Source organism: Antechinus flavipes, chromosome 2 (assembly GCF_016432865.1).
Source record: "Antechinus flavipes isolate AdamAnt ecotype Samford, QLD, Australia chromosome 2, AdamAnt_v2, whole genome shotgun sequence".
Lineage (NCBI taxonomy): Eukaryota > Metazoa > Chordata > Mammalia > Dasyuromorphia > Dasyuridae > Antechinus > Antechinus flavipes.
In genome coordinates, this window is record NC_067399.1 from 322,317,994 (window position 1) to 322,882,789 (window position 564,796).

The 564,796-nt window shown below is 35.4% G+C and overlaps 1 protein-coding gene and 1 long non-coding RNA gene across 7 annotated transcripts; one reads left to right on the forward strand and one right to left on the reverse strand.

Moving 5' to 3' along the window:
* Nucleotides 1-2,167: 2,167 nt before the first annotated feature.
* On the reverse strand, nucleotides 2,168-292,942 carry SIPA1L1 (signal induced proliferation associated 1 like 1). 6 transcript variants are annotated; one of them, XM_051977676.1, is made up of 24 exons: nucleotides 292,834-292,942; nucleotides 235,527-235,594; nucleotides 164,411-164,464; nucleotides 134,387-136,186; nucleotides 122,769-122,899; nucleotides 117,308-117,496; nucleotides 102,890-103,064; nucleotides 90,135-90,238; nucleotides 86,721-86,878; nucleotides 74,971-75,547; nucleotides 73,768-74,042; nucleotides 61,187-61,462; nucleotides 43,438-43,587; nucleotides 36,934-37,058; nucleotides 34,462-34,524; nucleotides 33,864-33,982; nucleotides 32,061-32,503; nucleotides 23,428-23,667; nucleotides 22,501-22,666; nucleotides 17,430-17,676; nucleotides 10,581-10,727; nucleotides 9,373-9,487; nucleotides 4,807-4,888; nucleotides 2,168-4,211 (listed from the first exon to the last, which is right to left on the reverse strand). In XM_051977676.1, the coding sequence occupies exons 4-24, from the start codon at nucleotides 135,885-135,887 to the stop codon at nucleotides 4,068-4,070; spliced, it is 5,427 nt and encodes a 1,808-aa protein (XP_051833636.1). In that variant the 5' UTR covers nucleotides 135,888-136,186; nucleotides 164,411-164,464; nucleotides 235,527-235,594; nucleotides 292,834-292,942; the 3' UTR covers nucleotides 2,168-4,067. The 6 variants fall into 6 exon arrangements, with proteins under 6 accessions (XP_051833636.1, XP_051833634.1, XP_051833635.1 ...); XM_051977674.1 differs by having other exon boundaries at nucleotides 4,807-4,891; XM_051977675.1 differs by lacking the exon at nucleotides 164,411-164,464 and having other exon boundaries at nucleotides 4,807-4,891.
* Nucleotides 292,943-292,951: 9 nt separating this feature from the next.
* LOC127549540 (uncharacterized) lies at nucleotides 292,952-296,804 on the forward strand. Its single transcript, XR_007950653.1, has 2 exons — nucleotides 292,952-293,417; nucleotides 294,434-296,804. It is a non-coding gene; the product is annotated as an uncharacterized LOC127549540 (long non-coding RNA).
* The last annotated feature ends 267,992 nt before the right edge of the window (nucleotides 296,805-564,796 follow it).

Below are 564,796 nucleotides of genomic sequence, written 5' to 3' on the forward strand. Positions count from 1 at the left end.
CCCATCAATTGGGGAATGGCTGAATGAGTTATGGTATATGAAGGTATATTGTTCTATAAGAAATGAGGAGCACAATGATTTCAGAAAAGGCTGGAATAACTTACATGACATGATGCTGAGTGAAGTGAGCCGAACCAAAACAATGGACACAGTAACAAGATTATGAGATGATCAACTGTAATGGACTCAGCTTTTGTTAACACTAAGGTGATTCAAGGCAATTCCAAAGGATTTTTGAGAATATAAAATGCCATATGCATCCAGAGAGAGAACTATGGAGACTGAATGTAGATCAAAGCATAGTATTTTTACCTTTTGTTGTGATTGCCTGTTTTTCCCCCCTTTGATCTGATTTTTATGGAAATGTTTAGAAGAATTGCACATGTTTAATCACATTGGATTGCTTGCTGACTTAGGGAGAGGAGAGAAAAGGGAAGGAGAGTGAAAAATTTGCAGCACGAGGTTTTACAAAGGTAAATGCTAACAATTATTTTTGCATGTATTTGGAAAAATAAAATACTATTAAAAGAAAAAAAAAAACTGGGCTCAAGTATTATCTTCTTAAGGAAGCCTTTCCTAGTGCTTTTTACCTGGCCAATGTCAGGGTTCCTTAGAAGCCTGTGTATATCCATATGTATGTTTCCCCCAAGCTATATTTAAATGATTGTTGATTCATAGATATATTTGGGAGATATTAAGTTCCTTTTAACAATCATTATTTTTCTCTGAATCTGTTATTTCCTCTATTATCTTTAAATGTAGAGAAATATTTTTGCTAAAAAATTATTTGGTGGAAGTAAAATGAAAGGAAACTGGTTTTGAAGATGGGTTCAAATTCTGACTCGGCTACTTTTCTTTGCATTTCTGATTCTATTTCCACATCTATTAAATAAAAGGGCTAGATTTGATTAATTTTATTGCCCCTTCCAGCTCTAAAAATGTGATCCTCTATTTAACTCGTCTAGCTTAACACTATCCTTCTAGACATGCATTAATAGGTCTGTAGCATTTTAGTTTAATCATTTTTTTAAAATACCTCAAAATTTAGTTCATGTTCAAGGATACTAGACAGTGTTCTCCCCCTGCTCCCCCCAAAGAAAACTTTGGAGTTTTCTATCAAAATTTACTACTTTGTGTTTAACCCTTGGGGGAGGCCACGCAAAGCAGTAGAATGACCACACTATAGGAAGAAAGCAGACTTGAGATGTGCTGCCTTAGTTATTAATTAGTACTGTGTCTCTAGGCAAATTAAAATTTTTCTGGAACCCATATTCTTTCCCTCTGAGGATAAAAAATGTGGCCTCAATTCTACCTACAGTCCTATTCAGACTCTGCTATAGTTCATCATGACCTCATGTCACGAGGTTTGTAGACTTCAGAAGTCAGATTTATTCATTTCGTAAAATAATTCTACCCCAGGACCATTTACTTCAGAAAACCACTTTGGTTGGCATGCCATCCATACCTACAGTGTCGCTCTCCAATGTGCTGCATCCCCAAAGAATTAACTTTAGTAGCTTAAAACTGAGCTGTGATTTTCTTGGGACACCCTGTATATTTAACTCTAGATCATCTTTGTAAGTTTTTCACCAGAATTCCACGTGGAACGATATCTTGTGATCCAGTGCAGTTCTATGATTCCAGAATTTCTAGGGTTGATGAAAGGAGTATAAAAATACAGTCAACTCCCAATTAGCTGCATCACTGGAGGAGAACAGTTATGTGGATAATCCAAAAAAATCAATTCTATATGGTTTTGAAATGCATTATGATTTTTGTTGTTGTTTTTGAAGTAGATTAAATTTTCTAATTATATTTTACACAGGCTAATAGCAATATTAATTTGCATGCTCTGAGCATATACCAACTGATGGTGGGGATGAACAATGTGCCAAGTCTCAGGGAATTAAAATTTCCTATGAAAATTTCACATATGAATAATCAAGAATTGCTCCATTATAAAAGCACTTTGAAAATATAAACTGGTATGGAAATGTTAAACATAGAAGGTTCACTATGCATTCTCTTAGATACATAATCTAATCATGGATAATAAAACTATGATGTTAAAAAAATGTGAAAAGGAAGTGGAAGTAGCAAGATAAATTCTTTTTTGTAGCTTTTCAAATAAGAAAACTTAAAAAATAATAATAATAATGCCAAAGGGTTTTAGAAGAGCCTTTAAAGTCAGTTTTATTGTCTGAATTTTACAAGTAGCCTTTAGAGGCTTCATACAAGAATTCTGTTGCAAAACTCTAATAAATAGTCTGCCCCAAGTCCCAAAACAAAATTTAAAACAAAATAAAGACCAAACTTAGGATAAGCAAGACTTTAAGATGCTTAAATGTTAGCAATATTTCCCATTTACAAATAATATCAGGCACTGTACAAACCTCCTTCATACAAATCAAAAAGAGTCACAATCTTTACAAAATAACATGGAAATCTTCCTTTTCCCATAATACAAATATTATTAGAAAAGAATTTCATGAGGGGAAAGAGGATATCAATAATGGAATGAAATTTTTATCTAAAAATATGAGGAAGAGAGAATGTGATTAATGTATATGGCTTCTCTGGAGGTAAGGAGAGGAATAAATGATTTTTAAAGTGTATGGGAGAAAATTTGAAAAACAATTGTAGCAGATCAATTAACTTAATTACAGGGATAACACAAATTTTATGATGATTATGAAGGTTCAGAGGAAAAGGCTCAGGTTGCTTTCCTCCAGAAAGCTAAACATAATCTAGAGCAATAGTAAGGCTCAACATTGGGACCTATTAATGATGTTCTATGACACCCAGTTGAGGCTTTTTAAATTTAAATGGCAAATCAATTATTTCTTCAGAGAAACTGTTTTGATAAATTTGGAAAATCCCATGCTTTGATGTCACATTAGGGAAAAGCTCATTCTAGGTATATTATATCATCAAGCATGTAAATATCATTCTTATCCTGTTCACTGCATTCAAAAGGCAAGCAACAACTCTTTACCATTTTATACTTCAATCACTAGATTTTCCAAACTGTCCCGTAGCAAAGATTAACATCTAAACCTTTTCTGGGTACTTTTATAATTACCATTACTTGTCCAGCTTTTGGTCTGTCTCTTTTCCCTTACATCCCATTAAAGCAAAACCAAAGAGAGGGATGATCATTTTTTGATTACATAAGATGGAGATACTGGAGATCTTGGGATGGTGTGGTTTGAGGAAACTATAAATAACTTTATTTTTGCAACTGGGAAGGTTATAAGAGATCAATTCTACATTAGGAGAGATTGCTTAACATTTCACATAAGAAATATATTTGCCCTATGGAAAACAGGTGGAAGTACATCCACAGGAAATTCCAGGTGGCAAATCATGTAGTAATGGGAGATGTGGAAAAGGTTACGAATTACATGCCTCATCCAGAGGCTTAAGCCTCTGTTCCCTGGCCTACTCCTGCTGTTCTGGGTAACATGGGGGAAAGCATTGGCTCATGCATTCAAGGGAGATACAGCTTCTTATCTCTAATTACTGCAGCAAAGAAGGTAAGGAACACAGCCCTCCCAGAGCCAACCCCAAACCCTCAATAAACAATCCAAAATAAACATGATTTCTAATAATCCATCATATTTGCCAGGAGAGCAAGAAAAGCTTGGATTACCTGAAATAGAAAGGAAAGAATTAATGGGAAGTAAATGAGGCAGATGGACTAGGTCATTCTAGTCTAATCCCCATTTTTTTTTTAATACATTACAGAGAAAGATAGTGTGCAAAAAAATAAAGACATTCACATTTTAGCAGTTAAACTTTTATTTTACTTTTTAAATTTTTTATTTAATTATTTTTTGTTTTTGTTTTTCTACAAAAGGCAGATATTGATTGCTGATCTGCAATTGTTCTGTTTGTGCACTCACAAAAAAAAAAGGAGATATCTATAAGGAAGGTGGGGAAAGTGCTCTGAAAATGCTTTCAATAGCATGATTAGGCGGCATTCAAGCAGTCTCTAGAGAAAGGGAACATTCCCTCTTGGTCTCCTTCCACATCTTTCTTCCCCCACCTGCATATTTTATTAGTCTTTAGCTCATATCAATTGTGTTGAAGACCCATTCAGTGAATTTTTTCAGCTTGTCCGATGCAGTCTGGGATTCCTCCTGTAAACGCAAATTGTCTTCCCGAAGATGCTGGACTTCAGCCTGAAGATGAGCTTTGTCTTCTTTTTCCTGGGAGGTGACAAGGAGGGGAGAAAAATCCTCAGAAGGCGAGTACCCAAGAGACAGAAAGTATAGGCTTATATCTAAGAGTCATAATTGGGCCCCTTATTTTCACATCCACTAGATACACCTGGATTTACATTCTAAAGTGTTTAAAATTAAGGAATTTCCAACCTTGATGCTACTGGGTAATAGCGATTCTTTCTGGGCAATAATCACTAGAATTCCAGTTGGCAAAAAAAAAAAATCCAATGCAGAAGCACAAGAGAATCCATCTACATGAGAACAAGTCCCTCTTCCGATGTTGATATAGGGTCCACTATATCCTGAGATTCAGAAATCTTATAAAAAGCAGACCACGTTTTATGACTTGCACCAAACACTTATTTTGGTTATGTCTCAGATAACTGGGATTAGACTGAATAAGTAACTGGCAGTTGTTCTGCCCCAAGCATTCATCTAAACCTGCCCCTGGGCATCTACACTTCGGGGCCCTACATTATACTAGTTGACCTTGTATAACATGAGCGAACTTAGACAATACTTACTCTGGACTTGGCATGAGATATACATTGGGATATTGGGTTTTAGAAAAAGTGTTTACCTTCTTCAAATCTTCCTGCAGCATCTTCAGCATACCTTCTAATTGGTCCACTTTGGAAGCCAGTGTAGGAGAAGAATCTTTACTGCTGGGAACAAGAGAAAAAAAGACCAGAATCTCTTAAGAGGAATCTCTGTGACTCTTTTTTTTTTTTGAGTGTGACATTTTAAGTTATAAACAGTATTCTTCCCTCATTCTCTCCTTATCCTGTACTAGAGAAGGCCGCCATTTGACACAGATATATCTATTTCTACCTACTTATATCTCTATGTCTCTATCACCTATCTCTTTATGTAACACCATTCTATGAATTCTTCTACTTATTAGTTCTTTCTCTGGTGGTATTGTTATGCCACAGTTCTCTTTAACTGTCCTGACTCAGTTTCCCTGCACTAGTTTCCCTTGTCTCAGTTTCCTTAACTGTTCTGTCTGAATCAGTAAACTCTTCCTCTGGTCCATTAAGACTGAGGACTATTTGCTCTAAGGTTATAAATTGTTAGCAAGATAAACAAGAGAGTAGACCTCCTGACTCTTTTCTGTCCTCAAGAATTTACAATATCCTCTAAAATATTCCAAGATACCTCACTGACATCTTTATCTCTGTGTATTCAGACATTCTGTTTCTGGGTTTTTAGGATTTATGGCCTCCCCCATCCTGACAGAAGTTTTCCCCGCTTCTTACCCCTTCCTTTGTTTAGAAAAAAGGTATTTAAGAAGTTGGGGTTCCTCCATTCTTTGCTGGAGGCTGATGGCTGGATGCTGGACGCTGGATTCTTTGGTCCCAGTATATCTTTATCTCTGTCTCACTGGATAATTTGAGACGAGAGTCCTGTCCAGTCAATTTTACTCTCCCATTAATAAAATATTAAAAACTCGCTAATCTCTCTCCTGCCTCAGTCTCTCCGGCATTACAGTATACAGCCCCTTCTTTCAGTTTCTTTTTAATTGATCTGAGTAGTTTTAAAATCAAGAATAATTTAGTTGCTCACAGTTATACTTGAATTCCATCACAATCATATACAACTTCTTTAGCCATTCCCCAATTGGTGGGCATCCCTTCAATTTTGGGGAGTAGGGTTGTCTCCAGAAAGTGAGCTGCTATAACCATTTTGGAACATATCGTTGGGTTTTTTTTTTCCCTTTTCCTATGTTCTGGGACATAGACTTAATAGTGGTATTGCTAGGTCAAAGGGTACACAATTTTACAACTCTTTGGCCATAATTCCAGTTTGTTCTTCAAAATAAATGGATCAGTTCACAGTTCTATCAACAATGTATCAGGTTGTTTGTTTTTTTTTTTCAAAACATATTCCCACATGTGTCATGTTGTAAAAGAAAAATCAGAAGAAAAAGGAAAAAAATGAGAAAGAAAAAGCAAATATACAAACAAAAAAAGTGAAAATGCTATGCTTCTGTCTGCATTTAGTCTCCATAATTCTCTCTTTGGTTGTGGATGGTTCTCTACAACACAAGTCTACTAGAATTGCTTTGAATCATCTCATTGCTGAGAAGAGCCAAATGCATTACATACATACATAATTGTGTTGTGGTATTGTACAATGTTCTCTTGGTTCTGCTCTCAGATTCAGTTCACATAAGTCTTTTCAGGCTTTTCTGAAATCTTTTCTGAAATCTGCCTGCTTATCATTTCTTATAGAATAATTATAGAATAATAATATTCCATTGCAGTTATGTATTATAATTGATGGGCAATTACTCAATTTCTAATTCCTTGACACAATGAAAAGAGGCTACATTTTTGCACATGTGGATCTCCTTCCCCTTTTTTATAATTTATTTCTAAATTATAGAAATATAATAATAATCATTTCACAAGGGCCCAGGAAAACTGGACCTTCTGTCAAAATCCTCTATAAAAACTTATTAGCTAAAACTCTTAACTGTTCATTGACCACAAGCAACAACTGTATTGGAATACAGACCCAGTAGTAACACTGTGCAGGATCAAAGGGTATGCAGAGATTTCTAGCTTTTTTGGACATAATTCCAAATAGCTCTCCAGAATGCCTGGATAAATTCATTATTCTACCAACAATGCATTAGTGTCCAAGTATTCCCCATCCCCTCCAACATTTATTATCATTTTCTGTCATCTTACTCAATCTGATAGGCATGACATAATATCTCAGAACAAGAGTTTATTAGTGTCCCAATTTTTCCAAATCCTCTCCAATATCTGCCTTTCCCCCTTCTATCATTTTAGCCAATCTGATAGGTGTGAGACATCTTAACATTGTTTTAATTTACATTTTTCTAATCAATAATGGTTTAGAATTTTTTTTCATAGTTTTGAAATCATCTGTTCATATCCTTTTGCCATTTATCAACGGAGTAATAATAGTTTGACAATAAAAGATGAAACTTTTATCTGAGAAACTGTTAATAAAATTTCTCCCCTTATTTTCTGTTTTCCTTCTGATTTTAGTTACACTGGTATCAAAAATTATTTGTTTTATATCTCAGTATGGGAATGCCTTTGTGAATGTGTTTTCATGATATCAAATTGCTGAGTATGGTCAATGTAATATACATTTTTTTCAGAAGGACAACTTCAATACCAGAAGCTGTCCATCAATTTTAGCTACAGTCAATAACAACCTTTGTTGAGGAGCCATCTTTTGGTTCCAAAGAACAAAGGATAATAAGCAAAAACATATACTCTTTGGTAATATGAAGGGGAGGCAACATGTAAAGAGGGAACTTTGTGGCAAAAATAATTACACTGTCAAACACTGAAATAATCCTCTGTATTACACAAGTGGCAGCTTCAATTTTAACATAGCCAAAGGCTTCATACTCAGTGTCTCTCATTCCACAAGAACATGCTTCATCTTTTCTAGATGACAATTCTATAGATTCTTTGGTTATGTATTATTTGTAAGTGCAAGACTGTCCATGAGGGACAAGATGCATAACCCACTTGCTTTTGTGAAGAGAAATGAGAAGAGGTGTTAGTCAAAGTACAAGTGAGAATTCCTGCTCCAGAGAAAACTATATAGATGCCTGTTTCTGGTTCATCCTTAGCACCACAAAAGCAAATACCACAGTAATAAGGTATGTAACAAGCTTGCTAAATTATAGAAATATAATAATAATCATTTCACAAGGGCCCAGGAAACTGGACCTTCCATCATCATCCTCTATAAGAACTTATTAGCTAAAACTCTTAAGTGTTCACTGACCACAAGCAACAACTGTATATGATTTTGGAGAGATACTAATAATTACAATTAATGGACTTCTGTTGACTAAGATGGCATCATGTGGTATTTTCTCAATTCTTACCAAGTATTAAAGCTTCAATTCTTTTGTCTAAATTAGAGAAGGTACAAAATGACAGCCACAAGTTATTTTCTAGCTTAAATAAAATGATGCTAATATTTTCTCACACTTTTTCCCAGAGAAAGGTGACATTTGAGTCCTCCTCTAGACTTCTCTGCTCTCCCTTTACCCCTAAACTCTAAGTGCTAAGTTCTGTTTAATCCTGAATGGCTTCAATGATGCTGTATTGTACTTTTTTTTTTTCCAATAGTTTTTCATAAGATCATAAAGTTGAAAAAGAATGTGGGACAAAAATGTGGTGTGAGGTGTTTGTCTTGGTTTTTTTGTCTTTTTGTTTTTGATAGTGAAAAAATAGTTAACATGAAAAGATATTTAACATGATCACTCTTTTCAAGTAATTGAAGTTATATTTGTTGTATTTGGCCCATGGGGCAGAATTAGGAGTAAAATTGAGAAGGTCTTCAAAAAAAGTCTTCAAGGAAAGGCTAGATGATCATTTGTTGGGGACATTGTGGATGGGATTCTTATTTAGATATAAGTTGGACTAGTGATAATCACTTACCTCTCAAAGATGCAATAATTTTCACACCTAGAGTGTATGCTCAGCATTATTTGATTTATGGGAATAGCTCACACAATCAATCAGCCTAAAATATCCAGATCATGACCAAGAGCCAGGAAACAAGAAAACTTCTAATGTACAGATTACTTTCTTTTATGTTAGACAAAATTGTAATAACCTTGCACTTCTGGTTTAGTAGTCTATGGAAGATTAGAAATAGCAAATGGGGGGTGGATGAAGGGAAGGGAGGAAGGAAGTCAGGATTAGAGACAGGCATGCTGGCATCCTCAGGCAGTGACAGTCTGATAATTAAGTGGGTAGAAAATTAATTCGAAAAAGTATAAATGATATTTCAAAAGTATAGCCGTGTGATGCCATTTAAGTATGGAGACAAATAGTTCTATATCTCAAAAATCCTAGAGAATGTCCCTGTATCACTGCATGCTAAAAAAGCAAGAAAAAAGGTAAAGTATTTTTAGGAATATTTCATTCAAAATGGTTAAAATTCTAAAGATCAAAATTTTTTGGTCCTTTTGGGGAGGTAATTAAGCTTTGTTATAGAAAAAAGTTCTATGAAGAATAATCTCAACTTCCGATAATGCTATAATATTCAAGGTGCCAAATGTTCCCACCCTCACACTCTTTAAGTACCCGAGTTAAAAAAGAACACACAAACTAAAACACAGGTCCCCATGGAGCCTGACCTTCCATAAGACTTCATCTGGGCCATGGCTTGGTCCTCTAGATGATCACTATTGGATGCAGCACTGAGGGGTCGGTGGTTTTCATCACTAGCAGCAAAGAATGAGGCTCGCTGAACTGGAAAGGAAATGAGAAAAGCCATTCTATCTCCCTTATGGAAATTAAATAAGTCAGGTCCCTATATATACTAAAAAGCCAACAAACACTCTTCAGGGGAAAAAATACAACATATGAAAATAAATAAAAGGTATGAGGAACAGTATCCAGCCTGTCACATCCATACTGTTATTACAAGTAAGAATCTTTACTGAATATCTTGTCCAGAAGTGGCTTTATAATTTACTGTGCTCTTTAATAATATGGGGACTCTCTGCCATCTGCAAAACATTAAAGGCTCTACTTTTTTCTGTCTAATGAACCGTACTCTAGTACATTAAACAGAAAAAAGTGGAGCCTTTAATGTTTTGGCAGATGACAGCCAGCATGAAGTTCTTAATATTAGTTCGAACTTACATGAGAGGTCAATTCCCGAGTGAAGGTGGGCATATGATCAATATTTCAAGTCAGTTGGAGTCAATGAAAGTAGAGTTAATTAACCATTAGTGGTTCTATAAGAAAATTGGTCTTGTTATCAAAGACCCAAATGGCAGTTAAAAAATTGATCCATCCTGAATGAGAAACATCCACATTTAAGATCTGAGCCAACAGAAGAAATCGCAACCTTCTGGCCAAGACAAAGTTGAAAGGACTGACAATCTGCAGTCTGCTTCAGCTCAGCAAACATTAGGGATGAGGCAGTTGGCCAGTGGGCTAGTCACTGGGTCAGTATTAAAATAAGTCAAAAGATATAACACATCCAACTGACTGTGCACATAGAAGGAGGCAGGAGGACTTGGGAGGCCACAGACCACTGGGGGCAGGAAGACAGAGGACAGCTAAATGACCATCAGGATTCTGTCCTACCCTTCCTTTCTTAGCATGACAGATGGGAGGCTCAGCAAGATATCTTTGTTGTAGACTAATGTTCAGGAAAAGCAATTCATTAAACTGAAGTATGTCCAAAAAATATGTATGTCCTTGTTAGGTCACTGAGGATTAGTATGAAACAACTGAATTGACCCTGAGTTCAAATATCATGTTTTTATGATGTCTATTTCATAGGGTACCGAAAGGAATCCTTCTTTTCAATTTAGGGGTTCAGTATACTCACCCTCAAAAGCTTTGGCAGCATCTACCAGGTTTGACCAATCCAGGTCAGAAGCAGAGTCTGGTAAGGGCATGAGACCTGGGTCAGGCATAGGCTGCCTTCTTGGTTCCTGGATATCGGTGAGGGAGCTGTCTGAAGCTGAGAACTCTCCTGGAAGGAATAAGTGACATTCATAAGAAAATGATGAAATGACCAATGTCTACTACCTTCAAGAAGAAAAATAGTTAACTGCTATTGGCCAGACACTGGGAATTAGAATTAATTTTTTTGCTTATTCACATTCAGGTACTTTTTTTTACAAGGACAAATAATTTGATTCTTGTATGGATAAGGAGATGGGTGGACATTCCTTCCACAAGTACCTATAGCAACCCCTTCATGGCTTCACGTATGTGCAGTTTTTATCCAAGTTTTTCCATAAATTCTCCTGCAGATGGTCTGTTCAATAGATTTGAGGTCCAAAAAAAAAAAAAAATTTGCTGCAAATTCTGACCACAAATTTTTTTTTTGACTGTGGCATAAGCTGTGGAAAAGCTACTTTTGATCCAAGGAATGTTATATAAAACTGGAGGGCTGAAAAAATCTCTTGCCCAAACTCTCTGACCTGAGACAGTTTCGGGTTTCCTAAAATCCTGGAGAATTACTCAGTTCTCTCAGGTATCTCATGCAATCACTGATTCCCTGGACTGACCTTCCCTGGAGTCAAGTCAGAGGCAGCTTATTCTGACGTGTTCCAAAGGATCAAAAGGGATCACTCTGACCTGGCATCTTTGGGATTGCTCTGAAATGAGTGAAAAGCCTTTTGATTTTAGATTTAACCAATTTCAGGATCCCTTGTTTTTATTTTCCTTTATAATTTGGGAAGGAATAGACTTGATAACAATCAGAAAACAGACCTGCCTTCTGCAATGTGAGATATACTGCCAGGTAGAACTGGATGACTTCTAAGAATCCTTTCAAATGCAAGATTGTGTAATTCCCACAAATCCATTTTTCACAGTGCAGCCACAACAATTGTGTTGACTAGAATTGGTCACATTGCCACTATGGTAAAAAATCTTCAATGGTTCCTTACTACCTACCAAATAAAAGCTTGAATTCCTTTGCATTTGGTGCCTTTCACACAACCTTTTTCAGCCTCTAATATTACTGCCCTCCCCAACACTATGCTTGAGCCAAAACCAACTACTCTGCTTTCCATTCAAGCACAGAGACTGCCTATGTTAGAGCCTTTGCTCCATCTGTTCGCTATGTCTGGAATGTCCTCCCTCTTACTCCACCCAACCTTTTCACCCCAACTTCTTAAATTCGCAGACATCTTTTAAAAAAGCAACTCATGTGCCACTTCTTCCCATAACTACCCCTACTGCTAATAACCTTCTTCTTGGGACCACACATAATATTTTGTTGTATAACTGTAATACTTATTTAAAATATGTTAAATAAGCTATGTTCTCTTAATTCCCTCCCACGCTGTAAAACTTCATAAGAATAGACATCATGTCTTATCTAAATTTTGCTTCCTCTTCAGTTCAGAACCATAGTTCTCTGCAGTGTTTATTTAAAGAATTTGCTTAAATAATGAAGTGTGGGCAGGGCAATGATGGACTATGGTTTACCTTTCCAAAAAAAAAAAAAAAAAAAAAAAAGGAATTCCATACCTTACAGTGAATGTGCTGACTTTTGATGATGATGAGATATAGAAAACAGAATACCACTAAAATAATTTAAAATTAAGTTTTGCTGAATGAATGTGACAATTGCATTGTTAACCAACCCTAGAAGTTCTTGAATCTCTTATTTATGTTGCTCCAGATCGGACATCCCAGAGAATATAAAATTTAGTTAAGATAGTCCTTTTCTTCATAAAGAATGGAGATTACAGATTGGAGCAGCTAGATGGCACAGTGGATAGAGGAGCACTGGCCCTGAAGTAAGGTTCAGGTTTTGCCTCAGCAAAAACAACCAAAAACCCCAACAACAAAAAATCAGAATATTTTACAGATTGCAACCTATCCACCCCTTTTTATAATATATGACTCTTTATATTCCCTTGTAACTTCTCTAGAGAAGGGCCACACAAATCCTGGAATTCTTCCATTAAATATCTTTTGTTGTAAAGATTCCAATGGAGTACTTGTGGGATCCTCTTATCCCCTGTTAGTTGGTTGTTATACCTCTTTCTTCAATAACACATCTCTATAGTGATATTTTTTTTCTGTTGCTTCTACTGCACATTTCTTTGATGATAATAATACTTATATGTTACAACATATTTATGCTCACCATATACAATGATTTTTGGGAAATGTAAGAGTGCTATACATTCCACAGAAAATAATTAATGTTAAAAAGACATATCGTTTTTGTAGAGAAAAGCTCAGGATCATCAAAAGCAATACAGTTTTCAAAAAATAACATGCACAGTCAATTGCACAACAGTGACAACATGGGCTACTTTTATCATTTCAGTCATTTTCAGTCTTTCTGACCCACTTAGGGTTTTCTTGGTAAAGACACTGAAGTGGTTTGCCATTTTCTTCTCTGGTTCATGCCAGATGAGGAAACTGAGGCAAACAGAGTTGAGTGATTTTCCCAGAGTCATGCATTTAGTAAGCTTCTGAAACTGGATTTGAACTCAGCTCTTCCTGACTCCATGTCAGTGTTCCATCCACTGTGTCATCTAGATGCTGATTGCTCTTTCCATCTTTCACTTTCTCAGTGACATTTCTAACCTCTTCATTTAATGTATCAATAAATAGGAGGGCAAGAATCCAAGTGTACATTTATTCCTCTGTTGTTCACAAAGAAAGGTCTGTGACAAATGTATAGATGTAAGATCTCTTGCATTTTTCCTATGTCTTCCTCTTACTTTCATCCTGAGATGCGGTCCTAATGGGCTCTAAACTAGACTTGTGTCGTCAGCCATACTGATCATAATTTTAAGATACCAGCCATTTTGTAAAATTTTACAAACAAGTTTATATCTTAGATTGGTGTTGCTTGTGCACCAACACTCATTTTTGATTTTGTGGATGAAAACAGAATCTTTAATTCAGTAAACAACAGAATAAATTCTACCTCATTCTGACCTAAACCCAGCTCTAAAAACAAAGATTCGTTTTTTTTTTTTAATATAACAGAACAGCATTATGTACAGAAAAATATGTTATAAGAAGTCAGTGCAAGTAGGACTTGAAGGTAGAGAAAATAGACTATTCATTTCCCTTTGCTGATTTTCCTTTAGTAGGAGAAGAAAATTAAAAAGGACAAGTCATAAAAAGGAGATAGCTTTTAAAGTAGATAGATTTAAAATTTTTTCACATACATATAGAAAAGAACTGACCATAACTTATAGGCTTCTAGTCTTTCCTGTCAAGGGTTATGAAAATAGTTCTGAACCAACATACAGAAGCCAAAGTGACACAATGTCATTTTATCAATAATCAACTATTGTCAAAACCAGTGAAAGAAGCCCAGAGAACTTTAAAGGATCATATTTCACAGCTACACTTTCAAGGGGGTTTTGAAGGAGCTTATTTTCCACATTTGAGGGTAAGAAATTAGACACTTTGGTGCATTTCAGGGCATGAGAGCCAGTGCCAAATTATACACATGGAGAAAACTGAAAAAGAGGGTTAGTAAGAGTCATCTGAAACTATGGCTTTTGAAATAATTGAAATGAAATAGGCCATATGCAAGGGCAGTATATGTAATTCTGGGAGATTAGGCTGCAGAATGTGATCATGGAAGCAAAACAAAAGACAGGAAAAATTATTAGCACAAATCTATAAGCATCTCCACAATACCTGTTTAAAAGGAGTTAAACTGTTTTGTTAATTAAGAAAAGCTGGTATAACAGAATATATTCAGCACTTATTTTCTTTTTCAAAGTACGCAAAGAACTGCTTTGAAACACAGCTGTTAGTTATTAATATGCTTAAAATTAACAGAATTATGAGTAAATGGAAATCAACAAAAACTGAGAGAAATTAAATACTCAGTTCTATTTAAACTGGCTCTCACGAAGGCCAAGTAGATAGAACAGACAATTTTGTGCACCATTCAAAATTATCTCCAGGGCCCCAACTTCAGGGGCTTGAAAATTTAAATTTACATTTTAAATTTTAAAATCTCCTCCAAACATAATACAGCCTCCTACCCCCCAAAAAGTAGTATTTTACTGATATTTATAGCTGACTAGATTTGGAACTGTATAATGAAGAATTGGTCAAGCTCAAACTTGAAATGGGAACATGCACTGCATAGGTGCTACCTCCAGAATAAATAGCCCCTTTTCCTAAAAGAGATTGTTCCCCACCTTCCACTCCCAATTTTTTCTACCTCTTTCTGTCTTGAAATTATTTTCCATTATTTTGAATATATTTACTTATGTATATGCTATATCCTCCTAGGACACAGGTTCTTTATTTAAGGCATGTGAATTTGTTTTTTAAAAGTATTTTGATTTTTAAATATATATTTGAAATAAATATATTTAAATTTTTCTTTGATATTTAGAACTTGTATAAAATGTTTTTAAATGTTCAATATTACATTTTCCTTTACAAATATTTCATTTTTTCTCAGACGAGTCCATAGACATAATAACCAGATTGCCACAGGGTTCCATGGCATGCAGAAAAGGGGAAGCACTTCTATGTTGGTAGAATGTAGGCTCTTAGAGGGTAAGAGCTGTATGCTCACTATGTACCTTGCACACAGCAGGGCTCCATAAACGTTGGCTGACTCAAATCAAATTCACCAACCATCCTATGTTTGCCACACAGAGGGCAAAGGAAGGAACAAGGACAGTAAAGCTCTTCCCACGTGGCCTGGGAATCTGGCTCATTAACCTCTCAACTTCGAGAGCCCTTCAGAGTGAGGATCAAACACGGGCATAAGCCCCAATGTTAGCAGCCTAAAGGAAAAACCAGCAACCACTAGAAAGACTCTGGGCATTCTGTCTCTAAGAAAGGACACAGAGATGCAGCCTTGATTTAGTCCCTGTGGTTTTATCATCAGGCTCTCTCTGTTTGATGCTGATCATGAGGAAATAGCTCAGCATGTGAATATTGCTAGATCTGCTGTGCCTGCCTATTACTCTGAAGTTTCTGTAAGAACAACTGATTTAAAAATTATTAAAGATGAACTATCTGTGAGGTGTGATACAGCCCATATCGAATAAATCATTTTTCCCTTCTGGGAATTCATATTCTAAAAAAGCAGGAAATATCTACTTTTTTCCCCCAAGAGGAAGAAAAGGAATAAGATCATAACAGAAGTTCACAATTCTAGAGTTCTAAAGGCTTACAAGTATTTTCCTCACAGTAGCATTGAGAGGTAGGTAGTACAAATATTACTATATCCATTTAACAAATGAGATCTTTGAGAATCTAAAGGGCTTTTGCCATGCTCACATGGCTAGTTATGACAAAGCCAGAATTCAAATCAAGGTCTTCTGACTTAAGTACAGGGTACAATCTCTGCCTATCTGTGCTCCAGAAGGTGAAAGGAGTGAATGAGTGGGAGTACGTTTTCTGAAGAAGATGACTAATCGTGAATGAGGCAAGAGAATGCACCATGTTATATGTGCAATTGGAGACTATTTAGAGACCATGGTGGATATACGAGATGAGAACAAGGTTCACCTGACAATTAACTTGTGTCCATTGTCTCCTTATGTACTATAATAAACATTAATCAACCCTTTAACTTCAAAGAAGGAGGAGATGAGAGGCCCCCAAGGACAAGCATGAAATTGGAGAAGCAGCCATAATAATAGAAATGGTCTAAATATGAAGAACACAACAGCAGAGGAGTTTAGGAAGGCTTCATCTACTGAAAAACAAGTTTCTTCTTGAGGAATAGAGCCCTTGTCCTGTCAAACAAAGAAGAGGACAGAGATAAGGGGGAAAATTACATGAAGTTTTGGAAAAGGATATAAATAAAGGAGAACCCAGCAGGGATCAGAGTAGGGAAAAGTACTGCAAAAAGTAGCTGCAGAAGGGAAACAAAAACCAATATAGGAAAATGAAAATGTATAGCAGTGCAAAAGGATGCCAAAAAAAAAAAAAATCCAGTAGAATTTACATAGAAAAATAAAAGGAAGAGAATTAGACATATAGATCAGTGTTAACTAATGAAGGAACTATGTTTCAAATCACCTATATAGATCCACCCCAAACTAGCAAAATCTAGGGAACGTAGTAAAGAATTAATAAAATAAATTATCAGTCAGTAGTTTATACTGATAGTCTATCATATACAGCCCTCTATGAGGAAAAAAAATACTCTTAATTGAAATCAGAACAGGGGAGAAGGGCAAAGAGTCCTACTGGCAAGTGAAAGGGAATGGGCTATTTCTATCCCAGGCATCCACATTATTTGTATCAGATGATATGAAGATTCAAGCAATCATGGAAAATGTAATGCAGACTAGGAAAAAAAAGTCAAGGCACTTACAGAGGTATATCATAATCCCAAAGACATTTAAATATTTAAATGGTGGTCAACATCATTATTACTATTACCATTATTATTGCTGTTGTTATTGTCCAGAAGAGAAACAGAAAGACACCAGTTACAGATGACTCCCTTCCCTCTCTAAAACCATTCTGTTAAGACACTGCATTGGTTCTTCCTACTGTGTAGCATGTCAACATTAGTCAGCAACATGCCAGACTAGTACAGAGGTTTGAATGGAGTCACATCATTGCACCAAGGTGAGGGAAAGGTGCTTTTGCTATTGTTTTTCATTTTTAAAATAAGTTTGAGTGAAAAATCAGGAACATCTTTTGCTATTTTGGCCATCCTTCTGAAAGAACTGTAAAAGCTAGAAAGCCCACTTACCATGTAATGACTTCATTCCTAATGTGTACGACGGTCTCCGCAAAGGCAGAGACTTCGGGAGGGAAGGGTATGTGCTGCTGAAAAGGACGTCATTGGGCAAGGCTTGGTCCAGGATCGAGGTCCTTGAAGTGAAGTAGTGCTCCCTCTGACCACTGTAAATGCTTTCATCTGACAGTGTTCTGTGCAAGGTCCGCCGTGTGGTAGGAGTGGAAGGGAAAGGAGATTGTGGAGAGGAAAGCCCATGGAACTGTAAAATAATGCAACACAGGAAAAAGTAAATCTCATCTGTCAGGAGCTGGAGTCCACAGACTTCAGGGAAGGGGCCTAGAAAGGAGAGAATGAGACTAAGGACAACAATAGTTTCTGCATTTTCAAAACAAACAAACATTTCCTGCTAGAGCTCTCAGGAGCCATCCCTTACTACTTTGTATTTCATTATCATCAAACACTGGTGTCTGCAGGTGGATTGGAGTGCTCCACAGAGAAACTAGTCACTACTTCCTTCCTATTCCCTCCCATTATAATGTGTTTCCTGCATAACATGTCAACATTTGTCAAATTAAAATTTCTTTTTCTCTTCTCTCTCTCTCTGGCAAAATGGGGTTAAGTGACTTACTTAGGTCACACAAGTAAGTGAAAAGTATTTGAGACCAGTAAGAAAACAAAGTTCTGAGAAGATACCAGATTGTTTAAATGGATAATGATCTGGTGAATTGCTTTTTTAAAGGCATGTGTTTCTCTGACTGGTACCTTTGGCTTTTTCCAAGACCAAATCTGAAATTATCTGAACATTTTCTGCAAGCAAGAGATTTTTGTTAGGCTCATCCACTAGTAAGCAATAGGAATTGAACAGCACCTAAATACTTATATATTCCAAGCAATATGCAATTGAACACAATAATGCATGTTGGCCAAGAGTTGCTCATAGGTGATCATTCAACCTATCAGAAAGAATAAAAGAATAAGAGCACCCCTGGGAAGGAGTTAAAGGCATTTTATGTGTAAGTTACAATATCATCCTATGATTAAAGAAAGGTTGGCACAATAGTAAAATAGATGAACCCGTGAGGTGCACAATCCATGTGTTAAATTGAGTGAAGTCTGAAAAATCTGTAATGTGATCTAAGGCTGTCTTACCAGAGGCACAATACCAAGGATTTAGGGAAGTGGCAGTGCCACTGTATTCTTCCCTGGCCAAAACCCACGTGAAATACTGTATTTAGCTGTGTGGACCAAATTTTAGGAAGGGCCCAAATTAACTTCAGCATTCAGAGAGTGACCAGAATGATGAAAAGCCTCAAAAGCATGTCTGATTAAGTTTGGATATATGAACTGCCACTGTTAAGTTTGAAGAAAGGAAAATCATAGGTGACATAGCTAACTGTCTTTAGGTATTTGAAAGGTTGCTATGTGGAAGGCCTAGGGGGTCAGACTTCTGACTGGACCCTAAAAGCAAAGAGTAGAAGGAAGCAGATTTAGACTCATGTCAGGAAAAACCTCCTGGCAGAGAGTTATTCAAAAGCGAAATGTATTAACAGCTTGGGAGTTAATGGATTCTTTTCATTTGTCCGTCCATCTTATGACATATTGCTATCAACATGCTTATTAAAAGGCTCAACATTCTCCATTACTGGAAGAAGGAAAGTATCATTCTTGGAATAGCTGTGTTCACTTAACCTCAAAAAGGAGCCTAAAAAAAGGTGTCTACCACCAATTGGATAGTGTAGTTGATAGGACCCTGCAACTGGAGTCTAGAAGACCTGAGAGTTCAAGTCCATACTTAGACACTCATTACTGTGTGATGCTGGGCAAGTCTTCCTTCCTCATTTTATCGCTCTGCAAAAAGGGCCAATAACTGTACCAACCTTCCAGGATTGCTGTGAGGATCAAATGAGGAAATATTTGAAGAGCTCTTTGCAAACCTTAAAACATTATATAAATATTAATTGATCCCATCATCATCATGCCATTCATAATCAGTTTCTCAAGTTTCTCTTTAGGGAAAACTAGATCATTTGCAGTCAAGAATATCTGGCTGGGCAGGTGAGTACTGCCCAAAGAAAGGAATTCATTAAATGCTATGGAGGACTAACTAAAAATGTGAATCATGCTATTTTTTCTTAAACAATCACAGAATCCTAGGCATACTAGAATGGGCAGAGATCTTAATCATCATTTGGTCAATCTGCTCATTTTATACAGAAAAGTTAAGTGATTTGCCTGCAGTTCCACAGTAAATGTATGTAATATGTATGGGAGCATAGGTCACCTTACTTCCAGAGTCTAGAGCTCTTGCCATTACAGGATGCCTATTGCCAATATAAATATGAGGGCATAAATATCACTGGCCCTAGAGTCAGGAGGACCTGAGTTCAAATTTGGCCTGGGCGAGTCACTTAATCCCAGCTGCCTCACCAGAGTCCTCTACAGTTCTGCTTAGTGTATATCTTGCTCATCCTTTCCCACCCTCAAAAGTTATCCTTGGGTTTGCTTGCAGAAACAAATGACACTAGAAAGACCTGCCACTGCTACAATGGCACTGCTCACCTCCCAGGCTGTCTGTACCCACTTAGCTGCCTGGTGCTTTCTAGCCTCTAAAGCTCTGCCATGGTGGAAAAAAGCATCATCCTTGGTTACAGACAACCTTGGACATGGTAATAGCATCAATTCGTTACCAAGACTTTGATCAAGGTGATCCTTGCTTTACTAAAACTCTTCAAGAACTCAAGAAAATCTCGCCAATATTTTTTAAGTCAAAAAATCTTAGTACTTTCCTCCAACTTCCAAGACATGATATGAAATAATTTGTTATTTGGAATATGGCATTTAAAATTTTTAATAAGCCTTTTTGGATTTTGACAATCACAGAAAGAAATTGCAAGCACTTGCTTTGGCAAAGGTTGCTAGGGAAACCATTTGCACTCTGGATGATGAGTCTGAATTGTTAAAGGCTGGCTTACAAAAACAGAAATTATGAAAATCAAGAACCTATGCATCTAAAAAGTGATCATGTAAATGTTTATGATAATGAACCATTTCTAAATAAAATCCTACAACAGCATTTATTTTATATAAATGCTGATCAAATTTAGAGAGCAAATTTTAGTTTTTGGCAACCTCCCAACTTCCTCCACACAATAGGAATAAGGAGATACTAAAAGCATACATATGACTGCAGCAAACTCCCCTTCTGTTTTAATAAAGACTGGAAATACCACTGGCAATTGAGAGAATATTATAATGTTCATTTTTAGCCAATCCTACAAGTCCTTTAAAAGGGTTCAGAGGCTTGACCTGTCAAAGGGGTACAGAACACAACAAAGATTAAGAACTTCTGCTCTAAAGTAAGAAATAAAGTATATCCAAAAATTTCAGAGTAGGTGAACAATTAGGCTTATTAGATGTGTTCTGTAAGTTTCTCAGGTTTCAGTTTATTCATCACTGAATTAGAAATATTATTTGCATTATTTACTTCATAGGCTCAGTGAGAAAAGTGATTTCCTAAATCTTTACGAGTTAAATAAATGTGAATCATTATTATGAGGTTTATACCTTTTGTATTAGCCTAAACATAGCATCCAATTACCCAATTGATAAAAGCTAAGTTGTCATTTTAAGGAGAACAATCATGATTTTTAAAAAAAAAAATCTATTCTAGGGGCAACTAGGTGGCACTAGCCCTTAAGTCAGGAATACTTGAGTTCAAATCTAGCCTCAGACACAACACTTCCTAGCTGTGTGACCTTGTGTAAGTCACTTGGCCCCAATTGCCTGAGGAAAAAAGGGGAAAAAAAAAGAGGAAATGCCTATTCTAGAACTGGGGAAAAAAAATATGCATGACCATCAAGAATTTTGTGTTGATTTAAGAGGGATCTGAGCAAAATGATATCCATTAGCCATTAATATTGACAGACTTGCAGAATAACAGACTGGGAGCTGGAAGAAACTTTGAGAGCAATCTAAACCAACTCTAACAGAAGAGGGATTCACTGTACAATCTGCTTGAACTTCAGTGGCAGGGTGTCCAATATCTCTCCAAGCCAAACTGTTCCAATTTTGAACAGATACAGTTGTTTGTAAATATATATTAACAATGTGAACTTAAATCTGACTAAATCTAAAACTTCTAACCTTTGTTTTGTTCCTAGTTAGACTGTTGGAACCTCCTCTTTCTTACAATAATCTTTGAAATACTCAAAGATAATTATGACTTTTCCCTGTCTCCCTTCTTTATCCTTGCATCAAATTTTATCCAGGTTAAACATCTCCACTGATCTTTGCATATTGTGGGCTCAGCTCTGCACATTATCATGGTCATCTTCTAAATAATATCTAGCTTGTCAATGTCATTCTTAAAACATAGCATCCACTATTGAACATAATATGAGATATGACTTGGGCAGAGAAAATGACTATGACTTTCCTCCTTCTGAATACTATGTTTCTCTCAATACTCGTAAGATCACATTAGATTAAAAAAATTAAGTGCTTTATTAAAAAATTATTATTTAACAGCAAAACAAATAATACAAATAACAAAAGAGCTCAGTAACTTTTTACTTATCAATGTGTTGATTGGAGCTGCTTGCTGTTCTCCCCCCGTTTCCTGACTCCAGGAAAGCATAAAATGCTTTCCTCTCTTCGTTTTCACTTTTTAGCTACCTTGGCTTTGTTCGAGACTCAGCTCAAATCCCACCTTTTCTGCCCTTCCATCTACTCTAGATATACTGTGTATGTATATAGTTATTTATATTGTCTGCTCCATTAAAGAAGTAACTCCTATAGAACACTGTAAGAGCACAGTGTCTGGTACATAGTAAGTCCTTAATAAATGCTTTTTAATTGTTTCCTTCAAAATTGGGTTTGAATACCTTGTTATGTGAAGACTTTCCTGGTCTTTCCTCTTGCTTGTGTCCCTGCCTAATACCACTACCACCACCAGTTCTCCTCCTCCAAATTATACTGTATTTATTTTGTACACAATGATGTCCCCCATTAGGATATAAGCTCATTAAGGATAAAAAAATGTTGATTAACAAATTAATTTCTTGAGAAAACTTCTTTTACATACCTTAAAATTTTTCTGTGATTCGGGAGTTGGGCTTTCAAAGTCGATTAATTTTTTTAGGTCCTCCTCAATTGTAGACTTAGATGTTTGTTTTGGGGATGCTCTGAGGTCCCTGGCAGAGGCACGCAGCCTGGTGTGGGCTATTTCATTGCCATCACTCTGATGGCGTCTTAAAAGAAATGGAGATAGCAGAAACTAAAATCAGTAACACTAAGTGTACCACCCTAAACTAGGGGAGAAGGTTGTGGAGGAGAGAGGAAGGTCAATTTTATCTAATAAAAGCATATTTTATTTAAATAAGCACCTGTTAAAAGGAATGAAACTTTATTTAAATAATTAACTCTTTAAATAATAAAGGACTAATTGCTTTAATAAAGTCAATATGACAGTAGAAGTTAAATAAAAAGAAGAAAATGATACCAGATCCACTGGAAAAAAAAAATTGCTGGTTATCTACCCCCAAATATTTTCTGCATAAAGAAAAACAAATGACTCAACATCTTTCAATTTCTATTGTGTTGAAAGTACTAAATTCTACACATGCATATACCTATGAGTCTGTGTGTTCAGGGATTCCCTTTAAAGTACCCTTTTGGTATCCAGATGCATGTACAGTTGCTACCATAAGCTGAGAATAGTGCATTTAGCATTTGCAAGAGCATTGGAGTGACCAGTGTTTTTAATAGACTCAAATTCTATTGTCTGTGCCATCTCTCATTCAAGAACAAGAATCAGTCAAATGATGATATTTGTATGTCATCATTTGTACATAAATATGTACACAAATAAACCTCACAAATACTAAGTATTCATATTCTTCCTTGCTGTCCCCCTCCCCCTTTTATGTCATTTTCTTTAAAGATGTAGATCTGGATTTTCTTGTCTTCCCATTTAGAACAACCAAGCAATAGAAGCAAAAAATGCTCTTACTTTCTTGTATCCATAAACCCCACAGAGTTTATTGTCCCTTCAGGTTTTTTCCATCCAATCAGGTACTTGCTAGTAGCACCTTGTCGAGGGTAGAAAGTCCTAGGACCAGAAGAGGAGGAAGAGGAGGAGGAGAAAGAAGGTGCAAGCTGCGGGGAAGTGGCAGAATGAAGCTCTTCTTTGGGTGAACTTCTGGCACTGGTGAAAACAACTGGACTGGCAGAATGTCGTGAGCTCATGGTACTGGGAGAGAAGCGTAACAAAAACAAAACTTGACTTAAGTTTGCATGTATGCATCTTCTGTACTTCATTTACTAAAAGCACATTGTCACTGGAAACACAATGTTAAAATTACTACTCCTGCCAAAAAAACAAAAACAAAAACAAAAACAAAAAAACAAAACCTGCCATGGTTGAGGATTGTAATCCTAAAATGATGAGTAATTTATACATTTCTAAAGGAGATCAGTTACTGGCCTTCTTGTTCACTATTGCCTGTAATGTAAATGTCCATTGAATCAAGTGGTAATGTGAGTCCCCTTTTGCATTTTAAACTAAAATTTAAAAAGTGAGAATATCAGAGAAAATCAGAGATGAAACAAGGAAAAGGAATTGGGGGTAGGGATATTTTGATATTTTACATCCTCTTTATGTTGGCATTTAATGTGAATTCAACTTTGGTCTAAGTTCAGGTTTCTATATTTTCTTTTCTCTTAAAAAACAAAAACAAAATCAAATTTTAACACCTATATTTTATTTTATTTATTTTGCTGAGGCAATTGGGATTAAGTACCCCAAGGCCAAACAACTAGGACGTGTTAAGTATCTGAGGCCACATTTGAACTCAGGTCCTTCCAACTTCAAGGCTGGTGCTCTAATCACTGTGCCACCCACTGCCCTAGGTTTCTTTATATTTTCATATAAAGTTTGCTTGTCATGAATACTTTACTTTTGTGTTAAAATATTATACTATTCAATTCCAAAGAGTAAGTGCTTGCTGCACATAACATTTTTCTATCACTTCATTCTTAGTTCTTATTGTCTGAAGAATCTACCCCAGGAAAAATGGACTCAAAGGATTTTTGGTATTCTGATGGTGGCTAAGGTGTCACTTCCAGCTCTGCTATTTACTACCCATGTGACTTTGGGCAAAACACCCTCTGGGTCTCAGTTTCCTCATTTGTCATAGCAGATGAGCTTTAAAAGTCCTTTTATAGTTCTGAATTTTTGAATTTATCAACTATTCCCAGAGAATGGTAAAACATGCCAAACTTCCTTCTCACTATTTGTAGCTACTAGGTTCCAGACATGTAGTACCTGAGTGAAAAGATAAGATTCAAATAGTACTTAAAAACTAGTCAATGAAATGTCCAATTCACTAATCCCACCTTCTACAGGAAGTCTTTAACAATCTTATTATTCCCTTCCCTTCCTTATTTTTTATGTATTCTGTGATGCCTTACTCAAATGGAAATAGCATCCATTAAACTATATATAAAGACCTGCCAGCTGTATATTACTGACTTAGAAAACCACATTTTACCTCTAACTAGGTCTATAGGAAATGCTTCCCACTTACAGTTTAATGTGGTTCAGGATTGTTGCCTCTGCACTGAGGAACTATATAGTTGTATGTAGTTTGTTTATACCCATTTGCTTGTGGTCTTCCCATTAGATAGCATGTTCTTTGAGGGCCAGGAATGTGAACTGCCTTTCTTTGTATCTCTATGACTTAGCAGAATGCCTGACATATAACTAGTGCTTAGCAACTAAAAGGAGGTAACTTTCATACAAAATTCTAAAGGAAATTTGGTTGCAGAGAACATCCCTATCCCTAAACAATATTCCTCAGGATCCTTTTTTTTTCCCCAGAATACAGAATCGACATCACTAGCTTAAAGCAAACTCAAAGACAGCTTACATTAATTTTACTTTGAAGATGTTTGGGTTTTTTGGTTTTGTTTTGTTTAGAAAAGACAGGGGAGAAAGCTTAGATTGTCCATGTTGTCTACTATTCTCTCCCACTTCTTGTTCATCATTTCCACTAACAGTGAATGAATTACGGTAAAGGAGAACAAACTCAAGTCAACCAATGGCCCTAGGTAAAGGTTAAGGAGAAGAAACAGAAATAGCAAAGAATTTTTTTTTTTTAAAGGAGGGTTGGTCGTTAATTCAAATTTCACCTAGATTAACTCTGACAACCAAGAGCCTTTACAATAAAACAAAATCCACATACTATCTACAGAATATGAAGATGGCAAAGCTTCCTTCATTTCTGTAATTTGCAAAGAAGTAACTAGGTTAAAATTTGGCAGAAGATAAAGCATTTGGATGAAGATCAAGATAAACATTTCGGTCACTTAGCTTGCTTCAGAATCTCTTTGAAAGTAACTGGCAAAATCTAGTTTCCCCCTATCTAATATGATCCTCTTAAATTAAAAAAAAAATCTCCCTCCCTTATCAAGTTATTATTAGAACATGGAAAAAAAAATCACCTGAGGGCTGCATAAACAAAAAATAAATAACTTGACTGTTATACAAGATGGTACCTATGCCTTCTTGATTTACTTTTAAAATGAGAACAGAGAAAATAAGATTCTGTTCAATAAATAATTAAAATACCTGGAAAAATCAAGTTTACATGACAGCTACTTTAAAGGTTAAAAAAGCAAAAACAAAAAAAAAAAGAAAAGAAGTAAGGGTTGGAGAGGAAGGGGAGCGACAAAATGCAAAAGAGGGAAGAAGCAGAAAAAGATGGAAATATTAAATGATATACAGAAGAGATTCACTCAAAGGTAAAGGTAAGGGAGAGAAAAGATCCCAAGAGGGACAGAATGCCTTTACTGTAAAGACACACAGATCTTACACAAAGGAAAAATGATGCATAATGAAAAACATTTACTAAAACATAAAAACACATAAATAGTAATGTGTAAAGATAAGACACCTATATGCACATCCACAGACCCATCCATACCCACCGAGATGTTAATGGAGCAATAATCTTCTGTCCTTTGTGGTTGTTTTAAAGTAATTTTACACTTTTGCAACAATAATAGCAGCTTACATTTTACACCAGTACAAATACTTGCCCTGTGAGCCAGAAAAAATTAAACTGAGGTCCAGATCTACCCCATAGTCAAAGGCTCTTGTCTTAAGCTACAAACATGCATTAATAAGAATCTTGATTTATGGTATAAGTTTGACATAAGAGGACATAATGGACAAGGTCAGTAAACACTGGGTTCAAGCACAGCTTCTAACACACACTAGAATGTGTGACCATGAGCATTTTATCAAAATTTTAAGTGTCCCAGTCAACTTATTAAGATTACAAATTCACAGAAAAACTGCTGACTGCCATTTGTAGGAAGAGTTTTCATGCTGGAGATCCTTAAACTGATGAAATCACACATTTAGACACAGATTTAGATGGGGAGAAGCCTGAGAAAGTATACGTAAAGAAAACAACTAAAAGTCATTTTGAAGTCCAAGCTAAACAAATCAACACTGGACTATTCTTTAAATATATATATATACATACATACACACACACACACACATATATATATATTCCAGTAAGAATTGAGAGTATAAGAAGACTATAATGGCATAATTAAAAACCCCATTAGAATATTTTGTTCAAATCTGGTTTATCCAAGGCATTTAAGAAATCTGGAGAACCCAAAGGTCATAAGCAAAAAAGCAAGGTTATAGGAATGGAAAGTCAGAAGAATCATGGGAGGCCAATCTAAACTTCATGCAGTTAAAAGGTAATTGCTTTCATCAAATGTATTAATGATTATTATGATAGGAAGTATTATGTCATTGGTCTACTGAGAAGACTAAAAAATGGACTAATTATAGCAGGACAGATTTAATCTAGATATAAATAAAAACTTCTTAAATTTCAGAATTATTAAAACTCAAAGAGATTATGTGTCAACAGAAGTGATCAAACATTTACCCCTGAAGTCTTTAAAAAAGAAAAACATAAAGAAAAAAAATTTTTTTACATGTTTTAACTTGGACAATTTCGATACTTTGAATCAGGTGGTGGGACAAAATAACATCATTTTCTTAAGAAGATCAAACAAAAGGAAAATATTTAACTACTGTAAGAATACTGAGGGTTAGAAATGGAAGACTATTTCCTGATAATGAATTGAAATTAATTACCAAGGAAGGTGTGGAGTCTCATTCCTTAGAGGTTAAAAAAAGAAAGTACTAGAATAAATTCTCATTTTTATATTATTTAAAATTAACCCTTCCTAATAAATTAAATTGCCCCTGTTTTCATTTTCAGTCTCTTGACTCCATGACACTTATAGAATTTGGTATACAATTCTCATAGGGCTTCTTAGTGTTCTTCAAAAATATACAAGGCAAATTCCTGTCTATAGTTTGTCCTCTATGCATAGAATTATCTTTAAATAATTTAATATCTTTTAGTCTATACTTAATAAAACATTAGTTAACATGAACATTTCTAATGTGCAAAAAATTGGATCGTATATGAAACTATCAATGTCTATTACAGATAACTTGCTATTTTTTAAAATTGTTTTATAATTTTTTGTAATTGTACAAAAATTGTATTCTTCCTCCCCCCCTCCCCAAAAAAAGCTCTGTATAAACAGGGCTAGTTTGTCTGTGAATTCCTCTGAACCATCTACTCTACTGTTTTTTAAAAATGCTTCAGTAAATCCCCTTTTATCTTTTTTTGCTATCACTATTACTAGCTCCGTCTCCTTTAATATCTGCCCCCAAGATTATTGTATCACCCAGCCACTGTTTCCCCAGGTACTAGTGCCTTTTGCTTTCTCCCTTCTACCCAATGATCTGGATCTATTTCGTACATGCTATATATGCATATATTGCCTATCATGGGTGACTGTTCCTTAAAGAGAGGAACTTTCATCTTTGTATTACTAGTATCTAATACCTACTAGGATTTAATAAATGCTTCTTGATTGAATGCTTGAATAAATGCTTGACTGAAAGTAAATGTAATTTAAACTGAATATTTGTTGTATCTGTATTAATATTAAAGATACAATCCAGCAGTAGCAGCTTGAAGGGTAGCTACTGCTTTTTTGTAACCAAAGGAGAAAAATCTATCCCTCTTCCCCATATATACATTCCTTTAGGTATGAACAGCACCATTAACTTGTCAATCAGAAAAGACAGAGTTATGAAAATGATTGGACACTGATAATTCAAGTGAATGCTTTTTTTCCATGAAATCTGTTTTATACCTAACATCAGCCAGTCTCTCACAGTTAGCAGTGTTAATCTGCTAACACTAAATCTTGGTCCAATGATGATCAGCTGCAAATATATATCTATCTATCTATCTATAAACACACACACACACATATATATGTATGTGTGTGTATTATATTTATATTTATATATATATATAAAAACAAATATTACATATACATGCATAATAATATTCTATTCTACACATATATTCAATAATCTCTAAAATAAAATAGTACACAATGAGATCCCACCAAGATGAGGAAGATTGGTGCTAGCAAAGTACATTTAAATGCCTCTGGAATTTGGAGTTCATTCTAGTCACAAAGGTGGAAGGATTGTGGAGATAAAATTTAGAGTTTGCCCCTCCAAAAAGAAAATTCAAAAAGCATTCAGTTAACCCAAAGTAGATAATAAAAGGGGTGGTTGGGGTTTGTAGAAATATTGTAAGACATTTCTAAATGTTTTTTCTAGGAGTTTCTTCTTGGCTAAGTAACAATAAGGGCAAGCCAGAGGTAGTAATGTTTGAATCAGTACAAGTCAGTACCCAACGAAGGTGAGCAGAGGGAGTGGGAAGATAGATATCTGCACAGGTGGCTATCCTTGGCACTGTTAGGTAGGGCTCAGGTTCTTTAACACTGACTAAGAAAGCCTTTTCTCAGCATAAAAAAGTAGCATGCTGCAAGCAAGGTCAGAGTTCAGAGAAGGAGTAGTTAACCAAAGAATGACAAATTGTAACAGGAAGGAGCCACCTTAAGAGACCAATGTCTTATCCTGACCATTAATCATCATTCTTAAGAATGATTAAGATATAAAATCCAAAAGGGAGACAGCCAATGAAGTTGAATAATACCACTGGGTATTAGAGTTCCCTCATTTCACTGAAAATGTTTTGTTGTCTTTTATTAAAGCCCCAACAAAGCCAAAATTCCACAAATAAAATGACTTTTATCTGGCTAAAAAGTTTTAAAAAATTAACAAGGCTGACTTAAGAAAAATAATTCTGAGAAGTTATTAGTGCTTATGGTTTCTCTTAATGACATTCAGAAATAACAAATACTATGTAATTACCAACCTACTTTAATGCAGTTCTCATGGGATGTCACAAGAAACCTGCAGTATCATTGATAGGGATAGTGGAAAGGAACAGAGCCCAGCCAGAAATACTGCAGCAGAATATAATCACTATAATTTACTTTTTGTCACCGATTCCCAGGTACAAGCTCTTTCACACACTGTCAAGTGATCTCCACATTAATTATCGTTCCTGTCTTCCGAGGACACAAACACTCTAATTTGCAGTGATTTTAGCTATTCCTGCAATGTTCATTTGGTTACCAAGTTCTTTTCTTCTTGCAGAGAATAGATGTTAAATCTTTCATTCTAGAGATCCTTTTCCTTAAACTGACCCACCCAAATCCCAAACATTCAAGTTATCAAAGTCCTAAAACTAATGTCATTCAACTCATCAGTTAGGGAGTCAGGAAGCAGTCCTTGCCACTGTCCCCTCAAAATTTGTACTCAAAGACTCATATAATTCTTATTCTTCAAAATATTTTCATTTTTAATGGGCATACAAAATTATCAACTTATAGAACTCAAGCAATGAGAGGTTATTGTACTTAGCTTTCAGCTCATCATTGCCTGAGGTTGCCTCAGCAAATGATTTTGCAGAATGGTTATTCCCCACACCCCTATTCTAAAAGATCAAAATGCTTTCATTACGTCCCCATCAATCATGCCCTCTACTAAGTATCTTGGAAAGACTAAAAGATTTTGAAGACGTCCTGTTTTACACTCTGCTTCTGATGCTTCTGGCAATCTCAGATTTTCTCCTTTGGAAAATGAATGGGTCCAGCTACGTGGTCTCTAAATCCCTTCCAGCCACAGACCTAGAAACTTAGTCACCAAACTAGGCTCCTTCCACTTCTAAATCTATGATTCTACTAAGGAGTTGAAGTGATTTCTTCTAAAACTGGTCCAAATGAAAAGCAAATAAATCTGATGAGTCTAGTGAAGGATGAGCACAGACAGCTTTGCACTACATGACTAAGCCTTACTTAATAAACTCTCTTCATGAGATGACAGGAGAGGTGAGAAAAAGATTTGAATAAAGAATGAAAATCCAAGATTACTTTTTTGAAATAGGAAACTATGGATGCATAGTACATGTCAATTTTTTGTATGTTAATTTTGGAAAATTCTATACTTTTCTTCCTCTTTGTTATAAGGGAGGGGTCTCTGAAAGAGGATGAAATGGGGGGAAATTTATCAAAGGGGAAAGTGATGTGAAAACTTTTTTTTTTAAAAAAGAAAATAAAGAGTCAAAAAGAGAAACCAGTAATAAGATAAACAATTCTACAAAAAAAAAGACTGATAGAATGGTTAATTTCTAATAAATGGGTAACGTTTTAATTTTTGATTTCTGGCTGAAAGCTACAGAGAAAAGTGACACTCACTCTGCCCATTTGAGCACTCTCCAATTTAATTAAAAAATTAAACTTTTTTTACTCTGAGAATTTATACCAAGTTTGGTTTGTTTTTGTTTTTGTTTTTTTGGGTGTTATTTATTTATGGGTTCTTTTTTTTCTGCTTGGATATGTGATTTTATTAATGTGGGGAACCCTCAGGGATGAAATTCTTTATTCTAGGATTTATAATCTTAGGTTCTAGAAATTCAAATCTCAATGTTTGGAGACATTGAGAGGGTGACTTGTGCAGAGTTTACAGCCATTACATGATTAAGGGGAGATCTGAATCCTTTTTCTGGCTAACGCTGTCTCTACCTATTATAACATGCTGTCGTGTGTGTGTGTGTGTGTGTGTGTGTGTGTGTGTGTGTGTGTGTGTGTAACATTTAGCAATATTTTCTATTTATGTAATAGCTGTATAAAACACACAAATAACATCACATCTTGGTGGTGGCTTTTTTTTCCCCTTGAAAAGGTTTGCAAATAAGAGACTCTCCTACTTTTCATTGTCTTATCATATCACAGACAAAAACACACACATATATATATGTATGCATATATATATATATATATATATATATAAATGTCTGATAGCTTGAAATAATGAGCATCAGGAAAGAAAAATATAATTTAAACAATTTTCAAAAGGATAGATGTGCAAGAATCGTCTGCTTTTAAAATGTATTATAATTATAGGGCTATCCATTAAATATTTCATGATAGAAAAGGTATTAAATAAATGTACTGTAATATTCTTTACAGCATTGAATGTTTCCTTTAGTATTCTGTTGAGTAAAATAAATTAGGTGGTTTCCTTCAACTTTTGAATATTTGGTAGACTATGGGATAAAAGGAGATGGAGGACTGGGAAAGAAATGGCTTCTGAAGAGGATTGGTTACCTTGTGTGAGAAGCAGCATCGTTAATGCTGAAAGTACTGTTTTCCCTTGTTAAAGGGCTAGAGGAAGGCTGGCTCTTGCTATGGATATCCAGACTCAGGGAAGACTCGGCCTTGCGGTCCATTCCATGACTCTCCTTTTCTAAGGTTCTATCTGCCATGGAGACCACTTCGCTGGAGCTGTGCCACAGAGGGGCCACCTTCTCCTTTCCCGGTGCTGAGCGTGGGGAAGATGTAGCAGCCCCCAGAGATGCTGTGCTGCCATGGATGGGCCCGTATGATGTGGTATCTATGCCGCTATCTGCAGAAGTGCCTTGAAGGTAGTTGTAGCTATTGAGCTCAGACTCCGTGCGATCCCCTTCATACCACTTCTCATCACTGTGAGCACTAGATGCATTGCTGGACAGAGTATTGCTGCTGGAGTGGCTTGAGTAATGACTATCAGACTGAAAAGATAAAGTCAGAGGTAAAGGAACAAGATACCACAGAAGTCTATTTTATAAGTTCTTGATGGATCAAGATGAAATAGTTCTCACACTGGCAAATCAAAGCTAGAGAGATGGTACTTGAAAAGACCACCTTCCAACAATTCTAGCCATCTGTCTGTCTTTTAAAGAACATTTTCCATTACTTGTTACAAGTTCACATAAAAAGAAAGTGCGTCTTTAAGAAGTCTTTTAATCTTAAAAATAGAAAGGGGATGTCATTTCTAAAGGACTTGTCATTTAGAAGAGTTCATTATTCCAGAAGGCCTGATTACTCATAGTAACCTGAAGAACAGAACAAATGTAAGACTGACTCCCAAATAAATTTTACTTTCTGTCATTCCCCCAGCTACTCTGTTAAACTATTCTAGGCAGTGTTTAAAAGGGACGCTTTCTAGAATCAAAAAAAAAAAAAAAAAAAGGTTTTTGGTAGAGAGCAAAAGTAGGCTGAGGAAAGAAGGAAGCATGAGTACCCTGTATTTGTTTTTTAAAAGAACACAAAATATTCTTTACTCGGCTAATGTCATAGGGAGGGTATTTCAACTTTGTTTAAACATCCTCATTAAGGAATAGGTCCATCTTTTAGAATATGTATTTTTATTCTGGGGTGGGTGATGTATATTTGTGAAAAGGAACTGAAATCAATTCAAACTAAAGTATAATAACTATTAACTGCTTATCCTTTCAGCAGAGTTGAATATAGAACTTCATACTACAAATTCGGAGCTCTTTCCACTGTTCATTAATTACTCATATATAACTCACATTCAAGTAATGGAGAAGTGACTATGCTCTTAAAAGAACTTTCCAAAATACTTTGAAAATCCTGGGTATTTCACCAATGTTGATGACTAACAATGTGGGCTGAATTCCTACTAAAATATGAAAATATATCTTGTTCTAAGACTTAAAGGAGTGGGATTATAATTTTTTTTTAAAATGCTAGAAGTCTTTGCAACTCTCATAAGCTAAAATTCCAGTAATTAACAACTTTCAGTATGAATTCATAATGAATATTTAACTGTAGAATAATCAACATTCCCACAAATCTTTGTTTATTCTAAATATCAGAACCTAAATCACCTATCTATTCAATTGGCTGTTTCCATGAAAGCATTTATTGTTAAGTCTTCGCTTCAGCTTTAGAATACCAAAAAGGTAACAGAGGCCTGCTTTGATTCCTCTTTTACATTCCAACAAAGAAATCTAAGCCGATTCTGTAATAACATTTCTAAAAGGTATCGAGTCTTTCAGTTACATAGATATCCAGAGCTAGGAAGCAAAATGTTTCAAGGACTTTAAGTTTCTTAAGTTAACTTACATGCCCTTGTTTGTTTGGCGACAAATGAACAACTGGATCCTGCCGCATTAATCGCCCACTAGGACTCTCTCGGAAAGATGGCAATACCTTTGATACAGCCGGAAGGTGACATGTTGGCTCTGGAATATAACACATGATATTAGGGCCAAGCACGAAACAAAGGCAAGAACATGGTCACAAATGAAGACAGCTTGGCATTGCATCTCTCAGTTCTCATTGATCAGCAAACTTGGAACTTCAGCAATAAAGCTTACTGAGAGTTGACATGATAGACAGCATGTCAGAAACGGAGTGGTTGATGGATAAAGCTTGCAGCTGGTGACGGTGTGTCACGTCGGACACAGTAGCATAGCCAAGTACCACCAAACCAAAAGAGAAAAAAAAAGAGAAAGAAAAAAAAGAAAGAAAGAAAAAAAAGGCCATGAACAACAGGGCAAAGTCTGTAAATCCACTTTTAATTTGGGGGAGATTTAGAACATATAGGTTGGATTTATGAAATTAATTGTGACATTCGGCTAACCTAGCTTGAACTATATTACCTGGACAGGCATGGATGCAGTTACATATTACTTACCATGGTACTTTGGAAATATTTTACCTGTATATTCATGCTGCTCGAGGACAAAAGAATTGAAATCCTGAGGTCCTCTATAACTGTAAGCTAGGCACAACAGAAAAGACACATAGCAACTAGTTTACTTCAAACATTGGCTTCCTTTTGAACTCCAAGTTGGTATTAAAGTGGGGTTCCAAAGGTGAAAGATCAATTCTCTTTAATGGAATATTGCCAAAAATGGATACAAATAATACAGAACTTGTCCTGAGGAATTAAGGCATTTTGCAATATTTTCTCTTTACTGCTCTTCTTAACAATTTCTGAAAGATGATTGGCCTAAAAACCATTACCCAAAAAAGCCCTACCCTATGGACTGATCCAGCCAAGCAAGGATGATCACACTCTCTCTCTCTGCTATTAAGATTGGGCAAGGAGAGTTTACAGCTCTCTGATTCTTTCTCAGTATACGCAGACAGAGAAAGGTGAGGCAGATAGAAAATGTCCTGAATATAGTGAATTAAGTGAAACGTGGGTTGTTAGAGAAGGTTCATCTTAGAAAATTGGACCCATAACTGACTACTGTTATACCTAAGTATAGATAAGGGAAACATATACTTCATTATGTAGCTATTACTTCTGAACACTCTCAATTATTACTTCTACCTTATATAGTCCTTATGTTCCCTTTGGGTATAACATATGATGACTGCTTGTATGCCATGAACAAAATAGTTCTTAGACATCAATAATTCCTTTTTAAGTTGCAAGCCCAAAGAAAACCTTGATTTTTGGAATGAAGAGAGGATGTCACTTGTATATATCCCTTGCAGTGAAAAATGTTTTTTCTTACAGATGCTAGGACGTGTATAAAATATATATAAAAATGCAGTTTACTATAAAGGAATGAACAGATCCCCAAAATCTTTCATCAGCATTAACTTTAAAATCTGATGAGTTAAATAAAGCTATGACATCAAATTAAAAGGAACATGAGGAAAATAGACAATATCTAAATTATATTAAAGTATAAATGAATCCATGAGAATCTCACTCATCATGCTACATCTCTCCCTCCCTATTCCTACCTTTCCTTAATGTTGTGTATGTAGAAACTATGCTTTTGAAGCAAAAAGAGTCTGGTCTGCTGGCAACTCTGCTCAAAGTCTGAACGTACCTCCCAGAATGCAAAAATAGTGTTGAACAAGGGATCCATTTTACATGTGTCGTTGCCATCACAACAGTATCAAAATATATGTGATTAAACTCAGTCTGTCAAAATGAGAACTGCAGATCTGTACAATCTAAGGTTTTTTCATATTAAAAGGGAGTAAAAATGGGGAGAGTGAGAGAGTGAAGGATGACAGATGGCTTCAATAACAAAGCACAACACACTGAGTTTCTGAAGGTACTGGAATAAAGCATATCTTCAGAACCTGAAAATTACATTTCACTTTATAAACTCCTGTCTTTTTGAGATACCACCCCAATACCATCCTCCATTATCTGTTAATACAATTATGTGAGGAGAGTAATCAAATACAGAATAGTAACAAGAGCTGCTTTTTTGAACAATAATAAAACTATGAGTCTTCAGCTTATAAAATTAAGCTTTTTTTAGTCTTGAAATTGTTTTATATTGCATCCCATATCAATGGTGACTCTGCCATTACTCTTGATGGTGATAGAAAAGGAAAATCTAGTAGGCCAGACTCATGACAGTTCTGGTGAAACAGAAACAATTTCTGGGGTAAAAATAATAATAAAGAAAAAACAAAATAAATTTGTGGCACAATCTTCTTATTACTAACTTATTATGCCATTAAAAAGCAACTATGATATAGAGAAGGGAAGGAACAGCATGCTAAAAATTCCATGTGAGAGCTTAATATGCAAAATTATTGTGCCCAGCAGTTTTATGCTACTAACACATTTCCTTAGTAAACAGTTTAATTGTACAAAGCAATGAAAATGTATATAATGGCAAAAAAAAAACCCAACTAATTAATTTACAGGTTTGTTTAATGATTTAAACCTTTCTCCTCTCTTTTCTTCTAGGAGTCTGTAAAAATCAAGAAGACCTATATATAGTTCCAATGCCTATATATGACATAAGCAGCACCTTTTGAAAAGGTACACAAGGAAATGTTAAATAAATTAAGCAAAAATTGAAGCAAACTGAGGAAAAGTGGCTCACATACATGTTGATGGTTCAGGAGACTGTTCTTGGTACTGAAGATGCTGATAACTTAATAGTCTGTCTGCCTTAGAGCTGAGATTTCATGCAAGATAGATTTTAGTGTTTTGGTGTTTTACTCACTGCTTTCCAGAAAGAGTGTCTAGAACACTCTATAAGGAACCTGATTCTAATTCAACTTTATTAATAAATTAGACTTCAGTTCAAAGATTTAAAGGCATTTCATTTCTTAAAGTCATCTCCTGAATGCTAAAGTCACCTTTGGTAGCTTTCACCTTGTAGTAAAATTAATTTTCTTTCTGTAGAAATGAATGACCTACCCATCTGGTCAGCAATGCTCTCCTCACTTCTCTGCCAACTGGGTGTGACTTTCCCACTGCCACTGATGTCCGTCTGAGTATTCTGCCGGTCAATGGAGGCTGGAGATCTGCGACTCATTCCAAACCTAGGATAATTTCCCCAGAATAAAAGCAAATATTTCACTACCATAGCACATAAAGAGAAGATGATCAAGACGCCATTTCCAAAAATGGGACAAAAGTAGAATCATATAGGTAAAATACATCCATAGCCATGTATATCATGTATATAAATATGACATGCTGGTATCATGGTCAATAAAGAGTAATCATTATGACCAAGAGTTTGGATCTGCTTAGGACACTAAGGTATATAACTGTGGGGAAAGCAACTTAACTCCATTCAGAGCTTTCTCATATATAAATAAGGATGATAACAGCACCTACCAACTGGGGATATGTGGATAAAAATGAGGTAAATTATATAAAGTTCTACATAAACTTTTATGTGTTTTATAAATACTAGGTTATGACCACCCGAATTCCCAACATCCCCTCATCTTCATCCTTTCTTATAGCATCTAATGGATACTTAGTTCAGATCACAGGTAACTTAATATTAACTTTACTAATAATGGCCTTTCAAGATGGGTCAGTAATTGTATTTCTTTTGAATTCACTTAAGTAATGGGATCTGATTTTGATCTGATTTTTCTTATGTAGCACTATACATGTGGAAATATATATAGAAGAATTGTACATGTTTAACAAATGTTGGATTATTTGCTGTCTAGGGAAAGGGGAAGAGAAGTAGAAAAATTTGGAAGACAAAGGTTTTGTAAGGGTCAATGCTGAAAACTTTTTGCATATATTTTGAAAATAAAAAGCTATTATTAAAAAAAAATTGACTTAAGTAACTCCTAAAAAAAAGTATATCATTTAAAACAGGATAAGAAGGATTTAAAGCCAACATATGTTTAAATCCAGAATTTATAGAACTGTTTGGTTTCAAAGGCATGACATAATTAAGTATAAGATTAACATTTAAGTCTATTTCCAATCGCACACGTTTCTTACCTATAGAACATTATATGGTATCTATCAGGTAAAGGTACTGCTGATTTTTTCCCATGTGAAAGATAATTAAAAATAAAATAGTATGGGGCAGGAAGGTAGTGCAGTGGATAGAATACCATCCCTGAAGTTAAGAGGACTTGAGTTCAAATCTGGTCTCAGACACTTAACATTTCCTAGCTGTGTGATCCAGTGCAAGTCACTTAACCCCAATTGCCTCAGCAAAAATAAAAATAAAATAAAATAAAATAGTACCTGAGCAAATTTTCAAATAGGTTTTAATCCTTACTATAATATCCAAACGTGTTTGTGGAAAGGTACATATTTACTTATATTTAACTAATGACTTTAATGAAAGAAGACCATTCCCTTAAAAACAAATGAGAAAACTAGGATTAGATGCACACAATACCCTAATGAATGAATCCACTGTTTTTCATGCAAGAAGAATTTTCAACAGTACACATAGCATCAAAGCTTTTGTCAGGTTATCATTTTCTTAGAGTCATGCATTTCCAATATGGTTCCTACCTATATCCCACAGATTTAGAATCAAAAGGAATTTTTGGAATGGCCTAATTCAGGAATCTGTGGGGTCCATGAATTTTTTTAAAAAAGGAATTTGATAACGATCTTTCAGTATAATTGGTTTCATTTGTAATCCTCTATATTTGATTTTATGCATTAAAACATTGTTTTTTCAGTCTTCTGATACCTTACTCTCTCCATATATTTTGTGTGATCCAGATAAAGTGGCTGCTTTCATTTGCATAAAATACTTCATCTTCTGACAACATTTTCAGAGAATATTCTCCCTACGTATCTCCATCTCTTAGCTTCTGTCTTTTTTCAAGTTCTCAGCTAAAAATTCTACTCCCTAAAAGAAGGCTTTTCTCCATCTCATTAGTAATAATAATACCTTCCCTCCAAGCCTGGCTCCAATTTAAGTATCTAATTTATTCTGTCTATATCTTATATGTAGTTGTATGCTGTCCCTCCCATTAGACTCTGACTCCTTACAAGCAAGGAACTTTTTTTTTTTTTTTTTTGGGCTTTTTGTTTATCTTAATATAATGCCTGGCTAAGTTGTTGATTAGACATTCTCATAACGTGGGAAACATGGGCTTCTTCATACTGCTGAAGTGCCCAAGACAAAAGAAGAACTCCTATTGTAATTTAACTGCTGTTACCTCTCCTTGATGAATGATGAATCAAATTAAGTTTCTTGCCTTGTAGTAAATGCCAAAGAAAGAATTTGAACTTTTTCTATTACACCACAGTAAGTCCAACAGATAATGTGGCAACTTACATTCAATCCAAAAATTGAGTCTTCTACAAATTTAAGAAAAGTGTTCACAACAGCAAAGCCCTCAATATATATACTGTTTTGCCATCACCTCCTCAGACGAAACACATTTAGCACTCAAAATGTCAATTATACTGAGTTTAAAATGTATATTTTAAATCAAGTCACAAATAAAGATTTTTAATTTTTGGTTAACTGATTCAAATTGTCATTCATGACTTGATTTGAAATGTCAATTTTGCCCCCCAAAGAAGAGTAAGTTTTTACATAGTTTACGTAATTTTCAAGGGCACTGCATGAATTCTAGCATTAAAAAATTGTTCCTGAAAGTTGGAGGCCTAAAGAATCCAAATCTAAGTATAGATTCTCATTTTCAATAGTGGTCTTTAACTTCCTTTGTGTCATGAACCCCTTTTTCTGAAGTGTATAGATACATTTTCAGAATAGTGATTTTAAATTTATAAAATAAAAGTATTATACTTTTGGGACACTATGCATATAGATTTGCAAAGGAAATAAATTAAAATTATGTTATGGAAAAAAAACCTAGATTAAAAAAACCTGCCCTATACTGTTTTAAATAGCACATAATCAAAAAATATTAGTTTTCTCTAAATTTTAATAAACATATTTAAAATTGTTTTGATATAAATTTACGACTGATTCTTAAGAGATAAAGTATTCATATAATTCTGAATATTTTCAACATTGCCTTTAAAAATAGGCGACTAGTAGATGGATTGCAGAGTCAAAAGGTTAAAAAATGGGTTTTCCATTATTAATGAATTAGATATTCAAAAACTGACACTGATCCTAATTTATATGTCCTTGTGGTTGTTTTAATAGTGGTGGTGATGGATTTTACTGATTGGCCTTCCTTCTCTGTGGGCCTCTCTCATATACTCCTCTCCTGCTAAGTCAGGATTCTTCTTTGCTTCTGCCAATAGTACCAGCTAAAGGCAAGAAAGCAATTTTAAGGATTATGAAATCATAAGACAATAGTAAAATAACTTAAAACTTAAAAAGGAGGAAATTTAAAAATTTAAAAAGGAGGAAAGTTAGACTTGACAGAAGGAACAACTTTCTAAGAATTAGGGCTGTGTAGTCAGAGGGTCTTCCTGTTCATTTATCAATGATGTCCTACTAAGACTAGATGGTCTCTGAGACCCTGGGCAAGTTACTGAACATCTCAGAGCTTAGAAATGGAAGTAGACTGTGTAGTTCTAATCTTTAAGGTCTCTTCTACTTTCTAAATCCCCCAAATCATCTGGCTCAAATAGAAATCAAGCCTCGGACTCTGGCCATAGTTCTAACAAGAAACAAGAAAATAGTTCTAACAAGAAAATTAATGTCTATTAGGTCATAAAATGTAGAGAGTCTATTCTAAAGAGAGGCTAAAAAAAAAAAAGATGTGATCAATATAGTTGGTTTAGAGGTTAAATGCTGAATCAAACAGTAAGAAACCCTTTTAACAAACTGCATCATACAGATTTCATATGGTAGCTCCTTCCATTGATGCACTGGTGTTATTTGTAGACAGAGAGCTTTTGGGGACAAGGAGAGATAAATGTGAACAAACAGGTAGTATGTCAAAGACAGAACTTGAAGCTGGGCCTGACTCCAAGCCCAGCCTTGCAGGTAGGTGATGTGCCCTGCTGCCTTTCATTTGAACTTTACTAATTATAACATTCACTGGAATAGGATCATTGTTCTGTAAATTTTAGAGCTGGCGGCCATCTAGCACAGTTGACTAATTTCTGCTGAACTCTGTCACAACTCACAGAAAGCACCATTGCTTTCATGTTCATTTATGTTAATCACCATCTTAACAATTAAGTTGCAATTAGCTTTAAAAAAAAAAAAAAAAGACCAAGCCATTTTGAACCAAACAATTAAAACAGAAGACAGCACAGAGACAGCATGGTGTTATTAACTACATAGCCAGCCTTGAAGCAACATTGATATATTTCTGGGCAAGTCACTTAAGATCTCAGGGCTCTAGGCAACTCTCCAAAGATGCAGAAAAGGTACTGACCTGAATTGGAAGGAGTTTCCTCTGCTGAGCATTCCCTAGACCAGTAAAAACTGAGTTCCAATCCCTACCCTATAACTAGAATAGAAAATGTTCACTAATGAATACTGTATTGTTTCATGAATGCTAATTCTATAAAATCTCTTGAAAAGAGCTAAAATTTATTTTTTATATTCATATTAATAAAAAAGAATTCATTTCAGATTTTGAGAAAATAAAGGTACAATCTACAATGGTTTGAAAGACCTAACAAGGGTTTCAGAAAGAATGGTTCTAAAAAAACAGTGAAGGAAGCTTTGACTCTTGTACTCAGTTTATAACTTCTTGCGAAATCTTACCAAAAAATAAATTATTAAAGAAACACAATCACAAAATAAAAATACTTTATGTACTTAAGAAAGGAATTTGGGGGAATAAAAACTTTCCAAAAATGTTTTATATGGCTTAAGATTTCAGTAATATCTCCAAAAGGGAAATCATAGCAAAAACTCCTTGATAATTATCTTTTACTTGCTTCCTTGGGCAAAAGATATTTTAGTGTATGTCATGTAATGTTACTGCTGCTAATTACTTTCCCAGCTTCAGAGATACCAATTTATTTCTTTTTTCACATCCTTGGAAATTGCTATGCTTAAGTGTTTTACTTTATGAGTTTTACCCAAAGGCAAAATAATGGCTTTCAGGTGGCTCAGTGATTTCAAGAAGGATGAAAGATGTCAGGAAAAAGGTTACAGAAAGCTTTCAACATTTGAAAAGAGCAAGTCAACATCTGGGGTATGAATAGCCTTCACCTAGTTCGGCAACAATACATGTTGCAAACAATAGTACCAACTAAACCCACTATACAAGTTAATGTTATAAAAAATGTGGCACATGAAGCTAATCAATTTAATGAAGTGAAAGCTCATGAATGAAGTTCAGCTCATGTGATAACTCTACATTTCCATAATCTAAGGGCAAACTTCATAAGGAGAGACTTTAAGCACTACAAAAAAGCATGCATTTTTCTACTTTGTGGAATATGAACCACATTTTTTATTTGATGCTTAATGTGTGCATGTGTACATGCACATGTATGTACCTACCTACACACACACACACACACACACACACACACACACACACCCTTGCTAAGACCTTTTAATGCCTTATTGTGATCCGACAATAACACTGGGTTGTTGAAAAAATGTAACAGTGGAGTCTTAAATACTGTTGGACTTAGCAGATGGCAGAACTTTTGGTATAATATAAAGAAGAATAAGATGTCTTGTAGTCTTCACCAGGAGGTTGTCCACAAGGTGAGGAGTTCTTTATGCCATAATTGACATCTAAAAGGTTTGTGACTTGTGATGGAGGAAAGAAACCACCCTGATGAAATTTTGGGACCTCAGTTCAAATCCAGCCTCAGACTCTTACTGGATGTGTGATTGGGGAAAATCACTTCACTTCTGTTTTTCTCTTTTCTCAACTGTATAATGGGGATGATAAGAGCATCAACCTCAGAAAGTTGTCATGGGGATAAAACGAGACAATATTTGTGAAGAGCTGGCACATAGTAGGCACTATGGATTCCGGTTATCTCACAGGTGAAGCACATACACTTTCATTTAACTTTTAATTTAATAGAGTTTTACTACCTGGTTACAATATTGCTGCCCTCGCTATATATAACTCACATATACTGCAAATTCTGTAATTGAGTCAGACTGGCCACCTCTCTGTTCCTAATACTAACAGTCCATCTCTGGATTGGCTGCCTCTGTACTGTTCATTCTCTATACCTTGAATGCCCTCCACCCTTCCCTTTGTCTGAGAGAAAGCATCTTCTCCCTTAAGGTACAACTCAAGCATCATCTTGTACATTTTTATTCTGAATTTCTCTCAATTGTTAATGTCCTTCTTCCCTAATTACTTCTGATTTGCTTTTCTTTTATATTTATTCTGTATATAATTTACTTGCTTTCCCCCATTAGAATATAAACTTCTTTAGAATAGGGACTGGTTCCTTCTTTGTATTTACATCCCCTGCATCTAGCCCAATGTCTGGCACATAGTAGGCACTTAATAACTGCTTGTTGATGGATTGATAAAACAGTGCAAACAGCATACCTACCCTTCGGGCATGGATTTTTGTCTGTAAGTGCCCCCACCAGAGCCAGTCTCACTAGAAGAAGACAGGTTGCTAGGGGAGTTACGACATTGCTGTGATCTCGCTAAAGCAATGGATGAAACTGTCACATAGATGTCAGAACCAGGAGACAACCTGTGTATGCAAACCAAAAATATAAAGTCAACAACTCAAAAAAGAATATCCCAAGGCAATGCATGATGTGTGATGTTACAAGAACTGCCATGTCAGCAGCGACTGGATCTTCATGGGCACAGTGAAAAATGAAGGTGGCTGATGAAAAATGTCCTTTATAAACCCCCTCCTTACGGAAATACCTGGCAAACTGCCTTGAGGAAAGGGTACTAAAGGAGAAAATGAAAAACACAATAACAAAAACACTTCTAGGAGAATGAATGCCTATCTAAAAATTTCCAGAAGTAAACTGGATTAATTGCTTTTAATAATCTTCAAGTATGTATTAGTATGGCGCCCAAGCAATTTTTCACATGATTTCTACTGAAAGACAAAGTTCTTTACCACAACTGAGCCTGGAGCCAGAAACCCGAGTTCAAATTTGCAGTGACGCTAGTATGTACAAGAGCCTTGATGTCACCTAATCTTTGTTTCTGAAAATTTGGATTATGTATTCAATTTCTACCACTTAAACCTGACACATGAAAAAGTATTTATCAAAAATTCAATAATAACACGCACATAAACATTATAATGGGTCAGCTGGGTGGTATAGTGGGTAGAGCACTGAGCTTGGAGGTAGAAGACCTTGAGGTTCAAATTTGACTTCAGACACTTCCTAGCTGTGTGATCCTGGATAAGTTCCTTAACCTAGATTTGCTTCAGTTTTCTCAAATATAAAATGACCTAGAGAAGAAAATGGTACACCACTTCAGTATCTTTGCTAAGAAAACCCAAAATGAGGTCATGAAGCATTGGACATGACAGAAAAGTCAGAAAAATACCAAAAATAAATATAATTTGTGTCAGGATTTTAATAATTTGCATTTGGCTACAATTCTGCAAATATTCACTTAAAATACTTCTTGAGAACATCATAACTTGTTTCCATAATTTGAAGAAAAACCATGGTTTTGTTGCATGGACCAGATCTTTATGGATCAGCATTATACTCTTCAGTTATTATGCACCTCTCAAACACTATGCGTGAAGCAAACTGATTAATCTAAAGAATTGTTTTCCTTTTTCTATAAATAGAATTTTCAAAGTTTGGCAAGTGTTCTATACTTACTGTCCTTGAAAGAGAAAAAAGACAGGTTTAATTAATACCAACTCCCATGTGTCTTTTAAAAACCTTTAAAATAGTATTCTAACATATGTATAAAAATTTTGGAATTACTTTTCATAGAATAAGAGAATGACAGATTTAAAGTTGAAAGGCACCTGAGAGACATTTGTGAGGATAAGAAAGGCTAAGTTATGCCTTTATGTGGTTACAACTTAGAAACTGTCAAAGTTATGATCTGAACCTAGGTCTCCCTGACTACAAGTCCAGGAGACTATGCACTCTGCTAAGCTGATTCTCTCTCTTCCATTGCAGAGATTTTAGTTAAAGTATAGTCTGAGTTGATGACATTTTCTTAATATAAAGATATATTTGATGACTTAAATCAAATTTCTGGAGTCTGCTAAATCTATAGCAAAATAACTCAGCTTAGTTTCCTTCAAGGAGTTTCAGACCTAAGAAATGTGGTATGCAAGGAAACATTATTAGGAAATCCTTTGAGGGGGGCAAGGAAGGAGGGGAGGAAAGGAAGAGAGAGGAGAAGCCAACAATTCTTTTTGGAGAGATTAAGAAATAAGTAAAACAACTCCTGGCTAAAAGGTAAAAATACAAATTTGTATGGTAAAATTTATTGGAACTTGGACAAATCACGCCACCAGAGTCAGTTTCTTCATCTCTAAAGTGGAGATAAAGGCATATGTCCTGTCTACCACAGGGGATCAAATGAAGAAGGGTGTATACAAACATTCTGTTAAGTAGTATGAAATTCCATGAATGTGTCCTATATCAACCTGAATTAACCTGAAAATCAACTCTTATGCTTTCTAATTGTGGGACCATGACTAATCTCATTTCTGTTTATACCATCATGATGGATCAACTAATTCATCAGGTCTCAGGGGGGTCATTTATCTCTAAGCTGAGTCCCAGAACTATACGTAGTCCTATTTTGCCCCAAGTCCAAGTTCAAGTAACCAAGTGGGTACTAGACATCTCAACTAGATATCCCTGGATAAATCAGGCTCAAAGGGTCCATAAGAGAATTAATCACATTTACTATCACACAGACCTTTCTTGCATACACTTCCCTATCACTGTTGAGGTTACCACACATTCTTCTAGTCATTCTTGGTTTCTCATTCTCGCTGAACCCATAGATTTAATCACATACCAAATCTTTTTGTTTTTACCCCCATAGCATCTCTAGTTTATATTTCCTTATTTTTTCTCCACACTGTTACTTTCTTAGTTCCGGTCCTATCATTTCATCTGGACCCTTTATAACTTTATACCAGATCCATCTGCCTTGAATCTCATTCCAATTCACTCTATCCTGCACATAGAAAAGTGATTTCCCTAAAGGGTAGGTCTTCTCCCTATTCACCATACTTCAGGGGTGCCTTATTACCACTTTAGGTTCAACTACAAATCCCTTTGCTTGGCATTCGGAGCTTTTTGCAACCTGGCTGTGCCTTGTTTACACATTACTCTCTTCCATGACAACTTCAGTGTAGCCACACTGACATGGCTCTATCTCACACATCTCTCAGCCAGTACCTTTGCAATGGCTATCCCCCATGGAGAGTATGCCATCTCCTCACGTATGATCCTTGGCTTCCTTCAAAACTGAGTTCAAGTCTGCCCTACCCCCTACTCATCTTCTCCTTTAAGGTTACTTTCCATTCACCCAACCAAATTTTGGATTTAGAATGTTTTTGAAAGCCAGAGTAACACTGAGAGTGCCCATAACACAGAAGAGGTATTTACAAAGTTTAGCAATTATTCGATAAAAGAAGGTTGGAGAAAGGTCGCTGATTTTGTGGTACAGTTGGACAGAAACTTTCATTTAGGAAACTTTGTTTCTTTTGTTCCTAAATAGGAAACAAAAAACAACCAAACAGTTGCTAGAAAGAGTGAGAATGTTTGCAAAATGGATAGTGTGTATAAGAAATAAAGGAAAATTCAACTTCAACTAATTCTAGAACATCTAGATATTCACACTTGTGGATTAGTCACAGAGGCAAAAATAAGAGTGTGTCCTTGGTTGATTGGATATAAAGGAAACTAGAGAGAGCCTGGTGGAAAGTAGATCCCTGAACAAAAACATTTTACTTGAAAAGACAAAGCATCAAGAGGTCACTATGGTTTTATGAAAGAATGTCAGCTATGGACACAGAACTAACCTGTCATAATTGCTGAAGGCAACAGAGGGAACTAGGAATAGGAGACAACCCAGCACCCTTGCTCATTAAGCCTGATATCCTTAACAGTTGCTTATGGGCACATCCCATTTAGATTAACAGGTGCTGATGGAGAAAAGATGAAAAAGACTGGAAATGTGAAATATTCTGCTATTTTGGAGAATGAATCTTAATCAATTGATTTCAATCACTCTATAAAAGGCTGGGTCTAAGTGGACTGATTGACAAAAACTTAATATATAAGATACATCAGAGTAAGTCTGTTGTTGGCGACAAGAAGAATGTGATTACTAAGCTTCTGGTAACAGGGGCTCATCACTTGGGAGCAGAAGGGTTTCTAAAATTTCAACAGAAGGAAGAGATGAATCAGTGAGTCATTAATTAATTAGGCAATTAACTGATTGATTAGGGAAGTTACAAGACCTAGGCATAGCTACACAGATTTCTGGTGTTCTTCATTTTCTTTGCCCTTAATAGAATGGTTCCAGTCTGCCATGGTGGAGAGAAGAGCAGTTCCAAGATGCTAACTGCCAGTTTACAAACTACCAGAGGCCAGCAATACAGAGGTAATCCAGAATCAACTCTTTATAAGATACTCAGGTGTAACTGTAATATCGTATAGCTGTTACAGTGAAAAGAATGATTTAGTTCTATACATTTTACATTTTCTCTTTGCTAATAATCCCAAATTCAAGGTGGGATTTCAGAAACACAATCCATTCTTTGAATTTTCCCATTAAATAGTGGGGAGTAAATACCTCAGGACTATTGTTCTAGCATCCCCAAAAGAAAAGTTGAAAGTGCAAATGGGAGGAAGTTTTAGATAAAGAATGGGAAATGGTTTACCCTAGGTAAGAGCATCTGCATTTTTCCGATGTTAAATAAGCCACTGGCCACATATGCTGACTGCATTTGAGAAAGTAGATTCCAAGTTTAGAGTGGAAGATAAAATAATCAATTCAAGAAATAGTGATAATTGACTCATATATTTTATTATTATCGCTGTTTAATATTCATAACCTGGAAAGTGCTACCATTATGAACTAGATCTAGGACCCAGTCTGGCAAATGAGAAATAGGGAATGTTTGCAGGCTAAGTGTTCTCTAGTGGCAAATGGAAATACTGCAGCTATTCCACAAAGAAATTAACTGGACTCTTGAAGAGTGGTTTAAACATAAACAATTAGGTGGAGAATTCAGATTTGGCACTCCTTTCTTTGGATAGTTGATATACTGACACATTTTTTTTTTTCCCTGTAGGTATATGAAAGGCAGCAAGTGAGGCAATGTAGCCTGCTTAACCTACTAAAATGTTCCAAGAGTTACTACACCTGCCACATGTTTGAATTTAAAAAAAAATTTTTTAGAAGAATCCTCTATCTATTCCCACTATGCCAAACCTTCTATATTCAGTAAAAATGTTAGATTTTGGCTTTAGCTCATTTTATTTGGCAAGTGTTTCAGAAAATTCCACTTGGTTACTGGAGTTATCCCAAAGGAAAGAAAAAAGGCATTTTTTAGATGATCAGCATTCATTCCTTTTGTGCATTCATAAAACTCAATAGTGGCTTTGTTTTCTGACTGTATATACAAAGAACACATAAATAGCAACTACAAATATAATCCTGACACTTTTACTGATCTGCGGTTTGTACCAAGTTTCAATATTAACCCCTATTTCTGACTGATCTGATCTCTTTTAAAATGCTCTGATTCTGATTTAAAATACACTAACAAAATTTGAGAACTAGAAAATGCAGACACTTAGTTCAAGGAGTTAAAGGGACACACTACTGACCAGTGCTCTGTGGAAAGTCTACCAAAGATGGCATGTAGCTGATTTTCATTGGTATATCCACTGATTGTCAAAAGCATACCACACCCTTATCATTTCCTGGCATCACTTCAATAATTGGCAGCCAGAGTTTGATTAGGTCCTCGGCCTCACTAAATAATTTTCACGGGAAACCAAAATGGAGTCATCACTGTTATATTATAAACCTCTCCTAATCTCTACCAAAAACAAAAAGGAAAGAGGGTGCAAACTGGAGCATTTATTCCAAAGGTTGTTGATTTGATTTGATGAAGACACTGAATACGAGAAAGAAGCTCATTTCAACTCCGTGAAATCAAAGCCTGATTGATGTTCTGATTATCTAAATATTTATTCCATATTATTGAGAGCTCAGAATAGTTAGGCCAACTTACAAATATAAAGAAACAAGCTAAAGATTCTGCATTGTGGGTTGGATTATTAAGAGCACTCTATGACAATGACTATCAATGTGTTAGAATAAAGGCTTGGGGGGAAGGAGATGGAGGAGATGGCAGAGGAATTTGGGGGTAATAGTCAAGGGGTAGAAAGTAATGTCAAAGGAAGAAGAGAAACCAAAAAAGTATCGATGGATTATTAAAAATACAATCAAGAGAGCAGAAGGAAGCTCAAAAGGGGTCAAAGATAAGGAATGCTGGAATTACCAGATAAATTTTGAATTATTTTTAAAATCAGTACAGAGTGGGGAAATCTTACCCAATAGCAGTTCATAGTGTTATATAATATCCCTTTCTGTTTTTATTTGAATCTTGAAATGTTATGTTTCTTAATTTTTGTTCAGTTTATGATAAAAAAGAAAATAACTGAAAATTCAAGCTTGTCTCATATGAGTAAGTATAGTGGAATTATAAGAAACCTAGATACAAATCTTAAGTCTGACACTTAAAGAGCTCATGTGTTAATCATTTACCTACTTGTTCTGATTCTCAGTCTTCTCATTTAAAAAGGAATAACATTTCTCAAAAACATAACACTAAAAATCTCAAAGTGCTATGCTATGGAAATGGGAATTAAAACTTTTTTTTTTTTGGGGGGGGGGTTATCATCTTTCTACAAAAAAAAATTCTGTATACTTCAGAACTACTGCAATAATGAAGATTAAGTATATTGTAAAGAAAAAAATGGATGAAATAAATAGAATGTAAAGAACAATTTTTACATTGTGAAGGAAGCTGTACCAAAATCCCAAGTCATAATTTACACACTTAAAATGGAAATAACAAAATTGAATCATAATCATAATGAATGACCAAGTTTGACCCTGAGGAAGAGTTTCAGAAAATATACCTCTTTTTTCTTTATCCTATAGACATACGATACTGAATATGTCAGATAACGCTGATATGTTGGTTCTTTTTTTTTTTTTTTGTTACTGAGAAAAGACTAACTTAGAGAGGAAGGAATTATTTAGAAAAGAAGGTGATGAAAAAGAATCAGTAGGAAGTCAATAATAGGGATTTAAGCAAACTGCTTAGATGGAAACAATTTCATTTCCTATCCTTCCCCCTATACAGATACCAACTGTTAGGAGGGGTACCATTCTAACATTGATCACCCTGTGGTCAATGTTCCACAAAGAAGGATTCCCTCATACTAGGACAATTAATCACATTCTCACAACATCACTTCATAGCTTTTGACAAGCTGTTACATGCATTTAGACTGATAGATACTAAAGAATCCTTTGCCAAAGAGGAAGAATTTTAGGTCAGAATGGAATGGCATGTGTATGGATAGGGAGCCAACACACACACGTTACAAGGCATAGAAATGAGTAGATTCAGCAGACATATTCCAATCATTCATTAACAGATTTATTGAGCATTGTCTAGTAAAAAGCATTGTTCTGAGATTTATGGAATAGAAAAACCAATTAACTAAGGCAGTCTCTCTTCTTAGTGAAACTTCTAACCTAGTGGGGGTATATATACATATACAAATATAAATTTGTTTTAGTATCATAGTTTTAATATCATGCTTAAGAGGTACAAAGGGCAATGAGAAGTGATTCACAGAAAAATAGAAGCTAATCTCAGCTTGAAGATCTCTTTCTATATCTGCCTCTCTTTAAGCTGCCCTCATTTTCCAATTTGGGCTGCTTTGCCCTTCTGGGGATGGTTTGATCACTCTCTGATCACAGGGAATTGCATTGTTGATGCAGACGCTGTGGAAATCTCATCAGTTTTAGCCTACTGCAGCTCAGAACATATGAAAATTCAGGCAGTCCATTACATTCTGCCTCCCACAGTGGCAAGGATTACACACATACATGATTATGCTATCAGGATATGTAAAATTCAATAGGAATGTGTGTGGGTAGAGTGAGAGGGAGAGAAATGGCATGTAGGGGAAACAATGGGTGTGAGTGAGTCCGGCTTGGCTAGACCCCACTGCACATGATGTTGGGAAGTTGGATTAGGATTAGAAGGGGCTTTGGGAAGCAAGGTGACATCGTGGATAAAGTGCCAGGTCTGGCATTAGGAAGACCCAAGGTCAAGCCTGGCTCAAACACTTCTTATCTGTGTGACCCCAGACAAGTCACTGACTGCTGTTTACCTCAGGTTCCCCATTTGTCAAATGAATTGGAAAAGAAAATGGCAAATCACTCTAGTATTTTTGCCAAGAAAAGCCCCTATGTGGTCACAATGAGTCAGCCAGAAACAGCTGAAATAAATGACCGACCAAATAGAGGGTCTTGAATAACATAATTAAGAGTTTGAAGTTTGTTCATTTAGAGTTTGATAAACTCTAATTCATTCTTTGTTCATTTACAAATTGTTTGAGATCAATGTGTGTTTTTTTTTAAACTGGTATCTTATTTTTATACCACATTCATTTCCAAATACATGCAACCACTGAACCAGAGAGCTTTCCCTTTAACAAAACTTAAAATGGAAAGAGGAAAAAGTTCTGCAAAAAGTACTAACACTTCGATTTCACCTGACGGCATATGTAAAATTTCATATGCATTGTCCCAGAAATGGAGGGAGAGGAATGCACTTTTTCCAATTTTTCTCCAAGGCCAACCCTAAAATGTTATAGTTACCCAGTGTTCAATTCTCTTTTATGGTTCTAATTATATGTCTATAAAAATATAAAGATATCAATCTATCTATTGTTTTCCTAGCTCTGTTTACAATGAGTTATGTAGCATCAGTTCACATACTCCATTCTTCCCTATATTCTTGCTAACTTCCATTCTTCTTTCATAATAATTGTCCATTATATTCACATATTAGCCATTTGCCTATGAATGCGTATCTATTGTTTCTGCTTTTTTTTTTGATAGCACTAAAAATATTGGTATAACTTTTAACATTTTATTTGTCTCTCTGTGTATAAAAGCAATTATACCTTCTCATTTAACAAGGAAAAGAAAAAAGGACTTAAATAAATACTTATGGAAACAATTCCATATTGACTAAAGAATGGATTCCAGGTACTTGGGTTTTGTTGTTGTTAGTGATTTTTTAGTTTTCTTGATAAGACTATTAATTTTAAAGAAACTGGATATTTCTAATATACTTTAAAAAATAAATATAAAGCACAAAAAATTTTAAAAAATTTTTGAGAAAGGTCACATTTAAAAAGTCAATTATTCAAATTTTTCTAACAGGTATTTAATTTTAATTCCTAATAACTGTATAACAATATAATTTGGCAATGTAAACCGAAGGCCAAAATGCTATCAGAATCTAGAGTGATTAAAATCATTATCAGACTAGATAGAACTTCCCAGATCAGTTTTAAAAGGCAACATAATGATGAATATTCCATCAGTAAGGAGGGGTGGGGATGGGGAGCATTGCAGGGTTTTATTATCTCAACCATGTTTGGCAATATTTAAATTAATAAATAAAATCTTGTTGGACAAGAAATAGAATGGGTATATTAATGTATTTTCTCCTTTTTCCTTTTCCTCTCTTTCCTTCTTTGCCCCATAAATTCTTATTTACCTCAAACTCAAGTGCTATTCCTACATGAAGACTTAATTTTTACATGCTTACATGTTTACATAATGTATATATTTTCTCTCCAACAGAAAGAAACCACTAAAAAAAACTGCTTCAGATTTTTTGCCTTTATGACTGACAAATTAGTTGGTTTAGTAAATACTAATTAATTGATGTGATCCCACGAGTGCCAATGCTTTTAGATTTTGGTTCTAGGTAGGTTCTAAAATAAATTATTTAATTCTGGATTCAGGAAAGGGTAGTCAACTGCAATTGAATCTACTGCATAGGAAAATGAATAGGTAAATTTCCTTTGATGGTTTAGTTGCCCCATATCAGTAAGTTTCAAGGATGTATTTCTTTTCTGGCTAGAGATGATTCCAAACTGGGTCACTCAACAGCCTAACAGGCTTTTCTAGGATGAGTTAAGAGTAGTCCTCTCACATTGAGCACTTTGTAAGAACTGTATGTTTGGACTTGGGTAGAATTCAAATCATTTTTTTTTTATCATTTCTGATAATCATATCATTATATTTTAACTATAGTGATGTAAGTACTAAGATTATTGCTGATTGTAGGAACTTCATGAAAGCTAAATGGCTTATCCATATTCACATACCTAAGAAGTATGAGGTTTTCCTGACTCTAAGTCTACTCTATTCACTACAGAGCAGTGTTTCGATTTCAATATTATGGTAATAAATGATAACAATCCTCCCTTGAGAAAACAAACACAGGTTAAGTCCAGTTTTTCATAAATATGATGATCTGAGAAGGAATCAAGACATTATTCAAAGTCCAGCTCAGATGACATCCTCCATGAAGTCTTGCTTTCTCTTCCTTGAAAGAGGACTCCCTAGATGAAAATGGTCTTTCTCTTAATTTTTTTATAATCCCCTTCAGAAAATTTTTTTCAGAGCTTTCCTTTATCTGTCAAATTGTACCTTATACTATGTAACGCTTAATTTTAAGTGTTCTATCTTAACAGATTGCAGATAACTTGAAGACAGGAAATGATTTTCATCTTTGTATTCTTAACGCACAATTGTACACAGAAGGAAGTTAATACTGAATCAAATTACATTTCAATATTATAGTGGAGAGAAGTTTAGGTAAAAGACATCTGGCTTCAATCCTCTAGCTGACAGATACTGACTGTGTGACCTCAGAGCTTCCAGGAGGTTCTATAAGAGTAATCTTTTCTGGAAGAGAGGGAACATTCTGTGAGGAAACACCTTCCATACAGTGTTTCTGATAATGGCCTTATTTCTCAAATATATAGAGAAGAGAGGAACGCTTATAAGAATGTACATCTTTCCACAATGGATAAATGGTCAAATGCAATTTTCAGGAGAAGAAATTAAAGCTATCTGTAGTCATGATCACTGAGTCATTACCTAATTAGAGAAATGCAAATTAAAATAACTCATACCTATCAGTTTGGCTAAGATGACAGAAAAAGAAAATGACAAATTCTGGAGAAGATGTGGGTAAAACAGGGACATTAATACACTGTTGTTGGTGAAGTTGTGAACTTCCTCGAACTATGGCCAAAGGGGAATCAAACTGTGCAATACCATTATCAAGTGTATATCTCAAAGAGATCATAAAAAAGAGAAAGAAACCCACGTGTACAAAAATATGTATAGCAGCTCTTTTGTGCTAACAAAGAATTGGAAATTGAAGGCATATCCATCAATTGGGGCATAATTGAACAAGTTGTGGTATATGGATGTAATGGATTATTATTGTGCCATAAGAAATGATAAGCATGCAGATTTTAGAAAAATCTGGAAACACTGACATAGCTGATTCTGAGTTAAGTGAGCAGAACCAACACTGTACCCAGTAACAGCAATAGATGACTAACTACAATTGACTTAGCTCTTCTCAGCAGTACAATGATCCAAGATAATGCTAAATGACTTGGGATATAAAATACTATCCACATCTAGAGAAAAAATATTAATTTTTAAATTAAATTGAAGAAAACTACATTTACATTTACTTTTTTGCTTTTTCTTTCTCATGGTTTTTCCCCTTTTTGATTTTTCTTCTACAACATGGAAATATGTTTAATCTGGCTTCATATATATATATATATATATACACACACACACACACACACACACACACATATATATAGCCTACCAGACTGCTAGGTGTGTCAGGAAGAGTGGAGGGAAGAAGGAAAATTTGGAACTCAAAATCCCACAAAAAATGAATGTTGAAAACTATCATGTAAGGGGGGGGGGGGGGGCGGGGGGAGTGAGACAGAGTACTATTAAGTTCATGTTGAAACATCACCTTTACTTCAAAGGAACAGATCAGGCTTTTGTTTTTTGTTTTGTTTTTTAAATACTTGAGAACATTGTACTTATGATTACAGAAAAATTGGAAAATTTGGAATACTTGTGTTTTATAAAAGGAAAAAAGTACTTGCCTCATCTTTAGTTTCAGAATTCTTTGAAGGGCTAACCATGAGGTAGCTAACACATATCTGTGAGTACAAAAGTTTTCATGGTCATTGTTCATGTCATCAAATAATCAAATATTATATTTTATAAAGGTCTAGCTTTTATGAAACCTTAATGATACCCTGTAGCATTCTCTATACTTCAACTTTATCTCCTAGAGGGGCTTGCCTATGAATGAGGCTATTGCAGAATCATTCTGTTTTCTGTTTTTTTTTTTTTTTTTTTTTTTTTTAATTCAAAAGTCAAAGCAGCAACTCAGTCACTATTTTTAGTAAAGGAGAGAATATATTTTTTTCTGGTACATTTCTCTGTTAGTTGCTCACAATTACTTCAATTAGCAAATATATCCTGAGACACATAAGAAGCACTTGTATTCTCATGTATGTCACTGTGCAACTTCTCTAATTCTTTTGATAGCAATGTGTTCTTTATACATATTGTTTTTCATGTATTACTTCAAGCAATTTTTGTAAAAATCATGGCAGGAAGGTGAAGAGTTTCTCTAATAGCATATCGTTTTGTATTATTAAGAAACCATAAAAGAAGTTTCTTCTGAACACTTATTCAGTTAAGCCAAATTTTAATGAATTTAATGAATTAGAATGACTATTAGATTTAAAACATTGCTGAAAAATAATTAGAGGATCATCTTCAGGTTTATCCAGATAATGAAGCAGAGTTTATAAATGTCTTACTAATTATATTAGTTTTATACTATAATTAGCTATCATCTGAAGGCAAAATATATATTTGAGCTTCAGTTCAATGTTAATGATAGTTAATGTAAATCTACTGTTCTTGGTCATTTCAAATGTTTCCATCAACTTCCTGTCAAATCTGATTAAACTGTCACTGATTTTACCTCATAATATGGCTGACAACGAGCCCATACAAAGAATAGGAAAAGCGTTAGCCCTACCATTATTTTTTGTTCACTTGTACCAAATTACCAGCATCATTGCCAATGCATGGCTTCCTTGCAGGAAGCCACCTTTAGTGAGTTTAGCTGAATCTAAATAAAGTACCTTAGAAAGCCACTGAACCACAAATGGCAATACCTCACAATATGCTTGGAAGCAAATGGATGACTGGGGATGCTAGTATCAATCTTGCAGTGCTCTGACTCATTTTTTTTCACCCTCAGGATACCTAGCAAATATTATACATTAGCACAAGATAATAACACATAGTAATAGTGTTATAAAGTATGTCAAATAAAAGATAGATTTATTTTTTATGTCAGATAACAAGTAAATATTTAAATATTTTCTTTCTGTACCCCAATGTTATGCACACCCTACTCTGGTAAATACTGACACACGAGAATTTAAACAATAACAAAAGAGCAGAATTAGTATTCATTCTGAAATGACCTGATGCTGTATCATTTCTATCTTAAACCTCTAAAGTTGAGGGAACCACAAAACATCCAGTGAGTTTTTAAGACCATCAGTGAACAACATGCAAATGCAAAAAAGCATTACAATGTTCATTTTCAAGGCTTAAGAACAAAATTTTCAAAATGGGCATGACCTTACAGGACCAATTATGCTGAAGAAATACAGATAGTAGAGGTCTGGGAACATATTTTAATTTTTTCTTTGCTTTGTGAAACATTTGTCACAAACCCAACTGCCTAAGTATCAAGTATTCCCCTAAAGAAAACAACCAACATTTGAAATAATGCACTAAAGTTTTCTAGACACATTATATACATTATCTCATCTGGTCCATAGCAAAAAGCAAGTGCTCTGTTACTAAAAACTCCTCATGCAAAGCATTGCAGTTTATTTTATCACTTTATCCTCACTGACAAATACTGTGTCATAATTTCATTTCTGAAATGAAAATCTTCTATGGAAAATTCAATCAAGAGTAATTCCTAGTTCAGGTTTAGTCAATTTTAGCTTAGCTCAACATTTACAAAACTTAGTACTTAGAATATGACTGCTCTAAATTAAACAAACAAGTGTCACAAAAATTTATTGGCTTTCAATTAATCCATTGCTATATCAGATTAAATACTCTGTTTATATTCCCTAGCATAGCATATATCAAAGAATCAGTGCTGGGATTTCTGATTTTAGTAAATAAAGGGTTGAATTATAAAGCAATGTCCCTAAAGAAGTTTTCTTTTCATGTTAAATTTTTTATAAAACAAATTTCTTGTTTTGGGCCTAATTGCATATGTTTTATATGCATGAGATTATCATAGAGATAATCAGACTCCTTTATATTATTTTTAAATATATCTACTCATGAGAAAAAAAATAAAAGTGATAGTATTGTGAACTTCACGACACAGTTAGTTTTACACTCAACTTGTACTGTGATTTTCTTTAATTCTTCTAATTAAATCAATTAACTTTGCTGGAACACAGATGATTCATGTATAAAATGAGAGGGCTTTGATTACTTGACTCAGCTCAAGTGGATTCTTCTTTAATGTGAAGTTTTATTTAATGGATTATAAGATAACAGATTTAGAGCTGGAATGGACCGTAATGGCTTTTTTAGTTCAATCCTCAGTTCAAAAATGGCAAAACCAAGGCATAGGTAATATCAATGATTTGCCCAAGACAACATATCAGAAAATGGGATTGGAACCTCGTCCTCTGACTCTACTTGCTTTACAACTGTGAAATTCTCACCTAATAAAATAATACCTATTCAAATACTGAAACATATGTGACTTATAGAACTAGAATATTCTCTTAAAACTTTATAGTTGCTTTAATTTTCAATTAAGTGATTTAGAGCATGTTGTCATGTGTTCATTTAAAATTTAATAAAATGATATTCTTTTATCTTTTTATCTTTTCCATATTTTGAATAACAAATTCTTCCAGGATCAAATTCTCTGTAATTACTACTCAAAATGTTACCAGATTTATCAGATTTAATATGAGCAGATTTGTTTTTTTCCCTTCTCTAATTCGGTTTAAGTAAATTTTAAAAACTCCAGGCAAATATGCCTTTATTGGCCTTTAAGTACATTCCATCCCTTTTCAAGGACTCATCATTCCTGTATTTTATGCAATAGTCTAGAAATTCATTCAGCATCTTAGCTATCCCGAAATCCTCTTCCTAGAAACTATGAGAGAACTCTTTTATCTAGAAGGAAAAAAAAAGCATGATATAGAGGATAAAATGGTAGAATGATCTGCTTTTGACTTATGTAAGTTGACTGACCACAGGACAAATCACTTAAAATCTCAATTACCCAGGAGACCTTCTAAAACTGTATTCTAACAATGACAGAAATCTTGGAGCTTCATAACAGCAAAACCACTGGCTGACACAACAAAAAAAAAGTAACACCAAACCAAGTATTCAATCATCATCTTAAATCCAAGTTCTTCTCTCCTACTCCTATTCCCTCCTATTCCAAGTGTCAATCTGTAAACTGCTCTACAATTTATTATTTTAGGGAGTTTATTGGACACACAGAGGTCAAGTGATTTGCCCTGTGGACATACAGTATTAGGAATAGTACCTGAAAGCTGGTGTGACTATGGATGCTTCTCTCTATTGAAGACATAATATTTAATTTTACAATATGTCAAAGCTAAAATTTTAAGATTAGGATTAGGAAATTTGAAAGGAGATGGCCAGTGAAAAATTTTCATAAGAAGGAATAACCATTTAATCAGAATTTTCATTGAAATAAAGGGCAACAAGATCAATAAGCCAAATATTGGTGACTAATAGACATATACTTAAGATGTAATCTTGGAGTTACTTGAACTGTTCTTCACAAAACAATTTTCATTCCTATAGTCTATCTGCCTTCCCTACTGCCTCAAGAAACTATCTGAAATAGAAATCTTTTGGTAGGGAAAAAAAGGAGGTCAAATTGTTTGTCAGTGCATTTGGTAGCTCTACCCTCACTAACCTGGACCATTGCATCAACTGGAAGAAAGCAAGAGACTCTCTCTTTTTTTTTTTTTTTTTATAGCTTACCAGAGATAACACACCATTAAGTTACTTTTGCTCCTACTCAAGTTTTATTCCAATGCCATATCTCAGAATTAAGGAGAACCCTAGTTCTGAAAGACTCTACCTGTGGAGTTTTAGCTCTGATAGGTCCTATATCAAGCAGGGCAAGCCTTCAAATACAAGCCCAAAGACAGGCTGTGTGTCTAACCAGACTAGCCAAATTCAGAGAAGTTTATCATTAAAAGGCTCACCAAATTACATCATCTGCACAAAAGCTTGGAATGTGAAATCCATCATTCTGGAGGGACTAACTATACTAATATAGGCAGGAATCATTAGAAGTGAGAAACACACCTTCCACAACGTCCATGGTACTGCTGTGATTATGTATTTTCTAGGGCTAAAAGCAGCTAAAGAGTATAGCAGAAACAGGGCTGGCTCTGGATATCGAAAACCTAGGTTTAAATCCCACCTCTGACAATTATTACATGTCTGACACATCGGGCCAGTGACATAATGAATTTCTCTGAGCCTCAGTATCTTTACCTGTGAAAAGGTTGGATTTAATGGCCTCTGAGATTCCATCAAGTTCTAGATCCTATAAAGAATCCAATGCTTTCATAACTGGTCTCTATTAACTGTAAAAATCTGCTTCAATTCTGAATAGAAAAAACTTTAGTTGGAATGTTTAGGACAAAGGACCAGTAGTTTCTTATAAAATAAATATTAATAAAATAAAAGTAAACAAATATAAAAAAATTTTAAAATATGTTCCCTAACAATCTGAGATTTAAATATTTTATGAGGTGTTCCAATTCCTGAGTAGGGATGGAAGAAACCATTCTTGAGCATTATTAAAAAGGACAGTGGTAGTAGGGGGAAAAAAATGTACTCAGGTCATATAGCTCAAGGCAAAATCACTAAAGAGTGCATTAGAGTACAGACTGCAACTGAAAAGGTGGACGAACCAGAAACTTCTCTTAGATTATCCAAGTGGATAAGCTCCTCCGTTGACATAGTTTTATATACTTGTCTATTTTAAATTTTTAAGAACAAATTTGTTTATTTTAATAGAACTTCATTTAGTTTAAATAATGTTCTCATAAAAACTTTTACTCTAATATAGATGAGACTAAAGCAAAGCTAAATTATATAAACCACCAAAATAAAAGTCTAGCTACTTTAAGACAAAATGATGCAATATGCTCCATTGTAAATGCCAGGAAAAACATAATAAGACACTTTTTTCTCCTGGATCCAAGAAAATTTGATCATTTATCACAAATGGAAAGTATCAAAATATAGCTTTAAATTTTATCCTCAAACAAAATGTTTATTTCTTTCCTTTGTCTCATAATCCTTCTTCCCTTTATTTACTTTTACCATATTCTCCAAGTGAAGCCTTTCTCCCTATAATTCTCTTCTACTTTTAGAGCAATGGAAAGTATGTGGTATAACATACTAGTTGGCATCCTTCCTCCAACCTGTTATTAACCAAGTAACAAGAACACGATTACTTAATCAAAAATCTGCATCCTCTTCATAGCATATATTTACCCTGAAAAGATGAATACTGTAATAGAGGACACAATAGTCAATCTCTTGATAAAGATGCCTGCCAAGTCTTGATCCAATGGGCTACTAGTTGTTTAGGTTTTATTTTTTTTCAGTACCATATGGAAATTACAACTTCAAAGTTGCCATTTTTTGGAGACAAAGGTATTTCTGGGGCTGTAATCACATTTTATTCAAATTATGGCTTTATAATATGATGAGAGTATCAAAATTATTTCCTTATGGATTCTTTGGCCAATTTTAAATTTTCATTGTTCACCTTTGCAAAACCTAGCATTCCAAATTCTTCCTCCCTCCACTCTTTCCCCTCCCTTACACAAAAGCATTTTTTTTAAGTTTCATGTAAATACTGGCTACAGATTGAAATTTAACTTTTGGGTTTTTTAAATGAATTTTCTGACATTTTTTGTTTATACATTTCCTAAATTTTTCCTAATATTTTTCCTTTTTCCTCCACCTCTCTGGAAACAATTTCCACATAACAAAGATATTCAAACTTTAAAGAATATAATTACCTCCGTTCTAGAGGGCGGCCATCACTAGAGATGCTTCGAGGGATATTGGCAGCTCGTTCTGGAGGTTGCATCTTCCCATCTCCTTTTCCAGCACTCATTCGAGAAATCACTGGACTCTGGACCTGAGAGGGTACTTGGGACCCATGAGGTCCTTGCCCCTTGTTGGCATTTCTCTGCCATTTGTTGTTATTTCGGAAAGGGAACTTGAATTCATAGGAAACCCCTTCATTCATTTTGTAGTCCATCACTGGCATGCGGTATGTTTCAGAGCAGCTCCTGTTAAGATGTGAGTATAAGGAAGAAGTTTCACTGCTAGGTATGTTCCACCAAAAGGTCAAAAGACAGGAAAGTATAAGTACCCTTAACTGCAAGAATCCAAGCAGACAATAAACACCTAAGCACTTATTGTGTGCCAAAAACTGCCCTAGGTGTTGAGAACAAAATGCCAGAAACACAACAGCTTCGGTACTAGAAAAAGTTACAATTTTTGGGGAAGACAAACACACATACACACACACACACACACACACACACACACACACACACACACACGCATGCACGCATGCACCACTTGGCAATTTTTGTGTGGAAGGTACAAGTAGATAGAAGGAATCAGGACAAGTTTTACTATAAAGGTGAATTGAATCTTTCAGTTGCATAATAAAGGAAACAAGGGATTCTAAGAGGCAAAGGAGAAGAAGGTATATATTCTGGGCATGCAAGTCTTATCAATAAAAAGTTATGAAGATAAGGGCATCATATGTCAGGTGCGGTTTAATGTAACAAAGAACTCCTGGAGTTTATTGACTATGGGTGATAGGGATGTGACACAGTGAGATCTGTGCAGAAAACCATGTATCCAGCCCTAATCTCTGCACTAGCCAACAGTATCACATTTCCTACTGTTCATCTTGAACTGAATATCACATTGATATCTTATGCAACCTGTCCAAACTGAACTTAATATCCTTTTCCCCAAACTCTCTCTTCTTCCTTATTTCTTTCAAGAGTATTAACAGCCTTTCAGTCACCCAAGGCATACAACCTAGATGTCATTCTCTCACCATTCATATCCAGTGATCAAATCCTATCAATTTTACAGTTGTAATTTCTCTTCCATATGTTTATTTCTTTTAAAGATCATCAACCTGATGTGAGACCTCAACACTTCCCACCTGGAACAGCCAATCAGTTGTTCTCCCTGTCCAAGTCTCTCTTTACTCCAATCTATCGCTAAAACAGAGGTCTGATTATTCAAACCTTCACGACCATAAAAATTCCACTTGTTCCCCATTACCTCCAGGATCAAAGACTAAATTTTCTGTTTGCCTCTCGAAGTCCTTCCTATCCTAAACCCTTTTTTTGTCTTTCTAAACCTTACTTGCTCCATATAGTTGATGATCTAGTAGCACTGACCTTTTTGTTGTTCCTCATAAGACACTCCCATCTGCTGATTTAATGCATTTTCATTAGCTGTCCTGAATGTCTGAAATGTCTTTTGTCATCTGTTATATTTTTCCTAATTTCCTTTAAGTCTTTCTTATTTCTTCTCAGTAATATATTGATCCAAAAAAATCCCATTAAACTTGAAATAGAAAACTCTATCCACATACAGACAATGAAGTAGGGAGACTGAATGCACATTGAAGCATACTATTTTTACTTTTTTTTGGTTTTTCTTTCTGGTGCTTTTTCTCTTTTGATTTTTTCTTTCATAACATGACTAATATGGAAGTATGTTTAAAATGATTGTACATGCATAACCTATACAGTAGATCACTTTCTGTCTTAGGGAGAGGGAAGGGAAAGGAAGGAGGAAGAAAAAAAAAATCTTACACAAATGAATGTTGAAAACTATCTTGACATGTAATTAGGAAAAAAATGATATTAAAACATGTTTTTCTTCTAAGATTACGCCTACATCATCATGTTTGTATAATTTTCTGCATGTTGCTCTCTTCTCCCCCAGTTTAACTGTGAGCTTCTTGAGAGCAGATCCTTATTTTTGTGTTCTCAGAACTTAGGACATAACAGTATATACATAGAACAGAGTAGGCATTTAATGCTAGTTGACAAACTGATTTTAGCAGTTATGTAGAAGATAGACTAGGATATATAGAGGAAAGACTAAATTGGGGCAAGATGAAGTCAGGAAACCAAATATAAGCATAAGATGATATTCCAGATTAAGAAGTTATGAGGACCAAAAGGTTATGAGGCTAGAGAAGGGAACTGGTATGTTCTTCAATAGAATGGATAAGATATGACAACTGATTGTACATACATTGTGGTGAGGGAAAGTGAAGAGTCAAGAATAACATGAAGGTTGTCAACCTTGGCAACTAAAAGGATGGTGCACCTTTGGCAGAAATAGCTCATGAGGTTTCTAGGTGAGAAAACATAGCAAAAATAGAGGAGGATCCAGGATATAGCTTTGCAGTACAAGTCCAGCGAAGGGTATGATATGAATGACAAACTACCAAAGGTGATTGGGGAAAGCATATATTCAGAAGTGAAGGTGAAATAAAAAAGATAAAAATAAAAAATTTTAAATGAAATAAACAAATATCAATTTTAGGGGAAAATTTCCTTCTAACTTATGAGTATAAAAAAGATTCTTTTGTCACTCAAAAATAGTATCTTGGGAAACTAAATCTCAATGTTTTTCACTGTTCTTTATTAAGAAACTAACAGATGAAAAACCTTCATGTGCACATAAGAACTAAAAAGTATTCTATATCAAACTGTTAACTTTTCTAAAGGCATTTTTTATGGGTACACAAAATTTAACAAGGTAGTAAGAAAATTATCACATGGGTCCAACCTTCTAAATGTCTTTTTCTTCCTTGAAAGAAAGTGTTAATAAATAAAAAAAAAAATGGTCTAGAGGTGCAGAACAAGAAATCTATTTGAACATGGCCAATGTGCTAATTTACTTTTCTTGACTATGTTTACCGCTAACAAGAATGAAGGAATGAAGAATGTTAGAATGCAAGGGAAGCAAGGATTGTCATAGTGAGTGATGACCGAGATGCAGAAAAAAATTATCCCTTCTTGGCAGACCTCAAATGTTGAATAACCTCAGTTTAGAGCAATTAAGTCTAATGCCTCTATTTCTTTTTGGCAAAATATAGAAATAACCAAGGCTTGAAATTTTGTTTACTTCTTGAGGAAACCAAATATGGTCAATAAATATTCAAAGCAATTCAAACAATTATTAAAGACCCATTATGTGCAAGAGACTATCTTAGATGCTAGAGATACAAAGATGAAAAATTAAGAATCCTTCAAGAAGCTTACATTCCAAAGTGGAATATGGTAGATATGGAAGAGAAAAATGGTATTTATACAGCCTTAGACAGTTTACAACCTTCTTTCTTTTTTATTGTGTTCATTTAAAATTTTTATTTTATTTATTTATTTTTATTTCCCCCCAATTATAAGTAAAAAAAAAAATTAGTTTTTCAAACTCTGAATTTCAAATTCTCTCCTTTCCTAATACCTCCATTGAGAAGGGCACATGTGAAGTTATGCAAAACATTTCCATAAAAGTCATGTATAATCTGCTTTCTTCACAATCCTATGAGGTAGATGCATATTTCTAGAGATTAAGCAAAGAGTTAAGGCTGTAATCCATATCTTTTCTGGATTTCCAATATTTATTCCTTCAATTAAGTGCCATGTTAAGGACAAAAGATAGCTCAAAAAAAAAAAGTGTTGTGAATATTACCAAAAGAAAGATAACGCTTTTTTTGCTCAGGATGGGATTAAAGGTATCATGAGAAAGTTTTTGGAAGAAAGGTCGAGTTGAACTTGGAAGGAAGAGAAGGATTTTTACCAACTAGTACAATAATGAAAGACTGTGTTTGTGGAATGAGGGATGGTCTGCACCTAAAAAGTAAATAAATAAATAAAATGAAGATAGGGTAAGACTGAAGAACAGAGAGAAGTGAAAAGTGGGTGAAGGATATGGATAAGGAAGGGAATAGAGTGGAATTAGGCTGGAGCCAGTTGGTAGAAACTTTCAACAAGTTATTTATATTAACACTATTTGTGTTAATATTGAGTTGTATATTGTTTCAAAATGTCTTACCTATGAAAATGGCTTTTATAAGAAGATTCAAATGAATTGAAAAAGATCTGATGTAAAATTAAGGAGTATAAAACAGATTAAATCTTTTTTTTTGGGGGGGGGAGGGGTACTCAAGAAAGGATGGTCCCTAGCACATCAGATAGATCAAAAATTTAAATGCAATTTCCAAAAGGATAGATGTGCAAGAATCTTCTGCTTTAGGTTTTATGGTTATTTGGTATTATGGTTATAGGGCCACCCATTAAATATTTAATGATAGACAAGGTATTAAATGCTGAGTAATATTCTTTATTGTTCACATTCAAGTAGAACTTTTGTAGTCTAAAAGTACTTTACCAACAAACCTTGAGAAAGTAGACAATAAAAGTAAAGTTATCCCTATTTTTTATATATATAAGAACAAAGTAAAGCAATCTAAAATTGTCTAGAAAAAAGAATCCTTATTTTAGTTAAGAACAACACATTCCAAATGCAACAGAAATGAGCACTTGACATCATTTTTAACCCTTCAACTTCACCCTTAATCACTTGTTGATGCTACCTTCACAACATATCTCAGATTTATCCTCTTCCCTTCATTTCCACAATACCATCCTAATTTGGATCCTCTTAGCTTTTCTTCAGATTATTGCCACTGTCTCATAACTGTATACTTCAAGTATCTGCTGTCTTCCACCAATTCATCTTCCACATTAATTTCCCAAAGTACAAGTTTGATCATATATCTCCCCTGCTGAAGGACATTTTGCTGCTTCCTAAATGCCTTTAGGACAAAATACAATCCTAATTTGGATGCTTCCCAATCAGTCTCACTAGGCTATTTCATATTATATCCATTTGTGCTCTCTATATTCCAGCCAAAATAGCCTCAATTTTGTTCCCCAAAATCAGCATTCTACCTTCTATGCTTATGCATATGGAAAAGATTTGAGACAACTTTTACCTAATTAAAACTCTTTCCTTTATGTAAACAGAGGAAGTACAATAACACTGAAAAAAAGAAAAGAAAACTTGAGAGAAAACAGACAATAATATCCAGTATTTTCTTATTTGTGGGGTCTCCTGGACCTTCCAGGGATGGGATATCATATTCAGAATACATAAAGCTCTTCATCTGATACTTTATTTTTACAACTGCTTTTGGGAAATTTCCTTTTGTCTTAATTACTCACAATAATTATGTACTCAAATGGATATATAATTTAATTCATGTGGGTGTTCTCTTCCTTGAGTAACTATATGCCATTTTTGCTTGTCCATTCTCTTATCTATATTTTTCCATAAATTTGCAACAGGGACTTTCTCCAACTCCTGCAATATGCTAGGATCCTTCCTTGTTTTCTCTTGACATTCCAAGGACAATGTTCCCCATTCATTTTTCCTGGCTTTTGCTTTATGATCAACTAATCTCTTCTGGCTATCTTTTCTTTGATAGTATCATGTACATTGCTTTTTTTTTTTTTTTTGCAAATTCTTGCCTTGAATGAACAACTGCTTTTAATGGTTATCAACAGAATCATTATAAATGCTGTCTATCTACCCTGAATGTCGACTATCCTCAAAAAATGATGATGAACAAGAGAGACAGGGCAGGGCAGGTGAAAAACTACATAGCTTCATTCTGGAATAGTATTAAAATATAGCATTAAAAGCTGACAAAAAGAAGAAAAGAGAAGCAACTAGTCAAAGAGAATAATTAGTGCCAAGGAAAACAGCAGTGGGGGGTGTAAAGTGCAGAGGAGGGGAGATATGAGAGAAAAGCATTATCTTATTTTGCTTAAAAAACTGAAGCAAGGTGTTAATGTCTCAGCTATTCCCTTTGAAGTAATTTCTGAAGGGAAGAAGGGAAAGCAGGGCTTTCAGGTTCTGCAAAGGCAACATCATTTCACACTTAGCAAGAAAGGTTTATTATCTACCCCTTCTTTGCAGATAAGACATGCTCAGCCCTGAAAGGAGATGTCATTTGCCCTAATGCCCATGGGGAATTGATAGGAATTGATGATTCCTGATTCCTTTTTTCACATATTAACATGAGGATTTTTCAGGTCCCAGGTTTAACTTTGCAGCTTGCTTTGTTCAGTTTGAGAGTTCAGTCTGTGAGTGCTATTATGGGAAGGTTACTAAAAAAACAATTTGATTTGGTTTCCATATGTTTAAAAAAAAAAAAAACGCTACTTTCCATAGCAAGTACTTGTGCCAAAGACACTGCATCTGCAAACCTCAGGGAACTTGTACTACTTCCCATGATGTCAGTGTGTGCCTGATATTATTGCTACCACCCCACCACCACCACCTACATTCCTTCCAGTAAAATGTTTTCTATTCTGATTTTTGATGATCTAACAACACTCTTTCTTCTTTCTCCTTATATTTGGGCAGGTCACAGAACTCTAAAATTGGGCAAGTTTAGACATATCTTGAGGGCACCTAAACCTCCTCTCAAAAGATACTCTAAAAGCCATAAAAATGTCAAGACAAAGAGATGAAGAATTAACCAAGTAAAAAATTCTAGCTATTTCCTGGTAAAACAGGTGTACAATCAACACATTAAATAAGCAGTCACTGAACACAGTTTTAACAGAACTTCAAATACTGTACTTTGCAGTAGCACTCAAAACACATTGTTTCCTTATCTGTAAAATGAAGGAATTTGAGTGGATGGCCTCCCAAAATCCTCTGCAACTCTAACTCTATTATTCTGTCAAGTACCTGGCATGTACTAGGAAATGGGAATATGAAACATACACACTTCCAGGCCCTCCAAAATCTACTAGAAAGATATTAAATATACACACATAAGTAAATATACAATTTATTCAAAATAATACATGGTGATTTGGGGGAAGGACTCCAGGGGAATTTTAAAAGGCCTCTTGGAGGAAGAAACATTTACAAAAAACTTTGAAGAAGTAGGAATTCCACTGAAGATGAGAAGTTTATATAAAAACACAGAAATCAAAAAATTAAAGATAGAATGAACAGAAAAGAAGAATTAACCAATAAACATTAAATGGCTGCTATATGCCAGGTAGCAATTAGGTGGTGCAATGGATAGAGTGCTGGGCCTGAAATCAAAAACATTCATGTTCCTGAGTTCAAATCAGGCCTGACACTTATTTTCTGTTTGACCCTGTCAAGCCACTGACACTAAAGAACTCAGGCAAACAAGAAAAAAAAGAAAACCAACCACCCTCAAATGGGAGCATAAAAAGTCAGACTTGATTAAAATGACTGATCAATAACAACATGTTCCAGGCATTGTATGAAGTGCTGTAGACACAAAGAAAGGAAAAGACAGTACTTATCCTTGCTAAGTTCACAATCAAATGAGGGAGATAATATGTGCAAGCTACACACAGGATAAATAGAAAATAATGAACAGGACTAGGAACTAGGATTAAAATAGGTAAAGGCTTTCCTGTATAAATTGAGATTTTAACTTGGACTCGAAGGCAGGGAAGTCTGGAGACAAAAAATGAGGATAGAGAACATATCATGTGGGGGGGGGGGGGGGGGGGAAGGGAGGAGGAAGGGAAGCGGGAAGAGACAACCATTAAGAATACTCAGTGTCAGGAGATGGAATGTCTCACATGAAGAGATGGTCAGCAAGATCATTGTCACTGGGTTGAAGAGTATGAAGAGTTTGAGGATGGCAAGAAGACTGGAAAAGTCCTTTCATTATAAAGGACTAAATGGCTGAATAACTAAAGCTATTTGATGCCAGAGGTGAGAGGGAACTGCTGGAGTTCACTGATTGGGGTAGGAGGGAAGGGGGACAGCTACTTTAGGAAAAAGTCAAGACGTGTAAGAAAACTTTGGTGGCTAAATGAAGGATGGATTGCCAGTGGGCAGACAATCCAACAGGCTATTGCTATATTCTAGGCCTAAGGGGATAAGGGCCTGCCCTACAGTGATAGCAGAATCAGAGGAAACAGAGGGCTGTGTTTGAAAAATGTTGCATAGGCTTTGGCAGCAGATTGTATATGAGGGTGGTGAGAATATCAAGGAGTCAAGGATGACATGTGAATTTTGAGCCTGGGGCCTAAGAAAGTGTTGATGCCCTCAATTAAGTGGGGGAGGGGTTGGGGAAAAGATAATAAAATCAGTTTTGGAAGTGCCGAATGTAATATGTCTGCAGAGCGTCCATTTCAAGATGTCTTGAGGCAGCTGGAAAAAGCAAGGCTAGAGTTCAATAGAGAAGTTAAGAATGAATGAATTTTCTTGAGAATCAGAAGCAGAGAGAAAATTGGATCCATGGGAAATGATGAGACTCCCAGGAAGGAGTACTGAAAGAGAAGAAAGTCAAGGAGAGCATCTTGTGGTGTACCTATGGTTGGGGACATGACCTGGATAAAGATCCAACAAAGGAGGCTAAAAAACAAGTGGTCAGAGAGAGGTAAAAGAAGAACCATAAAGGGAGTGATATCCTGAAACCTAGAGAGGAAAAAAAAGAATATTAAGGAGAAAAGAGTGACAGAGGATGACAAAATGTGCATATAATTCATGAAGGACAATGATTGAAAATAGGTACTAGACTTAGCAGCTAAGAGATCACTAGTAACTAGATGAGAGCAATTTCAGCTAAATGAAGTCAAGACTGTAGAGAGATAAGACAGAAGACCAGTGCAGACATATTTTGTAGATGGCCTTCTCAAGGAGTTTAGAATCTAGAGAGAGAAGTATGGGATGTCAATTAGCAAGAATGGATACATCAAGCAAGGGTTTTTTGAGGATACAGAAGACAATGACATTTCTACAAGCAATAAGGAAGCAGCAAGTAGACAGGGAGAGACTGAAAATAACTATGAGAATTAGGATGATAGGAGGAAAAATCTGCTGAAGAAAACGCAAATGACAAGTCAGTCAAGAAGAATTTACTAAACAGAACTGAGTGGCAGGGAATCTGATGAAGGAGACAAGGTCTTATAGAATGAAATTTGTACTTATACAGGAACTGGTTGTCAAAGAATAAAGTTATTTCTTCATGAAGTAGGAAATAATGGCAGAAGGCAACTGAGTGAGAGGAGATGAGGAGGAGGAAACAAAAGGAAGCTCTTGATGAAAGACCCCACTATTTTCAGTCACATATGAGGCAAAGATCTCAGCAGAGAATGTGGGGAAGATTTGAGGAGAGGTGAAAAAGATAGGAAGAAGCTGAACCATCTAACTGCCCTCATGCTTTTTTAATCAAGTCATTTAAAGAGTTTAGAAAAATAAATTGTCCAAAAATATTTTCATACTTAATGATAATTAATAATTTTGGTAAGATTTTAATATTTGATATTATTTAATGAGAAGCACAAAAAGGAGAGGGATTTGGAGAAAAAGTTCTCTAAGCAGGGAGATATTGAAATGCCCATTCGTGATCACCTCTGAGGCACCTACCAACTTTGTATTTTGTATAAGATTAAGATTGCTGATTTAAAACAAAAAAACAAAACAAAACCAAAAAAAACATGGTTGTCTGACCTAGTTTCTATCAGGCTGCTTAGAAGCAGCAATAATTGTAAGTAATTACAATAAATAATTGTTAAGTGTATGAACTAAGTCCAGCAAAGGCCATAAAACAGAAGAAAAATTAATGGAAAAGAGCTTTTGTGTGCCTGTTTAAAAGAAAGCAACTTATCATACCTCAGCAAGAGTCTCTAAGGAATCACAATATCCCATATTCTTTTTAAAAAGGAGAATACTAATGCTTAATATCTTCTATTTCCTAAAGCATAACAATATGAAATAGATTTTAGACAGTTTCTATTAAAATAATTAAGCACATTTAAAGTGCCCAACTTATTTAAGTTACTTAGAAAATCTAGTCTTTCAGAACACTTTATTCCCCAATGTCCTTGGATAAAGAAGCAGTATTCTATTTTGAAACAAGGCCATAATTCATGTTAGAGCAACATTTGGTAGGTAATATTACTTGAAATCCTGTCAGAAGCACAAAGTTCTGATTCAGATTCTTGGTTCAAGCAAAAGAAGCACATTATATCTATCACTATTCACTTGTCAAAATATACAAATAATAATGCTAGGTAGGTAGGAGCTTAGGTAGACGTTAAGCAGTATGTCCACTCATATACCCCATAAATTCTACTAGCAAAAACTCAAATTTATGGTAAATTTAGGATTGCTATTTTGGGGAGGAAAAAGAAAACTCAGAATATTATGTTGACTTTAGAACAGTTAATAGAAGTCAAAGTCTAGAATAGAGGGTTTTTAAACTGGGGTCCACAGACATCCTTCCCCAAGAGGTCTCTTGAGTAGATTTGGGGGTACCTAGAAACTTGGAGAAACAAAAAAGATACATATTGAATTCCTTTTGCAATATTAAACATTTTATATTGTAAATTTGGAAACATTATTTTGATCATGGAGCTTAACAGGTTTGACAAAGGGGTCCATAACACAAAAAAGTTTAGGAAGCCCTGGTCAAGAAAAACATCTGAAATAAAACTGAAAATTAAAAGGTTACAAAAAACCAGACCTTTGACAGAGGAAAGAGAACCCAGAGCAAAAAGAGAGTATATGATTAAATTCATTTAATTCAAGAAGCTTCTTTTAAAGAAGATATAAAAGGGAATTATAAAAATAAACAAAGCCACTAGGATTGGGAAGGGGTCAGTGGTACAAAGGTATAAAATCTAAGGCAGAGTTTCTACACTTGTTTTCAGTTGGCCCTTCTTGGCAGTCTGGTGAACCTTATGGATCGTTTCTCAAAATAATGTTGTTAATGAATAAAATATGTGGCACTGCAACGGAAACTGAAATTCAATTTTCAAAATATAAGAACAAGTTTACAGATCCCCAGGTTAAGAATTTTTACAGGTAAACTGGTTAGTAATCCCAACGGGGTTTTGTAACTAAATGTGATGGTCATGAAATTATGGTGTATTATTATCAAATGTTTTCTAACTATTTTCAAACTATTTTTAACTATTTCTAACTATTTCTAACTATTTTCTAAACCTACATACCCTGTGTTAAATAAAAATTTCTCAGGTAAAAAGAAGTTGTGAATGAAAGTTTAAGAAGCTCTGTTTTAAAGTATTCTTCATAGGAACAGTACATTAACACCTATGAAGAAGCCAAGAGATCAGCTGATTGTGAAACAATAAATACTTCTGGCTGATGTGATGAAAGATAATTGGATTATTCTGAATAGAGCCAAATCCAACTTTTCATAGGAAAGGGGTGGGTCAGAATAACCTTTTTTTTTTTTTTTAAACTTTTAGACAGTGATGGAAGGCAATTGTAATCTCTGTCTAAGAGTATTCTGAATGTTTTTAAATTATGTATTCACAGTGTGTTATCTTCATGGTTCATTTTATAGGAGACTGAGAACTCAAGGATGATTTAGGTCTGACTCTTGTAAAACAGCTACTTTACAGTCCTGAGGCATAAAGTCTGGGAATTTTCCCAAGTTAATCACTCCAATCTCTCCTACCCTTAGTTTCTAGTGCCTTACCCCAAAGCTAAGTTAATGCTCAGATATTCAGGAAAAAGGAAGGGATTAGACCTGACATTTCATGGACATAAGGAATTCCCAGGTGAGCCAATTCATTCTATAAACATGTCACTATTTTATCTGCAATTTAGCCTGATGGAGATGCCTAAAGCAGTAGTGTCAAACTCAAATAGAAACAATATTTTTAGGTGGTCCAGGCAATATTGTAGAGTTCTGCGGTATGCAATATTTGCTTGTCAGAAGGTTGATACCTCTGACACAAAATACTGAGGTTAAGTGGCTTCCCAAAAAATATGTCTTTGTCCCTTTCTAATAGTTTTTACATCACATTTACAAATTATTCTTACTTTGTTAAAAACAAACAAACAAAAACAACAACAAAAAAAAAACTCTCACAAAGAGGAAAATAGCAGAGTAAAAAAAAAAAAATCATCTGAAAATACAATCACATATGTATTAGTCCTCTTTTATTTTGGAGGGAGAGAGGGCCATCAAGATTAAGTGACTTGCAAAGGGTCAGACAGCTATTAACTGTCTAGGGCCAGATTAAAAACTCAGATCCTCCTGATTCCAGGAGAGGTGCTCTTATCCCCAGTGTCACTGAGCTGCCCCATTCCTCATTTATTTTTTAAAAATTAAGAGACATAGATGTTTTCCCTTTCTTACCCAATACCATCTTAAAAAAAAAAAAAAAAACTGGCTACACACACACACACACACACACACACACACACACACACACTCACTCTCTCTCTCTCTCTCTCATAATCTTATGTGTTTATACTCTTATGTTTTTTTTACCTCCTCCTCCCCCCACATATAAATAAATATAATCAGGAATGGCCACTATCCCAATTACAACAGTTCTTACAGTTTTCAAACTTGTTTTTACAATGGCGTTGTCATGTAAACTGTTCTAACTGTTCTCCTGGTCATGTTCATTTAATTTTCCTTAAAAGAGCTGAGATTCTATTTGTTCTAAAAACAAAAGCCATGGGTGCTGGGCTCTTCCCTCTGACTTACCTTCTTGGAGTACAATCATCGTGGGGTGGTATAATGACCACTTTCACTGTGACTGACGTTCTCAGAAGGTCAATCATTTGTTCATGGCTTAGGGTGGCAACAGCGACTTTACAGATTTCCACCAGGCGGCTGCCCTGCCTCAGTCCCGCCTGCCAGGCATAGCCATAGGGCTCTACATCGGCCACAATGCCCTCGTAGTTGACATGGAAACCAAGCTGTCCAAGCCCATTTCTCCGCAAAGTCATCTCCACTGACTCACATCCTTTAGTCACAAACTAGAGATAGAAACAAAAGATATAATTTTGAAGTGAGGGGAATAATGGTAAGAGATTCAGCTGAAGAGGGAAAAAAGATGCAAACAAAGGTTATAACTGAGATGGTGCTTTCTGTATTTTTAAATAACTGAAAAGCAATTTGGATTTTTATCTTCTATTGGTCTACATTTAGTAAGCACTGGGAAATATATCAGAAACTCAAAAAAGGGGCCTTAAAATTTCATGAACACGAGGAGAGAGAAGCAAAGGCAGAAAAGTTAACAAAAAATCTGAATTTCTCTACACATTGTGAAAATGGAAGCTAATTAGACTTCAAGGAAGCAGGTAAATGTGCCTTTAAATCGTCATTCTCTAACAACCAATATTATTTTAATGGTGATTGACGAATAGGGATTTTGAGGTGACAGTAGAATCTGATCACAGGTTTCTATGACCTGGGCAAATCACCTCACCCCAACTGCCTCAGCAAAAAAAAAAAAAAAAAAACCCAAAAACAAAACAAAAAGAAATGAAAAAACAAAAAAAAACCAAAAAAACCCCACCATGTTTCTAACACAAATACATGATAAATGTATCCTGCCCATTTATCCTATACTTGTTTTTTATTTTCCCTAAAAGTTAATAGGAGGAGCAGCTAGGTGGCATCGTGGATAGAGCACCAGCCCTGATGTCAGGAGGACCTAAGTTCAAATCTGATCTCAGCCCCTGTGTGACCCTGGGCAAGTCACTTAACCCCAATTGTCTCAGCAAAACAAAACAAAAGGTGATAGGAAGCATGACAGCAAGCTGCATTATCTTCTTCAAACCATCCAGCAGTTTTTAGATAAATTAATAACAGTGTAAGCTTTGGTAATTCTATCTAACAATGCAGACAGAGCTTTATTTAATGAAAAATTACACCCAATTTAATAAAGGAGAAAAGATTCACCTGTAACCTCTTTACAATCTCTTTGATATCCTCACTGCTGTGGTTGAAGCTCTCCACAGAAACACATTCTCCTCTCTCATAGAAGATTTTGATGCTCAAGTCAGTGGAAGTCCACCCTATGACATCCCTGCAGGAACAATTGAACACCACACTCTTTGTTTCCTGTTCAATGAGGACTATAAACTCATTAGAGATGCCCAGAAGGCAGTCTATCTCCATAGCTTTGTTGTAGTCTTTAGCATGGACACTCCACACAATAGCACCCATGCTACTGAACTCTGCTCCAGGATAAGGCTTGGATTTCTCTTTTTTCTTTGAGGCAAGAGAGATGAAAGGGAATTTGCCTGAAGGATCAATGGGCGTATTGGTGACATTCTTCTCGGCTAGATCTTTTAGGTACTCCTGGCGGGTCCTGGTGGCCATGGCACGGAACTTCTCAGACTTATGAGCAGCATTCTCTGCGTTAATTACTTTGGCCAAAAGGAAGTCCCTGAAAACATTCGACTTCGGGAAAGTGACTCCTTTAGGGATTGGTGGCCCAAAGGACGGCACATCTCTGGACCTGGTTACAGCCACACTGAAAGAAAAGCAAACAAAAGAGAAAAAAGTTATGTCAATATTACTAAATTTCTCTACTTTCTGCTTCAAGGGCTTAAGAGCACATTTACAGTGAACGATGTTTTAATTTCTAAACAGATTAGAAGACCCAGATGAGGAAAATTATCATTAAGACAGGTTGATACCTGCTGTGCAAGTTGTATTCTTAAGAGAAGTGCCTAGAGTCCCCTTAGGCAGTATAAGCCAGAGGTGAGAGTTTAACTTGATTTTAAGACTCATTCCCTATCCATAATACCACAATGCTTCTTAAGCACTTCTCTATCAATAACAATACACATTTCTGTTTAAAACAAGAACAAAATTGCATCTAATAATATTTCCCTTCCCTTATCAAGGAGTGAGGTTTTATTTCTCGCTCTACAAAGTTCTGAAAATGAGAGTACTTCCTTTATTGAAAAGTAAAATAAATAGAGATAAAAGAAACACATTTGTGGTATTTTGCACAAAATATTTAAATTTGAGAATAAGGAAGCAATTTACAGAAAGGGATGTTATTATCAGTAATTAGAAACTTCAATACACACAGACATGCACACATATTCCAGGTATAAGTATAGTATTTATATAGACATCATACTTGGCATTTTATTTGATAACAAACCAAACTTGTAAATGGTTGATTACCTATCTTTATTATAAAAGAGGGTTAAGTTTATGTGGATATAAGTGAATATATTCATAAATGAGTATTGTAAAAATAAAAACTTTCCAAAACTAAAAAAAAAGCTGACAAATTCTAGTTTAACCCACAGTAAAAGTTACATGAAATAAATTTTGGGAGACTAAAAAACTTAACAAATTGTTATGAAAAGTTGAAGCCTAAATAACTAAATAAAATATCTTGATTTGATTTTAATGTTATAAAAACAAGAATTCAGAGGATTTTGACATCTCGCCTAATTGTGTTTTCAATATTTCTGCTTCTACTATGCTGAGTCCTTTTAGTTTTATCTCCCTTAAAATGCAATAATGTCTAAGAAATAGACATGATGAAAGAATCACTAAATAGACACCAAATATAATCGGAAATAAATACTAGACACCATTTCTTTTTTAAAAAAAGTAGGGGTGAAAGGGCAGAAAAGAAGAACTATTGGAAAAGGTGAAAAAAAGTAAAGGGTAAAACAAGAAGGTAAATGAAATTATCTAAAATATAATCATCTTCCTTCTGCATTACACCAAGAAAACCAAAGTTTTATATCTTGTTGTAAGACCTCATTTCCTCTCTCATCAAGGTTTTTCTGTCATATTTTGATGGCCTGCAATTACTAAATATAATATGTAAAACATCTTTATACTTTACTCAAAATCTAATTGTTTATATCAAAATAGTCAAGTATTCCACCTGCCATAAAAGTTCATTCTTTTTATAAACTCAATAGATTACTGAGGATGTACAGGCAATTTCCAGAAAGTTTTCAGATTTATTTAAAGTAGGAATTTTTATGTTTATGTGCCTATACACACAAATGTATGAACGCACTTATAGACACATATAGATGTGCATATTGATTTGTATATAAATAATAAAGTACATAAAACATAAGTTTGAATATTTTAAATTTGCTTGATTCAACCTTGGTTCTGACTTCTGGTAAAGAAATTCTCCACATAGAAAAATGGTAAATAAGGATCACATTTCTTGGCACCATATTAAAATGCATACTAGCAAACCTTAATCTTAATTATTAAGAATTAAGTTAGAAAAGGATCTATACTTAGCTGTTATTTCTAAGCACTTCAACATACTGATTCTGTCTAAATGAGCACCCAAAATCCTTTGTCTGGAGAGAAATATAAGTACTGCTTAGCTTTTGGTTTTTGGGTTTTTTTTTTTGTTTGTTTGTTTTTGGCTGAACAGAGAAATCAGGTAAACTGATAGACAGTTTTAATGGATTAATTAGTACAAATTAATTAATAAAAAAAACCAGTATTTTTGGTTAGTTGAGAACAATGTGTTTTGAATGTTAACTCCTACAAATTGTTATTTTGATGTTGGACTCAAAGTCAGGAGAAAAGGTGTATTAGCATAGACAATTTTACTTCACAGACCAGAGGATGTAAGTGGAAGAAGACACCCCCAAAGCCTGATACAGCCTAAAACCTGAATCATCTGAGCCTGAACAAGTGAACGTAATATACTTACTTTACTAAAACTTTCATATTTCTCCTTAAATCTTGGGGTAAGTTAAATACCTAGTGGTGTTTAAGCCAATTCTCACATGGCAATGAATTCTGAGAGATAACAAGGTTAAGAGTGCTGGGCCTAGAGTCAGGAGGATCTGAGTTCAGGTCTGGCCTCAGATACTTACTAGCTATGTGATCCTGGGCAAGTCACTAAACTTCATTTGCCCCAATTCTTCATTGGTAAAAAATAAGAGCTGGAGAAGGAAATGGCAACCACTTCATATGTTTGCAAAGAAAATCTTAAGTAAAGTCACAAAGAGTTGGAAACGACTGGGAAAAAAAAAAAAAAAAAAAAACTCCAAATATTAACTAAGGCAGAGCACAGTAGGACTAGCATTTTCCTAATTCTACATACTATTTCTCTTTTAATTTGGCCTACGAGCATATAAGCTCTTTTGACTGAAACTTTACAATAGTAATTCATGTTGAGCTTCCAGTCTACCAAAACACCAATCTTTTTCACATGAACTGCTAACCACACTTGAACTTGTCAAAATGATTTTTTGGGGGGACCATGTATAAAACTTTATGTTTACCCTATTAATTTTTGCTCTATTAGATGCAGCCCAAAAAGCTAGCTTAAAGAAATCTTTTTTGATTCTAACTCTGTCATTTGGCGAGTCAATTATTTCTCTTAGCCTTGTACAATATGCAAATTTTATTTTATTTTTTATAATCTTATAATAGCTTTTTATTTTTCAAAGTGTGTTCTAAATTTTTCTCCCTTTCTCCCAAACACTCCCTTTCCTTAGATAGCAAGTAATCCAATATAGATTAAATATGTGTAATTCTTCTAAACATATTATATATAGATATATATATGATGTATAAATTTTATAAGCATGTTATCTATAAGGCACAATGGAGAGAATATACTTAAAGCACTTGGACATTAATAACAAAAATACAAACAGTAGATGTTTAATAAATGCTTGCTCACTTCCCCATTTTATGCCTATTCCAAATCACTTTTTAAAAATTTAAAAAAAAAAAAAAAAGATGAAACATAACATCACTGGCCAAGTACAGGTGTCTGGCTCACTACACTAGAAATATCCTAATAGTTGGACTTATACCCATTAATAACAACTCTGTAAATGAGGCCAGGCAATCATTCTAAATCTACCTATGATATTATCCATCTCTCATCTCTCTATCTTGCCCAAAAGACCATTGATAAAGACTTTGTCAAATATCTTTAAATTCTATTTGTAGTATATGAACTTAAGTTTGTTATGACCTATTCCAGATGTCACTATGTTGATGACCACCACTTCCTTTTCTAGATCTTAACTGACCATTATTTTAGCAGTGTGCTAATAAAAAGAGGGGGAAAAATTGATCTGAAAGGAAAGGGTCAAAAATATCAAGGAAATAAAAAAATTGCAAAAGAAGGTGGCCTAAGAACATTGGATCTAAAATTATATTATAAAGCAGCAATCATCAAAAGTAATGGTACGGACTAAGACATGTGAATCAGTGTGATAGTAACTAATCTACTGTGTGATAAACCCAAAGACTCCAGCTTCAGAAATAAAAATTCACTATTTGACAAAAAATGCTGGGAAAACTGGAATAGTGTGGCAAAAACTAGGCATAAACCAACATTCAAACCACATACAAAGATAAGGTCAAAATGAGTACATGATTTAGACATGAAAGATGATGTCATAAGCAAATTACAAGAATCAGGCATAGTTTATCTGTCAACTCTATGGAGAAGGGAAGAATTTATTATCAAACAAGAGATAGAACATTATGGATTTCAAAATGGAGAATTTCAATTATATTAACTTAAAAAGACTTTGCACAACCAAAACTAATGCAACCATGATGAGAAAAAAGGCAAAAATACGGGAAACAATTGTTATAGCTTCTGATAAAGGCCTCATTTCATAAATATATAGAGAACTGAATCAAATTTATAAGAATATAATTCCCCAATGGATAAGTAATCAAAGGATATGAACACGAAGTTTTAAATGAAGAAATTCAAGCTATCTATAGTCCCGTGAAAAATGTGTCAAATTAATAATGATTAGAGAAATGTAATTTAAAACTTCTCTGAGGTACCTCATGGCTAATATGATAGAAAAGGAAAATGATGTTGGAGAAGATATAGGAAACATGGGAAATGCATTGTTTATTTTTTCCAGTCGTTTCCAACTCTTTGTGACCTTACTTAGGATTTTCTTTGCAAAAATATGAAGTGGTTGCCATTTCCTTCTCCAGCTCTTATTTTTTACCAATGAAGAACTGGGGCAAATGAAGTTTAGTGACTTGCCCAGGATCACATAGCTAGTAAGTGTCTGAGGCCAGACCTGATATATAACAAAAAAAATTGTTTTTGTTATATATCAAATGCCTACTTAGCCACTTTGAGCTACGAATCAAAGTCTCTCAGTTTCAGTTTCCTTAATTTTAAAATAAAAGAACCATAATAGATTATACAAAGGTTTCTTCAAGTTCTAAAATTCATGACTGACCATTTAAAAATTCATGTATAAGCCATTCAAACTCTAGATTACTACCATGGTAAAAAATGTAAAATGTCTGTTATTTGAAATTAATAATCTCATCATTTCTAACAATTTGCTTTCTACTGTCCAGGAAGCAAATGTGATTAAAAAATAATAATTAAAAAAAAAACAAAACAAAACAGAAGTCTCAGAAGGGGCCATTAGCATAGAAATCACTTAGCTATATGGTTCTGAAATCTTCAAATTGAGTAGCTTTCTAAAGTTTACTTGTTATTAGATAGATCATTAGAAAAATATAGTTATTTCATATAATAAAAAAGTTAACAATAATTAAAATGTCTTCTAATGAAAGGAAGACAAAAACTGATCTTTTAGCATATGATTATCTATGATTCATTATTTTAGGGAAGTGAAACCAAACTCAGTTTAAGATAAAAAAAAAATTCTGCAAGAAAATGAATAGAGTATGATCTAGAAATTTTTCTGTAAATTTTAAGGTATTGTGGCATACTAATATTAACTGGGATTCAGAAGGCAAAGAACCCTTGTTTACATAATTTAGAGTAACTTGATTTTCAAGATTTCCAAAATCAGTAATATTTCATTAATGCATAGACTACCCTTTCAGAATTTGTGATAATTATACTTTGTTTCACCTAAATAGGATAACCACTGAACTTGAATCAGAAGAATTGGATTCTAATTCTGGATCTGCTATAACATAGTGATATATGCAAGGGGATGGCATTTTATTTATGGGAATCTCAGTTATACAAGATGGAACTCTGAGGTCCCTGACAACTATGGTGTTATTTCAAGGATTTGTTTCAGGCTTTTATTTGTTTATAAATAGTGATTCTAATTTGCTTATTACAAACACTTTTACAAACTAAAGGCATCTATTTGACAAGTTTCTATCAATCTAGACTATGTAATATGCTTTAATTGATTTATTATTTTTTTTTACAACTATAGTAAAATCTTTATGTTTAGAAGAATTTCAAATGTTTAACTATATTGGATTACTTGATGCCAAAGGGAAGGGGGAGAACAGACAGAGGAGGAAAAATTTGGAACACAATGTTTTGCAAGGGTGAATGTTGAAAACTATCAAGAGTTTTGAAAAATAAAAAGCTATTACATCTATAGCAAAATCTAATTTATCCAGGTGATGCATAAATTGTTCTATACAAAGTCTAGATATAATGTAAGTATACTTTAATCACATTTGATGGAAACCTTCAAAACCTTCTTAAACATAATAGTGGAAGTAGTAGTGAACATAGCAGTAGCATTAACTATTAATATTAATATAGCACTTTATAAAGTTTACAAAGCACTTTGTAGATTATATATATGTATATTATTCTAACAACCCCAAAAGGTAGATGTTTTTCTTATCTTTATTTTGCTAAGGAAAACAATCTGACAAAGATTAAGTGACTTGATCAAAATTACATGACTTAGAAAGGTTGAAGCACGATCTGAAACAAAGGTTTTTCTGACCTCAAGTCTAGCATTCTAAACATGATGCCCATAATTTAAGTTTTCCATGATGACTAAGGGGTCATTATGACAGATGACAGCAATTATTATAATAAAAATAACTCACATTTATAGAGTGTTTTGAGATTTAAAAAACAAAATGCATTCCTCAAAATAAATCTATATTTATATATTTATATATTTATTTTGGTGCAACAGGTTCATTTATATTTTCCTACCACCCTTGGAGCCATTGTCCCCTTGCCCACCCAAAACTCTCCCAATTTACCTTTCTTCTATTACTTTAAATGATGAAATAGAAAATCCTCTCCTTGACATGAAAATTCTTCACATGCTGAATTCAACCTACCATGAGCTTTTTAAAATATACTGTACAAAATCCCACACACTCAAGAAAGCCTTGCTATTCCTCAAATTTGACATTCCATCTCTATGTCTTCGCATATGTTATTTCTCACATCTAGAATAACTTCATGCCATAAATTTAGAGTTGGAAGAATATCATAGACTACATATCTACTCCTTTTCAGAGATGAGATAAATGAGATATTTGGCTTAAGGTCAGTTGTATGCAAAATGTGAAGCCAGGACTTAGGAATAGGCTCCTTCCAATGTCCAAAGCTGTACTCCCTCTTCACTTACATCTCTTCTAATTCCTAACTTCCTCAGCTCAGCTAAAGTGTGCCTCCATTCATGAATTTTTTCCCCATCCTTTCATTCCCACTCCCAAAACAACAAGAACAACAAAAACAACAACAAAATCAAAATAACTAATCCTCATTTTCTACCCATCTATCTTAAATTTATTTTATATGCTGAGTGAGGCAAGATACAAGCCAACCTAGGGATAGGTAAAACAATAGTAGCACAAAAGAAAGGTGGACTTAAAATAACATGATGCACTCAGCAAAGTAAAGTGAAGCCCAGTTATAAGAGTGGAGGGGATAGATGATGAGAATGATTTCAGTGGGGATTTGTAACCCATGAACAAAAAACACTAAATAAATAGTTACTCTGTGTTAGACACTGTGCTAGGTTTGAGAATAGCAAGGAAAAAATGAAAGTCTCTATTTTTAATTAACCTCTTTAAGCAGATAAAAAAAGCGTGCATTTATTTTGCAACCATTTATACTCAAGCATATATGTACACAAATACATGCATACATTTTCCTGTCTTGTTGTTATATTAGATTATAAAATTTCAAAGTTATCAATATCTGTGAAATCCGTTTTCTTATCCATCTAATTTGCAGCTTTCTATTCTATTCTGCCACTGCCTGGGAAATGACCAAATTTACTTCAAGTTTGTCTAAAATTGTACTAAATAATTTCTCCAAGTAAGACTCTTTTCCATTAGGCAAAATGTTATGGACTTTACGGTAGAAGCTTGATGACATCCATTTTACCTGGTCAAAAGCACATTTTGCTTACTTACTTGGTGATTCTCAGCTGTTCTAGAAAGCTGAAGTTGCTGGTTAAGCAAGTGATTCTAGAATTCTAGAATTCAAATAATTCAAACTGACCTCTACTAATCAGCATAAAGTTTTTCCCTATATTAGTTTTTCATAGCAAATTCAATTATATGATCACATAAATCAAGATCCTCATCAAACCAGATTTCCTAACTTTTTTTTTTTTTTTCTGCTTCTGGTCTGTTTATAATATCAGATTATACGTTGCTACCAGATTTAGGTCCCTTAAAAACAGATTTTCATTATGTCACTTATAGAAAGTCTAAACTCAGCCTAGCCATTTAAAGTCTTCTAACTCACTTCCAGTTAATAAAAGATGACCTCTTTATTATTCAGTAAATGCTGAAGCCATGGTTATGCCTAGGCATTTCACTGTAGACATTATTCTACAAACTATCAATCCTGCTTCTAGCTCTGCCCTCACAGCCATCATTGAGGGAAAAAAAAAAAAAAAAATCATGGGAGAAATATCTGAAACAACTAAGGATAAAGTGAATGCAACCACATAAAGTTAGTATAAGTGAACTACACAGCTAATCCTCAAGAGGGATACTTGACTAAGTTTCTCAAGATTTTCTTCTCTGATAGAAATTAAGAGCTAATGTTTCAGTCTTACTAATTCCTTTGAATTATTTTAAATTTTACCTTCTACTCTTCAAAAGAGACTTCTCAATGGCAACTGAGAGTACAAAAATTCCTCATAGTATAAAACATAAAAACTAGCTAAATTAGTCCTGTCCAAGGAAAATGATTCAAGTGTTCTATGCTAAATTCAAATAGTTATGCAATTCAGACTGAGCTAAATATTTCTCAATTCCATATTCATTCCTTTCATTCTATAGCTAACTAAAAAAATATTCTAAGGCAGGATTATGGCAACATCTCAATTTCTACCAATTAATAAGAAAATATGGATGTTGGGGGCTGTAAATTTTTTCTGTGTACCTATCCAATAAATATTTCAACTATAATCTTCAATGTTTCTATGTAAATTAGGCCAAGTATAAATGTCAAGAATTGGTATCAATGGAGGAGATATTTTAAATAAGGAAGATGGAGAGAAAATTACAAGACCCAATAGTAAAGTATTTCATTATCTTCTATACATCATTGCTGAGGAAAATGAACATGAGAAAAAATGAAAAAGTATTAAAATCACAGACTCACATTTGAAAGAGACCTTAAAGACTATCTATCTACTCTTCTCCTTTATACATTTCCTAATGAGAAATCATCTAATTTTCTTGAATGTGTAGAACAGGGAATTGATTTCCTTAATGTATTCTATTTTGGGATAAGTTTTGTCTAAAAGATTTTCTTCAGTCAAAGGTCACAATTTATATCTTTGTGACTTTCCTATATGTGTTTATCTCTGCCCTCCAGAGATAAGCAAAATCTGTCCCAGGGACAATCAAATATTAAAAGACATTTACCATTTCTGCCTCTACCTCCACCCCCCCTTTTAAGTCTTCCCTCCTTTAAACAGCTCCTCAAAATGACATTCTATGGCAGTTTTGAGCTTCCCCCTATTCTGAAGCTTTTTTCTAGATACACACTCTAACTCATCCACACCCTTTCTAAAATATTGTTCTCTGAAATAAACACAGCAATCTAGATATGACCTAACGTATACAGATTAGGGGAAAATCATTTAAATTCTTTTTAATATGATTTCCTCAAATGCAATCTAACACTGTCTAGATACTTTAGGCTACTTAAATATACTCAGATCAATATTGCCAGATCATCATGTTTCTTTATTTTTTTTTAATATAAACATCAAGACCTATACTACTTCATCTTCTCTCTTCTTTTGTACTTATGCAGTTCACTTTTTGAACCAAATATAGGACTTTTTAAACCTGACTTATTCCCAACTATATTAACTAATGTTATTAGTTATTCCTATCAATGGTGAATCATCTGTAACCTTACACTGACTTTATTTTCTGCACCTGAATTTCTAGTCAAACTTGATCTAAATCCATATGTTGAAAGGAATACACTTTCCTTTCTTCTTTATCAGTGCAAAGACTTCAAAATTAAGCTCTTCTTGCTATACAAATTCTATCCTAATTGGGCAAGCACATAATGACTTCTCAGTTCTGTAGACTCCCAGAGTAATTGTCTGTAACAGAATGGCAAATGAAATAAAAGGATGAAAAATTAAAAGCAAATTTTAATTGGCTTTTCTCCTTTTATGAACTGGATTATGGTTTGTACTACATAACCTAGTAGTATCCAGTAGGTTACAGACATTGCATATTTTCGTATTCTGGAAGGTTTTGACTGACACTTGCATTTTTCTTGATGTAATAAAACTAACTCAAAGAGTCAAGTGTCATATGCTTTTATGCATTTATAAGTTAAACAAACATTTAATAAGCATTTCTATGTGTGTGGCATCATGAAATGGGCTTGGGATAAAGAAAAACCTACCTTCTGGCTTCCAGAAACTTTTATTCTACTGATGAAAACAGATATATCACAGGAGAAATAAACCAATAGAAGTTTGAAGAGAAAGCTTTAGTGTATAATTTTTATTTTGATGTACAATTTTTAAAAAATCCTTGGAGCACAGATTTGAAATCAGGTAACTCTGAATCAAAATCCTGTTTTATCCACCTTTTTGGCTAATTTGACTAATTTGGAACACACATTAAAAAAAGAACTAAAGGCCAGAGTATCAGGCTTATTAGGAAGATAAGCTAAAAGTTTGAAAAGAGTAGGAAAAGTAAAAAATATTTTCAAAAAGTGAATCTCCTCATCATAGTGTCAAGCTCTATTCTTGGTTCAGTTCTCCCTCCTATCTCTTATTTGCTATCTCTTGTCCCTTCAATATCCACCATAAGTAATTCACAATGGCAGAATAGCTACCTCCATATTCTAAAAATAATTACCAATAACTTTTTTCTTCCATGTATCAAAGAAGTAATAATTTGGGGAGCAAACCATAAATATATGCTGAAAATATGGAAATGATAAACTGATTTTCAAATGTTACTTAGTGACAATGTCACTAACATTTAACATGGTATAATAATAAAATATTTAAAATACAACTTACAGAAATATTAAACTAAATTTACATGAGCAGTTTGGGTCCATTAAAAAAAATTTTTTTAAACACCCCTCTTCTATGTATTAGGTCTTTTCTTCCACTTTTTAAAGACAATAAAAAAACAAATTAACAATATAAACAATTATCTACTTATTAAACCAAATAGTGCAGAAGAAATACAGCACCAAAAACGAGTTCTAAATGAAAGACTGCAAGTATCTAAACCAACAAATACAGAGTAAAGTGCTGCCACTAGATTCTATCTGAGTATGAGTTTTGTTATTTACAAGCACTAGCTAATGGAGCAAGTGCATACTAAGAGACAGCATATTCCAATACGGGTAGCAATTCTGGACAAGGAAACCTTGTGTCCAACCATTAATCAATTTCCATTCATCCCTTCAGTGATGCAGTAGTAATAGTTACCTGTAACAGACGTTGTCAGTGCAGGGATTGTGAACTCGGACAATGACAAAAACATGCTGGAAGTGAGAACGAATGTTCTTTGGACTGAAGGGTTGGGCTCCAGGTTCTTGGAAAACTATTGTTACAATATCATTTCCAATGTGCCTCTTCCGTAGAAGCTAGGAAAAACAAAACAAAACAAAACAAAACAAAAAAAATGAAAATGTTTTCACCAAGTCTATGCTTATTCCCCATTTTTTAAAATTATAGATTACTAATATTAAAGAAAATTAATAGCTACTGTCAAAATGTTTTTTTTACTTTATACTTTTTTTAAAATTAAAAGAAACTGGAAAAGGATCTTCCATTATTTTCAAACAATACAAAGGGATTCAAGTCAATTCTGGACATATTAAACAATGTCTCAGGATCTCAAAATACCAGTTTTTTCATAACAAAAGATTTAATTTTTACATAAGGAAGACACTGGTAGAGGGAAGATTCTTAATGATGGAAACTGCTAATGTAATTACAATACAATTTACATGCTGGTTTAGTTAAATTCATCAAAAAAAAAAGTTGCTAGGGCAGGTTGAATTACAGATTTAGCATGCAGGCTAATGATGTAGAAATTAATAACATTCTGGAATAATATAACAATTTTGATACAGGCTAAATTTCAAGCTTAAATAGTTCCTATAATTACAATGAAAATCGTTTTAAAGGCCTTTTGCTTCTTCCTAGTAAAAAATTATTTTTTGAGAGAGAGAATTCAATTTAAAAGACAAAAACAAAACTGGTGGTCAGGTTTAAAAATTGTTCTTCCTAGTTTTTCTAACAATACGGGTTTTATATACTGAACCAAAAATACCCAAATACTTCAACCATTAAAGGGACACTGTATAATTCAAAAGGAGAGAAGATATTTCAATGAAAATTCAAACAAACCAATGCTACTTGACATGATGTGTAACGTAAGTCTTACCTTTAATTAACATACTATTTAGTTAGAATCTTGGATCAATTGAACACAATATTAACATATTTATAACATGCTCTTAGAAATATTCTTTCAATGTTAGTAAAAATCAATAATAACAACATGTTCTTTTTACAACAAAAAAAGGAAATTCTGTTGATTTTGACATAGGCAAGACAGAACTTTTAAAAGAAGCACTAAAAATATTTTTATCCTATGCCTATCTGCTAACCAAGCATGAATGAAAAAACATCTACTTAGAATATGATATTAGAAAATATGTCATCCTTTCTGAAAAAAACTCATAACATTATCAATATGATAGTGCTTAGAATTAAATACAGTATTAAACCCTTTCAAAGATTTTTGAAGACTAAATTCCTACAACAAAATACCACGTCCCCTACAATGTATTCTTTTTACTACATAAACTAATTAGGAATGTCCTATATACATATTGGACATTCCTAATTAGTTTATGTAGTATATATATATATATATATATATATATATTAGACCTAATAAAGAATTGTTTTCCTGTAGGCAAAAACTTTTGTATTACATACATAAAAATGTAATAATATTAAGCCACATTAGGAATATGTAGAATATTATTCTTCTCCACAATAGAATATATGGACAAAATATATTATCATTAACATTTACTTTTTGTTTTTAAGGTGCCAACTGGTTTTCACAAATACTTTATTCGTTTAATTAGAAATCAAGCAATGGAAATGAAAAGACATGCATTGTAATGAGTGAAATAAGTAGAACTAGGAAAATAATATAGGCAAAGAATACAACAAAGTAAATGGGGGAAAAGCAAATAAAAAGTGAACCTAAATGTTATGTAATTATCATGATCTTGTTCAGTCTTGGTGAAGAGATGAGAAAATGTATCTCCTCCTCTTCGCGGAAGAGGTAGAGATTTATGGTGGTAGAGTGTGGTATATTTCAAAAAAAAAATTTTTTTTTTAACTCAAGTACTTTTTCTTTCCCTTTACTATCTGTCCTATGAAGATAGGTATGCTGGTTAGGGGAAGGAAAAAGATATTTTCAGAAAAAAAAAAATGTGAAGTACAAAAGGTATCAATAAAAATAAGCTTTTTAAAAAAGAAATGGAACCATTAAGAAGCTGCATGGATTATAAAGAACAGGATTATAGAGAACAACTGAGTATTGTTCTGTGTTCATGCCAATGCTAATTAAGTCTTAGTTTTATAATCTTCAAAACAGAAATAATATTTGTAATACCCATTTCATAGAGTGCTTTGATAGCAATACTATATAAATTGCAAAGCACTATTTGTCCACCCTCTTATCTAAACAAATTTTCTACATCTTGAAATTCCTTAATTAAAGAGTAAGGTCCTGAATAACAGTAGTGAAATACCTTAAAACTGTGAGCTTCTCACACAAAGAACAATATTATTTTTATATTTATATTTATATTATGTTATATTTATATTATTTTAGTCAATTTTGGCTATTCTTAAATATAATTTCTTAAATATAATATGTAACATATACTTTAATATAATATCTTAAATATAATTTATTGACATCAACAGATACTTTCCAAAACCCAAACAAACTCTATCAGAAAGTCTATACCCTGGGCAATTAAGATAAACGGCCTCACAGTCTTGTACATTATTTCTCCTTTCCCTCTCAATTTTTTACTCAATGGAATTCAGAAATGTGGCTGCAGATAAAACAAAAACACAAAACTATTCTGATGGAAAAACTAAAAAGGTTTGTCTATTTTTTAATATGCTAGTGATCATAAAAACCCAATCATTATTTATAATGAACACACAAGGTGTAGTAGTTGTTGTTGATTTAATTTTATCATGGCTGGTATTTACTACATTGAAAGGACATGAATCTTAATCATAATGTCTGTATTTCAACATGAATACCATACATTTAAAATTACCTATAGAGAATCATGTGTCTTACTCTGCAACTAGATTCTGGGTGAAGGTTCACTGTTGTCTACTAATGAATACTTGTAAAAAAGGACATAGAATTGCTATTTTTATTTCTCTTCAAACTTATTCTGCAATTCATAATGAAATATTAGATTATCTTGACTTTTCTTCATAGGCCTCTTGAGATGAAACAACACCCACACATACATGTTCTTTGAAACCCCGCAGAGGAATCTAATCACCATTATTTCAACTTGTTCTCTTCCGATTTCATGGAAACCTCAATTCCCATGAATAAAAGGCAAATGATTCACAAAGCTACCTAGCTGGCTGTTAAGTCAGAATTTGTCTCTTCATTTGTTTTTATCTCATTTGCCATTCCTTATTTCCACAAAGAAGAATATTTCCTGCTGCTATGGCAGGTGCACCATTAAATTCTGGTTTGATATTTTGCAATTCTACCACTAAGGCTTTGGGGGAAATGAAATACAAGAAATGTAAATAGCAAAGATTTCCTACCTGTTGCTTGTTGTTAGGTGTGTATGGCAGCAGAGTAGATACATGGAACATAATTTCATAATCTTTGTAAGTTGTATAAAGGGAATGGGTACCAGTTGAATCAGCTGCAAGGGAAAAAAAGATATTTAATAAATGAAATAAATTACTTAGAATAGGAATGATAAATATTTCTCAAAATACTAGTAAATTATAGACTACTATACATACTTTTCATGCTCTATTAATCTACAAAAAAATTCAATCTTTTAACCAATTAGCTATACAACAAGGGTTTCTATACCATGGCAGAACCAAGTTTTTGTGAAAATTTCTAATATTCTTTAGACAGTATATCTTCTACAGCTTTTTTGAAAAAAAATAAATAAATAAATCAAGCTCACGTCCCTTATAAAAAAAAAAAAAAAAAAAAAAAAAAACTGATTGAGTTTCAGAATAAATTTGCCCACAAAACGTCTTGTACCAGAAGTAAAAACCACAAACAAATACAACAGAAAGGCAAATCTATTTCTTTATTGAGCTCTAGTAAGCTGGGTGAAATGTTAAGATTGTAGGAAATCCATACCCTTGGAATGTTAAAATGTGCAATGAGTATTAGTTGATGCTCTTGTGAAACAATCACATTTGTGAAGGTACATCATTTAGTCATCCTCCAAAACCAGATATTGCTTGATCATTTTCCATTGTATTTGTAAAGATACCATCAAGAAAAATGTTATATAATACTATTCTAAAGTTTTGCTCTTGAGCATATAAATAATGATAATTTATGTCTGAGAAAATTATTAAAAATATTGAGGCAAAACACACACATTCAACTAAAAATATGAATTGTGATGCCATTTGGGGAAAAGAAACAATAATAATGCTACTTATACTTTACATATTATTTACTTTACATTTTCCTCTCCCTGGAGGCTTGATTTTTTTTTGCAAATCAGTTACCTATATTGTTACATGTAAATATTCAACATAACTAAATAAGTCAGATACCTATATGAATGTAACTTGAGAGAAACTTTATTATTAAATTTTTTGCTACTAAGAACTGATCAAACACATTTTGAAATTTCAAAATTAAAGTGTCAATTCTGACATATACTTGGGAGTTTTTCAAGCTTCTTTTGACTGAGATTAATTAACCAGAAAAAAAATATATACTTATTTCTCACTGTTATGTTTTATATATCTATCTATTCCTGGCCAAAGATAATAATGAACATGAAAGATAACTTGAAGAAAAAATGTAACTCTTCTTGGCAGTTTTTACCCTTTACAGTATTTGGTACCAATATTATCCTTTACTTCTTTAGTAGCAAACTGTTCTTTTTCTCCTTCTCCTATACTTTCACAAGCATTAAATTTTCCTAATACTTCCCAATAGTTTTCTAAGAACTGAGTTAGGATTATGAAAAGGAACTGTATAGAAGAAAAATATTTACATTTAGCAAATTTTTTTTTAAAAAAATTATGAAACTGTATAATCCTAAATAGTAAACAAAGACCTTATTTATCTTCAGTTGTTTTTTTTAAAAAAGAAAAAAGGTTGATTAAAAAAAAAAATTCATTCGAAACATGTGTCCTGCTAAAGTGTTACTCCAATGTTTCACTATGATGTGGCAGTACTTTCTTAAGTCAGAAAAACTTGTGGGAGAGGACCTGTGAAGAACTAAATATCTCTGCCTTCTCACATCTATATTTGGAGAGTCAAACCACCAGAAAATTGGCCTTTACGGATCAATTTTCTGGTCACAGTGACCGATGAAAACTACCTAATGAGGCATGTAGGAGTGTTGTACTGAAGTAACCACAATGATGAATTCAAACTATGTTTGAAAAAGTACCAAAACCTGAAAACAAGGGTAGAGATGTATTTTATTTCCTGTTGTTTGATAATTCGTTACTCAAAGGTCTGGACACCAACTGATAAGACTGAATTGTCTTGACTTATTTTTGAACATAAAGCGAATAAAGTATTATTCTAGACAATGTTTTGGGGGTTTGGGGGTAAGGTTGTTTCTTGGGTTTTGTTTGTTTCTTTTTGATTTTTTTTTTCCCACAAACTGAGTAAAGGAATTGCATAACAAATAGAATGCTGACTTATCTGCCCAGGAACTTGCCTACCATGCCACAGACACCTCTTTCCTGTGGAAGTTCACTCCAGCCCCAAAAATCATATTGGAAATAACTACTGTCAAAAAGTCTTCAGCTTTTTCTGCATCTATTGAGATGATCATATGGTTTTTGTTTGTTTGGTTATTGATATAGTTAATTATGCTAATAGTTTTCCTAATATTGAACCAGCCCTGCATTCCTGGTATAAATCCTACTTGGTCATAGTGTATTATCCTGGGGATGATTTTCTGTAATCTTTTTGCTAATATTTTATTTAAGATTTTAGCATTAATATTCATTAGGGAGATTGGTCTATAATTTTCTTTCTCTGTTTTCAGCCTACCTGGTTTAGGTATCAGTACCATGTCTGTGTCATAAAAGGAGTTAGGTAGGACTCCTTTGATCCCTATTTTTTCAAATAGTTTATTTAGCATTGGAGTTAATTGTTCTTTAAATGTTTGATAGAATTCACATGTAAATCCATCTGATCCTGGGAATTTTTTCTTAGGGAGTTGATTGATAGTTTGTTCTATTTCTTTTTCTGAGATGGGACTGTTTAGGATATTTACTTCTTCCTCTGTTAGTTTGGACAAGCTATATTTTTGGAGGAATTTTTCTATTTCATTTAAGTTGTCGAATTTATTGGCATAAAGTTGGGCAAAGTAACTCCTAATTATTGCTCTAATTTTCCTCTTCATTAGTGGCAAGTTCTCCCTTTTCATTTTTAAGACTAACAATTTGATTTTCCCCTTTCCTTTTTTTTAATCAGATTTACTAAGGGTTTGCCTAAATGCAGAAAAGGCATTTGATAAAATCCAACATCCATTCCTAATAAAAACACTTGAGAGCATAGGAATAAATGGACTTTTCCTTAAAATAGTCAGGAGCATATATTTAAAACCTTCAGTAAGCATCATATGGGGAAAAACTGGAACCTTTCCCAGTAAGATCTGGAGTGAAGGAAGGTTGCCCACTATCACGATTATTATTCAATATTGTATTAGAAACACTAGCCTCTGCAATAAGAGTCAAGAAAGAGATTAAAGGAATTAGAGTAGGCAATGAGGAAACCAAACTATCACTCGTTGCAGATGATATGATGGTATACCTAGAGAACCCCAGAGATTCTACTAAAAACTATTAGAAATAATTCATAATTTTAGCAAATTACAGGATATAAAGTAAATCCCCATAAATTCTCAGCATTTTTATACATCACCAACAAAATCCAACAGCAAGAGATACAAAGAGAAATTCCATTCAAAATAACTGTTGATAGCATAAAAGATTTGGGAATCTATCTACCAAAGGAAAGTCAGGAATTATATGAGCAAAATTACAAAAAACTTTCCACACAAATAAAGTCAGACTTAAATAATTGGAAAAATATTAAGTGCTCTTGGATAGGCCGAGCGAATATAATAAAGATGACAATACACCCTAAACTAATCTATTTATTTAGTGTCATACCAATCAGACTTCCAAGAAAATATTTTAATGATCTAGAAAAAATAACAACAAAATTCATATGGAACAACAAAAAATCAAGAATCTCAAGGGAAATAATGAAAAAAAAAAATCAAGTGAAGGTGGCCTACCTGTACCTGATTTAAAATTATATTATAAAGCAGCAGTCACCAAAACCATTTGGTATTGGCTAAGAAATTGATTAGTTGATCGGTGGAAAAGGTTAGGTTCACAAGACAGAATAGTCAACTATAGCAATCTAGTGTTTGACAAAGCCAAAAATCCTAACTTTTAGGATAAGAATTCTGATAAAGGTCACTTAACCCTGACTATCTCACAAAAACAAAACAAAACAAAAAAATCTTAGTTATAAAGGATAACTCCCTGGACATATAAAGAAGAGCAAGTAATGGAGAAGGGAGTGGGCAAAGGAATAAAAGCATCAAGTAATTAAATACAAGGATATATACATAGTATAATAGTCTACTTTCTAGTAACAAATTTTAATACATATTTAGTATTGGCTAGTAAAAGGGTTTTTAAAAATTATTTTTAAACAGAGAATTGAGTTGACTGTTATAGCTAATCAATATTTCTTAATGCTTAATTATCAACTGAACACAAATTATTATTTTGTTTCCAAACTTCTACTGTAGATGGAGATGGTAATAAATAAAGGTAAGAGAAATAATCTCATTAATTAGTTAATTAATTAATGTGTTTTTAACAAGCCTACTTGAACAATGACTCATGAGGGAATGGGGTAAGGGGAAGAGAGAAGGATATATAATATCCCATTGGATATTATAGAAAAAGAACATTAGAATTAGTAGTCAACATTCTTGATGCTGATAAATATCTTATAGAGAATTTCTATATTCCTGTCCCCTAAAATTTTATAAAGCCAATTAGGCAGCAAAGGGAAAGAAAAATGTGCTAAAGCTAATTAAGCCTAATATGAGGAAGAAACTAACAGACCAGGAAAATATTAGGGGTTTTTTTTTGGTTGTTGTTGTTACACTCGCCCTGAAGTTTACTTTGGCCAATACTCAGAAATTTGTGGATCCAACCACAGCTTCGTGCCTATTGTACTAGAGATAGCAACCCTAAAATATTTTGAAAACTGATCACATATAATGCAAAAGTCTTTGAGAAACCAACATAATACTTAAGTATTAGTAGAGCTAACCATAACAACAAAAATAAAATAGAAAACAGTTTATTAAATAGAACAAAAAAATTTTGGAAAACAAAACAGTTGGCTAGATTAGAGCAAGAGAACTTGACATAGGGAAATCTACTAGAAAACAATTGTTTCTGTCCAGATTAGAGATGATGGGGGCCTGTGCTGTGAGTGACAGCCATGCCATTTTGAGACGAAAAGGGATATGTATAAAAGATGTTGTAAAAGCAGAAAGGAAAATATTTAACTTACTAGATCTATGAGATAAATACCAAGTCAATACAGGCATTTAGTAAGTGTCCTGTATGGCTAATTATGCTGCTAAAGAAAGGCAAAAGGTCCCTGCCATCAAGAAGCTCACACTCAAATGGGAGAAAACACAGACATTATTTACAAATAAGACACATGCACAGCAGGATAAATGAGAGATAACAATAGAGGAAAGGCATGAGCCTTTCCTAAAATAGGAAACTGAAGAAGACAACATTTTATCTAAGAATCCCAGAAAGTCTGGGTAAAGAAAGACAGAAATCCAATGAATGAAAATACTTGGAATTCAGGTGATGATGGAATGACTTCTGTGAGGCACAGCAAAGAAGCCAGAGGCTTGGGATCATCCTATACATTAGATGGAATAAGAAGTCTTGGAAAAGAAAGGCCAAAGTTATGAGGGGCTTTCAAAGCCAAACAGAGAATTTTACTTGATCCTGAAGTCTCTGAAGTAAATTGACAAGGGAGTTGGCATGGGATTTAGGAAAATATTTCAGAAGCTGACTAGAGAATGGCTTGTAAAGGGAAAACATTTGAGGCAGGGAAAGCAACTAGAAGGCTACTGCAGAAGTCTGTGTGATGTAATAAGGGTCTGGAGCAAGGGATGGTGTGAATGTAGAATGAACAAGATTTGGCAAACATTGCATATGGCTGGGTGGGAGAGAATGAAGAATAAATAATAAAATCTAGTGACTGAGTGAAAACTGAAGAATCAGTTCAAGGTTTCAAGCTTGGATTAATGGGAAGATGATGATAACCTCAACAGTATGAAGTAAGAGAGAAAAAAGTGAAGATTTAGACAAAAAATAAATTCCGTTTTGGTCATGTTAGCATTAGCATTTGAGATGCCAATGGTACTGAGGGCAATCTGAAAGCAGGATTAGAGCTCCTGAGAGATATTAGGCTGAAAATAGAGATCTGAGAAACATCTACACAGCCACGAACCCAGGAGACTGAGGAGAACATCTTATCAGTAGAATTACAGAGAGTCAAAAGAAAAGAGGACCCAACACAGAGTCTTGAGGGATACTTGGCAAGTAGTGAATATGATCATAAAAAGAGACTGAGAAAAAGCAGTCAGGCAAATAGAAAAAACCCAAGATATCACTGTCATGAAAGTTCAAGAAGTGTCATGAAGTTCAAAGAGAAATAAGTAATGTTAGACAATTTCAAACAGAGAGGTAAAGAAGATGAGGAAAGGAGAAAACTCTAAGATTCCTGTAAATTGCAAGTTTTCTGATGAAATTAAGACACTTTTTAAACCATCTATATTGATATAATATGTTCTATATTGAACTATATCTTTTTATCTTATATTCCTTCTTAGATCATGCATCTCATTTGTTTTCTGTAGCATTCTTGAAACATTTGGGAGCACTTATAATAGGCAGCATAATTTCTGGCAAGTGAATAAACAAAGCTTATAAAGCAATTTCACAAACAGCTTATTTCCTATAAGCTGATTTGACAAAGTTTAAGAAATAAAATTTTCAAATAAGGAATCAACAGTTTTACATACTGATGTATATATCATTTTTAATACCAATAATAATACCCTACTAGATAGAAAATGGGTTTTTGAATTTATTCATAATGAAGAAAGTAATAATTTTTCAGAGGCCACTCTGTCCAATAAAAGAACAAAAAGAAAAAGAAACTAAATACTATACTATTGAAAAATCTCTATATGACAGAGCCAAGTAAAATGCAAGATGCATTCCCCCCTCTTCCACCCTTTTCTTTTCTTTTCCTTGGAATACTTCTATCAGTATATCAGAGAAGGAAAAGTGTAATTATAAGAAGTCATAAGAAATACAATTGCAGGGAAGGGAAGGACCAATTCAATAAATTTTTAATTACTAAAATTTCAATACAATTAAATCATGGCTACCTCTAGCAGATATCTGCAGTAGCAGTGTTTATATCCCATAGATTTAGAAAATGCAAAAGAGAATTGTCCTAGAAATGAAAAAGATCCAAGCACCTAGTAGGACATTCTGTACTGAAAAGAAGGTTAATAAATGCCATCTGATGTATAGAATACCAGCCCTAAAATCAGAAGGACCCAAATTCAAATCGGGCCTCAGACATTCAACACTTTCTAGCTGTGTGACCCTGGTTAAGTCACTTAACTCCAATTGCTTCAGCAAAAAATACATAAATAAACAAACAAGCGAATGAATGGATGAATGAGCAAACAAACAAATAATGTCATCTCTAAAGTGAATGAAAAGCTAGTCAGGACCAATGGCAAAGCTCTGGGTTTGGGGTTGTGATAATGTAACATAGCCCAGTAATAGTTTTTCGATGTGAAGGGGCTAGTCTGTGCAATCTTGGATTATATGAAAAGAAACATTGTCAGCAAACAAGTATCTATTACTTTGTTAATAAGTGCCAAGAATTGTCCTAATCAGAGAGGCAAAAAAACATTGTTCTTAATCTTAGATCTTAGAGAAAGGCATTTATAAACACATGAGGTACATATGAAATATGTAAATAGAGTAGATGGAAAATAATTTAAGTGGGAAGATTCTAACAGTAAAAGGAACAAAGGAAAAAACAATAAAGGTGAAATTTGAACTGAGTGTGGCGTCATTAAGAGATAGACTAAGAACATTCATGAGGGTAGGAGATAAGTTTCACATATGAGAAACAATGACTAGGCCATTATAGCTAGCTCTTAAAAGTTTACAGAGGGAAGAGTAAGAAGACAGGAAACTTCAAAAATGGACAAGGTTTAATAAGAATGGCTTAAATGATAAAAACTTTATATTTGATGCTGGAAACAGTAGGAACTACTGGAATTCATTAAATGGGGGTAGAGCAGGGAAGGGTTAGATCAATGCTTTAAGAAAATCACCAAAAAGATGACTGGACAAAGGACTGCGGGGGGAAAGGCTTAAGGCAGGGATATCAACCAGAAGGGTGTTGTGACTGTACAGATAAATGGTGATAAGGGCCTGTACCAGGGTGACAGCTATGTGAAAACAAATAAGGGGCCATAAATAAGAGATGTCACGAACAACAAGATCTGACAATGGATCAAATATACAGAGGTCAGTGCGAGTAGAAAATGACGCCAACTTGGCAAAAAGCCTCCAAAATAGCTTCAATGTTAACAGGAAAGTTGGGAAGAGGGAAAGGTTTGGTGAGCTGTTGATCAAAATCTGTATTTTTGTCACTCTATGTGGTTATCAGACTGAGATAATAATACACATTATATATATTAATATTATCTATATGCATGTATAATGCTATCAATAACATCAATCAATAGTTTTACATCATACATATTTCTCACAAAAAACCAACATTGTAGAATAAGCAGTCAATACAGAATAAGAATACAAATAAGAGTTTAAAATTCAGAATATACTCTAACAAATTAGTCATCACACAAGCTACTAGGAATGAAGATTTCTTACTAGCTATTTTTAAATACTCCTTTTAATAATTCAAGTATAAATTCCATATGAGGCCAAAGACTACAAATAAAATTACAATATCTTGTACCCCCAAAAAATGAAGATGTAATTTTTAAACTTCTATATATACAAATGCTTTTATTAATAGAAAGAGTTATTTTTTCCAAGCAATATGAAATTAACTCATTTTCATGTCATCATGGCAAACACTTTGTCAAAGCACTCCTTTTTTGAGCAAGGTAAAATTCAGTGAAGTTGATTCCTTGACAAAATTTCTTTTAAAAAAGTTTGATCAATTCTTAAACTTTATTGAAAATTAGTTTTCTTGAATTGAAATGAAATTATTTGGGGAATTAGATGGTTATTAAATAGCAGATTTAACTTCTGATTATTTGAGAACATATTATGCTAGATTCCCTGTGTGTATGGCTCCATCCAGAGGCTGCACTCTGTGACTCTGGGGACAATTGGAAGGCTAGTCATTAGGTTCCCATACATGCTTAAATGACAGCTCTATTTCTTTGGATTTTTTTAAAGTAACATTTCAGGTCTGGGATGAAAGGGATAGATAGCAAAATAGTTAGAGGATTGCATACTTTAGGCATACAAGACCTTTGATTAGAAAACTTCTCCAATTTCTTTAGCTGAAAGCAAATTGCAGCTGCAAAATGGGAGGGAAAATAATGTGAAACTTTAACAATAACCCATCCTTGTATTGGTAAGAAATGTAACTCAACAGTAAAGTGCTAACATTCACTATCTAGAAAGAGAATTTAATAAAAAGGAATGAAATCTGACCATCATCATTAGTCTTCCTACCTTATGCTTCAACATAGCTGTCAAAGTGATTTACCTAAATAAATTTATCATAGGTATGACTGGGTAAACTTCATTCAATTAAGACAATTCTGTACTTTTTCCTTCTATGTTAGATATAATATGTCTAAACAGGTTTGTTAAATTCTTAGAGGCAAATCTGGTACATTTTCATGTATTTTGTCAAGAAATTTGTATTTTTTGAAACATATATCACTCACTTCTCCCAAATCTCTCCTCCAGCCCCACAGTATCTAGAATAAAATAGTGTTAGTGCTATAGTGTTCCACAATAAAGCTTCTATCTACCTTTACAATTTTATTTCCTATAAATTCCCTCTATGGGGGATAGAAGAGAGAGAGCCCCTCCCCCTCATGAATTTTCTGTTTGTTTTAAGAATACGTCATATTACCCCAACTACACTTTAACACAAATAATCTATGTCTTAACTGAATTCCTTCCTCATTTCTGCTCCAAAAAATCCCTAGCTTTTCTTCAAAGTACAGCTCAAGTATGTCATCACTTTCCAGTAAAATGTAAATTCTGAGAATAAAGAAATGTCTCATATTTTTATAAGTATTTAAGCTAACGCAATGCCTAAGTCAGAGTAAGCACTTAAATTAAGTTGCTAATTTTCATAGTAAAAAGCATTTTGTCTTTACTGAAACCTCAATGTCTCTCTCTCTCCATTTTGTACAGATGTAGTAGAATGTAAGTTCCTTGAGGATTGGGATGGATTCAATTTTGTCTATGTATTCTATCATATAATATAGGTGGCAATTGTTCGGTGAATTCAATTGAACTTTTCAATTATGTTAAATAATATGAATTGACTGTGTAAGTATATATGGGTATGCATGCAGATACATATATATATCATTTCACTAATTCACTTAGACAATAAGTATTTAGTCTCGTCTTCCCTTATAGTTCTCAATACACTCACTGTCATGAGTGATGATTCTGTACTAATGAAGAAAAACTAAGAAAATATGGTACTAATTAAGATAGGAAAAATGTTAGAACTTATATAGGTAGAAAGACACTTTTAGGTTTATAAGAATTTATTCTGTACTAATGAAGAAAAACTAAGAAAATATGGTAGTAATTTAAGACAGGAAAAATGTTAGAACTTATATAGGTAGAAAGACACTTTTAGGTCTATAAGAATTTATATTTCTTTACCACCTACAAATAGAACACAAATGAGACCTTATATTCATAGTGAAGATGTTAGGCTATTTATATATATATATATATATATAAAAATATATATATATATTTTTTTAAATAGACTCTCTTGCATGTGGTTAGCAAATTGGCAACAGAACCATGGCAACAGGAAATTCTTTCCTGCAGTGGAGTTTATGAATGCTTTTCTGTTTTCATGACTCAAGTCCTTATTTAATTTCCTGTACAGTAAGCCTGTGAGATAACTCTTGACTGCAATGCAGATGGGCTCTTCCAAAGATCCATTCAAAGAAAGGCAGGTCAAAGGCCTTTAATTTGAATATTTTATGTTAAATTGAAAAACTGACTGCAAAAGGATGGGTGACAGCAATAATTATACTATATCTGAAGAATCTATTTACCTATTTAATTTCATTCATTTTTTTTTTTTTTAGGCAAGATTGTGTACATTTGCTTTGTAGAGCAAACACAGTTTCAAAATGACTTCATTGCCCCTATTTTTGAATGAATGCAACTTAACTGGCAAATTGAAAGCAAAAAACCCTGCAAGAATTGTTGTCATGAAGCAGACGTAAGATGAACAACTGATGACTTCTACATATGTCTGGAGACAAACATGGCTATATATGATATTCATAGGAAAAAAAATAGATGTATTTTGCCAAAGATTACAAAGTCATGGAAAAAAGACAAGGACACAAGTTGATTTCTCACTGCGGGTCCCTGAAATCAAGAGATACAAAAGAGAAAATTGATCTAAGAAATGAAAAATTTGAGAAGATGGAGAATGTGAAATGGATTTTTCATCCAATTTAGAATAGAGATAACATTGCTAGATAAACTTATACCAAACCAAAGTTTGTAAGAAAATATTTGGAAGTATCTTGGAAGTCCATCAAAAGGACTTTGAAACAAAGCGGGGAGGGGAGAAACTACCCATTTAGATTCCCAAAGACTGTCATCACAGAGAATAACTACACTGAAAAAAATACGAATTTTATCTTGGGATGTATCAAGAGTAATAAGGAATAAAAGACATAATAGTTTCCTTTGTACTCTGTCCTGGCAAGACCATTTATGAAATATCATACAATGGGTTAAGAAGTAAATTTAAGGTTGATGTCAGAAAAAAAAATCATTTGCAATTAATTAGTCCACAAATGTCCTACTTAGCAAGATACTTTCCCCACCAATGAAAGTCTGGGTGAACACTTGTTAGATATGTAATACAGTTGAGTTCCTTGGGAAGTAAGGGATAAGAGATTAAGCCACTGTAACGCCCTCCTCTTCCAAGATGCTCTAATTCTTTGATGATAATTTCAAGAAGGAAAAGGCTAGAGGATAAATTTCAATTAAAAAATTAAATACAAAAAATATTAAAGCTGATATGTAGGCGAGCACAAGAATTGAGAAATTAAAGGTTACAAATTCAACAAACCACAACTAACTACATCATTTTATGAACATTTCTACTTGTGACCCATTCCGAGCTCTCTACTATATATTCAGCAAAATCTGTTACCTTGTTTTTGACATCCACAGGCTGAACTAATGACCATTCAAGTTTTTTTAAGAGTTGAGAGAATACCATTTCTCAACTGATTTTGCTCTTGACCCTCTGACTCCTAGCGATTTCTAATCTAAGTGATAATTGTTTACATAATAAGATACATATAAAACAAACATAGAAAGAATTGCAGTTACCACTATAAAACCAACAGGAACTTATGTATATTATGCCAAGTAATCTCTCTATTCAACATGATTTAGTGACTCTCTAAAATTAAATTAAATTTAGTGACTAAAATTCAAACTCATTTGTCACTCAAAGTTCTCTACAATTTAGGGACTCCCAATACTTTTAGCATCCTCTGATATAATTTCCTTCACACATTCCAGTAAAACTGTTCTACTAATCTGCACTCACCTGCTTCCATATCTTGGCAAAATCATTTCACATGCCCATAAAGCTTTCTATCACTTTTCTTTCAAACATTTAAAGGGAAAATTTAAAAATATAAAACCAACCTCAAATTTGACTTCCTCTGACAAAACTTTTTCAAGTACCAATAGTTAGTAACAATCATTCTCTCTCAATACTCCTGGATCTCACATCATTGTTTATATTTCTTTTATAAGCATTTTTAGTAATATATATTAGAATTAATTTTGTGAAAAGGCTGAATTCCATATATTACCTAAAATTTCTTTGTCACCTCTCCTCAAAACCTAGCAGTATGCCTTCCATACAGAATGTACTTAAAAGTTTATAAAATAAAAACATCTCTTACTTTTAGTATCAAGTTGAGCACGATACTTCTCAAATCCCTTGAGACGAACTCTTTCTCCCAAAAGTTGTAAGAATTCTTCAAAAGCAGGTCCAGCTGACTCATTGTTGTACATCTCTTCTTCAGTGCTCTGTCCAGACTTACAGTACATGATACCCACTTTCAACTGATAGCTTAACTGTGAAAACAGACAATAACAAACATATAAATAAATATGCTCCATATGAATAAACTGTTTCAGTTGTTCTTTTTATTTAACCAGGTCCTGAGGGAAAAATGTTTAAAAATTAGCTAATGTATTTTGACACCATTTTTCAATTTTTGAACCCAATAAGGGTAGTAGAGAACTTACTTATTAGGGCTGTGAATTTCAAACATATCAGTAGTTGTCTTCATGTATTATAGAAATGAGTAGGAAAATAAATAAAAACTGCCATCATGATGTCAAAAGTATACATCACTAGAATAGATACTGGCACTTTAAGAAGATTCCAGCTAATGGGATTCTCAGCACAAGCAAAGAGCAGCTAATAAAAAGTTTTTTTAATAGAAGATTTGTGTATATTTAGGTGTTTTGTGTTCTCCAGAAGAATTTGGGAGTGGGGAGATGTAGTAGTAGAAGTAGGAGATTTTCAAAAGTAAAGCCCATTTTGTAAAAAGGAACCTTGAAATGAAAATCTTTATTCAATATTCATTTGACCATCAACTTCCTAATTTTCAAATAGAAAAGGATTCATTTTCCCAGATATTGTTAAGGCATCAATATGCTGCTTAATATCAGCACAAATGTTTGAATCCTATTTCCCCCAAAGGTCAGCTGTCAGATAAAGCTTTAAAATAAAATAATTACTTGTCAAAGAACAAGCATTTTTAAAGATATCTAATTTTAACCTATGTTACTTTTTACTAAAGCTGTGTTTTTACAGCATTCATTTCAAATTTCCCTACCAACTAAGATTAGATTTCCCTTGTAACAAAGATTTAAAAAGGAAAAAAAAAGTTCAGAAAAACTAAGAAATCAACTTTCTCTGACAATATACATAATATCAACAGCCATAGTTGCCTATTTGTGTAGGAAGAGGGTAATATATATTTTCTCAACTCTTCCTGAGGTCAAGACTAATCAATATAATTATTTGTTTTTTTTTCTTTTCATGTTTTTTCATCTGTGTTCTCATGTTTCTCTGAATTCTTCATATTAATTGTTACGTAAAACATAATAACATTCCATTAATTTCAAGTATCACAATTTGCTTAATCACTATCCAATGGATAATCCACTGAGTATTTGAAACTGAAAAAAGCAATGAAATTATTGTTATGGTATTGCACACTTGGATGTTTTTATCTTTCTAGGTTTCTGTGACACTAATTTTCTAGTTCTCATCCTACCCAACTAACCCCTCTTCTTCAATCTTATTATTGGTTTTTTTATCTGTTTCATGTCTACTAACCATGGATCTTTCAAAGCAGCTTCTCCTCCCTTTCTTTCCCAATCTTCTGGTGACCTCAAAAACGCCCATGAATTTAATTATAGTTTTACAGAGTTGTTTTTCAGATTTTTATCTTATATACCAGTCTCCCCAGTACTCTAGTTCCAAATCATTTACTGCATACTAGAAATTCAAATTAGGGTACCAAAGGCATCTTTAATCCTGTATGCCCACGAGAAAACCAAACTATCACTCTTTACAGATGATATGATGGTATACCTAAAGAACCCCAGAGATTCTACTAAAAAGCTTTTAGAAATAATTCATAACTTTAGCAAAGTTGCAGGATACAAAATAAATCCTCATAAATCCTCAACGTCTTTATACAACACCAACAAAATGCAACAGCAAGAGATACAAAGAGAAATTCCATTCAAAATAACTGTCGATAGCATAAAATATTTGGGAAACTATCTACCAAAGGAAGGTCAGGAATTATATGAGCAAAATTACAAAACACTTTCCACATAAATAAAGTTAGATTTAAATAATTGGAAAAATATTAAGTGCTCTTGGATAGGCTGAGCGAATATAATAAAGATGACAAAACTCCCTAAACTAATCTATTTATTTAGTGCTATACCAATCAGACTTCTAAGAAAATATTTTAATAATCTAGAAAAAACAACAACAAAATGCATATGGAAGAACAAAAGTTCCAGAATCTCAAGGGAATTAATGAAAAAAGAATCAAGATCTAAAACTATATTATAAAGCAGCAGTCACCAAAACCATTTGGTATTGGCTAAGAAATAAATTTGTTGATCAGTGGAATAGGTTAGGTTCACAAGGCAAAATCATTAATTACAGCAATCTAGTGTTTGACAAAGCCAAAAATCCTAACTTTTAGGATAAGAATTCATTATTTGACAAAAACTGCTGGGATAACTGGAAATTAGTATGGCAGAAATTAGGCATGGACCCACACTTAACACCATAGACCAAGATAAGATCAAAATGGGTCCATGACCTAAGCATAAAGAACAAGATTATAAATAAATTAGAGGAACATAGGATAGTTTATCTCTCAGACTTGTAGAAGAGGAAGAAATTTGTGACCAAAGATGAACTAGAGACCATTATTGATCACAAAATAGAAAATTTTGATTACATCAAATTAAAAAGCCTTTGTACAAACAAAACTAATGCAAATAAGATTAGAAGGGAAGCAACAAACTGGGAAAACATCTTAATAGTTAAAGGTTCTGAAAAAGGCCTCATTTCCAAAATATATAGAGAACTGACTCTAATTTATAAGAAATCAAGCCATTCTCCAATTGATAAATGATCAAAGGATATGAACAGACAATTTTCAGATGATGAAATTGAAACTATTTCCACTCATATGAAAGTGTTCCAAATCACTACTGATCAGAAAAATGCAAATTAAGACAACTCTGAGATACCACTACACACCTGTCAGATTGGCTGACAGGAAAAAATAATGATGAATATTGGAGGGGATGCAGGAAAACGGGGACACTGATGCATTGTTGGTGGAGTTGTGAACAAATCCAACCATTCTGGAGAGCAATCTGGAATTATGCCCCCAAAGTTATCAAACTGTGCATACCCTTTGATCCAGCAGTGCTACTAGTGGGCTTATACCCCAAAGAGATACTAAAGAAGGGAAAGGGACCTGTATGTGCCAAAATGTTTATGGCAGCCCTGTTTGTAGTGGCTAGAAACTGGAAAATGAATGGATGCCCATCAATTGGCAAATGGCTGGGTAAATTGTGGTATATGAATGTTATGGAATATTATTGTTCTGTAAGAAATGACCAGCAGGATGAATATAGAGAGGCTTGGAGAGACTTACATGAACTGATGCTGAGTGAAATGAACAGAATCAGGAGATCATTATGTATCTCAACAACAATACAGTATGAGGATGTATTCTGATGGAAGTGGATTTCTTTGACAAAGACAAGATCTAACTCAGTTTCAGTTGATCAAGGATGGGCAGAAGCAGCTACACCCAAAGAAAGAACACGGGGAAATGAATGTAAACTATTTGCATTTTTGTTTTTCTTCCTGGATTACTTTTACCTTCTGAATCCAATTCTCCCTGTGCAACTGTTTGGTTCTGCAAACATATATTGTATTTATTGTGACCTATTTAACATGTATAGGATTGCTTGCCATCTAGGGGAGGGGGTGAAGGGAGTGAGGGGAAAAATCAGAACAGAAGTGAGTGCAAGGGATAATGTTGTAAAAAAACTACCCAGGCATGGGTTCTGTCAATAAAAAGTTATAATTATTATTTTTTTTAAATCCCAAAATGCCCAAAATAAACTTCTTACTCTTTCTCCTCAAACCCACCCATCTCCCAAACTTACAAAGTATCAAAAACAAACAAACAAACAAACAACAACAACAAAAAAAAAAACACCACAGTTTTTCTAATGTAACCCTGGCATTACCCTTGACTCTTTAGTCTACCCTCACTATAGACAATGATTGCCAAATCATTGCTGTTTCTACCTCCATTACTTCTCCTAAATCTAATACCATTTCTCCATTCACATTACAATATTAGTTCATGGTCTTATATATATTATTACAAAAGCCTCCTAATTGGTCTCCCTGCCTCAAGTCTTTCCCCACTTCACTCCATTTCCCACCTTGTCGCCAAAGGTACACATATGAGTATGTCAGACTTTTACTCTATAAAATTCATTGTCTTAATATTTCTTTCAGAATAAAATACAAACTTCTCAATGTGACTTCTTAAAAGGCTCTCACAAACTGGATCTAACCTATCTTTCTAGGCTCTTGTACTTTATGCCCTACTGTGATTGAGATAAACTTCCTTCAGAAGATAAACAGTACTTCATTTTCTATTTCTGTTTTTTTTTTTTTCTTGCAAGGACTATCTTCCATACTTGAAAATTAAATCAAATCCTGAACTGTTCCACAAATAGTTTCTATTTATCAGTTTACTGAATATCAGGCTATTATTAACTTCAACAAGCTGTTTTTGCATATCTAGTATATTTCAACAACCTACTTAACTAATTTTTAATAAGCAGCAAAATGTTTTGTTGATTTCATCATATAATTTAAGGTCTAGAAATACCATTCACTTTTCCATCCTTTTGTATACTCTAAAAATATCTGCTCTTCAACCTTTCGCAATTTTATTTATTTAACAGTAAATATATAAATTTATTGTCACCTTTGGAGTTGAGGTCCCAATTGCTTTCATTCGCATTTTCATATGATTTGTGGTTTGGAAAATGTTTTCATATGGTCATTTACTCATGAAGTCATGTAATAAAATAGCTATCATTACATTGGAACAAAGTTAAAATCAAAGCAAAATTCGAAAAGGATAAAGGCAAGTAAAAAACATAGTATGCAATTACAAGACCTCCCATTTGTCATACCCAAACAAGCTACAAAATAAGAGAAATGTATAAAAGTAAAGAAATACACCATTTCCTACAGAAGCTTAACTCAAAATGGTTACCACAATGAAGAATCCAAAGAGACTCAAAACTTGCTTCTGCCAGGAAATACTTGCTCTTGCAAAGTAGAAAAGACCAGCAGGATAAAACATAACCAGTTTAAGATTAAAGATAAGACATCCAGCTAGACGTCACCAAGTACAGACAGATCACAGATCTCCTGAATAGAATTCATCTAGTTTTGAAAAAGTGAAAGAAATGTTTTTCAAGAGATCTAAAAGAGGAGAAGACAAAAAAATAATTGATTTGAAAAAGGAGTCTGAAGTCTGCTTTTGAAAATCTATTAATTTTTTTTGAGAATGCATATCAAAGATATCTCTAATTTAAAAAAAAAAGAGAGAGAGAGAGAGATGGGAAGGCTTTGTGATATTCAGTAGAGATCTTCAGTCATGCAACTGGTTGAAAGCTATATAATAAACACAGTAACTCTGCTAAGTTTTCAGTAAATAATCCCTGAGGTTTGAAGCCATTAGGAACAACTTTGTTCAATTAGTTCTGAGGCTCATCATTCAGTAAGTCAATTCCCAAACAATTACTATATACTAGGAAGATATAAATATTAAAAAAACTTCAATTCTTGCTCTGAAAGAGCACCTGTAACATTACAGGGAATAGAACACGTTTCAGTCAAAGTATACGCAAAATACAGATAAGATACAGACAAAATAAACAAATAGAACTAGTTGGGAGAAAAGCAGAAAAATGCTTCCTAAAAGAGGTGGTATCTGAAGTGAACCTTAAAACTGCCTAGAGGTTCCATGTGATAAAGGCATGGAAATAGCACACCAGGTACACAGACACACAAAAATAGGAGATGGAATAACACAGATGTGGAACAGTATTTATGACAAAAATCATGACATATGACATGTCAGCCATGTAGACTGGGTTACGTTTCGTCAGAGCGCTAGCTATGTAAACTGAGTTCACAGAAGGCATTCTCAAGACTAAATTGACCTCTGAGATAGTTTCCTTAAAGTCAGAAAAGGAAAAGTTGGCTGCTCCCCTCTCAAGTTGAATGGTATACCAGCATGGCCAACAGAGAGGCAGGGAAGACATGTACAAATGTATCAATGCTGAAATGCCTCTCCACAATGTGACTAGCCTAACCATGTAATAAAGTTGAAACTTTCAATTCATAGGAATGGAATTTTATTGGCAGGTCAGTTCATGTTACCTTAATTCTCAGCACATAGCAGTGTCTAGAACATAGTAGATGCTTAAAAATTGCTTGATAACTGCTGACTGACTCCAGTTTTTCTCTATTTGATTTTTAGTTATTTTTGACAGAATTTTTCTATTTCATACAATTTTAAAAACACATACATATAAGTAGTAAAAGTAAAATAAAATAAAAATCACAGTATTTTAGTGACAATATTTCACACTGCTATGCTCCTTACATGTATGACAGGTCCCTTAACTAATTCTCGTAGATGAATTACCCTGCAAAGAAAGTGACAAGGTGACTTGAACAATTTCAGTGTCAAGAAGAAAAATGTGTCTATTAGATAATTTATCCTGAGCAAGAGCACCTAGAAAAACTGTGGTTGCTTTTAATAGAAGATATATTTGAAGGAAAGGAGGGCATTGAAACAGAAAATATTTGACACAGATGTCTGTAAAATAATATTTTTAAAAACATTTCTTTTTTTCAGTCTTTGGTATGATGCAAAGGAAATAAATGTAAATTCAGATTCATTTAATGGCATCTCTTTCCAAATTTCATATTTAAGTGGAAAATAAAAGAATCATATCTGAAAAGTACAGTATTAAGTTAAATCTTGAGGTCAGGCATTAGTAATTTGTATAAAATTATACAAGTACTAGTAGGATTAAAATCCAAACCTTCCAATTACAAATGTTGCAGTAATGCCAGAAATAACCCATAAAGGATACATGCTCACCCATATCATCTCGCACAATTGTGGCACATAAAATACATTCAAAGAACTGTGAAGGATCAATTAATTAGATTCCAGGAAAAGGAATAAGAAATCAACATTGACCATAACCTCCCCCCCCAAAAAAGGGCAGAAAAATATTGTGTTTTCAGGAAGCATATTTAAAAAAAATAATAAAAGGAAGTATGACAATCAATAGAATCAGCGTCATATTCTGCTTTTGACATATATTAGAGATGTGATTCTAGGTTATTCAATTAACCTCTCAGGAGTTTTCCAACATTATACATTATAAAATACTAGCCCCCCAAAAAAAGGTTCTTCTCTCCTCATCCAATTCAGTTTCCTCTAACAATGAGTCACAAGTTTGTTCCAGGAAAAATAAAAGACAAGACAGAAGATAACTTACTTCTCTTCTTGAGTAAAAAACTTGAGAGAGATATAATTTTTTACAGATTTCAAAAGGAGATTCCTTTTATGACACATAGTACTGATTCCTAAACCAGGTCGCTTGAAAACAGAGAAAGAAAATCATAGTTCAATTTCTCTAATGAATATTGATGTAAAAATCTTAAATAAAATATTAGCAAAGAGCGAGAAGGAGAGTATTTGGAACAACAAGATTGTGTGATGATCAACAACTCTTTTAACAATGATATATTCAAAGTAATTCCAATAGATTTGGGATAGAAAGAGCCATCTGCATTCAGAGAGAGAACTATGGAAATTGAGTAAGACTCAAAGCACGGTATTTTCACCTTTTTTGTTTTTGTTGCTTGTTTTTTCTTTCTCATGTTTTTTTTTTTTTAATCTCATTTTTCTTGCACAGTATGATTAAATATAGAAGCATATTTGGAAGAATTACTCATTTTAGCCCATAGCAAACTGCTTGCTATCTTAGGGAGAAGGAGATAAGGGAGAGAAAGAGGAAAATTTGGAGACAAGGTTTTGCAAAGATGAATTTTTAAAACTATCTTTGTAGATATTTGGAAAAATAAGATACTATAATAAAAAAGTTTGAAAGTAACCACACACACACACACATGCACGCACACACACACACACACACACACACACACACAAACACAAAAATCAGATTAATCCATAGATAGGATCCATAATTTGTAACTAGTGGCAAATTACATGAATATATGCTTACTCCTTTATTGGCTGGCAATGTAAGGAAAACCAATTATATGCTCTCCATGTGTTACTATTGGAAACAAAACCCTCTTCTGAAAACATTCCATTCTGTCAATAATACTTGAAAAAGTCTCTACTTTCCTGACATATCTGCTATAATGATATACTGGTATTATTTGACTTTCACTCTCTTCACGTATGCAAAGCACATTTCTTGATAGAGTCAAAAAAACAAAAAAAATCTATCACCAAAATATTTTAGTCACAAACATCTCCATCTAATTGGATTAATGCTTATAGGCTCTCCCAAGTTAAGAACTTCTGCATCTTGAATTCCATAATAAGAATCTCTTCCATAACAAATAAGGTATCAAAAAAAAAAAAAAGTCAAAATTAACCTAGTAAAGCAATCCTTAGATTTCACATTTTCATTATTCCAAGCACAGCATTATGATTTAATTATGATCTTGTATTAATTAAAAATAAATATTTTTAAATATCTAAGTTTTTCTATATACCAATATTTGGTAGAAATCATCCCTGCCTAATTGACAATGGATAATAAAGAAAAGTTTAACTAATTTCCTATTTTGGAAATTAATAAATTCTACTTTTATTTGTATTTTACTTGAGTAAATAAAAGTTAATCAAAATTTCTTGATTAAAAAAAAAAGGCAGCCATCATCCCATTTTTCCTTTACGGTGCTCTATTCCTTATTATATCTCATCCATTTTAGTTGCTCCTTTTCCCATCTTTTTAAAAAACTCTTTCACACATATTGTTACATGTAGGCCTAAACCTGTAACAGCATATTGCTTCCCACAGGTTCTCCTATGTGATCACTTCATTTCAAAAAAAGGCCACTAAGCACCTTCTTTATCCAAAACCTTAATATAGGTGCTACAAATGCAAAACATATTCAGTGTCTAAATCTGGCTATCAAGGACAATAAGGTATACTAAAGAAGACGAAATATGCACAGAAAAAAATCTAACTACATAAGGTAGAGTATGAGGGGGCAAGAACAATAAAATGATGTGAAATTATAGGGAAAAAAAGGACTAAGAGGGACTAGAAAATGCTTTGTGGAAGAACTACTCAAACAAAAACTTAAAAAGGTAAGAAAAATTTTAGCAACAAAAGAAAAAAAGTCACATTTTAAGAATTCAACAACTATTTGTTAAAGATCTACTAGATCCTGAGTTAAAATGAAGGGTTGCAAAGATAAAATGAAAAACAGTCTCTGTCTCATATGTTGTTAAAGGGACAGGACATACCTACAGTTACATCAATTCAAGAAAGTTGTCCTCCACAAGGGGATGAGTCTCTGTGAAAACATGGAAATAGGGGAATAGAAAAAAGCAGCCCAATTAGGAAAAACACAAATAGAATGAAGGAAGGAATAGGAAGTTGAAGCTGTACTGTGACAACTGGCTAGGAAGGATGGCAAACTATGCCCCATTTAGCCAATGAAATAAAACCTCTCTCTTTCTCACTCTGAAACATGGCTATTCTAGGAAACTGAAACAAGTAGTTGGAAAGAAAAGGGAGCTCATAAAACCTGGAGCCCAGAAAGATCCTGCATTTCCCCTAAAGATAACCACAAATATACCTATTATAAACCTTAAAATAAAAAAGGATTTCTTACTTTCCTCGCAATGTTCGTGGGTGTGCATGTGTGCACACATGCCTATCTCTATAGTCTCTTCTGCTCTAGGACTGAACATTTTCTGGAATTCTTTTCCCTAATCTATACCAAACCCTACCTTTATCATGACTTGATAGTAAAGAAATGTGGCAAAAAGTCTTATCTGCTTTTTATATTGGTTGATATAAATTTTATTTACCCTCTGGGAGTAGAAGACAAGAACAGAGGTAACATACAAAGGAAAAATAGGGGTTTTCTCAATTTTGCATAAGCCGAGCCTCTATAGCTCACTGCCTGAGGCTGTCCAATTAATTTTTATAGCATTTGGTTTTCTCATAACATAAAACCTTCCTGTCCCTGATTCAGGTCACCCAGTTCAGCATGTTGGTACTTAAGAATTCTGTTTTCCTTCTGTTTCATTAATGATTAGTCCAGTAGAACAGGAGGGCCAAGGGGATAGCTTTGATGCCATGGGACTTGTTTCATTTTGAAATCATGCAGCTGGTGACTGTCTTGTCATCTTATGTTGAAAATTAAATACATGGCAAGGAGGCTAGTGTCATGATCAAAGAGGTAGGAAAAATGGAGAGGAAGAAAGATAAAAGACTTTAATGAAAGGAGGGGACCAGGTTATAAAGGGTTTTGGATGCCAAACAAGATTTTATATTTGATTCTAGAGGTGATAAGGAGCCATTGTAATTAATGCTATAGGTTTGAAGATAACAATAATGTACTGACCCTTCCAGGGTCCTATTTTCCCCCAGCTAAGATTTCATGTCTCTACAAAAACCTTGCCACTCTTCCTTTGACTGTGCTCCAGCTTTTCTATAAGTTCTCTCATATATAATGCTTAGAATGTAATATCATAATCTGAAATGAAAAACTAAGATCCATTTAATAGAATATAAATTCCTTGAAAGCAGGAACTATTCTGATTTTATTTTTACATCCTGTGTAAGTATGCAGTTTCTGGAATGGAGAAGGAACTTAATGAATACTTATTAAGTTGAACTGTCTAAGCAGAGTAGTTGGGCAGCTATTTGGAGTAGTAGACAGTTGTAGTCAGGAAGATTCATCTTCCTCAGTTCAAATCTGGCTTCAGATACTTACTAGTAGGGTAAACCTGGAAAAGTTACCTGACTCTATTTGTCTTAATTTCTTCATGTGTAAAATTAGCTAGAGAAGAAATAAGAGACAACTCCAAGATTTTTGCCAAGAAAATCCCAAATATGGCCACAAAAAGTTGTATACAACTAAAACGCAACAAAAATAGAGTAGTATTAAAATCTCTGTGGTTCTGAACATAATGCTTCTTCTAATAGTGGATAATATTTTTTTGTATTATCACTTTATATTGCCTTTTCATATTGATAGCCTTCAATAAAACCTTGGTTTGTTTCTATATGATGTCTAATATTCCAACAAAAACTCATTAAGCACTTGCTATGTTCCAAGTATTTTCTTATGACTTTATATTTAATTGTGACATTATATTTAATAATCATTATTTAAGAAAAGAAACTGGATTAGTATATTCAAATATCTAAATGTTCACAAATTAAGGGGTAATTTCCCTAATTAAAAGCATCAACATTTGAGTTTTAAAAATGTTGCTACTCTTTTATGCATTACCCACAATATAGCAAATATCATTATAATTAGATTTAAAAATAAGAACTAACAAAGGAAGCAGGTAAGGAACTGATGTAAAGCACCATTTTTTTTTTAAATTTTTAAATTGAAGTGGATATAACATTATATAAGATGAAACCTGTACTTGTCAGTGGGGAAAAAAAATTCCTTCCATCCTAATGATATATGTAATGCTATATGGGATTACTGGCTTAAATTAGGCAGTATTTATCAATTCTAATCTACCTTTTTTTTCATAAAAGTAGTACTCCAAAGCCTTGTCCTGGTATGCTGCTGATTGTATTTTAGAAGACCATTACAGAAGAAAACAATATCTAGCAAATGCTCATTTCCTTTTCTCTACACTGGAATTGTTTTAAGTATAGTGTCAGTATCAGACTGCATCTACTTTCTGTGTCTTTGTTAGCTAAGTGCAGAAAAGCATGCTAAGCTAAGAATGCCTCGTCTACAGTTAGTGGGTAAATCTTTTGGTTACAATAACCTTTGAAACAAAATGAAATGCAAAACTGACATCAGTTTTTCATGTCTTTTTTCTACTTCTCCGGTTCATGGGTGAGAGTAAGGAAACAGAAGTCACAAAGTTTCTAGACTATATATAAATATTACCTTAACTAAAAGACTGTTAATTGTGAATATTTGAAAAAAGGACTAACATGACTATAATTTCAGCTCATATGGAAATAAGAATGATAAAGTGAAAAATTAATTTTACTAAGAGCTTATTGAAAAATCTTATTGAAAGAGATCTTTATCATTCCTAGAAATATTTGAGACTGAAAAGGAGAAATGACAAATGGACAAAATAAAAAAAATTGTCAAAACTTTATCTCTATTGATTTGCATGAGAAAGTAATAATGGTACTAAAGAAAACAAAGAAAAATAGTTTAGATTAGAGGTACCACAGTTTCTAAGGTATTGAAGGATTTAGAGTCTTAAAATATCTAAAAGAGAAAAAAATGCCAAAATTATTAGGGAAAAAAAAATACTAATAGTCTAAGATTCTAGATCTTAAGCTGGAAAGGATAACAAATGCAATCTACTTTAATTACCTTTTCTTCCAGAAGAAAAAACTGAGGCCTAAGGTCACAAAGGTGGTAAAGGTGAGATTATGTAAGAAACCAACGTAGGTTCCCTTACACGTTATATGAAGAATTTGTCAAGGGTATCACTGATGAAAATGTGGGAAAGGAACAGTCAGGCTTTTACAAATTATATTCTCCAATCTACCATCATTTAATTCTTGCTATTTGTTGTTTGCTGACTATCATATGCGTTGTCAGAGAGAAAGAAAGAGAGACCCAGGAGAACAAAACACTGACTTTCCCTACATTGTCTTCTATGCCTATGGTGATAATTTGGGAAGTAATCTGATCAACCAAAGGGATAACTCTGTTTGATGAAACTTAGGTTATTAATATCAAGCAAGACAGAAAACAGAAATTTATGCATATCACTTCTGTTTGTCACTATCATTAAGAGAGTCCAAATGAACAGCAATCCCTAATTGATGGCAATAAAGTTCTGAAAAAGTCACAAGTCACTGCAAGGGCTATTAAATGAGATCTAAAATCTCTCAAGAGTTTGGCCTAACAATCTACAAGGGCCAAGAAGAAAAAGAATGCCCACTGACTATATGATGATATGCTAAGGGACAGAGAGCTTGTTAAGCTGGTCCATCAGTAAATATACCATGAGTGGATGATGAAAATCTGCAGTGAACTGTGCTCTAAACTAAGGAGACAAAATGGGGTAGATTTATGTTTAGGAAAAATGTTGCAATACTTAAAGTGATCTCAAGCTTCTTCTGAAAAAGAAAGAAATTATTTTTTTTAGAATGACACTTGAGTAGTAAATATTATAAGATCCAAATTTTGGGTCAACCAAAACACAATGGAAATATACTGTAACATAGTAAAAATGATGAATCACATGCACCAAAGTAGCATAAACTATATCAGCCAGAAGGTGTATTAGCAGAAAGGAAGAAGGCTAATCATGTGTTAAAAGCAAAACCACCTCCACATTTGATAAGATTAGAGATCAAATGACATAATGGAATATTATTTATCTATGTTATTCCCGATTCTCATCATCCACAACAAACTGGTTGAATTTATACTGGACTGTCAACAAGGTTCCTCACAGTTGAAAAAACTATTGATTTTTGTGGCATGGAGGAATTAATAATCTTATATGCAACAAGTTTGAGAGAATTTTATTTACAGCAACTTTTTATGCTGTCTACAATATAGCATTTTGGTTCAACATAATTTTCTAAATTCTAATAGATATCAGATTGCCTTGAAGCAGAAATGATTCTCACTCCCAGTTATGGGAGTAATGTAATATGTAATGCTCTCCTCCTTTTCTAACAAATCTAAGACACACGTAAGTCTTTAAAAGCAAGCTTTTGTTCTTGTTTGCTGTTACTCCATCCTGAGTTTTGTACCATGTATGCCAGAAATTAAAAATCTAGATAGATGCAAAACCAAAGGAACACAGGCCTAGGGGAGCAGCTTCCTTATTTGGCTGAAGTCCCCGAATAGAAGTCAAACCCAAATCCTGTGATTCCTGATCACATTCCTCCCACCATAAGCCCTATTTCCCTTTAGTTTCCCTAAGGAGAAACAAAAACAAAAACAGGACAAGCTGTTAACAAGGGACATTAACAGTATTTGTAAGCAAAATAAAAATGCTAACACTAAAAGGTAGAATTGAGAATTCAGAAAGTTGGATGACAACTCATTCCAGTCTTGATGATTCTTACCAGTAGTCTTTGTTTTTACTTGAAGTTCTAATCTTGAACCTTCTAAGCCAACTTTGATATATGATAATTGATCTAATTCCTGCCAGTTAGCCTAGCAGCACTCAAACCTAAATTTTTTTCTTTAATGGCTCCAAAACTTCCACTGTAATATTTCACTTTCACGTTTTTGGCTGACCCAAGTTGGATATTCATTGAAAATCCCTAGGATATTTTAGGCTCACTTAATACCATCCCTTAAGGATCAGATAACATCTCTGTTCACTTTGTTGTATTTACCAGTATTTTCTCACTTTCCTAGAAAGAATGGTATACCTTAATGAATAATAAACGATGTCACTTACCCCTTGCTCATCTAGCTTCATGAGTTGTTCTGTGACTTTGGGAGTGTTAAAGGCCAACCTCAGACACTGGACATTTAGCTCAGGAATCACATGTTCAAGCACTTCTTTCAAGGGCAGTCCTCTAGCTGTACAATGTTTTGCAGTTGAGGGAATAGCATCTTCTAGGACAGCACCTCTTAATGTCAGGAGCTAGATAAAAGAAATACATTCCAATAAAGCCCCTCCAACATATTAATATATTTCCAAAGTTTTTATTACCCAATTCTGCTATCTTAACCAAGTCATACAGTTTCATGTTTAGGGATAAATTATTTTTGAAAAATTAAATAGAGGAAAGGCAGCTAGGTGGCCTAGTGGATAGAATGCCAGCCCTGAAGTCAGGAGGATCCGAGTTCAAATCTGACTTCAGACATTTCCTAACTGGGTGAACCTGGGCAAGTCACTTAACCCCAATTGCCTCAGGAAAAGAAAAGAAAAGAAAAGAAAAGTTAAATAGAGAAGGAAAGGAAGATAAAAGAGATGGCATGAGAAGCTAATGTTAATATTCATGAATGAAAAGATAGGCAACTATTTTAAGAATGATTTATTCAAACAATATAAAATGTAATCTCCAGAAGGGTATGTGATAAAAATAAAATATAATTTAATAATTTACTAAAATAAAATAAATTAAATGGCTGACTTGCTTATTGAGTTTCAAACTCCTCTGGAATGTAAGGTATTCCACAATCTGGCACCATCCTACATTTCTAAACTTATATTACCCCTTCCCCCACAACAAATATTATACTGCAGCCAAAGTAGACTACTCCCAACTCCCTAGAAACTCACACAATTCATTGTATTTGAGAAGACTCTCTTTCATGGTCTCTGCAAGATGAATTAAAATTCTACTTAAAGTCACCTCAGTGCCTATCCAAACAAATCTCACCTTTTGTTATTAATCTCTGCTTAATCTTTCCCCTCTTTTCCTTTGTTCTTAGTTTCCTCTCAGTGATAACAACTTTTATCTACCAAATTCACAAAACATTTTCTGTTATGACTCAAATGAATTTACTATAAAATATTGTACAACAACAAATTTTTTCTCCTTAAACAATAACTTCCAAGAGAGCAAGAATTGTAGCTTGACTAAATTTTGTATTTTTCCTAAGCTATCAATATGGTGTTTTGCATATAGTCAGTACTTACAAGTTTTCACTGAATCGTTATCAACCATTAGCTTTATTCAAAGCTGACTCAGTAAGAATATATTAAATTTAATCTCATTTGAACAAGTTAATAGTACAATCATTAAATATAAAAATCTTTTGTCCTTCTCTCTCTCTTTTTTTTAAAGGCCTTTTTTCTTCAGATGGAATGTATATTTAAATTAACAAAAGAGTCAAAGGGAAATTCCTATGTATTAATGACTACCTCAGGAAGAGCAAATGCTCTTCAGGCATAAAGCCTAATGGAGTTTTAATTCCCAGGAAATGCCATGTACCTCTTGTTCTTAAGCTAAGCTAAATATTGCTGGTGGAGAGGAGAAAAAGATTTGGAAAAGATAAAATCAATATGCTAGCTTATATTAATCTTCATACATGAGGAAGAAACTTGTGCTATTTGTAGGAAGCATATATGATTAGCATATTTCCACTTTCATTTGCATGTAATTTTTCACACACTTCTGATGATGTGAAAAACTTTGTTCTTACTATTTTATACCTAATTCTGACAAAGATAGATCCTCTCTTTTTTTATATAGTAACTGAAAAAAATAACTCAGTTATTACGGTCTTTCCTTTTATTCTGGCATAGAACATGGAAACTTAGACCACAAACATTCTCTATTTAGAAACTAGCCTAGTATTTTTATTAAACACATCATGGTCATCAGGAAGACAAATGTTTTAAATCTATAAGGGGAAAAAAAAGGATTGAATGAGTCTCCTTTTACATAATTACTTTTGCTCTTGATAATTTCCAAGTCATTACTGTTACTAATGACCAGAGAGATGTTGCTCAGTTTTCAGTCTTAAAAATGTGAAAATGGCTTGCATGAAGCTGAAATTGGGGAACCTGAGTTCAAATAAAGCCTGAGACCCCCAAGAATTCTGCCACCTTGGGCATGTCTGATTTCCTCAGATTCCTCATCTATAAAAATTTGTTTCTAATAATATATTGTGACTTCCTAATAATATATTAGAGATGGCTTAAGAGAAAGAGCACTAACTTAAGAGTAAGAAGTTCTGACATTTATTCATGTTCTAAGATTTAACATCTTTGATATCCCCACTAATTCATAAAGTTGTTCATAAAGCAAATGAGATTATGCATGAAGAAATGATTTGAAAATAAGCAGTGATACAACAAAAGATACATTATTTATTGTCTTTGATAAGTATATGGGGACTCAACCTTCCTCTTCATTAAATGGCCTAAAATAGTAATCCAACTACAATCTTACTAGTTTTTATTCTAAAAGAATTTCATACAAATAAAGGGGAGATCATATTATTCCTGTTATTATTATTATTATTTTCCTCACTAAGCAGATTATTTCCCCAATCTGTTTATCTAATATTAGTCTCTCTACTAAGCTCTAGTTCCTCACACAAATTCCTCAGGACATCACAAATAGGGAGTATCTGAAATTCAAGATATCAAACACTCATTATTCTCCACCAAGATTACCCCCTTCTGAACTTCCCTATTACTATCAAAGGAAATTCCATCTCACCACTCCATGTCATTATTTCATCTTATACTATATAAATATTTTTTATAGCCTCTCTCTCACACACACACACAAACTCTATCTTTCTCTATTCATTGTCCCTTGTCTAATCTACTAAAATAGCCCCCATTCATTGTTCATTCATTATTCAAGTCTTTACTCATTCTAACAGATTCTCCATACTCAGCACCATGTCTGATCATGTCACCCTTTTGGCTCAATAAAGTACATTGCTCTCTATTATTTCTAGAATGAACTATAAAATACAATGGGATTTAAAGTTCTTCATAATTCAGTTTCTTCCCATCTTCCTAACATCCTAACATTCCACTCTCTTCCATGTAGTCTATGACCAAGTCACACATGGCTTTCCTGCTATTCTCTATAATTTCCCCTCTCTTGCCTCTGCGATTACATAAGACACACTCCCTATTGTATGACTTTGGATTCCTGACTAACATTGAGATTTGGCTTAAGCATTATACCTTTCATAAAGTCTTTCTATTCCTTAGTACTAGTGTCATCTTTTTTTACTGTCACTTTTACAGGTAATATTGTGGACAAAATGCTTAAGTCAGGGATTCCAAGTTCAAATCTATCCACAGATACTTCCCGGCTGTGTGACCTTGGGAATTCACTTAATCTCGGTATTCTCATCTGTTAAATAAAGATAATAATACTATCTAGCTCCCAGGATTGTTGTGAAGATCATATTAAACTGTAAAATATTTAGTGCTGTGCCTGACATACAGTTAAGCACTACATAAATATTAGGAATTACTATTGTAGTTGTTTTCAGTAGCAGTAGTAGTATTATTGTTAGATGAATCAGTAGTGAATAAACTGACTTCTCAGAGGATTTCTTATATGAAATAGTACCGTATAACATAGTATATCTTTGTCACAAAGAATATGTAATATGTTTATATGGTAATGGGAGATTTTTTAAAACATCCTACCTAAATTTTTTTTCCAATTTATTGAAGACTGTAGTAATGCAAATATCACCAATAGTTTTTCAACTATTGCTAGTGCTTAGGAAATCAAAAATTAAAGTTCAAAGTTTGTATGAGTGGCTATTCCACATTTGGTCTAGGTCTGCCAATAATCTGAATTTGAAGTATTTAAATATAAAAATAAAACTCTCACAAAAACCAATTATGTTCAATGATCTTTGTTTGGACTGTTGATTCTAATATCAAAAGCTAAAGAAAGTAACTTTAAAAATAGCCTTCAGGAATTCAGTGAAACCAGAATATCACTCAATTGAGCTTCAGTAAGAGTTGTGGGGTAGTTAGAGATCAAGGGCCAAAATATTCACCAAACCATTTCAAACAAATTGTGAATGGAGAAATAGAGGAAACAGAAAGAATCACAGAAAAGATTTAAAAGCCTCAAAAATAAGCAGAGACAAGAAAGATTTCCCTTTTGTGGGGTAGAGAAAGAAGCAAGTACACTCTATAATCAAATCAATAGGCATTTGTTCAATGCCTACTATGCAGTGTGCAGAAGAGAAAAATGGAACTCATTGTGACTAATCTTTATTTTTTCATTATGCTGTGAGGTAATGTCCTCAGCTTAGGGGAAGGGGATGGTAGAGGAAAAAAAGAATTGGGACAGCTATTGTGGGGAATACAACAGAGAGTCAATTAGATCTGGTTTAGAAACTGACTCATCAGGTCACGGTCATTATCTATAGTCATTAGCTGAATGACCACAGATAAGCCAATTAGCCTCTCTTCCTCATCTGTAAAATGGTACTATTACTATTCCCATTTTACAGATGAGGAAACTGAGAAGTTAAGTGACTTTTCCAACTTAATACATCTCTGAGACTGGATTTAAATTCAGGTCCTCCCGACACTGGTCTCACTCCAAAATACAAAGCCAAGATTAATAGCTTTTCTTTTTTTTCGTTCTTTTTTTTCTTTCAACACTTATTAACTGAGTACATATAAGTTTAATATATACTGCATACCTAAGTTTTGCTTTTGTTTTCTAAATCATAAATCTTGTCCTAAAGTAAAAAAATCATAATCTCAAATTCCATTCTAGAAATTTCAGGTAATGATAAACCAAAGAAGACTAAAAGCCACTATGGGAACAGAATGTTACATACTAAGTGATATGAACTTTGTGCCACATGAACACAGAGAAGATAGATCTTTTAGCTAAGGTAATTTTAGAAAATGCATCATGCAGAGGGTGGAAAGTATTAGTAACAGAGGAATCTTAGTTTTGGAATTAGAAAACTGGATGCTAGTCTTGTCTTTGACATTGTCTCTGAGCTTTAATTCCATCAATATGGAGATACTGTTCCTTGTTCTAACCATCTGACAGGGCTATAAGGAAGAAAAAAGTGGTATCTCTCAAGTACTACAAAAATGTTAAGTTGTTGCTGTTTTTATGCCAGAATCTTCAAAGATGAACAGGTTCTCATTCTGCAGCCTAATATGACTGTAAAAGGAAAAGATGGTCAAGGAGAAAAGAGCAAAGCAACAGTGACTATTCCTATGTCTCACTCATTATTAAGTTAGGTGGTTTTATTGCATACTATATGTGATGCATAAGAGCAAATTCAACATGTTTTGATGCAAATATTCAAAAATAATTAATGGATTGTCACATATAAATATCTATGCAATGTTAGATAAAATTTCAATTGCAATACAACAATAATACTTTTACTTATTATTAGTTCCTATTAGGCCTCAAGCCTCTTCAGTAATCTATGAAGATTACCTCACTAGTTCTGAATATTATTCGATAATTGTATGGCGGTCCATTTTCTTTCAGTTCTTCTGGTTTTTCTCTTCGAATGCTTACAGCCACTGGACCGAGGTTCTCATCTGCTCCAAAATAATTCCAGTGTTCTAAAACAAAATTTAAGAAGAGAAATTTTTAACACCATGCTGTAGAAATAGCAGGTTTCAATCAAAGATCAACACTGAAAAAAAAAAAAAAAAAGGTTATACACATATTAATAGAATATAAAAATAATTCATCTAATTCCAAAAAAAAAAAAGGTTTATTCATTTACTCTGGCCCAAGTGAATTCAATAAACATCAATTAAGGACAGGTACTAAATACTGTAAATGGAAAAAGAGACAGATATCACTCCCTCCAGGAGCTTAAAATCAAAAATGGAGGATGAGAATCAGATAAATAAATCAATACAAGTCACACAAAAGAGATGTCAAGATAAATTGCTAGAAAAACTCAGGAAGTCAGTTTCATTTGGGTGTTAGAGGTGGGAATAGGAAAGGATTCTTTGAGGAAGATATATAATCTGGGTTTTAAGAAAGAAAAGGAGTAGGTAAAAATAGATAAAGGAGTCTACACAGACAAAATTTACACACATAAGATAGAGGGAAAGTGGTTGAATGGGGTAAATTTGTATCAAATTTCTCTGATAAAGATTTGGTATTCAAGAGATATAAACAATTTACATAATTGTGTATACAAACATGAACAAACATTTCTCAAGAGAAGAAATGTAAAGTATTCACAACCAATGAAAGAATGTAAAAGTCACTACTATAAGAAATGAGAATGAAAATAAATCTGCAGGTTTCATCTCACATCCTGAAAACTGGATAAGCAGATAAAAAATAACAATGCTTGGAGAGATTATGGAATTGGAAAAATGGTATAACTATTCTTGAAAGTTATCTGTAATTATCAAAATAATTTTGCATTTGTCCACAAAATGTCCATATTAAGATGTCCCTTTGAACTTGACACTTCATTACTGAACCTATAAAGAAGCTATTAATAATTTTCCCCCCACATGCAGCGACATATACAGAGCAATGCTATTTTTTTTTTTAATAGCAAAGAACTGGAAAGAAAGAAGATGCCATCAGTTGGGGAATGGCTAAACAAACTGTGGTACAAAAATGTCCCAGGATGATACACTATGACCAAGTAGGATTTATACCAGGAATGCATGGCTGGTTCAATATTAGGAAAACTATTAGCATAATTGACCATATCAATAACCAAATTAACAAAAAGTATATGATCATCTCAATAGATGCAGAAAAAGCATTTGATAAAATCCAACATCCATTCCTAATAAAAACACTTGAGAGTATAGGAATAAATGGATTTTTCCTTAACATATTCAGGAGCATCTAAAACCATCAGTAAGCATCATATATAATGGGGATAAACTGGAACCTTTCTGAATAAGATCAAGAGTGAAACAAGGTTTCCCACTTTCACCATTAGTATTCAATATTGTATTAGAAATGTTGCCTTCGATAATAAGAATTGAGAAAGAGATTAAACGAATTACAGCAGGTAATGAGGAACGAAATTATCACTCTTTGCAAATGATATGATGGTATACTTAGAGAATCACAGAGATTCTACTAAAAAAGCTATTAGAAATAATCCACACCTTTAGCAAAGTCGCAGCATACAAAATAAACCCACATAAGCCATCAGCATTCTTATGTATCATTAACAAAATCCAACAGTTAATTTAAATGGAATTTCTCTTTGTAATTAACTTCCGATTATATAAATTATTTGGGAATCTATCAGCCAAGGGAAAGTCAGGAACTATAGGAGCAACTACAAAACACTTTCCACACAAATAAAATCAGATCTAAACAATTGGAAAAATACAAAGTGCTCTTGGATAGGTCAAGCAAAGATAATAAAGATGACAATACTAGCTAACCTAATCTATTTATTTAGTATACCAATCAGACTCCCAAAAAACTATTTAGTGACCTAGAAAAAAATGAGAAAAAAATTCATCTGGAAGAACAAAAGTCAAGATTTTCAAGGGAACTAATTAAAAAAAAAAAAATCAAATGAAGGTGGCATAGCTGTATCAGATCTAAAACTATATTATAAATTAGCAGTTACCGAAACCATTTGGTACTGGCTAAGAAATAGACTAGGTGATCAGTGGAACAAGTTAAATCCAAAGGACAAAATAGCCAATAACTTTAATAAACTAGTATTGAACAAACCCAAAGACCTCAGCTTTTGGGATAAGAATTCATTGTTTGACAAAAACTGATGAACTAGATCCATAACAAAATAAGTGCTTAAAAAAAAAAAGGGATAGACATAATTATTAGGCTAAGTCAACTAATTAGATAAATAGTAAAAAGTAATATTGCACTTTTATCACTAGTCCTCTTTTGAGAAAAAAGGTATTGTATGTATAAGGATGTATTCTGATAGAAGTGGATTTCTTTAACAAAGAGACCTAACTCAGTTTCAGTTGATCAAGGATGGACAGAAGCAGCTATATACTCAAAGAAAGAAGACTGGGCAATGAATGTAAATTGTTTGCATTTTTGTTTTTCTTCCTGGGTTATTTTTATCTTCTGAATCCAATTCTTCCTGTGCAATAAGAGAACTGTTCGGTTCTGCACACATATATAGTATCTAGAATATGCTGTGACATATTTAACATGTATAGGACTGCTTGCCATCTGGGGGAGGGGAAAAATTGGAACAGAAGTGAGTGCAAAGGATAATGTTGTAAAAAATTACCCTGGCATGGGTTCTGTCAATAAAAAGTTATAATTATTAAGAGAGAGAGGGGGGGGGGACCACAATCAACAACATGAATGCATTAAGCATCCCTATAAGCATTTCAAGGGCACACCCAGTATTTTAAAAAATGTATTATATCTAGCATTGACCACTGACCACTCACCCATATGTCTAGTATTAGTTTCAACTATTTGACTATGCCAAGATAGCAAGTCAAGCACAATATGTCCAAAACTATATTCATCATTTATTTTCCTCAAACACCCAGTTCTTCCTCTTCACTGTATTATTTCTGTAATGGAAATCAGTCATCCATAGTTAAAAGTTTTAAATTATTTTTTACTTTTTTCTCTCATGTTATAATTTATATATCAAAAATTTGTCAAATTTTATATAGTTTCTACCTCCCAATATTTCTTGTATCCAATTTCTGACTTCTAACACTATTCATTTCTTCTTGGATTATTACCCTTAGTTCCTCCCATCATTTATCTCCTCAACACTCTTTTCTTGTCCTGCTGAATACAGCTGGAGGAATTCATATAACTACGCTGACTGAATAACATAAATTTAAAACGTATCCATCCTCAAATGAGCCCTAGCTACATCAAGGCAATCATTTTAGCCTTCACTGATTACTTATTTAGAAAAAAATTTTTTTAATCCATTCAAAAAACAGTTCAACTACTATTGTGTACTGTGCCAAGTGCAGAGGGATATTAAAAAAAAAAAGGGGGGGGGGCAAAATACAATTTCTGATTACCTAGCACTACCAAACTTTTCACTTCAAACTCACATCTCTACTTTCCCCTTTCCAATTGAAGACAAAGCCTCTTACTTTTACTGAGATTCTACTACCTTTATTTCAAAATCTCTGATAGCACTTTCTATTTTTTCCTTCTTATGCCCAGGTATATAATGTAGTACTGCTTTCAAATATTATGAATGTTTACCACATAGTTAGAAAAAATAAACCTTTAATTAAGCCTTCCATCCCTTCTTAGGTCTCTTTTCTCTTTCTCTATCAAACCCTTAGTAGTACTTGTTTTAACTGTTTGTAGCTCTTCTCCTTTTTCTTTCTTCAACCCTTTTGCATATATATGTATATATTTCCTTATATTCATTTATTCTGCACATACTCAATGTATGTAATTTTTACTTCTCTTTATAATGTAAGTTATTTGAAAGAACTATTTGGTCCTTTGCATCTGTATCTCCAAGCCCTAATATGACACAAGGAAAGGGAAAGATTAGGAATAAGCACTTATATTAAAAGTAACGATTTTTATTGAATATGTAAATATGTCAGTATCAGAATGTTATCTACAATATCCTTCCATGTCTAATCTTTACCTCCTTCAATCTATCCTTTATAATGCTACTAAATAATTCTCCTAAAGGAATTATTATTCTTCTACTCAAAAATCTTTAATAATCATAATCAAAAAATGTCCCAACATACCTGCATCTTATCTTTACCAACTGACCTTAGATTTCTCCTCTAACAATTATGTCCCAGCTCATTGTTCTTCAAACATTCTCTCTAGGCTTTCTAAATTCCCTATCTTTCCCAATGCTACATTCCCTATCTAGAATGTATTTCCTGTCAAAATCTTATACTTCAAAATTCAACTGAAATGTCACTGAAAGTTTTTCTAGATCTTCCCAAAGAGATAAACTCTCTTTCTCCTCTGAAGTGCTACACAATTTTGTCCTTATCAAAGGAATTTTACAGATTCATTTTTGTCTTTATCTCAGCTACTCCTGGTTGGTGTATTTAAAGTGCTATATACTAGAATGGAACATTCATCAAGTTCTCTTATTTTTCCTCAATATAAAACGGCCTTAATTGCCCCAGACCATTGAGAGGTTTTCCCAGGACTAAAATGCTGTGTAGCTTTCTTGCCCAATTACACAAATAAAGAATGAGATCAAGCCAATTGTGAAATATGTTATCATAAAAGACATACCATGTTATCATTTATGTGACAGTGTTACCCATCTGTGAGAAAGGGAGCGATATACCAGTGATTAAGATTCACAAATCCCATAATTAGATAAAACTAGGTATAGAACAATGTCTCTAGTCGTTGAAATACTAAACTGGTCAAGGTATTGAACAAATATTATAATAATAATTTCATATTGTCGTAGGTAGGGCACCAGTTCTGAAATCAGGAGGACCCGAATTCAAATCTTAATTTAGACACCTAACACTTCATAGCTGTGTGACTCAGGAAAGTCACTAAACTCCAACTGCCTCAGCCAAACAACAATAACAACAACAACAACAACAATAATTTCAATAATATATCGAGGCAGTATGATGCCCTGAAAAGAAGACTGATTTCTAATCAGTGGGAGGTCAGGGTAACTCATTTAATCATATTGGGTCACAGTTTGTTCATCTGTAAAATTAAAGATTGGGCTTCCAGGATGTTTGACTTAGTCTGTAAACTTTTGGATCAATAATACTACAACTCTACATATTTATATGATTTTATTACATTTGGATAATTATTTGACATTTGTGGAAAGTGTAAGACCACATTTGGTTTCTTTTGCTACTTTACTGATGAAATGTATTTCCGTAGATAAATTATTTGGCTCAGACTTAGTAACTATCAGAAGTGAATTTCATGGTTTTTAATAACTTTGAATAATGATGTGCTGCTGATAAACATTACTAATTTAAAAAAATACTATAACTCTACACCTGAATAGCCTTTCATTAGGACCGGATAACATTAGGATGGACAGTCCTTTAGCAGCAATTCTCTCTAAACACAAGCTGATTTTTGAAAAGCACACCTCAACTAGCCTTACCTTGAAAGTCTCTCCATTGGGGTAGAATTCCTGAAAGCCTGCATTCCACTTACATGGCCTTCAAAAACCCATAGTCACCCTCTTTCTGTGATTTCCTATCATATACATAAGAGCGGAGGCTTCAACTTTACTGAGGTGTGAGACAATTAAAAAAACAATCTTTCATTCTACCTACAGGCTAAGTAATATGACACATAGAAACTGTTAAGACACTGCTAACTTTATAGAAAAAATTTTTGGGTGTTATTACATACTCAAAGATCAAGGGATGATATCATAAAAACTTTTATTCTTATTTTTCTTTAAAATAATTTCATTTCTGAAACCTTTTTGCCTAACAATGACTATTACTTAAGTAGAATTTGGCAGGAATAGTAAGAAATCTTCTTAGTAAGAGGTAATGAATGTGAAGGAGACCTTGATTATTGAATAAAGTTTTTATCTTTTCTCAAAAAACCCACATCACTTCACTATTAAAACTTTTTTTCCTTAGAAAAAGAAAATTAGACGAATACTATTCATGTTTATCAACCTTTTTATTACATATTACCTTAACTAAGGCATCACAATCATTAACTCCATTAACTGCTTTAGCAGCAATACTTCTATATAAATTATTTGCACTTACATAAAATTACTTCAATATATCTCAAATATATATCAAATAGTGTGACCTTTTTTATAATCTGTTTTACTCTCCTGGAAATAATTAAGCCAGAAATAGTCTATAAAACTAAAAAAGAAAGCTTAGAATCAGTAGGAATATTCTGCTAAATATGTTATATTCTATATAACTCTGCTAAAAGCAACAAGAGGCATGCTTCCTAGAAAGGAATAATGGGTAATGTGGTAGAAAGAGTGGTAAATCTAGTAAACCTAGGTTCAAATCTCACTTCTGACAATTTCTAACTCTGAGCCAAATAATTTATTAACTACGGACCTACAGTTCATCAGTAAAATTAAGGTTATTAATGGAAAAATGAGCTTTGAAGCATCTTTTGGCTCAAAATCTCTGATAATATCTTCTTGTGTTTTGTGAAAAAATAACTTTATAATTCATTTTGTTTTTATTCTTAATGATATTTTCCCCTGGAGAAGTTATCCCAGTTAACAGAGCGGCAGAACCGCCAAAGACAAATATGCCAAGATAGTGAATACCAGTCAAATGTAGGTCATTACAGTGTTTTTAAAGTATTTGTGTAGATCAAGCTCTATATTACAGAATTCTCCTAAAATGGCAATTATTTTTGCACATGATAATAGGATAAGATATTCACATAGTACAATTTCATTCAACAGGTTACCTTTAAAGGGTAAAGCAAACCCCGTGATAAAAACAAATAGAAGGAGCCATTTTACTTTTTAGGTTAATCACAGCAACTATATTCATAACTTTGTGATTAAAGTAAGTAAATTGTGCAAGTAAATTTGTGCAAGTCCTGATGGGTTGTATAGGACATGACGATTTTGGTGGATGAAGGCAGGGGAGTGGAAAGGAAAGCAGAAAGAAAGATTGCTGGCTGGCTTCTTGACACAGCTGCTTGCATTGCTATCGCGACCCATCTTCACCTCTCATCCCCCTTTCACTTGAAATCCCCCTTCACCTCTGCTAGTTGGCTTCCTGTCACAGCTGCCCATATTGCTATCACAATCCTTCTTCACCTCTACTGAGAATAAAGATTGAAGATTTTCCCCTTAACCTGAATTCCTGACTCTGGCTGATTTTAAATATGCGGTCTTCACAAGAGGTAGAAGAGATTCATGCAGTATCTTAATGTTCCTAAAGCAATTTCTATAATGTATCATTCTTTACCTGTATCTTAATCCACAAAATGTCTTTTTTGGCAAGGGATGTAACAGGGTATACAACACTTTGTGAAATTTAAGAGATGAGCACTACCCGAAAAAACATTTAGGTAAACATTAGTAGAAAATTAAAAGATGACCTCATAAATAAATAGCAAGCATTTGGCTTTGACAAAGAATGAATATTAAGGTAATGAGATATGATTTGGCTTCCTTTTTGTTCTATACTCTAGCTCACAAGATTGTCACTCATTAGGTATAGGAGTAAAAAAAAAAAAAAAAAAAAAAAGGATATATGAGAAAAAGAGGGATAAATGGATGCCTAATTTCTGGCATCAAAATTAGATATAAGAATGAGAAGTGGGTTTTTTTGAGAAGGCCAAGGATGGACAGACTGAAAAAGAGAGATTGGATACAAACAAATATTAAATAGTTTTGATTCCTGGCATAGTTAATTAAATGAGACTATTCTATAATGAGACTCACTATTTAAGTGAATGTTCTTAAATAAGTTTGAATACCTTATGTTGATTTTTACTTCAGTGTTAGAGCAAGATTTATTATGTAATTACTTGTACAAAGCTATAAAGTGGAGTTGTAGTAGATGAATAGGGCTTTGGTTTAAAAAAAAGTTATTTAAAAAAAAACTGAACTTGACAATCACCAATAAATTTGAAATGAAATATATTTTCATATAACCAAAAAAGAGACACTGTGAGCGTTGTTTACAGCTTATTATAGAATAAATTGAACAATAATGGAAATGTTAATCTCAAAACTGTCTTGCTTATCTGAATTTCCCTTGGATTCTCTTATTTTCTCTGTTCATTATTTAAAATGTTTCATTGATGCCACTGTCCTTTTTGGGAGGTAATATCACTATCACTCCATTGCCGTCTCACCAAAAGTGTATCAAATAAGCATAGTCAAGCAAAGCGATATGTTAAACGTATCTGGAAATGTATTCCTTATTGATCTCTGGTCCTCTGGTCCATCGCTTCTCTATCAGGATATTGAAATCATATCTTATTGTGTCTCCTCTAGTCATTGTGGGACATTACACTGATCAAAGGGTTTAAATCTTCAAAGTTGCCTTTCATTTTAATGTTAAAGTCAGTGAATATACTGTTTTCCTGATTCTCCTCACTTGACAATGCATCACTATGCTAGTCCATTCTAATCTTCTCAAGTCAATCTGAATCTATTACTTTCATGATTTCTTTTGGCACAATAATATTTTATTATGCCTATATCATAACATATTCAGTCATTTTCCAACTAATGGATCTAATAATATTCAATTCCTTTCTACATCCAAAATGTGTTGCTAAGAATATTTTTGTGCATATAGATAGATGAATTTTGTTGTTATTTTGTCTAGGTCAGTAAAATAGTTTCTTGGGAGTTTGATATAGCACTAAATTAGTTTAGAGAGTAAACTCAACTCTTGCTGTTGGAGTTTATTAGTGATGTATAAGAATGCTGATAATTTATGTGGATTTATTTTGTATCCTGCAATTTTGCTAAAGTTGTAGATTATTTCTAATAGTTTTTTAGTTGATTCTCTGGGGTTCTCCAAGTATACCATCTATATATCATCTGCAAAGAGTGATAATTTGGTTTCCTCATTACCTATTTCCTTTAATCTCTTTCTCAACTCATTGCCGAAGCTAGCATTTCTAACACAATATTGAATAGTAATGGTGACAATGGGCAACCTTGTTTCACTCCTGATCTTACTGGAATGGTTCCAGTTTATCCCCATTACATATGATGCTTATTGATGGTTTTAAATAGATGCTCCTGACTATACTTTTTGTTAATTTGGTTGTTGATATAGTCAATTATATTTATAGTTTTCCTAATATTGAACCAGCCTTGCATTCCTGGTAAAAATCCTACTTGGTTGTGGTATATTATGCTGGGGATGACTTTCTGTAATCTCTTTCCCAATATTTTATTTAAGATTTTTGCATCAATATTCATTAGGGACATTGATCTATAATTTTCTTTCTCCGTTTTCGTCCTATCTGGTTTAGGTATCAGTACCCTGTCTATGTCATAAAAGGAATTTGATAGAGGAGTCCATCATTCTCTATTTTTCCAAATCATTTATATAGTACTGGAGTTAACTGGTCTTTAAATGTTTGGTAGAATTCACATGTAAATCCATCTGGTCTTGGGGATTTTTTCTTAGGGAGTTGATTAATAGCTAACATGTACTTCAACATATTTAACATGTATTGAACTATCTGCCAAGGGGGTGGGAGAAGGAGAAAATTTGAAAAAAAAGATTTTGCTGCAAGGGTCAATGTGGAAAAATTACCCATACATATGCTTTGTAAATAAAAAGCTTCAATAAAATTTAATTAATTGAAGGGAAAAAAGTGAATAACTCAAAATTTGTTCCAGTATGTAACACTATTAGTATGCCTAGTCTTCAAAATGTCTTTAAATTGTAATTCTGTTTGTTATCTGTCAATATGATAGGTGTAAGATTAAACTTTTGAATTTTATTATTTGTAAATTGTGACTTGGTTTTTACTTATTTAATTTTTACTATTTAAGTACACCTTTTCCCATCAGCCTTTATGCTAGTACAGTTCTAGTCCAATGATTCATTTCAGAATAAAGATTAGAATTTTTGAAGGTTGTAACAAGTCAAGCTCAATTTCACCACCAAATCACAAGAATTTCAAATATAGTACAGGGTAAACTGCATCCATGTTAAAAACCAGTATTGCTAAGTTCAAAGTAATTAATTAAAGAAGGTTGGGCATCCTATGATTTAACTATTCAAATATAAGAACTCATGATTTCTATCACCTGAAATACATCAGGGGTATGACTGGCACCAGAGTAGAGAATAATCACTGCTTACAAATAATAGACTTTTTGTAGTAGTAAAGTTGGAAATATTTGTTCTAACAAATATTAAATGAAAGCTAAACTAACAAATCAGAAACATGGGATTGTGGTGCCCAGATACACAAGAACATAAATGAACAAAAATTAAAATTTTAAAATAAATCATAACAAAAAGAACATTTAGGAGATAACAAATGTATGGAAATAACATTTATGACACATGTCTGAAAAGCAGTAGCATGGATAAAAGTTAATTACAAAATAAGGTAATTTTAGACAATGAGCTGGAAACAGCTAATTATGTCTTTAATGTTTAAATGCCAGCCTAGGAAATTTGAAGTTAAAATGTATTCAAGTAAGATCATATCTGAATTAGACTTTTGTTCCAAAATAGCTTACCTAGAAAAATAACATGATATTTAAACAGATATAAGCATCCTGGACAATGCAAATAATTATAACTAATCAAATGACAATTATGACTGCAGCAAAGATTTTTGATCAACAAATTAAATAAAAACGATACGCATACATACAAGCAAAGGTATAAAGTAGTCTCCAACAATTTCTCAATACTGATAGAACTAAACTGTTTATTTAATTCTAGTCAAAATGAGCATTTATAATTAATTTTGCTTTTCAGTAAAGTAGGGAAATAAATGTTTTTCTTTAACAAAGGAATATCTAGACAAAGTTCTATGATGATGTAACTTAAGCTTTCTTACAACTATAGACACATTTAAAAGGAAGAGAGATTTGCTTTGTTACAAATTCATTAGGATCATTTCGTTTCACATAACATAGAGAGTAAGAGGATAATGGGCCTAAAACCCCAGCAGAATTAATTCAAAATCAATTTGAGAACAAGCAAACCAAACATAATTTCAGCAATCTTCAGATTATCTTTGTTCACATATCTTGTTCTTATGTAGTCAAAAGCCAAAAAAGTTAAAGTTTTCAATTGATTTCAACAACTTTTTAATACTTAGACACAACCACACATATTCTTTAAAATGGCATGGCTGCACTTTTTTTCTATTCAACAGATGCTTAAAAGAGAATACTTCCATCCATTTAATTGCCATTTGGAGAATTTGCATTAAAAGTCAGTCTCAATTTGTCCATGAGAAAAGCAAAAAAGCACTTGCATTTTTTTTAATATTATGAAAGTATAAAAAAAGAAAGATTCACACATCTGTTTTTGTAGGAAATGATTGCAGAGTTATTTTGCTAAGAAGAATAAATTCATCAGTTTTATCATTACATATTGCTCAAAACTATCTCTGGTATAAAGACTTTAATATAGTAAAATAAATTAATTAAAAACACCACTTACCCTTCTGATAAAAAAATTTCCTATAATAGTATGCACCAAGATCCACATGTTCCACAATGTATCTCTTTACTCGATCTAAATGCAATACCAAATTTTCCTTGGGCACTTCAAGTACAGCAACTCCTGCATTTGTGCAATGAGAGCTAAGAGTAGATTCAAATGAGGCACTTTCACTACTGAAGGAACCAGAATTTGATTTGGATAAACTGATCTTCCTCTCTCCTTCTCCACCAATTTCATTTCGAAAGTATGGACAGCTCATTACAAGGTCATTACTCTTATCATCTCCCTGGTCCATGCTGAGGCTTCCTTTAGAATTCAAGTCCTCAGTACTGCCCATGGGGGAACTAAAACTTGCAGAGTGAGATAAAGGTCCAGAAACTAAAGAAGCAACAGCAGCTGCAGATGCTCCTGTAGTTGTATTTCTCCTTTTTATAACATTGTGCCTATTTATAATTGCCTCGTTCAAGTCAAACAATATGCTCTGGACATCATAGTGACCAAAACACTTTGGACAAGTCCAAGGCCTGACAGAGTCTTCTGATCGGTTGTCTTCGAGGTCTGATGATTTTCCAAGTTCCCCTTCACATTTGGCATTACGCAACTTACGAAAAATGGATGAGTCCCCTGTTTCTGACTTAGAACGTCTCTTGAGTGGTTTCTCTCTTTCCTTAAAAAGTCTGAGGTTCTCTCTCTGTGTGATAGGTCCATCTATTACATCCAGAGAAAAGCCAGAACCCTTGCTTCCACTAGCAATCAAAAATTCACTCAACTTTGTGGGAGTTGGGCCTCTTTGATCAGATTTATCTTCTTTGTACCCCTTCAACAAATCAAAAAAGCTTTCTCCAGAAGTGCCCTGCTTATCTATTGATGACGTGCTGCCATATTCCCTGTGTAGTGATGGACCAGTCTTATATGTAGGTGAAATACATTCATCAAAGCTATCTACATCAAGTTCACTTATAGTAATATCACTGTTACTACGCTGTCTTATTCTGCGAAGGGCTTTTCTAGGAGAGCTAGGATAAGCTTCAGGCATAAGAAATCTGGAATCCATGTTTTCTGATTGTCTTGTTTTGCTTTTGAGAGTATTTTGTATGCTTTTCAACATGGCAGAGTCATTGGAGTTGAGGTTAACTGAGCTACCTTGACTTCCAGGACTGCCTTTGGAGGACATACTGTCAAGGCAACTTGATGAATCCATTTCTTGACTTGATCGGCTGGATTCTTTAACATTGTCTTTCCTTGGTGGCCAATCTGCAATCCTTGCCCTAACCCCCATTTTTGGGACTCCAGGCGTAGAGGTAATATGGTGGGAACCTTCACTTCGAGGAGGGCCCACAGGAGCCATGACAGAAGAACCCAAACTGCCATTCTGTGACCTAAAGCGTCGCATGTAGAAGTCATCTGTGTGAACCTTGGAAATTCCATCTGTTCCAACCATTGATGCTCTTTCAGTAGCAACAGATCTTTCGGTCTGGGACCGCTTCAAGCTGGTCATGATTTAAGAGTTTAGTCTTAAATTCCTATGGGAAGCATGATCATCTCTTCTACTAACATATATATTTCCCTTCTGAAGAATAATTTCCAGAAGAAATGATGGTTGCATGAGACTATGATCATTTTCTTTGAAGAAGATAAATTATGCTTTGTTAGTAGCAAACTAGATATTCAGGTTTGAAATATATAAAAATCCATAAAAATGATGGCACTAAATTTTAATATGTGGCTATCCTCCAGAAAAGCTGGATGGAGTGAGTTGACAGAGGATTCAGCAGCTTTCACAGCTAATGATTTTCCCTAGAAAAGAAGGACAATATGAATTAGTAATTTGAGACAACTTTTATTTTAAAATTCAATACCTAATTGCCCAAATCAGACTAATTTAAAATAAAGACAAAATGAATGCTATAGTTTTACACTTCTCTGCAAAGCATGGTATGGGAAAGAGTTATATATATTTTGCAATTCAAAATTTTTAAATTTCTGTTAATAATCTACACATTTCAATTTTGCTATTTACACAAAACAATAGGTTTTAAAAAACTTCAGCTATCATTTTCTTATACCTATTAAAATTTAGCACACTGATTGAAATATTTTACTTATTAACAAAGCATTTTGCTCATTAACAAAAATGAATGCATTTCCTACCAATAACCACTTTATCTAATAAAAGCTCATGATTTTAAACCCAAAATGCCCTCCACACATATCCTTTTACACTAAAATTGAACAACTGTAACAAACAAATGTACATTTTTAACAACTGTAACAAACAAATGAACAAATGTAACATTATAGTGAAAGTAAGGAGGTAAGAGATTGAAAAAACTTCCTAATAATACAATCAGATTCAACAAGCAAGCAAATATTGTGTTCACCCACCCGCACGCACATACATACATACACACACACCAACATCTGTACATCTGTGTACTCCCTAAAACCAAAGCAGAAGATTGTTTTCCAAGTCTCCACAAATTACACAAGATGTAACCTTTATATTCTTGCCAAATCCACATTTGGAAAGATACTGCTGAACCAGCACTCTTTTGACAGCAAAGTAGTATCTGCAAATCACAGCTTCTGAAACCTTAGGTAAAAAACAGCACTGAGCCCTCATCCACAGTAACAGGTACTCCACTTCAACAGTAATTAAGCATCCAGCTAGTCAGCCTCTTGCTTTGAAAATGGAGCACAATTTAATTTCACTTGCAGTACACAGCCAGGGTTTAAACAACCAGCTGCTATTTATAAGCAAGAACATTTAGGGGGTGTTTTAAAAATGCAAGTAGACTGCAGTGTGCAAAGCAAGAGAAAGCAGAATACAGGGTTTGTGGCAATACGGGATTGCTCAGTCATTCAGATAAATGCCAATTTTTTTCACCTAATTTCCCTATTACCAACCTCTTTAAAAAAAAAAAAAAAAGGATAATACTTTTGCATAGTTATCTAACTCTTATTTTCAGGCAAGTTCTTTTGTTAAATGAGTATGACTGCCCTTATAATTTATGCTGCCAACTTCCACTAATCAGATCCTACTATTTCAAATTTTAAGTTTCCAAACAGAACAGTCCATTCTCAGTGTAGCAATGGATAGTCAATATGCATTACAACATTTTATAGCTGAGGTCTTGGGAGGCCAGCAAAGTAGCCATGGAATATACAAACTGACTGCAGGACCGTATTAAAATAAAATATATTTTGACCATTTTCTTCATAATGTGCTCCTGGCACTTACATCACTACTCTATGTGCTTCTGCTTTCAATTTCAGTCTAGTGCTAGAATTTAATTATCTTCATTATTATAGCTAAAGATTGGTAAGATGAAAATATCCATTAGACTTACAAGTTAGTAGCTTTGGATTTGACTCTTGGCTCCAGTACTTTCTAACAATATCAATGAGCAAAATAATTTAATCTTAATGCTTCAATTTCCACATCATAAAAAGGGATATCAATATTTGCACTACTTATATGCTCCTGGGAATTATTGTGACAAAAGAGATATACCATGTAAAATATTTGCAAATGTTAGTATTTATTGTTACTATAGATTTCATAAACTTGGAGCATTGCAAATTACAAATGATTTTAAAATTAACATTTATTACATAACCCATTTATGATGGACTGTGGCATGTAAGTCAATTTTTAAGTGTCAAATTCTATACAAATGTGTTATAAAATGATTTTGTTTTGAAAAAGATACTAAGGATCTTTTGTGGTATAAGTTGCTACATAAGCTGTGACTTTGTAACTTAGATTTTCAGAAGTGAAAACAATCTTGAAAACCATTTGGAACAACAATCTGTTCATTTTATAAATGAAAAACCTAAGGTCCAAAATCACAGAATCTTAAAGAGATGAGAAGAAGAGAGACCATCAAGTCCAAACTAAGTCCCAAAAAGGAATATTTTCCACAAGTGATTATCTAACCTACACTTGAAGAGCCACTCCCACCCAACCACCACAACCACCACCACCACCAGTAAGAGTAAACACAAAAACATCATACTAACATAACAACTCATTTATCAAATCACTCAAGAAAGATTTCAAAAGTGCATTCTCAGTCCTTAACTGAATATTTCTTAAAGGGGGACAAAAGCCATGATAGTTCCTCTTCTGGAACAATTTCTATATATAACTTCTAACTGTGAAATCTTATAGCACAATATCAGTCATTAAAAAATAAAAAAGCATGTTAAAATATATCTTTGAGTCAGGGGCTGCTAGATGGCGCAGTAGATAGAGCATCAGCCCTGAAGCCAGGAGGACCTGAATTCAAATCTGACCTCAGACACTAGCTGTGTGACCCTGGGCAAGTCACTTATACCTAAATGCCTCATGCCCCCCCCCCCAAAAAAAAACAAACACAAGATTAGAAAGGGACGCAATAAATAGATAAATAAGTAAAATGGAATAAACATACTCAGTATTTATTGTAGTTTGAAATGAATCCTTATACTTTCATTTAACAAGTGTTTTTTACATATCTTACTTTTAACACTGAAGAAGCACATATTAATGTTCTATTTCTCATCTCCATTTTAGAAAAGTGTGTACCATGTTCAAAAAAAAAAAAAAAAGAGTTGAATTTAGTCACCTAAGTTCAAATCCCAATTCTATTACTGTCTGAATAATCTTAGACAAGGAATTTTATCTCTGAGTCTCAGGTTTTTATATTGTAGGTTTGGATTAAATTGATTTCTAAGGCTCTTTCAAATTACATTTATGATCCAATGACCCACTAGAAAACCAGAAGCCACACAAAAAAATAAATAATCCTCATAGCTAAGTATACTCACATCTCACTTCCCCACATCTTAGCTCTTATAATTAACCTTCCCCTATAAATCCAGCACTGATTCAGAAACCAGGTTTCAGATCTTAATTTAACCTATAGACAACAATCTAGGATATTTTATCTAAAATATAACCTACAGCCCCTCAAGAAATACCAAAGAAATTAGAAATATTTAATGTAAACCAGGAAAGTTTGGGAATATCCTTAGTTTCAACTGTTAATATAAAGATGTTTCACTGTCTCTCCTAAGGACAAAAAAAACAGACTATCAATTAAAGAAAGGGAGATGTTGACTGGATAAGAAGTATAGTACTATTTATTCCACATAATGCTCCTTTTATCTTATCTACATCTGGCTGTAGGAGCTAATTAGTAATGAAACTTCCAAAGGAAAGAAATGATCTAATAATCAAATACTTTGCTGCTGAATAATCACAAGCTAACCTTATTTAATTAATTTTTATGATTTATTGGTTAGATTTTCTGTTGTTTTTCCTTGCTTGCAGTGAGATGGGGTATAGAAAATAATTCAAGTTCTATATATAGAAGCAGTAATAGTTCTGCTCCTGCCTCCCTTGAAAAACTGCCCCTGCCTCCCTTGAATAAATCATATCCATTCTTTGGGTCAGAGTTTCTTTAGAGCTATAAAATATTGGGGATACTTCTCCAATTGATAAATGATCAAAGGATACAAACAATTTTCAGATGAAGAAAAATGGCATATGAAAAGGTGCTCTAAATCACTATTGATCAGAGAAACGTAAATTTAAGACAACTCTGAGGTACAACTACATTATCTCTCAGATCGGCTAGGATGATAAGGAGACAGTGATGAATGTTGAAGGGGACACTAATACATTATTGGTGGAATTGTGAACAGATCTAACCATTCTGGAGAACAATTTGGAACTATGCTCAAAGGGCTATCAAACTGTACATATCCTTTGTTCCAGCAGTCTTTCTGCTGGGCTTACATCCCAAAGAGATCTTAAAGGAGGGAAAGAGACCCACTTGTACAGAAATGTTTGTGGCAGCCCTTTTTGTAGTGGCAAGAAACTGGAAACTGAATGGATGCCCATCAGTTGGATAATGGCTGAATAAGTTATAATATATGAATGTTATGAAATATTACTTTCTGTAAGAAATGATCAGCAGGATGAATTCAGAGAAGTCTGGAAAGATTTACATGAACTGATACTAAGTGAAATGAGCAGAACCAGGAGATCATTGTACACGACAATAGCAATATTATACAACAATCAATTCTGATGGACGTGTGGCTTTCCTCAAATGAGATGATTGATGCCAGTTCCAATGATCTTGTGATGGAGAGCCATCCACACTACACCCAGAGAGAGAACTATGGGAAATGAGTGTGGTTCAAAACATAGCATTTTTCAAAACTGTTTTGTTGTTTGCTTGCATTTTATTTTCTTTCTCATTTTTTTCCTGTTTGATTTCATTTTACTTATGCAGCAAGAAAAGTGTATAAATATGTATGCATATATTAGATTTAACATATATTTCTACCATGTTTAACATATATTGAATTACTTGCCATCTAGGAGAAGGGATGGGAGAACAGGAGGAATTGGGACACAAGATCTTGCAAGAGTTAATGTTGAAAAATTATCCATGTGTATGTTTTGAAAGCTTTAAAGAAAAAAGTTAAGGACTAGACTGGATAATTTCTTTGAAACCCCTTCCAGTTCTGAAATCACAATTCCTATACAGATCGGAAAAATTAAGTTTTGGAGTCTATAACTTTATAGGAAATTTAAACAAACAAAAAATATTTATCATGCATTCATTGTGTGAACAAAGGAAGCAGAAGTGGAAGATTTACTCAGAAGCTTTCACTCCAGAAACTTTCAAATTATTTTAGTAATTAGGCTAAGAGCAAACAATAAAATGGTTTAAGAATTAAAATGCAACTTATAGTCTATGCCTTACATCAATTCAATACCACAAAACTTTTACTAAGCTTCTCTAGAGGAAAGAGTCCAAAGAACATGGCTAACACTGAGGGCTAGAGTAGTCAAGAAAGCACTCCAGGAATAGGGTGATGTTCTTATCCATTAGCTTTCTAACTGATCAATGACCATGTCCTACCAAACTTATATCACTTTTTAAATTACTAAACAAATGGTTATAAAGACCATTAACTCAAAAGAAAAGAGTCAGCCTTTTTAAAGGCATGTATTCTTTCAAATGTAACCCTAAAACTATCTGCATTAAATAACCATTATATATAATATTATATTAGTCTATGTCAAAATAAAGCAGTAAAGTACCTTGTTTCAAGAACAAAGGACAGAAGTCTTTTAATATAAGTGTATAAAAATAACAGCTTTCATTCTTATTGGAAAGGAAAGAAAGAGGAGTGGATGATCAGGTATATTATTATTTAGTATTAGTTAAAATGTATTGGGAAAATAGAAAAAAGAAGAAGAAACACAAAGAGGATGGATAACTAAGTTCAGCAGCATACTCAGAAATGAAGTGAAGGAGAATAAGTATCCTTAGCTGGCTGTTACCTAAAAGAAAGAGAGGTTTTGTGCTGGCCTTCTTAAACCTTTGTTTGCCCTCAAAAAAGCCCCGAACACTATATTCCAAGAATTCATAAATACAATTATTGCAGACAGCTGATAGAACCAAAGAACAAGGGAGAATTAAAAAGAATCTACCAATCAACTCCTGAAAGGAACCACAAACTGAAAATATCACTGTCAAAATCAAGAGCTCATATTATATATATATATATATATATATATATATATGTAAAGCATTCAGAAAGAAGTAGTTTGTCAATACTTTTATACTATATGTGATACTGATAATTGACTACAATACTCCAGATGTGGTCTAATAAGGGTAGAATGCAACCATTCTACCATTAGGATGAAGTCCAATTAGGAGCTGTTGTGTGGAGAACTGCAGGATAAGGAGATAAGACAAAAAATGGGGTACCAGTCGAAGAAAAGGTCTCAAGCTCATACTGAGGTAACACAATGGCCAAGAACCACAAATTCAGGGAAGACTAAAAAAAGGAACTACTCAAAGAAAAATTTTCCAGGGTAAAGAGCAAACTACATAGTGTTCTGAGAAAAGAGCTTGTCTAGGGGGGAAAAAAAGGCAACTGTTGGGTGCCTTAGACTCCAGAAGCAAAGCAAGAACTCAGTTCAAACTTTTGGCTCAACATGATGTCTGCAGAACAATAACCAGAGCAGGAATCCCAGATCAAAGGAAAGGTAACAATTCTGTCCCACTTAATTGATAATGGTTGAGTCCATCAGCATTCCCCTGTTACTTAGACCTAAACTCCGTTCCCAAACTTGCAGAACACAGCAGGGAAATAAAATAGCTTCAGACTTCTCTGAAAGAGATCAGTTTGAAAGCACTAAAAGACTGCAGTCTCCTAGTATAAGCATTTCCAGAGAGAGCATGGACTAATACAACACTCAACAGAAACTCTGATTAACATAACAACTGAAGTACTAATGATAAAACATGCTACCCAACTCTAAAGAAAAAAGTAAAGAATGAAAAATGTAGAATGGGATATATATATAATATTTTTAGACATAATTAAAGCAGAAATTTGTTTTACTTCACCTTTTATAAAAGGAATTATATATATATATATACACAAAGCATGCAGAAAGAAGTAGTTTGTCAATACTTTTACTATATGTGATACTGATAATTGACTACAATACTCCAGATGTGGTCTATTAAGGGTAGAATGCAACCATTCTACCATTAGGATGAAGTCCTAATAGACTCTTTTGGTAGAAAAAAATAACTTTTAAAAAAACATAGTAAAGAAAAAGGAAAACATGTTTCCATTATCCATTGACATGTTTCTTCTATCAAGCTAAGATAACCTATTGTAGTGCCACATATTCAAAGTGTGATCAGTAAACAGAAATCAGTCTTCCTTAAATAAATATTTTATTAGTCATTACTTAAAACCCTGTTTTTAAAAAAAATATTTCAAAAGTTCCCAGGCAATAAGATATATTCCAAAAATGTGAGTCTAATAGTAAAGATAGTATACATTACCCAATCTGTCAAGACTAACCATCTTGTTTTAGTAAGAGCTTTTAAGAATCAAAAGACCTCAGTATACTTTAAAACCCAGTTGTACAAAACCAAAACCTACCAATAGCAACACTATCACACTAATAAAATGAATGCTGCTGAAATAACTAATGACTACAAACCCACAGAAATTTTATTCCTTCCCTTTTCAATCAGTTCTTTCTACTTTAATCTATGTGCTATATCTAATACCCACAGGTCTGCAGATATGCCTTATACATATACATACATATACAAAAAGTGTATACATTTATATATAATTGTATAGATTTATGAACTGAAAGAATTGAGGGGTCTAAACTTATGATTTCATTGGTTAAGGGAACTCCTATTACCAACACAGTTCTGTAACTGTTAAAATCAGTCAAAAACAAATAAACAAAAAACAACAACAAAACCACTAAACTAAATTACAGATCAACTGTTTTTCAAATTATACACTCAGAATTGCCTGGGGAAATAAAAGGTTAAGAGACTTACTCAGAACTGCATAGCCAAAAGACTTAAAACTCAAGTATCTATTTACTCTGCCCCACTGGTATCTATGGGTTTTTCATGTCATTACTCTCTCCTGGTCCACTTCCTAACCATGTGACTATACTTTTATAGTGGCCATTCAAGGTTGGGTCCTGATGATTCTTTTTTTCTTTATATTGATTCTCTCATTAACCTCATCTGCTCTTTTAAATTTCAACGATTATTTGTATACAGATGACATCCAGATGTACAATTCCCAATCTCTCCACCAAGTTTCAGTCCCATATTACTATCTTAGCTGTCCCAGAGACATTTTAAACTAGTCTTAAACTCATCATATTCTTCCCCACCAATCCTCCCCCTCTTTCAAACTAATTTTTTTATTTAAAGATATATATTTATCTGCAACTCCTCATTCTCCCTCAGCTCAGGTATGAACTATTGTTATTTCTACCTTTAGAGTATTCAACAATTTCTTTCATTTCACACAGATATGATCTTGGTTCAAGCACTCCCTGTCACTAATTTCTCATCACTCCAGCCCATCCTAAACACTGCTGCCAAAGTCATTTTCTTTAAATTTTCTTTAAATTCAGATCTTACTCCCCTACTCAAAACAACTCTATTGCCTCTTTTTTGGAATATAAACATAAACTGGACCCAAAAGATTTTTTCATCATCACTAGATATCCTGTGATCCAGTCAAATAGGTTTTCCCCCCTCTTAATTCTTAACATCTCCCATCTGCACATAAGAAATGTACTCCTTTCTCTATCTCCATTTCATATAATCCCTTTCTCCTGCATTGCAGACACCAAACTTCTACATGAAGCCTGTCCTGATCTTAAGTGCTAGTTACCCCCCAAACTACCAAATATTCAAATAATAACCACATACATTTATTACTTTTCTATTTATGACATATATACATGCTATTATCCCCTATAATGTCAATTCACATGACTAGAAATTATTTTATTCTGTGTATTTTCACCTCCAGGGTATAGCACTGTACTTGTCATATAATAAAATCTTATACATGATCATCTCTCTTATCTGTGTCTGTCTGTCTCTCTCTTACACACACACACACACACACACACACACACACACACAAAACCTAGCTTTTCCAGTACTCACTAGGCAAGAGATCTAATGAATATTTTCCTACTTTTTTTTCAATTAACAATAAGGGATTATAAAGTTAGAAGATGTAGGACACCTGTTTGTATAGCAGGAATAAACTAACTGAAAAACACTACGTTTGACAAACTTGGTGTTTCACTACTTGTAACTTTCAAGAATCCAATCCTAGATCACTCTTGCTTTTCTATTCCTATTTATGTGAGTTTGAACTCCACTAGAAGAAATAGTTCAACTAAAAAGACTGGGTCCACACAAAAATCTGAACTGTCCATTCAACTGGGCACTTCCTATTAAATGTAAATACTTTTCAAATTTCTTCATGAGATTTTTGCACAGTCAGTGCTCTAAACTTCTCTTTTTAATAACCTTCAACACCATGGGAATATACTGGGGGGGAAAGGGAGGAGAGAAAACCTGAGTTTCTTCAAATTCATAAATAGTATTTCTTAATTATATTGGTAGTTTTCTTGTTTACTCATTTTACCTTCTTGCTATTATCAAATCCTGCTTCTTTTTCATACTCTTTAGTAGAGTGGGTTAGATCATAGTCCCATCCCCCAATCCAGTTCATTATGTATGCTGCTGACATAATTTTTTTTTTAATAATTCTAGGTAAGGATGCTGGTTTCCAGAGGTGTTCCAGGATTGTTCCCCATCATATTCTGTAAAATAGCCCTGGAACAGGAAATTGGGTATGGAGCTCACACAAGGCCCCAACTCAATGTTTGGTTCCTTCCTCCACCTCCAAGTGGGCCAATTTCAGCTCTGGTTTCTGCCCATGTCTTTTTCCGTGCACACTCACTCACCAGGTGTTGACTTTCTCCCCCTCCTGCAGTTCTGACAGCTTTCATACAGATTAAAATATATTATCTTTAGTACCTACTGAGGTACCCCAAGACATACTATTTTCAGGTTTCCAGCAGGGTTTCAAGACATCTATCACTTGCATGTGCTTCTATCTTGTCTGTCTCTTTATGCCATCACCAACCAAAAGCTGATTTATCCCCTATTGGGAATCCAACATACTAGAGCCCAGATCTCCACTAGTTTCAAGACTTATTGACAAGAAATTTATCTCAAACTCACTCACACCCTAACTCCCTAGAGTGTCCAAGCTGCTGGCCATCTGTCATTGTTTAATCTAGTACTATTCTCTCCCCCTTCTCTTACTCTTCCCATCTTACATCTTCCCATGTTGATTTGCAGGGCTGTAACCCGGTATTCCCCAGCTAGAGGTCTGCAATGTTGGTGCTTCCCCCAATTCAGTGATGTATGGGAGAGAAAAAATTTGTCAGATCAGCCAAGCAATAAAAAAAGAGATGAAATGGATAGTTTTTATTACATTGAATTAAAAAAAAAGATTTTCAACATACAAAACCAATGTATCCAAAATTAAAAGGAAAGCAGAAAAAAGCATAAAAGGAAGGAGAATCTTTACCACAAGTTTTTCTTGATTAAAAGTCTCATACCTAAAATAACTAAAATGGTCAAAGGATATAAAAAGTCAGTTTTCAGAAGAAATCAATGCTATCAATATCCATATAAAAATGTTCTTTAAAAAAAAAAAAAACCTAAGAGAAATGTAAATTAAAATGTTAAAGAAAAAAATGTAAATTAAAACAACTCTGACAGTGGTAATATTACATACATCAGATAGGCTAACACTGACAGAAAAGAAAAAATGACAAATGCTAATGATTGGAGGAGGGGATGGAAGGGGAGAGAAGGAGGAGAAAATCTCTGTAGGTGAATTTGTGAACAAGTCCAACCATTCTGGAGAATAATAAGGAAGAGCAATAAACTATGCTTAACTTTTAACCTAGCAATACTACTAACTAGCTCTATTACATAAAAAGATCAAAGAAAAAAAAAGAAAAGAACTTTTTCTGTGGTGGCAAAGAATTACAAATTGAAAGCCCATCAATTGAGGTATGTGATTGTAATAAATACTACTATGCTATAAAAAAATCACAAAGGTGATGGCTTCAAAAAATCCTATAAAGTCTCATATGAGCTGATGCTAAGTGAATTGAACAGAAGGAGAATATTGGAATGAGTATCAACAATATAGTATATTGATAACGAATGATTTAGCTCTTTTCAGCAATACAATGATAACTGAAGAATTCCAAAGAATTCATAATGGAAAATGCTATCCACCTCCAGAGAAAGTACCATTAACAGAGAATCCAAACTGGAACAAATTTCTTTTTATTTCATTTTGCTTGGTTTGTGTTTGTGTGTGTAGTTGGGGGTGGGGTGGGGGGGGAGCCATATAGCTAATGTGAAAAATGTTGTGCATGACTTCATTACATAATGAATAGCATATTTCTTGCCTTCACAATGGGCAGGGGCAAAGAGAAGGGAGAAAATTTATAGAGAAAAAAAAAAAGTGAAGTAAAAAATTCATAATAACCAAAAGCAACAAAAACAGAAAACTACCCCCACTTAACTCCCATTATTAGAAAGAAAATGTTTTAAAGAAGTATAGTTTTCTTTTTTCAGAAACTGAAATAGACTTCCTTTAAATATGTAAACTTTATTCAATTTTTTTTTAACATTATGAAGGTTTTTAAAGCACCATAATAATGAATTGAATCATTCCTTGATGAGTCAATGTCATGATTAAGATCATATATTATACTATACCACAACAATACTTTAAATAATCTAAGATGTGGTTCATTTTTTTATCTTGCTTTTAATTGTCTGGAATAATTTTGGAAGTTTTCCTTTTATCTGACATTGATTTCTTATTACCATCACTGAAATTGTTTCCATTAGCTCCAATTTTTTTTCTGCTTTTACTGGACTGAAAAAAGTTAAATAGCCAAACTTATCAAAACGATGTGTAAAAAAGGCTCTACTAAAGAGTTTTTAGGGTCTTCTCTTACAAGTGGGGTGGAAAATTAGTGTATGCATTTTGTTATATCTATCTATCTATATATAGATAGATATAGATAATTCAATGAGCTTTTTTGCTACTTGGTTATACTCCAGAGAGCTGAAAAATCACTAAATAAGTGACCTTCTAATTAAATAAGGTTTTTAAAAATTAGTCTAGTTTAAAACCGTACCTCAACATTTTTAACTTAATGTTTCTTATAATGCGATATATGTGATATTATAATTATAAAACATATCGTGTTATATAATATTATACATTATATTATATAATGTATATTATAATGTAAGAGCACATGTAAACACAAAATAGTATTTTAAAAAGACAAAGGCTTTTTCTCTTAATCTATTTTCGTATTAAGTATGTTCAGTGAAGAAAAATAATCTATATTTACAGCTGATTTGCATGTAAAATGTTTTTTAAAAATATAAAGCAGATTATTTAGATTCCTAAACTAAAACGTTATAATCAAATTACCTACATATGTGGGTGTTATTCTAATTTGGCTGTATCAACAGCTTTAATCAGCCTTCTACAACATGTTTGATTACTGATTCATTACATAAAAATAATGCCGGCAACAACAGTTTTGCAAGAATCTAGATTTCTTCTTTAAAACGAAAACAGACTGGATTCAGAGGCTAGGGGAAAGGTAGAAAAGGCATATGATATCACATCTCAATATATTCTTTTGCAATTCTCTTCATAAATAGCATCACATTTTAGCCTTGCAAAAACTCCAAAAGATATATGCTGTTGGTATCTATCTAATCTGCCTAACATCTTAAGATGAAGATGTGTAAAATGAGACAGCCATAGCTGTCATAAATATACAGAAGAATACTTACTTGTACATACTATTCTATATGTACAAATACATACAGAACAAATGCAACGTAGCTAAATAAAAATTTTTTTAAAATTAGCCTACTCTCAATTCTCTTTTGCATTGGCAGCTTGGTTCCTCACAAAGGGGCTACTTCTCCCCTCTTAGCAGTGATCCTAAAAGTTGGAGAGGAACCTAGTTATTATTTGCTCATAAACCCCCACTGGGATACTTCCCCCAGTGAATAGTTGAAATCAATCAGCTTCAAGAGTATTAACTAAGAATAGGCAGCTAGGTGGGACAGCACACAGCACCAGGTCTGAAGTAGGGAAGACTCATCTTCCTGAGTTCCAATCTGCCTCAGCTAATAACTGGACCCTGGGCAAGTCACTTAACCCTCTTTGCCTCATTTTTCTCATTTACATAATGATCTAGAGAAGAAAATGGCAAACTTTTCCAATATCCTTTCCAAGAAAGCCTTAATTGGGGTTACCCAGAGTAGCACAGGACTAAACAACAAAGGAATAGCTGGTTACAGCTGGTAGAAAACAGACCCTCTCCTCCTCAAAACCTAGGATGCTTTCTGGCGAATGCCCATGTGGCAGAGGTAATGCATAACTCCTGGTTAGATGTTTTCCTTAGGCTTTCTCCTGAGCTTACTGAAGAGTCGGAATGTGGCTATCCTAATTATCTCCAGCCTATCTTTGTTCCTAAAACAGACACAGGCCACAGATATTCAGCAGACACTGCAAGGGCCTCCATGGAAGGCCCATATCATGGGAGAAGAGAAATCTTCTCTTCCCTGCTCCCTCAAAGGATCTGTCTCAGGAGTTCGGCTGGATCTGTTTCCACCATGAGTTCGTAGACACTGGAATATTGGGTTAAGTTTGCTACTTCTTTCATCTAAACCTCACAGGAAGTGATTGAGTCTCCTCATCTTTTCTAATAAACTTCTATAGAGTATCATTTATTCCACTCTCTAATTCTTCTCCACTTGATTAATTAGATTGTTCACATTAGGTTAAAGGTTTTGAATGATTCGCTAATGGCAGAGATAGGGCAAGGCTTCATGGAAAAAGGTAATACTTGAGTTATATCAAAATAGAATAATGAATCCTAATAACAACTAACACTTAAATAGCTCTTAAGGTTACAAAACATTTTAAATGCCATCTTATTTGATCTTAACAAATGAGATAGATGCTATATTTATTATTTTCTTTTAGTAGATGAGGAAGTTGAGGTAGAGAGAGATTAAATGGCTCAGGGTTACAAAGACAAAAAACAGGAGGCACATGTGAAAAAAAGAGCACAATCTAAACTTAGAAGATGCTCAGTATATAAACACAAAGGCAGGAATACAGGAAAATGATCAGATATGCTTAGGATATCTTGGGAAAATTTGATAATGATACTTTAGCTCTAAAAGCCAAAGAAAAGGGAAAGATTTCTATTTCATCCAAGAGACAAAAGGGAAATATTGACAAGTGTTTGTCAAGTTCAGATGCATCTCAGTTCCAATTGATCAGTGATGAACAGAACTAGCTACACCCAGCGAAAGAACACTGGGAAATGAGTGTGGACCACACCATAGCATTTACACTCTGTCATTCTTTGCTTGCATTTTTGTTTTTCTTCCCAGATTATTTTTACCTTTCTAAATATGATTTTTCTTGTGCAACAAGAAAACTGTATAAATATGTACACATATATTGTGTTTAACATATATGGGACTACTTGCCGTCTAGGGGAGGGGGTGGAGGGAAGAAAGGGAAAAGTTGGAACAGAAGTGTTTGCAAGGGTCAATGTTGAAAAATTACACATGCATATGTTCTCTCAATAAGAAGCTATAATAAAAAAAAATTAAAAAAAAGATCAGATCCACCCTTAAGAAAAATCAAGTGAAGAAATGAAGTGAAAGTTTAACCAAAAGATCAATATGAACATTGCTTTAATAGTCTAGGTTACAGGCAATTAATACTTGAACTAAAAGCAATGATGTCTGTGACATATGATTCTAAATCTAGGGAAATATTCATTTTTATCCCATGTCAACTACTTTTTCAATTTATGTTCTTAGTGTTTCCCAACATGACAAAATATTTTAAAAAATAATAAAGATGGAAGCTTTTTTGTGATAATGAAGTATGAAAATGAATTGTCAAATAGAAATTCATCTTTTAATTAATATAAATTATGCATTATAGTTACAAACAAATTTCCATTTCTTGAATTTCCTATAGCACAAAGCATTTTAGTTTCTACAGATTAACTTCTCCCCAAATTCAACTTGGACAAGTTAGAAAATTAGCATTTTTCCAAAACTAAAGATAAGATTTAGATGTTGCATGCTAATCAGCTGTGGGACCTACATTACAATCAGCAAAAATTACCACCAATGAAAAATGAGATACACTGATTATGTTTTGAAGAGCAACAAAAACAATAAAATCAGTCAAACTCAACCTTCCATTTCTTTATCCTCTAAACAAATTACAGATTCCATGGTAGGAACTGGTCATGCTCTCAATTTAGTGGCATTTTACCTCATTCAGTTTTTCCCTTTTAATTTAATAAGTTTTTTGTAGATTCAAAAACAGAAAATCCTTGATTATATAGCACACACAATCATATCTGAGTTTTCATGATCTCATTTGGGATTTTCTTGGCAAAGACTTTGGAATGGTTTGCCATTTCTTTCTTTGGTTCATTTGGCAAATGAGGAAAGTGAGGCAAAGTTAAGTGATTCGCACCCCAGCTAGTTTTTGATGTGAGATCTGAACTCAGGAAGCTGAGCCATTTTGTTTCCCCGCCTGGCATTCTCTTTTCTGTGCCATCTAACTATTCCTAGCCTACAAAAAGTAATATTCCTCCGCACTAACAAAGAAGATGATGCTTCTACCCAGAGAAAGGAGTTATACTTTTAGGAACAGGAATTAATTTCTTAATTTCTTTGTGTTAATTTCTATGCCTAGTACAATGCCTGACAGCTAGCAGGCTTACGCAAATGATATGAATGTAATGCAAAAAAAAAAAAAAAAAAAGACTATTTTAAAAAATAACAAGTGAGAAAACAATCCTGTTACCTGATCCCCTATCTTTCCAGTTCTTTTACACCTTACTCATTTCCACATACTGCACGATACTATGATTTGGGCAGTATTTCCTAAATATATTAAAAGGGGAGAAAGAAATGATACTACTTGATTCTAGGTCATTGTCTTTCACTCTCATATTTACTTAGCTTTTAGGTCCCATTCATTTGTAATTGGAAATGTTCTTGCATTCATTCATCCCTTTTCTCATTCCTACTGGAGAACCATATAACCAGCTTACCACTAGATTATAACACTAGACTTGGCTTAATCCTCCCTTGCCTCCAAACTATCCAGAATATCAACATTTTCTTTATACCAAGTCCTGTTCAAAAATCTTAAATAAGTTCCCTGAAAACCCATGGTTGGTTAACCCAATAATCAAATTTACTAGAATGATATATAATATTACGCCCCCTATGGACTATTCTAACCTGGTAGCTCCTCTTTGATCTACTTTTAATGCACGTTCGTCAACGGCACGGCTAGGCCACACTTACCCGTCTTTGGGCACCAACCCGGATGCCATAGAGACAGACCACCAGGAGAGGAGGTAGGGGTGAAGCGAAAGAAAACTTTATTCTTAGATAGCACATATTTATACCCCCTTGAGGATCCAAGGGAAGGGGAAGGTTCTCTAGGAACCAAGACGAGTGGGTCATAACCAGATTGGCCCGAGAAGAAGGAGGGAGGCCTGCTAGGCTTTGAGAGCGCTAAGAAGAAAGAAGTGGTACCTGGGGTCAGATACCGCCTCCTGGGGCTATGCTCAACCTCCACGTAGGACTCGCCTGCGCCTCAGAACCTCTCATCCCTCAGGTATTCCCCACATGCCTTGAGCCTCAATCCTTGTTACCAGAGGCTTTTTAACCCTTACATATAAGAACAGGTAAAGGTTTGAAAGTGAACATATCCGAGTTTAGAAAAACTTTATATTTCTTTTTCATACATAAAAGTCTTAGGGCACATATAATATTTGTGGGGGGTCTCAGATCTTTCTTTTATCTCCTTTTTAGTATTTCTAGCTTCCCAGAGTTTCCTCAAACATTCACTATTTCGTCTTTTCTCATCTTTGCCAAAGGGTGAGATAAAAAAGATATAAGGTAAAGGCTTTGATTAAATTTTAATTTCTCTTATTATTAATGATTTGGGGCATTCTTTCATATTGATTTGCATAGTTTGCAATTGTTTTGTGAAGACTATTTGTTCCATATCATGTCAAAGTTATTTATCTTTCATAATGTCTTTCATCATAATTGCCTCTATCACTTGGTTAAGAAATCTTTTACTCATAGCTGTAAATGTATCTGATCTGTTTCTCTTCCATTATGATTGTGTGTGTGTGTGTGTGTGTGTGTGTGTATGTATGTGGCATGATCTTTAATATGAAAACATATCCATTTAAAATGACTTGCAGAATATGATATAAAGCGTTGAACTGAAGATAACTTCTGACACACTGACTTCCTTTTTTTTAAAATCAGGTGGGGAGTTCTTTCAAAATTAATCTTTAGTTTTCGGTTTATTGAACACTCAAATTCAACTATTTCTGATTCTCTGCAGTCTAGTAAGGTCTTAATGATCCATTTAGTTTTTTAAACAAATACCAGATGGTCTAGTTAAAAATATTGCTGTTTTGTGTTTACTTCTTAATTCTAATTCTCATTTGAGTTCCTCAAAAGATGTCATCACAAATGAGCCCATTTTTAGTCAAGTTTCATCATATTTCTTGATTAATAATCCTGAAAGAGCCAAGATCATCAATTGCTAATATTCACAGAGCTTTTTATGATTTTCAAATCATTTTATGTATAGTATCTAATATGATCTTTACAAAAATCCTGTGAAGTAGATGCTATTACTATCCCAATTTTAGAGATGAGGAAACTGAGACTCATAGAAGTTGTCACAGAGCTGGTATGTTTCTGAATTTACTTGAACTCAGGTCTTTCTAACTATTCATCACTTTACCTAGCTGCCATGGAAGACACACAATAAATATTTAATAATTATCTTCTCTCATTCTCTCTCTCTCAATATACATAATACATATACATAAGCATGCATTTGTATATTTTTCAAATCCAATCCACTGTAATCCAACAAACATTTATGAAGCACTGATCATATTCTCGGTACTGGGGATATAATAAACAAAAATGAAAACATTATTGACTATATATATTCAGTGAAAAAGGGATAAATTACTAGTAAGGGAACATATATACCTTCTGAATGATCAAAATATTTTGTCAGCATAGATAGTTCAAATTATAAAGAGCTTGATTGCAAGGACACAGTTATTTCCTACGAATGAAAATACCTTGTTTTTTTTTTCATAAACTAATGAAAGTCCACTTGGGTAGTTACTTCTAAAAATGGATATAAAATTAAAATATTTTATGCAATCCTTATACAGTAGCAAAGAACTAGAAACAAAAGAGCTGCCCATCTATTAGAAAACAGGAAAAATGTAACAGACTATTATTATGCCATAAAAACAATGAAGATTACTAAGCAACACTAAAAAAATTACATTAATGCTTGCAAAGTGAAGGGGGTGGAACCAAGAAAATACATACTATCTATAATAGAAAGGATGTTAAACATGAAACTGATCACAGCTTAGACCAAAGAAGATATGACAAAACACACCTGTCTCATCTTGAGAAGAGTAAAGAACTCTGGCCATTTTTCATCATATGCCTTGGCATAAGAAGCTAAACCCTGAACTGAGGGATAGTACCCAAAACCTACTAAGAGTCTTTATTTTTACAGATTTCAATGAAAATAAGGGTCAGATGTTTTAAATACTCATATACTTTATTATACACAAGTATGATTGGCAATAATTTTTAGTAATGACTCCTAAGAAAATTTATTTGCCACATAGAAATATGACAATTATTAGCTACTCATCAATAAAGTAACAGTTATTAACTGTGTGATCTTAGGCAAGTCATTTAACCTCTAGGCCTAATTTTCTTATTATAACATGCTGTTCAATCATATGTTGAAAGCTGAGGGGAAGGGGGAACATGCTGAGAATTGTCTCAAAATTACCTTTATTGTATACATAATAATCAGTCATTCTCTTCACCTCAAAGGAATATGATGCTGACAGCTAGTGATTACAATTCTGAAATAATTCTGAAAGATTTGCTCATGTAAGCTATAGGCTGACTACAAGAAATGTCAACTCTCCCTGACATAGTTTTAATGTTCCCCATTACTGTCTGAACAGGTTGATTATGAAATGTAAGAAAGCAATTGTAATGAACAGTCAGGGAAATGCAGACATTTGTTTGGCCAGTTCCCAAATATGAGATAACTATATTTCATTTACTGACGTTATATTGTATGCTGTGCAGGAAAGCTAATTTAATATAAGTTGCAATTACTAAAAATTAGATTTTTCTAACAATTAAACTAGGTTTTTTTGGTTGAGAGAAATAACATCTATTCTTAATTCATCAAATGAGAGGACTATCAAACTTTCAGCTTCCAAGAAAGACATAAAATAGCCTTGTCAATTCTACTTTCACAATAACTTCAATTCTCTTGACTCTAATTTATAAGAAATCAAGCCATTCTCCAATTGATAAATGGTCAAAGGATATGAACAGACAATTCTCAAAGAAATTAAAACTATTTGTAGCCATATGAAAATATGCTCCAAATCATTATTAATCAGAGAAATGCAAATTAAGACAACTCTGAGATATCATTACACACTTGTCAGATTGGCTAGAATGACAGGGAAAGATAACGTGGAATGTTGGAGGGGATGTGGGAAAACAGGGACACTGATACATTGTTGGTGGAATTGTGAACACATCCAGCCCTTCTGGAGAGCAATTTGGAACTATGCACAAAAAGTTATCAAACTGTGCATACCCTTTGATCCTGCAGTGTTACTCTTGGGCTTATACCCCAAAGAGATACTAAAGAAGGGAAAGGGACCTGTATGTGCCAAAATGTTTGTGGCAGCCCTGTTTGTAGTGGCTAGAAAGTGGAAAATGAAGGGATACCCATCAATTGGAGAATGGTTGAGCAAATTGTGGTATATGAACGTTATGGAATATTATTATTCTGTAAGAAATGACCAACAGGATGAATACAGAGAGGACTGGCGAGACTTATATGAATTGATGCTGAATAAAATGAGCAGAACCAGGAGATCATTATATACTTCAAGGATACTATATGAGGATATATTCTGATGGAAGTGGATCTCTTCGATAAAAAGATGACTTGGAAGGTGAGCAAGAAAGATTTATCTCACTAGGGTCAGAAGACCTTAGGAAACCAGCAAACCAAAGGTGCAACAGAGGCCAGTAGCCCACAAATGGGGAAAAGAACTAGTCAGAAGAATGTCTCTTTTACTAGCACTGAGGAAAGACTTTGTTCTATTAGCACACTAGAACTTACAGCCACAGTGAAGCAAGAACCCTCCTCACAGTACCAGAGCAGAAGAGGGCTTGTGGTCCCTCATTCAAATCCTTTAAGAGCTCAGGCAAAGTGAAATGTATTGTGTAAAAAGTAAAAGCAATGTTGTGGGATGATAAGCTGTGAATGACTGCTATCATCAGCAATACAATTATCCAAGACTACTCTGAAGGACTTACAATGAAAAATATCATCCATTTTTCCAAAAACTGATTATAGCTAAATACAGATTGAAACATATATTTTTTCTAATTTCATTTTTCTTGAGAAGTTGTTGGGTGTTTTTTTCTGGGGAGAAGAGGGGAAAAATCTATGTTTTTTACACAACATAACTTTTATCAAAATGTTTTGCATCTTTTCACAAGTGCCTTCTCAAGAGTTAAGGGGATGTGAGAAGAAAGGGAGAGAATTTGGAATTCAAAGTTTTAAAAACAAATAAAAAATGTTTTACATGTAACTGGGGAAAATAAAAATGTTAAATAAAAAAAAAAAAAAAGTTAAGCCTAGATCCCTTCATGGATTATGCTTCGAATATACTTTCATACTAAAAAAAGATTATACTAACTACTCAAAAACTGTGGTACACCAGAAAAGGCAGACTTTCTTCAAACAATTTTAACAACTCTTTACTTGGAAGAAGGCATATGGGACAAAGCATTCATCATTCATTCTGCTTATTCCAACCACAATGGCTTTATGACAAGAAATCTTAGGGACCCATCATTGACCAAGTGGATGAAATGTATCATCACTAACCAAAAATGTTACCATCAAAAACAAAAACATACAAAGCATATGATGAACAGTTTTCTCTACTTTCCTCTCATTCTCCTTGCTTTCCCAGTTTTCTTTTTTTTTTAACTTTTTATTTTAAAAAGTTTCACATATTTGGAAACATTCTTTACCTCCCTAAAACAAATTGATTTTTAATGCTTCTACCATGCTTCCTAGGTTTTCTCTTGGCATCCATTTCCAAAGAGCCATTCATCTTTTGTAATAAAACAATTTCAAAAAAAGATGAAGGAGGGGAAAAAAAAAATCAGGAAAGCTAATCAATAAAGTGAAAAAAATTTGAAACTGATATGTATGCCTTAACACATATTCCAGACCTATCACCTGGGCAAGGGTAAGGAGGTAGGATTCCCCTTCTTTGAATTGGCCAAGTTGTAAATTCGTTATCTCATTAACTGTCATCTGTCATGATGAAAACTAGCAAGGCTGTGGCAATATTAAGTTTTTTTGAGCCTCTAAGAAAACCTTGTTTAAATATATATATATATATATATAATATATATATATATATATATATATATAATATATATATATATATATGATATGTACACATATGTATGTGCTCCTTCTACAGTTTTCCTGAAGCTATGAAGGCTATTCATAATAATAAGTGTATGTTCACATCTAGATAAGCCTGAAACAGGATCTCAATTGAAAAAAAAAGTGTTTTTCTAGGAGAAATTTCTCCTAGATGGTGCAGTGGCTAGAGCACCAGCTCTGAAGTCAAGAGGACCTGAGTTCAAGTTTGGCCTCAGATACTTAACACTTCCTGGCTGTGTGACTGGGGCAAGTCACTTAACCTCAATTGCCTCAGCCAAAAAAAAAAAAAAAAAAAAAAAATTTCTCAGACAAGAACTTGATATGTCAGATACATAAAAAACTAATAGAATACAAATAAGCTAGAACACCAGCCCTGGAGTCAGGAAGACCTAAATTCAAACCTGCCTCAAACACTTACTAACTGAATGACCCTGGGCTAATCACTTAAGCCTGATTGCCACCCCAATCCCCAAATACGCCTACATAACACTAAAAGTCAAAGGATATGAAAAAGAAAAAAGTCAAACTATTAACCCATATGAATGTTCCAATTCTCTAATAATGAAAAATAAAAAGAGCCCTAAGTTTTCAAATCAAATTCAACAAAAAAGCAAAGAAGTGAAATTAAGTAAAAATTAATATAGAAGGGTAATAAGAAAGGAATACAACTATAGTACTGACTCAGTTACAAATCAGCATAACCATTATGAAATAATCTGGTATTACGAAAATAAAATAATTAAAGTGCTCCTAGATTTTGGCCTAAAGATTCCATTACTTGCCTTTTACTTAGTTCACTGCTAAAACACCCCAATATATCTATGGCAGCACTTTAAAAAAAATGCTCATCTAAGGGGAATGAATAAACAAAATGTGACACAATTTTTTTTTTTAAATCTTCTTTTAAAGTGATGACATGTTATAAGAGATGTCTGAGGTTAGAGGATAAAAGACAACAGAGGAAATTTTAAACAATGTTAAAACAAAAGATAAAAATAAAATTTTATTTGAAAATAAGTATTGCAAAATTTCTGAAAAGAAATCCAGCCCATCGTCCTTCTATTCATTTGAGGCTGGATTATTGTCCATCCATAAAAAATATCAAGTGGCAGTACCACAGCAATCTGGTACTGACTATGAAATAAAAGTGGCAAATCAGTGAAACAGATCAGGTACATTAACTTATTGTTTGTTTTTCTTTCTCAAAGAGGATCATGACATCAGGGAGACAATGCCATGACATTCAAATGTGTTGGATTTAATTTAAGGTGGGCTGTGCCATGTCAACAGCCTCACTCTCTTCCCCAGAATCATTTGGATCCAGAAATCAGAACAACTGGAGATGAACAGTGGGAAACTTGGTGTTTTTAAATCTAAAATCTTTAACAGGCCTCAGGTTAACTAAGGCAATGCCCATTCAGTGATTAAGGTTATGTAAGAATTGAAGCAAACAAAGAATGGCCTCTTTTACCTATTCAAAAAAAAAAAAAAAAAAGTACAAAATACACAGTAATAATGTTTGATAAATCCAAAGAGCCCAGCTTTTTGGGTAAAAACTAATCATTTGACAAAAATTGCCAAGAAAACTAAAAAGCAGTCTGGAAGAAACTATAGATCATTATCACATACCATATATACCAAGATATGGTCAAAATGAATAAGTGATTTAGAAAAAAAGAGTGATGTCATAAAGGAAAAATGTACCTATCAGATCTATATATAGTAACAAAAGAGTTTATGAACAAAAGATATAGAGAGAATCATGGAAAATAAAACTTTTTTATTATATTAAATTAAAAATCTTCTACACAAAATTATGCACCTAAAATTAAAAAGAAAACAGGAAACAAGGGGGAAATTTTTATAGACATTTTCCCAATAAAGGCCTCCTGTCTTAAATATACAGGGAACTGAGGCAAATTTATAAAATTAAGAGTCATTCCCCAATAATGATAAATGATCACTAAAGGCTGTTTTCAGGAGATATTACAACAGTCATTTGAAAAAATGTTCTAGATCATGTTAAAGATTAAAGAAATGCAAATTTAAAACAACTATGAAAACAAGTTCACCTATCAGATTAGCTAATATAACAGAAAAAAATGGTAAATGCTGGAGGGGATGTGGAAAAACTGGGACATTAATGCCTTGTTGGTGAAGTTGTACAAAGTAACAGCTATATTGTAAAGACAATCAGTTATGAAAATTAACTACCTTATCAAAAAAAAAAAATTCATGATGAAAGATGCTATTCATCTTCAGAGAGAGGACAGATGAACTTTGAATACAGAATGAAGCATTGTGTGTTTTCTTTTGCATCATGGTTAATATGGAAATATTTTTAATCACTTAACCTGTATAATTGATGTCACATTGTCTGCCTTTTCAAGGAGAGGAGGAATAGAAAAGAGGTATAGAATTTGGAACTCTACAGCATGTTAAAAAAAATTTTAGGTGTAATTGAGAAATATTGGAAGAAAAACTGTATTTTAAAAAGAAAAACAATCAAAACCATGAATTCCTCTAAACATTGCCCATAAGTTTCAATTTTCTATGACTTTTATGGGAATACACTTAAATTGACTCTATAAATTTCCATTAATTCCCACGTTAAATAAATACATGAATGAATGAATGAATGAACAAATAAGAATGAATGGATGAACAGATAGGTGAATTCATTAATTCATTGTTGAATGGTTTGGAGTGAAATCTCAATATTGTTTTGATTTTCATTCCTCTTATGTCTCATTATAAATGTGAAAAGGTGTGTATTCAGACTCTTCTGACCTCATTTGGGGTTTAAGTCCTAGGTTTAAAGTATTCCTGAGGATACAAAGATTATACCAGCAAAACAAAAAATTCTAAGATGTTGATTATCATCTTTATAATACCCTATGCCTACCTTTCTGAGCAACCCAGTTGTGTCCAGAACAACTCATTATTAGTTATCTGGTGGACACTTTGCCAAGAGCAACAAAACCACCATATGGTGGGGTAGGTAAAGTGTAGGCATCTATGCCTGTGATTTCCTTGGAGTGGGATAGAAACTCTCTCTAATAATGCAGAGTGATAGCTCATCTCTAATGTTTATTTGCAGAATAACCTAGGTCACTGAAAAGTTATTTATTCATGGTAATTCAAGTATATCAGTCATGACCTGAACCCCTTTCTTCCTGCCTCTAAACCAGTCTTTTATATAGTATACCACATTTTTTCTGAAACACCATGGGGAAATAATGGCCTAATCATACTATTCACCTGATTTATTTTTATCTAGAGATACAAAGAAATGTAATGATTTTAAACATTATTGTTTAAATTTTTTTGTAAATATTTTTTAAGTTTAGTAGTCTTAGAGAAAAGAATCTTCTCTTTACTCTTTTCTCTAAGACTACTAAATTAAAAAAAAAAAATTAATACTTTCTCAATACCCCCAGTCAGAATAGGAAATAAGTAGAAGAGGTCCACATAGCACCATTCCAGAGTTTTGATTTATATCATTTACCTTGGCTAAATGTTGAATAAGCCAGCACTTTCAAGTCAGCAAGAATACAGAAAACAATACCTAATTATACATTTGAAAGATGGGCTGACCCACAAGGTTAAGTGAATTTCCAATCTCCCATGATGTGCTCTACTTCATTTTGAGGATAACAAAATAACCAAACATATACCAAGTCCCTCTGTCCTTGTAAGGGGGAAGGAAAAAAAAAAAAGGTCATTCCATGAAAACAAAACTAGAGTGATGTCAATTTATTGACTTTTTTTAATCATTCAACTTTCAAAAGCAACTTCTATTGAAAAAAATGATAATTTTTCCCCCACCAACAGAGAGAGGGACAAAGGACTAATAGCTGGGATTTCATTAATTTAGAAAACTTGTGAGATGAGGAAACTTTTTCCAATGCAGGTCATGACCTTGCCTAAAATACATAGTCTCAAGAGTCTTACTGGATTTGCTAGGGGACCGAGAAATTATTTGAGTGACCCAGAGTCACAAAGACAGTGTCAGAGTGGAATTTAAACACCAAGCTTCCTCACTCTGAAAAGAGCACTACCTATTCATTATAATATGATTTTTTTTTTTTGGCCGGGGAGGAGGTGAGGTGGAGGGGGGGGGAGGTGGAGAGTGGGGAGAAAGGGAATGGGAAGGTATAGAAGGAAGGAAGTATATAAAAGATGTCATTTAATCACTGTTATACTCCTTGTTGTCTCTGTTAAGGTTAACAAATGAAATTGCATTCAATACTAGCAAGAAAGATTAAGTTCATGAATTAGCCTGAAGAATAAATGAGTGTGCTCAACTTGTTTCATTTAATAACTATTACCTACTAATTACAAAGATCATTTGGTTTTTTCATCAAGAGGAGAGTCAAATTTTAAGTAGAGAGTTCCTTCCTGTTGGATCTAGCAACAAAGATTAGTAAATACTTGCCTAGATCACTGAATGGTCATGACTAATTCTGAGGTCAACTCTCTATCCACTATGACAAGCTGTCTCCTACTTCTACTCTTCTCCTCAAAGGACACTTGGGAGTTATTCCAAGCATAATGTGCAAGGTTTTACATCATAACATTCAGCTAGGAAACTCAGTTAGAAATACAAAATAAAAGGCATATAAAAGCCTTTATCCCAGTATATTATGACAAGCTTTGAAGAAAAACCTATACTTTCTCTTCTATATACCACCTTTTTCAAAACTCAATTGCAACATAAGGATTTTCTTTCCTTTGAACAGGAAGTGAAATTTATGTTTTATGTGAATGTATGAAAGTTGATTTTGGAACTTCCTGTATGATAGTAAACAATTGTCTCTTCCATATTCTATGACACACATACAAAAAAAAAAAAAAAGATACAAAAATGTTTTTAATTTATTGAGTTAAGGAGTGGTAAGTCTATCCATCAGAACACAGAAGAACATCAAACAATCAAATATCTGTTGCACTAACATTTTTAATCAATAACAAATAATATCAGCACTTAAACCACATAATTCAACCATGGACTAATCAATTCCTCTTGCTATAAGAGTTCGAGATATCCATAATTTCAAAGAAGCCATATAGTAAATATTATCTATCCATTGCTGAAAGTTCTCCAAATTATTAAGGAAGGGAGTTTGCAGAGGCGAAAATAATCATTCTATTGTTCCATTGGTGGACATTCAAGGTATGGAAATTACCTCCATAAATGCACATCAGCAGCTTGTTTGTACCATGCTCAAGAGGTGATGGGACAGTAAGTACACATAACTTAGCTAGGTTATCTTAGCAGAAAGATTATATATATAAAATCTGTCTCTCTTGTCTCTCCTAGAAACAATATTCTGGAGAGGTATATATCTCCTAACCAACAAATATTTGTTTGCTTCTTATAAGATAGTAAGAACTGTAGTACCATTTCTGACAACCACTAAGAAATCAAAGGGCTAAATTAAAACACTCAACACAGGAATTACCTCATCTCAAATATCTTATATATTTACTTCTTTACTCCTTTTAAACTGCCATTTTGTTCCATTTTTATTTTCACAGCCTTAGAGCTGAGGAAAGGCTGAGAGACAGACATACAGATTGGGGGGAAGAGAGGGGAAAGGGGGAAGAAGAGAAGGAGGTGCAGAGAGAGGAGGAGAGAAAGAGGGGGATGAAAGAAAGAGGGAGAGAGAGACACACAGAGAGAAGGAGACAAAGAGACAAAGACAGAGAGACAAAGAGATAGAGACAAAGAGAATGCATGCAAGATGAAAACACTGATGATAAAAGGAAATGTAAGCATTATTTGCAAATGAAGATCCCTGAGGATGATGTCAAACAGCCACACAGTAGACAGAGAATGAACTTTGGAGAGTCCCTGGCAAGAGCAACCCACTTCCCAAGTCTGGTCAACCATGCACACTAAATAGAGCCATCTGATAAGAATTGTTAATATATAATACTGCAGAGACATTATTTCTAACACCTTTCATTTTTTTCATTACCTTGTAACATCCCCTTTACACATCTCACAGACTGATACACAAAATACATGATGATATGAAAAATAGAAACTTTAGTCATTTAGCAATAAGAAGAGATGAAAAAAAAGACCAAAAAGAAAGATTTTTAACCAATTTCAAACTCAATGTCCTCTTAAAAAATCAGACATTTTATTCCAGATTTCCAGGAAAGTTAATGACTTATTAGCTTTTGACATAGAAAACTTAAGAATAAATCATATAAAATTTTTTTATGACTTTGAGCAAAGTTTTCAGAAATGTGATATCCTATAAGTCTTAATATCAGCTTACTATTAGCAAAATTACTACTAGCCAAAGCAACTACTTTAAAGAGAACATTGTTTAGAGTCAAGATTAAAAATGGGTCAACTTAAAGGTAAAACTTTCCTTAAAAAGGAAAAAAAAATACTCGACTTGTATTTTATTTTCACATATTCAAATATAAAACCACTAGTTGCTATTAAAACTGAAGGGGATACCATCCCACACCTGCTGTGACAACTTGATTTAATAATAGTACTTTGCTAAGCTTCGATAATTACTCCCACATTCCCCAGGGAAAAACTGATGGTTTGCTAAAAATAAAATGGAGATTAGTATTTACCAAGAACAAGCCTGAATAATCCACCATTTAATAGACAGTGAAATTAATCTCCACTATAGTATATCAGTCATGAAAATGCTGCCTTCAACAGCAAATAACCAAACTGATCCTTTTCCAGATTAAAAAAAATTAAGAAAAAATGAAATTAAAAAAGGTTTTACATCTCTTCTTTTTTAAGTGCACTGAACAAGAAATCTTTGAACATTAAATTAAATAAGAATGCATCTCATTGCAAATTGACTTAAGGAAATAAGATTAAAATTCAGTACTTACTATGCTCTCATGGCATGATGGTCATTCAACTCTAAACTACAATCAGAAGATAATCTGGAAAAAATCCAAAACAAGATATGTAAGAATTGTCATTACAATACTTAATAATCCGAACATAAACCACATAATTAGACAGAATTTCCTTCTAAAAGTTTCAAACCTTCAAAAGCAAAAGTACTTGAAGAAATTTGGAAACAGAAAAGGTTCATAGTAGTTAAATGGGAATCTATATTTTCTAATTATTATGCTTTTTTTTTAAAGATTGCTTTTAATTCAATTTTTAATATAAGAATATAAAATTGGTGTTGGTAGAAATTTAAACCAAGAGGGAGAAAATTCTTAAGCAATTCTCTAAAGAGACTTATTTCAGCTGCTTATAAAGTAGCACATTAAGCATTTGGATATTGGAGCTCATTTGTCTTGTTCTAAATTGTTAATATCTTTAAATTGGGGGTCTGAGGAACTATCATGAGGCCAACCCCCTCCCAAAAGCATCTATTTGTTCTCAAAATTAAGTATAGTGGAAAAATGCTAAGCCAATAAATAAACAGTAGTGTTAAGAAATCTGGAATCCTTTAAGGAACTATTTTCCTCAACCAAAAGTGGAAAAAACCCCCAAAATTCTGCTTTCTTCCAGACAACAGAACAAAGAATACCACAATACACCAAATCTTGAAAAGAAAGCAAGACTGAGAAATACTGATGTGTTAATATTTCCAGTAATTCCAGTAATAACAGTATGGAAAATCATTGCAAAGTAGAAATGTTGGACTCTTTCCCAGACATTAATAGAGAGAAAGAAAAGGCCAGAATGTATGAAGAACTGATTGTTGTTAAAATAAGGAATCCAGGATATAAAGAAAGGAACATTAAAAAAGAAACAAAAAGGCATAAGCTCTAGATACGAAAATGCATTAAAAAAATAAACTATGAATAACATATTTAAGCAATATTAAAGAGAAACAAATTTCTTTGTTTCTTACAATGAGCACAGAAATCAAACTTTAATAATAAACTTTGAGCTGAGAAACCTGACAATTCATTTGAAATCTGTTCTAATGTTATTCAATTGGATGTAACTGGAAATGCACAGGAGTCACTATAATAATTAAAAGTCAAAGATGGAGAAATTGTGAAGGAATCCATCACTTGCACATCCTCTGGTATGATTTCTTCAGTCAACCAGAATCTACACTATGTGGTCTCAACAATTTATTGAATACTAAAAATTTTGAACAAAGAATTTGAGCAGTTTTTTTTTAATATATGAAAAAGTTGAAATTCAAGGTTTTATTTTTTGTTTTTTTAAACAAAGAACATGTCGAGAATCACAGAAAAGGGAAAAGCGAGGTTCTGACACAGAATATTGTCAAAATTTGTGCAGATGATTTAGTGGACCCTTTTTAAAAAATATGTTAAAGGTAACAACGATATTCAGACTAGAACTACAAAACTTGCTATCCCATTCCATTCCTCCTCTCCAACCCCACTCCACCTCCCCACCCCAGCCACTATAATAAAAACCTACTATTAAAAGGCTTGCTAGTCCACAGATTCAATTATATGGTTGTCCAAATTATATATGCAATATATGCATAGTGCTTTTTTTCAATAGATCTGATAAACTTGTAATGCAGTTACCAATCTCATCTACAGACACCAGATCTACAAATTATTTACAAAGACTATGTTTAAAACTTAAGGGCTGAATCCAGTGATAACAGTTGCTGAGACATAATCTTTAATGTTGTATTATAGGACTAAAGGAAATAGACTATATGCACGCACAGTGTGCTGAAAACAGCAGGTGGGAGAATAGAGAATTTTTTTTTTAAAAACACCCATATTTTATCATTTACCATACGCATATCCTGAAAAGTAACAATACCTTAAAAATGCAGGTTAGAATATCACTGAATAAATCTCCTCTATAAAGAAAATTACATTTTGACTTTTTTTAAAAAACAAGCATATTCAATATAAGGTGTCCAAGGCTTTAATAGCTTAAAAACTATACTAAGACTTTGGGGAAATGATGGGAGGCACCACAATCGTCCATTCAATCTCCCTGAGACAATTCTGAATTAACATGTAAAAACTATTGGTGGAGTTGTGAACCATTCTGGAGAGCAATATGAAACTATGCCCAAATGACCATCAAACTGTACGTCTTCTTTGATCCAACAGTTTCTCTACAGGATCTGTATCTCAAAGAGACTTAAAGGAGGGAAAGGGATCCACACGTGCAAAAATGTTTGAGCCCTCTTTTGGTAGCTAAGAATAGGAAAATGAATAGATGCCCATCATTTGGAGAACGGCTGAACAAATTGTGGTAAAATAAAAGAACATTGTTCTATTAAAAAAAATGATGAACAAGCTGGTTTTAGAAAGGCCTGAAAAGATTTAAATGAACTGATGCTAAGTGAAATAAGCAGATCCAGAATGCGCAATGACCAACTATAAAAGACTTGGTTCTTCTCAGTGGTTCAGTGATCCAACGCAATACAAATAAAATTTGTATAGAAAATATCATCTGCATCCATAAAAAGAACTAAGGAGACTGAATGTAAACCAACATATGCTATGTTCACTTCTTTTTTCTGTTCTCTTAGCTGTCCCATGGTTTCTCCCATTTGCTCTGATTTTTCTGTCCCAACATGATTCATAAAGTAATATGTATAAAAATAAATAAATTTACTAGAAAACAACAACAAAAAAGAACAAAACTTGCAAGATCTCTGAATCTACCATCAAAACAAAACTTCATTTAAGAAGTATTTATTATGTATGTATTTTGTTTTTGTCATTGTTTTGTTAGAGAAATTAATGGAGTCGAAATGAATTTTTGGTTTCTAAATATAATGTTAATAATATCCCTAATTTCATCTTTTTTTTTAATGAACACATCTATTTCAATATCAAATGTTAAGATGTTTGTTAGACGTCTACATAAAATGAGAGCATTCAAGGAAAAAAGGTAAAGGCTATGACAATGATAGGGACTAATTTAGCAGGGAGAGAAAAATTCCTTTATTATTTTTGGCCTAAGCTATTTGCCGTGCAAGCTCTACATACAATTTTTTGTTAGGATTAATTAAGGGGAGAAGAAAAAAAAATATACGTGTGAATGGGGGAAAGAGGAAGAGAGGAGGGGAAAGTGAGGGAGGGAGGAATAGGAAGAGAGTAGGAGGAGGGGAAGAGTGGAGGGAAGGAGAGAAAGAAAAAGAAAAACCTGAAGAGAATTACGTAAGAAACATTTAATACCTGATCCCTGGATAATGAGGAGACTAGAGGGAGAAAAATAAAAAAGATTTCAAAGTAAGGAGAGAGGCTTTAAAGCCTGGGTATAGAAGAATGTGGGTTGGTGGGTATGTGTGCATGTTCTGAAAAATCCCAACTTTTTTTTAATAGCTTTTTATTAACAAGTTATATGCAGGGGTAATTTTTCAGCATTGACAATTGCAAAACCTTTTGTTCCAATTTTTTTCCCTCCTTCCCCCAACCCCTTCCCCCAGATGGCAGGTAGACCAATACATGTTAAATATGTTAAAGTATGTGTTAAATACTATATATATATATATATACACACACACACACACACACACACACATATATATATATATATGTATATATATATATATATACACACACACACACACACACACACACACATGTCCATACAGTTATTGTTGCACAAGAAGAATCGGACTTTGAAATAATGTACAATTAACCTGTGAAGGAAATCAAAAATGCAGACGGAGGGATTGGAAATGCTATGTAGTGGTTCACACGCATTTCCCAGAGTTCTTTTGTTGGGATCCCAACTTTCTTAATATTTCTTCCCATAGTGCTATTCCACTAGGACTTCTAACAAAATCTAACTTTAAAATACCTGGTTATAAATCTGAAAAAGATAAAGAGGTAGCAATTGTTATGTGCTGGATTTCATGCCTCAGAGACATTTCTTTCCTCTCTTGTTATGTTTTAAATGTTGAACTGCTAAAGAATGGATTATTACTCCAAGGAAATATGGGAAACTTACTGCAGCAATTAATGAAATGACAAAAGTCACAGTAAGGACCAAATGTTTGAAAAAATAAAATAAGAACTTGTAAACTGTTGTTACAAAAGGTCTAAATAATCTTCAAAAAATAAACAAAGGAACTTCAAAAGGAAACAAAGTTGGAGTAATTAATAATTCTAGAATAGTTAGAAGATCAGGTTTCAAAAAAAAAAAAATTTTTTAAGAAGCTTTTTACTACTGTTACTCTGAAGATACCATCCTTAACAAAAACAAGATAATATAATGTTTAAAGTAACAAAGACTGAAAAGGGTAGTATTTTTGTTTTTTGTTCTTTGTTTTTTTAACTGATGAAATTCACTTTTTCTTTTAGGTCTTTGTTGAGAGTCCCTATATCTCAAAATCTCAATTGATTTTCAGAGTGTAAAACATAAGTCTCTTAATCCCTTCTCCCCGCAAAAAATAAATGTTTGGGAAATATTTTACTTCCTAAAAATGGAAATTATTGGGTCAATTGAGGGAATAAACTAACTGTAATGAATTTGTCAATATAGTGATTTATTAGAATTTTTCCAAAAATTCCCAGGTGGATCTAGAATGCTACAACATGTGGTTCCAGGTCACATCACCATATATCACCACATATCACACAAAAAATTTAAAAATTTGTCTAAGAGAGAAACTTTAAAATGTTTGATAGGCCTGGGATGAACGTTTATCTGATTTGAATTCCACTGAAAATTTAAGACTGATATAATCAGGGATTGACTTGGAAAAGTGGGCGATAACATGAGAATTGGATGGAGGTTTAATTTCCAGTTATGAAAATTAAATTAGAGATATATAGAGAAATGAAACAAATTAGTAAAGTTGAAACCTAAGAAATGGATGCTAGGACACAGAAGAAGGAAATAAAAATTTAAAAAAGAAAATATAATCAAGGGTGGAGATTTAGACTATGGAGGATGGGAGAAGACAAATGGAATGTGATCAGAGGAGATAGACTCATGTCAGGGCAATTAGACTTTTCAGATAGGATAGTATGCAGCCATTAGGCAATCAGGTGAAGGACTTAACTGAACTATATCCAAATAAGGTGAATGTCAAGGGAGGAGCAATGATGTAATGAGGGGGTGAAGATTCACATTCAATTGGGGAGAATTCCACAATTATGTAAGTCCCAAGTCCAGTGGACTTCTTTCTCACAAAAAGAGCATAGATATAATACTGAAATGAATTTTAGAGGCCATCCAGTCCAAATCCCTCATAAGGAAACTGGGAGTTTAAATGCCTATCATCACAAAAAAGATATTAGATGACAGGATTTAAACTGTTCAAAGAAACACTTAACATTTTAAAAAAATGAAGTAATTCCTGTTCTCCAAAAACTTTAAAGTACTTAACATGATACAAACATGTGACAAAAACTAGATAAATATTATCTTTAAAAATAATTTTATCTGTTAAAAATTTAGCTAACTATAGTTAGAATTAACAGAAGGGCAACTAGGTGGCACAATGGAGTAGAGTACGAGCCCTGAAATCAAGAGGACCAGAGTTCAAATCTGATCAATTAACACTTTCTAGCTGTGTGATCCTGGGCAAATCACTTAACCCCAATTGCAAATAAAGAGAGAGAGATAAGAGACAGAATATGTCAACAGAAGATGACTATTTCTCATTTCTCAAAGTATAATTTAAATACTCAAAAAGTACCATTTCTATTATGAGACTTATTAAGTCATAAAAAGTTCCTGAAAGGAAATAAAGAGGAATTTAAAAGCATTATGTCATTCTGCATACACTTGGGGAACATTACCTTTATCCCTAAACATATATAGCAAATAAACAAAAAGAATCAATTTTCAAGTTCATTTTATTATAAGCACTATTAAATTTCAAATTTAAGTTTTATCTTCAAGCCTCCAACTCTTCACCTTACTTAAAACTGTAAACTCCTATTATCAACTGTGATCTTCATGTCAAAGTCTGTTGACATCTCCCATTTTCTCTTCCTTTTCCCCAGTTCTTAATAAGATAGCTTCTGCTCGGCAAGGCCTACCTTATATAATATTCCAAACCCCACCACTACCACCACCACCAACACCACCACCACCACAATTGTCAATCAGAATGTCAGCACTATTGGTTCTTGCCTCTAATGTTTAAATTCTTCATTTATCAATGATTTCCTTGCAATCTTTGAGATTCCTCATTGTCCAAATCTCCTCATCCTTAAAAAATTCTTCATTGCACTTTATCATCTCCTTAAGTTTTTATTATATCATTCTTTTCCTTTCTCAAACTACTACAAAATACTGTGTAAACTCATTATGTCTACCTTCATCTTCTCTCATTCATTCCTCACCTGTATGCAATATGTAGCTTTCAAGATTATCTAAACTGAAATTTCTCTTTTGAAAGCTACCACAGTCTTAATTGCTAAATATCAAGATGTTTTCTCAGTACCCATGATTTTTAACCTCTCTATTGATCATAACCTCTAATTATTGATCATCCTCTCCGTCTTTGCTATATAAGACACTTCTTTCTCCTTGCTTTCCTACCTGACTGCCAGGACTTCTCAGTATTCTTTTCAAACCAATTATTCCTATCGGATGCCAAACTGTGTCTCACAAGGTCACTTAGAGAGGGTCAGGATGAAGTCTTATCAGTTTATACAGTTTTAATACTATGCAGATGAATACCCCACTGTGATCAAAGAAAAAGAAAGAAAACTCATACATACATACATAGTTATACTAACTCTTTTTTGTGTCAAAGAATTGGAAACTGAGGGCATATACACCAATTGGCTGAATAAGTTACAATATACGAATGTGATGGAAAATTATTATGCTCTAAGAAATAAAGGGGTTTGTGTAGAAAAACCTGAAAATATTATGAGCTGACGCAAGATGAAATAAGCAGAGGTAAAAAAATAATCTACAGAGTAAATCATTATTGCAACAATAATCAACAATGAAAACCTTAGGTATTCCAATCAATGCAAAGATCGCTGACAATTCCGAAGGACTTATAATGAAAAATGCTCTTCACCTCCAGAGAAAGAACTCATGAAATCTGAGTGCAAGTTGAAAATATTTCTTTTATTTTTCTAGTGTCCCCTCCCCAAATGGTACAGCTAGTGTAGAAGTATATTTTGCATGACAGTTATGTATAATAAGTATTAAATTTCTTGCCTTTTCAGTATTTGGCGGTGAAGAAAAGAAAATCTGAAACTGAAAATACATATATTTTTTAAATCTATGTAGAAGCCATGTCTATGTATCTGTGTGGACACGCACATACATGTACAAGTATGCATTCTTCCCAGAGAGTATCTTTCTTTAAAAGCCTTTTCCTAAATTTCTCTATTTCAGAAAAAAAAGAACCAAGTCTGATCCCCTAAGTTCCCAACCTTGGTATGTAATCCTCAAGTCTTTCTCACCCCACATATACAATTAGTTGATAAATCGTGCTGCTTCCACATTCACAACTTTTCTCAATTTCAATTACTCACATTACTCACATTACTTTCATTACTCTCATTACTCACAGTGATATCCAGGTCCTTACCATCTCTCATGTAAACTATAACAAAAAGCTCTAAAATAGATCTCAACTGTCTTCCCCCTCCATTCCATCTACCACACAGCTGCCAAAGTGAAAGTCTTTAAACATATCTTACCATAGTACTTCCCTACTCAATAAACTCTAGGATTCTTCCTGGCTCTAGGAAAACTTCTATATTTAGCTTTTAAAGCCCTTTACAACTTGACCCAACATACTTTCGGCCTCAAAATGCATTACAACCTCTCTGGGACTTGGGAAACCAGCATCTTTTTTAGAATACTATATATGTATATGTTTACAGATATATAATAGTCACTGAAAATTCATATATTCACTACAAATCTAGGTTGTATAGGAACCTGATGAAAAATACTGCCAAATTCACAAAAGCACTTCCGGGTCAGTGTGATTTTTATATAACCAGGTTTTAAAACAATCAAGGAAGCATTTAATCAAGCATTTTCTGCAAGAACCTCAAGCAAACTGGAAATAACCACTTATAATGAAAGGATTACTATTGTCTTTTCAATTATTTTTAGAAGCTACATTAAAATTTGACAAGCAAAATGAAAAAGTATTCTCCTTTTATCATATTTAAACAATGCACACCAGTGCCCTCACACACACCTCACATACATATTTTGAGCTATATTTTATATTTTATATATATATATATATGTATGTATATATATATATATACACACACATATGTATAATGTATATAACAAATGGATTGGAGGTAGGGGGTGGAAATATTTGAAATTTGTAACCAGATGGCAATTTACTTAGAGAAACAAGTGCCATTTCTGCTTATTCAGCTCTGAGTCATTTTGTTTGCTTGCTAACACAAGATTTTTTAAAAACTGTCATTTTGTAAGCCATGGTGAGGTTTTATTTTATCTTTAACTGATGTGAGGCATTATCTCTTGTTCTGGAAGATGAAACTATACAAATTAACATAGGAAAGAGAGCTACCTTAAGACAGACCCACAAAAAAGTTGAGCTTGAACCTTAATTTTCATTATCATAAGCACAAATATATTTTATCAGCCTAACACTCATCAAATTTATAAAGCCATCATTTTGTTTCACGATTTCTCCACATCTCTACTTAAATACACACTGAATAAATCAGACTGCAGTATTTGCCACCTTCTATACAGTAATAACTAAGCATTTGTCTTGAATTCTAAATAGTTATACCCTTTGTGGAATTTTGAAATTAGGCCAGCAGAGAGTTCTTTTCACTAATATAACTTCTTAGGATAAACAGGCTCAACTTACTAATTGAAACGTTTAACTGACAGTTTGATCAGAGAGAGACAACCTTCTTAAATTAGTATGACCAACATTCCTGTTCTTCCTGATGACAAATGCTGCATTGTCACAATCACTAGGAAACAAGCTAATTTTCCATGTCAAGCATTTCTGAACATCCTGAACTTGCACCATTTTAATCTGTCTGCTGACACTCAGTAGCCAGTGGCTACTCTGGGCAAAAACACTATGAGAGAAATAATATTTTAAGATGCTATAAAGTATGATGCAAAAGCTCATATTATCTCCCTAATTAGAATAATACTCCCTTTGACTTCTTTCCAGTCCAGAATTTTTTTTAAAATGCTAAAGAGATGATACCAGCAAATTAATAGTGATAATGACTTTGCATAGTAAAAATCACCAATCTTCAAAACTTGTCCAGAAGAGGATCAAAGAGTGAATTTTGGAATAATTTTTGTTTATCACTATTCTACAGAGGATCTAGAACAACAACTGTACTACAGTTAAGGTAGACACATAATTGACTTATTTATCTGGGGGGTGGGAGAAACAATCAGATTAAGTGGTTTGCCCAAGTTCACACAACTAATAAGTGTTTGAAGGTGAATTTGAACTCAGAACCTAATGACTCCAGGGTCAGTTACTGTTATCCACTGCATCACCACAACTTCCCAAATAAGTGACTTTTAAATAATATCTAAATGCTCTCCATTTAAACAATTTACCAAGATTTTAGAAGTCTGTCTGATCACCAGAATTACTGCATAATGAACTAAATGAACTAACATCTCATTTATCCAGGGGAAATATGCCAAATACAACTGAGTTTAGAAAAAAGTCAATAAACACTTGTGAGCAGCTAAAATAAACTTCAATGAATCAAAGAATTAAAACTCAACCTCTTTACAACTATAACTCAAGCCTATCTGTTCTTAACTTATTCTTGTTCTTTAAGTTAACTTGTTCTTAATTTTACACATAAAACATTTAACCTTCTTAGTTTATACAATAAACAAGCAGCAAATCAAAAGGAAAGAAAGGAATATCTGAAAGAAGATTCACTCAACTCTATAAAGGAAGAGATGACACTGAAAATCAATGAAGGAGGTAAATAATAATAAGCAAGTGAAAGAATTTTAAAAAACACACCAATCTGAGGTTACTGAACATGCTTTCAATAAATTATGAGATCACAATATTTTAGCACAAATTGTAATTGTGTAATTCATAATAACTTCAAAGTTAAACTGTGTTAAGATACATTGTTTAAAGAAACTGGAAACAATGTGGGATTCAAAACTTAAAGAAAATGATACAAGTTGGAAAGATTACCAACAAAAAGTTAAAAGCTGTGTTTGGGTTTTTTAGTGAGGGATGTAAAGTGGATAAATTTCAATTAACTGGAATAATCACTAATAAAAGTAAAAACAACAACAGCTAGCAAGATTTGTAAAGTATATATACAGAATTTTTTTATACTTCCAACAACTGAGATGTAGGAAATTATTCCCATTTAACAGATGAAGAAACTGAGACAAAGATAAGGTAACTTACCCAGGATGGATCATGTAACTAGTTAAAGATTTTGAGGCTAAATTTGAAATCAGGAATTTCTCCAAATTCATTACTCTATCCACTTTATCACCTAAAATAGCCACTATGAAAAACATATGAACTCACTCAAGGAACTCATTCACAAGGTCAGATAAATGAGTAACTTACACTTTATGAAAGTCCCTTGTCAGCATGAAATATAAATAAATGCTCACTGCCAAGGTATGAATATACATCAAGCTAACCCCTCTTCCCCAAAACCTTCCAATCTCCCAACTCCTAAATGAGATGAACCCAAGGGGATATATGGAGATTACAGGCTCCTTTCTAGAAGGTTCTGACTTGTTCAGGAATGATAGAAAATGCCATAATCTTCACAAGTCCCACTGGGTTAACATATTATCCATCTTCCTCTAACATTTCACATTTCTTGGTGGGCTAGGGAATATTCTGAAGGTCTCAGAAACTTAAAGCACATTTTGGAATGCAAGTCCAGATTTGTGAGTTCACAGATTAGAATATTCCAGGAACAACGAACCTTGTAATCACTTGACTTGAACTTCCCTATCCATAAATACTCTTCTTGAACTCATTCCCCAATTATTAGTATACACATGTGTAATGTCCTGGCTAGCTCTCTGGTGGGCCTGGCCAAGGCTTTGGGCTTAGTGGGGGAGTGAAAGGAAGGAGGCAGAAGAGCAGCCACATGGCTGGTCCAAGATGGAGTCTGGAGCCTGAAGTTTTCTGTGGCTGAGCCCTCTGTTTCTGGGACTCCCTTAAATACCCCAACAGGACTACATGACCGCACCACACTGGGCATGTGCAGCTGTAGAACATCATATCACCACATTACCCTAAGTATAGACTGACTGCATCATTACATTACATCAAGTATGGGCTTAGAGAACCACCATCTCACTGAGCAGGTACTTAATTACAAATACCCCTCTGTCTTGTTCTCAAGTACACCCTTTCAGAGTTCACATTTGCCATCCTTTCCTTTACTTTCCCCATCTCAGGGATAAAAAAACTGATGAAGAACATACTTCCTTCCCTGTTGCCATTCCCATTCACTTCTTCCATGTCCCCAGCAATGTCTCAATTCACTTCTGCCAAACCATCTAGAATCCCCACCTCTTTTCATTCTAAAACTTTTCAATTAATACAATCAGAAGAGAAGTATTGAACTAATATAAAAAAAAAAAACTATGAAAAATAGATGTTTTTAGCTAATTTGGTTGGAAGAAAACCAAGTTACCAGTATCAAAAATGAAAAGAATAAACTTACTACCAATGAAGAAGTTTAATTAATAATTAAAAGCCCATGGGCAGGTAGCCCAGTGGATAGAGCACCAGCCCTGAAGTCAGGAAGACCTGAGTTCAAATCTGTTCTCAGACACTTAATATTTCTTAGTGTGACCCTAGGCAAGTCTCGTAACCCTAATTGTCTTAGCAAAAAAAAAAAAAATTTAAAAACCCAATCATATGCCAATAAATCTGACAATCTAAGTGAAATGAATATTTACAAAAATATAAACTGCCTAGATTTAAGAGAATAATATATTTCAGAAAGAGAGCCCCATTTTAGAAAAAGAAATTGAACAAGCCATCAAAGAACTCCCTAAGAAAAAATCACTAGGATTAGATGGATTTATAAATGAATTCTACCAAACTTTTAAGAAACAATTCCAATACTATATAAAGTATTTGGAATAATAGTTAAAGGAGTCCTACCAAATTCCTTTTATGACACAGATATGGTACTGACAAACAATCAGAAAGAGCTAAAATAGAGAAAGAAAATTATATTAAAATTATAATAATGTTGTCACAAAAATCTTAAATAAAACATTAGTAAAGAGATTATAGCAATTTATCACCCAGAGAATACAAGATGGCCAAGAGGGATTTATACCAAGAATGCAAGGTTGATTCAGTGACAGAAAAACTATCAGCATAATTCTATATGAATAACAAAACTAACAGAAAGCATATGATAATAGATGTAGAAAAAGCTTTTAACAAAGTACAACATCCATTAGTAATAAAAACACTAGAGAGCATAGGAATAAATGGAGTTTCCTTAAATGCTAAGTAGCATCTCTCTAAACCATCAGCAAGAATTATATGTAACGGAGACAAACTAGAAGCATTCCTAATAGGACTAAGGGTGAACAATGATATTTATTCTCACCACTATTATTCAACATTGTACTAGAAACGTTAACTTTTATCAATAAGGGAAAAATTGAAGGAATTAGAATAGGCAATGAGGAAACAAAATTATTTGAAGATTATATGATGATATAAAGAGAAAATAATTAGAGAATCAACTAAAAAAATTACTTGAAACAATAACTTTAGTAAAAGCTGCAGGATATGAAATATGCCCACAAAAAAAAAAGCCACATTGGCTATATGTTACCAATAAAACTCATGAGCAAGATATAGAGTGCCATACCAATCAAACTGCCCCAAAATTTTAGAGCTAAAAAAGAAAAAAATAACAATAACAAAATACATCTGAAAGAACAAAAGGTCAAGATTACCAAGGGAATTAAAGGGAAAAAAATGCAAAGGAAGGTGGCCTTGTTGTACCAGACCTAAAACTTTATGATAATGCAGCAATCATCAAAACCATTTGGTATTGCTAAGAAATAGATTGGTGGATCAGTAGAATAGGTTAGGTATACAATAGTCAATGACTATAGTAATCTAGTGTTTGATAAACCCAAAGACTCCAGCTTCTAGGATAAGAACTCATAATTTGATAAAAATTGCTGGGAAAACTAGTAAATAGTTTGGCAGCAACTAGGCATAAACGAACTCATACCTTATACACCAGGATGAGGTCAAAATGGGTTCATGATTTAAACATAAAAGTTGATACCATACACAAATCAGAAAGACAAGGGATAGTCTCCTGTTAGATCTTTGGAAAATGAAGGTATTTATGGCCAAAGAATAACTAAAGAATATTATGAAAAGCAAAATTACTTCAAATTAAAAAGGGTTTTCATAAACAAAACCAATGCAGTCAAGATTAGAAAGCAGAAACCTGGGAAACTTTTTCAGTTACTGTTTCTAATAAAGATCTCATTTCTAAACTATACAGAACTGAGTCAAATTTATAATAATCATTCCCCAACTGGGAAAAAGATATAAATAGGCCATTTCGAAATTAAGAAAACAAAGCTATCTATTTTCATATGGAAAAATGCTAAAAATCATTTTTTATCAGAGAAATTCAAATTAAGACAACTCTAAGGTACCACCTCATATCTATCAGACTGGCTAAGATGGCAGGAAAAAGATAATGATGAATATGGAGGGGATGTGGAAAAACTGGGACAGTAATACATTGTTGGTGGAGTTGTAAACTGATCTAACCATTGTGGAGAGCAATTTAGAACTATGCCCAACTGTATACCCTTTGATCCAGCAGTCACTACTGGGTCTGCACCCCAACGAGATCAAAAAGGAAAGGAAAAGGCCCACATGTGCAAAAATGTTTGTAAGAACTCTCTTTGTGGTAGCATAGAATTGGAAACTGAGTAGATACCCATAAATTGGGTAAGGCTTGAATAGTTATATGGATGCAAAGGAATATTATTTGTTCTATAAGAAATTATGATCATGCTGATTTCAGAAAAGCCTGAAAAGGCATGAACTGATGCTGAGTGAAGTGTGCAGAAGCAGAACAACATTGTGCACAGTAACAGCAAGATTAGGTAAGTGATGATCCACGATGATAGAATTAGCTCTTCTCAGCAATATATTGATCCAAGACAATTCCAATAGACTGAGATGGAAAATGCCATCCACATCCAGAGAGAGAACTATGGAAACTGAAAGCAGAAGCATACTATTTTCACCTTTTTCTTTTATTTGTTTGCCTTTTCTTTTTTATGGTTTTCCCTTTTGTTCTGATTTTTCTTTCACAACAAGGCTAACATAGAAATGTCAAAAAATGATTGTACATGTATAACCTATATTAAGTTGCTTGCTGTCTTAGTGAGAGAGGAGATAAGGGAGGAAGGGAAAACAGAAAATTTGGAATTCAAAATCTTACAAAAATAAATATTGAATGTTTAGGTAGGTAGGTAGGTAGGCAGGCAGGCAGAAAGACAGACAGACAGAAACAGATAGATAGATATGAAGGAAGGATGGGTGGATGGATGGACAGACAGACAAAAAAGGTCATACTCATGGCTCATGCCATTTTTCTGTTTTCGCATCTCACAAGCTGACCTGGAGTTGTAGACACTGCATGGAACAAACAGCTAGTGTGTAACTTGATCACAACTTATAAAATGAGACGTAAATGTTTTAGAAGTACATAAACCTATCTTAGAACTTTGTTACTCTGGCTTTTGGGTTTTTAACTGAATATGAATGTTAATATACACCCACATATATGTATATATGCATATAAATGTGTTTGTGTTGGCATATTAAAATATTTATTTATACATTTCAGGAAAATTGATCTCAAGAAATCTTACCAAGATACACACAGTTACACATAGGCATAAGCTTCTATTCTAGCAAACCTACCTAATAACTATACATTTAGAAAGCCATGGTTGATAAAATGATGATATAAAATGAACAAGAGATGCTGATAGCTTTCTAAAAGCCCAAAAGTAAATTTCTTTGCTTTGGAAACTAAGATATGATGTTTCTAGATTCCTTTGGTCTCTTCATCATAGTAACTGACCTACATAGTTTTAAACTTCTTTAAGAAATTACAGTTAGATTCCAATTAGTTTGAATAATGAATATTCTAAAGAGATTAAATTCAAAAACACATAATTCTACATTATACTTATAAAATGTGGCTATCGATTCAAAATCAATGGAATTATGCAGTAAGAATTCAAATAATGAACCATTTCAGGAATTTATTTTGATACTAATTAGTAATTGATGTATGTATTGATACATATTCTTTTCATTTCCCATTTTTAGACATCAATAATTTAAGGAGATCAGATTGCAATTGCGGCATGCTCTGTCCTTTTTATTTTTTTATTATTTTTATAGCTTTGAGTTAATTTTAATTTTAAAAATCATCTTTTAAAATCTTAAATTTAAAAATATCTTTACATAGACAGCTAACTGGCTTGCACAACAGTAACCAATGCTTTGCAGTACATTAAACTGTTTTATTTTAAATTTATTTGGTGTTCATTACAACACTTGGCTCTTAACTTTTAGGGATCTACAGATCTTTGGCCTCTTCATTTTTTGCTCTTTAACCTTTTTTTTTTTTTTTAACATTTTTTGCCTCCTAATTTTGCACTGAAGTTACAAATCAAAGTTTGGAGATTTTTCAAAGTTTAGCACTCATCCTCTGCAATGTATGTTGGCACAAAGCAGTAATTATTTCCATGGTTGTAATATTAAAAATATTTCATAATGTATATTGAAATATGAAAGAACAAATGTCATGAAGTTGCTTCCTGTTGCTTTTGGAAGTATAATAAAGCCTGTTCTACTTTTATTTATCTGGAGGAGGGGAAGGTTTATCCAAGAATAAATAGTATGCTGACCTTCTGTTTAACTGAAATTTCCTTTTGTCTGCTAGATTCATTTATACTAAGTATGTCAAGATTAATGATTCAGTTCCTTCCTTACTTGGTCAATGGACAAAGATCTTACATTTGAAACACAAGTGACTTAAATTTATATTTAAAATTTACCTAACATCAGTGTGTTACTTTTCTCCCTCTGCACTGTGAAAGGTGGGCTACATAGAGCTGAGAGCCACTTTGATTTTTTGATTTTTTTTTTTCACAAAGATTGCTCATCCTTAGAAAGAATATGTGTTAAAGGTTAAGTATATATAGTCCTATTACCAGGGCTATACCTGATGCCTTTCTAGCATGGCAGTACTTGCCAAACTCTTCCTGCTTTAAAAAGATACTAGAAACATCTTTAATGCTCAATCTAACAGAAAAATTCTCTCTTATTAGATGTAGGAACATACATTCTTAATGGGATTCAAATTATACTCTACACATCCAAATATTTGAATGCTGAGCTAGAGAGAAAGATTAGTAAGAAGTAATCCTTTACCCTTTGGAAGTAACAGACCAAAATTTTTTATGACAAACTTCTTAATTATTTTTGTTGTTGTTTTTCCAAATACATGCAGATAACATTCACATTCCAAAATTCAACATTGCAAAAACACTGTGTTCCAAACTTTTCTCCCTCTTCCCTCCAAGACAGTAAGCAATATATTTCTATATTCATCATGCTACACAAGAAAATCAGATCTCAATTCTTACAAAATGCTCAAAGAAAAGAAACATCAGCAATCAAATTCCAACTCATCTACATACCCATTTGGAAGGAATTATAATAGAAAACTCACTGTCTCCTGAACAGACCCAGTATCAAATACACCAACACATGTCCTTACCATATTCCCCATCCCTTTCCATGAACCAAGTCTCCACAAACTGAGATTTAAGAAAAAAAATTTTATTTTATAGATCTCTAAATGACAAAACAAACAACTTCTTGAAAGTATTCTAGAATGAGAAAGTGGAAGGAGACAGGAAAAGGAAAGAGTACATATGCTTTTCTTAACACAAAGTAAAAGATAAGAATAATATTGAGATCTATTCAAAATGCAATATATCTCATCTTAGATTTTATTCAAACATTCCAGGAATGAAGGTATACACAAAAGTTCCTACTATGCTTCTGACCATCAATAAAATGTTCAAGCTTCATGCTGATGCATAAAAATTTTCACATCAAAACTACACACACACACACACACATATATACATATATACATATGCAAAGTTTAAGTCAGCATAATGTACCGAAGAATATTACTGTTGTTTGTCTCAATGGATGCCCACATTCTACAATAGCTCTGGATTCTCCAGCCAAGTTACTTTAAAGTCAAAGTAATTCACTTTGCTCGGCCAAGTAAAACAAACTTAATGAACACACCAAGGGATGACCAGTATTTTTTAAATAGAATACCATCTAATTCTTAATATCCTTAGGAAAATAAGCCCAGAATGAAATTCAAAACTCCCTAAATACTTTATAAAAACCATTACTTTGTGACAAAACATTACCAATAGCTTGGTTTAAAAAAGCTCAAATTGCAGTAAGTTGGAAGGAGTATTTAACTCACTATTCAAATGAACAATCAGCATTATAGACAACCTGGAGAATTTTCCTTGGAACCACTACTCCTTAAAAATCCATAATCTAAGTACCTAAGGACAAATATTCAAAAAGAATGGAAAGAAAGAGAAGGAGAAAGGAGAAGGGAGAAGAGGAAAAGGGAGGGAATGACCAAGGAGAATAGAATGGGGATGATAATAGACTGGATATGGATGGAGATGGAAAGAGAAAGGAAAAAGGGGAAAACAGAAGGAAGGGGAGGGGGAGAAAGGAAAGAGGGAGGGACAAAGAAAAAGAGAGGGAAGAAAAGAGACAAAGAGAGAGACAGGGAGAGAAAAAAAAAGTTGAGAAATGATTTTCCACATCATTGATAAAGAGATCACTATTATTGAAGAGAGGACTCAAACTCTGAAAATCCTTGAAGGATTAAATCTCCTTCAACTGCTTCAGTGAGGGATCCTGTCCTGAGGGACAAACAGTTTCATTTTTTTATCTGAGTGGGGTCAGCTCAGTCCAGAAACTCACTGAATTCAATTCAAATTCAAGCTCAAGCTGAAACCCAGCTAGGAGCCAACTTGGGATTCCACCCACAAGCCCCTTCAGCTTATAGCCAAAGCTCCCATTATAAAAGAGCCAAACTAAAACCTTCTCTTTGCAGAGGTTCCAAACATGCCATGCTATGCCATGCCTGGGATGCCAAGGGCCTTTGTCCACTCTTTCTAGTGCCATCCTCTCTTTATCCTCACCTATTTCCTAACCAGACTTTATGCCTCTCTGTCAGAATTTCTAACCTTACTTCCAATCCCCATAATAAACTCTTCCATCAACCTAGGTTTTCGGGTCTGTAATTTCTTTTACAGATAACCTCCACACTACCAGAAGGGAGTGCCCAAAACTCCCTATCTTTGCGCCGAATCTCAAAGGGTTGCAGGGGAGTCAAACCTCTCCATTTGGTTCCCTGAACCCTGAATCTGCCACTAGACTTTATCATTTAACTCCCTGTCCACCAGAAACCTTAATTTCACCCTAGATCTAAACCTTATCATTATCACCACAGGCAAATTAAAAAAAAAAAAAATCTCTCCCACAACTACTCTTAACAAACAAAGAAGAGCAAGGAAACAAAATAGTGATGAGGAAATCCAAGTAGAAACCAAGATAAATCATTTTTTCCAGTCTAGGAAAGCACAGAAATAGAAGCAAAGGTCTTCAGGCAGAGGAGATCATATAGGAAGACCTATGCAGAGATTTCCAACAAGAAACTAAGCTAAAGACTATCATAATAAAGAGCCAAGGAATAGGAGAAAAAAAAGTGAGCCTAGATCTATAACAATTAAACCTTAAAGCAGAGCCTTAGATCCAGCAAGAACTAAATGAGTAAACAAAATTTCTGACTACAAGTAAACCTACACCACTTGTCCTACAGATCCCATCTAGCTGAGAGGGACTAGGACTAGCAATTATCCCACAGGTCTCAACTAGACTCTAGAATGAGGAAGAAGACACCAAAGAAAACAAAGCTATTACAAAGTCAGTAATATACAAGACCAAAAGAGAATAACCCCACACCTCCAAATCCTCAGAAAAAGAAAAAAAAAAAAAAAAAACAGCCTGCCTTAAAAGAAATGAAAGAAGAATTTTTAAAAGCAGAGTTTTTCAGAAAAGTATTATAAAAGAAATGAGAGATCTGGAGGAGAGATTTAGAAAACTTGAGATGCACTATAATACAATTAATAGATACTAGACCTAGAGTCAGAAAGACCTAAGTTCAAATTGGGTCTTAAACAGAACCAAGAAAACAATGTAGACTTTTTGATTCTTAACTATAAAAATGCTAGTTCTTACTAGCTAAGTACTCACTTAAAAACTATAAAGTAAAGGGAACATAATGGGCTGCCCAAGTATCAAACTCCCTGAAAAATAGAGTGGAGAAAGAAGTTAATGATTCTATGACGCAAAAAGAAATTAAGTTAAAAGACTTTAAAAATAAAAGTATGACTTAAAAAACAAATTAAGAAAAACATCTAATACTAATGCATTGTTGGTGGGAGTTGTGAACGAATCCAACCATTCTGGAGTGCAATCTGGAATTATGCCCCAAAAGTTATCAAATTGTGCATACTCTTTGATCCAGCAGTGTTTCTATTGGGCTTTTATCCCAAAGAAATACTAAAGAAGGGAAAGAGACCTGTATGTGCCAAAATGTTTGTGGCAGCCCTGTTTGTAGTGGCTAGAAACTGGAAATTGAATGGATGCCCATCAATTGGAGAATGGCTGGGTAAATTGTGGTATATGAACGTTATGGAATATTATTGTTCTGTAAGGAATGACCAGCAGGATGAATACAGAGAGGCTTGGTGAGACTTACATGAACTGATGCTAAGTGAAATGAGCAGAACCAGGAGATCATTATACACTTCGACAACGATATTGTATTCTGATGGAAGTGGATTTCTTTGACAAAGAGACCTAACTGAGTTTCAATGGATAAATGACAGACAAAAGCAGCTACACCCAAAGAAAGAACACTGGGAAATGAATGTGAACTATCTGCATTTTTGTTTTTCTTCCCGGGTTATTTTTACCTTCTGAATCCAATTCTCCCTGTGCAACAAGAGAACTGTTCGGTTCTGCAAACATATATTGTATCTAAGATATACTGCAACATATCTAACATATATAAAACTGCTTGCCATCTAGGGGAGGGGGTGGAGGGAGGGAGGGGAAAAATCGGAACAGAAACGAGTGCAAGGGATAATGTTGTAAAAAAAATTACCCTGGCATGGATTCTGTCAATATAAAGTAATTATTAAATAAAATTTAAATAAATAAATAAGACTCCCCTGGGGGAAAAAAAAGAAAAAAGAAAAACATCTAAGAATCATTGAAGGACCTAAAAATCATAACCAAAACAAAAGTATGGTTATTACTTTTTAAAATCCAATATATAATAAAAATATATAATTAATTATAATTATTATATAATAAATTAAATTTATGAAAATAAATTATATAAAAATGATAAATACAATAAATAAAATATAGACACATACCTGTATCAATAACTGCATTTCGATATAATTGTTTTCCTTTACAATTATATGTTTCTTCCAAGACATTCCAAGATATTCTGAGAAGTACATTGTTTTACCTGACTACTGAAGCAATTTGTGATACATAAAAGCTTATGAACCATTGTAATGGAGAAAGTGAAACAATTATCCCCTTAACTTAATGTTATCAAGGATTAAAGAGAGAACTGAAGAAGACAGCTTTAGTCATGTATCACCAACTTTATCTCTTGTACACTGCATACTGGATATTCCATAAACGTCTCAAATTTAACACATTAAAAACTCATCATCGTTTCTGGAAAGCCAATCCCTTGTGAATTTCTACATTAATGCTGAGGCAATAATCATCCTTTCAATCACTCTGGTTCAAAATCCCCATGTCATCTTCAACTTCTTCACTTATCACCCAACATATCCAGCCAGTTCACTTCTATATCTCCATAACATGTTTCTTGTGTAAGTTTCCTCCCAATCACACAGCCAACACCCTAGGTCAGGTCCTCATCAGCTTTCAGCTATTAAAATATTCTCTTTGGTGTTCTTCCTGACTCTAGTCTCTTTGCATTCCAGTATGTTCTCCACACAGCTGCCAAAGTGTCATTCCCTTACTCAACCCCAGTAATTCAATGTTATCTCCAAGATTAAGCATAAACTTTTCTCTAGTCTTCAAAGTCTTCATAGCTTGGGCTCCTTAACTTTCCAGTGTTCTTACACATTACTCTCTTCCACACAACTCCATATTCCAAAGTACTAGAACATGCTGTTTCTCAAATTATGATGTTCCATTTCCCATTCCTATACTTCTTTCCATCCAAGTTTCTCAATTCATCATTTAAACTTTTCTCAGAGTCAAACTGAATTCCTGCAATTACTCACAACCTCAAAATTAATGTAAACCAGTCTTTTTGATAGGAGGGAATATGATACTAGAGAAGACATGTTTTGTTTTTAATAACACACAGGTTATCCTTAGTCCATAAGCAAAACATAATTAGGCAGAATCAGATATTATTACCAAGTTAAGTAAGCACTTTACTTGTCAAGATATGCTAAAAGTTTATTTAAAATAATTATTATTGTTTGAATAAACCAAGTTAAAGTTAATAATTTTACTATAACATGAACATTAATTCCCACATCAAAATGCCATTGTCTTGTTATACTATCTTAATGACAACTGTCTTTATGGTTATGGAATTGAGGGATATAAATCACAAGAACCAACCTATCCTGAGTCCTCAACCAACTAAGTAAATAATGCAAGTTAGTTCTTTAAAATCACTATCCATTTTTAAACAAAAGTCAAGTTCTAAATTTGACCTTCATTAAAATTTTTATCAGTAAAGAATGTCCAGCTGAGATCTTTAAAGAATTCAAAGACCCAAACATAGCTAATTTTGTACTATACAGAGGCTAGTCTAAGCAACTAGATTTAGTTTAGTTCAATTTACATAGAAAAGAAGCAGCAGCTGTGAAAAGAACCATACAACAGCTGAGTTTCTAGGGGATTCATCAAATCAAAAGTTTGGCTAAACTAATTTTGATTTAAAGAAGAACATAGTTTTGTTATAGTATTAATTTTAGAATTATGATTAATTAATTATGATTTATAGTTAATTTGGGATAGTCTAATTCACATTTAGGTCTGCTTTATTCCCAGACCAATTGGTGATTTGTCCTATCACACCTAAACTAGTATATTGAAGAGCAAACCTCCAAAATAGATAATACTAACATCTTATGTGTCTACAATACTAGTTCAGGCCCATTACCTCGCTTCTGGACAACTGAAATCATCTTCTAATTAGTGTCACTCCCTCAAACTTCAAGCTTCTCTCCTATTTAAATATATCCCTCCACTCAGCTACCTGGTAATGTATCTAAAACTAAAGTATATCACCTTCCCATTCAGTAAATTCTAGTGATTCCTCATTGATTACAGGATAAAATATCAAATTCTTCTGTTTGCCATTTAAAACTCTTTATAACCTAGGCATTTCTTATCTTACCAATATTGTTACACATTACACCCTCCCCTACCAAGCACTATGTGGTCCAGGTTGCTGTTCCTCACAAAGGACATCCCATCTACCATCTTTAATGCTTTTCAACTGAAAAGTTTGCCTAATTTTCTTCAAAACTCAGCTCAAAACCCAAATTCTGCATCCTGCAGAATCCTGCAGGTCCTTCCCTGTCTCCCCTTTCCCCTCAACTTCATCTCCTAATGCTACTGCCTTCTCCTCTCCACAAGGACCTTGAATGTAACCTAGGAAACACATTACATAATATATACATTGTCACCTCCACTAAATGGAGCTTCTGCCTTCCTTGGTATCCCCAAGATTTAGCACAATTTCTGCTACATATTCAAGACTGGCAAATATCTGATGACCATCTAACTGATCAATCTTTTTGGCCTTTTAATTCCTGCCTTGGGATTCAGCTCTTTAAGAAAGTGGAAAATGAAAACCAGTACTGAACATTATATATAGCTGGAAAACCATACTATGCTTCACATTCCACCTTTCTTCTTCTACTACAAAAGCATCTCTTGCTCAGGACACAGAAATAAAATATAAAATACCATCAATTTTAAAATTCATTAGAGAAACACACATTAAAACAGAATTCTGACCTCAGACCTATCAGATTAATGCAGAAAATAGTAAGTGTTGGAAGAGATGTGGAAAAACTACAACACTAATACTCTACTGGTGGAGTTGTGAACTAATCCAACCATTCTGGAGAGCAATTTGGAACTGTACTCAAAGGTTTTTCAACTATGCATACCCTATAACTGAGCAATACCACCCTGAGGTCTGTATCCCAAAGAGATCTGGGGGAGGGAGGAAGGGGGGAGAAGAGGGGGTAAGAGAGAATAAAAGACGTATATGGACAAAAATATTTCTAGCAGTTCTTTTTTGTGCTGAAAAAAATTAGAAATTGGAAGGATGTCCACCAATCAAGGAATGGCTGAAAAAGTTGAGATATATAATGTGATGGAATATTACTGTGTTCTAAGAAATGATTCCAAGATGCTCTCAGAAAAACCTGGGAAGAATTATGCAAAGTGAAATGAGCAGAACTAGGAGAACATTGTAGACAGTACCAGTAATATTGTACAACAATCAACTCTGAATGACTGGGCTATTCTCAAGAATACAAAGATTCAAAATAAATCCGAAGGACTTAATGAGAAAAAAAAAAGTCGCTATCCACCTGCAAAGAAAGAACTAATGAAATCAATGCAAATGTAAGCATACTTTTAAAAAAAAAAAATTTCCTTATTTTTCTTGTTTTGGGAAGGAGGGCAAAAAGGATGTTTTCTTTAACAACATGACTAATAAGGAAATTTTTTGCATGACTAGACATGTGTAAGTTATATCTCTGCATGTATTTTGAAAATAAAAAACTATTGTTTTAAAAAAAACTGTAAAATGTTCATTGGAGAAAAAAAAAAAAAAAGGTAAGCTTCTTCAATGTTTGTATTTCCAGATCTCAATGCCACCACTGTATACAGAGCTTTAAAAAAAAAATGCATTTTTATTCTCTTTTTCAAAGATAAAAAAAAACAAAATTAAACCTTCTGCAGCAATCCCATTTGAACAGTGATAGCACTAGACAGAACATTACATTCTTCCCTATCCCTAATTGCAGAGTATCTCAATCCTCTGGGGAGGGGGGGAAAAAAAAAACAACTAATAGAATGAAAGTCTGGAAAGACTATGGTTCCAGAAAGAATATGATTCCATGGATAAGCAATTATGAGACTGAAATGAATGTGCTGTATACATATGGAACTCTTGGTAATTATACCATGTGGGCCTCAGTTTTCTCATCTGTAAAATCACCAACTATTGTGTGATGCTCTTATGAAGGATTAGGAATTTGACAAATATATATAAATACAAAATTACAATATGATAGATATGGTACAAAGTATTCACAAAATACATCACTGCATCTAGATTTCTTATCTGATAGTTAAATAATTCCCCCTTCAGATCACAATACTTTCATATCAAAAAACCCTAAAAATAAGTCCAATACTAATTTTTTAATGGAGTTCTACCTTAGGGTTACAAGTACTAAAGGAAAATTTTTTCTTTTAAGATTAAAACTTGGGCCTTTCTTTTCATTCAATAAGCATTATAAATTCAATTTAACAAAAATAGATGCAAAATAAAATAATATGAAAATCAACTTGACAAAATAGTCATGACTAAGTAAACTTAATATGTTTATTGCTCATCTCTAGAACTTTACGTAACAAGCAAATGTTGGAAGTTTTTTCCTAAGCAAACCAACCTCACAGAAGAAAATATGAGCATGTTCATTTCTAACAACTGTATAAACATATCAAAAATTATATAAGTAACTTAATTTTTAAAACTATGAGAATGATGTATCTGTGGATTCTCAAGGACAATAGAAAATGTATATCTAAAGACTATTTCAGCACAATTATAACAACAGCCAGATAACCTCAGCATTCAAGAGAGCCAAGATGGCCTTACAAGTACATGAGTACAATGTTTTATTATCTATGATTTAAGATGCTGACCTAATTCTTCATACAGAGGGTTATACCTCTCAACTTTTCCTATACATTATATATAAAATTCATATGTATGTTTAGTGTGTGTGTGTGTGTGTATGAAGAGAGGGATAGAGAGAGAAACATGGAAAAAGAATATGTTTTTTAAGTAGGTAAACTTTTACCATTAGCTTATTTTTGGAATGACCAATAATTTCACTGATACAAGGAATTCTCAAAGGGGAAGCTCTCTCTCTTCTATGAAACAAAGTAGATAGGTACCTGTCCAGATGTTACTCAACAGGGTATGTGATGAAAGTGGTCAGTCAAGTCAATCCAGGTATTCCTGATTCAGAAGTCAGCTTTCCATTTTCAATGTCAAAATGTCTTGCAAAATGCTTTGCAAACTTTAAAGTACTACATAAATGCTAGTTCTTATTATAACTCTTCATAAAAAACGTGCTCATTTTTTACCACGAGTGAGATAAGACAAAAGATACTCTTGTGGCAAATCTCAAATAAACTCCAAAACAGGCTACTTCCAGAAGACTCATTCATCCTGCAACTATATATAATGCTCCAAAGAAAATCACTACTATTCTAGTAGCAACAATAATTACTTATATTTTGGTAGTACTTTAAAGTTTACATTACTTAGCTGTGCTGCAATACAGTATAAGTAGAGATAAGTATTTTTTTTAATTAAATCTTTTTATTTTCAAAACATGCAGATGCAAAACCCTGTGTTCCAAATGTCTTTCCTCCCTTCTTCTCACCTCGCCAAGTGGGGATAGCAAGTAATCCAATATATGTTAAACAAGTGCAATTGTTCTATATATATTTCCACAATTTTTGTGCTCCACAAGAAAAAAACAACAAAAAGGGAAAATAAGAAAACAAAAATGCAAACAACAAAAAAAGTGAAAATGCTATGTTGTGATCAACACTCAATTCTCACAGTCTTCTCTAGGTACAGATGGCTTTTTTCATCACAAGACCACTGGAACTTGCCTGAATGATCTTACTGTTGAAAAGTGTCAGATTCATCAAAATTGACCATCACATAATCTTATTGTTGCTATGTATAATAATCTACTACTTTTGCTCATTTCACTTAGCATCAGTTCATGTAAGGCTCTCTAGGCCTCTCTGAAATCATCTTGCTGGTCATTTCTTACAGAACACTAATATTCCATAACATTCATGTACCACAACTTATTCAGCCATTCTCCAACTGATGGGCATCCACTGAGTTTCCAGTTTCTAGCCACTATGAAAAGGGCTGCCACAAACATTTTTTGCACATGTGGGTCCCTTTCCCTCCTTATCCCTTTCTTAGGGATACAGGCCCAGTAGAAACACTACTGGATCAAAGGGTATGAACAGTCTCATAACTCTCTGAGCAAAGTTCCAGATTATTCTTTAGAATGATTGGATCAGTTCACAACTCCACCAACAATGTATTAGTGTCCCAGTTTTCTCACATCCCCTCCAACATTCAATATGAATGACATTTCTTTTCATCTTAGCCAATCTGAGAGATGTGTAATGGTACGTCAGAGTTGTCTTAATTTGCATTTCTCTGATCAATTTTTCATATGACTAGAAATGGTTTCAATTTCTTCATCTGAAAATATCATTTGACTATTGGAGAATGGCTTGAATTCTTTGAGTCAATCCAGTAGAGATACGTATTACAAGTGCAACAAAGCTCATTTTACAGAAGAGAAAATTGAGGCACAAGGAAGTGACTTTAATTTGAGGGGCTCATATCTAGCAAGTTTCTGAGATGGGATCCAAAAACAAGTCTCTACAAACTCAGCACTCAATATTATATCCATTATCCCAAAATGTTTTCTTTTCTTCTTTCCAAGGAAATGTACAAGGGATGGGAAAGTAGATAAGATGAAGCACTGATAAAGGGGTAAACATACAAGCAAAGAAACAGAATCAGTAGTGATCACTTCTTTTGGTAGGGGTTGGAAGATGATGACTTCTTTGAGAAAATGCTTCTTAGAAAAAAAAGACACACTACTATTCTCAGTAATTTGCTAAACAACTCTGGACTCATCAACTGTAAAAATAAGATGATTGGTAGGCAGGTCAAAGGTATATATATATATATATATATATATATATATATATATATATATATTATATATATATATATACATACACATATATGTATGTATGTATGTATTTTAATAAAAAATCTTTCAGATATCTAGAGGAACAAACATCTGAGGTTTACTATAAAAGATTAATACTTAGATTTAAAAGTCCTAAGGGCATTAGGAACAATTGTTCTAGGGACAATTTCTCTTTTAAAACATATTATCAACATAAATAAACTCAGCAGCTCTCCCAGAGATTAGTGCTTAAAGAATAGCACTTCTGCTTTCATGAGAAGAACCTTAGTGAAAAACAATTATGAATGCAAATGAAAGAACTACTCCCAAAAGGTCAAGCTGTTTTATGATACTTCAAGGACAACTCACTCAACAAGGGACAATTAAGAGGATAATCTGTTGGTAATCTTAGTGCTCACATTGTCACTTCCTTCCTTCTCCCTCTGGACAGTCAAAATCCAGGTGAAGTCAAAGGCTTAGAAGCATCCTTATCAGGTTGTTGTCATGATCAAATGAAATCATATTTTCAATGTATGCAAACCTTAAAGTACTATATATAAAAATGCTAGCTATTATCATACCAAGGAAGTAAGACAAAATCATCTTACAGCTTTTTCCATTTCAAGTTATAAAAGGAGCAGCTCACTGTAAACCCACCATTTTTTTTTTCCTACCAGATCTTTTCTCAATTGTCCTGATTTACACACAGTCAGCTGACCTGTACTTTAGCAGGTAATCTCTTTTGAAAGTTTGAAAGCTTTCCATGTCAAGAGCCATGGCTATAAGAAAAATTACATAGAGGGAACAAGGGGTTAAGAAGACCTTTTATAAATTATTTTTAAGTCCCTGCTTTATAGGATTAAATAGTAATCAGGATCACAAAAGCTACCAACTAATTCCTATACAAATATTACTCTTTCTGTTCAGAGAAATACCACATGGCATATACAGCAAAGAACAGCATGCAATGTCAATCTGTTCTATTTCTGAAACCCAAATTGCTAATATTCATACCCTACACAAATGTAACTTTTTTGAAAACTAGCAGGATCCTAATGATTAATTACATACGAACAAAGAATAACCCAAAATAAAATTAAAAAGTGACCACTATTCAATATTAACAACTGAGCTTGACAGAGGAAAAGATGAGCAAATAAGCCTCCTTTTCTTTGCAAAATAGGGAAGTGTGACTAGGGAGCACTAATATATACTAATAATAGTTTTGCTGCTTCTCTTCTTTTTTTGTTCTTCATTAGAAAAGAGAATTGGCAGCAAAGGGAAAATTAGAGAGATACTTTCAAAAAACATCATCAGAAAGTTTTATATATGGAGAGAGAAAAACCAGGAAAAAAAAACTATTCAGGAGCCATTTGTTGTCAACTATGAGGAGCATTAATAGGTGTTAAATGAAATGCAAAGATTAAATTAATCCCCAACTTTATACTCCAATAACTATCATTTCTCATACTGCACATTCTCCTACCTTTGCCTCTTAAGAATTCCTAGTTTCCTTCACAGAAGAACATTCTTCTACAAGAGGAAAAGTTTACCTGAATCCCCCAATTGCTGGTGTTTCTTAAACACACACACACACCCATAGACTTTCTTTATTTGTATGGGTAATTGTTTCCAAAAGAGGTTCAATTCTTTAACAAGGACTATTTCAATTTTTGTTTATGACTCAAGCCCTGGTATCAAGCACCACTAATGATTGCCGCATAATACTGCTGGTTAAAACAATGTTTGCACATTGCTTGATGAATCCATCAAGGGAGTATGACACTTATGCAAATGACTAATACAAAATATGGAAATGCATGTAAAAAGTCATTGTAGAAGTAGGGAGTTGGGGAGAAGGAAATGGGCAGAACCAGAATATCCCATGCAACCCATAGTTCCAAGAGAATTATACAGGACTAATATAATTTATCTTTTTATCAAAACTTGAGGAAGTCATTAGAGAACTTTAAAGTAGGTCCTACTGGGGGCTCTTTGAGAGCAGGGACTTTTCTGTTTGTAAAGTCTTTTGCCTTTTTTTTTTTTTTTTTTGCATTCCCAGAGTTTATCAAAGTGCCTGAAAAAAGTAAGCACTTAATAAATGCATGCTGATTTAACAAAAGTCACAAGACAATGCCATGAAAGATGTTTCCAAATTCTAAAGCAGTATTGAAATGTATATTCTTAACCATTTTATTCTTCTCTATCACTGCTTTATGAACATATTTCACAATTAATAATTTCACAAATGTTTCTCCTTGGATGTTAATCTTTATATTCTTCCTAGAAACTGTAAAAAATCAAAATTAATATGAGCCAAAATAACTGCTTTTCTGTTTTCTGTAGACATTTAAATTATCTGTTATTTCATCTAAAAAAAAATTTTCATCTAAAACCAGCAAAAAGGCCTGCCAGAATGCTGCTTAGAAATCTCTTTATTTTACAGAACAGTTGTACAATATGATAAAGTTATAAATAAGAATGCCTTGAATAACAAAAACACTAAGCTAGAATAGTCTTTTTTACACACATTTAATCCATTAAAAAGGGCATACTTTCTAATACAGTGTGACCTAAAAAAACTAGGAATATAAAAGCCTGCTCACCAGTACAGATGTATCCCCCAGATAATATTGACAAAAAGCTTCTCATTTTCATAACCCAGATGGACTATCAGATAGAATCCCTTCTGGGACTCATGGGTTGAATTTACCTCTGATTGTGTTAGATATTTTAATATGCTTGCATGGGATTTAACTTAAATCAAGTAATTCTTCCCTGCAATTTGCAATTATCATTTCCTTTGGAATTCTTTCATGTTTTTCCCATTAAGCCCACGGTTTGCATTATACTATCTATTAAGTCTTTTTATCATATGTAAAAGTGGAACACATTAACAAGAATGAGAGGAGTATCATAGTTCTGAGATGTTACGTTAGAATGTTTCTATGTGCATTGGTAAATATTTGTTAGGGACTTTAAAAATATTTTTTCAAGGTGGGGTCAAAGAATTATATCAAATACCTCAAAAATTTTAATTACAGCTCAGGTAGAGGTAAAAAAGATTTTTAAACCCCTACTCTTGGCCAAAAAAAAAAAAAAAAAAAAAAAGTAAATTGATTTGTTCAGGTCTCTTTTGGGGAATAAAAAAAAAAACAGAGAAAGAGCCTCAGTGATAAATCTATTAGTGTACTCTCAGACAATGGAATTTTATCAACCCTTATGTTTAGCCTTATATAATTTATTAATGTTTGGTTTGTTGATTTACTTTCTTTAGACTGGTATACTTATAATAACTTCTAGTTTCATTTTTTAAACTCACAAATAAAATCATACAATCCCAAACAATACAGGTTACCAGGAGCTGGTCTATGTCTAGACAGCATATACTTGGCAGAGACACTGGAATAATTTGCATTTTCCTTCACCAATTCATTTTACATGAGGAAACTTGAGGTAAACGGGGTGAAGTGACTTGTCCAGAGTCATACTGCTAGTTGTGTCTTGAGTCTGCATTTAAATTCGGGTCTTCCTGTCAATCCACTGTGCCAGCTAGCTGTCCACTTTAGTTTGTACCCATTGCTATTAGTTCTGTCCTCTCCTTAAGCCACATAAAATAATAAATTTAATCCATCTTCCACATTTCAGTCCTTCATATATTATGTCCTCTTGAATGTTCTCTTTTCAAAATTAAAATTTCATACTTTGTTGCTTATATTGATGGTGATATTTTCAGGATTATAATCATAATCATAACATCCTTCTTAAAATATAATTTAGAACTGAGCATCTTACTCTATCAACTAGCCGACATGGAATACATCTGTCTGAGCACCAACCTGCCCATTAAAGTCCTATGTTTTTTTCTTAAACAGAAACAAGTGTTAAGGCACTTCTCCAAACTAGGACTTCTAAGTTATTCTAATGCATAGATATTATCAAATATTTGTTTTTGTTATACCGTACGTTAACCATCCTCCCCCTAAAACATGTGTGTACACACATATACACACACACTCTCCATAACAGAAAAACCATAATGCTATACATCCAGTAAATGCTAACGTGTCCTTTAAAAGAGGCTTTTTTTTTTTTTGAGATTAAAATATCCTCACAGAGGGCTGGCTCTCATCAGATGATTAGAAACTACTTTCACCAGCAGTTAAAAAAGTGGGCTTCAAATACATAAGTATTATCCACAAAGGGTTCAAAATATCACTAGGGGAAAAAAATAACAAGGATATAAGTTCAAGCCCAGGACAAAGTTGTCTGATAAGCAAGCCTTAGTTATATCTTCTCAAGAACTAGAACACTGCCAAAAGATTGATATCCTAAGCTTGAATACATAATTGCTACTGAACTGTGAAAACAGGAAGCAAAAAATGGCTCTGAGGCCATTTAAAGGAGGAATTATTCTGTTTTATTGTTCTCTCAAGGAAAATTAAAAGCACCCACACAAAAGTTGTTTAACTAAATTTTACTGAGTCGGCTACTTTCGGTTCAGAAATTTAAAAAAAAAAAAAAAAGTGCCAATATGAACATTCCGGCAGTAACATCCATCTGGGTAGGATATTGAACATCTCCATTTAAATTTTATTTGAGCTTAGAAGCACAAATCTAAGAAATAGCTTAAGTACATATGCATTAAGATGAAAGTTCAATCAAATCTATCCAGCCCACATAAAAGAATCAAAGTTTATGAAGCTCTTAAGTGTCAGATCAGTAACAATGAGCTTTTATTTAAGTACTAAATTCTATTCTACTTCAAAATACATCAGGCAGTTAGGTGATACAGTGAATAGAAAGCTGAAGTCAGGAAGCCACAGACACTTTCTGTGTGACCCTGGGCAAGTCATTTCACTTGGTTTTCTCTTCTGTAAAATGAACTGGAGAAGGAAAGGACAAACTACTTCAGTATTTTTACAAGAAAACCCTAAATGGAGTCATTAGAAAAGGCTAAAATGACTGGTCAACAACAATTTCAAAATATATTAAAAAGGTTTCATAAATCTTGATGTGACATAGGGGAAAGAGCACTGACTGGGGAATAAATGGGACCTGAGTTCAAATTCCAGCTGTATTAATTATTCCCTGTATGATCCCTTTATGATTCCCTGTGTGATCCCTGTATGAACAAGTATTTAATCTCTCAGGGACTCAGTTCCCACATCTGTAAAATGAGGGGCTTGTTTAAGATAATCTTTAAAGTGTTTTTCTAGTTCCAAATATATGATCCAATGAAAACTATATATGTAAACACACACACACACACACACACACACACGCACGTGGATCTTATATGCCTTATCAAACATATACATATATACATAAATGTACACACACATACATACACACATATCTTATAAGCCTTATTTATTGATTTGACAGCAATGAAAAAATATTTAAACACTACATGTACAAAAAATGCCAATAACAATAGAATACCTGCTTATGAGCATTTGGAATAAAAACCGTCTTTGTATTTCAACAGGTAAGATTTGTTTGGAGTTTTTAGGCAGTTTTAGGCCACCTAAGGGAAACCACTTTTTTTATAAAGCATTCTAAAAATAATAATAATAATAATAATAATAAAATAAAGCATTTCTATCTGTTCAGCAAACAGAAGAGGAAACATAACACAGGTGAAGATAGGGATCAAGGTCTCCATTAGGTCCAGAGGTTTTCACAAAGATTTGTCCTGAGACAAGAACATGAATTTAAGGATTACCTATAACCATCACTCAGATTAAACTACCTTTAACACCTGGTCAATCTTCCTTGAAATATATAATTAGTAGAAAGGGGAATATAAAGAGACTAACAGTTTCTTCAATCCAAACAATAGGAAAGCGACAAAAATAAAGCTGGTTTTTATAAGCTTCAAAGAGTAACGGAGAGAAATGATACTTTCCTGTTATGTATATTCTTTCCATTATCTAATCACTTTCTTTCCTGGAATATGACTTTGAGGTTTCCCTTTTATGGATTCTTTTATATACTTTCAAAGATCTGAAGTAAAGTACAAACCCTATCTTCACCTTTTATTGTTTCTTCCTATTATTGAATGGTCAGTGAGTACATAGCCCTGATTTCCCTGAACATTCATTCCCTAAGCTTAAGAGGAGGATCAAATTTGGTAGATCAACTGAAAAACAGCTATATACATCTAAATTTAGCCCCTGATATCTACTCTGACTATGGGTGCATGACTCTCCATGAAACTCTCAGTTTTTCATCTGCAAGATGGAGACAACTACTTTAGTACCTAAATACTAGGTCATTCTGAGGTTCAAATGAGATTATGTTGGCAAAGTACTATAGTAGTAGTGTAGTACTGACTACACTAGTCAGTTGTTATCACTAAGAAGTGGTGCTTCTATAAATCTGATCTCATTAGATTAAGTTCAAAAGGTTAGTACTCACAGCTATTTTTCATTCTGCCTAACTCTTCGAGTATGAAAATTATTTTGACTACATAATCTTTGTAATCTAATGAGGCATATTAAAGTACTTCTCCATCCCCATCAGTTCCTTTCAACATTATAATAGGAGAAGCAGAGTACAGGGCAGGCCGCAGACAGAATTTAACTAGAACTTAGCAAGCACTTGAAAAATTATCTCCTATTATTCTTGTAGCAAAGATGGAGTGAAATAGACCAGCAGCAATAAAACTTTTTTGTCTCAAGACTCCTTTACATCTTAAAAATTACTGAAGACCCCAAAGAGCTTCTGATAATGTCACTGATAACCAGAGTTTATTTAAGCCAGCTGTACTGAACTGTCTCAGAGTTTGAATTGTTTTGATAATTGTCTAGGTGTAGGAAAATATTAATACATATTGAACTTAAAATTGTTTCCTGATATTTGGGGTTTGGCTTTTTTGCGAGCTAGTTGTTAATCATTTACCAGCCCATTCCTGGATCTACTCAATATTTGCAATATTAGAAAATAAAACTGATAGATTTTAATATTTAGTAATTCATTTTATAATAACAAATCTATTATATTATCCTAAGTAACATATTTAAGAAAAATAATTATGTTTCCAAAAAAATTAGTGATCAAACTCTCATTGTTTTACATATTTTTGTAAAAATCTTTCATGTCTGGCCTAATAAAAGACAGTTGGATTCTCATATGTACTTCTATATTCAATGTTGTAATTTTGTTTTTCTTGAGATATATTCATGATAAATATTCTCATACAGATATGGAGAAGAAAAGATTTGCTTTAATAGTCAAGTGACAGCTTAGTATTACTGTGAAAATGTGTTTAATCCTGTAGATTCCCTGAAGGGGTCTCGGGGACCCCAAGGTGATCTGCAACTGATGGAGTGAATAAGACTCAGCAAAAAGACCCCAGGTCACTGGTATCTAGAAGAGTCATTTATAGGACAAGGGTTTTGTTGAATTTAATAGGGTCTGGGTTGCAGTGGGACCTCTTGGAATTCCCACAGCTACTCCCAGAGGCTAGCAAGAAGGAGCCTAAGGATTATGTTGTTGGGAAGTAGGCCCCTTGTTGTTCCTAAGTGGGTCCTAGTTGAATTCCTGGCAAATAAAAATTATCAAGACGTCACAATTACTGTATCCAATCAGAAATCCAAGCTGTACCCCACTTACTAAGTGTCACAATGGGGAGTTCATTAGGAAATGCCTGACTTATGGTAAGATGTTCTTTTTTTTCAACTTTGCCTGCCTTGATGGCATCTTTACCCTTGTTATTCCTAAAATATCTTTTGGAATTTAGCCCACTGCCAATAGTATAATAAAATAGCATAATAAAATCTTTAAGTCTAGATTTGGAGACAATTTAAAGCTACAAATTCTTTTGAGACAGCTGTATACAGTGGCCCAAAACCTTAATATATTTTGGGGTTCAACTCCTAAACCCATTCAAGACCATAAAGCTGGCAGAGATAATCATGAAATCAGATGGGTTTATAATTGGCTAAACAATAAATAAATAAAAGAATTAAGGCTCAATTTCAACTTGGTAGGCAGAGTATACTAGGGATTTTGTGCCTAACTCCATCAGAGGCATTATTTTTATTAGTGATTTGGACCAAGGCATCAAATCTACAAATGACACAAAGCTGAGACTGATTGCTTTGGCAAAGTCAGTATCAAGATCTTGAACAAGCTAAAGTTCTGGGCTGAATGTGATAAAATGAAATGAAACAAAGATAAATGTAAAAACCTCACATTTGGGTATAAGGAAAGGGCGTGTGTGTGTGGGTGTGGATGTGTGTGTGTGTGTGTGTGTATTATGTATTATTATGTGTGTAGGTGTATATTATTATATATGTGTATTATATATTATATATCTGAAAAAGAGCTGGAGATTTTAGTGGACTGGAAGCTCAATATGAGCAAACAGCATGACAGTGAGCAACATTAAGATGGAACTCAGTTCTACAATTAAGGAAGAGTTCATGGTTTGCATTGTACTCTTGTTGCAATTAAAATTAAGGTAAACTAGTGCATAAAGTTTTGAGCATTATCAATTTACTAGTAGAATGCAAATCTACAAATAAAATGGCTCAATAGATACCTAAGTAAAGCTAGAGACCTCAAGTGTGGAATGACCAAATATCTTATAGCAATTAACAAATGATAGAGCAAAATTTCAAGCTATGTAGATTCTAATTAACTAGATCTGAATAGTTAGAATTGAAATTACATCATTTGCTACCCCCTTTCAAAATCCTCTGACAAAGTTTATCAGGCTGATGAGGGGTGTCGAGATTTGAGGATAATCAAGCTCCTCTGGAAGGTGGGTGATAGGAAGGGTTATAAAGATGGAAATAATTACAAGACAACCGCGTGACCTTTAGGCAAGTTCAACTGGCACATGGTGAATGAAGTTTACAAGAGGAAGGAACTGGGAAAGAGAATATTAATCCAGCTTGACTAAGCCTTTAAAAATAGAATTAAAACCAATTTTCAATTTTACACTCTCTTGCTTTGTTCTCTTTAAGGTATATCTCTAGTAATGATATTGCTAAACTTTGTGTACACTTTAATGACTAAGAGTATGTAATTCCGAAATGTTTTCAAAAAGGTTAGACCAATTCAGAGCTCTAGCAACATTATACACAGTACAAGATTCCACCTATCTTCCATTCCCTTTCAATAATTGTAATTTTCCTTTTTTTATTATCTTTTCAAACCTGGTGCGTATGAGATATGAACTACAGTCTACTCCAATTTGCATTTTAAAGGGATAAAGCTACTTTTCTCCAGAAGTAGAGATGATTCAATTTCTAAATCAGAATGTTCTCCCACATTAGTTCAGGTTGGTGAGGTTTACTTAACATTCAGTTAATCCTCAAATTTATGGGGTAATGTTCTTAGAAAACAGCTTGAATGTCATGTTGATACACTTGAATCAAAGTTGACACACTGAACCTATGTTAAATAGGGAAGGTTAAGTTCCCATAACTACCAAAAACAGTAATCTTACTATAGATTGCTAAAAATACACTTTTCTACATACAATTATTTATAACAAAACACTAATTCTGAAAATACTTTTCCTAAAACATTTGCCATGAAATAATCCATAAAATGCAAGAGGGAGGAGAAACAACTCCTAACTGAACTAGGAGCAGGCAAAGCTCACAGTGTTAGAGAATCCTGAGATAAAAAAGGGAAGGGGGCAACCTGCTACCTCTAATCTCTTTTGGGTTCTGTATTTGAATTTTACCACATGAAAGCACATTTCTGGCCCCCACTTGTAGCTTAGAATGAAGGGCAGGAAGGGGAGATGCTTCCTTGATCATGTCACCACCTCAGTTTCCCATAAACTTACCTGCTTTTTCATTTTTTTCCAATTCTCTCATCTGCACTTGAGAGGTTCTGTTAAAACTTTCTTAACAAATCCACAATACTTTTATGAATATTCTACTCCTTCTTCGGATATAATGAATAGTTAATACCATTCTCACAAGTTAGGTCTTAGAGCCCAAAGGACTTGCACTACATTTGGGAGAGATAATTACAAAATAAATTTTAAAGGCAAATAATAAAAATATGCAATGAATGATGGGAGAGCTCTTTATAATGGCAGAGTGAACAAGATCAGTGAAATGCTCACTAAAATGCAACCCTTCGTGCATCTTGGTGCTATTTTTTTCCTCTATAAGCATATGTGCAGTTGCCAAAGCAAAAGTGAAAATGAGGTTACTAATAAAATCACACAAGTACTTGAAGTCTCAAAAGTTAAATGGATGAATGTTGAGTACTGACTGTTCTTTTAACATAATAGATTCTGCCAGTAAAACTAGTTCTAATAGTAATATGCCAAATTTACTAGATTATAACTTTTATAATTCTTATCTATCCACAATTAATGTAACTATGAAGATGCTCTATATCTTCTCCATGCCTTTGTCAGGTAAGAACACATCTCTTGATTGTGACAAAGAAATAAAGGTGCAAACTAGGATGTAGATGCCTTTCTTGAATCAAACACAAATCAGATTCTAGCAAGCCTTTAATTAATTTGGGTCTGATGAAACAAATTAGGAGAATAAGGGATAATTTACCTATTAGATCTTTGGAGAAGGGAGAAACTGGAGAACATTATGAAAGGCAAAATACATAACTTTGATTACATTAAATCTAAAAGTTTTTGCACAAACAAAACTAACAGAAACAAGATTAAAAGCTGGGGGAAAATCTTTATAGCCAGTAATTCTGATAGAGATCTCATTTCTAAAATATATAAACAGATAATTTTCAGATGATCCCCATTTTACAGATGAAGAAAGAAAGATGAAATATTAAGTGATCTGCCCAGGGTCACATAATTACTAAGTTTCAGAAAAGCTACACGATGCCAGTTCTGTTGAAATAAGAGATGCAGATCTCCTGACTCTCAGGTCAGTGTTTCTTCTACTATGCCATCAGTGACACTGACCTCTTGCTGTTCATTACACACGACTCAAACTCCCAACTGTGTGCCTTTTAACTGTGTCTCTCATGATTTGATTTGGTTCCCAAGATGCCTATCATCTTGTTGGTCTGGCTGCTTTCAAGTCTCCGCTCAAATCCCTCTATAGATCTTTTAAAATTCCCACATACACACCTCAAAATTAGTGACTTTTCTCTGAGCCAGCTTCCAATTTATCTTGTATCCGTGTGTACAGTATCCTGTACACATAAAATGTGAGCCCCCTGAGGGCATGGACTGTTATCCTTCTGGTACCAAGTAAGCATTTAACAAATGCCAACTGACTTGACTTGTAAACATTCTAAAAGAGAAGCTTAGCACGGTAACATTCACTGTCATTACTTTGATACTACAGTTATGGTTTTGAATCCCCTTGTGCAACCACTTGCACTGCTGTATTTCAAAACCATTAAAGAGTAAAAAAATAAAAATAAAAATAAAAAAATTGCTTGCACATTACCTATAAACAATCAGACTGTCTCTCTAGTATATGCCTTACGGTCAGGTGCACTGAATCCTAAGAAAGACCTCATTTAAAAACAACAAAAAAAAGACAAAACAAAATTGTAAGGGAGTTAAATAATAAGGATGTCTGGCATGACTGAAGAGAATAGGAAAGAACCTCATTCCCCATAGTGATTCTTCCTGGCCTTGAAGTGCACTGCCAACCCCACATCATAGCCCATCTTAGATCCTCACACAGCACCTGATCAGTTAAAAGAAGTAGTTCTGGATGGTCCAGATGCCCCAGAAAAGGCTATAACAGTGAAGCCTGAACTGTGAACTGTCCTGGAATCTATAATTTCCCTTTTTCATGTGTTTGCAAGCCAAGTTCTCATCTAAGTATTGGCCCCCTCCTCACCAGGGTTTTTTGAGTGCATTTGCTAGAAGCGTGTGATCTAGGCTTATGGTGTGGTGATACTTTTTATTATTTACATATTTGTGTCAATATCCTGCTATCTGTTATTATTTATTTTGCCTTATTATAAAGTAAAAGATTACGTTTAAGATCCAAAAGTGTCGCTATGGTGAGTGGTAGATTGTGCAGAGAGAAAACTCCAGATGAAGGAAGACTCAAGAGCCAGAGCAGCAAGAAGAGGAAGGATGTGCAACCGCACCAGGGTAAGCATTCTGACCACTCTGGGAGAGAGCAACCACGTGATGGTGCCCTATCTCTAGACACTTAAGACCTACTATCATGAAGAGTAAAAGGAGAGACAAACACAAGGCTATGAGTTTGTTTTTGTTTTGTTTTGTTTTGTTTTGGGGGGGAGGAAGTAGGATATATCTACTTTAATCTATAGACCCCACCATGACCTATTTAAGATCTTGCATGGGGATAAGAGAGAACACAGATTACTCCATAAGCCTTCTTACAAGAACAATCCTCCCAAAAGCCTGAGAATTACATAGTGTGTGTTTTATTATCCCCATTTTAAAGCAAGAGAACCTGAAGCACAGGAGAAATGTCCTGTCCAAAGCCAATCAGTAAAACATTCAGACGCTAAGTCCATTGCTCTTTCCATTAAGCATTGCAGGCATAGAGAATCTGAGCTACCAACTATCTTTAGCGGGGAAAGTATATTGGACATCATAGGATCTGAGTTCAAATCCCTCCTGAGCAAGCCACCTCACCCCTGCCGGCCCCAGATCTTCTCTGTAAAATAAGGGGGCTGATATGAAAAGATGCTCTAAGTCATTATTAATCAGAGAAATGCAAATTAAGACAACTCTGAGATACCACTACACACCTGTCAGATTGGCTAGAGTGACAGGGAAAGATAATGCGCAATGTTGGAGGGGATGTGGGAAAACAGGGACACTGATACATTGTTGGTGGAATTGTGAATACATCCAGCCATTCTGGAGAGTTATGGAACTATGCTCAAAAAGTTACCAACTGTGCATACCCTTTGATCCAGCAGTGTTTCTATTGGGCTTATACCCCAAAGAGATACTAAAGAAGGGAAAGGGACCTGTATGTGCCAAAATGTTTGTGGCAGCCCTGTTTGTAGTGGCTAAAAACTGGAAACTGAGTGGATGCTCATCAACTGGAGAATGGCTGGGTAAATTGTGGTATATGAGTATTATGGAATATTACTGCTCGGTAAGAAATGACCAGCAGGATGAATACAGAGAGGCCTGGAGAGACTTACACGAACTGATGCTAGTGAAGTGAAATGAGCAGGACCAGGAGATCATTATATACTTCAACAACAATACTATATGATGATCAATTCTGATGGACCTGGCCATCTTCGGCAATGAGATGAACCAAATCAGTTCCAACAGAGCCGTAATGAACTGAACCAGCTACACCCAAGGAAAGAACTCTGGGAGATGACTAAGAACCATTACATTGAATTCCTAATACCTATATTTTTGCCCGCCTGCAGTTTTGATTTCCTTCACAGGCTAATTGTACAATATTTCAGAGTCTGATTCTTTTTGCACAGCAAAATAACGGTTTGGACATGTATACTTATTTTGTATTTAATTTATACTTTAATATATTTAACATGCATTGGTCATCCTGCCATCTAGGGGAGGGGGAAAATTGGAACAAAAGGTTTGGCAATTGTCAGTGCTGTAAAATTACCCACACATATGACTTGTAAATAAAACGCTATTATATATATATAATTAATATAAATAATATATTATTAATAAATAATAATATATATTATATATATAATATAATATAATAATATAATAATAAATAATAATAAATATATGTAATTATATATATAATAATTAATATAATATATATAATTAATAAAATCTTATATTAAAGAAAAAATAAAATAAATAAAATAAGGGGGCTTTACTAGATCACTTTTACAATCCTTTTCGACTCCAAATCTAGGAACCTATTACTTTGAAGACAAAGTCATGGCCTGATGGAGCCTAGAACTTGACTTGATTCAAAATGGCTGGCCTAAAAGGTTAATAAAATTTGATGCCTTTCATGTAACTTTTTTTTTCCCCTGAGGCAATTAGGGTTAAGTGACTTGCTCAGGGTCACACAGCTAGGAAGTGTTAAATGTCTGAAGTCGAATTTGAACTCAGGTCCAGCCTTCAGGGCTGGTATTCTATTCACTGTGCGCCACCTAGCAGCTCTTCAAGTTTCCTTTCTTACACCATGATTTCAAAGTCCATAAAATTTCTTTATTTCAAAAACCAGGATGAAAAAAGTTTATATGCTTTCTAATTAACCCTATACTAAGCCATCAATTGAATTTTTATTTCTTCAACTTTGATATAATCAGTTTACATTACATCCATTTATACTCATTTATACTCATGGTAGAATGTTTCTTACATAGTTTCCATTTTCAAATCTCTATCTTCTAAAGTTACTTATGGCAAAAATGACATCCTTCTATCTTTTATAATCCCCAAGATTCTTTGATTTTTAAATGATGAAGGCATCCTAACTATAACTTTTTCTAAAGCGAAAAACCAATTTTTTGATCTGAAAATTTTCAGAAATATCCAGAAAATGATTAAGTAAGCTTTCTGATTTTGACATTGCTTGTTTAAAAGTACATCTGTCCTTGGCACCAAATGTGGACAGAATTAACTATTTTGTCAGTATACAATAAGAAAATAAATTTCACTATTTGATCAAGTAATTTCTGAATTTAAAATTTTCCTTTTAAATTTATTAATATGTAATTTGGCATCTAAAAAAGGCAGGTAGGTGTCCCTACATATATTATACTACAATGACACACTAAGACTACACATTGAAAGTCTCTGGCTTAAACAGAACCCCACAAAGAACTTTCCACCCACATTGCAGTTACTGCCAAAGTAAATCTGGACAGAGATGACAATGCAGAGAACTATTGGCTTCACATAAGCAGTCTAAAGAGTCCCTGCCAAGCATCCAGGGAACATTTGCTATACAAATGGTAGTAACCTTTTGAACATTAAATTAAATTAAAACTTTTAAAACTTCATCTCTAAAGAAATCCAACTGCAATTTTTAAACATGCAAAAATGAAACTACACAAAAACAGGAAACAAACAAAAAAACACAACAAAAACATTATAGTAATTCAGAAATATAATTGACAGGCAATCGCTATAATTTTCAAGTTGGTAGTTAATCAGAGGACACTGCCAACATTTCCTTAAATGCTACCTGGCACTGTATTTCTTTAAAAAAAATGTTTTAAATCCTAAGGAATAATATGAAGTACTTGTCTATTAAAAATGTTAAACAAAACAAAAACTAATTATTTACCTGGAATCACATTAATCACAGATTTCCATTTTTATAAATATCTTTCTGGTTAAAAAGAAAATGTAATATAATGCTGCTAAGAGGAACTATAAGAAAACATAGTATATACCTTTTACCTCTCTCTATTCAAGATCAAGAAATAGGCTGATTCACCAAAGTGACAGATCAGAGGATCATAGATTTATAGCTAGAAGAAACGTCAGTCTCCCTGACAGGTGTCCAATCATCTCATTTTAAAAATAAGGAAACTGAGGCACAGAAAGATTGAGTGATTTGCCTATAAACAGTTTTGCTCAAGAACTTTGAAGTTGTGCCTTCCTGACCACAAACACAGTGCTCAAATCACTATCATGTAGTTAATCTATTGTTTACCTGAGGCTGCACTACTACAGACTTTTCCACCAACCTCCAAGAAAGCTCAGAGTTGGGAAAATCTCTTCATGTAACAAGATTCTATCAGCCTTGGAACTCCACCTCAGCACCACCACCCTGGTCTCTTTGATTAGAGGGTGGAGCCAAGAGCTCTAAAATCTTAAATTAAGGTGGGAGCATAGTTCTGAAATCCTCTCCACCCTCAGTATTCTCTCAATAGAGAAGAAAGGGGAAGGGACTTTTATGCATGTGTATTTGTATCCCACTGCTTAACACAATATTTAATGAATGTTGAATTATTTAGACAGTCATATTATTTGAATAATTTTTAGATAGCCTCAGTTTACCGTTTTCTAACTTCTATTCACTGCTCTTAGACTCAGCAAGCAACACACACACACATACCATAATTCCTTACATTTAAGAACAAATCAAAATAAGTCCTTTATTATATAACCATCTTTAAGGAGTTCCAATTGTATTTTATAGTGTCCATTGCTCAATAATAAGTCAAAAAGAGAAAAAGGTTTAGGATGAATGATAAATACAGTTTTGGATACATCCAGTATAAAATGTCACCCCCTACTTTGGGGGTACTGATAAAAATGTAGTCACTGTTCTTTAGGTGCTAATGTTCTAGAGGGGATGCTCATTTTTGCCCATGTCATCTAGAGGGGATGCTCATGTCATTTTTGCCATAAATAACTTTAGAAGGCAGAGATTTGAAAATGGAAAACTATATAAGACAAGAAAGGACATTTTCTTAATACTAAGCAGCTTAGAAGATGCTGAGCTGGACTCAGACTAGATTCAAGTTCCATTTATTTTAAGATCCATACTGACCCTGTGAGTGTTCTATGTCAACACTGCTTCAACTGTGAGTCACAACCCCATAAAGGGTCATAACTGAATGTGGGGGCTGCAAAATTATGATTTGTTATCAGTAAATGTTTGACTTGTACACCTATTTTATACACCTATATATTCTATGTAAAAATTTCTCAGATGAAAAAAGATCATCAGTAGAAAAAGTTTAAGAAGCCCTGGCCCTCGGCAAACTATCTGAAGGCATGGATTTTACAGTAGGCATTCTTAATCCTTTATGTGTACCGTGGAGCCTGCTGGCATTCTGGTGAAGCTGAGGCACCATTTCTTAGAATAATGCTTTTTAAATGTATAAAATAAAAAATACAGAATTACAAAATAAACAATTTACATTTAAAATAGTTATCAAAATATGTAAAATTATCAAACATAAATGTTATTTAAGTTCATATGCCCCAGTCCGTTTTCCTCAAAATCCCTTATACTTGGAGAGAAAAACCATTACCCCGTACAACAACATTCTAATAGCTGAGCTTATGCCAGTTCTTAAGTTTCTAGGATTCAACTGAAAACAACAGTATAAATCCTGGAAACACCTTAGATTTGATATCTTTTCTGAAAACTGGTCAAATTTAAACCACGAATAAGGGAACTCTTGAAAATCCTGATATGATATTGAAAATATATTTCCTTTTGTTCCCCATTTAATCACAATTGACAGAATGCCAACTGTCTTGAATCTTGAATCTGGCACTGTTGAGATTTCATTTCTAATCCTTACTGTGGTACTTGGGTCTTGGGTTTCCTAATCTGAAAAACGAGAGGACTGTGCTATGGTCCCCTTTCCAGAATTAATTATCCTAGCATATATGTATTATTTAAAGCCCTTTTAGGTTCAGATATAAAATTTTGAATGACATCAAATTTTTTGACTATAGTTTCAAAAATTCCCCAAAATGTTTGAGGGGAGAATTGAAGAAGGGACAATTGAAACAAAGCACATATTCAAAAACAGCAGAGGATTGAAACAGCTATTTGACTAAGTATCCCTCCCCACTATCTCACAAGGACAATTAGTTCTTCAGTTAAAAATTTTTAAGCACAATATTTGAACCAGCTCTGAGACCAAAAAGGAAAATTTCTGATTCAATAAATCTTTTCCTCATGAAGACAAAACCATATCCAAAAATGTTCACTTATTTCAAAAATAGCTAAGCTAAATCACCATGGTAATGAATGTTTAAAAGAAAAATTAACTGACTGAAATTCCCAATCAAAATCCTTATCTTCCTTCAAATTCCTTCAATTCAGGTCTTACCCTCATTAAAAAGAATTTCCCTGATCAACCAAATCAATCAACAGACATTTTACTAAGTATCCTGTATCTACCATGGACACAAGTGCTAGAGACACAAAGTCAAAAACACTTTGTATTATATCAGAAGAAATAACATGCTGGCCCAAGTGTGTACAAAATGCACAAAAATAAACAAATTAATTTACAGAGAAGTCATAGCATTCTATAGTTTGGGAGGTGCATCAGAAAAGGCTTCATGTACAAAGAAGCTCTGGAGATTTTCAGGAAGCTCAGGGTCCTTAGCAGAGGTGAAGAAGCAGGAACTTCTTGGTAGAGATTTTACTGAGTATAAGCATCCTCTCTAGAACATTAGCACCTAAAGAACAGTGACTACATTTTTATCAATACCCCCAAAGCAGAGGTGACATTTTATAGTGGATGTATCCAAAACTATATTTATCATTCATCGTAAACCTTTTTCTCTTTCTGACTTATTACTGACTATATTACTGCTAAGAGTACCAACATCATCATCATCATCTATCCAATTTGCTGGCAAAGTCTTTATTACATCTTTCATCTATGTCCATTTCTCTCCCAATACTGATGCCATCCTGGGGTAAGCCCTCAAAACCTCATGTCTGGACTCCTATAAGAGCATTCTGATTCATCTCCCAGTCAAAAGTCTCTCCATACCTCAGTTCATCCTCCACTCAGCTGTCAAACAATATATCCTGCTCAGTAACTCCTTACTGCCTTCAGGATCAAATGTAAAATCTTCTTCTATTTGTCATATAAAGCTGTTCATCTTTTTTGCACCTTACAGCAATTAGGTACTGTGCAAATTCAGTGATGTGGCCTCCTCCTTGAATCTTGAACAAGAGACACCATCTCTGAACTCACTTTCTTTACTTTTTTCATGTAGGTTGCTATTCAGAAATTGTTGTTTTAATCCCAGTTATTAGCTAGAACCATAACCTCTCTAGACTTCAAATGCATCATTAGTAAAATTGAGATTATGGTGCCAGAGTTCTTTTAAAGTCTGGATCCACTTTCCCTAATTGTCCTATTCAGTTACTCTGCCTCAGGTTATAACTATTCCCTCTTAATGTTAGGATAAAGGTCTTAGAATGATTATTCCCTCTCAAAGTTTGATGGGATAAAGGTCTTTATCCATTTTAAACATCATTAGAATATCAGGAACCTCTCCAATACCTCCCATTATGTCATCCTAGGTGCCTCCCCCCCATTAGGCCATCTCCATCCAGATACTTCCCCCATTATGTCATTGCTCTTGTTACCCTATAAAAGAATCTTGTATTAGGCATTCACTGCTGGATTCTTTGAGATGATAATCTCATTCAGCCCTGGGACCAAACAAGGATCCATTTGGTCCCAGTATATCTCTCCATTTAATAAATTATTAAGTTTTGCTCTGATCTCCATCTTGCTCAGTTTCTCCAGCATTAAAAAGATATTTAACCTGCCTAAAGGCAAGAGGCTTAACCATAAATCTCAAGCTCCTCTCAGTTTCAAGATTTATAGAATGTCATTGACCCCATTTCACAAACAAGGACATTTCACCCAAAAGTTCAGTGGTAAAGATTTGAAATAAACCACAGGATTACAAATTTCATACAAAATTCAAGTCACTAGAATAGGTCTTTACTTTCTACCTACAATGAATTCACTTTATTTTAGAGTGAATCTTTTCAGAATAAAGTTGATTTGGAAAAAAACACTGATTCATACCTTGGCAAAAATAGCTAAAAAAAATGACCCCATCAACATGAAACAATTTTTTCATTGTGATTTCTTAAAATGAATGTTTGACCTAATTTTAATTAATCATACTGTAAATTACATAGAGTATTTCCATCTTCTAATATTTGCTAGGTGTCAAATTTTAAAAGTTGGATTACTAAGTTAAAAAGCAATAATCATAGCCATATGAAAGGTTGATATGACCTTAGTAACAAATGGAAAGGTAAAATTATTAAGAATTGACATCTCTTAAATTACACTCAAGAACCACTGTAGAAAAAATCTACTTTCAAGAACTTGAAGCAAAACACTTCACTATTATTATTGGGAAAAGAGGAAATATAGTATCTCTTAAAAATTGGTAGAAAAATCAATTCAGCAGTTGTTGTAAGCAATCTAATGGAGACTAGTCAAAAGGAACAAAGCTAACACTTTTCAGTCCAAGCTTTAAGGCAAATGGTATAAGGATAAGGTTCCTCCTTACCTTTAGCTATAATATGACAGACATAATGCTGGAAGGGACCTCAAAGTGTAGGTACCTAGTGCAACCCTCTTACAAATGAGGAACCTAAGGTAAGGAGTGAGGTTAAAAAGAAGAGGGAGGAGTGATGTTGAATGACTTGCTACTCAAGTCACAGTTGTTGCTTGTCCTTTGTTCTTGAAGAGGACCATGGCATAAAGGAGGTAATAATGCCATGACATTCAAATGAATTGGATTAAGTGAGGGAGGCTGAGCAAGGTCACCAGGGTTCATGCTCTCCAAAGTCATCCAGATCCAGTAGCCAGATAATAGATTAGAACTGAAGATGGCCCTAGAGGGGCCTTTTAAAACTAAGTTCTGGTCTCAATTTGACTGAGAAAATGACTATTCAAGGATTGATTATACTATGTGTAGGAAAACATGGAAAGGTAGCATTTGAATCCATGTCCTTTGATGCTAGAACTAGTATTTGATTTAAGGAAATGTCAATATTTTTGGATAACATGATAAATACCAGTTAACTACTTTGAAAGATGGTTATTAAAATTAATTTCAAGCCCCTTACTCTGAGTTATCATAGGAACATTATTAATCTCAAGGAGAGGATTACTTGTGAGGAACCTTTTATTTTTTTTTTTAATTTTATAGGATGCCAAAAAAAAGAGTAAATTGACTTATTCAAGATCAAAAAGACTAACAATTTTATTAATAATTTTGTGTATCTATCTAAGAAACATTACATTTTCTCTAAAAATTTCACCTCAAAAATCTCAGATTTACACTCATGCACCATCAAGTTTAGTTAGATGGTTTCCAAACCCACAGCACATTAGAAGCAAATTAGAAAGAGAGAGTTAAGTGGTTACTGATAATCATATTGATAGCCTCAATAACTAACAAATTACAACATAGAAAAAGAAAAATTATTAAAAGCAAATACAAGGAATCAAAAAGCATGGTAAGATTATTTTCAAAGCACTTCTAAGAAATAATCCAGATTCAAGGAGGAAATTACCTCCTATCTGCATTATTACCACTGCAGCTGTATATTTCTAAAGCATGAAATGAAGAGTTATGGACAGAACAGACTTTCCAATCCCCTCCAGCTCTATATCCCCAATTCTAAAAATTCTTATTCTAGGAATAAATAATAGCTAGGATTTATAGAGCACTACTTTCTAGGTATTATGCTGTGTTTTTGCAATTATCTCAAAACAATCCTGAGAGATAAATGCTACTATCATCACCATTTTACAGGTAAGAAAACTGAGACAAAGGTTAAGTGACTTACCAGCTACAGCTCTGCATGGCTGGACTCAAAGAATTTCTTCCCAAGATAAGCTGATCACTTTTAATCTCATCATTCACTCACTTAAAAAACATTTAAGCATTGTGCTAAAATCATGCAGCTAAAGCAATCCTGGATGTGCAGATATCTCCCACTTCCCACTTCCCCTGGGAGTCCTTTCCCCTTGGATTGATAAAAGGGCTGGGGGTGTGGAAACCTGAAGGCCTCCCAAAGCTTCCTTTATAGAGGATAGGTTTTGGACTTTCCAGCTCACTACATTTTTCACCTACAGCCCTACTTGGTTTCAACTTCCAGGAATAGGAATAAGGTAGTGTTTATGAAATTGAACTGCCCAGTCACACAGTTTGTGACTTGTCTAAGATCAGGGTGAGGTCAGATTTGAACTTCTTGGAGAACCACCTAGTTACTTAATAATGTTATATAGTAGGGAAGCCCAGCTGCTAGGTAGTACACTGGGTCTCCAGTCAGACACTTTAGTAATTCTGAGTCCCTGGGCAAGACCTCTTTGCCTCAATTTTCTCATCTAAAAAGGAGAAATTGCCTCCAGTATCTCTGCCAAGGACATTCCAAATACAGTAAAATATATCTGAACAGCAACAAAGACCAGGGAAGACAAAGTCTTGAGATTTCAAAGCTCTAACTCGTATAGTGCAAACCAATTCAAAGAGCATTTATTAAGCTCCTACTACCAGTCAGAACTGCATTAAGACAATGAAGACTTGTAATTCTTTTTGGTTGAAAGGCACATCGAATCAAACAATCAATGCAAAGTAACTAGGGATCACTAAACAACAGAAGCAGTAACAAAAGCCTCTTTTTGGAATCCAAGACAAGAGGCAAAGAAAAAATATATTTCAGGTATGAGACATATAGTCAGTATATTCAGAGATATATTCCACCAGGAGATGCCTATGATGTCTCCATTCCTAAGACTCCTCCTTTCTTCATTTAGAGGATGTAAAATTATATGCAAAAAAAAGTATGCAAAGAAATTAAGAAATCTAGGCACAAAACAATGCTATTCTTTGGAAATCCTTGTCTTGAAGAAAATTACATTTCTATCTTCAACTAAAATAATCTTTGTTTTAATAATACTTTCTTATTTTTAGAGGAATGAGATAAGCTCAAAAAGAGGAATTATCTTTTCCCAAGTATTAAAAGAAAACAAAGATGGCAAAAAGATCAAACTCAATCTCCATGGTTTTTAAAATGTATCATATTGTAGTTTTGTTGTCGATTTGTTTTAGTTGTATCTAACCCTTCATGATCCCATTTGGGGTTTTCTTGGCAAAGATGCTCAAGTAGTTTGCCATTTTCTTCTCCAGCTCCTTCTACAGATGAGAAAACTGAGGCCAGCAGGGTTAAATGACTTGCTCAGGGTCACAGAGCTAGTCAGTGTATGAGGCCAGATTTGAATTCAATAAGAAGAGTTTTCCTAACTCCAAGCACAGCACTTTTATCCATTGGGTTAGTATCACGATTTAGCTAAATCCAAATGAAACACATTACTAGAATTAAAATGTTCTTTTCTCACTTTAACTCTCTTTCACTTAAACTCAGAAAGTGCACTCTTCGTCTCAACTTGCATACTCCATTTGCACTAGTTTCAGAAGTCAGGAGTCTTCAGAACGCAAAAGATCCACCTGTGTTCAAGGCAGTTGCTAATGTGTCTACTCTACAACTAAATTCCAGCTACAAGTAAGTTTAAAGAAATCTCTTCACAGCTGGGGATTGCACTCTGGCCTCTTCCAGCTGCCTTATTTTGCTCAATAACTATCTTTTAAAAGCTCATGACAATGGGATGTAAGCTACACCACTTTATAAAAGCCAAACATTAAAAACTTTACTGATGGTAGAAAGCATCAACTTCTTAAATTTGAAGATAAAGATCTATCATGTTGAACTGAATCCCCTTCCACAGTTCATTATTACAATCATGTGGAGAGTGAATCAAATTATATCTTTCAATATAAAGTCCATATGCAACAAATAAACCAAACATTGTATCACAGACATTAATTAGTACAGTTTTCCAAAAACAATATTATGAAGAGGATCCATTAGGTTAGCAATGCATGACCCCAATTTGCCTTGAAAAAGTTCTCAGTAAAATAACTTGTCAATTCTGGGGAACATTATCAATAACCACAAAAACCATTACCAAGATAAATACCTCTGTGAACTGGGTGCTAACAAACATAAAAATTTTAATACTACAATAGCTACAAATATAATCATTTAAAAAAGATAATATGATTAAAGTTAAATTCCAATTTTACAAAAGCAGAAAGACTAAAGTTATATCTTTGATAGATAGATATATAAACTACTAAATATTTATTATGCTTGGTGCTGTGTAATGTGACAGAACCTGACCACAAATGAAAAAAAGCCCATGTTATATTGTATGTAGGAGACACATGTAAGTATAAAGAAAATAAAAACTGCCTGTATAGAATAAAGAATAAATTAGTTTTTGTTTTTGTTTTTATTGAAGGAAAGTACTAGCAATTGGCCAAAATCAGGAAAAGCACTATGTAGAAGATGGTATTGGAGCTTCATCTTGAAAGAAAAGCAGGAGTCTATGAAGCACATCTCAGGGATGGGGACATCTAATGCAAAGGCACAGAATTAGGAAATAGAAAACCAATTTGGCTGGAATAAAGGTCAAGAACAAAATATGAAGGACTTTTTAAAGGCCAAATGGGTAAGTTTATACTTTATCTGAGAAATAACAGGGAGTCCCTTGAAGCCATTGATTGGATTAAAGGAAAAGCATTTTGAAAGTTGTAGGGACCTAAGAGTCCACATGGAAGGTAATAAAATAATAAGAACTAAAGGGACTAAAGAAAAGAGCTCTGCTGAAAAGATATATTATGGAGACAGATATAAGATCATTTATGTTTGAAACTTGAAGTTGAGATTATCTAATGGACATATAATTAAAATGTTTTATAGACTGTTGGTGCAATGGGACTAGACTTAAGAAACTAGTCTCAATATGTATATATAAATCTTTTAAGTTATGTGCAAAGGAACAATGATTTACCCAGAAGAGCCAATGAGGTCACCAAAAGAGAATATAGAGGGGAAAAAAGAGAAAATCTTTACTTTATACTACCATTTGCCCTCAAGCTTTCCTCCTCAGCATAGCCAAACCATTAGAAAAAGCTATACTGATGGGAACAGCTTAGCTTCCTCCCTATATGCCCAATTGGCCATAATTGGCCCCAATTTCCCTAAGACAGCTTCCTGGTCTACCAACCTCCTGCAGTTGGGATCTCTCAGACTTAATGAGTGCCTGGGACATGTGAGTCACCCAATCCTGATAATGGTTTGATGGGTTTCCAGATGAAAATGATAGGGATCAAGTCCAGAGAAGGAAGCTAACCACTGCACCCTTACTGTATGTATGTAGTCCTGCTATGTTCAGGCAAAAGTAAAAATTCTCCCTTTATTAAATGGTCAGTGAATCCAAGTGCCTCATTTTCTCCCCATCTCATATGTGAGAGGTGCTGGCTGGATAGCCATGCCTACAACAGATGTCTATATTCCTTACTTCCACTTTCTAAACTCCCACTCACTTTCACTCTCTTGCATTATAGCTTCCATTTCCAGCCCTAAAAATAGCTCACTTTAGGTCAGAAATGATCTTTTTCCTCATCCTTATGAAGCATTTGACTCTTTGCCACCCTACCCCCAAACTCCCAATTCTTTCTACAATCTGTTTTCTGTGCCACTGATTTGTCATCGTTCTCTTCCTATGTGGCCTTCCTCAGTCTCCTCTGGAGGAGTCATTTGAGAACCATGTGCTGGACCTTATCCTTTTCTCTCTATAATACTCTCTCTTAATGATCGCACTACCTCCCACAGAGTGTCATCTCTAACCAAATTATCACCAGCTCTGTATACCCAGCCCTGCTTTCTTTTCTGTAGCCCCAATCTTTTATTTCCAAATGCCTACTAGATGTCTTAACCTGGATATCCCACAGGCATATTAAACTCAGAATGTCTAAAACAAAACTCACCTTTCTCTCTAAATCCAGTTTTACTTAAATTCAGTATCTTCATTGTGTCCAACTCTTCATATCCCCATCTGGGATTTTCTTGGCAAAGATACTGGAGCAATTTGCCATTTCCTTCTCCAGCTCATTTTAAAGATAAGGAACTGAGGCAAGCAGGGTTAAATAACTTGCCCGGCATCAGCTACTAAATGTCTAAGGCCAGGCCAGGCACTTCATTTACTGAAGCATCTGGCTGCCCTCTCAAACCAGGCCTCCTAAATTCTGAGTACCAACATTCTCCTGGTGAGCACCACACACTAATAAAATCTGATTACTTGCCAAGTCTCACATCTCCTTAACATCTCTCACATTCATCCCCTTATCTTCACTCCTACCACAATCACCCTAGTTCAAGTCTTCTTATCCCATATAGACTACTAAAATAGACTCCTATTTCATTTTCTTACACCCAATCTCTCTCACACAGAGCTGCCAAACAGATATTCTTATTGCCTTTAGAACAAAATACAAACTCCTTTATGTAGCAGTTAATACATAATCCAGTTCCAGGCTGCCTTTCCAAATTGGTTACAGATTAAGGTTTTTCAAATAATCCATGCTCAAAACATAACTTCTTGTTGTTCTCTAAACAAAATACTCCAATCTTCCACCACCATGCTTTTTAAAAAAATTTTTTTTTCATATATCATGTTGTGCAAGAAAAATCAGACCAAAAGGGGAAAAAAAACGAGAAAGAAAAAGCAAACAAATATCCATGCTTTTGCATAAACTATTCCCAAGGCCAGAAATGTTCTCCCTTCATTACCTCTGCCTCTTGGAAATCCTACCTCCATTTCAATATTCAGATCAAGTCCCACCTACCTCCCTAAAAGATCTTTCCTTATTCCCTAAGTTTTTCATGCACCCACTCACCACTCTGCAGTTAGAGAAAATTATTCATGAAAATCCCTAAAAACACTAATAAAATATAGTGCCTTTAAAAAATTATAAAATACAAGGGACAGGGAGGGTTGTTGGTTTTTTTTTTTTTTTAAGTGCTCTACTAAGTACATACATTTAGTATGGGAAAGGTTAGTAAGTAAAAATATTTTCAAAATCTTTCTATTGTAGCAAAGTAGATGTCCAGCAACTTATGAACATCTAAACAAACAAGCTCATAATTGTAATGGAACATTATTGTGCAATAAATAAGTAACAGGTATGTAGAATTCAGAGAAACTTGGTAAGTTTTATATGAACTGATACAAGGCAAAATAAGTAGAACCAAATTTACATAATGAAAACAATATTTTAAGAGAAAACGCTACTTGATTTTAAAACTCTTATGAAAACAGCCATCAATCACCATGTAAGAAGACTGATGAAGAACATCATTTCCCCATCTCTGGCAGAGGGATAAATGCACATATATTCTGACCCAATGCTACAAACCAATGAGGTCACTGATATAAAACAAATCTCCATTTACAATAATTGGGGATAACTAAACAAATTGTGGCACACAAATTTAATGGAAGATTCAGCTTAGAAGTTCAAGCAGATATCTTAAAAATCAATACATTCAAAACAGAATTCATTGCATCTTTTCTTATAAACCCTCCCTTTAACTACAGAGGAAAATGCCATGCTCCCCGTCCCTAAGACTAACAACCTGGCCTCTCCTCTTGAATCCTCTTAGTCTCTCCCTTCTCATATTACAAGTTATTGCCAAAGCCTGTTGATTTCACCCATTTCAACGTGGTTTAACTATCCCCCTCCTCTCACATGGCACTACTCTATTCAAGACCTTATCACCTCATATCTTGATTATCTTAAAAGTCTGCTGAGGAGCAAACCTGCCTTATACTCACTCCAATCCATTCTCCATTAAGCCACCAAAGTGGTTTTCCCCATGTGCTGGTCTGATCACCCAAATCAATAAATTCCAGCAGCTTCTTATCCTACCTTTCCAGTCTTCTTACCCTCCCCTCCACATACTCTTTGATCCAGTGACACTGGCCTCCTGACGGCTCTACAAACAAGACACTCCATCTCTTGGCTCTGGGCATTTTTTCTGGCTGTCCCCCACATCTGGAATGCTCTCCCTTCCTCAGCTCTACCTACTGACTTCCGTATTAAAATTCCATTATTTATTAAAAGTCTTTGCTTCCCTCTGTAAATTAGTTCCTATTTATCCTGTAAGTAGCTAGTTTTGCATATTCTTGTTTGCAAGTTGTCTCCCCCATTAGATTGTAAACTTTTTTAAGATAGACAGTGCCCTTTCTTCTTTATGTATTCCCAGTGCTTAGCATAGTTCCTGACTATAATAGTTACTTAATAAATGTTTGTTTATAGATAATAAATGATTAGTCATGACAGTGAGGGAAGCTCCATAAAGAGAATGTTAGGGAATAGAGTTGCATAGGCCTTTAATTTTTCCAAATGTCCTCCTTTAAGCCCTTTCAATATATTACAAAGATGCAGTATTCTCCTTTTTTTTTTTTTTTTTTTTTTTTTTTTTTGCAGAGGCAATTGGGGTTAAGTGACTTGCCCAGGGTCACAAAGCTAGGACTTGTTAAGTGTCTGAGACTAGACTTGAACTCAGGTCCTCCTGACCTGAGGCTAGTGCTCTATCCACTGCACCACCTAACAGCTCCAAGATGCAGTATTCTCACTTTCTTATGCTCATCTGAAATTTTAGCCCATTCAGAATTAGATCAATAAGCCTTTATTAAGCACTTACTATGTGCCAGGCACAGTGCTAAGCCCTGGGGACGTCCCCCTGCCAAAAAAGATAGTCCAAGACTTCAAGAAGCTTACCATCTAATGGAGGAAGACAAGACACAAAAGGTAACTGAAAAGTGGTAGGGGAAAGGGAATGAGAACATACCTCATGTAGGTACAATAAAATGGCAGAGAAGTCAGTCAGAAAAATCCCATAGTAGTGCCATCAGATGAGAAGAAAGGAGACACTTGAGCTGAATTCTTTCCTTGAAGAAAGGTTTATGTCCCATCCTCCAATCAGAGAAGAAGAGGTAGTGATGAGATAAGAGTATCAAAGCTGACAAGATCTTATAGGATGATGAAGATAAGAGCCTCTTGGGGCTGGTAGAAAAGACAGTCAAGAGAAGTCCCATAATAAGGTTTGAAAATGAAGAGATTACTGAGCTGAGCTCTCTCCTTAAATGAAATTTTAAAGTTCATAGTCCCACCCTCCAGAGGAATAATAAGAAATAGCAAAGACTTATAAAGACTTGAGTTTTTATATCACTAATTATACTTACCAGTTTTTTCAGTCTGTGTTAAATGGTTTAATGAGAAACTGTTTCCTTTCTATAAATATCAGAGAATAAAAGAAATCTACCTAAAAGATAACAGCTCTGACCATAATGTTATTTAAAATCAAATGTCCAAGTTCATGAATTGTGAGATTTCCTTCAAGCAATGTCCCTAAAACTAAAAGGCAGGAAGAAAAACCATCAGGTCAGATCTTCCTTAGGACAGAGTGAATGAGTTTGAAATTGTAAAAAGCATTCATGACCTAATAAATGTAACTGAATACTATTAACAACCAAGCTTAATTCCAAAGGAGAGTTTTAAGAAGTTTACCCACTTCTTTGCATCGGTGAAGGATTATATGTGTGGAATACTGAGATGTTTGACTCTTTGTTGGTTAGTTTTGCTAAACTACTTTCTATGCCTATCTTATTTATTCTTTGAGTTTCTCTGATCCAGGCTAGAAGACGGAAACAAATACCAGGAAATGATAATGTTTAAGTATAAAATGTCAATAAAAACATACATTTAGTTTTTATACCCTATCCCCAAATTTCCAGGAGCATAATAACTATATAAACCACATATCTTCTCTTATGCCATTATAAACTAGTTCCCATTCCAAAGGAATGATGGACAGGGCGGATACAGGGGGAAGAGAAGCTCCTTTAACTTATCATTATCAAGATAATTATCCATAAATATCATTATCAAGTTCATTTATTTAAAGATGGGAATATGAAAGTGGAATGTAACAGATTACCAAAGCAAGGGCTCTGTGAAGATAATCCATTTCTGATTTGATATAAATAAATTAGAAGGAAAAAAGAACCTTCACATTTCCTTTCTCAAAATAGCTAGAAACAAGAAAATGTCTATTTTCATAATAATTAAGTCAGAAATTTCAGATGATTGCAACAAATCTTGTTAATTTTCTATATCTTTATGTAATACCTTCTGATGTTCTCTATTTTCATATAACATTTTAGAGCTTTCAGTCAAATTAGTGAAGTATTAGCAAGAAAAGAACATCTTAGATTAAATTTGCAACAATGCAGTGTTGCATATATAGATATATATGAAGACAAAGGAAGATATATTTTTTCTAAATGCTGCATTTTGTTTGTATAATTCTAAAAGAGATTTTAGATGCAATTATTTTATTCTATCTGGTTATCTATAATACAGGCTAAATCTCCCTGGAGCTAAGGAGGGGAAAAATTTTTAATTTCACTGTCTTCACTCACTCTCCTCCTTATCACACAAGGAATGAATTCCCTTTTATCTCTATTTGCTAAGGACCCTTTTTTCCAAGGTTCAACTTAGGTGCCAGTTTTCTTTATAAGGCATCATTCTTCACTTGCCCCTCCAGAAGTAATCTCTTCCTTTCTTCCTTTTCAAATTTTTCACAGTATTTTTCTTAAGATCTTAAGCAAGATCTATTAGCATTTTAAAGAGTTATCCTCTTTAATTACCTTAATTCAAAGGATCTACCATAGTGCCCACACAAATAAAAGAACTAAATAAATGAATTGTTGAATTGAATACAGAAGTGCTAATACAAATTAGAAAAAGGACTAGAAACTTTATTAGTAAGTCTTAATCCTAGGTAACGAAGAGCAATACATTCCAAGAAAAATCCAAATTTTTAACAGTTCCCTATTAGACATAAAATAAACACTTTAGCCTGGTTTTGGAAGACCTACAAGATCTGACTCCAATCTATTTTTATTTCATTCTTCTCCCCATTACCCTACTTCAGTAGTCAGTCAATAAACATTTATTAAGGGCTTACTAGGTGCCAAGCATAAGGGTTTAATTAACAAAGAAAAGCAAAAAAAAAAAAAAAAACATTCCCTGCCCTCAAAGAAGGTAGAGTATAAGAGGGGAACTATATGTAAATAACTAAGTATGTACACAATATATAAAGAGAAGATGGTGGAACCAGGAAAAGCCTCCTGCTGAGGTAAGCTCTAAACTGAGTCACGAAGAAAGCACAGGAAACTGAGAGGCAGAAATAAAGTGTCAGAGCACTAAGAACGATAGTCAGCCAGTACAAAGGCAAGGAGAGAGAAATGAAGAGTTCTTTTGGGAGGTAAGGCAAATAGGCTAGTGTGGTTAGATTCAGAGTCGGTGATAAGGGGTGATGTGTGAAAAGACTGGAAAGCTAAGAAAAAAACAGGTTATAAAGAGTTTAAAGATCAAGGACTTGAATTTGTAGGAAACAGTGAGCCACTGAAGCTCAATGATAAGGAAGGATGACATGCTTCCTTAAAAAATCATTTTGGCAGCTGAGTGAATGAAGAATGAATGAAGAAAAACTTGAAGCAAAGACAGCAGTTAGAAAGCTACTATAATAGTCCAGAGGAAGAGGTAATGGCCCCTATGGCTGTTGTATACATATATATGAGAAATGTTGTGAAAAGTAGAAATAATCAGATTGGTCAATATATTGGACATATTTTTTAATAAAAAAATAACAGCAAGGTTGTGAACTTAAATAACTTGAAAGATGGCAATATCTTTCATAATAAAAGGGAATTTCAGGGAGTAAATAGGATTATGAAGGACAAGACAATGCGTTCTATTGTATACATATTGAGTATGAGAGGGCTGGTTATGTGATGGAAGAATCATCTACATAAAGATGATAATTGTAACCCAGGGGAGCTGATGAAATGGTACACAATAAAAGAAAATACAAGAGAGCCTAAGACAGAGCCTTGGGGGATACTCATGGTCAGTGGGAGTGACAGAGGTGACAGACCAGCAAAGGAGAAGGAGGAACAACTGAGTAGATAGAGAAAGAAAACAAATCTTCAAATGTTATCCCCCAAAAAGAGATATTTCCACCACACCTACTATATGTCAGGAATTATGCTAATACTTTATAAATATTACCTCACTTTATCCTCCCCACAGCCCTGTGAGCTAGATGTATTTATCATCCATATTTTATAGTGGAGAAAACAGAGGTTAAGTGGCTTGTCCAAGGCCACAGTCTATTACAGGCTGAGGCTGGATTAGAACTCTTGATTGCTGGCCCAGCACCCAATTCACTAGGCCAAAAAACATATTATTGGTGAAGTCATAAATTGGTCCAATAATTCCAAGAAATAATTAGGAATTAGTTGAGAAAAAAAAAAAAAACATTAAACCGTTCCCATCCCTTGACCAAATATTTCCACTAGTAAGCATATTTATCCAAGGAGATCAATAACAAAAACTAAGCTTTCATAAATACCAAAAATATTTAAAAGAAAAAAATTGGAATAGAAAAGATTTTGAAACAAACTATACTTCCACTTGCAAGAGAAATGGATGTAATGGAAGCCCAAATATAAGAAACTGGAGAAATATGGAAAGACTTAAAAAGAAACTAATGATTGATAAAATCTGGCAGGTTAGGTGGGTTTAGCAGAGAAAGCCTGAAGCATTGATAGAATTATAATACTCCCTAGGGCATAGAAGGGATCCTTTCAACCTTTAGTGTCCCTTTTGTTCTTTAAGTCTTTTGTTCAAACAGACTTTCCATTACAATCCCACCCCAGATGGGGATCTCTAGAAACCCTACCTTACAATCAGAAAGCCAAGTTATGAAGTCAAACTCCTGAAGTTATATTTCCCCTATAAAAGATCTTGGCTAAATCCTTTTGGTGTTAGCCCACCATGGCCTCCTGCCTCAAGGTGTCTTATCTTGCCCCTCTTGGTCCCCTCCCCCTCGTCATTCATGGCATCTTTCTCTTAGTTACAGCTAACTCTTTAAGGGTGCTAAATTCCTTTTATGATTAGTCCATGGCATAAGCCCCTTCTCTTGTTAATCCTTTCAATAGGTTAGTCTGCTAAACTTCTTTATGGAGTATTCCCTTTAATGACATCTTCCTTCTGCTTAATTGTGAGTTGTACAGGAGAACTTCTCTTTCCCCTTGTTAATTGTTAAAAACCTCTTTCCCTGCTAACTCCTGTGTGTTAATTCACATTATAAATAGCACTCTTTTGTTCCTGTGATAGATGTCTTGTCATGGTTGCTCTATGTGAAATGAATCTCTATTATGCTATTTTTATATAATCTTTTTACAATCAATTTCTCTCCCAAAACTTTCACATTTACCCCTTTTGATGCCTATTCTACCTCGTAAATGACAACTCATAATGTAAATGAAAAAATAGAGGCCAACTCAAATCAAAAAACAAGGACCACTCTTGATTCCAGTTGACCAATGAAGAAATACATTTTCCTCCTCTCTGTAGAGTAAGGAAATCCACAACCTATCAGATTTGTTCTCTGCTTATTTGTGTCTTACTTGTATTTCTTTTGTATGAGAGATTACTGGGAAATGGTTGTAGTATAAATTGTCTTAAACAACTAAAGGTTTTGTTGATTCTGTTTATATTACAAACAGGAAAAATATGAATGTCTTCATGTATATGAAGACTGAGAATGAGATTGGACTTCTTTTATTTGGCTGAGAGAATATAACTAGGTCGAAAAAAATTGTAGAACATAAAAAATTTGTAAAAAAAATAATCTATGCAATCTATGCAAAAAGTAAAATTGGATGTCTCAGGAAGAGGCAGTCTCAATTAACACAATGACAAACAATGTAAAAAGAAGAACAAAATAATCAAAACTGAAAAGTGAAACTAAAATAACCAAGCTTGGTCCCTTAAAGATATACAAGAAGGCATCCACTAATATTGCGTCAGGCAGAAAATGATGCCATACTTACAAAAGTGGGTGATGGAAAGCTGGTTACTAAAATACTAAATATTAAAATATATCTAAAGGTTCCTTCCATCTCTGGGTCCGTGATCCTACAATTCTCTTTTCCTTGCCCTGGATGATGCCAATTAAAACCCTCTCATGCCTGTTCATTCTGTGTGACTCTTGTCTATATTCTCTCCTAACTTCATCGCAGGACATCTACCTAATAAAGTGCAGGGTGCTGCTCAAAATAAAGACAGAACATTTATCTTTACAATTATGGAGCACATAGAACCAATCGTTCCATATGCATGCATACAAACTTACAAATACACACATTTTACTTTTTACATGTTCTTTCCTCTCCTGACTCTGTTTCTGAATTTTTGAACATTAGCATTATACCTCAGCTGCCATTTCACCTTGAAACTTCCCTCAATGACCGGGAGCTCTCCTCAGCTTGGAATATCCATTCTCCCCCTCCACTTTCTTGCCTTGGACCATCCCTCCACCATGCCAGCCTTCTAACCCCTGATGAGGTCCACCTGAGCAGTAGGTCCCAGCCCAGCCAACCTCCATTCTCCTACTGCTCTATTTCTGTTTTTCTGGATTTTGACACAATTCCTCCTGTAGATTTCCCTCTTTTAAGTGTTGTCTTACCTCATTAGAACTTTCAGAGGAGGCAGGCCTACTTTTTTTCTGCTTATATTGGTATCCCCAGCACTATAGCACAATGCCTGACACACAGCAAAAGCCTATTAAGTACCTTTGTTGCCTTGTCTTGCTATTGGCTCAAGGCCCCACCAGCTGTATTCATTCCAATTTAACCCTTTAACAATGGATTCATTTTTGCAAAGGGTTTTGGGTTTTGTTTTGTTTTTTAACTTCAAAGATATACTAAGAACATACACACATTTTCTGCAAAACCTCAGGGACATGAGTCCCCTTAAACCATGTTGCTCTCCAAGTGATCAGATTCACACTTTACCTCAGCTCTCCATTGGTCCTTCCTAGTTCAACTTCAAAGCTGACAGTGCCAACTTTCACTTGGCTACAAGCCACAGCCCTGGATGTAGCTTCAGGCCCTATTCCTGATTTAGTAATTTCAAAATTATGATTCTGTTCTTCATATCTCTTAATGTATCATCATGAAACTTTTATCAATAGTCAGTGCCTTCACTGGCTTGGAAAATTAAACCAATCCTGTGGTCGATTCCATCTGGAACATCATTCCATAAAACTGGCCAGCGTTTCCCACTGATGAGTTCCTCTTGAGACTTGTGCAAGGGACAATGTCAGACTTCATTCCACACCCAGATATGTTACTGACTTATATACTTAAAATCATGTCCCTTCATTCTCCACCATTCCCTTTCAATTCTCAGTAATGTAACAACTTTCCTCCATTTAAATTTAAGTTCATATAGGTTAAAGACTATTTCTTTTTACTTTTGTAAAATGTTTTTATTTTACTGTTTATTTGTATCCCCAGGCTTAGTAGCACAGTTAGTTATCTTGGGGTTTATGAACCTGCTGTCTTTCTTATGGACCTGGCCTAAAACCCAAATCACTCTGGCTCTCAAGAATTAATCAACAACAGGTCCTAGGTTCAAACCCCAATTGGTCAAAGTTCTATTCAGAGTGAAAGTAAATGACAACTTTTTCAGTTTGGGCCAGAAAGCCTGAGGGTATTCCCCATCCCAGATTGTTGTGGGATTTTTTGAGTAGATAAAAGAAGCTATTCTTTGCCTCATTTCTTACTTAGCCTTAATCACTGATGGGTCAACTATCCCAGTCAAACTAAGACCAGTTAAAGAACTTGGCTTAAAAAAAGCCAAGGTTTCCCACTGCACTGAAGTCATCCTGATTTATATTTTGCCATTGGATCTAGACAACTCCAAAGGTGAAAGTGAAGCTGAAGATTCTGCACAGCACTGAATCACTTAAATCCAATTCACTTTTGCATGTCATGGTATCACCTCCCACATTTCAAGGTCTTATTCAACAACATGTACTATCTTTCCCCCATTTGAATATAAAGCTCCCAGAGGAAAAGAACTCTCTTTCTTTTTATTTTTAAAAGTGTTTTTGCTTTTTATTTGTATCCCCAGAGTTAGCTAATACCAGTGCCTGAATACAGTAAGCAGTTAATAAATGTTGATCTTCTTTCCTTCCTTCCTCCCTCTTTTCCTCCCTCCCTTCCTTCCTTCCTTGTGATGGGGTCAGCAAATAGACTCCAGTGTTTGGTAGCTGGGTAATTATAGGGAGGATTAACTGACAGGAGAGGAATTATCCAAACTACAACTGAGGCAATCAGGAAGAACACTAACAGAATCATCTCCTTAAGTGGATCTTTTGTTCCTGGTCAAATTTCTTAAATTGACAAAATTATTATGACCCCATAGTTAGTGTATCCAATCAGAAGGCCAAGTTTTGATGTCAACCACTAAGATTATTTTTCTCCTATAAAAGAATCTATCAGAAACCCACTTCTTTGCCAAGTCTGTTTAGGAAGCTAACTCCTTTTAGGATTAGTGAGCCAGCAAAAGGTATAATCCCCTATCTAATTTCTAATTCATTAGGAACTTACCTCCACCTCCTTATTAATGGCAAGAACTTAGCCCTAATGACTAAGAATCCCATTTGGAAATTACTCCACTGTCAGCAACGTAATAAAATCTTTGCCTCTTAATTTGGAGATGGTCTAAGTCTACAAATTTTTTTTGAAAGACATGGAAATGCCAGCCTGAAACATCAATATATATTTTAGGAGTGCAACCCCCATGTCCTAACTTTTGATAGACTGTATAGGGAAAAGTCCTGGAAACCCAATATATTTTGGGGGGTTCAGAAATTTTGCATTCCTGTACCCCATCAATTCCTTCCATTTGTAGTAGCTAACTTTTCCTAGTTTAAACAATCTTAGTATAGTCAGATGGTGTGTGTGCTCATTCACTCATGCAAGGACCAGATACTTCAAATTTAAGAAATTTGAAATTCAGAGGAAGTTCCATGTAGTAGCTGAGAAAGAAATCTAAGCAAAAGTAAAAAAAAAAAAAAAACCCTGAACACAGAGTGAAGCAGATTTTTATAAATTTTATAAATAATAATTAATCAAATAAGACCAATAATTATAATAAAAATAATTAACTAGTATACTAAATTAAGTTACCTAATTTCTAATTGGAGGCTAGATTAGAACTTTCCAAGTAGGGAGAAGGAAAGAGTAAGTTCCAGTCAAGTTGGGAAGGGTAGGCTTGGACTCTTCCATTAATAACATGAAAAGTTGTTGATTAACTGCATCCACCTGTGTGTATGAAACAATAGATGGCCTATATAATCTAGTTTCCCATGGATGAATAAAAGAAAAACAATAAGATGGAAAAGAATACATATGGCACCACAAGATGGAGTCAGTGTACATAAGATAAAATCTGATTGGTTCTCTTGATTCCCACATAAAACCAACTTAATTTGTAACTGATCTTCATTTTTTCTCAGCACATTGCAGAGAAAGGGGGATATGGATACAGATCATATTTTAATATCAAACTTTAAAAAAATAAATTAGTTTTGCCAAACTTTATTTTCATCTGTTTTTATTCTTTGTTTTAAGTGTTTATTCTCTAGGAAGAGAAAGGTCAAGGAATATATCGGTAAATATAAGTAATGTAAAAACAAATTCAGAAATCACATCTAAAAATTAAAAATTAAATAGCATAAAATAAACATAGCAAAAATTGACTTCATTAACCTATTTACAAGTATGCTTGTAGTAAAGCATTCCAAATGCTAGACTACCCTGCAATTAATCTCATGGTTCATTCAGTTTTACATGGAACTTCCTCTGAATTTCAAAATTCTTAAACTTGAAGTATCTGGTCCTTGCATGAGTGAATGAGCACACACACCATCTGACTATACTAAGATTGTTTAAACTAGGAATAGATTTCTCCAGAAAAGTGTTTCAATGATAGTAAGACAATTAAGGAGCACTGATATCAACAACTTAAGTTCACATTTACTTTTATATGTAGGAGAATTAGTCAAATCCACAATATCTTCAATATTATTTTCCCCACAAGTAATTTATTTGCTTTAAAACATCAAAATGAATGTTATCCTCATAAGCAGAGAAAAAAAGCTAGAGGGAGGAAAATGTGCTAAGGAAACAGCTTTCAATTTAAGACTTCCTAAAAACTATTAAAGAGGTTAATGAAGTAAATGAATACTGAAATAAAATGCATTTTTAATTATGTATTATTTTCTAAATATGGACATAAGCTTTAAAAATTATTTCATCCATTAAAAATATTATTTTATTCAATCAAGGATGAAATTAAGAACAAAAAATCCTAAAAATCTCCTTTTTGTGAAGGAGGATGGTGATGTTACAATGAAATCTTGATTTGCTTTTTCCTTTCTGGATTTCTTTCAAATGTTAGATAAAACAAAAGATAAAGGTGCTATTCTGGGGTCATCAAAAGGACAAAAGTAAATCCTTTAACAGAACTTCATCTCATAAACTGATGATACCTTTTTACTTTCTTTCCTTTCTATAAAATACAAATTGAAGAAGAACCTCTTCATTTTTCTTCCTTTTCATTCATCCCTGGGAAATCTGCTGCTGGAATAAGGCTCACCAAGCAAAGAACAGGTAGATTATCACCTTAAACAATAGTAGTAGCAATTTTCTTTGATTATTCTCCCTCATCTGCAATATCTGGAGCACATCCAAGAGCACCAGTCATTTCATCTCTCAATGCCAACAGTTTTTACTGACTCCCATAAGTTACCAAATTGTTTTATTCCACTGCTATACAAAGAAAGAAGGTACAGAATGGAAAATTAAGACCGAGACAGGAGCAAGGGAATATAATCTCAGTGGTGGAAGGTGATTGGCCCCATTCCTTTTCTTTCCTAAGTCTTTGTCATTATTTTTCATTTTATAGCACTCCTTTTTTTTTCTCTACACAGTCTCATTCAATGAAGTCATCAGTTCTTATAAATTTAATTATCTTTTTCTACGCAGATGATTCCCAGATCTATGGATCTAACCTTAGCTCCAGGCTCATCTTGCCACTGCCTCTAGACATTTCCATTAACAGCATGGCCTGTAGCCCAACATGTTCAAAATAGGACACATTATCTTTCCTCCCATACCCATCTTCCAAAAAATCTATACTATAGATACTATAAAGGCCATGATTATTCTCTCAGTGACCCAGGATTAAAAGAAATCTTGGTGTCATTCTGGACTTCTCAATCTCACTCATCTCATCTATTCCATCAGCTATTAAACCTTGTCACTTCTAAAACATCTAAAACATCCTGTTCTCTCCATTTACACAATCACTACCCTAGTTCAGGACCTCATCACCTGGACGTTTTCATCCTCTTTACTCTCCCAACCTCAAACTTTGATCCATCAATCCATCCCCCTCCAGATAGCCATCATAGGAATTTTCTTAAAGTAGAACTCTCTTTTGTCTCTGTCTCTGTTTGTGTCTCTGTCTCTCTCTGTCTCTTTCTCCCTGTCTGTCTCTGTCTCTCTCACATTTAGCTTAAAAATTGTTGTTTGTCTTTTTTTTTTTAATTTCCTCTGAAGTATCATAAAATCATTTTTTGAACTGGAGGCAACTTTAAGGCTCCCTAATTCAAACCCTTAGTTTTACAGATAAGAAAATTAGTACCAAAGTGATCAGACAACTTGTCCAACATCACACAAGTAATAAGTAGCAGACTTGGGATTCAAACTTGTGTACCTTTTCCCTTTAAACTCAGTGCTATATCTATTATACAAAAGTATAGTTAACTAAAGCTCAGTTTATACCAGACAAAATCCAAATAAAACCAAATGCAACATTCTTGACTTATCTCCTCCTCAGATACACAGTGGACTTTATATTGGAAATATTTCTCTGGTTTTAAATTTCAAAGCCTACTCTTCAGTGATATTGATGTCCAATCAGCAGAAAGGCTGTGTACATGTGTGTGTGTTGTGTAAGACAAACAGAAACAGAAAGAGAGAGAGAGATACAGCATCATAATCTTTCTTCTTTCTTTTTTTAAATAAAGATAACAACTGTTTGGCATTTCACTAAGAGAAAAGCATAAAAAGCAAAGTTAGAATAACTTTGTCTTTACCCCCCCACCTCCCAGTCCAGGGCTAACTGACTAATGAAATAAGTTTTATTAAATAGTCTTTAACCTCATTCAATTGTCTACCATTAAAAATAAAAACAGCTAGAAAACCAATGGAAAAGTTAAAGCAAACTTATAGAAAGTAAAGCAAAATTACAACGGAGTCTAAGGAAGAAAAGACTTCAAAGAGCAGTAATTTTTTACAATGTGTAGTGGTTGGAAGGAAAGGATTCCAAAATCATAAAAATCAGATGCTTTAACTGATGCTCATAAATAAGATTTATTGTTCACCCATCTGTACTAGGTTATTTAGTAAGGTTATACAAGAGTTAATTTTTAAAAGGCACACTTCCTGCTCTAAATGTTTATATTTTGAAATAGACAGCATTGCTTCAGATAAACACAGAATAAATGAAACAATAGATTTTTTTTTAATAAGTCACAAACTAAATAGGATGTTTTCCCAAAAAGGGTGGGAGAAGTATTTCAAAGCTTATTTGCTTTAGTACAATTGTTTTGCTTAACTTTATTCTTTGTAGAAGACAAGAGTGAAATAGGAGAAAAATCCAGTGGCTACTGAAAGGAATTGATTTTGTTTGTGCAAAAACCAATGTAATCAAGATCAGAAGGAAAGGAAAAATCAATAAAACAATTTTTACAAGTGTGCCTGATAAAGGCCTCATTTCTCAAATAAATAGAGAACTGAGTCAAGTATATAAAAGTACAAGTCATATGAATTGGCAGTTTTCAGATGAAGTAATCAAAGCTACCTAGGTATTTAAATAAATGCTCTAAATCACTCTTGATTAGAGAAATGCAAATTAAAACTACTCTCAGATACCATCTTAAACCTAGCAGATTGGATAATATGACAGAAATTGGAAAAGATGTGGGAAAGTTGGAATACTAATGCATAGTTGATGGAACGGTGAACTGAACAATTTGGAGACTATGCTCAAAAGCTATCAAACCATACATACCCTCTGATCCAGTAATATCCTTACAGGTCTATATCCCAAAGAGATCATAAAAAAGGGAAAAGGAACCATATTGACAAAAATATTTAGAGCCTCTCTTTTTGTGGTAGCAAAGAATTGGAAATTGAAGGGATGTCCATCAGTTGGGGATTGGCTGAACAAGTTGCAGTATATGAATGTGATGAAATACTATTGTGCTGTAAGAAATGATGAGTAGGCAAATTTCAGAAAAAAGACTTATATGAACTTATATGGAAAGATTTATATGAACTGATGCTCAGTGCAACAGTACATAATAATCAATGTCAGACTTAATTCTTTTCAGCAATGCAGTGATCCAAGATAGTTCCAAAAAATATGTGATAGAAAATGCTGTCCACAGCCAGAGAAGTAACTATAGAATCTGAATGCAGATCGAAGCATACTGTTTTCACTTTGTTGCTGTTTTTTTTTCCTTCTTGTGGTTTTCCCTTTTGTTCTGATTCTTCTTTTACAATATGACTAATGTTTCATACGATTGTACACATATAACTTATATCAGACTATTTGCTGTCTTGGGGAAAGTGAAAGACGGGAAAGGAAGAAGAAAAACTTGGAACTCAAAATCTTACAAAAATGAATACTAAAAACTATCTTTACAGGTAATTGGGGGGGGGAAGACTATATTAAATGTAAAAAATAAAAAACAACAAAATAATAATGATAATAAAAAAAGGATAGAACCCCTATAAGGGACAAAAGGTCATATCAATCGTTTCAACTCTATGAATAAGAATGAATAAATAAAATCTAAATAAATAAAACAAAAATAAAAATCTTCCAGACAGTTCAAATGTAACAAGTATGATTTATTGTTACAGTTATCCATATGTTTACTCCTCCCTTCCAAACTGAAAGCAAAGACCTGATCTTAGCTAAATCTCAAGCAAGACCCCACTCGCTTTCCCTCACTTCCCAGCATTTTTTCTATCCCCCATGCCTGAAACGCTGATCCCACTCCACCCTGACTACAAAGCACACCTGCTGATATAGTGGTCAAATGAATTCCCATAATAAAAACTACAGTCTTCAAGGAAGTCTGAACAAATACTTGTTCGAATACTAATACTCAACTTTTCAACAAGACAATAATCATAAATGATCAGAAAGGAAAGTCAACATTCTGTCAATATTAAGGGAGAGACATATGTTCTAAAGGACACATTAGAATTTAAATTCAACAAATATTTAATAAGCTTTACCTTATAGACAGAACATTATATCTGGCAATGGAGAAACTCAAAGAACCGCTGCTCTAAAATATAAAGTCTTAAGAGTCTTCAGGTGACAAAAGTGAACCAGTAAATGTACATACTGTTAATTTTTGCCTTACAAATAATATCAACAGTAACTAGGCACTACTGTAGGCTGCTCATGTCCTGCTAGAACGTTCTATAAAATTTCAAAGATGTTAAATCCCAAACATTTTGAATTTTTCTATTAACTCAAAATATCTCTCTCATTCACTCAATTCATACTTATTCAAAATTTTTCCTAGATTTTTCTACCTCAAGCACAGAAGAATGAAACCAGTAAAAGTCAAGGAAAAAAAAATCAGAAAATGGATCCTTACAGAGAAAAAAAACAACAAAACTTAATAAAAATTCATTTTGCAATTCCTATTCCAAGAATTCTCATAAGAAAGACTGAAAATAGCTACTCTCAAAGCAACAATCCAATTAGTCCAATCTTTGGTCAAGTCGTAAACCTACACAAAGGCCTAAGATAAATTTGATTCTGCTTCAGGGAATGGACCAATTCCAGACCAGTTATTTTGAAAGTTTTCTCTTACTTCTAAAATATACACATACAGATAAAAAAGTGAATCTGAAGCACCAGGTTTTCACAATTGCTTCAGTTTAATATTAAAGATAAAATAAAAACAGGAATGACATCTCCCCTACCTATAAAGACAGACTATTTTATTTTTCATTATTAAATTGTACACTGACCACTTCTAGGTCTACATCCCAAAAAGGAAGGTGAAGATGACTAAAAATACTTAAAACTGCTCTTGTGTGGCAAAGAATTGGAAAGTGAATTCCTCTCAACTGGGAATGACTGGACTGATTATGGTACATGAATGTAACAAGATATTATTGTGGCATTAGAAAGGAAGAAAGAATTGATTTCAGAAAGTCCTAGGAAAGACCTCTGCAAATTGACACCAAGTAAAATGAAGAGAACGAAACAAACAACTTATACAATAAAACACTGTAAATTTAGATAACTATGAAAGACTTTAAAACTATGATCAGCAGAATGGCCACTCACAATGCAAGAGGACCAGTGATGGAGCATGCTACCTACCTTCTAACACAACTGAGCCAATGTAGAAATCAGTTTGTCTGACTAGATATACTTTTTGTAAGAGTTCCCCCCTCCCCATCCTTATGTGGCAAATGGGGTGAGAGAAAGCTGAGGAGAAAAATACGTTTTTGGTAACAGGAAAAAAAAAAAACTGGATTAAAAATTTTTAAAACCTTTTTTGTGAAGTCCGGATTAGCACCCTGGATGCCTTAGAATCAGCCAGAGTCAGGATAAGCAAAAGTCTTTGTTCTTTATTCTTGGTCTCTAGGGGGAGAAGTGAAGGGGATGGACAAGCTTCTGCTACAAGCTCTCCACAACCTCCCTTCTCTTCCTCCACAGCCAAAGTGACTCTGGCTTGTCTTACTCCACCCTCTAATCCCTCCTAGGATTATCTATATAAACCAAAAGATCAAGCCAGCATAGAATAGTGGGAAGGGCCATTTTCCAAGCATATGCTAATAAAGTATTGTCCAAAAGGTAATTAGCCTTATGTGCTTCATTGTCTGATTCCAGTACACCTATTCAGAGTTTCAGCCCTTTATACTTTTTGTTTATTTCTACATTAAAAATTATTTATGTTTTCAACAAAATATAAACTTTGCAAAATTAGTAATTTCTAGGTTTTAGGAAAATAGTGCCACTCACACATAACTTGTTATGATATTAGGATAGACCTATCTTTTAGAAAAAAAAATCAACTAGGTGAGTTTAACTTTATGTAGAATTTCAAAATCTAGAAAATGTCTTAAGAAAAAAAACATTTTTTCACAAGTTACTGTCAGGAAAGATTTTTCTAGTTAATTATATGACAAAAATATTCAAACATTTCAGTGTAATAATACTATTAAATTTAATAAAAATCATTTATTTAATCTTCTTTCTCCTTCTCCAAGAATAATAAAGTGTTCAAACAAATGAAGTAAAAAGGGAAGAAGACACAAATCACTTGAATAATTTAAAAAAACCAAATGAGTCAAATCTAATCATAAAATGACTAGAGATAAGAGACCTTCATTGGCTCAAAGTACATATAAAAATGTGGCAAAACTCAATGTGTAAAAAATCATTGAACCTACCTTTTCTCAATTCATAGGCATAGGGCAATTCTTCCTATTGGATACAACTCGAAATGTTTTCTTGAAACCTAGGTAAAATAAAAATTTATTTAAATTTTAAATTATTTTGCTGATGCATTACATTGCAATTCTACCTGGTAGTAAAGTTATAGCTGAAATAACTATTTCAAGTTAAACATCAGCAGAACAATGTATTTTTTAATAGTTTAAAGCCAGAGTTTAATTTTCAAGTCCTTTAAGTATAGTACAACCATACTTCAAGTAGTTACCCCCTCTATAGCAGTGAGAAATAAAATTTTACATTCCTAAACTGCATTCATCAATAGGAAAGAATAAATCAATGAACTGGCCATAAAATTTCTTTAAAATGTTAATTAAAAATCCTCAGCTAAATTAACAAAGTAGAAATTTAAAAAGAGATTAATAAAACTAAAAGCAAAAAAAGAATGAATTAAAACTAGGAGGTAAATGATTTTTGAACCAAGAAAAATATTATTCCTATCAAGAATAAAGAAGTAAAATGTAAAACAACAGAAGGAAAAAATAAAGGAAATTATTATAAACCAATCTGTCCGATTTAATGCTAACAAAATTGATAACTTAGGGAAATAGGTAAATACAAAATATAAAATAAGAAGATTTTAATAAAGAAATAGGCTGTTTAAATAATCCACTATCAGAAAAAAAATCAAACAAACCACAAAATGAATTCTCAAGCAAAAAATTCTAGGATTAGATGGATTTATAAGTGAATTCTATCAAACATTAAAAAATAATTTCCAACAGCATGAAAAGAAAGCACCTTTACAATCTCTTTTTTATAGTAGTTTTGATACATAAATTATGGAGAGACAGAACAGATAAAGAAATCTACAGACTTCCTAATGAATCTTGTTGCAAAAATGTTAAATAAAATATTAAGAAGCAGGATTAAAAATATATATATAGAAAGATTATACTCTATGATCAAGTTGAATTTATATCAGAAATACAAAGTTATTAACATAAAACTATAACAAATTATCTATATGAGTCTATCAAAAGATGATTTAAAAATTTTGGCAACATTTAATACTCATTTCTATTAGAAATCATAAGAATGGTTAGGAATCAGAAATATTTCTCTAGGAATTATAGGAATAAGTGGAATTTTACTTAACTTAGTAAATATTATTTATCTAAATTTAAAAGGAAATGTATAGAATAAAGAAAAGTTAGAGGCCTTTTTCAATAAGATCAAAAGAAAGTATAGTTGCCCCTTACTAGCTTCTTTATTTAACATGGTGCTAAAAATACTAACTATATCAATAAAACAGGAAAAAAAATTAGTGGAATAAGCACAAAGGGAAAACATATCACTTTTTATAAATGTTAAGATAATGAATTTAAGAGAACCCTAAAAAATCAACTAAAAAGTATAATAATAACTTCCAAAAAGTTGCACATTATAAAACAACTTCACATAAATCACTAAGATTCCTATACATAAAAACAATAACACCCAGCAAAAAGAGCTAGAAAAAGAAGTTCCATTCAAAATAATACAATAGCTATAAAATACTTAGGAATATACATATCCCAAAATTTACTCAGAGATCATATAACTATAAAACACTCTATAGATGCAAACATTAATTGCTTCCTATGTAGGTTGAACTAATAAAAATACCTCAATTAATTTAATTACTCAGTGATAGATATAGCAAACATCCAAAAACATATTTTCATGACTAGAAGAAATTATAACATTCATGTGAAGGCACAAAATTTGATTGAGAAAGATGGAAAAGAAGGTAATCTTTCTATCAATCAGTAGATTTCATAAAACAGCAAGCGTTAAAACAATTGGTCTCAGTTTAAAAAAAAAAGTTGATCAGTAAAACAAACGGGGTTCATAACAAATCAAAAAAAGGATCTCAACACTGGGTAAATTACAAGATTTCAATTATTGGAGAAAAAACTACTTGATTTTTTTTTTAATTCTGGAAAAACTGGACTAGCAGTCTAACACATATTGGGTTAGACCAACACTTCCCTCCATATACCAAGATAAGCTCCAAATGGTTACAAGACTAAATGGATATAGGATAAAGGTCTCATCAAAAGCAAATCTGAAGAGCAAGAAAGAAATTAACTTGTTCATGACTAAAGATATGAGAGATTTACACAAGATGAAATTGAACTATTTTAATTATTAAAAGCTTTAAAATATTTTGCCCAAATATATCTGATGTAGTAAAAATTAAAAAAGAAAAATCTTTGCTACAAGTTTCTCTGATAAACATCTTATGGATTCAGATTTATAAGACTAAGAGCCATTTCCCAATAGATAAATGGTCAATAGATATGAACAGTCACTTTTCAAAGGAAAAAATTCAAGCTATCAACAATCATATGTTCCAAATAACCAATAATTAGAAAAATGATCATTAAACAAATAACAAAATTATTCAAATATTTCTTGTTCATGGATAGCATTGTGATAATTGCAACAAGCCTCAGAAGCGTCTTAAATGAAATCCACAAAAACTCAAAAGAGCCGAGTTTCATAATCTACAAAGGAAAAATCAAATAGGTAAAAAATACCTAGCATTCAGACTATAATTTTTTAAATTCTTTCTCCCAAGTAGATTATGTAAATTTGTAACAATTTGCTATTTGACACTTGTGACTATCTTCTAAATATTTAATTCTCTGCACTCTACAGACAGACATTTTCTTTTTATTAACTTCCTTCACCCATCTTTTAAACACCATCTTTTCCCAGGGATGCTACACATTCCTGTCTACTACAACTTCAAAGAATCAAAATCACGGATGACAGTGGGCAGTGAAGAGGTGGACAGAGGGTGTAAATGTCTTGGTAAATTACTAGAGACTAATAAGATGTTTTATATATGAGATAATACCCCCACCAAAAAAAAAAAAAAAATCAATTGACATGTTGCTGTAAAAAGAAGTAGGCTAACTGTATCTGGCGCAAGGGATAACAACAGGACAGCAAGGCCTGCACTCATACTGTGGTAATATTAGGCAGCAAGGATAGCAATGAACTTCAGATCAGGAAAATATTCTCAAATCTGTCCTCAAGCACTTATTAGCTGTATAACCTTGAACAAATCACTTAATTTGTCTCAGTTTCCTCATCTATAAAATGAAGATAATAATGACACATCTCCCAGGGTTGTTGTAAGAATAAAATGAGATAAAGAACACTGCAAAATTTAATAAGCCATATAAATGATGGCTGCAATTAATATTATTATAATAGTTAATAAATTAAAAGATCCAGAAGACTTCCAGTATGTTAGGTAGACCCCAAGAAGAATTTATAGAAGATCTCAAACAGGACTCTCTAAGGATGAGAAGGTACTGTTAGATGCAGTTTTGGTAACAGGAAGGGCATCTACATTGATAAAATCATGACTACATTAAAATATAAGTATATATTTTAATGAATAAGATTTTTTGTTTTCACAAACTACACTCATTTTTAAACTCTGCTTTCCAAAGTACATTTTAAAATGAAGGTTAAAAATTCTTTTCTGTAAGGTATATTAAGAAATAGGCACATTTGTTACAGGTATTTCTGGGAATTAGAGTATACTATCCATGAATGAGGATATAAGAATTCTACTTTCAGCCTTAATAGCAGAGGTTCTCTTAAGCATTTGCAATAAGAAATGTTCAGGATAAAATATATGTATATATATTTTTATATTTATATATATATATAATACATATATATAAAACTAGTTCTGTCAAACTACAGCACTCAATACAAATTACAAAGTTTGTTCCAATTTTAAATACTTAAGTTATTTTCACCATCTTTGCAAAGTCCAACAATAAACCAACATTGACAAGCTATTATTGGAAGTAATAATTACAGCTAGCATTTATGTAGTAATTTTAGGTTTGCAAAACACTTTACTTAATTCACTTGATTCTCATAGCTATATGAAATGGGCGTTATTATCCCCATTTTTATAAATGAGGAAAATGAAACAGAAAGAGGTAAGCAACTTGCCTGGAATTACAAAGCTAATAAGTGTCTGAAGCAGGACTCAAAGGCTGATCACCTTACCTCCAAAACCTTGGATTGTCCCACTGCACCACCAAGCTGCCATACAGGAAATCTATAAGCTCCCTTTAAATGCAATGGACTTACAAGTTGCTTTATAGTGTGAGACTACTCTAGTCCTGTTCCAAGAACACTTCTCATTAATGAGAATGCCAGTCAAGAAGACAAGTTTCTTTGTAGCATGTATTGAATTTTCTAACCAGAAACTAAGAAAAGTACTTGCAAAAATTTTCCTTTACAACTTACTCGAGTATAAACTCTTTTGATAAAGAAAACTGCTAAAAACTGAGAAGCTGGCTTTCTCGATTATAGCCTTTCTATGGGGAAAAAAAAAGCAAAATGATGCTTTTAGAATGCAATTATTCCAGATGTTAGAAAATATAAAACACATTCTAACTCCATTTCAAAAGGAAAGTGGAATGGGGTATGGCTCCAGGTTTTATAAAGATATTAAAAACAACTGTATAGGACTTCTTTTAAATTTTTAGGGCTAGAGATTTTTGCATGAATGTTCATAATTTTGTGCCTTTGAAATTGTCTTTTAAGAATCTATTTGCAAAATGGAGCCCACATTTATTCAAGGAAAGAGGACATTTTAAAATTAGAGATTAATTTTCCCTTTCCTATCAATTTTTTCTCTTTTTTTCTTTTTTTTTTTTTAATTTTTTCTTTTTCTTACAGGCCAAAGCTTCCCAAAAGAACAAGTCTAAACCTAGATTAGAGACTTAAGAAAAGTTACCATGAAATAAGAATTAAAAAATGAGTTTTCCAGAAAGTACAAAAACAAAATTCAAAATGAAGGTCTGGTACTAGTTTACCTTATAACAAAACCAGAGTTAAGGGGAAAGTGATGCTGACTGGTCATATTAAAAAGACCACTAACATTTTTTTTTTAATTCAAACAAAAAACCACTATCTAGAAAATAAATCGATTCTAACTTGCCTCAAAGAAACAATGAAATGTATCAAAAAGTCAACTAGACAAACACCAAGATAGTGAATTCAGGATAAAAATCAATATACTTGTGAAAAAATAAATCCAAGTTAATTTTATTTATTAAAATGAAACATTTATTAGAGATTTAAAAAAAATAAGGATAGTCCTCATACATAGAGACTTTCAAAAAAAGTAGATAAGGAAATATTTTCAATTTTATTACCATTAAAATCAGTTACTGGCAAAACAAATATTTTACAAAGTGTTTCACAGTTATTTTTCTGTAGCCCTCCCTTCTCTTTTTCCCATAATTCATCAGAAAAACCTAAAGCATAAGTAATCAATAGAAACAAAAATGGCTGAAAAGAATGCAATTACTAGATATGAAAGATGGGGGGAAAGTTCTCATCTCTTAATTTGTTTATTGTGGTTTGTGTGTGTATGTGTATGAATTTAAATCTTCTAGGGAGGCAACAAGCTAGTAAATACAAAGTGGTTCAACAAACAGTAAGTCAAATCTTTAAGAGAATCTTTAAAAAAAATCTTGACAGGTTAAAATATGGGCCATATCTAATGAGCTGAAATTTAGATGGGGTTAAGGTTCAAAAAGTCAATAGTACAAGTACAAAATAGGAAGAAGGTGAAAAGGATATGACAAGAAAGCAATTCAAGTAAAAAAGATCCAAAGAGTTTAGTGAAATCCAAATTCAATAGAAATCAACACTGACACATGAAAGCTAAAAATATTACAGCAATCACAGAATGCAGGAAAAGGAGGCTAGTAGATATCTAAAATGAAGGTGATAGTCCTATTGTACTCTTCACTAGTGAGATCACATCTGTGATACTTTAGATTGAAGAACTATTTATGGTCATTTCCCAGTTCTGCTACTTAGAATTTGTGTGATATTTGAGCAAACCATGTAATATGAAACCTCTCTAAACCTCAATTTCATCTGTACAATGAATGGGTTAGACTAGATGATCTGAAGTTATAAAATTATGCTGTAGGATCTAGTAGCCTAGCAATTAAAAGAAGAATCAAGAAAATAAAGAGTCAGAAAAAACCAGGAAGAGAGAGTACCCAGGAAGCATCAAACAATGTAAAATATTTTAGAGAAAACTAAAAGGATAAGGGTTGTACATTTGGTGATTAACATTTCACTGGTAAACTTTAGAGAGAGCAGTTTTTATTGAATGGTAAGGATGAAAGCCAGAAAACAAAGCATTTAGAAGAAAATGAGAAATATCATTTTCACACACTTTTTTCCCAAGGAAGAAGTGGAAGATATAGAATAATAGCTGGTGTATATGAGAGACTTTCATATGGACTTTTTAAGGCTGGGGGAGACAGGCATATTTGTAGATAATGGGAAAGAAACCAACTTATAAAGACTGAAGATTAGAAAGAAAGTGGGGGTGCTACTAAAACAATCTGGAGGAAAAAAGGATATATGATTGAGGAGTTGGCTTTAGCAAACAAAAGGGGCCACCTCATCATCATACTAGAATAAAGAAAAAAATCAATGGAGGATAATGTCAAAGAGATATGAGATGAAGGGGAGGAAATGGAAAATTCTCAACAAATAACCTAATTTTTTCTGATAAAATATGAAGCTAAGACTTTAGCAGAAACAGTAGGAGAAGGAAAAGGAGGAGGCTTAGGGAGAAAAGAAAATATCTGCTTATGTGTACATATTTAAAGCTTCTTAGGGGTATAAGACCATAGGCTAGTACATCCAAAATCGTTCAAAAAACAAGAATGTTCAAAGATTAAATCAACTGTAACCAAGAAAACCTTTGAAAAAATCTTAGGTTAAAATTTGAACCATATTTTAATAGATTAAGATTTAGATGGGGTTTAGATGATAAGATAGGACATCAATTAAGAGACAAGTAGTAAGGTTGCCTTACTGAAGTGAAGTCCCAATTTAGATCAGTTAGCATAAATAGAGAGTGGACCCACTCAGCATGATTTCATGATTTTCTTCAACTTCAGTTAGCAGCCCACGAATAGGACTAAAGAAATAAGTTGTTGAGAATAACCTAGGATTAGGGCTTGGCAAGATATGATCAGTGGCATAAAGTGGCAGAGATTCAAGAGAAGAAAGGAATGTAGAGTTGAACTGGTTCTCCAAAGAGGCAAGAATAGAAAGGAAGAAGAATGTAGTCAGAGTAGTGATGACAGGCTGAGACAATACTGTGGGACAAAAAGATTAAAGATCATGATGAGAAAAAGGACAAAAGATGGGTTAAGGAACTATAGGAATAAAATGTAAGAGAAGGAAAAATAAAAGATTATGATTAGATAAAGGAAAATCAGACTTCTTGAATACAAAATTGGAACTCATAGGTGACAGAAAAATCCCCTCTTAGTAGCTGAGGTAGAATGGAGAACTAGATCATGAGAGTTGATTAGATTGAGAAAACAGATAGAATGCTAGGATTGGTGGGAAAGATGTGTGCTGAAGTTCCCTAGAATGAGGGAAGGAGACAGGGTAGAAAAGAAAACTGAGTCAAGCAATGAACTCACTGAGAAAAGGGAAAAATAAGCTGTTATGAAAAAAATACAACCTAAAGCTTTCTGAAAAGAAAGAAGATAAATACATGACCTATAATGTATATTATAGACTGAAGCAACCTCAGATTTGTAAGTGACCCATTCAGAAGGCTATCTCTGTCTAAACTGCATTTTAAATAAGCTCAGCCCCTTCAAAGAGAACATATTTATAAAAGCAGAAGGAATAACAGAAACTGATATTTACATGATGACAAAGTGTTCAAAGTGTTTTGTTATTATTCTACATGTCAAGTGCATAATTAGAATGGTATTTAATAATAATAATAATAATAATAAAATAATATTAGAGTCATAGGGGACTTAATAGACAACTAAATAGAATCCGCTCATTTTACAAATGAGAAAATTACAACCCCAAAGTTAAATAGTTTGCTCGGGCATAGAGACAAGAGAACCAGAATTAGAACTCAGAGATGCTGAAATCTGTGCTACATTGTATCATGCTAATGAATATTATAAAAGGATAATTTGTGTAACTATATATATTTTTGTAAGTAATATAGAACCGTGCTTATTTGTAGTTTTTACATACTCAATGTATCTATCATGTTTGCACCTGTCAAGTATATATACACTATTTTCTATTTTAATATGTGGGAAACGGGGGTGAAAAGGAGGGAAAGAGAATATTCACTACTACTCTGTAAACTCTTATTACATTAGAAACTGCCTAATTCAGTCTTGGCTTTCCCTAATACCTAAGAACTCAATAAATACTTGGTGAAGGTTCTAAAATATTGGAATACTGGCACAAAAAAAATCTTCTCAACACTTTGAGGGATTTTACTGAAAAGCTATAGTTACAATAGACTAGCTCCCAAAGTTAAAAATATCTAAAAGTTGTTTTTGCTGGGGGTAAAATATGGTTTATTTTTATATTTGTTATTTCCATAATCAGTACTCCCAGTTCTTGGGAGAAAAGAGTTCAATGTAAACTTCCAATACAAATAGTAGAGATATCCATTACATAATTTCATATCCCTATTTTATGGAGTTAAATAAGTGAGAAGTGGGTCTTTGTAAGTCAAAAGTACATAATGAGGCAAACAAAATATGAAAAAAATGACAGATTTCAAGTATCAAGACATTATTTATTTAGACAATTTCTTTTAGTAGTTTATGATTTTAAAAAATTGTAAGATTAGCTATGTATAAACCACCAAAAGAATGTTTATTCCCTATGGTACATTCATAGTTTGTACTAATTAAAATAAGTGATACCAAATCCCTGCTTGATGTTTGACCACCCAGGAAAGACATTGTTGACATGAATACCAAGCATTCTCTCATATGCAGTTTGCTCTTTTGCAAACCATGAAGCCAGAAATAAATGCCAAGAAAAACATTTTCTAGAGTATGCTACATGTTTTCTAATTTAAATATTGTCTCTTGTAAGACAGAATGGAAAATTTATCCTCATGTCACTTAAAATTAAAAACGAATTTGTAAGTCACAGTTAAATTGGTCAGGAAAAGAATTTAAAATTCTGGCATTCTTCAGATTCTCTACCGTAACTCAGCAAACATCTCAATGGCCCATCTAGTCAAAGTATCAAACAAGAAGGAATTCCCTATTTAGGGTGTTCCTCTCAGGCCTTCTATTTAAGGAGAGACTCAAAGCTGTCTTACTCATTACTTCCTATATGATTGCTCCTTTGGATTTCTCCATTATCTCCAGAAATCCATCTTCTTATATGAGTAAATCAACTCTCAAATTCATAGCTTCTCAGTACCCCTGACCTACTGGGCCCCTCCTAAAGAGAGAATGTCAGTGGGGATGGATGGATGGATGGAAGTGGGTAGGACATATTAGAGAACTTCCTCTAGAGCCTATATTTAAGGAGGCAGCCCAGGGCAGACATATTTTTATCATTTCCCACTTGGTTGTAGGACTTCATCATGCCCTTTTACATATATATGTATATGGCAAGTGGTAGGGTGTTGTGTTTTTTGTTCTTCTTTAAATAATAATATAAGATGGTTCTCTCTGGGGAGAGAGCAGGTTTTGGGGGAGGTTTTTAGAGGCAACCTTAGTATCAGTTCAGATCAATAATTACCCCAAATGCAGCCAGCTGGTAAAAATACAAATGTTTATTTCTCCTTCCAAGTCTTGTCTCTTTCCTTGGGCCCTGATAGCTAGATTCTTAGAGGTCTATCTCTCTGCTTGGTTCCAAGAGCTCCCTCCGAATGTCTCCAAATCCAAAGGATTTGTCCTTCAGCCTCTGCCTCTGCTTTCTTCAGCCTCCAGCCAGCACAAAGATAGAATGAATCTCTTGTCTCCTTCACTTGGGGCTCAGCTAGCTTTCTGGCGAGTCTTTCAGACCAGCTTGGTCTCAGTGGGGGATGTGCAAGAGCCCAGCCACCACAGAGAGCTTTCTCAATCTCCCGCTCAACTCTCGACTCGTAGCTTCTTCCTCTCAAAACTCTTCTTCTGCTACCAGCCAGTCAAGTGGAAAATATTGGAATGAATCACTCTTCACTGGCTTATATATGACTCTTCTGAGAGAATGGGATTATGGGTTTTCTCCCATAAATAGTGCTTCTCTGGCCCTAAGAGCTTCAAGGGAGGTGTGAATTCAGATATCTCATACTAAACCCTGAAATTTCCCAAACATGTGAGTAAAGGTGCAAACACAAGCATTGTATCAATTAGTTCTACTTAGTACCTTGTTTCAGATTCTGGCCCAAAATACCAACTCTAATGAGTTAGCAGTTTGTAAAGATTCCAACAGTAGGGTCTCCTGAAAAACTTATATATGAAACTATTGGAAAATAAGTTGTCAGCTGTATGGTTTCTATCATGGCATTAATTCATGGCTTTAGAATGTTACATATTAGCATGTTATGTCCCACAGAACCAAAAAAGATCAAGAAAGATGAATTTCACAGTTCTTTTCTAAAGAGCAAATAACTAGACTGTTTGAATAGGAATGAAATTACGCACAAAAACTTCTATTTTGGAATTCAATGAATGGCCTTATTGTTTGTCATTCAGTAGGAAGAAGTAGAAAGGTCACTGAACTTAAGAGTTAGAAGACTTGAGTTCCAATCCTAGCTTTAACTCTTAACTACCTGTGTCATCTTAGCAAAAAATAACAAAATTTCTTTTCTCTTGGCTTCAATTTTGTTAACTACAAAATAAAGTAAATGGAATGGATCACCCTAGAATCATATAATTCTACAAATTTGTTGTAATGTCGATCACCAGGCTTCTTCTATCTTTTCTTTTTCTTTTTTTTTTTTTTTTTTTTTTTTTTTTTAATTTGGCTGGTGGGGTGAGGGAAGATTATCCTAAGACTCCCTCTATAGTAGAAAATGATGTAGGATCAGAGGTCTGTCACTTACTATTCCTGGTGAGATCTTAGACACGTCACAATCTTTTCTAGGTCTAAGTTTTTTGATTTTTTATCTGTAAAATCAAGAAGCTGGAACAGATAACCTCTCAAGTACTTTTCAGCTCTGACTACAATCCTATGATCCTAGGAGAATGCTTCCAACATTACACAACTTTTCATTGCACAATGTATACATACCTAAGCTTATATCTAATTTTTAATTCCATTCCTCTTACCAATGCAAATTATCATTCCTAACCTATTCTACAGATGTCCATTTTTTTCTATATTGGGTTTTCTTTTAAAAGGATATGTTTTAAGAAAGAATTCATTGTAATCAACACTACCAGTCACAAAAATACCACTATCTGCTAAAACAAATATTCTTGTAACTTCCTAAAAACAACTGCTATGTGAATCACAAGTATTGTATTTTAACTATACTGAAATATATCACCTCATTCAAATATGAAATAAATGCAACAGTTGCCCAAACTGATTTACACAACCAGTCCTAGTCAATAAATATTTCTTGGCTCCTATCTAAGAGCTAGGCCCATATATAAAAAGAAGCAAAAGACAGCTCCTGACCTCAAGGAGCTTACAATTTAATGGAGGGCCTTAAAATCTAATGAAGGAAACACAACAAATATACATAAACAAGCTATATACAAGATAAATAAGAACTAAAGAAGCAAAAAATAAAAGATAAATAGGAAATAAGAAGAAAGGAACTAGAATTAAGAGGAGTTGGGAAAGATTTACTGTAGAAGGAATTTTATCTGGGACTTGAAAGAAGTAAGGGAATCTAAGCAATATATATGAGCAGGGAAAGCATTCCAGGCAGAAGGGATAGCGAAAGAAATGCCTAAGCCAAGAGATGGAATGTCTTATTTATAGAACAGCAAGGAGGCCAGTATCAGTGAATTGAAGAATATGTGATGGGAAGTAAGATATAAGATTAAAAATGAATGTGCATGTGAGTTAGGTTAAAAGGGACTCTGAATGCCAAACAGAGGATTTTGTATTTGATCAAAGAGGTGATAGAGAATTATGAAGTTTATTAAATAGGGTGTGTGTATATATGTATTGTGAAAGAGAGAGACAGATAGACACACTTTAATTGGATTTGTGCTTTTGGTTCCTAAATGGAGTATGAGACAGACAGACCCACCAATAGACTACTGTAGTAGTCGAAGAGTGAGTTGATAAGAGCTTGCACCAAAGAAATGGCAGTGTCAAAGGAAAGAAGGGAGCATTTTTGAGAAATACTGAAAATGTGAAATCCATAGAATTTGGAAACAGATTATCTATGGGACATGAAAGATAGTGTGAGGAGATGAAGACAAAGACTAGGATGGTCTAAGAGGATCGTGTTGCCCTAGACAGTAATAAGTAGTTAGGCTGATTTAGGGATGATTTAGAGGAGAGAGAATAAATTCAGATGAACCCTATAGACCATCTATAGTTTTGAATGTGACCTGGATGAAGGTCTAGCAAAGGAGCCTGAGAAGGAGTGAGATCTAAGAGGCAGGGGGAATATCAGAAGAAAGGGGTACCCCAAAAAACTAGGAGAAGAGAAAATCAAGGTTGAAAGGAGTTTAAGTAGAATGAGGATTGAGAAGAAACAGGATTTGGCAATTAAGAGATCACTGGTAACTTTGGAGAGAGCAGATCCAGAGAATGATCACATAGGAAAGGGTTAAGAAGGAAATGAGAGTAGAAAATATGAAGTAACTTATTATAGGTAACCCTTTCAGGGAGTTTAGCCACAAAGGACAAAAAAGATAAATAACAGATCAAATGAAGGTTTTTGGAGGACGGAGGAGACATATGCATGCATGCAGGTAATAGGGAAGGAACCAGCAAAGAGAAATTGAAGTGAAAGAAAAGTAATAACAAAGGGGGTCATATGTTGGAAGAGATGGGTGAATGAGAAAATAGTGACAGAAAGTTAATGAATGATATGAGATGAGGAAGAGGACAGAAGTGGGAACTCATGACAATGGCTTCAATTCTTTCTGTAATATTTGAGGCAAGGTTCTCAGCTGAAGGGAAGGGGCAGAGGGAGTCCATAGGAAGTCTGAGGAAAGACATAAAGGTATAGAAGAGCTTCTGTAGAGAGTAGGATGGTAAACTGATAAGAAAGGTGAGGGCCCAATTGAAACTGTGTAATATAAATGTTGTGGACCTTCATGAGATGAGGAATCATCTTCTGTCTTTCTTTATATCTCCAATACTTCAATACCAATCTCCAGAATCAGGAGAACACTGTATATAATAGTAGCATGTGCAATAATCAACTATGAATGATTTAGCTTTTCTCAGTAATATAAGGATCTGAGACATTCCAAAAGACCTATGATAGAAAATGTTATCCATATCCAGAGAAGGGAGAAAAAAAATTTGAAATTAAAAATCTTATTAAAAATCAATGTTGGGAAAGGGAGGTGACAAAGCACTAACACCAGGAGGACCTAAGTTCAAATCCAGCCTCAGACACTTAACTAGTTTTGTGACTCTGGGCAAGTCACTTAATCCAAATTACTTCAGGGGAGGGAAAATGTTGACAACTATCTTTCCACATAATTATAAAAATAAAACACTTTATCTCTCTCTCTCTCTTTCTTTCTCTCTCTTTCTCTTTCTCTCTCTCTCTCCTCTTTCTCTCTCTCTCTCTCTCTCTCTGTGTGCATATAGGTGCATGTGTAGTTTATAATGTATGGAGCACCATGTTCAAATCTTAGTGGAACTACTACAATTTTTTCAGCTCAATGAAAATTTAGAGCAGGAGGAAAAGACTACAATACTTTCAAACCTGTCAAAATAGATGGCACAGATGTCTCAATGATTAAAAACCAGAGGAAATACCTTTCCAGATTTATTAAAAATAAGCTATCCTAACAACAGATGTTTTCTGAAAACCCAATTATTCATTATAATACAACTTTTGCATTTGTCTCAATTAAGAAAAAAAGAATTAAAATGTTTTATCACTTAAAATTTTACAAAACACTTGCTTTAAAAAAAAAGTGAATGCTATTATAATATTAAATATTCTAGTCCTCATATACATCAATGAATCTAAGATTCATTGAGATGGGTGCTTTCACAACAAAAGTCTTCCTCTGATGCCATGTTCTAGCATGGAGAATTGATGCTGAGTTAAATTCAATTAAGTTATATCAAAGATGAAATTCTTCAAGTGAGATCACAAGTTATATGCTGACTAAGTACCAAATCTAGAGAGAATCATCACCAGTAATTTGACTATAAGGTGATGAATAACTTGGCTCATGAAATGTCCCCAAAAAAACTGCATTCAGGAAAATTTCTAGACTAAATTAAAGTTACAGTAACAATTGGCAAACTATAACACTTACCAGCTACTGTAATGGTTAATGAACAGGGCTGGTCCTAAAATAGCCTCCGTGACCCTCCTAATATTTTGAACTTTGTACAACTGTCCTTCCCACCCAAAATTACCTGGCCTGTATTCAATTCCTGTAGATTGTAGTTCTCTGTTGATAAGGTAACTTGAACAAATGTGTTAATGACTGCTAATGCTGACCTATTACTTCCCAGGTCAAATATGTATTTTATATAAGCTTTCTAGAGGCATAATACTTAATATAAAGGAACAGTGATAAAGTTTAAAAGTTTCAAGTACTGAAAACATCAATAGAGGGTAAGAATAAAGGGTACTTTGGCAGTCTTAAATTACATATACAGACTATTGCCTATTCCACCTTTATTTATTTAAAAGGTCATGCAGAACAGGCCCTAATCTAGTCTTTGAAAAGGCTGTGCAATGAGAATTGTTTTTTGAGGCACACAAGTTTTGCAGAATAGAAAACATTAAGCCAATAAGCGTCCACCCTAATAATGCTATATAAGTCATATTCACTCCAAAACAATAACAAATCCAACTTAATTTTCAAAAGAAGAAAACTAAACAGCAACTAATATTTGGAACTATAATAATTACATAATTATAGCCTCTTACCTTTGTAAACTGCTTCTACAGCCATTCTACGTTATTTGAGGGACATAAATTAACTTATGTCCATGTGTTCCATGTGTACCCTGTATATCATACAAGTCCATGGTACAAATGTTAATAAAACCCAGATATTCTGATTCAAATGCTTTTTTGTAAAAAAAAAAAAAAAGTTAACAAAATAGGGGCAGCTAGAGGGCGTAGTGGATAGAGCACTGGAGTCAGGAGGACCTGAGTTCAAATCTCACTTCAAACACTTATTATTTCCTAGCTGTATGATCCTGGGCAAGTCACTTAACTCCAACTGCCTCACACAAAAAATGTTAGCAAAATGCTTGTCAATTCTAGAAACTTTTTTAAATTGTTCAAGATATTCTCAAATCAATATGAAGGAAAACTTGAGATATCATCTTAGTTTCTCTGAAGAACTTTACTGATAAGCTAAAATGAACAGAATTTGAATTGTATGCAAATATGCATCAAAATATATTGTCTATTTGAAAATACAAGGGAAGGAGTAGTTTACAAGAAGCTGAGGCAAAAGAAATGCTGAGTCCAAGCATTAAACACTTCCAGCTTTTCTCTTCTGTGGTCATGTTATAGATAGTATAAATTCAACAAGTAAAAAAGAAATTAAAAATGATTAATATCATTGACAAATTAATGCACAAAAGGGCAAAATTTCTGCATGCCCTACTATATTCTTATATTTCAATTATTTAGCTTCCAATAACAGAAACAAATATATATATAACTATGGATACTTATATAGATCACCACCTATATAGACATCTCACCATTTCCCTCCAAAATGAAATCAATTCCTTAAAAAAACCATTCAGAAGATCCAAGAATACATGATCTATTATAGTGGAGAGAGGGGAACAAGAGGAACATTACAAGTTTATTTCAGAGAAACTGTCCCAAAATTGTTCCACCTAGATCCTTATGGATGAACAGCATCTTGCTCTCCTGTTAAAGATTCCAGCAACCAAGTCAAAGAAATGTGAAAAATTCTGGAAAGAATTCTGGATATTTCTGATAAGAAAAAAATCCAAACATAAATAAAATACCCCTAACATGAAGAAAAAAGAACTTTTAATTTAAAATCATTCTTTACATAATTAAGTATAAGATCCTGGAAAATCGGGGGGGGGGGGGGGGGGGAAGGGGGAATTTCCATGGCTTTTTCTAATATAAAACACTAAAACTTATTAAGAAATGTAGAGCTTAAGATGACAAGAAAAGATAATGACAAATGTTGGAGGGGATGTGGGAAAACTGGGACACCAATACTTTGTTGGTAGAATTGTGAACGAATCCAATCATTCTGGAGAATAATTTGGATTTATGCTCAAAAGATTATCAAACTGTGCACACCCTTTGATTTAGCAGTGTTTCTACTGGGCTTATATCCCAAAGAGATCTTAAAGGAGGGAAAGGGACCCACATGTGCAAAAATCTTTGTGGCAGCCCTTTTTGTAGTGGCTAAAGACTGGAAACTAAACCCACATGTGAAAAATGTTTGTGGCAGCCCTTGTTGTAGTGGCTAAAGACTGGAAACCAAGTGGATGCCCATCAATTGGAGAATGGCTGAATAAATTATGGCATATGAATGTTATGGAATAGTATTGTTCTGTAAGAAACGATCAGCAGGATGATTTCAGAGAGACTTACATGAACTGATGCTAAGTGAAATAAGCAGAATCAGGAGATCATTGTACATGGCAACATCAAGATTTTACAGTGATTAATTCTGATAGACGTGGCTCTTCTAAACAATAAGATGATTCAGGCCAGTTCCAATAATCTTATAATGAAGAAAGCTATCTATACTTAGAGATAGGACTGCGGAAACTAAGTGTGAATCACAACATAGCATTTTCACTTCTTTTTTTGTTGTTTGCTTGAATTTTATTTTCTTTCTTATTTTTTTTCCTTTTTGATCTGATTTTTCTCATGCAGCAAGATAATTGTATAAAGATGTATGCCTATATTGGATTTACATAAATTTTTTACCATGTTTAACAAATATTGGATTACTTGCCATCTAGAGGAGGGCTTGAAAGGAAAGGGAGGAAAAATTGGAACAAAAAGTTTTGCAAAAGTTAATGCTAAAAAATTATCCGTGTGTGTGTGTGTGTGTGTGTGTGTGTGTGTGTGTGTATATGTTTGTTTGTTTTTTTTTGGCTGAGGATATTGAGGTTAAGTGACTTCCCCAGGGTCACACAATTAGGACATGTGAAGTGTCTGAGGCCACATTTGAACTCTGGACTTCAAGACTAGTGCTCTATCCATTGTGCCACCTAGTTACTCCCCTTGACTCATTTGAAAATAAAAAAGTTTCAATTTAAAAAATAAAATAAATGTAGAGCTTCACTACTTCCTCTCACAAACTATTTCTCTTGATCAAAATGGTTTATTTGCTATTCCCCACTAAACAACTCCTCACCTCCTAATTCCTTGTCTTTGTACAAGCTATTATTCTCCACGCAAGAAAGGTTCTCTCTTTATCTCTATTTCTTGGAACCTTTAAGGCCAAAACCAAGGACCACGTCTATCAAAAGGCCTTTATTGATTGTAACATAACAATTTAATCTAGTTTGTTAACCTTCATCATTGTTTTTTTTTTTAATTATATTTTATTGACTTATCTGTGAACACGATAAACCCTTCCTCCCTATCTCCAAAAAAAAAAAAAAAAAAATTAAGGACCACTGAAAGCAGGAACTGTTTCACTTCTGTCTTTGTATGTCCAACACTCAGTATACAACTAGCCATATGACAGGTGATTAACAAATGCTTATTAACTGACTCCAAAAAGATAGTTTTTAAATGTAATTTCTTTACCTCATTTCTCACATGAAAATATACGAAGCCTTTGCAATCATTCCTAAGCTAGAAAAGTAGAAATCTTTTAATATGCAAGTATATTACATATATTACATACATTAAACAACAGGCAACTGCTCCCAGTCTAATAGAAGAGGATTTTTCTACCAAATTAATCAAAAAGCACTTATTAATTACCTACTATCCATCAGGTGCTAAATTAAATTCAGATTATGAAAACTACATGTAAAAATATAAAATATGTACAAAGTGAACACAAGTCAATTTTGGTAGGGAAAGTGAGGGGGATAAGGAAAGATTTCAAGTAGGAGGTGGCGGCACTGGAGTTGAGGATTCTAAGAAGAGCAGGTAATCCATTTTGGGCATAGAAGGTAGCCTATGTTTCAAAGTCACAGAACTGAGAGACCGCACAGATGAGAAAAAGCAAGTAAGCTAATTTGGGGAAAATATAGAAGGGAAGGTGGAGCAGACTTCTGAAGAGCTTTAAATGCCAAAAAGGAATTTGTATGTCATTTGAGAAGCCATAGTGAGGTACTGAATTTTTGCAAACATGAAAATAATAGTCATATCTGCTTTAGGAATATCACTTTGGGAGTCAGGAAGAGGAAGTTTTAGAAAAAAGAGAGAATGGAAGCAGAGAGACCATTTTGGAGGCTCTTGGAATAGGCCAAATGAGAAATGAGGGCAGTTCTATGCTAATGTGGTGGTTTTATGAGCAGTGAAATGGGAAAAGTGTAAGTAGAATCAAAAAGAAGTGGCAAATGATTAAGCAGGTATGGTACAATAAGTAAAGAGTTGAAGATGATTCTGAGGTTAGAAATAGTGAGTGTAAGGGTGGTGGTACCATCAACAAAAACTGGCAAGTAAAGAAGATAAGGGAGAAAGGCAAGTTCTGTTCTGACATAGTAGAATATGAGGTAGCTTACAGGACATACAATTGGCAACTGATTGCATCACTTGACTTCATTTCAAAACTGCTTGAATTAACTTATAACAAGTCTAAAGAACAGATACAAAAAATTAAGTCAACTCAAGGTTACAGATTCTTACAAGAAAAGGAAGAAAAATTTTCTTTTAAATAACCATTTTAAAAGTTTATTCCAAAATATATAATTATTAAATACTACATGCTCTAAATTCCAACTTAGATAAATTAACTGCTAAAAAAAAAAAAAAAAAAACCTAAGTTAAAAAAATACTGAAAAGGGATTAAGTTTCTTCATCTTATGGGGTTTCATCTTACAAAGTAACCCTATGTCAACAAATCTATGGAACAAATGAGTAAGTCAACAAATTGGAGCAGGAAAGCAGAAATAACTACAGTATTTAGAATTAGTTGCCCAACCTCAGAATGTTTCAAACCTAGGCACTTGTCCCCTTATCTCAGGGTCAGATGAGGGTGAAGGCAGTGTGGCAAAGCAACAGCCAAAATTATTAACTTTTTTGGAATACAACTCCCACATAAATGGAAGCAAAGTTCAAATCAAAGTCAATAATACACATGACTAACAAAGAATTCCCTCCAATTGAACCTTATGCAATTTATGCGTGTATGGACTCTATTCTTTACAATCACTTGTTTCAAGAAAGAAAGGATCAGCTACAATTTTTTTTAATTCAAACAAAGTTGGCTGAAATTATGTTTAGGCCAACATCTTATACATATCATATACCAAATAACCTCAAAATGTGTACTGACCTGAATATAAAAGGTCATACCATTAAAATAAACCAAAAAAAAAAAAAAAAAATTAGATCAAGTACTTTTTATAACTTTGGCTGATGCAACAATTACACTAAGGAAATAATAGGTAATTATAAAAGAAAACAATTTAAACTATATAAAATTAAGATGTTTTTGTAATAAAGATAATTAGAAGAGAAACGAATGGGGAAAATTTTTTTATCAAATGTATCGGTGATAATACTCTGAAACAGGAAAATGACATAAGACTAAGAATCATTCCTCAATGGTTAATTAAACTTGTTTGCAAGTTTTCATTGTAATGGCTTCTTAATTATTTGCACAAAATACAAACCACAAAAATTATTTGAGTAAACTGTTTTATGCAAAAAGAAACTGACAAGTGGGGTGGGGTTGAAAAGGGGAGTGTTGCTACACAATATTTAGAAACCACTGCTTTTGTTCTCTTTGTGCTATAATAAGGTTGACAAGTTACATAATTCTCATAACTCTTTAATTCATGTGAATCTCAGTATGCACATTTATTAAAATGGGAATAAGTAATACTTGAATGACCTGTCTCATAGGATTTCTGATGAAGACATCTTTAAGCCTTACAATTATAAATGTGAGATTATTATTATCTTCCTCTCCCTCAAACATACACCCACACACCCACATACAGACCCTCAGTAATATCTAACTTCCTTGAGGGCAAGAACAATGTTTAATGTTTCTTTGTATTTCTGGCACAATGTTTTGCACATGATAGAAACATAAAAATATGATGGGATTACATGATAGGGAAAAAAATTACTAGAATTTCTCCAGTTCTTTTTGATTAGTACTTTAAAAATGTCTCTTGGACTATTTACCATCTAGGGAAGGGTATGGAGAAGGGGAGGGGGGGAGAGAGATTGGAACACAGGGTTTAGCAAGGGCTGATGTTAAAAAATTGTTCATACATGTTTTGAAAAATAAAAAGCTTTCATTTTAAAAAATGCCTTTACAAATATTTTATCAATACTTTTACGTTTCATTGACCTTTAACCTAATATTTCAAGTCATTTCATAAATATGTGATTTCATTTAAAAACTAAATACATTGAAGTATAGACATTAAATTTTAACAATAATTAGGAAATATCTTGATGCCAATATTATATAATGTTAATACAGAGGTAGAAGGGATCTTACAAATCATTTTAATCCAATTTCTCATTTTATACTTGCTTAAGTATTACAATCTTAGATGATAAAAGAGCTGAGGCTGAAACTCAGATCATTCTTGATTCCTGGAATTCAACACTTTTTCTATTACTATGAGATCTTCTCTATTAAAAGGATCCTTAAAAAAAAAAAAAATCTGAAACTTGAGAGAAATCTAGTTAAACTCAGAATAGTGAGAACAAGATACACAAGTATATAAATAGTGCTTTATGATTACAAAATGTATTACAAAATCAAATCTATTTTTAATTTTTAAAAATTACTTATAAAATTTTAGAAATAGAAGGACTATTAAAGAACTTAATTTGTATTTAAAAATATTGTTGTTCAGTCGCACCTGACTCTTTCTGAGTTTTTTCCCCCTTCCTTCATTTTACAGATAAGGATACTGAGACAAACAGGGTAAAGTGATTTGCCCAGGGCCACACAGTTAGAAGTGTCTGAGGCTAAATTTGAACTCAGGAAGATGAGTTCAGGTCCAATACTATCTAAGTTGTCAATTATCTGGAATAAAAAATTAATTACCCAGAAAGAGTATCACATGGGTACAAAGTTTATTCTGTAAAAAAAATATATATACTGGATTTTATCCTATAAGGACTAGATTAGTACAGGAGTTTTTAAAAGATCATGCAAAAGACTTTGTTTTTCTAAGAGGAACTCCACACATCATATCATAATTTTCTGCATTAATTTTTACATTTTTCAAACAGAACTTCAAGATTTTCCAAAAAAAGAAACATCTGTTATTATAAAAATAATAGAGAAGTCAAAGCTTTCTTCATCTGAACTTAAGATTTATTCCTATTGTCTTGGAAATGCCATTTAAAAAGGCTAAGAAATCCATCAAATTAAATACATGTAAATTAGAATCTGAGATAGCTAAGCTAAGAAATTGTGATCCTTTCATTCAACTCTCTAGATAGCAGTCCTGACTCCTAGTCCTGACTCTATTAACAGTATGTGAAATCTTAGGTCAAATCAATCTCTGAACCTTAACTTCCTCCTCAGTTTAAAGAAGAGTGTAGTACACCACGTTTACAAACTGTTAAGTCATTAAAGTTGATAGAGACAATAATTATCTAATTTAGCATGGTTCAGTATCCTTGACCTAATCTTACAAGGAGATGTTTTGGGCCAGAACCTGAAACAAGGTACTAAGTAGAACTAATTGATACAATGCTTGTGTTCACCTTTACTCATTGGAGTTCACACAGTTTGGGAGATTTCAGGGTTTAGTATGAGATATCCGAATTCATACCTCCCTTGAAGCTCTTAGCGCCAGAGAGCACTATGGGAGAAAACCCATAATCCCACTCTCTGATATATAAGAAGAAAGCAGAGGACCAGGTAAGAGAGTTCAGCTGAATTAGGTTGAGAGGGGAACGTCAAGTGAGTTCAGCCAGAAACCCTCTCTCGGAAGAGAGTTACTTCGGAACATTGACTGGGGTCGGAGAGGAGCATTCTGGGAGGAAGCCCACAAGCCCTCTCTCAGAGGCAAGACAGATTCACCTTTGTGCTGGCTGTAGGCTGAAGGATATTCGGAGGGAGCTCTTGGAACCAAGCAGATATATAGGCCTCTAAGAAAAACTAACCAGGCTACTTTGGAAGGAGAAAATAAACATTTGCATTTTTACCAGCTGACTGCAATTTGGGTGATTATTTACTTTTAACTGATACTAAGACTGCCTCCAGAAAACCTCCCCGAGAAACCTGCTCCCAGAAAGAACCATTATTATTTTAAAAGAAGAAAATCATCACATACCACATGCAAAAAGAATTTTTTAAACTGAGTGTATTATAATGTAATAGTGTATATTATAATTATTATTGTGATGATATCAATGTGCTATTGGTATTTTGAGCACATTTTAAATCATGGGCCAGATTCTCTTATTACTTAATATGTTCCTAGTCTGGACTCTTAATTCAGCATATGCATTTGGAAATAAAAAATATATTCTAAGGAAAATATAATTAAAATAAATCAGGTGCAAAATTCACAAAATGTATTCCAAAACCCCAAATAATCTCTCTTCCCCATTACCTACTCTGTTTTGATGACCAAAACTATTTCCTTTCTTTTAAAGCAGGTAACTGAGCTAGTATGGGCTTACACTCTCTCTGGCGTTCTCTCTCTCTCTCTCTCTCTCTCTCTCTCTCTCTTTCTCTCTCTCTCTCTCTCTCTGTGTGTGTGTGTGTGTGTGTGTGTGTGTGTGTGTGTGTGTCTCACTACCACCCCCCTTTCTTCTCTCAGCCTTGCCCAGTCTTCTCCTGTCTCCTGAGCCTTTCCTCTGCTACTCAGCTCCCTCTTTTCTTTCCCTAAACATATCCACATTTCATTTTAAATTCCCTAACTTATTTTTCAAATAAAGTCTCTCGATAACATTGTTATTTGTTCAAAATAGCCAACTCCATATCTATTTTAGTTAATCCTAAACAAGTGGAAACCTGTTCAAAAGAGTTCCGATTACCACCTTGAAAAAAAAAAAAAACATATTCCTTCAGTCATGCAAGAAAAAACACCAATTCAATACTTCAGGTAAGGTACTTCTATGCTATTAAACATAAATAAAATTAGGTTTTTATCTGAATGTGCAGTCCTTTTTAAAACACTTCTGTTATAAACATCTTGGAAAATAAATTTCTTCTGACTCAGGTTTCAACAAATTCAAAGTTTAAAATGGAAATACATCTATGGAAGTAAAAATGAGGGCAAAAGAAAAAAAAATGTTTCAATTTGAAGTAATTGCATGTCAAAGATAAAAACATTTTCAAGGGAAATGATATTTCCACACACTTGCAGAAGCCAAGTAGTTCCTGCAGGAAACCTGTTTTCTGTGACTCAAATCCAGCATAAAAACGTAGGCTGTTCTTCCTGTCTCCTCATCAAAGGTCAGCCAATTGGCTGATGACGTTTTCATACAACTTGGATTCAAAATCCATCCTCTCCGTCTGCCTGAGAACTGCCATAGTTAGATCAACTTGGGGAGCAGAAGAGAGTCCATCTCAATTAAAATGCTCTTCAAAAAGGCAGTAACCTCAGGCAAGGCACTAACAATTCCCAGATCTCAGTTTCTTCATTTGTAATAAGAAGAATGTGGAATTTGAAGTCCTCTACTAACCCTCCTAGTTTTAAATCTGATTCTATGAACCTCTCTATACCATGTATGCATAAAATATGATGCTAAAAGCATTTTTTTTAACTGAGGCAATTGAGATTGTCAAGATCACAGCTAGAAGTATTACGTGTCTGAGGTCACATTTGAACTCAGGTCCTCTTAACTTCAGGGCTGCTGCTCTATCCACTGAGCCACCTAGCTGCCCCTAAAAACATTTTTAATTTGTCCAAAAGTTGCAGAAACCAGTAAAAGTTACATGAAAAATAATATTACAACCTCAAAAATATGACTGGCTTTTGAAACCAAGATCAAAAGAAAGACGCTAACTTCTCTGGGGTTATAATAACCTTGAAAAAGAAGAGGCAATGAAGCAGGGACTTCCAGCCTTGGTTACATTAGCTCCTCTATATATCCACGTGACCAGTAAAAAACTTGCCAAGGCAAGTAGTTAACAGTAGATACCAATATCTGAGATTTTAAAAATTGGGCATTTGTCAAAATGGAATAAGAACTCAATAATTTCAAATTGCAAATATTTTTGCCTATAAAGCTAGATATAGCAAAGAGAATATTGCAGATTAATAACATAATATAACCACGCTAAGATCTTCATAGAGAAGCAGGGTAGCAGAATGGATAGGGAGCTGATCTAAGATTCAGTAAGAGCCGAGTTCAGGTTCTACTTCAGACACATAGTTGTTATATAATTCTAAACAGGTCATTTAACCTCTTTGTCCTACAGAAGACTCGGAGACTTTATTTAGTAAAAGAACAAAAAAATCTTTTTTCACAAAACTGTTACATATATGACAAGTAACAATGGCAAGATAAACACTGTCCATTGACTATATAAGATTATACTGGGAAATCTTCACTAAAATCATTAAAACAGATCAAGGAAAAATAACTTCCTTTGTTTTTATGTTTTTCTCCAATGCGGGGCCAATTATTAGACAGCAGCAATAACTATCAGAAGACAGAAGAGCCGTTTAAGCAACTGGAGAAAAAGAGAGTAGTTTCTCCACCACTCTACCCTTCCAGCCTTGAGCCTATGACATACATGCACGCACACACACACACACACACACACACACACACACACACACACACAATCTTAAGGATCTAATTTAAAACTCCCATCTTTTTAGAAAAACTTCAAAAACATAACCCCTTAAGAGCAGCAGCACCTATGTTATAATCGCTACTATATTCCCAGAACTGAATCTTAAGGACTTGCCTTGTAAAATACTAAGAATATAGTCTAACAATGACTGTGGACCAAAGAGGGGAGAGGAAAAACTTTCATAAACTAACAATTAATTGTTCTGAGTGCTCCAGTGAGGAATGAAGCAGAGTTCAGTCAAAAGACAGTGAACTTGAATTCAGAAGATAAAGTATTGATTTACCAACTGGGTTACTTGGCCAAATGAATTTCACTGAGTCTTAGTTGTTTCATGTATAAAATGAGGATAAAAATAATACATAAACTGGATACTTAATAGGGTCATTATGAAAATCATGTGAAATAAAGAAAATAACATGTTCAATTGATCAAAGATGGACAGAAGCAGCTACACCCAAAGAAAGAACACTGGGAAATGAATATAAACTGCTTGCATTTTTGTTTTTCTTCCCGGGTTATTTATACCTTGTGAATCCAATGCTCCCTGTGCAAGAAGAAAACTGTTCAGTTCTGTACACATACATTGTATCTAGGATATACTATAACCTATTTAACATGTAAAGGACTGCTTGCCATCTGGGGGAGGGGGTGGAGGGAGGGAGGGGAAAAATCGGAACAGAAGTGAATGCAAGGGATAATGTTGTAAAAAAATTACCCTGGCATGGGTTCTATCAATAAAAAGTTATTTAAAAAAAAAAAGAAAAAGAAAATAACATGATTTGAAGGGTGAAAAAGCAAGTCAAAGTTAGGTAAAATGGACAAACTATTTGAATAGCTAAGGAACTACTCTCAGAGAAAGATTCCCTGTAAGCAAGTTTGTGTATAAGTTTTCAGTGTCAACTTCAACAATGTCTTTCAAAAAATTATACACACACACACACAGAGGCAGATTTTTAAAAACAAATTCAACTACAAAATCATAAACTAGTTACAAATGAAGGGATAGTCTAATACATGAGTTCTTTATCACATATTTTTTTTTACAATCTGGTGAAGTCTATAAATCACTTTCAGAATGTTTTTAAATAAACAAAATACACAGACTTGCCGAGGAAACCAAAAATACGGTTAACCAAAAAAAATGTTTAAGTCCATGGACTCCCAATCTATTAGAATCCTCTCATATCACAAATGAGGAAACGGAATCAGAGAGATTAAAGCTGAACTTCAGACTAGTTTTCTTTCTATCAATCTAGCATTCTTTCTATGAGAACACACTCTATCTCATTATTCTTAGGAACTAGAGCATGGATAGGATTTTCAGAAACAAATTAAAACTCAGAAAGTAAGGTGCCATTTAACTGTCTATTGAAGAAATAACCAATTAATTGATGAGAAACTACAGACTCTAATATCCTACCAATAAGTTCTCTGCCACAAAAGAAAGGAAGGTATCAACTTTTCCATATCAATAAGGGCTGTCAATTTCTCTTTCAGAAAAAAAAAATAAAAGTTCTTTCAGGTTAATTTTCTATTATCTGAGCAGATTTAACACATTGGTATTCCACAAAACAAAACTTCTCAAGGAGACACATGAAAAATTATAACAAAAAACACAAACCTTTCTCCTTAATATACTAAGAATTAAGGTATATTTTAAATGTTATGAATTAGCAGTACATCAATGATAAATTAATTTCCCTACTAAATATCTACCTTAAGTACAAAATCAAAAATTCAAACAAACGTATACCTCCACATTGTAATCTTTTCTCAATTTAGAAAAAGTTTTGAAGCTGGAAGGGATCTTAAAATGAGATGAGTCATTAGTAAGATAGAGATTAAGAAACTGTCCAGAGCCATTCAGGTAGTGTTAGAGGTGAAATCTGAATCTAGGTCCTAGTGACTTTACAGCAGCTTATGTCATACTGCCTCTTATTTTTTACCTTTCAGTTTCTCTTCCCAAATGGAAATTTTTCAAACAAGTCTATAATAAGACAGGTAGACAACAAATTTAACAATCTTACCAACTACATTAACTGCTGGGATACAAATAAAAGCAAAAAAAAAAAGATACCTTCTGATCCCTAAGGAATATATTCTGATGGATAAAGAAATACATGAAAATAAGATGGAGGGATGGAAAGGCAAAATTCAGAGCAGAGAGAGGAACAAAGCATAGTTGATCAGAGCCCAGGAGTATGCTGGAGGTAGTAAAGAAAGTTCACAAAAGCTGACTGTTAAATTTTCATTGTAGGCAATATGTACCTCAGAATCAGCAAACACTATAAATCAGGGCTACATTGATTTAATGTTTCTGCTGATTGGACGCAGGAAAAGTGATGAAGAAAATGTCAACAATGAAGATTAAATTTAAAAGTGTCTTGCATTGTTGCTGCTGTTTCTCATTCTCAAAGAAGACCAAAAATCACTATATTGGGGTCTCAGTTAATGTGTCCAACTTGGCTGATCAGACCAATACGAGCTCAGAATGCTCTGTCACAGGTTTGACACAAATAGTTCCTATGAATATTTGGAGTGGATTCTCTAACTTTCCACATCTTGTGTTTCTTCTAAGCTAATTCAATTCTGCTTTACACACAGAGCACAGCAGCTTCTCTGATCAGAGCACGCCATTCTGGGCAGTACTGTGCCAGTGTCTCACATGTCATAGAATTAATTCTAAAGTTAAAAGAGATCTTAAGTATCCTTGTCTCACTTTTTCTGATCTTATCAGGGATTGTCTGTTAAGGGACAGGTCAATTCTCCGAGAGCCTCCACAGCTGTGGATCATACCATCGGAAGGGGTTGCAAAGAAGCCTTTGCTGACACAGGTGTTGCAGACTAGGAATGAGATAAATTGGAGGCAGAGGGAAGAGGAGAGAAGTCAGAGAACAGAAGTCAGAGAACAGCAACTGCCTCTCAGTCTCTATGTATCATCTTCTCACAAGAGGAGATCCATTCTGGATCTCCGGCAGTTGGATCTCCAAGCAGCCACTGTTAGATGGCTCCTATGTATTTCAACAGCTCTGCCGTGTATCCCAACACTTGTCCTACGTGAGTTCACCATAAAATAGGCTTTTTGACAAACATACATTTGACATTCAAACAATGTGGCCAGACTTGTGCTCTCTGGGTAGAGTTTAAATGTTTTGTCATTTAGTTCGAAAAAAGGACCTCAGTGTCTGGTATCTTATCCTGCCAGGTGATCTTCAGAATCTTCCTCGGACAATTCAAGTGGAAGTGATTCAGTTTTCTGGCACGGCGCTGATGTACTGTATAGGTTTCACAAGCACACAACAATGAGGTCAGCACAACAGTCTTGTAGACATTCACTATGATAATCAAACTAATACTTCTCCTCTCCCACATTTTCCTTCAGTTTCCCAAACACTGCCTAGCTCTGGCAATGCATATGTCAACCTCATTATTAAAGTGCACATCCCTAAAGTACACTACCAAGGAAGAGGCAAAAAAGACCTATTACAATTAAGGGAAAGAAAGGAGAGTATGAGCACTGTTTGAACCTTAACCTCATAAGCTTTGGCTCAAAGAGGATATATCATATGTACTTAGTTTGGTATAGAAGTCTGTCTCACCTTTTAGGGAAATAACAGGGGAAATGGGAAAGAAAAGGAGGCATTTAATGGAAGGGAGGACAGAAGTAGAAAGGGAAAGGGTAAAGAAAGGTGGAAAGACTGAAAAAGGGAGGGGAGGTTGAAGGAGGTGATAGGCAGAAGCAAAACAATGATGAGGAAGGAAAGGATGAAAGGAGAGAAAAAAAAAAGTATAACAAGAAAAATAAGATGGTAAGAAACACAGCATTAGTAATTTTAACTGTGAATGTGAATGGGATGAACTCTCCCATAAAACAGAAGCTGACAGCAGAACAGACTAAAAACCAGAATCCTATAATATATTTGCTTACAAATGGAAGTGATTAATTAGCAAATAGTAAATCCATGATGTAGAACCCATTAGAACAATACCTAGAATTAAATAATCACTGATTAAAAGCACTAAAGCCCACAGATTTTTTTTAAAATTCATTGAAAAATTAAGAAAATTCTATTTAAATATGGCATCCTTTGAAAGTATCTGTAACTATTATATATTTATAATTTCAACACCTTTAAAAAATCTCACCACTCTAATTTCTCTTTTTCAGAAACCTAAAACATAGGAGTTAAGTAATTTTACAAAACATTCTACAATTAGATGGCTATTACAGTCTATTAGCAAATATACATATATGTATATATTATGCCTATATGTATATGCATGCACCCATGAATACTGGGACCAGGTGCTGCAACTGGAAAAGTAAGGCCTAGAACTAAACAAAGTAGTACACAATAGACCACATTTAGGAAAATGGCAAAGTACTTCAAGGAATTCCTCCTCTGTGAAGGTGGGAGTGAGGGGAAGGGGGACACATCAAGTAAAAATCTCTAGTTGTGAATTCTGTAATGCCAGATAAAGGACAAAGAAATGCTGCTTGGTGAGCATTAGTTCATCACCACATATTTACAAATATATACAAAGCTCAAAAAAGTGAGTAAAAAGAATATCACTGTGAAAAAGTATTATTAGAAAGAGATCATTGGAACAATCAGTAAGTTGAATAAAGCAGCCCAAGAGTCTATTACTAGTTTACAAATATAAAAAGATCTAGAACAAATGTCCTCCACCACAAGATAAGAAGGCTTAGTTGGGTTTTAAATTGTACAACTAAATCAAGAAGATACTCATATCAATCAGATCCACTGAACTGTTCTACAATTAGCCAGGAATTCTATGCCTCAGTCAAAGTGTCAAACCCTAGACTCACATTTCTTCCTTTTTTTTTTTTTAATAATAGCTTTTTATTTTTAAAATATATGCAAACCTTGTGTCCCAAATTTTCCTCCCTCTCTTCCCCACTCTCTTCTCTAGACAGCAAGAAAAAACATATGTTAAACATGTGCAATTCTTCTATACATAGTTCCACATTTATGATGCTGCACAAGAAAATTCAGACCAAAAAGAAAAAAAAATGAGAAAGAAAACAAAAAGCAAACAACAACAAAAAAGATGAAAAACTATGTTGTGATCCACATTCAATCCTAATAGTCTTCTTTCTGCTTGTAGATGGCTCTCTCCATCACAAGTCTATTGGAATCGTAGGCCTACATATCTTACATAAAATTACTTCTACCATGCATGCAGAGTTAAACTTTTTTCTTTGACCAATTTCTATCCATCTAGAATAGAAATCTGAATAGGATAAGACAAAGGCTTATTTGAGAGAGCATCATAATAAAAATTCCTCTCATTGCTTTCTTCTTTGAGCTCAATCATTGCTGTTTGCTTTAACACATTGAGAATATTCCTACTCTGCAAGAAAGGCAATGGAATGCTGTAATGTAACATGAAAATGACCAGTATATTATGTGAAAACAGAGTCTAATTCTTGAAAAAGTAGGGAACTTTTCACTTATTTTGTCCCATCTCTCAAAGCAGAGATGTTAAAACTGCAGACACATCAAATAATTGACACAATTACCTAAAACTAAAAACAGACCAAAACTAGGGAAGTGATCATGAATGCCACAATGAATTGCCATTCTACTAAGAAAACATTAAATCTTGTATAAACCAATAGTCAAAATTTGGGAATAAGGGGTGGAACCACCTATCATTAAATAACATATTCCTTAAAGCAGAAAAACTATATAAGTTGGATAATCAATCACTGTCTACTACCAAGGTACACAAAATGTTTCTCAAATAACTCTAAAAACAAAATTTTGTTAAAATTTTTTTTTAATTTCACTTTTCTAAAAGTTCATTTCTATTACTAATATCCATTCAAAAGGCTTCTCATCTTTCCACCCATATATAAAAAGTGTTAATTCAATCAAAAGTATAAGGGTGCACTTAGCAACTAAAGTTTACTAATACTAGTTCCAACTAACCTATGAACCCTCTAGGCCGAATTTAGCTTTTGCTAATGTGCTACTTCTCTTCCTTCAAACTGTGAAGAATTCCATTTATAAAACACTTTGTAATGCACTTAGATTTAATAAGAAATGCAATCTCAAATAGATTTTTGTAACTGGCAGTTAACTTAAAATTAAAATGGAGCAAGAAAAAAGAGAAGGAAGAGGTAGAGATTAGACCAAAGCTATATTTCCCCCCATGGGCAAGGAAATCATTTTGCAGAAGACTTAAAAGAGATTGCTTATTTCAAATGTAAGCTAAAAGAAAAAAAAAAGTAATTTTAAAAAAAGAATAAAGTAATAAAAATACATAATAACATCAAGCAAGCTCTTACATAGTATATTGCATATATGTCCTAATTTAGTTTCCTTTTTCATAAAACAAATATTTCTTTTACATACTATTCTGGACTAGAAATTATTTCCTACCTATTTTGTTATTTCTTTGAATATCTACCATGGGAAATATTTGTTGTGGTAGTTTTGTTTTGTTTTATTTTCCATTTTTAAATATGAGAAATTTAAAAAGGTACTCTCAAGAATACCTTGGAAACAATTTGTGCATGTTTTAAAAATGAGTCTGCTAGATGACGTCTATAATGCCTTCAAAACTTGGGATTCCATGATTGTCCCAGGCAGAAACACAGCAACTTTGACCTGTGTGTCTTTGTGGATGACAAAGACAAACTTTGTCTCTACAATAATCCCACTCTAACATATACCCTTCCCAAAAGTGGCCCATCGCATTGATAATGTAGCTCTTGGACTTCTGCTAATACATTTTAAGCCCAAAAGCATTCTATCTAAATAGTCCTAAAGTAAATACATATTCTATATGCAAATATGACTATAAATATCTTCCATGTGAATAAAAGGAATGTATTAATAAAAAAAATCTACAAACTACTATACATATATGAAGTCATTAAATAATACAAACTTGCAGTATCACCTCACAAATGTCCCCAAACCCTTTAAGAAAACAGCTTAAATTTAATTCAAAAGGATCATTAAAAAAAAAAAAAAGAACCAGTTATTGTTGAAATCATGGTATTCTAAGATATTTTTCATTCTAAAAATGATATTTATACTTTAGCAGTAATCAAGTCTGAAACACCCACTTAAAGCTTTTGACTTCATCTATAAAAAGTAATTTTCCTAAACAGAAGAACAATCATCCTCTTTGGTAAGGAAAGGCTGGGGGGGAGGGGGAGGAAAGGGAGGAAAGGATAAAGAAGAGAGGCTAGTAGTGGCTAGAAGCTGGAAAATGAATGGATGCCCATCAATTGGAGAATGGTTGAGTAAATTGTGGTATATGAATATTATGGAATATTATTGTTCTGTAAGAAATGACCAGCAGGATGAATACAGAGAGGCCTGGAGAGACTTACATGAACTGATGCTGAGTGAAATGAGCAGAACCAGGATATATCATTATATATCTCAACAACGATACTGTATGAGGATGTATTCTGATGAAAGTGGATTTCTTTGACAAAGAGAAGATCTAACTCAGTTTTAATTGATCAAGGATGGACAGAAGCAGCTACACCCAAAGAAAGAACACTGGGAAATGAATGTAAACTGCTTGCAAAAAATTTTTGTCTTTCTTCCCAGGTTATTTTTACCTTCTGAATCCAATTCTTCCTGTGCAACAAGAGAACTGTTCGGTTCTACACACATATATTGTATCTAGGATACACTGCAACATATTTAACTTGTATAGGACTGCTTGCCATCTGGGGGAGGGGGTGAAGGGAAGGAGGGGAAAAGTCGGAACAGAAGTGAGTGCAAGAGATAATGTTGTAAAAAAAAAATTACCCAGGCATGGGCTCTGTCAGAAGAAGAAGAAAAGAAGAAGAAGGACAAGAAGGAAGAGAAGGAGGAAAAGGAGGAGGAGGAGGAAGAGGAGGAGGAAGGCTAGGAAAAAAGGAGGGAGGAAAGACACAAAAAAGACAAGAAATAGAGAAAGAGACAGAGACACATGTGAATGAGAACTAGGGTGAGAAAAAAAATTATCATATGTCCTTGTCATTAATAGTGACAAAACAGATTAATAATGACAAAAGAAACAAATCCAAAAGTAGTAGAATTTCATACAGACTTGAAAAGGGCTATAGAGGAGACGCATTTCTTGTTTGTTGCTTATGCATTTGATTTTCATAATTAAATGCTGAAAGTGTTACATTAAGATTTTCTTCCGTATTTACACATTTATCTTTCCATTGGCTAGATCTAATTTTTATGTCTATATGTATGTATAGTAAAGGTATCAACAACATAATTTTTCTAAGTATTGACATTGTCCCTACTCTTCATTGCACAAGGTTTCTGTGAATTGGCTAAATTGCACAAGGTTTCTGTGAATTAGCTAAAAGTTAATTTAATTTACAGGGACCAATGAATTTATCACCTAGTAGCCAATGTGCTAGCAATGTCTCTCCATACTTAAAAGAGTTAGTCCTCAGCAGGAGACACAATCTGTCACTGAAACCATTCTTAAATCTTTTCCAATATTAAAGGCTTATATTCAAGGTATCTCTACAAGAAAGGCCACCTGTAGGAGGTGGTGCCTAAGCCATTCTCTGAAGGAAGAAATGGCTTGTATGCAACAGAGGTGAGAAAGCAATCTTCTGCAGATAGAAAAAATCTTTTTTTACAAAAGCACAAGCATATATAATACTCTGTTCAGGAAACAACTGTTTGACTAGAAGAAAATGTACAGGAAGAAGAGTTGCTACTAATAGAAGGGAAAGTTTGTAAAGGTGGGATGTATATAACAGTCTCAAGCCTCTTGATTCCTCAGTTAGACTGCCCCATTTTCTTGGGACATGCTACATGAAACCTTCCTTCCATACCATATTCTTTTCAGTCTCACTCTCCCTAACCCAAAGTTTTGTCTACCCCCTTCACCCATTTTCCATGTGGTAGGATGGGCAACTATCCCATATCCTCAGAGACGTGGACAGAGTAATTTACTGTCTTCAACAATTTATTCATCATTCAATTTTTTAGCCCTTGAAATCTGGCTTAATGTCACCATTTTACACAAACTGTTCTTTCAAAGGTTACTAGTGATCAAACTACTAAATCTAGTGTTCTTTTCTCAGTCCTCAACATCTCTGCAAATTCCAATAAATGCTCTCTCTTCCTGGCTACTATATTGGTTATCATCTTAACTAATCCTCAAGTTTCTTTGCTAAACCGTCATCTAGCTCCTGACCCCAATTACAGCTTTCCCTCCCCAAGCCTAAGTCTTGGGTATTTCTTTCTTCTCTCTTTACATGTCTTTTGGTGATCTTAACAGTTCCTGTGAGTTGAACTATACCTTTGACTAATAAATCTCTATGTCCTGCACTAAATCTTCTCTTGAACACTAGAACCACTGTCCTTCTGGACAATACTTCCTGAATATTGCATTAGCACCTCAAATTATCAAAGCAGAACTCTTTATCCATCTCTATTAAGACATCCCTTAGCCAAATTCCTTTATTTCTGTTGAAAGCAATCCCTCCAACCCAAGTTCTCAACCTAGAAATCACCCCTGACTCCTCTTCTCAATCTCACTTCCCTTTTCCAATTTATTATCAGGTATCATCTAATTTGCCTTTACAACACCTCTCACATTCCTTTCTCTCCATTGATATGACCACTACTATAATTTAAGAGTCTATGAATTCTATGTATTCTTAGCCAAAAGAAAACAAAGAGGTAATTACAAATGATAAAATAGATAACTTTGATTACTTAAAACTGAAAAGTTTTACATCTAAAAGACATTGGATAGAGGAGAGGGGAAATCTTCCTATCAAATTTCTCTGATAAGGGTTTGGTACCCAAGATATGTAAACAACTGGTACATGTATCCAAACTTATATGTGTGTACATCATATATAGGAATATATACATACACACACATATATTGCCATTTTCCAACAGATAAATGGTTAAAGGATATGAACTATTCTCAAAAGAAAAATTGCAAATTATTCACAACCACATATAAAATAAGAAAAGTATCAAAGGTTTCACCTCATAGTCTTCATGTTGGCAAAAAAAAAAAAAATAGCAACAGTAAATGCTGGAAGATTTGTGAAATGATAAGCATACATACATTGTTAATGGAGCTGTGAAATGGTACATTTCACAAAGTAATTTGAAATTATGCAGATAAAAGAACTAAAAAATTCATACCCTGTGATCCAGAAATTCCATTATAGGCTTATACCCAAATCAACAGTAATAAGAAAAAAAAAAGTTCCCATATTCCCCAAAATATTTATAGCATCACTTTTTGTGATACCTAAGGACTTGAAACAAAGTATAGATAGAGGAGGGGAAGGAATAGATAACTATGATGATGTAAAACATAGAAAATATTTATTAAAAAATTATTTAAAATTAAATACCTTGGCAGAAACTAGGCAAGGACCCACGCTTAACGCCATATACCAAGATAAGATCAAAATGGGTCCATGATCTAGGCATAAAGAACGAGATTATAAATAAATTAGAGGAACATAGGATAGTTTATCTCTCAGACTTGTGGAGGAGAAAGAAATTTGTGACCAAAGATGAACTAGAGACCATTACCAATCACAAAATAGAAAATTTTGATTATATCAAATTAAAAAGCCTTTGTACAAATAGAACAAATGCAAACAAGATTAGTAGGGAAGCAACAAACTAGGAAAACATCTTTACAATTAAAAGTTCTGATAAAGGCCTCATTTCCAAAATATATAGAGAACTGACTCAAATTTATAAAAAAATCAAGCCATTCTCCAATTGATAAATGGTCAAAGGATATGAACGGACAATTTTCAGATGATGAAATTGAAACTATTACCACTCACATGAAAAAGTGTTCCAAATCACTATTGATCAGAGAAATGCAAATTAAGACAACTCTGAGATATCACTACACACCTGTCAGATTGGCTAAGATGACAGGAAAAAATAATGATGAATGTAAAGGGGGGGATGCGGAAAAACGGGGACACTAATGCATTGTTGGTGGAGTTGTGAACGAATCCAACCATTCTGGAGAGCAATCTGGAATTACGCCCAAAAAGCTATCAAACTGTGCATACCCTTTGATCCAGCAGTGTTTCTATTGGGCTTATACCCCAAAGAGATACTAAAAAAAGGAAAGGGACCTGTATGTGCCAAAATGTTTGTAGCAGCCCTGTTTGTAGTGGCTAGAAACTGGAAAATGAATGGATGCCCATCAATTGGAGAATGGCTGGGTAAATTGTGGTATATGAATGTTATGGAATATTATTGTTCTGTAAGAAATGACCAGCAGGATGAATACAGAGAGGCTTGGAGAGACCTACATGGACTGATGCTAAGTGAGATGAGCAGAACCAGGAGATCATTATACACTTCGACAACGATATTGTATGAGGATGTATTCTGATGGAAGTGGATTTCTATGACAAAGGGACCTAACTGAGTTTCAATGGATAAATGATGGACAGAAACAGCTACACGCAAAGAAGGAACAGTGGGAAACGAATGTGAACTATTTGCATTTTTGATTTTCTTCCCGAGTTATTTTTACCTTCTGAATCCAATTCTCCCTGTGCAATAGGAGAACTGTTTGGTTCTGCGAATATGTATTATATCTAGGATATACTGCAACATATTTAACATATATAGGACTGCTTGCTATCTTGGGGGGGGTGGGGGGGTGGAGGGAGGGAGGGGAAAAATCGGAACATAAGCAAGTGCAAGGGATAATGTTGTAAAAAATTACCCTGGCATGGATTCTGTCAATACAAAGTTATTATTAAATAAAATAAAATTTAAAAATAAAAAATAAAAAAAAATTAAATACTCCCACAATATGACTTCACATAAAGAACTATTATTTCATAGTCATCCAAATACCAATACAGTTAATTGCTCCCCAAAGTTCCTCAATTTTCATATCATTAAGCAGCTCCTCTTTATTGATAAGAATAAAATCCTGAGCAGTTCCCCCTGTTCTTTCTTTGCTTCCTTTACTTTCCAAAAGAAATTTTCAGCAAGACAAATGTTTTTTAAAAAATAGCTATTTGTGTTAAGAAAAGTGATACTTCCAGAAAATATACAAATAACTAAAGTCTCTAATCAATACAATATATTGCCACTGAAACAGTTTTATAATAACAATACTTATTATACTCAGCATCCACTCTATTGTGGGTTTAGGATTCTGAGTTAAGTGCTGAGGACACAGAGATGGGAAAGTCTCATCCATTTCTTCTATGATCTGTCAGTTTGGGCTAATTTTGGGCATTTCTGCTGCTCTCTTTGAAACTCACCCAAATGCCCTCTCCCCTCTGAAGCTAACCTCTAGTTCATAATCTCCATACAAGAGCATATACCTTCTATAAACAACAGTGCTACTGTTAGCTTCTATTTGACCTCCTTCTTTTCCATTTCCATTTGTAGTCACTAGCCCAATTTCATCAACACCTATTATGCCTAGAAAAGTAAAAAAGTTCATTTTACAATCTATATTTGATAGGAACATAGCAATATCTTAGGCTATAAGTATAACTGCAACCTTTCTTGGTTTTTTTTTCCTAAGAATTTCAAGGTATGTATTCTACAACAGTATTTCTTACTTTTCCATCCCTATTCTTCTCCACTATAACCAGCTTTGTAATTTTATTTAGGCATTTTTCCTCCCTTTCCTCAAACTGCAATATAAGACCCTCTGGGGGATCAGATTACTGGGTATTCTGCATAAGGATTCTTCTCAGCTTTCATAGTCACTCAGTCTCTTGCTGAAAGTCCAACAGGCACACCCAGAAACCCTAGCAGATTGGAAGCTCCTTAATCATATCTAACCATGCAGAGCGTTACATGTGGTAGCTGTCTAGTAAATATTTAGAATCAAATTCTAGGATTTGTTGACCAGTTGAAATGCTAGCATTACCAATTTTCAACATGCTCCAGAATGTCACTAACAATAAAATCAAGTATCTTAATGATGTAAACAGTTCAATAAGAGGTTTATTGAGATGCAACCTATGACAGAATAAGTCAAGTAACAATGTCAATGGTGAGTCAAGTATCCTTCTTATGCTAAAAAAGAGGCAAAAATATGTAGCGGGGCTTTAGTATAAATACCCAAAATACACTAAGATAGGATCAAGACATATCCATTCTTTTCAATAAACACCAAAATGGAAAATATAATACTATTCCTATTTTACACTATCTTCAAATGTACACTCATGCCCATAAGGGTCTCAAAACAATTTGAAATTCTGTATTTACAAAACTTTCTTTCTTCTACTATTTGGGTGGGTGTTATCTTGAAAAGATATTCCTCACTTCTAAGATTAAATAAGTGTAAATAATAAAACAACAAAGTAGTCAAGGCAACACTATACAACTTAACCACAGTATTAACCACAAAACCCTAGATATAATAAATCCCAATGAGGAAAATTTTGTCACTTGAAAAAGACATCTCAAGTACTTTGTTTATGTTAAATTACCCATATCTGTAGTTTGAAGAAGAGTATATTTGATTTTCTGAATATATTATGTCTCACAAAAAGAGGGGATTAAGTTTAGGTACTAAAAAGAACTATTTTCTATGACTCAAAGTAACTTTCACTATTGGCAACATATTTCAATTCTGTTTAACTGAATGATTTCCCTGTTCTTACTTCAATAACACTCAAACTAAGAAGCCAGGGAGCAAAATTTCTTCTTATATCTGCTCTTATATTTTTAATCAAATTCAGTTCAGTTTAATCAAAATCAAAATCTCTTTAGTAAATGCTGTTGTTATATTCCTATTATTTCTCCAGGCCCTTAGATAAATGTATTCCAGAACAGACATGGCATTAACACAAGAACTTCAGGGCAATAGATTCATGAGAAAGGCAGAATGACAACTTCACAGCAGTATTCTGCTCTGGAATATCAGAAAGCAAGCTTTTATTCACAGAAAAATAAAATATATTGAATCTACTGCCATGCCGTCAGTTAGTAAAGTGACTGTACTTAGAAAAACTCTTCAGTTATGGCAAAGTGTGCCCTGTGAAAATTTTCTTTACATGCTAACAGCCATAAATATTTACACCTCGTCTAGATATTCACACTAGAAACATTTGCCACACTGTGTTAATGAAATCCTTTAGAATACAAACCCACTATGCACTTGCTTCCCATGTAATGCTGACAAAAATTAAAGCTGAAACATAGACTGATGACCATCTCTCTAAAGGTAGGGCAGGGAAGAAAGTTGCCAAGGTTTTGACATGAACAGTAATCAGAGTCCTCAACTGAAGTTCATGTACCTGAAGCAAATTCAGTTTTAGAGGTGGAAGGGGAGTTACACAAAGGACAATACTCCCTAATTTTAAGTGTAAGGGAAGAAAGAGCATTCCATCTCCCAAAAAGTGGGGCATATTTACCTAGTGCACAACAGATGGTCCCCAATCCTGGAACAAAGAGCAACTTGGAAAAGTCAAAATAGCTCTGGCTTTTAAATTCCTTTACATCTGATCCCTTCCTACCGTTTTCCTTTTTAAGTAAACCTTTCCCCTTTCAACATTCTCTGATCCTAGTGACATTGGTTTTCTAACTGCTTCTCACACAAGACACACATGCATTTTCACTAGCTGTTCCCCCCTCTTAGAATGAATGCATTTTTCCCTCACCTCCATTTCCTGGTTTTACTGACTTTAAGTCTTACATAAAATCCCACCTTTTACAAGATTTTCCTGATCCCCTTTCACACTAGAGTCTTCCCTCTGATTAGCTCCTATTTACTTTATATATACCTTGTATACAGTTCACCCTGTATTTATCTTTTATGTATATAAGTGTGTTAATTACTGTCCCATCAGAATGTGAGTTACCTGGGGGCAGGGACTATTATTTTTGTATTTCTTTGTGTTCCTAGCATTTAACACAGTGTCTAGCACATTGTGTTACAAGGTACTTAACAAATACTAGCTTACCGACCACAGCAAATTGGAGAGATTAGTTTTGTCAAGGGAGTGATCCCAAAGAGACCAGACCAAAATGATCCTGGAAATAGTGGCTAAACAACAGCAAAATCCATTTCTTCAATGTGAATAATAACTGCTTTACCTAATTTCATAAGGTGGCTATGGGGATTAAATGAGGCAATACAAGAGTGCCTTTTAAACCCTAAACTATATAACTATGACTACCAATCCTTCAAGGTCCATTTCATATACTGCCTTTCTCTTCTCTCAACTCCCATAGCCTCCTTTTAGTCTGTATCACACTATTTAACTTTTAATCATGTCCCTTAATAGTTCTTGTATCTATAATTTCAATGGTGTAAATTTTTATTCCATAAACAATGAAAACTTTTTACAACTTTGTAAACAATCTTTAGTTGCTGTGACAAAAAATAAAAAAATAAAAATTTAAATCATCTAGTAACTAACCTGATGAAGAGCCTTTCTAAACATAATTGGGACTAATTCTCAAAGGATAGATATACAACTTATTGCTAGACCAGTAGCTGAAGCTTTTCCAGTTTGGTAAGACCTGCCAAAGCTTGTTGGCATAGTCTTTAAGAACCTAAAATCACCTCAATGCTATAATATTTCTGGCATGGGAAACAAGATGCACAAATACCTATAGGTGAGAGATGGACTATGAGGTTCAAGGAATAGCTAATAGTCTTGTTTGGCTGGAATGTAGAATAAATAATGGGAAAGGTGAAATAAGTATGTAAACACTGGCTAAAACCAGATTGTGAAGAGTCTTAATCAGTGAAAGAAAACCACGAAAAGTTTGTGAACCAAATAAATCCAATGTATTCGGAAAATTATTTTGGCAACTATATGAAAACTGATTTGGAAAGGGGAGAGCCTGAAGTCAGGGAAACCAATTAGAAGGTTACTGACATTTAGCATGGGGTTGAACACATAGATGCTCAGTAAATATGCACAATTACAGAATTCTTGAGAAGCAGAATGACCTTAGAGATCAATTAGTTGAATGCTTAAAATTTATAGATGAGAAAACTCATGCCCTAAGAAGTTAAATGACTTGCCCAAAGTCAAGCTAATAATTAATCAGGGCTGGCACTAGAACTTATGCCCTTTGACTCTCAGTTCCCTGAACTTAATAAATTTAAAATTTAGCCAAAAGCATGACACGACTGACACTTAAAGCATTTTAATCAGAATCTAAATACTATGCAAACCATAATTCAGTAGATTCAAGTGCATATTTAATTTGCATTTTAATGAAATATAGGGTCTATTATTAAAGTAATGGGAACTGAGCAAAAAACTCCAATTTTTCACTATTAAATATAATTATTAGAATGTATCCATTTTAGGTGATCCAATATATAGATTAGTTCAAAAGACTTACCACAACAAATATTCATTTTCCAAATGAATAATCCCTGACAGATCTATATAGTTGTTTTAATTCTAGACAGAACAAGACAGTTGCAAGTGTGAACAAAAGACCACCCTTGGTAAGTTCAGAGATTTCAAATCAATGTTACACTTTCAAGGCCAATTTCCAGGGGACCTTATATCACTAAGAGTCATCTCTTAACCAAGAAATAAAGCAAGTCCAGGTTGGACAGGCAAAGTGTAGCAAGATGTGAGGTTGGCTTATATCCATTTAGAACTAAACTAGCTTTACTATAGTGCAAGATATGTGAAGGGGAATACTGTAATAAATATGTAAAATGTGAGTTGGAATCAAGTTGCAGACTACTAGATTAACATAAAAATGGAAAGATGAGGTTTTGGGGCACAAGGGTAATGTGATGAGATCTATGCATTAGAAAGACTAATGAGTATAAGATGAAATAGTGTGGAATTAGATATGTCTCAGATTGAAGGACAAGTGAGGGAAGGTATTTTAACAGTTTTGGTTAAAATCAGAATTAGGGTGGGGGCATGATTTAGGATGACAGAACTATCACTGAAAGGACCTTTAGAGGTCATCTAGTCTACTGTCTTCATTCTACAAAGAAAACTAAGGCTCAGAGGTAAAGTGACTTACCAATGGTCACAAATATATGCCAGAAGAAAATCTGAACATGGGTCTTCCTGACTTCATGGACAGTTCTCTATCCACCATAGAACATAGCCTCTTAAATTTTATTCTATATAATATGAACATTAATGCATAAGATAATGTTTTAACACTACCTGTTAAATTCCTACAGTCCCACTATTCAGGTCAGTGCTGGTTCTTTGGTGTAAGTCTCTTTATAAATTTGGTAACATGATGTTCAATAGTTTAAGACCATTTCTATAAATAAATGACTGGATCTTTGGAACTCTATAACATAACAGCAAAGAAAAAAAATTAATGATGAGCATCATTAATCTCCCATACTGACACCACATCCATCATTTGAAATGGGAATTAAGTTTCAAGAGTACTGTGAATAGCACTAGACAGCCCATTTGAAAATTCCCAACCAAAATTAAGAAGAACAAACTTTGGGCTTTCATACTGAAAATTATTAGTTGGGCATTAGGGAATCTACTGACTATAATGACTATCTTAAGTAAAGATGATAAAATATACAAAGTCTCTCTTTTGTAAATACTTCTGATTCTCATAAAAATTCATTTCTCCCTCTTCACAAAAAGGATATTCAACATATTACTGTTTACATGAAGAAACATGATCTAGAAAGTAAAGTGGAGTTGGAGTCCATCTGACTTGGGAGTAAAAAAGACCTGATTTAAGGGCTGCTAGATTGGGGCAGTGGGTAGAGCACCAGCCTTGAAGTCAGGAGGACCTGAGTTCAAATCTGGCCTCAGACACTTAATACTTCCTCGCTGTGTGACCCTGGGCAAGTCACAACCCTAATTACCTCAACAAAAACAAAACAAAACAAAAAAAAAAAAAAAAAAAAGAAAGAAAAACACCCTGATGTCCTACCTCTCTCGATAAGTATGACCATGGAAAAGCTATTAAATCTCTGTAGGCCTCAAGTCACTGAAGTTTTATCTTTGTTATAGATGGTATTACACAACCTTCACTGCCATAAGGAATTAGTTCCTTGAATGAAACAATGAAACCACAGATTTCATTTTAATATTGCTAATAATAAGCAATGACGTCCAGACAATTTCACCTTAGGCAAACTAAATTATGTACTTGATTAAAACAGGTAAAAAGATGAATCGAACCACTCCGGTGGAAAGACTGATGGAATCTGAAAAACATAAGTTTTCCCAGTATCATATAGTGTGGAAAAAGCACTGGTATTATTAAGAAGTTCAGAAAATATTTGTATTGGAAGAAGAGTAATACTACTCAGCAAAAAAGAAAAAGAAAAAGAGAGAGAGAAAGAAGAAAGAAAGAGAGAGAGAGAGAGAGAGAGAGAGAGAGAGAAAGAAAGAAAGAAAGAAAGAAAGAAAGAAAGAAAGAAAGAAAGAAAGAAAGAAAGAAAGAAAGAAAGAAAGAAAGAAAGAAAGAAAGAAAGAAAGAAAGAAAGAAAGAAAGAAAGAAAGAAAGAAAGAAAGAAAGAAAGAAAGAAAGAAAGAAGATTCAAGAGTTCTGGTAACTCTTTAATGAAAATCTTGTGATCACTATTTATTTAAATGTACACTGACAGACTTTCACAGGTGATCCAGTTTACAAGGAGATAGCCTAGATTACAATCTATCCAAATTTCAAGGATCAAATACTATACAGAATGCTGGAGTTTGAGTCAGAAAGACCTAGATTCAAGTCCTACCTCAGACAATTACCCCTATTGATGTTGGTCAAGTAAATTAACCTTTCTGGGCCACAGTTTCCTCAACTGTAAAGTGGACTCAATGACCTTTAAGATTCCTTTCAGCTTTAAAATCAATGATCTTATCAATAAAATGTATATAAAGTTCTTTTTAAATTAAAGGACTATATAAAGGAAAACTATTACTAACATCATATTTTCCATGAAATCTTTACCAACTTTTTAGCACTATAAATTATATGTGATTCCTCCCATCTCCAACTTCTGCCAGCATTTAAACATATTTTCATGCATTATAATCTTTCACATACATATAAGTTTTATCCCCAATTGAAAATTGGAAATGATATACATAAATCTTTGAGGAGACTGTTTTACATTATGCTTACATCCCACAAATCTAGTAGTGTTATAAACATAGCATATGTTCAATAACTATTATTGAATTTGCATGATCTACATTACTACATCGCAAGGTTTTAGGTTCTTTTACATGGTTGCAGACATTTCCAGCTTTCTGTCAGGTCTTCCACTAAATGATTATCAAATCAGTGAAGTTTTTTTCATGATTAATGTATCTTCTTTTCTATAAAAATGACTAAATATATAAGTTGAAGTCCCCACGCCAAGTGAGTGAATAGAAACAATTTGTTCCAACAGCCATGAAGGTGGCTGAAGCAGGCTCTGTGGAGAACTTAAGAGTTTTGTCAGACATCAAAGATGCCAAGATCATCCACTGCATCTCCAGCCATCGATGGTCATCCTAACTTCTGTCCTGCCCCTGGATTACAATGACTCAGGAAGAAAAAGTGAAACAGACAAACAACTTTGTCCTACTCGGCTTTACTTAAGTCCAATTCACACACATATCAAGACTTTACCCTGTGAAATCACTGGCTCTCTTCAAAAACAAAGGACAAACAAAAAACAAAAAAAAAAAAAAGTGTGTGAATCCATATGTGGAAAAGAAATTCATGTTCTGAAAAGCATGCCAAATGGTTTCAATTTCCCAACAAATGCCTTACAACTTAGGGCCACTGTCTATTTCTTTCTCCCCCATAAGCGCCAAAGAAATTTCTATAATAGATTTTTTTAAAATCTCATTAATTGGTAATAAGTTGGACTGAGGGCTTACAAGCTTTAGTCATTCAAGACTTCCAGTTTCTGCAACAGAATTTGACTTTGTTATATTGGAATGCATTAACTATATAACATTTTCCACTATCCATGAATAAAATTTTATTTAGAAATACAAATGTGATCTCTGAACAATTGTATACATTCTTTTAAACCAGAGGAACAGGGAGATGTTTATTTAGGTTCTCAAGCATACCAGAAAACCAAGTCCATATTTCTTTAGGCAAGAGCTTTCCCAGAAGCACATTCTAATCCCTGGCACAGGTGTTCTCTCTATACCACCTTTTTCAACATCTGTGACTGGGATTGCTAAGCAGTTGAGCCCTTCCAGAGGAAGGCAATAGAAACCTCCTCCTCTTTTCTAGATGCTTCTGAAAAGGGAAGAAGACAATTCTATTTAATATTAACCACTGACATCACAAACATCCCTTTTAGAAAAGAAAAAAACCTTTTCTTAAAGTCCATGGCATATTCAAAAAGAAGCTGTTTTTGCCTGAAAAAGAAGAGACTAGTTTTTCTCCCATTTTTTTGCCAGACATATTCATGTAATTAATATATGCAATTAAGATTAAATAAATGGAAGTCAATTTGAAATGAATCCTCTCACTTTTGCCTTTCTATTCCACTCACCAATTCCTTCTCATTGTCCAAAGTTACTCTTTTATGCCTTTTCCTCTTCCCCATCAAGCCCCAAATCACAACCCCACATGATATTTGCAACAGATAATGTCGCAAATGATAAAATGGAGAGGGACCATTTAAGAGCAACTGCAACTTCCCTACACTATCTCTCCTCCTATCTCTAAGTTGGAGCTACCTGTCCCTATTTCTTGATAAGACTAATCCTATGCCCCATAACTCATGACTCCTACAGGACCACACATCAGCAACTTTCATGCATCTTCAATTTTTCTCTTTCCCCTGGCTCCTTCCTATCAAATATACTCAGTCTTAGGAATTTTCCAAAAGCCTTCTTCTCCAAACCTATTTAGCTACTATCCCATCTTTCTCCTTTCTCTACTAAATAAACAATAGTAATAATTATAGCTAGCATTTATATATTGCTTTTAAGATTTACAAAGGATTTTCACAATTATTTCACTTGTTCCTCATAATAATCCTAGAAGGTCAGTATTACTATCTCCATTTTACAGATGAAAAAACATCTGTTAGGTAAACAGAGGTCAACTGACTTGCGCAATATCTCACAGCATTTGAGGCTGAATTTGAATTCAGATCTTTCTGACTCCAGGCCCCAGAGTTCCATCCAGTGAACCACCCCGCTGCCTACAACCAATATATCAATTTCCCTCAAATCTTCCATAGCATTTTTTTTTTATCTCTTATGCTTTTATCTAATATTGGGTGTTACAGTTACTTGTGTGTCTACTGGGTCACCCTACTAGACTAAATTCCAAAGGGGCAAGGATCTTGTGTTATCTTAACACTGTTTCCTCTTACACCTCAAATGTGTTCTACATAAAGTATCTGAAGAAAGTTTCTGAATTCTTGTATTAAGAACAAAATTTTGTTTTCATATTGAAATTTTTACAACTAAAATTACATGCTTAATTATGTATCTTCACTACAGTGGTACTCAGGGCACATAACTTTTGATTAGTGATGACGTTACAAAACTGAGTCCCATTTTCATTAAATAGGAGTTTGCACAGCTAAGGAAAAATTATCTAGAGAAAAATGTGATTCTTATTTTAATCCAAAAAGCAACAATTTTGCAGAATTGGGACTTGTGACTTTACTGGAATAGAGAAGGCCCATTGATAAAATTTCCTTTATCAGTGAAGATCTGCAATTGCTCAGCAATTTACATTTTTAGCTGTTTTAAACACAAAAGGTTAAGTTCTTATTCCATGGTCATAAAGTCAAAATGTGTCAGAGGCTGGATTTGAACCCAGGTCTTTCTGATGCCAATCTATGCGTAACATAAGGCTCATTTAATACATAATCCATGCAACAGAAATTTTAAAGTAAATAAAAGATACTAAGGAAGGCACCATAAAATATGTAATCCTTAATTGTTATTATAAGAAGAGATAATAGTGATGCAAATCCAACTAGCTTTTTAAAAAATATTATCCAACAACAACCTAACAATATGGACTAAGTAAATACCAAGAAAAAGGTTTAAAAGCATAAAACATTTTAAAATAGTCTTGGGGGAGAGGGAAAACCAAAATTTGTAGCTTTCTTAAAAGAATTATGAATATAGCATAAGATCATAGGTCTCTAAGGATTATTATCACTATTATTTTATTATTATTATTATAGCTACTATTTATGAAGTATGTGGTAGCCATCTCTAGAGAAGAGGGAGAGAAAAAATGGAAAAAATTACATGATAACTTTATTATATATTTAAAAGGAATAGCAATATGTAAATAATAGATTTGCAATGCTTGTTTAGTTCCTTAAATTAAATAGTGCCAGGCACTGTCCCCTAAGGGCTTTAAAAATATAATCTCTTTGTTCATCACAATAAACCTGGAAGGCAGGAGCTACATTTATTCCCATTTTACAGTTGAAAAAACTGGGGCAAAGAGATTAAATGATTTGCTCAAAAAAAGTGTCTAAGACTGGATTCAAACTCAAATTTTCCTGACTCCTGACTTTACAGCAATGTATCCATTGTGCCATGAGCTAATTATTCCAATATAATACAGACGAGTTCTAATCTGAATTTGGAAACAATTAAACTGCAATGGAAATTTAAATATTAAAAATTTATAAATGGGGAAGATTCTGAAGAAGTTGGTAAATTTCAAGTTCTCCAGATTTCCTTCACAAACAGAACTTGAGCTTCAGGGCGAACACAGACTGGTGAAAGATCAAGAGGAGCTGGGGCTAACCAAGGGTCTTCCAGATACAATCAGACTAGATCTGAATTAAGACCCTGGATTAACCAGTGAGAAGTGCAAATACCCTAGGGCTGCGGTGTGGCTCACAGGAGGAGCCTTAGGGCTAGCTGGGCAAGGCTAGAGCCTCCGCAGGAACCACAGAGACTTTCACTGTTTAAGACTGTTAATTGAGTCGGAGTTTGAGTACCGGATCTCTGAGAGAATCTCGGCTGATTAGGACGGCCAGGTCCAGCGGTGTGGCAGAACCGCTGCCCCGGGCAAGAAGGAACCAGCGCCCAGAGAGTGCAGAGGCAGTGGGGCAGGAACGCTGATGGCCGCAGGCACTCACAGGAGGGGAGAGCTCTTGGGTTCTTGATCAGAGAGCGCTCAAGTGAAGCCAGAGGCATCATTTCCCCCACCCCACACAATTAGAGGTGCTTACACTAATATCTCTTATTAAAAACAAAAATGAACTAACAAATTAGAAAGAACCCCCACAATTGAAACATATTATGGGAACAGGGAAAACCGGGGTTCATCTTCAGAGGAACACACTTCAGTAAAAAAAAAAAATACCCCAAAAAGTGAAATGGCGTCCCACCCAGAAAAAAAGTATAGAACTCGAAAAAGAATTTTAAAATCAAATGAGATATTGAGGGAAAATAAGATGAAAAAAAGTTAACTAACTAACTAAAGGAGATACAGAGTCTCAAAGACGAAAACAATTCTTTGAAAATTAGAATTGGGCAAGGGGAAGCAGGTGAAGCTATAAGACCAAAAAATAACAAAACAGATTATAAAGAATGGGAAAATAGAATAGAATAGATGACATAAGAAAAACGACAGATCTGGAGAACAGATCAAGAAGAGAAAATATAAGAATAATTGGACTGTCAGAAAGTTGTGACCAAAAAGAGAATCTTGACACAATAAAACAGGAAATAATACAACAAAATTGTCCCAGAGTGATAAACTATGGGGGGAAAGTAAACATAGCAAAAATCCAACAATCCCCATCTCAAAGAGATTCTTTGTGGAAAACACACAGAAATATTGCCAAATTTCAAAACTTCCCAGATCAAAGTGAAAATTTTGCAATAAATAAGAAAAAAAAATTCAAACATGCTGAAGCCACAACTAGAATTGTACAAGACTTATCAGCAGCTACACTTCAACAACGATATTGTATGAGGATGTATTCTGATGGAAGTGGATTTCTTTGACAAAGAGACCTAACTCAGTTTCAATTGATAAATGATGGACAGAAGCAGCTACACCCAAAGAAAGAACACTGGGAAATGAATGTGAACTATTTGCATTTTTGTTCTTCTTCCCAGGTTATTTTTACCTTCTGAATCCTATTCTCCCTGTGCAACAAGAGAACTGTTCGGTTCTGCAAACATATATTGTATATAGGATATACTGCAACATATCTAACATATATAGGACTGCTTGCCATCTAGGGGAGAGGGTGGAGGGAGGGAGGGGAAAAATCGGAACAGAAGCGAGTGCAAGGGATAATATTGTAAAAAAAAAAAAAAAAAAAAAAATTACCCTGGCATGGATTCTGTCGATATAAAGTTATTATAAAATAAAATAATATATATATATGTATATATATATATAGGGAAAAAAAAGACTTAGCAGCAGCTACAATAAAAGACCACAGGTCCTAGAATCAACAATCAAAAGAACTAGGAATATGGCCAAAAATATCACATACAGCAAAATTATCTATAATTCTGAAAGAGAAAAAAGGGACATTCAACAAACTTGTAAATTTTCAGAATTTTCTATAAACCAAACCTAAACTTAACAGAAAATTTAACACATAAGAATCACTATCAAAGATCAATTTTAAGTAAATCAATATAGGAAAACAGTTTAAATACAGACAAACCGGGTTTTTTTACATGGGAAATATATACTTACATAATATTTGTTTAAGATTCACATCAACAATAGGGTAGCTCAAAGGAAAGATTGGCAGAGTTAAGATAAAAATAATAATCATGTTATATAAATGAGGTGTAGAGGAAGAATAGACACAAAGGCATTACAGGGGAGAGTAGGGGTCTAATTCTGAAAACCTACTCACATCAGGAATGAGTTCAATAGGCAATACTATGTCTATGCCACGAAGGATATAGTACCCTTCAAAATCTATAATGAAATAAGTGGGGAGGAATGGGCTGATGGGGGACAAAAGATAAGGGAAGAAGACAATGGAGGGATACTTGGATGGGAGAGATTAAGTAATAGCAATGAAAGTTATGAAGCAAAATTTAATTAAGAGTCAGCAGGGTAGGAAAGATGTTGGGGGGAGGTGAGTGTATGTGTATGTATATATCTACATATATATACATAAATATATCTTTTAACTGTAGCTTGCTTGGGGGTGGGGGATGAAAGGGAGAAAAATAAAGTAAATAAAGTGCAGAGCAAAAAATCAAAACTACTTACAAGGAAGTAAAGAAAAAATGAACATTCACGAATATAATTTCTTCTACTAAAATATTATACTTTTTTGATCTGGTAATTTGCTGTTACATATTTTGAATCCTCCCCGATGTTCTGCTAGACATATGATAATGTTCTCTTTTATTTTGCTTTATTTTGTTTTGTATTTCTTTTGTTGTTGTTGTTGTTGTTGTTTGCTTTTTCTTTTTTTTTCCAATAAATCTCTTTTTTTAATTTTTATTATTATAGCTTTTTATTTACAAGATATATGCACGGGTAATTTTTCAGCATTGACAACTGCAAAACCTTTTGTTCTAATTTTTCCCCTTCTTTCCCTCACCCTCTCCCCCAGATGGCAGGTAGACCAAAACATGTTAAATATGTTAAAGTATATGTTAAATACAATATATGTATACATATCCATATAGTTATTTTGCTGCACAAGAAGAATCGCATTTTGAAATAATGTACACTTAACCTGTGAAGGAAATCAAAAATGCAGGTGGACAAAAATAGAGGGATTGGAAATGCTATGTAGTGGTTCACACTCATTTCCCAGAGTTCTTTCCCTGGGTGTAGCTGGTTCTATTCATTATTGAACAAATGGAACTGATTTGGTTTGTCTCATTGTCGAAGAAAGCCATATCCATCAGAATTGATCACGATATAGTATTGCTGTTGAAGTATATAATGATCTCCTGGTCCTGCTCATTTCATTCAGCATCAGTCCATGTAAGTCTCACCAGGCCTTTCTGAAATCATCCTGCTGGTCATTTCTTACAAAACAGTAATATTCCATAACATTCATATACCACAATTTTAGTATAAATCTTTTTTAAAACTACAAATGGAATATATGCCTTAAGGAACTTTATATTTCAAGAAAACTAAACTATCAAGATGAAAAAACTGAAACAAGGTAAAATAATATGGGTAGTCAAAATGAAAGACGAATTAACCAATTGTTTTTCATGATAAAGTTCTACAAATTTTTGAAAGAATAATGATATAAAGCATTAAGCAGGTCACTTTTTAACCTTTTAAGAAATAAAGTTGAGGACATACAAAATGTGAGCTATTAAAAAGATTATAACACCAAAGGCTGATTGTCAACACTTGATCAAGACTTTTGTGGAAGACATGCACACTAGTCTGCTAGTGGCTCTGACAACCAATCCAACCATTTCAGAAAACAATTTGAAATTATGCTAATAAATTAATTTGAATGATCATTCCCTTTGATCTGAAGATTCTATTGGCACATAAAGGAGAAAATGAAGTCAAGGAGAATAATTAGAAAATTATCCATTAAAAACACACACACATACCCTAAGGTCAAAAGAAGAAAAAAAGACCAATTATTCTAAAATGCATATAACAACAGCAAACCACTAGAAACAAAGTGGATGTCAACTGCTAGAAAAATAGCTAAACCACCTGTGGTACATTACTTTAATGAAATATGGCTGAGTCATAAGAAAAAGAAATATAAAGAACATAGGAGGAGCTTTGGAAGAATTTTATGAACTGATGAAATGTGAAGTAGAACCAGGAAAACAATATACACATCCAGGAACAAGAATGGAAATACTAGTAAATGGAACTGAACACTGTAATTGTAACCAAGTTTATCCTCCAAAAAAAAAGAGACAAGACTAGACCTTGCTCCTTTCTTGTCAGAAGTGGAAGATAATGCATATGGTACACAACATATACTGTCAAACGTGCTTGTAGTTAGTTTTATTGAATTGCTTTCTTTTCTCTTCTTTTTTGGGAAGTTGTTATAAAAGATGGTTGTCTAGAGGGGACAGGTCAAAGGGAAATACTGGTAATTGAAAAAAGGATATGAAAAATGATTTAAAACAAGACATTAGACATTAGATATCCTCAGATATTTCATTTCTCTCCTTGGTTACACTCATTTTTCTCTAATCACCAACCTCCCTAATAAACTCAACATTGGGAAACATTGTTAGCATCTTTCAAGTACCAATTAGCCCTGGCATTCACAGTATAATCTACTCCTCTGATGAGAAGAGTGAACCAAGAATTCCTCAATCTCCACTTAAGGAGGTGAAACAAGGCAAACATCTCATTTTCTACTTGGCTGCCCACTATTTGGACTTCTATTAATTTTTTTGGCTACAATTATTTTGAACTTTTGATTTCTCCATGTCCATGATACCTTACCCTACCTTACCCCTCCAAATTTCTTATATATTTTGTCTCCTCTCATTAAATTGTAAGCCACTTGAAGTCAGGAGCTATCTTTTTCATGTTTGCATCCCTAGCATTTAGCACAATGCCTGGTGTTTAGTAAGCACTTAATAAATGTTTATTGACTATATATATCAATAAAATATTTTTAAGATCATTTTATCTAGTTTTGCAACAAGAACACAGATTTTAATACCCACTCAATAAGAACTATTACTAAATACTAGATAGATACTATGCTAGGGGTTTGAGGATAAACATAAAGACAAAAACAAAACAGTCCCTACCCCCTCAAGGAGCTTACATTATATTGGAAGAGACGATATGTTCAAATATGGGGGAGAAGAGAAGAAAAGATGATGATGAGGGGAGCAATGTCTAAAATTGAGTTTTTAAGGAAATCAGAAGCTGAGTCAACTGCAGAATAAATTGAAGGCCTAGAAGATAGCCCCAAGAAAAGACACAGCAATGTCAATGGAGATGAAGTGTCAGACTCAAGGAACAGCAACAAGGTCAATGTGACTTAAAATGGATAGTGTTCAGCCAAAGAGGAATAATGGTAGATTACAGCTGGATCATGATGGATTTTAAAAGTCAAACAGAGTAGCTAAGAGTTGATTCTAGAGACAACACGGAATCTCAGGAGTTTACTGAGTAGGGGGTCAGATATGAACTTTAGGAAAATGACTGGCAAATGTATGGATGCAGGAGAGGCTTGAGAGACCCCTCTATAAGTATTCCTCTTCCCCTTTCATTGTTACAACAAATATTTACATGCCTGTTACCTATCAAGTCTCCCAAACAAGGTCTAAGACACACATCTTTGTTTTGTTTTAAAAAGAGGGCTGGCTTGAGTTTCTGCTTTGCAATCTAACCTAGAAAAAATACTTTGCCTTTAGGGGGTCTAAAGTTTTCCTATCTAAAAAATAAGGGATTAAAATTAAAGGATAGTTTCCAGTTTTAAAATTCAATAATTCTAAACCCTAGTCCAGAAAAGACGTGTCTACTGTGAGACCCTGGCTGACATGGTGCATACAGAGCCAGAAAGATCTGCCTCTAACTTCACAGTGTTCTCTTAGAGGCAGCTAGTTCTAAGGCTCTAAATTGCAGACCAAGAATTGATCTCACTGGTAAAGTAATTTTCATGGAATTTCTGATATCAGTGAAATCATAAGTATAGTTCCTATCCCTATCAGAGACCAATGAATCCCAACTCACTCTAGGCAAAACATAAGATTTATTATATTATCAACTTCTAAAAACAAAATCCATTTAAAGGGAATCAGAATTAGGATTTGACAAATCTAAAAGTTATGGCAAACTAATAACTGAGGAATAACTTTATAATCCATTGATACACTTAAAAGTGCACCAAGACTTTCGGATCACTTGTACTTTTTTAATGGCAGAAAGAAGCCATAAAAATCAATATCTCTACATCTAGCTACACCTTAATGGAACAAGTCTTCTGTATTTGTCATTCACAGATGAGGTTAATCATTTTCTTCTTCCTAGAACAAAGAATGTGAGTCCTAAGTCAGAAACGTCTACTGAGAATCCTCAGAAAGGTTTTCATACAATACTGTGCAGCATTAAAAATATGAAAATGGAAATTGTGGCATATAATTTATGTTGTGATTCAATCATTATCCTACTTACTAACTCTTTAAGAGCAGGGATTCTGTAATGTTTCCATTTATGTTTCAGTACCTTGAATATAGTGGGTGCTAAATAATTAAAAATCTGTCTTTTTTGGTTAATAAAATGGAAAAATTCTGCTTCCTTTCTATTTTTTGTTATTGTTCAGGTCGTTTCAGTGGTTATCTGACTCTGTGGGCCCCATTTGAGCTTTTCTAGGCAAAGGTACTAGAGTGGTTTTTCCATTTTTTTCTCCAGCTCATTTCAGAGATGAGGAAACTAAAACAGGTTAAGTAACTTGCCCAGAGTCACAAAGCTAGTTGTCTGAGGCCAAACTTAAACTCAGATCTTTCTGGTGCTCAATCCACTGTGCCACCCAGCTGCCTCCCTGTCTATCCAGAGCTCCTCATTCTCCTGGTCCCACAGCTGCTCAGACAGGTAACAAGCTTAGTGGTAGATCAAGGAAACATTCACACTATAACCTTAGAGCCAATTCCAGTGCCCCAAAATGTTTAAAAAAAAAAAAAAAAAACTTACAGCTATTAAGATGTAGTCCTTAATTTTTGACTTTAAAGAAAATATTAATAAGCAGATATGAAGTACCAAATCAAAGTAACTGATGAGATGTCCTAACAAATACTAATAGAAAACATGAACATCAGAGAAAAGACTACTGAATTTCGAGATTCTCAGAAAACCTGTTCTATGCTAATTTAGTCTTCTTCCAAAGGTATTATTGGAACTATTGTTTAAAGTTCAATCCAATCTAGTTGCACTCATTCACTGAAGTCACTGCCAATTTTGCTTGGCACTTTAGATATAAAGTTTTCCTTGCACCAAAACTGGATTTTGAGCTTAACCAGCTGCAGAAAGGTGGGGGAAAAAACAAGAGAAGCTAACAACAGCAACACCTACTGACTATGTTGAGTCACTTGCTAAAAGCTTTGTCTACTTTTAAATTGAGTAAATCCAGATGGATAGGCAAGTTTCAATAAGAAGCCTTAAATAAGAAGACAAGAAAATAAAATATGTTACTTATATAAAACTATCCATCCCCAAATACTTGGTTTCTTCTGGCTAATTAGAAGAGTAACATTTTTGTCCCTTTCAATAATTATTTAAAGTTTAGGACAAACAAATGAGTGAGAAAGGCATGGGGGTTTTAAATTAAATTTCCTGAATTCCTTAGTTAATACCCGATTTGTCATCTAATAGCCAGATGTATCACTGAGAATAAACTCTATTATTTTTTAAAGCATTTCTCTGGGACTACTTGCTATCACCAAGTTCCGCTTTTATCAATCTGCTGATGTTCATTCTGCTAAAGGGTTGGAAGTGAATTAACTTAACTACCTTTCTAAAAATGAGAAAGGAAAACAGTGACAAGTTTCTAAGGACCATACATAAAAATTAAGAAAGCAAGCATACTTTATGGGACTCTAGACTATGTCTGATAAAGAAGAAAATGCATTTTAATGGACAGTGGATTGATCTTCCAGTTAAGAAGAGCAGCAACAAGCAAGTCTAACCTCGAACACATACAACCTGACCAAAGCAAAGTCATTAAATTAACTGTGCCTTAGGCAACCCTCTAAAACAATTATAAGTATCTCATTAAATACTTTCTCTTCCAAAAAAGTCATCACAAAACTTTACCAGAAAAAGATGCTTAGGTGACATTCATTCCCAATTACTCCTCCCTCAAAAATACATTCCCTAAATCCTCGGTCAAATTTAGACTTTCCCAGAAATTGAAACATTTCTCATTTATCTCCATATTTTCCAGCAATTAACATTATTAAAATGTAAGCCTGACCAATATTACCTAATTTAGAATCAGAGAACCTGGGTCAAATCCCAGCACTGTATGGAAAATTCCACAAAATTCCTATCATTTTAAAATATTAATAACAGCTATCAGGTATACTTTACCAGGTACCTTCCTTAACAATCCTGGGAAACAGAGAATGTATTATTTCCTCATTTTGGAACAGGGAGCCTGAGTTCAGTGATTTGCTCCAGGTCACATGGTTAATAAAGGCAGGGTTCAGCCTTGAATAAAAGGTCTTCTCATTTTGAGTTCAATACAGATCCACTACACCACCCAGACATGAAAGCCTAGCAGCTTTCTGCTAAATTTCCAATATATGATCTGGGAGAGTTAGTAATAAGTATTATCACCATAATATGAATTAGCCTATCAATTTGCTTCCTCAGTCACTCTCAAAGGATATTGAGATAAAAAGATTCAAGACAAGTAAGTTTGGATGGGGACAGGCAAACAAGATCACCCTAGATGTTAATATTCTCTCTCTGCTCAAATAATCATGTATTTATCTATTTACAAGTTAGCTCCCCAGAAGAAGATGAAGTAGGAAATATCTCTGAATCCCCAGAACCTGGCTCACAGTAGGCACAAAACAGGTGCTTGTGGTACAGGGACTGCACTGGGTGACCTTGAGCAAGTCACAACCTCTCTGACTTGTTTCCTCACTTGTAAGATGAGAGAGAAGGTGAACTCTTAAAGTACTTCTCAACCTTAAATCTGGGATCCTATGATCAATGGTTCTTTCTAAAACAGTAAAACAATTGAGGTCTGTTAATTTTTCAAATATTTAAAAGATTAGGGGTGAAGTTAGGAACATATGGGTGCAGGAGGAAAAATTATTTTTTGCTGCAGCCTCCACCTTTCTTCCTTTTACCTGCTCCAAGAGAACAGGGCTAAGACATCCTCCAGCTTTCCCTCCTCCAAACCCTAGGGAGTGAAATTAACCACCTACAAAAGCTTCACTTCTCCCCTACCTTTCCCACGATTAAATCATTTAACACATCCCCTAAGGCACAGCCTACAAAAGGCGTTCATCAACGTTACTAGGGTTCCAAAACTAAATGGGAATATTTTAGGGGAAAGATCAAGGGGATGTAGAGTACAGCTAAGTTGGGCACAGAAACAAAATGCATGAGCTCACGTTAAACTACCTCTCCCAACGGAAAGAACGTTTAGATCAGATCACCAATGAAAGAAGCTAAGTCTGCTCTTCCCCGCCCCCCCATCAGTTTTGCAGATTCGGGATTTAAGGTATGTATATTTACACAAATGCATCCTAACCTCCCAACAATGTTTAATATGGGTTCTTTCCTAGGCATTTCTACAAGAATGGCACTACTCCCCAAAATCGAAAATAAAAGTTTAACCTCTCCCCCCCCCAGTCTCCCCAATTAGCAAACGCGCATTCAAATCGAGCTATAAAAGCAGAAAGGGAACAGCATACAACCATGCAACAACCTCCCCAGGAATTCTTTCATCTTCCCCAGCCCCCCTCCACAACCTGACACCTGGGGAAGCCACTTACCCCTTTCTAGTTGGGAGCCCCCCCCTCCTGTCCAGCTCCCGGAAGAGACAGATGGTGTCCAGGAGTAGTTTCCACTCGAGCTCTCTTCTGAAGAGAAGGAGGAGGAGGAGGAGGAGGAGGAAGAGGAGGAGAAGGAGGAAAAAGAGGAGGAGGAGGAATTCTGGCTACAGCGGCGCGCATACGCGCGCACACACACATACACTCTCACATATACATACACACACACACTTGCTCTCACACACACACCACTGACACGCTGCTCTACCGCCTTCTTAGGGTTCTCTGCGGAAAACAAGCAAGGCAGAGATTGGGGAAGAAGAAAAAAGAGGGAGGGGAGATGTGGAGTGGAGGGGGAAAGAAGAGGAGGGGGAGGGGGAAAATCAGATCAACTCAAAAAAAAAAAAAAAAAAAAAAAAGTCTTTCTCTGAAAAGAGTATCCAAGGAGAAGAGAGGAAAAGCCGAAGGAGAGAAAAGACCAGGGAAGGAAAGAAGGGTTCTTCTGTCTATCTTCTGGAAACCTGGGAAGAGGAAGCGATGAAAGGACTGGAAGGCTAGGCAGGGGGGACTGGGGTGCCGCCACTCAGGTAAGGAGGCTGTGGGGGGAATGGATCCCCCTCCCCACGCCCCTCACTCCAGCCTGACCTCGAGCAGCACTTCCCAACAAGACCCCCCGAAACCAAGGAGAAGGATGAAGATGAAAAGGAAAGAAAAGGCGGCGGGGGTGGCTCAGAGGATGGGAGGGGGTCGTTGGCTCTCAGCCGAAGAGGGCAGGGGGAGTTGCAGGAGTAGAGGGGGCGGGGAAGGACAGGTAGGGAAGAGGAGGTCGGAGGGGGCGGGAGGTTCACTGGAAAGGGACTGTACCGGGGAAGGAGACCGGAGGAGCTCCTAGGAAGGGGAGGCTGTCTCAAAAGCCGACTGCTTTCCAACCAAGCTCCCCAACTCCCCGCGACTCTCAGCGCCGCATTGACTTTCGCTCGCCCGTCCGCTCGTTCCCGCACGCACGCACGCACGCACACAACTCCCTAACAAAGTTGCAGCTGCTGCGGCTGCTGGTGGTGGTGCTGCTGCTGCTGCTGCGGTGGTGGCGGAGGCGGCTGCTGCTACTGGGCTGCTGCTGCTGCTGCTGCTGGAGCTAGTGATGGTAGTGGCGGCGGCGGCGGCGGCGGCGCGCACTCGCTCACTCGCTCGCCCGCGCAGAACGTTCCCTTCCCCACTCCCAACTCTTCTTCTTCTCCTCCCTACTCCCCCAACCTTTCTCCGCCCCCTCCTCCCCCTTTCCACTCTTACCACCCTACCCCCTGCCCGCCTCTCGGCAAGTCTGGGGGGTGAGATCACCTCCAGGGCTTCTCTGAGTCCCCCGGCAAGGTCTCGCGAGAGTCCCGGGAGACAGCGGGAAGTGGAAGGAACTGGTGGGATGGAAGATGGTGGGAGGAGGAAAGGAAAAGGGGAGGAGGGCAGCTCTCAGCGCCGGGTTGTCATGACGACGGCCAAGCACCAGATTCCTGCCGCCTGCAGAGAGCCGGGGCTGCAAACGTGGGTGCGCAGCTAGCTCACCTCTCTCTACCTCTCCCTTCTCTTCTCCCACCCTCTGCCATCCCAGCTCCGCCACTGCACCGCAGTAGAAAGCGGGGAATTCATGCGACCTGGGGAGAGTCCCGCGTAATTTCAGCACCTGCCCGATGGGACAGATGTGGACCCAAATAACTTTTGTAGAGCCCGGTGCATCTGGTGCAATTGAGTCCGTGGCTCATGGTTAAAGGTAACGCCCGTCTTCCAAATTCCTACCGTGTAAGTACTTTCTTAACCCATCTCCATCGTAGCTCTGGGGCCAAGATCGAAGGATTGGGATCCTGGAAGATTCTAGTTCACATCCCACTTACTAGCTTCCTGTGATTGGGGGAGTCTATTAACTTTACAATCTCAGTGTCCTCATCTATAAAATGGACATAATAGCAACTATCTCTCAAGATTGTTGTAAGGAACAAATGAGATAATTATTGTAAAGCTCTCAGAATCGTGCTTGTTACACAAGCTAAATAAATGTTAGCCATTATTATTATTTATATTGTCCTTCCCTGCTATGCAGCTTAACTCACTGTTCTATAGACAGTGCTTAGAATATATAAAGGCTATTAAATGAATAAAGCATTTATTAAGCATTTAACTTATGCATAGCATTATTCGAAGGACTGGAAGGTCATAGAGAAAAGTTTACAATCCCTGCTGTCAAGGAGTTCACTTTCTAATGCTGCCTTTCTGGTCCCTCCAATACACTATAAAATACCTTTACCTTTCCATAATTAACCTGCTTTGAGTTTCTTTTAGCTGGTGACCTCACAAAAGCCCCAACAGTTGAAAGGAGGAAAAGTGTTTAGAGTTTTTAAAGACTATTAAAGTTTTGACAAGTGTGTGTTCTTAGTGCTCTTGTTGTTCTGTCCATCCATTTCTTCCTGACCTCTTTAGGGGTTTTCTTGGGCAAAGATACTAGAGTGGTTTGTCATTTCCTCCCCAGTGGATTAAGGCAGAGAGAGGTTAAGTTACTTGATGAGGTCACTTAGATAGTGATTGTCTGTGGCCAGTTTGAATTAGGTTTTCCTGACTCCAGGTCCAGCACTCTACCCACTGAGCCCTAACTGCCTGATCATATTGTCTTAATAAAGACTATACATGAAACCCTGTTAAAGGTGGAGATAATTCTCAGTACTTTTTCACCCTTTGATTTTAGGCATTTAAAAGCTTAAATGGAGGACTTTCCCCTAAAATTCTATAGAATCTGCATTTAAATAACAGTGCATGCCAAAAATTGTCTTGAAAGCACAGAGCATTTTCTCCCATCTTTTCATTGATTTTATTTCATTTATATGACCTTTAAGGTTTATAAAGTGCTTTACATGCAGTACTTTATTTGATCCTGATCCAAATTTTATAAATGAGTCAATTGAGGTTAAGAGAGATTAACTGACTTCTAGGGTCACATGATTTTGTATGAGAACTCAAGCCATCTGATTCCAAGGCAAGCATTATGTTTTATGTTATTCCACCCCACCCCACTCCTATTTCATTAGAGTAGAATGAATTATAAGAAAAAATATGGATTTAGAGTCAGAATATGGAGATCGAACTCCTGACTATTATCATAGTCTACTGATGGGTCTGTCTGCCTCCCATCTCTCCCCTATCTGAAACAACTTCCATTCAGCCATTTTCTGAATTAAAGAATAAATCCAACTATGTCACTCCCCTACTCAAAAAAACTTCCTTTGGAAGCCAAGATAAAGTACAAAATCTAGTTTGGGGTTCAACATAACAATTCACTTCACCCTACCCTCTACTTCCCCCCACACACATACACTCACTCACTCACTCACTCTCCTAGCCTTCATAGACCTTTCTGTCTGTTTTCTTTAATCCAATGACACTAATGTCCTGGTTGTTCTTAATAAAATTGGCTCCAGGCACTTTCTCTGGATGTTGAAGATGCCTAAAATGCTCTCTCTCCTCATCTCCAATTACTGGCTTCTCAGACTCTTCTTGATCTTATTTGGGGTTTTCTTAACAAAGATACTGGAGTGATTTGCCATTTCCTTCTCCACTTATTTAACAGATAAGGAAATTGAGGCAAACTCAAATGAATTGTCCAGAGACATGCAGCCAGATTTGAACTCACAAAGATTTTTCCTGACTCCAGATCTGACATTTTATTTACTTACCACCTCCCTTTTTCTTTTTCCCTCCCTCTCTTCACCCCCACCCTCCAGCTACCCTACTGGCTTTTCTGGCTTCCTTCAAGTGTCATCAAAATCTCATCTTCTATAAAAGAAGCCAATCCCAATTCTAATGGCTTCCCTCTTTTTATTATTTTCTATTTTTCTTTATATTGTTTATTTGAATACACTAGTTTGAAAGTTGTCTCCATATTAGATTGTGAATTCCTCCAGAGTCTTAACAAACATCGTAACGGATTGTTTTTTTTTGTTTGTTTGTTTGTTTTTTATTTAATAATAACTTTGTATTGACAGAATCCATGCCAGGATAATTTTTACACAGCATTATCCCTTGCAATCACTTATGTTTTGTTTTTTCCCCTCCCTCCCTCCTCCCCCCCGCAAGATGGCAAGCAGTCCTATATATGTTAAATATGTAGCAGTATATCCTAGATACAATACATATTTGCAGAACCGAACAGTTCTCCCACTGCACAGGGAGAGTTGAATTCAGAAGGTAAAAATAACTTGGGAAGAAAATCAAAAATCAAATAGTTCACATTCATTTCCCAGTATTCCTTCTTTGGGTGTAGCTGTTTCTGTCCATCATTTATCCAATGAAACTCAGTTAAGTCTCTTTGTCAGAGAAATCCACTTCCATCAGAATACATCCTCATACAATATCGTTGTCGAAGTGTATAATGATCTCCTGGTTCTGCTCATCTCACTTAGCATCAGTCCATGTAGGTCTCTCCAAGCCTCTCTGTATTCATCCTGCTGGTCATTCCTTACAGAGCAATAATATTCCATAACATTCATATACCACAATTTACCCAGCCATTCTCCAATTGATGGGCATCCATTCATTTTCCAGTTTCTAGCCACTACAAACAGGGCTGCTACAAACATTTTGGCACATACCGGTCCCTTTCCCTTTTTTAGTATCTCTTTGGGGTATAAGCCCAATAGAAACACTGCTGGATCAAAGGGTATGCACAGTTTGATAACTTTTTGGGCATAATTCCAGATTGCTCTCCAGAATGGCTGGATTCGTAACGAATTTTTTTTAAAAAATCATAAATTAATTTCAAAACATTGGCCAGTATAAATTAATTGCTATAATAGAGAATCCAAAAGAATTCCAAAAGTGACTTAGCAAATATCTGATTTACTTGCCAAATAGATACCAGAGGCAAAAAAGAATAGAATATAAACTTGCCTATAAAATCTTACAAAGAAGGATGGTGGACATTTATAAACAATATTATTTCATAAAGTAGAGAGAAGCAGTGGAGGGTAAAACCAGTTTATTAGAAAGTTTGTCAAAATATCAGACCAAGCCAAGACATCCCAAGGGCTTTCAAGGATAGAAATGAAATGAACACTGAAAACTAAAGAAAAATGGGAAAGATTTACCAAAAAAATTTTTTTTCAACAAACTGTTTTCTTTGTTAAAAGTGATAGATCCAAGCCTCTTAACATTATAAACCCTTAGGTGTATATAGATGAGGCAGAAATAACACTTTAAAAAAAAAAAAAAAAAGGAAGATAGAAAAGGTAATTAGATCGAACCAAGTATAGAGGGAGGAGATCTATACTGGATGTGTTACAATTGTGAAGGCATTGAGGGAATAGCTTTTAAGGATCTGAAATATACCAAAAAGAAAATCTTAGACCTTATTGATGTTAAAAAAAAAAAATAGTGGCTGAGAGAATATTAATTATTGTGGACTTATCTGCCTAATCTCCCATCTCTTAAAAAAAAAAAAAAAACTCAACCTTTTTATAAAATTAACTTTTTATTCATTATTTTGGGGTTTTTTACATTATCATAATTTTCTCTATTATGTTTCCCCCTTCTCTTCCTAGATAGTCATTCCATATAATAGTGTTTTTTTTTAAAGACCAGAACAAAAAAGAAAAGAAAGAAAAAGTCAGGGAAGGAATCAGCAGAACAGTTTAATACATTGATGAAGTCTGAAAGTAGGTGCAATATACAACATATGTAGTCTTTTCATCTTTTGCAAAGAGGTGGGTTAGGAGTACAGTGTTGTAGTATTTCACCACTGGTTTTGTGTATGTGGTCATCCTTTCCACTTACAAAGTTGTAGTCATTGTATATATTGTTTTCTTGCCTTTACTTCATTCTGCATCAGTTCAAGTAGATCTTCCCATGGTTCTTTAATTGTTACATTATTCATTTCTTATAGCACAGTAATAGTCTATTACATTCATATACTGAAATCTGTTTAATCAGTCCTCTATGACTGGTGGTCATCTATATATAAAATCTTAATGAGAGTCTCTATACAGAACTGAGATCCTTTTCAGAGAGGACACGAGCAGAGAATAAGCTGACATTTCCCAATGATATTCAGCAATGGGCCACATATACAATTACTATTTCACAATTAATAAAAGATGTAGAGAATATAAGATACTATTATATATGGTAAGTATGAACATGCTGTGACAAATTATTAACAAGGAACTCCAAAAAACAAAAATAAAGAACATCATCAAGAAATTATATGATAGAAAATAGGATGATTACATAGCAAGAACAAAGGATGACAGGGAGACAGCTAAAGTGCCCCTCTGGTATCCTAACATTATCTTAAGAAAAGGAGAAATGTCTCCATTGAACAATACATTGTGGAGAACTTTTGGTAGAGTATGTATAGACAAGAGTTCTGCAGGATGAAAAAGCTTAGAATGAATGAGATCTGTATTCCCATTTTGATGAGATAACAGATTCATTTGACTATTTTAAAGTACTTCCTTAAATCTGATTGAACAGTAATATAAACTGAAAAGAACCATAGAGGCTTAGAAATGAAAATATTTGGAGATTATATGTGGATTCAATCCAGTATTATAAAGGTGGTCTATTGAAAAGATCATTATATTAACTGGAAGCTAGAGACAAGTTCTTATAAAATTTCTTCTAGTAATCAAATATATGACTTTAGAGAAAGTAATTTCATTTCTTTAGGTCTCAGATTCCCCATATTTAAACTGGGAGGATTTGTCTAGAAAACATCTACCATCTCTGTAAAACCTAAAATCTCATGATTTTAAAATGAATTTCAATAATACAATGAATAATGAGAGTTTCCTACTTGTAACAACCCAAAACAAATGAAATGTAACAAATAAAAACAAACATATGTTTGACTTGATAATAGGTCAATTTTACTTTTCAGTTTTCTTAAGGATAAGAATTTTAGTCCTATGTTTTTCTCTTGCACCATTTATATACAAATGTTCTCTTCCACGGAATATATTTACAAATAGAATTCTCAAAGTAATTTTACTCTAACATAAAAAGTTTCATTGTAATAGTACAAATATGTTAAATTACTAATTTATTCTTGGAGTCCAATCTAAAATAAGTTAAAACCTCTGGTCTAAAATCTATGAATACATTTACTCTCATGCTACAAAATTATAAATAATTTTAAAAAAACATTAAAAACTGCCTCTGTTGTATGTTATCTACTACTAGGGACATTTTCATAATGAAATAAAATGAAGTCTATGAGCATTCATCTATTTTTTTCTTCATTTTAACATGGATTTTTGTCCATAGAGGATGACTGCTTATTAAAAGACCAACACCTTACAACTTCAAGATTCATATAATTACATGATTCCCAAAAAAACATTTGGTACTTTTTAAATAATTGACCAAATCTAATAACAGTTCAACTCTAATGGGACTCAAGGTGTGTTTCTCAATCTCAGATTCCAATACTTAAACTAACTCTAACCTTCAGGCATTGGTGGAAATGAATCTGAGTGTCAATCCAAAACTCCTGCTTCAGCTGTCCCTTCACTTGCTAGTCAACTGAACACATCAGTGTCAGAAAACTACAGAAACAGCTCAATAGACAATGGATTTGAATTTCCAGACACCATTTTCCTCTGAATACCACTCCCTCCCACAGAAATAGTCAGACAAACTGATCTCTGACCACCCCTGGGGACTAGAGAATAGCAGACAAGGGGTCTGCCAAGTAGAAGATTGGTTATCAGTCTACTTCCTTCCTGCCAGCACCCTTCTGCTGACTTTAGCTTCTACTCCTCCCTCCTCCCAAGATAGTAAAACCTCTTATACAGATAGACAATACACACAGTTGTCTGTTATTTGATCTCTTCCCTATTCTCCTCTGACTTTCAGAAATAAGTTGGATTCTTTCTTGCATTTTAGTGTCTTTGCCACAAAATACTGAGCATAAACACTGAGATACAGATACTCCAGTATGTTAGAGACCCCACGATCTCATCAACTTATTCCTGAAAGGATGCTCTACCCAATGGTAGAAATCCCAACCCATCCACACCTCCTCATTCTGAGATTCTTCCCTTAGTGGGGAAAGAAGTTCTTCCTTTAAGTCTTTTGTCATTTTGCTGGTTCTCCTTTTCGAGTAGTATACATGTATCTAGATAACACCCCTTATACTATTTATTGTGTGTGATATAACTTACTTCAATTCGATTTTTTTATCATTGAGATTTTATTAAATTGTTCCTATGTGCAGCTATTCATCCCCATCAGGCTACACTTCATAAGGTAGATTTCATTATAGTCTAGAAACCTCTTCTTCCTGGAAGATTGCTTTAGCCTTGAATGTATTCTCCTCATTTTTCACCAGGTTCAAATCTGGACTTCTCTCTCATACTCCCACCAGATCTTCCCCCAACCCCTACCCCCCCAACTTTTCAGCTTCCTTTTATGAGTTGTCTCCCCCTGCTAGAATATAAATTTCTTGAGATCCAGGACTATCTTTTTCTTGTATTTGGAATACTAGCACTTAGCTAAGTTCTTGGCACTTGGTGCTTGATAAATTATTGTTGACTAATTGACTATGCTGGCACTGGGGATTCAAAAAATAAAATGAAAAACATTCCCTGCTCTCAAGGAGCTTACATTCTATTTGAGAAATACAATATGTATACATGTAAACATAAAAATATGTAACAGTAATTTCAGGGGTGAGAGAGCACTAATTGCTGGGAAGATCAAGAAAGGTCTCCTGTAAAAGGAGGAAGCAATACATTTCTCCTTTGCCTTTTGGGTCACCCATAATTCTGATTCTTTGGAAACTGTGGTATTCTAGATTTTGTAACTACATTATATTCCTTAGTAGGATACTTATATTTAAAAGGTGAGGTGGTTAGAATTAGGGAGTAACTTGGCTTTATTGAAAAGCCTGAACATTTCCCACAATATGCCCAGCCTATTCGTTATGCTATGTAATTATGAGTCTACCTTTAGTGCCTGCCCAAGGTATACATACCTATCATTACATTATGCTTGACGCAGAAATCTGTCAGTAAAAGTAAGTAGATATCAAAAAAGCAGAGTGCATATTATTTCCCATTTTTCAACACAACTGCAGACACTTTCTCACCTTGGTACTGCTCCCTCATGTCTCCACAGACTTAATTCTTGTAAGTTCCTTAACTCTCACTCTGGGACCTTATTGTATTAATTAGTGATTGCCTTTTATGACCTAGTATATCTAGGTATCCCCAAGCATGATTCATGTTATTCTCCAGACATCTTCTCCCCAGCATAACTACTATGCATACCAGTACTCCACTCCTTTTCTACTTCTGAAACTTAAACATCATCATTGCTACTGAAAAGAATGTGTTAAGCATAATTAAAATTCAAAAATCACAATCTACTATTCTGTGTTACCATCTCAGTGACTTATTAAAATCCAACCACCTTGTCCTGGCCAATTGTCCCCCATACCTTTTTCTTTTTCCTTTTATTTGAATGTCATCTTCTTGAAGATACAAACAATGTTTTTACATTTGTATCCTCAGGGTTTAGAAGAATTCTTAGTGATAAACATTTAATAGATGTCATTCATTCAGGAAATATTAGGTTATCAGGTACAGCAGTAATCAATATGCACAATTATGCATCCTCTGCTACCTTATTGTGGTGTGAAGATCTTGACTCTGGATTTCTGAATGTTATGCTCATAAAAAAATATATACATATAATCTAGAAAATGATACCAAATTGGGAAAGGTTTTAAATGTGGGCTACCAATGCACTATGTATTTGTTACCCAAAGTCCAGCCCAGATAAATGTAGAAATATTAATCAACAAAAAGATGGTTTCTGGGATGATGGGTTTCTTTGTTCACAGCAACTATCTACTAATGTGAGGACTATATATGTGAAGGTTTTGTAAGGAAAGAAAGGATGGCAAACTGCTTCTATGAAGAAAATGTCCATACCAATAAATTCACAAGTTCTTAAAAGTATTGGTAATGATGGCTTCCAGGTGCCATAAACACTAAATTACTTTCTAAATAAAAAAAAATTATATTAAATATTCCTGAAGTACTGTCTATTTTATTCACTTTTTCAATAAACATTTTAGACACCTACTATAAGTAAGATACCACATTGCTATACTATAAAATACTATATATAAGATACGTTCTATAGAAGACATAAAGATAATTGAAGAAGATTTGCTCCTTGCTCTCCTCTGGCAGAGGAAACCAGCCCTCATGAAAATTAGTATAGTACAGTTCAATACAATAAATGTAATATATTACATATGCCATCATATATCAGTTTGAATAATATGATACAATATAACATATATTGTATTGTATAATATGGCGGTATATTAATTTTCATGCTATCTTGCTTTTTTCTTATAGACGAAAAACTTTTCTTAGAACTCAGCATTGGCTGAGTGAAATGAGCAGGACCAGGAAACCATTACATACTTCAACAACAATACTACATGATGATTAATTCTGATGGATGTGGCCCTCTTCAACAATGAGATGAAATAAATCAGTTCCAATAGAACAGTACTGATTTGAACCAGCTACATTCAGCAAAAGAACTCAGGGAAATGAGTGCAAACCACTACATAGAATTCCCAATCCCTCTATTTTTGTCCACCTGCATTTTTGATTTTCTTCACAGGTTAATGGTACACTATTTCAAAGACCAATTCTTCTTGTGACACTATTTCAAAGACCAGTTCTTCTTGTGCAGCAAAATAACTGTATGGACACATGTATACATATATTGTATTTAACATATTTAACATGTATCGGTCTACCTACCATCTGGGGGAGTTGATGGGGGAAAGAAGGGTAAAAATTGGAACAAAAGGTTTTGCAATTGTCAATGCTGAAAAATTACCCATGCATGTATCTTATAAATAAAAAGCCATATATATTTTAAAAAAAGAAGAAGAAGAAGAAGAAAAAGAACAAGGAGCATTGGAGCAGCTGTAAGGTACACTGGATAGAGTAAGGACCCTAGAGTTAGGAGGACTTAAGTTCAAATCCAGGCTCAGTTGCTTAATACTATCTATGTGACTCTGGGCAACTCACATAATCCTAATTGCCTTGTTAAAAACAACAAAACAAGGAGCATATCTTCATTTGTAACTAACATATATCAAATCACGAATCATGTGCTATGATATCATATGAAATACATGATAAGATATACAAATAAAGTGAGAGATACAAGGTACTATGGGAATCCAAAGGAGTGATAATTATTTCAGACTATCAATCATCAAGGAAAGTCTCATGGAGGAAATGGCATTTTACCAGGATCCTGAAGGATGGATAGAAATTGGACATAGAGAATTAACAAGAAAGGGTACTCTAGCAGAGGGAATAGTGTCAGTAAAAGCAAAGAGGTAGAAAAATACTGTGTATGCTTAGGGAACAGTAAGTAGACCTGTTTGATATATGGAATAGTGGGAGATTAAAACTAGAAAGTCAGGCTAGAGCTATATCATCAAGATCTTGGATGTCAAACTAAGTTTATTGCTTTTTAGTGTTCTAAAAATTAGTTATTCATGTATAGTGTATATAATAAAGTAACTGACTTTTAACCAAAATATTTGATTAACCAGAATACCCCATCCTCTGGCCATGGTTTATAATAGAACACAATATAATCTAGAAATATGGACTACTTTGAAATCAACTGCTATTCTTTCACATCCATGAGCAGTATTACTATTGTAATGAGATTCATGCAAAAATTACTATAACTATTGTATGGAGCATTAATAAAACACAGGCCTACCCAGAAGTAAAAAGCAGAATCAAAAGAAAAATTCTGAAGAAACCATTTAATGAGCATTATCTGACCTCCAAAAAAAAAGGAGGTACATTGTTTTAAAAGAGGAGTTCTATTAATTTTATCAAATCTTGAAGGTAATTTTTATGATAGTGAAAACACAACGGACCCGGTTTTATTTTATCTTTCACCTCTTTTTTTCCCCCCTAAGTTTTTATTTCCCTCTTCCTTATTCTTTTTTTTTCATCTTTTTCTAGTCTTCCACTCTTTTTATTCACTCTTCCTTTTCTTTCCTCTTTTCATGCATCCCTCCTATGACCTAGCACAATAGAAACTCCTTGAAGTGAGATAAATTATTTTCTGTTTTATTAATAAGTCATTAAGTGGGATCCAGACTTTTTAATTTTCTCATTCAGGGACCAGCTCTTGTAGGTCAGTCAGCCATTCATTCTCTGAAAAGCTTGGTAGGTAGAAGAATGCCCTAATCCTTGAGGTTCATGTTCCTGGATCTTAGGACCCCATCCCACTAAAAAAATCTTATTTCTGTTTGAAGTGTAAATAATCTAGATAAATTCTTGCCCTAAGAAAATAATGTCTCTTTTGCATTCTTCCTTTGGAATTTAGGGTCTCACAACTCATGAAAGAGAAAACCAAGCAGACCCCTTGACCTGCGTAGAGTGGATTCCTCTGTTCAGAATGCTGAAACCTGTTAAATCTCTTGATCAGAGTTCTCAGCAGGAGGAGCTAAAGAGTCTTAGCCCACCTCCTCAGTGAAATGTTCACCAATCAGGGTTGATTTCTCCTGTCATTCAGTATTTACATTAGGTGTCCTTGGCTACCAAGAGAAATTACTGGCTATCAATTTATTAGTTATTAGCTAGCCTAATTGATAAATTGATTATTAAATAACCAGAAACTATTTTTCAATTTTTTCATTACCTGTACCTAACACATTGCTTTTCATAGAGTACACATTTCACAAATATGACAAACTGAATTGAATTCCTCTCTTTTTTTCACCTGCTCACGTAACAATAGTTTAGTCAAGGTACCATTTACCATTTCCTCGAGCCAGGGATCAGCAATATCTTTAACTTTGAATAGCACCAGTACAATTAAACAGTATTTACAATGCATAAACAAGAGAGGGGAAATTGGTAGAATTCAAGTCTATTAAATTCCATTCACATTAATAAAATGTCTAGTATACATAAAGCATTGGGTTGGGCACAAAAGATATTAACTCAAAAGATGCCCACAGCAACAACAGTTATATGCTCTTCTCATGAGTGTTATTTTTCTGAAGGAGATTCCACTGAAAACAAACTTTTGAGAATATGCTAACCATTTCCACAGGTTTTAGGAGTTTTTCTCCAAATATATATTCAGGGAGAAGACCAGAAGTCTTGAAAACATGGATGAATTTTCCCTTCTCACAATATTCTATTTAAGCATTTAGGACATAATGTTTCAACAGGAATTTTTAAAAGAAATTTTATATAAGCACCTTTAAGCAATCTCATTCAGCTCTCCCATAAAGTTTTTATTTCAAGGAATGCAAGTTATTAAATAACTGTTAAACATCATTTTAGAAGATAAAAATTCTATTTCAACCAACTCCTGACTCTGTATTCTCCATCACCCAGTTGACTTTATTTGTCTTTATTTGGGGGTGGGAGAGGCTAAGAAGAATGGAGGAATTAGTCATCAGAGACTGTCATTCTCTCTTTGGTGACATTGAAAATTTAAAGGGGCCCTGTCGGGGCTGAGACATGGGCTGACAATATATCCTACTGCTATAGGCTGACCATATTTCTCAAGGCTGTTTTATTCTCTTGCCAGTAGAAGTTATCATGCAATTCACAAAGATTCAGGAATTATATAAGTTTCAAATGTCTAATGACTCCCAAAGACAACATTCTCAAATTCTATAGAAGTCACAGACTGCGTGGCATAGAAACTGGGCCATGACTACATCAAATTACTTCCAAATTGTACTCCTCTTAGGGAAAATTAGTTAAACAATCTTTATTAAATACATTTTTATTGAATCTTCAAAATGTGTTTAACACTGAGTTAGATGTTAATCTGGAATACTGGGGTCTCAGAGAGTTTACAATTTAGCTCAGGAAGCAAAATTAATACACAATAAAGCCTATATTTTTGATTGATGCTTTTCAAGGGGCTGTGTGATTCAATGGAAAAGGCATTAAGGTATAGAGGCAAATATAAATAGTGCTCCCACTTGCTGAATTTGTAACTTACTCAAGTCACTAAATCTTTCTGAGCCTCACTTGCCTCCTTTGTAAAATAGGCATAATTATATTTGTACTACACACTATACAGGAATATTATGAAGATTAAATGAGGAAAGATAAATAAAATGCTTTGTAAAATTTTAAAGCACTTTAGAAATGCCAATTCTCAATTCATTGGCCACTAATTCACTGATATTGTGAATATTTCCTTTTTACCAGTTCACTTTTCTGGTTCTTTATCCATGTCACGTCCATTCAACATGGGAGTGTCCTCTAAGGCCTAGCTTCTTAAATTATGAGGCACAACCGCATATAGGATCTTTTAACCAAATGTGAGGATTTTGAAATTATGATTTATCATCAGTAAATGTTTGATTTGTATTTTATTTTATGTTTTATATTTTTACATTTATTTTTTTATTTTTGATTTATATTTTATAGGCATATTTTATATACTTTTATATCCAGGGTCACATACAAATTTTTCAAGTGAAAAGGGGGCATGAGTGGGAAAAGTGATCACAAGAAGTGATAAAGAAAATATCAAGAACATAAATAACTAGGAAATGAGGTGAGTGAGTGATCTAAAGAGAATGAAGGATAACACATGGACAAAACCTAAATGTTGCACTGATATCCACAAAATTAAAAAGATCTGGAGTAAGTTTCTTGCATGCAGTGTAGATCCTTGGTGAAAGATTTTGAAAGTACAAATACAAGAATTACACAGGATGAGAAGACATGTATAGAAGAAATTTCTTTGCTGATGAGATTGCAGACACAATGGAGGACTTACCCAAGAAAGACTCATTTTCCTGAATTCAAATTTGACTCCCGATTACTATCTAGGTGACTATGTCATTTAACCTGTAAAATGAATTAAAGAAGGAAATGGTAAACCATTCCAGTATCTTTGCAAAGAAAACCTAAGTGGGGTTACAAAGAGCTGGACATGACTAAAAAACAATTGAACATAGGGTTTACCCTTGAGGGAAAGGGTTTATGACTCATGGCCCTAAGATGGGAAATGAGAAATATGTTCTTTTAACACACCTCACTGTTTATCTTTTTAGGCAAGTCTTATTCCATTTGGACCCTATAGGGTACATCCTTTGTGATAAGAATAGATGTCTACAGCTTCCTGTTTTATGATATATTTGACATTAATAATCATAGAGTCAATAAACCAAACCATCTCTGTGGTTGTATTTTTTTTTTTAATGGGAGAACCTATGATGTAGCATGGCGTGATGAATAGAGAAGCAACCTTAGACAGAAGGAGCTGGGTTCAAATCTTACCTGAGATACAAAGTAATTGAGTGAGTCAATATAATTTCTCTCAAACTAAAAATTGCAGAACAATTGGTTGTCTGAAGGTTAAGGTTGGTTTGAGTTGCTGTTTTGTCAAGGACCTGGTGGTACAGTGGATAGAATATTGAGTCTAGGATCAGGAAGACAGTTTAAATCTGATTTTAGATGCTTACTAGCCATTTGATCCTCAATAAGTCACTTATCCTCTGTTTGCCTCAGTTTCCTCAATTTCAAAATGAAGATAATAATAGCACCTTTCTTTCAGGGCTTTTAGGAGCATCAAATGAAGTAATATATGTGAAAGTATTTATCACAGTGCCTATACAAATTCTTATTCCCTTCCCTTCTCCCCATCTCCCTCTGCATTCATAGAGAGGTTCCTCACTAGGATTTTCCTAAACCAATGATAACATAAAAATGGATCAAAAGGAAAAAAAATCCATAGAATAAATATAGAGATAGATATACATAGATAGATATATAATAGATCTAATAGACATATAAAATAGAGATATAATCTATATAACGATTAGCAGCTGTGAGTGTCAGTGGAAGGCTGCTGTGACAAGAAATCCTGCAAGAAGCAAGGTGAGAAGATGGGCATTTTCAGAGACTAGAGCATGTATTAGTATAACAATAGGGAAAGGGAAATGTAAATGCCTAAAACCAGTAGGGAAAAAGATTTGGGGACCAGGATAGTATTGGAAAAGATTCTCCTTCTGCTAGAAATTTAGTTGGAATTGGGGCAGAATATACCTTTTGGGGCAATACCAGTGAGCCAGAGGGACACTGAAATGACTGGAAGTCCCTACCTAAATCCTGACTTCCAAATGCCAGATGGTAGGAACAAGCATTTACTAGGGCCCTTACCTCTTAGGCTGGGCTAATTCTTTCCTAAAAGATAGGGAAGATATTCCTAAAATTTTATTGGTCTAGGAAACTATAAAGCTCCAGCCAATGACATAACTTCCAGGTTGCTTAAGGTATAAAAAGTTTAGCCTGTGAGAAGTCAGGGCCCTCCTGGCTCGATGTATGTCTCACTGCTATGAGTCAACATACCCTTCTTACCAGACACAGAGGACTACATTTACTCAAACCAGGACAGTATCCCTGATGAATATTTTTGTTAAATGTTACAAGATAGTCTATGAATGCCTAATTTTCTTCTAACAGTGGGCCTGTATCTCAGGACCAGTCTGAGTCAGTTCTGTCTCAGAACATGGTAAATTTAAGGCTGGAAAAGTAGGTTCGAGAATGCAGTAAGGAGAATATTTGGACAAACAATTCCAGGAACTATTGGAATCTTTACAGATTGTTAAGTCATTAGAGTTGATAGAGACAATAATTATCTAATTTAGTATGGTTCAGTATCATTGATCTAATCCTACAAGGAGATGTTTTGGGCCAGAACCTGAAACAAGTTCTACTAAGTAGAACTAATTGATACAATGCTTGTGTTCACACCTTTAGAGAGCTCATATAAGCAAGAAGTATTTAAGTACTCATTGGAGTTCACAAGTATGGGAGATTCACAAAGTAAACTTTGTAACTTTGTGAATTCACACCTCCCTTGAAGCTCTTAGGGCCAGAGAGCACTCTGGGAGAAAATCCATAAACCCATTCTCTCAGAAGAGTCATATATAAGCCTAGTCAAAAGAGTTCAGCTGAATTAGATTGGAGAGGAGCACTTTGGTGCAGACACAGAGCACTCTGGGAGATTGAGAGCCAGAAGCCCTCTCTCAGAGGCAAGACAGATTCAACTTGGAGCTGAATTGGAGGCTGAAGAAAGCAGAGGCAGAAGAAAGGACAAAGCTGCAAGAGCTCTTAGAACCAATAGGCTTCTAAACTAACAGGGCTATATTGGAGACAATAAAAGATCTGAACTTTTATCACTTGGCTGCATTTGGGGTAATTAGTGATCTGAACTGATACTAAGGCTGCCTCCAGAAAACCTCCCCAAGAAACCTGCTTTCTCCCAGAGAGAACTATTATATTTTAAAGAAGAAAAACACCACAAGGAGCATTGGATTAGATTTTAGGTAATATCAGAATCCAGTTTGAAAAGAGATTTTAGAAAGGAAACGGTCATTTGGAATAGTTGTTGGAGAGCCAAGATTAAACTCTTTGTAAACTGTCTTTTAAAACCTGCAGTATTAACCTTTTAATATTTATCTATACCCTCAATCACCACAGTCATATTGTATATTCCCCTGTAATATTTTGGAGCAAATCTCTTTTAAGTGGTTAAGAGGTGAGTGTGCTCTTATCAGAGTACTGATGATAGTGTTGGGGAGGAGGGAAATTCTGTGAACCTGTCCTCCTAAAGGGTTTAGGGGGACTGAAATTGATGAGCAAGAAAAAGTCATAAAAGCTTGAGATCTGAAGGGGAGACCAGTAAGATCTGAGTTTGCTGATGAGGAAAAAGATATTGGGAGTCACAAGGAGCAAGAGACTATAACTCAAAACACTACAATTTCTCGTTTTATAGTCTTGTAATTTATGACCTTCTCCAACAAAAATCAATGCCCTGTGTTTTTAACCTTATTTCTCTTCTATTCCCTCCCTCAAACTCCAGAAAGAAGAGGAGAAGAAGAAGAAAAAGGAGGAGAGGAGGAAGAAGAATACAGAGAAGGAAGGGAAGAAGAGGAGAAGGTGGTGAAGGAAGAAGAAGGAAAAGAGGAAGAGGAGGTAGAAGGAGAGAGGAGGAGGGAAAAGAGGAGAAGAATAGTAAAGTGGAGAATTCCGAATATGTGATCATATCACCTGAATTCAAATTCTGACTTTGCTTCTTATTATCTATGTGACTTTGAGTAAACTACATAACTTTTCTGGGCCTTGTCTGTCAGATGAGAAGACTGGACTGGATAGCCTCTAAAGTCCCTTTCAGCTTTAAGTTTTTGGTACTATGATCTAAGACATCCATCTTCTCCCAGTTTCTGAACACTTTTGTTATCTTTCCTCCAAAGAAGGGAAATAAAAGAACTTAAATGAAGAGACTATGTTAGCTATACTAATATAGTCTTCGACAGAATGCTAGACTAAAGAGGAAGTCTTACTGCTGCTAGCCAAAATGACCATTAGCAAAATGAAAATCGCAAAGGACAATGAAACCTTATTGTATGCACAAGACAGATAACACTATGATGACAGTATTGTTGTTGTTCAATTATGTCCTACTCTTCCCGACCTTTTTGGGGATTTTCTTGGCAAAGATACTGGAATGGTTTGCCTTTTCCATCTCCAATAGATTAAGGGAAAGACAGGGAAAGTGACATGTCCAGAATCACATTGCAAGTAAATGTCTAGGACCGAATTTGAACTCAGATCTTCCTGATTTTAGGACCAGTACTTTATCCACTACACCACATAGCTACTCATGAAATAGCATAGCTATTGTATATGTATGAATGTACATATATCTGTGTGTATATGTATAGGGAGATAGATAGATGATAGAATTTCATATAGTATATACAAATGGGAAAATGACTTATAAACCATGTTTAATAATAGCTCAGAGAATGTGAGATAATGTGGTCCTGGAGTTATTGGAGCAAGTTTCATATATTGGGACTTGAGTTAAATCCAATAACCAAAAAAAAAAAAAGATTTAAACAAAAAAGATTCAATGAGGCAGAGAGGAAGGAAAGGGAATTCTAGGAGAGAAGAACAAAAGCACACAGATCAGAATGTCCATGGTATCTTTGTGAGGCTGATTTGGCAATGCTACTGAGGGGTGGCCATGAGGAAGTATGGAGGGCAAGAATAGACAATAACTATCAGTTGCTCTAGGGCACTCAATGTGAAGTTTGATCTTAATCCAGGGCAAGACACTGCTATGGTAAGAAGATGGGAGCAATTTGGTACCTCTTCATGAAAAAAAAAGAAAATCCAGCATAATAGGTTCAAAGCATGTGAAAGTTGGCTAGCTCTTAAAAACAAAACAACTCATTACTTTCAACCCACCAAAAAAAAAAAAGGATTTTTTTTCTTTTTTGTGTGTGTATTACCTGAAAGATAACAGCTACTGAACTATGAGGCAGACCCCCTCAAATGACCTAGAAGTATGGGTTTAGTCCCACACTGAGTCAGAGCACCATCCGGAGCTACTGACTCACCAACCTACTTCCTGTATCATCATTGCTTTCAGATCTGCCACTTAATTACTAGCCTGGTCTGACCTTGCTGAGCCTGTGAGTTTTAACAAGTTTGCAATCCAAGATGCAACAGTAAAAAGGCAAGATACTAGAACTGCAATTCCACAATTCCATATTCTACCTGGAGAAAAAATGTTAGAAAACTGGTTCTCTTGTTCACATCTTATTTTTTAGCCTCAGGAATATTGAAAAGTTTTATCTCTGCAATTTAATTATCAGTTTCATTTATGATACCAAGTGACTTGTTTGTCCTAGTACCAAATAGACACTGATTCAAGGAGCTCATAGGATGATATGATCATAGCTTTAGAATTTAAAGGTAATCTAGTCCAAATTCCTTATTTAACAAAAGAAAAAAATTTACCCAGAGATGTTAATTGACATATTTGCCTAAGGTCATGTAAATGTTGAGTGATAGAGTCAGGATTTGGACCTGGAGCCCCAGATTCCAAATCAGCTGCTCTTGACAAATGGTAGGTAGCAGAGTGGGTGGAACACTGGATCCTGGAGGAAGACAGAATTAAGTTCCAATGTGACTTCAGGCTCTTACTAGTTGTGTGACCCTGGGCAAGTCACTTAATCATGTTTGTTCATCTATAAAATAGGGATAATAATATTATTAGTAGTAATAACAGTTGTTGTTAGGTTCCAGTGTGATAATAATTACAAAACACTTAGCACAATGCCTGACACCAAATAAGTGCTATGTAAATGTTATTGTTACTATTGTTGTTATTATGTTGCAATAAGGATTATCTTTCATTCTAAAAGATCTGATAATAGCTTATATTTGTATAACAATTTTTCCAAATTGTTTCAAAGTATTATTTTATCTAAGCTCCAGGAACAGAGTAGTTTATTAGTATCTCCCTTTTACAGATGGGCAAATTGAGTTCAAATAACTTATTCAAATAGGGCCTTATAACCAGTGGGGTTTGGACTAAAATTTGGGTTTTTTTAATATATAATTATGACTTTTCTGACTAAATAATGCTTCTTTACTATATCCATTGATCTGTGAAGTTCTAAATCTACCTGACCCATTCATTGTACATTGTACTTTCTTAAGATTTTGTGAATATACTAACTATACTTTTTAGTTTTATATGAGTATGCTATGTTCATACAAAAATAACCATGAGTACATTTGTTGATTTCTGAGGCATTCTGAGCTTATATTTCTGCCCTGTAACATATTCTTGGTGTCTTTATAATCACATAAAAATTCCTGTAAACAATACTTCTGTCATAGAATCATGGAATATAAGAACTGAAAGGGAACTTAAAGTCATTTAATTCAGTTCCTTCATTTTATAGATGAGGAATCTAAGACCCAGAGAGGTCATAGAACTTATCCAAAGTGACAGAAACAATAGCAGATCTAAGACTGGAATTTGACTATCCTAATCCCCAATCCAGGACTCTTTCCATTAAATCCTGAATATTGTGAGAATTCAGGAAATTATTTTTAGAAAAAGAAATATCTTAAAGAAAATTTCCTTTCTAGTTCTTTTCAAATACTGTACAATTCAAAATGTGTGTTTATCTTGCAGTACCTGGCATACATATTACCTGGAGTCTAGAGCTGAGGCTCTGAGAGGAGGGGGAGAAGCAAATGACAGTGATATTTATTTTTGAGGGCTAGCTCCTATGCATGCTAAGAAGGGATTTTAGTGAAAGTTCAATGATGTTGGGATCAATTCCAAATAAACTCAGCTCTCATCTGTTAGTTAGAAAAGCTATCACTCTTTGCAAACCTGCCAATTAAATAACAGAACTGGATTATATTTGAAGTGTTAAAGTCACAGATAGAAGACATAAGGTTGAAGCAGCATTTTCTTAGAAAAGTAAAGGCAAGATAATGTTCTCAGTTGAGCTTTAATATTGCTAGGGATCCTGTCTGGCTCTAAAACTATATTGTGAGACAGCAAGTAACTTTGGCTGATATTTAAATATAGATCTAAGTTTATGGTTTTTGACAAAAACTAGAGATAATATGGTTAAATAATAGTTGAACATTTATAAAATAAAAATTCAGAGCGAGTTCTGGTAAAATTAGTGGTGTAAAAGGTCAAAGAGAAGCCCAACATGCAATCCATGAAAAAGAAAAACCCAACAACAAGCTTCTTCATCCAGACCATGAAAACACACACACACACACACACACACACACACACACACACACACACACACAACTAAAAGCTTACTGAGAGAGGAGGTCCCTCAGGAAACCCAGAATTATCACAGGAAAATAGGTTATTAGCTTGCCAGTTCTTTGACCAGATATACTGTAGGGGCACCTGAAGCCTATAGAATGCTACAGGGTGCTCTGATGGGGCCAGTGGCTCTGATAGAGAAGCTCCAGGTGCCCATGAAGTTCAGAGCATGCTTAATAGAGACACTTTGGGAAGGGAGATCTAAAGGCATCATTGTTCTAATATAGGATGATTCAAGGGAACCTTAAATCTGTCAATTCTTTGAGAGCAGGAAGAACAGTGGAGATGAAGCCAGTGGAAATGTCCAATATTTACAAGTTAGAACTAAACAAGGTCCAACCAACTCATCTAAGAGTGTAAAAGGATAGCGCATAGTCTTCGCACAAAGTGCCAGTCCAAAAACGGAAGATGGAGATTTGGATAAACAAAGGCTGTGAAGAAATACTATGAGTTAAAGATTATATAAGAGGCAAATATTGAAGAAGAAAGCAATTTTACAAGATGACCAAGCAGAAACTAGAGGACAAAACATAGCTTTACTATAAGGACCACAAAAGTGGCTGACAGAAATGAAGCAGAAGATTTTTTTTATATGAAGAGTTCTGGAGGGAGGAAAATGCAAAGAAAATAAATAGCTTAAAACAGAAGAAAACCGTATCCAAGTAGTAGACTTCCAGAAAACAATAATGGAGCAAACAAAAATAATTTTATGAGATGGCAAGAAATAGTAGAAAAAAGTCTAAACATTTTTTTTTTTTTTAAAGATAAAGTGTCTACTATTAAAACAACTGACCTAAGAAAGAGGTCAGGGAGAGAACAATTAAAATTCATCAAATTCCCCAGAAAATCATGACTACCACTCCTCAAAAAAACCTCCTGGATAACATATTTCAAAAAATCATAATAGAAACTGATCACTTTTATTAGAACCAAAGGAAAAGAAGAAGTGAAAGAACAACCATTAAGTTCCTACAATGTCCCAGACACTAAGCACGTTTAAAATATCTCATTTGATTATTATAAACAATCCTTGTTGGTAGGTAGTATTATGATATTTGATAGTTGAAGAAATTGAAGCAAACTTCTAGTATTTTATTTTATTTTTTGTCTATAGATTAATGTGTTCCATTGTCTTTCTGAGAGTATCTTCAGTTTGGAAAAAATTTTTCTGCCTTCTATTTTAAGCTATTCATTGTTCTTAATTTTTTTCTTAAAGAGCTGTATTTTCATATTGTATCTTAACTTTTTTATCTCTCAATTAAGATACTGGTTTTTTTTTTTCTTGTTTAGGGTTTTTGTTATGCTTATTGTAGGGTTACTCTTTTTTTTTTTTTTTTTTGAGTTAACCTCTTAAGCTTCACAGTATAGAAGCCAGAGTCCTGTCTTTTAGTTGCAAAATATGGGACAAATTCTGATTTCTATGTTGGAAGCTATGTATATGTAAGAGAAAGGAAGTGGTAGCCCTTGGGGTGTGAGTATTCATAACATCTTGATGATCATTGGACAAATTGACTTAGCTGGGATGATTGACTTGCTGTCTTATAGTACCTCACTTTCTAGAATCTAGAAATAAGTATAGGATATATCATGCACATTGTGCTGAAGGCCTGCTTCCCAAAACTCAGCTATGGGATTGTTAGGCAAGCTGACACATTACCTTCTCTAAATAAGGGAATATGAAATATTGACTATGAGAAGTCAAAATAAAAAGAAATACATAGCCACAAGAAATTTATTATCTCTTAAGTGATCAATTTAAGAAGAAACCCAGAAAGTGCTTCATAAACTACTTTTCCATTATATTTTCAGTTGTTTCCCTAAGTATGCTTAATTTTAAAACTTCTTTTCTTTTAATATTGATTCTGAGCATAATCACATTTTCAGTCAAAGTCTAAAATAATATGGAAAGAATCAAATTTAGGTAATTTTTGGTGATATGTTTTAGGATATCAATATTAAATTTTACCTATTTGAACAATACTATCAATAAATATTGATTAAAGAGCTCCTTCATGCAAAGTTCTACATTGTGTTTCCTAATAGTCTGTTCATGTTAAATGAATTTAAATAATTTCGTGTGTCAAGTTGTAACTAGGATATTCATAGAACAGTATGAATTTTGTTCATTTTTCTCCTATGACTACTTTCTACCAACAACACCTTATTCTAAAATATCTCCAAGGTGATCTTTGTTTTCAACTTTTTTTCTTTTATTCTATTTATTTGTGTTTCAGAGTCTACAACAACCACCTGGAGTGAATAGGAGATCAGGATGAAGCTACACAAGAAGGGCATTGAGCTGGTTCAAATCCTAGAAAGCTATGCTAAGCAGGGCAGAAATCCAGAGTGGAACTCAGGCCAAGGTGTTGGGAACATGAGATGGATCAAAATCCTGAGACTGGAGGAGATCAGAAAAGAATGGGACTCAGAGTTTCTGTGGACCCCAAGCTATATTATGGTCAGCACAAGAAACTGATCCCAATTTCTTGGGACCCTTCCACCAATCCCAACAAATTGCAATCCTGAAATTTCTTACTGCTGATATTCCTTCCTATGTCTCAGGCAGTCAGGGTGGTCCAAAGGATCAAAGCAGGGAGATGATGGACTGAACATTCTACAGAGTAGCTATTAACAAGCATCTTATTCATTTTCATTTTCTTTGTACATTAAAAATGTGTCGCTGTGGTGTAAAATGATATGAAATACAGAGTTAGTCAGATTGAAGGCAGACTCCCAAAGGAGAGGTGGAAACAAGCCAAACTGAGATTTGTGTGATTTGGATGTTTCAGAGAAATATTCCATTTTCATTCCCCTGGTTTAATGATGAATTAGTGCTAGTACCCAAGTGCCACAAGCTGAGCTTGAAGGAATAGGGGTGAGGGGGAAGGGAAATAAAGATGTTTGAATTGGTAGGCAGAATATCTCCAGGATGTTCTTTAAGGTCATTTGGCAGCTCTAAATTTTTGATCCAACAGTGAGTAATAGGGATGCTAAGGAACATAGGAACACCAGAGATTTGTACTGAATAATCTTTGATGCAGTGTCAAGGCTGATGGCCTGGAGGTAGCGTCATTTAGGACAAAATTATATGCCAAGGAGATCAAAAATAGAAAAATCTCATAAACACCAACATTTTTATTTATTATTGTTCAGTCATATCCAATTCTTTGTGACTCCTTTTAGGGGTTTCTTGGTAGAAATACTAGATGGTTTGCCATTTTCTTTTCCAGCTCATTTTACAGGTGAGAAAACTGAGGCAAACAGGATTAAGTGATTTGTTCAGGGTGGCACAGCTAGTAAGAGTCTGAACTAGATTTGAACTCAGGAAGATGTCTTCCTGACTTCAAGTACTGCGCTACCCCAAAATTTTTACTGTATACATTGTGTTTGGAAACAACTAGAAACAATGTAAACACCATCGACCAAGAAATGGCTAAACAAAATATGGTATATAAATGTTATAAAATATTATATTTGAAGAAACAATGACTATGAAGAAATCAGAGAAGCATGGAGAGATTCATGAAGATCATAAATTTGAAATTGTAAGGGATATTAAAGAATCTGGAAGTAGAACTTAGTGAACTAATTCTGATCACCCTAAGCCAAAGGAAGTTCTCTTATTGAGGGAACTGGCTTTGAATCAGTAGAGATTGTCAAACAAGAAAGACTAGACTTCTCCCCTTTACCTGCTGGGAGGTGAGAAACCTTAAAGCTGGTGCTCAGAGGGAGTCAAAGAGGAACGGTTTTTGACAGTCCTAGACTAAAAGTCATTGCCCCAACTGAAAGAGCATCATGACACTCCTGTGACCTAATGACCAGTCCAGTCTAGAAGTCTACTTAGGTGAGGGATGTTACTGAATAACCTAACATTTAGAAGAAATAACCTAGAATGGTGAATCAGGACTTGCATCTGGAATTCCTAATACCACCACCAAACTTCTAGCAATTATTTCTAGAATCTGGGCCTTGGGATGTTTTAGGTATTGTTGCTGCTTCGGGATACATTTGGTGATGGTACTGGTACTGGAACTGGTATTACTACTACTACTACTACCACTGCTATTATTATTATTACTATTACCAGAATCATAACTATTACTATTATGACTACTACCCATTTCTATTGCCTCTTCTGCCACCATCATCCCCACACTACTACTATTGCCACTACCACTGCCACTATCAATGATAATGGCTAGCACTTTCATTTTTGTAAATTACAAAAATCATATAATTTTATCCTTTAAACAACTCTCAAAGAGAAGCTAGATATTAGTATTTTATGCCATTTTATAGGTAAGGAAATTGAGGTAGCTGGAAATTAAGTTATTTATCCAGGCTGCCATAGCAAATAAGTGTCTGAGGTAGGATTTGAACTCAGGTTTTCCTCTCTTCACTGTACCATCTAGTTACATCAGCTAGGTTCCAGAAGGAAGCATCAGCTGTCATAGTTTCTTTAACAATAGGAACAATTTATTGCCCTTTCCAGTTGCTAAATTGACACAGATCCACATTGGGAGAAAATTGAACAATGGGCTCACATATATTTTAAAACCCCACTAAAATTATTACTTTAACAAATGCAACACTATGTCTCCCTTCAATGAATTTCAAAACTGATTTCTACAAGAAAGTCTGTGTACTATTGAGATAACTACTCCTTTGTGTTCCCTATATTTTACTTATTCAAATTAATTTGCACCAAAAAACATAATGTTTTCTAACTTTTTATGCAATCTTTTGTTTCTTCAGTGTGTTTGATTTTTGAGAACATGATGTAGTAATTACAGTACTGGACTTGGGTCCTAATGCTGCCTTTAATTATGATTCTGAACAAGTCATTTAATTTCTATATATTAATTAAATCACAGTTCATTCCCTCATTTAACTTTACCAACTAGATTGCAACTTCTTTGGGCACAAAAGTTCACAATGCAATGTTCACAGTACAAGGGTGAACACAATCTCAATCAATGTTTATTAACTAATTTGGGAAAACTTTTTTTTAAAGTAATAGACTAGTTTTCTTTCAGCCTCAGTTTCTTGTCCTTTTCTTCCTTCATTTTTTCATCCTCCTCCTTCTCCATTTTCTTCCTCCTTCTTCTCCTCCTCCTTCTCCTGTCTTTTGTTCTTTATCCTTCCCCCACATGTATTTCTGGGGCTTTACTCATCCTTCTCCACAGGCTTGACAACTTAAAGTCTATTTACATATCCAAAGTGTATAGCAAAATCACTTCTGAAGTCACTTCCTTATTATGGGCTCTTTTTTGGGACAATCAGCAGGGTGTTCCAAATTGTTTGCCAGAGAGAAACAGCAGGGACCTAAGTGCAAACTTTTCCTCCCACCCATAACCTCTATGCCCTTAGATAAATGTTTTTCTTGACTGAAGACCTTTTTCATTCCATCAGTTTCAGCTCAAACTGGTCCCCAATCTGGGAATAGTACATTCCTATATTATATAGAATATCATCCATTCTCTCCCAATATACATAATCTGTCCTAACTTGGCCATTGCTTCTGCTTTATTTATGAAGTAGGAGAATGACTTGGCTCCTTGGAATTTTCCTCCGGAAACCCTTCAAGATTTCATCTGCATTTTGAGAGCACTTTCTAACCTTTGTCTTGTCTAACAAGTACCGTCATAGCTTTTGTTACTATCACTTGAGGCACTTGTTTCAATTCAGTGAATAGAACAGGAATTGTCAGATGACATAATGTGTGGGAGTTTGGTATTTTTTCTTTTCTTGTGTCTGCAAAGCTAAAATCTAATGAGTCATTAATCTCTCGCATCTATTGATAACCCTAAAATCACTGTGTTGCAATATTGCTACAATTTCTAAGGCCCTGGACCAAACACACATGAGAAAGGGTAAGAGATTAGAATTGAAATCATTATTACCAGCACCACCAGAAATCTCGGCCATTCCTGTCTTCTTCAATCCTACATTACTTGTCAAACAAAGCACTTTCTCCCAAAAGGTCACACAACAGTTTTGCAAGACCAGTATGTATGTAATCAGTAGCCCCTCTTCCTTTTGTCAACAGAGAAAATAAAGCTTTTAGGTAAATGCCTACAGAGAGTCAAAGCAGAGTTATTGACAAGAGCTAAAAAATGATGTCATTGTAGGCCTAGTTTTTGTTGTCATGTCATTTCATTTGTGACTCTTTGTGATCCTATTTGGGGTTTTCTGGGAAAGGATACTGAAGTGGTTCACTATTTCCTTCTCTAGCTCATTTTATAGATGAGGAAACTGGGGAAAACAGGATTAAATGACCTTCCCAGGGTCATACAGCTAGTGTCTAGGGCCACATTTGAATAAATGCCCTTCAAAGCCCATAATGGGTGCAATGAAAATTTGGGGATTTGTCCAGGTCAGTCCTCAATGGTGATAATTTCAGTTGCTGCCTTTCAGGGAGCTAGGACTAGAAAGGACCTCAGAGGCCATCTAGCCCAACCCCTTATTTTGTGATGGAAGAAATGAGACTCAGGAAGGTCAAGTCATCTAGCTTGAGTTCATAGAGTTAGAAAGAGGTAGTATTTGAACTCAGATTTTTCAACTCTAAAGTCACTGCTTTTTCTACTAATTTATCCTATTTGTCCCTTCATAGAGTCAGACTCATAAGACATCAATCAGTCCAGTCCCCTTCTTCCTATATTTCCTTCCTTCTTTTCTTCCTTCTTTCTCCTTCCATCCCCACCCCTCTTTGCTGAGACAAATTAGTAAAACAAAACCAAGAAGGTGAGGTGATTTTTTTTAATACAGTCAGTTACTAGAAAAGTCGGGGTCAAAGACAGTATGACATAGTCTAGAATGTGGGACTAAAAATTAGCCAATGCTGAGTTCCTATACTGCCTTGAACACTTCTGAATAAACCACTTACTGGCCCCTCAGTTTTCTTATCTATAAAATGAAGATAATAGTAGCACCTACTTCATTGGGTTCTAAAAGAGATAATATTTGTAAAACACTTTGTAAACAATAATTGAGCATTTATATCAATGCCAGTTGTGATTAGAGGAAAGAATCCATTGTGAGTCTTATTCACTCACTTCAGTTGTGACAGAGGAGACTATTTTATCATTCCCCTAGGGGAAGAAGGGATTGGAAAGGGAACAAGCATTTATTAAGTACCAGTTATGTTCTAGGCACTGTGTGAAATGCTTTACAAATATTATTTCATTTGATCTTCACAACAGCTTTGGAATGTAGGTGTTACTATAAACCCCCATTTTATAGCTGGGAGCAGCAAGGTGGTACAATGAATAAAGTGACTCGCCCAGGGTCAGGAAGACATCTTCTTGATTTCAAATCTGCATTTCGCAGCAATGACATCCAGAGAGTAGATTTTCCTTAAAGTGTTAAGACTGGTCCAGTCTCAGATATTTGCTAGCTGGGTGACTCTGGGTAAATTACTTCACTGCTGAGTGCCTTAGTTTCCTCATCTGTAAAAAAATGAGTTGGAGAAGGAAAAGGCAAACCAATAAAGTATCTTTGCCAAGAAAATCCCAAATCGCTCCCAAAGAGTCTGAAATGACTGAACAAATTTTACAGTTGAGAAAACTGAGGAAAACAGGTTAAGTGACTTGCCCAGTGTCACATAATATCTGAGGTTGGATCAATCACCCCTCTGTGGAAGATCTAATAGTGTTTTTGTTTCCTGGATGTCATTGCTGTAAATATCCTAACTTTATAAATTCACCTTTTCACATTTGGAACATCCAGACAAGCATAAGACTGGAGTCATGAGAAAATTGCTTCCTGATGCCAGCCTTTACTTAGAAGGAACAAAGGTAACTGTGGCTTATTTTATTGGCTTGCACTGAGCAAATATGGACTTGCTAACACATTAACTTTCCAGCTTTGCTTGTTTACTGATGCAAATTATCTGGGTGTGTTTCTTCAACTGAAAGTAATTTCTACTAAGGAAAGAAGATAGAAGCTGTTCTTGGGTTTGTTATTAGGAGGGGAAAAAAAAAAAAAACCTTTGCCTTTACCATAGTGTACTTCACCCATGAATCAAAGGAGGCAGGGTGAGGGACTATTATATTTTAAAACTAAAAGTCTCTCTTTCTTCCCAGTTGACAATAATCATGTGGTACTTTAAAAATATTATCTTATTTAATAAGATAATACTTCTTCACAACAACCCAGGAAGGTTGGTGTATTATTCCCATCTTACAGATGAGGAAACTGAGATAATAGCAGTTTAGTGATTTGCCCAGAGTCAGCTAATAAAATGTCTGAGACTGAATTGGAACTCAGGTCTTCCTCACTCTAACATTCTAGCAATATGCCACTAGTTACTATTATCAGTTTGGCTGAAGGTATCTTCCCAGGCACCAGGACAATGCTCTTTATAGAATAAATGGATCCCATTCTTTTGGAATGTGATGAATTGATTTTATTGTAAAAAAGGAGAAAAATGAGGCATATAAAATAATAGGAGAATCATAGATAATTGGAAAGTCACTTAGACCAACATTCTTAATTTAAAACAAGAAATATGAGACTCAAAGAATATGAAATAAAATAATACAGGTAGTATGGAGAATAGCAAGAATTTAAATCTTGGTTCTTTATAGACAAATCCACTGTTGTTCTTTTCCCTCCATTTCCCCCCTCGCCCTCACTGTACTCTATTATCTATTACCAATGGTTGATGAGGAGAGTGACCAAGGCTTGAATATTGCTAGGCTACACTAATTAATTAATAAATTTTATTTCACATACTTGGCACTTCTATTTGCCTCTTTGTGATCATGTATGAGTCATTGAACTTCTCTGGCTCTCAGTTTTTTCTTCTGTATAGAGCAGCTCCTCTGTCCTATTCTTTCCAAATTGTACTCACAGTCAAGGGTTAAGTCTCCAGAGGGCCACTGCAATTACACCTTTTAGGGTAGAGTAGGTAGATACTATTAGTTCTTAGCAAAGGCATTTATTTACTAAGATTGTTTAGAAAGAGAACTAATGATAAAATATTCCCTCCAAGACGATCCAACTCTCAAACAGATAAAACATCTATGGGAAGAATAATGAAGTTCATATATTGGAAACACGTGTGTGCTGAGACAACTCACAACTCTGGAAATGCACACCTAGAAATAGTTTCATTCCTTGTAGTCTTCTCAAAACTTTCCTTTGCTGTAGCATTTCTTCTAGGCAAGCTAAACAGTTGAGTACCTAGCATGTCAAAGTACTCACAACTCCTGATACTATAGGGCCTGGAAATTTCTTTTCTGTTCTTTATAGTCTTTGTTCTAGGTTCCCCGGATTTGTTCCTCACACTTAGCCCTATTCTCCTTTGCAAGAAGTAAAGCTGCTTAGAATCACTTCCTATTTCAGGTGATATCTTTATTTGGATTATTTATCTTTGCTCCCTCTTGGTTGCAATTTCTTCTACCACTCCAAAGCACCAAAGACATGACTGATAGGGAGAAGAGAGAGAAAGAAAGGAGAGAAAATTCCCTCTTCCTATTCCTTTCCTCTGATTTAGATTTAGTCTCACAATTCCCTCCAACCCTTAAACTCTAAAACCTTATTCAGGGCTTAACAATTTAAAAGACACATCCACTTGGCTAACCTGTAGGTTTGCTCTCTTTTTGACCCAAGCCTTGAATCATTGACATCTCATAAAAAATTAATGCATGGACACATCTTGTAAAACCTCATCATGTATGACTATATCACTAGAAATGATAAGAGGATGGAAGGAATCACATCTTCATTCCCTAATAGAAAAATGAGAGTTTGACTAGTTTCTAAGACTTCTCTTCCAAATCTAAATTTATAATTTGGTGATACTATGACATCTAACCATATAAAATTTCATTTTTTATGACTTATAACAACTTCCAGAGGATAATTGCTTGGGTATGATCCCTCAGGAAGAAAGTGCCTCTCCCAATACATAGTTTTTATAAGTTTTATGGTGAGTGGGAGGGGGGAAACAGTAGCTGCTCTAATCTGTCCTGAACAGAATTAAAGATGGGCCCATTGGAGGCAACAACATGGAGCACATGCTGACTTGCCTTCAATGCTCTCCGGGAGGGTTTGTGTTGATCAGTATTAAAAACCTTCAGTACTTGGGATGGTGTTTCAAACCCGGATGCTTCTTCCCTTCCCCGATTTTATTGATATTGGAGGAGGGGTGGTAGCAGTTAAAATGAAGAGCTTTCACTTTGATGGTGGGTAGGGATAAGTTAAATATGTCATTTATTACTTGGTATAATATGATAATTAGGGGATGGATCCAAGATGGTGAGAAGCAGGAAGTTTTCTGAGCTCACCCTAGTTTCCCTCTGACACTATAGCTTGTGAGCTATAATAGTATGAGTCTATACTCAGAGACTACACCCCAAAAGGTGTAGTTGCAGTGGCCCTCTGGAGACCTAACCCTTGACTGTGAGTGCAATTTGAAAGGAGTAGGACAGAGGGGCTGCTACATACAGAAGAGAAAATTGAGAGACAAAGAAGTTAAATAACTCACCCATGGTAAGGCAAGGCAAGAAGGCAAATAGAAGTGCCAAGTATGTGAAAGAAATTAAATTAATTAGTTAGTGTAGCCTAGCAATATTCAAACCTTGAAAAAAAAAAGAGGCTAAATCAAGTCTTTAAATAAATTTTGAAGTGACAGAACCTACAAAAAATCAGAGTGAAACAAAGATATCTTAAGATTTCAGGAAAGATCTGTTTCACTTGGGGAAAAGGGGAGCAGAGCCCAGCACAGATGCAATGTGGGACTCTAGAGGAAGGCTTTTAGCCACAGCATAGACTAGCAGCATAGGCCCCTCAATCTAGCTCAGTTGATCAATGGCTCAGGGGGCCAGCTGTGAGACCTCCAGTCCAAGCTGCAGAAAGCAAATTGTGAGTCCCTGAAACCTGCACAGCAGGTGGGATTAGTTAGGCAGGCCAGTCCAGCAGAGGAAAGCCAGCAGCATCTCCCACCCCAGTGCAGAAAGCCAGTGAGAGGACCCTATTCCCCTGCAAAAGAAGCTGGGAAAGTCTCCCCAGTGCCTTAGGGACAGAGCTAAATTTTTTAAAATGAGCAAAAAGAGCCCTGACCATCGAAAACTACTATAGTGACAAGGATCAGAATGCACACCCAGAAGCAGACAGCAATGGCAAAATGCATACATGTGAAGCTCAAAGGGGAATATGAATTGCTCTCAGGCTTGAAAAATTCTCTTGGAAGAACTCAAAGAGGATTTTAAAAATCAAGTAAGAAAAGAAGAAGAAAAATCGGAGAAAGAAATGAGAGCTATAGGAGAACAATATAAAAAAAAAAAGTCAGTAGTTTGGAAAAGGAAGCAAAAACATTAACTGAAGAAAACAAGTCCTTAAAAAATAAATTTGGTAAAGTGGAAAAAAAATCCACTGAGCAAAAAAGTAGAATGGCCAAATGGAAAAGGAAATAAAGAAGCTATTTGAGGGAAATGATTCATTATAATATGATAATTAATTTTTTTTTAGGGCACATTCCAAAACACCAGAGTTGAATTTACCTATGAGGGTTAAGACTAGAAAATGGACAAAGTCCCTCTGTATTTCTGAAAGCATATCCAAATATTTAAAAATCAATAACACTACATTTTGTATGTTTTTTGAGGCACTAGGGTTAGGTGACTTTTCCTGGGGTCACATAGGTAATAAGTATCTGAAGCTGAATTTGAACTGAAATGTTCCTGATTCTAAGGCCTGCAAAATCCACTAAACCATCAAGCTGTTCCAACAGTACAATTTTTAAAGTTTTCTGATAGATAATATAGATGTATTATAGCCTAAACTTCTGGTTTTATAAATAATCAAATATTATAGAAAAACCCTAGGAAAATAAAAAAGTTGATGGTTACAGAAGTCTTTGTTTTAGGGGGAAAATGACCCTTTATCATATACATTGGCATTCCAATAGGAAGTTTATCTTAAGTATATAATTCATTTCACAGAATCACATGAAAAGAAAACCATGAGGGGACTTTCAAATTATGTTTAAAAAAATTCAGAATATTCTTATAGCTTTAATTTTAAGGGTTAACTCTCTCCCTTCTCCTCCACATTCACTCCCCCCCACCCTTTGACTGGGATCAACTTAGATATCAGGCATGTAACAGGTGATCCTTCCCTTGCCAATTCTGACCAGTTACAGCTGACAGACATCAAGATTTGCTTAGCTTACTTTTAAAGCAGCTGCTAATGTGCTAGTGACAATCATAGTGGCTGGGGGAGACGGCTATCAAATAGCCCACTGTTGTAACTGTTGGGTAAAGTAACAGGTCAAGAGGTGGGATTAAATGGCAAATATAAATGTTTTCAAAAGAGAATTTTAGGTTGATCGATTCAATTTGTGCCTGACAGTATATGTTTGTACCAACTATTGTTTTCCTTCAATATTGAACTTATCAATCACTTATCACTTATTAATGGTTCAGTGTTGATATGGAAGAAGACTTCCAAAGAATTGTTCTACAAATTTGTTCTAGGCCCTGTGTAATTTAACATTTTTATCAATGACTTGGAAAAAGTTACAGATGTTGTCTTTATCAGATTTGTAGGTGACACAAGGATAACATATGTGATGATAGCATCAAAATACAAAATCTTATAAGGGACAATATCTTATAAGATGAAATTTGCTAAGTATGCATATAAGGTCTTAAATATTGGTTTAAAACTTTTTTAAAACTAATTTTTGACTACCTTTTGTTTTTACATTGACTAAATTTTTTCCTGTATCACCCTTCCCCCACTTAAAGAGCCATTCCTCATAACAAATAATTTTTAGAGTTAAAAAAAAAAAAAGAAAAAAAAATCAGCAAAACCTACTAATACATTTTTTAAAATCTGAAATTATATACAGTGTTCCACTTCTATGGACCTTCCATCTTTGTAAAGCAGTGGAGGGAGGTGTTTTATTATATCTCTTCTCTTGTGCCAGTCTTAGTTCTTTGTGATTTTGTAACATTCATTTTTTATTGTTTTGTGGTTGTATTTTCCATTTTTAGTGGTATAGTCATTATATAGATTGTTTTCTTGCTGCTATTTCACTTTGCATCAGTTCATGTAACTTCTCCTGTGTATTCATTTGCAGCATAGTAATATTCCATTATATTCATGTACCACAATTTTTTCAGCTATTCCCTAATCAATAAATGAAATGGAAACTGTTCTTTGCTACCACAAAAAATGCTGTTATAAATATTTTGGTGTATGTAATGACTTTTAAAAAAATCAATGATTTCCTTGGGGTATATGTCTAGTATTAGAATCTCTGGATCAGAAATGTGGACATTTTAGTAATCTTATGGGTATAATTCCATTGCTTTCCAAAATAGATTCACTAGTTCACATCTCTAACAAAGATATATATTGTATTAATATAATACATTTGTTCTTTTATCACTTTACCAATTTGCAGGGTGTAAGATGAAAACTCTAGGTTATCTTGATTTTCATTTTTCTCATTATTAATGATTTGGGGCAGCATTTCATATGTTTGTTAATTTTAACTTATTTTGAGAATGATTTATTTATATTATTGACCACTTATCCTATCTGAGACAAACAAACCCAATTTCATAAATATGAAAGAAGGATTCATTGCAAAATAGCTATTCATATGAAAAAGATGTATTTTGCCATATATATTAATTTATTTGGCAAGCATTTATTAAATGCTTAATGCATATGAGACACTTGGCACTGGAAATAGAAAGATAAAAAGAGAAAGACTTCCTGCTTTCTTCAAGAAACATACTCTGCAGAGGAGAAATAATATGTCAATATTATTGATAAGTCAATACAAAACAGAAGAAATAAAAGAAAATTATTTTGGGGAGGGGTTAAGGGCTCATGAAAAATTTCATGTACAAGAGTGAAACTTGAGCCAAGTCTTGAAGATAGCTAGAGATGGTCAGTGTAAATGCACAGAGGCAAGAGATGGAATGTTAGAGAATAATAGTAAGTAGTTTAGTCAAGTTGGAAAATTTGGTCACCTAGAGAAATTCATCTGTACCTACCAGTCCTACCATAGCATGGTTGTATGAGTTCTGGATAATGGTTAATGCTTTCTTACTTTCCCAGTCACCAATGGAGTGAAGCAGAGTAATGTGCTTGCTTCCATTCTTTGTAGCATGACGTTTCAAGTGCTGTTGTGAGATGCCTTCAAAAAGGATAAAAATGGCATCAAGGTCAGCTACTACACTGATAGTCAATTATTTCACTCAAAAAGGCTCAAGCAAGACTAAAGCGGTGGGAGAATTGGTACACAATTGGTACACAACGGGAGAATGAAATAGTGAGACACATACTTTAGGAACATGAATGTTTTTATGTCTCTATCTACACGTTCTATTTCCCCCAGTAGTGTGTAAGTTCCTTGAGGGCAGAAACTATTTTCTTTTTGTTTTTGTATTTTTAATATTTACTTCAGTACATTGAACATAGTTGATATGTAAATGCTTACTATATTAGATTAAATTGTAACATGAATCATATGAAAGTCAAAAAAACTGATATGGTAGTAGATTTCACTAAGAGAGCTATGGGCTTTTGGAATAGGAAGATAATAATTTCATAATGTGGTCAACCATAACTGGAATATCAGTTCTGTTCACTATATTTTAGGAAAGACCATTGATTAGCTTGAGGAGAACAACTGGTATGATGCTGAAAAAAAATTCAAGAACCATAATTTTTGAGTAATAAATTTTGAGTAATTTTTTATTCACAGATGATTGTGCACCCAACATAGCCTCTGAGATTGAGATGATTCAGAGATCAATTCTTTACTGCTTGTGTTAATTCTGGCTGATAATTAATACTACTAGCCAGCACTATACCAGCTAGATGTGGAGCCCTTGTTTACAGCAAATGGAGAAATTTTGAATATAGTGGACAAGTTCACTTACCTTAGTAGTATACTTTTCAGCGATGTCCACATAGATGATGAGGTTGATGCACATGTTGCCAGAGCCAACTCCAGTTTGACAAGCACCAAAGGAAAGTGTGGGAGAGAAGAGGTATTTGGCTTTTTACCAAACTGAAGATCTACAGAGCCATTGTACTGACCTCATCATTGTATACCTGTGAAAACTGGTATGTACCAGTATGTCAGCGCCGTGTTAGGAAACTGAATCCCTTCCCTTCTAATTGTCTTAGGAAGATTCTAAAGATCCCTTGACAAGATAATGTATTGGACAATGAGCTGAATTGTCAAGCATTCAAACTCTACTGCAGAGGGGCTGTGTTGTCTGAAATCAAAAGTACATTTGCCTAAAAGACTCTTTTATGAAGAACTCACATGAAGTGAGCATTCACATGGAGGTCAGAAGAAGCAAAACAAAGACATTCTCAAGGTCTTTCTGAAGAATTTTGAATTGATTGTGAGATATGGGAGACACTGGCTCAGGATTGCTCAATAGTCCTGCCTCAAAGAAGGTGCTGTATTCTATGAATAAAGCAGAATTGGAGTAGCTCAAAAGAAATAAGAGATGTACAAATTTAAAGACCTCTCTATTCCAATTATTCAAGTGGTTTACTTGTCCCTGGCCTGTGGTAGAGCATTCAAAGTTCACATTGGTCTGATCGGCCACAGCTGGACACACTGTTCCTTGATTCCAACATAGTGATGTTATCTTGGTTTTCTTCCAGAATGAAGGACAATAACCAAAAACTAGGTAAAGTGTATGAGGGTAACATGACATCATCTGAAAAGGTAGATAGGAGTCAGATTATAAAAGACTTCAAATGCCAGATGACAGTATCTACAGATTATCCTCAGGGTAAAAGAAAGCCTCTGAAACTCCTTGAACGGGAGAATGAAATAGTGAGACATATACTTTAGGAACATGAATGTTTTTATGTCTCTATCTACATGTTCTATTTCCCCCCGTAGTGTGTAAGCTCCTTGAGGGCAGAAATTATTTTCTTTTTATTTTTGTATTTTCAGTATCTACACTGAACATAGTTGATATGTAAATGCTTACTATATTAGATTAAATTGTAACATGAATCATATGAAAGTCAAAAAAAGCTGATATGGTAGTAGATTTCACTAAGAGAGTCATGGGGTTTTAGAATAGGAAGTTAATAGTTTCATGATGTGGTCAACCATAACTGGAATATCAGTTCTGGTCACTATATTTTAGGAAAGACCATTGATTAGCTAGAGGAGAACCTGAGGAGAGCAACTGTTGTGATGTTGAAAAAATTCAAGAGACATAATTTTTGAATAATTAATCACTTTATTAATAATTCTAGCATTTTATTAATAAAAGGGTCAGTGACACTGATGTAATATAGTAATGATTTTGTGGTCCCCTAATTTTAAGGGGGTTTCTGTTCTAACAATAAGTCAGTAATCCTAAACCTTCTGGCTTTGGAATCTGCCTCAGGAAACTCCCAAGCCCCATCTGTCTGATTCTGAATAGACCACTCCTCAATTCATTGCTGACTGATAATCTGGTCAGTGTTAATCAAATTCTGGAGACTACTCTTCTGGGTCACAGAATTAGCATGTCAATAATAGAAATCTGGATAAATGTGCCTCTTTGCTTCTGTTTCTCTGCTGAATTCTCTTGGAATTTAGTCCTCTTGTAATTGACATGACAATTACAATAAACTTTGCCCCTTGGCAAGAAAATGGGTTCAAGCCTGCAAATTCTTTTGAGATACCTTGTAATACCAGTCTGTGACTCCAAACTTTTGGGGTCTGCTCAATCTCAACATTTGGTGGCCCATATAGAGTGAGTCTGGCCTCCTGTGGCTTGATTCTCTCTTTTGTTGAGGTAAGCTCCCCATTTTTTCTACCACAATTCTACAGCAGGACACCCCAAGTCATTTGGGAGAAGGCTTGTCTGGATTATTGTGAGCTTCATGCTCAGCAAGTTTTCCTTCACTGGGGATGTCCAGACTGGAAAATTCTTGCAATTTTTGGCAAAATTCCTATGGAACTTTTGCCACCTTCACCTTCTCTGGGATACCAGAGGTGACTGAAGTACTTTTGGATGGATAGCTTCTTTCTTCTTTTTTCATGTCATTTTGTCTGTGTCTGTGTCTCTGTGCAGAATATCTCTGTCTTGTTTGTTCTGTGAGCTAAATTTTGTTACCTGAAAAGATTTAAAATTCAATCAGCAAGAAAAAACAAACAAACCTCTGTCCTGTAGTTAGAACGCTGGGAAAATTTCTGAAAAAGACTAACTTTTTTCTGTGGACTTCAGCTCTGGCCAAGCTGGGAACTACAGAAATAAAGTTAGCTAATTAAAATTAAAATAACCCCTTAACAGAGTCTCATAATTTTGGAAGCAATGATTAAGTTTGTCAATTAGTCATTTTAAAATTGCAAGAAAAATTCCTGAAACACTAGGAATTTACCCCATTCTGTAAGAAAAGAAAAAAAAAAAACAAACTAGGTAAATACAAGCAACTTTTTGTTAACTCTTCCTTGATTCCTATCTTGTCCAGAGTCCCTTTTGGCTCCTTTGGGAAAGCACCCCAGAAAGTAATAAGGGACCCTCTCCACATCACTCCCCAGAGTGGTCCTAAATGTATCTCAATTGTGGGTATTGTTAACAAGATAAATATAGCCCAAGGCCCTCTTTTTCTAACTCCTCTATCTCAGATGAGATTAAAACTCAAATTCTGCCTCACCTTAGAAAATAGGAGAAGCAGCCTGTGAAGACCCCACAAAACCTTGCACAAACACCTCCCTAACCCAGTTTTGAGGGAGTGGGAGTAAGGCCCAATGGTCAGCATTCCCTGAGGCCTGGCACCTGAAACTACCATCAAAGGGATATCCTGGCAGCCATCACCCCAGCTTTCAGCAGGTTCTGTCCAGTAAGTGCTTGGGAAGACCCAGCATGGCAGTGAGAAAGCCAGTCAGCCTGTGCATTTAGTAAGTTCACCATTCTCTGTCTCAATTGTGGATATATATTAGCTATGTAATTTGTGGAAAATTATTTTATCTCTGCCCAATTTTCTAATTTGTAAAGAGAAATAGTAGTTGTTGTTATGAAGACCATGATTACAAAAGTGTTAAGCATAAAATGTGCTATATGAATGTTAAATGCTTTATTGGATATAATTGTTTCACATTTGATAACTTTATGGGTTTTTTCTTTCAAATGTGACAAACAGATAAATGATTTCTATGGGTGTATAAAGTAATTTGGAAATTTGATGATAATAAAAACAATTTTAAAGGAGTTCTAATTAAAGCCCACATGTAAATTTTAATCTATTGATACCAATAGCATTAACAGAAGAATTTGGGAATTTTAGGAAAATACAAAGCAGTTTGCTTCTACTTTAAAAACTCTAGTTATCTAGAGTCCAGACTTCTGAGAGTCTGTTAGAAATGACACCTTTTTATGGCTCACATAAGAGAAGTGATTGCATAAATTGGAAAATAATCAAATTGCCATTCAGTTTGTCTAGAACACGTAACCAGAATTTAGGGAACCTCATTAATTAAAGTTAAGTCAATTTTTAAAATCTGTTCTATCTCAATTTTAAGGATTGTCTTGTTTTCTCTCTAAAACAAAAGGGAAACTCATTTAAGGGAATAGAAACTATAGCTAATACTATTTGGCTATTACTTAGGAAAATTCTAAAATTGTTAACTAAGCTACTTGGAGTTACTGTCATCATGTTAAGTCTCCAAGTATGAGGGTGTGCAACACATTTTCCCCCTTCATAGAGTGGGGGGAGGTACCAAACAACACAGCCTGTGACAACACTAAGAATAGCAAGCTTAGCCTCTTCCTTGGGGTCTCTGTCAACTCCCCTTAATTTGTAAGCTTGCCAGTTTTCTTGAAACCATCAGAGTAAGCAAGATCCTCAGCCCTGAGAAATGAGCCTGTTTAGGATTTATAGTTTCTAAACAAGGAATGTGTTTACTAAGAATCAATAAGCTTTTAAAATGATTGATCCTTTGCACTAGGATATGTTTAAACACATAAAACATGTTAAACAAAATCTCCTATGTGTGTAAGTCCTGATAAACTTTTAAAATAATGTATGTAGCCCTAAGCTGCGATTGGTAGAATTTGCTATTAAAGAGAAAATCTCTTGGAACTGTAACTGATATTCTTTTGAGTTCTGAATTTGATTCCTGGTCATTAAATCAGAAGCCCACCCTTCCAGAGAGAAATGCCATAAATTGCTCAGAGAATGCCTTCCTGAAATGTCTAGATGGACAACTTATCTGGGCAAAAAAGCTGGGAGTACACAATGTTAGTCTCTGCTTAAGGATCCTTCTGTCTCAGTTTCCTAGTTCTGTTTCTTTGTTTCCCACTTGATTATTTCTGAGTCTGGCTAATTATTACTGCATGATCAGCTGTCAAACAGATCTAAGGATGCCTTATCCTGTCATGTATGTGCTCTCTCAGTCTGAGGTCTGAAGGACTTGTTTTGATACTATTATAATCATGTCCCTGCTTTTTTCCTCTCATAGTAAATTTCTATAATCAGAACAAATGGTCAGTAGAAGCCATGAGACTAGTACATGTATCCCAAGGGACACAATGGATTCTAGATCTTAAAGATGCTTTCTTTTGTATACCATTGCATAAAGACTCACATTTTCTTTTTGCCTTTGAAGGGGCAACTCCAGGGGAACATAATTCCCCACTAATTAACATGGCCAGTATGGGTTAGATGATATATTGATCTGCAGCCCCATCAGAGAGGCTTCTCTGACTGCAGCCATAAAAATTCTGAACTTCTAGCACCCTCTTCTCTACCACAAAGGGCTATGGAGCTCTCTTTCTGGATGGTTTCAAACATTCTTAGGCCAGATTCTAATCCCAGACGTGGCTAAGGCACTCAAGATTAGCTTGCTCTCTTTCTTTCTTTCTTTCTCTCGCTCTTTCTTTCTTTCTCTTTTTCTCTTTTTTCTTTCTTTCTTTCTTTCTTTCTCTCTCTTTCTCTCTCTTTCTCTCTCTCTCTCTCTCTCTCTCTCTCTCTCTCTCTCTCTCTCTCTCTCTCTCTCTCTCTCTCTCTCTCTCTTTCTCTCTCTCTCTTTCTTGTTATTTTTCACTTTTTCCAGGTATACCTTTAATAACACTCTAAGAATAAGAGCTTTGCTCTTAGTATTTTCTCTTTAGCTCTCCTAGTGTCACTCTTTGAGCTCCCACCAGTAGGCAGATAACTTTTTAGTCCTTAGTCAGGCTAGGGAACTCCCTGAGCAGTGGGGGCATTCAGGATTGTTGGCTGCGCCATCAGCCTCCTCAAGGCAGCCCACATATGCAACTTGATGCATTATTTGAAAATGTCACCATCCCCACCCTGGATGTCACCCCATTTGCACTAGCTACCGCCTCAGAGGAATAACTTTAACCTGACTATCCCCTATTTTCTTGCCAGAAAGGATCTCTTATCCACATAATAATTGTAGGATGTCCATTCCAAAACTATTCTGGCAAACTCACTCATAATTCCTCTGAGAACTAACATTCCAAATCCCAAAGCCAGCCAGTGAAACTTCCCTACGGTCTACACCAAGCTACTCCATTGAAAAAAATTGCTCTCCAGTTCCTTGCAACACCTATTTTCCCTGGTCACAATCTAGGAGAAACAATTAAACAGATCTGTCAAAATATACCCAGTTTGTGCCCAAGTAATTCTGAAAGGGCTGCTAACCGCTCCATCCTGAAGCCTATCTGGAGGAGGGGCACATACTGGACTGGCACATGGATTTTACACATATTTCCCCTCTCAGGGGCTTCAAACTGCTTTTTGGTTTTTGTGGTCACCTTTACTAATTGAGTAAAAGCCTTCCCTTTTAAGATTGAAGAGGCTCAGAGGTTTTTTGCTAAAGGAAATCAAACCCATTTAAGATAAATTATTATCTCCACTCTGCATGTCATCCTCTCTACCCAATGCTTAACACCTTTTAAACAGTATGGTTCTTGCACCCTAGGTCATCTGGGTGCTCTTTTCACTGTGTATACCGCCACTGCTTCAGACACTGCTCCCACCCTTCAATGAGACAAAAGGGGGGATTTTGTGAAAAACATTCTTTGCTATTTATGTTAGGAAAAGCTGTTTGGATGAGAGGCATTCATGATCACCCCTCCCCCCTCCCCTTTCTCCTCTTACTCTGGGTGGGGTTCCTGGCTAGTGTCCCTACTAATTCTACTTTTAATTATTTTTACTCATATTTGGCCCCTGCATTTTTAACCTACTTGTGAGATTTGTTTCCTCCAGGATCCAAGCTGTGAACTTCCAACTATTTGTTCACCTTGAATACCATCAGCTAATTGATTCTGCCACCCAACACTCCTCTGAATGCTACTGCTGCCATCTTCAATGTCTCCAATCCTTAATTTGGACCCTTCTAAGTATGGACAGCTCTAAGCCCCTTATCAGCATGAAGCAGCTTCAGAGGATGAAATCTTCCCTTTGTCCCAAATGAATTTGGGGTATAAACTACTTGAGAGGAGAAAATGATGTAATATAGCAATGATTTTTGTGGTCCCCTGATTTTAGGGGGCTTCTGTTCTAACAATGAGTCAGTCATCCTAAATCTTTTGGTTTTGGTTCTGGCTTTGGAGTCTGCCTCGGGAAATTCCCACTCTGATTCTGAACCCCTCAATAATCATTTCTGACTGATAATCTGGTCAATGATAACTAAATTCCAGAGACCACTCCTCTGGGTCACAGAATTAGCATGTCAATGATAGAAATCTGGATGAATGTGCCTCTTCGCTTCTGTTTCTCTGCTGAATTCTCTTGGAATTCAGTCCTCTTGTAATTGGCATGACAATTTGCTCCTTGACAAGGAAATGGGTTCAAGCCTGCAAATTCTTTTGAGACACCTCACATCACCAGTCTGTGACCTCAAACTTTTAGGGTCCCCTTGCCAATCTCAACAACACCTGAATGTCAAAGATCCCTTCTGGTGGTGGGCTCACAGTATATATGTCCTTGGAAAAGTAGGTGTTCCTGAGAGTGGCAATCAGCTCTAAATTGTTAACAGATAATGAGAAACCTTACAAAGGGAGTGGGCTCACTCCTATGAGGAGTTGGAAGAGTGATATCATGTCATTCTTGGACAAAGAAACTTTCTCTATACCTAGACTACCCCTAGCCTTGGGCAATCTGGACAAATGATCTACCTCTATTCACATTTGCTTGAGTGGAACATAATGGGCAAGAATTTATCTTTGATTAAATTTCTTGAAAGGTTGAGTGGGGTCTGACTGCAACTGACTGTAACTACAACATTGAGGAGAAAGTTAGTTTAATCTTCAGAGAGTGGCCTTTGAAATGAGGGTTTTAGAAAAAGGGGGAATGCTGGATCTCTCCGATCATTGGTTATTAATAATTATCTCTCACATGATGTTGAAGATTTTTTGAGATCATATGATATGAAGACTAATTTAACAGATCTGGGTTCATTTAGCTTGGAAAAAAAATATTGGCAAGGGGTTATGGGGGAATGGGGAGGTAGAGGGAGAAACATTATATCTTGTTTATACCTAATTGTTTGCATGCTATCTCCCTCACTGGACTGTGAGCTCCTTGAAAGCAGGGTCTATCTTTTACTGTTTTTTTTCTACCCCTGGTGCTTAGCACAATGCCTAGCATATAGCAGGACCCTGATAAATGGTTTCTGACTGTCTTTAATTATTTGAAGAACTGTTACTTGAAAGAAGGCACAGATTTATTCTGCTTGGGCCAAGAAGGCAAAACTAGAAACAATGGATAGGAGTCTCAAGGAAGAATTTATATTTGATATAAGAACTTCTCAACAACTAAAGCTATCTAAATGTGGGATTAGTTACCTTGTGAGTAGATGGGTTGTCCATTGGGGGATAACTGAGCAAATGTTGGATGCCCAACCGTCATATGGTTCTAACTTATACATAGGAAAAAAAAAAAAAGATTCAGTCTTACCTAAGCCCACACATGTACTTTACTTATCAGGTGTTTGCAGTTCACCCTTTCTGTTGGGGAGTGGTGGTGAGAGCACCCCTACCTCTCCAGGAATAAGCTCAAATAGTGAGGACCTGATCTGCAGAAGGAAAAGAGAGAGTCTAAAAATTAAGTGACTTTCTTTTTGAAGTCTACTGAGTAAGCCACTCTTCCTGCCTTATTAGTTAATCCCATAGGAACCAATTTTCATCCCCTTCCTCTTCAAGCATCACAGGGTGGGGAATCTAGGGATTACCTAATGGTTTGTTTTTTTTCTGTGTCATTCCAAAGCAACAAGTCTGTCAAACTTGTTACCTGTCAGACAAAACAAGTCTGTATTTTCCCAGACATGGCATGAGCAATTCAACACATTCTATGGGATGAAAACTCCCTTATTAGTCAGCTGTTGGTTTAAATTAAAAAGATAACAAAAAAATGGTCACATGTCTCTGAAGTGATAAGGATCTCAATTCCTCCACCTTATTATTCAACTAGAGTGGTCTCTCTTTTGACAGCTCCTATTCTTAAATATTTGCTATGTTCCAGGCACTGTGCTAAGCTCTAAGGATGTAAAAAAGAGGCAAAAGATAGTCCTTGTGTGTAATGTTCTTCTCTAAAATGTGATGTTCTCTGGGAGCAGGTTTCTTGCGGGGCTTCTGGAGGCAGCCTTCCTTTCTGTTCAGTATAGTAGTCACCTAAAATGCAGCCAGGAGTTAAAGTCCAATTCTTTTATTTTCTCTTTCAAGTCTTGTCTCCTTCCTTGGACCTGGTTAGCTTTCTTGGAGGCCTGTCTCTCTCCTTGGTTCCCAGAGCTCTTGCCGCTAGTCCTTTGCCTCTGCCAGCTTCAGCCTCTCCTCATCCCAATGTCTCCAGCCTGCACAAAGGTGGAAGTTGGAATGAATCTGACTATGCCTCTGAGAGTGGGCTTGTGGGCTCCCGAAGTGCATCCTACTTGAGGCTCCTAGCTTATATATGCTCTCTTAAAGGTGTGAATCTTAAAGGTGGAACTCTTAATAAGTACTAAGTACATCTAGAGAACTGTTAAGCACCCTGCTAAACAACCATTGTCTCTATCAATTCTGGTGACTAAGCACCTTATAAGAATCATAACACTTGTGCTTAAGAGGCTTATGAGACAACTCATAAAAGCAAATAGTTTGAATCACTTCCATAATACATATGTAAATGTATGTTGAAATTCTCATTGATCAATGGGATTTTTACTCATTACTCTAAAAATCCCCCCCATAGTCTCTCTGCATATCTCCTCATTAGCTGTAGCTCTTCTCTCCGTCTCTGTCTCTGTCTCTTTCTCTGTCTCTCCTTTCTTCCTTCCCTCCCTTTCTTCCTCTCCTTTCTCTCCATTAAGGATCCCTTCTTTTCTGGATCTATCATGTGTTCCAGACCTGGTTCAGTCCTGGAAGAGTCTGACCACCTAAAAGAAGAAAAAAAAATTCTTTTCTCCCTCTTTTCAGTTTATTATATCCCTACTCCAGAGCTTTCAAAAAGATTTACATAAAATTTAGGTTTGGGGAAATGTCTAAGGTTTTCCCAAAGATATGTATATAGAAAGATACTCAATGTACAATGTAAATCAGGCATGGAATTAATATAGTGGATTTATTTCCTATATACAAATTAAGTGCCAAGTTCAAAGACACAAACAAATACTCATAAGACTTACCCAAAAGTCAAATTATAATTTATATTATAATTTATAATTTAGTAAATTATAATTTAGTAGTTATTATTATGTTCTTCTGGGAAGGAAAAAAAGGTCACTTCTCCATTTCCTTCTCCCTCTTCCACTCTATGCAGTTAAAGAAGAAAGAGACTAAAGGCCATTATGATTTCTTTTTTTTATTATGATTTCTTATTTGATAGAGATTTCTTATGTCTATAACTAATACATTCGAATTAAATTTTACTACAGTGACGGAAGATGATCAATCTCAGTTGCTGAATGGGCTTATCTGTCATGTCTTAATCATCACCTATTATCCAGATCACAATATATAGTTGGAAAGACAAGCCTTCCAACTGATCATGGGTTCATATATTTTGGGCAAACACTGCAGATGGAAAATTAATTGGACTCAGAACTGGATGAGAGGAAGATGACAGTTTGGATAGCCTTTAGAAAACTGAACAGTGCTTTTCATGACCCTAACCTCCCTGATAACAGAGAACCTTTTTCCTAATCTCAGTATTCTTCTAGTGATTTATGTGGTACAGAAGGAAATATCACAGTCTGATGAGTGAAAACTTGAAGGTTTATGGGTTTTCTCCCATAGTGCTCTCTGGCCCAACGAGCTTCAAGGGAGGTGTGAACTCATTGAACTTAGTTCTACTTAGTACCTTGTTTCAGGTTCTGCCCAAAACATCTTCTTGTAAGATTAGATCAACTCTAATTAGTTAGCAGTTAGTAAGGATTCCAACATCTCCCCCTTTCTTTTGTTTTAAAACATAGGGGGTTTCTGAAGGGTACACATAAATCCATCAATATGGGCCAGAACTTTGTAACAGATATACATGGTATACATAAATCCATCAATATGGGAGGCATTATACATAATTTACAAAAGCACACAGCAATATAACACAGGCTAGTGGTAATGTAACAAATAACATGAATCAACATGAAAATTTAACTACTGCAAAAGTCTCATCAACAATCTTTCATCTCAAGAAATCCAATGATTCTTGCAATTGCTTAAAATACATAAGCACATAGTAATATAACACAGGCTAGTAGTAATGTAACAACATAAATCGACCTGAAAATTTACAAATGTCCATAAGTCCTAGAAATAGTCCATAAGGAATCCATTGTCCATTAGTTCATGTGCCAGGAATCTAATAATTCCTGTAAGCTCTGAAGTACTGCAAAAAGTCTCATCAACAATTTTTCATCTCAGGGAACCCAATGATTTCTGAAGATTTTAAGAATCCTTTTGACAGTCTCATTGTCAGCCATCTGATTCTTTCTTCATCTGTGGAAATATAAGCAGATCCTCTTCCCCAAGCACTTAACCTATCTAATTCTCTTCTATTTACCACTTTTGGGATTTCTCCTCATCATCTGGTAATTACATTGGAGCTGTTTGCATTGGATATTGTCTTGTTGTCTTAAAAGGCCTGTATTCTTCCCAACTGTAATCCTGATTGCTTTTCTGTTGGTTGATGACATCAGAGTACTGAATTTCTAAAGTCTCTCTGGGTGTAACCTCAGCTGCTATCATGCCCCACCTGTCCTTTGATTGATACTTTAGAGCTGGGTCCTGCCTCTCATTCCTCTGGGTCAATATACATTTAGAGACCCAGTGAAAGCCTCCGTTACATTTTGGACATGGGGTTTTGGGTTTTCTCTCACCCTGTCTTCTCATTGTATCTCTGTATCTACATTGGGCTCTTAGATGTCCAATTTTTCCACAATGAAAACATCGACGAGTTTCTCTAGAATTCCTCTGCCAAGAAGGACCTTGTCTTTCCATCTTCATCATAGTCTGGGCATAATAAGCATTTGGGCCCACTGTGGCACAGCGTCTTATGATTTCCTCTAAAGGAGCATCTTTGTCTAGCCCCCATATAATTCTTTTGCAAACCTCATTGGCATTTTCCTTAGCCAAATGTTTAGTCATTATTTCTGTTGCTGCATTGTCTCCAATGGTTCTTATTACAGCTGTTTGTAAACGTCCCACAAAATCTGCAAAAGTTTCATTGGGACCTTGCTCTATTTTTGTGAAAGCATTATTTCCATCTTTCTGTCCAGGGAGAGAATTCCAAGCTTTTATTGCAGCCTTAGAAATTTGCTCATACACTGTTATGGGATAATAAATCTGTTCTGAACTCTCTGCATACTGACCTTCACCAGCTAGTTGGTCAAAAGTGATTTGTACAACAGCTCCTGTTTGCCTATTGCGTTGGGCTTGAATCCTACATAATTCATGAAACTCCGAAAGCCACAATAAATTTTGTCCCGTTTCTAGACAAGTTTTCGTTATGGATTTCCAGTCATTTGGGGTTAGGATTTCATAAGACAAATTATCCAGTCAGGATCAGAGGCTTTTCCACTTGAATCAGGATCGTAGCTTTTCCACTGAAATCCACTGAGGGGTCTGTTAGTCCCACGTTCAGGGCGCCAAAATGTGGTCGCCAAAATGTGGTGATCTTTTTCTTCTCAAAATGCAGCCAGGTGATAAAAGTTCAGATCTTTTATTATTTCCAATATAGCCCGGTTAGCTTAGAGACCAATCTCTCTGCTTGGTGCCAAGAGCTCTCTCCGAATGTCACCAAATCCAAAGGTCTGGTCCTTCAGCCTCTGCCTCAGTTTTCTTCAGCCTCCAGCCAGCTCCAACTCTTACATAAGCACATAGTAATATAACACAGGCTAGTAGTAATGTAACAACATAAATCGACCTGAAGGATTCCAACAAAGGTTAACCAGAATCAGGGATGTGTTGGTGTTCAATTTTCAGTATGAACACTTACATCTCAGAAATTGGCAAATGAGTCAAATATGGGCTTGATTTATTATTGTTGTTGTTATTATTTAATTGTCTAGACTTATGAGAGCAACAGGGAATTTATTACTAATGCAGGTTAAACTTAAAATTATGTATGTTCCCCAATCCTTGCCAGAGAACTGGTTGTTAAGTATTCACCAGTACCTACTTGCCCAAAGGCCAATGGACAGTAGGTAACAACTTATTACCAGAATAGAATTATTCAGGAGAAACAGCAAAAAAAAAAAGGCTATCATCAGAAAAAATATGGTAGGGTTAGGGCCAGTCACATAGTTAGACTAAGGGATAGCTGATAGCCATGTAACTTTGATTTTCTTTGTATTTGAAGAGATCCCAAAGAAGTCTCCCAGCATGTTGAATGGTTGGTATGTGGAAAATTTGTAGGACATGAGTAAGAATTATACATCATTTGTCTTGCCCCCGGACTTCCATGACTCTGAGAAGGCTAATGACTTTATACAACTCTATCTCATTTAAATCAAATTTATAGGCAAGTTGACATTATCCATGATGTTGGTAAATGCAAAGCAAAGGAAAAATTATAACAACAACAACAAACAAACAAACAATAATTTATTAAACACTGAATGTGTGTGGACCTTAAGCTTTGAGGTTATAAACACAAAAAAGAAAGATAGTCCTTAGGACTATCCTCCTCTGTCCTCAGGGAGCTTACATTCTTTTTTTTTTTTTTTTCCAAATAAGAGAAGGCTGCCCAATCTCATCACCCTTCAGATCTTATGCGGGAAGACTCAGTAATCTGATCTCAGCGAGAATCCTACACTAGTCTCCCACTTTAGTGGGAGATCTTACCCTAACTCCTCCACTGTGGAGTCACAGGAGCCAGATACATTAGGAGGAAAATAAAGCTTCTTTTCAATAAACAATCATTCTCTGTTTTAGGGGAGGAGGATGAGAGCCGAAATCCACAAGGCAATAATGGAAAAGACGAACTTAGGTCACAGACATGCTGGAAATGATTTTACATTCTCAAAAGAAAGGCAAGAGCTACTTTTCAAAAACATAATTTGTGTTAACTCTTATCAGTGCCTGGATTTCCTGAAAATCTTTAAATTAACTTGAAGCTTCTGGGATGTCTCTGACTGCAGAGAAAAAATATACATACTGAAAGGAAATGTTTTATTTTATTTTATTGCATCTTTTGTTACAGGTCAAGAAAAATGTCAGAAAGGAAGACATTTGGGGGTGGGAGAAAGGTGAAGGGTATTGTTTTTTAAAGATAATTAGAACAGCTATAGCACTTTCTTCACAATGACCATGTAAGATAGGGAGTGCAAGTCTTACTGGGGTAATCTGGGAAGTCCCCCAGTCTTCTGCCTGGGGCACCTCCCAAGGAGCTGGGCTTGTGGAGAGGGCCTTGTGCTCAGCCCAAGAAAGACTTGCATCTTGGGGTAATGTGGTAATCCTTCACTGTTCCTGGGGATCGCGGATAAGTCAATAGGTAGCTGATGAAGGAAGAAAACCCTTCTTCTCAAGAGACTAGATAGGAGAGTGAGAAGGAAAACTCTGCTCTGTTTCAAAGCAGCCTTTTTGTTGAGATGGGTGACACTAGATTTTTCTTGGATTTCTGGTGTGTGTGACTTCTGCATATGTAGATAGATGGGGAAGGGGAGGTTTGAGGAGATGGGGTGGGAAAACTGTCTCTCTTCTCCTACACGCAGCCCAGCAGTTATTGTAGCTACATGCATGAGTTAAAATAGCAATCTGGAGAAATGAGTACCCCAAGCTTTAGTGATAATTTCATGAGTCTGAGAGGTTGAGAATTCCTAAGAGACAACTGGCAACAGTATAAATACACCAAGGGTTAAACCTTTTCTGTATCATAGATTCCTTTGACTCTTTCATATTTCTTTCTCAAAATAATGTTTTTACTTTTCATTTTATTGTTTTTCATTTTTTCATTTAATATTTTTATTTCTCCCAGTTACATGAAAAAAATTCTTTTATGTTTGTTTTTAAAACTTTGAGTTCTAGATTCTCCCCCTTTCTCCCTACTTTCATCCCTATAAAGGGACATGTGAAGTTATGCAAAAAGTCATATTGTGAAAGAAAACATGGATCCTCCCCTCTCTCCAAAAAAAACCCCCGAAAACTCAACAAAAATAAAGTAAAAAAAAAAGAATATGCTTCAATCTGTATTCAGTCACAATCAGTTCTTTGAGTATGGATAGCACAGAATAATGTTTTTAAATAATTGAAGGAAATGTTCAATTTAATTAGAGGTTAATGAAAATAAGGATGTATTTTTTTTCCCCCATCCAAATCCCTGAAATCTATCCATGGACCAATCCCTTAGGGAATTGAAGATGCTAGGTCAAAAACTCCTGTTCTACATAGCATTCTCAGAGGAGATATTCATTGCCAAAAAGATGAGCCATACTTTGGCTGACTAGAAGACCTGGAACTTTGGTTACTATTCCAACAGTGCAGATTGACGGAAAACTAAAATCTGTTCAGCAGTCCCAGGAATCCCCTGGGAGGCTTCCCTACCTCCCAAGAAGAGTTAGGGCTATTGTTTCATGTTTTAAGTATTTTTCAATACACGTTTATGAGATTTTTGTGCTTTAAATATTATTTTTTGGTGTATGAAATGAATAATCTAGTAATTGATAACTACTACTTTCTGAACTGATTAAGCTTTCTAGAAGGGACCTTGTTAATCCCTTTTGGAGATAACTTACATATCAGGAAGGAAACAAGAATTTATTAAGCACCTACTGTATGCCTTGCACTGTGTGCTAAACATTTTACAAATATTATCTCATTTGATCTGCACAATCTGAAGGGGTAGATGCTATTATGATCCCCGTTTTACTGTTAGGAAAATACCACTAGGCTAGATTTGAATTCATCTTCCATATTCTAGGCCCACTACTCTAGTTGTTCTTTTTGTTATACTCTGCTAATTTAGGCAAAACATGAAGCTGTAGCTGAGGGACTACTTCATACAACCAATACAAAATACTTTCTCTTTGAAAAGGAAATAAGAGTGGGAAGAGTAGAGAAGGTTAGAGAGAGGGATTTAGACATCTCTTTGTAATTAGCTAGTTGGAACTGATTTGGGGGATGAATCATAGGATTTAGAACAGGAAGAGACCTTGGAGAACATCTAATTCAACCCTTTCATTTCACCTTCTGAAGAAATTGCTTCTTAGAGTTGAAGTGACCTTGTCTTGCATAAGGTCATACAGATATCAATTAGCAGAGCCAGAGTGCAACCTCATCTCTCCTGATGACAAACCCTGTGCTCTTTCCATTCTCGCTGTACATCCGTGGCAAAGTAAGGTACCAATCCACAGTACTGGTTTATAAAGTATACCAGGAAGAAATACTCCATTTACAAAGAATCAAAACAGGAAAATCCTTTTTTTTTTTACCAAGTCAGAGTCAACAATAGCAGGACATGGTAATAAAAATAATAATGTTTAGAGGTGTACAAACCACCTTGTATATATTGTTTCACTAAGATTCTCACAACAACCCTAGGAGGTAGGTGCTATTCATATCCCCATTTTATAGATGAGGAAACTGAGGCTGAGACAGATGATATAACTTGCCCAATGTCACATAGCCAAAAAGTATCTGAAGCAGAATTTGAACTCATTTTTTTTTTTGCCTGACTCCTAGTCAAGAGTCCTACTCTGGATATCCTCTCAGAAAAGAAGATAATTTTCCTTTGAGGTATGTGCACATGTCTCACTCCTAAAGGATTGGAGGCTGCTTATAAGGATTAGCTTTGTAGGGTACATTGCCTAAAGAATTTATTCATATTGACTGAACTATATCCTGTGGAACTTGCTAGTTAATAGCTAATAAAACTGCTTACAAAGAGGATTACAAGTAATGGGAAGGAGGAGGGAAGTGAAAAGTAAACGGCAAGAAGAGAAGGATTCATTTTTTTAAAGCATTTTATTCTTGTCAAACTCTTTCTAAGATAGTTTGGTATATTGGAAAGATCATGGGTCAAGTATTATCAAAACACCAGCTCTATTTTTCAATAGTTGAAGGATCTCAAGTAAGTCATTTCCTATTTGCAGCATGTATCTTTCTTATCTGAACAATGGGGGTGGAGATTGGCCTAGTTAATAGCTAATGTCCCTTCTATATTTGAAATTCTACCTGAATGTAATGGGGGAAATTATACTATGTGGAGTCAGATCTAGATTGGAATCCCAGTCTTGTCATTTACTATCCACGAGATTTTGGGAAAAGGATTTAATCACTTTGACATTCAGTTTCCTCATATGGTCAATGAAAGGGTTAATTAGATGGCCTCTAAGTTACTCTTTTGGGGCACAGAGTGCTGGGGACCTGGAGTCAGGAAGACTCATCTTCTTGATTTCAAATCCAGCTTCAGACTCTTACTAGCTGTGTGACCCTGGTCAAGTCACTTAACCCTGTTTGCCTCAGTTTCCTCATATGAGCTGGAGGAGGAAATGGCAAATCACTCCAGTATCTTTACCAAGAAAACCCCAAATGGGATCATGAAGAGTTAGACACAACTGAAAATTATTGTTACTTTTAAGTTTTAAATCTTATGATCCTACTCCCTTCCTCTCCCTATACTTTATATATTCTGGAGCTCAGATTCTCGTCAAGTCCCTGAAGGAAGAGAAAGACTTTGGTAAGTAGATGCTCACCAGTAATAGTAATCATTTCCTTATCCCAAGTTTACCATACCAGAAACCTCAGGAAATTTCCCCGTGGGTAGAATCTGGACTCTCTATTGGTTGAACTAAATTACTTCACTCCCAAAGGGAGAGTTTATTCAGTCAGAATATACTGACCGACATATATTCTCTTACATGTATATCGTCTCTGATTTTTGTTTGCTGTCTGAATAGAATTGTTTGCTATTCATTATGTGTGTTCATTGTGGAACTAGCATCTTTGAGAATCAAGGACAGCATCTGATGGGAAGAGAGTCTAGCCTTAGACATGCATTGCTTGCCACACTCCTCCATTAAGAAATAATGACCAGGAACTCAAGTTTGAACCTAAAAATTATCCTCCTGTGCTGAGAGCAGATACATGCATACATAAATATATGGTTTCTCTTCTTTCTGAAGAGAACAGAGTGGCCGGTCTCTGGGCTCAACCTCCTTCTTCCTTTCTTGGCAGGAATTATTTTCCCTTGGAGAAGGTAGGAGGAGGAGACTTGAGAGATATCTATTCTTGTCTCCTTGCAAGCCACATTTAGATGAACCAGTGTAGACACATATAGCTTACATGGGCAAAACAATACAGCCTCACCATACACCCCTACACATTCACGCACACATCCATCTATATATTTTTATTTTGTTTTTAAATGATCTTCATTTCCAAATATACCCCCCATCTTTCTCTCCTCCCCTGTCAACCATCCTTTGTAACAAAGAATTTTTTTAAAGGAAGAGAAAAAAAGTAGTTTAACAAAGCCAGCCAACACATCAAGTGAATCTGGCAGTGTTCTTTTCATTGGAGGTAGGGGTGGAAGGGTAGGTGAATCATGTGCTAGATTCGGATTTGGAAGGCTGGGGTTCAAGTTGAACCTATGCCCCCTTACTTGTGTGATCTTGGGTTCTAAATCTTATGATCCTACTCCCTTCTTCTCTCTATACTTTATAGTTATTCTGGAGCTCAGATTCTCTTCAGGTCCCTGAAGGGAGAGAAACTTAAATTTCTATTTTATTTTCAGAACTTAGATAGAACATCTGAGTTGAGAAGGATCTTAGGGGCTATCTAGTCTAATATTTTCCTTAAAAAGGAAAGGTGTGAGGTGAAGACAAAGGAGGACATAGGCTCCAAAAGATAAAGTTATAAGGTCTTCAGTTTTCTCATCTGCAAAGTGGGCTAATAATTATTGTATTATCTTACTTATAAGTTCTTTGTGAAGATAAGTATGTCTGAAAATAATTTGCAGCTATTGAGAATGCATCACAAAAATAATGGTAATATCCCACTGAGAGGCAGCTGGACAAGGAGACAGAAATAATTGAGTTTAAATTTGGGGTTAGACATTTTAGTTGTATAATCCTCGGCAAAAGCTACTTAGCTTCCACTGGCTTCAGTTTCCTCAAGTATGAAGTAGTGATAATAATAGTATCTACCTATCAAGGTTTTTTGAGGATCCAATGAGATTATATTTTAAAAATGCTTGGCACAGTGCCCAGCACATCGTTTTTATTAAGTTGTTTCATTTGTATCTGACTCTCTGTGACCCCATTTGGGGTTTTCTTGACAAAGATACTAGAATGGTTTGCCATTTCTTTCTCCAGCTCACTTTACATTTGAGAAAACTGAGGCAAACTGGGTTAAGTGACTTGCCCAGGGTCACACAGCTAGGTAGTATCTGAGATCAGATTTGAATTCAGGTTTTCTGACTTCAGATCTTGCACTCTCTAGCCACTGTGCCACCTAATAGTATTCTTATTTACTTTGCCACTCAGCTGTCCCTGGCACATAATAGATACTAATAAATGCTTGTTTTTTTCCTTCCTTGGGATTTCATCTCTGATGCTCACCAGCCATATGACCTATAAAATCAGTAGTATAATAATACCTGTGGTTTTAGGTAACAGGGTAAAGTATATGGTCCTTATGAAATGCTAGAATATTCTGAGAGTCATCACTAATTGATTTGATTGGATAACAGTGGGAAATGCCACAATTTAACATATTCAACACATTTTCTTTCCCTTGACATGATACCTACTTCACAAGGTTGTGAGATTGGGCATAGGAAGTCTTTTGACTTCTCTCTAGCCATACTCCTTTTCAGCTTCCTTTTATGAGTTATCTTTCCTCTTTAGAATGTAAGCTCCCCGAAAGTAGGAATTCTTTCTTTTTTGCTTCTATTTGTATTCCCTACACTTAGCACTTAATAAGTGTCTGGAACAGAGTAAGTGCTTAATAAATGCTTGCTGATTTTGAAAATCTTAAAGGACTACATAAATATTAGTCATTATTATTGTTTCTATTTTTTATAGGGCAGGTAAGTGACCTTGTGGATAGAACACCACGTATCAGGAAGACCCAAGTTCAAATCTGGCCTCAGACAGTTATTAGTTGTGCGACCCTGGGCAAGTCACTTAACCCAGTTTGCCTCTGTTTCCTCATCTGTAAAAAGAACTGGGCAAGAAAATGTCAAACCATTCCAGAATGCTTGCTAATAAATCCCCAAATGGGGTCATGAAAACTTAGACCACCACAAGTGCAACAACAATTCATTTTATAAGTTATAAGAATAGGGGGTGGGGTTGGGGGTGGAAGACATAGGACACAAACCAGTGTTTCTAAGTCCTATTCTAGTAGTAGTTACTAGTTTGATGAGTCTTTCAAATAAATCTTGACCTGAGGGCTCCAGGTAGAGTAGAGATTTCAGTTTAATAGAAACATTACATTTGCAGGTTTTGATTTTCTGATAAAATATTGAAAAATGTTACCAGGAAATGAGTTAGATAGAGGAAAACCTTTGAATGGAAGTCAGGAGGCTTACGATCTAGCTTTGACTTTGCTACTATCTGAGTGACCCAAGGCCTGTCAACTGACATCTTTAAGAGTCAGGAGATTGATCCATATTCATTTATTCAAGAAATAGTTATTGCATGTAAATGTGCAAAGCCTGTGAACCTCTGGTACATCTTATTATCAATAAGAATTTATGAAGTTCTAGACACTGAGTTAAGCCCTGGGGGATACAAAGAAAGGCAAAAACAAGGTTCCTTGCCATCAAGGCTCTCACTTCAAACTGCAGTGGTGGGATTGGAGTAGAAGTGGGGAAAGTGGGGAAGCTTTGATGCCTGGAATGCAGATAAATGACTTGGTGGATGATTTAGGACACAGTACTGGATACTGTTAAAGCTACAAAGATGAACAGGATACATATCCTGCCCTTAAAACTTAGTAGGGAATATACTTTAAAAATCTCTTTGATCCCTTCTAGCACTAAAATTCACTGGTTTTAGGTAACAGGGTGAAATATATGGGCTTTATGAAGTGCTAGCATATTCTGGGAGTGAAGTTTGAGTCATCACCAGTTGACTTGATTGGATAACAATGGAAAATGCCACAAAATAACATATTCATCATATTCTCTTTTTTTTGACATGATAAAATTGAGATTTTTTTAATCTATTAATTGAATCAGGCTCAAACTTTCTGTGCCATAAAACTAAACAGAATTACATTGATGCTAAAAATGTGAATGCATCACAGATACCACTGAATGATATATTCATGGGAACATTTTAGCAACAGGATTTGAATGCACACACTGTGATAATAATACATACAGCAAAGCTGGAGGATTAGGCATTTAAGGTGTGAACATTTATGAGAAGATTTTTGAGTGCCTAGATTTTTATCTACGCATCTGCCTGATTATAAAACCCTTTTTGATTTTAGAATCATAGGCTGTTAGAAATGACAGACTGATCCAAGGCCCTCATTTTACAGATGAGGGAACTGAGAGACTACGTAAGATTTACCTTCTCACTCATCCTCTTTCCCACTGTTAGCTGTACCCATGTCTCTTGGTCTCCCTCCTTGATTGTCTGGACTTCATTAGCACATCTGCTGCCTGGGTTTAGGGGTCACCAATGAGTGATACAAGTATTCAGACTGGAATCTTTGGGGGAATACATCTTGGCCAGGACAGAGTTCCCCAATATACCATTCAACTAAATTTGGCACCTGCCCCAGAATTCCTCCCATGATTAAAAATGTATTTACATTATTTTTAAGAATTCTGCTTCTGTCACATAGAATAATTCTCTTTGCTCCTATCGTCCATCTCTTTGCAGAAGTTTATCATCTCATTTTGATTCAAATTGCCAATAAGAAAATCATATTCTGGTGATGGTATTGAATACTACTACTAGCATTACTAAAATAGCTCATGTTTATATAATGTTTTAAACATTATATAATGCAAGCTTTAAAGCTTGCAGAACCCTTTCCTCACAGCTCTGTGAGGTACAATCGTTATTGGAATTAAGACTCACAATTCGGAAATGACTTATGCATGACCATTTACTTAATAGATATCAGAGCTCTCCCTTGAAGTCAGGTCTTCTGATTCCAAGACTTGTCGGTGTTCTTTCCATAATATTCTTTAACAAAGGTGAAAGAGGCTTTGGCATTCACCTGGTTCAACTCAGTAATAATAATCAAAATTTTAAAATAGTGTCTCTTATATACTTGATACTGTGCTAAGTGCTTTACAATTATCTCATTTGATGCTCAGAGAAAAATCCTGGGAGATAGATATTATTATTATCCCCATTTTATAGGAGGAAACTGAGGCAAATAGAAGTTAAGGGTTATACAAATTGTAACTGTCTGAGGTCAGATTTGAATTCAGATCTTCCTGACTTCAGACTACCTGAGGCCCAGAGAGGAAAATTGTACAACCTTGGAATCTTGACTCCTTAATGTGATGCTTTGTTTTGTTTTTCCATCCCATTGGTTCAGTCATGTCTGACTCTCCATAACCTCATTTGGAGTTTTCTTGGCAAAGACACTGAAATGGTTTGCCATTTCTTTTTCCACCTCATTTTGCAGATGAGGAGACTAAGGCAAACAGTTAAGTGACTTGCCCAGGGTCACACAGCTAGTGTCTGAGGCAGAATTGGAACTCAGGTCCTCTTGTCTCTAGACCTGACTCTTTATCCACTGCACTACCAATTTGCCCTATGCCCTATTTTCTATCATATCATGTACTATCAAGTAGTGTGATGGAGAGAACCTTGGATTTGTAATCAGAGGATTTGTTTCTATCACTTACTAACAAAGTGACCACTAGTGGGTTAGTTAACCTCTCCACCTCAGCATCCCCACCTTTAAAAATGAAGATGTTGATTGTGAAGTTCCCTAAGGCTCCCTCTTTTCTTCAATCTATCATCCATTTCAGTTAGTTTAAGCTTCTTTTTAAGTGACCGATTGGTAGGTATCCTTTACAGAAGGAATCTGCAGAACAATTTTATGACCTTTTTAGAAAACAGGCTCTTCATCTACATGGGAGAAAATAAGACAGGCTAGAAATGGGATTCCATTTTACCAGGGACAGTGCTCCAGCTTTGCATATTAGTGCCGGGTATCTCACTTTCGGGATCCTGTTGCCAGGCAGAATTCTTATTGACATGAATTTCCTTCCCAATAAGTACAGCACTTCCCCCTCCCATCTTCATTACGCCACAACCCCCTAGCTCTGCTGCAAAGCAAGCCATGCCAGATAGTCTGATTCACTGTCTTAAAATATCAGTCGATCCTGGAGATGGGAGCGATGCGACAAATTTGGCACAAATAAATCAGATCATCGGATAATAGATATGTACGTTCATGCACACAAGCTGCCAGGGGGCCCTTGGAGAACCCCCATGGGGTCGGGGGGAGAAGCAAGAGATGATAGGATGGAGTTCTGGGAGGTGGGAGGGGGTGGGGGAGAATTCCTTACAGATAGATGGGCTCAGTGAAGTGCAACCCAAGGCCAAGAGACTGCAGGGTAAGTCAGGGAGTCTGAGCGGAAGTTGGAGGAAAGAACATCTTCGCAATGAAAAGAATTTGGGGCAAGTCTGGGGGAGGGTGGAGCCTGTTAAGCTCTGGGTCACTGGTTCCTTTGGCTTCAGCCCCCAGATAGGGAGCTGGTTCTCCGCAGTGTTCTGCTTGGATGAGACAGAGCATGTATTCTGGGTTAACTAATTTGTTGTAGATGCTCAGAGTACAAATGGGCAAATCTAGTTACAATTGGGTAGGCTGTAAACCTCAGTGAAAGGCAGTGTGGTACAGCTGTCATGGATAAAAGGAAGCCCTCAGAATTAGGAAGGCCTGAGTTCAAGGGCTGCCTCTGAAGCATGGGGGCTGTGGGAGCCCAACAGTGCAACAAACTTAAAATTATAGGTTGTAGGACAGTCACTGAAGGGGGTCTCCTCATTGCGAGTTCTCTCTCCCAGTGAAGTCACAAACAACCCCCCTCCCCAAATTCTCAGATGCAAATCAAGGAGCCTTCTAAGTATGATTTTTCCCTCTTTTTAAAAAATCATCTAACAACAAAAAAAAAGGGGTTTTGTCACTGGCTTTAAGTTCAGTCAAGACAATAGCAAGAAGGGGAATGGGGAATAAAAAATGATCGCACGGTTGCTAACACCTGCAAGATGACCAAGTTCCTCCAGGCTTTGAACAGGCAGAGAAATCTAACCTGTGAATGAAAGCAGAGGTTCTGAGCAGGAAATCCTTCAGGTTTCTTCTGAGTCTATCTCACATGAATCATCAGAAGCCAGCTGTCCGTTTTCAGATAGAAAAATTTGGGGAGGTTCTTTATCCCATTTTGGATGCAGACTTAAGTACCCTAAGTTGGAGAAGGAGGAGAAAAAGACTCTGGGATCCAGCTGGAGGGAGGGGTAAGGGCTCACTCCTTCATATCATTTGGAAGCTTTCAATTCAAGTGCTTATTAAGGGTCTAGTCCAGGGCACTGACCAGGTACTTTAGTTACAGAGACAAAATGAAAACCAGTGCCTATTGTCAAGATAGACAGACAGATAAACAGATAGATGGATGACAGATAGAACAGATGGAAAGACAGATACTGATGCCCGTCCAATCTCTGTACATCCAATTGCATATCAGAGTCCGTACAATAGACATTTTTCATCTACATGTTTTTAACAGACAGTGAGTGAGTGATTGAGCATTTGTTAAATACTTACCACGTTCCAGACTCTGGACCAGAGATATAAATATAAGCATGCAAGACAGCCCTTATCTTTAAGAAACTTATATTCTAATGGGGGGAGACAATGCATAAAGTGAAGCTGGAAGGGAGGTAGGGGGAAGAAGGTTACCTGTGTATTGTGGCAGACAAGGAGAGAGAGGTGGAGTTCAGAAACAGTTGAAGTAAGAATGAGATGAAACATGGTGGGGGCCCTTCCTAAAATACTATTTCTGGTGTGGACCAGTAAGAAAAGGAGAGCCACAAGGAGGAGTTCATTCCCTGTGACAAAGTGGAACATACATATGTATGTATGTGTATGTATGCATATATATAAATATACACACCCATGTACCTATATACATATAGATGTGTCCATATATGGACATATATATTACAAGCTTATATGTATAAGTATGCATATACATATATACACACATCCTAGTCAAGCTTTATTTCACTCTCACCTCAACTTTTTTTGGATTCTACTTTCTCCTTGTCTACTATATTGTGCAGACACCCTTTCTCCTCTATCTTTCAGCTCATGTTATTATATATGTATAAAATAATATATGACATATATAATATGCACACATGCATATGCTGTATTTGTATCTATATATGTGCATAGGCTATATATTTTGTACATTAGGTATATAATAATATGAGAAAAGAATAATACTAACACTTCCTGGGGCCAAGAAAAACTTCCTCTAGACAGTGGTGCAGGCTAAACCTTGAAGGAAGCTGGGGATTCTAGGAGGCTGAGGGGAGGAAGAAGGGATTTCAGGTTTGGGGGAGAGATAGTTTGTGAATGAGGTAGGAGATGGAGCACCAAGTTCAGAGGACAAAGTAGGTCAGTTCAGTTGGAATATGTTGTGCATGAAGGTGAATAACAAAAAATAGCCTGGCCTGGATTGCAAAGGGTTTTAAATTCCAAGCTAAACAGTTTGTATTTTGACTTAGAGGCGATAAGAAAACACTGAACTTTTTTGAGGAGGAAAATAACATAGCTGAACTTGTGCTTTAGAAATATTTATTTGAGTACCAGCCCTGAAGTCAGGAGGACCTGAGTTCAAATCTGAGCTTAGACACTTAACACTTCCTAGCTGTGTTACCTTGGGCAAGTCACTTAATTCCAATTGCCTCAGCAAAAAAAAAAAAAAAAAAAAAAAAAGAAAGAAAGAAAAGAAAGAAAGGAAGAAAGGAAGGAAGAAAGAAAGAAGAAAGAAAGAAAGGGAGGAAGGGAGGGAGGGAGGAAGGAAGGAAGGAAGGAAGGAAGAAAGAAAGAAAGAAGAAAGAAAGAAAGAAAGAAGAAAGAAAGAAAGAAAGAAAGAAAGAGGGAGGGAGGGAGGAAGAAAGAAAGAAAGAAAGAAAGAAAGAAAGAAAGAAAGAAAGAAAGAAAGAAAGAAAGAAAGAAAGAAAGAAAGAAAGAAAGAAAGAAAGAAAGAAAGAAAGAAAGAAAGAAAGAAAGAAAGATATTTTTCATTTGGAAGTTTAGTGGAAAGGTAGCTAAGTGGTGCAGTGGATAAAGCTCTGGGCCTAGAGTCATAAAGACCTTGGTTCAAAACCATCCTCAGACACCTACTTGCTGTGTAACCCTGGGCAACATTTAACCCTGTTTGTCTCAGTTTTCTCATCTGTAAAATGAGATGGAGAAGGAACTGGCAAACCATTTCAATATCCTTGCCAAGAAAACCCCAAATGGGGTTGGACATGTCTAAACAACTCAACAACAAAAAAGTTTAATGGAGGATGGACTCCACTGAAGAAAGAAGAGGAAGCTAGAATTCCCATCAGGAAGATGTCCAGGTGAGAGTTAATGAGAACCTAAAGTAGGATGATGGCCATATAAATGGGGATAAGGGAACAAATGCAAGGTATGTTGCAGAAATAAACAAGATTTTTAGTTGATGGATATGAGAGTATGGGAGGAAGAAGAGTTGAGGATGATTATGAAGTTGCAAAAAGTAATTGAAATCATGATACTATTGCCAATAGAAATAGGGGAATTTTGAGGAGGGATAAATTCAGGAGAGAAAGATAATGACTTCTATTTTGTACATCATGTACAAAATGTGTGGTCCTTCCAAGTGGGGATTTCCAAAAAAGCAATTAGCAAAGTGGAACTGGATGTCTGAAAAGAGATTAAGGTTAGATATATGGATCTGAAACTACATTACTCAGAGTTTAGTATTAGAGTCAGAAAAACTTGGATTCAAGACTTGCTTCTTATATATATTAGCTGTGTGACAAGGATAGTCACAACCTCCAGTATTCTAGGCAATTTTCTCAGAATCTTACTTTCTAAATTTCAGATAAGTTGTTCAGTATCAGTGAAGGGAAATATTGGGAGTACTCCTATACCACTGAAATCACAGATTTGAATCAAAATATACATACATTTGCATAGTCACTTGCAAAGAGATATTAATTGTATCCCTTGAATATTGATGAGATCATGGAGAGAGAGAGTGGATATAAGAGACAAAAGAAGGCAGAGAAGAGAGGGCTGGAAAGTATCCTTGATTAGGGGTCAGGACATGAGTGATGATCCAGGGGAAAAAAAAAATGAAAGAAAGAAAGAAAGAAAGAAAAAGGAATAGTCACAGAGATGAAAAAGTAAAAGTCACATTCTTTATCCCAGGAATTTCTGGACAGTGACTTTGATTTCTTTCTGTTATACATACATACATACATACATGTATATATATATATATATAAAAACACCTCTTTCCTACATTCTGAGCTATCTGAGACTTTGATCCAGATTTCCTAAATCTCAGCCCCTTCTCATTTCTTTCTCTTCTTACTTAGTTCTGCCCTCAGTTCATATCTGCCATGCTTCCAGGTGATTTCTGCCATTTAATCATCACTGCAGGCTGGGTGCAGACAGCAGAACACTGAATTTGGAATCAAGAGACAATTCAAATCCCAACTCTATTAAAAATTAGCTATGTGACCACAAGAGTCTCAATTTCCCTATTTGTAAAATGAAATTATTGGAGTAGATGATCTTTAATACAATGTTAAGCTCTAAAATTTTATGATTACGAGGGAATTTCCTAGATTCCCACAGCAATGTCTTTTTAACCTTATCAGGGGCAGGGATGTGCCTCCATCTGGAGAATGTCCAGGCGTCAGGACTTATAAGTACCCCAGGCTCAACAAGCAGCAACAAGTGGGAGGCTAGATTCGGCAGTTTCTAAGATCAACTTGGAACCTACGATTGTATGATTCTAAGTGACCTGGGACCTCTCACTATTCATCAGCATGCTGTGGCCCTAGAATGGCTACATCATAAACAGCATTGCCTTCAAATCCATGTGGCCAGATCTTGCCATCTTGCTCTGGACAAAGAAAGGACTCTATAGCCATGAATAATTGCAATGACACATTTAAAAATTTGGGTGTAGGCAGGCAGCTCTGGAAAACATTGATGTCTGTGGAATCTGACCCATCCCTCTCCTAAGGGACTGGGATTTCTGACTTGGGGCCTCTTAAGGAGAAGGGGCCATGAGCCTGGAACACTCTGCTTTCCTCTGAGAAATGAGTACCGCACTAGAATTTTATCTATCATTTCCCTCTTAAATATTGCTGATCTTGGGCCACAACTGGATCAGAATGAAATATTGCTACTCTGATGGCTCTTGAGGGCTGCTACGCCAAAATTGCACCTGCCAAGATTGGCTCCTTCCTACTGAATGCAGGTTATGCAAAGGACCTTCAGAAATAGTAAAAAGTGAGTAAATCCATTTATCCAAGCAAAAAAGCAACCAGAGATTTAAAAAGCCCTACAGAATGGAATAACAGCAAATGGCTCTTTAGATGGGAGCAAGATGAGATCTCTCTTAGCCAAGAGAATGGCCTGATCTGACCCTGGGGAAATTCTCTAAGGAGGCAATATGGATGTTAGAGACATATTGAGGAGCTGGTTTCCCCTACAAATCTACAAGAGAATTTTTCTCTATTTTCCTCCTGGATTAGATCCCAAAGATAATTAGGAACTACATATGTTTCTCTGAAGAAGGAAAGAAGAATGTCTTCTCCAAAACTCTCAAACCAACTCTATCCCTCATTCAATTATGTAGGATCATATTTTTTTCCACTGATGAAAATGGTCATATTTTTTTCCACTGATGAAAAGAGTTTCAGGAAAAATGGTCCAGGCTTGCTTGACTATAAAACCAGGTTATACTTTATTGCTACTCACTGAGTTGAGTGCCTCAACTTGCTTTTCCAAAGTAGTATTTGTGTGTTATGTGCCCCTTTGGTAATCTTGTAAAACCTATGGACTCCTCACAATAATATTTTTAAATGCATAAAACAAAGTATTATAAAGGAACCCAAAAATTAGTGAAAATGAAGATTTTCTTTTTACCATTCAATTTTTTGAAATCTATGCACAATCGCCTTGTACATCAAGTTAAGAACTCCAGCCCTAGACTTTGTATGTATTTGTAGTAGAGTGTCAGGCTTTTTTTTTTTTTTTTAATAATAGCTTTTTATTTTTCAAAATACATGCAAAGAGAGTTTTCAACATTCACCCTTGCAAAACCTTGCGTTCCATATTTTTCTCCCATCTTCCCCATCTTCTCCCCTAGACAGCAAATAATCTAATAAATTAAACATGTGCATTTCTTCTAAACATATTTCCACAATTGTCATGCTGCACAAGAAAAATCAGATCAAAAAGGAAAAAAAATTGAGAGAAGAGAAAAAACCAAGCAAGCAAACAACAACAACAAAAAAGGCGAAAATACTATATTGTCACAGGCTTTGGGGAAGAATATTTTGTACTAATTGTATCAATTATACTGTTGTAATATAACATCCCTCTTCTAAAGGGGCTCATGAGCTATAGAATTAGATAATTATTCCTAAACCCTTTGAGCTGCCTACAGAACCCTGAGAAGAGCTGTATCCCTTGATTTCTAGGGATCCGGCCTGCCAGTGTGAGTGGGGTTCAGGAAATGCACCAGACCTGTGCTACAATTATAAGTCAGACATGGAAGGTGGGAGATGGGATTTTGTGAGGAAGGAACAGCTAGTAGACCAGTTGGGCTGTAATTTAAAGGCATGGGAAAGAAGAGAAATATGAGACTAGTTCAGAAAGATGAATTGAATTGATTTGAATTCTATTTCCTGGTATCAGGGTGGAATAGTTCAGTCGGTGGGATGTATCCCAGAAACTTTGGTTCTTAAGCTATCACCATTCTGTAGTAGAAAATACCTGTAAAATTCCCATAGTCACAAAGCTGTGACTTTCAAGGGCACTATCAGTCACTGTCTTGAAAGGCTTTGAAGAGACCAGTGCCAAGTTTTGCCAGATGTGCTGACATCAGCTTCTCTACCAAAATGCATCAGTCCATTTTTCATCGCCCTTGCAGTGAATGTCTGAACAACCAGTTGTTACAGAAGTACCTTTCTACCAATATTAGGATATCTTTTTTTTTTTTTTTTTCTTTTCAGCTCTTGGAGAGCCTGCTTATACACACTACAGCTATGGAGTTAGAGAGGAAGTAGACCAATCACACTAATGCATGTATAAAGAATTTCTTGTTGTGCCAAATGCCTTGAAACCCAGGTATGTAAAAATCTGGGCAGACAAAGGAAATCTGAAAAAGATTTGGCATAATAAAATTAGACTCAAATAGCAAAGCAGATGTTGAAATTAATTGATAATATCATTCAAAAAAGCATCTAACTCAGACTCATTGAAAGCTTCCGCTCTAATGAAGGTAAATTGCTCCTATTACTCCTTTCTCAAGTGCCCATCTTTTCTACCCTGTCCTTAAAGCTGCAACTCAAGTGCCATTTCCTCTGTGAAATCTTCTTGAATTGTTCAGCTCACATTTGTTGTTCTTGAGGCATGGCAAAGATTGCTAATTCCTCCTCCAGCTCATTTTACAGCTGAGGAAACTGAACCAAACAGGGCTAAATGCTAGTAAGGGTTTGAGGTTGAATTTGAACTAAGGTGTGCCTGTCTCTAAGGCCAGGATGTATCACCTAGCTGCCCACGTTCTCTCCCTTTTCTGATTTTCAGTAAAACTTATTATCAGTTAGTCACACAGACTGGGCACTTGGGTTCGAGTTATCCTGTATTCTGGAAACTGTGATTCTTAAGCTACCACCATTCTGTAGTAGCAAATATCTGTAAAGTTCCCACGGTTCCAAAACTGCATTGTGTCCTTTATTCATTTCCCTAATGAGATTAGCTTGATCTTTTAGAATTTACTTCACTTCTCTGGGACTTTATCTTTCCTAATTGATATATATATATACCCCTCTTAAGTATCTCTGAAACAATAACCCAAGAGGTCTACTGGAATTCACAAGCCCCTTTCTCCTGAATGTCCCCCTTTATTAGATGGTCTTGGGTTGTAGTGAAAATGACCAAAAATTACTTTAAAATGGATTTAACACAGCTTTGTAAGGCCCAGCAGTCCCAGGATGTACAGCCCTGGATGTTTCAGAGAGAAATTACAAGTCTGGGAATGATTTTTGAAGCTTTCTGGGAAGGAGAGTTAAGAAGATGACTTGAGAGAGTCCCAGAATGCATTCTCCATATTGAGGGCGACAAATATGTGGACAAACTGTTTCCTCCTTTGTTCCTTCATCCAAAAAGACTCTAAGAACTTCTGGCATGGTTGTAGGAGCTTTTCCCATCCTTTCACCTGCCATGCTATGGATTAAAGTCAGTTTGGGAGAGATGACGCTTCAGAAACACTTTCTCCACCCAAGAGCTTAGCTTCAAGCAATTAATTCTTGTCTCCAGCATCGAAGCAAGAAGTTCCCTGTAGTCAGAATATAGGAATATTAGGATAGAATATAGGAATTATAGGCTGCCATGGTTGCCTTGTCTGTGTGGATCATGTGTTTCCTTCATCTCCTCTCCCTGCCCCACACCCTGCTTCTGTTCTATTCTTTTCTAATTCATCCCCCTAGATACACAAAATGATTCCAGTGTGCTAGCCTCGGCTAGGTGATCATCTGGGATGTTGCTGTAATTGGTGGGGAAGAGGCAGAGTAGTCTGGAAACAATAGACTCACCTAGTGCTGGAGAGACAGCCCCTGGAGCTCAAGCATCAGAGAAAATAAACAGCCATCTGGGGAACTTATTCCAGCTGGGAAATTAGAGCTCCATAAGTTTTAAGCCAGATCAAGGCAGAAGAGGAAGAAATAGAAATAAAGAACAGAGATGGTGACAACCGAAGTAGAAATCCTAGATATAATATAAGCCTGGTAGTGGAGGTATAGGAGCACAAGGAAAGCAGGGATTTTCAGTGCTGTTAGGTTCCCTGCTTCCTCATCTCCCTTCTGCATGACCCATCATATCTCATCATTCAATCATATAAAGTGCTAGAGGGCAGATTCTCTGTTTTCCTACTCAGGTCTCTGACTCTTCAGAAATGGAAACTTTCTCTAAGCACCCAAACACAAGGTCACTTGTAGGACTGGAAGATCTGCCTCCCTCCTTTTTGATATGAGGAGACACTGACTCCAATATTATCTTTGGTTGACCATACCTAATCTTCCTTATCCTTCATTATGTAGGAAAAAAAATTGTAATATTCAGAAAAAAAAAAAGTCAGTAGCAAACACTTTGTTTTTTATTTCTTTTTCTTTCCTTTTTTTTTTTTTTTAAATTATAGCTTTTTCTTTACAAGTTATGTGCATGAGTAATTTTACAGCATTGACAATTGCCAAACCTTTTGTTCCAATTTTTCCCCTCCTGCCCCCCATCCCCTCCCCTAGATGGCAGGTTGACCAATACATGTTACAATACAGACTCCTTATCCCTCACCCCACCTGAAAAAATACTCTGTTCAAGGTACTTTGTGGGTCAGTACTTCCTTCAATCCATAATTTACAAGCCCCCATACATGTCTTCGATCCTATGAACCAGCCATCGAATGTAATGGTACAGAACAAAAGATATTTAATCAAATAACATAGGGAATAAAATGATGACATAAGATTCCTCTTCCACATACACATGGGGTTCATTCTCCCACAATTTACACCATTAGCAGAAGATCAATGAGCTGAGAATATGTGCAACCAGGGAATGATCTTGAAGGTTTCACATATTAAGTACATGAAGGAATGGCAAAGCATTATTAGGTACTTCTTATGTACAAAGCACTTTACTAAGTGCTGAGGGTACAAAAAATAATCTTTAAAAACAAAAAAAAGACAGTCCTTGTTCTTAAGGAGCACATATTCTAGTAGAAGACAACACAGGAGATTTAGGTCAAGTCAGTTGGGGAAAGGACCAATGGTCCTTCAGTATAATCAGCCACAAAATGCATCTTTTTTAAGGTCCCAACCACAGCTGTTTCTAATGTTAACCATGGCCTGTAGCAAAGAACTTTGGTGGTAAGAACTTTCTTTTCTTGGTCTTTAGTTGCTGTGGCTGCTACAGCACCAGCAGAGAGAATGATCTCTTGGGCAATTCAGACGGAAAGGTGGTTGGGAGGCTCTATGTGTCTGGGAAACATGAGTATGAAGGAACACATGCTGAGGGAATATATATGGGAGTTGGTTTGCATGTTTTTATTTGCATGTTATCTCCTCTATTCGCTTGTAAGCTCTTAAAGTCAGGAACTATCTTTGCCTTTTAAAAAATATATTTCCTTAGCATTTAGCACTTGCCTGACACATAGTTGGCACTTAATAAATATTAATTGATTGATTGATGTATCAGGACAACTCAGACCTGCTGTGATATAAGACTACTAATGCCCTGTGATAATAGAACTGCCATATGCTTACTTTATTTCCTTTTTTTGTTACTTCAGAGGACTGCTATGAATATTTAGCCATAGATGACTTCTCAGTCAGTCACCTCCTTGAAACTCATTCATATTAATTAAGAGAGAGAGAGAAAGTGTCATGGCCAAGGAAGCCCAGAGCATCTATGGTAATGGCAAAAAAGAGGACAGTCTCTTGGCTCTTGGTCCAGCCCTTTTCTCATTGCTATAGATATTTCTGATTCACGCTTCTATGTGTAACTGAAGTCACAGATTCTTATAGTGAAAAGAATCCAGATTCATCCAATTTAATCTTCCACCCATTGTGAGCCACCCTGTGATAGCTCCCTTTAGTGGATAAAACACAGGGTCTGGAGAGAGGAAGCTTCCCTCTCAGACACCTTGGGTGAACCACTTACTCTTTTTCTTCCCCCTAAAGTAACTGGGATTAAGTGACTTGTCCAGGATTGCACAGCCAGGAAGTATTAAGTGCCTGAGATCATATTTGAACTCAGGTCCTCCTGACTTCAACCACCTAGCTGCCCCCTTTCTTTTTTGCCACAGTTTCCTCATCTGTAGAATGGGGATAATCACAGCAACTACCTCCCAGAACTGCTATGAGGATCAAATGAAATAATATTTGTAAAATACTCAGCATAGTGCCTTGCACATGGTACATGCTATATAAAGGCTAGCTATTATTGCTTTTGTTGTTGTTACCTCACAGCAGCAAATTGTTAAATAAATGCAAGCACCAATCTGGCTTAGTCCACTTTGATCAGTGTTCAGCTAAAGCATTAAAGCTTCATTTTAAAAAATGATACAGCAATGGTGTTAATAGCTCCTCTTCATGCTTCCTAGACCTGAGGGAAGACTCTTTTTAGAGGCTAACTTAATGGTAAATGGTGTTTTTTATCTGTTTTAACTTAAGGAAGGCTCTTAGGAATTGAGAGTGGAATGTGATGAGAAAGGAGTGGCTGGGTACTATCCCTGGGAACTATGTGTCTAGGAGTGGATTTAATTCAAAGCAGATCAAGGCTGCCTGCAAGCAAATATTTTCTAGTGGCTTAGGGTTGTGATTATAACCATATCACAATAGCTGCCATATTTAGCTCTTTAATATGAGCTGCTACAAGTGAATGAGGCGGGTTTGCTGAAAGCAGCTTTTTGCAGTCTCTCTTGATGCTCTGTGATCCAGCCATGTTAAGACTATTCACTGCAGTCTAAATCTAGAGATGGCAGTATCCAAATGCCTCCAACGGCAACATGAGAATGGTAAAGTGGAAGAACCCTGTGGAAATGTGGGAGGACCACTGGATTTAGGGGCAGAAGACTGAAGTTGAGTCCTAGCTCTAATATTAGCCATCTGTATTCCTGGACAAATCATTTAACTCCTTATCTGTAAAATAGGGATATGAATATTTGTATTAGCTAGGTCAAAGAGTAGGGGCAGCTAGGGGTTGCCATAGAGTACAGAGTGCTGTAGATATATCAGGCAGAACTTGAGATCAAGATTTGTTTTTTTACCTGATGCAAAAATTACAAATTGTCTGGATCAAGGGCCTGAATGCATTCCTTCATTTGAAGGAGGATGGACCTATTATTTACTAACTTCCTAGTTTAATTATCTTATGAATTAGGTGCTAACCCTTGTATTTTCAAGCCTCAGACTCATTTAGTGAATTAGGAGGTCAAACATTGAAGGCGCCAAGGTCATCCCCCTGCATCCTGGGCCATCATTGGTTTTGTCTTACTTCTGGACTTCAGTGACTCTGGAAAAGAAAATGAGGCTGATGAATTTGTGCTTCACTTAAATCTAATTCATGAATAAATCAAGATACAGCCTGTGACATCATTTGTCCTCTTCATGCAAACAACAAAGTACTCATGGGCAATTTTCTTGGCCTCCATGAATCTTAATTTCCTCATATATAAAATAGGAATTGTTACTGGTCTTTCCAAAGTTGTTAGGAGGAAAGCATTTTGCAAATATTAATATACAATTTAAAATTTGAAATTATTCTGATTGTTATTATTATTATATTCAATGAAAAGATATAAGTGGATTGTGATCAACCTTGACAGAATATTATCTACATTGACAAGATCATCAATTCAATGAAGTTTTAAAGAATGATTTTGATTTGAGTCTCTTAGCCCTGGAAATAGATTCTTCCCTAATTATTTGGATAAGAAATTACATGAGAATTCCCAAGTACAGCACTAAATGGAACAATACAACAATGCAATAGGGGCATCATAGGGTTATTACACTCTTCAGTGATTTTCCTCTTTCCTTGAAATGTTAGGGTTACCTAAAGAGATGCTAATAAGTAACTGATAATAGTTCCCAAATGTGAATTCCATGAATAATTACAGATTGGCAAAACTCTTCAACTACTCATTCAATCCAACATTAGATTGTTGACCCTCAGGTGAAAGTGAAAAGATATATCATTTTCATTTGGTGTTCATTTAGTATTCACAGAACAATAAGTTTAAAAAGTCAACAATAAATTAATAGTTCCAGAAGACATGGATCTAGAGAATAAGAAGAATAATATAGCTGTTTAGACAGTGCAGAGCTGAAGTGAAATTTGATAATACCTATTCAACAGTCCTCCAAACTGCTTCATGTTTTGATGTAAATATTAACTTCCTGGGGCAGCTAGGTGGTGCAGTGGATAGAGCAAATGTCAGGAAGTCCTGAGTTCAAATCTGATCTCAGATACTTAACAAACACTTCCTAGCTGTGTGACCTTAGGCAAGTCACTTAACCCCAATTACCTCAGCAAAAAAAAAAAAAAAAAAAGAAAGAAATATATATAAACTTCCTAGGAGAAATACAATAGTAATTATAAAATTACTTGTTGAATCCTATTTCAACTATTCTGTCAATGCATATTTATGAGTCTTGTTTGTTAAGCATTTATTTTGTGTAAATAAATAATTGTTCTGTACCTGATTCACATTATATTGAGCTAAACATGAAAAGGGATTTCATAAATTTAAAAAGTATGGGGAAAAAAAACCTAACCTTTCTTTCAAGTGGTTAGGCTCCCCTCGGGACTAAACATAATCACTCATGTCCAGAGCAGAAGGGCTCTTTAATGGAAAAGGAAAGGATTTATAATTCCCTAGGCTGTTTGGACCAACTGCAGTTGTTATACAAAAGAGAGAATGAAAGTACCACACACAGTATTTCAGTAGAGGTAATGAAGAGAAGTAGAAAAATTCTTATTGTTTGTACTCTGGATTACTGAACTCCAGCTAGCCAAGGTATAGGATCATAGTCTTAGAAATGAAAAAGACCTCAGAAGTCAAGTTCAACTCCTTCATTTTACAATTGAGGAAACTGAGGACCAAAGAGATTAAATTGTCTGAGGTTACACAGATGGTAACACACTCAGGATTTGAATACATGGCCTTTTAGCTCCAGATTCAGTACTTTTTGTAATGTACCACGATGCTTCTCAAAGATAAGAATCCATGACTGCTGTGGGCAGTGTTCATTCTGCCTCCTACACTCCCTTCTCTGCCCCCCCAAAACCCAAATTAGATTATTTCATCAAGCAAGTGCAAGGGAAAGAATTGGGGTTTTCACTGCCCCTGGTGGTGGGTTACAACAGGGTCTTAACCACTCTGGAAACCATCACCCTTATTAGCTTGTAAGGCCCAGGCAAGGGACAGGGGGACCCTGCAGAACAGGGGGCAAGGGCTCCTGAGGTCATTCTATCGCACTGGCATTTGCCACTGCCCAAAGTACTTAGTCCCTTTCCCTTATGAAGTGTTCAGGCCCTCCCCCCCCCCCACCCCCTCCTATAAATGGGACCTTAAGATAAGGTGGAAAATATGGGCACCTGGGGTGGAGCACAGGGTTGCCAGGGTCAATAACAGACACTCCCCTTCTTCTACCCTGTACCATTGGAACAAATTCTCCCTTCTAGCCTTACTTGGTTGATTTTGATTTAGAATTTATTTTTATTGGAAAAGTAGATCTGTTTATGTAGGAACTATATTTTAAAAATTAAAAAAAATTTAAATATTGCTTTATAATCTCTCTCTCCCCACTGCCCCCCTCTCAATTTTGTTACATCCTCTACTCCTTCACCTCCTAGAACTGAATTGATTGAAAAACTCTGGGCTAGGTTAGGTGACTTGCCCAGGGTCTGATCCAAGTTTCCAGCTCTGGCTGACTGGTCACATGTATTTGCCTTAAGCTATGGCTTTGTTTAACATTCTTTCAGTGTGAGCATTTAATGCAGAGAAACATCTTAATAACTCTCACTTTAGGACAGCCAGGATTATTCAGGGAAGTTTAATCATGTCTCCAGGGCAAGAGAGATAGCAGATTTTCCTCTGAGACAAAATGTATGTGGCAAGGCTCCCAAATATTTTGTCATTGAATAAAGATAATTTATAACAGTGGATGGAAGAGCAATGAAAAGGGGTAAGGCATGAAGGAAAATACCTTTTTCCACAAACTGTTCTTTAAACTGGGGCTCTGAAATCCTTGGATGAAAGGATTTTTGAAACACAAAGATCTCCTGAAGTCCTGTTTTTTGGATATTCAAGGGATCATATGAGCCAAGTCAACAATAAACCCTTACCAAGCACCTCATATGAAGTAAACCTTGGGGATACAAAAAGAAGTAAAAAATAATTCTGGTTTTTACTATAGCTCACAGTCTGATAAGGAAGACAAGAACCAAACAACTGTGTACAAACAAGACATACACAGGATAAACTGGAGATAATCTCAGAGGGAAATACAGAGATTAAGAAAGACTGGAAAAGCTTCTTCTAGAAGGTGGGTCTTTAGCTGAAGGAAGCCAGGAGAGAGAGATAAAGAGGGAGTTTCAGGTACAAGGGACAATTAGGAACAATTTCACGTGAAGAAGAAAGAGCAAAGAAGTCAGTGTCACTAGATCACAGAATAAGTAGAAGGGAGAAAGGAACAAGAAGACTAGGAATGGGTTAGATTATGAAGGACTTAGTAAAGCCAAATAGAGAATTTAATATCTGAACTTGGAAGTGACAGAGAGCATCAGAGTCTTTTGAATAGGGAGAATGAAATAGATTTTATTTAGTCATGGCCAACTCTTCATGACTCTGTGTGGGTCAGAAACCATTAATAAAACAACTGGATAGATCTCTAGAAGCAAAGCAAAGTTTATTCACGTTGTCGAGAATGGGAATCCACCAAATCGAGCAATCGAAGGGAGGAGGCACCGTAGGGGGTAGGGTCGGCGCTTTTTATCCCTAACGCAAATTCCCCCTCCCACCACTGACCCTCATCCTTATTGGCTGAGGATCTTACATTCTAAACGCGGGAACTACCCAAGAAATTGAACTTGGCCAACAAGTACATAGTTGCCCATATTTGGCTGAAATAGGGAGGATAACAAGAAGGGGACTTAAGTATGCCCTTAGGGAGCTAACAGGGAGGGGATAGCAGGGAGGAGACTTTAAGTATGTCCTTAGGGAGCTAACAGGGAGGGGATAGCAGGAAGACTTTAAGTATGTCCTTAAGATAGCAGGGAGGAGACACTTTGCAGGGAGGAGACACTAAGTATGCCCTTGACCTTAAAGTCCTTCAGGCCTACTCAAACTTTGAAATAGATGAAGCCTTACTCGATTTTCACAACTGTCTTGAAAGATCTCATTTTATCTCATTCAACTCCTTTTGAAGTTTTCTTGGCAAAGATACTAGAGTGGTTTCCATTTCCTTTTCTAGTTCATTTTATAAATGAGGAATTAAGGCAAACAGGGTAAAGTGACTTGCCCAGGATCACATAGCTAATAAGTGTGTAAGGTCAGATTTGAACTCAGAAAAATGAGTCTTCCTGACTCCCAGCCTGGGATTCTACCCACCATATCACCTAATTGTCTTTGAAACAGAGTACTGCACTTTAGGAGGATGAGTTTGGTAGCTGAGAGGAGAATGGATTAGAGTCGGGGAGAGAAATCAATAGCAGATTATTAGTTTGAGTTGATGAGGCTCGGTCTTAGGGTAGTAGAAGTGTCAGGAGAAAAGGGGTCAAAGTCAAGAGATATTGTAAAGATAGACTTAGCAACAAATTGGAAATAGGGAAGGTGGAGGGAAGATTTGAGAGAATAAGAAGTTGAACATGATACCTAGCTTGTGAACCTGAGTTATTGGGAGGATGGTAATATCCTCAACAGTAATAGGAAAATTAAGGAAAAGGGAGAATTTGGAAAAAAGATAATGAGTTTAATTTTAGACATGTTAAGTTTAAGATGTCTATAGGACATGTACTTGTTTAACAAGACTGGAGGTCAAGAGAGAGTTAGAGCTGGCTGAGAATCATTTGCATAGAGCTGATAGTTGAAACCATGGGAGTTGATGAGATTATCAAGTATGGAGGGAGAAGAGACAGAGGAGGGCCCAGGATAGAATCTTTAGGACCCTTACTCTTAGCAGGAGGACATGGATGAAGATCCATCAAAAGAAACTGAGAAGTGATCAGACAGAGAGAAGGAGAACTAGGAAAGAACAATCATGAAAACCTAAAGAGAAGAGAAACAAGGAGAAGGGGATGATTGACAGGGACCAAGACTGCAGGGAGGTCAAAAAGGTTGAAGGCTGAGAAAAGCCTATTACATCTAGCTATTGTGAAATCATGGGTAATTTAGGTGAGAGCTATTTCACTGGAATGATGAGGTTAGAAACCAGATTGTAGAGAGTTAAGATAAGAGTGAGACAGAAGGAAGTGGAGGTACAATTGTATTAGTCATAAACAACCTTCTCCAGAAGTTTAGCCATAAAAGGGAGGCGCTATGAGAAAGGTAGTGGGGATGGATAGATAAAGAAGGCTTTTTTTGAGAACAGGTAAGATATAAGCATTAGGGAAGCAGACCATAGAAAAACACTGAATGAGAAGGAGGAAATTTGCTGCAGAAGATGGAATGAGATTATTTGTACATGTAGAAGTATATTAGAGAAGGGACATTTCATTATATGAGACAGGAATAAAGAAGATAGTAGTGGAAGGCATCCAAATGATTGAGAGGATAAGAAGGAGGTCTCTTTCTAATAGCTTCAATTTTTTTTTTAAAGTGAAACTCATGAGACAAGGTTCTCATTTGAGAAGGTAGGGGTAGGGGGAACTTCAGGAGATTTGAAGAGGGAAGATATACTAAAATTCTTGTGTTAAGTGGGATAGTAGATTGATTAAAGTGTTTAAAGATTGCTACAGGAAGGATCCAGTTGAGGTTGGGATACATAAATTTGTAGCAGTTCCTGTCTGCACAGTTTTCATGATATTCTCTAGCTTCCTTCAGCAGTACATGAGTAATAGCAAAAAGCAGTGAATGGTGGAATTAAACCAAGGTTAAAGCTTGGCAGGGCAAGATCTAGGGTAGGATGATTGGTCAAGAGAAGAGGACAGTATAAAGTTGGACCGGTTCACCAAGGTGTTAAAATGGGGAAAGAAGGAAGAGTGTAGCCAGTCAGGAATGATGACTTGGGAAAAAAACTGAAGGGTGAAGAGAATGAAGGTCACGGAAGAAGTTGGGATTACAAGACAGAGGGAAGGGTTGAATAACAATAGATTGTTATCAGATAAAGGAATTTCAGAGTGTAGACATGGAGGTGAAATATTAATAGGTGATGGCAAGATCTAGAGTATGATTATTTTCATATATAGGGGAATTGGAGGGAAAAGTAAATCACTGGACATTAGTGAATTGAGGAATTACAAGGTTAGGGTGTTCAAGGGAGCATCTATCTATCTATCTATCATTCTATCTATCTATCTAATCTATCTATCCCTTAATATGATCCTTGGAGTTAGTAAAGAAAAGAGAAAAACTGAGTTAGATACTGAACTCATTGAGGAACAGAGAATATTCCAGAAGTAGTGTCCAGAGGGCTGGTCCTGGAGTAGGACTGCCAGTGTTCAAATCCTGCCTTAGACACTTACAAGCTGTGTCACTTTACTTCTGTTTGCTTTGACTTCATCTGTAAAATGGAGATAATAATAGTATCTACTTTTCAAAGATTTTATGAGGATAAAAATGAGATAATTGTAAAGTACTTTGCAAACTTTAAAACACTAATGCTAGGGGCAGCTAAGTGGTTCGGTGGATAGAGCACCAGCCCTGAAGCCAGGAGGACCTGAGTTCAAATCTGACTTAACACTTCCTAGCTGTGTGACTCTGGACAAGTCACTTAACCCCAATTGCCTCAGTAAAAAATAAAGAAACAAAAAACCCCACTAATGGTAGCTATTATTATTCTATGAAGACCTGGATTTGTTGTTTTTTTCTAATGCCTCAAATAGTGCATTTCTTGATATTTCTAACGATCTTGGTTCTATAAACTCTTTCTTTTGTGCCATAAAGATGGCCATTGCTGTACAATCTTTCCCACTGATAAGGAATTGAACTCAACTGGAGAAGATATCTGGCTTTCAGCCTGAATCTATAGAATATGGTCATTACTCCTTAATCTCCCTCATAGGGTCTAGAAGTCTCCTTCCAGAGAAACATGGCTCCTAACCATGGATAATATGAACCATTCAGGAGACATTCCTGACAGCATTCCTAGAGGTAAAGGACACACTCAATATTATCAAGGAATTTGCAAAGGAAAATCTTAGTCCTCCTCCCTCATTTCAAAATTCAATCTCAAAAATTGCCATCTACTTGCCCACACTTCCATACATAGGACTGTGATTCTTGCCAAGGCTGGAATTGTTAAACCAGGATATACAAACCCTGAAAGTGGTGCAAACTTCTCTTAGATGCCTTTTCCTATACTATGGTATGGATGGACTTAATGATGTTGATTTACTATGCTATGTGCCCCAACTGCAGTCTCTCTCTCTATTACATTGGTTCTTCATCTCCTCTCATTTCTTTCCATCTACATTTCAGTCTTTACAATCATTTAAAAAAAAAAAAAAAGGTCTTACCACAGTCCTTCTATTTCATTCAACTAGCTTCTCTACTTCCCTTTAATGACAGATTCTCTTATAAATATCTATCCTTGCTGCTTTCTCTTTTTCACTACCCACTTTCATCTTAATCTCTTGTAATCTGGTTTCTACTTCAACCCACTCTACTGGAACAGCTCTTCTTGGAGTCTGACCAGTCTTCCTCGGAGTCAGTCTTCATTCTTGATTTTTCTGTGACAATGACATAACCTACCCCCTTGTTCTGATCTCCTTTCTTGTCTTTCAAGATATATTTTCCTCCTAGGTGTTCCAAATCATTGTTGATCAGAGAAATGCAAATTAAGACAACTCTGAGATACCACTACACACCTGTCAGATTGGCTAGGATGACAGGAAAAGATAACGACAAATGTTGAAGGGGATGTGGGAGACCTGGGACACTGAAGGAATTGTGAATACATCCAACCATTCTGGAGAGTGATTTGGAACTCTGCTCAAAAAGTTATCAAAGTGTGCATCCCCTTTGATCCAGCAATGTTACTACTGGGCTTATATCCCAAAGAGATATTAAAGAAGGGAAAGGGACCCACATGTGGAAAAATATTTGTGGCAGCCCTTTTTTCATGGTATAGTCTATATCTAGCATTACTTCCCTTTCCTTTGTTGCATTTGAATGACTAATTTATCACACTAAAAAGGCCAACTCAGATGTTCACCTGTTCCACAAAGTTTTCCATAACGTTCATATACCACAATTTACTCAACCATTCTCCAATTGATGGGCATCCATTCATTTTCCAGTTTTTGGCCACTACAAACAGGGCTACCACAAACATTTTGGCAATGGAATCCCACTTTTTCCTCCTTGAGCCTCATATAGTATTTAGTTTACAACTTTCATAATATATAAATTATATAATATTTTGTATTATAAAATCTCTCTATATATTACAGATTCCTTTTAATTAATGAGTTAAACAATATATGTTTATTAAATTTTATTCGACTATAAATTCCATGAGAACAAAGGTTTGTCACACAAGAAAACCTTGTATATTCCCTAGCATTGAGTGGAGTGACTTAGTTGAGACTTAATGTTTGTTTCAATGAATGGAATTGAACTGGTATGGGTATCCCTTTCACCAAGGGTAAACGCTTATCCTTGTGTTATCTTCCTTCCTATAGGCTAAGTACAAGATAACTTTACCTAGGCCTTTCTGATGGAGAAGGAGAATGGAACCTCCAAATCCCATAAATTAGTCTAAAGCAAATCTTAAACTGTGAGTCTTGACCCCACATGGACACACGAATGTTGGGATAGTGAAATGATGATTTATTATCAGCAAATATCTGATTTATATACCTATGTTACATACTTATGTACATTTCTTGGGCAAAAAGGAATCACAAATGGAAAAAAATTTAAGAAGCCCTGCCCTAAAGGAATGAAGTTTCTTCCAATCTTGAGATTCAATCCTAAAAGCTATGTGGAGCAATTAGCTTTCCGTGCTATTGAAGTAAATTTTTACTTCAAATACTTTCACTGCTTTTTTTTTTTAAAAAGCAATTTTTAAAATTGCTTCTTGAATTCTTTTTACAACAGGAATTATGAAGGTTACATAAAGATACTTTTAGTGCTAATTGTTCAGTTAGTGCTACTTGCTTCTGATGCAGAAATTGACAGTTATGGCTCTGTGGCAGGAGAAAGAATTCTTGATATAATATAAGGTCTCAGGAAAAAGGACTGTGTCCTAAAAATGAAGCAGATTGGTCCAAAATGATCTTTACAGACTGGAATATTGAGATTCATCTAATAATATTATGTTTAATAAAGGTAAGATTTTAAAAAAATTAAATATTACATTCAGTTCTGAATACTACAATTTAAAAATATCTAAAGAAAACCTTCAAGATTATGATATAAAAAGCAATAAAAAGAATGGAAGATATTTAGCACAGTGTTCAACAAATCTAAAGACCCTATTACTAAATAAGGATTCATTATTTAACAAAAACTGCTGAGAAACCTGGAATACTTTCTTTTAGAAATTAGAAAATCTCATGCCATATGCCAAAATAAACTCAAAATGGATACATGCTTTAGACATAGAAAATAGAATTATAAGCAAATTAGAGAATAAGGGGAAGAAAAATACTTTTCAGACAGACCTCTTGATGGGAAAGAGTTCATGACCAATCAAGGATCACAGAAGATAAAATCGGCAATTCGGATATATAAAATTAAAAACTTTTTTTTTTTGCATAAACAAAACAAACAGCTAAAATTAGGAAGGAAAGAAGTCACTGAAAAATCTTTGTAACAAGTTGTTCTATTAAAGGTGGCATATTCAAGATATATAAGAACTGACTGAAACTTAGTATGAAACTAAGAGCCATTACCCAATAAATAAACGATCAAAAAAAGGTATGAACAATTTCTAAATGAGAAATCTAAGCTATTCATAACAATAAGAAAAAATTTCCTAAATTACTAATTATGAGAGAAATTCAAATTAAAGCAGTTCTGAATTTTCATCTCACACCCATTAGATTGACAGGAGTGGAAAATGACAAGCGTTGGAGGGAATGAAAGAAAATGGGCATATTAATGCACTGTTGGTGGAGCTGTGAATTGGTCCAGTCATTCTGGAAAACAATTTGGAATTATGCCTAAAAAGTTACTAAACTGACTATGCTATCTATACTTTTTGAGTCAGATAGCACATGTCTCATAATCTCACCAGAAATGATATACAAAAAAACTTCTTCATACCTCCTAAAGTTAGTACCTCTTTATACTCCTATTATACTCATGAGCCAATCAACCAAGGTTCTGCTGGCACATTTGGATCATATACCTGGTGACTTGGGGAAGTTCCTCCAGTGCCCTGTAATATAAGAGTTTCAAGAAAGCCCACATGGCACAGTTCTAGGAAAACCCCCAAATAAATACTTTTGTAAGCATCCAGACTTACCCTACCTGGTGGTGTAAGCATCCAGCTTTATAGTAGCTATAGTACATCAGGACTGGAGTCAGGAGGCTGTACAATGGCTATACAAATTGGCTAGATAGCACAGTGGATAGGGCTGGGTTAGCAGTCAGAAAGATCTGAATTGAAATCTGGCCTTATTCACTTGCTAGTTTGTTGTCCCTGGGACAGTCACTCAATCCTGTTTGTCTCAGTTTCTTCATCAGTCAAATGAATTGTAGGAGATGGCAAACCACTTCAGGATCTTTGCTAAGAAAACCAGTCAGACATGACTGAAATGATTGAACAACAATACAAATTAAAACATCATTTTATAAAATTCTCACATAAAAAAGTCTCCTTCAATCCAAAGATGACAAATAAAAGAGGAAAAATGAGTTTCTCTTTTCAAAAGGAAAATCTGGTCCTATATGAACTCCCAGAGTATATAGAGCTCTTCTAAAAGGGATTGAGGATCTGAAAGCATGTGTGAGTCACCTCCTCACCTTCAAGTGAGAACCTAAATGTCCTTTCAGCACATAAATCAACCTCTTAATTTCTCCAATGGGTCCCTGAAAAAATCACAGGACATTCCAAATATAGTCCAGAAAAAAATTTCTGCAATGTGCTCTTGAAATCTACAATCCATTGAGTATTATTCTAAGATGAAAATTTACCCTTTTGCTAGGAAAAGAGACTAATTTTTTTTTTTAAAGCAAAACTCAAAAAAGACGTACAGGTAAGTGGGAATCCCCAAAGGGAGCAGTACTCCTGAAGGTGATTGCTCAACATTTCTAAATGAGCCAGGAAAACTTTTCCAGGGAAAACTATAATAATCTTGGAGGTACTCTTTTAAGTAAGAGTCCTCTCTGTGACCCTATGTCCTGATATTATGGAGATGTTCTTATAGAGTAATACAACTGATACTAGTATTTAAGTATTAAACTATGTAAAAGTTACCTCAACATCACACTAATCTGATTTGTGAAGAAAATGTAAGAGGAAAATTGATTGCTTAAGTATAGCCTAAAAACAAAAGAAAAAATAACTTTCCCTCCCCTTCCCTCTTCCTTTCCCAGTAGATCTCTGCAGTCTTAGGAAAAATTGAGGATGAGACTATCTATAGTGAATGCAAATGAATAGGATGCTAGAAAATGTATTTTGGTAAGGGCTCTCCAGTAGTGTCCCCTCTGGGCTTACTCTTTTCTTCAATTTACTTTCACAGATCTGGGTCTCAAAGGATGATTTCTGAAGTTTGAAATACTCTGTGGGTCTCTACTATTAAAACTATAACAGCTCATGTATAGTCAGCTAGGTAACAGATTTTTTTTTTTATTATTCATTCATGTCTAACTCTCCATGATCCTATTTGGGATGTCTTTTGGCAAAGATACTAAAGTAGTTTGCCATTTTCTTCTCCAGTGGACTAAGATTCCTTAACAGAAGTTAATTGACTAGCTCAGGGTCACACAGCTAGTAAATGTTTGAGACTAGATTTGAACTCAGGAAAATGAGATTTCCTAATTCCAGGTCTAACACTCTATCCACTGAGCCACCTAGCTGCCTTGCAGAATTAAGAGACTGTTGCAATAGTGCTGATGTTTCAGTCATGTCCAATTCTTCATGACCCCTTTTGGTATTTTCTTGGCAAAGATATTGGAGTGGTTTGCCATTTCCTTCTCCAGATGATTTTACAGATGAGGAAACTGAGGTAAATGGAGTTAAGTGACTTGCCTGGGGTCACAGCTCTGAGCCAAAAGTATCTGAGTAGCTAATAATTATTTAAGGTCAAATTTGAGCCCCCAAAGCTGAACTTCCCTGATTCCAAACCTAGGATTCTATCCACTGGCTTCCCAAGGAACAGAACTAGTTCAGAGGAAAGTCATTTCCTGGAATATCATAATAAAAAAGTAGAAAGCAACCATCTCCCCCATAAAACTGAGATCACCTCTCCCACAAGCACATGCAATATCAGTGTGAAAAGAAGGGCACCCACATAGGGAATATATGTTGCCAGAAAACACCTCTAGTGTTAGAGTTTCAGAACTGCTGATGTTCTCCCACGGCTTCTGTTGAATCTCCACTACTTCACAGATTGTAGCAATCTCTGTCAGTTACTTAGGACTTAGTGAGCATCCTGACCTAGGATGCTCCTAGGCACTTGGAGCTCCCACCTAAGGACCAGCAGGAATCTTGTCTCTGGCAAACTGACATACCTGCAGCAGGATCCCAGCTCCAGCTACCAGACTCATTGCTGATTTGCTGGCTTCACTTCGGCAACTTGACTTGCAGGGCTTGATCTCTCTGCTGGAGTTGTATCTTCTGTGCTTCTGTTACAAGATAGCACCGGAATCAGAGGGAGGAAAAAGCATCTCCTCCCACCCTACCACCTTGCTGTTTTATGCAAGAGGTTCAAAGAAAAGGAAATGAAATTCTTTTTCCAGCTCACTATCTACGGAGACTACAAGCTTACTTTTTTAATAGAGACTAAGAAACACAGCTGATCCTCTCAACCAATAATGACAAATTTCCTGTAAAGTGTCAGTGGTCCATCCAGTTGATTGAGGAGTTTCCTTACACCTCCTAAAACAGGAAAGAAGTGCTCTAAATTGATGACCTGGAGGAAATATTTTGGAAACATGAATTTGCAGAGGAAAAAATAAGAACATTAGGAGTTTTTAGAGCTTTTTTTGGTGACTATTATTTTTCTTTAAAAAAAAATTAAATTTTTATTTTTTCTTTCACCTCAAAATTCTCTCCCTCCCTCCATTGAAAAGGATTATTATTTTTTCATAAGGCATATTCTATGTAGTTGACATCAGAGAAGTTAATAACTCTGTAAAATTTGTATTTTGGTACCTTATGGGGAAATATGGTCTCTTTACTCTCGAATTGTGGCTAAATATTTGGAAATAAAGTAAATGCCCTTTGATTAGTGAATGTTTATTCCAATGCAGAAATGTAATGAGATATATTCATTGACCTTATTGCTTCATCCTAGAGACTATCAGGTCTTTCCATCAGGCCTGAAGCTGACAGTGCTTTATATAATGTTCCCCTAAAAAGAACGTGAGTGTTCTAAGAGCAAGAACTCCTCGTATTCCCAATGGCATTCAGTACAATGCTTAGTAAACATTAATAAATTAATATAAGTATTTTTCTTCGTAATCAAAGATGCCAAGAGAGGTTCTGAAATACTTTAAATCCAGTATGTGCCTTCTGTCAGTGAACTTCCCTAATAAGTGAAACTCAACTCTGGTTGGTGGACATTTAAAGACTTTTTTTCCATTTCATTACTATGCTACAAGAAACAGGGATATGAAAAATCCAGCGATTCATGGGAAGACATAGACTGATGCAGAAACAACTGAATAGAATCAGATATAATGCACATGACTGCAATAATGTAAATGAAAAAAAAATTTAAATGAAACTGAATATTCTATAATCCTAATGAACAAACATGGCCCAGGAGAAGATATGAGAAAATGTACTTATCTCCTTGTTTTGTGAAGACAGGTGAGAGAAATTATTATTTTACTATTATATTAATAAACAATTATTAAATTGGGATACAGGCATTTCTCCTCAGTTTCTTCATTAAGGCCCTGTTCTTGTTACAAAGTCAATCTCTGAAGGACATGACTGATTGATTTGTCCTCAAGAGATATGTTCTTCAGTCTTGAATGGGAACTCAGGCGAGACCTAACTTCTGTTTAGAGTATAAACAAAATCCAGTTTGGGTGAGGTCTTATTCAGGGGAAAGGAGCCCCTGAATTTATACTTCTCCCTTATTTATATGAGACCTAGCTCATGAAGAAAAAAACCCAACTAAAGTGGTTTGGATGGAGATAGATTTCCCTCTCTAGATTGCTGGAGTGTCATGATCAAACCAAGAGGATCTGAAAACTTTTAGCTCAGTCCTTTTTAAATGTCCACCAACCAGAGCTGAGTTTCACTTGTCAGGGGAGTTTTCTATCAGAAGGCATATACTGTATATAAGGTGTTTCAGAGCTTTCCTTGGCATCTTTGATTACCAACAACTTTTTTAAAAAAGTAAAATAATAATTTCTCTCACCTGTCTTCACAAAACAAGGAGATAAGTACATTTTCTCATATCTTCTCCTGGGCCATGTTTGTTCATTAGGATTATAGAATATTCAGTTTCATTTAAATTTTTTTTTATTTACATTATTGCAGTCATGTGCATTATATCTGATTCTACTCAGTTGTTTCTGCATCAGTCGATGTCTTCCCATGAATCGCTGGATTTTTTAATTTATTAATTTATAATTATTGCCTACTTTATTTAATAATTTGATTACTAATAACTCAGAAACTGTCTCGGGGTTTTTCCATTTGTTTCCTGGGGAATTGCATATACTGTCAGACTGAAAAGCTATGCTATCTTGTTTTGCCAAACAGTCTGTTTTCCCCTTTTTATTTTATATTACAAAAGATGGTTCTTCAAGTAGGGGAAGGAGGGAAACTTTTAGAAATGAAGGTATTGTAAAAACAAACAATATTGGTAAAAAAGTGTAAAATGACATCAGTGGAGTTATCAAATCTCCAGAGTTCTTGGGCAAACTAGGAGGAGCACTGAACTGGATGTCATGTAATTTAGGTTCCAGTTTCTTCCCACAATGAAATGGCAAAGTAGCCATTGCCAAATTACTTAATCTAATCTAAATCTCAATTTCCTTAGCTGTAAAATGAGATAAGGACCTGACCAATATAGACACAGGCGATTTTTATCTCCGGGGTATCTGGCTAAATTCTAACCTATATGAAAATCTCTTCTACACATCCTAGACAAGTGGTCTAGGTCCAATCTTTGCTTGACAGCATCCTATGATGGGAAAGTCATTGTCTTAAAGGCAGCCTGTCATTCCATTGTTCAAGGGATCTCATCGCAAAGAACTGAGATAGAAATGGGTCTCCCTCCTCCTCCCCTCCTTCCCTTTGGTTCTCAGTTTGCTCTCGGGACTCACCCAGAATAAACCTAATCCCAGATTACAAAGAAACTACATTTCCTGATTCTCATTGCTTTTCAAGAACAGTTTCATTAGGCTGTTGATTACATTTCCCTTTCCCTGCATCAGACACCTGTGATTTTACATAGCAATTCAGAGTTCATTCCCATTATGTTCCTATTTTCTTTTAATACTCATTGAGAGGGGCTCTATTCTGCTTCCTCGAGGCTACAAAGCATCCTTAGGAAAAGCACCATTGTGGGGCTACTGTTTTTATTCTTTTCCAATCACAAGCAGGCTTCCAAAGCTTAACATTATACTTATTACATAACCCAGGAGCTCGTGCCAATGCGGCTTACTGCTGGGGCCTTTTAAATATAGTAACAGAAGAAATAATTCCCGGGTCTGATGAAGAGCCACTCCAAGTGATCTCTTAATTTTAGCAATTTCCTTCTGCATGGCAGAAAAATCTAAAACAGCCTGAAGAGTGTTTAAGGGCAGGACCAGAAAACTCACCACTCCGGTGGGACATAGAATAGCACGGGACGGCAGGAAACGAAGAGGGATGGGGACTGTGCTTCAAACGCTGGGTTGGGTTTATTGCCTTTATGTGAATAACTCTCAGAGAAGAAAATGCCAGAGCTGCTCAAGTGGTGTTCCATCAGGGGTACAGCCCTATAATTTGACTCAGTGACAAGGGAGAACTGCCACCTTCTCCCCACTCACCCGCATTCACTGGCTTGGTTAATGAATGTCATCAGGCTGACAACCTAAAACACTGTTTCCCAGCCCTTCCCGGGCACCAGCACCTGACTTTTCCCTCTGGAACTCCCATCCTGGGGCCTGAGCTGCCCTGATTGGTGAGCCCCTCCCAGAGCCTTCTATATCTAGCCAGCCCCAGCCATGCTTGACTTTGTACCCCCTCATCTTCTTGCCTGCCACCACAAGCATTCCCTCCCCTCTCCACCCCCACACTCCCCCTTTTAGCTCTGGAACCATAATCAAATCAATATTCCCATTGCTACAGGAAAAGGTATCAATCTATTACTTCCTTATGATACCTGTAACCATCTCTGTGGCTTTCCAAGCCAGAATATCCTCTCCCCTGCTGGGATTCTACGTGTTGTTTCCCACAGTATGGAAGAGAAGAGAACAAACATTTATTAAATATTATTTTTTTTTGTGGGCCGGGGATTTTGCGAAGCACTTTACAAATATTATCTCACAATGTCCTTGGGAGGTAGGTGCTATTCTCATCTCCATATTACAGTTAAAGAAACTGAGTCAGAGCTGATTAGGTGATCGCCACCAGTCACACAGCTAGGAAGTGTCTGAACTAGTCTTTCTATTAAAATTCCCGACTTTGAGGAAGGGGATTATCTTAATTTTTTTTTTTTGTTTGTTTGTTTTGTACTTCTAGCACTTAGCACATGGTAAGAACCTGATAAATACTTTTAAATTCATTCATTCATTTATGGATTTGTCTAGATACAAGATGCAACAAGGTATTTCTCTCAAACTGTAGTCATCTACTGGTCCATTTGTCTGGCCACAATATCTTGTATTCTAGAGGTCAGTACTGTTAAGCACAGGGTAGATGCAGGTATTCAGAGCCAGGACAGGATTTGTCCTGGGAAAAGTTAGAAGAATTACACCTTTATTTCCCCTAAGAATGGGAACCCCACCCGCTACTGTCTACCATAGGCTTTATTTTATATGAGTATTATTAGAAAATACCTAAGTGCAATGGAAAATGGGATTTTCTAGCAATAACAAATACAAGCTCAAGTTTATTGTAGTCTTAAAGATTCTCAGGAGACTCTAATTTCTCTTCTGCCATTCTGCCAGGGGCTCTACAGAAAAGAACTGAGATTTCACAAGACTGATGGCCAGTTGGTATTTTTCTACATTTCATGGGTTTCAGGTTTTCATTACAAGCAAAAGATAATTACACTCTGTTGGATAAAGAGGGAACATCATTAAGTGGGTAAAGTGTACACATAGAACAAAGACAAACCCTTTACAATCAGACACACCCATAGACTGAGGAACTAGTTTCTAATTATGGGACCTATTAAACACAGGACTCCAGATCTGGGAGGGACCTTAGATTCAATCCGACAGATTTCCAGAGGTCAAGAGAGGTTGGTACTTTACCCCAAGAAACACAGTCAGAATTGGAACACAGACCTCCTAAGCCCCATGCTCTCTCCATTTTGGTGTGTTTTCCTCCTCTACTAAGAGAAGCCAGTAATTGGGAAAGAAGCTCCATCAGTACCAGGGCTGCTGCTCTGAATCTCACATGTGGCTAAGGCCTTTTGCAAAACACAAAATCACCAGCTTGAGACATCTCTTGGACTCTGGAAATCTGTGAAATACAGTGTGATTATCTAACTTCTAAGGAGTTTTCCCAGGGAAATCTCCAGGGAAGCAACTTAGTATAGTGGGATGAGCAATAGATTTGGATTCAAATGAATTGCCCTAGAATTGCTAAGGGATAATCTTGCAAAAATTACTGCTCTCTAGATCTTTAAAATTTGTATCTAGATCTACATCTATCTGTAGCCATAATCAAATCAATATTACCATTGCTACAGGAAAAGGTATCAATCTGTTACTTCCTTATGACACCTGTAACCATCTCTGTGACTTTTCAAACCAGAATATTCTCTCCCTTGCCATGAGTCTACTACATGTATTGTTTCCCACACTGTGGAAGGGAAGAGGAACAAACATTTGTTAAATATATTCTGTGTGTCAGGGACTTTGTGAAGTACTTTACAAATATTATCTCACTTAATCCTGTCCTTATATGAAAAAAAGGGGGGGAAGGTCAAACTAGATGATTTAGGAGAGACCATCCAGCTATAGAGGAGAAGAAAGAATAGGAAAAGAGAGGCAAAGGGAAGAGAAGAGAAGAGAGAAGAGGAGAAGGAACGATATGGAAAGGGAAAGGAAGAGAGAAGAAAGGAGAAGAGGGAAGAGATGAGAAGACAGAGGAAGGTACAGAAAAGGAAAGGAGAGAGGAGAAAAAAAGGAGAAGACATAATAGGAGGAAAAAAGAGGGGAGGGGAGAAGAAAAGAGAGGAGGAAGAGAAAAGGAAAGAGTAGCATGGAAGGGAGAAGAGTGTAGATTAGGAAAGGAGAAGAAAAACAAAGAGAGGGGGAGAAAAGAAAGGAAAAGGGAGAAGAGGGGAGTTGGCACTTACCAATCCTGACTTGTACAGTTAATGATGGTGTCTGAGAGTGAGATCTGGTAAGAAGTTTTACCGCTTTAAGGAGATGAGAGACACTATTCCCTTTTAGCAAGATCTAAGGAGAAATGGGAAAACCCCTGGATCCCCATAAAAGAGACAAAATAGAAATGGAAACAATTACCCCCTAGATTAATTAGAGAAGTCATTGGAGACAAACAGAAACCAGTATTTGGAAAAAGCCCTATTGGGGGTAAAGCTGGGAAATTTGGAACACTGAAACTCTTGAGACCGGGCTTACTTTCTGCTGTAGTTGTAGACTGAGACATTGGTGCTCCAGGTCTGGGAAAATGTTGAGGAAATTCAGCTTAGTTTTTTTGTTCAGATCACTACTTGAGGGTTCCCCAAGGACTTACATGGGTGCATGGCTCATCTGCACTCCTCGTTTATCCATACAGCTTCATCCCAGCTTGCTATGGGCAGAGACTCATCTCTCAAGGTAAGTACACATGTAGTAGGGAAGGGACTTTCCATCCTTTCCATCAGTTTCTGAGAAGGTTGGGGCCAGGGTTTACAAAAGAATACAAGAGCTATTCTCCTGAGCTCGAGGATTCCCTGGGGTTTTATGTTCATAAGGTATACTACAAGTCTACCTGGACAGCTTCCTGGTAGTTATGACCTAAGGGAAGTGTGGAGCTGGGTGAGTGCCAGGAAGACGCTGAGGTGGCAACTCTAATCAGTCTAAAAATGAGTTCTCAATCTTTTTTGTGTGTATCATGGATCTTTTTGGCCAATTTGGTGAAGCCTAGGATTTCTTCACAGAATGGCTTTAAATAATTGAAGGGAATGCTACATGTTAGTTAAAAGTTAGTGAAAAATAAAGATTTTTTTTCCATTCAGATTCGCAGATTCCCCCTCAAATCTAGCTTAACTCTGGGTAGAGAAGGGAATGTTCTGGGAATCAATGGATTGAATTGTAAGAAAAGAATTCAGCTCGGGGCAGTTGGGCAAACCAGTCATCAGACCAGAGATACAATTCCAGGGTACAGAGACTATGAGAGCTGTACAGAGCTGTAGCTCGTAAGAATTTCCCACCATCAAACTGAGATCAATATACTGCTAAAAGGCAATTTTTTTGTGAGGCAATTGGCGGTTAAATGACTTGTCTGGAGTCACACAGCTGTATTTGAACTCAGGTCCTCCCGAATTCAGGGCTAGTACTTTGTCCATCGGGCCACCCAGGTGCCACATAGAAGGTAATTCTTTATCAAAAGCTCTGGCTGGAGCAGTCCAGAAATACAAGATGAACTAAAGGCTTTAATGTGAGGGAGAAAGCTGAAGAGTCAACATATTTAAGCAGCCTTGATCAGCATATGGGGAGAAGTAAGTCATCTTGGCCCAGTGTGACCAAGCAAGCAAGATGCTGTTGTTCTCCTGGGACAACGACAGATCTGTGATGAATTCTATTGTCAGGGTAACCCAGGTGGAGTGGGAAGAAATTGTGAAGGGTCATAGGCAAATTGCAGGCCTATGAGAACATAGGGGACATTGCATCATAAGTCATAGGGTTCATAGCTGTAAATGATCTTAGGGGTCATCTAGAACAACTATTTAATTTTACACATTAAGAAACTGAGGCGGAGAGGATAAAATAATAAAAATAATATGTAGCAGAGTTCAGAGTTGAACTCAGAGCCTTTGACCTCAAATCTAGCACACTTTCCTGAAGGAAGATCTGGAAGTTCATCTTTGGAGGTTGTCTATGATTATACCAGGAGCTAAAATAGTGCAGAAAGCTGGCTCTGGAATCAGGAGGCTCATCTTCTAAATTTCAGATCTCAGACACTTACTAGTTGCATGACCCTGGGCTTAATCTGATTTGCCTCAGTTTCCTCATCTGTAAAATGAGCTAGAGAAGGCAATGGCAAATCACTCCAGTAAGTTTGCCAAGAAAACCTCAAATGGGATCATGGAGTCAGACATGACTAAAAAGACTCATCATCATCATCATCAAGAACAACCACCCCCACAAGAACAACAAATAGACTATACCACCAGGAGAAGTGGGTAGAGTGTGGGATTTGGAATCTGGGAAACTTGATTTAGAATTCTGCCTCAAACACTTACTAGCTAAGTGATCCTGGATGAGTCACTTTCTCTGACTCAGTTTCCTCATCAATAAAAAGGGAATTTTTTATTCTTTAAAGAATTCTGGAGGATAGAGTGAAACCATACATGTAAAGTTGTTTTTAAACCTTAAAGCTCTAAGTAAATGTTAGCTATTATTTATTTTGAGGTAGTGATAGTGGATAGGGCACTAGATCTGACTCAGCATTATTATCTGTGTGACCCTTGGCAAGAAGCCTAACCTTCCGGTAGCTAGATGATGCAGTAGATAGAGCATTGGCCCTAGAGTCAGGAGGATCCAAATTCAAATACAACTTCAGACACTTAACACATTCTAGCTGTGTGAGCCTGGGCAAGTCGCTTAACCCCAATTGCCTCAGCAAAATAAATAAATAAAGTTTCTTCATCTGTCAAATGAGAGGGTATTTGATGGCTTTCCACCTCTAAATCTGTGATTTTTCCTTTTTACTTTTGAGGCCTAGAAAAATGAAGGTAATTTTCAATGATCACACAAGGAATTTGTAGCAGAGCCAAGAGCTGATCCGAAATCCTCCAGCTTTGTATCAAGTTTTCCCTCTTCTTTTCCAAGTTCCCTCTCTAGGCCTGGGCACATGTTTTTCCCTGATTGCATCCATTCACTGGAATGATGCTATATGTGGGGCTACATGAATTTTAGATCTTGGAGAGATCTCAAAACCTGCCACATTGTCATGGAAGAAAGACCACGCTTCTCTTTGAGTCTCTCTAGGTGGGAAACACAGGCTTGACCTGTTGATCATCAGTGATTGACCTTCCCTTAGGTGTGGGTTTCATTGTTCAGTCGGGCCTCAAATAGGCATCCCATGCCCGCTTCTGACGAGTTCATTTTAATAACTTCGGGGGAGTTCATGAGAGTGCATGATCTGAGGGAGTGGGGCAGTTTTATTTGCTAATTTGGCAACCACAGTTAAGTGGCTATTAGAGCCAGTGGTGCATGAGAGTGATTGTTCAATTTTTGATATAAGTATTTAAAATGCAGAAATCCCAGTAACTACAAATCAGAACCTGATTTATTTTTATGCATTGTCTAGACTTAAGAGAGTATTAATAATACTTATACTAATAACTTAAAAGTGTGTGCATATTTTTCTTTTAGATAGTCTGGTTGTTAAACTTTTATCAGCACACTCCTGAATTACTCTAGAAACATTATTTATGCTCAGCAGGAGTATAGTAGAATTTTATTCCTGGAATAAAATCAGTCAGTAAATATTTATTAAGCATCTACCATATGTCAGGAACTATGCTAAATGCCAGAACAGAAGTATGTTGACTGAAGATCAATAATAATAATAATAATACCAAGTGGTATTTATGTAGCATTTTTAGGTTTGTTAAGTACTTTACATCTATTATTTGATTTAAACTTAATAATACACTTGCTCGTATACTTTTTCTACCAAGTGACTATGTTTAGGAATACAGATAACAATGAAGTTGGTGAATCATAATTCAGCAGATTGACATGACTATTCCATAATTCAGCTGTGCCTTAGATTTTTACTGTGTAAGGTCAGTTATCGCTCAAAATGGCACTTTTATGTCTGTGAGACTTTGGGAAAGTCACTTAGTTTTTCTAAGCTGTAAAATGAGAGGGTTCAACTAGACTTCTATAAGGTCCTTTTCATCTCTAAAGCTATAGTCCTATAAAGCTCAAATAGACATTTGACAATGAGTAGTTTCTTCTCCCCTAGTTTTTCTCCATTGGTCACTTGGTGGAAGAAGTCTAAATAGGATTAGGACATAAAAAAGACATTTTGGCCTTGAATAGACACAACTCACATAATAATGTTGATTACATTGTTTTTCACAATGAATAATCGCAGTGATTCTGAAGATTTCAAGATCAGGACTGAGGAAAGCAAGTTTTTCAAGTAATTAAGTGCACTCTTTGCTTCAGATGTCTCCTGAAAAGCTGGGAGCTGCTTCAGTAGGTGGATAAGGGGTGCCATCAGGGCAGAGAAACCAAGAATGAAGTGGTAATGATAATTTGCAAAGCTGAGGGCTACTAGAGCTCTTTCAAAGAAAAGAAACTTTCTATATGGTCTACACCTGGAATGGTTCTATTCCAATCATTCTCCTTTTGGTTCTGCTTCCGACTTTTCAGACTTTCCCCGCAAACCTTGGTGATCATCTTACTTTGGAATATTCTTTCACTCCTTGGGACTTCCTCCCCCCGGAGCATCCATGAGACTGTCTTCTACTCTGGAGCATCCCTTTGACACTCTGGTCCTCCTTTACCATTGATGAGTACATTCAAGGCACTGTGTCAGAGATGGAGGGTTCTGAGGGAAGAACAGAGAGAAGACCAGTTTGTCTGGATTGCACAATGCAGGATAGAGAGTAATGTCTAATGAGGCTGAACTGAGGTCTATATAACATCATTCCTTGTGTAGTGTCAGGCTATAAAAAATTACTACCACTCCCTTGGCATCCTAGGCTCATTGGCTTGTGGACTGCTGAGATGGGTTATTCTTTAAGTTGCCAAGTTACATTTTAACTCATTGGAGGTTGTAATCTAGAAACACACACAGACACAAACACACATATATACAACCCTAGAATCTGTCCTAGGATTTAATTGATTGTATGACTTTTAATATGTCTTTTCATCTCAGTGGATCTCACCAATGTGCAAAATTTGGGAGTTGGGCTAGATGAGTTTTGAGGATTCCTTCTAGTTCTTATATTCCATATAGAAAAGCAAATAGAAGGCAAAAAACAGAGGGGGAATCCCTGATCAAGGGATCCCATTTCATAGATGAGACCCCCAAAACATTACTTGACTTGCATTCAATAAAAATTTCCTAGGAACAAAAAATTTAAAAAGAAAGAGAAAAAGACAATCAACCAAACTAGCTAATAATATACCAGTCTAAATAAGACAGTAGATGTAAAGACTTATTTTCCCTACCTCACAGGGTTGATAAGGATTAATCACAGGATTAACATGCCAAAATGTAAAGGATAGGTAGTGAATAGAGTTAAGATGACTATCCCAATGTCATACAGTAAATCCAGTTAATGGAACACCAAATAGATTCATCTGATTCCTGGGCTGCTCCCTCCAAAAGAAAAAAGAAAAGGAAAGGAAAAAAACAAACAAACCATAAAAAGGTATAACATTACAACATCACTAAAAAGAATCTAAAATCTATGGCAAAATTTCAGACAAGTCAAATAACAGTAGATAAGCAGTCCTATCTGACTCCAAGCCTAGCACCATTTTTATTAGATCATTCTTTTGGGGGATTTGATCATAACTTTTTATGTTTATCACAAGTATCAATTAACCTTATTTCTTGTACAATGGACCTATTTCACTTTAGAACCTTCTTTCAATATTAATCTCTACCTAGGACTTCTCCTGGAAATCTCTGAATTAGTCATATGTCTCTCACAAGGAGGCTCTCAGTTCCCCTGTAAACAATCAGTTGAACAAGTTTTGATTCAACCTAATAAAAAGAGTAGAGTTGACTCAGTTCCACATACCAAACATTTTTAGAGTGCTATTTTCGAAAGGACTTACAGCTTAATCCTTCAACAATCAAGGAAACTTTCTTCCTAGAGAGACAACTTAATGCACTCTGGGAGATGTAGTCTGGTAAAAAAATTTTGGGAAATATCTTGGAAATTTATGAGAAAAGTCATTAAACTGTTTATGATCTTTTATCTAACAACCTCATGACCAAGAAGATCAAAGACCAAAAACATGGTCCCACATGTACCAAGATTTGGATCATTGCTTTTGTGGAGGCAAAAAAAAACTTTAAGCAAAGTGATTTCTTAATAATTGGAGAACAGATGAACAAATTTTTGAGTCTGGATATAATGTAATATTATCGTGCTACAAGAAATGAGGAATATGAAGTATTCTGAATACCATGAGAAGACTATATAAATGATGCAGAGCACAGAGATCAGATCCAAGGGAATGATATATGTGATTAAAATAAAGTAAATGAAAATATTAGTAAAAGACAGCTAGACACATATTAAAGACAATCAATTGGCTCCTAAAGACAGATAATGAAAACACCTCTTTCTTGGCAGAAAATTGGGGAACTATAGCTACCTAATGTCAATTGAGTTTACTATGTCAATTTGATTTGCTTAGTTATTTTTTCTTTATAACAAAGGAAAATTTTATGGGTCTATATGGATGACAACACTGTGAAAAAACCATGCATATGTTTCCCTCTACCCACCCAACCATACACATACACACGATGGAAACTGTTCTGTGATGGATCAGTCTATCTTTGTTTTTTTTTTTTTTTTTTTTAAGGTTTGATATTGGAACAAAATTAAATAATTGCAGATCATCCAACAGTTAACAAAAAGAGATTTATTTCTCCATACCAAAAGAAATATTTAACAAGGATAGGCTCTATGGATACTTCAAGTTAGTTCAGCTGAGCAAAGTTCTTTTGGGTAAATTACCCGTCTTAATCTACCAGCCAAACCTCAGAATGTTCTTGGTATTTCTTGTGGCTGTTTTGTATTCAAGTAATGCAGAAATGACATTGAAAATCTGAACCATTAGTTCTGTGAGTCAACTAATTGCGAAAGAATGATCTCAATACCTTCTAAGGAAAAATTAGCCTAACTTGCAAGGGGGTAGTAGTTAAGATACTGTTTTCTATAGAGTAAATAAAACATAAAAGAAAAGAGAAGGGGAAAAAAAGAAAACACACTTTCTCTTTAGAAATGGCATCAAGAAACTTGTGAATCCCATCAGCAAAAGGATGCATTTTGGTTGCTCCTCAGAGTTTCCTTCTGCTAGGGACCATGTAGATGTTACAACCTGTAGACTTCTCAATGTGAGCAAACCTGGGATATCTTTGGCTCCTTTCTCACCTTTTCTTGTTCAGACTCCAGATTCCTTTCTTCTCTTGCATCAGGGCTCTGTTTCTCTTACTATTTTTATCTGTTGCCAGACTTTAGATTCATGTGATGCTGAGGAGTCCATATGGATACATAAACCTTACCCCACTATTTTCTTTAATGGACAGAACAGTTCTGTGCCTTTGTCTGCATCCATACCCCTAATATTTAGAGCTTTGCTAAAGTGAAATGGGCCATATGGAGAGTTAATGTGTTGCTCAACATCAGAGTTCTTCAAAGAGAAGGTAGATGACTATCATTTGATGGGGAAGGAGATTCCTGTGAAGGTAGATATTGGACCAATGCTTTCAGAAGTGCCCTCTTGGGGAGGAGACAATGAGGATACTGAGGAAGGTGGGAAGAACAGGAGAGAATAGTCCATCACTGACAGGCCTCCGGTTTTCCCAAAGGTTTTGTCTGACTTTTGATTGGATGAGTGAGGAAGAAGCAAAGAAGGTAGAAGAAGAAAACAACCTGGGCAAAAGGAAAGACTGAAAATCAGCACCTTAAGATTGTAGATTTAATGTTTAGAAAAACACATGTTTAATCTATATTGGATTGCTTGCTATCTTGAGGAGAAGGGAAGGAGGGAGAAAGGGAGAAAAATTTGGAACACAAGGTTTTTCAAAGGTGAATTTTGAAAACTGTCTTTGCATATATTTGGAAAAATAAAATACTATTTTTTATAAATAAATAAAAAATAAAATTTAAAGGAATGAAAAAAGGATTATAGATTTAGAGTTGGAAGGGTCTACAGATAGATTTTTAATCTCAGAATATTTGGCCATTTGCCTTTTTATTCTTAGTGCCTTAATTAAAAAAAATAATGGGGAATGGAATAGGATGATTTTTCCAAAGCTTTATTAATCCAGTTTATTAATTTCCCTCACATTCAAGCCAAGTTGAAAACAATAAGTCCTGTTTAGGCACACAAAGGAACCATCTACCTTTCTTAATCTCAGAAACTGTTAAACTAGATCTCTCTTGCTTCTTTTTCCATTCTTACATCCTCCAGGAAGCCAAAGTAAGCAGAATTCAGCAATTGTGGGAGCAGGTGAAAGGTGTAGAATGCAGATAGAAACTTGATTGATTCCACCCACCCACCCAACATACCCTAACCCACAAACCCAGAGATAAGCTGAAAGCATGAGCCACGCAAACGACAAACTGGGTGAAAGGATATCTTATTACTTCCTAGTTGAATTGTTATAACTTATATTTGTGCCAGGCTTTAAAATTTTAAGAATCCTTTGGAAAATCATAAAATCCTTTCACATACAGTCATATGTAACTTCACCCCACCCCTTGGAAGCAAGCAGGGAAAATATTATTATCCTTATTTAATAGATATGTAAACTGAGGTCCAAGAATGTGTGTATAATTCTTCTCTCCCTAATTAGATGAAAACCAAGACTCTGGATGAAAACATTAAGCATCCTTTTCAGAGTCCAACATAATTGCTGTCTCTACAATTAATAACAATATTATATGTTTACACAACATTTTATATAATATATATTTTATCTCATCATATCATCATAATAGGTAGATAGAGCATTTACTAAGCTCTTAGTGGGTACCAGGTACCATGCTAAACCCTGGGAATAGAAATACAAGCAAATAAGACAACCCCTGCTCTAGAAATTTACATTCTAAGGAAACTGGAAGGGGAAAATAGATATGATGGTATGGCATGGAGAAGACCAGGAAGTAGTATGGAGACATGACTATGGATAACAGCCCATATCAGAGCCCTGAAGTCAGTGGTGAGTTCAAGGTGCCAATTAAGATGGGGATGATGGGAGAGACATGCCATGGAGATGGCTAGGAAGTCCAGCAGGGATTTGAAGTTTCGGGTTAGATTATTTTTATCTCCATTTTGCAGTTGAAAAAAACAGAAGCTGAAAAAAGTTTCAAGTCAAAACAAGTCAAGATCATTCTACTATAATATACCTGGATTATCTCTATTCAAATGTCATTATTCTTGGGAAAGGATAATCCATTAATAATAATACTGTGCTGTTGCTCAGTCACTTCAATTGTACCTGACTCTTCATGACCCCATTTGGGGTTTTCTTGGCAGAGCTGCTGCAATGATTTGCCATTTCCTTCTCTAGTTCATTTTTCCAGATGAAGATTTGGGGTCACATAGTTATTAAGTGTCAGGGGCCACATTTGAGCTCAGACTCCAGACCTGGAGGCCTAACCACTGTGCTACCTAGCTGCCCAAAAGCAGATATTCACCTTCTCTGAATTTATAATCTTAAAGTTGCCAGGAGCCCAAGAGAAAGATTAAGGAACTTGCCCAAAATCACAGAGCCATATGGTAGCAGAAGCTGGGCTCTATCCAAGATCTTCATGATTTCAAAGTCCACTCTCCTATGACATTCCCCTATAGACTTTCTATAGGCAATAAAAGTTCTTAGAGAGTCTTTGTATTATTTATTGATCAGCCAATCGGTATTTCTTTAGCTTGTGTGTGTGCTTGAGAAATATAATGATATTGTGGTAAGAATTCTGGGCTGGGAAATAGGTGAACTGCGTCCAAATCCTTGCTCATATATTTACTAACTATGTGGAACCTGAAGTTAGAAAGACATCTTTCTGAGTTCCAATCTGGCCTCAGACAATTAATAGCTATGTGACCCTGAACAAATACATAATCCTGTTTGCCTCAGTTTCCTCATCTGTAATATGGGCTGGAGAAAGAAATGGCAAACCATTAGCTGTGTGATACTGGACAAGTCACTTAAACCTGTTTGCCTCAGTTTCCTCATCTGTAAAATGAGCTGGAGAAGAAAACGACAAACTATTCCAATATCTTTGCTAAGATCATGGAGAGTTGGACATGATGAAATGATTGATCAATAATAATATGTGACTATGAGCAAATCACGTAATTTTTCAGAGTCTATAGTTCCTCAAGATGAGGAATGATATGACCTTGTGCCCATTACCACAGTGGGGAAATAAGTCATCATGACTCTTATCCTCAAGAAGCAGGCTTGTAATCTTCCTGAGGAGACAAGGCTAATACACACTGAAAAAATGAAGAATAATTCAAATAATAAATAACTCCTGAAAATTGATTGGAAGTAGAACTTCAGAGGGAGTGAGCTACAATACCAGAACTGGGACTAGTGAGGAAAGCAAGACCAGCTAGCATCAAATTATCTTAAAAAGCAGAAATTATGGAGAAAGCTATTAAACGAGAAGGAAAGTGGAATACCAAAGTCCAGGAGATTTAAGCAAGTGGGTGATAAGATACTGATAAGAGAAGCCAAAGTGCCAGGATGAGACCAGTACATCTGGAGTTCAGATGGGAGAGCCGAGAATGGTCCCAAGGCATGAGCTGTAGAGAGACACATGCTGGCCATGCTCCTTCAAATTCCTTAAAGAGTCCTTTGCTCATAATCAGGCAGGATTGGCTTTTCTTGTATTCTTTTTTATTGGCACATGAAACAGCTTTGCAATGCTCCTTCTTAAAGCCAAGTATCATTGACGGCTGGATAATACAGTGAATAGAGGGAAATTCATCTTTCCAAGTTAAAATCTGGCCTTGGACACTGGCTGTGTGACCCTTGGCAAGTTACTTAACCCTGTTTGCCTCAGTTACCTCATCGGTAAAATGAGCTAAAGAAGAAAATGGCAAACCCTTCCAGCATCTCAAGCAAGAAAACTCAAAGAGGGTCACGAATAGTCAGACCCTACTGAACACCAACAATCACTGCTCATTGAATGTGGACATTAAAAGGTGGGCCTAGGGGTCATGGCCCTCCCACAGTGGATCCAAACCTATTTCCTCTCTCCCTCTTGTAAAGAGCCTTCTGTCTCACTCTGGTTATACCTTTTAAGGGTTGAAAGTGTAGTTTTGTTTGACTTTGCTCGCTCTATTCATTACTAAGCTTATTCATGTTTAGAAGTGGAAAACAGACACTTTGGGGTCTTTCTTCCTGTTCAGATCAGCTTTTATCATGACAGAAAAAACCTCTTGATAAAAAGGAAAGCTTGTAGGAACATAGATTTATAAAGATGGAAGGGACTGAAGGGCTTAGCACAGAAACTGGAACTTAGGAGGTAACTTAATACATGGGTATTTCCTTCCCCAACTAGAGTACTAGGCTTGAGTTTCAGACACTTACCAGCTAGTGATCCTGAACAAATCACTTAATTATCTATTTGCCTCAGTTTCCTCATCAGCAAATGGGTTAATAATAGCTTCTACCTCCCAGGTCTGTTATGAGGATCAAATGAAATGACATTTATTAAAAACTTTGCAAATCTACTATATAAATGGTAATTATAATTATTATTTCTACTAATACTACCTAGTCCAACTTTATTTTGTAAAGATGCTCAGATTAGGTGGCTTGGCCAAGGACATAGTTCATAAGGCTCTTTCTCTAAGTCCAGATCTCTTTCTACTACACTGTGGAATTTTCTTAAATCCAGTGCAGAAAAATGGAAGTTGAATCTAAAAAATTTCTATTGTTTGAAGTCTGATCTTTATAGAGTGGTAAAGTATTCAAATGCAGGGTGGGATATATACACATATTTTGGATGTGGATACTGGGGATTTGTTTTGCCTAACTGTTCCTATTTTTATCAGTTTTGTTTTTCTTTTCTTTTAAATGGAAGATGGAAGGGAGAGAAAACAAAAGGTTGCTAGCTAAAAAATAAAATGAAATTTAAAAACCCTTCAAAATAATGGAAAAACAGAGATATTGGAGAAAACCCCAAATTAGATTGATGGGAAGAGCAAAATAGACAAATTTCTAAGGCAAAATGCAGTGCTAAGGTCCTGAAATATAGCCCTGGGTTGCTGAGTGAGGTCTTCCTTGACTCCTCTGTGGAGGAGGGAGCCCAGGGCCAGGTTTCTGGCCTCCCAGGCTTCTGTCCAGCCTCAGGCTTGCAATCTGCACAGACTCAACCTTCGTCTGCAGTGGGGGGAAGAGATTAATGGCCTCTGCACAGGCTGGCAGCTGAAACAGCCACTTTTTAGAGGGAGAGCAGGCAACAGGCAGTGAGTAGCTAAGCAACAGGAAGACAGGAAAATTGCTTCATACCCACAGTTTGAAGAAACTAGAAACGCAGGAGTGGGTGAGTTTCTGTGGGTGAGTTTCTCTGTGAAGCATGTGCCAATCGAGGTGGGGATGGGTTGGGGGAATGGAGGGAAGGAAGTCCCAGGGCTGTGATGAAAAGCCTCCCCTTTCACAAGTCTCTTAACCCTTGCTGTCCTCCAGATCCAGCGGGATCCCCTCGAGGGCCTCCGTGGAGGTCCTCGGCCCGGGCTCAGACCCTGGGCTCCAAGTCAGAGCAAAGCGCTGTGAAGGACTTGCTACTGGCATCCGAGGAGTAGCCACAGGACAGGGGTTTTGTTGTAGCATGTGTCGGTGTAGGTGGAAGTGACTCATTCCGCAGCCTTTCTCAGAAGGGAGCTGGCGATGGCTGCGGCTGCCACCGTCACAGCTGCCTGCCTGCCACAGGAACAGCTAAATAAAACCTGCTGATGGCACAGTCTGGAAAAAAGCAGACAAGAAACTGCCTGCGGCTAATGAGCCCCCTGCCGCTGCGTCCTGGGGGGCTCGAGGGGCACGGGGCGCCGCAGGACATCCGCCATCTGCTTTTGGTTCCTTAGAAAGGAAGGAGCATCGTCTTGGAGAAAGTGGAAGCTCTGGAGCATCCTTAGGATTGGGATTATTTGGTGGGAGGGATGCAGACCTCATCAGACTTGGAGCCAACTGGAATCTCTTTGGGATGGAAAAATGAGAAAGTACAATATTCCAAGGCAGAGCCCACAGTCCTTTCCCACTGTCAGAGGGCATAGGATGGTAAGCCCACTGCCTAGTGTCCATTTGGGGGAAAAATCAAATCAATCTGCCTGTGTCCCTTCTAGGGATCCCAGGTCTGACAGCTTTAGTTCCATTCAGGGGTCAGCTACCCTGTCTAACTAGGTGACATCTTCTCATAATTATCCTTAAGTTTCCCTTAGTATAATCATTCTCATTGTCCCAAGTTGTTATCAAGTTATTTCAAACACGTCCAACTCTTCATGACCCCATTTGTTTCCTTTTTCTTCTTTTTTTTTTTTAGTTTACCTTTTTTTTCATTTTAAAACAAATTGAGGTCCATTTTTTTCCTTCCCACTCTCCTACCTTGGTGTTTTCTTGGCAAAGATATGAGAATAGTCTGCCATTTTCTTCTATAGTTCCTTTTACAGATGAGGCAACTGAGGCAAATAGGGTTAAGCTGCCTTGGCACCTAGCTGTCCATTTTCCACAAGAGTTGTTTCCAACTCTAACATCCTTGAGAACTTAATGAAAAAGAGGAAACATAAACAGGATGGAGGGAACTCTTCTGAAAAAAGAGGCCTTGATTGAAGACTGAAGTCTTCAATGGCAGGAATATCCTCATGACAAAAGTCTCCTCTGACCTACACATCTATCTGTGTGATATCAGACAAATGGCTCAATCTTTCACTGGCTCCAGTTAATTCTGTGAGACTACAAGTCCCAGGAGGTGACTGAAACGCTTTGGAGGAGAGACTGAGGCAAACAGTAATTGTCTGAGGATGCAATGGAACTCATAATGAGTCTTCTTGATCCCAAGCCCAATGTTGTATCTACTAAACTACCTAGCTGTTGCAGTGTCTCCAGGACACTATTAAAATGCAAATGTTATCTGAGAGTAGTCTCTATCCCTTTCGCATAAGGTGAGTCAGTGAAGAGAGACTAGAATTTTTATTTATTTATTTTACTGAGGTAATTGAGGTTAAGTGACTTGCCCAGGGTCCCATAGCTAGGAAGTATTAAGTGTCTGAGACCAGATTTGAACTCAGGTCCTCCTGACTTCAGGATTGATGTTCTATCTACTGTGCTACCTAGCTGCCCCAAGAGTCTAGAATTTTAAGTGCTGACCACCTTAATACAAAGATTAAGGATTTTATCCCCGGAAGTTATTGCAATAGAGATAAGAATGTAGATTACAGGTGGAATTCAACAATTCTGAATGTTTCACTTAAATTTTTGCTTTTATTCTTATGTTTATTTTCATTTCAATCTGAGACATCATGACAAATTAGAAATTGTTGCTCTAATACTCAAATGGCTTCTGTGAATTTTTTTTAAAGCAAGTCTCTAAAATAGGTTTTAAGGATATAGATTGACAATTGAGGATTTTGCAAATAAAAAAGAATTTCTTTTTTATTATTATAGCTTTTTATTTACAAATTATATACATGGGTAATTTTTCAGCATTGACAATTGCAAAATCTTTTGTTCCAACTTTTCCCCTTCTTCCCTCCACCCCTTCCCCGAGATGGCAGGTTGACCAATACATGTTAAATATGTTAAAGTATAAGTTAAATACAATATATGTATACATGTCCAAACCATTATTTTGCTGTACAAAAAGAATTTCTTAATTCAAAGCTTCATAGTTGTCTAGTTGTGGGTTGTAGATTGGTACCAGGAGTAAAGTGATCAAAAGAATAGGCTTAATATTAGGCTGAGAAAATATGGTGGCTTTTGTTAGTGTCCCACTGGGTATAGATGGCTATAAACTAAGGAAACAGGGAGAGGCTTACCAGTCACTACATCTCAGCAAATGGAAGCAGAGTAGCCACTTGCCCTAAAGGGGCTAAACAATGGAAGCCCAGCAAAACTATTTGGATCACTAGATGGATGTCATCACCAATGTCATGGTATCACCTCCTAGATTCATAGATAAATGGAGAATAAAGCACAGACACGAGATGAAATCATTGCCCTAGCCCCATGTGTGCCTTCAATGTGTGTTCCCTGCTAAACGTTCCCCTTATATATTTCTTCTACCATTGGTAGTTTGTGGGAGAGTTTAGACCATTCACATGTGGGGGTAATCTTTTTTTGTCACCTTGTTTACCATGCTTTTGAATTAAATATATTTTGCTTTAAACTAAGGCACTGTGTGGAGGCAGTTCTAATCTGTTTAGTGATTATTGAATTTTCTTTAGAAACCCACACTTCAGAAATCAGCCATGGTTACAAGTCAGGGCTTGACATTGTTTTGTTGATTGTCTAGACTAGTGACTCCAAACTCAAATAAAAACTGTGACCACTAATTTATATATAAGAATCCCAGTGGGCTGATTATTGACTTAGTGTTTAAATGTAATTTTATTTATGTTTTACTATATTTTTATTCATTTTGTTAAATATTTCTTAAATATTGTGGCACAATGAAGTGGCACTATGGGCATCCCCTCAGTTTCCAGTTCTTGCTAACCTAGCATATTCTCAATTGAAATCCCAACATATAAGTCCTAGAAATGTTTAAATGAAATATCAAGAAAGGATTGCAACTTTTTAAAAAGGAGATTTGTGATTTCATTGCTATGAAGTATTGAGTGTGTCAGACCACATGCTGGAGGCATGGACCCATGTATTTGACTAGACTAAATAGTGTATTAATAATGCAGATAAAACTTAAAAAGTGTCCGCATATTTTTTCCTAGAGAACCCTGTTGTTAAACATTTACAAGCATACCCCCTTTTTTCCTTGAACATTGCTTGAACCCCACAGGTATAAGGGAGGTTTGGGGAATGTAGCCATTACCAGAATAAAAGCCTGATGATTCTAGGCTAATAATAATAATAATAATAACTGCCATTTATATAAGACCTCAAAGTTTGCAAAAAACTTTGAATCCATTTTCTTGTTTGACCCTCACAACAGCTCTGAACTAGAGTCTCCACTGGTTGATAGGCTTAAGTAAATTTTACATTGGTAGGAGTTTATAAGCTGTAGTCTTGAATGAGTGTACTCAAAGAATCCCTAAGATCTGTAGTGGGTTTTTTGTGCATCTTTGTGGGAGAGGGCTTCCACATGTTGTCGCTATAAAACATGGAGTCTTATCCAGAGGGTCCAAAGTACAAAATTAGTAAGTTTAAATATGAGGGAGATGTGTATGTGTCTTGCTTGGGACCACTGGGTGTGTGACAAGAAGCAAAATATACAAAAGATTGAAGGTAAGAGAACTGAATGATGAGAAATGCAAAACTATGGAAAAAGAGAATATGGTTGAAGAAAATGGGATACAGTAAGTCAAAAGGTGGCTAAGTTGTACAGTAGAACCCTGGTCCTAGAAGCAGAAAAATTCATCTTTCTGAGTTCAAATCAGGCCCCAAATACTTAATAGTTATGTGACATTGGACAAATCACTTCACCCTGTTAAAATGAGATGGAGAAAGAAATGGCAAACTGCTGCAGTATCTTTGCCAAAGAAAATCCCAAATGGCATCATGAAGAGCTGAAATAATTGAACAAAGTTTTTATGAGGCTCAAATGAGATAATATGTGCAATGCTTTGCAAAATTTAAAGTATTATATTAATATGCAAGTTATTATTAGTAAGAGCACTTCATTGAGAGTCAGAAGACAGAGGCTCTAGACTTGGTTCTGCTATTTATTAAATATGTGAGCTTAGGCAAATCACTTGCCCTATTAAGGTCTTATTTTCTCCAGATTGTAAAATGAAGAAATTAAATTAGATGATCTTTAAGGTCCTTTCTAAGATTAGAATAAACATAACTGGCAAACTTTGTTTCATCAAATCATGCAAACCCATTCCACCCTGCCAGCATACTTTTTTTTAATCATTTATTTTTTAAATAAAAATTTGAGTTCCAAATTTTCTCCCTCCCCACCCCTTTCTTAAGACAGTAAACAATTTGATATAGATTATATATGTGCAATCAGGTAAAAAGAATTCCATATTAGTCATATTGTGAAAGAAGAAACAGAACAAAAGGGGAAAAATGAAAAAATATACAGTAGAAATAGTATGCTTTAATCTGCATTCAGATCCAAAAGTTTTCTCTCTGAATAGATATAATTTTTGTCATGAGTCTTTTAGAATTATCATAGATAACTGTATTTCTGAGATCTATGTCTATCACAGTTAAACGACTATGGTATTATGTACTGCTGCTGCTATGTATAATGATCTGATTTTTTTCACTTCACTTTGCATCAGATAAGGTAAGTTTCTGATTTTTTTTTGAAATTATCCTTTTTGTTACTTTATAGAGCAATTAGTATTCCATTACATTCACACATCACAACTTATTCATCCAGTCCCCAATTAATGGGCTAACCTAGCATATTCTCAATTGAAATCCCAACGTATAAGTCCCAGAAATGTTTAAATAAAATAGCAAGAAAGGATTGCACCTTTTTAAAAAGGAGATTTGTGATTTCATTACTATGAAGAACTCCCCCATCATTGCAAATCAGCACCTGTTCCTAAATATATAATGGTAGAAACTGGGGACACTGAGAGGTTATGTCACTTTTGTAGGGTCACACATTCTGTATGTCAGTCTTATCTTGAACTCAAGTCTTCCTAACTCTTTGAAGTCAGTTCTACATCTTCTTTTCTATGCTGCCTTTTTTTCCCTCTTGTCCAAAGTGCCTTGCCTTCGATTACTTGGTATTTAATAATCTTTTAATATATACTGTTTATATGCTTGTATACATACAGATTTCCTCCATTTGAATGAAGTTTTTTGAGGGTGAGGATTGTTCCATTTTTGTCTTTGTATTCCCAACTCCTAGCGCAGTCTTTGATATGTGGTACTTAATGTATAAAGATTGGTTGAATGATCTTGCAACTTTATGGTCATTAATTTTCCTTTTGCTGAAAGAATTTTCCTTTTGCTGGGTGTGTGCTTTATAAATTATCATCAACACTGTCCCAGCTTTTTGATTTGAGGTTTATTGCAGTGGCTTGATTTGCAGAATAGTAGTAATTGTGTATTACTTCTTATTCTTTGGTTTCTGGGTTGTTTTTTCCTTCCTCTGCAGCACTTCATACAAGTCTGACTATGTAGCTTTGAATTCTTCATGTTCATTGTTCCTTGTGATGTTGTGATATCTGATTACATTTATATGCCACAATTTGCTTAGCTATTCTCCAATCACAGTGAACCCATTTTCTTTCCAGATTTTCCACCATGACAAATAGTACAACCATGTCTATTTGTTCTTGTTTTTTTTTTCCTTTGTGTCAATTCTTTTGTCCATAAAGCTAATGGGACTCCTGGGTGAAAGTTATGAACAAATATGTAATTTTACTTGCATGTTTCCAAATTGTTTTTTTTAAATTGTGTCTGACTGTTCATGACCCCACTTGGAGTTTTCTTGGCAAAGATACTGGAATGGTTTGCCATTTCCTTCTATAGTTCCTTTTACAGAGGAGGTAATTGGGGCAAATAGGGTGAAGTGACTTGCCAAGGGTCACATAGCTAGTAAGTGAGGTCAAATTTGAACTTTGCTCTCCCTGACTCTAGACCCAGCAATCGATCCATTGTGCCATTCAGCTGCCATGACACCTTTCTGTCCATTTTCCATAAGAGTTGTTTTCAACTCTTAACATCCTTGAGAACTTAATGAGAAAAGAAAAAACATAAACAGGATGGAGGGAACTCTTCTAAAACCAGAGGCCTTGATTGAAGACTGAAGTCTTCAATGGCAGGAATATCCTCATGACAAAAGTCTCCTCTGACACATGATATCTGTGTGATATTGGACAAATGGCTCAATCTTTCAGTGACTCCAGTTAATTCTGTGAGACTACAAGTCCCAAGAGGTGACTGATATGCTTTGGAGGAGAGAGTTTCCATGCTAGCACTTTCCTATAATGATAAAATCATATGTCCATACCAAAAAATTATATTTTACATGCTTACTTTCTGTAATTATTCTCAATATCCTCATCTGTAAAGCGTGGGTGTCTATTGTAAATTATTGTGATGATAAATAAAATCCAGTATATAAAGTGTTTTTCCAACCCAATCTATTGAGTACTCGAGTTGGGACTTGAATATTGGTCATAGGATTGTAGATCTAAAAGGCCCCATGGTCCAGCACATTCATTTTACAGATGATGAAAGAGTCTCAGAAGTCATGTGGTTTGTACAAAGTTACATTGATAGAATCATAAGAAGTAGGATTTGAATCCTGATCATCTGATTCTAAATTAGTGTTCTTTCTATTGATTTTGAGTCAAGAGGTAGGGTTTAAAGTCACTATTTTGCTCCCTACAATCAATTAATTAACAAACATTTATTAAGCCTCTGCTGTCTTCCAGTCACTAGGGATAGAAATACGATAAATGAAGCAATTCCTTCCATGATCCCAGAGGTCAAAGGGAAGACACAGAGCAGAAGGACAGGCTACTGGGGTACCATACCCAGCTCTTCAAGGTCTGATGTGATACCTTGATGCAGTTTACTCCGAGCTTTTGTCCTATTTGGAGAGGCCAATCTGCCTCTTTTCTTTAGGTATTGCCAGAAATAAACCTAGTGTATTCTGGGACTCACGTGATTTGTAGTGATTTTCTGGAGTCATTAATAAAGACTATGAAGGGACCTCAGAAACCATCTAATCCAGCCTTTTCATATTTTAGACAAAGTAACTAAGGCCAAGGAATTTAGGTAAATCGCTCAAGATCATTCAGGCAAAACGTGTCAGAAACGGGACTTGACCACATTCCAGAAAAAAAGAGCTTATTCACTATATCCCAGGTCAATTATAGGGGACCAAGAAGGAAAGAAATGTACCTGCCTATCTGTGGGCTTCCTTAAAATTCCCAGATAGTATGGCCAAGGGATGGGGAATATTTGGACTAGTTTGGACTGTAACTTTTTTTTTATTTTGTTAAGTCTTAGGAATCATCTACTCAAATCTTAGTTGTACAACTTTAGACAAGTCACTTAATTGCTTCTGCTTCAGTTTCCTTACCTGTAAAATGAGGGCAATACTACTACTATTATTATTATCTATCTCTTAGGGTTATTCTGGAGATCAAATGAAATAATATTTGTAAAACACTTAGCACAGTGTCCAGCACATATTAGGCACTTAGTAAATACATATTTTCTTCTCTCTTTTTCTAAAACACTTGAAAATCATCTCATTTGTGAAATTTTGGGATGTAGATAGGACAGTTAGATGGATGCTATGATGCTAGAGCATCAGGTCTGGAGTTAGGAAGACCTGAGACCCTTGCTAGTTGTGTGATTCTGAGCAAGTCACTTAACCCTGTTTACCTCAGTTTCCTCATTTGTAAAATGAACTGGAGAAGTAAATTGCAAACTACTTCAGTACCTTTCCCAAGATAATCTCAAATAAGGTCAACCAAGTGTTGAACATCACTACTTGACTAAATAACAATAACTGATTGAGTATCTACTCACTCTAGAAGTAAGAGCCATATATAAGTTGAGTGTTTTTCCCTTCCAGGTTTTGGGGTGAAGATATGAATAAAAAGAAACAGTGAAAAAGAGCCTATTTAGAGGCCAGTCTCTGCTAGAACTGAACCTCATTTACCCCCAGGTCCTGAATAAGAAAAGATGTCACAGGCTCCCTAACTAAGAGAAACATGTTATTCCAAATACAAAAGTATAGCTTAGTATTGTAATAATAACATAAATAAGCTAACAAGAAATTTAAAAAGAGTAAGATCGGCTACCTCTTAAAGCTTTGACTAACGTGAAAATTCTTAATTAAATAAGGGTTAGGAGAAATAAATGAGATAATTTTGATTACGTGAAACTGAAAAGCTTTTGGGGGGGGGGTAAAACCAATGTAATTAGGACAAGAAAGTAAAGTGTCATTGGGAGAAAAAAATTTGCATCATCTCTCTCCAGTAAATTCCTGATATTTAAGATACATAGTGAACCAAACCAAATTTATAAGGTCAAAAATCATTCCCAAAAAGTAAATGTTCAAAGGATATGAATAGATAATTTCCCAAAGAGAAAATGCAAACTATTAGCAGCCACATGAAAAATTATTTCAATAAAAATAAGACAAATGCAAATCAAAATATCTCTGAAGTTTCGTATCACACTCAGTAAATTGGCCCAGATGACAAAAACTGGGAAGCCTATGAGTGAAATGAATGAATGAGCATTTTTTAAGTGCTTGCTATGCGCAGAACCCTGTTTTGAGAGTTGGGGATACAAATAGAGAAGAGCTCACATTTTACTGGGAGAGATAAAACATGTTTCAATTGTAAATCAAATGGAAAACTTCTTGATTCTCAGAGTGTAGCAAGAAAGCAGATGGAAAAACTTCTTTGCAGTCAATTCTTTTAGACTGAGGATTGAAGCTACAATTTCATCAATATGAGGCAAATATCTACCAGATTAGCCCCTTCTCTATAACTGAAAGTCTTAGATAGATATCTAGAACAGCAGTTTTCAAAGCATGGTCTACAGACCCCTGGGGTCCCTGAGACTGCTTCAGGAAGTCCTGGAGGTCAAAGATATTTTCATAATATTACAGACATTATTTGTCTATTAAAATACTCTTTCCTTTTTCCAACTTATCTGCCTAATCCTTTTCTTCATTTACTTCAATCAGAGCATTATCCAACAGATTAAATACAGAAACAGATTTCTCCCAAAGTTTACTTTCTTATCCTAATTACATTGATTTTACTCCTACCAAAGCTTTTCAGTTTCATATAATCAAAATTATCTCATTTCTCTCTCTTCTTTTATTTTGTCTATCCCTTATTTAATTAACAGATATGAGAACCTAATTGTCTTCTATTAAGACAGAAATTTTAAAAATTTAAATTAGATAAAATTAGTCAAAATTATGCCTCTTTATCTTTTTTTTGGTTTGGAAAGCAAAGTTATTTTTCATTAAAACATATTATTGAAATTAACATATAATATATTTATTATGAATGTATATTTTAAATATATACATTTTAATTTCTAATACTGTAAAAACTGACAAATATAATTCACATAAACAAAAACTCTCTAGAGTCCTCCATCATTCTTAAGAATGTAAAATAATCCTGAGGCTTAAAAATTTGAGAATCACTTATCTAGATCCTAGAGCAATGAGAGTTTAAAGTGACTTGCTTGGAGTTGAAAAGACTTGAACCAGAGGCAGAATTTAAACTCAGTTTTTTTTCTGGTTGAGTCTATCTACCTGCTACCAGGCTGTCACTAGTTTATCAATTTTCACTGATAAAATGATATCCCTTTTTGATACTGAACCACTCAGTAATGCCAAGGACTGGGTTTTTGAGAAGTTGGGGATTCTGAGTTGAGAGCTGCCAGTTGTATCTTCCAATTGTATTTCAAAGGTTGCTCCCCTGGATAATGGCTAACTGGGCTGATATTGAAATTGGGACGGTTGTCTGAGAGGTATTACTAATACTGAGGCTCCTGATGGTCTATCTCAAGCAGGATCTAAGGGAATATGGTGGTTAGGGGGATGATAATGATTTGACCTTCCTTTTTACATATCTTCTCCTGACTACTGGCACATAGTAGGTGCTTAAGAAATGCTTATTGGTTGATTGTCTCTCAGAATGTCTTGTCCCTTTAGTAAGGGAGGGACTTCTTTGGTAAAGATGGAGAAAAGAATAATGTCAGAGGAGTTGAAGAAAGACAAGCATATGTATGTACTGTTGAGGAACTGTGATTAATCTAACAATTTTGTAAAGCAATTTGAAATGATACTTTTAAAAGTGAGTGAAATATCTATTCCTTCTGATCCAGAGAGCTTGTCGCTGGACATATGCCCTGGGGGATCAAAAATAGAGAGAAAGATTCCAGATATGCTAAAATATTTATAGTAACCCTTTTTGTAATAGCAAAGAACTAGAAACAAAGTAGATGCTTATTGATTAGGAGAATGACTGCACATAGATGTAATTGAGTAAAAACTGAACATTATGGCATTAAAAGAATGAATATATTGAATAATCCATACACAATGGGAGATTGTCCAGTGAGCCCAGCCCATATGAGTAAGTGTACATTTCCTTCGTTAATGAAATCCCCACTTGCTTTGGAGCAGGTACATTCATTCTGCAACTGGTTCCAATCATTTTTTTGTTGTTCAGTCATTTCTGTTGAGTCCAACTCTTTGTGACCCTATTTGGGGTTTTTTTGACAGAGATACTGGAGTAGTTTGCCATTTTCTTCTCAGCTTATTTTATAGACAAAGGAACTGAGGCAAATAAGAGTAAGTGACTTGTCCAAGGTCACACAACTAAGTGTCTGAGGTTGAATTTGAACTGACTCCAGGTATGACACTTTAACTACTGTGCTATTTAGCTGCTTCAGTTCTAGTCAAACAATGTGATCAAGAGGAGCCTTTTTTGATTGATTAAACAACAGGAACTGAGAAAATACAAAAGGCACTGGTCAACTAAAACCTAACCTTTCTCTTGGTCTGATTATGTTTTATCTAGATGTATTCTAATAAGAGATGATATTATAATGGTAAATGTTTCAAGATCTCCCAATTATAGATCCTGAATATGGTACTTAGTTCTTTGCATAGGCCTTAGTTCTTTTGTTTTAGATGAAGGAGAATGGGGATGATTACAATCTTGTGAGCATCAAGAGGCAGAAGAATGAGCCCCTTAAGGTCCAGGAGTAGAGCTCATGCCAGACTTTACAACCAGCTGCTCCAGCACTGCTGTCTCCTAAGGGATGACTGAGAAATAGTCTTGAAGATGGGAGAATCAGTAGCTTGCACAAAAACCCATCCAGCTGAGAGGCTACATTTGGACATGAACTTCTTGGGACCAAAACTATGTAGGTAGAAAATGCATTGCCATTGTTCATCCTTTCCTTCCCAAAGAGGTCCAACAACATCATGAGAGTGATGTCCTGGCTTGCTCATGAATTGGATTTAAATGAAGCAGAGATGCTCAAAGTCATTAGCCCCACTCTCTCCTAGTGTGAGCCCACTCTCCTTACAAAATGAAATATTAGGGAGAGTGTGCCCTGAACATGGTAGGAGGAAGCATTTATACTTCTATTTTTGTTATATCTTCAATGGAAGTAACCTTTTATAAAAGTTAACTGATAGCAATTGGGTAAATGGAACTGAGATATTAGTCACTGTAACCCAAAATTGGGGGAACCAAGGGATATGTTAGGGCTAGTTGGTATCAGCTTGTAAGAGCAGATTTGAAATTTTTAGTGTGATTATTTGTGCCTTGGAAATTGGAAAAACCAAATAAATTGGGATTTGATTTATTGATTTCTAGATTTAAGTGTTAGAGAAAATGATAATATGAAGATTAAATTTAAAAGTTTATAGACACAAAATAAGTACGTTTTTATGAGCTAGATGTTAAATATTTAACAACTAATCACTGGGGAGAAATATTCTGGAATGGGGGTTTGAACTGATAATGTTAGAAAAAGATACCTCCATCTCCTTTGTGAGTATTCTTTAAGCCTTGAAAATTTAGCAGGTCTTAATCTGGGAAAATGAAACTAGAGTATTCAGAAAAGCATGCTAACATTTACAAGAAGTGATACAAAGTAAAATAAGTAAAACCAGGAAAATGAAATACAGAATGACCTACAATTATGTAAAACTGAAGAATAAGAAAATGAAATTAATACACTATAATGAAAATTATAAGCTTGACTCTAAAGAAAAAGGAATAAAGGAATAAACATTTATGTAGAACCAACTATGTGCCAGGAACTGTATTTAACTGCTTTTTTGTTTTTTAATATTGTCTTATTTGATTCTTACAGCAACTCTGCAAGGTAGGTGCTGCTATTATCCCTATTTTATAGTTGAGGAAACTGATGCAGCAGAGATTAAGTGACTTCATCAGTGTCACAAGCAAGTAAGTATCTAAGGCAAGATTTGAATTCTGCTTTCCTAACTCCTGGTCCAGTCCCAAACATCTAAGTGCATGTCCTTCCTTTCTTGCAGAGATGAGGGTGTAGAACATTTTATATTCTGTCTGATTAAATTGATGTATTGGTTAGTTTTTCTGAATGGCCATTTTCCCCTTGACTTTATTCTTTGTTAATATGAATAAATCTCTGGGAAAGAGGGAGTGAGGGAAATATTTGGAAATTAAGGTGATGTAAAAACAAAAAATTATCAGTAAAAAAAATAATCAGCTAGAAGTGATAGAATAAATAAATTTAAATCTATCCATGAGAGTCTGTTATTATTATTATTATTAATTATTATTATAAATCCCTTTTTGGAAAGGCACAAATTAGTTTAAAGTAAGGAATTTGGAAGCCTTCTATCACCTGACCCAATTTCACAAATGTTGTCTTTTCTCCTACCCAGCACATGCTCTCTGTTCTACCCAGACTGGTCTCCTCCCTATCTTGTTGAGAATGAGATCTCATGCTCTCACCAGACTTATTTGTGCTATTATCCCTCCCTAGGCTGTCTTTCTAGCCTGGGCTGCCCTATCCACACATTCCCCTACCTCTGAACCCTAATCAATATAAATTCTATTCATTTTTTTAGGTTCTGCCCTATATATCCCCTCCAGAGAACCTTCTCCAATGAATTCACTAATCTTTCTTTTCTTAAATAGTTGTACCAGTTACAGTCTATGCCAGATGTTATCCGGCTCTCGATTATATCCTGTTTTATATTGCTAATTGTTTTATGTATATAATAGTGTCTTCCTGTCCATGCCCACAGCATAGCCAAGGCAGCCAAGTGGGGAGGAGGTGATGATTGTACCAACTTCCATTTCACGAATCCTGCCCAACCCTCTGGATTTCTTGGCACTGGTTAACTCTTTGACTTGACCCTGACAAGGCATTCAGGTTTCTTTCTGATGAAAGAGCTCAGGGCACACCTTCTTTTCCTTCAGGTTGTTTTCCTCCAGGCATATTAATTTCCCTTCACCTGGATGACTTAGCTCCCTTACCACAGGGAAGAGTGACATAAGTTCCTAAAAAGAGAGATGGTATCTTTTATCATCATCAGTATCAACATTTTATATTTATTTCAATTTTTCAAGGATCTGTGCTTCCATTGGTGTGACTACTCCTTTCAGTAACACAGATCACAATACCAGTCAAGAAAAACAATCTTTGAGGGTTCCTGTGGCCAAAAATTCATCCCTCTGTAGCCAAACCAGTGGTAAGCCTGTTTGAATTGGTCGACGCTGGTCCTTGGAAACTAGCTTGCAATCTGTTCCTGGGTCATGTTCAGACATGAGGCTGCCAGGTGGCAGAGTGGATAGAATACGGAATTTGAAAGCAGGACAGTCTGGATTCAAATCTTGAGACTTATAAACAGTGTGACCCTAGACCAGTCACTTAAACTCTCTGGGACTTGTTTCTTCATCTATAAAATAAAGAGGTTGGATTTGATGACCTCTAAGATCCTTTCTGCCTCTAAATTTTTTAACTATGATTTTATGATTTCCAGCCAGCTACAACCTTTTAGAGCAGTGGTTCTCAAACTTTTGTTTTCAGTATCTTTATCCTATTAAAAATGTTTGAGGATCTCTCCAAAGCGTTTTTGTTTATCTGGATTATATTTATAGACATTTACCATATTGGAAATAAAAAGTATTTTTGAATTTGTAGACCCTCTAAAAGGGTTTCAGAGATCCCCACGATTCTCTAGACTATATTTTGAGAACCACTGTTTTAGAACATGTCTGAGAACCAAGGGTCACATAGCTCAACAAGGTAATCAGAAGAGAACTTCCAAAGAGATATTTTGATCTCTAGCACCTATTATGTACATATTGCGGGGCACTAGGAATAGGGGTCCTTGACCTTAAGGGGTTTACAGTCTAGTTGGGAAAGACGGGGTATGCACATAAAAAAAATGTAACAATACGAGGTTCAACGTGTTATATGCTAAGTGTGAGTTCCCCTATACCCAACACTGTTGGTGAGTATGCTGTGTTAATTGATTGACCTGATTGACTGTACATAAAATAGTATACAGTAAGTATATTTGAGTTGATGGAGAACAAATTTTCTTTCAGAATTTGCAAATAAGGACAATTTAAGAACTTACCCTTTCTTAGAACATTGAACTAGCCCAGTGTGCTAAGTCTTTAATGTCAGATAGAAGAGAGACACTCCCTTTTGTGACCCAGCTTATATTTCTGGGAGACAATTTTGTCCTGGATATGCATTATGTAGTGAAGATCTGAACCATGGGATAACATAACTTCCAGGAGTCAAATGTCTTTAACCTATGTCTTTGTGCCTTCTCATTTCCTGTATTATATGACTTATCTCATCTTGTATTTCTCCAGGTTGAGATCGAGCATGACCTCTTTTGACAGGGTAGAGGGGCGTAAAATAGCAGATAGATTATCAGGCAGAGAAATGTCGAGTGGGGAAATAATGGCTATGTGTGTGCCTTTTAGCCAGTCATAAAAATTCATTTGAGTCTAAATGGTGAGTTGAGGCACAGGAGATGAACAGCTTATGACCATATATAGTGTAATAGATTAGAGTGAGAGGAAGGGAATTTTTTTTTTTTTTTTTTTTTTAATAATAAATTTTATTTTATTTAATAATAACTTCGCATTGACAGAATCCATGCCAGGATAATTTCCACACGACACCATCCCTTGCAATCACCCATGTTTCGCCCTTTCCCCCTCCCTCCCTCCTCCCCCCCCCCAGGATGGCAAGCAGTCCTATATATGCTAAACATGTTGCAGTATATCCTAGATACAATACATATTTGCAGAACCAAACAGTTCTCTTGTTGCACAGGGAGAATTGGATTCAGAAGGTAAAAATAACTCGGGAAGAAAATCAAAAATGCAAATAGTTCACATTCATTTCCCAGTATTCCTTCTTTGGGTGTAGCTGTTTCTGTCCATCATTTCTCCAATGAAACTCAGTTAAGTCTCTTTGTCAGAGAAATCCACTTCCATCAGAATACATCCTCATACAATATCGTTGTCGAAGTGTATAATGATCTCCTGGTTCTGCTCATCTCACTTAGCATCAGTCCATGTAGGTGAGAGGAAGGGAATTTGAGGAGGTTGATGAACCGAGAAATGAAAGTGTTAAAAGGAGGTATGGATTAGGGTAGAGAAGACTGTAACTAGTTATTGAACTTATTGGGGAGAATCAGCAGTGACTTTGAGATCCGAGGATGATAGCCACAGGGATCTAGCTAGGAAAGAATGAACTTTGAAGTAGGAGAAGTAGTTTCAAGTCAGTAAACATTTATTAAGAACCTGCTATGTATCAAATACTTTGCTAAGTGCTGGGGATACAAAAAAGACAAAAACAGAGTAGAAGGGATCATAAGAGAAAAAGATCTAGAATAAAGGGGGGTTTATTAACTAGTAAGCTAATAGCAAGAAAAGGACTTGCCTTGGGATGTCACATGGCTAACTAATGACACATATAGGATCAAGACTCAACTTTCCTGGGAAAAGCTCTTATTCTTTCTCTGGTCCTATTTTTCTTCTAACATATAATTAGTAAAGGAAGTTACTTTCTTAATTTTACTTTTTCATATATTTTGGGGCAACCAGAAGAAGATTTGGAGAAGGAAGGTAGAATTCTATGATGCTTATGACTCTTCCTCAGAGAAGAAAGAAAAAGTAGCATCTTCAAGGATTTTGGTTCCTAAGCCAAAGCCCTGTTTGCCTTATATTAATTTTGGCTCTGATTTTAGGATTTACTATTTTCAATCTATTATAAAACACCATGGTATTTGGGCTGCACCACCCACCCAACTCGAAGCTGAGGAAGAACAGTCAAAAAGTCAAAGTGGCCCCATGCCAGAAATACCATACTGCAGCAGTGACACATTGTGGACAACATCTGGCACACAGCAGTATTCAGTTTTTAAAATATCCATTGAGATCAGAGGGGAAGTAGGGCTCAATTAGGTATAAAATATTCCAACTAAACAGTCTTTTCTTTCAATGAATTTATCCACATGTTGCTATTTCCTGAGAAAGAGTCCATTAAGGCAACTTGACAAAGATACAATAACTTGATTCACTGAGTCAAGAATGGTTTAGAGCTGGAAAGGAACCTTGAGATCACTTAATCCACACTTCTTCTCTCTCATTTTTCACGTAAGAAAAATGGGGCCAATTGCAGGGAAGTAATTTGCCCAAGTTTGTCACACAGTAGCCTACTGGCAAAATTTGGCATGGAACTCAATCTCTGCTTTTTCTTGAACTTGAGAAGATGAGTCTTCTTGATTTTGGGTAAAGCTGACTACCTACTGTGCCATCTAGTTGCCCTTTGATCATCTAGGATCCCTTTCCTACTCACTACTTCCCATATGTATTGTATCCTCATATTAAAGATCAGGGACTATCTCACTTTTTTATTGGTATTCCTAATTGCTTAGCACAGTATCTGGAATATAGTGGGCACTTAAAAAAATGCTTGTTGATTGAAAGGAAGAGAAGGAGTTAAAGCTTCTAAAAACAGTTGTTGTTTTCTGACTGTGGTCAGAATGGTCCAATACTGTATTTTATGGTAAAGGGAAAATTGTTGTTTGTTTTTGTTTTTGAACAGAACAGATGATATCTTGTGCATGAATTTAAGTGAGACAGAATTGTACACTCTCCTTTCCAGTGTCAACACAAAAATCAAGAAAACTTGTGATGGCCCAGGATACAGTGAATGACTTTGGTGTCTTTGAAGTCTGACCGAGCTCTTGGCACTCCACAGTGACTGCTTCAGCTGTTTTCATGGCCGTTAGAATGAATTGTTCTCATGCATCCATTCTTCCAGGAAAAGTCTTCACATACTTAGGGTGGACATTCCCTAACTCACCAACAGATTTGAGGCCTGTTAATTATCTTCAACTTGGCTTAGACCATCTGCAAGATGTGCTGAATGTGCTACAGCTTCTTGGAATCACAGGTGAGAGCTGGGTGACAGGTGGATACCAAAGGTAAAACTGAGTAGCACTGAAAAGGACTCAGCAAACCTTCACACCAGAGGTTCGAATCCTCCCCAAATACTCATACACCCCAGTGGAAAGGATTAGACATGTACTCAATGAAAAACTTTAGAATCATAGTTGGAAGGGAACATATAATCCATTGCTTTCCCAAATCCCCTCTATTTTTCAAAAAGGATGCTTTAAAGCATGAACCCTAACAAACAACCACGTTCAACATCAAAGCTAATTTAGATATCAAGAGAGAGAAATGAATAAGTTCCGACCACATGGGTCAGTCCACAAGGGCACTTTTGTAGATGGAAATAGCATTAAGGAAACTGAATTACCATCTGTTTTGCTGCTGCACTCTAAGGACTACTCACTGGGTCTTGCATCTGCAGCTCAGACCTCCTATATGTGTTGTTCTTTCACACACATCCCTCACAAGTTGAACTTTCTATTTGTATCTTTCGTGCTTATCACAGTGTTGGTCACACTGTGAGTGCTTAATGAATGTTTCTTCATTCATTTATTTAATCAATCAATTAATCCATCATCCACCTAGGAAGCCCATTCCCAATCTAGGTTTTGCAAGAGATGGATTCCAGTCATTTCTCTGGATGTTAGGCCATTGCTTTAAAGATAAATACCAGTAGCTGTTATTCAAGATTGCACAACCATGAATGGAACCTGACCCTTCAGAACTGGTGATATTCAGCAAACAAGAAGTCAGATGGGAAGTGTCCTCTCTGAGCAACAATATAAAACAACATGTCATAAACACTTGTGCTATTAAAGTGTTTTATGAGGAAGGTATAGAATAGCTGTGCTCCATATCCAAGGACAAAAAAAAAAAAAAAAAAAAAGACAAATGGCCTTACATTCAATCAGGAAGGATTTCTGCTGGATGTAGGAAAAAATTTCCTAAACAACAGAGTAAGAAGGCTTGGAGTGTACAGTAGCTAAAAGAGCCTTAAGTGAAGGAGCCTTGACTTGAGTTAATTTTTACCCACCTTATTTCCACTCCTTCATTCCCCAGGGTTACCACTATCAGGACAGGTGATATTGTAGGAACAAAAAAGAAAGAAATTTACATGATAACTTTATTATACATTTTAAAACAATGGTAACTTGAACATAATAGTTGTACAATTTTGTGTGCAATCATTTTTTATTATATTATATTTGAGAAATGCTTGTCTTTTTCTGTAAATTAAAAATAAAATAAATTGGAAAATACCCACCTTTGGTTTAGTTCTCAGAGTAAATTGGCCGGCTCATTTTAAACGCTGCCTTTAGGCCTGGCTCCTATCTTCCTCCTTCATTCATATATCACTAACAGGGATCTAAGACACAGAGAAATGGTTTAAGAACACAGAATGAGAACAGTCAATTCTGGTCAGGACACTTGGTGCTGAATCTGACTACATCACCCTTTCTTCTGTCCTTTCCTTCCTCTTCATTTAGCACCACCCACTCAGAAAATATCTTGTCAACTGATTGATTGATTGAAAGTCAAGAAGGCAAAAGAATTCATTTGAAATTTTTTGCAGACTTAAATATACCCACTTAATTTCAACTCCAGACAGTCAGTTAGTCAACAAGCATTTTTAAATTAAATACTCCTTTGGCTATAGTCACTATCCTAAGTAAGTGTGAAGATATTACTTTATTTTATTTTATTATTATTTTTAAATTAAAGGTTTTTTTATTTTCAAAACATATGCATGGATAATTTTTCAATATTAACCCTTGCAAAACCTTGTGTTCCAGTTCCCCCCTTTCCCCATCTCCTCCCCTACTAGATGGCAAGTAATCCAATATATGTTAAACATGGTAGAAATATGTGTTAAATTCAATATATACATACATATTTATACAATTATCATACCGCACAAGAAAAAGCAAATCAAACAGGAAAAAAATGAGAAAAATATTGCAAGTAAACAACAACAAAAAGAATGAAAATGTTATGTTGTGAATCACACTCAGTTCCCACAGTCCTCTCTCTGGATGTGGATGGCTCTCTTCATCACAATTATTGAAGAGAGCCATGTCCATCAGAATTGATCATTGTATAATCTTGTTGTTGCCATGTATAATGATCTCCTGATTCTGCTCACTTCATTTAGCATCAGTTCATGTAAGTCTCTCCAGGCTTCTCTGAAATCATCCTGCTGATCATTTCTTACAGAACAATAATATTTCATAACATTCATATATCATAACTTATTCAGCCATTCTCCAATTGATGGGCATCCACTTAGTTTCTAGTTGAAAATACTACTTAAAAAAAAAAAAAAAAAGGTAAAAACATGGTCCCTGTCCATTGAACACTCATATTCTTTTAAAAAAAATTTTTTTAGGTTATATATGTACATTCATTTTTTTACATATTTCTATCTGAGTCATATTGGGAGAAGAAAATTAGAACAAAAGAGAATAACTACAAGAAAGGAAAAAAAAGGTAAAAACAATATGCTTCGATCCGCATTCAATCTCCATGGTCCTCTTTCTGGATGTGGATAGCATTTTCCACCCAAAGTTTGTTGAAATTGCCTTGGATCATTAAATTGCTGAGAAGAGCTGTTTATCATAGTTGATCATCACACAATCTTGTTGTTGTTGTGTACAATGTTTTTTTAGTTCTGCTTATCAGTATCAGTTCATATAAGTCATTTTAGGTTTTTCTAAAATCAGCCTTTTCATTATTTTTTATTGAACAATAATATTTCATCACATTCATATACCACAACTCATTCAGCCATTCCCCAACTAACTGACATCCACTCAGTTTCCAGTTCCTTGCCACCACACAAAGGGCTGCCACAAACATTTTTGTACGTGTGAGTCCTTTTCCCTCTTTTATGATCTTTTTGGGAATTTAGTTGTTCATCATTCTCGAAGAGGACCAAAATCACATCACTATGTTAGAATCAAGTTACAGGATATCCAACTGTGGCTGATCAGACCATCAGGCTCAAAAGGTTTGCCACAGGTTGGCACAAATGATCCGTATGAATATCTGGGGTGGCTGCTCTAATTTTATGCATCTCACATTTCTTTTGCTCATAGAGCATAGCCCTTTCTCTGATGAGGGCACGCCATGCTGGGCAGTCCTGTGCCAGTGTCTTCCCTGCCATAAATCGATTCTAAAGTTCTTAAGAGAACTTAAGGGTGCCCTTGTAGTGCTGCTTCTGACCATCTTGTGAGTTCTTGTCCTGTGTGACTTCTCCATAAAATAATTTTTTTGGCAAGTAAACATTTTGGCATTTAAAATCCAACGGAGTTGTGTTCTCTGCAGTAGAGTTTGGATGTTTGGAAGTTGAGTTTGAGCAAGGACCCTGTCAGTGTTTCCTGCCAGGTGAACTTCAGAATCTTCCTGAGACAATTCAAAATAAATTTAAAAATACATACTCGTATTCTAATGGAGAGAACTACATAAAATCACTGATATGTGTAGAATAAACAGAACACAATTTCAGATGGAAAGTACAGTCAGTGGCAGGCCTAGAAAGGCCTCCAGTAGAAAGTAGAATTTGAGCAAGTGTTGAGGCAGCTAGGAGGGGAAAGTGAGGGGACAGGAAATTAAAATGTCTGGGGAAGGGCCAGAGGGGACTAAAATCTCTCTGTCTGGCACCATGGGGAATGGAATTATCTTTCCTTCTGTCCTCCTTATTCCATTAGCCGCAGTATGTGTGGAGTCTAAAATGGAAGGCTGATGACTTAGATAAGAACGGGCCCTGGCTCTGCTTACAGGGCTCAGATGACCCGAATCCCAAGCATGGAAGTTCTGAGCCAGAATCACCACCCGGCTTTAATCCCTCCCAGCTCCCATCTCTTACCACTCATTTTGCTTCCCCAGTGCAGAGAGAAGGAAACCACATAAGTTTCAGAGAGAGAAAATGATGTTGTTTTTCTGACTCTAATGAAAAGACCCTTTCCGGAGGTTTGTCCCAAAAATCTTTATTCTCTCTGTGAGAAGCCCATTGACTTCCATACTTCCCATCTGGCTATTTTCCACCATTCATTCCCTTTCTAACTTAGGGTTTCATTTGGCTATCTTTTGGCCACTGGGACGGCGTTATTTAATACACCGGCGTTTAGGGAGCTTCTGTATCTCCTGTGATGTTTAATAAGTGTTTGTTGACATTCATTCATTATTCATCCGTTCATTCATCTTTCAACAACATTCACTGAGTATACAAAGACAAATAGGACATCATCTCCACCCTCAAGGAGCATTATAATCTCGTTAGGGAGAGGCTGTAAAAAAATTAAATAGCAACTAAATAACAGAAAAATGAACTAAGGCAATATATTTTCCAGGGATCAAATGAGTGGGATGGAAATTACAAGGTTTAGAACAGTTCATATTCTGGGAAGCTTCACAAGGAGGTTGGGCTTATAGAATGAAGATTTGGATTCATGAGAGGCAGCTAGATTGGACAAGAGAGAGGTGAAAAGACTTGGGTTGGAATCTTCCTGTCAACAATTCATGGCAGTGTAACTCTGGTCAATTTGTTCATTTTATTTGGGACTCAGCTTTCTGAGCTAGGTAGTTCGATGGATAGTGTCAGGATTTGCCAAGAAAACTTCAAATAAAGTCATTAAGAGTCACTCATGATTGAAAAACAACTCGACATTCTCATCTGTAAAATGGGTCTACTTCACAGGGCTAATATGTATAAAGTACTTTGTGTGTGTGTATATACATATATGTATGTATAATATATATTTATATATATACATTATTAAATATTAATATATTATTAAATATAAATAAATTATTAGAAGAAGAAAGTGGGCATTAGATAGGGAAAATGAGGTGAGCAAAGATAGGGTGAAGAAAATGAATGTTGCCTGTTAGGGAAGAGGGAAAATGCCATCCGGAACAAAAGCAAAGAATTCTTTGTGATCTGTAAAATGAAAGAGTCAGACAAGATGACTTAGAAGAATTCTTTCAGCTGTAACATTCTGTGCTTTTTTGACTTTATAATTAAATATATCTTGAATTTCCTTGGTCTCAAAGTCTGGAATGTTCTAAACTTAGCCCATGGCCAAGTCATCAACTCATAGTTTTCTTACTCAAGATGGCAGGAATACTTCTGCTCCCCCACCCCCACCCCTACCCAGGGTTTTTGGTACCTTTTTTATTTTACTTTTTCCAATTGCAAATAAAAAATTTTAATGTGTTTTAAACATTTTTTGAGTTCCAATTTCTCCTTCTCTCCTTTCTCCCCATTGAGAGGGCAAGAAATTTGACATAATAATTTGATGTATTTGATACATGTTCAGTTATGCAAAACATATTTCCTTTGGTGTCTTCTTGAAGTATATAATAATTAACATTTGTTTTGTTCTTTAAGGTTTACAAATCATTTTTACATGTTATCTCATGTGATCCAAACAATATCTAAGACATGGATACTATTATTCCTATTTTTACAAAAGAGGAAATCAAGGCACAGAGAAATTAAATAACATGGTCAGGGTCATCTAAATAGTAAGTACCTAAGAAAGAATTCAAACTTGGGTATTTCTGGGCCACCCAATTGTCTCAAAGTTTTTATAAAGATAATTTCCATGTCAGGGTGCTGGTAGAAGGAACAGAAAGAGTTGGTCAGAGAAAGATATTAATCAAAATGACTAAGACAAGCATGGAGGGGTATATATATGTGCTTGTTTATATTTCCCCTCAACAAAATCCAACTTGAGATTCTGAGAGTGAGACAGGGCAGAAATAAAATAAAGTTCTTTTCTGTAATCCAGGTAAGAGAGAGGGCTAAGGATCTGAGGGATGGAAGTTCTCAAACACCTTCTCAATGTGTGGTCCTGAGCATGATAATGAACCTCTCGGGGTCATTTTTTTTACTTTTTAAAATTAGAAGGCTGGACTATGATCTTTACTATGATCCCTCTCAACTCTATGATCCTTCCCTTTGGGAAGAAGGGACAGGAAGGCCTCTCCCTTTAGCTTCCTGAGGGGGTTACTCTTTTGGGTTTTTCTTAGATAGGAGGGTGAGGCAGGTGAAAATGAAGTAGTGAAGGGGGCAAAGATGCCAGATGGGCAGAGTAAATGCTATGTTAGTGTTAGTTATTATTATTATATCCTGTCTTAGACCCTGATCCCAGATAAGTCAGTTAACTGCTCTCTGCCTTAAAATAAAGGAGAAGATATATCTGATTTTATAAATGCATATCCTGTGATTGAAAAGCTTGACCCTTCAGGTCAAAAAGGGAAAAGATACCCTCCATTTAATTTGGAAAAAATTAAGGATCTGAAAAAAGGTTGCACTCTTTATGGGGCTACATCATCTTATGTGAAGATGTTACTCAATAATTTGTCCTGTGAAATCTTAACCCCAAATGATTGGAAATCCATAGCTAGAACATGTTTAGAACCTGGACAAAATTTATTGTGGCTTTCGGAGTATCATGAATTATGTAGGATTCAAGCCCAACGCAACAGGCAAACAGGAGCTATTGGACAAATTGCTTTTGGCCCAATTTGTAAAACAGGACTAATGATAGCACCAGGGTTGTTGTAAAGATCAAATGAGGTAATAACTGTAAAGTACTTAGCACAATGCCTGGCACATAGTAAATACAATATTAATATTAGCTATTGTCTTTATTATCATAGAATCCTGCTTCAGATATATTTACTGGCTGTTACTCTGCGCAAGACAGTTAATCTCTGTCTGCCTCAGTTTCCTCATCTGTAAAAGGTCACCTTCCACACAGGGTCATTATGAAGATTAAATGAGATAACATATCTAAAAGGTTTTTCAAGCCTTCAAGTATTACATTGTTGAGGCTGTTTTCCTATTATTATAAGTTCTAATGAAGGTTCACTGTTCCCTGGGTCAACTTTAATACCAAGAGAGAGGTTGCAGTTCTGAAAGTCATTTCTCCCCCCTCCCCCTAGGTAGTTATTGTTATCATTATTTATTTATTCTGCTGAGGAAATTGGGGTTAAGTGACTTGCCCAGGGTCACACAGCTAGGAAGTGTTAAGTGTTTGAGGCTAGATTTGAACTCAGGTCCTCCTGATTTCAGGGCTAATGTTCTATCCACTGTGCCACCTAGCTGGCCCTATCTTCAACTCAGTTTTACAAATGGGGAAACAGAGGCAAACTTGCCCTGGGGTTACATAGCTATTACAAGTCTGAGGCTGGATTTGAACTCAGGTCCTCCTGACTTCAGGGCTAATGCTCTACCCACTGTGCCACCTAGCTGGCTCTGTTATCATGATTTAAATAACAAGATATGCGAAGAAATTCCTTTTGAGATTACCCCCAGTTTGCCTTGTTTATATTTTACTTCTTCCGAGTTGTTTGCATATTTTCTCCTTTCTTTGTATCTTCAGCATTTAGTTCAGTGCCTAGCATATAATATAAATTAATTAATTTTATTTATCTATTTTAAATTTATTTATTAATTTTCAACATTTACTTTTATAAAATTTTTATTTCCATTTCCCCCCTTCCCCATCCTCTTTCCCCTCTTCAAGATGGCAATCAGTCTGATATAAGTTATACATGATATATAAATACATGTTCTTTATTTCTGTCAGTGATAATAATGAATTGTCCCTCGACAAATGGATAGCCTCTATCAGGCAAAGGGTAAATTGGTGATGTGCCCATCTGGGAATAACTCCAAGGAGGAAGTCCTTTAAATATAGGTTCAGATTTGAGCTTGAAATTTAGGGGACTTCAATCTTAAAAAGAGGGAGCATCTAATTAAATGCCCAAGAGACAATGCTAGGGGTTGCTCAGGATATGGGAAGCAGCTGGGTTGTAGTAAAAAGAGAGATGGAGTTGGAGTCAGAAGATCCAAATGGGAGCCCCGAAGATGGTACTTAGGAACAATATAACTTTAGGAAATTCAATAAATATCTCTGAGATTTAGGTGCTTTGGATTATGGGGATGGGAGATAAGATCCTTGAGGATCTCATTACTTGACTTTTTTCTGGATCCCCAATTGCTTCCTGTAGTATCTGGCATGTAGTAGGCACTTAATGAATGCTAGTTGTTTGGTAATAAGATTGCATTACCTAATTCTCAGGAATGCTGAAAGATCGCATAAAGTAATATATGTAAAATATGTTGCAATTATAAAATGCTATCCACATACATATATCCCACACCTCCTTTTTTAAACCAGATCTATGTTTCCACTGGTTTAGGGACCTTTAGGTAAAGGGCTCCTATCTTTAAAAACAGCCAGTAATACAATGGATAGAGAGTTAGTAATGAGTTAGTAAGACCTGAATTCAAATATGGACTCAGAGGCTTACTAACCATAACCCTGGGCAAGCTGCTTGCTTCAGTTTCCTCATATGGAAGATCATAGTAGTCCATACCTTCAAGGGTTGTTCTGAGGATCAAATGTGATCATATTTATTTATGCTTAGCACAGTCTGAAGCATTTGTTGTTTGGTTAGATCTGTCTCTTTGTGACTCCATTTGGGATTTTCTAGGCAAAGAAACTGGGCTAGTTTGCCAGCTCATTTTGCAGATGAGGAAACTGAGGCAAACAGGGTTAAGTGACTTTCCCAGGGTTCCACAGCTAGTAAATGTCTGAGACCAGATTCGAACTCAAGAAAATGAGTCTTCCTGATTCCAGATCCAGCATTGAGCCACTCTGCCCCTCTGTAGGAGTATATAAATGCTTATTCCTCTTGACAATGTTGATTACCACCAACTCTGCGATTTATACTCTTCCTAGGGCACTAGAAAGTAAGTTGTCCAGTGACTTGCTCTCATAGGAAATATCCATCACAGTAGAGACTTGAACTCAGCTCTTCTGACTCGGAAGCTATCTCTCTAGCCATTACCTATATATATATATATATATATATATATATATATATATATATATATATATATATACCCTTATAATGTCTTATTATCATAGACTCCCAGAAACATTGTCTGGCTTCCTCTGAAGGTATTTGCCCTTCCAGTGGCTGAGGTTTACAGAGCTCAAATATGGCTTTCCCACCCCAATCCCATGAGCATCCATTGCATGGAGATGTTAATTGAATCCACAGGAGCTTATGAGATCACCAAGTGAGATACTATAGGGGGAGAAGAGGAGAAGACATGCTTACAGTTAGCAGGTGTAACTTGAATGAAGGGCCAGCAAAGGAGACTGAAAATGATTGGTCAGATAGGTAGGAGAAGTAGGAGAGAGTTTTGTCACAGAACAGACTATCAAAGAGAAGAGGGAATTTCGAGTATCAAAGACTGGTCTGGTAAAATCTGTGGATCTCTTGTTAGTATAATGTTTTTTAAAATATATAGAACAAAATACAAAAAATCACAAAAAACCCATTTATATTAAAATGCTGTTATCAAAATATTAGAGGGGGAACAAATTCAGAAACCCCAGGTTAAGGACCCCTGCTAAGAAGTGAAGAACCAATTTAGAGAAGATGCCCTAGTTGGGAAGATTGCATAAACTCCCCATTGCAAAGTTCAATGAGAGAAAATTGTAGTGTAGCCTCAGAGGACCACAGCTAAACTGGCTAGATAGATGCAAAGGCCCATGTAAAGATTTTACAAGTTCCGAAGTAGGAAATACTCTCTCTATTCTCTCCTCCCCCAAAATTGGGGAAAAAATACAAGGATTCTTTTTTTTTTTTTAAATGATCCTTTGGGCAATAGGGAGCCACTGGGAGTTTACTGGGTAGGGGAAGAAAATACTCAGACCTGTGCTTAAAAAATTAATTTTAAAATTTAATTAACAGAAATCTGTCTTTCTCACATCCCTCACTCTCTTGGAAAGAAAAAGAAAAAAAAATCCTTGTAAAAATATACACAGTCAAGCAAAACATATTCCTTCTTTAGCTTTGTCCCAAAAAATTCTTCATCAGGTCCACCTTGATCACAGCTAGCTTTCAGAATTCATTTTTATAATATTGATGTTACATCTTAAATTGTTCTTCAGGCTCTGCTCACTTAAATGATGAGGATTCTTAAGATAGAATATAATGTGAAGAGCACTGGCCTAGGAACCAGGAGCTCTGAGGTCTAATTCTTACTCCATTGTTTAAACTGTGAGTGACTCATTTTTTTTCTGAACCTCAGTTTTCTCAGCTATAAAAATGACAATTGGACTATGAGATCTCCTCCAGCTCCCAAATTCTGTGCCTCCATACTGATTTTTCATTACTATGTTAAATGATGGGAACAGAAAAGGAGGGGGAGGGTATATCCTGGAAAGAGAGAATTTGTCCCATATGTTTTGATTTTATCCCTTGCAATTAGCTTCCTGTGAGAAGCTGTGAAGCAGAAAAGGTCCATTGTTTCTGGGTTCCTGGGGAGCTCCAATTCACAGCCATTCCCGATGCCTCTGGGTTTCAAAGTGTTTGGCCAGCATTAACAAAGAGCCCACGCCAAGGCTGTCTGGGTGAGTGATCCCTATCTCTGTACACAATGCAGAGATCTGCATGGAAGAACTGGGAGTCCCTGTGCCTCAGAACATGTGACCACAATTTAGCGTGCCGGTGAGGAGCCAAGCTATCACTCCTCCCATATAATTGCTAACTCAGCTATCTGAGTCCCTTCCTGGGTCTCTCCGACGATTCCTATTTGTAAAGCCAGGGTGATTCAACCTTATAATAATGGCTCGTGTTTTTTTTTTTAGGGCTTTAAGGCTTACAAAGCACTCTCCTCATGAGAACCCTGTGAGAGAGTCAGAGCAGGTATTATTATCCCCATTTTTAGCAACGAGGAGACAGAATCTGAGGGATTAAGTAACTTGTCTGTGTTCCCAAAGCTAGGAAATGCACAAGCTGGGATGCAGATCTGGGTTTCTCCTGCAAGTATAAAAATGGGCATGAATGTCCTTATTCATTTTTAAATGTCTTTTGGGATTCAGGTTTGGACCCTCTGGTTGGTCTTGAACAAAGAAACCTCGGTGGGATCTTGCTTGCAAGAAGATAACCTAAAGTCGACCCACTTATGGGGATCCCACATTTTGAAACGAAGGGGACAAAATTACATTTTGCATTAGGTGACACAATGTGCTGCTGCATCTGAAAAACATCCCTGTCTTTACCCAAATCAGTATGTTTGCGGTGTTTGTCCCTCTTCCTGCTTTCTTTCATATCTTAAAGTAAGATAGTCTATGAAGTGGAAATATTTAAAGTGAACTGGAACTTCTTCCATCCTACTCTCTGCCTTTAAAAGCAGAGACTGGTTCTTTTTTCTGTTGGCTCCTCCCACAGGGCCAAGAAAAAGATGGAGGCTCCTACTGGGCCTTGGTCCATGGAGTTGACAGAAGGACTGAATGAGATAATAGTTCCCTATGTCGAAGACAGTAGGAAATCTCTCCAGATACTCAAAAACTGTGAGGAAACTGATTCATAAAGATACATTTTCGAAGCTCTGCTTTCTATCTCAATTAGTCTGTTGCCAAGGGTTCTGACACCCTTGGCTCAGATCAGGGTGGATGATGGAACACCAGTTTGGGGTCCTTTAGGAGAATAATATGTCGGTGAGCAGTTACACAGACCATGACTCCCTTAACTCAACAAAGGCTCTGGGTCAAGGATGTGAATCTTCAGTACCCTCGGGGTGCAGTTCTGTTGTTCCTCAAGCATCTCCATATTTACAGAGTTGTGTAGTTAATGTTAGTCACTGTGTTCTTCTGAAGAGCAGAATGATGAAAGAAATTCAGCCAGCTCTGGGAAAAAAATCAGGATGCAGGGAAGGAAAAATCTTCAGGGGGTAAATTAAGCTTTTGATTATAGCGAGGAGTCTGTATTTTTATCTAGTAGTACTCATATGGACTTTGTCAAACAGACCAATCCTTTTCTGTAGATTGCAGGCTTCTTGACTTTACCCACTGGAAGTATCCTACCCTCCTGTAGTGTCTCTCTCAGATTGGCTGATTCCTCCCAGAGCTTCCATTTTGAAAAGAATACCCAGGCCAATTATGGCTTCATCTCTGTCCAGGATGCACTCTTCACTCTGGATTTTCTCTACCATGCATCCTCTCATCCAGTGCCTTCATCTCTCCCCACCCCTGTTTTCAGCTGCTTCCTTTTAGGTGTAGTTTATCCCCATTAGAATGTAAGTTCTTTGAGGAACAACACTGTTCTTCTGCTTGTATTTTTGTATTACAGATACTTAGCATAGTGCCTAGTACATGATCACCACTTAATAAATGCTTGTTGACTTAACTAGAAAAATATTCGTGGAAGGGGCAGCTAGTAAGTGCAGGGGATAGAGCAACAGCTCTGAAGTCAGGAGGATCTGAGTTCAAATCTGACCTCACTTACTTAATACCTCTTAGCTGTGTAACCCTGGTTAAGTCACTTAACCCCAATTGCTTCAGCAAAAAAAAAAAAAAAAAATATATATATATATATATATATATACACATATACATATATACATATTTATTTATCATTTATTATACATAATGTTATACATATAATAAAATATATATAATTGTATATAATTTATATATATATTTAGTGGAAAGAGGCTGTATCTAGAGTTAGAAAGACTGGCCTCAGACACTTAATAGCTGTGTGATACTGGACAAGTCACTTTACCCTGTTTGCCTCAGTTTCCTCATCTATCAAATGAGCTGGAAACAGAAATGACAAACCAGTATTTTTGCCAAGAAAAATCTAAATGAGGTCACAAAAAGTTAGACATGACTGAAGTGACTGAATAACAAAATCATCCCCCAGACTATCTGGTACATAATAGGCATTTCATAAATTCTTGATGATGGGTTTCCTATTTAGATTTGATATACATATAGATAGATGTGTGTACATACATACACACACACAGAATCCATACACCTATGATAACACATAGGTATGTTTATGTGTGAACACATATTTATCTAGATGTTGTCAACATTGATATAGATATTGTTTAGTTGTTTTCACTCATGTCCAACTCTTTATGATCTCATTTGGAATTTTCTTGGCAAAGATACTTAAGTAGTTTGCCATTTCCTTCTCCCAATAAATTAATTTCTGTTTGTGTATGTGTGTATATATGTATATTAAGAAACAAGGACAAACACCTATGATGATAATACTAGCAACTCACATTTATATAGTATTTTAAGATTCACAACATATTTTACATATATTAACTCACTTGATCCCGACAGCTAGTGACTAGTTGCTATTATTCCTATTTTATAGAGAAGTTAAATGACTCCCAGTTCCTCAATTTTCTCAGGTCCCATGATTTACTCTTATTTCACCTCTGGATCACTCAGTGAGAGTCATACTCTATAGCTCACCATCATTCTAGGTGATTCATTTGCAAGAATAAATTCCCCAGCATCTCTCTATTTCATCATAACCTTCTATTATTTCACCCCTCTCTATTCTTTACCCCTCCTAACCCTATTCTTTGTCTTCATCACACTCTTCATCCGACAGTACTTTATGAGGTCATTGCCCTTGCTCTGACTTCACTTTTTCCCCTTTCCAATCTTTACCCTACAGTTAACCAGCCCAGTTTTTTATTTTCTCTACTCTGGAATCCCTTGCCCCTTAGACAAATCTCATCTGTGAATTACTTCCACTTCTTCTGTTCCTAGTCATCTGAAGCTGAGTAGAGCTGGAGGAAGTCACAACAAATTTATGACCTTCACAAAAGCAGGGCAAGCCTTTTAGCTCATTCCTGAATGATTCCCTCTCTTATTTCCCACAAAGACTGTTCCAAACCTTTTCTTCTCTCTACAGATTTCTCCTAATTCATCTTTTAACTTCATACTTAACTGAAGAGATGTGGCCATTCTCAATGAAATCCTTTTTCTTTTCACCTCAAAACTCCTGTACATTTAGTACTCTTTCTTCTTTTCCTCTAGTGTTGGAGACAGAATGATTCAGAATGATCTCCTTGTAGTTTGAGTCCATGTAATAGTTCGGGTAACAGTTAACAAAAGGAAGTTTGCTTAGCCATGACAAGAGAAGGACATTGAGAGCAGATTTTTTCATTCAGGATAGGACCTTGATGCAACTGATGAAAATTCCCATCTGCTACTCTTTGGTGATAGCCCCCACCTTGTGTCCTGGCTGTTTCTGTACTTAGGCTGTTTGAGCCAATCAAGTTTTTAGAACAATTTTTAAGAAAATTAGTTTAGCTTTTGTGTTGTATGATCTTAGGAAAAATGAGCTCAGGGTTGAGCCCTACAAAATATTACCCTTACCACGCCAATTTCTGATAGCAGTGCCTCTTCTCCTTGCTAAGATCCAATCTTTTTCCATGTGCCTTTGATTCTACCAATGGCTTCTTTCTCAATCAGTTCCCACTCTAGTCTTTAATCTCTCCTTATCTATTGATTCCTTCCCCCTGGCTTTAGCATCCCTAAATCTCCTTCACTAGTCCCTACCTCTCAAGGTATCATCCTATATATCTTCTCCCTTCCCTAACCTCTTAGAAAAAGCTATTTAATTTTATTACCTCTACTTTCTCTTCTATCTTCATTCCTCAGCTCTTTGCAGTCTGCCTTCTGATCTCATCACTTTAACTGAAACTCCTTTCTGCAAAGTTACCTAATAATCTTTTGTTTTTGTTTTTGTTTTTATTTTTACTTATAAATTATATGCATGGGTAATTTTTCAGCATTGACAATTGCAAAACCTTTTGTTCCAATTTTCCCCCTCCTTCCCCCTATCCCCTTCCCCAGATGGCAGGTTGACCAATATATGTTAAACCAAATGAGATTTAATTGACAAATCTCATGATCAATTTTCTTGGTCCTCCTCTTTCTTGACTTCTACATTTAACACTATTGACACTCTCTTTTCTCTGTACTTTTATGACATCGCTCTCTTTTGACAATCTTACCTGTCTCGTTGCTCCTGTTCAGTCTTCTGTTAGCTCATCATCCAAATTATACCTTCTTCCTGTTGCTGTTCCCAAAGAATCTTCGTACCCTCTCTTGTTTAGTGATCTCATTATCTTCCTTGTGCTCATTAGTCATGTCTATGCATGTCCCAGTTCAATATAACCAGCCCCAGTTTCTCTCTCTTGTGCTCCAATTCTATATCACCCAATATTTTAAATGGAACATCCCAGAGGTATCTCAGACTCAACATGTTCAAAACAGAGCTGATCATCTTCCCCCCCTACCCCACTGCAACCTTTTATTGAACTGGACATCAAGCTTCTCCCCACTTCTATTCATCTTCCACATAGTGGCTAAAGTAATTTTCTGGAAGCTCAGGCTCTGGCCATATTTTGCCCTTACCCAGTAAATTTCAGTGATTCCCTATTACCTCTAGAATAAAAATTATAAACTGTTCTGTTTGGCTTTTTAAACCCACCACCCTTTTTTGGGAGGCAATCAGGAGTTAGGTGACTTGCCCAGGGTCACACAACTAGCAAGTATCTGAAGTTGGATTTGAACTCGGTCCTGCTGACTCTAGGGCCAAGTGTTCCAGCTATTCCCCCTTTTAAAGCGCTTTCAACTCTGTTCTCTCCTTGTATTCTAAAATCCAGCCTAGATGGCATTCTTTGCTCCTTACACAGTCTTTTTATCTCCCATCTTCCTATCTTCATATCTCCCTATGCCTGGAATGTTCTCCCTCCTCATTTTCACCTTTTACACTGTTTTTTTTTCCTCTTGGAGATTCAGTGTAAGCCCCACTTGCTTCCCAAACCCTTGACTCATTCTCCCCAACTACTAAACCCTGCCTAAACTCCCTTGAATTTATTTTGTATTTATTCTCTATAACTGCTGCCTCCCCCCACACAATGCACAATTTTGAGGGCCAGGAATACCTAGTGCATCACACAGTATTTGGCTTTATTAAGATAACACCTTGCTTGATGATTGAGTTACCCACTTTGCCAGCTTTACACAACCACCAAGTATCTTGCGTCAGAATTCACATTGAAATCTCCTTGATCCCAACCCCAGAACTCTACTCATTGGGCTAAACTGTCTAGCCTGAACACTGGCGTTCAAAGCTGCACAGACACCACACAAAACCAAGGGGAGACACTCTCACACAGAGAATAAAATTAATTTTAGGGACCACATTCCCCGATGGACAATGGGAGAAAGTGCTAGTTCTGGAGTCCAGGAGACCTGAGTTCAAATTTAGCCTCCGACACTTTCCTAGCTGTGAGATCCAGGAAAGTCACTTAGCTACCATCTGCCTCAGTTTCCTAGATTATTGTTGTTGCTTATCCTTCGTTCTCGCAGAGGACCATGATGATACCATGACATTCAAGTGAATTGGATTGAAATAAGGGAGGGCTGGGCAAGGTCACCTCCAGAGCCATCTGGGTCCAGGGCCAGATGGAGATCAGGATGACTGGAGGTGACCCTCTATAAAACAGTGATGGTAACACTAGCCCTTATCTCCCAGGGTTATTATGAAGATCAAAGGGGAATGCTATTTGTAAAGCACTTAGCACAGTACCAGCTCACACACTAAGTGCTTATAATATGTGCCTTTCTCCCCTCTTTCCTTTTTTCTTTTCCTTTTCTCCCTCCTTCCCCCCTCCTCCCACCCACTTCATGTGGCAGTGGAGGAGAACATTTGCTACACTGAGCTAAGTAAACAAAATGGCATTATTAGGTGTGTGGACAATGGCATTGAGAATTTATTGGGCTGATAACCTTTTTTAAAAAGCACATGGGACTTTTTTTAGGGATAGGAAAACCACCTTAGAACCTTCTGTCCTTTTCTTCTACAACCTAAAGTGACACCTGCTAACATGGGAAATCTTAAACACGAATTCTACTCAAGCAGCCCCAAGGCTTAGGGCACTCAGGGGCTACGTAGGCCCCGGGAGACTAGGTCAAACCCATCTCCTGCTAATTCAGCCAGAAACAAAGGCAGAGTCCTTAGATGCTTTCCTGGTTCCATAAAACCTGTTTAATTAACTGTCTTTTGCTTTGAACTAATGTGTCTTCTGGTCGGTCTGATAAAAGAAACATTAGGTATATAATTCACCTACATCCATATAGAAGTGAGTTGACTCCCAGAACTGCTGTTTTCTTTTTCCTTATCTGTAAGAAGTGATAAATTATGTCACATTTATATAGCTTTTTAAAGTTTATTACCAAGTACTTTCCTCCCAATAACCTTGTGAGATAGGAAGTAAGTAACCTATGAGGCAGTCAACAAGCATTTATTAAGAGCCAGGCCAATACGTGGTCCAGTGGATAGAACCCCAGGTGTGGGGTCATGAAAACGTGAGTTCAAATACAGCCTCAGACACTTTCTAGCTGGGTGACCCAGGCAAATCATTTAACCTTGTTAGCCTCAGTTTCCTTGTCTGTAAAATGAACTGGAGAAAGAAATGGGAAACCACTTCAGTTATCTCTGCCAAGAAAACCCTTACCAGGGTCATAAAGAGTCAGACAATTGAAAAATGACTAACAAAGATAACTGAATTGAAGAATTCATGGAAGGAAATAAAATTTAAGAAATCTGGAAAGGTAGCAAGAGGCCAAGTTATAAAAAATACTTTAAATACCAATCAAAGGACTTTTAAAAAAATTTAAATATTAACTTGCCAGAAATAATTTAAATAATTTAGATTATTTCAATCTAAACATTTCTACTTGGAGAGAGAAAGAACCAGATATAGGTATGAGATTGAAAAATTTCTCTCACAAGTTATTGTCAATCTACAATTTATCATATTTTCAAACAATAAATAAAATTTTGCAAGGAAATAAAATAGAATAATAATCTTTTCACTGTTGGCGCAGCCTTGGAGAACTTTTTCCCTAGCACCATTCAATCAGAAAACTTTGTAAAAGTGACAAATAGTCACCTATACTTGAGATTCTGAAGTCACCTTGTCAGCTGAGTGAAAGATGGATTGATGTGAGGAGACGTGAAGTGGGGAGACCAGTTAGAAGGTTATTGGAATAGTCCACTAATTCTATGAGGAGAATACCATCCACAAACCCACTTTATTTCAGGATTCTTTGGGTAAGGCTCCGAGGTGTATTTACTTTGTAGTTCTCAGGCAAGGAACGAACCCTTTACATTATTTTGGCCAGATCCCAAAGCTACTAGTTATGCCACTGGAAAGAATGCTTTATTGTACATAAGGTGCTGCTGGCCGCTGATGCTTAGGGGATAAACCCCACGTGCAGCCACCTGCCATCCTCCAGGTGCTGGTCCCTCAGGCAGGTGTGAATGGGTTTCCATTGGCAGGCAGTGCAAGTGCTGGGAAAGACAAGTAGAGGCAGGAGTCCTAGCTCCCCCTTTCCTCCCTCTCCTCCCAGGGTGGCAATAACCACGGATCCTATGTCTGAAAGGAAATGGGACACGGCCACCTTGTCTGCAGCCCGGGCTTTCTTCTCATTCTTCAGGGAACGTTGAACTGTCAGTGTCTGGTCTACCACTGAGGACTCCCTGATCCTCCTCCCAGGGTCCCCCTCTGCAGCCAGGGTGCAGCTACTGAAGGCAAGTCAAGAAGTGCATGGAGATGCAACCTGCTACAAGTCCTGTTCTTTCCCTTCCATGCCCACTAGTGAGGCCTCCAGTGAGGACGTGGTAACTCTGGTCAACTAGGTTCCCTTTGAGGAGGAGGGCAAAGAAGGAAACATGCATTTATTAAGTGCCTACTATATACCTGGCACCGTGCCAGTACTTTATAAAAATCATCTCATTTTAGGCTCGACACAACCCTTTGAGGTGGTATTGTTATGATCTCCATGTTACATCTGAGGAGACTGAGGCAGAATGAGGTTGTGACGCATCCAGGATCACACACAGTAAGGAAATGTCTGAGGTCAAATTCGAATTCAGATCTTCCTGACTCTAGTTCTGCACTTGTGCCTCCCAGCTGTCTCTAGAGGAAGGGATCAAGACCTGTGACTTCTCTGGTGGTAGGAGCTCCAGCAGGAAACTTCTATCAGTACAGGTCTGTCTCTTTTTTGTAATTCACGGCACTGTTATGTGACTTGCCCAGAGATCAGTATATAGCCAAGACTGGAACACAGGTCTTCTTGACTCTGAGGATGGCTGGCCCATTGTCTCTCCAGAAAAAGTTTCCTCTAACCAGTCTGCTCTAGTTTATAGCTTTCAGAGAAGAGTCAGGGATTTGTTTTCCTTTTTCACTCATCCTATATCCCCTAGACATCTCTACTCTCTGTTTACCTCATGTCCTAATTGAAAATAGGAGTAATAAGCACCAAGCTTGTGAGTATCGAATTATTTAATATTTGTATAGTACTTAATACAGAGACTGGCACATAGTAGACACTTAACAAATGGTTCCTCCCTCCCTCCCTCCCTTCCCTTCCTTCTCTCCTTCCTTCTTTTCTTCCTTCCTTCCTTCCTCCCTCCCTTCCTTCCTTCTTTCCTTCTTCCTTCCCTTATTCCCTCCCTCCCTTCCTCCCTCTCTTCCTCTGTCCCTCTCTCCTTCCTTTCTTCCTTCCTTCCTTCCTTTCTTCCTTCCTTCCTTCCTTCCTTCCTTCCTTCCTTCCTTCCTTCCTTCCTTCCTTCCTTCCTTCCTTCCTTCCTTCCTTCCTTCTTTCCTTGTTTCCTTCCCATTGCCTCTGGGTATGAAGATTTCCCCTGAAGATTCTGACTTTGCTTCTGTCTAAAAATGTTAAACTATGGATTAATTTTCCTGGCATGTGGATTGTCCTTACTGTCCCCATCAAGGAGAGGGTCTGGCATATTAGACCATAAAGTTGAAGCAGGGCTGGGAAAAACTGATTTTCCCAAGAGATTCATCTATCTATGATGGAAGAATCTCCCCAGCTTAGTTGTGACCATTAATCCTCTTTTGGTTCAAAGGGACATCTGCCTATAATGAAGGTCTGGAAAATATCAAAGACTAATTATGAAGACAGAAACATCCCTGATTAGAGAAGAAAAAAAGCTGGTTCTCTATTTATCCCATGTGTTGTATGTCTTATGTCATATGTGTATAGAACAGACATAGCTAAGAAGGAATCGAAGCCCAAGATTAGTGAGGAGATAGTAATAGAGCACAATGCTTCTTTCAGTAGGTTTAAATCTCTTTTTCCAGATGAAATACACCCCCAGGGTTGCAAAAGGACTTTTCCATGTGATTGCTGAAGATCTGTCAGATATCTCTGAGGAATATTCAACCACAGGAGAGATACTAAAAGAAGGAAACATGCTGTCCTAATTTTTTTAAAAAGGGAGAAAAGGGTAATTCTGGAAACTAGAGATCACCAAGCAGCAAGTCGTCAGCAAAATTAAAGAATGGCTTATTAAAGGGATGGCCTATGAGTACTTAGAAAGGAAAACATTAACCATTAAGAACCAGCATAGAGGAGTGGCTTGTAACTTTCCTGTGACAAAATTTCAGTTCAATAGGGGAGGGAGGCAGAGAGAGCACTGGAGAAGACCAGCGTCTGCCCAAACATGGAAAAGAAATGTGGGCATAGATATTGGTCCTGAGATAGGAGTACACAACACTGGAAATGATGGATTTAAGGCAGTGGTTCTCAAACTTTTGTTTTCAGTATCTTCATCCTATTAAAAATTATTGACGATCTCTCCAAAGCGGTTTTGTTTATCTGGATTATATTTATAGACATTTACCATATTGGAAATAAAAACTATTTTTGTATTTGTAGACCCTCTAAAAGGGTTTCAGAGATCCCCAGGATTCTCTAGACCATACTTTGAGAACCACTGGTAAGGTATACTGCCATAGGACCTTGATGCAAGTCATCAGGCAAGCAGTTGTCTTGTGAGATAAAGCAACCCCATCCATGTCATTGCCACTGGCTTACATAGTTAATCTCTTAGGGTGTTCTTTTTCAATTTTTTTTAAAGGTAAACATTTACCAAATTCTTATCTTCAAGTTATTTTATTCACCATTAAGTTTAATTTATTCATCAAAATAAAAAAAATTTAGCTAAATTTCATTTTAAAAAATGACAACCAAGCTTCTAAAGCAAATCTTTTAGAAATTAATTTTTACTCGAATCCCTCCCTTTACCCCAGAACACAGAAAAAAAAACATTTTTTTCCAATATTATCATTTCAGCCTTAAGAGCCAATTGAACTTTGCATCTGTCACCTTATACTTCATTAGGAAGATCTGGTGATGGAGCTTTAGAATGGTGACTAGAGGTTCTTCTTTTTAAAATTTAAAACTTAACATCTGATCACTTTATACTAGTGGCTGAACTGCAGAAAACAAAGGTTCCAAGAAACTGAAAAAATGGCTCCTAATGAAATAGAAATTAAAAGGAGTAAAGATATCAAGTTGATATTTTAACATTTGGGGTAGGGAAAGGCAATTGACTTGCCCAGAGTCTCACAGCTAGTAAGTGTTTGAGGCTGAATTTGTACTCAGGTTCTCCTGGCTCTAGGGCCAAGGCCCTATCCACTGCACCCTTGGCTGTCCCACATTTTTCAATTAGTGAGCATTTATTTTTTTCTTCTCTCCCATTTGCCCTCCCCTGTCCCCACATTGAAAAACAAGAATAAAAGTAAAATTGTTGTAACAAAATATACATCATAAGTAAAAAAAATTCTCACATTGCCTATGTACAAATATATTTTATTTTGTACCTTAAGTCTAGTATACTCTATCAAGAGATGGAAAATACTCTCCATTAAAGGTCCTTTGAAATTGAGCTTAATCATTGCATTGATCAGGAGTCTAAAGTCTCAAAGTTGTTTTTCTCTATAGTATTTTTGTAAGTACATGAATCATTCTCTTGGTTCTGATCGCTTCACTTTGCATTAGTTCCAACAAATCTTCCTAGGTTTCTCTGAAATCTGAGTTAGTCAACAAGCATTTATTAAACACTTACTTCATGTCAGGCAGTGTGCTAAATACTTGGAATACAAATACAATCTGAAAGAAAAACAATTCTACTCTCAAGGAGCTTACATTCAAATGGGGAAAGATAATACATAAAAGGAAGCTGAAAAGATGGAAAAGGAAGGATGAGCTAGACCTTTTCTTCGAGATGGAGGTTCTGAGAGGAGGCAGCCAATCAGCCAAAGAAGCCTAAGGTCAGGAGACACTTCCAACGTGAGCAATCCAAGCATTGAGTAAAATTTCCATGGGTTTGAGCTTTGGGGGATAAGACAGAGAAAGTTCAAAAAGCCAGGAGTGCTTTATGGAGAGACATGATTCAGGACTAATTTGGGCATCCTCCTAAAAATGGAGGTTCTTAGAGGCGGAGTTACTTCTAGTGTAAAAACTCCAGGGGTAAAGAGAAAATTCCTGGTTGAAAAGGATGGAACCAAACCCCTTGTCATTCCTTATGGCACAAAAAATGTTCATATTTCATAATTTGGTTGGTTGGTTATTCTCCATCTGATGGATATTCCCCAAGTTTCTACAATAAGAGTGACTATAAATATTTTTTATATATTGATCTTTTCCCTCCTTCTTTGATCTCTTTGGGGTACAGGCCTTGTGATATTTCTGGGTCAAAATTTTTTTTTTTCTTTCTCTAGTTACAGTAGGAGCAAAGGCATCCTCAGGCAGCAGTCAGGGCATTCTGGGGGGTGGCGTAAGGAAAGGAGATTGTCTATTTAACTCAGAGGAACTGAATTTTGGCAAGTAGAAGCCCTACTTAAACAGATGAGGAAGGAACAAGAAAAAAGGATTACATACCCACTCGTAGCCCATATGGCATAGAGACTAAGACATTAGATATACCTTCTTCTTCTTTCCACATAAAAATCTTCTAGAAGAAGTGAAGGGAAAGTGGAAGAAGGAGGCAGGAGTAGTAGTGATGTGAAGGCCATAAGAAAATGAGGTTCCAAGAAACTGAGAAAGTGGCCCTTAGCAAGTCTGGTAAAAGATGCTATTAGCATATTAAGATGTACCTGAGTGTACCCAGCACACTCTCTGTGAACACCTGTGGTCCCTCATCTTAAGGCAAAACTCTATTCACTATGGGCTAATTACTCTTCTGGGTTCACTAATAAAAAGTCTAAACTGCATTTTTGATAGGCTCACTAGTTTGGTAGATCAAGGAAAGGATGCAAAGAGTATCAATTTAGGTTTAATGTACAGGTAAAGAAGACCTTGGATGAAGGACATTCAGAATTGCTTTTCTTGGCTCTGGTTTACCACCTGAGAACTTGGAGTCATAGGAAAGTCAGCAGTGAAGGGCTTTGCCTTTCTTGGAGACTGAGAGGAAGAACTGATTCAATTCCCTTCTAACTGAAAAGGATTTCAGGAGCGTTTTGAGCTGCTTCCTAAGAGAGGATGGGCAGCTTGCTCATACCCCCACCCCACGAGTCAAGCAGAGAGCATTGCTTTGATGACAGCATCCAGTGACAAATAATGGTTTGTCTGGGGGGCAGCTGGTTCCCTTTCATTGATGACACTCAAGAGGAAGGCAAATGACTACTTTTGGGGCTCTATAGGGAATTCTAGTTCATTGGGGGGCAAGGGCTATGTTTTGCCTCTTTTTGTATTCCTCATGCTTAGCACAGTTCTTGGCACATATTGTTACTGTTGTTGTTGAGTCATTCAGGGGTGTCTAACACTCCATAGCCCCAACAACAATCCAGTCCCTTCTATCCTTCACTATCCCTCAAAACCTATCCATGTTCATGTTCATGATTCCTATGACACTAACCATCTTATCACCAATCTTTTTTTTTCTAACCAATCTTTCCCAATATCAAGGTTTTTTCCAGTTCTGTCTTTCCATAATATGGGCAGAATATTTAAGCTTCAACTCCGGTATTTGACCTTCCAATGAAAAACCTGAATTCATTTCTTTTTTGTTTGTTTGTTTTGTTTTGGGTTTTTGTTGTTGTTGTTGTTTCTTTGTTTTTAGTGAGGCAACTGGGGATAAATGACTTGCCCAGGGTCACATACCCAGGAAGGGTTAAGTGTCTGAGGTCGAATTTGAACTCAGGTTCTCCTAACTCTGTTAGGATTCTTACAAGGTGCTAAGTCAGTTATCTATTTTAGCATGGTACTTAACAGTTCTCTGGTTCACTAATGTATTTAAGGAAGGAGATAATACTAGAAAGAGAAAATAAAGGATTTGGATTTTAATTCCTGGCTGCATTTGGGGTGATTACTTGGAACTGAAAGGAAGGCTACCTCCAGAAGCCCCCAAGAAACCTGCTCCCAGAGAACATTATATTTTAGAGAAGAGAATATTACATAACCGCAGGCCAGAGCTCTGTCCGCTGCACCATCTCATTGCCCCTTGAATTCGTTCCTTTAAGTATTGGCTGATTTAGTTTTCTTGCTGTCTGAGGGACCCTTTAAAATCTTTTCTAGCATCCCAATTCAAAAGTGCCAATTCTATGGTGCTCAGCTTTCCTCCTAGTCTGACTCTCATGGCCGTACATCGCTGCTATAAAAACCATAGCTTTGACTATGTGCACTTTTATCAGCAAGATGATGTCTCTGTTTTTTAGGATGCTGTCAGATTTACCATAGTTTTCTTTCCAAGGAGCAGCCATCCTTTAATTTTACAGCTGCAGTGTCCATCCACAGTGATCTTTGAACCCAAGGATAGAAAATCTGACATTGCTTCTATTTCTTCTCCTTCTCTTTGTCAAGAAATGAGGGGATCAGTTGCCATGATCTGAGACTTTTCTGATGTTAAGCTGCAAGCCAGCCTTTAGCCTTTTCTCTTTCACCCTTATTAAGATGCTTCTCAATTCTTCATTTTCTGCCATCAGAGTGGTATCAGCTGCTTATCTGAGATTGTTGAAGATTTGTCACCTTAATTTTGGTCACCTGGTCACCTTAATTTTGGCTTTTGATTCATCCACCCTGGCATTTTGCATGATCAGTAGATCACATATAAGTTAAATAAATAAGGTAACAACAAAAGTCTTATTGCAATCCTTTTCCAATTTTAAACCAATCAATTGTTCCATGTTCAGTTCTAACTATTGCTTTTTGACTCACATACAGGTTCTTCAGAAGACGAGTAAGATGATCTGAGATTTATTTCTGAGTAATTGCCACATTTTGTTGTGATCCACACAATGGCTTTAGTGTAGTTGAAGCTGAAGTTGAAGTTGAAAGCTGTTTTTCCCAGAACTCCTTTGCTTTCTCTATAATCCAATGAATGTTGACAATTTGTTTTCTAAGTCTGCTTTTCTTCTGGTAATTCTTGGTTCACATATTGCTAAAGCCTAGCTTGCAGAATCCTAAGCATAACCTTGCTGGCCCATGAAATGAGCACAATTATTTGGTAATTTTGGACATTCATTGGCATAGTAGGCTGAGAGAAATGTTATTAAATAACAAATTATTGGGGGAAACATGACATTTCCCAAAAAATTTATCCCACTTAGGCTATCTTATTTAGTTGTTGCCTCACCCAAGTGGAAAACATTACAAAGAATTTAATCTAAGGTGAATTCTGGCAGTTTGGGGCAGGGATGGAGGATGGGAGTTGGGGTGGAAATTTGAGGGGGAGGGGAATAGATCTTTTGTCTAGTTTGCACAAGACTGTGGGTGATTTGGGAGTAAATGTCATGAGCCTGAAGTCACTTCCCCAGATCCTCATTAGAATAGATCTACTTCTCATTATAATATTCATTCTCTCTTATTACTTGTTAACCAGTTAGAGTTGATTGCCACCCTTAAGAACACCTTCACTTCCAAGGGCATATAAATATGGAGTGGGTTTCATAAGGGTCTTTGGCTTTTGAGAGTGTCACTGACTCCTTTCATTATTATACGATTACATGACTAATAAAACGAGTACCCAGAAATAAAATCCCCCAGAAATTATGTCTTTCAAACTTTTTATAGATCTCAAGACACTTAACAAATGGTTATTGCATTTGATTTTGATTTTTGATTGAGAAACAAGTTGTACCAGTTAGCAATTGAGGTTCCTTCTGACTTTATGATTTGTGAATTCCTCCTTTTCAGGTCTTTGAGGTCTACTGAAGTAAAAAGAAAATCTGCCATCTGGTAATTGAGTCAAATATGGAGAATATTGGCTGTGGGATTAGAGAGAGAACCTCTATCATTTTCATCTCTCTGGACCTCAGGATTTTCATTTGTAAGGAGGTTGAACTACATGCTTCTAAGTTCTCTTACAGCTCTAGAGTTAATTCTACAGTATGATCTTGTGGTCCTACTGCTTTTCTGTGAGAAAGATCCCCTACTTTTTCTATCTCTCAGTGATCTGTGTGACTGGAAAGATGTGATTTGTTGCAGAAAATAGATTGCAAAAGCTTCTGTTCCCTTCTCACTTTTTCCTTAGCAATTTGCTGACCCCTGGGTTACAGTAATGGAAACAATCTTTAGTTTCCTTTGGGAAACTTTCTTTTTGAAATATCTCCAAAGATCAGTGACTGAGTTCTTTTAAGACTGGATTGCCTCCAACACAGTTTTATTTTGGGTGTATTTATTTAGGTGCGCCCCAAACTGTAAGTAGGAGTTTTTTGCACCTGGGGCAGTTATTATATTTAATACATCCAGGGCTTGAAACACAAAGAAAAAGGCAGAACCAAGAACCACTCCCATGAGCAAAGACCTCAGGATACCAGATAGCCACAATAGAGTAGGTCAACTGAGGTGAAAAGAAAGTCTGCCATCTAGTAATTGCTTTTTTTCATGCATTTTTGATAATTCACTAAGATTGATAAGTTTTGATAAGTCACTAAGGTTAATTGTGTCTCCATGACTGACAATCAAAAACCTGATTGTTGGGGAGAGGGGAAGGATTGTCATTCCCCAAAATCAAATGGTTGCTTTGGGGATGGGGAGTGAAAGGAGTGCTTTAAGACAACATCCTTTTCTTTTTTGTTCAGTTGTGCCAATCTTCATGACTCCATTTGGGGATTTCTTGGCAAAGAGACTGGAATGCTTTGCCATGTTTTTTACCAGCGCATTTTAGAGATGAGGGAACTAGGCAAACAGGGCAAAGTGATTTGCCCAAAATCACCCAGCCAGTAAGTGTCTGAGAGAAGATTTGAACTAAGTTCTTCTTGATTCCAGATTCTGTGCTTAATCTACTGTGTCCTAGTGATCCCTTTTCTTTATTTCTCCTCTACTGCTCCTCCTCACCTAAGCCCCCAGATTTAACAACTTCAAAGTATTATGAGAAAATATGAAGATCTGGAAGGGGTCTTAGTTACTCTGTAGTCCAGCTCCTCTCCTGCTCATAGACCAGTTCAGGTGCCTCCAGCCACAGAATACCCTTCTTTCCCATCATCTGGCAAATCCTATGAGACAAGAGTCTATGTCACAGCCAAACAGCTCCCTACTCCACATTGCTTAGTCTGCTCCCACATCTATTCTTAACATGCTGTCACTGGCTCCACCCTGCCAACAACTCCTAGAAATAGAAGGAAAAAGCCTCAGTTGTCCTTCCCTGCTTGCTGTTGTGGGCAGAGCATTCTTTCTGACTTCCTCTACTTAAATGCCATTTCCACTTATTATCAATATATTAGGAATGGGAGTGAAGGGTTCTAAATTAGCTTTGTAATCTTAGGCTTCAGTCTTCCCTTTCAAGATTTATTTTTTTTCATCTATAAAATAAACGGGTTCCCTAGATATTCCTTATGTCATCTACCCATTTTGGTTTTTTTTTTTTTCTTTAAAAAAAAAAGCACCATAGCTAGCATTTACATATCATATTAAGGTTTACATGATGTTGTTCAGTTTTTTCAGTTATTTCCAACTCTTTATGACCCCATTTGAGGTTTTCTTGGCAAAGATACTGGAGTGGTTTGCCATTTCCTTCTGCAGTCCATTTTATAAATAAGGAAACTGAGGCAAACAGGGTTAAATGATTTGACCAGGATCACACAGCTAGTAAGTATCTGAGGCCAAATAGAACTCAGATGAGCCTTCCTGAATTGCTCATATTTTACCTATTGCTTGCTCTCTTGGGAAGGGGAAGGGAGAAAGGAGGGGAGAGAGAAGAAAAATTTGGAACACAAGGTTTTTCAAAGGTGAATGTTGAAAACTAACTATCCAAGTATTTAAAAAATAAAATACTATTTAAAAAAAAGATGGGTCTTCTTTATACCATGCCTGGTACTTTATCTATTTCTCCACTGACTGTCCTTTAAGGTTTACATAGAATTTTACAAATTTTAATCCTTTTTATATTCACAAGGCCCTTGAGAGATAGGTTATTATCTCCATGTTACAGATGAGGCAACTAGAGCTTAAATGTCACACATTTGTTGAGTGTCTGAGGGTAAATTTGAATTCAGGTCTTTTTGGCTCCAGGTTCACCTTGCTAACCACTACATCACCTAGTTGCCTTTTAAATTAAGTGTCTTATTAGAAATTTAACAATTAAGCTTGTTTAGAAACAATTTGCATCTAAGTCAATTCATTTCAAGCTATTTGAAACAAAGAGACGGTATGGCAGAACGAGTACATTATAATTTATGCCTTTCTTCCTTGGAACTGTGACTCTCTTAATGGACTCAAAGTCAGGAAGAACTGACTTGACATCTGGCCTTTCAGATCGTGGGCAAATCACTTAACCTTTCAATATTCCAGGCAACTTTTTAAGATTTCAAGCAGCAGCATCTGCCAGTCACTTAGAAAGAATTTCTTCCTGGAGCTATCCAATCCAATTAAAAAAAAAAAAAAATGATTTCCCCCCAGTCCTTTCCTCTAAATCCTCATAATGGTTTCTTTAACTATTCGTTTAAAATTACATTTCCTTATATGACTATAGTTAGTATGTACTCCATTCTTTTGATTCTTCCTTTTAAAATTTCACATTATTTTGTAAAGATCTCTCGAGATTTCTGTATTCTTCAAACCTGTCTGCCTTAATTGCATTATAATCTTTCACTCCCTTTAATTACCCCCCTATTTAAGACATTTATATTGTGCCTCGTTTTTATTATTGTTTTGTAATTGCATAGAATGCTGGCTATGAACATTCTCCAACTCTTTTGTTTAGGCAGAGGCTTACGTAAGCACCACCACATGAGTCCATCTCATCTTCTCCCTTCCTTTTCCACCCCCAGCTCTGGCTTCTTCTATGACAAGAAATCCAATTCCCCCTACAGAGAAAACCAGCCAATCCTTGTAGCTGAGGAGGTAAACGAATGATCTCTGAGAGGCTCTGAAAACGCGTTGCCATGGAGGCCCTGGAAGGTTCGTTATTTTTGTTCTAGATCTGGCACTAAGTAATAATAACTCACATTTATATGATACTTGATAATTATAAGGAGTTTGGTATCAATGCTCAGGTTTGATCTTTGTGACAATCCTACGAGAGAGATAGTGCGAGTATTATCTCCATTATGCAGATTAGTAAACTGAGGCTCAGAGAGAATAATTACTTGCCCAAGATCACCTAGACCATAGAATCATAGGATTTCAGAGCTGGGGGGTGTCACTTAATCCAAATGTTTCAAGAAACTGAGACCCAGAAGGTGTCCAAGGTCATACGGTAATAAGTGACACTGATAGGATTTGAACCTGGGCCCGTGTCCATCATGTCGTGCTGTCTACTGAGAGAATGCAGCAGAGAGCCCAGGTGATGGTCTTGATCATGGTTAGAAGGCTGGAAAAGGCCTCAGGTGCTACCCCCTCCATTAGTTTTCTGAGTCTAAATCCAATACTCTTTGTTCAGTCATTTTTCAGTAGCACTTGACTCATCATGATCCCATTTGGGGTTTTCTTGGCAGAGATATTGCAGTGATTTGCCATTTTCTTCTCTAGCTCATTTTACAGAGGAGGAAACTGAGGCAAACAGGGTTAAGTGACTTGCCCAGGGTCACATAGCTACTGAGAATCTCGGGCCAGATTAGAACTCAGGGCCTCTTGACTACAGACGTGGTGCCCTATCCACTGTGTCCCCTAGCTCTTTAAATGATACCAAAAAGGTATTAGGTCAGGGCAAAGCAAGGAGAGGTTAAGTTAGCAGTTGTGATCTTGGTCAGCAAAAGAATTAGTGGGAATCAGATGAGACAGAAATACTAGACTCTAGGAATGCCAGAAGGAAATTCTTCACTCACACCCTTCACAGCTGGCATATTTTCATCCCCTCCCCCTCCTACACTTGCTCTTTCAGCAACAAGTGTACTCTAATGTCCACGGGCACCAAAGACATTTCGTCCCAGCTCTTGCTGTGTCCCAGACTCTGAGTCATCAATCATTCTTTTTGTTTCCTTATTTTTGTTTTCTTTAATTGACATTTTATGTTTTTAACATCACTGTCATTTCTCACCAATTCTTCCTCCCCCCATATCCATACAAAAATACCCAGAGTGATCAAAATAATTAAAAAAATAAAATAAAGTAAGAAGTTATCGGAATTCAGATGGAATGCAATGGCCATTTTTGGTTTTAGAGAACCAATGATCTCTTGATATCTTTGTCTTTGCTCAGCATGAAATTCATACAAGACATCCATCTCTTGGTTTCCTGTATTCTCTCTGGCTATCCTCCATGCTTAGAATGCTCTCCTTCCTTTGATTTGACTATTGACCTACCTAGTTTCCTTTAAATGCTAACTAATATCCTACTCTGCTCAAGAAGCCTTCTCTAATCACTCTTTATTCCAGTACTTTCTCTCTATTAATTAATACTTTATCCACTGCACCATCTAGCTTCCCTTCTCTTTGTATCCTCAGTACGTAGCATAGTTCCTGGCACATAGTAGGCACTTAATAAATATTGATTGATTGATTGATTGATCACATGGTACAATAATATTCCATTATATTTATCTACTATGGTTTGTTATTGTCCAATTAATGGGTATCTACTTCATGTCTTTCTCCCCAAACTTACTCTTCTTCCTAACTTTTCTGTTTCTGTCAAGGATACCAATATCCTTCAACTCATCTGAGCTTTCAATCTCTCATTCCTCCCTGACTCTTCATTCTCTCTTTCTCCATATAACTAATCAGTTGCTAGGTCTTGTCTATTATACTCCCATGATATCTTCTACCACTGTATAGTGGTAGCCTATTTTTCTCTTTCCAGCCTATTTGAGGCTCTGCACTCAAGCACTTCTTACCTGGAATAATGGCCTGTCTCTGGATTGGCTCCCTGGCTTCCAGTCTCTCTCCTCTTCAATCCATTCTCCACAAACCTTAGGAGCTCCTAAGGCATAGGTTTGTTTGGCCATATCACTGACTTGATAAACCCCAGGGATATGCCAGACCCAGCTCAAACTAGTTAGCAATAGCTGATCATTAAATTTCCAACATGAGCATTTATACCTCAGAAATTGGCAAATGTTACAAATTAGGGTTTAATTTATTATTTTCTTGATTGTGTAGATTTAAGAAAATGATGGAGAAATTATTAATAATATAAATTAAACTTAAAAAATGTCATGGATGCATTTCCACACACCCCCTAACTCCAGACGCCTGTGGTTAAACAGTTACCAGAATACTTGTTGGAAAAATTCCAGTGACTCTCTATTAACTCTAGGATCAAAAACAAACTTCTCTGTTTGTTATCTACAATCCTTCAAAACCTAGCTGCAACAAATTTTTCTAGGCTATGATCTTCATATATTTCATAGTAGTGAATCAGCCAAATTGGCTGATATTCCATCTCCTAAACTTTCTATCATTCTAACCATTCTCTCTAGTTTTTATGTAGGCTGGTCCTCATGGTGCAGTAGATAAAACATCAGGCCTAAAGTCAAGAAAACCTAAGTTCAAAACCAGCCTCAGATACTTACTAGATAGTAAGTTGTTGTGAAGAGCAAATGAAATAATAATTGTAATTTTTTATAATTTACTATTATAAATTAGTCCAACGCTTTGCCCATAGTGAGCACTGTATAAATATTAGCTATTATTAATTCTTGGTTTCATTCAAAGTTCAATTCCAGTGTCCCCTCCTATTTGAGACTTTTCCTTAATCCCATCAGAATTTAATTTAGCTTTCTGTTAAATTGCCTAGTATTTATTTTATGTGTTTTGCATATACTTATATATGTATGTGAAAGGGGGGTGACTGAGACTTCAACAAAAGCTGAGTCTAGAGGACTAAAGAACAGAGATATCAATGTGTAAAAGGAAAGACCTTCAGATGCAAAATACGCACTCCCCCACTTTAGAAAGGTCTGAGACTTAAATAGCTCAGCTGCATAATGAAGAGTGAGGAGAGGCAATGAATTTGCTTCTAGAGTCTTAGGGAGATCCCCAAAGAAGTATGGGAAATAGTGCTGAATGCACTGGAATTGATTATCTTAAAGCAAGATAGTAGCTTACTAAGGTTAGGGGTTTTAAGCCAGGAATGAATGTCCTGCTAAAGAAAATAGACTAAAGTCTACTACTAGACTTCTGTTTTGGCCAGAACCCTGAAGATCCTCCTCAGACTGGATGATTTTTATTTTTTTTGACTAGGTAAAAGAGGTCATTTTCTTCCATTTTTACCTTGTCTAAATCACTAAACGGGTGTTGTCTCAGTCCAACTGAGACCTGTTAAAGGCCTTAGCTTAAAAAAAAACCGAGGTCTCCCACTGTATCCAGGGCCATCTCCAGGCATCCTGATCTATATCTTGTCACGGGATCCAGATGACTCTGGAAATTTAAGTGAGGCTGGTGACTTCACATAGCCCTTAAATCCCGTTCATTTACAAGTCACATCTCCTTGCTTATGTCTCAATCTTCTTCGGGAGTGAAGGACAAATGACAGCAGTGGACTTTATCCATCTCCTGCCAGGTCTTGAGACAAGCTGATGATCTAAGGGAGTCAAAGAGAAGTTTCTGTTGATCCTTAGCCAAAGGCCACTATTCCAGTTGAAAGAATTCTACAGCATTCAAACTAAAAAGAGCATTGTAGTATACCTGACACAAAAAAGTGTAGCATTTCTGTCAAACGAAGGGTGAATGGTGAACCAGATCATCAAAGCAAAATGAAGGAATCCAGTCGATTTACCTGCGCCATAGAGTGGCTATGCCTTCAAGAGAGCTCAGGAGGCAAGTTACCTGTCCAACCCAGACTGGAAACAGAACGGAGAGAACCGGCTGGTCCAGGCTAGCAGCAACTGGGCTCAGCAAAGAGCCAGAATGGGCACTGAGGGACCCAATAGCAGACTGGCCATCAGTCAGAACACGGCTCCCCCTCCAGAGGAGATATTGTGTCTTGAAAATAATCCGCCTATTTCAGAAAAGCCCAGACTTACATGAGTAATACTGAGTAAAGTGAGCATAACCAAGAGAGCACTGTACACAGTAATAGGAAAATTATATAATAGTCAAATGGGATGGGCTTGGCTCTTTTCAAACATGTGGTGATCCAAGACAATTCCAATAGACTTGGGATGGAAAATACCAATCACATCCAGAGAAAGAACAATGGAGACTGAATGTGGATCAAGGCATAGGATTTTAGCCCAAAAAGTTATCAAACTGTGCATACCCTTTGATCCAGCAGTGCTACTACTGGGCTTATACCCCAAAGAAAACTTAAACAAGGGAAAGAGACCCACATGTGCCAAAATGTTTGTGGCAGCCCTGTTTGTAGTGGGAGAAGCTGGAAAATGAATGGATGCCCATCAACTGGAGAATGGCTGGGTAAATTGTGGCATATGAATGTTATGGAATATTATTATTCGATAAGAAATGACCAGCAGGATGAATACAGAGAGGCTTGGAGAGACTTACATGGACTGATGCTAAGTGAAATGAACAGAATCAGGAGATCATTATATACCTCAAAAATGATACTATATGAGGACGTATTCTGATGGAAGTGGATTTCTTTGACAAAGAGAAGATCTAACTCAGTTTCATTTGATCAAGGATGGACAGAAGCAGCTACACCCAAAGAAAGAACACTGGGAAATGAATATAAACTGCTTGCATTTTTGTTTTTCTTCCCAGATTATTTATACTTTCTGAATCCAATTCTCCCTGTGCAACAAGAAAACTGTTTGGTTCTGCACACATATTATGTATCTAGGATATACCGTAACCTATTTAACATGTATAGGACTGCTTGCCATCTGGGGGAGGGGTTGGAGGGAGAGAGGGGAAAAATCGGAACAGAAGTGAGTGCAAGGGATAATGCTGTAAAAAATTATCCAGGCATGGGTTCTGTCAATAAAAAGTTATAATTATTTAAAAAAAAATAAAAATCGTAAAAAAAAAAAAAGGCATAGGATTTTCACCTTCTTTTGTTTGTTTGTACATATTTATAGGTATATATGTTGTCATCCCTGAAAGGAGATACAGAGAATAGAGACTATTTAATTTATGTTTTTCGATTCCCCAGACTAGCACAATGCTTGGAATATATTAAGTGTTTAAATACTTGCTGATTAAATTTGTTTCTAGGGTGTGGGTTTTTTGCCATCATAAAATATGCTTCTATGAATATTCTGGTGATATGAGATCTTCTTTTTGTCATTGGCCTCCTTGTAGTATATAGTACTAATGGGATTATTGAGTTTAAAGATATGAACAGTTTAGTCACATTTTTTTGGTTGTGTTTGTACATAAATTCCAAATTGCTTTCCAGAACCATTGGATCAATTCACAGCTCCACAGAGTATTAGTGTGCCTGACTTCCCACAATCCTTGCAATATTCATTTTTCCCATCTTTACCTTAGTTTTTCTTCATAAACCCATCCCCTCTTGCCCCATTGCTCTCAACCATGGGTGTTAAAGCTCAGATTCTTGTGCTGGACCCCTTCATCTTTAATTTCATTTAGCTCAGATGTAAAAACTTATCAGTGGTGTCACTAAAAATCTGCTCTGAACTTGATCCAATCCTTTTTTGCTTTTTCCTTTCAGAATCAGCTGTAGAGATGAAGTCAGCCTGATATCATAAGGAATTCAGAGGAGAAACAGACCTGGGATGAGCTCAAAGGTAAAGAGCAGAGGCACCCATTTTCATATGGACTAGAAAGGACAGGACTTTACAAAGATGTCCAAATTAAGTGGAATAGTTTCTTTCTTTTCTACCATGTTTTTTTGTACTGCTCAGGTTAGCCAGATAAAGGGAAGTATGCAAAAAATGAATTGGAAGGAACCTAAGAAAAATGCATTGCCCTGGATTTGTCCCCCAAGGCTTTTCCTAGTTCTCAGTCATTCCTGGGATGGAGACAGATTGTAGAAGGGTTTTGGAATCAGAGAACCTGAATTCAAATCCTGTCTCTGACACATACTTCTGGTGTGATCTTGGGCAAGTCACTTAACAACTTATGAGAGGACTGGCCTATATGACTTTCCAGGTTCCTTCCAATTCTAAATCTTTGATTGCTAAAAAAAAAAAAAAAAAAAAAAAAAAAAACCCTCTTAACTTAGAGAGTGAATGATTCTAGTCTAATCCCAATGTGGAAATAAGGGTTTGTAGATGCTTCTTGACTAAGCCTATAAAGTGCCTAAAGAGCTATTTGATAAAAATTGGCATCACATTGTTGTCTTTTTAATCCACTCCCTCTTGACAAAATTACCAGTGTCAGGGCTAGAGGGATGTCTACATCTAGGATTTTTTTGCTCACTGCTGACACAAGGAGGAAAAACATTAGGTGATAGGTTGCTCAGTTAATTAGTATGAAGCATTTTCTATGTCCTGGTAACTGAACTAGAGGTTAGAAATACACATACAAAAATGAGATGATCTCTGCCTTTGAAAAGTATAGTTTTAAAAATCTTTTTAAAATTAATTGATTTATTATTTAATGTAATATATAATAACATTATATAATATATAATATACATACAAAGATAGTTTTAAAACAGTTTTGTTTTCCAAATTTTTCTTTCTCCCTCCCATCCAAGACAGCAAGAAATCCAATGAAGGTTAAACATGAACAATTTTTCTAAACACATTTCCATATTCATCATGCTGTACAAGAAAAGTCAGATAAAAAGGGGAAAAAAACACGAGAAAGAAAAAAAAAACCAAGCAAACAAGAATAATGATGACAAAAGGTGGAAATACTATGCTTTGATGGACATTCAGTCTCTATAGTTCTTTCTCTGGATGAGGATGGCACTTTCTATCATAAATTTATTGGAATTGCCTTGAATCACCTCATTGTTGAAAAGAGCCAAGTCCCTCATAGTTGATCATCACATAATCTTCTTGTTACTGTGTACAATATTCCCTTGGTTCTGCTCACGTCACTCAGCATCAGTTCATGTAAATCTTTAAGAGTTTTTCTGAAATCAGCCTGCTCATCATTTCTTACAGAACAATAATATTCCATTACAATTCATATGCCATAATTTATTCAGCCATTCTCCAAATGGGCATCCACTCAATTTCCAGTTTCTTGTCACTACAAAAAGAGCTGCCACAAACATTTTTATGGGTCCTTTTCTCTCTTTTATGATCTCATTGGGATATAGACCAAATAGAGACACTGCTGGAGTGAAGGGTATGTACAGTTCTATAGCCCTTTGGGCATAATTCCATGTTGCTCTCCAGAATGGCTGGATGTATTCACAACTCCACCAATAATGCATTAGTGTCCCAGTTTTCCCACATCCCCTTCAATATTTATCATTATCTTTTCCTGTCATCTTAGCCAATCTGAGAGATATGAAGTGGTATCATAGTGTTGTCTTAATTTGTATTTTTCCAATCAATAATGATTTAAAGCATTTTTTCACATAACTATAAATGCACACTACTCCATAGAAGTTACAAACCAAGGCTTAATTTTTTTAATTTGCCCAGTGAAAATCTATCTATCTGGGTTATCTATCCACATCTCATTCTTTTCACTCTTTTTATTTGTTTATCCTTTCATTTATTCACTCATTTATTTTAGACTTAAAAAAATAATGGAAAAAAATTTTAATAATGTAGATTAAATTTCAAACTGTATTATATGTACTTTTTTCCCCCTGGAGATTCAGTAGGCAAGCATTTTATATATGCAAATGTGTGTATGCATATGCACACACACACGCACACACACACATATATGTACAGATGGATAGATAGACCAACAAATGCACAATGATAGAATAAGAAGGGTGACTGGACACTAAAAATACTAACAAACCTGAGGGAATCAGGAAAGTCCTTTCTAGGAAGTCCTGACACTTGAGCTGAGTTTTTAAGGGACTTCTAAGAGGCAGAACTGGGGAGGGAGAATATTCCAGGCATTTTAGACAACTTGTGCAAAGATAATGGAGGTCAAAACTAAGTTTGGTTCTTGCTGCTGGGGAAATTTGAGGATCGTTTGATTTTGGGGGGTTCTGAACTACAAAAAAGATAAAACTAATCAGATTAAATCAGGCACTAACACAGGTCTTGTTTGGTTATTTCAGTTGTGTCTGAGTCTTCGAATTCCTATTTAGGATTTTCTTGGCAAACATACTGTAATTTGTTTGCCATTTCCTTCTCCAGTTCATCTGATAGATGAGGAAACTGGGTCAAACAGGGTTTGTTGTCACTTAGTGACTTGCCCAGAGTCACAAATCTAGCAAGTATCTAAGGCCAGATTTGAACTCACGAAGATGAGTCTACCTGATTCCAGCCCACAGCTCTATTTTCTGGCCCCACCACGAAAGAGGGCCACCATATTGCCTGAGGAGGGGCAATCTCACCCAGAAGGGAAAAACAGAGCAGGCTAAAACAAAGCTGATCCAAGCTGATATTGGACACTTGAATGGCCACTGTACTTCCAGACTAGAAGAGAAAGGAAGACTCAGTCTCAAAACAAACAAACAAAGACATGGAAGTGAAAAATGAAATGTCATGTATATGAAACCGCCAGTAAGTTACTTTGACTGGGATATAAACTTTATAAAGGGAATAATTTTAGACTGCATTATTAGTCAGTTGGATTCAGATTATAAAGGGCTTTGAATGCCCAAGGAATTTGCATTTTATACTAGAGACCATGGGAAACCACTAAAACTTCCTCAGGTAGGGACTGATGTGATTACCCCTATATTTTAGGAATATCAATAGCTACATGGAGGGTCAATTGGAAAAAAGAAAGCCCAGATCCAGAGAGATCAATTAAAAGGTTACTCTGATAATCCCAGCCGAAAGATGAAGGTCTAGACTAGGACAGTTGTCCTAAGTAGTGAGAAGTGAAGGATCACATGAGATCTTGAGGAAATTGAATCTGCAAGACTTGACAACCAACTGGATATTAGGTATAAGAAAGTTATGAGAACTAGGTGGTGTAATAGATAAAGCACTGGGCCTGAAGTCAGGAAAACTCAGTTAAAAATCTGACCCCATGTACTTACTAGATGTGTGACCCTAAGTAAGTCATTTACCCCGTTTGCCTCAGTTTCCTCATCTGTAAAATGAGCTGAAGAAGAAAATGGCAATTCAATCCAGTATCTCTGTCAAGGGGAAAAAAAAAAGTCAGATCTAAAAATGACTGAATATCAACATAAGACAATAAAGAATCAAGGAACCTGGTTAACTGTAAGAATGGGGATGACTTCAATAAATTAGGAGGAGGAGGTGAATTTAGGGGAAAGGGATTTAGTTCTAATTTGGACTTTTTCAATTTAGGAGGCCTATAGGACATCTGGGGGGCACTATTGAGCTAGCAGTTAGATCCTTACTTTCCCCCAACTGACACCTTTGCATTTACTTCCCTCTGTTCTGTGTTTTGACAGCCACCTCCACTGGGTATCTTTCTGTGAAGTGCTTAGCTTTTACTGAGCATCTCAGATGCATCTCATTCTCCACCTGTCACATCCCCTCACTCATGAAATGAGGACACACAACAGCCATCCATCATTGATAAATTCCAGACTTCCCTACCACCAGCCCAGCAAAAAGCATTCTTTCCTTTCCTTGTATCAGCAGAGAGTAGATAAGACCTATCAGCTGACATACCCCAATTCTGATGATCTACTCAGATTGTTCATTTCTACTTGAACATGGCATTTAATTTAGTTACATGTTATTTCATCCATTCAGTGGGTTTTTATTTCATTTAATTTTTATGAATATGTTTTGTTTAGACATATTAAAAAAAAAAACCCTCAGTGGTACTCATAATGGAGTCCCCTGCTATGTAGAGTCCTTGAAAACAGTTCAATAAAATAGAATAAAAGTAATTATGACCAATAATTCATGCAACCCAGACTTCAGTAATTTTCTACTTAATAAAAGGACACTGTGTACTTTCTAGATTAATTTCATTGTGTCCCGATCAAAGATTTCTTATATTTTAACTTGTCTTCCTGTAGTTATAGTCAATCTGCATATTATCCCATTAAATCTGTTTTGTTGCTATGAAGTCTTCTCATAATATACCATGCTTTGTTCAGTTCAATCTTAGAACATATGGTTTGTTTCCAATTTTTTTGCTATGATAAATTATGCTGCTATTAACAATAATAATAATTATTATTATAATGATGATGGTAATGAGAAGTTAGCATTGTGTAGCTCTTTAAAGTTTGTATTCATTTTACAATTACTATCTTGTTTGATCTTCACTACAATCCTGGGAAGTAGGTGCTATTATCATTCCCATTTTGTAGATGAAAAAACTGAGTCAAACAGATATTATATGACTTACCCAAAGTTCCACATCCAGTAAGTGCCTGAGGCAGAATGAATCTGAACTTGGGTCTGAGTCCAGAACCCTAGACATGATACCACCTGGCTGTCTCTCACACAGCCACATATACTCACTCATACATTTTCATGCAGATAGTTCTTTTTTATCATCAATATCCTTTTTGAGACACAAACTTAATAGTAGGATGGTTTAATCTAAAGTTTCACCAAATTGTAACTTTTCTTGCATAATTCTAAATGGTTTTTTGACATTTCATTGCTCCATCTCTAGTGAATTAGTGAATCCCTACCAACAATTCATTTTTTCCATTTTTTGCCATCTTTGTCAATTTTATGCTTTTGAAATGGTTACTCATTTGTTTTCATTTGCATTTCTCTAATTGTTAGAAATTTTTATAATTTTTGATTGTCATTGATTGTTTGAATTTCTTTCATTCACAACTACTTGTTCATATTTTTAACCATCACAAAATAATCCCTAATATTATAGATTTTTAGCTCCTTGATTTTGAATATCAATATTATAAACTTTTTTCCACTCATGATCCTTTTTTTGCCCTAGAAACTTTTACATGATCTTGAATATATAGGTTTATAAAATAAGTATACAAATCACTTATTAATAATAAATCACAATTTCACAACTCCCATATGTAGTTATGAAATCCATAGAGGTCACAAACCATAGTTTAAAAAGCTGAGCAGTAGATAATTAGAAGAGCACGGAATAGTTTACTCGTCAGATCTGTGGATAAGAGAAGAATTTGGGATCAAGCAAGATATAAATTATAACATACAAAATAGATAATTTTGATTATATAAATGATTATATAATTTTGATTTTTGTTAAAAAAAAACAATGCATTTAAAATTAAAAGGAAAACAGAAAACTGGGGGGAATTTTTTATATCATGTATCTCTGATAAAGGCTAGTTTCTCAACTATATAGAGAACTGAGTCAAGTTTATGAGAATAAAAGTTATTGTCCAATTGATAAATGATCAAAAGAAAAAAATCAAAGCTATTTATACTTAAATGAAAAAATGTCCTCAAATACTGATTAGAGAAATGCAAATTAAAAAATCCTGAGGTATTACCTCACACTTATTAGATTTGCTAAGATGACAAAAAAGGAAATGATAAATATTAGGGGGATGTGTGAAAACTGAGACACTAATGCATTGTTGGTGACGTTGTGAACAGATCCAACCATTCTAGAGAACAATTTGGAACTTTACTCAAAGGAACTGTTTATAACCTTTTATCCATCAGTGCCATTACTGGGTCTATATCCCAAAGAATAAAAATTTTAAAAGGTAAAAGAACTTTTATGTACAAAAATATATGTAGCAACTCTTTTTGTGGTGGCTCAGAATTGGAAATAAAGGGGATACCCATTAATTGAGATATGGCAGAACAAGTTGTGGGATATGATTGTAATAGAATACCATTATGTTATAAATGATGAGCAGGAAGTTCTCAGAAAACCTGAAAAGACTTTTATGATGCAAGTGAAATGAGCAGAACAGGAGAACATTGTATACAGTAACAGCAATACTGTATGCTAAAGAATTGTGAATGACTTAGCTGTTTTCAACAATTCAGTTATCCAAGACAATCTCAAAGTTCTCATGAAAAATGCTATCCACCTTCAGAGAAAGAATCGCTAGTTCTGAATATAGATCAAAGTGTATTATTTTCCATTTTTTGTTGAGTTTTTTTTTTTTTTTTTGCACAAAGTGACTAATATGGAAATGTTTCACATGATTGTACATGTTTAACCTATATTTGATTGCTTACTGTCTTAGGGAGGGGTAAGGGGAGGAGAGAAAGGGTAGAGTTTGGAACTCAAAACTTTTAAAAAATTAATATTAAAAATTGTTTTTGCATGTAATGGGGGGGAAACAAAATATTGTTTAAAAATGTGCAGTGTATATTTTAAACTCAGTATGTCTAAAAGAGAACTCATTATCTTTCCTCCACATCTTCTCTCATTTCTACCTTCTCTATTACTATGGAAGATAACACCAGCTTGCAACCTGAGTCATCCTGGACTCTACTCTCTCACCTCACATATCCAATCTGTTGCCAAAGCCCTCATCATTTTATATCTGGATTCTTGTAAGAATCTACTACTGGATCTGCCTGCCTCAAGTCTCTCCTCACTCCATTCCATCCTCTAGACACTAATGTGCTTTCTAGTTTTCCTAATAATTCTTGTAAAAGAGTTATTTCCTTTGATCTTCGTGTTCTTTTGTTTATGTACAGATGTATATACTTTCTTCCAGGTCTTATCTATTCTATTATAATCTATTCTATTAGTCAACTTTTTCTACTTTTTAAAATAATTCTGTTTAATATTGATGAATATTACTTTATCATATAATTTGAGTCCTATTCCTATTCATTCCTACTTAAAAAGAAATTATTTTCCAAAACATTTTCATCTTTTGCTCCTCCAAATGGATTTAGTAATCATTTTTATACTTCTCCTTATAATATTGCCTTAGTAATTTGATAAATAATAATCTGCTAATCATTTGAGTAATATCATGTTTTGGGTTTTGTTTCTTTGATTTTTTTTTGTTTGTTTTTTTATCATAGCACAGACTAGCTATGAACATTAAATAGATATGCACTTACTTAGGTTTCTATTTCTTTGAAAATTGTTTTGTATTTGCATAAATCCTGTTTGGTAGGTTCTCTCATATATTTAATGCATTTTATTCTTATTTCAAATGCTACTTTTTCCTTTTTTGGTTAGTGATATACATGCAACTTATTTTGTTTATATAAAGTATATAGTTTAAAGTTTTGCTTTCTCTTTGATAATGTTTATTCCTTTAATTTCTATTTCTTGTCTTTTTTACTGTAACTACCCTTTCTAATATTGTGTTCACTAATGATGGTAATAGCAGGCATCTTCTCTTTACTTTTGACCTAATTAGGAAAGCTTCTATTGATCCTCCATTACAAATAGTGCTAACTTGTGGTTTTATATTAGTGGCTTTGTCTATGTTAAGGAAAAGTCCTTTCTTTTCTAAGCCTTTTAGTAATTTTTAAGAAATAAATGTTATATTTTATCAAAGTTTTTCTGCACATATTGACATAATTATGTAGTTTTATTTTTATTAATATGAACCATCAAAAGAATTATTTCCTAATGTCTATCATTGCATTACTAATAAAAATCCAAAGTGACCAAAATAATTAATTTATATGTATGTATATATATATAGTTCTAGTTTACATGTACATATATTATTAAAATATAGCTGTAATCCTTTGAGCAATACTTATTAAATATTCTGCAATATTTGGTTAATATTTCTTTTTCTATTTTGACTCTTCCTAGTTTAAAAATCAAGATCATAGCTCATAGAAAGACCTTGATGAATGCTTTCATTCATCATAAATATTATTTATTCTTTAAATTATTTGTTGAAAATTCACCTAGACTTTGTTTATTTTACATGAAATACACTTATGGCTTTGATGTTTGGTTTATGTTATCTATTTGCTCTTTTCAACATTTTTGCAGTTCATAATTTTTGGTAATTACTCTTTTTAAAATTTTTGATATTTTATAATTTTTATAAATAGTAGAAAGAGAAGTGACTAAGTATTTATATACCTGGCTTAGTGCTTTTTACAAATATTATTTCATTTGATCTTCACAACAACTTTGGAAGATGAGTGCTATTATTATCCCCATTTTACAGTTGAGCAAATTTTTTTCTTTGTTTTTTTTAATTAAAGCTTTTCATTTGTCAAAACATATGCATAGATAATTCTTCAACATTAACCCTTGCAAAACTTTGTGTTCCAATTTCCCTCCTCTCATCCCACCCCCTCCCCTAGATGGCAAGTAGTACAATGTATGTTAAACATAGCAGAAATGTGTTAAATCCAATATAGACATATATTTATACAATTATCTTGCTGCACAAGAAAAATCTGATCAAAAAGGAAAAAAATGAGAAAGAAGAGAAAACTCAAGCAAATAACAATAAAAGAAGTGAAAGTGCTATGTTGTGATCCACACTCAGTTCCCATAGTCCTTTCTCTGGATGTAAATGGTTTTTTCTCTTCATCACATGGTCATTGGAACTGGGCTAAATCATCTCACTGTTTAAAAGAGCCACGTCAGTCAGAATTGACTAATTCTTTGACTCTGCTTATTTCATTTAGCATCGGTTCATGTAAGTCTCTCCAGGCCTCTCTGAAATGATCTTGCTGATCGTTTCTTACAGAACAATAATATTCCATTACATTCACATACCACAATTTATTAAGCCATTCTCCAAATGATGGGCATCCACTCAGCTTTCAGTTTCTAGCCACTACAAACAGGGCACATATAGGTTCCTTTCCCTCCTTTAGTATCTCTTTGGGGTATAAGCCCAATAGAAACACTGCTGGATCAAAGGGTATGCACAGTTTGATAATTTTTGAGGAATAATTCCAGATTGCTCTCCCGAATGGTGGGATTCATTCACAGTTCCACCAACAATGTATCAGTGTCTCAGTTTTCCCACATCCCCTCCAACATTCATTATTATCTTTCCCTGTCATTTTAGCCAATCTGACAGGTGTGTAGTGGTATCTCAGAGTTGTCTTAATTTACATTTTCCTGATCAATAGTGATAAACCTGTTTCTTATGCCTGGTTAAAAGAGGGCAGCCAGAAGTAATTTCTAATAGTCATGAAGTCTCTCATGTTACCTAGTCCAGCCATACTCAAAGAGAAGTCCATCCTTCGGAGATTGGAGGTGAGCAATTAGAGAGCAAATTCTATTATTCCCCAAGTGGAAATTGTAGGGAAGGGGAATAAAAACCCTCATCCTTCCTCTCCTATTAAAAAAAAAAATTAGAATCGCTTTTTGTAAACAACTCCCTCATATTGCTATATGATATATATATATATATTTCTTCTAATAGAATGTACTTTCCTTGAAAGCAGGAACAATTTCATTATGACATATCTTTAGGGCTTATTACAGAGTCTGACATATATAAGTAATTAATACATATTTGTTGATTTACTGTTGTCATCTTCTGGCTAATGATTTGATCACCTCCTATTTTTTTTTCAGCTCTGCTGACATCTGCTGATCTTCTGCCAAATTGCAGTTGTTATAGGTTCTCTTCTCTGGGGAGTGTTTATGGAGCTTTGGGGAACATAGCCTAAGGACTATTTCAGCTGTTTTGTGAATCAGACCCACAAATCCACAACACTGTGAAAGTTCTGTAGGTAATCAATTATCTCCCCTTTAGAACTACTTTTTTTTTCTTTCCCAATGCCCATCTTCTCCCAGATCCATCTGCTATTTGGCCTGGAATAAAATGATTGGAGGGAAAAGTGACAAATTTTGGAAGGGATGTGAAAAAATTGGGACACTAATTCATTGTTGGTGGAATTGTGAACTGATCCAATCATTCTGGAGAGCAATCTGGGATTATGCTCAAAGACTTATTAAACTACCTGTACCCTTTGAGTCAGCAATAGATTTACTTCCAAAGATGATAAAGGGAAAAGGAAAAGAGCCTTTATGTTCTAAAATGTTTATAGTAATTTTCTTTGTTGCAAAGAACTGGAAATTTCTGGATTGGGGGATGCTCATCAATTGGGGAATGGATGAATGACTTGTGGTATATGAATGTAATGGAATATTGCTGTGAAATACGAAGAAAGAAATGACAGAACCAAGCGAACATTATATATAGTAACAGCAATATTGTTTAAAGAGCTAATTCCTATCAACTCTCTTTATATCTCTAGGCATCAGGGCCATGCAGATTTCTCTGAAATTTTACTTTACAAAGTTGGATAGAGGGGACAGCTACAAGGTGCAGTGGATAGAGCACCAGCCCTGAAGTCAGGAGGACCTGAGTTCACATGTGTCTCAGACACTTAACATTTCCCAGCTGTGTGACCCTGAGCAAGTCACTTAACCCCAAATGCCTCAGAAAAAAAACAAAAAACAAAAACAAAGCTGGATAGACATGGTTGAGTAAAACTTCTGAAACTCTCTTAGAAATTCCACTTTTTTCTATCTGTGCTAGGAAAGAGTACTGATTAAGCTATCTTTTGTAAACTATCCTATCACCCTCTGCTCTAATCAATGATTTTTTCAATCCTCCTAGTGCCTAAACAACTTTATCTATAAATTGAGTTACTCCCCACCGGTATCTGCCACATACTCAATGCACCCTCTGTTCCCTTGTTCACACTACCTATTTAGTAATAACTCCTCACATTTATAGAACATTTAGCATCTTTTTACCCAACAACTTTGTGAGATGTACTATGATCTTCATTTTAATTATAAGAAAGCTAAGGCTCAGAGATTTGTGTTTTATAATTTATTTTTCTCCTAAGCATCCAGCATAGAAGTCCAACTCAGATACCATCCCAAGTCTACTGCTTTCTCCCTTTCACCATCTTGCCTCCTCGTGCGTACAATACCAGGGTCCTCAAACTTTTTAAATAGGGGTCCAGTTCACTGTCCCTCAGACTGTTGGAGGGCCGGACTATAGTAAAAACAAAAACTTTGTTTTGTGGGCCTTTAAATAAAGAAACTTCATAGCCCTGGATGAGGGGGATAATGGTCATCAGCTGCTGCATCTGGCCCACGGCCGGAGTTTGAGGACTTCATTCTGTCTATTCAACTTTTATGTATCCTTCACCTCATTTCAGTTCTGATCTTACTGGAGAGTAGAGTGAAGAAATCCTCCCAAAGCCTCCATTTAAGGGCACCAGGGCACCATCTCTCCACTTCCCAGTTGTTCGCACTCGTTGGACTGTCTCCACTTTCCCTTCCTCCTGTTCTACTTTTCAGCATTTGTGTTTGCCTTTCCTCATTAGACTATAAGTTCCTTGAGGGCAGAGAGTTTTTGGGTTTTTTTTCATATTTGTATTCTCAGTGCTTAGCACACTAACAGACTTCTGTTAGGCACCTAATAAATTTTAATTGACTGATTGCTTCTCTTATGAGACTTTACCCTCTTCCTAGGCACATGTTCTCTTCTCTCAAATTCTATTCTTTTCAGAATGGCTTGGATACATATAGTTTATTTCTAACAAGGCAGCATTTGACCATAGATTATTTTATGATATCTACTGGTGATTTTGTGTGACTCTAAGTTCTCTGACTAGATTGTAAAATCCTCAAGAACAGGGTCCATGTTTCCTAATGCTCCAACAAATACATTGGCCAACATGGAGGCTTTTAAATTGGTAACTGGGATTTGCCTGGTGGCCTAATCTTTGGGACTCCTGGAGTTTCATTTGGTATTTTAGAGTCAATTTATGAACTCATTTGAAATATAAATAATTATCCCCAAGAGGCATGCAAGCATACAAATAATATACTCTTGTAGAGTCCAAATAGTTTTTTTTTTTAACCCAGATCTAATGTTTTCTCCAAAATACTATTTTCCTAGTGCCTAAACAACTTTATCTATAAATTGAGTTACTCCCCACCAGTATGAACCCTGGCTCTCCTCCAAAGCTAACTGCCTGACTTTTAGGGAGGTAAACTTCACTGGGCGTCAGTAGGATGAGAACATTGAATAAGGTAATGTCCAAGGACCTTTCCATCGCTAAATCCAGTTATCTTATGGTTAAAGGATGCTGCAGACCAGTGATCAGTAGGGCATGTACCCGAGTCGTTTTCCAATGTGGATGCTTTGCATGAATCATCCATCTGCTCCCGTTTCACGGTTTCCCTCCTAACCAACTGCACACACATGCAAGACAGCTGGCCAGAACTGAGGTTGGGAGCCAGAGCACGGCCCCTTGGCCCAGATGAGGAATGAATCTAGGACCTCATTTTCCTCATGTTCTAGTCTAACCAATGGAGCTGGCCCGCAACAGAAACGCTTCCACCAGCACCATCTGCAGGGTGTGAGAAATTGGGACAGTCCTGGCTCTCCCAGAGCCTCAGCAAGGCCTGGCAGATGGGCAGTGAGTCAGGGAGGAATCTTGGCAGGGGTGGCAGAGAGGAGAAGAGGTGGTTTTACCAGCTGGTGATTAAAGAAAAGACTGGAGGTTCGCACACACACAGAGGCACGCATGCACACATGCACACACATGTGCAATCAGCCCCCACAGTTGCTAAAACAAAGGAACCAAACGATCCCTTTTCATTCTCACACTCATCTTAATTTCCTTGATGCCTTTTTTTTTAATTTAAAAAAAGCTATTGATTTCATCAGTTGGTGGAGGTCCCACCCTGGGGTTTATTCTGATTCCCATGACTTTTATAGTTAATCTTGTCTATAATGGTAGGGTCCTAGAAAGGAGTACCCAGGAGGGTATTCACATCTTAGGAAGAAGGAAGAAAAAAGATTCTCTGCAAAGTCTTTCTAAGACCCAGGATTTAATCTTAGACCACTGAACCCTAATGGGTTCCTATATTAAGACAAAGCTTTTTTTTTTCTTCAAACTCCCATTCTCAAGACATCATTTCCTATTTTTACAGTTCCTAACTAGGTGCTGTACTAGAACCTGGCACTTGGAAGGTAGTAACTAGCACCAGGCAGATGTCTGAGAATAATACCCTATGACTCTGAATTCCCATCTTTTAAAGGTGATCCCCTACCTAGGAGAGATCCTGAAAAACAGATCCTGCAGGATGGATCCTGAAGGAGTAGAATGTGCTCCTTCTCTAGGATTAATGGAGCAACAATGCATGGAGTGGGGAGGGTAGTAGCAAAGGGATTGAAGAGGGACATAGTGGTGTCTCTGCCTTCAAGCTCAAAGCCTAGGAAGGACTCAACTAAGCCTGCTTCTAAGAATTGCTGGAAAGTAACTATTTCATCCCAGATGGCTGTTTCCAAATAATTTTGGGGGAAAGATACATTGGCACAGATCTTTCTCAGAAGGAAAAAGAGGTCATTGGATAAAGATGAAGGCAAATAGGAAAAAGCACAGGAAGGCAGGGTATTCCGTTTTAAAATATAGAATGGTGGGCTCTTAGCCAGAGAGGGAGCCTACCTGACTGGTGAGAATGTATTTCCTTGTAGTCTTACCAATTCAAAGGGCTCTTAAGGTGAAGAAGATGGAAATGGGGGAGGGGGGAACTACCTATGCATATCAATGCTATCAAATATCACAGAAAGTTGTGATGTAGGGAGGAAAAAAACCAAACAGTGAGAATACGATTTAAAAGAGTAATAAAGTCCATGGCATCGGATATTTATATTCAAATTCATAAAGCATTAGTGACAATTAAAATACACTAAAAATGCTAAGGCAAAGAGGCAAATTTGACCTCATAGGTATCGAGACTTTGGGAAATAGAACTCTTACCTGGAATATGGTAATAAGTTAAACTGGAAAAGAATAGATAAAGTGGAAAGGAGTAGCATAGTATAAGATGATATTAACATCTGAGGAAATCTAAGAACCTTAGTGGGGAATGCAGTTCATGAGAACAAACTCAATATAAAATAATTTTAGAAAGAAATTTATTAGGTCATTTGTTAGAGGAGAGCAAACAGGGAAGGATGTATAGTTTCCTCTTGTCCAGACTGCAGAAGGCTTATATTATATAGGATTTGGACAAAGGAATAAAGGACCCTGGACATGAACTACACATATGTAGTTAAGCAATTATGCTGAGAGGGCAATTTGAAAGAAAGATAAATTGAGATAGATATTAGTAAATATAAACATTCAATTCAATTTGTGTGAAGGCAAAAGACAAAGAGAACCTAAAACACAAATTTAGCTAAACCCAAAATGAGACCTAGGTATAGGAACTAAGGGAAACCCAAAATTCTTTGGGGCTATTTCTAGCATTCCTAGAAAATGACAGGATGATAATCTAAATTCAATCTCTAATCACAAGTTAAATTTAAACAATATTCATAAATATTCTGAAATATAAAATAAATGATAAATAATAATCCACAAGAAACATAGAAAAAATTTAAGTAAAGATCAACAAGAGGAAAATAAAAAGAAGTGTGTGTGAGAGAGACAGAGAGACACATACAGAGACAGAGAGATAGAGACAGAAAAAAGGAGGGAGAGACAAAGAAAGAGAAAGACAGACACACAGAGGGAGAGATAGAGAAAGAGACAGAGAGGAAGAGAGACAGAGAGATAGAAACAGAAACAGAGAGAGATAGTTAATCAGTCTCTGTTCCCACCCCAAAGGAAATTCTCTAGGAAGGAAAGCTGGAAATCAGAGACATGCTGAGATGCCAGTTCCTATACACATCTGCTGTTTCTAAAGTCTGTTCTCTTCCTCTCCAGATTTCTTCCCAAAGAGGGTCTGGTGCCGGGTGTTTCTTCCTCCAAAGCAAAAAGCAAGAAGATCTCTCCTCATCCAATGTCTCCTGCCAACTCTGCTCATAAAGTAGGAAGAAGTGTCAAGTTATCATCCTCTCCACCAAATGAATCAAGTCTTATGCAAATAATCCAAGCTTGAACCCTGGATTAAACTTGGAATGTTTCTACCTCTGTTTTTGCAAGGATTTACAGTTAGGTTCAAAAAACCCATTTCATAAGTATAAGATGAAGAAGGCTTGAGTTATAGCAAATCATTTCAAAAAACTCTGGATTTTGCATAGACTACAAACTCAATAGTGTGATAGAGCAGCCAAAAAAGCTAATGGGACTGTAGGCTGCATTGAGAAAAATATAAGAATATCTGAGACTAGAGAGCTGATAATCCTGTCTTCTACTTTAATAAATCTATTTCTAGCATATTATTTATTTCCAAGTACCACATTTTTAATACAAATATTTATGAGCTAAAAAATATTGAGAGAAGTGGGAAAGAAACATTTATCTCATTATGTGTATATATATATATATATATATATATATATATATTGAGAGAGAGAGAGAGAGAGAGAGAGAGAGAGAGAGAGAAAGAGAGAGAGAGAGAGAGAGAGAGAGAGAGCGCATCTAGGTAGTATAGTGGATAGTGTGTCAACCTCAAACTCAAGAAAACTTAAGTTCAAATCTGTTCTCAGACACATACTAGCAATGTGACTCATAGCAAATCACTTACTCCTGTTTGTCTCGGTTTCTTCATCTGTCAAATGAACTAGAGAAGGATATGGCAAACCACTCCATTATCTTTGCCAAGAAAACCCCAAGTGAGGTCATGAAGCATCAGAAATGACTAGAATAACTGAATAACAATATGTGATTATGAAAAGTAGTTTACAAATATCTCATTTGACTATGGGACTGAATGTGGATCACAACATGGTATTTTCACCTTTTTTGTTGTTTGCTTTCTCATTTATTTTTCATTTTTGATCTGGTTTTTCTTGTGTAGAATGATAAATGCGGAAATATGTTTAGAAGAATTGTACAAGTTTAACATATCTTGGATTACTTGCTGTCTAGAGGGAAGAAGGAGGTAAGGGAGAAAGAGAGAAAACTTTGGAACATAAGGTTTTGTGAGGATGAATGTTCAAAATTATCTTTGCATGTATTTTGAAAAATAAAAAGCTATTTTAAAACCCACAAACATTATCTCATTTGAGATACACAACAACCCTGGGAGGTGGGTCCTACTATTATCTTATTTTACAGTTGAGAAAACTAAGGCACACTGAGGTGAACTTGCTCAACCAGTAAGTGTCTGAGGTCATATCTGAACTCAGGTGTCTAACTCCAGGCCCAGTTCTGTCTTTGCTGCCATAGTGTGATCTAAATGGCAAAGGGCTTCAAAGTCATGCCATAGGAGGATCATTTGAACACTTTTGGGAGATATGATAACAATCTTTCCCTATTCAAAAGGTTATCTGCCCAATGGTAGTGAGATGAAACTTTTTCTGCTTGACTTGAGACAGTAGAACCAGGAGCAAAATGGGTTTAAAAAAAAAGAGGTTAAAAAATTAGAGATTTCAACTTTGTGAAAGGAAAATCTTCCTAATACTTGTAGCTCTCCTTGAGTGCGATAGGTTGCCCTAGAAGGTAATAAATTCCCCATCACAGGATGTCTTCAAGTGAAGACTATTTGCTGGGACATTATAGAGAGAATGTTTGATCAGGAACAAGCTTTGGAGACCTTATTCCAAGCAGGAGATTCTGCAGTTTCACTATAGCCAGACACCAACCTTGGGATTAAGCAAGGGAACTTGATAATAACACCCTGGGAGGAGAGAGAGGAAAAGTGAAAAAAAAGATTCTATCAGGGAAGTTCCTGTAAAATGCTGGCCTGGCTCCATTTCATCAAAGGGAATGAGAAGCAATCAACAACTTAGCTGAAACACATCTCACCTCAGTGTGAGCTAATGAAGCATCCCTGGCAGGCCAATGTGAGGTCTTATTGTCCCTCCATGAGCCCTGCTAGCCACATTAACGAGAGGCAGCAGAGAATAATAGAAAGAGACCTTGCTTTGGAATCAGAACTCCGAGACTTGCATCCTGCCTCTTCTTCCTTGTGGCACCTGGGGCAGAGATCTCTACCTTTCTGGGTCCCAGAAAATGAGAGTGTTTGGACTCACTAAGGTGCTTTACAATTCAATTTTAGTATTTTAAATTAAGGGTCTCGTCTTCATATGTACGTTTATAACTTTAAAGTTTACAAAGCTAATTCCTCGTCACAAATATCATTATACCCATTTTATAGATGAGGAACTTAAGACTTCAAAAAGCATGTCACTTTTCTTAGGTCACACAGCTAGCAAATGATGGAATTTGCCTCCTCAGTACTGAAGATGGGGAGCTTAGACTGGAACTCAAGGGGTTCAGGTTTCCAAATCAGCAATTTCCACTAAGCCAACCTGATTTTCTTCATGGTTGATCCCATCATATTTTAATAGATGCCATTTGGGGTCTAAGAGATTGAAGAAAGATGAAAACTTTCATGATATGTCTGGAATTTATGTGGAATTGAATTTTGGAGGAAGTGAGGACTATGATTTCAGGAAATCCTGATAAGGAAACTTTCTTCACAGAATCAAATCAGCACTTTTTGCAGAAAGTTATCATCCTAGAACATGGCCTCAGAGAACACCTTAAGATATCCAATATATATGGATATATATCCCTAAAATATTTTGTTAGGTATCAAAAATGAGAATTTGAATCAGAGACTGCTGGCTTTCTCTCCACTGCATCATACAGCCTCTTGTGTTTGAAAAGGTTAACTTATGAAACACAGTAATCCTGGAAGAGGGTTACTACAACTGTAAAACTACTGTTTTTCTCCTTTCTTACTTTGTTTCCCTCCTACTCCCACCTTGTTCTTTCCCACTTAGCTAAAGATGGCAGTCAATTTCTAGAAAGCCTTGAAAGTATTCACTCACTTCCTTTTTATGTGATGAACAAGTCCCTCTTGCAACAACTCCAAATGGTCAAGCAACTGTCAGCTGCTCAGATCCTCTTTTTTAAAAAAAAAAAAATTTTATTATTTTCTCAAGCATGTGAAAGCAATTTTAACTTTCTTAAAATTTTAAATTTCAAATGCTGTCTCCCCTCCCATCTCTTTGAGAAAGCAAGCAACTTACACAACTTAATCATCTGTAAATCGTTTTTATATAGATTATACAGCTGTAGTCAAACCTTCTAATAATAATAATAATAATAATTAGCATTTACATAGTGCTTTAAGGGTTGTGAAGCACTTTATATATATTATTGATCCTCACAGGAATCCTGGAAAGTAGATACTATTATTACCCCTATTTTACAGATGAGGAAACTGAGGCTAGCAGAAGTGAAAGGATTTTCCAAGAGTTCCACAGCTGTGAACATCAAGGAATATCTGAACTTAGGTTCTTTCTGACTTCCTTAACCTAGTTGCCTCACCTGCATTTCTCAGGTAGGAAGGAAACGAAAGAGAAAAAATTCACCTAGAAGCTATTCCCATTACAAAGCTGAGGGTCTGACAAGAGGTTAAAGCCTTGACTAAATACGAGGCAGAAGGATGTACAGGAGATAATGAAAAGTGAAGGTTGGGGAAAGAAAAACTTGTGTCTTCACTTGCTTTGTTCCTCTATCTCCTCTCTGCCTGGAGCTTCCTTTCTCTGGTTCCAGGCTATTGGTTTCTCACTGCTGTGTGGAAATCAATCTCCAGGTTTTCACACCTTCAGGCTGGTCAGCAGGTGGCTGCTAATGGTCCACACAGGTGGTGGGTAATGGCCCTGTGACTACACAGGTGGCAGAGACCAGATCTGGAGGGGAGGGAGAGGGGAGGTAATAGGGAAGGGAGGCCATTAAGCAGTTCAGCTCTATTGTAGGTGGCAGAGAATAGGGCTTGTCGAAGCCCTCTCGGGGGATTTTTTAGCCTCCACTATCTATAAGTCAGCAATCATGGCTCTTTCAGATTTGCTGTGGGGTTTAATTAAACCTCAATATGTTCCCTTCCTTTGTCATTCACTTCTCAGGTGACCCGAATGCCTGACGTTAAGCGCTTCAAGTTCTACCTTGTTTCAACTTCAAGAAAGAAAAAAGTCCATCTCTCCACCTTACAAATGGACCGTGAGCTTCAATAGCTCTTCTTTTAGAGACTACAGACAAAACAAAACAAAATAAAACAAATAAACCTTCAAATTCTACAAAGCAGGAAGGGATAACTACCCTTCCCAACCCATCTATGCCATTAGGAACTATATTTCCTGTGAAATCTCTCTGACCTTGAGGCAAGGACCAAGATTTTCAAATTCCCACAGCAACCAGAGGTTGACATAGAGACAGCTAGAAGCAGGAAGCCCCTGATGGAGATGGTTTTCTTGAGGGCTGATTGTTAGAGTTCACCATTGCCCAAGCTGCTGAGAGTGGGAGGGCTGACCTGGAACAAAAGCTGACTTCTGGGCAGACTTTTGACTATAAAAGGGAAAAGGGGAGAGCTGTAGAAACTATCAAAGCTGCAATTAATCTAAGTCATGGCCAACACCTCTAAATGAGGGCCTTTCTACAAGATAATGTGCTGCTGTAACTATTTTCCAAGTAGCAACCTGAAGGTTTTAGGAAAAAAAACAAAACAAAACAAAAATCTGTATTCATCTGGGGCAAGGCTGCAGAGAATATTTCTTAGGTAGCTCTATGTTTTAAATTTTCCTTTTCTGTTCCAATTAAATGCTTTTGCTGGCTTTATACTGTTGTTTTGCCTAAATTTCTGAGAACATCATAATAACTGGGTATGTAAAAACTAGACTGATTTTAAATAGTCCCAGTTTTACTCTGGGGTGAGAGTTTGAGCCACACGCTATATTCTTCTTACCAGAAAATTACAATCATAAACATGAACTCAAGTACATTAGGGGCTAGTGCTGGCTGGCCCAAGAGGCAACGGTCCAAAGACAGGTTGAGCAAACTCTCAGTATCCGGAGGCCCAAGCAGGCCCTTCTCTCCCCTGACCTCAGTAAAATTGGAAGGAGCAAGGCATGCCACAGATTGCCCAGCAAATGACCAACTGCCGCCCGAGGGATTTCCAACCTGGTCTCACTTTATTGTTCATGCTCAGTGGGTGCTGAATTATAAGTATTGTAAGTAAGTAATTTAATTGGAATCCAGGGGTGGGACTATAATTATACTCCAGATTATAACTCATAGGCCAAGGCTCTCACTGCCTGATCAACTTTAATATAAAATAAGGTGTATTCAAGGTGAAAGCCAAGAACTCTTCATCACCTGTATCCTGCCTCTTTCAGTAATTAGGCAAAGAAGCTTACCTTTCTTCACTAGTTATATGGATGATATTCTGGGGCCCAACTTGTGCCACACGTGTTCCCAGACACACAACTCATATCATCACAGTTCTAATTTCAGGGGTTTGCTTCCAGTATATTCGCTTCCAGACATCGGGTAGACCCTGAGCTGAGTGGATTTAGCAGGAGCTCAATGCATGGATGACAATATTTCAGATCATGTTTTCTTCCAGTTCCCTTCCTTTGTCATTCATCTCTCAGGTGACCTTAATACCTAACATTGGACCCTTCTGGACCTGTCTTGTTTCAACTTCAACAAAGAAATAGGGCCATTTCTCTGCCTTACAAATGGAGCTTCACCAGCGTCTCCTATAGAAGCTATAGACACCTGCCCAAGAAAACCTTCACATTCCACAATGAAGAGCTTCAGCTGCACTGGATAGTGGTTCTTAATCTTTTGTTCTCAGTATCTTTATAGTATTAAAAATTATTGGGCACCCGTCCAGAGTTTTTATGTGGGTTATATTTATAGATATTTACCATATTAGAAATTAAAACTAATCTTGAATTTATATACCCTCTGAAAGGGTTTCAGAGACTCCCAAGATTCTCTAGTCCATGCTTTGAGAACCACTGTACAAGAAAGCCAGTATGTTGTAATGAAAAGTGTCTAAGACATGTATAGTAAAGAGGAGAGGGAGGGGGCTTATCCCTCTTCTCTGGGGCAGCTGCTGATTGATTAGCTTTACCCCTTTACTCTGTAGTTGATTCCTGGTGTGGTATTTTTTAAATAGCATTTTCTTTTTCTTTTTTCTTTTATTTTCTTTCTTTTTTTTTTTTTTTTTTTTTTTTTTTTTTTTTTTTTTTGCTGAGGCAATTGGGGTTAAGTGACTTGCCCATGGTCACACAGCCAGGAAGTGTTAAGTGTCTGAGGTTAGATTTGAACTCAGGTCCTCCTGACTTCAGGGCTGGTGCTCTATCCACAATGCTACCTAGCTGCCCCTGCATTTTATTTTTCCAAATACATCAAAGATAGGTTTCATCATTCACCTTTGCAAAACCTTGTATTCCAAATTTTTTTTCCCTTCTTCCCTACCCCCTCTCTAAGACAGCAAACAATCCAATATAAGTTGAACTTGCAATTCTTCCAAATATATTTCCATATCTATCTTGCTGCACAAGAAAAATGGGATCAAAAAGGGAAAAAAGCATGAGAAAAAAAAAAAACAAGTGAACAAACAACAACAAAGGTGAAAATACTATGCTTTGATCCACACTCAGTCTCCACAGTTTTCTCTCTGGGTGTGGACGGCTTTCCTTTGCAAATCTATTAGAATTGTCGTGAATCACCTCATTGTTGAGAAGAGCCAACTCTAACCCAGTTGATAATAACATAATCTTGCTACTGTTTAAATGTTCTCTTGCTTCTGCTCACTTCACTCAGCATTAGTTCATCTAAGTCTTTCCAAGCTTTTCTGAAATCATAGAAAATAATATTTCATTACATTCGTTTCTGGTTCATTATTTTTGCCACCACTGTTTGCTTTTTCTGTCTTATTTTACTTTGATTTTGGAGACAATTAAAATCAAGTGATGTACTCTGGGCTACAAATTAGTAAGTATCTGAGATCAAATTTGGATTTAGGTCCTCCTGACTCTAGGGCCAGAGAGCTCTCTCCAATATGCTTACCTAGCTGTTTCTCATTGTTTTGTTTTGTCTTTAAATGATGATTTTAAGATTTTAAAAAATTTACTGGATATCATTTTTGTTTCTTAAGGCTCTTAAGGTTCGATTCTATCAGTATTTTGCTTTTAAAAAATCTTTAATGGATCCCTTATTTTTCCTAGCTAAAATAACAAAGGGAATTGTAGAAATCTTAATGCAGTTTTAAGTAATAAAGGTTTTGCTGGGGAGGGGGGAGTTGTTCTTTTGTTTTTGTTTTTGTTTTGCTATAAAAACATTTATTCCTTTGACCTTTTCCATTTTTCTATGGATTTTAAAAATTGTAATAAGTTTATTTATTTTTATTTATTTATGAATCATGTTGGGAGAGAATAATCAGAATAAAAGGGAAAAACCATGGGAGAGAAAAAAAAAGAAAAAAAGAAGTAAATGTAGCATGTGTTGATTTACATTCAGTTTTCTTAGATCTCTTTCTGGTTGCAGATGGCATTTGCTGTCCAAAATCTATTGGGATTGCTTTAAGTCAACGAACCACTGAGAAAAACCAAACTTTTCATAGTTGATCATTGAACATTCTTGCTGTTATTGTGTATGATGTATTCCTAGTTCTGCTTGTTTGCTTGGCATCAGTTCATATAAATTTTTCCAGGCCTTAATCAGCTTGTTCATCATTTTTTATAGCACAATAATATTCCATTACCATCATGTACCACAACTTGTTCAGCCATTTCCCAAATGCTGGGCATTCATTCCTTTTCCAGTTCTTTGCCATCACAAAAAGAACTGCTACAAACATTTTTACACATGTGGGTCCTTTTTCCTCCTTTATGATTTCCTTGGGATACAGACCCAGTAATGGTACAGCTGGGTCACCTTTGACCCCTTGTATGCACAGTTTTATAGCCCTTTGAGCATAATTCCAAATTTTTCTCCAGAATGATTGGATCATTTCACAATTCCACCAGCAAAGCATTAGTGTCCCAGTTTTCCCCACTTCCCCTACAACATTTATCATTATCTTTTCCTGTCGTCTTTTGCTGTTTTTGTTCAATTCTGTTTGATTGAACAGGGTCCTTATTTTGAGTATTCTTGGAAAGTTACTGGAGTGGCTTGCCATTTCCTTCTCCAGCTCATGTTACAAATGAGGAGACTGAGGCAAATAGGGTTAAGTGACTTGTCCAGAGTTGTTACACAGCTAGGATGTTTCTAAGGCCAGATTTTAATTCAAGAAGTCTTCCTGACTCCAGGCCTGAAGCTCTATCCACTGTGTCATCTAACTACCCACTAAAGCTTATAAAACCCAAAAATTCTGGAAAGCAATTTCCTAAAGATGTAGAATTGTTATCTTTCTTTTCTTTGTTTTCCTCCTGTTCCAAACATAATGTCCTTTTCAACTGATTTAAGGATGTCACCCAGTCTTCACCACTCAAAGACAATGAGCACTTGCCAGGTTTTTGGTGACTGGGTGATATCCTCAAGTCAGAAGAAAAGAATATTATGGACCTCACACTAGTATGATCCAAGACTCATAACTGGAGAACATTCTGAATATACCTCTAGATTTCAAGGGTCCAGCACATGTTTAACTTATATTGAATTGCTTGTTATTTTAGGGAAAGGGGAAGGAAAAAAGGGAGAAAAATTTAGAATGCAAGGTCTTCACTTATCACAGTTTGAAATTGAGTTCTTCATATTGCATATAGTACTTGGCCTAAATCCCCCCTTTGTCATGATCACAATTTATCTTATATCATATTCATTTCTGGATATTTTGTTCTTTTCATTAGATTGTAAGCTCTCTGAGGAAAAGTCCTGTTGCCTGGAAAGAATATGAAAAAAGAATGACACACACACAAAGGATGGGAATGTGTCTATGAATCCAAGAGAGAGATGCTAAGGTGATCAGAAGGAGCACAGCTCAGGCTTTCAGGAACAGAGAGATAAATGGATCATAAATTGTCCTGCAATGAAAACATTTGGCTACACTGATGAGCAGAAAACCCAAAAGAGAACATTACAATGTTCTCTTTTGGTTCTGTTTTCTTGAGATCTCTGGAAGCAGCCTTCCTTTCAGTCAGAGTAATCACAACACGAGTAGCCAGGGGTTAAAGTCCAAATCCTTTATTATCTCTTTCAAAGTCCTATCTCCTTCACTTGGGATTTGGCTAGTTTTCTTAAAGGCCTACCTCTCTCCTTGGTTCCGAGAGCTTGAGCTCCTGCCACCAGTCCTTTGTCTTCTCAGCTGCCTTTAGCTCTCTCTCCTGTGGCTCTCAGTCCCTGCTTATATGCCCACACTGAGTATACACCAATCATTATATCACTAGGAAGTCATTATTTGTTGTAAGATTAAATCATTGCTAAACTAGGTTTAACCATTGTCTCCTCATTTCCACTTAGTACCTTAGTTCCACTTAGTTCCTCTGGCCCATAACATCTCCCACTTTCTTTTGTTTTTAGAACATAGGTGGTTATGATCTCCCTGACTTTTCAAGGAGATGAGAACCCCAAAAAAGGAGGTGATCACTCCCTCCCTGATTGCTCAAAAAAGGGGTGAAAACACCATAAAAGGAGGTGATCACATCCTTCCTGACATCTCAGAAAGAGAGATGAAAACACCAAAGGAAATAGAAAATCAAATCAGATTAGCGGGTTTCTGAAGAGCCTCATTTGAAGCAGGTATACATAATATCAACATGGGAGTTATTACACATAACTCCATTTCCAAAGAAACACTTTATATATATAACTTAATACAATTGGCTTTAGAAAATTATATAAGTTATAGAATAATGAAAAAGAAGAAAGTGCAGGAGGGAGAGGCAATTGATAAACTAGGTGAAAAGGATGAAGAATCAGATAAGAATGGAGTTAAGTAAAATTCTGAGTGTAGTGCTTCACAGCAAAAGCCATTAGGGCATTCCCCATCTCATGACTCTCCTCCCTCAATTAACCCTTCATGGATGGAGGGAGAAGGAGGAGGGGGAGAGGCAGTAACACAATCAGCACCACCTAAGCTGCATATGACAAGATTACAAAAGGCATTGGTTAAGGTTAAAAAAGAAGGACAGGATACATCTGATTTAATAAATGCATACCCTGTGATTGAAGAGCTTGATTCTTCAGGTCAACAATGGAAAAGATACACTTCTTTTGATCTGAAAAAAATTAAGGATTTGAAAAAGGGTTGCACTCTCTATGGGGCTACATCGTCTTATGTTAAGATGTTACTAGAGAATTTGGCTTATGAAATCTTAACTCCTAGTGATTGGAAATCCATAGCAAGGACATGTTTAGAACCTGGACAAAACTTGTGGCTTTCTCAATATAGTGAATTATGTAGGATACAAGCCCAATGAAATAGGCAAACTGGAGTCAATATACAAATCATCTTTGACCAAATAGCAGGTGAAGGTCATTATACAGACAATTCAGCACAGATTAATTACCCCCTAGCACCCTATGAACAAATTGCTGCTGTTGCTACAAAAGCTTGGGGCACTCTTCCTGGGAAAGATCGAGGGGAAATCTTCACAAAAATAGAGCAAGGTCCCAAACGAACCCTTTGCAGATTTTGTGGGATGTTTGCAAACAGCTGTCACAAGAACCATTGGAGAAAATGCAGCTACAAGAATTATGATAAGACAACTGGCTAAAGAAAATGCTAATGAGGTTTGCAGAAGAATTATATGGGGACTACACAAAGATGCTCCTTTAGAGAAGATCATAAGATGCTGTGCCACAGTGGGCACAAATGCTTATTATACCCAGACTATGATGAACATGGGAAGACAGAGTCCCTCTTGGCAAGTGACTTCTAGAGAGACTTGCATTTGCTTTCAATATGGAAAAATTGGACATCTGAAATCCCAATGTAGGCAAAGAGATAGAGTGAGAGGACAGGGTGAGAGAAGACCTAAAACCCTATGTCCAAAATGCAACTGAGGTTTCCACTGGGCCTTAGAATGTAGATTGACCCAGGGAAATGAGAGGCAGGGCCCAGCTCCAAGATATCAAACAAAAGGTGGGGCATGATGGTGGCAGCCGAGGTTACACCTTTAGAAGTTCAGGGCTCTGATATGATCAATCAGCCAAAAAGCAATCAGATGGCAGAAAGGGATTACAACTGGGGAGAAAACAGGTTTTTTAACCCTACAGAAGGTCAGTGTCCACTGCGAGCAGCTCCAATATAATGAGCAGCTCCAATGTAATTGCAGGGTGATGAGAAGAGATTTAGAAAGTGGTGAATGGAAGGGACCAGATGGGTGAATTGCTTGGGGAAGAGGGTTTACTTGTATTTTTACAGATGGAGAAGGAACCAGATGGGCACCAACGAGCCGTATTTGCCTTGTCCATCAGAGAGAGACAGAAAAAAGAGAAAAACCTCGAAACAAAGGAGAAGACCTAAAAAACGAGATGTTATGGGCCAGAACTTGAAATAAGGAACTAAAAGTGGAATTGAGGAGACAATGGTTAAATCTAGTTTAGCATTGATTTAATCCTACAACAAATAATGGTTTCCTAGTGATATAATGATTGGTGTATACTCAGTATGGGGCATATAAGTGGGGACTCACAGCCACAGAGGGGAAGCTCTCAGGGCAAGACAAGTGCACTAGAAGCGTTCAGAGGTTGAGACAGATTCATTCCATCGTCCACCTTTGTGGTGGCTGGAGGCTGAACCACAAACCTTTGGATTCGGAGAGATTCAGAGGCCAGAGAAGGAGGCAGGACTTCCAGCTCTCGGAATCAAGGAGAGAGATAGGCCTCTAAGAAAGCTAACTGGACCCCAGGAAGGACAAGACTTTGAAGGAGACAATAAAGGATTTGGACTTTAACATCTGGCTGCACTCGTGTGGTGATTACTCTGAAATGAAAAGAAGGCTGCTCCCAGAGACCCCCAAGAAAACCCAAAAGAGAACATTACACCTCTTTCTCTTTCTCTCTCTCTCTCTCTCTCTGTCTTTTTCCCTGCTCCCTGTCTCTGTCTCTCTCTGACTCTGTCTCTCTTTCTGTTTCTGTCTCTCTGTCCCTGTCTCTCTGTCCCTATCTCTCTGTCTCTGTCTCTCACTATGTCTCTCTCTCTCTCTCTCTCTCTCTCTCTCTCTCTCTCTCTCCCCTGTCCTCCCCCCCCCCCGTCTCTGTCTCTCTCTGACTCTGTCTCTCTTTCTCTCTGTTCATAGTGTCTTCTCTTTAATGCCATCATTCTTCTTAGTATAGCTACTTCTATGGATTTAACCAATCAGTCAATGGCATATATTCAGTCTCATGGCATATTCTTTTAATGAATTCTTCCAAACTTCTATCCTAGGTAAACCTATTGCTCTCTCCAATCTACTTCATATTTACCACTCCTGGTGCCTATTTTATATTTCCATTTTGTCTGTAATCTGTTCTCCTAAATAAATGTCCCTTTTTGGCAAAGAGAATTGTCATTGTGAATTTGTCACATGTATATTTGGAACTAGTTATTGCTGCCCTGACCTCATCACAGGGGATAGTGTTAGGTCTGGAGTCACAAAGATTCATCTTCCTGAGTTCAACCCTGCCCTCAGACATTTACTAGCTGGTGACCTTGGACAAGTCATGTAACCCTCTTTGCCTCAAGTCCCTCATCAAATGAGCTAGAGAAGGAAATGACAAACTACTTTAATATCTTTGCCAAGAAAACCCCAAATGAGGTCCTGAAGAATTGGGCATGACTGAAACACCTGAACAACAACTTTTCTACATAATATTCTTTATTTTTAAGGTTGACAGTACTTAACTAGTTGAGGAAATAATATGGGCCCTTAACTGAAGTCATAGTTTCCTCATATCTGTTGTACAAATATAACAATATCAGCATTACTTATGATTTATTTAGGATTGTTATGAGGAAAGTACTTTGCAATTCTTCTCTACTTCAATTTATCATTTTATTGAGGCAGTATTCAGTCCACCAACACAAGGAGCAATTCTCTGCAGCTTAACTAGGCAGTCTTTGAGACTTGTGATGACTGAAACATTCATCATCCTGCTGCCAACCTGGCAATGACCCCATTTGACTTAACAAGGCTGATCCCTGAATCTTTATCATTCAACAGAGAAGTGTGGAAATACTTGTTTTATTCCATAAATATGCATTAATGTAATAAAAAAAATACTAGGGAAAAAAATAGAGGCCCTTACTTGAATTCTTTCCATCTTCATAAACCCTGTCACAGTTTACAATCTGCCTTTGAGAATTGTCCTTTCCTATCCAAACAACAATGAGGTATTACAGCCGAACTGCAGTTAAGATTTAGAATCTTAAAAACATTATAAAAAATTTGAGTTTCGCAAGGGCTTTATATGAGACACCAGTCCTAATTTTGTACTTATTAGGTATGTGAACTTGGGCAAGTCACTTTACTCTGTTTGCTTCAGATTTCTTTTCTATAAAATGAGCTGGAAAAGGAAATGGCAAAACCACTTTTGAATCGAGAAAATCCCCTGTGGGGTCATGATGAATCAGACAGGACAAGGACTGAACAACAACAAAAGGGTGTGTGCATATGTACCTCAGAGTTGCAAGGAGGTTGCAGGATTGACTCAATAATCATGTGAGAGAGACAGGAATGCAGGGGAATAATGCCATAATCCCTTGGGTTGGTGTTGTCTTTTTGTCTTTTCACTACCCACTCATCTGCATGAGAAAGTAAACTAAGGGGCCGTGACTTCTAGAGCTGTTGGGTAATTATTGGGCAAATAACTATTATCTGGTTTATAGTCAAGTAGTAGAGATTAAAACAGGGAGGCATATGGACAGCTCACAACTAGACAATGTCTGACAGAAGTCCTTGGACCGTGAAGAGACTAAAGCAGTTACTGCTTACCCAGTTTTTCTGTAACATAGTTTGCTTTGGCAATCTGGTAAAACCTATGAATCTCATCTCAAAATCATTTCTTTAAATGCATAACAATATGTAGTATTACAAAGATAAACAATTTTATTGAAATTATAAGTATCAAAATATTTTTAAAATGTTAGGGGGCATCAGGTTAAGAACCCTGGAAAGAAAACATTTTTTGTTCTAAAGAACTTATTGGGGAACAGCTAGGTGGCTCGATGGATAGAGAACCAGCCCTGAAGTCAGGAGGACCTGAATTCAAATCCGACCTCATACACTTAACACTTCCTAGCTATGTGACCCTAGGCAAATCACTTAACCCCCCAATTGCCTCAGGGGGAAAAAAAGAACTTAGTGTCTGGGGTTGTCAGTCTTTTGTTGGAAAGATGAGTAGCCAAGATTCATGAGACTGAGAATCTGAAAATTCTCCTTCCTTAAAAGATAAATGAAGCATTAATTAAACACTCACTAATATGCAAAGCATTGAAGATACAAAAAGAAAACTGGAATGATTCCTGCCCTCAAAGGAATCACATGTGGGAGACTATATATATGTGGAAAGTTTTAGCTTTAAGTCAGATGGAAAAGTCCCATGGTCTTTAGGATAAAATAGCAAAGCAGATGGTAATATTTCTTCCTTAATGTCATTTCCATTGATATAATCATGTCCATTTCTGATGCTGAACCATTTGAAAATGTTAGTGACTTTGCTAGCAAGAATTTTTGTGTCTTCAGTAGTCATGGTTGTAGTACCCGCCCAGTGGAATAGTTATTGGGCTATTCCTTCTCAGAGATGGTTTCCTAGATCACCAAACTGGAGTTGTTGCTTATTACCAAAGCTCTTGGGCTGTCTTTGTCAAGGTTTAAAGGGGAGATGGTGGTCAAGAAAGTGTTAGTGGCCTCCTGCCTCCCTCTCAAGGTGCTTTGCTGTTTCAACTAGGCTGAGTTTTTCTGCCCTATATGTGACAGTTAGTTGGCAGTTGGTAGAGATGACTGGCTCCTTTTCTATGAAGACTGGCTTGAAAATAGATTTAGTAATGATGAGATGTAAGGGTTGAACCCCCAAAATATATTGGGATTTCAGGTTGGTATTGAGAGGTGTCTCAAAAGAATTTGTAGACTTGACCATCTACCAATCAAGAGGTAAAAATTTTATTACATAGTCGGCAGTGGACTAAATTCCACAAGGGAATTTCATAATTAACAAGGGGGAAAATGCCATAAGGTGAAGATGTTCCTGACAAACCCATGATTGAGAAGCTTTGTAAATGGGCTAAGTTCCTAAAATGAGTTCACTAAGAAGTGGATTAGATTCTTTTATAGGAAAGAAAGAAAAAACAACTTCTGGGCACTGACATTTATAGCTTGGTCTTCTGATTGGATATAATAACTATGGAGTCGAGATAATTTTGTCCAAGAAAGGAATTATTTTAACAAAGAACCTTTGCTGTTAAGTAGACAACAAAATGATCTACTTAAGGACAAGATAATACTGTCCTTACCTATCCCAGCTTGCCTCAGAGAGTAGTTTGGCCTCTGGATAGAATACAGTAATTCAGGCTCTCTAGGGTTAATGCCTGTCCCTATGACTCACCTAGTTAACAAGAACCTGGGGTCTTTTTTCTGAAGACTTATTCATCCCTTCAATAGCTTGTGGGGAGGGATGTGATACCATTCCCAGGGATGTTACCTTTCCCTTTCATTAAATGACTTTACTTTGAACCAATTGTGTCTCCAGTCTGATTAGTCATAGTAGGCACATTAGTAGGGACTCATGATGAACTATGCTTATGAGTATCATCAATCCATAAAGTACCGCAAACCCAGATAGCCATTCCTTGAAGGAATCTAGGCTATGAGTTGGAGTTTGTCTACAGGCACTATATCTGTTTGTTATCATATCTTTTTATTGGTGATTGTTAATGCTGAAAATTTACAAATAAATATTTATTATCATTATTTCAAGTTTTCCTTTTCTAAAATGCTAGAAACTCACATTTTGCCAAACCATAGCAGTTTATAGAAACACTTACAGAAATGAAATGGCAAATGAATCACAAAATCACAGAATCTCCGGGTTGAGAGAAACTTTAGAAGCCATCTAGTCCAAAATGCATTTGTTTGACTACAAGTAATCATTCAGTCTTTGCTTGAAGAAATAATGGTGAATCTATCAGCTCCCAAGGAAGCCCATGCTATATTTGGATAGAGCTAATTATTGAGTTTTTTCCTTACATCAGAACTAAGTTTGTCCTTTTAAAATGCCCATTCATTTCTTCTAGCTTTGCCTTTTGGTGCCAAGCAGTAGAAATCTGCCATGTGACAGCTATTTAAATACTGGGAGAGAGTTATTATGTTCTTACTAAGTCTTTTCTGCCAACAAAACAATCAATTTTTATATAGAGTGAGTTCAAGGTTCCGGATGCCATCCTTTAGATGTTGTGTGGTATGGCAAACTCCAATTCAAAAACACTCAGAGATTTCTCAAAGTGAAGAATAAAAGTTTTATTAGGATCTAGCAAGAAATGGACAGTCCACTCACTGGAGTTCTCACAGAATTTAAAGGTGATTATGTAGTCAGAACCCACAAGAATTCATGACCCTCCCCACCTCATCTAGTTAATTTTCACTGCCTAGTTAGATGGAAATAGCACAGGTTTGTTAAATTCTAGCCAAGTGGATTGACTGACTTAGTGCAGATATTTTTACCTGAGTTTATAGTGGTCAGTTTCACTAGGTTTACAAATGTTTGCAGATATGGTTGCCTAAATTTATGAGTTTATGGTGGTCAGTCTAACAAGGTTTATACAAAGAATTTCATTTTCCAAACCCATCAGATCTTCATAAACTAAATTCAGGTATAGGTTCAATTTACCTTAGATAATAATTTTATGAGAAACCATATAATTCCTCACAATAAGGAGATCTATTTAGAGGTAAATAATCCATTGTGCTAGAATAACCAAGGAGACCTAGTTTACCTCAGGCTTCCTCAATCAACAAATAGAGACTAGTTAGTTTATAGACCTCTAGAATATCTCCAGGCCATTAAATAGTTAGATTCTTCTCTAAGCAGTTGAGTAAGGGTCCAGGTGATTATCTCAGATATTTCTACTAGAAGAGCAAGTCTTTTGTTCTTCTTCCCAGAGCCTTAATGATTAACAGGCCTTTGGATTTGGGTCTGGAATTATCAAGTGATTATTCTGAAAAGTCCTCAGTTTCCTGTTTCACTCAATGCTCTCCAGCTTATCAATATCCTTAATAAAATGCAAAATCCAAAGCTGAACACAGATATAGTATAACCAGGGACTATCACCTCCTTGTCGGCAACATTAAGTTTCTTTGAATGTAGCCCTCAGATTGTATTACTTTTCTTGATAGGCAATCACTGCATTGATTTCTATTAAATTTACAACCCACTAAAAATCTCAAGATTTTTTACTAATGCTATCTAGCCATAGACCACCCATCTTCTACTAATGTAATAAATATTTTGAACTTAAATATAAGATCTTGTATTTGTTGTTCAACTTTTCCAATTTTGTCTAACTCTTTGTGACATCATTAGGGTTTTCTTGGTAAAGATATGTAACTTGCCTTTCTTTCTCTAGCTCATTTTACAGATGAGGAAATTAAGGCAAACATTAAGTGACTTGGCCAGAGACACCCAGCTAGTAAGTGTCGGAAGCCAGATTTGAACTCTAGAAAATGAATCTTCCTGACTCCAGGCCTGGTACTTTATGTTACCTGGATGTACTAAATTTGTATTCATTTCTGTTAAATTTCATTAATATTAGCTTCAGCCCAATAGCCTAGCACACAAAGGTCTTTGTACCTCCTGACTCTGTCATCTTGACCAGAAATGGATTCTAACCAATGGATGGCCAGAAGCAAATAGAGCAGGCTACTGAAAAGAGAGTCAAGCATCAAACAGAAGTTTAATTAGTTTCAAAATGAGGAAAAGACTTGCAAGTAGAAGCTCCCCTCTCCTAAGAAGAGGGCTTAACATTTTGGGGCAAAGACAGTACTTTATAAGTGGGCTCGATCATGACTTAATCATTCTTAGGTCTTGAGTAGCATTTCTCATGGCAGACTCATGCATGGACAATACAGGTGTTCCTGTGACCTGTGGGAACAGTCTCCAAGTTTATTATCTCACAGGAGGGTATAGAATCAAAGTTAGCAAGGCAGTACCTAGTTTAGGTCACTTAGCAGATAGAAGATACAGAAATTGGGAGCATATCAAGAGATATGATAGATAGTTCTCAGTACTCTGGGAAATAGGGGGAGCTCCAACAAATCTAAGCAGTTATTGATTAATATAAAATATAAATCCCTCAGGAAACACCTGATGCTACTCAAAGTAATACACTTTACCAGAGGATAAGATCATCTAGAGCACAAAGGATTGTTTTACATCAAGCTCAAGGCATAGCCTCCTTGCTGAGCATTAGCTCTGGAAAACAGGGTATCTCCAAAATATTTTCACAGTGTCATCTGCAAAGTTGTTAAGCATGTCATATAAGCATTTATCCAAATCACTGATAAATATTTTAAATAACAGAAGGCCAGGAATACATCTTTGGGGCACTCCACTGGACATCTTTTGCTAAGCTGAGATATATACAAGTACCTAAGTAAACAGAGACTGGCAATGTTCTGTCCTTTTTTAGGACACAGCACCACTGTCCATTGAGAGGACAGATTCCCTGATGACCAGGGATGAAACACTTCAGGCTGCCTGTTGAGTGATATCCTGGGAATTAGAAAGTAACTCTTGAGTCTTCAAATCACCTGCTTTCATTAGCAAGGCTCCTTCCATCCATTAATACTGCCTAAACTCATTTTCTAATAATTAGTAGAGTTGTTTCTCACTCACTCCATCTCAGTGCTACTGAAATCCCAACTGCTGAAAAACATTTCTTGTTCTCAGTTTCTGCTGTCTGCATCTTGATTTTCTAACCATTCCTCACTCATGTCACACTCCAGATTTTCCCACCCATTCAACTGTGCCTTATGAATTTCTATAATTCACTAACATCCTTTCATTTTTCACTGTTTTCTCTCAGGCTCTTTCCCTATTCTGTCACTGACTGAGATTTGTCTGTTTTGAAATGGCCAGGATATAGGATCAGTAATAAAGTAATAGTTTCTTTTGCAAGTAAGTTTTTAAAATAGCATTTTATTTTTTCAAATATATGCAAAGATAGTTTTCAACATTCACTGTTGCAAAACTTTGTGTTCCAAATTCAGTAATAATTTCAATAATTTTTACTACTGGTTGGGCAACTTCTTATATATAGGCTCCAATTCACTGGTCCTAAAGGAGACCAGCAAAGTCTCTTTGCTCTCTTTCCATTGTCACTTTCAGATTATTCTTTTACCACCATCACCCAGGATCCTGTGAGGGTCACTTTATACAAATCACACCCAATCAAGATCATGTTGACCATCATCTTCTTATCTCCTAGGACACTTTACCCCCTTTCTCAGCTACTTCAGTCTTTATCTATACCTCTTCATACTAGGGGACTTCAATATATATTTTGTCCTTTCATCAAATATTCTTACTCTTCAGTTCTTCAGTCTATTCAAGGCTTAGCCATGTTCAAGATCTCTAAAATTTCTTTTCCCTCCCATAATCCTTAATCATTTCATCTCTACGATTTACCACTCCTAAATTTATTCCTCTTCATTGTGATCTCCAGTCCCTTCACCTCTCAGCACTTTCCTAAGCCATCACTCCTGCACTGGTGACAAACACTCTTTTCTCTCCCTAATCTTGACTCTTTAATGAACCAGTGCCACTTTATTACCTCCTACTCTTGAACCCCTTGCTCATTTGTTCTATCACTGCTCATACCTTACCAAATCCCAACCATGAATTATGCCTAACAGATTCCTCCTGCACATAGGATGCTGAATGGAGATGGAGGAAATTAAGAATAAAAAACAAAACATAATGAGAAGACACCTACAAATTTGTTGTTGAATCTCAACAGGGACTTCATTGCTATAAGGCAATCCTTCTACTTCTCCAAACTGATTCTTCATATCCTATTCAACACAGTGGATGTTTTAAATCTTCTCTTCTTATTAATCCTCCTAGACCAAACCTTCCTTTATCCCTCAGCAAACTGTATCGTGTAATTTTTTTTAAAAATGAGACCACTTTCCTATCAATTCCTTTTCTCCCTTTCTTCTCATCTCACATCCCTCTGTTATCACATTTCACTATCTTCTTTATTCCAGTTTCTAATGAAGTACACCTTCTCTTTGCCACGATAGGTCCCTTTATATTTCCCCCTTGATCTCATTTCACTGTCTTTTCCAATAGATAAGTCACATTATCATCTTGCCCTTCCTCTGCTAACAAACATTCATATACCCCCCCTTAAAAAGGAAATATTTTGGGGATCTTCAAAATTGGGAAATGGCTAGACAAATGATGGGATATAATTGAGATGCAATATTATTGTGCTATAAGAAATGATGAGCATGGGGCAGCTAGGTGGTGCCCCAAAGTCAGGAGGACCTAAGTTCAAATCTGACCTCAGACACTCTCTAGCTATGTGACCCTGGGCAAGTCACTTAATCCCAATTGCCTCAGTTTAAAAAAAAAAGAAAAAGAAAATAAAAAAAGAAATGATGAGCTGGATGGTCTCAGGTATACATGGGACTGATGCAACAAGAAATAAGTAGAACTAGAAGAACATTGTACATAATAACAGCAATATTGTAAGAAAGATCAGATGTGAAAGACTTAGCTACTCTGATTAATACAATCATCTAAGCAATTCCAAAGGACTCACACACGCAAAAATAAGATATATATATATATATATATATACTCCAAAGAGAAAATTGATGAACTTGGTGCAGATTGAAGCAGTTTTTTCACTTTTTTTTTGCTCCATTTTTATTTATTTAATATGGAAATATATTTTGCATGACTTCAATTGTATAATTGGTATATTGCTTGTTTTCTCATTGGGTGGAGAAGGGGAGGGAGTGAAGGAGAAAATTTAGAACTCATAATTTTTTAATGTTAAAAATTAATTTAAAAAACCCACCTCACTTGTTTTCCTACTATCACACTATATCTTTCTGCTCCTTCTTAGTTAAATGCTTCGAAAAAGCATGCACATTTGATGTCTCCATTTTCTTGACTGTCTAATTTGCTTTTCTCATTCCTTCTTGATTTTTTTTCTGTCATTTGACATTAATGACCACCTTCTCCTCTTGTACACTCTCTTTGATCTGGGTTTTTGTAGCACTTACCTTTTGGTTCTGTCAGAACATGTCAGATCACTCTTTTTAGATCTTCTTAACTAAATCTTTGCTCATGTCATTTTTACTAAGTGTAGATATTTCCTAAGACTTTCTTCTGTGTCTTCTTTTCCCCCTTTACTCCATCTCACTTGGTGTCCTCATCAGTTCCCAGGTTTTAATGAATTTGTTGTTGTTGTTGTTTAGTCATGTCCAATTCTCCATGACCCCATCTGGGGTTTCCTTGGCAAAAATACTGGTGTGGTTTTTTTTTTGCCATTTCCTTCTCCAGTTCATTTTACAGAGGGTGAACTAAGGATAACAGAGTTAAATGGTTTGCCCAAAAAGAAAGTGGCTGAGGACAGATTAGAACTCTAGAAGATGAGTCTTCTTGGTTCCAACCCCAGTACTCTATCCATTGAGCCATCTAGCTACTCATGTTCAATGCATATTTCTATGTAATTAACATTTCTATTTCTATGTGATCTAGATCTCCAACTCTAGTTTCTCTTCTGAGTTTGGACCCAAATCATCAATTATTTATTGGACATTTCAAATCGCATGTCTCATAAACATCTCATACTCAAGACATCTAAAATAGAATTTATTTTCTTTCCCCTAAAGTCACTTCTTTTTTGAATTTTCCTATTATTGTCCATCCTCTCAGTCATTGAGATCCATAGACATCTTCAGTTCTAATTCTTGCTCTCCCCACTTATTAATTGGTTGGCAATCCTCATCATTTCTACCTTCACAATGTCTCTCACATGTACTTTCTTTTTCTAATCACACAGCTGCTGTTGTTGAGTTATTTCAGTCATATCCGACTCTTTGTGATTTTCTTGGCAGAGATACTGAAGTGGTTTGCCATTTTCTTCTCTAGTTCATTTTACAGGTGAGGAAACAGGTAAACAGGGTTTTAGTTTCTGGCCAGGGTCATATGCTAGTAAGTGTCTGAGGTCAGATTTGAACTCAGGCCCTCCAGACTCCATTCTCAGCACTCTATCCACTATCTGCCTAACTTTTCAGTCACAGTGCTACTACCCTATTTCAGGCCCCATCACCTCTTACCTAAATTATTGCAATAATTTTCTAATTAGCATCACTGCTCCACCTTACTTCCACTCCTACAATCTATGCTGCTAGAGTGATTTTCCTAAAGTTCAGGTTTGATCATGTCACCCTTACCTGTGCTTTCCCACTCCCAGCCAGTTACTTAGTAAACTCCAGTAGTTTTTTATTATTTCTAGGATCAGATAAATTCTTTCAATTGTCTTTTAAAACCCTCCACAACCTGGTTCCAATCTTCATTTTAAATCTTTTAATATATTACTCCCTTCCACTGTACAGTAAGCATACTGGGTTATTTGTAATTCTTCACATTCTTCCTATGTCCATGCTTTTGCACTCTCTGGCCACATGCCTGGAATGCTTTCTTTCCACATGTCCATCTCATGGAATGCTTGGGCCTCTTCATGATTCAGACTAAGGACCATTATCTGCAAAAGATACTTTCTATTCCTTCTAGAGGCTGATACTTTCTCCTCTGAGATTACCTTTTATCTACTTTGTAAGTTTAATGTATACATAAGGAATATGAAGTTACATATGAATTTGTTCATCTGTACAATAGAATTTTCAATGTAACTCCCTTGTAGAACCCCTTTGGATCATCACAGCTTGGGCCAAGGTGATTTGGTAACTCTGCCAACAGGCAGTTCAGGGTTTGCATAGCTGGGAACTGAGATAGCTTCCCAGGAGAGATACTCTGGAGCTCAAGAAAAAGCTAAGCTTGATCTTGAGGGGAGCTTTCTTTCACAACTAAAGATGAAATGAAACAAGAGCACAGGTGCACAACAATCTGGATATGAGTTTGCATTTGATGTGACTGGATCCATCTGCCCATTAGTTACTACTTGTATCTGGAAACAATTAGGCTAGGTCCAACAAGCATGAGGAATGTGCTCAGTGCTAGTGACCTGTTTACCATGATTGAACCCTGCCTTCTTCTGATTTATTAGAAAAGTAATTTTATTTTTTATTTAGATTAAAGCTTTTTTATTTACAAAGCATATGCATGGGTAATTTTTCCAACATTGACTCTTGCATAACCTTTTGTTCCAAAATTTCCCCTCCTTCCCCTCCATCCCCTCCCCTAGCTGGCAGATAGTCCAATACATGTTAAATATGTTGAAATTCATGTTAGATACAATATATAGACATACATATTTATACAGTTATCTTGTTGCACAAGAAAAATCAGATCAAGAAGAAAAAAAAGAAAAACTGAGAAAGAAAACAAAATGCAAGCAAATAATAACAGAGAGAGTGAAAATGCTATGTTGTGTTCCACACTCTGTTCCCACAGTTCTCTCTCTGGATGTAGATGGCTCTCTTCATCACTGCACAAATGGAACTGGTTTGAATCATCTCATTGTTGGAAAGAGTTACGTCTGTCAGAGTTGATCATTGTGTAATCTTTTTGTTGTCATATATAATGTTCTCTTGGTTCTGCTCATGTCACTCAGCATCAGTTCATGTAAGTCTCTCCAGGCCTCTCTGAAATCACCCTGCTGGTCATTTCTTACCGAACTATATTCCATTACATTTATATACCACAATTTACCCAACCATTCGCCAATTGATGGGCATCCACTCAGTTTCCAGTTTCTGGCCACTACAAAAAGAGCTGCCACAAACATTTTGGCACATACAGGTCCCTTTCCCTCCTTTAAGATCTCTTTGGGATATAAGCCCAGTAGAAACACTGCTGGATCAAAGGGTATGCACATTTTGATAACTTTTTTGAGTGTAGTTCCAAATTGCTCTCCATAGAAAGGTAATTTAAGGAATGGAGGCTTTGCAAGATGCTGTAGTCAGAATTCCTATAGATACTATGGGATTGTGGATTCCAAGTAGTTCTACTGCTATTATGTCATTTCATGCAGTGTTGGATCCTGGTCTTAAGTTCCTGATAGTAGATATTCCTGGGGGAGAGCTTTACTTTTTAATGTATTTATCAATGTACAATGATAATGCTCTGGGATGTCAGTCTAAGCTGGTCAGCTTACGAGACGTGATGGCTCCTGCTGAGGCTAAAGTTGTCCCCAGACTAAGCTAACTAGGTTCTAGTCTGCTAGTGTGACTCTGGGGCTCTCCTATCATTACAATCAAGATGGAATAACCAGGGAAGAAGACAGCAGTTCTTCAGCAGGGATTACTGAGATTCTGAAAATTATCTGAATCCAGAGGAGTCTTTACTCTTTTATTCAATAGGCTAAACTATTTCCTCAGATCTTACCCATCCTTTCCCCCAGGATCTAATCTGTTCCTTTCTACCAACCTGGGCAGGCAGCCAATCTGAGAGTAGGTCAGCCAGAAGACTCTGGAAAGAATGGTAAAATGTTTGTTGAGAGACAGGGCAGGGAAGGCAGCCAATACCCAAAGGGTGTGAATTCCTAATAAGAGAAGAAGAAAAATTTTAGTAGGTAAAAGTGAGCATTAAAAGGGCCAAGGAGAAGTTATAAGATGAAATTGAAGTAATATTGGGAGGAAAATCAACCGAGTCCTTTGAGCACCTCCTATTTATAATTGAGGAGTCAGATAAGGTAGAAGGCATGATCCTTTCCCTTAAAGATCTTGCAATATAGTTGGAGTAGTGGTAGGAGTGGCCAAGAGTTATTGGGCATTGGGTATCCAATTGCTGTAAACGTCTAAAGATACTCCTCAATTAATACAAATATTCAGTCAATCCCTCTCTTTTTATCAATGCTGAAGAATAGTTCATCCTAATTTTTTCCCCCTAAATTACTATATTTATATCAGCAGTTTTTAACCTGAGGGCAGTGGTTGTGGAAAGATTTAAGGGATCTGTAAATTTGATGGGAAAATTGCATTTTATTTTAGCCAAGTAAAATTTAGCATTTTCTTCAATTTTATTTTGAGAAGTTGTCCTTGGGTTTCACCAGAATGCCAAAAGGGATGTATGACACACAAAAAAGATTAAGAAACCCTGTTTTATATGGTGTTTTGTGACCATGAGCAAATCACAATCTCTCTGAGTCTCAGTTCCTACATCTACAAAATGAATATAATAAAACCTACCTTGCCTACCTTACAGTGTCATAAGGGAGATCAAATTAAATTATGTGAGAAAGAGGATAGAAGATAATTGATTAACAAATACTTAGTCTTTTTGAGTGTGCTCAATTTGTTTTGCCTGGTGCTAACACACATATATGCTTTATTTAAAAGTTTTTAATTGATATTCATTAATTATATAGGTCTATAATTCTTCTGTATCTTGCCCTCTATTTTAGTTTTAGTACTATATTTGTCTGACAGAGTCTGGTAGAGTGCTTTCTCAAATTTTGAGAATGATTCATTTAATATTGGTAGTAATCGGTTTTTAAAAACTTGATAGAATTCTGTGAATTCATCACCTCTTCCCTCCTACTTTGCTAGTTCTTTCACAGCTAATTCAGTTTCTTTTTATGAGACTGGGTTATTTAATTTTTTTTATACTTCTGTTAATTTGTAATTCTATTAATTTTATATTTTGAAGGTATTCCTCTCTTTCTTTTCTTGTTCTCAGTTTTGTTAACATAAAGCTGTGCATAGTAAATTCTGATAATTCATTATATTTCTTGTGATTTTGTCATGATTTCACTTTGCTTGGTTCTTGTTTTGTTCTCTCATCTTTTAATCCATAGCTTCTTAAAACTGCAGTTCCTGATCCCATATGGGATCTTGTAACTGAATGTGAAGATTGCAAAATTATGAATTATTATGAATAAATGTTTGATCTGTATATCTACTTTATATACTTAAATACCAGGATCATGTAAAAATTCCTCAGGTGAAAATAGGTCATGAGTAGAAAAAGTTTGAGAAGCCCTATCTTAATCATATTGATTTATCAATTTTATTAATCTTTTCAAAGAACTAACTTTCTGTTTTATTTGTTTTTTCTGTTCCCATTTTAAATTTCAAGTTTATTTCTCCTTTAATCTTTAATTTTCTCTCTTCTGCTTAGTTTAGGTTTTTTTATTGGTTGTTTTTCTTATTTGTAAAAATTCATATTCAGTTCATTAGTCTTCTCTTTTTTTTTTACTTGACTAGTATTTGCTTACAGAGATATGTTTCTTCCTTAAAAGACAGTTTTACTTCATTTTAGAAATTTTAATACATCATTTAATTTTCTTCATTTTAATATGTTGTTTCATTTTTCATATAATTATTGTTTCAGTGTTTTGTTTTTTGACCCATCTATTATTTAGTATTTAATTATTGAGCTTCCATTTGGATTTGTGCCTTCTTTTGTTTGTACTCCCTGAACTGATTATTTTATTGCATTACAGATCGTAAAGGAGGTGTTTACTCTTTCTACTTTTTTATATGTTTGCCATTTTTCTGTCTCCTAATCCAAGGTCAGTTTTTATAAAACTGTCATGTAATGCTAAGAAATATATTATTTTGCTTTTCTATTTTGGTAGTGATATATGATTTTTAGCTTTAATTTTGGCAGCAATTTATTCAATTCTATGTTTTCCCCCATTTGTTTAGATTGTCCAGGACCCAGTGAAGGATATTGAAGTCTCTTACCATTTTTGTATTTGTGTCTATGCCTTCTTTTAGCTCAAAAAAATTTTCTCTTTTAAATTTAGAAGTTAAGGCATTTGTAGTATAAAAGTATAATGTTGATATTTGTTCTCTATGTCAGAAGTATCAAACATGTCACCCACAACACCTCCAAATGTGACCTGCACTAGTTTAAAGCATAATGAAAAAATAACAAAATAAATGAAAATACAATAGAACATAGATAATATCAATATACGTTTTTTTTTTTTTTTTTTAATGTGAAAATACAGTCCTCTTTCTGGATGTACAAATGGCTCTCTCTATCACAAGTCTCTTGGAGTTGTCCTGAATCACATTGCTGTTGAAAAGAGCCACATTCATCAGAGTTGATCATAACATAATTTTGTTGCTATATATAATGTGCTCTTGGTTCTACTCACTTCAGTTAACATCAGTTCATGAAAATCTCTCCAGGCCTTTCTGAAATTATCCTGCTGATTATTTCATATAGAACAAAAATATTCCATAATATTCATATACCATAACTTATTCAGCCATTCTCCAACTAATAAGCATCCATTCATTTTCCAGATCCTTGCCATTACAAAAAAGAGTGCTACAAACATTTTTGCACATGTGGGTCCTTTTCCCATTTTTATGATCTCTTTGAGATACAGACCCAATAGAGACACTGCTGAATCAAAGGGTATACCCAGTTTGATAGCCCTTTGGTTATAGTTCTAAATTGCTCTCCAGAATGACTGGATCAATTCACAACTCCACCAACAATGTATTAGTGTCCCAGTTTTCCCACATCCCTTCCAACATTCATCATTATCTTTTTCTGTCATCTTAACCAATCTGAGAGGTGTGTAATAGTGTCTCAGAGTTGTCTAAATTTGCATTTCTCTAATCAATAGTGATTTAGAACATTTTTTTCGTATGACTAGAAATGGTTTTAATTTCTTCATTTGAAAATTGTCTGTTCATATCCTTTGATCATTTATCAATTGGAGAATGACTTGTATTCTTATTAATTTTAGTCAATTCACTATATATTTTAGAAATGAAGGCTTTATCAGAACCCTTGGATATAAAATCCGCCCTACCCCAGTTTTTAATTTCTTTTCCAATCTTGTCTCCATTGCTTTTGTTTGTACAAAAACTTTTAAATTAAATATCGTCAAAATGATCCATTTTGCATTTCATACTGTTCTCTAGTTCTTCTTTGGCCACAAATTCTTTCCTTCTCCACAGATCTTAGAGGTGGACTATCCCTTGTTCTCCTGATTTACTTATAGTATCACCTTTATGCTTAAATCTTGAGCCCATTTCAACCTTATTTTTGTAGAGGGTGCAATATATGGTTTTCTTAGTCAATATGTAGCCTACAGGGATCCTTATGTATAGTTTAATGTTCCTCTGATTCTCATTGACTTGGATATTACTATTCCATGCTTCCTTCAGGTATGTAGTTTCTTTATTTCTTTTAATGTCATGAATGTTTCTTTTTGCTTTGTTTGATAACATAATTTTAACTACTGTTTTAGATTCACATGATGCATAGTAAATTTTGTTGCATCCATCATTTTTGTTCTCTCTGTTTCTTTTAAGGTGTGTTTTTGTAAGCAACAGATTGTAAAATTTTGTTTTCTTATCAATCTGCTAGTCTTTTTCATTTTATTAGACTGTTTAATCAATTCACACTGAAAGCTATGTGTTAAATCTATATTTCCCTCCATTTTCCCCAATATTGTTTTCCCCCCTGAATTATGATTCTTCCCTCTCCCCTTGTAAACACAGTACTTTGTATCTTCAGTTATTTTAGTTTCATCTGCGGTAAAGCAATTCTGTTCCCACCAATTTTCTTCCTCTCAATCTCAAGAGGAGGAACTTTTCCTAATTTTTTTCTTCTTTCCCTAGTTTTGGAGTCCTGATTAACTTATTAGTTCCTTTTCTTTCATACTTTTACCTAGCCATTTAATGCTTTCCCTCTCTTTTTTTCTTCCCAGCTAAGAAGTGAAATCTCCCTTCTTTTTATTCCTTTCAACTTATTCTTTCGTCTTTTGTTGTTTTTTTTTTTTTTTGTTCATCTTTTTATGTGCTGGCTTGTGCAATTTATTATTAGCCTTTGCTCTCCCCATGGTCATTTTTTTTTTCTCCTTTGCTTTGCCTTTCTAGTCTTGTGAGTGCCAGTTACCCTTATGAACTCTGATTCCCCTTCTCCTGAGGCAGTATAAATGGTCTTTCTGAGTCCCAAATCCCTATAACTTATACCTATTATAAGTTCCTCATTTCCCTTTATAGAATGTCTTTCTTCCCCCATGAGAAGATTCATCTGTGGTTTAATCCCCACCGCCAAAACAAGATTTCACCCCTTCCTATTTCTGTTTTAATCCCTCCCTTTATCTCTACATTATTCCTCTATAGGTTCTCTTCTTTCTGAGAGACTAAAGGAGTTATTTCCTCCGTGTTGTTAACCTTTGGTTTGATTAGAGTACATCTTCCTCCCTTCTCCTTTTTTATGCACTTACATTGAATGTCTTACAAAAACACTGACTCCTCTGTAGGTAAGATGCTGTGAGATTGAGTCTATCATGTTTTAGAACCATTTCATCACCATTATTTCACTTTGACTTCTGCTTTCACCTGTATCCCATTGTGTACTTTTAGAAAGAAATCTCTTAATGGCCTTTCTGCTGCTATTTCATTGTTATTGTCCCTGGTTGCTGAATTTGTTTGTTTTTCATGTATTTCTGTAGTTTAGGATATTTGAAAAACAAGTAATTTGTTCCCATCTGGTTTTCTTTTGAGAAATGTTCTGAATGTCTCTTTTTAATTTTAATCAAAGATTTGTTTGTTTGTTTTTTAGTTAATGGTTAGGTTCACTTTGTAGGGTATATCATTTTGAGTTATACCTTTGCCTCCGGAATACATTTTGTTTCTCTAGTTTCTGATGATTGCTAAGTAATCTTATGTTATTCAATATTCAAGTTCCTTTTCCTTAATATTTTAAGGTCTTTCTCCTCTTAGCTTGCAGAATTTGTTATTTGTCATTAGAATTGTTAAAAATTAACTACTCTCTGTCTTGGAGTTTACAGCACAGAGGATTTGTTTTGTTTCGTTTTGTTTTGAGAGGATGGATTCTTTGTATTGGCACTTTGTTTTATGTCTGGTCAGTTTTATTTATTTCTTAGTATTCAAGTTTTTTGACTTATATTCTTCTGAAAGTTCTATAATGCTTAAGTTTTCTCTAGGTATCCTGTCTTAGAAATAGGTCTTGTCTTCTTTTTTTTCCCTCAGTGGCAATTGAGGTTAAGTGACTTGCCCAGGGTCACACAGCTAGGAAGTATTAAGTGTCTGAGGTCACATTTGAACTCAGGTCTTCCTGACTTCAGGGCTGGTGCTCTATCCACTAGTGCCACCTAGCTGCCCCTACCTTATTAGGGTTCTTAGTGCCCTAACCCCTGTAGACAGCTGACATTGGATTATTCCTGTTTTAAATAGATTTAAGAAGTTATGAGGAGAAAATACTGTCTTTGGTTCTGGTCACGATTTAGAAACCTCTTAGTTCTTACATTTTAATTGAAGAAGATGACACATAAAAGGGAGCTAAAAGGGCTGGGGGAGAAGGGGCATGACACAAATGTACATAGAGTTTGAGACATGGATATTAAGGGAATCAAACATGGCTGGTATAACTTTTATCTGTGATGTAGAGTAGGAGAACTATTCATAATGCTCATTTAGCAAAATCATAAGGAAGTTCTTATAACCAGACCTAGTTGATAATAGCAATAGGATGGGCTTGTTTTAGCATGTCCATTATTCCTAACAATGGAAACAGAATGAGCTAATTTAGAGCGCACATCAATTTCCAACATGGAGGCCCCAGAAAGAACTCGTAGTAGAGAGAAGAAGGGGGCTAGAAGGGAGGAGAGAAAATCCAGGGTAAGGAGATCCCAGTCACTGAGGGAAATTCTTGGGTAAGAAAACAGTTAAGTTAATGGGGCAAAGTCTAAAGTGGATAAGAAGCAGGGAGGAGAATGAATTTGCTGGCCTGGCTCATCTCCAAAAAGGAGGTCCTCGAAGCAACTCATCAATGGGCAACCGTCAAGTACCCAGGGAAACTTCAGGGTGAAAAGGCAGCTGCAGACACTCACATATTCACTGAACTAACTAGATAGTGGGGGAGGAATTGAAACAACTACCAGTACAATTAAGATTTACCTGATCATCTAAAAATATGTGTATAACCCCCTTTGCCCCAAAGTATTCAGAAAGGAGCTCTTCTATCATACCTTTTAAAATGCAAATGGCTTTGAGAAGGGTAAGACATTTAATAAATCTACATGTAAGGGTAAGGCAGGTATCCTAAGATGCTATTTTGGGGAGGAAGATTTGAAAGCAAAAGCAGGAAATAAAGGGAAAGGGTAACACAAAATACTGTTTCCTCTCTCTCACAATTTTTTTTTTCCTAGAGAAGATGGAAAATAAAGATAGGACTCCTTTGATCAAATTATCACTGCATTATATAGATAAAGATCATCACACTGTCATTGCTGGCTTTAGTAGGTCAAAAATACCCATATTTATGGGGGGACAAATATGTTAAGTCTGCTGGGAGGACTATCACCAAACAGTAAGGCAAAAAGGACGAAATATATTTCTGGCTCTATTCCTTCCCACTCTAGACTTCTTTCTAAAGTCTTCCTCTACCCTGTTCCTTCTCTTCTAATTGGAGGAGTCCCTGATCTGGATCATTTCATGAAGTGCTCTAATTATGCTCACTTCACTATACTTCTACTCCTTATTTTCAGGACTGCTTCATATACCAATAACCTATTTTTCTTCCCTTCCCGATTTCCTCTGTATATATTGCATAAAATGAGAGCTTCTTGAGGGTGGAAAATGTCTTTTTTTTTTTTTTTTGGCTTGTATTTGTATCCCCAGGGCTTAGCATAGTACTTGATATATAGTAAGTGCTTTATAAATGTCCTCCCTCCCTCCTTCCTTCCTTCCTTCCTTCCTTCCTTTTTTCCTTCCTTTCTTCTGAAGAAAACTAACTGAAAAGATACAGGGTAAAGTCCCTGATAGTAAAAACAGAATGAAAACTAAGAACTTATTCTCAGATAAGTGGCTCCTTAGCTTGATCTGGGGCCAATTCCCACCAGCACCAGCAGCCCTCACTACCAGCAATTTGACCAACTTAGAGCTTTAATACTCAGAGCTAACCAGCCTCATGCCAAGTTGCTCAGTCTCTCAGGAACACAAATACAAGGTACATCTCTCTCACAGTGGCTGAACCAACGTCAGGCACGTTAATCTCCCATAAAGCAGCAGCTGGGGAAGGGATCCCAAAGACTTGTGTGTGGAACTCTCGTATATGTCCCAGCTGTGAAGCTGGGAAGAGTTCCTAATCCATCCAACTCCTTGCAGCTAACTGAGAAAAGGTGGTTAATTAGATCACCGATGTAAAGGAGTTCCTGATGCTGGGAGATAGAGCCCTGAGCTGGCTACCTCCAGCAGGGAGTAGCAGCTGATGGTGAATGCCATTCTAGCTTCACCATCTGGGCAATTGTTCTCCCCATCCAACACACCTGCATCCTAGTTCCCTTTTAGACTCAAAATATCTTGAGGTGAGCATAGTTTTACTGAGTACATGTGAGTTTGTTTACTTCTCACTCCTGTGCTCTGGAGCCTCAGGATATGTCCTTGTTGTCAACTGGAATGAATCCATGCTGTTGACACTCATACACTAACCTGTCATAAAAGATGAAAAATTGAGAACATCTTTGCTCTGAACAGCAAAGGAAGCTCCATCCCTCTGGGGCAGGCACTCCTGAAAACACCAGCATGCATAATACAGTCCCAGGTCAATAGGCTTGCTACATAGCCAGTGATATCAGCAAAGGCCACCAGACAAATGCTGATAAAGGAGAACAGTAAGAGGAATTTCTGATGCTCAGCTCAGCTCTTTGCCTTTGTCCCCCAGGACAGAAGAGTTCCTTTGGCCATGTTCAAAGGCTTTGAAATTTTCAGGTGATGGCTGCATTCTTAAACATTGCTAAGAAAAAATAAGCAGGACCAGATGGATTTACAAATGAATTCTATCAAAAATTTAAAGAAGAATTAAGTCAAGACCTGCCTCTGACCTACAAGAGTTGTATGGCCTTGGGTATCTCTTGGTGCCCCAGGTAGCTCTCTAAGAGTAGGTATTGATCTGCATGGGTAGAGTTGTTTTTTTTTTTTTTAAACCAGGTGTTCCTTATTTAAAGGGAATCCCAGTTACAGGTCCCTCAGCCCCATCCCCATATCTCTCTCCTTGTATGCTGGAGAAGTTCAGTCCAGGTCAAGAGACCTAAATTTAATTTTCAAAGTGATCATTTATGCCTTAGAAATCAGCAAACACCATGAATCAAGGCTTGATTTACTGTTTTGTTGATTGTTCAGACTTAAGAAAGTGATAAAGAAAATGGTAATTTTGCAAAATATTTATAAGTGTGGCATATCAACTTTTTTTTCTGAGAGTTAATTATTAAACATTTACCAAAATACCACTGCCTCCCCTTGCACCCTCAATTTAATACTGCCAAAGGATTGTTGTTTCCCAGACCAATCAGCAAAAATGAGAAGTAGGGGAGACACGTCCTTGATTACTTCTCATGTCTTTTATAATTTTTTGCACCTCTTCTCAATTTTCAAGTTAAGTTGGGGAACACTTAAATTGAAGTGTCAGCTGAAAGCTGGTCCATCCCATGAGCATCTACATTTTAACAGAACATACTCTTGCGGTCAGAAAAATATTCTAACTTCCCTTCCCACTTGCTAATTGGGCTAATTTTTAAAATACATCAAGGCCATCTCAGGACTTGCTTGGCTCAAGAAACTAAGAGCTGGATCTATTGATATCATTTCCAAGCCACTTGAGTGAAAACAGCTTGACTTTTAGGTTGGTCGGTTAATCTACTATGAGTATCTTTTAGACACAGAGAGATTTCATTTTAGCTGAATCAACTCATGATGTCAATGATGCACATTCTTGTGGAATATCCTTCTCCTGTTAAGTCTAAGTAAATCTCTTCTTTTTAATGACTGTTTAATGATCTTTGAATGTTTCATTTCATTCTAATATCCAGCCTAAACTGGCCTGGCCTGAGTTAAGCCTAGCTCAGAATAAATCCTAATGGTTCAAAAAACTAAACTTTTCCAGGTGAAATTTCAGGCACCACAATGGGGAGGATACACTGTTTAGGCAAGAGAACATTCCTGGCTTCCCCACACACTATACCATGTAGAAGGCTATTGATTAGTCCTTTCTGCTCTGTCTCCCCAAGCTGAACAAATTCCAGCTTTCTGCTAGATACTAATTCTACCTTTTATAACAATGGCTGGAGACTGGAAAATCCAGCATAGTTTCAACGAGAGTAACCAAGTTGGGACTCTTGTTGGCTATTATCAACATGGCTTAGGAGACTAATCCTGCCTTCTGTTGATTCATAGATTTAGAATTTAAAGCAACCTTAGAAGCTATCCTGTCTGACCATTTCCCAATTCCTAAATCTCAGTCAAGGAATCCAGTTCCTTGCACCTAATAGTTACTTAATAAAAGTTTATGAGTTGAATTAAATAGAAATATAGAATGGTACAAGGACAAGAACAGATTGAGCTGTAGCTTAGCAACACTGTCAAGGCAGCAGCACTGAAATTCAAAGAAAAGCCAAGGCTAAAAAATTAAAGCCTTCATGATGCTATATGGGTAGCTTCTCTGGACTAGTCAAAAGATTAATGTCAGCAAAGCAGTACATGGACCTTGTTGAAGATGGAAGTTAGTGGTCTGGTCATTGTGTAGCAAGCAGTCACATGTGGATAAAACTGCAAAAGAATGTCAGTTATTTTGTTATTGTTCAGTCATTTCAATCATGTCCAATTTTTTGTGACCTTATTTGGGGTTTTCTCAACCAAGATTTCATTCTCTCCACCCATTAGTTTTTTCCCAGGCTATTATTCCCTCCCTGGCAAAGCTTGCCCTCTTTTCCTCTTTCAATCCTCCTGTGGAGTTATGAAACCTATTAAAAGATTTTAGCTTAAAAAGGCCAAGGTCTCCCACTGCATCCAGGGCCATCTCCAGTCATCCTGATCAATATCTGGCCATTGGACCCAGATGGCTCTGGAGGGGAAGGTGAGGCAGGTGACCTTGTCCGGCCTCCCTCCCTCACATCCAATTCACTTGCATGTCAGGATATCACCTCCCTGATGTCATGGTCATTTTCAAAAATGAAGGACAAATAACAACAATAACATTACCTCTTGTTCTTGAATTCCTTGCTCCTGATCATGCCTTGACAAACCTGAATCTTATATTATTTTCACTATCTAGTTTTTTGTTTTTGTTTTTTGTTTTTCCTTCTATTCCCATGCTTCTGAATGAATCTGGAGAAAGTAACAAAATTGTTGATTATGTTTACTAAAGATTTTAGTTATCTCATGTCTTCTGGGCTTTCATTGCTGCAAGGCAATATTCCACTTTCCCCAATCAATTCACCACCCCACTCTCCGTATCAATTGTTTTAAAACTTCTCATCAGTTTTCAAACCTCTCTTGGTACTCCTTTCTACCACCCTCTATACTCATGGTCTTGCCTCATATGTTACTGAAAAAACTGGGGCCATTTGCTGAAAGTTCTTTCTCGTTCCTTTCTTCTAATTTCATATCACTCAAACATCTTCCCCTGCTATATTCTCCTTTCCTTCTGTATCAAGTGAGATGCTCCTTTAATCCTGTACCCGTTGCTAAATCCAACTCTCTGCATGCATCCTTAATCCCATCCCTCCAATCCTTTGGTATTCTTCAGAAGATTGCCTGCACTATTGTCCCTAATCTCTCTTTTGAGAGATTTCTCTGGATTGTTACAATAGCCTTTTCTTAAGAAAAAAACTTGTACTGAAATTGTTTTACAAATTACAAACATCTAGATTTCTTTCTGCATCCCTCTTCTCCTACTCCCCCAATCCAGAGAACTTTCTCTTTTAGGAATGGAAGGGAAATGAAAGGGAATAAGCATTCACTTAACACCAGGTACTTTACAAATACTCTCTGGAGCTTCACAACAACCCTGTGATATAAGTACTATTATTATGATCATTTTACAGTTGAAGAAACTGAGATAGGAAGAGGTGACTTGCACTGTGTCAACTAGCTAATAAGTATCTGAGGCTAGATTTGAATGAATTGATAAACTATATTCTGTGTTCTCTTAAAATGAACCTTTATGAGGTCTCACAAGACCCCCAAGTGTTGAAAGAATGTATGTATTGATTGGTGAGTCAGTCCATTGAAAATAGTAAACTCTTTTGTTTTTCTCCTATTTGTTTTTTTTTTTTTTTAATTGCCACAGTGTTCTGGAAAATATTTTCTTCTTTATAGAGCTCTTTTCTGCATCCCCTTAAAATCATTCTGGTTCTGCCTCATTTTGAAATGGAAGCTCTAAATTATTTTAATTACAATATTGACATCTTAGTATTGACAATGCTTGTCAGGTAAATTCTAAAAGAAGCCAAGTGTTTATAGTTGATGACATGCATAATCTAAAGTAATTTTAATTAAGGTTATAATTTCTTGCAAACCCCATTGCACTTAAAGGAGTGAAAGAGAATTACAATGACAAATCTGGGGATAGGGACACTGGAATCCCAAGACTGGAGGGATGGAAAGAAATTGCTAAGGCTGGACCACTGAATCTTGTTTGAGGGAAAGACAAAAATTTTGTCCTCCTTGAGGACAAGTACTGCTTTTGCCTTTTTTCCCCCCTGACTCCAATACTTAGCATAGAACCTGGCACATGGTAAATGTCTAATAAGTGTCTGTTGTTGACGTGGGTGCATGACCCTGGGTAAGGCAATGAACTTTTCATAATCATAGCTGCAAGGGCAAACTGGAGTCATCACAGCATGAGCATTTATATCTCAGAAATCAGCAAATGGTACAAATCATGACTCTATTTACTGTTCTGTTGACTTCTAGACTTAAGATGTTGATGGAGAAAATGCTATTAATGCAATCTAAATATAAAAGTGTGCCCCAGGTACATTTTAACCCAGAGAACCAGTTATTAAACATTTACTAGCACTCCCCTAATCAATTCCTCTGCTACTTCACAATCTTCCCTGCTGTCATCCATTTCGTTTTTCATTCCTTAGGACCATTTAAAAATTTTGTTTTCTTTTCTCTCTACCTTCTCTTACTTCTCCCACTCTCCACACTTGATTTAGTCTTTTATTTCACTAAGATTAGAGACATCATACCTTATTGTCATCAACTTCTCTTTTTCCATTCCTCAAAACTTCTCAATATCATCCCTTTCTCTTCTTCCTTCCAGTTAAAGATCTCTCTTCTTCACTTAATATATATAGCTACTTATGCCTTTGATCCCACTCTCCAGGTTCTTCTAGAACTTAGTTCAAACAGTCACCACTCCTCATTCATGCATCTTCTATCTCTCCCTCTCTACTGACTGTTCCCATCTATCTCCAAATATGCTTGGATAATTCCAGTTTTAAAGAAATCTTCATTTGGGGGAAGTAGGGAGGAGATCTATGTTTTCTTTCACAACATGAGTTTTATGGAAATATTTTGCAAAACTTCACATGTGCCTTCTTAACAGGGGCTAGGGGGAAAGAAGGGAGTGAATTTGGAACTCAAAGTTTTAAAAAGCAAATATAAAAAATTGTTTTACATGTAACTGGGGGAAAATGTATTAAGACCAAAACAAACAAATAAATAGGAAAAAAACTTTCAACTTCTTCTATATTCAACAACAATCACAAAATGACACAAATACATAGGAGCAGGAACCATTTATTTTCCAATGCATAAATGGACAAAGGATATAAACAAGCATTTCTAGGAAGAAAGGAAAGGAGAGAGGGAGGGAGGGAGGGAGGAAGGGAGACAGGGAAGGAAAGAAGGAAAGGAGGGAGGGAAGGAGAAATAAAGAAAGGAAGAAAGGAAAGAAAGGAAGGAAGAAAGGAAAAAAGGAAGGAAAAGGAAAGAAAGAAGGAAGGAAGGAAGGAAGGAAGGAAGGAAAAGGAAGGAAGGAAGGAAAGGAAGGAAGGAAAGGAAGGAAGGAAGGAAAAGGAAAGAAGGAAAGAAGGAAGGAAGGAAAAGGAAGGGAAAAGGAAAGAAGGAAGAAAAGGAGAGAGGGAGGGAGGGAGGAAGGAAGTAAGGAAAGAGAAAAAAAGAAAAACTATCAACAGAACCACATGGAAAAAGTGTTCTGAATCACTAATAGTAACAACAAAAAGGTAAATAAAGCAGCTTGGGAAGATGAAAAAAGAGGGAAATGGTCATTATTAAAATAAATATGGAAATACAGGCACTTTTCTTTAAAAATGTTTTATTGATCTTTTTTGTCTTTATGTACATTTATTTCCTACCACTAAACCATTAAGCAAAAAACCTAATATAGAGACTATGGTCTGGCAATGTATAAAGCATATTGGTGGTGGTATTGTAAATTGGTCCTATGATACTAGGAACCAAAACCACTAAATTGTATATACCCTTTGACTCAGAGTGCTACTACTAATCATAGTAGATAGAGGGAAAGATTCATATATGCAGAAATAATTATAGCAGTACTTCTGTTGAGTGGATGCCCATCTTCCTGAAAATATACCTTATGAATATAATGGGATTTTATGGAGCAATAAAAAAATGAAAAAGGACCAAACTCAGAAAATTCCAGAAAGTCTTATAAGAACTTATACAGGGTAAATTGAACAGAAACAGGAATGTAATTTATAAAATGACTACAACATTGGAAAAGAAAACAATTTTGAAAGACTTAAGAATTCTGAACAATGCACTGTCAATCACAAATTCACAAGACTGATGATGCAGCATACTTCCCACATTTGGTCAGAGAGATGACAGAAAAAGATGCAGAAACAAGACATACCTTTTCAGACAAGAACAAGATGTGGCTTTACGTTGCTTGCCTATATTTATTTGTTACAAAGAAGTATCTTTTTCTGGTAGGAAGAAACACAAGCACTTATTAAATATCTACTATGTATTAAGTGCTTTACGAATGCTAATTTATTTGGTCTTCATAACAACCTTGAGAGGAATATGCTATGGCTGTTCAATCATTTCAGTTGTACTGACATCTTTGGGACCCCATTTCAGATTTTCTCAGCAAAGAAATTGAAGCAGTTTGCTGTTTCCTTCTCTAGCTCATTTTCACAGATGAAGAACTGAGGCAGACAAGGTTAAGTTACTTGCCCAGGGTCACACAATAAGAATCTGAGGTCAGATTTAAATTCATAAAGATGAAGGAGCTTTTCTGATTCCAGCACTATCCACTATGTCACTTAGTTGTCCTTTTAAATTTTAAATATTATTATTATTCCCATTTTGTACTTGAAGAAACTAAGGCAAACATTAAATGAATTGCTCATAATCAAGAAACTATTGAATATCTAAGGCTGGATTTGAATTCAAGTCTTCTTGACTTCAGGCCAGGAGCTCTCTCTGCTGTACCATCTAGCTTTCTTCAGTGTAAGAAGAGTTATGGAGAGAAAATGGGGGAGAAAGAAAGGATTATGATTCCCCATTTTGTCCTCCCCCCAAAAAAGAAAGAAAAAGAATGTCTGATGGATTCAATAATTTGATACTTTATCATACAGGGAAAATATTTTTCCTGATTAGGTATTTAAACCATTGTTGAAACTTTATTGTTTCAGGGAACTGAGGCTCTAGACATTGATTTAGTTTTCTGGTAGTCCAGGACCAAATATCAGGGCATAGGGTCTCAGCATCTTCTTTTAGAATTCTGATCACAGATCAGCATGACCAATATAAAGGAAGGAAAACTATATCCAACTGAATCTATTCTGTATCTTTATTGAGTATCTTTTCCCTACTATGACTAAGTAAAATTCTTTTTGTTAATTTTTAAAACTTTAAGTTTTCATTTCAATTTCAATTCACTCTCTGAAACATGAATAGCCAGACCTGAATCAAATCTGTCCTACAATAATATCAATAAACATTGAGAGAGAACAAGAGACGGAGACACAGAGAGACCGAGAGAGAGAGAGAGAGACAGAGAAGAGACAGAGAGAGAGAGAGAGAGAGAGAGAGAGAGATGGAGTGGAAAGAAAACTAAAGAAAAAAGAGAACAGAAGAGAACAAAAGGACATTCTGAAGAGGATGCAGACAAGCAGGGTGTATGTGGTATAAAATTTAACATATATTTTAAGAAAACAAATATAATGGACATTCATGCCATCATATGCAATCCTCTTTTCTATACTTTGTATATGGAAATGTTTATGTTGATTTATATTTACCAAGTTTATACTTAAAAAGGAAACTCATTTAAATAAAAATAAAACCTATGGGTTATTATTCCAGTTAAAAAGCAGCTAATTACAACAACTCTTTTAAAGGTGCAGACACCTGTTCCTTTGAGTGGAATAGAGTGCTGGGTCTGAAGTCAGGAAAACTCATTTTTCTGACTTCAAATCTGGCCTTAGATATTTACTAGTTGTATGATTCAAGACAAGTCACTTAACCCTGTTTGCCTCAGTTTGCTCATCTGTCACATGATTTGGAGGAAATGGCAGACCATTTTAGTATCTTTGTCAAGAAAACCCCAAACAGAATCACAAAGTGTTAAACATGGCTCAACAACAACAACCTGAAGATATGTCTACTTTGCCAAGGCATCAGCCCTAGTAATATCAACTGGGACAAACCTACTAATAATTTCCTATCTCTCTCTCTCTCTCTCTCTCTCTCTCGCTCTCGCTCTCGCTCTCGCTCTCGCTCTCGCTCTCTCGCTCTCTCTCTCGCTCTCGCTCTCTCGCTCTCTCTCGGGATTTGGGGATAGCAAATTTCTCTTGGGGACAAGGGGAAAAGTGGTCCTTTTCTAGGAAAAATGGGGACTCCTGATTTGGGGTTGTTTTGACAAGATGTCACTCAGATAAAAGTAGTCTTTCTTCAGTTCTATTTTATCTTTTTTTTAAATTTGTGGTTTCAATATTACATTTATTTTTTGAAGGGATTTAGTTGAGAAAGATCCGTTCTAAATGTATATATTTTTAATAAGTGAAGAAGTGAAAATATGATGGCACTCCTAGAGCAGCGGTTCTCAAAGTATAGTACAAGGATCCCCAGGGGGTCCCCAAGAGCAGAAGTGCAAATTCACAGTCCACAAAACTCCAGAGTATGTGTTGAACCAGGTTAAAATGTGATTGGGAAATTTTTAATGAGATATATAAAATAAATAAAAACATAGATCATGTTAATTTGTGGTTTTCTCAGTCAACATGCAACCCAAAGAGTTTTATAGGCAAAACTATTTTTACAATAATACCAAGATGTTGTTTGCCTAATAAAATTCTCTTCCTTTTTCCAACTATTTATCTGTGTGAGGTTGGATTTTATTCTATAACCCAAACTACAGATTGAGTGGAAAGAAGCGATGAGAATCCAGCTGTCTTCTATTAAGCCAAACAGTAAAGAGATTTGCAAAAATATGTAAAGTAATGCTATGCTAATCTTCTCACTAATTATTTTTATTTTGGAAAATAGAATTAATATTGATAAAGTTATAAAAAACATGCTATTGATTTGTTATTATTATTTTTCAATTGATCAATTTAGATGTCTAATACAACAAATATAGATAAACAAAACTCACATAAACAAAGCTTTGGGGCTTTAAATAATTTTTAGAAATATAAAAGGATCTTGAGAAAAAAGTTTGAGAATTGCTGTATTAGCTAGAGTATAGCATAGTCATGGTACATTTGGGTTCCCTGACACATTTTCCCACTGAAAAGAAACATGCTGATTTAGTCTATAGGTCCTACTGCACCTTGAGAAAAATTGGCCAGCATATTTACTTTGTAGATTCCGTCTTTATGTAGCACAGAAGCCTCCTAAGGTTCAAAAGAATGAAGAGTACACAAGATACAATTCTACTATCCCCTTATACTCCCTATGTTCTCTTCCTGAAAAAGTAAAGACTCTGAGGAACTACCAAACAGATATTTTATTCTGGGGGGTGGGAGAGGGGCCAATAAGTGATCCTCACTTGGAACAATTATATAATTATTTTCTTGCTAAAGAGATGGGATATAAGCTGCTGCCTGCTTATTAACGATTTGAATAAATATTTTATGTTTAAATGCTAATTGCTAACTTTGGTTTTCTTGTTGGAGAAAGAATAGGGAAGAGCTGAAAATTAGTCAGTTGCTACTTTTTCCAGAGATCTTGAGTGTAAATATGACCAAAGGAGAGTTTTAATTACTGGGAATGTTCTAAGATTGAACTTGGGTCCATTTGAGTCCAGAGCTGCTTTCCTAGGATTTCCTAGGAAGTTGTAGATTATATAAGACACTGTGCTCAAGTGCTGAATAAATGAGAAATAACACAGCCCTTGTCCTCAAAAAGCTTATAATCTTTTACAATTAAGCAATTGGACACATCCACAGAAAAGCATTATACAAAATAAGGGCTGTTAGGATAAATGAAATACAACATGCTCTAGAAAGGATTGTACAAGTTCATCTAACAATCCTGGAATTCTTCTACAACCTCTTCACCTACAATTTTATTCCAACCTGGAAATCCTTCTCAGTTTAGCTTCCTGGTTGATGTCATGGGAAGAACTGAGGAACCACTTTTCACCATTGGCCTAACAGGGAAACTCATTAACAATAAGAAAGTAGATTAGCAAGATATATACTCTATTATCTATGTTAAGATCGCTAGTACTAAATCTGATACTTTGTTCCTGTATCTAATGCTAAGGGGGCTCATGGACCCCAACACTCTTGAATGAGATAAAACTATATTAAAATTTAATTAGGAAATGTTTGATAAAATAAATTAAAATGCCATTAAGTATAGATAATGTAAATATATAATTTTCTAAATTAATATTTGGCTTCAAAGATTCTTATGTACCATTTATTTCCCCTTTTTTTCCCTTTATTTTTGAGTTTGACACCACTTATTTAATGTATCAGAAACTGACATTCCTGTGACTCACTTTGGGATGGACTGAAATAAATTTTTTTTAATTAAAAAAATTTTTTTTAAAAGTCTGCCTTTACAAGTGAATTAAAGTGTTTGAAATTGTGCAGACAGCAATAGACTTTTTAGAATGAATTAGGTTTGCTCCTTCAGGGTGTAACAATATAAGTAATCACTCAAGGTTCTTGGAAAAATGAAATTCACAAGGGGGAAAAATAAAAAAGGATATAGTTTAGTAGCTCCTTTTTTTCATCAAGAGAACAAGTTGCCACCAGGTACTAACTGTTCTCATGCTGATGAGGGGAAAGAACTATTTTGAGTCCAACAAAATTGAGTTGACAAGTTAAAGCATCATGTCCTCCCTCAAATTGTTTTCCTAGGTATTAGAACAATAAGGATCTTAGAGATCATCTAGTCTAATCCTGCCATTTTATAAAGGAGGAAACTGGGGCTCTGAAGAGTTTGCTCAAGGCTGATTGGATTAAACTAGCAGAGATATGGTTTGAAAATGTAGAACAATTCAAATAATACTAAATTCTTAAAAATGGACTACAAAAAGAGTAAGAGCTATAATACCACAGTTGGGAATGGAGAGGAAAACAAAACCAAAAAGCACTTTAAAAACCCCCCAAAAATCCAGAAATTATGGGGCAGCTAGGTGGCCCGATGGATAGAGCACCAGCTCTGCAGTTAGGGGACCTGAATAAAAATGTGGGTTCAGATATTCATTAGTTGTGAATCCAGACAAGTTACTTAACCCTAAATGCCTCCAAAAAAAAAAAAAAAAAAAAAAAAAACCTCCAGAAAGTATGGAGGAGAATATAAAACCAGAAGAGTTGAATGGAGATACTAGAACAGCAAAGTCCATTGGGCATAGGAGGCAAGGGGACGATGAGATAAAGATGAGAGAAGCCAGAGCCACAATGGAGCCAACACATCTGGAATTCAGATGAGAAAGCTGAGGTTGGTGCTCAGGGCATGAGCTGTAAACACTCTGGCCATGCTCCCTCTCACTTCTTAAAAAGGTCAGATTGTCCATAGTTAGGCACAATAAGCTTTTCTCATATTCTCTCTCACTTAAATCCAATTCACTTGTATTTCATGGCATCACCTCCTTGATGTCCTGGTCCCCTTTGAGAAGGAAGGACAAAGAACAACCTCTTCTTCCCACACAGTATTGCAAATTTCCTACTTGGACCCCTGGCTTCTAACCTCTTCTCTCTCCAATCTATCCTCCACAGCTGCTAGAATGATCATCCCAAAGTAAAAGTCTGACTATGTCCTCCCAACAATCTCTGGTGGCTTTCTAGTACCTCTATCATTGTCCACTTATTGTAGTCACGTCTGACTCTTTCTGATCCCATTTGGGTTTTCTTGGCAAAGATGCTGAAGTAGTTTGCTGTTTCCTGTTGTGTCCTGCTTTCTAAAGCCCCCAACCCAGGGTGATTAATATACCTTCCTAGTGGAGAAGTGACGAGGCAGGTCTCCTGAAGAAGGTGGGAAAATGGAGTCTGTTTATTTCCAGGGCTTTCCCCTTTTTATAATGTAACAAAAACAACTCTGAACATGTAGGATCCCATAAACAAGTTTGCCACCTGGTATCACTCTTCTACCTGCTATCATTCTGCTTTAATCTCAACACAGGTTGTCACTTCCCCCTGACTTCTCAGGAAGGCCGAGAGCCCTTAGAGGAGATGGGGAGTTGAACCAGACATTGTTAGCAGGTTCTCTCTGGGCTGAAGGGTCTTATACCTTACCAAGAGTTTCCCCACTGACTGTGACCCTCTACATCTCACCCTTTCTTTTGTTTTACTTGAAACAGGTATATACTAATGGTTAAATCCATTACCATAGGAGGAATCACACAGACAAGTTGTAATATCATACAAGCAAATAGTAACAGACAATATGAATAAACAAAATATTATAAAGATTTCTATGAGTCCCAGAAGAAAAGTTTAAAAAATAATCAATTCACAACCACACATACACCTCCTTCAGCAGCCAAAAAATAGTCCAAAGCAATCTATTGTCCATCATTTCATGTGTCAGAGAATGCAATGATTCCTGCAGGTTTTGAAGTCCTACATTAGTCTTATCGAGAATTATTTTTGATGTTTATGAGCATACAAAGGGTTAACTGCCAGGCTCTTTCAGTGGTGGGCACAGTCATCAGTGGCACTACTCAGTGTTTCTTGAGTCTTCTCTTTCATTTCAAGAATCTTCTCTGTATCTCTCTGATGGACAAGATGGATACAGTTCATTGGCACTCATCTGACTCCTTTTCCATCTGTAGAGATACAAACAAACCCTCTGCCACAAGCAGTTAACCTATCTGGCACCTTCCAGTCACCACTTTCTGGATCTCTCTACATCACCTAGCAATTATCTAAAGATAATGGAGCTGCTTACATTGGACACTGCCCTTCCGGTGGGTTATGAAACCTGCCTGCCGGAGCCAGTGCATCTCCATCAAAAATCAAAATTTTAATTCATAAAGTTAAAATTTTAAGTTCTCTAGGCTTATCTGTGGCTCTCCCTCTCTTTTATTTTTGGAGGAGCATCTTGATCCTGAGTTCTGTTATTGGGAGTCAAAATCTGGATGGATATCACCAAATTGCATTTAAGGGGTATTTCAGTAGGCCTGAATTTTATCACTGATTAAACAACACTGTTCCACCCATGATAGTGTACCAATTTTCTATTGAATGGGAACAGGTGAGTTCTGGCAGGCCTTCTACAGCAGCCTTGCCTAAAAAGCCAAAGTACTTAATTGGTTCCTAACTGTTGCAAGATGTCTCTTCCCCATAGACTGATGGGGAACTTCTTTTTAATACACTAAAAAAGGAGCAAAATCCCCTGCTCCATCCTCAAACCGCTACCCCAAAAGGGCAGCACCAAGTTCAGCTGCTGGTGCTGATGGGGTCATTGCCCCTCCCACTCCTCCTCCCTCCCATGAAGGTGAAGTTGAGGGAGGAGGGGCATGCTTAGGTGTAGGCAGAATGAAAATGAGCTTTGAAGGTGAAAAGCAAGCTCCTCAGCAAGGTACTTAAGATTTAATTCCCTTTCTGGCCAATAGGCAATAGTACTTAAGATACTTAACTCTCTTTTCTCCCAAATGACCCTGCCCTGCAGATCTCCTAGAGCAGTAATAAGCAAAATAAATCAGTAAAATGCTTAAAAAAAAAAAAAAAAAAAAAAAAGCTTTCTTAGCTCTGCCCCAGGTGCTATACCCTCCTCCACAGCTACAGGCACCAACCCTCTGCTTTGTTTTTCTCCTCATACTTCCTGATTTGATCACCCAAGTTAAAATCATTCCTCTTTTTAAAACTTGTAGGATTCATTAAAATCAATTTTACTCCATTGTATTCAGTTAGTTGTTCTTCCACTAACTTCTATGTCTCTGGCTCCAAACTCTCCTTCTTATAAAGCCTCAGAGATGTGTACTCCAGAGCATCTGAGAACTCAGTGATCTTCTGAGTTACCAACAAACTTTGCTTCTAATCTAAGCCTGCTTCATACTTCCCTCGGGAAGAAGGCTCTTTTCTTAGTATTTGCCTCATTTCAGTTAAAAAACAAAAGTGACTAGACTAGCCCTTAGGGATTCTTTCTATTTGCCTATTTCTATACTTATCCTTCTGCCACACAGGGACTTCTCTACTGAACTCCAGCTGATTTATTCAATTGAGCTGATTTGTATAGGACCTCACCTAGAGCCCCACTTTGGGCACCAAATGTTGTGTCCTGCTTTCTAGAGCTCCCAAGGTGGTGTGATTAAATATACCTTCCTAGTTGAGAAGTGATGAGGTGGGACTCCTGAGGGTGGGAAAATGGAGCCCATTTATTTCCAGGGCTTTCCCCTTTTCATAATGGAACAAAAACAACTCTGAGCATGTAGGACCACATAAACAACTTGCTATTGTAATTTGCCACCTGGTATCACTTTTCTATCTGCTATCACTCTGCTTCAATCTCAACACAGGTTGTCACTACCCCCTGACTTCTCAGGAAAGCCGAGAGCCCTTAGAGGAAATGGGGAGCCAAATCAGACATTGTTAGCAGGTTCCCTCTGAACTGAAGGATTTTATACCTTATCCAGAGTTTCCCCACTGACTGTGACTCTCTACAATTTCCTTCTCCAGTTCATTTTACAGATGAGGAAACTGAGGCACAGTGCGGTCACACAGCTACTAAGTGTCTGAGGGCAGATTTGAAGTCAAGTCTATATAACTCCAAGTCTATATCACCATCAAGCTATTTCACAAGTGCCTCTGGGGTAAGATAAACTCCTAAACTTGGCTTTTTAAAAGTTGTTACAATTTGATTCCTTTCTAGGTTTCTTTTAGTCAGTCAAACATTTTTTAAGTGCCTACTCTGTGCCAGGCAAAGCACTGTGGCCAATCCCCCATGCCTGGAATTTTCTTTCTCTTCATTTCCACTTACTGACTTCCCTGGCTTCCTTTAAGTTCCAATTAAAATCCAGTTTTTTTTTTATTGTAAGACTTTTTGTTCCTTTCTTAATCCTAGTTCATTCTTTCTGTGAATTATTTTCTATTGTCTGGTATATAGATAGTTCTCTTTGTATATATTTGTTTGCTTGTTTTCTCCATTAAATTTCAAGCTCTCTAAGTTCAAGCAGGGGCCTCTTTTTGTATCCCAGTGTTTGACTCATAGTAGGTGCTTTTAAAATGTTTATTGATTGACTAGTTTATACAAGATAAATTAGATACAATTAGAAATAATCAATTGAAGGAAAGCAGTAGCATTGTGAGATCATGAGACATTTTACAGAAGGGAAGATTTTAGATGGAATTTATTTCATTCTATTCTCCTTCTTCTCTCTCCCTTCCCCTTTTTCTTCCTCTTTCTCTGTCTCCATCTTTATACACTCCCCCCCCCACTTTCCACCCCACACATTCTTTTATTTCCATTACCTCTTAGAAACCTTACCTTCCTTTAAGGCTCAATTCTAGTGGTCTTCCTACACTAAAGCTTTCCCAGGACCCTTACTCATTAATGATCTCTCTCTCCTCTAATTATCACATGCACATATATAAATGGATGGGTGAGAAATAGCTCCACTGGACTTTGGAGGAGTGAAGTTAAAAGTCTCTAATTGCAGATTGGATGTTTTATCGAATAGGAACACCTAAAATCAATTCTTGTTCTCTTTTTTATACCTGAAAATTAAGTCTGTCCCTTGATGCCTCACTGGCTGAGTGCCAGAACTCACAATCTATCAGGAGTGTGTAATCCCCCTATAGAGTGTGAATCTCCACCCCTAATTACATTATTACATCCCATTTGTAAGTAGTTCAGTCCTTCCCCTTGTTCCATATCAGCTGAGTATTATCTTATCCAAAGAGTCTGATTCCCCCATTTGAGTCTGTCTCCTCCTCTGATCAGGTCCTTATATCTGCCACCCCCACCCCCAACACCTGTAAGTGGTTCTCCACCTCTAATTCTTATTCTAATTCTCCACTTTAATTACATTATCCTTTCCTTTTAATAAGTCAGAATATTTTACTCCTGACTGCATTCCCCATCCCTTTTAAAATTTCTTTGTTTCATGTCCTGGCCTCCCATTTCTTTTAATTTTTTTTTTAATTTTCTCATTTAAATTTCATTTTTCTATTTCTCTAATTCAGTTTCATAATTCTGTGGGAACTAAACCCCCATCCACTTCTCACAGTATGTATGATGAGTATATACATATATGTATGTGTGTGTGCATGCATATGTGTATACATATATAAAAGGACTTGGCCTTCCTTAGAGCAGAAGTGAATTGCAGGTCCCCTGAGGTTTAGTGAGCCTGCTTCCAGGATACATAATGAAAGGATGCTTCCCCTCCCCACAGAACACTAGTAGTAGTCTCCTGACTATTTCCAGTTGGCTTATTGTGTAGTAATGAAAAGTATTTTAATGCTGCTGAACTACAACTGAGTGTGAATGTAAAAGGTTTGAGATGATGATCTCTCACTTTTTTTTTTTTCTCATCTTGTGGTGAGAAGGCAAAAACTTCTATGAAATGCCAGATAGGGGAATCCCTTCCTCACCTGGCTACCATCTATATGTTCATGAATTCACAGTGCTCTGTTTCTTCTCTCCAATTTTAGGTGAATAAATGTCCATTAGTGGGAGTGCCCAGATAACCAGTGAGAGTGGAAGAGCTATGAAAATCATCTGAGATTTCACTGATGACTAGATTGACGGTTGCAGCTGAGCCTGTTAAAAGAGCCAGCACCAAGAAAGGACCTATTTGATCCAGTCCAGCAAGAAGCTATCCCAGCTGAGCAAGGGAGTGACTAATCTATTGTCTATGACATAAACAGAAATAAACTTGGTGAAGAATCCTTGAAGAGAGAAAAGAATTCTGATAGACAGGAAATATCCCTTCTGATGTGGAAATATAGGTACTCTAATGCATTGTTGATAGAATTGTAAACTGGTCCAACTATTTTGGAAAACAATTTGAAACTACACTCGGCTATCAAACTGTATATATTTGACCCAGCAAGACCCTCGTAGGTCTGTATCCTAAAGAGATAAAAGAAAAGAGAAAATAACCTATCTGTAGAAAAATATTTATAGCAGCTCTTTTTGTCATGGCAAAAAAAAAAAAAAAATGGAAGTGGAGAAAATGCCCATCAATTTGATGTAATAGGACTCTGTGTCTCCCTGACCTTTTTGGAGGGTGGGTCACCTAGCCTGAGGAAATTCCTAAAAATGATCCCTGTCTGAATCTCAACCCATCTCCACCCTTCTCCCTGGTTCCTCACTCCCACTTCCCATTGATCTGGGAATCACTTTGATCTGGGAAACAATCACCACCTTTACTGATTTGGAAATTAGTCCCTAATCTCTAGCGCCAAATCAGAGAAGGCTAAATAAAAAACAAGATTCTGTACTCAAACCCTTGCTATCTTTCTAATTGGGAAGTAGCCCATTGAGAGAAAGGGTTTCTCAGTGAAATAAACCATTTTTGAAAAAAAAAAGAAAAAAAAAAAAAAAAGCCTGGCTTGCAGGCTGGGACTACAAATTCTTTCACAAAACCTATGACACCAGCTTGGGAACTCCCATAGCTGTTAGGATATCCTCACCCCTCAACAATCTGATGAAAGACTGATCAAGTTATGGTACATATGTTGTGCTATAAGAAATTGATGGGGGTGAACTCTGAAACTGTGTCCCCTTTGATCTGTAAAAGAAGGAAGATTTGGAGTCTCAGACCTTCCTCTGGGAAAGCATATTTTCCCAGACAAGTGACTTCATTCATTTGGAGATCTTTGTCAAATCACCGCCCATTGATCTTTTGGGGTGACCTGGAACCCCCTTCAGGAAATTCCCAAGACTCTGGGAAAAAGCCTTCAAAATGATTTTATTCAGTTGGAGATCTGGGCTTGATATTCTTGAAACTCTAAGATAAGTATCTAAGCCTGGGGGCATTGACACTCTTTTCAACTGGAATCAAACCTCACTGACAATAAAAGACAATTTTGAACTCCAAATCTCTGCAGAAGTCTGAAGCAGGATTATTCTTTGCCAAGGAACCTCTCCTCTTGGCACAATTGCCTACCAGGACTCTTGCCCGCTGTGAAAACATTCTCTTCAAAATGATAACTTTTTTGTTATTTCTGTGACAGGACCTTGCCACTAAGGAATCTGTCTTCCTAGCTGGCTTCTAATAAATAAATAAATAAATAAAAATAAAAATAAAATAAAAATCCAATTTGCTATTCAGACTTTTCGAGTTCATGAATTCTTTCATGTTGGACCTGTGTGCCAACCAGAGGGGATTCTCACACCTCAATTCTCTACCACTAGACCTACATCAAAATGACAAGAAAGATTGTTTCAGAAAAACCTAGGGAGACATGAACTGAAACAAAGTGTAGTGAGTAGAACCAAGCACACATTGTATACAATAATAGCAATAATGTAATGATGACCAATTTTGAAAGACTTAACCACTCTGTTCAAGACAATAATTCAACGTGGCCCTCTTCAACAATGAGATGAACCAAATCAGTTCCATTAGAGCAGTAATAAATTGAACCAGCTATACCCAGTGAAAGAACTCTGGGAAATGAGTGTGAACCATTACATAGAATTCCCAGTCCCTCTATTTTTGTCTGCCTGCATTTTTGATTTCCTTCACAGATTAATTGTACACTATTTCAAAGTCCGCTACTTCTTGTGCAGCAAAATAACTGTATGGACATGTATACATATTTTGTACTTAACATATACTTTAACATGCTTAACATATATTGGTCTACCTGCCATCTGGGGGAGGGGATGGGGGGAAGGAGGGGAAAAATAGGAACAAAAGGTTTTGCAACTGTCAATGCTGAAAAATTACCATGCATACATCTTGTAAATAAAAAGCTATAATAAAAAAAATTTTTTAAAGACAATAATCCAAGACAATTTTGGAGAGCTCATGATGAAAAATGCTGTCTATTTCTAGAGAGAGAACTGATGAACTCTGAGTGGAGATTGAAATTTACTTTTTCCTCTACTATTTTTTTTCCTTCATTTTCTTTTTTGCAAAATGGCTAATATAGAAATATGTTTTTCATGACTTCACATATATAATTGATATATTTCATGTCTTCTCAAAGCACAAGGAAGGGGGAGAGGAAGAAAAAGAATTTGGAATTCAAAATTTTTAAATTAATATTTAAAAATAAATAAAAGTGGAAGAAAGGAAAAAAGAAAGAAGGAGAAAAGAGAGACAGAGAGAGAGGAAGGAAGGAAGGAAGAAAAAAAGGAAGGAAGGAAGGGAAAGAAGGAGGGAGAGAAGGAGAAAAGAATCCCTCCCTGGACTGGAGAAAAGGGAATGTTTTATAGCAGCTACTTAACATTTTGAGTCTATTCTTTCCAAGGATCAAATGGGTATGTAGAGGGGAAAATGTGCCTCCTCGAACATCCCCCAACAATGTTGTTGTAACTCAGTCCTTACTATATCTTAGTAAATATCCCCTTGCAAATCTAGTTGATATTAATTAGCTAATTTGAGTGATGTTATCTGTTTAAATTAAATTTGGGGAAAGGGAGAACATTATATGCCAATCATATAAGCAATAAAATTATAAGCACTAGCCTCTAGGATTTCTCTTATAACTCTGAGGGAAGGAATAACTCTCTGGGGACCCAAACCAGAGGTGGTTGGGAAAATGAGCACAAAGACTGCTTCCTATATATACTGTCTGTGTAACCCTGAGTAAGTCACAATGTCTCAGCTGTCCCAGATAATACTTTTTTTTAAAACATATTTTCCCTCTAATTACATGTCAAGACAATTTTTAGCACTTATTTTTACAAGATTATGAGTTCTAAAATTTTCTCCTGTCTTCCTTCCCCTCCCCTCTTCCTAATACAGTAAGCAATCTGATAAAGATTAGACATGTATTATCATTTAGTACATATTTCTATATTAGTTGCAGTGATGAAAGAAGAAAAAAAGATTAAAAAACATTAAGAAGGGGAAAAAAAACATGAAAAAGAATAAGGTAAATGAAAAAAATGATGCTTCAATTTACATTCAGAGTCCATTCCTTCTTTAAATGAATATAGATAACCTTTTTCTTTGTGAGTCCTTTGTAGTTGTCTCAATTCATTATGTTACTGAGAAGAGCCAAGTCATTCATAGTTGATCACAAAATATTGTTGATTTTGTATACAATATTTTCCTAGTTCTGCTCATTTCATTTTGTGTCAATTCATACAAGTTTTTCCAGGTTTTTCTGAAATTTGCCTATTCATCATTTCTTATTGCACAATAGTATCCCACTACATTCATATACCACAACTTGTTCAGTCATTCCCCAGCTGATAGACATCCCCTCCATTTATAGTATTTTGCCACTACACAAAAAGATTGCTATAAATATTTTTTCTTCATCTAGGTGATTTTCCCTTTTAAATGATCTCTTTGGGATATAGAAGTATCCCAGTATGATAAGAAGTGATATTGTTGGATTAAAGGGTATTTGATTGCCTTTTGGGTATAGTTCCAAATTGATCTCCAGAGTGACTGGATCAGTTCACAAATTCAGCAATAATGCATTGTGTCCTAATTTTCCTACATCCTCACCAACATTTATCATTTTCCTTTTTTTGTCATATTAGGCAATCTAATAGATGTGAGGAAGTACCTCAGAATTGTTTCAATTTGCATTTCTCTTATCAAAAGTAATTTAGAGCATGTTTTTATATGTCTATAGATAGCATTTTGTTTGAAAGCTGTCTGTTCATATCCTTTGACCATTTATCAACTAGGAACTGCTTGTATTCTTATAAATTCAGTTCTCTATACATTTAAGAAATGAAACTTTTATCAGAGACATTGCTTTCCTTCTAATTTTGATTGCATTGGTTTTGTTCATACAAAAACTTTTAAATTTAATATAATCAAAAATTTCTATTTTATATTTCATAAGGATATTTTTCTTTTGTTTGATCATAAACCTGTAAGTCACTTAACTTCTTTAAAAATTTGAATGCTATACCACTTGATGCACATATGTTTAGTATTGCTATTATCTCATTGTACATTTTTATCAAGATATAGTATCCTTTCTTATCTCTTTTAATTAGACCTACCTTTGCTTTAGCTTTGTCTGAGTTCAGGATTGCTACCCCTGCTTCTTCTTCTTCTTCTTCTTCTTTTTTTTTTTTTTTAATTTCAGCTGTACTTTTTGAGGTTTCTCTTGGATCTTGATATTAAAGATCAAATTTTTTGTTTGATTCTGGTCTTCTCCTTAAGAGAGCTTAAAGTCCTTCTATATTGTTGAATGACCATTTCTCCCTTAAATATTATGTTTAATCTCACAGGTGATTTTTGGTTGAATTCCTAACTCCTTTATTCCATTATCTCTGATTCTTTGATGTTGCAACTGCTAAAACCTGTGTCATTATCATTGTGGCATCTCAATGTTTCTAGCTACTTTTAGTAGTTTTTCCTTGACTTGATGGTTCTATAATTTGACTATAATGTTTCTGAAAGTTTTTATTTTGAATTCTCTTTCCTGAGGTGATTGGTAGATTCTTCCAATGTCCAGTTTGTTCCTTGGTTCCAGGACATTGAGGCAGTTTTCCTTGATAATTTCTTGAAAGATGCTGTCCAATTCCTCTTTTTGATTTTGGCTTTATGGCAATCTAGTGATTCTGATGTGTTTCTCTTGAATCTATTTTCTGGGTCAGTTTTTTTTCCAATGAGGTACTTTTTTTCTATTTTTTCATTCTTTTAAATTTGCTTAATTAATTCTTGATACCTTATAAAGTCATTGGGCAAGCTTCTACTTCCCCAATTTTAACTTTTAATGAGTTATTTTCCTCAGTTAGCTTTTATATTTCCTTCTCCATTTAGCCAATAGTACTTTTTAAGGAGCTGTTTTCTTTATGGATTTTTGTAGCTCTTTTTCTATTTGGCCAATTTTGCTTTTTAAGCAGTTGTTTTCTTTTTCCAAGCTGTTGACTTCCCCCCCGCCCCATAATTTTCTTGCTTCGTTCTCATTTTTTCCCCCAATTTTTCTTCTATTTCTCTTAAAGCTCCTTTTTGAGCTCTTCCATGAGTTCTTTCTGGGCTTGACACCATTTTCCATTTTTCTTTGGGGTTTTGCCCATAGGTGTTTTGGCAATGTTGTTCTCTGAGTTTGTGTCTTGATCTTTACTGTCACTATATTAATTTTCTGTGATCAGATTCTTTTTTTTTTTGTTGTTGTTCTTTTTTTTTTTTTTTTTTTTGCTCATCTTTTTTTACATTTTTCCTTTCTTATAAATTTGAGCTCTGGTTCTAGGGTGGAAGGGGCACTATATCATACTTCTGCTGGGGGCTGTGGATCCTGATATTTACCTGGTACTGCAATGACACCCCACAGGGGCCCCTTTTGTCTGATGCTGCACTAAGAAAATGAGGGTGAGTGGTGGTTGGCACTCCTGGAAACTACAGGGTTCTGATGTCATATCTGGTGCTGAGCCAAGGTCTCAGTTTTGGTATCTGACATATGCTAAAGCCAATGGAGTGTTTCTACATTTTTCCCAGGGATATACTGAAGTACATTTGGTCTCTGAAGGCTGCCTGTTTACTCTATACTATACTGAAGCACTTGGAAGTCTGATTGCTAGAAGTTCCTATTTGGTTGGTTGGGAAGCATGTTGGATTGGAGCTGGAGTCTGCCATGTTGAGGCACATTGGCAATCCATGTGTTGGTCTTTGCCAGCTCTACCACATTGGGGCTCAGGATCTCCCACTGATTTGCTGAGAAGGAACTTCCTGTTGGTTTGCTGGGACTTTTCCTGTCCTGGATTGCATTCCTTTCTTACCCAAATGAAACAGATCTTTCTTGGTGATCTTCCAAGTTTCTTGGGGTGAAAGATTGTTTTACTCAATCTTTTATTGGTTCTGCTATTCCAGACTTTGTTTTAGGGCTCTATTTTATGGTTGTTTGAAGGTAGATATGGGAGAGTTATGGCAGTTTGCTACTAACTTTACCATCTTAGCTCTTGGAACTCCAGACAATTCTTTAAGACTATAAAGGACTATTGCTATTATTGCTTCTTGTATATGGACAACATTAAGGACCCTGAACAAATATTGATTTGATCCTTGCAGCATTTCAACTCTATGTGAAGAAGGAAAAAAAATAAGAAATTTCTTTTTCTTCATGGTAATGGATTCTTTTCTTACTAAACACAATTAAAGAAAGCAAGACCCTGTACACTTACTTGCCCCATGTGATCCTATACAACATAACTGAAAGACAAATGGGAAAAAGATCTGCCATCAACCAGCTGAGAATAAGCAAGCCACTTAACTTTTCTGAGGATCAATTTCCTCATCTGAAAATGAAGACAACAATATTTTACAACTTTTCTGAGCCATAGTTTTCTTCTTTAAAAAATGAAGCAATTAGATTGGCAATCTCTAAATTCCTTGCAATTCTAAAACTCTAATATCTGTTACTTAAAGTTACTGTTTTACATGAACATACTTTCTTATTAGTTACAATGTTAAAGTTTCACAGGAAACTTTTCCAGACTTTTCTCCAAATGAACCATTGCTAGATGAAGTAAGGTGAATTTAACATTTCTACTTTCCAATGCAGACCCAGATGCTAGGGAATTTTTATGAAGGTCTCTTGCATAGGATATACTCAAGCTGGGAAATGACATCAGAAAACATGATTGCTACCCATGTAAAGCAGAAACCTGCAAATAGTTGTTTTTTAACTGACATTTTTTGTTTTTACATCACCAAATTTTTTTTCCAGCATTCCTCCTCCTTTCTTCCAGAGATATGATATGTAATGAAGAATGGATTTTTTTTTTTACTTTTTATTTTCAAAACACATGCATAGTTTTCAACATTCACCCTTGCAAACCTTAAGCCTTAATTTTTTCCCTCCTTTCCCCCCAACCCCTCCCTCAGATAGCAACTAATCCAATATATGTTAAACATATACAATTCTTCTATACATATTTCTACAATTATCATGTTGCACAAAAAATTAAAACCATGAAAAAGAAAACAAAAAGCAAGCAAACAACAAAAAGGTGAAAATACTATGATGTGATCCATATTTGGTCCCCAGTTCTCTTTCTGGATCTAGATGATTCTCTCCATCATAAGTCCATTGGAATTGGTCTGAATCACCTCATTGCTTAAAAGAGCTACATCCATCAGAATTGATCATTGCATAATTTTCTTGTTCCTCTGTACAATGTCCTCTTGGTTCTACTTACTTCACTTAGCATCAGTTCATGTTAAGTCTCTCCAGGCTTTTGTGAAATCATCCTGTTGATCATTTTTTTACAGAACAGTAATATTCCATAACACTCATATACCATAGCTTATTCAGCCATTCTCCAACTGATGAGCATCCACTCAGTTTCCAGTTCTTTGCCACTACAAAAAGGGCTGCTACAAATAGTACAAAGAATGTTTTTAAAGAAAAAGAGTGAGAAAACCCAAGAAAACTAATCAATACATTGAAAAAATCTGAAAAATATGTGGTTTCATATGAACCTTCCACTAATGTGAATTTGAGTTTATTCTCTTCCAGGAAGAAGCCCATCTGGCTATTATAGGCATAATCAATCTCAGATTATCATGTTTGAATAGAGTTATTGTAAGGATGGAACTCTCTATCAGCCTCTATTGTCTATCCCTCCAATCTCTGGGCATCTTTAAACAACCTTTGAAATATTGAGTAGTATATTTTTAGACAGGCCTAGGACCTAGTCTTCCAGGTGAATTCCATTTGATTTCTCTTGATCCCTCCCTTTGAACTACCAAAATTTTCCGTGGTACTTTCCTTCTTCCCCTGATGATATTTGTTCTATAAATCTGCCTATGCTCTACATCATCTTTGCTGAATGACTTTTGGATTAGCCTACCACAGCGTTCTGCCTGATGATCTCTTTTCTTTTTTTCCCCCATCATATCTCACGATATCTTTCTCCTTGTTTTAACTAATTCTTTTAGGGTGCTAAACACCTTTATGAATTTTTCCTTTTATTCCTTTTAATTGATTCATAATGCATTAAATAATCCATACTCTCTCAAATCTATTTCATATTTACCACTCCTGGTGCCTATTTTGCCTCTTCATTTTATTTGTAACTTTTTTTTTTTTTTTTTGGCAAAAAAACCCTTTTTTCTTTTGGCAAAGAAAATGGTCATTGTGGATTTGTCACATGTGTATTTCAAACTAGGAATTGCTACTCTACCCTCATCACCATCTCTAGAAAGGTATAGAATATGAGTATCTTCTCATATTTCTTCTTTGAGGCCATGTTTATTATTTGTAATTTTGCAATATTAATTTCTGATCTTGATCATTCTATGGTTTTTCTGTTCATTTGCAGTATTATATATTGCTTTCTTGGTTCTGTTTACTACATTCTATATCAGTGCAATGTAAACCTTTCCAAGCTTCTATATAATTCATCATGTTCATAATTTTTTTTGCAGTACACTAATATTTCATAATATACATGTACCACAATTTGTTTAGTCATTCCCCAAAGGACTGCTATCTACTTTGTTTCTAACTTTTTAATACAACAAAAATGCTGTCCTGAACATTTTTGTATATATAGAGGTTCTGTTCTTATAAATGATCTATATACATATGGTAGAATCTCTAAGTCAAAGGGGATGGTCATTTTAATTTCTTCATTCACATTATTCCAAATTTCTTTCCAAAATGGTTATTCTGATTAACAACTGCACCAACAATGCATCACAGTCCTCATCTCCCTCTGATTTGTCTGGTATTTTGTCATTTATTAATTTGTTGGGAATGAGGTGAAATGTTGGAGTTATTTTGATTTTTATTTCTCTTATTATTAGTGATTTGATTTCCTCATATAGTTATTAATAGTTTGCAGTTCTTTTAACAACTGTTAGTTCATATCCTTTGATAACATTTCTATCATGGAATAGATTTGTGTTCTCACACACACAAATATTTATCTGCTAGTTGTTTATTTATCTTGGATGGCAAACTCTGACCTAAGAAATTTTGTATAAAGATTTCCCCCATTCAAAACCTAGATGTGTCAAATTTCTCTTAGCTTAGATGCATTTATTTTATTTTTACAGAAGTTTCAATTTCACAAAATCAAAAATATCTATTTTAACTTTTGTTATTTTCTCTCTCTTAGATTAAAAATATATCTCCTTCCTAGCTGTGTGACCCTGGGCACACACTTAACCCCAGTTGCCTCAGGAAAAAAAAAAAAGAATATATCTCCTATCCGTGATTGTAAAATGTATATAATTTACTGGTTTGGTATGGTTTTAAATTAGATTGGGACAAAAGGAGGTTCCAAAAAGAGCTAAGATTGCTGCTTGGCATTGGGAGGAATAATAATGAGTAACGGAAAGAAGGTTAGATTGCATAATACTTATTTTATTTTTCTTTTCTTTTTCCAAGAAAATGATCTTTGCACTGAGGATAGAATAACCATGATGAAAAAAGAGCTCAGAATTCTGATAAGAGCAATATACTAACTCTTCCCCCTAAGAAAGTTAGTCTATTTTTTTTTCCTTAAAAGATATTATGACTTTCCTCCATATTTGGTTGATTATGGGAACTAAAGACTTAGACTTCATTTTACTTCCTTATTGCTTGAGTAGCAAGCAACCATGGAGGTTAGCTTGGGCAAAAGAACTTTGCTCGATAAATCAATTTGAGCTATCTTCAATGGCTAATCTTGTTAAATATCCTTTTCCTACTATGGGTAAATAAATATCCTTTTGTTAATTGTTGAATGACTTGAGAGTGCCTAATCTTGTTCCAATATTGAATCTTAATGATAAAGATGATAAGGTCCTGAATGGTAGATATGATTGGCAGAAAGAAACTGGAACATTGATAAAATTATTCCCTGGGATAGGCAGGAAAAAAGTTCTAGTAGAGATCAGTTTAGTATGGTCCCACCCTCTGTGGAGGCAATCCAGTCAGGAAAAATAATTTATGAGTCCCTAAGGCTAAATTTTCCCTAAAAATATGTAAATGGCTAATGCCATCACTATTGAATTCCTTTGGGCCAGTCTGCCACTTTACTCTATCTCAATGGTGGTACCTTTCTCCTTACCTCCCTCTCCCCATGTCACCTGGTATTTCTTTCCTAATCCCCTATGTTTCAAGCCCACTTTTCCTCCTTATAGCTAACTTTTTTAGGGTGCTAAATCCCTCTTAGGATTTAGGATTTAGGATCCATTTAGGGAGGCTAAGTCCCAATCTTACACAATCTTCCTTTTCTACTGAGTAATTGTGAGTTCTGTGTAGGATCGTTATGATCCATATCCAAATTAAAATCAGAGACTCTCAAGGTAGAAAAGCAAAAAAGAATTTATCATGATCTCCATAGAAAGGGCAACTCCCAACAGACAAGGTGTCATCAGTTAAGGAGTGCAAAGCACAAAGTGCAAACACAGGATTATATACCCTAACCCAGAAGTCCCCGTCCCCTTCTTACCTTTTTCTTCCATTCTCTGAGAGGTCCAGATTTATATCTTAACATGGAAATCTACCCAGAGACTAAAAATCTATCCCCAGAAACAAAGAATACTAGTCAATAACACACCCTTTACCATATTAAGTATTTAATGCTAATGAAAAGGTCAAGTGGGGAATAGGAGGGAAACGTGTGTTTATCTAAGATAATCAGAAATTTGAAGTTTTAAGCTATAGCTCAATTTGTTATTGCAAAGCCACAAGAAGGGCATAGATGGAGGTAACATTCTTAATGAGAGGTTTTCACTCAGTTCATCCCATTCAGTTTCACTAAGCAATGAGTCTTTTATCTGTCCTCCCAACTCTATTTCATATTTACCATTTCTGGTGTCTATTGTACCTCTTCATGTTGCCTGTAATCTCTTCTAAATAAACCTGCCTTTTGCCAAAGAGAATGGCCATCATGATTCTTCCCAAGACCAAACCCCAACATTTGGTGCTTCTCCTAAAGCACATCACCTGGTGCTGCATCATTTGCTATGTCAGTCACATCAAGGGGGACTGGCCTGAGTCAGATCATGCAAGAGACATGATTCCCTCCTTACTTTGCTCAGTGTTTTCAATTCATTAATGCCTTCCAAAACTGCAACTTAGGCTACTAAAATAAATGATAGATATTTGTTGAGCTGTTGTCTGTAGTCTTTGGGACTGGGAGAACTGAAGAGATGAAGGGCAAATAATCTAAATTTCAAAAAAGGGAACGTGAGTATGTAAGAAACAAAATATCTTACCAAAAATTCCACTGCCTGCAGGAAAGATTTATATTCTATATATTCTTGTAAGAATGGATGCCTAGGTGAATAGACATACCTTTGAAATTCCAAAGGCAGCATTTATTTCTTATCCTGAAGCACAAGTCCCTCCCAATTCTTCATTAATTGAATGTTACAGAAGTTACTCCACATGAATCTCTATCCCTCATTATAGAGCCAGTCCCTGTCCCCAAAGAAGCTTTCATTCTAGAAGAAGGACTAAGGGCAAAGAAGAAAAGATTTTTTTTCAAATCTTAGGCTACCACCTCTGATTACAAAAATCAGTCCCTGCCCCCAAGGAGCTTACATTCTTTTGGAGGAAGATAAACTCCATTCTTGATTATTCCTTGATGTGCTTGTGGGTTTCAGTTTTCTAATTTAAGTTTCATTTCTCCAATTTAATTCTCATAACTGTGGAAAACAGATGCCCAACCATTTCTCACAATCCCACTTTTTTTCTTTTTAATTATTTGATTTCCACATCTTTTTCTAACCCCTCAGATTTGACTAATTTTTTACATCCCACCTGATAAAGGTCTATTAATCCCTGCACAGATCTCTTTCCCAGGATGGATAATCCCCAAATTTTCTGCTAATTCTTCTAAAGAGTGAAACTATTTCCAATTGTAACACATATTCGTCCTCTTCCTCCCAATAACCTTTCTACAGTAATTTCTATTTTTCCATGCCATTCTGTTAGTGGCATCTAACTATTCTGTTATTCCTTTGACTGCCCCTCTGGTGTAACTTATTCAGTAATATTTACTTACCAGAGTAGGAATAACCCAAATCTAGAACTAGATTGCTAGCCTTGAATTCGTCAGTTATTGTCCTTGACTTAATTCTTTTTGATTCAGTCTTGCTTTCTTCATCGAATGCCAGGGTAAAAGGAATAGCCAATTGGGTTGGTGCACAGATGCCCACTCAGTTCCCAGGCAAAGAAGGTTTGAGAGAGCTGTTTCCACAATACCAGCCAAGGTTTGCTTGGGACATGCTAATCTGAGAAATTGCCAGAGCTACCTTCAGTTACATTCCAGACTTGGGTATATGTCACTACAATCCCTAGATTTTAGAATCTTCCACCCTGCCATGAGAGGCAAACTGATTGATCTTCAGAGATAAGGAACTAGTATAAAGCATTACAATTATTCACAGGAATGTTATTTTGAGAACAGGAAGAATTCACTCTCATGTTCTTCCATGCCCAAAGGGAATGGTACTATCTGAACATGGGACAACCTGTAGCAGATCTAGAAATTACTTTTTGTTCACTCTTACAGAGTACTCTACCAATTCTACCAGGCATTGGTGTCTATAAAGTGCCTTAAATCCTGAATTTGATTCCAAATCTTCCTGAGAGATCTATACCTATTACATGTATAACCAACTTACTCTTTGATCTGCATTTTCTAAATGTCTTAGCCCTTGTAGCAAACCAAACATTATTCCAAATTGGACAGATAATACCATAAAATCCTCTTTCTCTAATAGGACACAACTGTACCTACTTGTCAAGGCTAATCAAGCCTCTACAATTCTATAATTTGACAAGCATCAAACTGAATTGTTTATGGGGTATCTTTCCCAGTAATACTAATCTTAACCTTATGTCCTCATTCTAAGCGCCAAATACTATTGCAGCAGGGGAATAGCATTAATCCTACATAATCTCCCCTCTTCAAAGAATTGATGGACTCCTTACAGGGAACCCACTCAGACACTGAGTAATTTGGGATCCATTCATCAACCAATTCCAGTTCCTTCCCAAACAAATTGGACCCAGACTTTTGGAATATGGGGTGATGATCTCATCTTTTAAAAAAAATTATTAAAGCTTTTTAATTTTCAAAACATGTGCATAGATAATTTTCAACATTCACCCTTGCAAAACCTTGTGTTCCAAAATTTTTTCTCCTTTCCTTCCTCCCATTCCCTTCCCTAGATGGCAAGTAATCCAATATATGTTAAACATCTATAATTCTTCTATACATATTCCCACAGTTATCACGCTGCACAAGAAAAATCAAAAAGAAAAAAAATGAGAAAGAAAATAAAATGTAAGCAAATAACAACAAAAAAGGTGAAAATATGATATTGTGACTCACATTCAGTTCCCACAGTCCTCTCTCTGGGTGCAGATGGCTCTCTCTCTCTCTCACAAGACCTTTGGAACTGGCTTGAATCACCTCACTGTTGAAAAGAGTCATGTCAATCAAAGTTGAGATGATCTCATCTTCTGAAACTACTTCCTCCTGAGAATAGGTCTTGAGTTGGGTCATTCTACAAGGTCCCATTTGAAGAAGTTTGAGCTGATTAAAGATTCATTGGGTTGAGTCAGACTCCTAAAGCTGGTCAATACACCTGTCTAGTGCTGATCATGAATTGCTCAAAGCTTAGAGGAAAACAAGCTTAAGAGAACTGATATAATAGGACTCTGTGTCCCCCAGACCTTTGTGGATGGTAGATCACCTGGCCTGAGGAAATTCCTAAAAATGATCCCTGCTTGAATCTCAATCCATCACCACCCTCCTACCTGGTTCCCCACTCCCACCTCCAATTGATCTGGGAATCACTTTGGTCTAGGAAACAATCACCACTCTTATTGATTTGGAAATTAGCCCCTAAATGCTCCCTAGCTCCAAACCATAAAAGTCTAAATAAAAAACAAAATTCTGAATCCCAAACTTTCCTATCTTCCTAATGAGGAAATGGCCCACTGAGAGAAATAATTTCTCAGTGAAACAGATCTATTTTTGCCAAAAAACCTCGCTGGCAGTCTGGGATTGCGAATTCTTTCGCAAAACCTGCAACACCGGCCTAGGGACCCACATCACAGTTAGGGTATCCTCACCCCTCAACAGAACTAAAGAAAGAATGCAAATACAAAGAGCAGAACCCTAATTCTTGGAAGGTGTGCTTATATATTCCCTGAAGATTCAGTAAATAGTTAGGCATTATCTCTTTTTTAGAGACTACATTATATCCCAAAAACAATTTTTAGAAAGGGAGAATCCCATCAGAATAACAGAGGAATTCACAAAATTCTTCATTAATATACATAGCTAATTTTTGTGTTCCAATTTTTTTTCTTCCCTCCATCCCCTCCCTTAGACAGCAAATAATCCAATATATGTTAAACATGTGTAGTTCTTCTATACATATTTCCACAATTAACAGGTCTCATTTATCTATCTAAAGCAAGATAGTGAGCTAAACCGGAAACTGAGGACTTATAATCATTTTGATAATTCAAGACTCAGCCCCAAAGATCTGTTAATTGTTGAGGCTCTGGGAAATAGAGTAAAAGACTTACTCTTCTAGCAGAAATACCTGCGATAACGCCCTTGACCTTTTACTTAACTGCTTAGAGAAAAACATGACTATTTAATGGCCAAGAGATATTCAAGAAGTCTCCATACTAGCTATCTTTATTTGTTGATCGAGGAAGCCTAAGGTAAACTAAGTCTCCTGGTTATTCTAGAAACCTTCTAATCAATCTGGATTTAATGAATTTCTTATCTCTAAATAAATTTTCTTATTGTGAGGGATTATGTGGTTTCTCATAAAATCATTAACTTAGGTAGAGTGAACCTATAACTTAAATTTTATTTATGAAGGTCTGATGGGTTTAGAAAAATGAAATTCTTTGCACAAACATTACAATGGAGTGCTCATATGAACTCAAGCAAAGATTTGTAAACATTGCCTAAGTTTACTGTGGTCAATTATAAATACATCTCATTTGCAATAAGTTAATTTATATCGGCTTGACCAGGATCTAGCAAACCTGTGCTACTTCCATCCAAGCAGGCAATGAAAATTAACGAGATGAGAAGGGATGGGAGGGGGTTGTGAGTTCCTGTGACTATTTAATCGCCTCTAACTCTATAATCGGTGGCTCTCCGCTCTTTGAGACTCCAGTGAGCAGACTGCCTGCTTCTCGAGAGATTTTAATAACATTTCTGTTTTTCACTTTGAGATATCTCTGAGTAGTCATTTTGAATTAGGGGTTGTTATCCCACACAATAGTGACAATAACACTCTCACTTTAGTTAACTCAGCTTTCAAATGATGAGTTACTAACTTAATAATTCATCAGATAATCATTCCCAAATTCAAAACTCAAAACAATAACAGTTATAATCCCAAGAGATCTCATCTCAATAGCAAGTTGCACTAATCAGGTTTTAAATCCTAAACTATCCCCTGTGACTGTAGAGCAAGAAAGCTATCGATCATATTCATTAAACAATGAGACCTTGATGCACTTAATAAATATTAGATACTTTGCTGAAGGGGTTTTGAAATCACCATTTCAGAGAATTTGCAGTTAATCAGAAATCTAACAAACTTCTTTTAGAAGTTCCTTGCATTATTAAGCAGTTGAACCTTTGATATAGCATCTTTATGAGGCTATATCACTTTGCCTTAAAACAATCATAGACTTGAAAAATAAAAATAAGCATTCAGTTATTAACACCATGTAAATGTAAACTCTTCCTTTAAGCAATAGAAGCAATTAGTATTAAAGTAATTTTATTAACCAGCAAGGGGGATGGAAGAAATTGGGGGGAGCTCCAGTGAGTGGATTCGTTTGCTTACTTCTAAGGAGCGGTCACACCCAGTGAGGAAAGGCTGGACTTAACCTTCACCTTTCCGATCCAACAGATCATGCAAATAACTAGTATACAGTTTTCAATCTTAAATTTCAGATTAACTACCAAAAATCCCTATCAAAAACCTCCAGATATCTAAAGATGAAGAGAGTGGAACTCTCCATCCAGAACCGAGTTTTTTTCCAATCATGGCAAATTCACAAACCAGGACTCCTGAGCCGGGACTGAGTCCATTTCCCCTACTACCTCCCTGGGGTTTCTGACAAAATTCAAAAAACATATAATTAAGAAGATACATCTTAAACATTCAAGGGAAGCAGTGATCACTAAAAGTCAACATGTCTGCAACAAGAACAGTTCATGTCAGAGTAACTCCATTTCCTTTTTGAATAGTTTAAATGAAGGGAATACTATACTAATGACTAAGTATTCTTGGATGTCATCTAAACATTTGATAAAATCTGCCATGCTAATTTAAAGTTGCTCTTGTTGAGTTATTTCAATTATATCCAACTCTTCATGATCCCATTTGGAGAAAACTGAGGGAAATGGAATGAAGTGACTTGCCCAAAGTCACACTAGTAAGTTTCTGAAGCTGAATTTGAACTCACCAAACTGAATCTTCTTGACTCTAGGCCTGACATTCTATCCAGTGTGACGTCTGGTTGTTCTTAAAGTAAAAAGAGATTGGCAAATTTTCAGGAAGGGGCAAATAAAAGGTGGATTCCATATTAGGGCATGTCCCATTCTGACTGAATTTGCACTTTGTAAAGAAAGTGGAACTCCTTTTATTTGTAATTTTATAAAAGGATGTAAAACACTTTATAAAAAGTTGTAAAACTTTGAGTTGTTTTTTGAATCCAACAAAGGAGGTGAGGTTTTGAATAACTTATTTGCATAGGAAAAGGCCAGGAAATCTACTGAGCTGCTTAGGAGACAATGAACTTGTCGCTAAAGCCTAGATTATCTCTATATCTTTTCCCAACCCATTTATTTGTATAGACCCACAAGTAAGACCTAGAGCTTTAAAATTGGGGAACCCAGAAGTCCAGATTGTTTGGTAATCACCAAGCAATGTGATCTCCAGAAAAGCTAAGGTGAAATCTCTAACCAAGATCAAATTCTGCATCTGAGAGTGGTCAAAATCAAAGACTGTGAAATTCCAGATGGCTCAACAACTGTTAATTCTTCACTGTAGTTCTTCTCTACGAAATCCAACTTTGTGAACAAATGTAAAAAGTTTTTACTCTCCACCCCCCTTTTTGATTTAAAATGCTTTTTATTAGGTTTGCAAGGCACTAGGCAAATCCATTCTAACTCACCTTTGATATACTCCATTAGATATACTCCAATTCATATCCAGGAGACTATCATTCCTATGGTTTAAGTTATGATTCAGAAATGCAAATCCCATTCTTAGACACCATCTTTTTATCCAGTTGTTCATTTTCTAAATCACCTTTTTTCTCTCTAAATCCCTCATCTTCAGTGAGCAGCTGTGATGAAATCACCACCTGTGCCCCTCTGGTCTTAAGTTTCTTGCCCAAATAAGTTAATAATCTTTGGCAAGGATTTCTAGGTTCCTTCTGGCAGTTATTTGTGTCTGCATCTTATTCCCTACTGGGCTGTAAATTCCTGGAAATCAGGGACATCTAAATCTTGCATCTTTCCCAGGTGCTTAATAAGTTTTTATTGAATGAATAACCCTATGAACGAAAAATTCTCTCAGATTAAACATCTACAAATATGAACTCTTGTTTCTTTTGTCATGGAACCAGGGCCATCCTTGGTCTCTTTTGCCTTAACCGTTTCTCATAGGATCCTAAATTTAGAGGTAGAAAAATCTTGAAAGTAACTTAATGTAAACTTTTAACTTTGTAGATGAAGAAACTGAGAGCCAGGGAGAGTGATTTGCTGAAGATTGTTGTTATTTGCCCTTTGTTCTCTATGAGAATCAAAAATATCAGGGAGTGAAGTCCTGACTTGCCAGTGAACTGGATTTAAATGAAGCAGTTGTACAGTCACCAGCCTCACTCTTCCAAAGTCATCAAAGTCCAGCTATAAGACAAAAGTCAGAGTGATTGTCGAAGGCTCAGGATGCAATGTATGACCTTGGTATTTTTGATGTCTGACTGATGTGGTCTAGGTCCTAGAGGGAATGGAGCAATAATTCTAAGGCTAGCTGGCCTAGGGAGTACCACAAACATTGCAGGATGTCAGGTAACAATCTGTTGGCCATTAATAACAAAGTTTCTGAGAACTCAATAGTGGGGTGCAACTCCACTTCTAAGACCTCTCCTCAATTCTGCCTCTAAGTCATAGAATTCAATAATTGCTGCAATTCTACCTCTACTACTCCTCAATTTTACCTCTGTTATAATATTAGCATATCAGTGATTTGGAGAACCTGATCTTTCTTCATTTTTTCTATAAAATTATCTTCTTGCTCCTGGTTCTTGGCTAAATTCCCTTTGTGTGGAATTAACTGAGTAAAGACATAGCCTTGTGATTTGAGACCTTATAATAACAAATAGAGTTGTAGCTAAAAAAAAAGTTGCAGGTGTTTGTCTCCTCCTGTTTCCCACCATCTCTTAATTAACATCTAAGTACTTCTTTTAAAGGTGATGATAGCTTTGAATTCTCTTATCTGAGGATAACTGCTTGTGTAGCAGTTCTCTAGGGAAACTTAAATTAAGAATTTGTTATTTGAATGGATGCTCATCAATTGGAGAATGGTTGGGTAAAGTGTGGTATATGAACGTTATGGAATATTATTGTTCTGTAAGAAACGACCAGCAGGATGAATACAGAGAGGCTTGGAGAGACTTACATGAACTGATGCTGAGTGAAATGAGCAGAACCAGAAGATCATTATACACTTCAACAACGATATTGTATGAGGATGTATTCTGATGGAAGTGGATCTCTTCAACAAAGAGAAGATCTAACTCAGTTCCAGTTGATCAATGATGGACAGAATCAGCTACAGCCAAAGAAAGAACACTGGGAAATGAATGTAAACTATTTGCATCCTTGTTTTTTTCTTCCCGGGTTATTTTTACCTTCTGAATCCAATTCTTCCTGTGCAACAAGAGAACTGCACACATATATTGTATCTAGGATATACTGTGACATATTTAACATGTATAGGACTGCTTGCCATCTGGGGGAGGGGGTGGAAGGAGGGAGGGGAAAAGTCAGAACAGAAGTGAGTGCAAGGGATAATGTTGTAAAAGATTACTCAGGCATGGGCTCTGTAAATAAAAAGTTATAATTAATTAAGAAATAAAAAAATTTTTAAAAAGAATTTATTATTATTTACTTATACTCTTTTGTTTCTGGGATTGATTTCTGGGTATAGGGTGTAAGCCTGGACTACCCCAAACAATGGGAGAAAAAAGCTTCCAACTGGGTCATGAGCTACATACAAAATCTTGTGTTTTGCAGTTTTTACTTTGTACTTCTTTTGCTGACAAACACCTTGTCAGATGGGAGATGCCCTATCTTTAGAGGTTGTAATAAGTCCCTTTTTACTTTTTCTTACTCTGAGAGTCTCTGATTATTTTTGTGTTCACTAGTATCCCACATGCCTTGGAACTTAGCCCACTATCAGCAACATAAAAAATCTTTGCCCCTTAACTTGGAGACAAACTGAGTTTGCAAATTCTTTTGTCATACTCATGATACTGATTTGGGGGCCCTAACAATCTGGGGTGTCTTTCACCTCAACATGACCAAGCTCAAAAAGCTTCACAGCATCTGCTTCAGTCACCATCATGATTATTGAAACAGAAAGTTCTAATCTATCCATTCCACAGCAGGGAAGCCTTCATATGCTAGGGGTAGATGTCCCCCTAATTCACCAATGGATTTGGGATCTGTTGATTATCCTAACCTTGGTTTAGCCCTTCTTCCAAAATGATTTTGCCTGGGTACAAAGGATGTGGCTGCTGTTCAAGCTACAGCTTTTTGGAACCGTGGATGAGAGAGGATTGCTGGACATCAAAAATGGATAAGCAAACTTGAAATAGCTCAGCAAGTTCTCGCACCAGAGGTGCTAGTTCTCCCTGAATACTCCACTGTACAGAGATGCCATAGCACAGACTATAGAACTCTTTCTTACACACAGATATATCAGCGAGACACACATATACACACAGAGAGAAACAGAGAGATAGAGAGATAGAGAGAGAAAGAGACAGAGAGAGAGAAGAAGAAGAAAAAAAGAAGAAGAAAAAGAAAGGGAGGGGGAAGAGAAGGAGGAGGAGGAGGAAGAGGAACAAGAGAAGGAGGAGGGGAAGAAAGGAAGAAAGGAAGGAAGGAAGGAAGGAAGAAAAGAAGGGAAAAAAGGAGAAGAGAGGAGAAAAACAAAAAAGCAGAATAAAAAGCAGAAGCAGCAGAAGAAAAAACAAGAAGAACAAGAAGAAGTTTAGAATAGAATAGAATTATATAAAAGAACTATTTAGGTTTTCTGGATGTTTGACCCAGTTAAGAGGACGACTATTTACTCCTCACATGATTTGAGACAAGATGTTTCTCTTTTCTGGAACCCGCTTTCTTAATCAGTAAAAGAAAGGCAAATCAGAGGACTTTTGAGGTCCTTTGTAAAACAGATGACTTGGTGGTTCCTACATAGCTGAAAACAAATGTGGTTCTGGACAAGAACTGTTCTCTCATAGTATCCCTAGAAAACAAACAACTTGTCTATGGTTGAATTAAACTTACCATATCCAGTCTTTTAATTAATCCAGAGAAATCTGTTAACAGACTTGACTGCTTGTTCCTCTGTACACATCAAATCTTTCACCATCGCCAGTGAATCTGTCAAGAGAAAAAGATGGTGGGGCTCACTTTAGTTCAATAGTAAGGTTGAATCTTTTTTACAGGTAAGGACACTCAGACAAGTAACCCAAAATTATCCAGTTAGTTTCTGTCTATTTGGCTAGAAAGTTGTTTTTTGGGGAACCTGTGGACTATACTGTATATGGGGTTTTCTTAACAAAGATACTGAAGTGGTTTGTCATTTCCTTTTTTGGTCCATTTGACATATGGGGAAACTGAGGCAAAAGGGTCGTGTGATTTACCTAGGGTCACCCAGCTAGTATTTGAAATCATATTTGAACTCAGGTCTTTCTGACTCCAAGTCAAGCTCTCTATCCATTGAGCCATCCAGCTGCTTCATTTCCATTATACCATACTGCTTCTCTGAGGAATGAATGGAAGGAGAAAATACAGCTGGTGTCTGAAAAATACAGACAGTGTATTTCCCCAATGGCTAATAATAACTAATACCAGCTCCAAAAGAAACATGGTCATATTGGAATTGGCAATCTTGATCATGCTGCATGCATCAAAGGGTCCAATTCAGACAGAAAAGGGGATTTAAATAAGGCTTTCTCAGTACAAAAGACCTTGTACTTACATGACTCATACATATACCCAACCCTTGGAACACACACACACACACACACACACACACACACACACACACATATACATATACATAAGACAGAATCTGTATGGTTTTGGACAAGTGACTTCCCTTACTCAGTCTCAATTTCCTGATCTATTAAATAGAAAAAGCTAAATATCTTTAAAGTCCTTTCCAATTGAGTCATGAACCACACACAAAGGCAGTCACTAGCTTCTCTAACATGGCCTGAACTCTTCCTGCCATCTTGTGGTAAATTTTATAATTATGCCCTAGGACAAAATTAAGAATCCTATTTCCTCTCCTTTAAATCTCTTATGTTGTGGATTAGGTGATGGAGTTTTCTTGGATTATATTCAGGCCATGAATCTGAAGACTCCTTCAAGTTGGTAGGATATAACTTATTGGTGATGGATGGAAAAGATCACTTTAAGCATAAACGACTGGTGCAGTATGATTTGTTGGTAGTGGGGACAAGATTACTTGTCAGTGATATGCTCACGATGGATCTAGGACTGGGGCGAATTAGAGTGGAAGGCAACTAGACAGTCACAGGTAGCTGTTGGTGACATGCTGTATGTGGAAGAGGAACAGCAGCCGATTGAATGGATACCAGAAAACCAGGGAATACGAACAACCCCAAATCATGGAGCCCTGCACCTGGTGAGCAGGGAGCAGATTTTAGCAAATCATTTGACAAAATCTCTGGTATAAAAATATCCAAGGATTTGTTAATAGATGCTGCTGTCAATCATACTTATCAACACAGAGAGACTATTTTAATAACAGGTTTATTATATGCTACAAGCACACTCACAAATGAGCCATGAACAGCATTTTCAAACATCTTATAGAGGACAAAGCAGAATGTTTACAATTTAAATTTTTACAGAGGGTAAAGAGGAAGGTAAAGATTTATACATCAAAGAATATATATATATTCTCTCTCTCTCTCTCTCTCTCTCTCTCTCTCTCTCTCTCTCTCTCTCTCTCTCTCCATATATATATATATATATCAGCAAATACTAGAGCTAAAACTGATAACTCAAGCTGGAATTTTGCAAACAAGCAGAAGAAGCTGACTAGAAAGCAACTCAAAATTTGATTGAAATTGGGCTTATGAATCTTTGGTAGAGCTTTTTCTTTTTTGTCTTTCTATTTTTCTTTTCTTTCTGTCTTTCTCCTCAATTCTCCCTAGATACCAATAGGCTTGTAGTCACGCAGAATATCTGGTGAACATGGGCATTAGTTTTACCCTCATTCACTTAAGAGGACCTTAGTTTAATGAGGAAATTTATATTTGGCAGGCAGTGAGGTGGGCTTGATGGGGTTTCCACTTCAGAAGTTCTTTAGTCTGAACAAGGTCTTGTTTACTTTGGAGAATTTTAAAAGGGGAACACCTCATCACCCATTAAAAAAATGCTGTGAGACTGCAAAGAAAGGGTGCTTAGATGGAAAGAGGAAGACTAATGAAGTCTCAAAATATCTTTTCAACTCGCTGATTTTTTAAATTAGACTTTAAGTGGGAAATAAAGACTGGGAATTTCTTGCCTTCACAACCTTGATCAGGTTGGAGATTGCAGAAATAAAAACAGACAAGAAAAGGAAAGAAATCTTTTTCCTGATTTGTAGAAATTTGTGGCTTTATTTGTAAATGAAGAATAATATCTTTTACTATAAATTTCCAATTTATGGTAACATATTAGTGGACATTGAGATTTGCAACTAGGATGAAGACAAATGTAAAGGATAGCTTCTCTGCGCTTCCTGGAGGCTGCTAGATGTATTTTATTCTAGTAGAAGGTAACTTTATCCATAGAAAATATTATATTATTTAATATCATATAAGAAAATCTAATATATCATATAATACGTAAGAAATGTATTATAATTACTATTATATATTATATTACATAAGAAAATCTTTACAGAAGAGATTCAGTGGAATGCTAGACTAGAATATGATTGAGAAATAAGATGATATGGACTTAAGAAAGTTACAATGATAAAGAAAAGTCAGAAATGAAAATGTAAAAAGAAAGGTTAATTTCAAAGTTGGAAGGCTTTAATCAAAGTCCATTGAAAGAAAAAAATTCCAAGAGAGAAGGTTTAAATAAGCAGAGATAAGAGAAGAATGGGTGAAAAATAAAAGTTGGGGTCTATTTGCATTGCATTGTAGAGAGTTTGAAAGTCAAAGATTTAGAGTTTTTCAAAGAGGTTTGAGGATTTTAATTTCATTGAGATAAGGATTTGAGAAACGTTTTGGAGAAATAGCTATTGGTGATTTCAGACAGATAATACTCTAGTTTTAACATTTATCAAATGGAAACTCTAGAAATAAAATTTATGGTATTAAATTATTCAAGTATAATATAAATTTTGATGAACATCAATGAATGAATAAAATTCTGTCCTTGAAGGTTCATTAGAAGGGCAGGTCTCACTCCTTAGAACTTTATGGGCTCCAAAAAGAAGAAAATGGGAATATGAAGCAGAAACCAAATTTCTTTAATAGTAAGTTGGCTGAGATCAGTGGGCTCCATAATTTGAGATCCTTGGGAAAATTCAGACTTTGAATTTAAAATTACATTACTAATTTTAAATCTAGTTTTGATTTGATTGAACTTTGTCCTTAAAATAAATTACAATGTGGTCTGACTTTTTACAATAAGGTGGGTTAATAGAGTAGGTTAATCATGATAAATCATAACTTAATACACAATACGTTTGCCATTTTTCTGCAAGGTGAAATGCTCAGAAAATGTGATTGAAAAACATGGTCAAAATGTTTGAAAAGTATTGAGTTTTTAATTGTTGTTGTTTTATGTTTTTATTAAACAAATGTAAATTAAGATAAAACAAAATAGAGAAAGACTGAAAAAAACCCATTGTCATGTGCCCCAGAGAAGATTCAAAATATATAGTGATAAATTTTCATTTCAAGAAAATAAAGATAATAAAAGACATTACATTCCTAACTATCCATCTTTTCTTTGCTTCCTTGTAGGTTTTCTTTCTTTCTCTGCTGTATACTTTTTACATTTTTCTCTTTTTCCTCCACCCCACTTTCCCCAACCAGGCTGCATTTAAGCACAGATATATTTATGTACAAATATAAGATACACACCTGAACACACATACACACACATATATATACTGACACACATACCTACATACATATAGATATGTACATATATATATAGATATATATAGATATATAGACATATACATGCATACATATACATGTAAAACATTAATAAGGCTGACATGTACTGTAGATTCCTCTCTTGATTAAATCTTTTTAAAGTTTAACTTTGAGATCAGTGATTTCTATCTTTATTTTTTCTAATAAATTCTACTTCTAATTATTGTATGTGTATATTATGTTTGTGTATCTCTTATTTCCTATTCCTGCTAACTCTTCTACTTTATTTCTATCTGTTAACTTGCCTTGCTTTACTATTACTTTATGTGCCCCCGATGGTTCACTCCCCCGACCATGGATTCCTCCTTATCTTCTCCCCAAATTCTTTCCTCCCTATTTATCACATTCTTATTAATCTACACTTTATCCCACTACTATTAATCTAAACACCCTCTGTACCCGACCTTATCCTATGACCCCTTTCCCTTCTTCTTCATCCCATTTCCATTAATCTACTAAAAACCTTATCCCACTCCAGTTAATCTACATACCCTTCTATATCCTGCTTTATCCTATTTCCTCTCCCTTATTTCTTTGTAGATTTTAGAGGATGCTATACCCTTCTAGATATCTCTATCTCTATCATCTATCTATCTATCATCTATATTAATAATGTATGTTCAATCTTGTTACTGGCAAATTTTAGCACCATTTAATAGAGAATCTCTGCAAGTAATTTGCAAGCAGAGAAGCAAATATGCTAAAAGGAGCTCCCTTGAGAGTTTCCCTGAGAACGAGGTATATTCCAAAATGTTCAAGAGAAAATGCATACCTCGAAACTACTTTCTTTAGAAATTTTAGAATGGGCCTAATTTACATACTACATATGATGGCTGGGATTCAAAAGGTAGTTTCTTATAAATAGATTTTGAGAGTGGATTACCAAGAACAAGGAGACAACACTTTTTAAGGAGATCATCATTATTGTATTACTTTGACTTTTTTTTTCCCTTGATATTTATGTTTGACTCAAAGAGGAATATATCCTAATTTCTTTTAATTATTGTTCAGCAATCAGGACCATCTCTCCAGTAATTTTTTTGGTCAATTGAAAACCTGTTTTCTTTTTATATTAATCTTGCCTTCCCAGCATTTGACTTATGGAATAATAATGTTAACTGTTTGACATTCTTCAAATAATCTCCTGACTCACAACCTCTGTGACTTACTTCCTGATTAGAATTGATCTCTATGACTATATGTTGGGAAATGTTTGTCACTTATCTTGCCCTTACCTCTCTTTAAGTGAATTATTAAACAAAATGGATAGTAAGGAGGAGGATTCCATTGATTTGGATGGTTTTAATGAAGTTCCTTTGATACTTAATTCACCTTTTTAGCTTTGATAATTATGCTTTCACTAGTATGACAATGCTGGGCTTGGAAAAGACCAAAAAGAGGAAATTATAGGATAAAGATGTATTGTACTATTCAGAAAAATTGTTACACTGTTTAAATCTAACCCTATGTGGTTAAAGAGTGTCTGTTGCCCTCATCCCAGTAACTCTCTAGGAATACTGGAGATGGCTACAAGTTATTTTGGGTCCCCCCCGGTCTTGGGTCCATCCAAAGCATTCTTATTTGGGGTCATCACTCCAAGGACTTTTGATGATCCCAATCCAAGCATGTGTTCTGACTACACACAAATTTTATTTAATGTTTATAATTACACATGTCTATCTCAATCTACCTTGCTCTCAAGTGTGTGTAATTAGTTTACAAGAACTTTTGTAACTTGCCAGAAGTAGGCTGGGAGGAAGACATATCTTCTCTCCAACTGGCTTTCCTCTACCAAATGACCTAATAAATTTTTCTAAAACTATTGCAGATTTTGGAGTCTGCCACCATGAGCAACAGGATACCTATCAAATTTCCAGAAAGCCCAAAACTGAGAAAAGTAATAAATATATTAGGTGAACCCTAAATCAGGAAACAAAATATGCTAAAGGGAATAAGCATTTATTTTACATAGTACTTATTAAGTGCCAGGTACTGTGCTAAGTGCTTTTAGAAACATCTCATTTAATCTTCACATTAATCCTGGGTACTATTATTATCCCCATTTTACAGCTGGGGAAACTGAGGCAAATAGGTGAAATGACTTGTGCAGGATGATAGAACTAGTACATATTTGAGGCTGGATTTGAATTTAGATCTCCTTGATTCCAGAACCAGTCTGTCCACTATATCATGCCTCTAAAAGATCCTGACAAATTATAATGTTGGAATAAATCCAATCAGATGGATTCTAGTAAAGACAAATTGGAAATCCAACACTGGATTTAGAAAATCAACTTTACCAAAATAAAATGGGGACAACCTTTCTGGATATCAGTATACATCAAAAAGATCTGAGGATTTTGATGCCATATGGCAGTCAAAAAAGTAAATTCCACCTGAGGCTGTATTGATAATACCTAAAACTAATTTAATAGCCCCATCTATAGTATTGTGTTTAGTTCTGGCATCACACTTTAAGAAGGATACAGAGAACTATATTATGAAGAGGTCAATCAAGATGAAGACAAAACTAGAGACCATGCAGTAAAATGATGGATTAAAGGATGGACATTTTTTAAACAAAACTTTTTATTTTTTATTATTATTATTTTTTATTATATCTTTTTAGTTACAAGATATATGCATGGATAATTTTTCAGCATTGACAATTGCAAAACCTTTTGTTCCAATTTTTCCCCTCCTTCCTCCCACTCCTCCCCCAGATAGCAGATAGACCAATATATGTTAAATATGTTAAAGTATATGTAAAATACAATATATGTTTACATATCCATACAGTTATTTTGCTGCACAAGAAGAATCGGACTTTGAAATAATGTACACTTGACCTGTGAAGGAAATAAAAAATGCAGGCAGACAAAAATAAAGGGATTGGGAATTCTATGTAGTGGTTCATACTCATTTCCCAAAGTTCTTTTGCAAAGTTTTTTATTTTTAGAACATATATTAGATATGTTTTAGATAGTCTTCGACATTCACCCTTAAAGAACTTTGTGTTCCAATTTTTTTCCCTCCCTTCTCCCCACGACCTCCCCTAGATGACAAATAATTCAATATATGTTAAACATGTGTAATTTTTCTATACATGTTCCCAAAATTATCATGCTATCCAAGAAAAATCAGATCAAAAAGGGAAAAAAATTGAGAAAGAAAACAAAGAACAAGCAAACAACAACAAAAAAGTGAAAATACTACATTGTGATCCACACTTAGTTCCCACAGTCCTCTCTCTGGGTTCAGATGGTTTTCTCCATCACAAAATCACTGGAACTAGCCTGAATTACCTCATTGTTGAAAAGAGTCAAATCCATCAGAACTGATTATCATATGATATTGTTATTACTATGTACAATATCCTCTTGGTTCTGCTCACTTCATTTACCATCAGTTCATATAAGTCTTTTCAGGCTTTTCTGAAGGCAGCTTGCTCATTATTTCTTACAGACCAATAATATTCTGTAACATTCATATACCACAACTTATTCAACCATTCTCCAACTGAAGGGCATTCATTCAATTTCCAGTTTCTGGCCACTACAAAAAGGGTTGCCACATTTTTGCACATATAGGTCCCTTTCCCTCCTTTAAGATCTCTTTGGGATGTAGGCCCAGTGGTAACACTGCTGGATCAAAGGGTGTGCACAGTTTGACAGCCCTTTGGGCAGAGTAAGGATGGAAATTTGAAGCAGCCTGAGCTTACATCCTTGCTCTGTAAACTGTTAGTTTTGTGATCTTGTCCAGGTTTGGGCCTTGGTTTCTTTTTCTATTAAATGAGATCAGTAAAGAGCTTTTCATTCTAGATTTGGGATCAGAAGATCTGAGTTAAAATCCTACTTTTGTCATCTGTTATGTGGATAACTTTGGACAAATGAGTCATTTTACCTCTCTAGTTCTCAATTTATTAAACCTGAAGAGGAAAGGGTTTGACTAGATAGAATCTTAAATCCCTCCTAGAGCCTAATCTGGAGCAATGAGATGGTGCAGTGGATACAGTGCTGAACCTGGAGTCAGGAGGACCTGATTGTATGACCCACTTTGCCTCAAGTTTCTTCATCTTTCAGATGAGCTGAAGAAGGAAATGGCAAACCTTTGCCAAGAAAACCCCAAGTGAGGTCATGAAGAGTTGGACGTGACTGAATCAATTAAACAGCCACAAAAGCATCATACTGTGGTTTTATTTTTGTATTTAGTAATTTCATTATACTACATTATCAGGTTCTTTAACTTTGATATTTTGCCATCATCTTTACCTGTTGTATTTGACCTGCATTTTGCTCCTTTTTAGTTTTCATTTATGTGGTAAATATTGTGTACCTTGTTCTTTGAACTTATGTTTTCACTCTGCATCACTTTGTCCAAATTTCTCTAAATTCTTCCTATTCATCACTCCATGAATTATATTCAAATTCTATTTCATTCCATTTTCACAATTTGTTTTGCCATTTTCCATCTGTAGGCACCTACTTTTACTATTACAATCTTCACACTTTTTTGTTATAACAGTCCCAAGTAATGTCTTGACAATTGAATTTCAGACAGTCAACAAAGCATTTATTAGGCACTTATTACTGCAAATACTGGAAATATGAAGAAAGGTAAACAATCCCTGGCTTAACAGAACTTACATTTGAATGGGGAAGATAACAATTAAATAGCTAGGCACATGCAAGATATAAAGAGAGTAAATGGAAACTAATAGAGAGAAAGGCGCCAGCAGCTGGGGGATTGTAAAGTTCTCCTTTGGAAGATGAGATTCAAGCTGATTCTTGAAGGAAATTAAGAAAAGTAAGGGGCAAAAGTGAGGGCACAAGATTCTTCAGGTATCAGAGAAGGCAGATGCAAAAAGATGGAGACAAACTTTCTAGGAAGCCTAAATGCCCCTGAGTTACTGGATCATAGAGTGCTTAGAAGGAAGGAAAATAAGTAACCTGCAAAGGTAGGAAGGGGTTAGTTATTAAGAGCTTTAAGTGCTAAATAGAGTGTTTTATATTTGATCCAAAATATAACAAAGAGCCACTAGAGCTCATTGAGTGGGGCTGGAGTAGAATACTACAACATATACTTTAGAAATATTATTTTGGTTTTTTTTTCCCCGTTTGGTTTGATTTTTTCTTGCACAACGTGACAAATATGGAAATATGTTTAAAAGGATTGTACATCTATAATTTATATCAGATTATTTCCTGTCTTGGGGAAGAGGGAAGTAAGAGAGAGAGGAAGAAAAATTTGTAACACATAGTCTTACAAAAATGTTTTACATTCATGTATTTGAAAAAATAAAATACTATTTAAAAAAGGAGACATTATTTTGGCAACTGAGTAGGAAATGGATAGGCAGACAGAGAGACTTAAGGACAGTGAATTCAATTGGAAAGCATATAAGCAGGTATAGTAGGTTCTTATAATTCCTTTTTCAATTCTTCTGGTTTTATTGTGATTTCACCGTGTTGGTTTGCTCTCTTGTTGAATTGAATTTCTGTCGCTTTCTCTTTTAAAGAGATTAGCTTTTAATATTCTATTTAAAGTACCAGTTTTTAGTTTGATCATTTTATCAGTCTTTTTGGTTTCCAACTTATCTATTTTCTCCCTTGCCTTTCCATTTCTCCTCTTTTGTACTTATTTTGGGTGAGCTTATCTGTCAGAGTTTTAGTATTTACTGCATATTAAGTTCATTCTCTTGTTTTCTATTTTGTTAATGTTTGTTATTTTAATTTTTAAAATGTTTATATTTTTCCCAATAATTATTTTTATAATTTCCCCAAGAATTGCTTTAGCTGCATGCTAGAAATTTTGGTAATATTATTTCATCATTATCATTTTCTTTTATGTACTTATTGCATCTATGATTTGTTCTTTGTGCATTATTTAGGATTTTGTTATTCAATCTTCATTTGGGTTTGGGTCTTTTGTTTGTGCTCATTGAATTGATTAATATTTTTATTCCATTATGAGAAAAATAGACAATTTACTATTTCTGCCCTTTTATATTTATTTGAAATATCTCTGTGCTTCAATACATGGTCAATATCTATAAAAGTTCTTTATGGTGCTTAAGGAATTTTTTAACATTCCCATTTAGAAGCTGTGATTATTCTTTTAGTTCTAGTTTCTCCAATAATTTTTCAGTTCTACATTTTCCATTTTGTTTACCTTTCTATAGTCTCTCTTCTAAGAATAGAAGAATATCTTCTCCTAATTAAAGTAATTTTTCTTTAATTTGGATGGCAAAGCCTTTAAATAAAATATGATGTAGGCTTTCAGCATAATGTAATTTCTTTGTTTTTATTTAAATTTTTTGTTTTTGCTTTGCAAATAACATTGTTTTTGTTTTCTTTTTACGCATAGCAAATTTTGTACTAGATCCTCATTTTAGTGTGTTTTTGGCAAATAATGGAGCATGATTTATTTTCTTATCAAATCTGTCATTTCCTTTCATTTATCTATGTTCAAAATTCATAATCTATGTTCAAAGTTATTTTAGAGATTTAGGCTTATCTTTTCTTCTTTTTGATTTTTTTCTGAATTAATTTTTTTTGTTTCTCCTCCTCTTCAAAGATGATACAAATGATGACAAAATATTGTTTAGTTTTGCTTAATCTATTTTAAAGTAATCCTATCCTTGCAGGCCCTTTTTCTTTTATCCTCAGCTCCATAACTCTCCCATATTCATTACCCCATTTCCCTGGTTTTGGAATTTTAATTAACCTATCAATTCCTTTTTCATTTCTCTTATCTAAATATCCAATTCTTCTCCAACAGGCCCTTCCTGCCTCCATTCCCTTTCATTTCAGAAGTCAAGTGAAATGTCCCTTCTCCTTCCCTTTAATTTTTGTTTTAATTTTTTTTCTGTATCTTAAAAAAAGTCTCTTTACCCTATTTTCTTCCTTAATTCTATTTTCTTTCTTTCTATTCTAAACTTTTATTCTTTAATTAGCAGTTTTCATATTTACACTCTGGTTGATCTCTGTTCCTCATATGAGTAAATATACAAGAAAGACAATCCCTTCCCTTAAGGAGCTTACATTTTTATTGGGGAAGACAACACATAAAATAGAACTAAAAACTGATGTGGGTAGGGAAAGGTAAAAGTAAGGGTGTGCTGTCAAAGACCATAAAATCCTAAGCAGAGCTGGGAATGATGGTTTAGCTGACCCCAAAATGGCGGCCACAGAAAGAAGTAACCAGTGAGGGGAAAGGGTTGGGACACTGGAGAAATGTGGCAGAATGAGCCTCTAGATGCTGAAAGAAATTCCAGAGTGAGGTGGCAGCTGAGTCCTGGTGGCAAAATCTAGACAGAGAAATTCAGAGAGGAGGTAGGAAATTAATGGAATTAAAGTTTCTAAAGTATCTATTTTTTAATTCCCTCTTCTAAATAATTTTTATGTTCTTGTCTCGTAGATCTTGCCTGTGAACTTTCTCCTTCTACAAGGGGGTAAGTTGAGAATGTGGTTTCATGTTTCCTCATTGAATCTCACTTGATCTTTATAATTTTGTTTCATTCAGTTTTGATCTTTTTGGTAGATTGTTCTTTTCATTTATATTGTTGTATTTACTGTGTATATTGTTTTCTTGACTCAGCTTACTTTTCTCTGCATCAGTTCATAGATATCTTTTCATGCTTCTCTGTATTCACAACACACTATAATTTTCCAGAACATTCATGTACCACAATTTGCTTAGACATTCCCCAAATGATAAACATGGACTTTACAAATTTTTGGCTATTACAAAAAGTGCTATTATAAATATTTTGGAGTATATAGGGACTTTTTTCTTATTGATAGCTACTTGGGCAATAAGTCTCTGGTTCAAAGAGTATGGGCGTTTTAGTCACTTTATTTTGGAAATCAATTTGGAATTATGAATAGTTACACCACTTCACAATCTCACCAACAAAGTATTAGTATGCCTATCATCCTACAACCTTTCCAAGATTGACAATTGCCATTTTTAGTCATTTTTTTGGATTAATTTAAGGGTATGATGTAAAAACTCAGGTTTTTAAAAAAATTTGCATTGATGATTCAGAGCATCTTTTTATTAGTTGTGAATGCTGTGCAGTTCTTTTGAGAATTGTTTTTCATATAATTTGACTATTAGGGAATAGCTATTAGTTGTGTGTGTATATAAACATACATACATGCAGACACTTGCATTTATATATAATATAACTTGTATAGCAAACCCTTATCAGAGAAATTTTCTACAAAGAATTTTTTCCCATTTAACTACTTTCCTTCTTGTCCTATATGCAGTAATACTGTCTATAAAGATGCTTTTCATTTTCAAGTAATCAAAGTTAATCCATTTTGTCTTTTGTAGTTGTCTCTAGTTAACAAAATATACCATCACATGTCTATGAGAGGTAAGTAATGTTTCTTTTTTAATTTTTAAAAATGGTGTGATCTTTAATATTAAGATCACATATTCATTTAGAATGTATTATAAAGGGTGGTATAAGGGTTTGGTCTAAACTTCTGCCAAGTTGCTTTCCAAATTTCCCAGAAGTTTTTATCAAATAGGGAACTTTTCCCTAGGTAAATTTTGATACTTTATCTTTTATTTTTCCAAGTTATTTAAAAAATTATTTTATCAAGCTTCATAAAGCATCCTATTGATAATTGCCATTTTTATTATATTGCCATAGTTTTGTCATAAGCACTGAATATCCCTCCAACTGCTTAGGTTGTTCTTTATTTCTTTAAAGAATGTTTGATAATTAAATCTATACAATTTGAGAGAATTGTTCCCATATATTTTATGCATTTTATGCATTTCCAAAATATTTTATTTGGAATAAGATTTCCCTTCTATTATTGCTTCTATTTTTAATTTTTTTCTGCTTAGACAACTATTTACTTTCAAAATATTTTTGCAAAGATAACTTGTGTTTCAAATTTTTCTTGCTCCCTTCTCCCCATCCCCTCCCCTAGACAGCAAGTAATCCAATATATGTTGAACATGTGCAATTCTTCTATACATATTCCCACAATTATCATGGTGCACAATAAAAATCAGGTCAAAAAGAAAAAAAATGAGAAAGGAAACAACAACAAAAAAGGTGAAAATACCATGTGGTGATCCACATTCAATCCCCACAGTCCTCTCTCTGGATGCAGATGGCTTTCTCTATCACAATCTATTAGAATTGGCCTGAATCACCTCATTGTTAAAAAGAGCCATGTGCATATTTTAATCCACTTGCTATTTAATGTTTCATTGTTAAGTCTATATTTGTGTCTATATCTTTTGTATGATTTCCATTCTTATTGTATTGTGATCTGTAAAAAATGAATTGTCTATTTCTGCCCTTTTCCACATCTGTTTGTAATATCTCTGTGCTCTAATACATTATCATTTTTAATGAAATTTTTATGTGTGTAGAGAAATGTGTATATGTGTATATTCTTTTGAGTCTCATTTATCATTTATCTATCTATTGAGAGTATTTGAACTGCATTTTTAATTTTATTTTTTATAACAGCTTTCTATTTTTTAAAAATACATGCAAAGATAGTTTTCAACCATCACTCTTACAAAACCTTGTGTTTCATATTTTTTCCCATCCCTCCTGTCCCATCCCTAGACAGCAGGTAATCCAATATAGGTTAAACATGCACAATTCTTCTAATATATTTCCACATTTATCATGCTACACAAGAAAAATGAAATCAAAAAGAGAAAAAAAAAGAGGAAGAAAAAACAAGCAAGCTTACAACAACAATAACAAAAAAGGTGAAAATAACTATGTTGTGTTTCACATTCAGTCCCCCTAGTTTTCTCTCTGGATGCAGATGGCTCTCTCCATCACAAGTCGACTGGAATTTGCCTGAATCAATTCATGTTGAAAAGAGTGAAGTCTATCAGAGTTGATCATCACATAATCTAGTTGTTGCTTTGTATAATGTTCTCTTGGTTCTACTCACTTCATTTAGCATCAGCTCATGTAAGTCTCTCCAGCCCTATCTGAAGTCATCCTGCCAATTGGTTCTTATAAAACAATAACATACCATATAGTATAACCATAGTCATATACCATAACTTATTTATTCCTTCCCCATCTGATGTACATCCATTCAGTTTCTGGTTCTTCTTGTGTGGTCCTATTTAGAAAATACCAAAAACTTTTAAAATCTAGTTTCTCCAAAAATTGGTTCTGTTCCATAATTCCTCCTTTGTTTTTGTTTGTTTGTTAGGTTTATTGTCTAGAATTGATTGAGGTATATTGAAATCTCCTGTAATTGTGTTAATATCTGCATATTCTTGAAGCTCAATTGTTTTCTTTATGAATCTAGATACTTGGAACGTGCAAGTTTGTTACTGATATTGGTTTGTTCTCTAATTCCTTTTGGTATAACATAGTTTTATTATTTATCAATTTTTTAAAAAAGTTTGTTTTTGCTTTGTCTGATAGCATGATGATAATTCACATTTTTCTGAATTCACTTGATGCATAGTAAATTTTTTCTATCCTCTCAGTTTTATTTTGTGTGTCTTTTTAAAAAAATGTGTTTATTATAAGCTACTGATGGTGGGATTTTGTTTTTGTATCAATGGCCTTCTTTGTTTTGTTAGGTTTATATTTTCCTCCATCTCTAAAATTACATATTTTTCAAGCTATGATTTTTTTCACCTCTTCTTCCATAATCATAATCTTATGTTCCTTTCAATAATTTTATTTAATCTTTTTTTTTAAGTGGCCCTGTTCCTACTGCCCCCCTATCTCACCCCGGATCCCTTTCATTTATTATCTTTTTTCCTTTAGGATTTTGTTCATTCATTCCTTTCTCCTATTTTTAAATGATTATATAGTTCTTCCCCCTCTTTTTTTTTTCTTTCAATTAGTCTAGCCTATTTACCTTTTCTCTCCTTCCCTTTAGTTAGTCTTTTCATTAGCTTTTTATTTAATTTTTGCACCCCTTTCTAAAAAAAATTTCTTAATTATTCATTTTTTCTTTCTGCTTATTCTAGACCCTCATTCTTTTATTCATGACCCCTATAAACATCTAGTCTCTATCTTTTCTTTATTGTTCATACAGTCAAAACTTCCAAGGGATCCATTCTAGGATTTTCTCTCTAGGTGCTTTCTGTCACTGCTAGTCAGGTTACTCCATGAATTTTCCTAGTTCCCAATTATTGCAGGAGTCAGAGAAGACACTGCCCCAATGTAGAGCACATTCATAAATGTATACACTTTCTTATTGATTATCCCCCTCTACATTTGCCTGGAAATCTTTTTCCTGTGTTTTTCTACTCTTCAACGTGCCAATTGTCCCCCCAAATTTCAACTTTCCCCATCCCAGGACAAGTAGATCTTTCAGGCATAAAATTCCCCAGACCTCCTTCTGTATAAGGTCCTCATCTCCTTTTACTTGTAGGTAAGCATTCATCAGTGAAACTCCCCTCCACCTACACAAAGTAAGGCTTCCTTTCTTTTTTAATTCTCTGCATTCTCCTTTTCACTCCCTTCTAGTCTCTTCTCTTTCAGATTATCTTTCTTCTTATTATTATTTCTTTTTATTTGACAAGATGAAGTAAAATCCTTCTCCTCCTCTTTTTCTTCCTCCCTCCTCCTCTTCTTCCTCCTCTTCTTCTCTTCTTTCTCCTCCTCCTCATTTCTTCTTTTTTTAAGCTTTTTATTTTCAAAACACATATATAGATAATTTTTGACATTCACCCTTATAAAATCTTGTGTTCCAATTTTTTTTTCTCCTTTCCTTCTTGCCACCTCCTCCCTTAGACAGTAAGTAATCCAATATAAAAAATGTGCAGTTCTCCTTTACATATTTCTACATTTATCAGATTATCTTTCAAAAAATGTTTCAAAAATCTTCTTTATTATTGAAAATCCATCTCTTGTCCTATATGGTTAAACTCATATTTGCAGGATAGATCATTGGCTCCAGTACTCTTTGGAACATAATATTCCATTCCCTCCTTTTTTAGGTGAGGAATAGTCTTGTTATTTAAATATTTTCTTTTGTATTTGAACATCTTTACATGGCTTGCCTCATTTGTTGTTTCTGAATTGAACTGCTATGTATTGAACCACTATGTATCTTAGTACTTTCAGCCTTGGTTTTATTTTTCTCCCTTTACACGAATTCTTTGAATGGGATTCCTTGGATAGGAATTTTATTTTCCATGTTCAGAAGTTCTGGGAAGTTCTCTTCTATTATTTTCTTCATTATGGTTTTAAGGTTTTCCTGTCTTGTCATTTTCTCCTGGAAGGAGATCATTAGATTGTCTCTGCATATCCTGTGCTTTGAGTTCAGTTATGGTTTGTTTGTGTAGGGAGCATATTTTGTCCTAATGTCATTATTTTTGTTTCTTTTCACTTGTGAAGATTGTCCTTCCTCATTCCTTGTTCTTTCTTTTGTGAATCTTACAGATTTAAATTTTTCTCTTCTGCTCCTTATTTCTGCTGTGCAGGACACAAATTCTCCTGTCATAATTCTCATTTCTCTTTTAGAGTATCTCAGCTTGCTCTCTCCTGGGCAATTCATAGTTCACTATCTTAGATTGACTTTTGAGTGGCGAGAGCTGTTCTTACTTGGATATTGTGCTCTTTCCCTCACTCTTGCTAGATAATGTTGCATATCTTCCCACATATCCCCTTAACCTGCTATCCTGCTGACCTGTCCCACACTTTCTGTTTCTTAGTTCTTTGATCTGGTGCCAGAAGCTCAAAACCTGCATTCTCTAGAACTGGAAATTTAGAGCTTTCCTGCGCTGGTTCTTCTAGATTGCAATTTCCTGGAGTTGTGGCCAAGCTGGTTGCTGAAACCTGAGTAAAATTAGTTAGCCTGGAGCTAGAGGCTCTAGAAAATTGGAAAGAGGGAGGAAAAAAACAAGGGTTTGGGGTGGATTTTGTTGTAAGCTGTGTCCTCACTGCTAGCACTGAGAGATGTGGGAAGGATCTTAGGAGTTTTTTTTTTTTTTTTTAACCTTATTTTGGATTCTGGGTGTTCTAGAACCTGGAAACATCTGGATTGCTTAATCTTTGGCACAAAATTTCTGTTTTGGAGAGGCTTGAGAAGTCAAGGGAATCAGAGAAAATCAGAATATATGTATATATATATAGTTTTTTAAAACAATAATAGCTTTTTATTTAGTTTTTTTTAAAACAATAATAGCTTTTTGTTTTTCCAAACACATGCAAAGATAGTTTTCAGCATTCACCTTTGCAAAACCTTGTATTCCAAACTTTTATCCCTCTCTCCCCATATCTCCCTTCCCCTAGACAACAAATTATCCAATATAGGTTTAATATGTGCAATTCTTCTAAACGTATTTCTACATGTATAATGCTGCACATGAAAAATCAGATCAAAAAGAAAAAAATAGAAACAAAAAAGCAAGCAAACAACAACTATAATAGGGTGAAAATACTATGTTGTGATCCACATTTAGTCTCCATAGTCCTCTTTCTGGCTTTCTCCATCACAAGTCTATTGGGATTGGCCTGAATCACCTCATTGTTGAAAAGAGCCATGTTCATCATAGTTGATTATCACATGTTTTTGTGTTTTCAAATGGGGAAGCTAGGTGGTGCAGTGGATAGAAACCAGGCCTGCAGTCACTAGCTTAGTGAGTCTGGACAAATCACTCAACTTCTATTTTCTAAGTACTCATTTGAAAATGGGGACATACTGGAAAAGGAAATGGCAAACCACTCTGGTACTTTTGCCAACAAAACCCTATGGTTTTATCACAGGAGTCATGAAAAGCTAGACACAATGAAGCAACAATTCCTATAACAAAACTAGGAATATTTCAAAAAACCTTTTCTTTATTGAACTTACTTTTTTAAATAGATAATTATACTCAGGTTTACAAGCTATGTTTCCTTAGGTTGCATCTTGAACTCTTGATCTTTGAAAGATATTTTTCTCATTGCCTTCTGCAAAGACGGGTATAGGGCAGTCTTTCATGATTCAAATTTCCTTTCTTTACATTTGAAGGTTTTTCCTTGATCATTTGCAAAATTTATTATCATTAGAGTTATTAAATTTAGCCACTATGTATGTGTCTTTGGAATTTACAGCATGTTTAGTTTTTTTTTTTTCCTGAAGATAATCTGTAAATTCTTTCAATCGATATTTTGTTTTCATCATTCAGAAATTCTAGTCAGTGTCCTTTATTATTTCTTACATTATAGAGTTCAGGTTTTTTTTTTTTTTTTTGTTGTTGTTTTTTTTTTTTACTTTTCTTGTTTTTCTGGAAAATCTATGATCCTCACATTATCCCTACATATCTTGTCTTTGAGGTCAAAATTCTTGACTTGTAGAGATCATGTTTTTAAAATTATTACATTTTCCTTTCTGCTTCCATGTTGTCCTTCAGTAAATTTGTATTCTCAATCAGTGGTTCTATCTTCTGACCTTTTAGAGAGACTTGTCACCATCAATTCACATTTTTATTCTACAAATCATTTCTTTTTTGAAGGCCAAAATTTTTTGCCATTTGTTCCCTTTTACCTTCTACTTTTTTTTCCTTTAATTTATTATTATTATTAAAGCTTTCTATTTTCAAAAAGTATGCATGGATAATTTTTCAACATTAACCCGTGAAAAACCTTGTGTTCCAATTTTCCCCCTCCTTCCCACCACCCCTTCCCTTAGATAACATAACTTCTACTTTCAACATTCTTATTTCTCTCTTTAATCAACTGGGAACATCCTACTGTGTTCCATGTTCTCTACTTCATCTGGTGTTGGTTCGATTGCTTTTGTCTTAAAAAAATTTACTTTACACATGTTTGGATTCATTTAGATGTCTTAGTGATAAATTTTCTTCTTTTAATTTCTCTTTTGTTCTCTGTTGATTCATCTGCTTGTGCTTTAGGTTTTTCTTCTTCCTGACAGATTTAACAGCTTTTTACTAATCTCCCCCTAATTCACATTTTGACTCCTCCTTTGATGGCAGCCCCAGGACCTAGACTTTCCTACTTTATCCAGTCTGAGCTTCCTGTCACATTGGGAAATAAATTCACTCTTCACTGGTTTAGCTCATGACTAAATGCTTTTTTCACAGAGGGGGCACTTCTGGTCCCAGCTGGATGCCAGTCTCCTTTCCTTCAGACCTAGTACAGCCCCAAATACTTGCTGTCCCTGTGCTGACATTCCTCCATTCTTTAGTTTTCTGTCTAAGCTTTTTGAAGTGCACAGCCACCCTAGCCACAATCTGCTTCTGCTTTCTTACGGCTCCCTTCTGCAAAGGGCTGGGAAGAAGAGAGTTTTGCTGGGTTTGACAGCGAGGGTAGAAGCAGGATGTGCTGGCAGAGACTGCAGAAGGAGAAGAATATTGCAGACTGAACCTCAGAGCACCAGCCAGTGGGATGGGTTGGGTTGTCTTGTCAGAGTTTGGAGGCTCATGGGGAAGGGGAGCCTGAGTGAGAATATTAGGGATTAGAGATGAGCTTCTCTGCTGCTAATTAATCAGACCATTATTTTGTTAGACTGCTTAGTGCCTTGGTCTGCTGAGACAGGTGCAATTATTTTGCTTCCTCATAATTCTTATTTTAAGGAGTTTTGAGAGTTCATGAGGACCAGAGAAAATGTCTAGTCTTCTCTCTAATTGGTCATAGAACCTTGAAGTTCAGTTAGAAGGCTATTGCCTTATTGGAGGTAAAAAAATGATGAACACTGAACTAGGTTAATGGCTATGTAAGGGAAGAGAAGAGGGCAGATGTGGGAAGTGTGAAGACAGAAACAAAAAGGGCTGGCAATGAATTACATATGTGGGGTGAATGAGGATGAGGATCAAAGATGATACTAAAGTTATGGTCTGACTGACAGGGAGGATGGTGGTTCCTCAGACAAATGTGGAGAAAAGGGGACGGGAGGAATTTGAATTCTGTTTTGAGATTGGGGTATCCCAAGGTGACCAAAAGGCATTGTACATGATGGCTTAGGAGAGAGGCTGGGCTGGATATGGAGAGCTGGGAATTATTTGCACAGCAATGAGATGATAACTGAACCGTGGGAGCTGATAATATGAAGGAAAAAAAGGAAAGTATACAGACCTAACTAAGCACTGGAGAATATCCATGTTTAGAAGGCATGCCATGGATGAAGAACATGCAAAAGGAACTTGAGGAACTTATCACAAGAGCTTTCTAATATCATAGTGTCAAATAAGATCAGAGCCGTTACAAACTGATGCTCTTTCACCCCAAACTAAAACATGCTGTCATGGAATTCTGAGAGATAACATTCTGAACCATTTATTAGGCTAGCAATAACCAAAAATTGAGTCAACAACCTCTTGCAGTGTCCAAAGATCTTGAGGGAAGGCTTAAAAGGTCTTTTGGGACAATTAGCTAGCCAACAGAGCAATATAAGTGTAGCTGCTTCTGACATAGTTGGAGTTATGATTATATCATTTGGTCCCCTCTTTCAAAATCTCCTGAAACACAGCCAAGACATGGGAGCTACAAGGTCTGATATGACGTGGCTAGAGCAGCATGAGTGCAGAGTTCAGGCTGGCTAGTTTGGGGTTTTGAAAAGAGAATGGGACTTAAAGAGTTAAATGAACAATGTGGAGTCGGAGCAGAAGCCTCAGGAGCTTTGAGATTTGGCCCTGTGAGTTACTGCTTCTGGTTAATTGTTGTCCTTCCTTCTTGAAAAAGACCAAAATGACATAAGTATACAAAGGACAGTATCTAACTGACTAATCAAACCATCATGAGCTTGCAAGGCTCCACCACAAACTGGGCACAAATAGTCTACATGAACATTTGGAATGGAGATGGTTCTAAAGTTGTACATCTCATGTTTCTCGTGAGCTACTGTGATTCTGCTTTGCTTTGATGTGGGTACTTCAAACTGGGCAGTCCATTGACGGTGTCTCCCATGTCGTGCAATCCATTCATCAGTTTAGAATCAAGCAATTCCAACGTTCTTTAGAGACTGTCCTTGTACTGTTGCTTCTGACTTCCATGTGTGTGCTTGCCTTGTTTGAGTTCTCCATAATTTTGGCATTCAAACAACAAGACCCCCATCAGAGCTGTGCACTCTGCAGGAGAGTCTGAATGCTTGGCAGCTTAGCTTGAGAAAAGACTTTAATCTTGCCTTCCGATTTTGTCTTTGTGACTCCAGCACCTAGCACAAAGCCTAGCACACAAGGGTTCTTTAATGCTTGCTTGTGCCTGAATATAACTACAATTATATTCTATCTAAAGTATAAAACTTGGTTTTATCGTACTGAAATTTTCAGTTGTTGTTGGAATTAGGAACAGAAGTTTTTTAGCTCAGAGAACAGAAGAGTAGAGGGTTTATATAATAACTGAGTTCGTGTATTCAAAGATTATTACTTGGAAGACAGATTAAACTTAGGCCCTAGAATATAGACTCAGAAAATTGTCGAGGCAAATTTCAACTTAATATAAGGAAAAATTTCCTCATAATAAGAGCAATCAAAAAATGGAGTGGGATGTCTCCAAATGTAGTGGATTCCAGTCTTCAAGTAGAAGATGGTTGACCATTTGTCACTTTATGGTGAAGATTCCTTTTAGGCATGAGTTGGAATAAAAATGGCCATAGAGATATCTTTCAAGCCTAAGTTCTGATTCTCTAATTATTTCTTCATACCCTTACACAATCCAGGAACTCTTTTAGTCTTGAAATCTTGATCTTGAAAAGATCAAAATTAAAGTTACCTTAAGTTTCTATTGTATCGTTTTCACAATGTAATTGGTTTTATGCTGTACTGATCATTGTAATTGAGTCAGTATCTGCCTAAAGCCACCTTTCTATGTTCTTGAATGAAGCTCAGGAATTTAGTTTTTCCTCCAAATTCCTTCAAAAAAAGGATTGTTAAAAGAAAATTTATCACTCATACCATATCTCTGAAAACACCTCCCTGAGGAGCTACCCTGATGCTATCCTCCCCATTCTTGAAACGCTGTCTGTCCTTGCCTGTCTTTGTTGCAATAAAGGGAGATTTTATCTCCTCTAATGGTAATCTAGGTGGAAGAGGCCCAAGCAAAGATTACAAAAAAGCAGATGAGACCCATAGGTTTTATGGGACTTTTTATTTGCTAATATTTTGTTTTTATTTATTAACATTCCATACTTACCACAGAGGGGAGTGATTAGCTTCACCTAAATATCAGTTTATTTATCTTAGTACAGGCGATTGTGATGTTCCACAACCATCTAGACACCCCTCTTTGCTTCATGTCAGTGAAGAAGGTGCCCCTCCTTCCCACTCTCTTCAGGGCTGTGGACTTTAGGGAGCTGCCATTCTGACCCACTTTGTTAACAGTTACATGCACCGCTGTTAATAAACTGATCTTGCTTGGAGTCTGTATCTCAGTCTGCATTTATTAAATTTACTCTGGATAGCTTGGAGATCCCATTGAGATCAAGGAAGGGAGCCTAGTTCCCCACTTCCTTAACTTCCTTCTATTCTTTTAGGCCTCTGGTGAAACTTCTTTTTGAAGGGAAGGCTTCTTCTGGGGAACTCTGGTTGATATCTGGCTTTCTCCTTGAACCTAAATTCTCTAAAGTAGAAAGTAAGCATCCCATTGGGAAAAAAATTATAATCTTGTCTATCTGTATTTGTCTTAGGATACTGTTTTGTGTGCAATGTAATAATTTGAATAATTTGAAAATCCCATAAGGAAAATCCCTTGAAGGAATTTTTTTCTCCTCAAGGAAGACCCTCCCCTAACCCCAATTGAAGTTGGGGGCTAATTAGAGAATATACACCATATAAACTCTTCAGGGTCTAAGGAGAGTTAAGATAACCTCATCTTTCTAATCAAAGGGTTTATATGTGGGAAAGAGGGTTAAGGAAGATATAGAACAAGTTAATTTAAATCCCACTAATGGCTTGAAAGGGAATTTTTACGTATGTGTCTGTAACTAAGTAGTTTGTTCCTATGGCTTGATCAGAGCTGGGAAGTGTTGTATAATAAATAGCACAGTCTCTTGTGACATCTAGGGACCAAATTAAGAATAGCAATATGTTTGATTTTTTTTTTTTAATATGTTTCATCATTTGGTGTTTTACATTTGCTATATGACAACACTCTAATTTATTCAAGAAGAGAGACTGTCTCCATGTTTTGCTTGAATATTATCCTCTATTAGTTCATAAAATGGGTCTCTAGACAAAAGCTCCAAACTAGTTGGCAGTCATACTTACAATGGGATAATATGACATTGTGAACCTAGTCGTAGAAAGCAAGAGTCAATAGGGGAAGTCTGTATCTTCCCAGGAGGTATTTACTTGTTCCAAAAGCACCAACATGTCTGGGCAACCTACCAGATTTTCCTTAGTCATTAACTAAATACTCATTCTGGCACTAAAACTGGTCTCCAGTTTCAGTTCTGTGAACCACCAGAGGAATTTCTACTAGGCATTCTGAACCAAGGCCCAGGCCTGTGTCTAGGCTACTTGACTAAACCACAAGGCCCCTTGGGTAGGGACTCCCAAAAGACAACATTTTTAGACTATATTTTTATTAGTCAACAAAGAATCTTAATGGGAAATTGGACCAGTAAAACAGCTTTTTAACTTTTCCAAATAGAAGAGGTACCTTATTTGACAAGGGAAGTAAAATTCAACTCTTTCCCCCCCTTTTTGTTTTTTAAAAATTTTCAATAATATTTTATTTACCCAAAAATGTAAAAATATTTTTTTGACATTCATTTGTGTATCACTTTGCATTCCAAATTTTCTCCCTCCCTCCCTTACCTTTTCCTCTCCCCACGACAGTAAGCAATCTGATATAGGTTAATATGTGCCATTCTTTTAAATGTGTTTTCATATTTGTCATGTTGTATAAGAAAAATCAGACCAAAAGGGAAAAAAATTACAAGAAAGAAAGAAACAAACAAAAGCTGAAAATACAATGCTTTGATCCACATTCAGTCTTCATAGTTATCTCTGTGGATATTTATCATCCCAAGGCTAGTGGAATTGCCTTGAATCACCTCATTGTTGAAAAGAGCCAAGGACGTCACAAATGACTATCCCATAATCTTGTTGCTGTGTTCAGTGACCTCCTGGTTCTGCTCACTTCACTCAGCATCAGCTTATATAAATCTTTCCAGGTTTTTCTGCAATCAGCTTAGTCATCATTTCTTAGAGAACAATGATATCCCATTCATATATCATAACTTATTCAGCCATTCCCCAGCTGAGGGGCATCCACTCTAACTAACATGACTAATAGTTTCTTTTTTTTTTTTCCTTTCATTTACTTTTTTTTTTAATTTAATTTTATTTAATAATAACTTTGTATTGACAGAATCCATGCCAGGATAATTTTTACACGACATTATCCCTTGCAATCATTTATGTTTCGTTTTTTCCCCTCCCTCCCTCCTCCCCCCCCCCCCCAGGATGGCAAGCAGTCCTATATATGTTAAATATGTTGCAGTATATCCTAGATACAATACATATTTGCAGAACTGAACAGTTCTCTTGTTGCACAGGGAGAATTGGATTCAGAAGGTAAAAATAACTCGGGAAGAAAATCAAAAATGCAAATAGTTCACATTCATTTCCCAGTATTCTTTCTTTGGGTGTAGCTGTTTCTGTCCATCATTTCTCCAATGAAACTCAGTTAAGTCTCTTTGTCAGAGAAATCCACTTCCATCAGAATACATCCTCATACAATATCGTTGTCGAAGTGTATAATGATCTCCTGGTTCTGCTCATCTCACTTAGCATCAGTCCATGTAGGTCTCTCCACGCCTCTCTGTATTCATCCTGCTGGTCATTCCTTACAGAGCAATAATATTCCATAACATTCATATACCACAATTTACCCAGCCATTCTCCAATTGATGGGCATCCATTCATTTTCCAGTTTCTAGCCACTACAAACAGGGCTGCTACAAACATTTTGGCACATACAGGTCCCCTTCCCTTTTTTAGTATCTCTTTGGGGTATAAGCCCAATAGAAACACTGCTGGATCAAAGGGTATGCACAGTTTGATAACTTTTTGGGCATAATTCCAGATCGCTCTCCAGAATGGCTGGATTCGTTCACAACTCCACCAACAATGCATCAGTGTCCCCGTTTTCCCGCATCCCCTCCAACATTCATCATTATTTTTTCCTGTCATCTTAGCCAATCTGACAGGTGTGTAGTGATATCTCAGAGTTGTCTTAATTTGCATTTCTCTGATCAATAGTGATTTGGAACACTCTTTCATGTGAGTGGTAATAGTTTCAATTTCTTCATCTGAAAATTGTCTGTTCATATCCTTTGACCATTTATCAATTGGAGAATGGCTTGATTTTTTATAAATTTGAGTCAGTTCTCTATATATTTTGGAAATGAGGCCTTTATCAGAACCTTTAATTGTAAAGATGTTTTCCCAGTTTGTTACTTCCCTACTAATCTTGTTTGCATTCGTTCTGTTTGTACAAAGGCTTTTTAATTTGATATAATCAAAATTTTCTATTTTGTGATTGGTAATGGTCTCTAGTTCATCTTTGGTCACAAATTTCTTTCTCCTCCACAAGTCTGAGAGATAAACTATCCTATGTTCCTCTAATTTATTTATAATCTCGTTCTTTATGCCTAGGTCATGGACCCATTTTGATCTTATCTTGGTATGTGGTGTTAAGTGTGGGTCCTTGCCTAATTTCTGCCATACTTATTTTTCAGTTATCCCAGCAGTTTTTATCAAATAATGAAATCTTATCCCAAAATTTAGAATCTTTGGGTTTGTCAAACACTAGATTGTTATAGTTGACTATTCTGTCTTGTGAACCTAACCTTTTCCACTGATCAACTAATCTATTTCTAAGCCAATACCAGATGGTTTTGGTGACTGCTGCTTTATAATATAATTTTAGATCAGGTACAGCTAGACCACCTTCATTTGATTTTTTTTCATTAATTCCCTTGAGATTCTCGACTTTTTATTGTTCCATATGAATTTTGTTGTTATTTTTTCTAAATCATTAAAATATTTTCTTGGAAGTCTGATTGGTATAGCGACTAATAGTTTCTTGAAGAGGGAATGTGCCTGTAGGTTCCTGCTTTTCTTTGGAAGAACTCAAGGTTTCAGTTGAGACAGGAGAATAGCAGTAAGGTACAAAAAGCAGGAGAGGGAAAGGAGGGAGCTGCAGCTGGCAGACAAAGCTCAGAAATAGGAGAGGTAGCTGAAAGAAACTGCACCAGAGCAGTGGAGGGTAAAAAGACAGGTTGGTGCTATCCATTACACAATCTAGCTGCCCCCAACTAGTTCTTAAACAACATAAACCTTTCTGCTCCTCCAACCTCTCCACCCAGAGAAGTAAAACTCCTAGACTTAACGAAGATGCTGGAGCAACTACAAGCCATTTTCGAGCCATCAATCCTACTTGTGGAGACGTGACTAATTTAATCACAATCTGTAATCCACTACAGAAAAACAAGCCATCATACAAACCTCGGATAACTTGACTTCAGTATAGGGAGAAATGGGACTGAGATTAAAGGTCTCCCCAACTGGCCTTTGCAGGACCCATATTAGGACTCCAAAGATCATTATAATTACAACAGATTACAATGGACCAGACAATCTTTGCTTCAGATATAAATGATTTTGCAATATGTCTGGAGAACTGGAATAAATACCAGGTTACATCACAAGAGAACAAGCTCCTTATTTTTATGATAAACTGTGCAAAATTAGAAACCATAAATCCTCAAGATGCATGTATTATTAGTATTTAGAGTTTGTTAGTCAATCATTTCCTGGGATAAGAAATCTTTTTTATAAAAGATCCCCTGGTTGGAATGAGGATCTACAGATCTACAGATCTACAGAATCTACAGATCTGCTTAAGGCATTGCCCTATTTGTTTTTGTTTTTTTGTTTTTTTTTTTTTTTAATTTTTTATTTAATAATTACTTTATATTGACACTCGTTTCTGTTCCGATTTTTTTTTCCCCTCCCTCCCTCCACCCCCTCCCCTAGATGGCAAGCAGTCCTTTATGTGTTGGATATGTTGCAGTATATCCTAGATACAATATATGTTTGCAGAACCGAACAGTTCTCTTGTTGCTTTGCCCTATTTGCTTTTGAAAATAGGGAGGGAAAAAAAAGCCAGAAAAGAAAAACAGAAGGAACAAAAACAAGAGAAAGAAAAGCAGGAAAAAGAAAATAAACAAACTGTCATTGTCCCAGTACATATAGCTTTGGTTCCATTCTTTTAAAAAAAAATTAATATTTTATTTTTTCCCTAATTTTTTTTCAAATTTTGAGTTTTAAATTCTCCCCCTTTCTCCCTAGTTAACCCACCCCCATTGAGAAGGCAAACAATTTAACATACTTCATACATCTGCAAAACATGGGAAATACTTTTCCACGTAAGTCATGTTGTGAAAGAAAACATTTTTGAAAAATAAGAAAAATACAGAAAAACTATGCTTCAACCTGCATTGAGACTCCACCACTTCTTTCTCTGAAGCATCTTTCAACATAACTCATTCAAAATTCTTAGATCATTGTATTTTTGAGAATAGGTAAGGTGTTCACAGTTGGTCTTTATAAAATATTACTATTAGCATATACAACATTCTCCTGTTTCTGTTCATTTTGCTCTGTATCAGTTCATGTAAGTCTTTAGAAATTTTTTCTAATAACATACTGCTCATCTTATAGCACAATAGTATTCCATCACAATCATATACAACTCATTCAACTATTCCCGAATGATGGACATCCCCGCATTTTCCATCACATAAAGAACAACTATAAATAGATTCAAACCATTCTTGCTCCTTTACAGTTTGTTTCAGAAGCAGTGTCAGAGGGAATCCTCAACCTTGAAATCTGAGCAAATATTTTTATTATGGTGGGAAAGGCCATGTTATCATAGACCATAGAAAGAAAGGAAAAAAGAATCTCAGGAATAAAAGGTGGATTGACTCTAAAGGTTCTCCAACGAGCAGTATGAATGAAGGTTTGGGGAGGATCAGGAGCTTGAGAATTCTTTCATACTATTTACTCTGCCAGTTTTCCTGGTCCAGTGAATTTCATGTCACTGTCAAAATTAGGGATGCATTCTATGATTGCTTGCTAAATACTGGACCCTCTAATTCAGGGGAAATGAGTAAGCCTGACTGCAACTGTGCATCTATTAAGCATTTAATATTGTGGGGGTTTCAGAAAAACGTCAGTTCCTAAACTCTCTTTTTATACACAATTTTCATGGGTCCTTTTTCTGTGGAATGTTCTTTTCTTCTTATACCTAAATCACCTGTAAACCTATTAAGGTGAGATTTCCTTTGCAAATTTAAGGCTCCTGTGCCTAAAACTGCCCAAGGAATCCCAGTCCTTATTACAAAATGTCAAGAGGCAGTTGGAGAAGCACTTTGTGTCCCCTTTGATCCTTAACTTCTTATGACCTCTTCATCCTCAAACATGTATCTCTTAAAATTTGTTGCCTATTATATTAAAACAACAAAAAATCTTTTAGTATTCTTTGTCCAGAATAACCTTCCTCAATATAGTAACTTCATATACCTAATAAGAATATGCCAAAAAGAGGAGAAAAGTTGTAACATGGTAAGTGTACTGGAAAGTGCACTTGGATAATCAAAATGTAGCTTAAATAAAGCATTTAGCTTACACTTAAAAGATTTCAGCTAACCTTGACCATTTTGAGCTAGATCTAGCTCAACCCGACATCAAGTGAGGATGATTGCAGCACACACGTTTATTTCCAAAGGGTGTTATTCAATGAATGATGATTAGACATAATATTATTTAAAATCAATTACAACATATCATGTTTAGATATTAAGCTAAGTAATTATAATCAATTATATTATAGACATAATTAATGATCGTTAGACATATTAGGGTATCTTAGCTATTATAGACTCATTAGTAGATCAAGGTATCTTTAATGTATGTGTTCTCCAATGATTTTTGTGATACCCTTTTAGAGAACTCTGACTTTATTTTCTATACTGCTGGATATATTTATGAAATAAAGGTATTATGAAATAAACGTATTATATTTATGAAATAAATATATCTCTAATAAATAAATAAATATACCTCTTTTTGAAGAGGGTGCCCAGCATGCTGCTATAGTTTCTGAGTATCATACAGAGCAAGGGTTTCCCTGTCCTGTAATCTCAGCACTCAAGCAGCTGAGCTTGGGACTCTTAATCAGACTTGTCATCTTCTGGAAAGACTTTACAGACTCAGGACTTGTATTCGGTGTCTGCCATGCCGTTGGATCGCTCTGGCTATAGAGGAGATTTTAAAATGTTGTCGGGAAGATCACTGAAAGTGTAAAATTCATCAGAGACTTTTTGTCTGCCCTGCAATTTCCTGTTGTCCTGGCCATTGTTCCCGGCTCTGCCCATGTGGGAGGAACTAGTTTTGTTTCAAGAGGAAATAATTCCGCTGCTATTGCTGTCCTAGAAGTCCCTGCACAAATTTTTACTCTCTCATTTTCTGGTAATGAAAATATACCCATTTCTCTATGATGATACTGCAAGTGGAGAAACAAAAACTACAGTTTAAAATAAAACAAGTTTTGGGAGTCTGGATCTCTGTGGAAAACAAATTCCTCCCCTTGAATTTCTATCATCAAGTCTGTCTGTTTTTTTCATAAGATCCTCAAGGAATGGTGAACCCATTAGAAGGGTTTGGGCTGACCCAGATGTTTCCAGGAAAGCTGCCCACCTACATGCCTCTTGCCCTATCTGTGTAACCTGCATGCCTTCCCTGCCAAAGGCTGGGGTAACTGCCTCTGGCTCTTGTGCCCTGAACACTCACAAATTGATTTTAACTGTATGATTAAAACTGAACATGATAGGATATCTTTTGCTATTGTTGAGCTAACTCACTCAGTAGGTCTTTCCTGACTCTTCTGCCATGAGTGGATTTATAACTAAAATACTTTTTTTTTCATTTTTATAACTTTTTATTGACAGAACCCATCCCTGGGTAATTTTTTTTTTAAAATTTTTTATTTAATAATTACATTATATTGACACTCATTTCTGTTCCGATTTTTTTTTCCCTCCCTCCCTCCACCCCCTCCCCTAGATGGCAAGCAGTCCTTTATATGTTGGATATGTTGCAGTATATCCTAGATACAATATATGTTTGCAGAACCGAACAGTTCTCTTGTTGCGTAGGGAGAATTGGATTCAGAAGGTATAAATAATCCGGAAGAAAAACAAAAATGCAGATAGTTCACATTCGTTTCCCAGTATTCTTTCTTTGGGTGTAGCTGCTTTTGTCCGTCATTTATCAATTGAAACTCAGGTCTCTTTGTCAGAGAAATCCACTTCCATCAAAATATGTCCTCATACAATATCGTTGTCGAAGTGTATAATGATCTCCTGGTTCTGCTCATTTCACTTAGCATCAGTTCATGTAGGTCTCTCCAAGCCTCTCTGTATTCATCCTGCTGGTCATTTCTTACAGAACAATAATATTCCATAACATTCATATACCACAATTTACCCAGCCATTCTCCAATTGATGGGCATCCATTCATTTTCCAGTTTCTAGCCACTACAAACAGGGCTGCCACAAACATTTTGGCACATACAGGTCCCTTTCCCTTCTTTAGTATTTCTTTGGGATATAAGCCCAATAGAAACACTGCTGGATCAAAGGATATGCACATTTTGATAATTTTTTGGGCATAATTCCAGATTGCTCTCCAGAATGGTTGGATTCGTTCACAACTCCACCAACAATGCATTAGTGTCCCCGTTTTCCCGCATCCCCTCCAACATTCATCATTATTTTTTCCTGTCATCTTAGCCAATCTGACAGGTGTGTAGTGGTATCTCAGAGTTGTCTTAATTTGCATTTCTCTGATCAATAATGATTTGGAACACTCTTTCATATGAGTGGTAATAGTTTCAATCTCATCCTCTGAAAATTGTCTGTTCATATCCTTTGACCATTTATCAATTGGAGAATGGCTTGATTTCTTATAAATTTGAGTCAGTTCTCTATATATTTTGGAAATGAGGCCTTTATCAGAACCTTTAACTGTGAAAATGTTTTCCCAGTTTGTTGCTTCCCTTCTAATCTTGTTTGCATTTGATTTTGTGAGAAAACTTTTTAAATGATCAATTTTGCATTTCATAATCTTTGTTTTTGTAGAGTGTTTAGTTTATTTTCTTTACATAGAATACTGGCTGTCAGTTTGAGAAATGGGATATTAATAAAAGGTCTATTTATTTTCATACTGTAGTATGAAAGTACTACATATTTGTAGTAGTACTTGTTTTTTTTCTTTAATAAAATAGATGTACTTTATCAAAACCTTTTCCTCATCTACTTACACAATCATGGGATTTTATTGCTTTTCAAAATTTAGTCTGTTATTTATTATTTTCTTCATCTTGAACCAATTCTGCATTCTTATCCTGCATTCAACTTGCTCATAATGTACAGTCTTTTGATGTGTTGTTGGAGCCTTTTATTAATATTTTATTTAAGATTTTAGCATCAATATTCATTAGGGAGATTGGTCTATAATTTTCTTTCTCTGTTTTCAGCCTACCTGGTTTAGGTATCAGTACCATATCTGTGTCATAAAAGGAGTTTGGTAGGACTCCTTCAATCCCTATTTTTTCAAATAGTTTATATAACATTGGAGTTAATTGTTCTTTAAATGTTTGGTAGAATTCACATGTAAATCCATCTGGTCCTGGGGATTTTTTCTTAGGGAGTTGATTGATAGTTTGTTCTATTTCTTTTTCTGAGATGGGACTGTTTAGGATATTTACTTCTTCCTCTGTTAGTTTGGCAAGCTGTATTTTTGGAGGTATTTTTCTATTTCATTTAAGTTGTCGAATTTATTGGCATAAAGTTGGGCAAAGTAACTCCTAATTATTGCTCTAATTTCCTCTTCGTTAGTGGTGAGTTCTCCCTTTTCATTTTTAAGACTAACAATTTGATTTTCCTCTTTCCTTTTTTTAATCAGATTTACTAAGGGTTTGTCTATTTTGTTGGTTTTTTCATAGAACCAACTCTTAGTTTTATTAATCAATTCAATAGTTTTTTTACTTTCAATTTTATTGATCTCACCTTTTACTTTTAGAATTTCAAGTTTAGTGTTTGACTGGGGGTTTTTAATTTGTTCCTTTTCTAGCATTTTTAATTGCAAACCCAATTCATTGACCTTCTCTTTCTCTATTTTATACAAATAGGCCTCTAGAGATATGAAATTTCCCCTTATTACCGCTTTGGCTGCATCCCATACATTTTGGTATGATGTCTCATTATTATCGTTTTCTTGGGTGAAGTTATTAATTATGTCTATGATTTGCTGTTTTACCCAATCATTCTTTAGTATGAGATTATTTAGTTTCCAATTATTTTTTGGTCTACTTCCCCCTGCTTTTTTGTTGAATGTAATTTTCATTGCATCGTGGTCTGAAAAGGATGCATTTATTTTTTCTGCCTTACTACATTTGAGTTTGAGGTTTTTATGTCCTAATATATGGTCAATTTTTGTATAGGTTCCATGAACTGCTGAAAAGAAAGTGTATTCCTTTCTGTCTCCATTACATTTTCTCCAGAGATCTATCATATCTAACTTTTCTAGTATTCTATTTACCTCTTTGACTTCTTTCTTATTTATTTTGTGGTTTGATTTATCTAATTCTGAGAGTGCAAGGTAAGATCTCCCACTATTATAGTTTTACTGTCTATTTCTTCTTGCAACTCTCTTAGTTTCTCTTTTAAGAATTTAGATGCTACCCCACTTGGTGCATATATGTTTAATATAGATAGTGCTTCATTATCCATGCTACCCTTTAGCAAGATATATGTCCTTCCTTATCTCTTTTAATTAGGTCAATTTTTGCTTTAGCTTGATCTGAGATCAGGATGGCTACCCCTGCTTTTTTGACTTCACCTGAAGCATAGTAGATTTTGCTCCAACCTTTTACCTTTAACCTGCATGTATCTCCCCGCTTCAGGTGTGTTTCCTGTAAACAACATATTGTAGGATTC

What these genes read in the sequence shown, in the direction of transcription:
- SIPA1L1 (XM_051977675.1), bottom strand. Translation starts at nt 135,887, where the DNA reads ATGACCAGCTTGAAGCGGTCCCAGACCGAAAGATCTGTTGCTACTGAA. An exon ending in TGAAGCTAGATGAGCAAGGG is followed by an intron (nt 103,065 to 117,307) that starts GTAAGTGACATC and finishes CTGTTTTCACAG; the next exon opens with TTAAGCTATCAGTTGAAAGT. An exon ending in AGGAATGAAGTCATTACATG is followed by an intron (nt 10,728 to 17,429) that starts GTAAGTGGGCTT and finishes TATTCCTTCCAG; the next exon opens with GAGAGTTCTCAGCTTCAGAC.